The following is a 576,716-nucleotide window of genomic DNA, read 5'->3' as shown; positions in this document are numbered from 1 at the left end:
CTAAGCCACAATCTCCACTGGTTTTCACAGCCAGAAGTTATGGAGACTTCTCTTCCTGGCTCTGGAACCCTGGGCTGTGGGGACTGGTGTGGGGCTCGGATCCCGCCATCTTCAGGGGGACCTCTACAGCTGAGATGTCCCTTCTGATTGTTATCCACCACAGGTGGGTGTGGGACCAGCCCTTCCCCATATCTGCCCCTCCTACTAGTCTTGATGTGGCTTCTTTTTTACAACCTTAATTATAGGACTTCTATTTAGCTAGACTTCAGGCAGTTTGAAAAATGGTTGGTTTGTAGTTTAGTTGCAATTTTTATATGGTTGTAGGAGGAAACAAGTACTGCATTTACCCATTCTGCCATCTTGGCCAGAAGCCTCCCAACTATTAACTTTTTTCTTTAAATAGAATAATATTTCTTGTCTCCCTCAATTCAATTTGTAGCAGATAGAACAGGGAGAATTTAGAGGTCAGAGCATTCGAGAGAAGAAATGTATATCCTGGGTATTACTTTTCCTGTCTCTTGAAAGTTTATAAGAAAAAATGAGAAAAGCAATTAAACACATATTTCAGAGGTGTTTAGACTTTTTTCTTAGAAGAGGTCACACTACTTACGCAAGAGAAAGTCTGACTCCCTTCTCAGGGACCTTTAAACTTTCATTCAATTTGATCCAAAGTTTACATATTCTAAAATGGGTCACCAAATCATGCCATGTAAATCTAAAAATTTCCTCATGTTCTATTTGATGAAGCATATTCTCAATATAGAGAAATAAATGAAAAAAACAATGTTCATTTCATGCTACTTCTAAAAATCTATCAAAAGTGAGAAAAGCAATTTATATGTCAAATCACATTTTAAATGTGTAAGAATTCATGATGTACTGAAAGCTCCTTTCAGTAAAGGAGAGGTTTTCTGTTTTGTGTATATTAGGTACATACAAGAAGTTTGTAAGAGACAAGACTGATTACTTCTCTTGCCCAGAGGCACTGGCCTTTGCATTTGCTGGGGTTTAAATAAACTTTAAACAACATTTAAGGGTCATCTCTGAATTAGCATATTCTGATGAGTAACATTTTCCCAGTGTGGTTATTGGAAGACAAGGCTTATAGGAGACAATAGGCCAGGTCTGCTTGGGACCCTGGATTTGGGATGTGGCTGACAATACAAATCACTAGAAAGCATTAAACAAAAACCTTAAGTTTTGCTTTTAAAAACAAAAAATTTCCCTCCAAGAATCGTGGGATTGAGGAAGGCTTGGAGTCATGTCTTTGATAAGGCAAAGAATGGATGAAGAGAGAATTTGGGCAAAGTCATGGAGTATTATAAATATTTCTCTCTTTTCTGCATCCAGCATGGCTAGAGAGCAGTCCAGTTCCTGAGTAGGGGCGGCTGGGGATTGAGAAAATGAAAGAAAGAGACAGACACAGAGATAGAAGTAAAAAGCTGGGGCCAGGTGGGACAGCTGTCCTCTGATGGAAAGACAGTGACCCAGAGCTGATACAGCTCTGTTTATTTTATAGTCTGATTATAACAAGATTAACATGTATACAAATGTTCTTGTTTTGGCAATACTTGCTACACCTTCCACAGCCAATTAGCTACTTAGGAAGGAATTAGGGAGGGCTACAAGGTCAGGCCTAACAATGCTAGGAGAGCTCTGCTCTCCAGGCTGGGACTTGGTTTGTGGCCCTGCCACAGGTCAGCCCAAGGCTTGACCCTAGAGCCACTCCCTACAGGGTATGAAGCAACAGGATGTGTTTGGGGAAAATGCCAGTAGTTTGGGACACCCCAAAATGTGGGGTGTGGGAGAGCAGGACACAGGGCTGGAGATATAGACAGGACTCAAAATCAGAAAGGGTCTTTCTTGGCCCTAGCCAGTTTGGCTCAGTGGATAGAGCATCATCCTGTAGACTGAAGGGTCCCAGGTTCAATTCAGGTCAAGGGCACATGCCCAAGTTGCAGGCTCACTCCCTAGTAGGGGACATGCAGGAGGCAGCCAATGAATGATTCTCTCTTATCATCGATGTTTCTAACTCTCTATCCTTCTCCCTTCCTCTCTGTAAAAAATCAATGAAAATATATTTAAAAAAATATATATTTATTGATTTCAGAGAGGAAGGAAGTGGGAGAGAGAGATAGAAACATCAAAGATGAGAGAGAATCATTGATTGGCTGCCTCCTGCATGCCCCCTACTGGGGATTGAGCCCGAAACCAGGCATGTGCCCTTGACCAGAATTGAACCCGGGACCCTTCAGTCTGCCAGCTAACACTCTATCCACTGAGCCAAACCAGCTAGGGCTCACCCAGGTATTTCTAGAAACATAGATGAGTAAACTCCACCCCCACAGATTCTGATTCAGTTGATCTGAGGATGGGCCCAGGCATCAACATTCAAGCATCAGACGATTCAATGCAACCAGGGTTGAAAATTACTGCTTTTATGGTGAATCATTTAATCTAATAATCCGATCAATGTCTGGCTGAGAAGTGTCTAGAAAAGCATCCATTCCAACTTTAATGTGTATTTAAATCTCCTAGACATCTAATTCTGCATTAGTAGGCCTGGGCTGGGGCCTGAAATTCTGCATTTCTGACAAACTCCCAGGTGATGCGGATGGTCCTGATAGAAATGATCTAGATGCCAGGAAAAAGGGAAAGAATTAGAAAAGTATGGAGGTGTCATTTTGGAAGTGGGCACCTGTAGATTAGTTCTTACTGAGATGTACTCCCTTTTGAAGAATATAAGACAACACTAAGACATTAGGCACGGAGGGGGCCAGGGAGAAGGGGAGAGAGGTGGGAGACACTAGGAAAGAACATCCTCTAGGGCCCTGGAGGGAAGGATTGCAATCAGACTGCCTCAGGTCAAAGGTCTTGGGCAAGTTATTTAACTTCTTTAAGCCTCATTTTCCTGGCATGTCTCAACCAGGGGCACTTACTGAACATTAAGATTTCCAGGCCCCAACCCAGTCCAAATGAATCAGAAGGGAGGAGGATTGGTGAGAATCTGCACTAGGTAAATGTTATGCACCCTTAAGCTGCAACACTAGAACTCTGGTGGTTAAAATAAGATAGTAAGTGCCTAGAATATCGTAAGTGCTCAATAAGTGGTAATCATGGAGATGAAAACGGTGTAATGGTGACAGGGTGAACATTTCTGGTCCAGCCTAGATTCCACCACACATGGGTTTTACTCAACCTATACTCTCAAGTTGGCACCAGGGCATGGGGGTCATTATTTGATGCAGCTGGTCCTGAGGTCAACCGTGGCATCACTTCTCTGGTTTTCCTGCTTTTCTGGGCCTGGAGCTGAAATACAATTGAGGCCTAGATGTTATCTCTAGGGAGGAAAGATCAGGGAGCCTAAGCCAAATGACCAGTGGTATAAAAGGTCAGGGGATCTAAACCGAATGACCAGCCATAGGCTAGGAGAGAAAAGGTCACCCTGGGGGCAGGGTCCCACCCTACATTGTCCTTTATTAGGCTCTTGGGCTTTCCACCCTGGTGACCTTCAGCACCTGGCCCATCCATCGTCCTTGCTCTGCTCATGTCTTTTTAACTCCCTAGCACAGCGGCATTATAGGCAATTTTAATGTTAGCTTTATACTTTTATCTAACTTATGATATTTAAAAGGTAATTTTAAAAAGTGCTGTTATATAGTATACTTTTATTAGAAAATTTCCACTACTCTAGGTTTCATGTCTCTATTCTTCCCTTATACCACCTTACCCCGTGGTCGGTAAACTGCGGCTCTCGAGCCACATGCGGCTCTTTGGCCGCTTGAGTGTGGCTCTTCCACAAAATACCATGGCCTGGGTGAGTCTATTTTGAAGAAGTGGCATTAGAAGAAGTTTAAATTTAAAAAATTTGGCTCTCAAAAGAAATTTCAATCGTTGTACTGTTGATATTTGGCTCTGTTGACTAATGAGTTTGCCGACCACTGACCTTACCAACTAAAATGTCCTTTTCTCTCACATCACTTCCCCAGCCAAGCTTTGCTCTTACCACATCCTTCTCTGAGCTGTTTTTCTTTTCTTTCTAACCCTAGGACCTACCACAGCACCAACAAATCAGAGAAGTTAAGTACATGCGTTTTTGTTGTTATTGTTATTAATCCTCACCTGAGGGTATTTTTTCCATGGATCTTTTTTAGAGAGGGTGAGTGCCGGGGGTCTTGTCCAGCATCTTGAAGGGTTCAGGAATCTGGAAAAGGGGCTGCTGTAAATTATTAAAGAGTCCAGAGACGAAACATAATTTTGGAAGGCATTTTGAGGAGCCAGAGAAGACTTAGCTAAAGGAACCAAGTTCTCCCCTTCTCCGGACCCCTTGCTCTTTATTAACACAAATTGTCCTAAGGCAAGGTAGATACACACATCAAAGGCCAAGGTTTAGTATACAGAATCCATTGTCAGATTGGGGAACTGACTTCGGCTGTTCAGGTGTTTGGCCAGCAGGAGGCAATAACATGTAGATTGAAATGCCCTCAGCTGTCCAGCAGCAAGCAATCATTTATGCATCCTTTTCAGGTTTGGGGAAATGCCCTCAGCCATTCCAGACGATTCAGCCCTGCTGACATGCTGGAATTAGCTTCCAGCAGGTGAGAAGGGGAGAGGGAGAGAGGGAGAGAGAGAAAAAAACATCAATATGAGAGAGATACATTGATTGGTTGCTTTCTGCACATGCCCCAACCAGAGGCCAGGGAACTAACCTGCAATGGAAGTATGTGCCCTTGATTGGGAATTGATCCTTGGGTGTGCAGGTCGATACTCTAACTACTGGGCACACCAGCCAGGGCAGCACATGCTTTTTGAAATGAACCTAGCTTGAGAATGCCAAGGATTTTCTTTGTTCACATCATCACCATTATAAAGCTTTTCCACTGGGCAGTCATAGCACCAACCAAATAACAGAGCCATCTGCCCCTTCATTGAGCGAGAGCCAATTATCATGTGCTGGTCCCTGGAGTTCCACAGGGATAAACAAGAAATAATCTTTTTAAAGGGGCTATTGGCAAATACCTCTATATATAATTCCCAAATGATAGAAATATGGTCGTCAAATATTATCTAGTACTGTGGTAGGCAGTTATGAGACAGGGTAGTAAGCCAGGACAAGCGGAATAGGGAAACTGAGACAGGTAGTTAAGCAGCAGTTTGCAGCCATCTAGTAAATCCTATCTTCCCTAAACCAAGGGCACTTAAGAGCAAATGGTTTGTACTTCTCCCCAGCCAGGGGGTAAATAGCGTAAATTACCCTACTCAGGGAGATAGCAGAAGTCTAATTAGTGTCCTTTGCCAGCCACACCCAAGGACCGATGAAGTTAAGGGAATAAATCTCATTTTGGCACATCAGCATAAACTGATGAATATTCTATTGAGATCCTCCCCTAAAATCCCCCCTAATCTCCCAAACCTTTAAAAACCCTCAAAATGAAGGTCTCAGCGTGCTCTCCAAGGGCCCCTCTCTTTGCCTTTACAATTTGTTTCCTAAGCCCATTTCTTCCACAGATTACTTCTTCTACCTCAAATAAATGTTCTCTTATAGTTTGAGTCTTGGCTCTGAATTCTTTCCCAGCCAAAACTCAAGTACCCAGGGTGCTGAACCCTGGTCTGGTCTGTCCCCACTGGTCTAATCCCTGGTGCCATTCCCACCTCTGCCAATAGTTCCATCAAAGAACAAGTGAAAGGTAAGGCCCAAGAATACTTTAAAACCCCTGATGTCCACCTAAGCAGTTTCGATTTTAGAGGCTCTTTTTCCATACAACATTAATACACACTTACTACCTTGGGAAATTAATACATTTCACAAATCGTGTGAGTACATTGGCATGGGCCACAAATGCATCTGATATCTTGTTCATTAAGTTGTAGTGAAGATATGGGTTTTTGGAAGATAATTTAAAAACAAACAATATCCTGGGATTTTTTTTTCTTTAAAAAAAAAGGCTTCTCATTCCCACCCCTTCCAATTCCTCCCAGCCCCTGGTTGAGAAATCTAAGGCTGTTCTGATCTCTTACCTCAAGGGTGAGGAACCTTTTTTTCTGCCAAGGGCCATTGGGATATTTATAACATCATTCGTGGGCCATACAAAATGATCAACTTAAAAATAAAAATCAGCCTGCTATATTTGGTCAAACATTTATTTAACTCACCTCTAATGCCTTGGCAGGGCCAGACCACATGATTTCTCCCATCGGGCGTTCCCCACCCCTGTCTTACCTGAAGGGTTCCTCCTCAATCCCTCCTGGTCCTATTTCCTTGCTTTATCTTCATCTCACTTCTAGATATCAGATGATCTGGTCTATGTATGATCATTGAGTGTCTGCTATGGGCTAAATTTAGGTGTGTGTCCCAAATTCATCTGTTGAAGCCCGACACCCCAAGGTGATGGTATTTGAGGTGGGGCTTTGGGGGGGGGGGGGTAATTAGGTCGTAAAGGTGGAGCCCTCATGGATGGGATTAGTGCCCTTATTAGAAGAGGCAGGAGATGGTCTCTTTCTCACATATCTGAGGACACAGCAAGAAGGCAGCTGTCTGTAAATCAGAAAGATGTCCCTCACCAGAACCCAGCTATGGTGGGACACTGGTCTCGGACTTCCAGCTTCAAGAACTGTGAGTTACAAATGTGTGTTGTTTAACCCACCCGGTCTGTGGTATTTGTTATAGCAGCCAGACTCGGCGGGTCTGTCCTCACTGAATGGTGAGGTCCAGAAGAGCAGACCTAAGTCAGCCTTGTTTACTACTGTTTCCTCGGCATCTACAACAATGCCTTGAACATAGTGAATGTTCAAGAGTGATTAATTGAATGCATTGTGAATGGTGAGAAGTTCAAGACTCAAAAGGTCAGCTGCCACATCATTCTCTTTTCATTTAAATCCCTCTTGGTAGCAAGTTAGGCTTTTGTGGCCACTCTCAGACACAACCAGCCTGCATTGCAAAATCATTCACTTCAGAGGCTTGGGGAAGTTAATGACCCTCCCAATGAAAGCTTAGGCTCTTGAAGAAAACTGTTGGGAAATTATAAAAGAAAATGCAATGATCACTTTGGAGAAGAAAGAAACAAGACAAGGATTTGAATTTCAACATATGAAAGGACAGGTGTAGAAAGGAGGAAATTAGGGGGATGAAGACTGACATTTCTTAAGGCCAGGCCTTGTCCCCATGTTTTACCCAAGCTATGACACTGAATCTTCTCAATAAACCTATGAAGTAAGAAATAGTAGCCCCATTTCACAGATAAGGAAACTAAGATTCAAAATGGTAAAATGCTCTGAGGACATGGTGGGGGAAAGCAGAGGGGGTGCTGACATTACACAGATGTTAAAAGACCTTTGGGAACTGGATTGAAGAACACCTCCCACGCTCTCACCATCCATATTGATTTCAAATATTCTTTAGAAGCACCTGAGTCACAGCTGCTCCCTCTGTTTTGAAACAAAGGGTCTAATTCATTTTTCTTTTTTACCCAGTAGAGACCTCTATAAATTATAGCGGTTTGGTCCTCCAATTGCAAAGGAAGCAAGGACTATAACTGGACCATCAATAACCTCCCCAGTGCCTAGGAGGTGACTGTCCCAGCAGCAAAAAGATGATGAAATGTTAGAATTTGATTGCTTCCCCGGTAATCTTTTACTTGGCAGAATTAAATGTAAGGGCTATTGTGCTTGTGGCTTCAGAGACTATTTTGAAAATGAGATAATGCATCTCCGGGGTGGGAGAGAGAATCCTGTGTCCCTCCTGGCATACTGTGTATAATAATAACGACAGAGGCTCTATGGAAAAGGGTTGAGCCTGGAGGGGGAAGCTACTTAGAGTCACTGCGTTCCTTACGAATTATGGTGCAGGTAACAGCAAACTGTCAAAGCCACACACACTTCCATTTCCTCTTCAAAACCACAGAGGATGAGTTGAGGCAGGAGCAGCTCAGGTTCAGTTACATAAAGAGCTCTTTCCATATCCGGACGGGGCTCGGTAATCCTGCACAAACTCTCAGCGCTGCTCACTGGGCTAGAAGTTCTTTGTTTGGCTGGCTCTCGTGTTACCTTCACGTTGAGTCTGAGCCACAGGAGGAGGAACTTCACCTTGCTGATGGATGCTGCAGAGAGGAAATTACGGGGCCTTGAATGTGGAATAAAAACACCTAGCTGAACAATGCTCCCCACACATAGAGAAACACACAGGAACGTTGGTTTATGAGGGTTTTTACAGAGCAGAGAGACGACAGATGCCTATTGTACTTTTTTTGCTGAAAAGAAGTTCACATGAGGCTTTGACTTGTGTGTGTGTGTGTGTGTGTGTGTGTGTGTGTGTCCACTTCACCTAGATACCCTATTACTAGTTCAGGGGAAGATGTGCCAACTCCCTCCCTCTAAAGCAGTGGTCGGCAAACTGCGGCTCGCGAGCCACATGTGGCTCTTTGGCCCCTTGAGTGTGGCTCTTCCACAAAATACCACGTGCGGGCGCGCACGTACAGTGCAATTGAAACTTCGTGGCCCATGCGCAGAAGTCGGTTTTCGGCTCTCAAGAAATTTCAATCGTTGTACTGTTGATATTTGGCTCTGTTGACTAATGAGTTTGCCGAACCACTGCGCTAAAGGAAGGAGGTGCAATTTACAGGAGCTACAGAAACAGATGGAAGGAAAGGAGACCGGTGTAGGCCTTTTTGTGAAGAGGCAAATGGTAATAGAAATGCCTCAGGCATCAACGTGCTGAGACCCCCTGCTGGCCTGCTTTTCCTAGAACACAGCAAGGCATTTGCAGTAAAAACATCTTCTATCCCCACCCAGGACACTTTTTTTTGTGTGTGTCTTTCAATCAAAGAAATCTGAGAGCTGGAAGAGACCCAGCGAGCTCCAAATCCAGTGTTACCGGGGACACTGCGGGCATCTCCGGAGCCGCGGCTGGACTCTCTCCCTGAACAAGCGCCCTGCTTGCTCCCGAGCTTGGGCAGGTCTGAGGACCTGACTAGTGCCAAGTGCGAATTTCAAAGGAGGAAACTGAGGTCCGAGGAAGTGACACACCCAAGGTCCTGGGGCCCAGCTGAGCCAGAGCTGAACTCAGCTCGGAAGCACATTGAAGCTGGCTGTAACTGTGTGTCCAGGGTAAGGAGGCACAGATCTCACTCAGTGTGGGTGTCGGTGTCAGTGCTGAAGACTTGGTTGCTTAGAGAAGGAGGCAATTGCTGTCCCCCACCACCCCCTACCCTGGCCCCCGCGCTGTCCAATCTGCGGCAGGAAGTTCTTTACTGAGCTTCTGACGCCCCAGAAAAGATACTATCACCCAGCTTTGAAGATTCGTGACTAGCATGCCAGCTGGGGCTACTTTAACTTTACCTTCAGGCCACCTCTCAATTTAATACCACAGAGCTCAGTGCTCTTGATGGCTAGGTCTGACTCACCGCTGATATTTTGGAGCAATTGTCTGAAAAACACTGCAGGTAAAGGGGCCTCCAGGGATTAGAAGGTGCTTGTGGTTCCACAATTTCCTGGCATACTACCCATCTGGGAGGTGGTTTAGGAGCCCACTGGTGGGGACAAAATGCAGCCTGGCAGACTTTGTGGACATTGGCACCGGAGTTAACTGGCCAGCAGTCCAGAAGAGGTAGAATGGGTCTGCAAAGTTAAGAGCGTGCTTGCCTGGAGTGGTGGAGGCAGTGGGATGTCAGGAGATCCGCACACTTACAGAAGCTGCAGAAAAGCAAAGAAGCCTGATTTAGGCTTCAAGGGGCCCTTTGCATCCCCTCAGTGATCATTTGCAGTGTTTGATGGAGAAACGGTTGTAGACTCAGTTCTATTCATGTGTTTTCTGCCTAAGGTGGGAATTTAAGGTAGAGACATTCATTCCTTCCTTTATTTTGGTTTTTTTTGTTGTTGTTGTTTTTTTTTTTGTTATTTAGCTATGGTTTATGCATTTATCCTGAGTCATAAAAGAATCCTCAAACTTATAAAACTCAATTATAAGCTAACTTAAAAATAAAGAGTAAGACAATAGAGACAAGCAAACCTCCAGTTTACAGGGTGCTTTGCTTCTTGCAGAGACAGTGGCAGTTCATGAGCTGTGTCAGAGGGGCTGGAAAGCCCTCCAAACACACACTGATATCTTCACCTCAGATGAAACGATCCATTCCCTTTAAGGTTAAACACTTTCAGCTCTTCCTTGACAATTAACCCCTGAGAGAGAGAGAGAACACAATCTTTAGCTGCATTGAGTCTATTTCTCTTAGGGAAAAACACTTAAAAAACATTTCAATATTGTACTAATGTCTTTAACCTGAAGTCAAAACTTCTGGGTAAGGGTAATGCCTTACAGCAGTGGCCGGCAAACTCATTAGCCGCATGTGGCTCGCGAGCCGCAGTTTGCCGACCACTGCTCTCTCTAGGCCCGTAGTCGGCAAACTGCAGCTCGCGAGCCACATGCGGCTCTTTGGCCCCTTGAGTGTGGCTCTCCCACAAAATACCACGGCCTGGGTGAGTCTATTTTGAAGAAGAGGCGTTAGAAGAAGTTTAAGTTTAAAAATTTTGGCTCTCAAAAGAAATTTCAATCGTACTGTTGATATTTGGCTCTGTTGACTAATGAGTTTGCTGACCACTGATCTAGGCAGACAAAGAGTGGAGGCAGGAACTAGCATTTGTTGACTTCTATTTTGTACTTAGTAGATATATAAAAGCTGGCATGTTATCTCAGTTAATCCTCACAACAACTGAAAAATGGAGGTAGGGTTATTATCAAATCACAGGTTATCCCCAGGCACAGGGAGGTAAATAAATTATCCTAAATTACACAGCTAGAAAATGGAGGCATTGTAGTCAACTTGGACTGCTATAACAGAATACATGGTCTGGGTGGCTTAAACAACACGTTTATTTCTCACAGTCCTGGAGGCTGGGAAGTCCAAGATCAAGGTGCTTCCAGGTGCAGGTCTACTTCCTGCTTCAGAGACAGCTGTCTTGTGACTGTCCTCTCATGGCTGGAGAGGGTCACGCTGGTCTCTCTTACTGTTGATCTAAGGACCCTAATCCCATCGTGGGGGCCTCACCCTCATAATCTCACGTAAATCTACCAAACACTATCACATTAGGGATTAGGGTTTCAGCATTCAGTTCATAGCAAGGTGACCTCACCTGCAGCCCATACTGTGGCTGAACTTTGGCAGGAATGGAAAAGTGCTATGGAAAGGACAGATGGGAGGGAATCTGATAGCACTAGTGTTGCAATTAAGAGGTCAGATTGTGGGAGCCTAGTAACCAGAGGCAAGGCACATTCTAGAGAACAAAATAAGATCCACTTACAGGGAAGAAATAAAGGTTCTTTTCATTTTATTGTTTTGTACACCTAAATCATAGTGCGAAATTCAACGTCAGTATCCTATATAATAAAAGCCTAGGTGGCGTCATGCCCTCATGCAATGTCGTCACAAGATGGCCACAAGATGGCCAGCAGGGGAGGGCAGTTGGGGGTGAACAGGCCAGCAGGGGAGGGCAGTTGGGAGCGAGAACAGGCCAGCAGGGGAGGGCAGTTGAGGGTGATTGGGCCAGCAGGGGAGCAGTTACGTGTCAATCAGTCCGGCAGGGGAGCAGTTAGGGGTTGATCAGGCTAGCAGGCAGAAGCAGTTAGGGGCAATCAAGCAGGCAGGCAGGTGAGCAGTTAGGAGCCAGCGGTCCCGGATTGTGAGAGGGATGTCCGACTGCTGGTTTAGGCCCGATCCCAATCGGACATCCCCCAAGGGATCCCAGATTGGAGAGGGTGCAGGCCGGGCTGAGGGACATTCCCCCCCCCCCACCCCACCGTGCATGAATTTCATGCACTGGGCCTCTAGTGTACACATACTCACATACACATACATATGAAGAGAGATACAGAATAATAGAATAGGCTTAGAGTTCATAATGTAGTTATCTCTGGATGGTAAAATTATGTTATTTTATCTTTTTTCATTTTTCTGTAATATTTATTTTTCTAATATGGCCTGTTTATTATTTATGTACATAATTTATATCCCCAAATCTCCCAATTTATCTTTTCACAAGATGTCAGTTGTTTTTCAAAGGTCACTTGTGTTGTGTCTGCATATTTCTAACAATAGGCTGTAAATTCAAGCATTTAATGTTAACTCTTATTGCTTTTTCCCCCACTAAATAGATGTGAGATTTGTTGCTGTTGCTCATTTGGTTTTTTGCTCAGGACTAACTAGTTCATTCAATATTCTATAGGTACAACCTCATTTAGTTGGAACTAAATGTTTTTCTGAGCTTTCCCCCCAGGCTTTCAGCAGGAGATTTTCATGGCCTTACAGTGACAGACAGAAGTGACGACCATTTACGAAACTCCAATTAGGAAAGCAAATCCCCACAGAACTGCCTACCCATCCCCATCCCATAGATGCGTGCTTTCATCATTACCATTTTCAAAGAAAAACCATTTATTTATTCATCAACATTTTAAAGATAAAAATTAAATGAAGCTAGATGTAATTTTTGCTCATGGGGGTTGAGAAGAAAGATTAAGAAAAACAGGAGAAGAAAAGCCTTTAATGAGTCTTTGTAACATTTAAAACCTAAAGCAGCTTAGTACCAGTGGGAGCTAAAACTAATTAGAAATCAGAATTATATTCGCTTCATCAATGTTAAAATAAATTCAAGGGAGAACAAAGGGGTGATTTTGAAATTAAATTTAATTTTGTGTAATAATCTTAGTTTTTTGCTATTTGCAACTGTGGGGGTTTTCTTTAAAAGAATGTTTAAGGCTGTGTTTTGTGAAGAGTACTGTAATTAATTGGCTAAGTTTTGTGTAGAATGGAGATGATTCGAAGGAGAGGGGAGAGGAGAGGGCATGTGGGTGAGTGAGACACAGCAGCTGCTCCAGACCTGCATGCTGGTGGGATGACTCAGATAAGCTGGGCAGGAGCCTGAGGTCAGCTGGGTCCTCAGGAGGAGCGGGGACTACCCCTCTCCTGTCTCTGTGTTGGTGGGTGGTATTCTCACCTCCCCCAAGGGACAGCCTGGAGAGGAGCATGTTGGCCTAGCCCTGTGTTTCCTCTGATGGAGAATGGAGCAGGAGGCTCCTCTGAAGAGTGAGACAGCCTCTTCTAGGACTAGCTGTAGAACGGGGGTGGGGGGCAGGGGGGAGTGGGGTGTCAATCCCTGGACAGTTTGAACACACCTCACCTCCAGGAACTGAGAAGCTGCTGATCTGATCAGGTCTGGGTGCATGTGGCGGGCCTTGGTATACAACAACCCACCCGTTCCGCACAGCCTGCGACATGTTGCCATCCCTGTCACTCAGGAGATACTTCCATCTACTGAACCTTTGCTACATGCCAGGCCCTGCATTAAGTAAGCTCTATTCATATATTATCTCACTAAAAAAATTCACAGCCGCCTTAGGGAGCAGGAATTTTAATCTCCATTTTGAATCAATAACTTAATTTATTATCATTCCTTTATGGCCATCTCTTTTTATTGTGGTAAAGTATACATATCATTAAATTTACCATTTTATACTATTTTTTAAAATCCTCATCCAAGGATATTTTACATTGATTTTTAGAGACAGTAGGAGGGAGAGAGAAGTGTGTGTGTGGAGAGAGAGAGAGAAAAGGAGAGAGAAGAGAGAGAGAGAGAGAGAGAGAGAGAGAGAGAGAGAGAGAGAGAATGTTGATGTGAGAGAGACACATTGACTGGTTGCCTCCCACACAGGCCCAGACCTGGGCCAAAGATTGAGCCTGCAACTGAGGTCCGTGCCCTTGAATCGAACCCACGACGCTTGGGTCCTCAGGCTGATACTCTCACCACTGAGCAAAACTAGCCAGGGCCATCTTAAACTATTTTTAAGTGTATAATTCAGTAGTATTACATACATTCACATTGTTGTGCAACATTCTACTACCATCCATTTCCAGAACTTTTTCATCTTCCCAAACAGAAATGCTTCACTTATTAAACAAAAACTAAAGCCCCCTCCCCTAGCCCTTGGTAACCTCTATTCTACTTTCTATCTCTGTGATTCTATGATTTGCCTATTCTAGGAAACCTATGTAAGTGGAATCTCATAATACTTATCTTTTTGTGTCTGATTTATTTTATGTTGCATAGTGTTTTCAAGGCTTAGCCATGCTGTAGTATCCCCATTTATTTATTTTTTTTACTATTTTTGTTGCAATATTATTGGCATATAACATTGTGTAAGTTTAAGGTGTACAATGTGTTATGTAGTATCCCTATTTTATAGACTAGGAAGCCAAGACTTACATGAAATAACTTGCCCAAGGCCATAGGGGGAATAAGTATCTGAGGAAGAATTAAAATCCAGGGATGTCACATTCTTAAGATCCATGCTCTTAACCATCCTAGACACAATGGTGACGCCCAATGCAGACCATAGCCCACTACATCAGGACCACCTTACATGCTTAGAAATGTAGATCCCTGGCCTCCACCCTCGTCCTACTAAATGATAATCTTTGTATTTTTAACAAGCTCCCAAGTTGATTCTTGTATACAACTAAAGTTGCTAGAATATTACTTCATTCTTCTTTATTAAAAATTCGACTTAGAACCCATGGCGATGGAGAAAATGAAGGCACGGTAAGGGACTCAAGGGGAGTGATCTCACTAAAAAGGAGAAATGAGGAAACAAGCCTCCAGGAGTTCTCAAAGCCTGTCTATTCTGCTGGGCTCTCCTGGAATGATTCCCAGTGTGTCCATCCATCTCTTCTTTGTGGTCTCATGACTTAGCCTTTTATAAAGTGAAAAGATAAAACCTCTACGGTTATGCCATATTTTTATTCCCATTTTTATGGATCATGTCAATGTGTATTATGTGTAAAAAACAAACTAGCTGATCATCAGTGCTACAAAATTATAGCATCCTGATCTGTGGCATAAGGAAAGAAAGAAGCCAATGCTGAGTTTAGATGCTTTGCAAAGCAACGCACAATGCAGCCAAAGACATCATGTTCAGTGGGATTGAAAACTCACCTTCAGGAAGACTTTCACCTTGAAATATGGTGATATGTGGAACAGATGTTTTAATTTTCCTAAGATAATTTGCATAATCAATTTAACATGTGGCTTATTAAACCTGCCAAAGAGCAGGTGACAATATGGAATTAATATGATTACTAATTTGACACATCATTGAGATTAATTTGACCCTTATTGCTCTCAGAATACCCAGAGGTCTTTACAGACAGGAAGAGTGTGCTATGAGATGCCATATGTAGCCATCCAAAATCCACCATAAATGAAGCAACCGCTTTGCTCAGTCTGGTCTCGTGCATCTACTCCTTTCAAACTCTCTTCTAAACTGAAAAGAAGGCGATGACTGAACACCGAGGGAGGCATCTGATTCTGAGTGTTCATGACTTTATGAAAAGTAATTAATCTATCCCTTCTCCAGTACTATAAATGGAGTTGCCTTCTCGGTGGTCTGTTGATTTATCCTTGATCCCAAACCCAAAGAGATATCACTTTTGAGAATCCATGGTGATAATCCATTAAAGTCTTTAGCATTAAATCCAAAATAAGGGGTTTAAAATTATCCGTAAGTTTGATTATAGTAGTTAATTATTGGAAACATAGAGATGGTCAGTAGGGTGTTTATTAAATAAAATATGTCAATAGAATGCTGTGCACCCATTTAAATGATGTTGGGAAAGTTTATTTAATAACATGAAATCATGTTTGTGATATATGACACAAATAAATCATATTATAAAATAGCATATGCACTATAATTTCATTTTTGTAAGGAAAATCTTGATATATGCATCTTTGTCTCCCACATCCTGCTGCCTCCCTAAAACATAGCCAATAATTTAAGTGAAAATTATTATATCCCCCACAAGGTCAGGTCTTGAGGATGGTGATTCAGTTCAAGGGCTTCACAAACAAAGACTGTCACACAGCTGAGGCACCTGGGGACCCTAAGTCAGAGCCCTAGAAAATGTAGATTAGACACGGAAAAGGCCTTCCGTGCTGTGGACTGAATGTGTGTGTTCCCCCCAGTGTGATGGCGGTTGGATGTGGGGCCTGGGGGAAGTGATGGGTCAGGAGAGTGAAGCCCTCATAAATGGAATTAGTGCCCTTATAGAAAAGACCCCAGAGAGCTCCCCGTCCCCGCCACCATGCGAGGACACAGGAAGAAACATCTGTCTGTGAACCAGGAAGTGAGTGGGGCCTCACCACACGTTGACTCTGCCTTGGTCTTAGACTTCCAGGCTCCAGAGCTGTGAGAAACAAATGTCTGTAGTCTATAAGCCACCCTGACGGTGGCATTCTAGTGTGATAGCCAGGACAGACGAAGGCAGGCCTGTATTAGCTGTTTGTTCCTGTAAAGCACATCCTTCCAAAACGTAGTGACTTAAAACCACCATCATTTATTACCCTTTGTGGTTCCGGTGGGTGGTATTTGGGCAGTACTCATTGGGGTGGTTCTGGCTTGGGGTCTCTCATGATGTTGCCATCAGCTGCTAGCTGGGAACCGGGGTCACCTCAAGGGCTTCTTTACTCAGGTGCCTGGTACTTGGGCTCAGATGATCAAAACATCTGGGGACTGACTGACACAGCTGGGCATTTCCCCCTATGTCTATGTGGTCTCCAGCAGGGCAGCTTCCTGGTAGCTGGACTCCTTACATGGTAGCTCAGGCCTTTTTCTAAGTTAGCCTCAGGAATCACAGTGTCCCTGGGCCAATTTGTTAGCAGCACGTCACTAAATCAAGCTATATTCTTGAAAAGGATTTAGGGAAAAGGAACGAGACTTCACTTTTTGTGGGAAGAGTGCCAAAAAATGTGCAGACCAGTTTTAAAACCACCCCAGGACCTTAGAGACCCAATAGCCCCCAGGGCTGGGCAGCTTCCATGCACCCTCCCTTTCATCTCACCCTCCTCGCCCTGTCCTCCCGCCCAGGAGGCTGGACCACACTTCCTCTCTGTTCTTAGTCCCAGAACACGGCACTCTCCCTTGTGGTTTCCCTGCATGCTGCCCACACCTCTATAGAGTCTTTTTTTAAAAAACTCTCCACCATCTGTTTCCTGCTGTGATCTTGAAAGCTACACTCACCTCTCTCATCTTACAAATGACGTGAATGCCTTACCCGAGCTCTCAGTCGGTGATCCAGGGCTTGGGACACCTAATCCAGAGCCCTTTTGTTTTCACTCATGGAAACCAGAATGAAACCCCTGGGACTCTTAGTTACTCCTACAGGGAGTAACTGTTGCCTGTGTGTGTTTCCCTGCACAGTGCTCTGTCGAGCCAGAACAAAGCCGGAGGCAACAGGAAAATCCACTAGGACCAATGATGTCTTTATCTCAAACTTTGATGTTTTGTTCATCATGGATTTTTTGGCATTAATCTTCCTCTTATAACACATTGCATTATGCTGTTATTTATCTCGATGACTGAGTTTTTGTGCCCCAGGCAAGTGCCCTAATTACCCCACCTGCGTCCCAGCTCTGTCCCTCCAGCCCCCTCTTACCTTTCTTATTCCCCACCCAACAGTTGACTGTGGTCTTCCAGAGCTGACTCCAGGATCGGTTTCGGCACCTCCGCTCTTCCCTTTCCTCAGGTTTTACCACCCCAATCCCTTTACCTGGCTGGTGCCACGTCTTGGGATGTTGTCAGCTGGTGGAAATGTTTAGTGGAGACAATTCTTTAATTTATAACTAGGTGGAGGAGCAGAAGCCCCTCTATTCAATGTGCTTTAGGTGCCACCCAGTAGTGCCAGGTGTGTGTGTGTGTGTGTGTGCGCGCTAGATGGGAGGATAGAGATGGGTGAGCTGCAGGGCCAGACTTCCACGTGTTTACATTTAGAGTTGAAGACAGACACATTACAAGTTATAATAAATATAATAAAGGCTTTTCAGGCATCCTCCTATATAATAAAGAGCTAATATGCAAATGGTCATCACGCCTTCACACCATCAGGCAGTAACGGCTCAGACACTCAACACTGGGGAGAGAGGAATGGGGACCAGCCAGGCTGCGCACCGGGAGAGGGATAAGCCTCACACCCCATGGTCCTGGGCGCCAGCAGCTGGGACTGCGGTTCAGGAAAGGGACAAGCTGCCCACCCTGTGGTCCCGGGTGCCTGTGGCTGCGGCCCGGGCAAAGCCATCCATCCACGGTCCCCTATGGCAGCGGCCGGCCCGGGCGAAGCTGGCCCAGGTCCTGGGTGCCTGTGGCTGGCCAGAGGGAGGGAATCCTGGGTTCTGGGTGCAGGGCAAGGCAGAGGTGATTAGGGCACGATCAGGCCAGCAGGGGAGCAGTTAGTGGTGATCAGGCAGGCAGAGGTGGTTAGGGTGCAATCAGGCAGGCAGGCAGGCAGAGGGGTTAGGGGCGATCAGGCAGGCAGGCAGGCGAGCGATTAGGAGCCAGCAGTCCCAGATTGCGAGAGGCAGTCGGACATCCCCCAAGGGGTCCCGGATTGGAGAGGGTGCACTGGGCCTCTAGTTTATATATAAAATACTACGCGTATAGGGCAGTTAAATCTGTTGCTCAGAGTTTGTGGAAGGAATGAACCAAGGAAGGAAGGAAGGAAGGAAGGAAGGAAGGAAGGAAGGAAGGAAGGAAGGAAGGAAGGAAGGAAGGAAGGAAGGAAGGAAGGGTTGGTAGAGCAGGAAGCAGGCTGGCTGGTGGCAGGGGTCCCACAAAAGTGAGCAAAGAAGGCACCACAGATAGCTAACCACGCCTAGCTTGCCGTTTTTCCGGTTGCTTTCCTTATTTAGAGCTTCTCGTGTCACTCCACATAACTGGCAGGCTTTTCTCCTTTAGATCTATTCTAAGACACTAAAATGAGACTCTTCACACTTCATTTCTCTTCCGTCAGAGGAGAGGCTGATGTGACGTGCAGATGCACGCCACCTCTGCCCAATGACAAACACGACCGGCTCTGGCCCGGCTGTACTTTTCCCCTTGATGCAGGCAGTGAGGACTTATTAAATGGCATGTCATTATGATAGCTGGCTCGATGTTAGTCATGGCATATTTTAGAGGCAGCCTGAAGGGAGTTGAGGTAACAATGTCACTCCAAAGTCAAGGGAGCCGTGGCACAAACAGCAACCCCAAGCTCCTTTGCAGTTAGTGATGCGTCCCGCTTTGGACAGCGCCACCTCGCTTTTTGCTCCCAGTTTGGTAATTTTTTAAAACCTAACATGTAATTTTTTGAATTAATTTCCAGGGCTGTTGTCTTTGAAGGATTGATTACTTGGCTGAATATAGAGGGATCTTTTCGTCTAGACTTTGTTTCTGACTCATTGTGATAACCTGGGCAGATCTTTTCAACTCTTGTCTTTCCTCTCATCACCACTGTTTGTTTGGAAACCTTGTCAAATCACTTCTTTCTTCTTCTCAGTGTCCCCATACCTTAACAAATGATGTTATTCAACAGTCCTTGATATAGAATCATAATGCTATTCTCCTTGAGCAGTTCCTAATTATCTTCTGTTTCTGCTTTATAACTTCAGCTCTCCCCTTGCCTCAGTCTTCTCAATTCTACTGCTCTCTACATCCAGCTTTTCTCTCTGATGCAGCTAAGCCACTGTCCATTAAGGGACATAATCTTTAATGGGATCCATTCCTAGCTAGCCTTTTGAAATGCAGTTCTGTAATTATACTTTAACGGAGTTCTCTCCTTTTCTAACTATGGCTTTTAAAGTCTGTTAATGTTCTAATAGGAAGCCATTCATTATATTTTAATAATAATATGAAAAACATATGCTATGCATGCACTCTTATAACATCATCATTAGAAGGAAAGCCCTAGTGATAAAGACATAATATGATTGGCATAATTTATTAATAGCTACTATTTAAGGCTATTCTCTATGTAGAAGATATATCATATTTAATTCGTACAATAATTCCCAGTGAGAAAAGTAATTTTACAGGTGAGAAAACTTATGATCAAAGAGGTCACTAAAACCAGGGCTTTTGCTTTTGAGTTTTTTCACTCTGTTGAAGATACCCATTATTTTGTGAATCCAGCATCCCTTTTTCTGGAAATTGCTTCTCTTTTTTCCATCCATATGGCTGTCAGGGGAAAAGTCATGTTATGACAGGATTCTATCCCCTGGCCTTACAGCCTTTCCCACAAAGTTTTGTGGACAGGGGATCATGAGAATATTGGTTCAGGATATTTTTATTTATCAAATTGTAACATGTGAAGCTTAGAAATTTGTCGGTGGCTTATTTACAGGCATACAGACTGAGAAGTGGGGTGAATGCAGCCTGGGACAGAGACGGGGAGGTGGGATTTGAGCCCCTGCTTCCTGATTTCTGTCCATGAAGATGTCCCTGTGTCCTGATAATAACTCCCCTTTTTGTTTCACTTCTGATTTGCTGTCAGTCACTTGCTACCCTCAAAATCCTCATGTTTAGTACTGCTGGATTTGGGTTGAAAATCACTGACATTTGAGGGTTTAATTCAAAGACTAATGGTTCCCCAAGTGTATTTGTTTAGGTTCTTCCTTCTTGATCCCAAACTGATGTGAAAAAATAAATTAATCCTATTAAAAAGGTTTGCATTAAAAAAAATAACCAAATTCATTTAAAGAGCAAGTCATCTTGAAAACAATTGAAAGTTAGTTGTTGTTGCTGTTGGCTAAATGAGTTTTATTCAATCACCTTCATTTATTTCTTAAAGAACTCAATCAGATGTCCCATTTCCCAACACCTCAACATATCAGGCAGCAAAAGGAAAATGAAAGTTTTCTAAAGCATGGATTGGTTGTATTCTCTGTTGAAATGACTAATGAAAGATAAAGTTTACTATTACAGATAGGGAATACTTGGAGAAGGTCTTTGCACCAACCCTAAAATAGAAAGAGATTTGGGATTGTGTAGTTCTTGCTGCTTCTGACACCTCCGTCCATAAGCTCACACTTGGCTGTCACAATCACATCATAGGTCACCTGGGTGACTACAAAGTACCCCAGTATTCTACTTAGAAGTTCTCTGTCTGTGCCCCTTCAGGCTCAGCAGTTTAAAACCTGCCCCGCTCTCATGTTCATGGATTATATATGGATCTAGATTGTGTGGCCACCTCCACCTTCAGGTTTAACACAGGTGACAATTTGCACTGGGGCTTTACAAAAGGAAAAATGTCTTCATCTTACGCAATAAAAACAATGTCTTAACCCTGCCTAACAATAGTTTAAGACCTAAAACACACACACACACACACACACACACACACACACAAACACAAACAAACAACCAAACAATGATTAGGGACTGCATTAAATCAGCATTGGAGAGGTTGTCTTTGAAAATACAGATAAAAACTAAAATGCGTGCAGAGAATGGAGGTGAATATACAGGTCATTCCAACAGCAGATTGGGGGCTCTAAGTTTGCTAAGAATATATTTCAAAATAACCAGTCAATTTGATGGAACAAATAGCTTTCAAATATTAAGCTAGTTGTTTGAATGACCAAATCAGTGGATGAAAACAATTTATCTTCAGTTCTCAGACATAGACCTATTTATTATCCAGAAACATTTTCCTTCTGTCTAATCTAAATTGCTCTTCCATTGTTCTCACCCATTTTTAATACCTTTGCTGATGGAGAATGGCTATCTGGCTTGTTTTTGTCTTCCAATTCTATCTTCTTAGTTTCCCTTGTAGAGTCGAGTTTTCATCCTTTAGTTACTCTTAAAAACCAAGCCAAACCAAACCGAACAAACCAACAAAAAAACAGATAAAAGTCACAACGCAGTTTTCATTGGCTTAGTAGATATTTGCCACGCTAGTGAAAATTACACATTAATTTCCCCACATAGGATTTGGTGGGAATAAAGTACATCCCTTTGCTAAACTTGTGGGTTATTGGATAAAATAGGATGTTACCCATTTGTGGTTATGTTTGTCCTGCTTCATCCCAGCTCTTCATGTGCGTGGTTCCTGAGGAGGGAGCATCATGAATGCACATTAGGAACATTATTGTTGTCCATGAGTGTGTGTGTGTGTGTGTGTGTGTGTGTGTGTGTGTAGGGGCAGGTTGGAGAAGAATGTCTCAGTGGTGATGTAGCAAAGCAAGACACCCCAAAGTGGGATAAGTGGGGTTCTCCAAGCTGAGTATCCGGGGAGCTGGCCAAGGCCATGGCTAGGTTAATGGGAAAGGAGACTGGGCTAGTGGCATATGGAATGAGTGTGCCCGAGCCTCCCTCTGGGCACAGACTGCTGGGAGACAGACTTGAAGCTGGCCTGGTGTGTTGGGGTTAAACCATTTATTTTTCTCCTCTTTTATTCCTCTTGGGTTTCTTTATCTCCCCCCTCCCCCTAAAATGTAGACATCTGTACAACTCTGAGATGGGGAGAAAGGCATGGTGGCCAGTGTTCATGACCTTTGGGGGAACTTCCCTCTCATGCTCTCTGTGGCCTAAGGACTATGGGAAGAGGGCCTCCTGTTCACTAGTAAATAGCTAAGGGGCAGCCCCTTCAGAGATCAGAATTGTCTTAAATATGAAAATATCAAGTTCTGATACCACTAGGTAAATCATTGCTTAATTTTGAATATTCATAAACTAAAAATAGAACCATTTCATTTCCTTGCATTAAAACCCTGTATTATGGTCTCATTATTTGTAGTAATGTCATAACAATGCAAGCTATGGTAGTGCCATGTTTTCTTCAGGCAGTGGTAAAGCAACATGACAGTTTTTAGGATTTGTAGTTGCCTTGCTTAACACGTGAATTGGAATGGGGTGAGAAAGGTGAATGTAGAATGTCCCCACATTTCCCACAATTTTAGACATAAAAGAGATGCAATTCTCTTCATGTCTAATTAGCAAAGATATGCTTATTCTTATTTCTGGATCGCTAAATCATTTGGTTAGCCCTGTACATTGGCTGATGAATGGTTATAATTAAGCTTCTGGGCAGTCCTTTCTACATGAATATTAAAGTAATTCAGGTATTTGAAGGTGTGACATGGAATGACTTCATCTCTCAGTGGTTCAGTTGGGTGCTGTGTCCTGACCCCGAATTAGCCGGCCTAGGAGTGTCTGCCGTGTATACATTCAAGCTAAGTGATCGCTCCTCAACTAAAATCCGGGAGCACACAGACGCCAGAGTTAGCTTTCCGTTAGGGAAATGCTTACAAGAAACTGGCCCAGGATAAAGCAAAGGCTAAGGGGCAGAAAGAAAGCTTGAATTACATTATTGCAGTGTTCTGCAAAATCAGATTTCGGCTTCTGTTTTGCTTCCCTTTGGAGCTGAAAGCACCTCAAGTTTCTCCCTGAGCGGCATGAGAAATTGCATAAGTACTATATTTTCTGACAGTTTCCAGCATGAGTCCATCCATCCAAGGTTATGAGGCCAGGCTGCATGATCAGGTTATTATGTGTTTGGGTATGTTATGCATGAGTGTAACCTTGTCACTTTGCTTCGCAAAACCAAACATCCCCTACATATGCCCAGGAGAGGATAATTCGGCATTTGCCAGGCCCAGCAAAAATGCCCTCCCTAATTCTCTTTCCCTGCCTCATTGTTTCTCCCACACGTGGGTTCGGTAAGTTGTCAGAGTCTGATGAATGCTAGCCCACTCCGAACATTTGGGAGGGCGCTGGACCCTCGTCATCACCACGCACTGTGTCCCTGAGACCGGGTAACCCGTGGTTACCGAGCTCCGATCAGTGAAGGAGCGGACGGCCTCCCGTCCTCACTGCTCTATAAAAGAGACCCCGCCAGGGGACCCCGCCAGCGGCCAGCTCTCAGCCGGACAAGGTGCGGGGTAGAGCGCACCGGCGGCGGCGAGGCAGGACCAGCATGCCTCCCTCCTTCAAACTCCAGTGTCGCTTCATCCTGGTCTTCCTGGTGGCTCTGCGCGGGGAGAGCCGGTACCTGGAGGTGAGTGGTCCCCTGGCTGACCCATCGCACCTCCCCCGGTGAGTGCCCCGCCGCGGGGGGAGGGCCGGCTGCGGAGGCGCTGGCCTGGGCTGGGGTGAGCGCCTTCTTCCCGCTCTGGGGCGCGGTCTCTCCCCAGACTGGTTTTCCTCCCGCCTCTTCCTCCTCCCCCCGGCCCCCTGTACCCTGGTCTGACGGGAAGTGTCCCGCCACTTGGTTCTCTTTGTGTAAGGCAGGGGGGGTGCCCTGCTCCTGGCCCCCTTTCCCACCCCTTCAACCTCTCCCAGCTGACCCGTGTTCCTTGCCAGCTGCGGGACACCGGGGGCCACGACCCTTTCCTGCTCCTCGGCGCGCATCTGAAGCGGGAGCTGGCGGGGGAGCCGCTGTACCGCCGCGCTCTGCGTGAGTGGGGGCTGCCCGGCTGGTGCCCGGCCCGGGTTCGCGGGCAGCGGAGACGTGGGGAGGTGTGGGCTCTGCGCCCAGGGCAGCAGGCTCCCGGGCACCACAGGGAAGGGGCGGTCCAGGGGCGCGATTCCCATGGCGAAGGGTCCGCACCACCAGGAGCGCAGCAGCGGGTGGGGTGTGGCGCCCTGGGGCACCCGAGCAGCGCGCAGCCGAGGCTGGGAGTCCGGCTGGGAGTCGGGCGCGGGGCGCTGCAAACCGGGAAATAGGGGCGCCGAGAGGGGCTGACGTGGGGGGGGGGGGGACCTGGGGGGGGGCCTGGCGCTGCAGGGGCTGCAGCCGAGACGCCTGGCCCCATGCCCTGCCCCGCCTCAGGGTGCCTGGACATGCTGAGCCTCCAGGGCCAGTTCACCTTCACCGCTGACCGGCCGCAGCTGCACTGCGCCGCCTTCTTCATCAGCGAGCCCGAGGAGTTCATCACCATCTCCCTCGACCTGGTCTCCATTGACTGCCGGGGCGGGGACTTCCTGAAGGTGAGGCGTCCCCACCCAGCAGCCCGGGCACCGCGCGGAGGGGACGTGGGCGGGGGTGCTGCGCCCGTCGTGGGGCAGCTGAGTTTGGGGGAGGCGTGACATTCTTAGTTAGACGCTCCGCGGGGACAGGAACCTCCCCTCAACCTCAGGTCCTCGCCCCACACCAGGAAGGGCTGGTGCCTAAGAGGTTGCAATGGTTTAAAATCCCCTCTGTGAACTCTTGGGGGCCGACGCTTCGCTGGATTACAATCCAGGGCCGATGCACAGACCAGCGCGAGCGCCCAGGTCCACCAAGGGGGCGGGTGCTGAGAGGGGGCCGCCCCCCGCCAGTCTGCGATCCGAGCCTGCTTTGCTGCTGCTGGTCCGGAGGTGTGCCGGGCTCCTATCGGTGTCTTCTAAGCCGTAGGACTCAGGCTGTTGGGAGCGATGCTCAGAGGGAACCTAGTCTGAGGCAGGTGGGAGCGGAGCACAAGCCCCCCAACCTCACCGCGCCTCTCCCCGTCCTTGTCCATAAGCCAAACAGGTCAGCTGGGAATGGCTGGTGGAGTCCCACAGCCCAGTTAAAAGAAGCGTGATTAAAATCTGCACCGTGGGATTGTTTTTTAAATGGAGCCTTGGTTCAAAACGCTTTAGAAGAGGACTGAAGTAATTTGCAGCTGGTGTTGCTAATGGGAACGAGGCTGGACCCAGTAAATTGGAGACCTGTGGTGCTTTAAGAGTCAAGTCAATGCACTCTGACCTTTTGTCCAATTTTGTCCAATTGCAAACTTTAACAAGTGAAGGGGGAAAAGTCCTGAGCTATATATACACCAGCCATTGTCCGAGCGTTGAAGTAGTTCTTGGTATTTTAATATCTGATTAAAGTAAAACAAACAAGCAAAAAACAACAAGGAAGATGGGCATATATAACCATTGGCAGGTAGGTCAAGTTGCAGCTTCAGTGTTGTTTTTTTTTTTTCTGCAGTGTTTTTTTAAAAAAGATATTTTATTCATATTTCAATGAGGAAAAGCAAGAGAATAACTGAAACCCAACTTGTGCTTCTGTAGTTTGATTTACGAAGGTGGCTGAAGTATAATAAAGTTTACTTATTTTGGGAACTTTAAGGTTTATAAAGAAAAAAATGCAATAAATGATTAATAATATTACTTGCAAATAACTCTCACAGTAGAAATATATACAGATGGAAAGCAAGTGGGCAGAGGAGTGTCGGCTGTCAATTCCACACCCGTCACTTAAGGAGTTGATGGGAGTGAGCACCTATGTCTGTGTTTTTGTTGGAAGGTATTTGATGGTTGGATTCTCAAAGGGGAGAAGTTCCCCAGTTCCCAGGACCACCCTCTCCCCACAACTGAGCGGTACGTAGATTTCTGTGAGAGTGGTCTTGGCAGAAGGAGCATCAGATCCTCCCAGAATGTGGCCATGATCTTCTTCCGGGTCCATGAACCAGGAAATGGGTTCACATTAACCATCAGGACAGATCCCAACCTCTTTCGTAAGTGGGCTCTCTGTCTTCTCAAGTGGAAGACAGTAGGGGGGGGGCGGGAGGGGGGGCGTAGGTCAAATCTGCTTTTCAAAGGGAGTATCATTGCACAGACTTAAGACATTTGAAGTGAGGAATGATTTGAATGGAAATTCTTTTGTAATTAGAAATGGCCAAAAAGAATATTTTCTATTTATTACTATGAAATCAAATCACAGTTTTTAATTTATTTCCCAGTCCAGATAGGATACTACTTTAGGGTGAGTAGAATTCTATCTTTTTGTTCAGTATTTTATTCTAATCTCCTAAAGTACAATGCATTCAGTGACAAACTTTAATCCCTCCAAATCATTCCACTCATCTGGGATAAGCTTGAGGGATCAGATATGAAGTTGCAGTTTTAGATATTTATGCAAAGGCGGGAAGACTGCATGTCTGGGATGTGTTAGACAGATTTCATGCCTGGGCAGAAGGTTGGACCAGGACCTCAAAGTTGCCTTCTGATTCAGCGTCTCCCACTGTAATTTAGTTCATTGCTGGTGGATATGCCCATAGATGCTGAAAAGCTGAACAGCCCAGGCCTAAAATACATTATCTTAATCAAAATGAGTTCATTCATCTGCTTATTTTTCTCCCATTAAAACAAACAAACAAAAAAAATGAATTGGATGAAAGAAGGTGAAGGGATTAGCCAAATAGCATAAGCATAACACACAGACTACAGTAAGGTGATGGCCAAAGGGAAGGGGGTGGGGGGCTGGGTGGAGGTGGGTAAAGAGGGGGAAAATGGGGACATTTTCAATAGCATCAACAATAAAAATAAAAAATTAATTCAGGAAAAGAAAACTTATTACTCATTTTTGGTTGCATGCAATAGTATTGGTATTACCACTTCATATGGTCAAAGAATGGACCTAATCTGCCAAAGAATAATGTACTGACTGATCTTTCAATTTTTGTGTTTTGTTTTTTAAAATTGTGAACCCCCAAAAGAGGCTGTTTCTGAGGACTGGAGCAGAATAATCCTAGAGGGGAAAAATGAAATATTTCTCATCTATTTTGTTTGGTTACAAATCAGAAGCTTCCAGAATTGTCAAGGAATTTCAGTTCTTTTTGAAATTAAGTGAAATTAAAAAATATGGAAGGAGGCAAGAGGTAGTTTTGACCTGTTCTGAAAAGTCAGAAACTTTTTTGGAGGGGCGGGGGGGAAGGTATAAACTGATGCTTCTAGTTTCATAGCTAGAAGAATAAATTTGTAAGTCTAGACTTGAGATACAAAACAAAAAATTTCAGAAAATTCTTGGGAGTAAATCAAACATTAAAATTTATCTTTTAGTCAACTTACCTTTTAACACTCAGCAAATATTTATTCAGATGTAAGCCTGCTTTCTTTCTATTTTTTCTCAGCCTATTTCATGACTGTTTTATTATTTATTTATTTTATTATTTAAAAAATAACATTGGCCCCAAATTCAATGAGTAAAGGCTCCAGACAGATAGGGTTTGAGTTCTGGCCTCAGCTTGAAAGTCTTGATTCTTCCAGACTCCCAGCTTGAACTTGGACCCCAGTTAACTGAAGTGTTACAGCCGGTATTGTTTGGTTGGTTATGAATTTAGGTCTTCTGATTATAAACAAGATAACCCCCTGAGATTAATATTAAAAGCCCCTGGCAGCCCAAAGGCTTCATCCGTACATCCCTGGTGGCTTTCATTCCCCAAATCCTTCCCACCTCTAACTTGCCTTTGTGAAATGTACTCTCTTCTGAGCCACAAGGCCCTAGACCAGTGGCCGGCAAACCGCTCTGTTGACTAATGAGTTTGCCGACCACTGTCATATACTACCCTTTACCTCTTTGCACACAATATGCCACAATTGCCTAATCCTCACAGCTTCCAATTACACGGTAACATTTAGTTTAGTCCAGTGGTCGGCAAACTCATTAGTCAACAAAGGGCAAACCGCGGCTCGCGAGCTGCGGTTTGCCGACCACTGCCCTAGACCATGAATGGGAGCCTAAAATAAGGATGGAGCAAATGTCTATAAAAACCAGCATACCAAGTAGTGAAAATGTGATTTTTTTTTTTCTGCAAAGCCTGCAATGTCATTTCCCAGACCCCAAATGGAAGGTTCACCCTGGTAGTTCCACATCAGCATCGAAACTGCAGCTTCTCCATAATTTATCCTGTGATGATCAAAATATCTGATCTCACCCTGGGACACTTAAATGGCCTGCAGTTAAAGGTGAGTTGCTTACTTGCTTTCAAATTATTTACTAAAGCAACAGCTTTATCAGAGCAAAAGTAATCATACAGGGTAAACACGGACATTAGCAATTGGAGTAGTCTGTCCTGTTTGACTGTAAAGTCTCACAGGTGTATGCCCCCCACTGCTTTAACTAAACCCCTTTTCTGTTTCTGTTAAGCTGAAAGTTGCACACTCAGGTGTCCCCTGTGCTACTTGAATACTTTTCTTGTGATGCAAGAAATGTTTTCAATTGGTAAATGTGTAGCATATAATTACAATTGAACTCTCTTGTACTTGCCTCTTTTAAAAAAATTTTTTATCTCCTAGCAGAACCTAGTATGAGTCATCTACACAGCTGTTTTTCTGACTATTGGAATTTTCTTTTGACATGAAGGAAGTATCTGATTGACTGTGTTATGAAGAAATGCTAAGTGTAGCATAAAATGCGAAATTGGATTTTTTATATTGCAAAATACGATGAAGTTTTGAAGAGGGTTTTTTTGGCATTACATTTAATTCAATACATTTTGCAACAAATATTAGTTGAGATTCTCCATCAACTTGTTTTCCCATGAACTTCTGTATGGATCTTAAGATAAATGCTGAGCTTGACCACCTTTACTCGCACTGGTGACGTCTTCCCTCTGAGTCATCCTCCTCATCCCTTTACTTTCTCTTGTGCTGAAGTTAAGATAGCTCGTGTATTTGCTGGCATCAAGGACAGTCATAGTTCCTAATCAGACAGATTTCAGGGAAAGCCAAATAGGACTAGGACTAATAAAAGGAGCATATCTAATTTCCTTTAAGCTCTAAATTTGTGGGCCAATGCTTTTTTGTTTGTTTGTTTGTTTGGAGGGTGACTTTAGTGGAAGACTATTTCTTGGATAAAGACCAAAACAAGTGGGTGTCTATGTCTGACATAGCCTTATTGCCTTGAGGTTGTTCGTATGTTATTCCTGATGTACAGTATAAAAGACGGCAAGAGTGATACCAGACTGGGAGATCTGCACTTCACTAATGCTTGGCTATGAGGAGTGATCTTGGTGTTTCCTCTTTAAAAAAAGAAAAAATTAAAGACTGCATTCTTCTAGGCATCTTTTTCTTTTCCAAATATTTTTTTGAGTTCTCACTATGTTCAAGGCACTATTCTAGATGCTGTAAATTAACAACAAACAAAACAGATCCTGCTCACATGAAACCTGCATTTCAGTGGCATATGACAGGCAAAATTGCATATATTTCAGCTAGTGGTGAGTGCCTTATGGAAAATGAAGTGAAGTGCTGTGATAGATAGCGACTGGGGACAAGGGAGCAGAAGGAGGGGTGGGGAGCTCCTTGAGATAGTAAGGTGGTCAGGAAAGAAACCTTCTGAGAAGGAGACAAAATGATACTTTAGTGATAGTTATGAGGGAGCCAGGAGCCACAGGAACAGGCCAGGAACAGAGAGAACAGTAGTGTGGAGGCCCAGAGGCAGGAATGAGCTATTGGGTTCCAGAAATGGAAAGAAGGAAAGATAGAGGGGGAGTGATGTGAGACATGTCAGGGAGATGGGCAGGGCCAGGGCTCGCAGAACCCCACAGGTCATTTTTGAATTTATTCTAAATATCAGTAGAAATGATAAACATCATCCCAATAGCAGAAAAAGTCCTTTATAAAGAAAAGGGAAAGAGGTGAGTTGAAAGAAAGCCCTATCTATCTATGAAAACTCTCTGACTGCATGCACTAATTCAAATATTCTAGTATGTATGTCTGAATGGTTTCATTTTTTCACACATCGTATGTGGAGTTTACAGAGTCCCATTTCATCATTGCAGTCCTTGAACTTATTTTAAAAATGCACACACATTTTTAAAAAAATGATTACTCAACTGATTTAGAAAAGCAATTCTTATCATTTTAAAAATTTTAAACGCCTTTTAATTTTCAGAGTCCTAGATGTTGAACGCAATGGCACTATCAGGATGTCTAGGGCTGACTGAGTGAATTCACCACTTGCCATTGGTCAAATGGTTTGACTCCCATAGTTGGTTTAAATATCTCTTTCCCTGTTGCTATTCTCTCAGAAACCTGCAGCAGGCTGTGGGGGGAAAGGAGACTTTGTGGAGCTGCTGGGAGGAAGTGGATTGGACCCTTCCAAGATGATGCCTTTAGCTGATCTCTGCTATCCCTTTCACGGCCCTGGTGAGATGTTTCTTTGATCATTATTTATGTGCCCATCAAGATTATTTCCTTAAGTAAAACACCTAACATGTCTTATACATGGGAAGGCAAGTCCCACCAAAAATCTTCAATTTTGCATACTGAGCCAGTGTGAGGATTCTACACTTAAGACTATGTACACTATGAAGAATGCATCACCAAAATATCTGACACTGGGAGAGAAACCTACGAAGTAACAAGGATGCGTTTTTAAGGTTGGCCCTAAGTAAAACTGGGTGGGAATTGGCGATTATCTTTACAGAGACAAAAGTAAAACAGGAGAGAAACGGCAACAGTCTTTAACCTCATGGCAAATTCTTATCATAGCCCCTTTCCTTTCTTGTAACCACAGATCATTAACCAGCTAGATGATGAAGCTGTAAATCAGACATCCTTTGACCAGCTGTTGCCTGTTTTAATTAAAACCAGGTCTGCACACCAGTATTTTTTTCTCTCTGAGCTAATACTGGGAACCTTAATAAACAAAACATCTCTGAAATAGAATTAATATGCATCGGTAACCACTAAGGCCCAACATGTGGTGTCCACCGTCCCCCATCCACTCCTGTATAAAAGAGCTTCGGATGAGATTTAAGGCAGGACTGGGTCCAGGGCAAGCTTGATAATCAAGGTAAAGGCAGGAGGTTTCTAAGAACTCACTTTGCTGAAAACACAGGGGTTATTTTATGCTAATTTACACTTGAGCTCTGGTTTAAACTGTCAGTGCAAGTCACTTCTCTTGCCCTTTGCATGTGTTCTCTGAGGCAATGCATCCTTCCATGCCAATGGGAGGTGCGTTTGAACTGGGTAAGAAGGTTAGATTAAAGACGAACACCCATACCTTATAATTTAGATCACTGAAGCCAGAGTAATTTTGGTGCTTGAATTATATGAATTGAATTAGGTAAAATGGTAAGACTAATGCCAAAAAAACCCACTTTTGCCTAAATTATCCAGATGATTGAAACTAGTCTTAAAATAATTTGAAGGCTTGAATTCTATGACTCATGGTTTCATTTTAACTTCACTTTTTTCTTTCTTTCACCATATTTCCCTGAGCCCCTCCTAAGTTGTTCAGACCCTGCTCTTTCAATTGGACTTTCTTAGTAATTATGTCAAATCAATAAAGTGCACATTAACTAACGGAAATGGGGTATGTTATGTAGATTAAAGTTCAGAGCAAGATCAGAAAAAGAATGACCTTCCAAGTCATTTAAGGAAAATTAAATTTGAACCTCCTTGTAGAAGCATAATGCAGACTCCCTGGTTCTTATATTAAAATAACGTCTCCAAATTGACTTTTACCTCAATATGTAGCTCTGTCTGGCGGTTTTATTTCATTTAAAACCAGGCACCTGTTTGTCAAGTACCAGTTACACAATAATGCTAGTGTTTCTCAGAGACAAAGTGGGTGGAGGGAGATTAAGTAGATTAAAACCACAGAAAGGATTATTATAGGGCAGATAAATCCTGTCTCAGGAGCCAGCCTGAGGCTGGAAGAGTAAAATAGAAGTAATTTTTAATAAAAATGATGAGTTTCAATATATAACCACTCAGGCACATCTGTACCAGAAGATATATAAACATTGCCAGGTGCTTGTACAAATAATGGATAAGATTGGATTTAAGAGAAGTAAGGATATCAATAGTCATTCCTTCTATGAAGCACAGGAAAAAATGAGAAATTGAAAAAATTAGAAAAAAAGTAGGTGGACAATGGAACAAATGAGAGAGAAATGGAAAAAAAATGAGAAAAATGTAGGTGGACAATGGGAAAAAATGAATATATTTAGTGTGGTCTATCTAAATCATGGAAATATTTTTTGTTTATATGTAAAACAAATTATTATCTAGGCTCAGAAAATAATAAACAGGTGATCTTCTTGGTCAACATCAATGTTTAGCAGTGCAATTTAGCCTCCAACCTGCCCATTAAATATCACTTGCACCCCCAGATGTTATGACAACCAAAAACTACCCCTGCTAATTTCCAGCCTGTCCCTGGAAGGTAGTACTGTCTCCACTGAGAACACTGAACTAGAGTGAAGGTTAGTGTGGAGAGGCCCCTGCCTTTACCACCAGAGCCTTGCAGGTGGAATATGAAAAGGGCAAGGAGACCTCTTCTTGCCTCTCTGCAGCCAGATTTATTTGGCTAACAGTGTTCTTGCACACGAAGAGAAAAGCTGAGCTCAATGTCACAATTCTGAAGTTAATTCTATATTCTAACAAACATGAAAACAAAAACGTTTCCCATCATGGCATGGTTGGAGCCCATGAGAAGAAGATACAACCTCTCGCTTTGTTTGAGTTTAAATGATCTTATTGACAGAAGTGGTTTTGCTGTGTGGTTTCTAACTTGCTGGGGAACTTTTTACTTTTTCCATGAATTATAGCCCAAATGAAAATTGGCTGTGACAACTCGGTGGTGCGCATGGTCTCCAGCGGAAAACACGTAAACCGTGTGACTTTTGAGTACCGCCAGCTGGAACCATATGAACTGGAAAACCCCAATGGAAACAGTATCCAGGAATTCTGTTTGTCAGGTCTTTGAATAACCAATTCAGTGAATTTACATGCTGCTAGCAAAGTGAGTGTTTAATAGGTATTATATATGATTTTGATGACCACTAGTTTAAAGCCTTTCATACCAGTCAGTATTCACAGCGTTGAGCACACATCACACACACACACACACACACACACACACACACACACACGTTTTTGTACCTTGCTTCTTTTTCATTTGTAATATATAAATGACCACATGGCCCCCGCCTTGGTAGTAAAACAGTTTTCTGTAATTCTTTGGTATGCTACAAACCTGAACTGGCAAGACAAGAGCAAAGCAATGTGCAATTTTAAAAAATGTGTCTCAAGGAAAAATACTATAAAGAGATAAAAAGGGTGGCATTCATATCAGTTTTATAACAGAAAACAATTGAATGTCTGTGTACACCAAAAGTTGCTAAAGTAGTTGCTTCTGTTTATTTATTTTCTGCTTATTATTCTGTTTACAATAGATAATAGTTGTAGCTACTACTTAATGATTTGCATCAACTTGTTTTTAACAAACCTTTGTAGCAAGGAAAACCTTTCCCATCCATAATACAAAAATGAATAAATACATTTGGGGTGATGGCACCTTGATATTGCACTTTGTTTTCTGAGTCGTCTCCTCCCTTATTATCATCAGAAAATAACGTTCTCATGTGGTACACAGCCAAATGCTGCACAAAATCATTTTAGACTTTTAGAACTAGTGGAGCCCTGGCCATTGCGGTAGAATTATTTAGAGTAGAAGGTGGATTACAGTGTTTGCACAAACAACACTAACTGATGGTCCTGACAGGGAAGCAGGGTTAGAGATCCCTTTTCCACTGTCCTCCAAGAAAACTGAGTATACATGTCTTTGTCCCAGGGGAGTACTTTTCATCAAGGACAACAGGGCCTTACAGCTCTCAGAGACACAATTTGCTGAAATCTGAGTACTTCTTTGGTACTGAAGGCAGTTCACTGTTGACTGAGCCTTATCCACGTTTTTCTTGAGACTAAGTATGTGGCCTATAAAAGACACTTAAGGCCAAAAATAAGGTCCTGAGCAACAAAGGAAATACTCCTAAGTGATATCCTCTTTCCTTTGAATTAATGGATGCAATCTGCAAAGTGTGCCATAAATAATGGCCTTATTATGATTCCTGAACATATTTAATATGAAGTTCATTTTATAATGGAAAGTACTGGAATCCCATATACTGAAATCTGAAAAACAGACACAAAGAAAAACATTGATTGCAATTGCTAAAAAAAAAAACAAACAAAAAAAAACCAGGATTTAGCACAAATTTTGGCTCAGTAGATATTTTGTAATGAGTGAAAACTTTTGCAAATGAATGAATAAATACCTGCATGGGTGGTTGGATGGGTGGGATGGATGGATGGATGGATGAATAAAGCTGGGATAAAGGTTGGGATGAATGTATAAGTGCATAAATGGATGGATAAATGCTGGGGTAAAGCCTGGGGTGATAGGATGAATGCTTGAATGGATGGATATATAACTCCTGATTAGTTATATAAGATGTTGGATTCCTTATTTCATAGAAAACAAATTCATGAAGTTGAACCCTTTTATCTTTTTCACAGTCCTGCTAGCAACCTAAGAATCCATGCAGTCACTTATATCACTGTTAAAAGGTTCTGGCTTTTAACCCTCATGATCCCTTTATGCTGCATAGAGAAAATGTTCTGAGGTAAGGAGGCAAGTATTTTACTGTGCAAGTTAGGACAATCTGCTCTTATTCCTAAGGGACAGTTTGAAAGCTACTAGCTTCTCTGTACTAAAATGGGTGGGACTGTGGTCCCTAAGCTTCCTTCTAACCTTGACATTCTGCAGTCGTTCTTATGTCACATATTGTATTTCAAAGCTTGTTATTGCATAATAGTGTGCATTCTTTGAGAGGGTGGCCACTCCAGGGAACTGTCCATGACTCATTCTTTGGGAGATCCATGACTTGTCTTCATTCCAAAGGATGAGACAACTTTATGGAAAGAAAATGGTAGATGAGATTTCTGGGGGAGACTTAAATTAAAGGATGTGTCTTCAATGACAACTCCATTAATCAGGTGAAATATTATATGAAATTTGGGCCAAATTTGACTTTCTAAGAAAGGCAGTGTCCATAGTGGTTAAGGTTATCAACTCTGGAGGCAGATCTTTTTGAATCCCAGCTCTGCCACTTACTTGAGCAAGTCACTTATAAGTGACTGTTGCTCAGTTTTTAGTCTATAAATTGAGGTAATAAAGACATACCCTTCAAATAAAAGTTTTTGTCAAGATTAATGGATAAATATATCTAAAGCCCAAGAACCATGTCTTGCACATATGAGCAGTTATTTTTATTATTTCTTCTAAGCAAATATGCTATCCCAGGATCTCCGTACTCTTAGTGGGGCATTTGCTTTGTGCTCTGAAGGGTTTGTACTGATTCAGTTGTTCCTTTTCATCCCAGAACAATTTGTGAGGAAGCTAGGGTTAGTCAGGGTTGTTGTGTGTGATGGAGAAGCAAAGTAAGATTCCTGGGAACATTTGAGGATGGGTCTTGTCAGGCCCTATCAGGTCTCCGGAGCCTCTTCTCACAGCTGACCCCTATCTGTAGGCTCTGCACTACTCCAGGGTCAATCCTGACCTTGGACAGGAGACATTGGAACAGCTCTTGTCCAACATGTTGGTCATCAAGGAGTCACCTCACAAATAGACTGTCTTGACTCTCCACGCTGTGCCTAGGCCCCCTCTCCGTAGTCTTCCTATCTCTTGATTATTTCACTCTTGCTCTTGCCTGATCCTACTCTTATTGCCACTCCTAACCTCACATCGTCCTGAATACTATTAGGTGACTTGGGCTCTACTATTGATCACTAAATTCCCAAGTCCCTCCTACCTCCATGCCTAAAATTCTAAGCATTTTTGCTCATATGTTTTAGGTCACTGTGTTCTTTACTCTGGACACTTTCCTACCTCCTGTAAAACTTTCTTCCACTGTTTTCTAGCCTGTTTTCTGTGGAATATGTTGGTCTTCCTATGGCATTGGATTTTCTTCCAGTATCTAAAGCAGCATGGCTTCTTGATCTCCACACTTTTCCTGGTCCTGTTGTTTCATTTGAGGGGATAGGGCAGAAATGCTAGGCGTTCACCGAAAGTCATTTCTTTTACCTCCTGAGAATGCAGTTAGACTACATTTCACCCTCCCTTATAGTTAGGTTAGGCCATGTGACTGAATTTTGATTGAAGGAGTGTGGGTAGAAAAGATGTCCAACCCTCATGTAATCCTCTGTACTCTCTCTTTCTTCCCCTATCTATTGGCAAGATATTGAAGTTCTAACAGAGGACTTCAAGGCTATAAAAGAAGACAGAGCCTGGATCCCTGAATGATCACATGGAATGCTGTTATTGACCAGGAATTGGACTTTGTGTGAATGAGAAGTAAACTTTTATTTTGTTAAGCTACTAAGATGATGATGATGTTATAGCATTGAGTATTACCATATTTTCATACAATGGGCCTGTCTAAATTATATTCTCAGCTATTCTCTAATTTCCCTGACTGGTTTTGCTGCAGCTATATAGACAGGCCTGATCTGATTGTCTTTCAGAGAAAAATAACCCAAATGCATATCTTTGATCTCATAAACATCAGGCTTTATCTGATATCGTATCCAACTTTTCCATATTCCTTAAAGAATCCGCTAAGAATAGTGATTCTTAGATTATATCCCTTTGAAAATCTGTCGGAAACTATAGATCATCTCCCAGGAAAAAAAAAGCCCACATATCCAAGGACACCCCAAATTTCTGAGAATTCACACATCCCTGAGGCCCACCCAAGATATCAGTATCAGAATCTCTGCTCTAGGAGTAAATAATAAATAAAACTAAGTTTAAGACTAGTCTTCTTAAACTTGGCTGTCCTCCCTTCAGTGTTGTTAAAAAACATCCACTGGTTAATTTAGCTGTGAAATAAGTTCACAATAGCAACTTAATGTTTCTGCTTTTATAGTTTACTATTTGATTTTGCCTTTTACTCCCTGGGTTTTTCTGACCTGCTATGTAGTTTTAGCTAAGGGAGGAAATTTGAGACAGGACACATTTTTGTGGTAAAGATCCTTTCAGGTCTCTCCTACCTTCAAATTTTCCTTTCTTGCTATTTAATAGGGAGGCAACATTCCCAGAGTTTGCCTGCAAAACAGAATCTTTGTGAAATGAAAATAAAGATATGATGGTCAGGATTTACTTGGAGGCAGTTTGTTTATGTGCTTAACAACACCTGATAGAGAGTTGTGGTTAGGAGCTCCTAATATAGGGTAATCACATGAAATTATATCTGAATACACTCTTATTTGTGCAGTGGAGTATTTCAGAGGAGAGAAAATTCTTTATATGTTCAAGTAAGCAGATTGAATGGCCCCAGTTCTAATGAGACATTTATAATAATTACCATCCATTTTTCTCTTTGCATTTGCATTTTTCTCTTTGCATTTTTTTTCTTGTGTTAAGACATACTGTACAAAGAGAGAAGAAGTAGAGAGGCGAGAAAGGAAACATGGGTAAAAGAAAGACGGCTTGATTAGATGGTTTGAAAACATTATGAAAATCAAGGTCTCCAAATTGGATTCTGGGCTTTGCTCTTAGTAACAACAATGTACTTCTCCCTGTGCAGCTGAACAATTAAAAATGCGAAGCGTTTTGTACTTTAAGAAGACTGAATGTCAATACTAGGACATACAGCTGTATGAGTTAGACAGAAACATGATCGTTGTGACTAGATGGGTTACCAGATGTTGGGGTTTCCTGGAAAGAAGAATATCTCTTGTCCTAGCCAGTTTGGCTTAGTGGATAGAGCATCAGCCTGTGGACTGAAGGGTCCTGGGTTTGATTTCGGTCAAGGACACATGCCCAACTTGTGGGTTCGATCCCCAGTGTGGGGTGTGCAGGAGGCAGACGATCAATGAATCTCTCTCATCACTGATGTTTCTATCTCTCTCTCCCTCTCTGAAATCAATAAAGATTAAAAAAATATCTCCCCACCTCCAAGTTTCTCAAGTGTAAAAATGTGTTCTGTGCTATTAATAGCTCAAGCCAGCCAAATGTATCAACAAAGTAGATGCCTACATATGGGTGGGATTTGAGGGACAGCAAAGGACTCACTTGACTGAAAACAGGGCCAAAAATTACACTTTTATAATCCTTTTCATTTTATTCTTTAAGATGTATTATTAAATTCATGGGCACTTTATTGTTTTCTAAGAGTTAAACCTGCCCTGGCCAGTGCTGCTCAGCAGTCAGAGCGTCAGCCCATGCACTGAAAGGTCTCGGGTTCGATTCCCAGTCAAGGGCACGTACCTGGATTGTGGTTCTGTCCCTGGCCCTCGTCAGAGCGCATATGGAAGGCAACCAATTGATATGTTACTCTCACATCGATGTTTTCCTCTCTCACCCGCTCCCTCTCTCTCTCTCTCTTCACTCTCTTTAAAAATCAATGGAAAAATATCCTCAGGTGAGGATTAACAACAAGAACAAAAAGTAAAAAAATAAAAGAGTCAAACCATAAAAGGTAACAAGTTAATGAAGTAACTTACAAATCAGTAATTTGACATACAAGGTATTGCTAATTGTTAAAACGTGACAGGATTGGCAAGTAAGCTTTGACTAAAGGAGAGTGTGGTGGGAGAAATTAAATATGAAATGTTGAGAAGAAGACAGTCTCAGATGAACATCCCATTAAAGGTGACTGGAAAAGGTAACAAGGAACTGACAAAACTACTAGCTGGCTGAAAGTTTGTAGAGTTAAGCAAAAAGAGAGCTTGCTTTGGAGTTGGAGTGTAGTCAAAGACAAACTTTGTGCCATCCCTTAGTTTTGCCAAGGACCAGCTTGGAATGCAATTTTGCTTGTGTAGAATAGTTGGGACCAATGATACAGCTTTAGAAACAAGATCTAGTCCTGTGGGTAGAGGCATTTCAATGGAGGGAGAGGAAATCAGACTTCAAAACCAGACATGGGGTGAGTTCTAATTCAACCACTAATCATCTGTGTGAGCCTGTCACCACATCTCTCTGAGCATCAGCTTCCTCACAAGTGAAATATAAACAGGACCACCTGCCTCTTAGTGTGATGGCTCCTTAAAGTGCCAAGACCATTCTAGGCACATGACAGTCACTATGAATACGAGTGTCCATTACCTGGAAAACTTGTTTATTAGTCCGGGCTTTGGTGATGTCATTTCATCTTAAATGCTGTATAGAAGTGTGTGATTTAAAGGAAATAAGAAGCGGCTAGAAGAGACAAAGCTTGCTTTTGAGCTTTTGTTTTGACAAAGTTTCCAGGCGGTATTTCTAGAATAACAGCCTCCTCTGTTTGGTGCTGCTGGAACAAGGTGCCTGATTCACAGACTGGAAGCTCTGAGCTGACTGGGTGAGCTCAGAGACAGGGACAGGGCAGAAGAAAATCCTGGGGACCAAATACTACACAGCCTGGAAACATTTTCTTGTGATAAACTTAGCTTAAGTTACCAAGGTTTCTTCTTACTGCATAAAACAATGCCCTTTTCCCACTTTGGGGGGAAAATCTTAGCCCCTAAAGCTAATGAAAAACAGTGGTGCCTCAGAAGAGAAACCCCATTGTAGGCAGCTGCTGGTAATGTTATTATTGAAACAGAAGTCTATATTTGGCAGTGCTTCTTAACCTTTAATGTGAATGTGAATTTCCCAGGGATCTTGGCAAGTGTCAGATTCAACTTTGGTACAGGAACCTAGAGTATGAATTCCTAACACCTCCGGGGGATGCTGATGCTACTGGTCCATGAACAGGAGGGTATGTAGACCTGTATGGAGGAAGGAGATTACCTGTCAATGTAGCAAGCCAAAGGTTGGTTTATTTGTTTGTTTTTCTTGAAACCTTGTGCTATAGAATAAGAACCTCCCACACTTTCTTTCCATCCTGTCACTTGTGTTTGGAACAACACAATGGAAAGAGCAAGTTGTAACTTGTGAACAGCAGACACATTAATAAAAGAAAGGTCCAGAGGGAGAACCCAAGACCAGCCTGTTGCCATGACGGCAGGTTAATGACACTGCACTGTAGAACATGCTCCCTGGAGTAGGTATCAAGTGACACCATCTTAATTACCCATGGAAAAGACTGACCATTTCCAGCAAACAATTATTTCCTAATCAATACTCCTGTCTTCTTAAATACACTTTCTGGCCATTTATAACCAAACTAGAGGCCCCGTACACAAATTTGTGCACAGGTGGGGTCCAGCCGGCCCACCCCGTTTGGGGCCAATTGGGCCAGGCTGGCTGGGGGAAGGGGATGTGGGAGATTGGCGGGCCGGCCCTGCCCCCGATCCTGGTGGGGGCCCCACCTCCTGGTTGAACTCCCGGTAGAGGGGACAATTTGCATATTAGCCTTTTATTATATAGATATCTGATATACCTTCCCCGATTAGGAGAACCCCTTCTTAGCTATCACTTCTCAGCAGCAGCCCCAGCCCACACCACACACAAAAGCATCTACATTTAGCTATTGTGAATTGTTTGGAACTTATCATTGTTTGTTATGGTTCACTGAGTTTTAACTACAGATGGAGAAATGAGAAGGACGCACAACTTCCCTTCTGGCAACTTCTTTTATGCTTGTGGGTAAAACCTCGACTTAGGGGAAGGGAAGCAGGTTGTCTCATGCCCTCTCTGAGGCATCTTTTTGACCTTGGCTGCCTGCCACTCTCCACACTTCACAGGCCCTGCTCACTTCTCTTCTGGTTGTGGCCTAGAGAACTCCTGGACTGCTGTCCCGTCTGACACCTGACAAGATCTGGGTTAGGAGAGCAGTGCAGCTCTCACTTCTGCTCTTGGTTCTCTTTTACTTCCCACCACACTGAGTTGAAAATTTTTCTTGTGAGTGCAGTAGGGTCAAATACAGTAGTGTTCCCCCTAAAGTCTACTAAGAATGGGATTTTGCCCGAGCCGGTTTGGCTCAGTGGATAGAGCGTCGGCCTGCAGACTAAAGGGTCCCAAGTTTGGTTCTGGCCAAGGGCACATGCCCGGGTTGTGGGCTCGATCCCCAGTAGGGGCCATGCAGGAGGCAGCCGATCAATGATTCTCTGTCATCATTGATGTTTCTATCTCTCTCTCTCCCTCTCCCTTCCTCTCTTAAAAATCAATAAAAAAATATTTTTTAAAAAAAGAATAAGATCTTATTTGGAAATATGATTATTGTAGATGTAATTACTTAAGATGAGGTCACACTCAATCAGGATAAGCCCTAAATCCAATTATTGATGTCCTTATAAGAGAAAAGGACATGCAAGAGAAAAGGACACTCAGATACTCAGAAAAGACACACGGAGGAGAAGGCCATGTGACAATGGAGGCAGAGATTGGAATGATGCAGTTACAAGCCAAGCAATGCCAAAGATTGCCATAATAGAAGCTAGACGAAGACAAGGAACGACTCTCCCCTAGAGTCTCCTCTTCCACCACCAGCTGGCTGAAATTCCCAGTCTTTTTATTAATTATTTATCTTTATTGTTGAAAGTATTACAGATGTCCATGCCCCCCCTCCCCCATGACCCCCATCTTGCTCCTGCCCCTTTTCCAGGCCTTCATTGCACAATTGTCTGCATCCATGTATTATGCATATACGCATATGAATTCTTTGGTTAATCTCTTCTCCCCTCCCCGCCTCCCCACCCTCCTTCCCTCTGAGATTCCTCAGTCTGTTGTGTGCTTCCATGTCTCTGGATCTATTTTGTTTGTCAGTAAAAAAGGAGGATTTATTACCATTTGAGACAATATGGAGGGACCTGGAGATTATTATGCTAAGATAAATAAGCCAGTCAGAGAAAGACAAATATCACAGATCTCACTTATATGTGGAATCTAATGAACAAAATAAACTGAAATTCCCAGTCTTATTGTTAGTCCTTAAGGGTTCTTCTCTTAAAAAGTAGAGTATTTTCATTTAGCTAAGGTGTCATGTTGCTTGGGAGGTTAACACATTAATTACCTACTTCCTTGCTCCTCAAAGTGATGTTCTGGACCAGCAGACCCCAGAACCAACCCCAGACCTAATGAATCTGAATCCACATTTAAATCAAATTTTCCAATGATGTATATGCACACTAAAGCTTGAGAAAGACAAATCTACAGGGATGCAAATTTCAGGAGGGCAGGGACCTTGGCTATTTTGTCCACTGTTGGGCTGTTACAGCATGCAGTAATCCATGCTGAATGATGGATTTGATTATTAAAGAAAGTTAAACATGCCATATAATATGAGTCATATAATAGGATCAACAGGGCTTTCTTTGGGTGCCACTAAGGCAGAATCATATTGTGGACATCATTTTGTTAATGTAGCATGATATTTATATGTGCCATATTAACGTGACTTAGATTGCTTGGCACATGCTATGTTCCAATATGTATAATTTGTACTTCTTTAATACTTTATAAAATATATTTTTATATCTTTATTTAATCTGTACAAGGTGCAAGGACTCAACTCTATGAGTCAGAAGAACATGGGTATCTGCACTTAATACCTAGGCAAACACAAGATTGAAAGATCTGTGGAAAGACTGATAGTGAGTTAAATGCCAAACTAGAATGTTCACTTATAATGCCCAAGTTTCTAGACCACTGGCTAGCCACCTACCATGAAGGCTCCTGTTTAGAACCTAGCATTGTCTAATGCTAATGATGTTCAAACTTCTGCAGGTGAACATGAAGAAAATTATTTTTAGGTAATAAAACATTTTTTATTTAAAGGCATTTCCCATAGTTTAATATACTACTACTTTTGGTGTTGATTAATGAATTAATGTCTACTATAAAACCCTCAAATAAACATTGACAATATAGACCTATAAAGATTTCATGAAATAAAATCTATATATATAAAAGACTTAGCGACCATCTGACCGTTCGACCATCTGACCGATAGCTATGATGTGCAATGACCACCAGGGGGCACTCAACGCAGGAGCTGCTGAGCTGCAGTGACTTGGTAGCTGCAGTTCTCCGGGTGATGCACCTGGAACCAGAGAGGAGGGAGCCCGATTCCGAGGTTTGTCACCCGAGAACTGCCCTCTCATAATCTGGGACCCCTCAGGGGATGTTGGAAGGCTGGTTTCAGCCTGATCCCCACAGGCCAGGCCAAGAGACCCCACCAGTGAACGAATCCGTGCACTGGGCCTCTAGTTTAAAATAAAATCATAATGGATATTCATCAGGCAGCTTACACAAAATTGCTCTACCTTTTACAGCTCTATATCTTGGTGAGCTGGAGAGAGGACACATTCTATTTTATGGAACTGTCACTTTATTTTTGCTTCAGAAAATAAACCTTCATTTCTTTTTGATGACACCCACAATAATCTCCGATCATTTAATTTATTTCTCAGTTCACCAGAAGATATTTGTAGTGAAGTGAACCTCAGAGATGGATGTTTAGGATGTTATGACGCTAGAGGCAAAGTAGATAAGAGGCCTTTGCAAGGAATTCATGACAATGTGATATTGTTTTATAAATGATTCTTTCCTCATATATTTTTTATATAGGCATGTCATTAGATGTATTCAACTATCTTGTTTGATAGATTTTATTGTTTAAATCCAAGGACTGAGAACTGTTTTTTTTTGGTTGTCTTCACAGCCCTCAGAATTGAGTGCATGACAGTGCTTTGCATTTGATATGAGTTCCATAATATGTGTTTAATTGAATTACTCAATTGTATTGTGAGACCCTGTATTTACATTCTCTAGGTAACCCCCTGGAAACCGAAAATAATAATGATAAACGCCGTACTTAATCAAGATTCTTAAAACTACCTTCAAATAGATTGGAATAGGGTGTTATTATACTGCAAATTTAACTTCTACAAAGTCTGCCCTTTGAGTGAACACCTTACATGGCATCCCAGTACATTTCCTCCCTGGAGTTTTCCTCATCCCTTTTGTCAAAGTAGAAAGCATACATTTGAACATGGTGAGTGAATCATGCACCACACACCTGGGTGTGTGTTATTCCAGATCTGAGTGACGAATGTAAGCAAAGTTTTACCTGAAGGGACCTGGAGAGAAAAAACTACGATATCCATATATTAAGTACCAGGTGCTATCCTGAATCCTTTATAAATTGTAAATAACAAACTTTGCTATTGCTGCCTCCCATTTAGGTAAGGACAGATGGGAAAACTGAGACAAACAACTACTGAGTAACTCTCCCAAGCTAGTGAGTGGCAAGGCTGGGACTGGAACTCAGGCTGTCTGGGATGCATTCAATTTGGGAGCTTTGTTGCTCCTAGGACAAAGTGACTTAGAAATATGGATTTTTAAAAAATGGTCTAAGATACCTTAATTTCAGGTTAAAAAGCAAAACACCAATTCACCTCAGCAGGTGGAGGCTGAGATTCCTCTTGGTGTTCGTGTCTCCTGAAGGGAGACATCAGCTGCCTCCCCAGAGCCATTACATTATTGCCCAGCCTATATTCTGCATCATCTTCTTTTCTTTCTGCTGCTAAACAGAGCTGACGGTAATAGAATGTGCAAAGAATAAATAGCCCTCCAGCCCTGTCAGCTGAAGAGTGGTCAGTGGTGCAATGGAAAGGGAACATTCAATGGCCACTGCTATTTAGACACACTGGCTACAATATACTAGTAATTTAATATCTCTATACTCTATAGCACACTCACCAGCAACAGTCTAGTTTCTATCTAGACTGATATTTGACCCCCCTTTACCCATTGGCCCTCCCCTCAGCCTCCTTTCCCTCTGGTAAGCACCATTCTGTTATCCATATCTACAAGTTTTCGGTATTTTGTTATTGTTTTGTTTTATATTCCACATAGGAGTTAAATAATTCAGTTTTTTCTTTTCTTTTTTGTCTGACTTATTTCACTTAGCATAATATCCTCCAGATCTATTCATGTAGTTGCAAAAGGCATTATTTCATCTTTTCTTGTGGTAGAGTGATATTCTATTCTATCATTATATTATTCTATTGTATCACATCTTCTTTATCCATTCATCTGTAGATGGATACTTACGTTGTTCCCATATGTTGGCTATTGTAAATAATGCTGCAATGAATCTATGGGTATATATATCTTTTTGAATCAATGTTTTCATATTCTTTGGATAAATATCCAGAAGAAGAATTGCTGGATTATATGGTACTTCTATTCTTAATTTTTTGAGGAACCTCCATACTGTTTTTTCATAATGGCTATACCAATTTACAATTCTACCAACAGTACACAAAGTTTCCCTTTTCTCTACATGATCCCCAATATTTCTTGTCTTTTTTACAATAGCCATTCTAACAGGTGTGAGGTGATATTTGATTGTGGTTTTATCTTGCATTTCCCTGATGATTAGTGACATGAAAGATCTTATGTCTATTTTTCGAAAGAGCCCATTTTTTAATCAGATTGTTAGTGTTTTTGTTGTTGAGTTGTATGAGTTATTTATATATTTTAGATATTAACTTCTTATCAGAAATATTATTGGCAAATATCTTCTCCCATTCAGTAGGTTGCCTTTTGTTTGGTTGATGGTTTCCTTCACAGTGCAGAAGCTTTTTAGTTTGATGTACTCCCTCATGTTTATTTTTGTTGTTGTTTCCCTTGCTTTTGGAGTCAAATTCACAAAAACCCACTGGGACCAATGCCGAGAAGCTTAGTGCCTATATTTTCTTCTATGTATTTTATTGCTATAGGTCTTACATTCAGGTCTTTAATCCATTTTGAGTTAATTTTTGTGTCTGGTGTAACATAGAGGTTTAGTTTCATTCTTTTGCATGTAGCTGTCTAGTTTTCCAAATTTATGTAAGAGACTGTCATTTGTATATTCTTGATTCCTTTGTTGTAAATTACTTGCCCATATTTGTGTAGGTTTATTTCTGGGCTATCAAGTCTTGTGCATTGGTCTGCGTGTCTATTTTTCTGCCAATATCATTCTGTTTTGATTACTATAGCTTTGTAGTACAGTTTGAAATCGGGGAGTCCTATACTAACTTTTAAGTGTGCTGCAGTTTTACTTTCCAGCACTGCAGTGTAATTTAATTTATTTACAAATTTTCAGACCATACTGGAACCTAGAAACAATCCATGAGTAACAGGAATGAAAATTTTATCTGAAGATTATCTATGTTGAAGGGAGGTTAATAGTGAATGGGCTCCAGTTGGAAACACACTCTCACTTGCTGAATGATCTTAGGCAAGTTATTAATCTTTGTAAGCCTCAGTTTCCCCATGTGCAAAATGGGGATAATTATAGTATTGGCCTCAAAGGGTTTTTCTTTTAACTTTTTATTTTAAAATAATTGATTCACAAGAAGTTGCAAGAATAGTATAGTGAGGTCCCATGAATCCATCACCTACCTTACCCCAATAGTGACATCTTACATAACTGTAGTGTATTATCCAAATCAGGAAATTGATTGGCACAATACAATTATCTAGACTGCAGTTCTTACACAAATTTCACCTGTTTTTGCCTACACTCGTTTTGGGGGTAGGGCTTTGTGTATAATTCTATGGAATTTTATCACATGTGCATATTTGTATAACCACTACAATCAAGATACAATATGGGAATTAAATGAAGCATTTAAAGTGCTTAGCATAAGAGGTAGCATACAGAAGGAACTAATTAAGTTACCTATTATGATTATTAGTAAGATGAAATGAAATGATCTTACTTATTCAATGCTTTCTAATTTCATGAAGTACTTGGTTGATTGACATAAATGGTGTTTTAGAAGCTAGAAGCAAGGTGCTTTGTATCAAGCATATTAAAATGTTTTTTTCCCCCTGTATTTTATTATGCTTTGACATCTTGAGGCCTTGCAGAGCTAGAGAGGGGCTGCCCCTCCCAGGGTTGGCTAATTCCTACAGATAGCAAACAACTTGTCTGTAAAATGCCTTTGATATGCAAACCATACCCCATCTGCCTCCTTTCATCAGGCTCCTGAAGTAATTTTCCACACCCACCTGCTCCTCAGTTATAAATCTCCACTTGTTCTTGTTGTGTTCAGAGTTGAGTCCAATCTCTCTCCTCTATTGCAATAGCTTTGACAGCTACACCTGTCACAATAGTCCTGAATAAACTCTTCCTTACCATGTTGACAAGTGGTAAAATAGTTTTGTCCTTAACAAACCTCAGACCCAGTCTATTCTACACAGCAACTAAAAGAGCCTTGACAGGGTTCTTCTTCCTTGATTGCCTGGGGGTGGAGCTGTGAGGGGACCAAATGAACAGAGTATTTGTTCCAGTATTTCTGCTATTTCTTAGATCAAGAACAAAGAGAAGAAATTCCATGCTTGGATGCAGTAAAATTGGTATATGGGAAAACCTCATCAAAGTGTTAAAGTAATAGACCACAATATGCCAGAAATCATTTCATTGATCCAATAAAGTTAACTTAAATGAGAATTTTAAGATGGATATACTTTTCAGATAAATGACTGCTCCCAGAGCCCTGTGCTTTTCTGGGACACTTACCTCACTATGTCCCCAGCGCCCCTCTCGGAGCCTGGGCTCCTCCAGGGCAGGGACAAGGTGAGGAGGAGGAGTTGCCCCCCACAGGATCTGGAGGTTTTGTCTTCTTGGATATATAACACCTACCAGAAGTTAGTTCTTAAGAACCTTTGGGAAATATCAATGCTTTATTGCCACCTTCTGGTCAAAATGTGTTTTGTGTTGTGTATTTTTTTTTTTTTTTCCTGCTGTCATTTGGTTTCAGTAAAAAGGATTTGAGAGAAGTTAAGTCTATCCTATCAGCAATCCCACTTCCCAAGTGGCAACCAACACAGAGAGACAATAACTCTTGAGACATTTTCCAAGGATGTGCATGCATATAATATGTCTGTATCACACAAATGAATACTATTCTGAATATGTTCAGATATAAAGACAAATAACTACAACTTACACTTCTACAGGTTTTTTATTATTAGTTTACAGAGTGCTTTCACATTTGGTTATTCTATTGACTTGAGAGGCAATAATAGGAATGATTAATGGAATGATTTTTATTTCAATTCTATAAGAAGGTAGGGGATTATCAATGAGCCCTTAAATTTCCTTACAGATATTTCATCCTATTAATCTTTTTTAACCTTCTTAGAATGATTCAATATATTCACTGCAAACTTATCATGTGCCAGGTTCTAAAATTAACACTTTACACACATTATTGCTTTTAATCTTTCCACCATCCTATGTGAAGGGTACTATCATTTAGTCTCCATTTTACAGATGAGGAAACAGAGACACAGAGTGCTCAAGGAACTTGCCCAAAGTCACACAGCTAGTACCGCAGGTCCTTTCCTTTAACTATTGTTTTGTTATAACGTTGACGAGGAAAAAATCAGTTCCTGGCCAGGGCCCCTGTCTGTGCAGAGTTTGCACATTCTCCCCTGGGCTGTGGGTTTTCTCTGGGGGAACTCAGCTTCTTTCCACATGCCAAAGGCATGCACATGAAGTAAACTGGTGTGTCTCCATTGTCCCAGCCTAAGGGAGTGTGGGTGTGAGTGGCCCTGCGATGGAAGGGAGTCCTGTTGGGGGTGGGTTCCCACCTTGTGCCCTGAGCTGCCAGGATAGGATCTGGCAACTTGTGACCCTGAACTGGGATAAGCAGGTTGGAAAATCATTATCTTACTTGTTTTTATTAGTCTTTCTTAAATGTATGTATAGCTCAGATTCATTTCAATGTTTAATGTTAAAAATGATTTGGGTCTTTATTCAGGGGTTTGGTGGTATATTTGTGACTAGAAATATGCCCTAAGACAGTGGTCGGCAAACTGCGGCTCGCGAGCCACATGCAGCTTGTGAGCCGCGGTTTGCCGCTCTGTTGACTAATGAGTTTGCTGACCACTGCCCTAAGAACTTAACTCTTGTTTATATCAATTAGCCTAGGGTAAAATTGGTTTTGCTGTATATCATTTTGATAAAAGTTGCAGTTTCCGAGAACCTATTGACAACACTGAGGACTTATTGTATGCAGCAGAGCTGAGATTTAGTTAACCTGTCTCCATCTAAAAGTTATTTTACTACCCCACACACGTCTCAGTTGCATTTAAACCATTTCACTAATTTATCAAGTTAATTCTATACTATTTGATGTCCTCTGTAACCCTAATGAGCTACATAAGCACTCAACTTTGTCTTTCTCTACTAGGTTTTTGGCATATATTGATGAATCTCAAATTGTTTATCAATACTTTATACATAGATACATTTAATCCCAAACATATGATGATAATAAAGAAGTCATTAGGCTCACAAACGTTTTGATCTTTTTCTTGTGGAGAATGTTCCAACAAATTGATACCATGACTTTGGTGATTATTCATTCATCGCAGTCTCACATTAAATTCTCATAAACAAAGTGAGGTGAGAAGGATCTGTATTTCAATAAATGATAGAGTCATGTCCAGGACCTTATTGAAACAATGAGAAGGTAAATACGTACTCCTGGCATTCTAATGTTTCCTTTGGTAAATTTTAATTTTCTTTCTTACAGTCTTAGATATTTTTAATTATTACAGGAGAATTGTCAATAACTATTGCTCTATTTTGGGGACACAAGAGGAGGGAGGCAAGGAGAAGACTCCTCCAGCATCAAGAAGGATTCATTCAGCAACCGCACCCCAAATACCAATGTGAGATGTTTCCCACACCCACTCCATTGGAGATCGCGGTCCTCTCTTTCCTATGGGTTCATGGGTGTCTTGGGAGTATTGTATGCATTGGGTAACAAAGTTGGGGCAAGGGGGATGATCTGCAAGTTTTCCTAGGCAACCAGCAGAGGAGGATGCTGAAGGAATGAAGTACTCATTGACCACGTCAGGGCAGTTATTAGAGTCCCTTGGTGCAGGTGATGAAGGTATTCCTTTGGATGAAAGCAGGGTAAACTACTTTCTGATGGCTCAGTTTTAAAGCAGTTCTTAGGCCCTGCTAAATAGCCCTCATGGTGGTCCTTTCTATCTGTGCAACTCTTACAATGCAATGCACACTCTTCCAGTGCAATGCACACTCTCCTCTTGAGCAACATTTGCTGGCTCCCACCCCTGGCTTCCTCTTTCCTCCTATTCTCTAGTTTCCTTCTGGTCTTAGATAAAACCTGTCCTTCCTTTTAGCTCCTTGCCTTCTCTAAAAGGATAGTTCTTTCTCTTCCTAAACCCTAGTCTCGCGTTCCTTCATGATAGACTGCCCCCTGGCGGTGGAATTGTGGGAAAATTCAACATTGTAATTTTTTACTTGTTACACAATCATAAAATGAGGGTGCAAAATGCAAGTATTCCGTTGTGGGCAGAGAAGAGGGGTCTGCCTAGTTTCCTTTGGCTTCCTTCCTTTATCATCATGAAGGTGTTTTAGTGTTACACCGACCCATTCCTTCCTTGGGTCTCTAAGGGAAGGGAACAGGTAATGGTCAATTGACTAAAAGTAATATGGAGCAATAAATCAGAACTATTGAAATGCTATGGCTCCCCAGATATTCTTGTGTGACATCAAACAGTAGGATCAGATAAGAGAGAGTTGGCTACCCATTGTATTCAACATAAATTATGACAGGTAAATTTTCATTAATTATAGAATTGATGATACTCTAAAAGAAGTTGGATATAAATCAGGTTTTATTTAATTGACAATAATCCTCTGTTATGGAATATGCTAATATATCAGGTACTTGGACTCCAGCCTGCTGAAACTCACAGGTTCCTGGAATGGCTCTAGATCAGGTTAAGTATCAGTTAGTTATTGCTACATACAAAATACTCTCAACACAGTGGCTTCCAACAAACATCATTTGTTATTGCTCCCAAATCAGGGGCGAAGAGGGGGGCTGGCTGCTCTCCACTATCAGTTAGTTATTGCTAACTGCCTGTGGGTTTCCTGGGGCTCCTGCTCTAGGCTGGCTTACCTGCAATAGATCTGTTCCATGTGTCATTTATCCTCCTTCTGAGACCAGCAGACATGCCTGGGTACGTTTTTCTCATGGAATTGTCAGGAATCCAAGAAAGCAAGCATAAATACTAACAGATCTTGAGAACTAGGCTAGGAACTAGTCTACTGTTTTTGGCAATCACCTCACTCAACTGGCCAAAGCACATCAAATGATCAAACTCAGATTCAAAGGTGGAAGGGAGATTCTGCCTCATAAGTGAAAGAAACCATAAAGTCACATGGCAAAGGATGAAGATACCGGATGGATAAAGTATTAGGGCAATTATGCGATTTCCACAGCTAACTCCGAGGTATTATAAAAAAACAACAACACAAAGACTAAATGAGCTGTAGGATTTAGTTGATTCATTGCCTGGAAGAAAAGAGTTCTATTATTGACTAGTGACATATATACTGAGTGGCCAGATTATTATGATCTCTGAACGCATAATAATCTGGCCACTCAGTGTCTATATATATTAGAGGCCTGGTGCATGAATTCGTGCATGGGTGGGGTCCCGCTAGCCTGGCCAGTGGGGACAATTTGCATATTAGCCTTTTATTATATAGGATATACACTGAGTGGCCAGATTATTATGTGTTCAGAGATCATAATAATCTGGCCACTCAGTGTATATATACAAAATCATAAAATTAAGGGGAAAGAGACAAGTTAGAAAACAAAGAAAGGGGGAGGAGAGGGGCAGGCAGCAATGATGGTAAAAATCAGAGAACACTGGGGCAGTCCCTGAAGCACACATGTACTGTGAAGATATAATAATGATGTCAGAAATTATCTTTAACTTGGACCATTGTTTTTAAACAGATTTCACATAAAAATCCAAATTTCTGACTTTTCTTGAAAAACTGGAAGCTCTGCAACACCGGGTCCACTCCTACATGGTCCTTTAGTTCTCCAGAACTCAGTAGTGGGCTGTTAACTGCTCTATCCATTCATTTACTTTACCTCCTCAGCCCTTGAGGCCATTTGTGTTTGCTTTATACAGTACTAGTTCTATTAGTTTCTGTTTCTTAAGTTTTAGATGGGTTTCTGGAATGCTCATTACCTACTGAACATCTGTAATGAATGCCCTGCAGGCACCTCAAACTCAGTATTATCAATAAAATAAAAACTAAAGCATTCCGCCCTCCCCTATGCAGCATACTCTCCTCCAATAGTTCCTACCTCCTTTGTCCAAGCTAGAAACCTATCCATTACTCTGACTTTTTTTTTTCTCTCTGTCAAATATACTAAAGCCGTGGTCAGCAAACTGCGGCTCGCGAGCCACTTGCGGCACTTTGGCCCCTTGAGTGTGGCTCTTCCACAAAATACCATGGCCTGGGCGAGTCTATTTTGAAGAAGTGGCGTTAGAAGAAGTTTAAGTTTAAAAAATTTGGCTCTCAAAAGAAATTTCAATCGTTGTACTATTGATATTTGGCTCTGTTGACTAATGAGTTTGCTGACCACTGTACTAGAGAATGTGTCTTTATTCACAATAAAACAACAGAGTACCTGCTGGTGGCAAATTCCAGCAGGTCATAATTATGCAAGAAGTTAATCAGAAGGCTGATGGAACTTGGGGCTTTAGCAGGTCTGAAGATCTGCATATTATTGCCTGCTGCCAGACAGCTGAGGGCAGTTCCCCCAACCTGATGGTCCTTTATTGTTTATCAGGTCTTACCTTTGATATGTATATCTGCTTTGCTAAAGGGCAAAATGTGGGAATAAAAAGCTGTGGGTCTGGACATTCAGAGGGCCCACTTCACTAGAAAGTGGAGCCTCCCCTGGCTCCCCCATGCCTTCCAAATTTATATTTCTTGTCTCTCTACCCATTTATGCGCAGCCCTTCTCCAGATTCCTGAACGCTTGCTGCGAAAAGACCCTAGCAATTACCCAGGAAATAAACTAAGAAAGAATGCCTAAGACCTTTATCATAAAAAGTATTAGAACTCTATTAAAGTACAAACAAGAATGAATAAATGGAACAAAAAAAGAATATATGTGGATAGACTATCTTTTCCCCCCTCTTCTTTTTGGATGGGATATCTTAACATAGTAAAGTTTTATGTTAATTCTTCCCAAAGAAAGTTATACATTCAATGAAATCTTAATAAAAATACCATTGGATTGTTTGAGGAACTCAACAAACTCATTCCAATATTTATATGGAAAACAGGGGTTCATGAATAAGTCAATTTTGAAAAGTAAAAGCAGAGTAGCAACTTTCCTACCAGATATCAACATATACTACAAAACCAAAGTGATGAAAATAGAATGGCTCTGCATAGGAACAGACTAATATACAAACAAAACAGAATAGAGAGCTCAGAAATAGACCCATACATATATGGGAACTTGATAGATGATAAAGGTGGTACTACAAAGGAATGTAAAGGAGATGGTCTGAAGAAAACTAGGTCATTATATGGAAAAATACATCTGGATCCCTCCAGTTGGAGTGGAGAACTAAATGTGAAAGTTAAAATTATAACATTATAGAAGAAAATATGACTCAGGATGGGAAAAGACTTCATAAATAAGATTTAAAAGCCCAAATCATAAGGCATATGAAATAAAATGAAGTTAAATAAAATAGTGATTTGACTACATAAAAATTAAAGTTTTCTGTTCAATAAAAAAAACTACAGACAAAATTATCAGATTGAGAGTAGATATCTGTAAAGGATTAGTATCTAGTTTATAGAAAGAACTGCCAAAAAACCCAAAAAACAAACCACACATCCACCAAGAAATAGGCAAACAAAAATATATAAATAGGCCAATTCACAGAAGGGCAGGTCCAAATAGCCATTTCAACAAATAAATGAAATCCTCTGGTAATCAGAGAAGTGCAAATTAAAACAACAATGAAATACCTCTTTACATTCACAAAAAAATAGAAGAGTGACTAACATTATGTATTAGGATGTGGAGGACACAGAACTCCTGTGCACTGTTGGTGAGAGGGTAAAGTTATACAGCCATTCCAGAAAAATAATCTAGTGGAACATAGTGAAATCAAATGTTTGCCCTATAAACCAAAAATCACATTCCTTGCTACCTATCCCAAAGAAATGAGTGCACAGGTCACTAAAATGGCACGAACAAGGATCATTTTTTCATTGTGCTATTGATTGTGTTACTAGAGAATTGGAGATAGATGTTGACAACTAGTGGACTAAATAATATGTGGTATACATATATCTTCAAATACTATGCAGAACTTAGATGTATATAGAGCAACATATATTAATTTTTAAAACATTTTAATCAAGTACTATTTAGGTAAAAGAAATACACATGAAACATTTTATAAGGATAGATTTATATTTAAGGACATCAACCACACAAGTGGGAGTGGGTATTCATATGGACAGGAGGTAATGGGACTGATGAATAGAGATCTAGAGCTACAGTAAAACAAAAACAACCTCCACCCCTCAAACAGAAGAGCCGCCCCATGGGCCAATGTTGATGATGTTCTGTGAACTAAGGAGTGTGATTAAGTACAAAATAATAACTAAAAACAAAATCAAAAAATAGTGAGTAACGTCAAGTAGTATGCTTCGCAAGGGCAAAAGCTTGAGACCAAAGGCTGCGACCCGCTCTGCCACTCCAGGGCTTTATAGCTACTTTCCCACACCATCCCGCACCGCCCGGCCCCCAGCAGTCGGCGGGAAGTGCGCATGCGCACTGCGAGACCCTTCCCGCTCCCCGTCGCTTCTCTTCCGGTTTCGGCCCCGCCCACCGCGGGCGCTGTCGTTTCCGGTTCAGCCCAGGAACAGCCGGAGCGCTTGGGGCCTTCGCTTTTTAGGCCCTCCCACTTCTCGAAACGCTCCCGCGACTGCCTCGGTCGCTGGGGAAGGTATTTACCAATAAAGTTTCACTATTTCAAAGCCGAGCGGATTGGGCTGCGTCCAACCGCCTTCCTCTGGCCCGTAGTCCGCCGTTCCTCTCGGCTCCTGGCTTCGAGCTTCAGGCCGTCATGGCCAGGGGCCGCCGAGGCCGGGCGGGTTTGAGGCCGCCTTTCGCTGCCCACGCACTCGCGTGGCTCCTGGGGCCGCCGGCGTCCACCTCCGTCTGAGCGCAGCCCCTCGGCGCCCACGGGCCGCCTCGCGCCGGGCCCCATGGCGTCCGAGGCGCCGTCTCCTTCGTTGTCTCCATCGCCACCCACCTCCCCTGAGCCGGAGCTGGCCCAGTTGAGGCGGAAGGTGGAGAAGTTAGAACGCGAGCTGCGGAGCTGCAAGCGGCAGGTGCGGGAGGTGGAGAAGCTTTTGCACCACACGGAGCGGCTGTACCAGAGCGCCGAGAGCAACAACCAGGAGCTCCGCACCCAGGTGCGCGGTCCACCGGCCCTGCGCCCCGCCCCGCCCCGCCCCGGCCTTCGCAGCCTCTGATTGCCCCTGGCACTTGAGAGAAATAAAAAGTTCAGTGCAATTAAAATTCCACGTACTTTTGGAGCAAACCTAAGAGTTCCGGTTACTCGATTTAGATAAGCGCGTGGGCAGAAGTTCCGGCTGGTGTGCATCGAACTTCTGTACTTGTAGGTTGTCTTCATTCTCACGGCGTTGCCCGTTGGCCGCAGGCACATTTAATGTCTCCTGGGTCGCTTTTGGGTTTCTTAAAGCGCCGGGTTTTAATCAGAATCCCATCTGTCGCCAGATGTGTGAACTGGTCCTGACCCTCGGTTGCCCGTAAAAAAGAACGCGCGCACCACACAGGTGAAGGTTAAGTGAAGCGTGAGCGAACTGTGGAACATGGTGTAAGGTTGTCATTCTGGGCGTTTATCATTTGGGGTTTGCTGTTGGAAGTAGGGAAGATATAACTTTCTTTGCTAGAGACTAAGCAGCTAACTTCATTTTTATAAAGTACATTAAGGACAAACATTTAAACTGTCACACTTAAAAAAAAAACTTTTAAAGAGGAGCCTAATGCTTTTTTTTCCAACTTGATTTGTTTGGCAGTTGCACTGTGTCCTGATAAGTTATTTCCACATAATTACTAATTTCAATTAAACTGTTGTCCTTCGTAATATATGGGGTACCATTGCTAAAACCACATATGTAGTCTGAACCCTAAAATGTCATCAGACTTTGATATACTTTATTATCAAATAATCTGTGAAAAGAACTGAGTTGCAATGACTTGCTGTGCCCATTGCATAGAGTTATTGACATTATGATATTATAGAAAATTTGAATTTGTTTATTCAACTAGTTTTTGAACACCTGTAATGTATAAGGACTGTGCTAGGAGACTACAGATATTGTTAGAATACCTTGGGGGCAGGGGAGCAAAATATGTCAGCCTTTTAAAAAGCCTTTTTATAATTTCCAGTTGTTGAGGTGATGCCTGCTTTTGAGAGAGACCCAAAAAACACACACCAAATAAACATGTTTGCTAACCGTTGAAGAGCCAGCATTTTGGTTATTAGTGTTAATTTAAGAGTGGTCTAACATGAAACATTGAAATGGGTGCAAAGTCTTGACTCTACTGGTGATAGTAATTATTCCTTACTCTCCTCCTAATCAGCCTCCCCTGGTGGTGGTAGAGTTTGGTTGTTAACTGTCACCCCGAACTACTAAATAGTATTTTATCTAGAGCAGTAAAAAATTGGGTTGAGAATTGAGGGTGAACTGTTAGAAAAACCTAATATGTACAGGCTTTGGAGGCAGTACAAACTTGTGCAAATTACTTTGTCTCCAGATTTCTCACATATAAAATGGGAATTAGGAAAACTAATTTGTGAGATGGTTGTAAGAATTAATAAAGATGTTATCCAAAGTAACAAATATAGCACGTAGCAGATACTAAAGAAATTATCTAGTTTATAGTAATAGTGGTAGTGGCAGAGCAGAGCCAAGACTGGACAAGGCAATGAGTAATCTAGGGCAGTGGTCGGCAAACTGCGGCTCTCGAGCCACATGCGGCTCTTTGGCCCCTTGAGTGTGGCTCTTCCACAAAATACCACATGCAGGCGCGCACGTACAGTGTGATTGAAACTTCGTGGCCCATGCGCAGAAGTCGGTTTTTGGCTCTCAAAAGAAATTTCAATCGTTGTACTGTTGATATTTGGCTCTGTTGACTAATGAGTTTGCCGACCACTGATCGAGGGTGAAAAATTTAAGAAGGCACTGACTCTCAGGTATAGACCCAATACTTGCAGGAAACTGAGGCTGAGTGCTACCTAGGTGCCTTGCTTGATTCGCCCGTCAGTTTTTTTAATATGTTTTTATTGGTTTCAGAGGAAGGGAGAGGGAGAGTAGAAACATCAATGATGAGAGAGAATCGTTGATCACCTGCCTCCTGCACGCTCCCTACTGGGGATTGAGCCCACAACCTGGGCATGTGCCTTAACCTCCTGGTTCATAGGTTGACATTCAACCACTGAGCTACACCAGCTGGGCTATAAGTAATCAGTTTTATCCCCTTTCTCTTTTTAAGCTTTATGTATTATTAAAGAACTAGTTAGAAGCTTGTTTTTAGTTTCTTCCATGCCTGTAATAGACACCTCGCTCTTAGATATTGTCTGAGGAGTATTGAGGAGGCTGCTCCTCATTGCTTATGGATATTTCTGCACTCTGTTGCTCTAGCTTTGGCAGTCAGTGAGGGACAGGGAGAAGAGATGCCGCTCTGAGGCAGTCACTTCCGTTTTCTTCTGCTGCAGTTATTTGTCATAAGACTACAATTTAAAGAAAAATCATACATTAAAGTACTTTTTAAGTTAAAGGCATGAGAAGTAATGTTTTTTTCCTAATTCTTTAGAGAGAACTGCTGACCAATTAATATATTACTATAAAAACACTCTTATTTTTTGGAAATAAAGGATTCTGTTTATAAAGTCCTATTAATTTAGTCTATTTGATTTTCAAAGGGGATATTTTGAGGTTTAGCAAGAGAGGATAAGAATAAAAAGCATTTCCCTCTGCAAATGTAAAAGATGAAAGAAAGTAAATGATAGTATTTTCAGTTTTTCTGAAAAGGAAATCCTACTATTGGTACTTCTCTGAAAGTTATACCAAGAAAAAATAATTATTGTAATTTCAAGAGAATGGTATGCATGTTTTTAGATTGCTATATGATTTCTTTTTCCTAAAGCCTTGTTTTCTTTTAGGTAGAAGAGCTCAGTAAAATACTCTATTGTGGGAGAAAGGAAGATAATAAGAAGTCTGATGTAGAAGTACAAACAGAGAACCACCCTCCTTGGTCAATCTCAGGTATTTAGTTGATATTGGAGATATCCTAACATTTATTACATTCAAATCATGCTATTATGTAATTTTCATTAAATTTAAAATAGACAAATGTCTACATAAATATGAGGACTGTTACAAGGGTGTCTTCTCTCCACATGATTGCATATTTCATTTTCAGAAAATTGATTTGCTCTTCTGATAGGAAAGTAGAAATGCATTGTCATTCCTATAAATACATAGGATTGCTACTGTGTCTTTAGTGGCACATTCACTGAGTAATTTCTGCCATGCTGTGAGCCATTTACCCCCATATCTGATCTTCCATGTGACCCAGGTGCATGTGTTTTCTTGTTGATGCATTCCACTTAGTATTGTGTTCAGTGACAGTCTCTTAAGCCTTTGTGGGAATGGTGAGCCCACAACCATGACCTCATCAGTGGAATTATGTTGTGAGGCAAAATAACTGAGTAGCTGAGTTTTAATAAATAGGCATCAAAAGAAGTTATTTTTTCATTAAGTTTGTCTTATTTTATTCAGCATATAATTTAGTTAAATTGCTAAACACAGCAATAGCATTAACATTACATATCTGCATGATAACATATTTTTTTTAAAGTCAGCATCATGAGAGATATTTGACAGAGAAATCAACCTTTGACATGTCTTTGTTCCATTTGATATGCAATGATATTAACATTTGTGGTTAGAAATTGTTAAGAGTTGCTAATTTTTTTTTGACAGAATACAACTTATTTACCTATTTTCTTTTTTAGTTTTGCTATGGAAAATAAAAATCTGCTCACCTTTTAAAATTTTTATAGCTTGACAGCTAGGGTACTTAAAGTGACATTAGAATCAAAGGTAAAAGCACCTGCAGATTTATCTGCACTATCAATTTTAATCTGTTAAAATGTGTACAATTATAAAAATACTAGAGACCCGGTGCATGAAATTCATGCACAGGGGGTGGTGTCCTCTCAGCCCAGGCTGCACCCTCTCCAATATGGGACCCCTTTGGGGATGTCTGACTGCCGGTTTAGGCTCCTAATCGCTCACCTGCATGGTCGCCCCTAACTGCCCCCCCTGCCGGCCTGGTCGCCCCCAACTATCCCCCCGCCCCCCGCCAGCCTGGTTGCTCCTAACTGCACCGCCCCCCACTGGCCTGGTCACCTCCAACTGCTCCCCTTGCCGGCCTGGTTGCCCCACGCAACCTGCTTGTTCAGTCGTTTGGTCGTCACTCATTAACCCCCCTGCCGGCCTGGTCACCCCACGCAGCCTGCTTGTTCAGTTGTTTGGTTGTCCTTCATTAACCCCCCTGCCATCCTGGTCGACCCACGCAGCCTGCTAGTTCAGATGTTTGGTCGTCGCTCACTAACCCCCCTGCCGACCTGGTCGTAGGCAGCCATCTTGTGAGGGCACGAGGGTTAATTTGCATATTACCTCTTTATTATATAGGATGGTTTGCAGTGTGTACTGTTTTGTGTTCAGTGCCAATGTTATAGAATTCTAAGTCATTTTTATATACACTATTCTAATATGTATCACAATTTGTTTTTGCTATAGATTATTATTATCAGACATACTATAAGGATCTTAGTCTTCCAAATAAAGAGACAGAACTTTCAGTTCAGCAAGATCAGAATATCGAAGCTTCTACTTATAATTTTAAAGACCAGTCACAAATAGAAAATGATGTGTATGCTGGTACTGATGTAACGGAAAAGGTTGAATGTGGACAAGAGGACCATTTTGCCTCAAATTCACAGGTAATAAAATGCTACTACTACTGATGCCCAAGAACTTGTCCTTCATTATTGTTATTATGCAAATTGACTTCTTTGGTCCATGACAGCATATATACACGGGTTGTAAATATTCTGTATATAATTATGCAGAATATTACACTTTTAGAGAAACAAAAATTGCTCATATATTTGTTTCCTACTTTGTTGTGTTCTAGAATCTTGTGATGTACATAAACTAAAACAAAGAAAATTTGTCAGTATATTTTGGTTCAATCAAAAAATTTTGTGCAACTACCACAATAACTTTGTTCACAACAATTTTGTTTTTAAATCCTCATCCAAGAATATGTTTTTATTGATCTTTTGAGAGAGAGAGGAACGGCGGGGGGGGAAGGGCGGTGCCGAGGAGAGAAACATCAATGTGATAGAGAAACATTGATCAGTTGCCTCTCTTCTGTGCCTGACTGGGGACCGAACCTGCAACCTAGGTATGTGCCCTGACTGGGAATCGAACCCACAACCTTTTTCTGTATGGGATGACATTTCAACCAACTGAGCCACCGGCCAGGGCTACACAAAAAATTTTTAATGCTTCCTCTCTGTCATATATCCTGCCATTGTTCAGATTTTTATAATTTGCATGTTTTATAATTTTTTTTGTAGTTGTGTGTTTGAATCAGGATCCCAGTAAGGTTTATACAGTGCAACTGCTGATGCTGTGATAAATCTCACATAATCCATAGCTTTCTCTTCCATCTCTCTTCTAAAATGTTTTTTCCCTTTGGACCTGTGATTATGGAAGAATCTAGATAGTTTGTCTTAAAGTGTACTTCAGAGTCCATATTTTGTGGATTACTTCCCTATGGCATTAGGCATTTATTTTTGAGTAAATGGTCAGTGTCTTCAAAACTGAATTAACTGATAAATATTTTTTAAGTGAATCAAATTATAATTGATAGCCATCCCTTCCATTACAGAAATTGAAGCCTTATTATTTAAAATAGCTCTTCAGTCTATTTATTGTTTTTCATTTTGCTAATTTTTAAGTTGCTATAAGAATATTTTTGTCTTATTTGACATGAATTTATCTTACCTAGGAGCCAGCATCTGCATTAGCAACAGAAGATGCATCCTTAGAAGGTTCATCATTAGCTGAAAGTTTGAGAGCTGCAGCAGAAGCTGCTGTATCACAGACGGGATTTAGTTATGATGAGAATACTGGACTGTATTTTGACCACAGCACTGGTTTCTATTATGATTCTGTAAGTATCTCAGACCTTTCAGTACTGTAACTGTATACTTAGATGCTTGATACCAAATATTAAACACTAAACTGAACTAAGGAAAGCAAGAAGCTGCATTTAAAAATTATGTTTGATTCAAAGGTATTTGACAAGAGTAAAGAATTATAAAATAGTTTATCATACTATACTTTTAGGCTTATAATTAAGTAAGTTAATTGTGATTATTATAAATTGATATAATATAAAGGAATGTACAAAAATGTTGGAGTATTAATAAGGGCAGACAACTACATTATTGGAAAATTTTAAGAACCTACACTAACATTTTTTAATAGAATTTATAAGGAAGTGACATTGTTAATTCTAGGCTTGGGGTAAGATTTTTTTGTTTGTTTCAAATACTTACGAGCCATTTGAGGCCACAGGGGGGGTCTTTTTCTTGAATTCTCATTAGCATGTTTATTATTAGTGTTTTATATTCTGTGGATTTTAAGCATTTCACTTTTACAAAAATCAATCTGTTAACAGTGAGAACTAGGAAAGCAGTGTGGGATCAGAAATATAATGGGCCACTGACTAGGACAGAACTAGAAAATTAAATTCTTGATTTATAATACAGTGAGATGGCTGTTGAAGTCTTGTACTTAATTGGGTTTTTAATCAGGACTTGACGACAATGATGATGAAACTCACATACCCACATATCTTAACCTTGATGGTCTAGGCATGTGATCTGATCCTCAGGAATTATAGAATCTAGTGCCCAAAAGTGGACCAGGTATTCACTATTCCAGTTCTGGAAGTATTATTAACTAACCTAGGGAACATAATGATAATGCTAAATATCTTAGATAGGGATTTCATTAGCTTGTTAGTTTGCACTTAGTATACAGACTTTGTAAATCCTTTGTCTAGAGAGGGTTTTCTTTCACTGGAGTGTGCTTATAGATAATGCTAGTTAATATCTAGAAAACTAATGTTTAAATGCTTATTACTAAAGAATGTAAGCTATTCCTTATTTGGTTTCTAGGAAAATACAGAGTTTCTGAGTATATGACATTCTTCTTTGTCATTCTTTTACCTTACTTTCTGTATCTTTCCTGCAGACATTTTCTGTAAATGATTATTTACATTCTGCAGGTTATATGTCTCAGTAAAATAGGGACCTAGTTGTTTTGCCATTTTTATCAGGCTAATTTTCATCTTATTTTAATTAAATAAAAATTTTAAAATGTCTTTGAAAATGCCTATATTTTGGACTGAAGGACATAACAGATGAAAAGGTTTGAGTTTTAAACATTCTGTTATCATCTATACTAATAAAAAGGTAATATGCTAATTAGACTGGGTCGACTGGACATCTTCCGGACATCCAACTTCCTTCCAGACAAAGCCATGGTGGCAGGGGCCGGGCAGAGGTGGTTAGGGGCGATCAGGCTGGCAGGGAGCAAGCAGTTAGGGGCAAGATCAGGCTGGTGTGGGGGAGCAAGCAGTTAGGGGGCGATCAGGCCAGCAGGGGATTGTTTAGGGGGCGACAGGCCGCAGGCAGAGGCGGTTAGAGGCGATCAGGCAGGCAGGCGAGCGGTTAGGAGCCAGCAGTCCCAGATTGTGGGATTGGGCCTAAACCAGCAGTCGGACATCCCCTGCGGGGTCCTAAATTTGAGAGGGTGCAGGCCAGGCTGAGGGACACCCCCCTACCCTGTGCACGAATTTTGTGCACTGGGCCTCTAGTGAGAAATAGGTTTAGAGCACATACATTCAGTGTTTCAGTTACATGAAATATAGCATTAAAATATTTTTTTAAGAAATCTGCAAAATGGATTAAAGATAATAAATTGCAATAGTATCAACAGAAAAATAAACTATCTTTTTCAAGAAGTTTTAGTTTAATCTCAGTATGTCATAAGAGGTCTGATCTGCATGGATTTCTGATGAAAAGAAAATACAGATTTTTAATTAAGTCTTGATTATAGAGTACTGGCCAATATCTAAAAAATACAGATGATTGCATAATTTTATCTTTCTAGTTTTCATCCATAATTTTCCAAAATTTATTTTTATGTGGCTGCTTTACTTTTAAGTCTTTAGATACTTACAATAGAATTAAGTGAAGATGATTTTTTAATCAATTTCTTTGTGTAGAAAGTTATGGACTTAACTTTATTTCCAAATTTTTCTACAGGACTTTTAGTCATGAACATTAAAAGGCAAATCTTTGTTTTATGACATTGAGAAAAGGGTTCAGGGGTTTATATTACCAAACCATTATTGTGTAATCTTAAGGATAACGAGTCTGTAATTGCTTCCATGTGCTCAGCTTTTCCTGGTGCATGCCTTAGTTTTCATCACTTCTAAAAGGCTTCTTGTTATAATTTTTTGTTGATGTATTAAGTTGAACCATATGAAATTGCTGTTTCTGTAAGTTAAAAAGTGGTGAAATGTTGGTAATTTCATGATTCAATTTAATATTTAAATGTTCACATTTTTTCACCCTAGGAAAATTAGAGCAGATATTGAATGGTAAAGTATTTTGAAAAATTACATATTTTTGAAAACACCTATATTTTGGACTGAAGGACGTAACAGATTTTTCTTTAAAAAAAGTTTTTATGGGTTTTAGAGCGAGAGGGAGGGAGGGGGGGGAGAGAGTGAGAGAGATATCGATGGGAGAGAAACTGATTGGCTGCCTCCTGCATGCCCCTTACTGGGGATTGAGCCCACAGTCCAGGCATGTGCCCTGACCTGGAATAGAATCAGTGACCTCTCGCAGCATGGGATGACGCTCAACCAACTGAGCCACTCCTGCCAGGGCCAAGATTTTTCATTGTGATATTTTTATTTACTATCTTCAGAAAATACTATAGTTCTTAAAAGAAACAAACATTTACTATATTTGAATATGTTTGACATTTCTGTTGTTTATTTTTCTGTTTTATCTTATATAAATAGTACTTTTTTTATTTTAAAAGGAAAATCAACTATATTATGATCCTTCCACTGGAATTTATTACTACTGTGATGTGGAAAGTGGTCGATATCAATTTCATTCTCGAGTAGATTTGCAACCTTATCAGACTTCTAGCACAAAACAAAGTAAAGATAAAAAGTTGAAGAAGAAAAGAAAGGATCCAGATTCTTCTACAACAAATGAGGAAAAGGTATTGTCTTCTTAATTTTTAAAATTTACATAATGGTAACATAGTTAAGTAAAAATTTTTGATGAAACTGAAAATCATTCAGTAACTGCATTTCAAACATATCCATTAAAGTAACAAGGTATCAGAATCTATTAATCACAGAGCATTTATTTACATTGGTCTGTTCCACAAATGCTCAGTCACTAGAAGTCAGGGAATTTCTTAAAAGATTGAAGGAGGTATATTTAGGAAAGATAAGATACTCTTAAGTTACATAATTTGGAAGAAGAACTTTCAGTCCCTTAGTTGATAAGTTGATGTCAGTGCACAATTCACAATAAAACAAAAACATAGTTTATAAGTAGATGTATATAAAAATTTCTTAGTCACTTTGAGCAATTTCTTACCTATATTATGTTAGCAAACATTTAAAAAAATCCATTTCTGGCAAATATAGAATAGATATATTTTCATTAGTAGTGTAAATTGGTATCTTTTTGGAGACTAGATTGGCTGTTTGTATCAATAACTGTAAAAATATGGATATTTTTCAATTGGAAAATCTCATTTCTGGTAATTTATTATCTATATATATGAAAGCCTAAGTGACCGGCCAACCAGCCGGTGGCTGTGATGTGCATTGACCACCAGGGGGCAGATGCTCAACGCAGGAGCAGAAACCACAGACATGGAAACATGGAACAGACGGATGAATCTCAGAGGGAAGGAGGGAGAAGGGAGGGTGGGAAGAGATTAACCAAAGGTCTTATATGCGTACTAGAGGCCCAATGCATGAATGCACCTGTGGGGTCCCTTGGCCTGCCTGTGCCCTCTCGCAATCCACAATCCGGGACCCCTGGGAGGATGCCCTTCAAGCCCCTGTGCCACCCCAGGTGCTGCTAGCCGGGGAGGAACCGCGGGAGGTTGGCTCCAGGACGTGTCCGGCCCATCTCGCCCAGTCCAGCCCCACTGGCCACCTTCTAATTAATTTCCTTTCAATGTGCACGAATCCATGCACCAGGCCTCTAGTTATTTTATAAATCCAAAGAAAGAAAAATGCCTTTGTTTAATTATATAGCAATATTTTGCTATATAATAGTTAAATAGTTCAAATGACCCAAAACATATTGGTTAAGAAAATGATAATACATTTAATTGGAAAAGCATTATTTATGACTTAGAATGGTAGTTGTAAAGAGTGAGGGGAAATTTAAAAATAGTTATAATACGTTAAATTGAAAAAAGGAAAATAACAAAAAATGTTACTAATGCTCTTATTTCTGCTCACTTCACAGATAAGGTTGATGGTTTATAGTCAGGAAAGGAGGCTTATTGTGAATTCTGGCAACTATTTGATACTTTACTCTTAAGATATTATCTCATGTTTTCTTTTCTTAACCACGGGGAAAACATTTTTAAATATATAATACCAAAGTTCAAAGATGAAATTGGTATTTTGTTGAATTTATTTTCTGTTCTTTGATTTGTTTTTATTTCTCTATTGTTTTCACTAAGAGTATATAAGAATAGAAGAATATGTGACTAAAATACTAAAAATGATTTTTCTCTTTGCTTTCAAGAACTATGTTTTAATCACTCCTACTTGTTACTAGTGGTTGAACCATTTGAGAAGATAGGTTGTAAAATTACTTCTGTCTAGCAATAAGAAAAGAACATACACCTATCATCAAATGGCCTTTCCTGACAAACTAGAGAATGACATTTGAAAGCATTCGGTGAGATTTTGGTTTAGTTTAGCTCCCATAACTGCTTATCTATGTTTTTATTTTATTTATCTCTGTTTTTATTCTGTTTTTTAATCCTCACCCAAGGACATGCTGAGAGAGTGGGGGGGGGGGGCAGAGAGAGAGAGAGAGAGAGAGAGAGAGAGAGAGAGAGACCAGGACAGGGACTTAGGAAAAAATCCTGATGAAATTTTGAGAATTCCTTGAGAATTCTAAAAGGTAGTTGTGAAGCATGGGAGACCAGTTAAGACATCCTCACCTTTTCTTTATTTTTTAAGGTACTCTTGAGCCTCATTCTTTGTAGGTGGAGGGTATGTGGAAAGAAGAGAGTAGAGTGAGGTGATTGGAGTAATTAACTTGAAATATGCATTTATACCTCAATGCCCACATGTAGGTTCCCTTATCTCTTAATGTTTATTTAACATTCTGGCAAATAGTTTTTTAAAAGTAGCACCTCTGGCAATTTCACTCATTTCCCCTTGCATATGTTGTCCTATAAGCAGTAATAATACAATACACAAGACTGGAAACTGCTTTTTAAAAAGAATATTTAGATAGGAAAATTTTTTGTTATAATTCACAATGGCCTTTAAAGCTCATAGTTGTTCAGTTCCTTGCCCTTGTTCTTGTCCTTTGTGAGTTTGTAGTGCTGGAAGTGTATATATTTTATTACACTGTGAGTATTGAGCCAGTCTCCAAACTGAATTTATGCTACTGTTAAAATATGTGTTTAAGATGCTCTCATATTTTATAAAATAACAGAAGAACATATGAATTCACTTCATCATGTGGCTGTAAGCTAGAACGAAAATTCATTGTGTTACAAACCAAAGAAACAAGGGGAAAATAACTCTCTGCTTTTCCAATGGTTAAAAGAATAGATTTGTTCATTTATCAAAAGGCATGCCCAATATAATTGTATAATCCTACCTAATAATAGACAAATATGCAAATTGACCATACCTCTGACACACCTACAAGCCATGCCCACAAGCCATGCCCACCATCCAATCAGAGTGAGTATGCAAATTAACCCAACCAAGATGGCTACAGCCACAGAGAGCAAGGCTTCCTACGTAACAGAGGAAGCCAAGCTTTCTGCCTGCCCTTGCCAGGCCTAAGCCTCCACTCAAGCTACATCTCGGAGGAATCGGGCCTAAATGGGCAGTCGGACATCCCTCGAGGGGTCCCAGATTGGAGAGGGTGCAGGCTGGGCTGAGGGACAACCCCCCCTCTGTGCATGAATTTCGTGCACTGGGCCTCTAGTAAATAATAAAAGGCTTATGCCAGGTAATTTGGAATTTTGGAATAAAAGAGATATAACTGATTAATCTGTACATTAAGCTGTTGTGTATTATCAAATCAACTCTATAAAGTGTTAATTTTTTAAAAAATATGCTTTTATTGATTTTTAGAGAGAGAGGAAGGGAGGGGGTTGAGAGATAGAATTATTGATGAGAGAGAACATCATTGATCAGCTGCCTCCTGCACACCCCCTACTGGGATTGGCCTGCAACCGAGGCATGTGTCCTGACCGGGAATCTACTAGTAACTAACTGGTGATCTCTTGGTTCTTGGGTTAATGCTCAACCACTGAGCCACACTGGCTGGGCTATCAAGTGCTAAATTTTAGCATAACTACTTTTCTGCTACATTAGGTACATTTGGATTTTTAAATCCCTGCTGTAATGAAAGCCAATTCTGTATGTAACTTGATAATTGGTTAAAAGTTCAAAACAAAATTTAGAGTAGATGTATTCTCCAGGCCTTCACTGTCCAGTAAGGTAGCCACTAGCTACATGTGGCTACTGAACACTGAAAGTATAGCTTGTAAGTATAAACTACATTCAATTTTGAAAACAGTGCAAAAAAATCCATGTAAAATATTTCATTGGTGGTTTTTATACTGATTAAATATTAATATGTATTAAATGATAATATTTTGTAAATACTAGGTTAGATAAAATATTAAAATGAATTTCACTTGCCTTTTTACCTTTTTAATGTGGCTATTAGAAAATTTTAATTATAAATATGGCTTGCATTATTTTTTTGTTGGGACAACATTGGTCTAGATTGTCACTTGGTCCAAGTAATATGTGACAGTTAGGATGTTGAAAATAGATAAGAAGAGAGAATTGGGATAAATTGTAAGCATAGTCTGTATCACTTGGTAATTGATTTCATGTGGTGGTTAAAGGGATGTCAAAGATACCTAAGATTTTTTTATTTGGATGCTAAGTGGATGGTAATATATTTAATCAAGAAAGGGAACATGAGCAGAAGAGGGGGTACAGATAATAGCTATTGCTATCTCACTGTACATATATCTTCACTAATTCATTGTAACATTTAGCATTATAAGATGGTCATGTTTAAGATTATCCTCCCCCCCCCCCCCACCATTTTCCAGGATTTGAATTCAGAAGATCAAAAAGCATCCAGTGTTGAACATATAAACTGCAGTGAGGGAGAAGATTGTGCAAATGTGAAAAAGAAAGCCAAAGTAGATATTCGTTACAAAAATAGTTCCCATGAATTCACTGTTCCAGTTATCGGAAAGACTATAGAATTTCCTCTTAATGAAAACATCTATAATTCGACCTCATTTAAAGACGAGAAAATCATAGAGACTGATAGTGAGCCAGAAGAAGGTGAAATTACAGACTCTCAGACTGAGGACAGTTATGACGAAGACATTACCAGTGAAGACAATGTAACTGCAGAAGATACTGAGGATGAAGGTGAGTAGCCAGTATTTAATTTTACTCAAATAATTCAGTCTGGTCATTGTAAACATAGCAACACTGGTAAAATGTTAGTATAATATATCTGCCCAAAATTAAACATTGTTTTAAATTGATTATTTTTATGACATTATTGAAAATTTTGTGGGTTACCATTGCTTATTCTTAGGGAGTAGAATGTAAATAAATGACTAACACTTGGACCTTAAGTTTCATTGCATTGAATGGCCTTATCAATAGAATACAAAACCAAGTTACCTATGCCCTAATCCTAAGTCTGTTTTAGTGTCTTAGATATTTATAGCCCACTTTTATAATTGAGAGGGGAAGAGCAAATTGCCTTTAAAAAGTATAGTCCATGAATTCAACTATATAGGTATTATGATAAATCTAATTTTTTTTTACTTGAGGATATGAAGACATACTTTTAAAACCCAGGATTTCATATTAGGGTATATGAGTTTATTTTGTTTTTAATGGAATTACTTATATTTTTAAAAAGGGTAGACTCAATTTTTCTAACTTAATATAAAAATGCTAGTTTGTGACATTTTTAAATTCCAGGACCTTAAAAAAGAGAGTTGATTATTTTACAATTATGATATATGCTGACTTTGCTGAATACCTTTAGTTTGATCACTTTAGATTGGTAAGTGTTAAGCCTTACTAATTATATGTCATATACCAGGATTTAAGAAGGTTGTTTAAAACAGAATTAAGACTTTTGATTAATAAATTTTTATTTTATGGATACCTCCTACTATCTCTAGACATGTCTAATTTTTTTTTCCATAGCATTTGGTTAATATTTACTTGTTTCTTTGGCAGATGAGGAAAAAATCTGGCCCCCTTGTATTAGAGTAATTGTTATTAGATCACCAGTGTTGCAGACAGGATCACTTTTTATCATTACAGCTGTAAACCCTGCTACCATTGGAAGGTAAAATGTTTAATATTATTATATTTGTCTTATTTTAGTGGATTGTACATTTCTTGAACAGTTATCATGAACTGTGCATGGTACTTGTTACTTGAGAACTTGTGCATGGTACCCAAGAAATATTACTGGCACTTACCGTTGTCACTTGGTTTTGGAAATCAGATGAGGGTATGACTTCATAGTCCCGAAAGTGGACTGCCTATATAAAGAGATAAAATCTCATTGATACCTTTCACAGAGATTTTTGTCAATTTTCTTACCTTTTGTACTGCCTTTTATAGGTTTAAATTACTTACCTACACCCAGTATTGGCCTCCTTCTCTGCTTCTTTTCCTTTGCCCTTTTGTACTTCATAATCAGCTTGCTAGAGAGGTAGGTTTTAATCATGAATAAGATAATTTCCTTTCTTTCTAACTGAAAAAACAATCTATCCTTAATTAAGATTATATGCAATACCTTAATTTTAAATTCTTAGAGACTAGTACATGCCTTTTATATACAGTAATAGAAATGGGAACATAGTCAAGTCAACAGATCTGGAATAAGTAATTGACATTAGTATGAAGGATATTTTGTCTCACTGAATGTTTATTAGACTGGGATATATGTACCAAAAATAAAAGTAATTCTGGAACCTTTCAAGTAGGAAATTTACAGTATGATTAAGGAAACTGGTCTTAGTGTGATAAACTTGCATTTTAGCATATTTTTTGTTTGTTTGTTTACAGTATTACATATGTCTCCTTTTTCCCCTATTGACACCCCACCCCGCCACGCCCACCCCCAAGGGCAAACCCCTAGCCCCAGTGCCTGTGTCCATTGGTTATGCTAATATGCATACATTCAAGTCCTTTGGTTGATCTCTAGCCCCCTCCCCCTGCCCCTTGTCTCTGTATCTATTTTTGATCATCAGTTTATGTTGATCATTATATCCCACATATGAGTGAGATCATGTGATATTTATCTTACTCCGACTGGCTTATTTCGCTTAGCATAATGCTCTCCAGTTCCATCCATGCTGTTGCAAATGGTAAAAGTTCCTTCATTTTTATAGCGGCGTAGTATTCTATTGTGTAGATGTACCACAGTTTTTTAATCCACTCATCTGCTGATGGGCACTTAGGTTGTTTCTAGATCTTAGCTATTGTAAATTGTGCTGCTATAAACATAGAGGTGCATATATCCTTTATGATTGGTGTTTCTGGTTTCTTGGGATATAGTCCTAGAAGTGGAATTACTGGGTCAAATGGGAGTTCCATTTTTAACTTTTTGAGGAAACTCCATACTGTTTTCCACAGTGGCTGCACCAGTCTGCATTCCCACCAGCAGTGCATGAGGGTTCCTTTTTCTCCACATCCTTGCCAGCACTTGTCCTTTGTTGATTTGTTGATGATAGCCATTCTGACAGGTGTGAGATGGTACCTCATTGTTGTTTTGATTTGCATCTCTCAGATGATTAGTGACTTTGAGCATGTTTTCATATGTCTCTCGGTCTTCTGTATGTCCTCTTTTGAAAAGTGTCTATTTAGGTCCTTTGTCCATTTTTTGATTGGATTGTTTATCTTCCTTTTGTTAAGTTGTGTGAGTTTTCTGTAAATTTTGGAGATTAAACCCTTATCTGAAATAGCATTGGCAAATATGTTCTCCTATGCAGCGGGCTTTCTTGTTGTTTTGTTGATCGTTTCTTTTGCTGTGCAGAAGTTAATATATCTTTTTTTAAACATTACCTTTTAAAATAATATTTTAAAAAATTATTTTCATGTCTTTAAGTGCTGCATTTATATATGCTTCAATAATTATTAAAGACATGTTTCTTAACTGTGCAGAGAAAAAGATATGGAGCATACTCTTCGGATCCCTGAAGTTGGTGTCAGTAAGGTAAGCTCTTTGGTTTTACAAATATAGCACCTTGGTATAATTTTGTAAGTCATCATTATAGCAGAAAGCTTAGAGTTTTTCCCATTTAATAGAAAGGTTAATAGTGTAGTAATGCTAATGAAAGTAATATAGATTTATTCCACTTCTTGAGAAAATAAAAATTATCACAATTTGAATGAACTAAATTAGGTTTAATTTTTAAAAATCTGGAGCAGGAGTAGAGAAAATGTGGATTAATTTAGGTACATGAAGTAATACCCATTTAATAGGTATTTATTGAGTGAAATAAATATGCTAGATATTATGACAGTTCAAAAATGAACCAGACATAGATTCAGACTACTTTTAGTTGATGGTTACTTAGAGTCCAGAGTATTTTATAACCCTGGAACAATCTATTCTCTCCTAGTTGAGCCTCTAATGGTTTCTTTCAGGAAAAAGAACAGTTGAGTTTTCAAAACAAACAGTAAGGACAGAGTTACAACTTAAATCACAAGTAAAAAGCAAAAAGGTCTAGCTTCTGAGAGTCTGTACTTCATACTTATCTTTTTTGTTCTGTATTTTCTGTTGTTTGTCTTCCTCCCTTCTATGGCTATAATCTTTCCCCCCTTTTTTTTTTTTTTTTTTGACCTTTGATCATTCCCATTTTGTTTATATTTAATGGGATTATAATACGCATCTAAAGTATATATTTTATATGACTTTTGTTTTTTTTTAAATAAAATTTCTCACTATTACTTTGAAAGTCTAGTTATTTTTACTGTTTTTGGACTCATTCAGAGAGGAGTAAATCTTCATAATCTTAACTGTGACCAAATTATCTTTTTAAAAAAAATTTTTATTTTTTATTTTTGCAACTTTTTTTTATTGTTTAAAGTATTACATATAGTAGTACATATATCTCCTTCCCACCCCCACCTCCCATTGACCTTCCCCCAGCCTCCCCTACTCCCTGTCTCATGCCCTCATCCCACCTCCCAGTGTCTTGTGTCCATTGGTTGTGCTTATATGCATGCATGCAAGTCCGTTGGTTGATCTCTTTCACCCCCTCCCCAACACTCCCCAGCCTTCCCGCTGTAATTTGACAGTCTGTTCGGTGCTTTACTGCCTCTGTATCTATCTTTTTGTTCATCAGGTTATAATGTTCTTTATTTTCCATAAATGAGTGAGATCATGTGGTATTTTTCTTTCATTGCCTGGCTTATTTCACTTAACATAATGCTCTCCAGGTCCATCCATGCTGCTGCAAATGGTAATAATTCCTTCTTTTTTATAGCAGCGTAGTATTCCATTGTGTAGATGTACCATGGTTTTCTAATCCACTCATCTGCTGATGGGCATTTAGGCTGTTTCCAAATCTTAGCTATGGTGAATTGTGCTGCTATGAACATAGGGGTGCATATATCCTTTCTGATTGGTGTTTCTAGTTTCTTGGGATGTATTCCTAGAAATGGGATTTCTGGGTCAAATGGGAGTTCCATTTTTAGTTTTTAGAGGAAACTCCATACTGTTCTCCACAGTGGCTGCACCAGTCTGCATTCCTACCAGCAGTGCACGAGGGTTCCTTTTTCTCTGCTTGCTCGCCAGGACTTGTCGTTTGTTGATTTGTTGATGTTTGCCATTCTGACAGGTGTGAGATGGTACTGCATTGTCGTTTTGATTTGCATCTCTTGGATAATTAGTGACTTTGAGCATGTTTTCATATGTCTCTTGGCCTTCCTTCTGTCTTCTTTCAAAAAGATTCTATTTAGGTCGGTTGCCCATTTTTTTATTGGATCATTTATCTTCCTTTTATTAAGTTGTATAAGTTCCCTGTAGATGTTGGAGATGGAACCTTTATCAGTGATAACATTTGCAAATATGTTCTCCCATACAGTGGGCTTTCTTGTTGTTTTGTTGATCGTTTCTTTTGCTGTGCAAAAGCTTTTTATTTTGATGTAGTCCCATTTGTTTATTTTCTCTTTAGTTTCCATTGCCCCAGGAGCGGTATTGGTGAAGAAATTGCTTCAGCATATGTCTGAGATTTCTCTGCCTGTGGATTCCTCTAGTATTTTTATGGTTTCCCATCTTATATTTAAGTCCTTTATCCATTTTGAGTTTATTTCTGTGTATGCTGTAAGTTGGTGATCTAGTTTCATTTTTTTACATGTATCTGTCCAATTTTCCCAACACCATTTATTGAAGAGACTGTCTTGACTCCATTGTATGTTTATGCCTCCTTTGTCAAATATTAATTGAGCATAGTGATTTGGGTCGATAATCTGAATTCTCTATTCTATTCCATTGGTCTATATGTCTGTTCTTGTGCCAGTACCAGGCTGTTTTGAGAACAGTGGCTTTGTAATACAGCTTGAAATCTGGTATTGAGATCCCACCTACTTTGTTCTTTTTTTCTAATGATTGCTGTGGCTATTTGGGGTCTTTTTATTCCAGATTAATTTTTGGAGAGTTCTTTCTAGGTCTGTGAAATATGCCGTTGGTATTTTAATGGGGAGTGCATTGAATCTATAGATTGCTTTGGGTAGTATGGACATTTTAATGATGTTGATTCTACCAATTCATGAACATGGTATGTTCTTCCATCTGTTGATGTCTTCCTCTATCTCTTTTTTCAGTGTCCTGTAGTTTTCTGTGTATAGGTCTTTTACCTCCTTAGTTAAGTTTATTCCTAGGTATCTTAATTTTTTTTGGTGCGATGGTAAATGGGATTGCTTTTTTAGTCTCTCTTTCTGTAAGTTCACTATTCGTGTATAGAAATGCCATAGATTTCTTGGCATTAATTTTGTATCCTGCTACATTGCTGAATTCATTTATTAAGTTTATTAGTTTTTTGATGGAGTCTTTCGGGTTTTTTATGTACAATATCATGTAATCTGCAAATAAGGACAGCTTTACTTCTTCTTTTCCAATTTGGAAGCCTTTTATTTCTTCTTCTTGTCTAATTGCAATGGCTAATATTTCCAGTATTATGTCAAACAGGAGTGGTAAGAGTGGGCATACCTGTCTTGTTCCTGTTCTTAGGGGAAATGGTTTTAGTTTTTGCCCATTGAGTATGATGTTAGCTGTGGGTTTATCATCTATAGCTTTTATTATGTTGAGATATGATCCTTCTATTCCCACCTTGTTGAGAGTTTTTATCAAGAAAGGGTGTTGGATTTTGTCAAATGCTTTTTCTGCATCAATTGATATGACTATGTGATTTTTATCTCTCAATTTGTTTATGTGATGTATCACGTTTATTGATTTGCGGATATTGTACCATCCTTGCATCCCTGGGATAAATCCTCCTTGGTCATGGTGTATGATCTTTCTGATGTACTGCTGGATCCGATTTGCTAGAATTTTGTGAGGATTTTGGCATCTATGTTCATGAGGGAAATTGGCCTGTAATTCTCTTTCATTGTGTTGTCTTTATCTGGTTTTGGTATTAGGGTGATGCTGGCTTCATACAATGAGCTTGGAAGCTTTCCTTCCTCTTGAGTTTTCTGAAATAGTCTGAGGAGGATAGGTTTTAGTTCTTCCTTGAAAGTTTGGTAAAACTCCCCTGTGAAGCCGTCTCACCCCGGGCTTTTGTTTGCTGGGAGCTTTTTGATGACTGCTTCAATTTCTTCCATATTTATTGGCCTGTTGAGATGTTTAGATTCTTCCTGATTGAGTTTGGAAGGTTGTATTTTTCTAGGAATATGTCCATTTCCTCCAGGTTGTCCAGTTTATTGGAATAGAGTTGTTCATAGTATTTTTTAACAATCCTTTGTATTTCAGTGGCGTCTGTTGCTGTTTCTCCTCTTTCATTTCTGATTTTGTTTGTGTCCTCTCTCTTTGCTTCTTGGTGAGCCTGGCTAGAGGTCCATCAATCTTGTTTATCCTTTCAAAGAACCAGCTCTTGGTTTTGTTGATCTTTTGTATTGTTTTTTGGTCTCTATGTCGTTTATCTCTACTCTGAGCTCTATTATTTCTTTTCTTCTGCTTACACTGAGTTTTTCTTGTTGCTCTCTTTCTAACTCTTTGAGTTGTAGGGTTAGGTAATTTATTACCATTGTTTCTTGTTTTTTGCAGTAGGCTTGTAGAGCTATGAACTTCCCTCTCAAGACTGCTTTCACTGTGTCCCATAAATTTTGGATTGTTGTGTTTTCATTGTTGTTTGTTGCCATGGTGTTTTTTATTTCTTCTTTGATCTCTCTGGTAACCCAGTCATTATTTAGTAGCATGCTATTTAGTCTCCATGTGTTTGATTTTTTTGAATTGTTTTTACTGTAGTTGATTTCCAGTTTTATGCCACTGTGATCTGAGAAGATGCTTGATATAATTTCTATCTTCTTGAATTTGAAGAGACTTTGCCTGTGACCCAACATATGGTCTATCTTTGAAAATGACCCATGTGCACTTGAGAAGAATGTATATTCTGTGGCTTTGGGGTGAAATGTTCTGAAGATGTCAGTTAATTTCATCTGGTCTAGTGAGTCATTTAGGATTGATGTTTCTTTGGTGATTTTTTGTTTAGAGGATTTGTCCAATGGTGATAGTGGGGTATTAAAGTCTCCTACTATGATTGTATTGCTGTCAATCTCTCCCTTGATATCTTCCAGGAGTTTTTTTATGTATTTGGGTGCTCCTGTATTGGGTGCATATATGTTTACCAGAGTTATTTCTTCTTTTTTTTTAGTATATTTTATTGATTTTTTTACAGAGAGGAAGAGAGAGGGAGAGAGAGTTAGAAACATCAATGAGAGAGAAACATCGATCAGCTGCCTCCTGCACACCCCCTACTGGGGATGTGCCCGCAACCAAGGTACATGGCAACCAAGGTACATGCCCCTGACCAGAATCGAACCTGGGACCCTTCAGTCCGCAGGCCGACGCTCTAACCACTGAGCCAAACTGGTTAGGGCCAGAGTTATTTCTTCTTGTTGGATTGCTCCGTTTAGTATTATTAAGTGGCCTTCCTTATCTCTTTTTATGTCCTTCACTTTGAGATCTAATTTTTCAGATGTAAGTATTGCTACCCTCGTGTTTTTTTTTTTCATTTCCATTCACCTGAAAAACCTTTTTCCATCCCTTCACCCTCAGTCTGTATGCGTCTTTTTTTCTGAGGTGGGTTTCTTGTAGACAGCAAATATATGGGTCATGTTTTCTTATCCAATCCGTTACCCTATGTCTTTTGATTGGGGCATTTAATCCATTTACATGTAAAGTTATTACTGATAGGTACTTGTTTGTTGCCATTTTTGTTCTTTACCCCTGTGTTCCTTCTCCGCTTCCTATTTCTTATTTTTACAGCAGACCCTTTAGCATTTCTTGCATTGCTGGTTTGGTGGTAATAAACTCCCTTAGTCCCTTTTTGTCTGTGAAGCTCCTGATTCCACCTTCAATTTTGTTCGATAGCCTTGCTGGGTACAGTATTCTTGGATTAAGACCCTTCCTTTGCATGACTTTGTATATTTTAGTCCATTCCCTTCTGGCCTGATGTGTTTCTGTTGAGAAATCAGTCGCTAGTCTGATGGGGGAGCCTTTGTAGGTAACTTTCTGTCTCTCCCTGGTCGCTTTTAAGATTCTTACTTTGTTGTTGGTGTTTGCCAATTTAATTATAATGTGCCTTGGTGTTGGTCTTTTGGGGTTCATTTTGCTTGGGACTCTGTGAGCTTCTTGGATTTGTTTGGGTTTTTTCTTCCCTATATCAGGGAAGTTTTCTGTCATTATTTCTTCAAACAAGTTTTCTATTCCTTGCTCAGTTTCCTCTCCTTCTGGCACCCCTATTATGCGGATGTTGTTTGTTTCGTGTTGTCCCAAAGTTCCCTTAGGCTCTCCTCCTGCTTTTTAATTTTTTTTCCCTAGGAGCTGTTCTACTTGGGTATTTTTACTACCTTGTCTTCTAGCTCACTGATGCGGTCCTCTGCTTCTTCTAGTCTATTCTTGATGCTTTCTATTGAGTTCTTTACAGCAGTGATGTCATTTTTCATTTCTTCTTGATTCTTCTTTATTTCCTCTTGGTTCTTACACATATTGTTGAATTTGTCTTCCATTCTTTTCATCCACCTCATGTCCATTTTCTATGAATTCTTTCTCTGACAGGTTGCTTGCCTCTATTTCATTTACTTCCTTTTCTGGTGATGCCTGCTTTTCTTTCATATGCGAGCTTTTTCTTTGTCTCCCCATGTTCTCTCTTCTCCACGTGTCTGGTTATGTAGTTCTCTCTCTCCTGCGTTGATTTAAAGGCACAAAATACAACACACCAAGGAACAACACACAAGGCACTAAACACAAATGTATTCACGATATGAATAACCCCAAATAAAGGTGACCACCAGAGACAGGCGAATTAGAGGATAAGAAAGAAACAAGAAGAGAAATAAAAAAAAAAAAAGGAGTGCAAAATGAAATTGGGAAAAGGAGAAAAAAAAAGAGGGAAAAGAGAGAGAGAATAAGAAAGAAGAGAGGAAAAAACTATATATGGGGAAAAAACTCCAATAGAACAGCCACTAATCCAAACACATGTCAGCAACAAGTACCTGGAGATGAATGCAAACTACAAACAACAACTAATATCAAGTGAGGCGTGGGAAAACAAGCAAAAAACAAAACAAAAAACAAAAAGAAAAAGCGAAACAATCTAACAAGCAAGCATAAAAAATCAATATAATCAACATTAAAGCAAACAACAACAAAAGGACAGAGAGAAAAAAAATTTTGGATAGTGAAGAAAGATAAGAGAGAGGTGTGTATGGACTTGGAGCAGGGGATTGGAAATTAGATTTATAAGTAGGGTGAAATTTTAACAAGGTGTAAAAAGAAGGAATAGGGAAAATCTAAAGCAGGAATAGGATAAGGGAAACAGGACAACAAAAGGGGAAAAATGAGGAAGAGAGTGATGGCATAAAGTTAAAGTTGAGATAGAGTAAAATGATGCTAAAGGAAAGATGAAAATAGAATGTAGAACACTAATCCCAAAGTAAAATAAAGAGAAAATAAAATGACACTTTAAAAAAAAAGGTAATATAGTAGTAGTAATAATACTGATTGAAAATAAAATGTAATCATTAAAAAGATAAAATCAAGTGAGGAAAAAAGAAAAAATTAGTTTCTTAAGTAAAAGATGAAAAATAAAAAATAAAAATGTGCAGTAGTGAAGGTCATTCACTTCCTCTACTGTTCTGTTTGGCACGCCTGTTTCCTAGTCAGGACAGTATTGAAGCTCTCTGAGTGCCACTGCTCCTCATCCACTAACATGTGCACTGGTGGGATAAATAATCTGTTAACTGTGAAGTCAGTTTGACAATATATATTACATTGAGTGGCCAGATTATGATGATCTCTGAATGCATAATAATCTGGCCACTCAGTGTATATCCTATATAATAAAAGGCTAATATGCAAATTGGCCCCTCGACCAGGAGTTCAACCAGCAGGCAGGCTGGCCAACCGCCCATGTCCCCTCCCCCTGGCCAGGCTGGTCGGACCCCACCCATGCACGAATTCATGCACCGCCGCCCCCCCCCTTTCTCTTTCTCTCTCTCTCTCTCTATATATATATATGTGTGTGTGTGTGTGTGTGTGTGTGTACACACACACACACACACACACACACACACACTGAGTGGCCAGATTATTATGCGTTCAGAGATCATAATAATCTGGCCACTCAGTGTATATCACACATATCCAAGTAGATAAAAAAAAATTAACCCCCCCCCTATACACACACACACACACACACACACACGCACATGCAAACATACACACTTCATATTACTATTAGGGAAAAAAACAGAAACAAGTATTTTACCACTGGATAAAAGATTTCATAAGTTAAAAGAAAAGGGGGAAAAATCATAGATGACAGGACAATTTTAAGTAATTTAAGTTTGAAGTTCTTTATATATTAAGAAACAAATTTAAAAGGCAAACTAGGACAGTCAGAAAAATATGATAAAATATATCTCCTTTACATTTTAAAAGTTCATACAAATTCACTTTAAAACCCCGCTGTGACACCAATAGATAAGTAAAGGACATAAACAATTCACAGTAGAGAAAATAACATAGTTAACATATGAAAACCAATCTTTCTAATAATTTAAGAAATACAAATGAAGCCAAAATGTCAGTTTTCATTCATCATATTTATTAAATATCACTCCTGTTGGGAGCATAATTTAGAACAGCTCTTTGGAATAAGGTTCCAAGTCAGGAGACTTGAAAATATTTAAACCCTTTGATATAGTTATTATTCTAAATAACCCAATTGAATAAAACATACGAAGGGCATGTAGAGGAAATTTACAGAATAGGAAACCCAAATGGCTAATAAATATAAGAAAAGGTTTCAGCTTCAGTAATAATCAGGGATGTGCAAATTAAAATCACAATGATGATATTTAATTTCACACCTCTTATGCTTGAAAAAACAAAATTCTGACAATACCAAGTGTTAAGTCTATTAGAACAACAAGAATTCTTATAGGCTGTTGATGGGAATATAAATTGGTAAAACCACTTTGGAAAACAATATGGCAGTATTTAATAAAGTTTAAGATTTGCATATACTATTACTTAGTAATTTTATTCCTAAATATATACTCCAGAGAAACACTTGCATTGTCCACAAGAAGATTTCATGTATAAGAATGTTCATAGAAACATTTAAAAAAAATTTTAATCTTAGGGGAAACAACGATATCCATTATCAGAAGAATATGTAGATTGTGGTGCATCTATACAATGGATTACCATTCAGCACAGTGGTACAACTGTGCACAACAACTGGATTATAACCTAATATTTAACCAAATAGGCAAAATAAAAGACATATGTATAGTAGCATACATTTGCCAGAACTCATCAGACTACACATTTAAGACGTATGCATTTCCTGTATGTAAATTATATCTCAATTAAAAATTTATACAGTATGACTCATATCAAGTTCCAAGCTAGGCAAAATAAACATGTATTGTTTATGGATACATACATATGTGGTAAAATTATAATGAGATGTGTCATTTATAATAAGTAAAACATAATATGTTAATTAGACTAGACAGCTGAACAATCTTCTGGACAAAGCCGGAGCTGCGAGGGCTGAGGCAAGCCACCACAGCTGCGAGGGCCGAGCCCCTTGCATGAATTTCGTGCATCGGGCCTCTAGTCTATATTTATAAAAGGCTACTAATGCAGTGTCCCCTCAGGAGTTCTTGGGAGTTCAGCCAGCAGCCAGGAAAGGGAGGCCCCGGCCAGCAGCCAGAAGGCCCCTATCAGCTCTGATTGCTAGCCAGGCCTAGGGACCCTACCTGGGCACAGATTTCATGCGCCAGGCCTCTAGTCCTCCTATATAATAAAGAGAATATGCAAATTGACCATCATGCCCTCACAAAGGTGGCTGCCTGCAACCAGGCCGATGGGGGGGTTAGTGAGGGATGACCAAATGACTGAACAGCAGGCTGCGTGGGGCGACCAGGCCAGTAGGGCGGTTAGTGAGGGATGACCAAATGACTGAACAGCAGCCTGCATGGGGCGACCTGGCTGGCGGGTGGGACGTGAGGGGCGACCAGACTGGCAGGAGGGACATTTGGGGGCAACCAGGCCAGCAGGGGGGGCAGTTGGGGGCAACCAGTCTGGTAGAGGGGGGCAGTTGGGGGGGCAGTAAGAGTCGACCAGGCCGGCAGAGGGGCAGTTAGGGGTGACCAGGCCAGCGGGGGGGGGGGCAGTAATTGTCGACCAGGCCGGCAGGGGGGGCAATTAGGGGTGACCAGGCCGGTGGGGATGGTGCAGTTGGGGGCAACCAGGCTGGCATGGGGGGACAGTTGGGGTGATTAGGCTGGTGGGGGGTGGCAGTGAGGGGTGACTAGGCCAGCAAGGGGGGGCAGTTGGGGTCCACCAGGCCAGCAGCAGGGGGCAGTTAGGGGCAACCAGGCAGGCAGGCAGGTGAGTGAGTGATTAGGAGCCAGCGGTCCAGGATTGTGAGAGGGATGTCTGAATGCCAAAGTCGGACATCCTTCGAGGTGTCCCGGATTGGAGAGGGTGCAGGCTGGGCTGAGGGGATCCCCTCCCATGCATGAATTTCATGCACCAGGCCTCTAGTCTAATCTAATAATAGATAATAGACAAATATGCAAATTGACCATACCTCCGACACACCCACAAGCCATGCCCACCATCCAATCAGAGCGAGTATGCAAATTAACCCAAACCAAGATGGCTACAGCCACAGAGAGCAAGGTTTCCTAGGTAACAGAGGAGGCCAAGCTTTCCGCCTGCCATTTCCAGGCCTAAGCCTCCACTCAAGCTACAAAGTTTCAATTATAGAAGGTAAACAAATTCAAACAAATGGCGGCAGAATGGAGCTTGAGAGAGCACGCCAGGGTTGCCGCCGGCAACAGGGGAAGCAAAGCTTTTCACACACCCTGGCCGGGCTCACCCGCTTAAGGCTACAAAGTTTCAATTATCACCCCAACAGAAATGGCTGCCGGCCTCGGAGGGAGCCCCAGGCTTGGCTTGGCTCCGCTCCAGGCTACAAAGTTTCAATTGTAGAAGGAAAATAAATTCCAGATACCAGGGCCTCCGCTTGGGTTACCAGGGGGCGTGGCCGGCCTGCAAACCACCACAGGCCCCTCGCTCAGGCCGCCCCACACCCCAAGGGAAACCCCACCTGATCCGGGACGCCCTTCAGGGCAAACCAGCTGGCCCCCACCCCTGTACCAGGCCTCTATCCTATCTAATAAAAGAATAATATGCAGATTGATCATCACTGCAACACACAATATAGCTGCCCCCATGTGGTCAAAGATCCTGCCCCCATGTGGACACAAGATGGCCACCAAAAGATGGCCAGCAGGAGAGGGTAGTTGGGAGGCACCCGGCCTGCAAGGGAGGGCAGTTGTGAGGGATCAGCCCTGCAAGGGAGGGCAGTTGAGAGGGACCAGGCCTGCAAGAAAGGGCAGTTGGAGGTGATCAACCCTCCAGGAGAGGGCAGTTAGGAGTGACCAGGCCGGCAGAGGAGGAAAGTTGGGGGCAAACAGGCTGGCAGGGGAGCTGTTAGGCATCAATCAGGCTGGCAGCGGAGTGGTTAGGGGGTGATCAGGCTGGCAGGCAGAAGCAGTTAGGGTCAATCAGGAAGGCAGGCAGGCAAGCAGTTGGGAGCCAGCAGTCCTGGATTGTGAGAGGGATGTCCGACTGGGGATGTCCAGTGGGATCGGGCCTAAACGGGCAGTCGGACATCCCTTGAGGGGTCTCATATTGGAGAGGGTACAGCCTGGGCTGAGGGAGAACCCCTCTCCGTGCACGAATTTCGTGCACCGGGCCTCTAGTCTAATAATAGACAAATATGCAAATTGACCATACCTCCGACACACCCACAAGCCACGCCCACAAGCCACACCCACCATCCAATCAGAGCGAGTATGCAAATTAGCCCAAACCAAGATGGCTACAGCCACAGAGAGCAAGGTTTCCTAGGTAACAGAGGAAGCCAAGTTTTCTGCCAGCCGTTGCAGGCCTAAGCCTCCACTCAAGCTACAAAGTTTCAATTATAGAAGGTAAACAAATTCAAACAAATGGCGGCAGAATGGAGCTTGAGAGAGCAGGCCAGGGTTGCCGCCGGCAACAGGGGAAGCAAAGCTTTCCACACACCCTGGCCAGGCCCACCAGCTTAAGGCAACAAAGTTTCAATTATAACCCCAACACAAATGGCTTCGGGCCTCGGAGGGAGCCCCAGGCTTGGCTCTGCTCCAGGCTACAAAGTTTCAATTGTAGAAGGAAAATAAATTCCAGATACCAGGGCCTCCGGTTGCGTTGCCAGGGGGCGTGGCCAGCCTGCAAACCACCACAGGCCCCTTGCTCAGGCCGCCCCACGCCCCAAGGGAACCCCACCCTGATCAGGGACACCCTTCAGGGCAAACCAGCTGGCCCCCACCCCTGTACCAGGCCTCTATCCTATCTAATAAAAGAGTACTATGCAGATTGATCATCACTGCAACACACAATATAGCTGCCCCCATGTGGTCAAAGATCCTGCCCCCATGTGGACACAAGATGGCCACCACAAGATGGCCAGCAGTTGAGGGCAGTTGGGAGGCACCTGGCCTGCAAGGGAGGGCAGTTGAGAGGGACCAAGCCTGCAAGGGAGGGCAGTTGGAGGTGATCAACCCTGCAGGAGAGGGCAGTTAGGGGTGACCAGGCCGGCAGAGGAGGGAAGTTGGGGGCAAACAGGCTGGTAGCAGAGTGGTTAGGGGGTGATCAGGCTGGCAGGCAGAAGCAGTTAGGGGCAATCAGGAAGGCAGTCAGGCAAGCAGTTGGGAGCCAGCAGTCCTGGATTGTGAGAGGGATGTCCGACTGCCTGTTTAGGCCCGATCCGGGATCGGGCCTAAACAGGCAGTCGGACATCCCTTGAGGGCTCCCAGATTGGAGAGGGTACAGGCTGGGCTAAGGGACAACCCCCCTCCGTGCACGAATTTCGTGCACCGGGCCTCTAGTAATTAAATAAACATCAAACCTCTGAAAAGGAAGGGTGGGGAATAGATGGAGTGAGGTATACATCAGTGGATACTTTATTTTAAATATCTGAGGCAAATACGGAAAAATTTATTAAAGCTGGGTCACAGGTAGGTAACTTCAATATATTCTTTTGTGTGTTTGAAACATGTTTATGAAATTTTTAAAGAATAATCTTATTGTGATATAGTTTATACACCATATACAATTTGCCCATTGGAAGTATATAATTCAGAGGTTTTTAGTGTATTCACAGAGTTCTGCAATCATCACATCAATTTCAGAACATTTTCATCACCAGAAAAAGAAACAAACTGAATAGTAGTCACTCATTTCTTTCCAACCCCCCACAGCCCTATGCAACCACCAGTCTTGTCTCTATGGATTTGTCTATTCTGTATATTTTATGTAAATTGAATTATATAACATGTAATCTTTTGTAACTAGCTTTTTTACTTAGCATGTCTTCCAGATCCATCCATGTTGTAGCATATGTCAGTACTTCATTTCTTTTTATTGCCAAATAATATTTCACTGTATGGATATACTACACTGTGTTATTCATCAATTGATGGGCATTTGAATTGTTTCTACCTTTTGGCTATTAACCAGTTAACTGCCCCGATATTTTGAATTTAATTAAAAAAGATCTGCTGCTTGTGTCTATAGAAGCTTATGGCGTAGAAATAGTTAAGAATAATGCTGCTATGAACATTCATGTACATGTTTTTGTTTGGATGTATGTTTTTATTTTTCTTGATATAGACCTAGGAATAGAATTGTTGGGTTGTATGGTAACTCTGTTTAACTTTTTGAGGAATTGCCAGACCCCTCCAAAGCAACTGCACCATTTTACATTTCTACCGTATTGTATATGAAATTTTTAATTAAATATTTTTGCAGCTCTTTATCCAATTAAAGAGACATGTATTAAATACATGTCCAGTATTCACATATATGAGGCACTGTGATATGTACTGAGAGGCAAACAAAAATGTAAACTAATATGAGCAGTAATTGTAAGGAGTACAATAACATTCACATCTATAATAATAAAAGCGTAATATGCTAACTAGACCGACAGCCGAACGACCTTCCAGATGTCATTACGGACATCCTTCCTAATGAAGCTGTGGTGGCGGGGGCTGAGGCAGAGGCGGTTAGGGGCGATCAGGCAGGCAGCCAGAGGCAGGTAGGGGCAATCAGGCAGGCAGGCAGGCAGAGTGGTTAGGGGCGATCAGGCAGGTAGGCAGGCGAGTGGTTAGGATCCAGTGGTCCCGGATTGCGAGAGGGATGTCCGACTGCCAGTTTAGGCCTGATCCAGTCAGACATCCCCCGAGGGGTTCCGGATTCTGAGAGGGTGGTGCAGGCTGGGCTGAGGGACACCCTCCCCCACCCCCCCTGCACAGATTTCGTGCACTGGGCCTCTACTATTCATATAACTTCATAAGTATTAGATAAAGTGCTGTAGAGCAAGGAGAGAGTAATTAGTCCTGAGTATTAAAAAACTGGAAAACTTCTCTGAGAATTTGACTTTCAATGTTTCAAATCACCTTTTGAATTAAGAATTTTTAATGATACAGACAAGTACTTATATTTGGTAAAAAAATAATTTCAAATTGTTTATATGGTATAGTATTAAATATATTATAGAAGTAGGAAAGGTAGGACACACTGAATTATTGATAGTTATAGGTAGAATTATAGGTGACTTTTTCTTCTGGAGCCTCCACATTTCTACCAGAAGCATCATAATACTTTTGTATTCAGAAAAAGTATTAAAAATAATATAAGTTAAATTATCAGAGCCTAAACTCCATTGTGTCTTATCAAAGAGAAATTGTTATCTATGGTTTAAAAAAAAGTATACTACTTTATAATTATCTGGTTTCTTTTTTAAGTTCCATGCAGAAATTTATTTTGACCATGACTTACAAAGTTATGTCCTTGTGGATCAAGGCAGTCAAAATGGTACAGTTGTTAATGGAAAACAGATTCTTCAGGTGAGTATATATAAATTACTTGCACATTACTTTTAAAAATTGAACTGAAGTTTGTTATTCTTGAAGGCCATAGTTATTATGCATATCATTTGGTTAGGTCAGTGTTCAAGTCCAAATGTGTTACATGGAAGGGACTTCCCAGAAAGGGCTGAAGAATGATATAATAAGTTAATACTTGGCTATTGAGTTTTGACTTTTAATTATGTATCTATGCCTTGTTTTAAGAGATAAATGCATTTAAAAATATGTTTTTATTATTTCAGAGAAGGGAGAGGGAGAGATTAATACATCAATGATGAGAGAAAATCATCCCTCACTGCCTCCTGCAAGCCCCCTACTGGGGATTGATTCCGCAACCCCAGCATGTACTCTGATTTAGAATTGAACCTGACCTCATGGTTCATAGGTAGATGCTCAAACACTGAGCCACACCAGCCGGGCGAGATAAATGTATTTTAAAGCTATTCAGACTTAAATGATTTTTCAGCAGCTTTAGGGGTCCTTCCTTTTTGTGTTTTTAAAATTTTATTTTAATGAAAGTGTTGCTAAACTTTAAATTCCTTGAAGGTAGGGGCTATATCTATCCAATTAACTCTTCTATTTTCAACATGTAGCAAAGTGCTTAGCACTGAAAGGGAGCCGTATTCTTAGAAAATGAAATAAAATGAAATTGTCAAGAGGAAAAAGAATAATGATGCACTTATCCCCTGAACACTTCGTCTTTTTTACTAGAATTATTTGTTTTGGTACTAGATTGTTTAAAGTTTGGGTGGGTATTTCTCTGATAGAATTGGGCATGGAGATAGGAGGTTGTGATATTTGATAATATAAAAATCAGATGTTTCTCATTTCTGTTATCTTCTCCACTAGTAGAACATTATGGATCATCCTCAAGTTGTGGAAATGTGTGTGCATATGTGTGCCTATCTCATTGAGAACCATCTCAAAAATATTTTTGTTATAATCAGACATTACTTCCATTTGACATAAAATAATCATATATAACTCTTGTATTTCTGTTTTGTAATTTCTCCCCTCAGCCTAAAACTAAATGTGACCCTTACGTACTTGAGCATGGAGATGAAGTGAAAATTGGAGAGACTGTGTTGTCCTTTCACATTCACCCTGGCAGTGATACCTGTGATGGCTGCGAACCAGGGCAGGTTAGAGCTCACCTTCGTCTTGATAAGAAAGATGAATCTTTTGGTATGTGAAACTGTTTTTAATGTGTATGATAACTTCTAAATTCACTGGAGTGCACTAAAAATGTATCAGTTGGCTACCAGCTTCATATCTTGATATAATAATGTATTGAGAGAATTTATATATATTACTGATTTTAAAGAGAGGAAAGGAGAAAGGGAGGGAGAAAAGGAAGTAGGGAGAGGGGGAAGGAGGAAGGAGAAAGAGAAACATCAATGAGCGAGAAACATCCATTGGTTGCCTCGCGAGCTCTCCCTGACTGGGGATTGAACCTGCCAACTTTTGGTACAGGACAACGCTCTAATCAACTGAGCCACACTAGCTAAGGCGAGATAATTTATATTTCAATAAATATTGTCAAATGAGACTAAGAAATGACATGTATTTCAAATTTGAGAACTAGGCTAGTCTATTATGATTGTAGTTGATTTTCCTGTGTAATAACTTAGCTGCTTTTTTATAGCATTAGGTTACTTTCTGACTAGGAGATAATCATTAGCTCTGTCTTTGCTAATCTAGCTACGTATTCTTCAAAAGAGTAATTGTGACACAACTATAATAAAGTTGGTTTCCTTTTAACATTTATTTACTGATATGAAAAAGTCATCCACAGTTAAACTCTGTCATATAATAGTAACATCTATAATAATAAAAGTATAGTATGTTAATTAGACCGGACGTCTTTCCTTCCAGACAAAGCCACAGCGGGCGGGGACAGAGGCAGAGGCGGCAGAGGCCCCCAGCCGTGGTGGGGATGCGGGGGTCGGGGCCAAGGCCCTTGCACGAATTTCGTGCATTGGGCCTGTAGTAGAAAATAGTAGGCCACGATATTAAGAGTTATTGGTTGATATGCTTTCCTACTGTAGTTTATGTTGATGTATCATCTAAGTATATACCATGATTTTCTGTAGAAAGTAACACTGTAGGAAGTTGCTATTTTGCTTTAAACTCACTCATCTAAGGCTTTCAAAATTTAAATAGATACCTTGAACTAGTAAGAACAAATTCTTTCACATCAGTTTCCCCCCTAAATATCAATTTTACATGGTCATTGTATATTTTTCATTTTCTGATGCTAGATAATGAAAATAAGTATGACACTTTACAAAGTAATGTGAGTCTTGGGTTCTGTGGTTTTTCTTTTGCACATGCCTGCGTTTCTTTGGAAAAGTCATAGTATTTGAGAATCTTAGTGTTTGGTGTTTCTTTTGTTATCTGTACTATTACATTCCTGTAATCTTTGGGTTTTGGTTTACTTTCCAAGTAGATTTAATTACCAAAATGCTGAAAGGACATCATCACAACTCAAGATTCCTTTATATTAATGTTTATTTGCACTTTTGGTTAATTTATAGATGGGATGAGAATATTATTAATTAGTTTTTAATTATTAAATATGAGTATTTTATATAAAATCTATCATCTTTAGTGAGTTTTTATTTTTAAATCAGACTCACTTTTTCCTTTTAGTTGGTCCAACACTAAGCAAGGAAGAGAAAGAGTTGGAAAGGAGAAAAGAGTTAAAGAAAATACGAGTAAAATATGGTTTACGGGTAAGGATGTTAAGCATTATTACATGTATTCAAAATTGTGTACCTGGTTTTGAATAAAAATGCTTTTAGATATGCATAGTCCACTTTAATATATATAAAAATAGTTATTTAGAATGATTTTGAGGTTATATAATTTCTTTTAGTTGTTTACTATTACCTTAACAACTGTTGAGGTTGAAGTAGAAAAATGGTAATAGTACCCTACATTTTTTTAATTTAATTTTTTTATTGTTTAAAGTATTACATATGTCTCCATTTTCTTCCCTACATTTTGATAGCTATTTCTGGTTTTAAAAACCTTGCATTCAATGTTACCATCGAAGAACATAGTTGAAGGACTAATGCTGCCTGATTTTAAGACTTGTTATAAATAACAGTAATACATTATAGTATTGGCATAAGGATTACAGTAATACAGTATAGTATTGGCATATGTATATCTAGAATACATAATGAACTCTCAAAAATCAGTAAAAACAAGTCAATTAAAAAATGAGCAAAAGATTTGAATAGACACTTCCAGCTAATGTACAGATGTCAAATAAACACATGAAAAGATGTTCGGTATTAGTAGTAATTAGGAAATGCAAAGTAAAACCAGTTAAAAAGACTGACCATAACAAGTGTTGGTGGGCATGTAGAGGAACTGGAACTCACCACTCTAATCCAAGGTATTTATCCAAGAGAAATGAAAGCATATGCTCATACAAAAACTAGTAAATAAATGTTCATAGCAGCAATTTTTCTAATAGCCAAAACTGGAAAAAGTTTATGTGTTCATCATGAATGGATAAATAAACTGGTATATAGCTCTGTGGTCAAATACTATTTAGCAATAAAAAAGCATAAGCTATTGATATGGGCTGGAATATGGATGAATCTCAATTGTGCTGAGTGAAAGTAGCTAGACAAGAGTGCATAGTATATACTTCTATTTATATAAAATTCTAGGAAAACATTTGGCTCAGTGGATAGAGCGTCGGCCTGTGAACTGAAGGGTCCCAGGTTCAATTCCGGTCAAGGGCACATGTCGGGTTGTGGGCTCGATCCCCATTGGGGCACTTGCAGGTGGCAGCCGATCCATGATTCTCTCTCATCATGGATGTTTTTCTCTCTCTCTCTCCCTCTCCCTTCCTCTCTGAAATCAATAAAAAATATACTTAAAAAAAAATTCTATGAAAACAAACTTACATGTGACAGAACGATTGCCTGGTTGCCTGAATACAGGAGAAGAAGGATGCACAGGGAGGATCTGAGGGGTAGATTATAAAAAAGGACAAGGACACTTTTATGGGAGATGGATTTGTTTATTGATTGGGGTGATGGTTTCATAGGTATATACACATCTCAAAAGTGTCTAATTGTACACTTTATGTGTAATTTATTGTATGTTAACATATTTCAATAAGGCTGTAAAAAGTATTGCCATTTAATCCTGTAAGTAGACCAGGAAGGTAATTAATGTTTTCAGTTTACATTTGAGAAACTAAAGCTAGGGGTCACTCAGTTACTAAGTGATAGAGATAGATGTAGAATCTAGGTCTAAATTAGTGTATTTGTTCAGTGCTTTTTACACTTCATGAAGATGTGGGAAAGATGCTCCAAAATAATATATGTACTGCAAAGTTGTATTTTTGTTGTTACTTTTGTGCTAAGGGAGAGAAATCATAATAGAAAAATAAATGTCAAGGGACTAATTTGGGAGTAAAATAAGAGATATAGAAGGAGGGAATAAAATGTTTTCTCAAAAATTATAACTCGCCCTAACCATTTGGCTTAGTGGATAGAGCGTCAGCATGTGGACTGAAGGGTCGCGGGTTTGATTCCAGTCAAGGGCATGTACCTTGGTTGCAGCCTTTTCCCCGGCCTGGGACCTGGTTGGGGCTCGTTCAGGAGGCAACCAATCAATGTGTTTCTCTCACATCGAGGCAACTAATCTATGTGTTTCTCTCCTGGACTGCAAGAGGTCACAGGCCAGGCTGGGGGACCCCCCTTCCCTCCAGTGCATGAATTTTCGTGCACTGGGCCTCCAGTAAATAAATAAATTTTAACTCAATTTCTGAATCATCTTTCGGAGAAAAACCCATTGAGATCACTTTCTGTTTTGCTTCTCTGATTACAAGCAAAATTAGGTAAAAACTTCTGTGGTACTTTCCTTGAATTGCTCTAGCAGCCCCTAGCAACTCTGTGGATGAATGTCGTACTTTTTACATAAAGATCAACAAGTAGCCCTAACCGGTTTGGCTCAGTGGATAGAGAGTCAGCCTTCGGACTCAAGGGTCCCAGGTTCGATTCCGGTCAAGGGCGTGTACCTTGGTTGCTGGCACATCCCCAGTGGGAGTGTGCAGGAGGCAGCTGATCGATGTTTCTCTCTCATCGATGTTTCTAACTCTTTATCCCTCTCCCTTCCTTTCTGTAAAAAATCAATAAAATATATTTTAAAAAATCTTTAAAGATCAACAAGTAATAACAAAGGGTGGAGAGAAGCCTTCTCTGAAGCTCCAAGCTGAATTGACTACCTCCTCTTTTGTGCTACTGCCACATACTATGTATACCTCTATTGTTGAACCAATCATACTGTAGCTTGCTAAAGATTATGTGTCTTTTCTTCCTGGATTATAAATTTCTTTGCATTCTGTCACCTAGCATGGAGCTTAACATACTCTTTACTTAATAAGAGTAAAGAGCATGGCCTGGCTGGTGTGGCTCAGTGGTTGAGTGTCCTGGTCAGGGCATATCCCGAGTTGCTGGCTCAATCCCCAGTGTGGGGCGTGCAGGAGGCAGCTGATCAGTGATTCTCTCTCATCATTGATGTTTCTATCTCTCTCTCCCTCTCCTTTCTTATCTCTGAAATCAATAATAAAAAAAATTTTTTAAAGAATACAGAGTATGTTAAGTTCCATGCTTAATTAACATATTCTTTACTCATAATTCATATATGATTTATATTCTATATACAATTTGTGTTTTAGTACAACTTTGAATAATATAAACATTTTAAAGGGGATGGAATAAAAATAGCATATTCAATAACATAATTGTCTTCATTTATATCATGGCTTGTCTTAATTAATTGTTTAATAGAGATCACATTGAACAATATCGCTAATAAGGCAGATATACAGACATTACATTTCTATATATTTGTTTTCTTCATTGAGTATTTTGTATTTATAAAGAATACAGACTACGAAGATGAAAAGGCATTGAAGAATCCAAAATATAAAGATAGAGCAGGAAAACGTAGGAAGCAGATTGGAAGTGAAGGAACTTTCCAAAGAGATGACGCTCCTGCATCTGTTCATTCGTAAGTATTAACTTTTCCAAAGTAGTTTCTAAAGTAGTTGTACCAATTGTTTTTAATTTATTCATTTATTATAAATGTGACCTAAGTGGTCTTTTAGAAATCAATTATTATCTTAATTTTTTTTAAAGTGAAATTACTGATAGCAACAAAGGTCGGAAGATGTTGGAAAAGATGGGTTGGAAAAAAGGAGAGGGCCTGGGGAAGGACGGCGGAGGAATGAAAACTCCGGTAAGACTTGTGTTTTCTTTCAGTCTTTGTTCTTCAGCAGGTATGTTTACTGTGCACCTAATACGTGCCAGGCATTGCCTTAAGAGCTAGTAGTATAGTAGCAAGCAAAAGCAGACGTGATTACTGCCTCAGTGGCATTCATGATTACCAAATATATATATGTGCATTGTTTTATTTTGTTTTTAATATTTTCAGGAAGTCTCTTAAGAGTTTTTCCTTCAGTGGAGCTAGGATAGTAAATGTTATTTCCTGAGCCAAAGGTTTTTTGTATCTTTTAGCTGTTTTTAATAATTTCCTGGCACTAAGCATTTACAAGAGCAGTTACAGTGTTACTTTACAAATAGGCAGATTTTATATTAGCTGGAGAATCTGTTTTGGGTTCAGGAATCAGAGCATGTAACAAGCAGTAGAGAGAATAATGTTTGAAAAACAATACAGTGATTTAATTCCACAGTCCCATGGTTCATCAGAATTCAGATTATATTTCACAAAAACCTTACGAAGTAACATGACCAAAGAACTTTCTTTATAATTACTTGGTGCCTAAAGAAATAACGAATGAATCACTGAGTTTAATGTAAATTTTCTCATTCCATTGAGACACAATGGGAAGAACATGGATTTTATAGCTAGAACTAGGTTAGAATAGTGCTCTGCTGCTTACTATCTGCGGGACTTAGGGCAAGTTTGGACTTCAGTTTTCATATGTAAAAGTGGGGATAATAACTGGTTTTCAGTGATGTCATGGAGATAAAGCCTGACATACATTAGGGACTCAGTAACTGGGAGCTTTTAATGGTTCTCAGCATAATGAGAAGTATTCCCCTCCTTTTATGAAAATAAACAATTGAGTTCTTTTTACGACTCTTAATGTTTAACCTACCTGTTCACTTACTTAGGTGAGGCTAGGTCAGGTTTAAATACATCTGTTGCCTGTACTTTGGTTAGAGTAGGATGACGGATTCTGCAGCATTTCCATGAATTTCAGTGCTATTTAAGGAGCACTCTATTTGTTGTCGAGGGAACTGTCCTTATTGACAGGCAAGACAATGTAGAAAAATTTAAGTTCCATGTATAATCATGTATGTATTTCTGTGTGTATCTGATACATTTAATAGGTTTTTCTTTTGCATCATCTTTTCTAAATCAAAAGAATTATACTTAAAATACAAAGTTGGACACAGCAGATTTTAATGTGCTTTGACTGTACAGTAAATAATTTCTCTGCTCAACTTTTGGTAATAGATTCAGCTTCATCTTCGACGAACACATGCAGGCTTGGGGACAGGTAAACCATCCTCAATTGAAGATGTCCACCTTCTCCAAAACAAGAGCAAGAAGAACTGGGAGAAAGCACGAGAGAGGTTTGCTGAAAACTTCCCAGAAACTAAGCCTCAGAAGGACGCACCAGGGACAGTGCCTTGGGTCAAAGGGACTGTAGAGTGAAGGTCAGTCCTAGAACACAATTCAAGCTTTTTAACAGAGAGTCTGGAACTTTTCCCTCCAAAAGAGCCAGTGGCATGAGGGAACCTGTATCACAATTTACCCCCTCATGATCAGAAATGTATAATAAAGTGTGGTTTGCAGCTTTTAAAAAACATTTTTTTAAACTAATAAGTAGTGAATGAATCAAGTTATTTGATGGGTGGATTAAAGTTCACAGGGCATGGATGAGCTTATCAAACTTTGTTATTTTATCTTGTCATTTATAAGACCCACATAAGTAACTAGCCATATCAGCAAAATTCATATCCCCACTAATGATTTAAATGTACATTTGTCCTTGTCTCCATATGTTCATTATGTTGAGAAAATATGGGTAGAGGTGCATAAATTTTATTTTCCTTGAAATAACGTTAAGTAATATTATTGAAGAACTAACAAACAGGTGACACGTAGAAAATTAGTCTTTCATTGTTTTCTTCTGTGAAGAATCTGTTGATTTGTACTATATATTAAGCATTTACATTGGTTTGTTTCATAGATGAAATATTTAGATATAAACAATTGAGTACAGTATTGAAATATTCATTGTACTGGCATTTGTAGTTTTGATAAATCCCATTGCTGGCAATGGAGTTTTGCCAGGTAAATCTAATTTCTACTGCCAACAGATTATCTAGCCAAGGCCTCAAACTCGAGTATTTATTGAAAATGTTCTCAAATGCAATAAAAACATTATAACATCAAAAAGAGTGATTCATTGAACCAATGATTTAAACATACTGGTCTGCATTTAACTCACTACCAGCCAGAATTTTCCTTTTGAAATTGGCAGAGCAGTAACAAAAGGACACCCTGAAATACTGGAGAACTGCAGTGCAGTTTTCTGAGTGCAGGTGTCACTGCTCTGCCAGTTATCACTATTTTTTTCCGTTTGACTTTTCTCTTAACTCTTGTCTGGGAAATTAATGCTGGAACTGACCCTCTTTTGGCAGTGAATATAAGCTACAGCTCCCTCATCTACTATAAAGAAATGTCTTCAAGATTTAGAATAGGAAAGAAAAATTCTGAAGAAAAAAAAAGTACAGTAGGGAAAATAATTCAGAAGGAAAGGCTACCTGTTGGAATTTCTAGTCTAAATGGTATAGGGTACTTCAAAAGAAAAGGGAGTGGGCAAAGAAAAATAAATGTATTACTAAAGATGAGACATGTGACCAAATTATTAAGTCCCTTAAAACGTAAGTTGGGATAATCAGAGGCCCTAGAACTCCAGATGTGGTTATAATGTTTTTCTGTATCCTTCCTGGCCACCTACATACCCTAACACAAATATATGTGCATTAGACTTGGAGGCAACAGGAGTTTCCTGCATTATTTTCTCTAAATTAGAAAAATAATTACTCATCTAAATGTGGTTTGGTACTTGTGCCCTGTATATAGGTAACGATATAGAATTCCCAAAGTAGATTTTGCTTCTAGTAGATCTTACTCATTGGGTTAGTATACTGTCTATATAGTTCTCATTTTTATTATTGGATTGCAGAAAACTTTTTTCATTGTTTTCTTTTGTTAAGAAAATGGAAACTTGAAAATGGTGATAAAAACTGAAATATATGTGATACTTGCATAATTAAACCCCTTTGCAGATCAAAGTCTCAGGGCTACACTGTATAGTGGTTAAAGCACTGAATCATGTCTGTGTCTATTTCCAATTGTGAAATAATATTCTTCTCACATGTCTGTCTTAAATAGAAAATGTATATAAAAGCACTTTGTAAACCATAAGAGTAGTACAGATATGAGCTTCTGTTTGTTCAGAAGCATACATGTCAATTATGTATAATTTGGATTACACATAAAATTACTTTGTGTCTAGTATTTTAAATTATAGTTTATTCACACTGCATAAATTTATTAATTTAATAGCCTTTAAATGTTATTTTAAGTGGAGCTACAAGTTGCTAATTTGAGAAATCTTAACATTTTATATTTTTGCCAGAACATGAGAAGCTGGTAAAATTGAGAACAGAAGAAACCATCAACATTAAAGAAAAATAACAGAAATTGTTTTCTATAATTAAATAGTTAGGAAGTACTTTTTCTAAAAAAGAAAGGAATTTTTTTCTGCTTTTAAACAGTTTTTACTTCTGATGTTTCATTTTTATTCTACTTGTGAATTTAATAAAAGATATGGTTCACCCGAATCAAATACCTTCCAACTTATCATGTAAAAGATTATTTTCTTAATTTGGTACATTTTCAAATTGCAGGCAAAAGAAGATAGAAATTTCCAACATGGTAGAGCAGGAGGTATCAGAGATTTTGCACAAGTCCACCCTATCAAGCTGCAGGACAGAGGGATGTGCTTGGCAGGGAGCCAGAAAGGCATTTCTGGACCCAACACGTTCTCAGGAACAGTTGAAAGTATTTTCTCTCACATCTTATTTTAAATGGGCTTATTTTTATAGGGCATCACTTTTGTGTCTGAATCTTTGATTCAAAATGTTTTATTTTACCTTTTTAGACTGTAAAGTTGGAAATACATTTGGATTCTTTAAAATGAGTCAGTTTTCATGTGTGTGTCTGTTTGTCTCAAACCAGGCTTCTCACTCTGTCTTTCTGCTTGACTGTGCTTAGTGTTGACTGTGGCTTTGTAGTTGCAGAGTGACTTATGGAATGTCAGTCATTACATTATATCCGAAACAGGAAGAAAGGGTAAAGAGTAGTGTTTGTGTTAGTTTTTATCAGGAGAGGGAAGCTTACTCGGAAGCTCTCATAGCACACTTCTCCTTAGGGTCGCTAGCCAGAACCTGGTAACATGGATACCCACAGCTACAAGGGAAGTTGAAAAGGTGGGCAACAGGATGGTCTCAGTTGACTTAAGCCAATCATGAACCATCACCTGGGGCTGACCATGTTGCTACTGGAACAGAATTGGGGTTCAGTGAGCAAGGCAGAAGGGGGACAGTTGAATCAGCAGGTAACTATCCGCCAGAGTGTTGGTTAAATTGTGATACAGTCCTATCATACAATACTTTGTAGCCCTTCAGGTGAGTAAGGTAGAATTATCTATATTCTAAAATAGAAAAATAGTCTCACTGCATTGCTGCTTAAAAAAACAGATTATGGAAAAGAGTGCATAGCATAATCTCATTTTAAAAGCATGGGTATATATTATTGTTTTTAATATTAATTACCCAAGGAGTGAACAGACTCTTATTTTTTATTTTATTATTTCTATATTTGAACTTTAAAGTAGGTATACTTGTGTAGTTAACTAGGTATAACCATACACATTTGTGGCAAATAGGAATGTAACACCAGAAAGTGGAGAGGCCTTCAGGGCTCAACCCCAGACATTTTCTTCACATACGCCCACTTTCATGTACCATCTATATACCCAGGACTTCCAAGTTCTTTTACTCGGGATCCATAAGTCACCGTAAATGCAGCTTGTCCAAGATTGAACCCATAGTCTTCTCCAAATCTGGTCTCTTCCAGTTGACTCAGCTGGCAGCAGCATCTAGCTAGTTGTGCAAGCCAGAAGCTAGGAGTCGGCCTCTATTCAGTACCACCACCTTCTCTTCCCTTCCCCCTAATTTCCAATGTATTAACTCAATTCACTGTCACCACTCACCTGGACTATTAAAGTAACCTCCTCACTGGTCTTCCAGCAGTCACTCCTCCCCTCTCCAGTCCAGCCACATTGCGGGCATAGTGTCTTCACAACTCCCATTTCATCATCTCCTGTTTAAATCCTCCAGTGACTTTTCATTACTCTGAGGACAGAAGACAAAATCCTAGCCCATAAGACCCTACCTGGTCTAGCCACTGCTAAGTGTTCCAGTCCTGTCTTATATCTTTCTCCCACTTGGTCTCTGGACTCCGGCATGCTGGCCTCTCTTTTAGTTTCTCAGACATGCCATGTTCTCTCTCACCCCAGGGTTGCTTATATTCTGTTATGTCTGGAATGCTCTTCTTGCAGCCTTTGACCTAGTTAGCTGACATATTCTTTAGATCTCTGCTAATTGATTCTTCTTCAGGGATGCCTCATTTGTCCCCCTAGACTAATTGCCTTTGATAAATGTTCTTGAAAATCCATATTCGTTTCACTTAGACTGCTTATTTTGGTTCACAGTTATATATTAACTACAAAACTAGTGCAAGAGTAGGCCTTCGCAGCCTTGGCAGCTGCCTGGACCCCTCACAGCCACTGCGGCTCCCTTGATCCCGTGGCTGCAGCCCCGGCTCTGTCCGGAAGGTCATCCGGAAAGACGTCTGGTCTAATTAGCATATTATGCTTTTATTATTATAGATTATTATAGATTAACGTGACTAGTGGGAAACTTGTCTGTCTAGATTCTTAAATGCCACGTGGGCAAGACCTTGGTTTTTCTCACGATTGCATTCCTAGTGCCTAGTACCAGCTCTGGCTTACACTCTCACAGGCATAGAAGTGAAAGAGCAAGATGGGTTTGGGGGACTGCAAATGGCTTGACACGGATAGAGTTTTGTGTGGCTGAGAAACATGGGAGGGACTGAGGTTACAAAGAGGACACAGTCCCCTAGTGAATTATGAAATCAAGTTACTGGTTAGAATCAGTGAACATTGATCGAAAGCTTCGTTTTCAAACTGTTTGACAGAAGCTATGGCATTTCTTTAAGAGCTGTAGCTGTGCATATGCTTGATGAGGGTGGAAAGGGTTAGGATGCCAGACTGGTGACTCCATTTCTCATGCTTGTTACCAGAATAGGTTTGTAGTGATCTGTTTTCAATTCAGGCCTCTAATTAGATTACATATGTAGGAAGGTTTTCACTGCTTAAAGAAAAGGGGGTGGAGTGGGGTGGGATGGGGAGAAGAACTGAGCCATTTACCTACAGCCATTCTAGCATACTGCGTTAAGAAATTTGGATTTTATCTTTTTTTATTATGAAGGATTTTAAGCAGAAAAGGGCCCTCATTAGATAGCTTTATAGCAGAATAACTGGCTGATTGATGAGAGGTAGAGTGGAGGCTGGCAGACTTCCTTGAGGGTTTGTTTCATTTAGCAAATGTTTATTGAGCACCCATCAGATGCTGTGCAGACCTGTGAAGGCAGGGACATGGTTTCTTTTATCCACTGATGTGTCTTCAGTACCTACCACAGGTGGATGCTTAGGAGGTACTCAATAAGTGCTTGTTGGGAGGATGGATGGAACACACATTTGTGATATGTCAGGCACTGTGCTAGGCATTTAACATATTATCTTCTTCATTCCTGACAGTATTTTATGAATTACAATACAAGCTTAGAGAGGTTTTAATTTTGCTCAAGGTCAAAATACCCATGACAAAGTTGCAGAGCTAGGGTTTAATCTTGATTCTTTTCATCCCAATTTAATCTAACGAGTCTGACTGACCTGGGTTCAAATTATAGATTCACCACTCCCAAGCTGAGTGACAATTAAAAATTTATTAGTCCTGTATTCCTTAATGTCTTCGTGGGGTTGTTGGAAAGTTTAAATGAGATAATGAGGCCTGTGTGGCACTGAGCACAGTGTTCAGTTCATAATAAACCCTCAAATCTGAGAAATTACTGGTGTTATTATGCCATGCTACCATTACCAGGGATGTTGAATCCTGGAGTAGAGATGGTGGTTCTTGAAGCCAGGGAAGTTGAAGTAAGAGGAAGGGCCATCTTCATTCTTCGAGGTGATTATAGGAGAAAGATATGGACAAGAAGACTGAGTCAGGAGCTGGATTTCTTAATGGATATTGAAGAATGAGCAGGAAATTGGTAATGAGAAAGACAGTGAGAATGGGTAGAGGCTATTGTAGGTGAGTCTTATCCTCAAAGAAGGGATGGATTCTGCATGACTTTGGAAAAGGAGCTTTCTGAAGGATGACAGGAAGTTCTAGCAGGCCCATCCTGGCTCTTGCTATTCTGTGGGAACAAGGGAGCTGCAGGGAGGACTCCAAGAAGAACTAGGTTTCAGATACTCTTATATGAAGATCATTCAGCAGATATCCATGAGGTGCTTCATACAGGCCAGGCACAATTCCAGGCACTTGGGATACAGCAATAAACAAACCGGATAAGACTCGCTGCATTCTTGGAGCTTACATTTATTTTTTAGACCGTATTTGGTAGAATGTAAAGGCCAAGTAGTCTCATGAAGGCCTTGGTAGTTCCCCAAAGAATATTAATCCAAAGTAGCTTTTGTTCATCGAAAAGTTTTTCACAAGCCAAACTTCTTAGGGGAAAGTGTCATTTGGTTTATTGTTGTTAAATGTTTTCAGATCTCTCTCCAAACCAGACCTTTTTAGGGTAATCTTATAAACTCTGCCTTTAAAAAAGTTTCAGTCATGTGTTTGAGGGATTTGGATATGTGGACAATAGTAAAACCTTACTAGTACTGATGCTGCAGCCCCTCATTTAATTCTGGGAATAATAACTCTGCCTGCTCAGACATATGGGTTTTGTGGTTCTAAATCTAAACAATAGATCATTAAAATACAAAAACAGTGCAACATGAATCAGGTCACTGGAATTGGAGTTGATGGAGAACATGTAAATCAAAAAGTCTCTAGAGGATGTGGAGCAGACACGCTTGGGGGAGTTAATGTGAATGGAGGCAAACAATGTCTTCTGCCTGCTGAGTAAGAATGACTTTCTAGAAGTTCTTCCAGCAAAAGGCTAGCTTTGTTCTTCTATGTTAAAATGCCATGGTATTTCATTGCCCAGAAAGCAAAAGACAGGGAGAAGTTGGTGGAATATTATTAAATGTATTTTAACACGTGACAGTGTGTTACTTAGCTTCCAATTACTAGTAGACTTCAGAGGCCAGGAAGGTTGCCAGCTCATTCATCTGATCATTACTTATCTTGACCAAAGGCCCAGGAGAATATATACTGAAATAATAAAGCTCTCATTAGCATTTAATGCTTTTCCTTAAAGCCCTCATTTTAGTACTGTGAAATCAGATTTCAGAGATTATCATAATTAAGATTTTCATAAAAAGAAACATTCAATGCTATTTAAATATGTAATGACTCCCAGTGCTATCTGAATTCATTCACATCATAAACCCACTAAAATGGGCTTTAATCTCTACTATGACCATGCTACCTTTACTTAACCTTAATATATAACACTACCAAGGCCAATTTATGAGCCACACAAAAATCATTATTATTGGTTTATTGTAATCACGCTGTACTATCCAGAAAAGTTAATTTAGTTAATCATCTACCACATTCACCAGACTGAGCTCTGAATAACTGTCAGCTCTTTCAAAAAATCAAATTTTTCCTGGGAAGATGAATATTTGCCAATTTAAGGATGTTTTAAAGAGTGTGCCAACAACTGCAAGAACTACTGTAAGAGAAGAGTTCTAGGAGTGTTTTAAGCATGGAAACATTTTTGGAATAACTGTATCTTCCAAGGTGACTACTTTGAAGGGAAGGTACTTGGATGGGCAGGCTTTGATAGATTTACTTGTAAGATTGGTCAGATTACTTTGTAATATTGAGTTTTGACTACATTAGCTCATTTGGCAAATCAGGTATGAAATTTATGTTTTTATAGAAAAATCGTTCTATCCTGAAGAAAATGACTTGGCAAACCTTTGTGACTTGTGTGCATCTGCTCTCAGGAATCATCCCAGGGAACCTGCTCTTTCTGAGGTCTTTTGGATTAGTTTTGAACTCCCATCCATATCCTAGCAGGACATTTGGTTCCATCCAGAATATCCATAGAAACATTTGGTCCCTGCCAAAAGATCCTTGATACTTGGTCCTGTACCAGACATCCATGGAGACATTTGGTTCACACCGACCTATCTTTTACCCCCATGAGCTATATATGACCAGGTAGGCTACTGAAGCAGTAAGGGTTATTGGCATTATAGCCTCTACACAGTGATTGGGCCAATGAAACATGATAGTATTTATTATGTATTAATCCTTTAAATAAACCAAAAGTATAAACAAACAGTATGAGCTGTTTGAACTCAGGGACATTTTCTAAACATGTATGTTTTTGACTGGCCCGAAACAAGGACCATTTGACATGGACCAAATATGCTCATGGACATTTTTTTAAATCCTCACCTGAGGATATTTTTTCCATTGATTTTTAGAGAGTGGAGGAAAGGAGAGAGGGAAACATCTATATGAGAGAGACACATTGATTGGTTGCTTCCCACACGCACCCCTGACCGGGGATGGGGATCAACCCTGGAACCCAGGTATGTGCCCTCGACCGGGAATCGAACTCTTGACCCTCGTGAATTGGACTCTGACTTATAAATCCACATAAAGAAGTTAAATGTTGGTACTTAAGACAAATAACTTATACTATTATTAGAGTAATGAACCATTGCAAAAGAAGAATAAAATACGTTGACATGTTACTAGCAGTTTTATCAAGTTGACAGGACTGTGTGGGATTGTTTTTTCCTGCTGTTCTTCCCAGATTGGGGCATTACATTTATATTACTTGTGTAATGAATAAAATAGTTTTAAGGAAAACATTCCCGATAATGACATGCTAGAGCAGTTGATTGGATTTAAGTCAAATGCCTCAAATATTTATTAAGCAGCTATTTTATGCAAGGCATTGTGGTAGTAGAAGGATGAGTGAACTCCAAGGACTCAGGGTCAGGCAAGATAAAAACCCACATCGCCGCCCTAACTGGTTTGGCTCAGTGGATAGAAAGTCGGCCTGCGGACTGAAAGGCCCCAGGTTTGATTCCGGTCAAGGACATGTACCTTGGTTGTGGGCACATCCCCAGGAGGAGGTGTGCAGGAGGCAGCTGATCAATGTTTCTCTCTTATCAATGTTTCTAATTCTCTATCCCTCTCCCTTCCTCTCTGTAAAAAAACAATAAATATATATTTTTAAAAAAACCTACATTGCCATAAGCTAGATAGTTGGTTCTAAGAGTTGTGAGATAGAAAATGCTATGAGAGTTCAGAGAGGTAAGGCATCATCTCTAAAAGGAAAGCTTCATGCAGGCAGGCAAATTTGAGCTTAGATTTTTCACACTCAGAGGTTAAAGGGACTTTTAAGTGGAGGGAAGGTGAATAGAGGCATAGAGGCACCAAGACCAGGCATGTCAGGAAGAATAAGAGACCAATGTGACTGGAATATATGTAGGTGAGGGGACAACTAAGACTGGCCAGGGCGTGGATTTGGATGTCAGGCCACAGAGTTAAAGCTTGTAGATGATAGGTGATTTGGGGGGCTTTTGAGCAAGAAAAGTGATATCATTGTTGGCTTAGTACAATTTTTCTGGCCGAGTGTCAGGTAGGGGACAGTGGGGGAAGATAAGGGTGGGAAGATGAACCCCAGATGAGTGAAAATACGGCATCTTAAAGAAAACAGGTGTGATGTTTTATAAAAATAGATTCAGTAGATCAGGGCCTAGGATTTAGTGAGACTAGATTTCAAGTCCCACTCTGTCTCCTAGTAGTTGTGTGACTCTGAAGACATTAATTAGCTCCCCTGAGCCTGTCTCTTCTGCAAAGTGGGCATAAGAGCACTTGTGTCATGGGGTTGCTGCAGGGCAGGCAATTATTCTTGTATTTAGCATGGACCTGGTACATGGTCAATGCTTAGTGCATGTTAATGTCATAGATGGTTCTACATGAAATTGGAGTTAGGAAGGAAACAGGTGTCAGCCAGGTGACAATAATAAGGGAGGCAATACAGCAGCTAGGAGCCTGGCATCTGAAGGTAAAGACTAGATTTGTATCTTGGCTCTACTACTAAACAGCTGGGTTCTTGTATAAGCTACTTAACTCCTGTCTATGTCCGTTTCCTTAGCTCCGTGGTCGGCAAACTGCGGCTCTTTGGCCCCTTGAGTGTGGCTCTTCCACAAAATGCCACGGCCTGGGCAAGTCTATTTTGAAGAAGTGGCGTTTGAAGAAGTTTAAGTTTAAAAATTTGGCTCTCAAAAGAAATTTCAATCGTTGTACTGTTGATATTTGGCTCTGCTGACTAATGAGTTTGCCGACCACTGCCTTAGCTGTAAAGCAGACATATTAGTACCACCCCATGGAGCTTCTACGAGAATAAAGTGAGAGAACCCATGTAAAGTGTGTATGTACCTGATACATTTTAAGAGTACAATAAAGGTGAGGGGTGGGGATGCGGAGATGAATAGATTTGCCTTTTCCATCTGCAGTGGCAGTTATGCAAGTACAGATGGAAACAGGCAGAAGGGGATTGGCTATAAAGGACAGGTGGGGGCAGAACACTCAAGGTTGGAAGTATTTGGGAGTCATTGGCACCAAGGTGATCATTGCAGCTTACAGGTAGATAAGCTGAGTGCAGAAATTGGCTTAAGGAAACAAACAAAACCAGATATAGGACATTCTGTAAGACAGATGGTTGGGATTCTTAATAAAAGTTTAAAAAAGAGAAAAAATAAGAGGGATGTTCTAGACTAAAAGATTATGGGTTATAATCAAAATAATATATTAATTTTGATCCCTGTTTTTTTAAAAGATAAGACATTCTTGGGACAATTGGGGGATTTTTGATTAAGGACTTTATATTAGAGGCTATTAGGAAATTGTTTATATTCTTAGGTATAATTGCACTGTAATCATGTAGAACAATGTCTATTCTTAGGAGATACATACTGAAATACTTAGGGATAAAATATCACATATGTATGGGGTGGAGGGAAGAAAAAGTAAATATGACAAAATGTTAACAATTATTCAGTCTAGGTGGAGGGTATTTATGGGTATTCATTGTACTAGTCTTTCAACTTTTTCTGGATGTTTGAAATTTTTCAGTATATAAAAAAATGAGAAAAAATAGAACTAAAAAATTGTTTGGGAACTAGGCTATATCAGGAAAAGCAGTTCTCTGGAGGAAAAGCAAGGTCCACCTACCAAAGGAGAGATTTCAAGAAGGGAGAGATGAAGCAAAATGAAGGTTGAATAAATAAGCACATTCAGCCACTGTGAGATTGTGGTGGCTTCTTAAGAGTCCAGTGTAGCATGGAAAGCTGACCATGGGGAGGAAGTATGGACAGCAAGGACTACTTGACTCTCTTGGATGGTGGTTCAGTGCAAGGGAAACGGCATTTCTGAGGAAGTGTCGGGGGAAAGGGAGGGACTAAGAGGAAAAGAAGAACACTAATGGAGCAAAGAGCCGGTGAAGGTGGAAAAGGAATAGATGTAAACAGAGAGGAGGTTGCCTCAGGTGGGAGGGATGCGTTCTTTGACCCAGAAGCAAGTTCTGTGGAAACAGGTGGGGAAGGAAGTGCCCTTCACAAGCAATGAAGGATGAGGTCATGTTTTGCTAGTAAGGAAGCAGGTGTGAGGCAGAAAGTTGGGGACATTGACTACAGCTGCCACTGGATCTGAACTGGGAAAGAAGGTGGCTGAGGTGAAACAGACGAAGGTGCACACGAGGTGCAAACTGGGGAGGAGAGTAAACAGGGGTTCTTAGGATTGTACTGCTGAGGCATGAGATGATAAGCGTAAAGAGCTGTCGTGGAAACGAAGTGGCCCCCTTTTTCAGAACTTGGTGTTGGGCAAAGGCTGCTCATCAAAGATTTACTCATTAGGAAATGAGTAAAACTTTTTTATTTTTTATTTTGCTTTACCCTGATTTTCATGGATTGTCCTGGCTGGTGTGACAGGCACATGGTGTAGTCCTCTTTGGTGGGTAAGGAAGCTTCTGTCCTTTCAGAGTCGCCAGGTACAAGGCCTCAGATGACTTAGATTCGAGGGGCTGCTGGCGCTCTCATTTCCAAAGGCATTTGGAGGGAAACTGCTCCCAGCACTGACGCCAACTACCAACTAAACGCCAACAGCAAAGCGGGCTGCTGGAGCTTGCTCCCAGGCTCCCTAGGTGGCCGCAGGGTCGAAATGACTTTTGGTTCTGCTCAGGCTTCCGAAGCGCGTTTCAAGCCCCTCCATTGGAGATTCCAATTCCCCCGCTGGCCGCGGGCCTGACTCCGCTCCCAGGTGAGGCTGAAGACGCTGGTCCGCCGACCGCACTTGGGAGTAGCGCAGGCGTGGGGCCGGGGAAGCGGCCCAAACCTACAGGTGGACTTTAGTGATAATGTAGCCGTCCCTCTTCCCCTCGGGCTCCTCTTTGAGCGGAGTCTGCAGCGGGGCCGCGACCAAGGCGCCTTCGCGACGGCTCACTTCCCGCAGCCGCGCCTGCAGCGCCTCCCTCTCGGCCTGCAGCTCCCGCCGCGCCTGGGCCGCGGCGCGCTCCTCCTCCTGCAGGGCCCGGCGCCTCCGCTCCAGGACGCGCTCGCCTTGCTCCACGGCCGCCTCGCGCCGCGCCAGCTCGCGCTCTCGCAGGCTTCCCCGCACGGCCAGCGCGCCCATCTGCTCCAGCAGGCGCGCCCAGTCGCCCTCCGCAGCCGCGGCGGGGCTGGGGCCGGGGCCGGGGCCGGGGCCGGGGCCGGGGGGCGGGGAGTGGCGAGCGGCGCTCTCCTCCAGCTCCCGCCGGTGCGCGCTCTTCAGGTGCCTCCACAGCGCCGGGGTGCCCGCGCGGAAGCCCGGGCTTCGGCTCACCTGCTCCCCGCACAGCCGGCAGGTGGCCCAGTAGCCCGACGGCTGTCCCGGGCGCGCCGGGGCCAGGTGGAAGTACCCCCAGGCCTCGGAATATGGCGCCCCCAGGCGGCCGGGAGGCGCCGGCGCCAGGCCGGGGAGAGCGTCACCGTGCGCCACCGCCGCATCCTCCTGCCCACAGGTCTCTTCCATGGTCACCGCCAGCTCTTCGCTCTTCATCCTCTCTAAAGCGTCTGCATACCGAGAGGAAAAGAGGTAAGAACAACAAAATTTTATATTCACAGATGTGCACACACTCAGACAACATTTATGATTATAGACAGCCTGTGAAGAAACCATGTCTTCCTGTTATTACAGATAAAAATCCTATGGTTAGTTTGGGATAGATACCTGGGATTCTTTTTCAGTATTATTAATTGTTCATTCCTAGGGGGCAGGATGTTAAAAATGCCCAGTCCTCTTATTAACTAAGAATTCTCTTAGAAATCAAATGGGTCCCCAGCTAACAAGTACTTATACTAAAAATGGGAAGCCAAGCTCCTTAAATGAAAAAACTAGCAATGTACGGGCTGTATGTATGTGTATATGTATGTATGTGTATATGTGTATATATTATTTTTTCTATTAAAGATGACATACAATATTATACTAGTTTTAGGTGTTCAACATAGTGATTAGACATTTATATAGCTTTGGAAGTGAGCACCCTGATAAGTCTAGTACCCACCTGACAACATACATAATTATTACAATATTATTGGTACCTGCGATTGACTTTATAATAGGCAATTTGCACATCTTAAACCTTCCCTTTTTTCATCCCCCCCAACCCCACTCCCATCTGCTAGTCATCAAAATGTTCTCTGTATCTATGAGTCTGTTTCTGTTTCATTTGTTCATTTATTTTGTTCTTTAGATTCCACATATAAGTGAAATCATATGGTATTTGCCTTTCTCTGTCATTTCACTTGACATAATACCCCCCAGGTCCATCCATGTTGTCACAAATGGCAAAATTTCACTCTTTTTCCTGGCTGAGTAATATTCTACTATACATATGTACCACCTCTTCATTATCCATTTGTCCATGGACAGACACTTAGGTTACTTCCATATCTTTGCTATTGTCAATAATGCTGCAGTGAACATAGGGATGCATATTATTAATAATATTAAAATTAGTGTTTCAGATTTCTTTGGATAAATACCCATAAGTGGACTTGCTGGGTAATATGGTAGTTTTATTTGAGGAGCTTTCCGTATGTTTTTTCATAGTGGCTGTACCAATTTGCAGTCCCACAAGGGTTCCTTCTGCTCTACATCCTTGACAATACTTGTTTGTTTATGATGTTACCCATTGTGACGAGTGTGAGGCTATATCTCATTGTGGTTTTAATTTGCATTTATCTGATGGTTAGTGATGTTGAGCATCTTTTCATGTGAATTGGTCATCTGTATGTCCTCTTTGGAGAAATGTCTGTTGAGGTCCTCTGCCCTCAACAGTATGTATGATCTCATTATTTTTTTAATTGGATTGTTGATTTTTCTGTGTGTGTTATGTGTTACTTTGTATAGGTTCCTTATACATTTTGGGTATTATCCCCTTACTGGATGTATCATTGGTGACTATCTTATCCCATTCAGTAGGGTATCTTTTTGTTTTGTTGATGATTTTCATCACTGTGCAGCTTTTTAATTTGATGTAGTCCCATTTGTTTATTTTTCTTTTGTTTCCCTTGCACAAAAAAAGACATATAAAAAATATTACTAGGGCAATATCAAAGTTTACTGCCTATGTTTTCTTCTAAGAGTTTTATGGTTTCAGGTCTTACATTTAAGTTTTTAATCCATTTAAAAATTTTTTTAATTGATTTCAGAGAGGAAGGGAGAGGGAGAGATAGAAACATCAATGATGAGAATCATTGATCGGCTGCCTCCTGGGGATCGAGCCTGCAACTCGGGCATGTGCTCTTGACCAGAATCGAACCCGGGACCTTTCAGTCCACAGATCGACGCTCTAGCCGAGGCAAGCCTGCTAGGGCAGTCTTTAACCCATTTTTATTTTATTCCTGTATATGGTGTTGGGAAAACTGGACAGATCCATGCATCACATGAATCGTAATGTAAATATCTGTGTTTTCCGATGGTCTTAGGCGACCCTGCTAGTGGTTCTCAACCTGTGGATCACGACCCACAGGTTGAGAACCGCTGCTGTAGAGCCTAAGACCATCAGAAAACACAGATATTTACATTACAATTCATTAACAGTAGCAAAATTACAGTTATAAAGTAGCAATGAAAATAATTTTATGGTTGGGGGTCACCACAACATGAGGAACTGTATTAACCTTTTGCACTCGGATGTCGAGTGTGACGGTTATTGAATGTATCAATAATTTGAAATATAAAAAAATCCAAATAAATAAGTTTGTATAAAAAGAAACTCCAGTTTTTTATTCTACTGCCACGCTTTGTAAAATCTTGGGTATTTAAAAAATTAAATCCCGAGTAGAATAAAGGAATCGAGAAAAAAGCAAGTGAGTGCAAAGGGTTAAAGGTTCGCGGCATTAGAAAGGTTGAGAACCACCGCTCTTAACAGATGCTTGAGTCATAAAACAAAATTAATTTTTTATGTTGTTCATTCCAACTAAATGGTCTCCTCTGAATAGTTGCAAGATACATAGCTTGGTCAATACTTTTAATTAAGGAAGAAAAATAAAGAAAAATGATAGCTTCTTGCTTTGTCTAACAAAATATCTGTTAAAGGGATCCAAACACAACACAGTAACTATCATTGCAAAGTCTTTTTTCTATTAGGAAAACAGTTTACCACTGCAATAACCCATCACAGAAGGGAGGACAGAAAAGGTGAAGTTTATTCTTTAGGAAATAACCTCACACAGGACCAAATGTGTGATTCTAGACTGACTTGCTTTGAAAGTTTAAAGATAATAAGAGAACACACAACCGACTCTTGGAACTCATCTGAGAACTTATTTCAGGGGGAAAATTAAGGCCACGGTGGGAGAAGGATGCACAGTGAGATCGCTACTGCCAGCTCATACTGTCAGGTTTGAACCAGCAGCAGTGAGGTGATAGTGTCAGAATCTCTCTCATTAAATGCAACCAGGAATGACTGAAGACAAAGATGAGAACAGGAAAAATAAGTTGCTATATTAATATAATTTACTTTCAAATTTTAATTCAATTGCTAATAGTCTATCTACAGATGAATTACCACTTTCTAAAACCTCATTATTCCTTTTCCCATCAAGCAAGTCCACTTAGGATCAGGCATGACGTTTAATATATCTCTCACATTTTGAAAAAAGATAATGAATTTACAAGAATTAGCAAAAAATAAAAAATAGATAAGTATCAGGCCTCTTCTAACAAAAGAAATAGCCAGTTACATATTTCCTGATATATTAGAAATTGATTTGAATATGGTTACTCATGATGACCAATTAGTATAAAAGCTTTTTAGAAATTAAAGGCTAGATTTCTCCCAAGATATTTATTAAATTACTAAAATCCCCAAAGTGGAAGTTGGGGGATGAGGAGGGGAGTCACAGACCACCTTCAGGATAATTTTTTTTATGGTTAGTAAACATTACGGTTAGTGAAAAGAACTAGATTTTAGTCTTAGAAATGTTTTTTGTTATCCATCTTTACCTTAAATTTTTCTACACTTCTTTTTCCTTTTTTTACAATTCTGTTTCCTCCCACATTTGAATCTTATCTTTCCACAGCTCCTTTATAAAAATTACTGGACATACACAAAAGTGGACTTAATGGTATAATGGACCCCTATTTTATTTTACATGTGAAAAGAGATTTCAAGTTTTTCTATAATATCAAGACTATCACTTTGTATTCTGATATGCTTTCTTGAGCTGGGGGTTGAAAATTGCACATAACCTGCAGACTCTCTTACTTGTGCCAAAGTCTGAGAGTCATCATTCCTGATGTACACCTGACAGTGCCAGAGGTGACCAATCACTGTCGTGCTTCACCTCCCTGCCCCATGTCTCTGGGTTTCTTCAAAATCCGGGGTGCCTAGAGGAGTGCCCCCGACATGAATGCCATCTGTTACAGGAGTTAAGGTGGAGCCCTGGCTGGTGACTCAGTTGGTTGGAACGTAGTCTTGTACACCAAAAGGTTCTGGATTCAATTCCCAGTCAGGGCACATACCTAGGTTGTGGGTTTGATCCCTGGTCAGGGCACATATGGGAGGCAACTGATTGATGTTTCTCTCTCACTCTTCCTCTCTCTAAAACCAATAAACATATCCTCTGAGGATTTTTAAAATTTTTATTTTTATTTTTTGTTAAGAGTTAAGGTGGAGCCCTCGCCGGTTTGGCTCAGTGGACAGATCGTTGGCCTGCGGACCGAAGGGTCCCTGGTTCGATTCCTGGTCAGGGCACATGCCCCGGTTGCGGGCTCAATCCCTAGTGGGGGGCGTGCAGGAGGCAGCTGATCAATGATTCTCTCTCATCATTGATGTTTCTATCTCTCTCTCCCTCTCACTTCCTCTCTGAAGTCAATACAAATATATTTTTTAAAAAGAATTAAGGTGAAAACAAGGGTAAAAAGCACTGTTTTTGATGTCTTAATCCTTTAGACTTAGTGGAATGCCTCACCTGAGCCAGGACAAGCAGCACCACAAATATTGGCCAGCTCAGTGCTGCCCCTCTACAGGTGACAGAGGGACATCTTCTACCTTGGTAGGCCTTTGCTCTTGGAGGTCTTAACCAGTGGAAGGCAGCATGGTACAGAGCTGCCCCACCTTCTCAGTCCTCCGCACACAGCTACATTTTGGCTCAATACAATCTCCTGTTCACACTCTGTAGTTAAAGAGTGACCAGCAACCTGTGGCTGAAGGGCATAACAGCCTGCCTAGCTCTGCTAAACAACTCTGAGCTCATTTCAGCCACCCCTGTAAGTGCAGTGGGAGAGCAGCCTCCCAGTCAACCAGCTTCTTCAGCCACACTCTAATACACACAGAACTCATACAAACTTAAAAGCAAGAGACAAACGACCCAATAAAAAATGGGCAAGAAAGATGAGGAGGCAAAGGACCTAGGGCAAAATCAAATGGCCAGGACACTTGTGAAAAGATGCATGACATCACTTACATCCAGGGAAGTGCTATGAAAGTAACAATATCACGGCAACAAGAATGAAGAGGTCTGTCAGCTGAAGCTGGGAGGGAGGCAGAGGAAAGGGGATGCTCCTGCATTCCTAGTGGAGATGTGAAGGCTTTTAGGAAAGCAATCTGGTAATTTCTACTAATTAAAAACAGATGTCATCAGGATTCCACCAGTGGGAATCTGTTCTGTAGAACTACAAGTACTGATATGTAAAGCTGTGTGTATTAGGATGTTTTTTAGTACAGTATTACTTAGTACAGCAAAAAGCTGGAAACCAAAAAGCTGGAATACCTATCCGTAGGAGAATGGCCAGGTATTAAAGATTATATGGTCGCTTCAGCGAGTATTATACATTCATTAAAAAGGATGGATTGGAGCTCTGCCAGATGACCTAGAGGGATTTCCGGAGGAATTGTTCAGTTTCTTTGAAGAAAAGAAAGTTACAGAAAAGTATGTATGATCTCATTATTATTAAAGAAAAGTAAGGAAGGAGACACATTATGGGTTGAGGAGGTGACATTTGATGTGAAAGGAGAGAGAAGGGGAAGAGGTAAACACAAAAGGAAAAGAAAAAAGTACTAAGCATTCATATGATCATATGTATACATTTAGGTAGTGTATGTATATGGCAAGACCTATACATAAATAAAAAAATTATAAAACATTCCTCATGCATGTGAGCTTAGGCAGGGTTAGGCAGCCTTAATTATTGAGGCTGGAGGGAACAGTCCTATGGGGCACAGTGCCATCTGGCCCTGGAGGGTTGCTCCATTTGGGGTGGTTTGTTGGGCCCTGCTCAAGCAGGAGGAGATTCTATATCCACAGGAGATGGAGGATGCCATGGGGGAGCAGCCCACCTCACTCACCTAGCTCCCTGGCACAGGGCAGGCACTCAGGGGAGGCAATGAATCTGACTCTAGATTTCTTAGACCCCGCTCATTCAAGTGTCCCTATCCCCATCTGTAAAGGGATGTGGTAAGATTATCTGCCTCTTAAACCTGTGGCTGAAATCAGATAACACAAATGACTCATTGTTGGACTCTCTAGTGCTATATAAATACAAGGCATGAAGAAAAGAATCCACCAATATTTACTGCTCAAACCTGCCCATATTAAGTTCTCAGTGGCTAAAAGGCAGTATTATGTTTCTTTTTGACATTCTATTATTCAATACTAGAGGCCCAGTGCACGAAATTTGTGCATGGTGGTGGGGGGGGGGTGTGTCCTTCAGCCCAGCCTGCACCCTAACCAATCTGGGACCCCTTGAGGAATGTCTGACCGCCTGATTAGGCCTGATCCCATCGGGCCTAAACAGGCAGTCGGACATCCCTCTCACAATCCAGGACAGCTGGCTCCCAACTGCCCTCCCCTGCAGGCCTGGTTTCCACCAATAGCCCTCCCTTGCTGGCCTGGTCACCCCCAACTGCCCTCCCCGGCAGGCCTGCCATCCCTCAACTGCCCTCCCCTGCAGGCCTGGTCCCCACAACTGCTCTCCCCTGCAGACCTGGTCCCCCCAACTGCCCTCCCCTGCAGGCCTTATCCCCCCACAACTGCCTTCCCTTGCTGGCCTGGTCTCCCCCAACTGCCTTCCCCTGCAGGCTTGGTCCCACCCAACTGCCCTCCCCTGCTGGCCTGGTCTCCCCCAACTGCCCACCTCTGCTGGCCCGGTCAACCCTAACTGCCCTCCCAGCTGGCCTGATTGCCCACAACTGCCCTCCCCTGCAGGCCTGGTTCCCCCCAGCTGCCCTCCCCTGCAGGCCTGGTCCCTCCCAACTGCCCTCCCCTGCTGGACGGTCACCCCTAACTGCCCTCCCTGCTGGCCTGATTGCCCACAACTGCCCTCCCCTGCAGGCCTGGTCCTCCCAACTGCCCTCCCCTGCAGGCCTGGTCCCCCCAACTGCCCTCCCCTGCAGGCCTTATCCCCCCACAACTGCCTTCCCTTGCTGGCCTGGTCTCCCCCAGCTGCCCTCCCCTGCAGGCCTGGTCCCTCCCAACTGCCCTCCCCTGCTGGACGGTCACCCCTAACTGCCCTCCCCTGCTGGCCTGATTGCCCACAACTGCCCTCCCCTGCAAGCCTGGTCCCCCCAACTGCCCTCCACTGCAGACCACTAATAAAAGAGTAATTAGATAGGATAGTAAATAGGTAGTTTAAGTTGGAAAAATTGTCATGAGGATTTTTTAAATACAAAAAGCAAATAAAAAAGAATCACAAATCCACCGCCCCCTCCCCAGCCAAATTTAGTTTCACTTCCTCAATTGACCTTCCGTGAAATCAGTTATTCATCCCTCAGGTAGAAGATGGTGGGGAGGTCTGGTTAGCTGGAGCCCTGTGATAGGCATTTCTTCCTTACCAAGTACCCAACAAAAACGCACATCTATGAACCAGATCGTTAACAAGAAAATGATAAATAAGAAGTCCCTGAAATTGTCCTTAAACAGTTTTTAAACTAAAGGTACCAAGGCATGTGATTGTTTTGCTTACAGCCATTTCCTCTTTCATTCAAATGCCCATTGTGCACCTGCTCAGGGTCAGGTGCTTGCTTGCCGCCCAGGATGCCAAGAGGATAACCACATAGTCCTGCCTTCTGGAAGCTCGCCATTCGGTGGTGGGAGATGCTTCCAGCAACAGTTCTGATATCTGTGGTAAAGGTTCACACAGGAGGATGAGTTCCATCACACGGTGTCCACACAAGGGAAGGAATGGGCCTTGTGGGCCCGAACACAAATGTTCATGCAGACACTGCTGGCTGGGCACCCCTTCCCGTCCCCACGAAATTCACAAAAATACATGACCACTAGTGCTGACTCAGAAAGTTCCAATTCTTTAGTCATGTAACTAGGCTTTCCAACCTCATATTTTAAAATAAAATTACTTGAAATTAAAACAAAAGCACTCCTAGCATGAAATGAACAGTGGACAATTTTTAGTCCGATTTCAGGGGGGGAAAAAGTAAATTTTCGTTATGCCATGGAAGGGGAGAAAGTAGTATTGTTGGTACCACGACTCTGAACTCTCCTGTGAGTGAGTTTCATTAAGTATCCATTATCTGAAAGGAATGATAGGAGGTGTAAGCCTGTGGAAGATAATAAATTTACATTAATTACCTCTGCATTTGAAGTTCTCTGAAGGAAGTTCTATTCTTCTAATAACCTATCAGATAAAAAACCAGATTCCTCAGTATGATCTCCTTGAATACTAATATAGAGAATAAGGGAAAAGATAAAAACCTGGATGAATAATTTGTGTAAATATGATCATACTTATACAGTGTATAACATTGAGAATCATCCTATAAACCACCCATAAAAGTTACTTTTATTATTTTATACTTAACTAGAGGCCCGACGCACGAAATTCGTGCAAGGGCCTTGGCCCCCACACTGCGGTGGCCGCCTCTGCCTCTGCCCCCGCCCTCGGTGGCTTTGTTCAGAAGGAAGGACGACTGGTCTAATTAGAATATTATGCTTTTATTATTATAGATGCTTGTACAAATACAACATATGAGGCAGGCTAAAGGACAAAGAATCAGGCAATGTTCTCAAAAGGCAGTAACAAATGGACTGCAGCTCTGTGTTCTTCCACAAGTCAAACTAGCCTCTTTGGTTGGATTAATCCACCACACTTATAACAATTATGTGTAGCTTGAATCTGGATCTTAGCTAAGAAATTCATGCTAATGTGAAATCTACACAGACTTGTCTAAAAACATTTTCATTTACTTCATCCACCAGTAACTTAAAGCAGAACATAATAATTAAAACAAATAATTAGCCTTGACAAGGGAAGTATCAAGGAAACCACAATTCATCCATCTGTTACCTGTCTATCTCCGTTGAATATTAGTTTGCAGCCTAATCTATTGTATTCATCTATTTATAAAGAGATCCAGACCATTAGAAAAATTAGTGTGGAATCACCAGTTTGAAGACTTAAATGAAGTTAAAAAGCAAGTAAAAATGCCTCCAAACTGTAAAGTGTCAATGTCTGGGTCAGGGAGTAAAGGGTAGTGTGAAAATATTTAGAAAAAGATTAAACATGGACTGTGAAAAATTTACTAAGTTGGCTGGAGGGTCGTCCTGTACAATAAACGTTCGATCCCTGTTTGGGTGTGTGTGGGAGGCAACCCATCGATGTTTCTCTCTCCCCTTCCTCTTGCTCTAAAAATCAATTTAAAAACTTACCCTCAGATAAGGATTAAAAAAATTACTGGACCCACAGCTATTTATCTGGTGAATCAGAGATGTTCTCTCAATTTCATAAACCAAACTCTTAGATAGCTCTACCATTAGCTAAAAGGCTCAGAAATATTCTTTCTCTATTAATGCATTTTAAAAAATGAAAACTATAAAGTGTTCTGTCCTAAAGTGGACCTTTATTTCAGTCCTACATTACTTAATATATATGTTCCTAAAAAGAAGGGTGTTGATCCATTTTATTATGTATAATTTAATATGAATTAGAAGGATTTTAAGCTGCACTTTGAAGGCCTTTGTAACACCAAGATTTTTAAATTGAGAATTAACTGGTTTGGGCTCTTGGCCGTTTTGCATATTGTTGAATACTTTTTATTGTGGGTTGCCTCAAGCTATTTTTGGACAAGACGGGTGTGTACAAATAACACATTAATAAAAAAGTGCAGAAAATAATTACCTTAATTATGTCAATTTATTAAGCTATTTGTACAAAAGTTCTTTAAACACCCAGTCTTTGTAGCCTGGGCTAATTAGAAATTCAGAAGGTAGCAGATACTTAATTTTTTTTCTTTCATGGAAAAATAAGTTTGCTTGGTAAGCTTCAGGCATTTGGTTAGTGTAAGTAGTTACAGCAAGTTTGTCCTGTATACTCCCAAAGGATCAGAAAATTCTTTTGTCTGAGCACCATGAAGCTGGGGGGGAGGGGTCTGAGCATCTGGCTTGCGTAGGGTTTCTCCTCCCCACAGAGGGAAACATTCAGGAAATCTCAATTAGAGAGAGATTTGCACATTGTTAAAAGTCTGACCGCTGTAAGGCAATTTTAATAAAGGGGGAGCAGAGGATTTTCAGTACTCCCTAATAACTTTTTTGAGGGCATACTGTGGTGAGGGAGAAAAAAGAGGTCCTGAAAGAAACTACACGGTGCCTTTATGCAGAATCTGGGGCCGCGTGCATTTTGCACAATGAGGACAGCCGGACCACAGCGAAGCAAGGGCACGGCCGCCCCATGCACGCAGGCCTGAGATGGGGGATACCCCGGGCATCTGCGGTTCCGCTCACCTGTGGGCCAAGGCCGGCTCACCTGGGTCCCAGGCCGCGGGTCCCCTGCCTACGCAGCCCCCCTCCTCCTTCCCTCTCCAGCCCTCCTTCCCACCCCCCACCCCCGGGCCTGCACGAGCCCCAGCCTGGCCCAGTGCTCCCACACCCGCCTCGAGACCCACACTCACGCCGGCGTCCCCAGAGCGTGGCGGGTTGCGGGCTGGGAGTGCGGGATCGAGGTCCCGCCAGGATCCTCGCAGACACGTTGTCCTGCACGGAAACCTCCGCTGGGCCCCTTAAAGGCACAGCGCTTAGTTTCCGTCTGGGGGTGAATGGGGCAGTGGTAACGTGGAACTGTAGTTGAAAGCACGGGGGAGTCACTCCTAAACTATCCAGATCCACGAGTGAAAGACAACTGTTTGCCAATTTCAGAAATGAAACAGCAGTTTAGTGATTTTTAAAAAAATGTAATTTTTGTTCCATACCTTTCCATTAACCTTCCAAGACCTGGATTCCTATCTTAGGTCTCTGAATGCAGCTTTTATCCTTCCAGGTTCTAGGTGTGTGATGGCACCAGTAGTTAGAAGGATCTCCTAATCCAAGGTCTGGACAGATAAAGGTAGGCAGGGTGCATTGGTGTATCAGTCAGCTTTCGATACCTCATATTTAGTGATTTACAACGAAGATTCATTTTTCAAGCAAATTGCCTCTGCTGCTGGCAGCTTTGGCTGGACTCCACCAGTTTCCTTTATTCCAGGCTGAAGGATCAACTCTTTTGGGACGGGCTCACTGTGCTGGCACCAACTGTGAGGTGAGGGAAGGAGTCCTGATTTGTAGTATGCGCTGTTTTCATGATGTAAATACTCCCACTATGGCCGATTTCAAGCAACTGACAGTTAAACAGGTGTCTTGTCAAGTTTCTGGAAATGTAACAATCAGCTCTCACACATCCCTGTCACTCCACTCTTAAAACAGCTCACATTCTGCTCACCTTCTCTTGGCCAAACCAAATCACATGACAAAGCCTGCTGTCAATGGGGCCTACAGGTATACTCCTCTCACAAGAAGGAAAGCCTTGTAAATCATATGACAGTGGGTAGAGATTGTATAATCCTCTTAAAAGGAGGACAGGGAATACTGGTTACAATAATATAATTCACTTTATGTGCTTTGGCTCAGGGAATTTTTTTTTTTTTAACCTCATCCTTTCTAGAAAGTAGAGTTTCAAAGTCCATTAAAGGAGTTTTGCCTTACCAATCCAAGAATGGTTTCAGAAGAAGAAACTGGTTGGGTGTCTTCAAAGGGATAATTTTGTAATGTGAAGGTTAACTATTAAGTTAATATTTTTATCCAAGAGCACATTTATGACTGTGGACATCTGATTGAAAGAAAAGCAACTAGTGTAAATGAAGCAGGTTAAAGTCATCTCATAAGCAAATGTTTAAAGTTTATTGTATCTGGTAATCCCCTTAACTAGAGACTTTTTACTTTGAGTGCCTTAAAGATCCATTGGCTTTAACCTGACAATGTAATGAGATACATGATGTTTTCATTAGTTCATAGAACAGTTTTTAGAGAGTGCTGGTTATGGGCAAAGCACTATCCTAACCTAAATAAGAATCTGGAGATTCAGGAAACCATTCCTGCCCTGAAGCAGATTACACTTCAGTAAGAGAGTCAGACAAACGTAACTCCAAGAAGAAAGTGAAAATGGGGTAAGAGGAACACAAAACTGAGAACAGCTACTCTTCTTGAAAGTGGCAACATTTAACCGAGACCTAAAAAGGGGTAGGATTTGGATTAATGGAATGATGTTTATTTCCCTAACAGGGTGTGTTTGGGATTTATCCAGAGTAAAGGAGCCTGTCTCTTCTGTGTTTGATTCAGTGCTTTCTTATAACCCAAAATATCTTTGTTGTTGTTTTAAATTAAATTTTAAATCAAATTATAAGATACATCTCAAATATCTACTAGTAATAACAATTTTCTTTGCCCCACATTCTTTGTTCTATTTGCAGCAAGAAAAATGCTATTCAGTTCTTGTTTTGATAGTGGCAGTTCCCCTAACTTTCATCATGCATTTAACTATAAATAAATAACATTTAATTTTCGTAAGAAGACCTCATTTCTATCCCCTGCCCTGGAAGTTGGCAAAGCATGAGGACACGCATTTTATTGGTAGTGCAGAATATTTACTCTCCAGATTCTTGCCAGAGATTATAGCCTTGAAATGTGCTAATTCTTACCAAAAGCCCAGTTATAGAAAACTATTTATAGAAATTACCTCAAAACCATGAAATTACAGAGCTGTGTACTTGGACCACACTCAGTAAATCCTATATGTGCTTTTGGTCTGTAGTTTTCTTCTGATGGTTTTGTTTGGTTTTGGTGTCAGAGTACTACTGACTTCATAAAATGAGTTGAGAAGTATTTCTTCCTCTTTTGTTTTTAGGAAGAGTTTGTGAAGAATTGGTATTATTAATTCTTCCTTAAATGTTTGGTAGAATTTAAAAGTGAAGCTACCTAGAACTAGGCTTTTCTTTATGAGTAGTTTTTTTTAAAAAATTACTAATTCAGTATCTTTATTTGTCATAGTTCTGTTCAAATTGCCTATTCCTTCTTGAGTCAGTTTTGCTATCTTTCTAGAAATTTGTCCATTTCATTCAAGTTATTACCCCAAAACTTAACTACAGTCATCCCCCAGTATCCATGGAGAATTTGTTTCAAAGTCCCTTATATAAAACTAGAGGCCCAGTGCACAAAATTTGTGCACGGGAGGTTGTGTCCCTCAGCCCAGCCTGCACCCTCTCCAGTCTGGGACCCCTCTCACAATCCAGGACTGCTGGCTCCCAACTGCTCACCTACCTGCCTTCCTGATTGCCCCTAACCACTTCTGTCTGCCAGCCTGATCACCCCCTAACCACTCCATTGCCAACCTGATTGATGCCTAACTGCTCCCCTGCCAGCCTGATTGCCCCTAAATGCCCTCCCCTGCAGGCCTGGTCACTCCTAACTGCCCTCCCCTGCAGGCCTGGTCCCCCCCAACTGCTCTCTCCTGCAGGCCTGGGTCTCCCCCCTCCCCCCAACTGCCCTTCCCTGCAGGCCCAGTTGCCCCCAACTTCCCTCCTCTGCCGGCCTGGTCACCCCTAACTGCCCTCCCCTACAGGCTTGATCACCCCCAACTGCCCTCCCTTATAGGCCTGGTCCCTCCCAACTGCCTTCCCCTGCTGGCCTGACCTCCCACAACTGCCCTTCCTTGCAGACCTGGTCCCTCCCAACTGCCCTCCCCTGCTGGCCATCTTGTGGTGGCGATCTTGTGTCCACATGGGGGCAGCCATCTTGTGTGTTGGAGTGACAGTCAATTTGCATATTACTCTTTTATTAGATAAGATAGAGGCCTGATGCACGGGTGGGGGCTGGCTGGTTTGCCCTGAAGGGTGTCCTAGATCAGGGTGGGGTTCCCTTGGGGTATGGGGTGGCCTGGGTGAGGGGCCTGTGGTAGTTTGCAGGCCGGCCACACACCCCCGGCGACCCAAGCAGAGGCCCTTGTATCTGGGATTTATTTATCTTCTTTAATTGAAACTTTGTAGCCTTGAGTGGAGTCCAGGGCCGGCCAGGGTGTGCGGAAAGCTTTGCTTCCTCCATTGCCAGGGAAACCCAAGCCTCCTGCTCACTCTGTGGCCGCAGCCATCTTGGTTGGGTTAATTTGCATACTCGCTCCTGATTGGCTGGTGGGTGTGACTTGTGGGTGTAGCAGAGGTATGGTCAATTTGCATATTACTATTTTATAAGATAGGCTAGTGTAGAGCAATACATGCATTTGTTCCTCTGCATCCACAGTTGGTTGAATCTGCAGATGCAAAACCTGAGGATATGGATGGCCGGCTGTATGTTTATTGGAAAAAACCCATGTATAAGCGGACCCACATAGTTCAAACCTGTGTTGTTCAAGGGTCAAGTGTGTATTTTTATAGGATCAGCCGAAGCTGCTGAATAAACCAATATTTCCACTTTCATCTGTTCTTTATCTTAATCCATCAAAGTTGAGAATCTTAATCCTATTGTTGTAAAGACAAGGCTAGCTTCTAAGAAACAATATATATGTTATCCCACTACATCACTCCACTTACCACTAGAAATGGCATCCTTGTTGCCATCTAAGTGACACAGGTCCAGAATGCCATCCTGAGGTTTGGAGGTGCAGAGATTCTAAGATTCTACTTTCTAGGGCCACTCTGGGACCTGTTTTCTTAGCTTGGGTTCCCTGAAATTTAGTGATTAAGACAAGAGCCAGAAGCAGGTAATTTGAGAGGTGATCAGGGGAAGCAGGATTGGGAGAACAGGGAGAATAATGAAAGAAATGCACATCAAAATAAAGAGGTTTTTAAAAAACTACAAATAATTGTATGTCTTTTAAATACTGTCTTTATTTAATACTTGTAATTATGATTATAACAGAAGTTATTCCCACATGGTGATCTGTTTTTAATCCTCACCTTTTTCAGGCTTTTCCAGACCCAACTTCCTCATTTTTCAACTTTATCATTTTCTGTTATATAATGTTTAGAAAAATGTTAACATAGACTTTATGTTCATTTCATTGGTTGACTTTTGGCTTGGAGACTTTATGAAATTTTAAAAACTTATCTTTGAAACTTGACATTTTCACTGTAATTATATATAAATGCAAGTCTCTTTTTGCTGGAAACATAGCTTGGCTTGGAGTTTATCCTGGAGGTAATTTAAACAAGAGAGTTACATAGTGAGATTTATATTTTAAATATACCACTTTAGGGATGTATGGAGGATGAGTTTGAAAAAACAGAAAACCAAAACAAAAAGCAGACTAGCTATAGATAGACTGTTGCATACTGTGGGCCAGAACTGAGATGTTTTAAAGATTCAACCTGCTTAGTTTGTAGCCGAAAGTAATAAACGAGAGAATGGAGGGATGATGGATTGGTTTGTCGTTCTGTGTCTCTCTGGCGTCTTTACTGGCCGTGGCGTGTCTGAGGAGATGAGCTCCTGCTCAAAGGGCACGTCTCCGTGGTGCTCAGCTCTGGAGAGGAGTGCTCTCGGGGTGACCTTTCCCGGGTCCCTGCAATGAGAGGGGAGCACTGGGAGCAGGAAGAAATGGCCCCCTTCCTCGGGGACTTCTCACAGAGGCTCAGACATTTCTCAGAACTATTGGGAAGAAATAGTGTAAGAATTTATCTGAGAATTCCAACGCCTTTTCAGAATCCAGGTGTGCCGTAGGCTGTTCCATGCCGATGGTTGTGGGGCTTGCAGGTTATCCAGGCAGGATAACTTGCTGCCATTTCACATTTTTCTTCTCCTAGGGTTGTCAAGTGCCTCGCAAAGGTCCATGGCGCACTTCCTGGTGGCTTCCCTTAGCCCCACACTTGCAATTTCTGTTAACATACACACAGGGCAAAGGATGTTCAGTTTCAAACCTGCATGCTGTGGGACACCAAGGATGTTTGTGTCTAAAAGCAGAGACTCCTTTTTTTTTTAAACTACCATATCCTGAAAGGAAGAAAGAGAAAAGGTAATGAAAAAGAACAGAAAAGACAAGGCCCTAGGCGTGAGAGCGCTGCAGGCCTTCCTGATCTTACCCACAGATGAGGCTTATGCTTGGAAAGCAGACCAGCAGGAGGAGACGTGGGAAGGGACGCGGGCAGGAGGCAACCCGCACCGACAGCTTTGACTGCACAGACAGCTTTGACGGGTGCTGCTCCACGGGCCACTTGCTCAAAGTGCTGGAGGGGTGCTGCTGGTGGTGGTGGGGGGGGAAGTATTCCATACTGCTTGTTTAAAGGGCCAGTATGACCAGAATAACTGGTTAGAGTGAGCATCTGGAGGCTTATCTCACTCACCACAACTTCAGGAGTCTGTGACCCCAGCTGTGGTCAGGGTTGATGTGACCTGACCCTGGTGGTCAGACATTCCACGCACGCTTCAGAGGTTTTTACTAACTCCCTTTGCCAAAGGGAAAAGACACACTTGTCCAAAAGAGCTGGTTTGGTCATTTTCTGAGATAATCATAAAGAATAACAACAACAGCAACAGGAAAACCTTTGATTTTCTTTTCTATCTTTTGTAATAGGAGAAAAGGAAACCATGGTATGTGTGACTTGGGGATACAAGCAGTAGTCTGACCCACAGGTCTCGGGTTTATCATCCCGTCCTCAGAAACCAGGTCGGAATGCTGTGGCCCCCTGGCTTTGGCTGGGTCTACTTGTGATGATCCAGTCTGACTGGATTTGTGAATTACTGTTAATCCAGAATCTTCCTCTCTGCCCAACCAAACCTCATTCTCAGTGCTCTTATGAAGACTTCTTGGACTATACCAGCTTACAAGGATCTCTCTCATCTAAATTTCTCCTGTCCTCGAAGTCGGTATCATGCACATATGTATTGTTTCTGGGAAGCTAGCCTTGTCTTTACACCTCAACTATGATGATCTGAGTGGCAGGAATCAGATCTCATATTTTATATATTCTCCCCCATAAAGCCCAGCAGAGTGCTGAGCAAATAGTAGGTCACTATTGAAAGCATATATTCTGCTTTGAATGAGGTACCCAGTGTATTCAAATTCATAAAGATAGAAAGTAGAAGGGTGGCTGCTGGGGCAGAATTTGGGGGAAGGGAATGGGGAGTTGGTATTTAATGGGGACAGAGTTTCAGTCTGGGAAGATGGATGGTGAAGACAGTTACACAACAATGTGAATGTACTTAATGCCATTCAAGTGTACACTTTAAAGGGGTTAAAATGGTAAGTTTTGTGTATATTTTACCACAATAGAAAAAAATATTTTTAAAAAGGCACATACTGTAGAAATCTCAGGCTCTTTCTTAATTGTAGGCCCAGCTGGTGCCCATGTGTAGGATCAGTATTTGTGTGTGAATGATACTTCCAGTTTGATGGGCTGGCACCATTTTTTTTAAACACTGGAACATTTGCATCAGGCTTTTAGTCTAGATTATTATTATTATTATTTTTTTAGTTCACACCTAACCAGGAAGGATTAGGTAGGAATCCAGATCTAGGCTAGGCAGTGACCTGACCCTGGTGGTCAGACATTCCATACTCACTTCTCGGAGGAATGGGAACAGCTAGTGATGGCGTGAAAGTGGGCAAGTTACATTAGATCTCAAAAAAAATTGGGCCTCCAATTTTGATTTTGTTTCTCCTCTGTAAAATGGGGATAATTATATATAATACCTTCCTCTATACTATGGAGTCTATAGGATTGTTGTAAGGATTAACTGAGATAAATTACGTGAAATACCTTGTAGAGTACCTGAGACAGAATAGCAGCTGGAACGTATGGCTAATTGTTAATAAATGGTAGCTGAGAGTTCTTTGATTTTGTGACTTTACTTTGGATTTGAGAAGAATGAAAGTAGACCACAGGTCCTGGGAGACAACTAGTGCCTTGTCTGGGACTTGTGATCTCACGTGTTACCAAATCCCCAGAGGGCATGAGGTTGGTGGCTGCTCCCGACTGGGAGAGTTAATGACTTAGGGCTCTTTCTCTCAGACTCACTATCCCACTCAGCCAAAACACACGTTCCAAGCTGTGTTCTCTTTCTTTAGTTTAAATTCAAAAAATCCTGGGAAAGGACTTGAAGAGACCCAGGTGGCTGGCTTTCTCACCTGTGTGGTCAGGATGCCAGGTTTGGCTGCTCTCACTTGATCTTGATGTTGGAGTGGTGGAGGGCAGTTTTCAAAATCAAGAGATTGCTGCTTCTGGAGGGGAAAAAAAAAAAGAGTGTTGGGCAAATGAAAATGAGGTGTTCACCCAGCACTGAAGTTCATGCTCTGAACAAGCCAAAGAAAAATCAATACAGATGAAGTATTATAGAATTGTCTACCTGATACCTACGTAATTTTATTAACCAATGTCACCCCAATAAAGTCAATATAAGTTAAAAAAAAGAAAGAAACATCAGCCATGAGCCCCACCCTCAAGGATCTTGTTCTTTAGTGACTAATGACCTCTGGGAGGGTGAGTTTGTTTTCAAAGAACAGTTGCCTTATGTTTCTTCTTTTCAAAGGGAGTTGAGCACATTGATCTTAAGGTTTTTTTTCAAGCTGGCATCAAACATTATGTGACCTTGGTTTAATGTGGGGCGAACTTATCAGGTTGTAAAAATGAAAATGCTTAATGAAAAGTACTTGAAATAAGCTCAAGGCCACATTAACATTTAATGCGAACTTCCAAACATAAGCTATTTTTACATTCCTGTTTACTAGTATAATATACTGTAGTTATTTTTCCCCATGACTCAATACGGTGGGATATTTTCCCCCTTTGTTCAAATAGTTCTCAATTTGAATGTGACACAGAGTTCCCATCTTCCCCATAAATTACATATTTATAGCTCATGGGAATAACCGGAATGCTGCGTGTCTCTTAAAAGTACTTCTGTGTTTGAATTATAGAGAAAATGACTTAATAGGATCCTGAACTTTGGGTGCTCTTGATGTAGCTGGAACAGAGAGAACAGGACTCTGCGTCCTGGGCCTGGGTCCTCTCTGCTCTGAGCACCCTCCTCTGAGCCTGCCCCCAACTGTGTGCACTTCCGGCCTGGTGAGGAGGGGGAGGACGGCCTGAGCATGGGGAGCAGCTAGTTCACCAGCAGAGGCAGTGTTGCAGTTGAGAATATAGGCTTTGACCTCCGGTGCCCAGGTGCAGCTCTGCCATACACTAGAGTAAGCTTGGGATGGTTTCTGTTTCTCTGCTTCTTTTGCTTTTTTCCTCTCTAAACTGGCATAGTAGGGGTTATGTTTAGGGTTATGATTAGAATTGAATGAGGTAACACTCCAGAAGGCATGGAGTGAGTCACAGTGAGTGATGGTTATTGTCCTGGAGTTATAAAGCAGGAAGGACTAGGGTCTTCTCTTCTGAGCACCCTTCTTCCCTTCTCCTTTCCTTCTTTGGGAGCCTGGTGGCCACCCCGTAAGACCAGCTGAGCTTCCTGCTTAGGAGGAAGTACCCTTCATTCCCCAGAAAGCGTAGTGGGATCCCAGGGTGGGGCGAGCACAGAGCTGACGTCACGCCTGCCTCTGGTCCAAGCCTCATTTGGGGGTTCAGGTGGGGCCAGTCCTCTCCGGCAGTAAGAAACCACATGAGGGCCTGGGAGCCCAGTACGGATCTTCCTTGAAGGTCCTGAGTAAAGTAATGCTGCCTTTACAACCCTGTACCCTAGGTGACAATGGGCAGCTGGTTGAGTGTTTAAAAAATAAAATTTACAGCACAATTTATAGATAACAAAATGCTCCAATTTTAAAGGTACTGTTTGATGGATTTTGAAAAATGTATGCAGCCATGTAAGCCCCACCTCAGGCCAGGTACAGAATATTTCCACAACCCCCCAAAGTTTCCTTATATCCTGTTCAGTTAATATCCCCTTCTTCCCTCCCCTCGGAAGCCACTGATTAGCCTTCTGCTAATGATAGAACAGTTTTCATTTTCTAGAATTTCATATAGTAAAATGGAATGTGTTGGGCTTCTTTTATTTATCATAATGTTTTGAGATTCACCCATGTTGTTGCATGTATCAGTGGATTCTCCCCTTTTATTGCTAAGTTTTTCCCATTATATAATATACCACAGTTTGTTTATTCATCCCCCTGTTGGTGAATATTCAGGTTGAATGAGGCAGTCTCAGTGATTTCTTCTGGTCCTGGAATTCCATGATTCTCTTATCCCACTAGAAAATATAAGGAGTTGTTTATATAGTGAACAAAGAAGAGGCCCTGGAGATTTTGACCAGTGGGTCAGGAAGGACAGCAAGGCAGTTAAATAGTTAAACACATTGTAAAGGCAAATGAAAGAGTCTTATCCTTAGCTTAGTTTCAAGGATGCTCACCCCTGTCACTGATGGTGACCTGGCACCTCATTCCCGGGTCTGTGGGGTCTTTATTCAGTTAAATTGCAGAGAGTAGACTCTGATGTTGGCTAACCCAGGACATGCCTGCCCTTGAGCTCCTCCTGGATGCTCAGCTCAATCCCACCTCTGTCTGGGAGTTTTCTGTGCACTTGGACAGCAGAGGCAGGGACTGTCCTATTACTGGCAGAGGCAGGTGCGACACCAGGGGTCATGGTGTTCATGGATCTCCAAAGGTGTTCATGGATCCCTGACATCAGAATCCCTTGGAGTGCCTCCAGAAAAGCCAGAGAAATGAGAGATGTTTGCCAAGTCAGAATGTAAGGGCAGGGTCCAGGAATCTGCTCATAAACTGTTTGCCGGGGAGATATAATACATTCTGAACTTTGAGCACCATTCATATAGGAGGATGGCCAAGAGAGAAGATTTGAAAATGGTTCAAAGCTGATATGATAGAAGTGAATTATTAAACACATTTAACTGCTTCTTGTTATTTCACAATATATTTTAATGATTACATGACCAGTGTTTTGTCCTTCAAACTTGTCATTCTGCAAAGTCATTTTAAGTAGTATAAGAAAATAAAGTGATATCACTGGTATGACAAATTATAAGGTGACATTCATCACATGGAATCCAGGGCCTGAAGGAAAGGTTAAGGAAACTATAGATTTCTAATGAGAAAGTCAAGTTTAATTAATTGTCCTCTGTTAAATAGATTTGGTTTGGGTTTGGCACCTGAAAGTTAAATAGCTAATTACAAGATCTGTCAGTGAATAGTAAGTAATCTGCACCCCCAATTTCATGTTGGAGATGTCACGATTGCTATTTGTCGTAGGAGAAGGAGTGGATACCAACTGAGGCTTTCCAGGGACATCTCAAGAGGAGGTGCTCTGAGAGTTGGGGAATGGGTCCCAGTTGTAAACCACAGACTGAGACAGAATCAGTAGTTTCAGGATGTGCTATGTACACAATTGCTTTTGAATCAGAGGCAATAGGGACTGCAGGTGGCCTCTGCTTGACCTTCTTCAAGGCCATAATGTATCCAGTTATTTCAGACAATACCATCTTCCCCTGTCCTTCTAACTCTACCTACCGTTCAGCCAATTCCCTCCCACAGTTAGGTAACAGGCAGGGTTCCTGTAATTGATGTATTGAGAACATTTGATAAGATTCAACACTCATTTGTGATAAAAGTTCTCAGCCATCCTGAAACAGAATAAAAGGCATCTACTAGGTGTACCGGTTAATAATGCGGATTTCTTTTTTTTCAATAGATGGAGTTACACCTATGTTGATAAATATGCAATTTGGTATGTATCCTATTTTGTTGTATTGACAGCAAGCTTCAAAACTTCATATGTCAAATTTGCTGAAGGTATTAACATCATAGGTATTTTTACGCTTAAAAATGTCGAATTTCGTGCCAAAAAAAAAAGAGCGGGAAGTTTTAATTCATTACTTTATTTTGAAGAAAAGTGCTGCTGAATACTTCGGGAAGCTTATGGTGAAAATGCTCCATCTCAAGATACTTATGAACGTTGGTTTAAACGCTTTAAAAGTGATGATTTCCATGTGAAAGACAAAGAACGTCCAGGTCAACCGAAAAAGTTTGAAGACCAACAATTACAAGCATTGTTGGAGGAAGATGTGTGTCAAACTCAAAAACAACTTGCAGAAAGATTAAACGTTGCTCAGCAAACAATTTCCAGTTGTTTACAAGCAATGGGAAAGATTTTAAAGGAAGGAAAATTGGTGCCACATCAACTGAATGAAAGACAAATGGAAAACCGAAAAGTCATCAGTAAAATGTTGCTTCAATGGCACGAAAGAAAGTCTTTTTTGCATCGAATTGTGACTGGCAATGAAAAGTGGATTTATCTTGAGAATCCCAAATGCACAAAATCATGGGTTGATCCAGGTCAACCATCAACATCAACTGTCAGGCCAAATCTCTTCGGAAAGAAGACAATGCTCTGCATTTGGTGGGATTAGGAAGGTGTGGTGTATTATGAGCTTCTAAAACCAGGTGAAACCGTTAATACTGATCGCTACCAACAACAAATAATCAATTTGAACTACACTTTGATTGTAAAACCACCAGAATGAGCCAGAAGACACGGCAAAGTAATTTTGCTTCATGATGACACACCATCACACACTTCAAAACTAGTTAAAGACACGTTAAAAGATCTTGCCTGGGAAGTATTAACCCATCCGCCATATTCACCAGACCTTGCTCATTCAGATTATCACTTGTTCTGATCGATGGCACACGCACTTTCTGAGCAGCACTTCAAAATGTATGAAGAAGTGGAAAATTGGGTCTCTGAATGGTTTGCCTCAAAACAAGAAAAGTTCTATTGGGACAGTATCCACAAATTACCTGAAAGATGGAGGAAATGTGTAGCTAGCGATGGACATTAATTTGAATAAAGCACTTTTGATGTTTCTCTTGAAATTATCCTGTTTTCTTTGATTACAAAATCTGCATTATTAACGGTTAAATGGTCAATCCGAATTTTTAACCGGTACTGGTTAATAATGTGGATACCAGTTAAAAATATGGATACCAGTGAATGATGTGGATTTACCATTTTCTTCAAAATAATGAATTAAAACTTCCTGCAAATGCTCTTTTTTTGACATGAAATTCGACATTTTTAAGCATAAAAATATCTATGATAACACCTTCAGAAAATTTGTCATACGAAGTTTTGAAGCTTGTTGTCAATACAACAAAATAGCATACATATCAAATTGCATATATATCAATATATGTGTAACTCCATCTATTGAAAAAAAATCCGCAATATTAACCAGTATACCTAATACAAAAAACTTACAGCCAGCATCAGAATGGTGCAAGCCTGAAAGCTTTTTCCTTAATATTGAGAAAATCACTATGGATTGTAGAGAGATGGGCAAAAGTCAGAGATATGACAACTAGGAGGTCATTTGCAGTAGTTCAGGCAAAGATGAAAGTTTAGACTTTGGTGAAAGCCAGAGAAATGAGAGGTGTTTGAGAGGCAAAAAAGAGCTTATTCACAGGTTGGACATGGGGATTGAAGGAGTGTTGCAAGGATAACTTTTAGGTATGAACTTACTGAACTGGATGGATGGTGCTGCCATTCATTTAGCAGGAAGGTGGGAAATGTCCATTCTCTTCTGCAGAGACCCCACCATCTGTGCCATGGCTCCAAAATTTCGATTAGAACAGTCTGGCATCCATGGAAGAGATATGTATTTGGAAGGGGAATAAGGTATTTTCAAACTTATGAAAATATATTAAAATACACAGGCTTCCCTGACTACACCTGGGTATTGAAGAAATAAATTATTTGGAAGATGTGCCAATACTGAAATTCCAGAGAAGTGAGAATTCTATATTTCAAGGTGTGTACAACAAAGCTCTTTAACAAAGTATCTAATTTAGGTATCATCACAGGTGTGTGTGAGGTAGATGTTTTCTGACACCTGTTTTCAGATGAGAAATTGGAGTCTCAGATTTATTGATTTGTCCAATGCTAATCAATGGTGAAAGGGGTTTCTAAACTGAAGTCTCCTGATTCCCCTACTCCCACTTTTCTCAGTGCTATAGTGAAGGTTAATTTCCGTTTTGAAGAGAATTATCCGAAAGAACTCGGGTCTGTACAGGCTGGTATTCTCTCATAGGCTGTTCCCCTTTCCTCCCACCCAGCTCAGTCCTATTCATCCTTCCGCGCTCAGTTCGAATTGTTCCTCTCCCATAAACCTTTCATGCCCATTCCTGCTTGCTGATTTTTTTCCATTTTAAGTTTTGCCTTAAATGAAAAACATCGTAAACAGGTATTGAATTCTAGTTAATGATATACATGCTGAATGAATTGTACTGTTATCTGCAAATTATATTGTAATGTATTAAAAAATAAGATAGATTAGTAGATGGATAGAGGGATAAATGAATAGACATGTGATAAAGAGTAAAATGTGCCCAGCTGGCATGGCTCAGTGGTTGAGCATCAACCTATGAACCAGGAGGTTACAATTTGATTCCCAGTCAGGGCCCTTGCCCAGGTTGCAGGCTCAATCCCCAGTGTGGGGAGTGCAGGAGGCAGCTGATCAATGGTTCTCTGTCATCATTGATGTTTCTCTCTCTCTCTCCCTCTCTCTTCTTCTCTGAAATCAATAAAAAAAATATTTTTAAAAGGGTAAATGTTTATTGTACAGTCTGGGTAGTAGATATATGAGTTTTGACTGTATAATTTTTTCCACTTCTATGTATGTTTGCAAATTTTCATAATATGAAGTAGGGAAAAAGAAAAATACATTATCATTAGTTATAACTGAGCAACTGAAACTCAAATCTACCAGAACCTTCTCAGAAGTCTTATGAGACCCACCTCAGAACCTAACACCTGAGTGGTGAATGGGAAAGCATTTATCCATTGGTTTCTTTCTCATTGTCTGAATGCTGGAAGGCCTCACACCTTAGAGAATTCCCAGTGTAGCAAGCTAGAGACACAGCATAGACTGAGGTGAGATGTTTCAAATCACACCTGAGTGCAGCTGGTCAAAGCCTGTGCAGAAATGGTCTCCTGAATCAGTGACTACATTTAAGAGTCAAACAGGAGTATCTAAAGTGCTGCAGAAGTATTGTGTTATTACCTATGGCTACATAATGGATTACCTCCAAATTTATTGTCTGAAACACTTATTATCCACAGTTTTTGTGGGTCAGGAATTTAGGAGCAACTTAACTGGGTGGTTCTAGCTTGGAGGTCTCCCATGATATTATAGACAATATTTTAAGCCAGGGCTCAATTTATCTGAAAGTTTGATTAGGGCTGAAAGATCCATATCCAAGGTGGCTTGTGGCATGGCTGTTGGCAGGCGGCTTCAGCTTCCCACAATATGGCCCCATAGTAAGGCTGCTTGAGTTTCCTGATGACATGGCAGCTGGTTTCCCCCAAAGTCAGTGATGAGAGAGAGAGAGAGAAAGAGAGAGAGAGAGAGAGAGAGAGAGAGAGAGAGAGAGAGAGAGAGAGACTCTTCTCTTCTCTTCTCTTCTCTTCTCTTCTCTTCTCTTCTCTTCTCTTCTCTTCTTTTCTCTCTCTCTCTCTCTCTCTCATCCCCAGTGTGGGGAGTGCAGGAGGCAGCTGATCAATGATTGAGAGAGAGAGAGAGAGAGAGAGAGAGAGAGAGAGAGAGAGAGAGAAGAGGAGAGGAGAGGAGAGGAGAGGAGAGGAGAGGAGAGGAGAGGAGAGGAGAGGAGAGGAGAGGAGAGGAGAGGAGAGGAGAAGAGAGGAGAAGAGAAGAAGAGAAGAGAAGAGAAGAGAAGAGAAGAGAAGAGAAGAGGAGAGGAGAGAAGAGAGATCCTAATGCCTTTTATGACCTAGTCTCAGAAGTCACACACTGTCACTCCCACCACATTCTTTTTCTTAGAGGTGAGTCACTAAGTACATCTACACTCAAGGGGAAGGGAATTAGGCTTCATCTTTTGAAGGAATGAACATTAAAGAATTTGAGGACATATTTTGAAAACACAACAGGTTTCCAATAAAGTTCAACTTTCGTACTCCTAAGATACTTTCATGCTCTGCATTAAGTCCAGCCTGTCCAAAGCTGCTCCAAACCCTACAAAGATTTAATACAGGAAGGTTAGTAGAAGTTAATTCCCTACTGCAGCAGCATGTCCCGGGCCCATAATTTATTATCTCCCTTCCCCATTATCTGCTCTAGAGTCCCTTAGCCTCAGCCAATTCTTTGGCTCATCTAGGCTGCTTTCCTGATGGATGACTCAGACCTTCATCTCTTTGAGGTCTGAGCCTTTGGTTGTCTTTGTAAGGCCACGATTGCTGCAATTGCCTATTTCATCATCACAGTCATGGAATCATCAATTGATACCCAGTGAATCTCTTGTGTTCCAGACATACTTCTCCCTGTGCACATTATTTAAGAGCAGACTTTAGCTCTTCATGGAAATCAGAGTCAGTTACTCTTGCCAGTATAGTAACATCTTTCTTTGCTTACTGGTCTACTGTCACGAGGAGGCCCAAGTTAACAGGCAGTAGTCATACTTCAAGTGGAAGCCCTACCTTTTCCCCTATTGGAAACATTCTCCTACCTGAAAGTAGGGTGATTGATTCAGTAGAATCTAAGATTGTGGGATGGGAAACATTTTCAATTGGATCAGGAGGAGTGCTGGTGTGGAGGGGCAATCCTAGTTTCAACTCATGTTTTCTGGACCAATGATGCTAGACACTGGGACATGGCATCATACACCAGCTGTTGTTTTAGCACATATCTACAGTATTGTGGAGGCCTAACAATGGGATGTTGTCCCTGAGCTGATACTTTAGCTGAGTTATTAAAATGACTTTCTAAGAAGTGCTTCCAGCCAGGAGGGAGTAAGTCAGTCTGGGATTACATGTTGAATGTAAGCAACTAGAAAACTAAACAAAATATACAAAATAATTGTTTTTAAACATTGGATAAGAGTCAAACAAGATTATGACCCCTGAGAAAAGGAAAATAAATGGAACAGGACCAACCATTATGTAGACTTTCTGCTTTTAGGTAGCTCTAAGACTATGACTCAAGGGAGGGGAAACCATGCAGAGTGTGGCAATCTCATGAGTTAAGTAAGTAGATATTGTAGTTCAAGAAGACTATTTAAGCCCTGGGCACTGTGGCTCAATTGGTTGGGTGTCATTCCATGCACCAAAAGGTTGCCAGTTTGATTCCTGGTCAAGGGCACATGCCTGGGTTGCAGGTTCAATTCCCAGTGCGGGGCCTGCAGGAGGCAGCTGATTGATGTTGTGCTCTCACATCAATGTTTCTCTCTCTCTCTCTTTCCCTCTCTCTTCCTTTCTCTCTTTAAAAAAAAAAGACCTCTAAAGTACACTTAAAAAATGGTTAAAATGGTAAATTTTATGTATGTATATTTTAGTACAAAATATTTTTTTAAGTTAGTCACTACTGTTCAAGGATAAACCTTGCTTTATTTGCCAGTTCAGGTCATTCCATTGTTGATGACAAAAATCAAAGAGCACAATGGAATTCAGTTACATAAAAGTGGCTTCTTTGTGTGTTTCCTACAAACTTTTGAAAACGTAAATGCTTGTAGAAATTTAACTTACATTTTGTCTTTATTAATTCCTACTGAACACTTTATGTAATCTGTCATAAATGAATAATCAAAAGAAAAAAGTTCTATTCTAATATTTCCACTTGCCCGAGCTTTCTGACTCCTTCCTTCGAGCTCTATGCCAGTGAAGTTCCAGCAACTGAACTTTATTTATTATAGGCCATTATTTTGTTCAAACCTCAAGAAACCATCCTTGCAATGGATTGCTCCAGGTATCCTTGCCAGGACTCTTTAAATCAGGAAGAACACTCCCATGTCAATAAATTCTCTGCTATCCACTCACCAACCCTGGTCCAACATCCTCAAGGTCCACTCCCACTAGCATGTTCAGGTTCTTGCCTGTACGAATTCGACAGAATCTTTGATTCCTTCAGTAAACTATTTCCTACTGGAGCAGGGATGTATTTTCCCTCCTGCTTGAGCCAAAACCTGGCTCTAGTTATCCTGGAGACGGTGAGTGGAGGCCGGAGCAGATCTTGAGGACAAGAATCACATAACAAGGCAAGGTTCAGGTGAAGTCTTTTCAGGTGTCCTGGCTGGTGAGTGGTTCTCTTCTGGCAAGGGGAAGAAGGCTGGTTCCGCTCTCTTAGAGGATTAAAATCAAATTCCGTATTCTCAGACTTGTTTACCCTATCCCATATCTTAATATCTTAAAGTTTTTCTATAAGGGGCCTAACTTTGAAATAGTGACCTGTTGAGTCTTTGCATTCTGTTTCCTTTTGACTTTGTCACCTTGGATTAAATAATTGGCTTAAAGTTCGAGACATTATTCCTAGCACCTGCAGGAGATAAAGTTTTTAAAATATTGCCATAGAGACCTTCTAAAGTTCACAGTTGCTTAAGTTGATTTTTGGCTAACCTGAATCCATCATTTTCTTTTTTCAAGATATCCAAAGCAGTCACAAAAGTTAATGAATTCCCCATTCCTTATTAATATCATTATCATTACTTCCATATTATTTAAGGACACAGCTACCATATCACCCAAAGCTTCTCCCTGTCACCTGTACCTCATCCAGGAGAGAGTCAATTGTGTTGCTGCTGGATCTGTACTTACCACCAGCAATGGGTCCTTATTTCTGTCTACCTACAACATTCCACCCAGAGGAATCCTCACAAGTAGTAACTGCTCAACACTGCTTTCCACAGCATCACAGATCTTGGTGTAAGAGAAGCCCTGGAGCAAAATCTAGAGGTCCATATTGGGGACTGAGGTGCTGTCAGATTATACCTTTGTGGAACTGGTCCAAGCCTACGCGGACTGGTTGCCCGCAGCAGTGGCTGGAGTAAATGGCAGGGCCATGATGAGAAATGATGCTCAGGTGTCCTGGTACACTGAGGGTCTGCCTCCTGCCAAGTGTTAGTATACAAAACATTGACAGCCCATTCCAAGTGTTTACTTGAGCCAAGGTAAATTGCTGGTCAATTCCTAGATGCATTTGACCAGAACTAGGTCAATGTCTATTTGTCTAATCAATTTTCTGACTACCCTCTTATCTGTGTGATTCTGGCACTGGGTCTGAGTCCAAGGACAATGATCCCAAATTTCTCAGTGGATTAAACAAAAAACCAGGCTAACAATTCCCAAATTTACTAACACCCTTGCTTTCAGTCCAACATTAACCTAATGGCCTTCATTCACCAACATAACTTCGAACAGTTTTCAGTGTCAAAACTGAATAGTTTATGTCCCTGTTCAGTTATTATATAACCTATCATATGATCTAATACACCCACATAAAAAATTACCAACATTTTCCCAACCAATTTATTAGTGGTGGCACCTACTAATATCTTCAGTATGGGGAAAAGGAGGACAGATTCAAGACTGTCAGCATTCTTTTACAAAGTTATCATTGCTTAAATATTTTTCAAAACATTTTATTATGGAAAATTTTACACATACATAGAATAGAAAGGCTAAAATAACAAATCCCTAGGTACCCACCACCCACCTCTTAAGGATCTTTACCAAGACTCCAAAGGAATCTAGAATTCTAGGCACACTTTACAGGTAGCCAAGATGGCCAGTGTACTAGAAAAATGTTTTTCCTTACTATCCCCATCACAGCTTGAGTGAGTAATCACATTGCCCACCCTGGAAATGGATTTCTTTTCCTCCAGTGGGTTTATTGGCTCGCATTCTCTTTAACCAGAGGGGGTCAAGGCCAGAGATGAGGAAGGGTCTAGCTGAGCCCGTCAGAGGGCAGTGTCCTCCTGTTTCTCATCGTTCACTATAAATTCATGCTGATACCTTGTCAGAGTTTTGTTCCGCTCTGTTCTTCTCCTTCTGCTGGGGTACCATTCATTTTTCTTGGACTGTGAGATACAGTCTGTGACCCTCACATGGGCTCCGGCGTTACTGTCCGTAGTATTTCCCAGTAAATGAATTGGCATAACATGACCGACCTACTTGTACACTGTTTGACTCTTGCATTTTGTTCGGTCTAGGCTGCTTACTGTTTTCCATCTTAGTTCAGGGCAACTAGAAAAAAAATGGTTTGAAAGAGAATGTTTTTTAGTATGTTTTTCTAATAAAATTATGTGATGGCCTTAATTATGTTTTTCCAAATCTCCTCCCATCTCACTCTGCTTTCACGCCGAAGTGCAGGTGTTTTTCTGAGTCTGGAGCACTGAAAAACGTGTACTGTACTGTGTGCTGATCAGCATCCATATGGACTTCTGGGTGTATTTTGGGCACTGCATTTGAAAGGAGATATTGGCAAACTGGAGTGTGGCAGGGGGAGAGCTAAAGTTATACAGCTTTCACACAGAGAGAAGCCAAGTTTAGCCATGCTCTTCACCAGTACGCATACGGCCTCTCCCTATACCCTGCCTCTTCTTATTGAGGAGTTGGGCGAATCCCCTGCAATGTATTTTCTAACTCCTCCAGTCTTTGATTCCCTGACCTCTGACTTCAGCCAGCCTCATGCTCTCCCCAGAGAGATACCAGGATCTCTTCCCCGAGGCCAGGTTGAAATGACAGACCTCTGGAGACCTCTTCCTGCTTCAAGTGAATTAGTGTCTCTCAGGATGCACTTTAGTATGGGCTCCCGACACCGAGGCAGAGCCGCTGCAGATACGATTTTGTGTTGTCATGATTTGTCCTCAGTGACCTTTCCTTTTGTGTCTTTCCCATCACCTGTTACTCAGAACAACACCACATGAACCCTGGGGCTCAAGTTGGTCACCTTTCCACCCGTTTCACCACTAATTTTCCCAGGGTCGGAGCTAATGCCTTTTAACTTTTCTTCCCCCATCTAGAGATGTATTATGGAGTAGCAGAAAGAAAACGGGTTTGGACATACAAATAGCTGAGTTTAAGTCTAAATGTGCAAACTTGAGCAAAGCCAATTAACCTCATTTATCAATTAGTAAAATGGGAGAGATAATACTTAACCAGGGATGAATTCAGGTTTTATGGAGCCTGAAGTTTATACTTTTTGGGAGAGCTCTTTTTAAACAAAAGAATACAAAATTGTGAATACAAATGGGCTGGGTACAAAATGTATTTGTTTAGAAATAATGCCTGAGGCCATATTAGGTGAAGTATGACGCATTGGACGTTGGAGTGAAAAGAAACAGTCAACTTAACAAAGGCTGTTTTTTTTTTTTTTGTATAATTTATAAAAATGTATGACATGTGAACATATTTCTAGGGCTCCTTCCTAGAGTTAGGAAATGGTCCATTCATTGAGGGGTCCTGAAGCCTGATTCATTAGCATCACGGTAAATTTGCCTCTGTATCGCAACCTCTCAGAATGGTGAGCATTAAATCACAAGACTGAATATATGCGAACTTTCTTTGTAATTACTAAACACTGTGAGATATTACTCATTATTTTGATGCCCAGAACTAAGCACAAACGTTTATTCAGTAAGTGATAAAACAGATGAAATTTGCTCTCACCAAAGTAGTATACAAGGTTATTGTGTTAACTTCCCTTAGGCATTTAAAATGATCAGAATAATATATGCACACATTTTTAAAAAGAGTCAAATATTGATAAAAAACCTTGTGAAATAAAAATCCCATTCCCCATCTTTATATTTTGCAGTCAATACAGTTCTTCCATATTGCTAAGTAATATGTATTATATTGCTTTCTCCTGATTTATCAATGTTTATCTAGTGGCTTTATTATGGTAGATAAGGATTTCATGTTCTTTTTCCCAGTCTCCCAGTATAATTTTTATGACTGTCATAATATGAAGACTTGTTTACAACTGAACCATAGTAGACTATGATTATATTTCTTTTCATATACACCTTTTAAAATTTTCCCCAGAGTTAATCATTGTGAGACTTTTTTTTCATTTGCTTAGTTTTTCATTGTACTGTGTTGAGTTTTCCTAACCTGTACAATAGCATTTTATGTTTTCCCACACAGTTAAATTCCTCACTCTGCAGAGAGCCATGGAGCCCTCCATTCCTCTGCTCCAGATTGGTCTTGCTCTCCCTGCAACAGTGTGGAACTTCCATGTCCTACCATGCTAGAAATTTGCTTCATCCCACTTCTGTGTTGGTTTCCTATTTCCTGAATTTCTCATCTTCCTCTTTCTTGGTTTAGTCCCTTTTTTGGGGGTGGATCTTATTCTCCAGTAGCTTCCTGAGAAAAGGTATGTATGGCAGGTAAACTAACTGAGACTCTGCATGTCTCAAAAGGTCTTTATTGTAGCCTTATAATGGACTGACAATTTAGATGGATATGGAATTCCAGGTTTCCAGGTTTAAAATTATGTCGCTCAGAATTCGTGGGGCATTCTTATTGTCTTCTAGATTCTGGTATTGCTTCGAGAAGTTCTGCCATACTAATGCCCAATTCTTTGTACTTAGTGACTTTTCCACTTTGGAGGTGATTTAAAATGCCACAATAGCAATGTGGTACATTATATTATTGCTCAAAAAATTTACTGTTCTCCCTCGTCCTCCCCCTCCCATTTACGTGGGTAGCATGTACTCCTGTGCCCTTCAATTCTAGGCTTGGCCATGTGACTTATTTTGGCTAAAGGGATATTAGTAGATAGGTTGCAAACACAGGATTAAAAGGCACTTGTGTGTTTGAACTTGCTATCTCATGCTATGTCATTAGAAGCAGCAGAACATGCTGATAACTAGCTCACTAGTTCTAGGAGGAGGATGAGTAATACATGGAACAAAAGCCAATCAGTCCTAGCCAAGTTCAACCTAAATCAGCAGAGCTGCCCAGCTGAGCCCAGCTGGCATCTGCCAACCTCAGCTGACTCACAGATCAATGATAATAAATTACTGTTATTTTAAGCCATTGCTTTTTTGGATGTTTATCATTGTAGCATTTAGTGGCAATGCTACAGTGCTACATTTGGTATCAGAAAATAGTATATGATTGGTATTAGAAATTGGTACAATAATTGGATAAAGGCATAAGAAAAATAAAACACAAGTGGCATTGGTTTAGGGACTGAATGGTGGGCACAAGAAGGCTAAATAGGAGGCTGAAAAAAAATGGACATCTGTGTTATGTAGGGATTAACTTTTTTTTTTTTAATATTTGGTAATTTGGAAATTAGAATCTGCATCTAAAATAGGTGAATTTGTGCCAAAAGATCTCCAGACAAAATGATGAAAGTGTGAGCTAGTTGGATTTTGCTGCATATAATAATACTAGAAGCCCGATGCACGAAGATTCATGCTAGAATGGGTCTTCCTTTCCCTAGCTGCCAGCACTGCCTTTCCACTCCGGCCCAGCCCCTTTCTGCTCAGGCCCCAGAACTGCCTCTTTCCGCTCCAGCCCCGCCTTCCCACGCTGCCCAGAGGCCCTGAGAGACCGGGGGTGGGGCAGAATGCCTGCATTGTTGCCATGGCGACGATGCAAGCTCCCGCCCGCCCCCGTCACTTGGTGCCTGTGTATGCAACTTAGCCACCATCTTTGTTTGGTTAATTTGCATATCACTCCTGATAGGCGTAGCGGAGGTACGGTCAATTTTACATGTTTGTCTATTATTAGGTAAGATTATAAGAAAGAGATGTGTTCATAAACAAACCAGCCAGTCTTCAAGGAAAATATAGATGGAGAGAGCCCAGGAACTCTGGGATTTGCTGAGTTGCAAGATAAAACTTTTCATCTCCAACTTAGGTACTTAGTGGCAAGTCAATTAATGTGTGCCCTCTGTCCTGGAAGGTTCAGCAGTGCATCCTCACAGGGTTAGATAACCTGTGCTGGCTACAGGTTTGCCTTTCTTATGCAGAGCTTCAGTAAGCACCACTGACTGGGGCCTTCAGGAATGCCTGATCTATAGTCATGGAATCATACCCAACATAATATCAACCAGGGAATCCACTTCATACCAAAAAAGGCATGAGAGTAGGTCCATGACCATGGGATGCACTGGTCATGTCACATCCACAGCATCTGGAAGGAGCCAGCCTTGTGAAGCACTGCAATGGTTACTACAGCACAGCTATAGCTCTGGCTTGGAATCAGTACTCTGGAAGGCTGGGCTACCATCCTTTAGGAAGTACTATACACATTAAATTAGGTCCTTTATATCAGCGGTCACCAACTGCTGGTCCGTGAGGTCTGAAAGGTTGGCGACCGCTGCTCTATATGGTGTTGTGTCTTCAATAGGAAGAATAAATGGGTTTGGGAACCAAGGGGTGGAAGCAGGAGTGGACCCCCTTATTATCACTCCCAATGACCCAGTGGGGTTGTGTTTCTTCTCTCAGAAACTCTACTCAAGCAGGAATTTTAGGGGGACACATAGGCAGGCTTAGGGATTTTTTTTTAGAATTGGGGTCCATGGAGAAGCATGGGGCTGCAGACTGGGAGAAGGTACATTTCCATAACAAAAGGAAGCCAGGTGCAGTTACATCTCCAGAAGACAAGGAGGCAGCAGCAGGTATATTTGCATAAGACAAGGGAACTGAAAGTAGCCAAGAAAGGTCTATATTTACAAAATAAAGAGAAGGAAGCCCTTCATTCAGAAGGAAAAGAAGAAAGCCCAGAGGGAAGGAGGAGGGAGAACCTCACAGGTCAAATGGGAATAGTGACCAATCAGAGGGGATATCGGGGCACCGGGATCTGCAGTCTTTATAAGCCATGGGGAAATGAACCCAGTGGGACTCTTCCCCCTCCCCACGTGGGAGTCTGTACTTGTTCTTCAATAAATCTCCATCTTTGCTATACCACTTTCTGTCCGTGGATTCATTCTTCGATTCCGGGTTCCAGTCCAAAAATTCGGTATCAGATGGTGCATAGGGATTATAGGTCCTGCTACCCACGTGAGGTCTTCTTGACAGAAGACAGCAAAAGTGTCCCACTGAACTATATGCTAGGGCTGCCACTAGGGCATTTCGGATACTGTCTAGCCAACTGCCAGCAGGTGAAAAGATGAGTCATCCCCTTGGCGGAGATATTTGACCTTAGTGAACAGGAGGAAGGTGGGCTGCTTTCACATAATGGGGGCAAGGGGAATGTGTGTGGATCCCAGGTGATTTTCATGGGCATCTCTTTCTACACCTTATTCAGTCTTTGGATGGACTTGGGCAAAAAAAATCTTGCCTGAAAAGAGTGTGCTTACCAAGACCCCTCTAAAATGCAAGTTTGGGAAGTAAGCTGCCAAGAGCTGCAGAATTAATAGCTGGTGGTGGTGGTGGGGAGGCGGGGAGGAGCTTAGATTGAATAATGCAGGTGGTAAAGGGTGAGTACCAGTTGTGATCTTAAGACATATGACATCACCAGGGGTTATTTCTTCCCATTAACTTCCCTCTTATTTCTTCTTGGGAACCATGGAGAATTGGATCTGTGCATGGCAGGAAATGGATTTGTGAGTCATGGATGTGCACTGCTTAGATGTCCCATTAAGACAATATGCCATGGAAAGCACAGTTGACTGACAGACCAGCTGCCACACCTCTGGGTCCACTATGTGCACACACAGGCCATACTTCCCGTAGGCGACTTCCAGCCAATAACTGAGCTCATTCTTATTTTCTAATTATGTGTGTTCCATAGTATCCTGTCTTTATTCCAGGAGTGCACTTTCTCTTCTTACCTTTCTAAGGATGCTGTTTCTAGCTCTTTCTGTCTTTTCTTTTCTTTTTGGTCTTTGAAATGTTTATTCCCTACATTGTCTCTACTTTTTCTAAGTGGCCTTTTCTGTTTGTTTTTGTTTGTTTGGTGTGGTTTGGTTTTTGTTTCTGCCTTTCATGCAGGACACTTTCTAAATGTCTATTGATTCTTGGCTATCTGTTCTTATTTAAGAGTTAGTCACTAACTAGCTAAATGGAAAATCTGTGCGCTTGGGAGGGGCTTGTCACCCTCTGGCTCCACTGCAGTGACTATGGCAGTCAGCTGGCTTTTTCATCGGGGAAACTCACACGTCAATATCTATTGGACTTCTCACTGGGACCATTAATGCCTGGAGCGAAGACTGTTTCAATCTGCTTCTTAAGGGGTATAAGGCTAGCTGCTGGCATTTTTGCAGCTAAGTTGAGGAGGACATTTGCATTACTCAGTATGTTTACTGTGGATCTAATCTCCACCATACTAAATTTTTTTTTTTGGGGGGGATGGTGGTCATTGTTTCCCCCAAAATATATATAGGAAAGGATTTTTATCACTGTGTTTGGGTTATGGATGAGGTCCAAGTGCTCCATAAATAGATTTGGAGCAAATCTCCCTATTTTCATCCGTTGCCTCACCCCAACTAGTACCTCAGCCTCAGCTTTTCGGAGGTTGTGAGGTGCAACATCAGTTTGCTTCTTGGTGGTGTCATTCTCTGGAGGTTCTTAAGTCCTACCTTTCTCCACTCTTTAAAGGCCCAAATCTTCTAGTTACTTTCTGTCTTCATACATTGTGCGTTAAAAACAGCAGGGTCTACATGTTTCATCAGCGCTGCTTGTGTGTTTCCATTTCTCATCTAACCTGTTGCTGAGAGGGGGAAGGAGAAAGAAAAGTCTTTTCTCCACCATATTTGAAATGAAAGTCTTTTCCAGGCTTTTTTCGTGTTAAAATAGTAAATGCCTAACTCATACCTGGCTTGTGTAGATTATCCCAGCAGAGCCTGGCCTGGGAGGGTGGGGAGACCCAGCAGTGCAGCTGTACTCGGATGCAGCTGGATTGAATGTCAAGAGCAGGAGCATTGTGGAGCTGGGGAAGAGTACTTTTCCAAACCGCCGGTTCAAAAACAGGGTAAGAACTGCCGTCGGGTTGATGGTGGGTCAGTCAGGTGTGGGAGAAGGAACAGGTATGATATGCTCTGGACTTGTTGGGATTGTCAAGGCGGAGTCGAGGTGGAAGCAGCTTGTTTGAGTTCCTGTCCCAGCTCTTCTAGAAGCCCTGTCAGGCCTGCCTGGGTGCCACTGCCTTAGGAAGACTGCTCCCTGGTTCTCAGTGTCTTAACACAAAGTGAGAAGCACCAGGGGGCAAATTCCAGTGTCACAAGTACCCTTTGTGTGCCCGCAGAAACGACCTCCTGACCTAAATTTCAAAAATGTCATATTCTTGCTCTAGCTGTGAGTTCTGTTTACTTTCCTCACATTTTCTGGATCTTGTCCAACTTGGGTATTTCTCCCCTGCAGGAGTTCAATAGGGTGCGATGGGTGTGGGATGTTACAGCTAGAGATGGGTCATCATTAAAGCAAAGGGGAGACTTCAAAGTCTGAGATGGTGAAGGGGGACACCTAACCTACAGACAAGCCAGAGCAAAGGCACAGACATGCTGCCCACCCACAAGCCATTAAAAATAAGAACAGTTGGCCAAAACCGGTTTGGCTCAGTGGATAGAGCGTCGGCCTGCGGACTGAAAGGTCCCAGGTTCGATTCCGGTCAAGGGCATGTACATTGGTTGTGGGCACATCCCCAGTAGGGGGTGTGCAGGAGGCAGCTGATCCATGTTTCTCTCTCATCGATGTTTCTAGCTTTCTATTCCTCTCTGTAAAAAATCAATAAAATATATTTTAAAAAAATAAAAATAAAAATAAGAACAGTTGAAAAAGAGGAGGAGGAGGAGGAGGGGGAGGAGGAGGAGGAGGAGGAATTGCCCAGGGAGCAGAATGACTCATTCCATTTCCCTAGCACCTTAGGTCCTTAGGTTGCCTCTGTTGATAGTGACCAAATTTTTAAAACCATGTATCCGGTCATCTGGTATGACAAGTCCAAGGGCTCTCATGAGGGTGGGAGTCGGAATATTTGAAATAGGTACTGTCCTTGGAAAGTTGGAGGCTAGGGGTGCCATCTGCTCAGCTCCTCTCATCCTGAAGCACCCCAGATTTCTTGTCCCCACCCTTCTCTAGCCCCTCACCCTCTGGCCCTACTTTTAAGTTAGGAGTTTCCTAAGACAGGTGACATTCCCCCCCTCTTGCCCCTCAGGTTTTTTGTTTTGTTTTGTCTTCCCCCACCCCTCTGCCCCCAATAGCTTGTATACTTTGAATAGAACAACTGTGTGAGGATTGTCTGCCTGAGAGCCCTTTCCAGACCAAGGTGCTTCCAGACCAGGGGTAAATGGACTGCTCTCACTCTGAAGTCTCTTGTGATTAGTAACAAGATTTCCTTACTTCCTCTGAGTTTGTTTATGGAAGACTCTAGAGTGGAGTTTATTCAGAAAAAAAACAAATTACTTTTTAGCTTCCACATGGCTGAGAGGAATAGAGATTCATGGTTTTAGGAAGCCCAAAATAGGAAAATCTCCTTTTAAAAAAAAATTGATGTGTATTTTCAGTTTTTCTAGCTGCTTTTACTTTCCACAATCCAGCTCTATCTTTCCTACTTTGCCCATCCACCAGTCTACAAGACTGTATAAATAGAATTCTTGTTGAATTTTTTAAACATTAACCATAATCTCCCCTCTCCGCCCCTCCAAAAAGTTTTGGTACTGCAGTCCTAGCAGAGCAAATGTTAACACTGACCAAAGTGATTTGGTTTTTATTTAGATACTCTGAGCCGAATTGGAAGGGTGAAGTGGTCATAGGTAAAACTAATGATTAGTTACCCCAAGCTTTCAACAGAGGCAAAGAAATGTCAGGTCATTAAGGAAAATTAGTCCAACTTCTCGTCTTGGAACCAGGTCATTCCCACTAAGTCAACATCTGTCACAATCTGTGTGAAAGGGCAGAACATGCTACACAAGAGCACATTTGAAAACATTCCGTCAGAACACAGAGGCTTCTGGTCCCTGCGAGGCTCACTTGTGTCTGGCATGATAGTGCCAAGTGAGACAGAGAGCGCTCCCTGCAGGGAGCCCCGTGGGCTGAGCCCCCTCCTCCCCTGTGTTCCTCTGTGGGCTAATGTGAGTGGGGTCACTGCCCACTGACCACAGATGCCTGGGGAACCTTTCTGCTGAGCCAAGCCCAAGTTCTGTACCCACAGACCAACGATTTAAATAAACGGTAGTTGTTTTAATCCACTAAGTTTTGGAGTGGCTTATTACACAGCAATAGATACTGATACAGTGTACTCGTCCATGTAGGAATCTCTGTCTTTCCCATTTTCTATTCACCCCTTCAATAACTCCTATTGGATATTCTGTTATTGATGATTCTGTCCTTTGTGATTCTTAAACCCTCATTCCTTTTTTTGTTTTCCATTTTTATCTCTGTGTTACATTCTGAGTCATTTTTTTGGTTCCCGTTAATAAATATATTTAGTTATGATTTTCAATGGCTATAAGTTTTATTTTATAAGAGAACTACTTGGTCCTTTTCCAAATCTGCCTTTTCTTCTTATATGCTTTCCTATTTTTTCATTATATGTCCTATCATTTATTTCATCTTGTAAGTCATTTAAGACATACTATAAAATGCCATCTGTAGAGTGACCTACTTTCTCTACTTCTTGGGGCATTACTTGTGGTAATTTCATGATCTGACCCTCAAGATGGCTTCCTCCTCTGGTTTGTAATTTTTGTTATGAGCTTATTTTCAGCAGGGATTTTCCCCTGGAGAAGTGTGCCTGGGGTTGTTAGACTTCCTTGGGGCTGCGTTTGCTTCTGCTGGGGTCCTAGCGATATCACTGGCTCTCAGCTGTTATGTTTCTTCTCAGCTGGGTATTTCTACTTCACCGTGAAAATTCAGAACTCATCTCTTATTCTTAAGATCAGAATAAACCTGATATCATTCAGGCTTGGTTTCAAGTTTTTTTTTGTGGATGAACTTGTTTTTTCACCTATAGCCTGAGGATGAAGGAACTCGTCTGATCCCGATTTTGCCAATAGCATAGCCCTCAGGAATCCAGATTGTTCAAAGTGCTCAATTTCAGTTGCCTTCCTTGCTCACACCAGAGATGTCATCTTATTGGCCTGAAGGGTGTTAAAATCCCAGGATCCCCCTAGGATCTAGAACTGGTCCAAACCCTGCTTTGGCTACAGTGGCATTAGTCCTGACTTACTACTCAGCCTCTGAGTTCCTTCTTTGTTTCTGGAATCTGAAGAGTTCCCTTTCTTTCCATCAAAAACACATACACACACACACACACACACACACACACACACACACACACATATATATATGTAATATATATAGGGTGTCCCAAAAAATGTGTACAAGCACTTTGAATAATTTAAAGGTGTTAATGTAATATAATTATTAAAATTACATCTCATTTTCAAAATTGAGCTATTAGCGGTTAAAGTGTGTATACATTTTATATATATATATATACACACACACACACACACCGTATTTTCCGGCGTATAAGACGACTTTTTAACCCAGGAAAATCTTCTCAAAAGTCGGGGGTTGTCTTATACGCCGGGTGTCATCTTATAGGGCGGGTATATCCCAAACTCTGTATTTTAATTGGAAAAGTTGGGGGTCGTCTTATACGCCCAGTCGTCTTATACGCCGGAAATATATATATATATATATATATATATATATATCCTATCTAATAAAAGATAATAAAAGAGTAATATGCAAATTGACCATCACTCCAAGACACAAAATGGGCGCCCCCATGTGGTCAAAGATGGCTGCCCCCATGTGGACACAAGATGGCCACCACAAGATGGCTGGCAGGGGGAGGGCAGTTGTGGGCAGTTGTGGGTGACCAGGCTGTCAGAGGAGGGCAGTTGGGGGAGACCAGGCCAGCAGGGAGAGCAGTTGGGGGGACCAGGCCTGAAGGGGAGGGCAGTTGTGGGCGATCAGGCCAGCAGGGAGGGCAGTTAGGGGTGACTGGGCCAGCAGAGGAGGGCAGTTGGGGGAGACCAGGCCAGGAAGGGAGGGCAGTTGGGGGGGAGGGGCTAGGCCTGCAGGGGAGGGCAGTTAGGGGTGACCAGGCCAGCAGGGGAGGGCAGTTAGGGATGACTGGGCCAGCAGGGGAGGGCAGTTGGGGGTGACCAGGCCAACAGGGGAGGGCAGTTGAGGGGGGGGGGACCAGGCCTGCAGGGGAGCGCAGTTTGGGGGGGACCAGGCCTGCAAGGAGGACAGTTAGGGGGGACCCAGGCCTGCAGGGGAGGACAGTTAGGAGTGACTGGGCCAGCAGGGGAGGGCAGTTGGGGGTGACCAGGCCTGCAGGGGAGGACAGTTAGGGACAACCAGACTGGCAGGGGAGGGCAGTTAGGGGTGACCAGGCTGTCAGGGGAGGGCAGTTAGGGGCAATCGGGCTGGCCGGAGAGCAGTTAGAAGTTGATCAGGCTGGCAATGGAGTGGTTAGAGGGTGATCAGGCTGGCAGGCAGAAGCAGTTAGAGGCAATCAGGCAGAGGCAGGCAAGCGGTTGGGAGCCAGCAGTCCTGGATTGTGAGAGGGATGTCTGACCGCCTGTTTAGGCCCTATCCTGGTGGGATCGGGCCTAAACAGGCGGTCGGACATCCCTCAAGGGATTCCAGATTGGAGAGGGTGCAGGTTGGGCTGAGGGACACCCCCCCCATGTACAAATTTCATGCACCGGGCCTCTAGTATATATATATATATATATATATATATATATATATATATATATATATATGTGTGTATATATATATATACACACACACACACACACACACACACACACACACACACACATACACACACACACACATACACACACACACACTGAGTGGCCAGATTATTATGATCTCTGAACCCATAATAATCTGGCCACTCAGTGTATATCCTATATAATGAAAGGCTAATATGAAAATTGTCCCCTTTACCAGGAGTTTGACCAACAGGCAGGCTGGCCAGCCGCCCATATCCCCTCCCCCTGGCCAGGCTGGCCGGACCCCACCCATGCACAAATTCATGCACCGGGCCTCTAATATATATGTATACACACATACACACACACACACTGAGTGGCCAGATTATTATGTGTTCAGAGATCATAATAATCTGGCCACCTAAAATATAACTATTTTGTCTAGTGTTTCTCTGTAGTAGTAGCTGAATGGGAACTCTTCTGCATCATCTCAGTTCACTGAATTGCTTGGCTCCTCCACATATTTGACATATAATTTTATAATAATAGAAGGTAAACTTCACAACAAAGATATAACATTTATAAACTAGAGGCCCCAAAATTCGTGCACGGGGTTGGGGTGGGGGTGTGTCCCTCAACCCGGCCTGCACCCTTTCCAATCTGGGACCCCTCGGGGCATGTCCGACTGCCTGATAATCATTATTGCTCTGTGACTTAAATTGGCTTTTGTTGGATGGGCTGGGAGCCCAAGTACTAGATATAGCATTGTTTCTGTGGGAAAAAAATGTGTACAAATATCAACTAACTGATCTACAAAGAAAGTTTTGAAACATAACCTGTTATATGCCAGCCACAGATTCTTAGGCATATACATCTTTGTAACAATGAGCTATGTTATAAAGGAAATATTTTCTCAGATATAGTTTTTAATCTATAGGCAATATCAGTCATTAAAACATACTCTTTGGTCCTGGGGCCCATAAATGGAGGATGTTATAGAAAAATTAGAAAGGAGCCAGGGGAGACAAAGTAAATGATGAAAGGTTTTTAAAAAATAGCCCTTCAGGGAAAAGTCTGCATTAGTTCAGAGAAGAGAGGTCTGAGAAGACTGAATATCAGTCTTTAAACTATAAAGGGATATTACATTATTGGCACCAAGCCTTTTTTTCCTCCATGTCCTCAGAGGGCAATATGAGAAAAAATGAGTTTAAACTTCAGCAGAAGGAATTTAAGCTAATTACATTGTCCCAACCTGAAGAGTAGAACCCATTCTTAAGTCACCAAGCTTTAATCTCAGTGGATTAGGTCATTCTTGAAGTTTTTCAAGCTCTCAGATTAGGGGCATGCAAAGTTCATCCAGACATGGTCACCTGCCTGTGACTGTTTGAATATAATATTTGGGAAACTGGTGAGTTCTGCTCAAGGGAATTGTTTGGGCTGCAAAGAAGGTGAGTGTGAAGTTGCCTCATATGGACAAAATCCAGTCAAGAGAAATCTCAGCCTTCCTTCCATCGTTTGACAAAGCTGCTCCAAAGAGCCTAGAGCCATTGGAGTTTCCGATCATGCTGAGGGACAGGTGGGCCACATCTCAGGGAGTGGATAAGATTCTTGCCATGAGTGTGTTTTCAGGGGATGTTGACAAACTAGGAATGCCTCCAGAAGAGAGTAACTTGGATGGAAGCTGGAAGCTGGGTGGAATGGGGAGCCGTGGACGGAACTGCGTGTGTTGGCCTGGAGAAGATAAGGCCGGAGGAATGGGAGGTGCCGGAGGGGAATGACAAGCTGTTTTCACATATTTGAAGTGCTGTCAGGTGGAAGGGAGATTACAGTTGTGCTGTGCAGCTCCAGAGGGCAAACTCAGAGCCAGTGAATCCACATTACAGGGAAAGAGGATCAGCTGCAAAGAAGGAAGCATTTATAATGATTAGAGATACTCAAAAGCAGACTGCGTGCCTGGTGACGCAGGAAGTGTTTGTGCAAAGACGAGATGAATATCTCACAAGAACGTTGGTGGTGGAATAATTTCCGGACCTTTTCTTTTCTTTTTTTTTTTTTTTTAGTCTGGCTAATCAAGGGAGACTTCTTGGAGAGAGAGATGACCTAGCAATAAGCATTTTCCCCTGGCGCTCAGGAGGGGCAGGCTTTGCAGCATGAACCACTAGAGGGAGTCGGGACAGCAGCATTGCAGAGCCTTCAAGGAGCAGCTGCAGGGGGCCTGGCTCCCCTCGCCCTCATTTTGCCGCTTTCCATGTCTCCTCCAGGCGTTTGTCTTGAATGCTTACGTCTGAGTGAAGGCTTTAAAGCCCGAAGGGCCTCGGTATGTCCGGCAGCACAACTGCTGCTATTTGTACTTTGTTTAGTGCTCAGTTTATTAACTATATAAACATTCAAACACTCCTTCTACAACTGAAGAATGTAAACTTATGAATGAATATAATGACTATAACATTTTCCAGACACATGCAAGTTAATTTTCAAATTAATTGATTCTCCTAAAAATCACAAGTATCCTACATCTGAATCTTTCAAATGCTACAAAATGCCTAAAAAGCGGAAACACAAATGGATCATCAAAATGATTATAACACTATTACATTTACCCTTAAAATGTGATAGGGTACTTTAAATTTATTTCTCCTTTATTACTATGCTTACTCTTATTAGGTAATCTCATACTCTCCTGAGGATATGGTATCTTTAAAAAATACATATTTGTTTACCTTCCTGGTGATATAGTAATTTTCTCAAACTCAAAAGCAAAAAAGTGTCACCTCTGAGTAGCTCAGATTGGAAGTGCTAGGTTTTGAAATTTCTTGCAAACATACAAAACCTTCCTATGGACTTAAAATTCTAGTAGACCTAATCAGTTAAGCTTATAATAAACATAAGGTTATATTTTGGTACCTGAAAGTGGAGGGCTGCTGTAACTAATATATAAAACAGTGGAGTCACTTTGGAACTGGTTGGAGGCTGGGAAAATTGTGAGGAGTACGAGAGAGAAAGCCTAAGTTGCCTTGATCAAACTGTTTAGAAATTCAGACTTGGAGAATGCTGCCAGTGAGGGCTCAGGAGGAAGTAAGAAACATGTTATTGGAAACTAGAGAAAGAGAAGCACTTAGCAAAATTGTGTCCTGCAATTAATTATCTGAAAAGCAGAACAAGTGATTAACTTGGTTACCTAGCTAGGATTTCCAAGAAAAATGTTGAAGATGCCACCTGGTTTCTTACTGGTGAATATAATTAAATGCAAGAGAAGAGAGATAAATTGAGGGGAGAACTGTTAAAAAGGAACCAGTATTTGCCCTGGCTGGTGTGGCTCAGTTGGCAGGAGCATCATCCTGTACACCGAAAGGTGGTGGGTTCGATTCCCGGTCAGGGACACATACCTAGGTTGCAGGTTTGATTCCCAGCCCTGGTTGGGCAGGTTTGGGAGGCAACTGATCGATGTTTGATGTTTCTCTCACATCAATGATGTTTCTCTCTCTCTCTCTCTCTCTCTCTCTCTCTCTCTCTCTCTCTCTCTTCCTCCCTCCCTCCTTTTCCCTCTCTAAAAATCAATGAAAATGTACTCTGGTGAGGAATGAAAAAAAAAAAAGGAACCAGTATTTGATGATTTTGAAAAGTCTCTGTATCTCCAGATAGCAAAAGATGTTAAAATTAAGAAATAACTTTTAAGTATGTGGCAAAAAGAAAACCATGGCCTAGAGAAAAAGCCGAGTGGTGAGTGTACATGTTTTGTTAAAACCTCAAGAAGATCAAAGGATCAGAATAGTATTCAGTCACACAAAGAGCCCTCTCCAGAGATTAAGGGTTTGCCTCATGAAACTTATCAAATAAGGCCTTTTGGAAGTTTAATTGAGTTGTCCTTTAACCATTTCAGCATCTTTACCCTAGGTAAAGGTACTCCTGTCTCAAAAAGAACTGTGGATGTTGCTTTTGTAGAGCGGGAAATTGATAGGAAACCCACAAATTAAGAAATTTATTTCAGCAAAAGCACTGGCAACTTAAACTGAAAGGGACAGAAAGCATACAAAATGAAAGGCAGCAATTGGATCTCCAAAAATCTGGCAGGAACGGGTGATAAAACTACTTAGCAATGAACACGTGCTACATTTGTGAAAAAGGAGAGATGACTCAGATGGCAGGACCAAGAGCTCTTGTGGATTATTCCCAGGTCTTGGAATCTAGTCAAGGAACTGGCAGGAGTTTGCTAAGCTGAATTTCAAAACTACTTTGGAGTGGTAACCCCTTTTTACCTTCTCTTTCCTCCCTCTCCCCTTTTAAATGGAATGTCTATGACTATTTTACTATACCTGTTCCTCCAATGTGTTTTGGAGCCAAATAGCTTGTCTTCATTTTATAGATTGAGAGTAACTACAGGGTGGGGCAAAAGTAGGTTTATAGTTGTGAGTATGCGAAACACAGAGTTTGTTCTTGTGTTATTATTTATTAACTAGAGGCTCGGTGCACAAAATTCGTGCACTTGCGGCGGGGGGAGGGGGGTCCTCAGCCTGGCCTGCACCCTCTCGCAGTCCAGGAACCCTTGGAGGATGTCTGAAGCCATCAGTTGGACATCCTTAGCGCTGCCTCGGAGGCAGGAGAGGCTCCTACCATGGCCGCTGCGTTCGCCAGCCGTGAGCCCAGCTTCTGGCTTGAGCAGCGCTCACCCTGTGGGAGCGCACTGACCACCAGGTTGTAGCTCCTGCATTGAGCATCTGCCCCCTGGTGGTCAGTGCACATCATAGTGACTGGTCATTCTGCCTTTCGGTTGATTTGCTTATTAGGCTTTTATTATATAGGATTATATCTTGCATTCTACATTGGTCAGACCCTCTCTTGGATCATAGTATTTTTTTCCTGGCCATCACATGTTCCTTGGGGAAACAAAATAAATATTAAAAAGATGAAATAACTATCACTATAATTCCTATACCCAGACACAACCCTGTATGAACATGTGGAGTGGATTCTTCCAGACATTTTTAGAGCCTGATTTAGAGCAGCCACAGACTGCTGGACTTGCATGCGGGTGTGTAAGCCTTGCATAGGGGAAGCCTTTCTCCCAGGCTTGTTAGCAAAGCTTATGATGTACTGAGCCACATCCTTCAGCCACCAGATTTCAGGGTCACTATGGTGAACATTGCCATGCACTCTGCCAGCATCTGTACAAGCTTATGTCACAGTGTCTCTTACCTCTGCGTTCTGGAAGTCTGTAATTTCAAGGCAGTTAACACCCCTGAGTTGGAGGACAGGAGTTCAGGGACAAATGGCTCACCCTTCCCATCCTGCAGGACATGGGATGTGGGACAGTTCTATGGTGCCTTTACATGGTTTCTCAGAGCGCCCTATGGGATGCAACTCTAGTTGTCCACAGCTATAACCTGCTCATTTATTGACTCTTCCCCCTCCCCCCTTTTCCTCACTTCTGTTTTCTAACAATACTTCTCCCCAAAATTATCTGCACCCAAGTTCTGTCTCAGAGTCTGCTTTAAGAAAAACCTAAACTAAGACAGGCATCATATTTACTTTCTTGACAAACTGGGTTATGACCATGAAACAGCCATCAGGAGAGTGAGGGAATTGGCAATGACATCATCCTATCTAATAAAGAGGGAATATGCTAATTGACTACCCCGCCCTCAAAAATGGCGGCGCCCACAGCCAATAAGGAGGGAATATGCTAATTGACTACCCCGCCCTCAAAGATGGCGGCGCCCACAGCCAATAAGGAGGGAATATGCTAATTGACTGCCACACCCTCAAAGATGGCAGCGCCCAGTCTCCTCAGCCCTGCCGGGGCGGTAGGCGCGAGGCTGCCTCCAGAGTCCCCCAGTCCCCTCAGCCCCCAAACCGCCCAGGGCCGGCCCAAGGCTGGCCCAAGGCGCAGGCAAGCCTTGGATGGCGGCTGCCTAGCTAATGCCCAAGGCGCAGGCAAGCCTCAGATGTCAGCTGCCCAGCCGCCCAGGGCTGGCCGGAGGCATAGGCAAGCCTTGGATGGTGGCTGCCCAGCCGTCCAGGGCCACCCGAGGCTCAGGTAACCAGGGCTGGGCAAGGCTTCCGCTGCCAGCAGTGGCAGCAGCAGAGGTGTGATGAGGCCTTGCCACCTCCTGATCGCCAGGTCACCTCCCGCCCCTGAGGGCTCCCAGACTGTGAGAGGGGGCAGGCTGGGCTGAAGGATTCCCAGTCCCCCCTTCCCCCGCCAAGTGCATGAATTTTCATGCACCGGGCCTCTAGTATAAAACAGTGAAAGCAGCCTATGAAATGGGGAGCAGAAAACCTTACAGAAGAAATCATGGTCATCTTTAAATACCTGGAAAGCATTCATGTAGAAGAGGAAACACTGGCATTAATTGAGTACCTACTAGTTTATGAACTAGACATTATGCAGTATGCTAACATACGTTATCTTATTCCATCCTTACAACTCAGGGAGGTAATGACTAACTTTATTTTTTAAAGGAGGAAACTGAGGCACAGAGGGTTTAAGGAACTTGCCCAAGATCCAAAGCTAGCAAGCAAATATTGAACTGAGATTCAAATCCAAACCTACATGCCCTGCAGCTTGTCTCTTTCTGCTGTCCTGTGTGTGCTGCCTGGGACCAACAGGAAGGCATTCTAAGTCTGCAGAATTGTGTGCATGTGAGTGCAGAGCGTGGCAGACTGTCTGGGTGTCACCAACGCTGTTCTCTCTTCGTGGACGCAGAGGAACACTGCATGTCCAAACTTCCTTTACAAGTAGATTGGGGCCTGTGACAGGATTCTGGCAAATGGGAATGTGCCGAAGTGGTGCCCTAGACCAGTGGTCCGCAAACTCATTAGTCAACAGAGCCAAATATCAACAGTACAACGATTGAAATTTCTTTTGAGAGCCAAATTTTTTAAACTTAACCTTCTTCTAACGCCACTTCTTCAAAATAGACCCGCCCAGGCCGTGGTATTTTGTGGAAGAGCCACACTCAAGGGGCCAAAGAGCCGCATGTGGCTCTCGAGCCGCAGTTTGCTGACCGCGGCCCTAGATATTCCCTCAATCTCTCTCTCTTTAAGCTAGCTGAAAGCAGAAAGTCCAGCAGAGGAATCTGGGCATGTCCTGGGGGATGGCAGAGCCACCAGATGGAAGGTGCATGGATCCACAGGGCATAGGGTAGAATAGAGCACCCTATGTGTTGACCACATTGGACTAGACATGAGCAATAAGTAAATATACATTGGAGTAAGCTACTGAGCTTCCTTTCTCAGGGACTGCGCAGAGTAATTAAATGTTCAACTGTCCAGGTGGTTGTAAAAAAGATTTTTGGGAGAGTGGGCCAGGTGACTTGTGAGAATAATAGCTCACATTTATTGAGCTATAAATTAGGCACGTACACACGTTCCCTCCTTTAAGCCTACAATATGCTTTATCATACTCATATTATACACAAAGAAAGTAAGGCACAGAGAGGTTAGATAACTTGCCCAAGGACACACAGCAAGCAGGGGTAGAGACAGATATCTTTCTTACCCCTTCCAGGTACCTTACTCCTCAATGTGTCTAATGCAGAAGTTCTAGTTTGAAGGCTTGGGACTGGGTTGGTTTTGTCCATGCAGGGATATATTTGCTTGCTTCTTGTTTTAAAGTTTCAGCCTATACTTAAAAATGAAAAGATTTTTACATAAAAATCCCGTTTTCTAATTTCTCTTGAAAATTCAGAAGGTCTGTTGGCTTCTAGGCTATTACACCAACAGCAGCTGGAGCCGAGGAGGGCATAAACAGGAGCCCCTGACTTGTGTTATTATCCGGCTCTGGAAGCTTTCTGTCTTGTGAACCCTGAATGACTCCATCGAAAGCTAAGTTCTCCCCAGGTATAGAGCGAACTGTTGGGCACATAATAGAGACTCCACAAATGTTTAGGAAATGAATGAATTGAAAACAAACCTGAATTCTCTCGACCGCTCCCTCTTCCTCCAGCTCTCCTTTCTGTGGCTTGGAGCCAGTGACTGGGAGTCACTAATGGGCAACACACAAGACTCATTTCCCTTTTCTTCCGAGCAGCCAGGACGCAGGAGACAGGTACCTACAAATGCTGTGCCTGGCTTGGGCTCACGTTGGCATTTTATATTCACTGAGGATGTTTGCGTCTATATAACCAGCATTCTCTCTGAAGAACTGGCCAGCGCTGGTGGGGTGAATGGCCACGAGGGTATGTTGGTTCTGTCTTAGATTAGGTTGTGTACAATGGACTCTTTGTAACGTCCTTAGAGCAGGGTGTAGACAGGCAGGTGTGCCCTGCTCCCCGCCTTGGAGACGCACTCAGTACAGTACTCAAGATGGACAGGCACAATTTTAATCCGCCTGGTTTAGAGCAGCCACAGGCTGCTGGACTTGCATGCGGGTGCGTCAGCCTTGCACAGGGGAAGCCTTTCTCCCAGGCTCGTTAGCAAAGCTCATTTGGCGGAGTGCAGGTCTGGGGCGTGGCTGGATCAGCTGCTGTGACGCACACAGTGTAAGCCCCAGAAGCTCGCTGATCCCCTTAGCAGAGCCCAGGCCTGTCCATGCCCACCCCTGCCCTGTCCTCCCAGTCCAGACCTGGAAGCGCTGCCTTTCTCTGGAGGGCTGTGTGTTGGCATCAAGGAGGGGAAGGAGAATGCAAGGGCTCTTCCAGAGGACATCTCCTGCTTATTTTCTTGGGGGGAAAGGGGCTTCTCCATAGGGCTTCACTTCTGAGCCTCCTATTGCATAAGCAAAGTGGATTGCTTAAAGCAGCACTTTCCAACCTGAGGTGACCCTGCCCCCTCCCACTTCCTGTCCCCCACCGCTCCCATTTGCTAAGCCTGGAGGTATTTTTGGTGTTAATGGGCTGGGGATGGGTGGGAATGCTCGTGGCATCTAGTAGGTAGAGGCCAGGGATGCTGCTGAACATCCTCCAATGCATAGCACAGCCCCACAACAAAGAATTACCCATCCCAAAATGTCTATGGTGCTGAGATTGAGAAACCTTGGCTTAAAGGATGACTTTTATTATTTTCTTAAGCTTCAAAATTATAAAAAGCAATTTATTATTTTGTAATTAGAAGAATAAAATAAGGGCTATTTTAAATACCAAAAAAAAAAAAAATGTTGAACTTTCCAAGTATCACCTCCTTTCCTTATCTGTGTATATAAAAAACCAGCAACCAGAACACTGGAACTACCCGTCCCTATGACGCGGCCAACTAATGGGCCAGATCAGGGGTGGAGCCGGCGGCCAACCTCCCTCGGCCCCTCCCCCAGGCTGGCCCTGCCCCTGATTGTCCCTGTACCCCAATAGGGGGCGGGGCCGGCTGGCCATCCTCCTGCAGCCCCTCCCCATGCCTGGCCCCACTTCAGACCAGCCCCCCCCACCCTGATCAGGGGCAGGGCCAGCCGGCCAACCGCCTGCAGCCCCTCCCCCCAGCCAGCCCCGACCCCAAAGGGCCCCTACCACCCCAATCGGGGGTGGGGCCTGCCAGCCAATCACCCCCACAGCCCCTCCCCCCAGTCAGCCTGGCCCTGATAGGGCCCCAATCAGGGCAGCCAGCCAACCTCCTGCCGTCTCCTCCTCCTGACAGGCCCGGACGATCCGTCCTGATTGGGGCTGGGCCAGCCGGACCCCACCCATGCACGATTCATGCACTGGGCCTCTAGTTTATAATAGCTGTGCTGGCACATAAAGTAGTAGGTACTCAGTACCTGTTTATGCAGCGAATGACATACTATAGTTGTTTCTCTTATTTAATTTGTTATAAAGTGGTTACTTCCTTTATTGAAGCAGTATACAGCTCTTTTGGGGGGTAATGGGAACAGGTATTGGATAGTCTGTTCATTCATTCATTCATTCATTCATTCATTTTTATGCTTCTGGCTTTAGCGCCTTACTCCAGTTGCACTTTGTTTAATAAACATGTCAGATTTGCTAATAAGCTTGGCCTCTTTCTTTTTCAACCCTTGTGCTATTATTTGGGTGGATTTGATTTCATAAATTTCCAGTCCATCTGCATAAAAACCAGATTTGATATTGATATTGATTATAGCCATAAAGATGTTTTTCATTGAGACATAAAGATTTTGTAATTGAAAAATTAAATTGTTACATATATCTCTCGAATCAAAAGACCCCCAATTTAAGAATTTCATGTTGTCCAAAATGGGTGGTCAGGTAGAGTTGTGACTCATTTCTGCTCCTTCTTGGCACCCACCAAAATTGCTGATGGCCCCTGTGACCTGTGGACTTCTCTTTTTTTTTCTGTAGCCAATGGTTTCTTTATGGCATTTTATCACCTGAAGTTCTATCAGATATTTACTTGATTTACTGTCTTTTTCCTCTTCCAGATGTGATCTCTCTTAAGGGCAAGAACCTTGTTTTTGCTTATTCACTGCTATATTCTCATTGCCTAGAATGATGGCATTTAATAAACATTTGTGGAATGAATGCAGAGCAGAGAGGCCCAGAGAATAAATGAGTCACCTACCTAACATTATAGAGCCCCATCAGAAGAACCAGCCATATGACCAGGTCCTGGCCCTCTCATTTGGCCTACCCCAGCACTGCACACATTCCCCCCACCCCTCCAAACACGCAGTGGGGGCATGCTAGGTATGCTCTCCTAGCACCAAAGAGTTTCCCAAGGAGATTGAGGAACATGAGGATGCAATATGGAATCCTCCTTTCCCAGATGGGAGGGGCCGCTGTAGGGGTGATTTTGTGATGTGACACATAGGGTGACCAACCTGGTTTGCCAGGGGCCAAGGAATCTCCTGGGTTGCGGGACTTTCAGTCTAAAATGGGGAAAGTCCCAGTTAAACTGGGATGAATTGTCACCCTATGTGACAACAACATTCAGTGAACATCTGTGGTGGATAATTCCTCTGGGAAATGCTTTCAAGTGTTTTTAGTAGTAGACAGAAGAGACCTTAATGATTATTGAATCAAGAGGTAATAGGCTCATATGTCTGCATAAAGCTGTGAGAAATTGGGACTATGGCAACAAATATTTGCCCCTTGTCAAAGGATGTGGCCACATCCTTGAGGGGAATGGTTACCTGTGGGGGGATAAGAGCTCATGTGGCCAGATAGACCCATTTTTCAAGAGAAGCCTAAAATCTATGAATAGGTCATGCATGTGTGTGTATGTGTGTGTGTGTGCACGTGTGCAAGAGAGAGAGAGAGAGAGAGAGAGAGAGAGAAAATCTGATTTCTGATTTAGAAACATTGGTAACTGTTTTTTTTTAAAATGTAAACATTATGCAATGTAACAAAATATAACTGCTGGCTTAGGCCACGGGTTGGAAGTAGCTGATATAATCTGATGTTTCATTATTACACTAGGGGAAACTGAGGCACAGAGTACTGTGAGTACAGAGCTAGGAGTGCAGGGTCCAGACCTCTTGACCAAGGAGTTTCAATTAAAAAAAAAATGTCTATAAAGATTAGTTAATTTAGAAGGGGAGAAGGAATTTTAAAGGAAAAAAATATTAATTGACCACCTATTATGTTTCAGACAATTACTGAATAATTTCGATGTATAAAGTCACACTCAATTTTTACAACCCTTTGAGTGTGTTACTTCATTTCTCTGTGCCTGTTTCCTTGTGTATAAAATAAAAATAATAGCAGGTAAAGAGTAAAGAATTTAATTCATATGAAGTGCTTAGAACCAGATAGTAAGCTTGTGTTGGCTCTCATTGTCACTGAGGTGGGTGTTTTTGTCAGTTATCCTCATCTGACATGTGAAGAAACTGATTTCTCAGAGGTTACCTAACTTACCCATGATTGTAGCAAGAAATCAGAACCAAGATTTGAACACTGATTGTCTGATTATAATTACAGGGGTCTTTTCCTGTATTCCCCCTTCCTTATACCAGTAGGCTGGTGTTATACATTCAAGATAAGAAAAACAAAAATGGCTCATTTTGCTCTTATGGTAATTATTATACAGACAATCAAGGTCAGAAGTTAAGTCCTCTGCAATGATGGAAGAGAAAACATTACACAAATAAAAATGGCGGCGAATAAAAATAATTTCTCCTTGGGCATTCATTATGCAACTTGGGGGGCAGGTAATTTATCTCCCTAATTATGTTTTGCTTAAGCTGATTTTAAAATTAGTTTGTTTACCCTGAGCACGCTGATTAACATAACAGGAGGGAGAGGTAGCTTAGAAACATCGTGGGTGGTAGAGGGAAGGTATCTCGAGATTTGGGAGGATTTCCACGGATAATTTTCATGTAGCTATGGGAAGGTAGAAGGTTAATAAGTTGATGGTGCTTGAGTGTAAATAATTATTGTGATTTGTTGTTGGACGTTTTTAAATATGTATAAGGCTATATATTACAGACCCTGAGAGTTGGGCCTCATTTCTTGTTTATCCTTCAGTGCGGAGAGTTCAGATATTCAAGGTAGGTAAATCAAACGAGGAGATGGCAATGAAGGACTAGCGAGGGTGACCCCAGGAGTTTCCTTTCAATAGGTATCTGACAAAGATTAAATGCCTATTATACACCTTGACTTATGCCAGGATCTGAGGATACCCAGATGAATAAACTCATTGTCTTAGCACAATCTGTTAAGGAAGACAGACTTGTAAACAGAGACATCATAGCCCAGAGGGTCAGGGCTATAAAAGAAATAGGAAGAGGGTGAGGGAGCAGAGAAGACAAAGTGCCAGTCTGCCTCAGGGAGTCAGGAAGGATGGCACCTCCATCCCTCACTGTCCCTCTGCCTTGCTCTGTTATGGGGGTGAGAACGCAGGGGACTCTAGCAGGCTCAATGTCAGCTGATTGCTGCTGGTTCTGCCAAGAAGAGGCAAAGGTGGCCAACTGGAGGAAAGGGAAGAGGAAAAAGTCAGGGTATCTCTTTCATTTCTTCTCTGTCTTGAGTTGCATCTTCAAAATCTTCATAAGCATCCACCATGACTGCATCCCTGACGTGGCAGGCCCACGGGGTCCAGCTTCAGCAGGGTGGTCACAGCCCCGGGGCTCCGGGAACCTCCTCCAATTACCCCTCCCACCCAGGAGTGGCAGCAGCTGCTTGCTGGTAATGATCTCTGGCTTACCTCACTGTGCCCTGGCTGGTGGCTCAGTTTTTCCATCCCCTGTATAACCAACCCCTACCCTACATTCACAATATTTGGATACAGACCGTTTCTGTATTTCTGGGTGAGCTATGATAGAGACCTCCCACAGTCGCTGATACCTGAGTTGGTTCTTAAAGGAGGAGAAGAAATGTGCTAGGTACAGATCCAGGGAAGATGTGTCCCAAGTACACGTGGCGGTGTGAGATACTTGTGGGGGGACTTAAGAGGGATAGACCACCATGGCAGTGGGGAGCCCCTAAAGATGTCCAGAAAGGAAATACAATGCTTAGGTGTTTTAGAAAACACACCTAACTCTGCTCAGTACAGACTGGTTAAAAAAAAAAAAAGTACCAGGGTGAGCATGACACCTATTAATAGACAATCACAAGGATTCACGCCAGAAGCCATTGAAGCTGGAACCATAACAGCTTCCTGGGTAGAGTAGATATGGAGAGGAGAGGACACACTCCAATAGTCTACTCTTAATTAACTCCAAGAAGAGAAATTTCCTATTTCCTGGCACACAACAGGCGCTCAGTAAGTATTTGTTGAACGAATTAATATTCCGACAACTTATTTGTGTTATAAAACCTCAGTTGTGTCCGTGCTTGCCCTCCTCACCCAGACCCCTAGGTGCCATGATAATATTTGTCCTGTCCTGTGGGGCCTGTGGCATGAGGTCTGCAGGATTGTGCCTCCTCTTTCTAGGACAGCCTGGGGTGCAGACCTCTCTAGAGCAGCACTCTCTCTATGTAATGTTCCTCCCCATTAGAGCCATTCAGTCAGCAGGTATTTACCAAGCACTTAGGTACTTACAGCTGACATGTATATAACAGTACTTGCCACATGTCGGGCACTGTGCTAACCCTTTGCCATGCTTTTGTCTCTACCCTCATAACAGCTTCGTGAAAAGGTGCCACTTTTGCCCTCATCTTATCGATAAGGAAGACACACAGAGGCTGAGTAACTTTTTAAGGTCACCCAGCTAGTAAGTGGCAGAGTTGGAATTCATACCCTGACTCTGGAGCCCAGGTTCTGAGACATGAGGCTACTCTGCCTAGCACTGTGTGGGATATAAAGAAATGTAAGACAGCCCGGCTGGCGTGGCTCAGTTGTTGAGCGTTGACCTATGAACCAGGAGGTCGCGGTTTGATTCCCAGTTAGGGCACATGCCCGGGTTTCGGGCTTGATCCCCAGGGTGGGACGTGCAGGAGGCAGCAGATCAATGATTCTCTCTCTCTCTCTTATCATCCATGTTTCTATCTATCTCTCCCTCTCCCTTTCTCACTAAAGTCAATTAATATATATGACAAATCTGTGGGGAGGAAAGACATAAATACATAAAGAGTAAACTTTGATGCTAAAAAAATGTATAGTAATTCAAGGCAACAAAAGACAAGCTGCCAAAACCAGAATGATTATTGCCAATATAAATGGTAGGGATGATGAGAGAGAGACCATTTCAGAGTGGAGTAATCAAAGGAGGCTTAAGGAAGGAGGTAGGCTTTGACTTGTGGTTTTCCTGCTAGTTGAGAGAGACATGCTGAATTCCTTTGAAACAAAGCAAGAACAACTTGGAGGTCACTAGTGCGCGACTGCAAATCACAACAGGAAATTAAAACACTTTATACAACTCTCATGTGTAATTTTCTGGCCTTTTTTAATGTTAAAACTAAAATAAAAACATTAACGTTTTAAATCTATTTGAAATACTTCTCAAAAACGTTATCAAATTACCCCAATAACATTTATTGACATTCTGTCCCTACCCTCCCACAATTTAAAAGGCCATGTTTATTAAGATATTAAGATATTTACAGATATTTGGGTCAGTTCTGGTCCTTTTATTCTGTTTTCCAGCCTTGGGAATGGCTAATTATTATCAGCTAATATCTTTTCTGCTTTGTACCCTATGAACACTGTCCTGTCTCTTCTTTCTCTCTCTCTCTCCCTCTCTTCCCCTCCCCGCTTTCTTTTTTTCTTTCTCTCTCTTTCTCCCAATGATAGGTTAAATCTGATTATGTTCTGCAAGCCAGCCAACTTTTTCCCCACCAAATTATCTTGATGTTATCTTTGGGTTTAGTAAGAATATTCATCTCCCCCCCCCCCCAATTTATTGAGGAATAATTGAAAAATATATTTATATATATTTAAAACTTACCATGTAATGATTTTATATACGTATATATTGTGGAATGCTCACCAAGATCAAGTTCATTAACACTCTTATTGCCTGTGAGAATCTTCTCGATTTTAATATTGAAGTCATGTTTACCTGGTGAGAGTAAGGAAGACACACAGAGGCTGAGTAACTTAATATAGAAACAGAAGTATTTAAGCTAATGGGAGGCGAGTCCATTACCATCCAATAATTCAGTGGCCCTGGTTTCACTAATAAGTAGATAGAAAAATGAGTCACCTTTTCAAATTGCAGGAATCTAATTTGTAATTTGCCTTTCCGAGGATACAAGTCTATAGGTGGCCCCCAAAGAATTATTAACTATTCACAGTAGTTCTTAGTGGTAATTGGCTTATTTGCACAAAAAATTGATTCCCATATTTGCTTTCACCAGACCTAAGGACTAAATATACTTGACTTCAAATAAAGAAGGCAGATTAAAATCTTACTCATGGGAAACTTACATTAAAATTATTTCTGTCTTACCTTTCAAAGTAGCCATTTACCATTGATTTTACCATGATGCAGACATATAAATAAACACCAAGAGAAAGACAAACAGAATACCTGCTGAACTCAGTTTTGTGGTCAGCATAAGAGTCATGAATAAAATTATGAGGACCCTAAATTAACACAGCAGCTTAGAAGGAGAGGGCATTGGAGATCCAGCTTGCATAGCATTCCCTCTCAGTGTAATGTCTGTATATTTCTTTTGTCTTTTGGGTGATTTTGCTTTAGTTTCTTTAATTATAGCAGTGGTTCTCAACTTTTTTAATGCCGCGATCCTTTAATACAATTCCTCATGTTGTGGTGACCCCCAACCATAAAATTATTTTGGTTGCTACTTCATAACTGTAATTTTGCTACTGCTAATGAATCATAATGTAAATATGACCCCACTAGCAGGGTCGCCTAAGACCATCGGAAAACACAGATATTTACATTACGGTTCATTAACAGTAGCAAAATTACAGTTATGAAGTAGCAACGAAAATAATTTTATGGTTGGGGGTCACCACAACATGAGGAACTGTATTAAAGGATCACAGCATTAAAAAGGTTGAGAACCACTGAATTATAGGATTCCTACCTAGGGTGTTCAGGTGGCTCAGTTTAAGTGATGGGCAAGAACATTTTTCAAAGGCTGACATGCTTTATAAATGTAAGGTGTTGTTGTGCTTCTGAAAGTATAGGTATATTTGATTATCAACTGAAATCTGTTTGCTGATAGAGGGACTTTGAAAAATATGTCTTCATTTCCCCTCAACCACTAAGTTTGGTACAAAATTTTCCAGTCACAGTTGGTAAAACAAAAACTCTCACTTACAAGGATATAGTAAGGAGTTTCTTTTCCCCAATTCCTTGGGTCTGGCCCAAGGACTGGGTAAGCAGCTGTTTTGCAAAAGCTGTCCTCTCTCCTTTACCTCCAGTTGGCCAGCACATTAATGAGGCTTAATGTCATCCAGTTTTTGTGGGGGGTTTTTCTTTTTTTATTAATCTTTATTGTTCAGATTATTACAGATGTTCCTCTTTTTTTCCCTCCCCTCCACCATCCAGTTTTTTTTTAGTGAGGATTTAACCCATGGTCTCACAAGAAATCGTTTAGATGTTCATGGTACGTGGGTTCACATTCTAAGATTCCATCCTCTGTTTTACAGGCTGAGCCTCAGCGCTGCTGACTTTCCCCACTGATCACGTGGCCTTGTGGCCCCGTGGCCTTGTGTCTTCTTTGTACTCTGATGTCATTTGTTAAGAACACTGAAGGTCAACCTCTAATCGTACTTTCTAGGAAATAAGTTGTCTACATGGCCAAGATGAATCTCTAAATAGCTCAATGCCATGGAATCAGATGGAGAGCTAACATGAGAGTCCTTGGAGGAGGAAGAGAGAGAGGCTAGCACACGGGTTGGCTTCCAATTAAAATAATTGGCACATTGTGCTTCCTACCTTGGTGAGGATGACATTTTCAAAACCTGTTGGCACGATGGGACCTAATTCCAGCACTTTTACAAACTAGCTGGTGGGCAGTGGTAAGTTAGATAGTATCCGTATCTTGGGCCCCTTTTGTTCATAGTTGGACTGGTGTGTTACCCTAAAAGCTATATGCGATAATAAATGTAATAGGGTTGTAAAGTGCAGAACACTGTGTATTCTTTTAAGGGTGATGCCCTTTGACTCACTCACTTTGAAAAAAAAAGTTAAGTGTCTTGAAAACCAGAGGTCTATGCTATAGGTTGACTTCTACATTCTTAGCCCTTCACCCAACTCTTCTAGTTTGTGTCTGAAAAAAAAAAAAAAAAGTCTAGAGTGTAGGGCAAACCGAGCGTCTCCTAGCTTTGAAGTCAACTTGTGGGACCAAGTGGTAAGAGATGGTATGCACAGTAACCTTACATCCAAAACACTCCACTGGCTGCTGCTGCTTCCCTCATACTCACAACCCCAACCCCCATCCCCAGGCTAGCAGACTCCCAGGATTGTACTGGAGTTAACAGTTCACCCAAGCAGAGTGTGTTGACTATATTATAGTGTGTGTGGGGGTGAGGGGTGGGGGTGGTGGTGGTGGTGGTGATGGAGTCACAGGTATCTCTGGTGGGGGAGGGCCACAGGGAGTGACTTGAGAGTGTCAGAAGTGATCTGGGCAGAGTGGCTTTGGGAAGGCAGAGGCAGAGCTTTTGGGAGGTTCTGCAGACCTCTCCCCACATCCGTGAGGTTGGATATTAGCACTCCGAGGTGACTACAGCCTGGTCCTGAGCCCACGGTGGGGGGAGGGGGTGATAGTGGTATGTCGATAAATGCTTAACAACTAGTTTGGAGTGGGGGGGGGTCAAAGGAGCAATAAACAAAGCCTTGATTTTGTACTGTTTACCAAATTCTCTTGTGTAAATACTCCCACCCACCATGGCTGAGTTAAAGCTACCAGTGTGATGTCACTGAACAAGGAGTTGGGAAGAGAGGTGCAATAACACAGGGTATGTAGTATTCTCCCCATAGAGATCCAATGGACATAAATGGCTTCAAGCGCATAGGAAGAGTAGAAGTAAGAAATGATTAGGAAGGGATGTGGTTTAAGTATCAACGACCTTTGTTTTTAATGTAATTTACTTATTTTATGCCTGTAAATTTAATTTTTAATAATGGCAGTGTTTAACAACCATCTGGCAAAATTCCTGGGATTTTGACACTCAGCTCTCATGAGCCAGTACAAGCTGGCTCCCACACACCCTGGATCCACAGGAGGAGAACCGAATGCTCAGTGAGTTAGGGGAACATTGACCTCTAAGGAGAGTTCAAGGCTCCTGCCTCCTACTTTCCCCTCCCCTGGCAGGAGAGGAGCCTAAAATGGGTCTGAGGTTTCTTTAACCACCACCACAACAAAGAATACAGCGAAACCCCAAACCTTCACCCTGCTGGCATAACATTTTCATTTCACCTCATACTTAACCCATAGCCATCTAGCAGATAGAAGATCTGGTGGGAAGGGTTATAGGAAGAGTGAGTTTTGAGGTGTAAGGAAGATGAGAGCTTGGACAGTGTCCAAACAGACAGGGACTATCCTCGAAGGTTCTGGAAGCCACCTGTGGTATTCGGATGCTGGGTGCTTAGGTTGGGGAGAGGACCCAGGAGAGATGATGGGAGGAAACCAACTCTTTACACTTCACAGCTCTGCCCTGGGCCAGTTCTGGCTGGATCTTTAAAGAACAGTGTGTCCTCATGAGCTTCTTATGGTAAAGGAAAAAACTGTCTCAGAAACACATCTTATAAAATAGGTCTCCCAGAATTTAGGCCACGGAGACGTCCTCAGCGGCCATAATGGGACGCAAAATGAGAAGTGCCTGAGGTGTAGGTGCTACCAAATCCAGCACCACTGAGTTCACATGGAGAAGAAAATGACCAAATGCTATTTCAGTCCATTATCGGTCCAATCTACTTCTTGAGTGGAGCAGAGTTAGAAATCTAGTTCTAAAAATAGCACTGTAATTTGTGACCTAGAATAATCACACCTATCTAAAGCCAGGTTAAAGTGCATGCTTACGTGCGTGTGTGTGTGTGTGTGTGTGTGTGTGTGTGTGTGCTCGCGCGCTACAGTAAGCTCTTTCCCATTTTATATTTTCTTTCCAGGCAGCAGGTGCAGCGCTGGAGAATGGGGGTGGGGCGGGGGGAGGGTCCAGTGCTGTGCAGCCCCTTCCAGGGCTGCTTCACGCCACGACGAGAACCCCTACGCAGGCCCAGCCAGGCAGCCAGGAAGTGGAGGATGTGTCTTAAACTTACCTATTGGACACCAAAGGTCACTCACTTTTCCTTCACTCTGTGCTGCTAATCACACCCTTCACCGATCAGACTAGCGATGGCTGGTGTTGGGTCATGCTCGTGGCGGGGACAGTCCCCAGCACAGAGGAGAGTTCCACAATGCTTGCTGACTGTAGTGTTCTCAGAACAGAGAGGTGACATCTGAGTGCTTGACTCGCAGCATGTGTATTGGGAAAGACTCCACCCTTATCCTAGGTGCAATGATACCCCCTAAGAGTCAAGGCAAAAAAAACAAATATGGGAGATACCACCCTGTACCTGTGCTAATAGTAACTGGTTTATTCATAAGTGTGCACTGCTTGTCAACATTCCTCAGTGTGTGATTGTTGTTAATCCTCTCCCAAGGATATTTTCCATTGATTTTTAGGGAGAGTGGGAGAGAGAGGGAAAGACAGAGAGAAACACATCAATTGGTTGCCTCCTTCACGAGCCCCGACCAGGGCCCAGGCCGGGAAGGAGCCTACAACCAAGGTACATGCCCTTGACCGGAATCGAACCTGGGACAACTTTGGTCCGCAGGCCGATGCTCTATCCACTGAGCCAAACCGGCTAGGGCCCTCTGTGTTTTGAAGTCAGACGTCCTGTGATGACAAAGATGTGTTAGAGTGTACGCCAGACAATGTTAATTTTGGGCTTTGGGGTACAGGGATACGAAACACTTTAAGAAAAATCTACTAGAGGGGGGAATAGCTAGATTTATAAAGAGAGAACTTCGTTGGGGGAGGGAGTTTGTCCCACAGAATTCCTTACCATTGGGTTCCCATAGATCGTCCTATTCCAGAATATGCCTGAAATAGGAATCACTATCCCAAGGCTGATTTGCACACCACTTTTCAGTGGCACATCTAAGTTAAGGGGGGCAGTGGAGACACCATCTGTACCAGCCCTGTCCCTGGCAAGGGGGCACTCGGCTCTCCCCTCCTGCATTCTCCGTTCTCTTCTCCTGAAAGAGAAACGTCCTCTCAACTTATTCCCAGGAAGTCTGGTGAAGGGACAGTCTGCCCCTGCGAACAGACATTTGGGTGGGAGAATATAGGCTGGGGGAGGCTGAGGGCACGAGGGGAAGGAATTGTGACATCTGCTAAAAATGCCTCTTGCATGCCCAGGAATCACCCAGCACAGGGAGTGAGGCCCACCCGGTGGGACTGTTCCCCCAGGGCTCCCGGAGAATCTCGAGGGAAAAAGAAACATGGTCCCCACAGCGCCAGAGCCCCCACCTGTATACACTACCCCATTCCCACCACCCAAGGGGGTAAATTGAGCTGCATATTGGATGATGAGGAAGTGAAGTGGAATGTGAGAATCCTCATTGCTGACGTCAAGCTTGCTTTTCATTTTATTTATACCCCTGTCATTGTGACACAGGATCTAATTTTCCATTGTATTTTTTCCTCTGTTAAGACCTGAGTGATGACAAGTGAATTTGAGCCTAAGCCTGGAAAACAGTATTTTAAATGTGAAGCCAGGGTCCCTACAGGATTGGTGTCTATGTCTGTCTTCCCACCTCCCTGCCCCTCTTTTGAACCTCTGAACTGTCATCAAAAAGGGCAAAAAGGGTCAGGCTCCCACAGGGCATGTCTGCCCCGAGGAGTCAGAAGTCGAGGCAGGCAGTTGTGCACTCCCCACTGGTGACAGGCTGTTCCTTCCTGGCATGGGTACTGGAGGGAGGCCAGGGAGCAGCGAGGCTGCACGGCAACCTTGGCACAGAGCCCCGGCGGCTGCCCGGGCATGAAGCTGGGCTCTGGCACCCAGGAGCGTGGCTCCAGCTTCCTGGCCCAGAACCACCTGTGCAGGGACCACTCCACTGTTCGGGTCCTGGTGGGGCCCCACTCCTTCTGGCCCCCCAAGGAAGGACAGGTTTAGGAGCAGAGACGTATCTGGAAGGAATGGCAGGAACAATTAGGGGACACTGGAGCAAAGGTAGTTATGTCAGCCGTTGGGGGGTGAGGGTGGGTGGGGGGGCGGGGAGGGAGTGCCTAGGATGGAGGAGAGAGTGGTGCATGTGTCCAGCATGTGGACGGAGCGGCCTTCACCCCAGCTCCTTGCTCTGCTGTGGGACTAGGGCTGCATTCAACCATATAACCAGTCTCCCTCCATTACCTCCTATGGCCTCAGACCCAGACGGTGTCTGTAAGGTGCGTCCTCACCCTGAAACGGAAGCTCTGCCTGGGTCCTCACAGACCCACCCTATTTCAGCAGGGCCTCCTGTAGCCAGCTTTTCAATAATGTTTGTCAGCCTCTGACCCCAGAGAAATCTCAACTTCCTTATACTCAGTTGGGAAGATGTTTGTTATTCAGGATTCTGATGGAGAGGCCTGATAAGAGAGGCCCAAGGCCTTCCCAGTTAGTAAACTAACAGTCTGAGGATTTAAAAAACCAAGAAACACAAGCACAGCCACGCCCTGAGAGGTGGCACCGTGCCAACTCCTGGCACCTGAAATCTTCCAGGATATTTAGAAAAGGGTGTCAGTGAGTTTTCTCTGCATTTACTTTGGATGTCTTGTTTGTTCTGTTTTGTTTTTGCAACAAAGGTTTCCCGTAGCATCAATAAAATCTGATCTGTGTTTTATTGAATATACTGTAGTTTATGTGCTTGACTTGGTGTTGCCTTCGACTTCTGTGTCCCTTTTCAAAGTCACTTTAGGTAAACGTAGTACAAACACAGTGTGGGAAGCCAGAGGGAACACCTTCAAATCTGTCCTGGTATCTCACCTCCCACTGCCCACAAGTGTAGGAGTTGCTTGGGGAGGAAGGGCTGTCTTCATGCAACAGCGTAGGGCCAGGCCTTGGGAATTCCATCTGCAGCAGTCCTCCATAGACCCGATAATGAAAGCCTGTGTCTGTTTGGTCAGCCTATCTCAAATGCTTCCTGTGGGCAAGTATATCAAGTGCTTTCTGCTGGGTGCTGGGGCGGAGGTGGGGCCACGGGTGAGGAGGTATGAATGAGACGCGGGCCATTTCCATCAGCCAGAAAGTACAGAATGAACTTAACCTTCTGACCACAGGAAATAAAGGTAGGTGGTGAGGAATCACTAAGTGGATTCCATGGCCTCAGGATATAACTGGATGAGATGGGGATTCCATATTGGGATGCAGGTATCACTTAGAACCCCCTTCCCCATATCTCTTTGGAGGGTTGTTTGGAACAAGTACAAGGAATTCGTTATTAGCTCTGTGATTCGGGGAAGCTTCTTAAGCTTCCTGAGCCTCCGTTTCCACATTTGTAAAAGGGAGATGATCCTGGGCCTGCCACCTAGAAGTATTGTGAGGGTGAGTGAGATTAGGAAGACAAAACACTCTGTGGCATCAAGCACGTAGTGGGGGCTTCCTCCACGTCTCCACTCGGACTGGGGCTTGGAGAGCCCCACAGAGGCTCTGCTTTTAAGTCTTAGCCCAGCCAGTTGGTTCCACCTCTCTGCGTTTTCTTTGTGACAAGCTTCAAAGGTTAGGAATTTGAAACTGACTGAACAGATATGACTGTGCTGATTAAGATATGGTGTGGAGGGCAGGTGGGCCCCGGGACTCTGGGGCACAGTGGGAAGAGAGGAAAAGAATTGCTAAGGAACATGGGAACATGGCTGGCCTGATCCTCGCTGTGCTCCCCAAGGGGGAGCTAGTTTGGGGGTGGGGCTGCCATGCCAGGACTACTTTGGCCTTAAGTCTGCCTTGGAGGTTCAGGTGACCCTGATTTTGTCTCGGGGTTGAGGGAGGAACATCGAGGTATGGTTTATGGCACATAGCACACATTATCCTCGGCCCCTGTCATGGCCTCCAGCTGCCCACAGTCCTCTGGGTGCTGTCCTGGGTGTTCCTGTGTAATGTGCAGACTTGGCTAGGAAAAGCGTTGTGTGATGCTGTTGTTGAGAGGCTCTCACAGGGCTGTTCCATGGACTATCAAGAGCCAAGTATGTGTATTACAAATTATTTTTCTGATAAAATTGAAATCCAAACATCTTACCTGTCTGGCCAAGCCCAGGTGGAAAGTGAAGCTTGATTCCGTATCATACACATGAGGCCTGAAAGAGAAGAACCATAACGGGTTAACAGAGACAGGGAGGCATCTGTGCTGGCTTCAGAGTGCTCACAAGCCACTGAGAATCTGAAAATCTCAGAGAGCTAAGAATTTGGATCGCTCCTTTCACTAAGTTATTTACCTAAGCTACTGATAAATAACTAATTGTTTTAGCAGATTTTCCCACCTCTGATTGTTCCGCCTCTCCCCTCATATACTGGTGTTGTTTCTCAGCAATGGAAAAGAGAGAGAGGCTGTGACACAGGAAGTCGGGGTGATCTTCACTCTGGACAGTGAATGAATGAGGTGTGGCTGTCTTTATGCTATCTCTTTCATGGCTGGAGGTGGAAGTTCACGCACCTCAAGAAGTACTCTTGGGTCTCACAGCCAGGTTGGCTCAGGAGCAAGGTATGGTTAGGAAAAACTGACCAACAGATGAGCATTGATTGAGAACCTTCTGTGTGGCAAGCACAGTATAAGGCTTTAGGTAGGCATGGTCCCTGCCTTTATAGAACTCAGAGTCTGGTGAAGAAGATAGATTTTAAACAAACACACCAACAGTTATATAATTTGTAGATTGTGATAAGTGGATAGCTATAATGAGAAAGGATGACTGTGGGGATATAACACAGATTGGGGAGCTGGGTGTCAAGATAGGTCTCTCTGAGCAGGTGATGGTTAAGATAGAGCCTAGAACAGTGATTCTCAAATTTTAATGTGCATCAGAATCCCCTGTAGACTGTGTTCAAAAAACAGGTTTCTGGGTCCCACCCCCAGAGCTTCTGATTCAGTGGGTCTGAGGTAGGTGCCAAGAATTTTCATTTTTAATCAGCTGTTGGGTGATGCCAAGACTGCTGGTTTGGAGACCATACTTTGAACATCACTAGCCCAGAGGATCGGTAGGAATTAGCCAGGGCAAGAGAGTAGGGGAAGAAGGTCAGCACAGCAGAGGAAGCAGTGTGTATGAAAACCCAACATGGGAAAGATGGGGGTGAGGAGTTTCAGGTAATAGAAAGTTCACTGTGCCTCAAGGCAGTGAACTAGTGGACCAGTAGCTTGAGGCGATGTTAGAGATGAACCTGACCCATGTCCCCATCCTGAAACTCATTCCAACAGAGCCACCTCGTGTGGTGTCTAAGAAGAATGGTTCCATTGACCCTTGGAGATGCTCTGATGCCTAATAGAACTGAGCTGACCCTGAGATTTTGTGAGGATTTAAAGTGATAAAGTATGTAAGGGGCTGAGCACAGAGTAAGTGCTTGATCCATTCCAGGTTTCTTTCCTCTCTCCTTTCCCTGACTTGGCACATTACCTATTCTCAAGTTCACTATTTTAGCTATAAGAGAATATGTTCCTGAATTGGTGTTGAGGTGCTATCCTGTTACTGTGAAAGTGACCCATGATACCTAAACTGGGATCCAGTTAAATAGTTGGCACCATTTCGGAAGAGCAGGGTGTGTGTGTGTGTGTGTGTGTGTGTGTGTGTGTGTGTGTGTGTGTGTTTTCCTCCATCTCATGAATTCATAAATACCACAGTATTTTAAACTGAAGAAAGCATGGGTTGGATTTCTGGAGCCCAAGTGTACAATTGGCATTTAGCCAAATCAGTTCAGCGACCACTCTTTGAACGCCCACTCTGTCCCAAGTACCACGCTAGGTGGCGAGAAGACAGGTAAGTGATGGAGACTGGGTCTCTGCTTTTGAGGAGTTCCCAGCCTCACAGGGAGAGCGACACATAAATAACATGGAGCAGTGGGATAAAAGCCACAAGAAAAGTCTGTACAAAGGGCAATAAAAACTCAGGAGAGCGAACAGTTCTGCCTGGGAAGGCAAGAGAAGGTCACCGGCAGAAAGTAACATCAGAGCCAAGCGTGGAAAGGAAGCCTCTAGAGAATGAGCACCGAAGGGTAAATGAACAAATCTCTTTAAGAACCTTTTTTGTTATTGTTTTAAGCTCTGACCTAAATCATCTTTATGAGCCTCTAGAAGATACATGGCCACATGGTGTTGAATTTGATTTTAAGTTTTGCATAAACCGTTTTCTATGGAAACACATATGGAAACAATCTGAAAATATTTCTCCTCAAATATAGTGCTATTTGCTTTTATGAATTTACTATTTCTGGATGAGAATGTGAAATATGGTTTGGTTTTTGTTGAAACTCAGAAGAAATTATATCACCAGCCCAAGTGAAAATAATTCATGCATTCATTTATTGAGTCAGTCAACAAACATTTAGTTAGAAGTTTCCATTTTTGAAGCACAGCAATAGGTCCTTTGGGGGCATGGCCCTGCCCACAGGGCTCTTCAAGGCTCAGGAGTGAGAAAAACGCCTGCACACAAATAATTCGAACACAAGGAAGTGGTCCGTGATGTAAGTGGGTACAAAAAGCCTCCTAGTATCTGGAGAAAACAGGTACTTTCTGATTGGGATAATCATGGAAAGCAAAGTGTGACTATCTATGGGAGCCACCACATTAGGCTTTGTAAAGTGTGTGTATGGGGGGGATTAGACATATAAAAATGAGTGTGGGGGGAAACTTTCCAAGCAGAGGAAGGTTTGTGAACAAAGGGGGTGGGAGAGGTACTTGGGAACAGCACTTTGTCCTAATGAGGGGTGTGCCTTAGGGAAAGAGCTGGAATAGGTGGCTGTCAGCTGACAGCCAAGTTTGAACTTGATTCTACTGGCTGCCACCTCTTGGAATTTGAAATGCCAAGCATTTGTCACTTGGTTCCTTGTACACTTATTTTAGTTGGCATCTCAGTCCTGACCTTCATCTTGACATAATTTTGCTCAACCCATAGGATATATTTAAAAAAAAAATCCGTCCTTATATGCCAATAGTGGTAAAATCACAGCGTGGCTCCAAATAGCCACGAAGGCCCCAGATTGAAAGACCCTTTTCTTTAGGAATTTATGTCCACGTCTGGAGTTTGAAAGAGATGGCTTTTGTATCAGAGTCCCTTTGGGGAACAGCTGAAGGCTTGTCCTACACAGCAGTGGATGCCTGTGGGCAGGGATAGTACAGTATCCCTGGGCTCTGAGAGCCACGAAGCTGTTACCCCGCCTGGGCCAATGGTAACACCCCCGAGCCGATGGTAATGGGCAAGGGACAGCAGACACTGGAACTTGGGAAGAGCTCTGTGTCACCAAGGCCGGACACAGCCACTGCCTATGTTCCAGCCTCATGTTGGTGCCTCCCATTGGCTGATCCCAACTGACTGGAAGCCAGGGCAAGGAGCCAATTGATGTATTTGTTACCTGCAGGTCTGCCTCCCAGGACACAGGGTCGGGGGAGGAGGGATGGAGAGCTCATTTGGAGGGGCAAACAGACCATCCAGCACAATCCTCTTTAGCTTCAATGTTTATGATTCCGACGTAACAGGAAGCCTTCGTTTAACAAATGTGTTTCAGACACCCACGTGGCTCTCAGAAATTTATAAAAACTAGGGAACTCAGGGAATCGATGGCTGGATGAATTGGTAGATGGTGAAGGAGTCTCTGGCTGAGATGGCTCACTAAATAGGAGCTCGACTAGATTGCAAGGCTGGTGAACACAGGGGCTGGGCCACTCGGGCCTCGGTGCCCAACCCTGTGCCTGGAGTTTAGTGGACCCCAGTTAGAGTTTGCCTGGATAAGGAGACAGATGAAACGACAAACACACCAAGCAACATAAAATGTGCATCTGGGACTCTTAGGTCAGGAGAACCCGAAGTTAGGGCCAGGAGCTAACACTGTTCAGTGCTAGGAGAAGCATATGATGACAGTGTTTGTTTTTCTGCTTCTACTACCTTGTAGGCCCGAGTTTCTAGCACCTCTCAAGGAACAAGGGCCATTTAATGATGTTGGGGAGATAAAAGATAATCTTCCCTTCAAATCTTTCCAGTCATTGAAAAGGGCAACATGACTCCTGCATCCCAACTTCAGTTAATTCATTCACTTATTCTTTCAGTGAACATTTATAGAGTGCTTATGTTGTGTCTGGGAATTAAAAAAATAAGGCAGAAACAGCCTCGAGGAGTGCAGTCCTGCAGAAGGAACTGCAGTCCTAGTGCTGGCTGGCGGGGGGTCGGGGTGGGGTGGGGACCAGGCTGCTGTGGGAGCAGCGGAGGACTCACACAGGCTGGCTCTCAGAGCAGTAAGTTGAGTCCCAAAGGACTTTCCCACCTGTTCGCTCTATTGCTGGCTTTCCTGGCCACCCAATCAATAAGGAAGAAAGTAAGTAGTGATTTGTAATGCAAATTCCTGGCTGAGATAACACTTTGACGCAGATGCATTTACACCCAGGTGCTTTAAGCTAATCAGTGAACCCAGGCAGAGGGTACAGGACTCCACCCTTCCAGAAGAAGAGCAAGAGGTCAGAGTGTCTGGGTTAGACATATGGGTGTCTGGGTTAGAGAGAGGAGAGAACAGGTAAGGAAGAGGCTGGGGGCTGCCAAGACCTCACTGACTAGAATTTTTTTTGAAGGCTCAGGACTATGTACCTTTAACTTTTTGCAAACAAATGGAAGGTATGTGAGGAGATTTGTTTATTCCTGCTTGTTTGTTTTAGCCCCTGGCAACGAAACCATATGGGGTACAAGGTCTCAGGAATGTTGGATGGGCCTGCCTGATGCATATTAACACCAATCCACCTGATTTATGAAGTTGGGTTTGCTCCTTTTAAAATATAGGCTGTTTTGTTACAAAATTGCTTCATTCCCAGTGGTTTTGGTAATCAGGATGTTCTTGTTTTAAATCTGAGTACTATGACTAAAAACAGTGTGGGGGATAAGTTAGGAGGAAGAGCAAGGCAGAAAAAAGAAATAGAATCTTCTCAAAATCTAAGGGGCAAAGGTTTCTTAATTCATCTATATTACCCCCTTTAAAAAAGCCTGCTACAGTTGTGAGAATTTGATTAAAATGTGTTAATTCTCAGATAAATTTGGAAAATAGAAGTGTTGTTTTTTTTTGCTGTTGTTTTTTTAAATTTAGGCCCTCCTCCCACCACTTCATTTTTTAAAGTAGGAAAAAACTTTCATCCCTGGAAAGTGTTGCTAAGTTAAGTGTGTGTGTGTGTGTGTGTGTGTGTGTGTGTGTGTGTGTGTGTAGAGATCTATTTCATTTTCTAGAAGAACAATTACTTGTCTTAGGGAGTAACTCTGTTCATTTGCAGTACTTAAGGTATTTAGAGTTTTGAGGTCCTTGTCCTGGAAGAAGTTATGCTGGGACCAAGCTTTGGCCAGAGGGAAGATTATTTTACCTTCTGACCATCTGCTGACGTCTCCTATGTGAAATCCTCTCTCTGTTCACCTCTTTCTTGGGTCTTTGATGCTAGATCCTTAGCTCTCTGGCTCACAGTTTCCTCTTTTACCTGTATATTGATGACGCCTAAATTTTTAGCTCCAACCCAAACATTTCCCATGACCTGCAGACCTGTGTCCTCTTACCTACTAGACATCTTTCTGGTGTGTTCTATGAGCTACCCAGTATACTAAAAACTGCTCACCAGAGTGATCGCTCTTGCTGGACCAGTACCTGTCTATGTGGGAGGTACTAGCATCCAAGAGTCACCCACTCACAGCCCATCGGTTCCCAGGTCCTGAATTTCTCTGCTATTCTTCTGTTCCTTTCCATTCCTTAGGCCAGTGTTTGACTTCAGGCTCTCCTCAGCTCTTTCTGGGTTATTATTAACTATCTCTCTATCCCCATAAGTCTTCTCTAACTCATGCTTCCCCCCACCATCAGATTTACCTTTATAATGTTCAAATCACCATGTCTCTTCCTCCTGTAAAATCTTTCAGGACTTCTCTGCTTCCCAGCTCTTCATGTCAGCAGATGATTCGTTAAATAGTTTCCTTCTCTTGGATGGCTTTCCTCCTACCACATGGACCTCCGCTCCTGAGGCTCCTCCTTGCTGGCATCTCCTACCTGTAAGAGCTGGCAGGCCCGAGTGTGGTTTTCCTGCCACCTTCCCCTTTCTGATTACACCCCACCCCCTTAGGTGACCTTTCTGCCCCCATTGCTTACAGCAGCATCTATACACTGATAACTTCCAAATTTATGGCTCTAGCCCTGACCTTTCCACTGAGCTCCAGACACATATATCTCGTTGCCTCTTTGCCATCTTCACTTGGATGACTAATACAGACTAGAACTGAACCAGGCCACAGCACGGCTCTTGACTTGCTACCCATGCTTTTCTTGCTTGTACCCTACCCTTCCCCATCTCAGTAAATGGCACCACCATCCATCTAGCCATTCAGGCCAAAAACCTAGGGATTATGGTTGTTTCTTCTCTCTCCTCACTCCACTCCCCACATGCACTCCATCACAACTCCTGTCAGCCTTACGTCAAAATGCATGCATCCTGATCCGGACTAATTTCTATCAGCCTGCGCTGCTTTCTCCCTGGTCACCCCATCTCTCACTGGTATTAATGCAACAGCGTCTTCCCGCCCTTAATCCCCTAGAATGTATTCTCCATACAGTGGCCAGAGTCATCTTTTCAACAAGCAAATCATATAGTGTTTCTTCTCTACTTAAAACCATCGCAAGCCTTCCTATTGCACCTGGCCATGCTAGCATCCTGCATCTTTCTTGAACTTACCAAGCAGGTTCCTGCCTTAAGGATTTGGCATGTGCTGTTCCCTTCCCTGGGATCCTCTTCCCCCACATCTTTGCATTCCCAGCTCCTTGGGATAATCCGTGTGTCAGTTCAAATGTCCCTTCCATTTCCTAGTCTGTGAGACGCTCTAAGACTCTGATGGGCATGAGCAGGGGTGGAATGGAATCTAGCACCTCTGAGTTAAACCATGCCCTGCTGGCTCTGGACAACTCATCCAGGTTGGCCCAGGGGGAGATGACAAGGACCCAGATAGATTCTGGGTGGCAAAGGGAGGGACAGGCCAGTGACACTATAATGAAGTGGTGGCTGGTTGGTATGGAGAACAAGGGAGAAGGAGTTAGGTTAGAAAGCTTTGTTTGAATTTGGAGAGTTGTTTAGTAGCATTAATCACGAGGAGTCAGATTTGGTAGGAAAGTGATGGTTCTGGCTCAGAAACTTGCATCGTGAGACATTGCCAGGACTCATACATAGAGATAGATGTCCAGTAGGCCATGCGAAGTGTGAGAGCAGAACTTCATTGTACTGTTTTAGATCTCCCCAGCCCCTACCCACAGCTACCTAGAGAGCTCTGTGCCTTTGGTTTATTTACTTCTCCTTTCCTTGTTTCCTTCTTTTCTTCTCTCTTTCCTTCCCTGTGCTTCAGTTTCCTTGCCTTCTCCTTCTTCCTTCTCTCCCTCCCCTTTCCTTCTCCTTTCTTTCCTGTCCTCCCTCCTCTTCCTCCGTTTTTAAAATCATGCACCACTCCAGAATCCCCTTCAAGGTACAGAGCAGGAAGTAAATATCAAAGGGGTTAAGTGTTGGGCTCAACATTTAGGCATCCAGAAACACTTAAAATCTAACAAATATGTGCAGGCCTCTGGCTCATAGTGTGAGACACCGTCTGTTTTTATGCAATGTCTTGGGAACAGCAGACAACCTGCTGGCTTCACAGGAATGTACTGTGTGCAGATAGCCTCCTAGCACTTCCTGAGCACTCTTCTGGAAAATCCCCACACTTACTGGGGTGAATAATGTGGCTTTTGTTTCTCATTCATAGATAATTAGAAAAGGGATTCGGAGGGTGTGGTGCCTTTACCCTTCCCCATTGTCTCTTTATTAGTTTTCTTGTTTTACTTTTATATCTAAAAATATTTGTGTTTTTTGCTTGGGTCAGTTTACCCCTGAGTTTTTCAAACTGTCCCTTTACCTGCTAGGCAATTTTTAAAGTTCTTCAGTGCTTTATACTCCTCACCTCCCCCTCTTCCTCTGCCCCCCGCCCCCAACGTGACCTTTCACTTTCTGATGTCTTTGCTTTCTGCTTTTCCTTGTCTATATAGGGCCTAAAAAGGCCATGACTATGAAATAATGATAAAGTATGCTGCTAATTTAAATGACCTTAGCCCTTCTACCTAATCCCTCTTTGCCTCACTTTCCTATCTGTGGAAGGAGGAAATGTATTAATTTTTGCTGTTGTACATAAATTACCACACATTTTGTGGCTTAAACAACACACGTTTATTATCTCACAGTTTCTGTGGATCAGAAGTCTGGGCATGGCTTTGTTGGGTCTGGGTTAGCTGGGGCTGAAGTCTCTCATCTCAAGGCTCAACTAGGGAAGGGTTCATTCTCAAACTCCCCTGGTCCTTGGCAGGATAGAGTTCCTTTCAGTTTGTTGGACCAAGGGCCTCTGCTCTTGGCCAGTGGCACCATTAGTTCCTTGTCACGTGGCCCCCCCAACATGGCTTCTTGCTTTATCAAAGCCAGCAAGAGAGAGCCTCCTAGTAAGACTGTAATATAATCACTGAAGTGGTACCTCATCACTTTTGCCATCCTCTGTGGGTAGCAAGCAAGTCCTAAGTCCCCCTCCCCCTCGGCAAAGGGGAGGGTATTGCACCAAGGCATGAACACCAGGAGGTGGGGATAATTAGGGACCAGTTTAGCGTTCACCTTAGAGAAGAGTGCTTCTGAGAGAAAAGACTTTGAGGTCCTTAAAAAATCTCTATAAAAAGTGTCATACCTTATCGTAAGCCTTTATAGATTATGACTAACACCAGAATAATAATGTCCCTTCTTGTTTCTCTCTGTGTCCTACGAACTAGGTTTTACTTCTAAACATGACTTCCTTTCCTTTTCTGCAATGAGAAATCTCGTCAGCCTCTCTGGATGAGAAAGCCAGCAGGACAAGATTGCTGTTGTTGATCTTGATTTTGGCTGTGCCCATCCAGCCCCTGTGGGCAGCTGAGAAAGGAAAGGCCTTGCAAGTTACTTTCTGAAAGTTCCTGAAAGCTTCCTCTCTGCCCAGTCATTTGATTCCAGCTCCCCAAACAGGTTGGGAGGGGGCCTGGAAGAGGACCCGCACCTTGGGTTTGATTCAGGTTTGACTCAGGTGGGGAAGTCGTCCACACAATGAAGAGGGAGGGATAATCCGTGTACACACCCCCCCAGACACAGGGTTGTTTATTTGTCCATTTGAATACCAAAGTCCTCCTTTGCTGTGAGGAAGAACGATCTTTGCTATATAGTATATATCTTTGTGACTAAGGTCTCTGATTTTAGAATCTCTGAAATAATAGTGTGTTCAGATTGGAATTGGGGAATGAGGAAAATCTGACCTTCGGCGTTTTCTCGGGGATGTAGGCACAAGGGGATGAGAGTCGAGAAGGGTGGGCACGGTGAGGAGGAGGCTGGAGCCTGCTGGTCACGAGTCCCAAGAAAGGCTCCATCAAGACTCGAATTCCCTGCGGGGAAGAGGGGCGGGAGCGGGCAAGAGAGACTCTGCTGGGAGCGGAGCCCCTTGGGGGGAGCTTTAATCGGGGCTCAAAGTCGGGGCTCCACACCCTAGGAGGGGCGCTAGGACCCAGGCACCGTCCGGCCTCGGACGTGCCTGTGCCTTGGGAGTGAAGGCTCCAAGAGGTTCAGGCTAGCGGCCAGAGTCCGTCTGATCGACAGACCTTCACGTGGTCGCCAGACCTGGGGTGCAGGGTGCGGCAGCCCTGTGCCCTCTGTGCCGGGCTGCGGCGCGGGGCAAGGGCACCACCAGGGCGCCCAGCAGCCGCCCGCTGCTGGCATGGACCATCCTCGCTGCGGGCCAAGCGCCCGCCAGGTGAGCGTCCCGCGCGGGGTCTGCGCGTCCAAGGCCCCCCCCCCATTCCACCTGGGCACCCAGGCGCTCGGGGCGAGCTGGGTTAGGCGCGCGCGCGCAGGGGGCACAGGCGGAAACCTCGAGCTGTCCCTGGGCCCCCTTTCAGGCACCCCCGCTGTGGGAAGGGTTCTTTTTTTTTGTTTTTTTTTTTTTTTTTGTTTTCTTTCCCCCACTAGTCACTAGGTGTCCCGGTGCCCAACTCCCGTCGTCCTCTCTAGGAGGGAAGCACCTCGAGTGTCCGGTGTAACCACCAGGCTTAAACTTACGAATAATATCGATCGATCGCCCACCACCAGCTGCTGTCGCGCGCGCGCTTTCCCGGGCTCTTGCGAGGCTGGGCCAGCCCCGCTGGCTTCTGCTGTGCCCGAGCGCCCGCGCGCCCTGAGCGCCAGGTGCCCCCGCTTTCCTCTCCGCACTTCCTGTGGCCGCGTACCTGCCCCCCCTTCCGGGAAGCTAACCCCCCCCCCCCCCCGAGAGCCCCAGACCCCGGCGCGGAGCGGGGTGTTCGGGCGTGTGAAGCTTCAGCGCCCTCCCTGAAGCGCTCTGGACTCAGTGGTCCCGGAACCCGCTTGGACCTGCGCGCAGCTCCGGGGACAGCGCTTCCTGGGCAGACAGACCTAGCGTGAGGTTCAAACTACCCGCCTCAGGTCGGGAAGATGGAACATGGGCACAAAGAAGGGACGCACGCCGTGGGTCGCAGGCAAGGGCCAGCGAGACGGGTCTAAGGCTCAGGGAGGGGCGGCGCCTTGTCCAAGGGGACAGTGTCACCTGAAGTGCATGTGGTTTCCAGGATCCAGTAGACGCGACCCCCTGGACTGTTGTTGGAGGTGAGGCATGCACCAGCCCTTCAAAGGCTTGCCTAGGGGTCCGCAGCCTTCAGTAGGCTTCTCTGTGTACCCTGTAGATTAGCTATGCCCATCCATTCTGCTTCTAGTTCAATCGGACACCAGTTTACTGGCTCCAGGTTGCCAACCACAGAAAAAGGTCGCTGACGAGTTGCTATGGACGGACTGCGAGTCGCTAGGGCTGCAAGACCACCACAGCGCAGCCCCTGCAACTTCTGCCCCTGCAACCTCTGCAGGCCACTACCAGGTCAGGGCGCTGGAGGGCGTGCCTGCTCTGGTAGTTTCTGATGCTGGTGTCAGAACCTCAAGTTAAACACGCAGTGCTCAACTAGAAGAGAGACTTCCTTTAAATCTTGTATTGGGAGAGAGTCAAGAAAAACATTTTTACACAGGGCCCGTGGCGGGTAGGTGAGGGGCAGAGGACTCTCCCTCTAGGATTTTATAATCTGTGGGCTGGCACTGTAAGTTCTGCTTGACTGCCCCTGCGACCTTGACTGAGCTATTTTAACTTGGCTCCGTTTTCCAAGAAGCAAAAAAGGGAGAATGATAATTCGCTAGCAGTGGAATGAGCATGCATTAGGAAGCCAGTTCCAGCCCTAATTATACCACTGACAAGCTGTGCAACTTTAGGCAAGCCACACAACCTTGCTGGGCCTCAGCTGCCACAAAAAGGCTTTAATTCTGGGGTTCACTGTGGCAGTGATTTGCCAAGCTTAGAAAGTCTATGAATGCTCAGTAGTTCTTTGTAGTCTAGATTGTACTGGTTCCACAGAGCATCCATGGACTGAAAAGATACTGGATCAGAACTGTGGGTGATTTGAGTTTTAATACCAATCTGTTTATAGAGCTACCCAAATCTTTCAGGCTTAATGTCTATGGAAATAAGCCTGGCTGGTTTAGTTAATACTAAGAACACACTGCGAAGGACCTCAAATAGAAAGTCCTATTTAAGTTAGAGGGTGATTGCATAAAACTTCTTTCTCTGCATTTGAAAGACCCTTTCCATAACCACCTTGTTAAAGAAATGAGTAGAGGAGAAGCCCCAAATCCATCCCTCTGTCAAAGAGGGCTGAGTGTGCAGCAAATATTGTGGAGGTTATACCTGATAAACAGTTTATTTACATGTGAATGACTCCATTGATATTGTCTTCTCTGAAAAGCAGCTTATCAGTTTGGTAATGAAATAATAAAATCATCTTTAAAATCTACATCAAATATTGGAATGCCTAATATGGCGAGAATTGATTGACTTTTTATTTAATTTCAGGAAGGGAAATGAGCAGGATGATTTATTATGTTTCTTCCTAGATAATTTGTTTGAAGATATTTAAAAAAAAAAAGCAGAAATCAACAACACAAACTATAAGAAAACTTTTTTTCTGGTTCCAGAGATGAATATCATCATCAGTACCCTAATGATGAATATCTATTAAGCACTTCCTATGTGCCAAGCATCTTTCTACCCGGTTTGTGTACATATTCTCATGTTATCCTGTTAGTATCTTCTGAAGGAAGTACTATTATTTTTTTCAGTTTTACAGGCGAGGGAACTGAAGCTTCTTGCCTGAGATTACACAGCTGGTAGGTGATAGGACCAGCTACTTGGGCTTATTTACAATGATCGAAGCAATATGTAAGAGCGGGGAGAAAGGGAGGCCAAAACGTGTCTACTAAGGGTCAGTGCATGGAGGTTAATAAGTCTTTTATGAGTGGTAATTTTCTTTTTCTAATTTATCAATTCTTGCTTTTATCAGTATGACTTGGTTATCTTTTCATGTGAGCAAAGAGATTGACCTCTTTCTTTTTAACACTTGAATTGAGTGCAAATGGATGAACCATAGTTTATTCAACCAATTTCCTGTGGATGAGCATTTGGAATATTTCTAAATTTTCATAATCACATATATAGTGCTAGCTTAGTGAATATTCTTATTTATACACTGAATGGCCAGATTATTATGATCTCCGAATGCATAATAATCTGGCCACTCAGTGTGTGTGTGTGTGTGTGTGTGTGTGTGTGTATGAGGCCCGGTGCATGAATTCGTGCATGGGTGGGGTCCGGCTAGCCTGGCCAGGAGGAGGAGACATGGGCAGTTGGCCGGCCTGCCTGCTGGTCGAACTCCTGGTCAAGGGGACAATTTGCATATTAGCCTTTTATTATATAGGATATACACTGCGTTCAGAGATCATCATAATCTGGCCACTCAGTGTATATTTGTGTATGCCTGTTCTCAGATATTCCTGGTGGGTGGAATTGCTATGTGAAAGAGCATGGTTACTATTTGATATGTACTTTCTAATAGATACTGCCAACTTGCCTTCACAAAAAGAAATGTAATTCTGGTTTGTGCTCCAGTTCTTCTGCTAACATATTTTTGGGCTTTTGGTAAATCAGTGAATCTGAATGAGTCTCAGATGTATCGTCTGTAAACTAGGGATGGTAGATCTTATTGCCAATGTCTTTTGTGGAAATATGTACAACCAGAAGTTGAACAAATGAAATTTTCCATATGTGACTATTTTTTAACCTACAAAAACAGAAAATTAATGTGCTTTCACCTAATGGCACATGAACTTCTGAAATACCTGTTTTTGGTACTCTGGCTTTTCTGAGCTAGATTTGTGTGTGAGATGAGGGTAGGATGCAGTTACAAATTAACCCTGAAGCCTCAGTTGCTTAAAAATGTTTCTTTCTCATTCACATTATATGTCCAAAGCAGGTTAGCAGAATTCCCAGCTCCACACAATTACGTAGGGGGCCAGACTGACAGGAGGCGCTCTACCATTTTGTAATGGCAGCAAGTTTCAACCTTTTTCATCTCATGGCACACATAAGCTAATAACTAAAATTCTCCTGCACACCAAACTATTTGTTCCCTCTCTGATAAAAAATGGGTATAATTTTGACTCATTCACACTGGACCATTATTGTTGTGTTGGCTGTTGTCATCTTTTTATTTGACAATCTAAGGGAAAAGAGGTCAGTGCCCCTGATTAGATAGTCAAGTATTGCTTGTTTTAAAAATTCTCATGGCTTTCCGGTTGAAAATCCCTGGTCTAGAACATGTAGTTTCCATGGTCCCATGCAGGGGAGGAGGGAGACTGTGGAAATTAACACCTCCTCTTCAATGCCTCAGTCCGGAAATGCAACATATTTCTTTTATTTGTAGTCCTTGGGTCACTGTTAGTTACGTGGCCCTCACTCCAATGCATGGAGACTTGGAAATGTTGTTTCCTGTGTATAGCAAGAGGAAATGGCATGGTGAATGCATAGCATTGCGCATGACTTTGCTAGGGCTGCCATGACAAAGTACCACAAAGTGGGGGGCTCATACAACAGAAACGGATTTCCTCACAGTTCTGCTGTAAGTCCACAATCAAGTTGTCGGCAGAGTTGGTTTAGTTTCTCGGAGCCTCTCTCCTTGGCTGGTAGGTGGCCACCGTAGGGGAGGAAAAATAATTTCCCCTCCACTCTTCTAGGTTATTGGCTGAGACCACCCCCCCCCCCCCCGTAATAAAAGACATATTAACAGAAGAAAAACTTTTATCAGAAGATACAAGACTCAAAAGGCAGGCAGACAATTGAGGCTTATATACATCCTTATATACATAGGAGTTAAGATACCTGAGCTAAGGAAAGAAATAGGATCTGGGGCATCAAGCGTGAAAGGTGAGAAGAGCAAATGTTTGGTGAACAAAGGTTGCCCTGCCATGCAGATAAGTCTCTCAGATGAGTAAGTGATTTCTGGTAATAGCTCTCTTCCTGGTACAGGCCCCTTTCTAATGCAACCTTTCCTTGCAAAGGGGCAACTTCTACTCTGTTTTCAGAGCTCCTCCCCTGTGCCGTTTCTGAAAAAAAGGATCAGCTCCAAATAATCCTTATGCCAAAGAGGAATATTTTGGGGTGGCACATCCGGCTACCCTTCCCTATCTTCTCTCTGCGTCTCCACATGGTCTTCCCTCTGTCTGTGTCCTAACCTCTTCCTCTAAAGGCACCAGACATACTGGAATAGGACCCACTCTATTAACCTTATTTTATATTAATCACCAACTTTAAGGCCCTATCTCCAAATACAGCTACATCCTAAAGTGTTAGGGGCTAGGACTTCAACCTGTGAATTTTGGGGGTGGGGCACAATTCAGCACATAACACATTGTCTCTGTCAGAGCGCACTGAGGATTAGTCACCTTGTTTTTATTTGAGGAGACCAGTTTGCTCTGATGCCACATTATGGAGTCCTCTCCCTCTTCACATCACATCCCCTCATTGATTAACAAAAGTGTTATTTTCTGAGTTTCCTGGTTGTTATTTAAAGGGGCACAATGTTGCTACTTACATCAAGTAACCTTTTCTTTTTTCTTTATATATATATATATATATATATATATATATATATATATATATATATTTTATTGATTTTTTTACAGAGAGGAAGAGAGAGGGATAGAGAGTTAGAAACATCAATGATAGAGAGACATCGATCAGCTGCCTCTTGCACAACCCCTACTGGGGATATGCCCGCAACCAAGGTACATGCCCCTGACCAGAATCGAACCTGGGACCCTTCAGTCCGCAGGCCGACGCTCTATCCACTGAACCAAACTGGTTTCGGCTCAAGTAACCTTTTATTAGTGGCATTGGATCTAATGTGAGACAGGGGGACTGTAGGTGAGAGATGGTGAGCATGGTGGTTGAGAGCATGGACTCTGAAGCAGACCTCGTGGGTTCTAGTTCCAGCTCCACCATTTACCGTTGTCAATTTAAGAACACCCAAATATGTAGAGAATTTTAATGAGTTTATTTGAGCCAAACAGATGACATATGCTGGAGAGCAAGATCTCAAAAGCTCCAGAGAATAACAGTTTGCAGTTTCTTTGACGCATTTGTAATTAAGGAAGATTACACGGAGATGGGGAGGAAGCAAGATGGAGACTGGATTACAGGATAGTGAACAAGATGATGGGCTCTCTTGCGGATGGTTACAGTTTATTTCAAAAGTGTGTTAACCTAGGTGCACAGAAACAATGGACAGGGCTTACTTAAGCAAAGATAAGGCTTTTATTAAAAGGTTATATGTCTAGGGCACGACTATTCACCATGACCTGCCCAGTTAGGAGTTTATGATCAGATCACCTTGTGAGGGTTACTTTTCATGGAATCTCTTTTTTCATCCATATCAACAATGTTTCCTCATATGGGAAGAGTAATACCTCACAGGGTTGTTGTCATAATTAAGTGAGATAAAGGAAGTAGAGTGCTTGGTATACACTAGAGTATAAAAAATGGTGGCTGTTATTACTTGCAATTTTAGAAGCTCCTGGCGCCCTTCAGGCCCTATGTGATTGCCCCAGACCATGCCCCAAGCGCACAGACGACCCAGGGACTCTGCTAAGCAAGCTGCCAGAGCTTCCAGTGCATGCCTGAGAGGCATGTGTGCCTTATATGATAGTCATTGCATGACCACTTTAAAACTCCAACAGCTCACATCCATTAAAGTCATAGGTTCACAATTAGATTTGAGAGCGGAAAACAAACACAAGACTGTTCCCTTAAATAGCCCCTTAATATTATCATCCACACTTCAGTTGAAGCAACTAGGGTTGGCAGTTAAAATGATTTGTAAAAGCAGCATTTCTGTTTTTTCTGAGATGTTCCCTTTCCCAGTGTAATGACCCTGGAACTGGGACATGTTTCACAGTCCATGGCACCTGAGAGTTAGGCCTGGAAACTTTTCCTATTAACCTGTCTGGGAAGATGTCTGCAGACTTAACCTTCTTACAGCGTCTTTCCGTGGAAACATAGGAGTTAAGATACGTGTGGATTGCTCAACACCTGCCGTGGATTATCTGTCTTCTTGTGAAACTCTTATTGTGCAGATTCCTGGGACTGCACCTGGACTGGGAGAGGTTGGAATTGTCCTGTGGCCTTGGGCCGGCAGGACTGGAGCAGGCCGGTGGGATACCGAGACAGTAACTTCCCTGAGATAGGTGAACCATGCACCTCATCCCCAGCAGCTGTCCATCCCCCATGTGGTGGAGGGAAGCAAAGACTGCATTGCGGGTAGTTGCAGGGCCTCCCTATGAGACAGCAGATACTGTGCGTACTTTATTCCTGCCCCTTTTCTTACCATAAAGCTGAGTGAAGTGCTAGGTTAAAGCTGAGTGTGTCTTGTGACTCGATAGCCAGTCTGAGTTCGTGACCACTGCTGCTGGTGGGGCAGCATCTTACCGATTTGTCCTGGCCTGGCAGTGGTTGTGATGTACTTGTCATTGCCAATGAATGCGTCCACTCAGTTTCAGGTTTTAATCTTTTCAACACATTTTATATTTCAATCGACATAGGTGCATTGTTGCTAGTGTGTGTTGAGTTTAATTGCTGATTAAGATGACTTCCGAAGGTCCCACCGTGATTTGGCTTTGAAACAAAACGTTGTTTACACGGTTATACAGAGTCAAGGAAATAGACCATGGGGTCTATTTCGATACTGATAAAGCAAATATTTGTCATTGGAGGAATGATGCAATTTCAGTTTTGTTTTGTCTTTTGAAAAGTAGCACCCGAGTGCTTTCAATAAAGAAAAGGTACCCACCAGTACATACAGCTAGATTCATGTTTTGTTATTTAGATCTGTGCAAAAGGATTACCTATCACATGTCAAATAATTAAACCAAAGGCAAGAGGAATGACCTAATTCCTCAGTATATATGAAAAAATTCAAAGCTGTGAAAGGCTAGTGGGACCAATTCTTGTATCTTTAAAAAAATACACTGAGTGGCCAGATTATTATGATCTCTGAACACATAATAATCTGGCCACTCAGTATGTGTGTGTGTGTGTGTGTGTGTGTATACATATATATATACACATACCGGGCCTCTAATATATATATATTATATATTATATATTATATATTATATATAATATATATATATTAGAGGCCCGGTGCATGAATTCGTGCATGGGTGGAGTCCGGCCAGCCTGGCCAGGGGGGAGGGGACATGGGCAGTTGGCTGGCCTGCCTGCTGGTCGAACTCCTGGTAGAGGGGACAATTTTCATATTAGCCTTTTATTATATAGGATATACACTGAGTGGCCAGATTATTATGCGTTCAGAGATCATAATAATCTGGCCACTCAGTGTATATGTTTTATTGATTTTTAGAGAGAGAGGAAGGGAGTGGGATAGAGAGATAGAAACATCGATGGGCTGCCTCCTGCACATCCCCTACTGGGGATCAAGCCCACAACCTGTGCATGTGCCCTGACTGGTGACCTCTTAGTTCATTGGTTGATGCTCAACCACTGAGCAACACTAGCCGGGCAAATTCTTATAGCATAAGTATAGGACTGTCATTAGGTCATTATATCATAGTTTAATGAGCAACACTTTTTTCTTAGCAGTACATAAAGTGATGGTGTCTTAGATTTGATGATATATGGCAAAAGTTTTGAAGAAGGGAATGGAACCCAGGTGTCCTGTCTCTCAAGCAGTCCATTTTCCCCTGCCGACACCAAGGTACACCTCCTCTGACCTATGTATTGTCTGACCCAGCTTCCATATTGGTGACTTAGGTCACTTGCTCGACCCAGAGATTGCATGCCTCCTTAGGAGTGAGGAGGCTAGGAAGTAAAACTTAAGGAGGTCCTCAAGTGCAGGGCCAGCATCTGAGAGTGAGTGCCTCCTTATATTTTGTGGCCTAGCTGCCTTGCTTGCCGTACGCTAGTCCCTTACCCTAGTTGGTCATTGAGTTTTCAAAATTTTTCCTAGATGACTAAGAAAATTAAACTGAGATACAAATGGGTGAAAAAGCAATCATGTAGCACATATGGCCAGGCAATATTCTCCACTGTAAATATTACTCCTGAGTGAGATCTAGGGAGAGCATTACTGAGAAAATGGTTGGGACATTGCTGGGAAAGTGACCTAATAAATGTGTTAATACTGCATGAGTTATTTACCTTGTACCTATGTGCAATTAGCCATGGCTTATTAAATAGTAGGAAAAATCATTTCTCTAAGTTTTTAGGATCTGTTTTCTAGTTTCATTTAGTTTTGTTTTTTTTAAAGAAAATTCTCAAGGGCTTCTTCCTTGCAATGCAATGGAATTTAAAGAGGAAAATTAAATTCTTCAGGTAGCTTTCATCAAATTTCCTCTGTTTTGAAAACTGCACAACAGATTTTCTTAGTAACCTAAGAGTGCTTTAGAAGGTTGAGGAGTTCTAGATCCTGTCCTAGCAAGATTGAGATAAATAATATTGACAAAGGGTTTACTATGAGCCTCTTTGTCAAACAGCCCATCGAACAGCATTTCTGCCTGAAGAACATAATCTTTCTAATACACATTTTCAGGTCTCGAAGAGGAAGAACTCGGGTTTATCCCAGGTGAGCATTTTCTGAGGGACAGTAGCCACTGAAGTGTTTTCGTTGAGCAGGCTTTTCCTTTAAGAGAGGGCATTTCAGATCTCTTGACATGGCATGCACCAGAGTTCTCAACAAGCTGTCACTCACGTTGTGGGAATACATTCCGTCAGAAAGGCCACAGCTCACCCAGATCCTGTGGCTGCAGGGATTGCACAAGAGGAAGGGAAGCAGGAAGGTGGGAGAAGATAGGGAAAGAAGTAGAGGGGAAGGCTGCTTGGAGGAAGAACAGTGCACTGTGTCCCAACCCTTTTGCATCACCGCATGTGGAGGACAATGACAGAGCTGTCTGGAACAGTGGAGTCAGGGAACAGGCTCTGTGTGCACTCCATCCTGCATGGATGGCCCGAGGGCTGAGAGAATCAATATCTTGTTGTGCTATCGCAGTTTGGTCAGCACCTTGGAGTGGATAATGTGGCCCTTAGAGGAGGGAGGGAGGGGACCACTGAGTTGTCCATCCCTGCCTGCCTCAAACACCCAGATGGCCTCTTGCCTTGGCCCAGGTGTAGCTGGCCTTCTTGTTCCTTCCAAAGCACTGCCTTTAGGGGCATATGCTTGGTCTGCAGGACTTGTCTCTGTCCACACAAGATCTGGAGGTCAGTGAGAGCTGCAGCGGTGGAGGAGGGTGCAGGCAGCTGAGGATGGTCACTCCTTCCCTCTGTCTTATCATCTGTAGAAGGAGCAGGCTTCTATTGTTCATGCAACAAGTAATTACTGAGCATCCAGTGTGAGTCAGACAAAGTTTCTCACCTCTTCTGGTGTGGGGAGATGCTGAAGAATGAAAGAGAGAGAAAGTCAGATGGTGGTATGTGCCCCAGAGGAGATAAAGCAGGAAAGAACTCCCAAGATGGGATAGGAAAATGTTGCTTTATTAAGGACTAGAGGCCCAGTGCACGAAATTTGTGCACTGGGGGGGGAGGGGGAGTGTCTCTCAGCCCAGCCTACACCCTCTCCAATCTGGGACCCCTCGGGGGATATCCGACTGCTAGTTTAGGCCCTGAACCCACGGCAGTCGGACATCCCTCTCACAATCCGGGACTGCTGGCTCCCAATCACTCACCTGCCTGCCTGCCTAATTGCCCCTAACCGCTCTGTCTGAGAGCCTGATCACCCCCTAACCACTCCCCTGCCAGCCTGATCGACACCTAACTGCTCCCCTGCTGGCCCGATTGCCCCCATCTGCCCTCCCATGCCGGCCCCGTCGCCCCCAACTGCCCTCCCCTGCCAGCCGTCACCCCTAACTGCCCTCCCCTGCCAACCTGGGCGCCCCCAACTGCCCTCCCCTGCCGGCACAGTCACCCCTAACTGCCCTCCCCTGCAGGCCTGGTCGCCCCCAACTGCCCTCCCCTGCCAGCCTGGTTGCCCCTAACTGCCCTCCCCTGCCACCATGGTAACCCCTAACTTTCCTCCCTTGCAGGCCTGGTCGCCCCCAACTGCCCTCCCCTGCCACCATGGTTACCCCTAACTGCCCTCCCCTGCAGGCCTGGTCGCCCCCGACTATCCTCCTCTGCCGGCACGGTCACCCCTAACTGCCCTCCCCTGCAGGCCTGGTTCCCCCCAACTGCCCTCCCCGGCAGGCCTGGTTGCCCCCAACTGCCCTCCCCTGCCAGCATGGTAACCCCTAACTGCCCTCCCCTGCCAGCCTGGTCACCCCTAACTGCCCTCCCCTGCTGACCTGATCGCCCACAACTGCCCTCCTCTGCCAGCCATCTTGTGGTGGCCATCTTGGACCACATGGGGGCAGCCATCTTGTGTGAGGGTGTGACAGTCCATTTGCATATTACCTCTTTATTATATAGGAATAGTCAGAGAAGGCCTCCCTGGAAAAGTAACATTTGAGCTGAAGCCTGAACGAAGTGGGGAGTGAGCCATTTGGATAGTTGGGAAGCACATTCCAAGCAAGAGGGATAGCAGATGCAAAGGCCTTCAAGGTGTGTGTCTGAATGTTCAAAGTACAGCAAGGAGGCCAGGGTGGCATGAAAGTGAGAGCAAGGGCAGGGCAATAGGAGCTGAGGTCAGAGAGGTCATGGAGGGCCAGGCTGCAGAGGACCTTGCATGCTGTAAAGACTCCAAGCCAGATGGGAGTGATGGAATCTGACTTAGGTCCTAGGAGCATCAGCCTGGCTGCTGTATTGAGAATAGCCTGAGGCAAGCCAAGGTGAAGCAGTGGTCAAAATCAAGGCCCACCTCCCCCTGGAAGCCTTTCCTTATAAACAACCTTGGAGTGACTGTAAAATAGTTTTGTTTTGTTAATCCTCACCTGAAGATATTTTTTTCCCATTAATTTTTAGAAAGAGTGAAAGGGAGAGACACACACAGAGAGAAACTTCAATGTGAGAAGGACACATGGATTGGTTGCCTCCCACACGCATCCCCGGGCTTGCAACCAAAGGTACATGCCCTTGACTGGAATTGAACCCATGACTTTTCAGTCCACAGGCCAACACTCTAACCACTGAGCAAACCGGCTAGGGCTCTGAGATAGTTTTTAAGGAGAGAGGTGGCTTATAGTTTGTTAGTTGAAAAATATTGCTTTGGATAAATGAACCATAATCTGTGGAAAGTTGAGAACCAATGGAATCATTGGTTGCAAAAATTTATCTGATCAATGGGGTGATAGAGAGAAAAGAGAGAGAAGCCCATGATCCATGGTTTTGGTGCCAGTGCCAAGTGAGGCTCAACCAAAAGCTAAGAGAAAGCAATTCTTTCACTAATATCTGATCTGATGTACAATTGGGGTGTAACAGAGCTGCCCCTTTGATCTTCCTTTCACTTGGCCCCTACAATGTCTGTCTGATTTCAATGATTGCTTTTGCAGGTCTAAAAATTGTGTTCCCATCATCACTTTGGGTCTCACATGTGAACAGGCTGTCTGATCCATTGTCAAGGCCTTCTACAGAATTAAAACGACTGCTGGTTTCTAAATACATATTCTAGAACTTCAGTTGGCTAAAGATTAAAGTAGGCCCAAGAATAATATGATTAGTAAGGAATGATGAGTTAATTATTTTCTTGGGCTTGATGCTCAGGTGTATTGGTCTGCTCAGGCTGCCATAATAAAATAGCACAGGCATTACCTCTCTAAAGGCTCTGTCTCCAAATACAATTCCATTGGGGGTTAAGACTTCAACCTTTTAATTTTGAGGTGCACACTTCAGTCCATAACATTAGGCAAATGCTACAAGTTTTCTTAAAAATAAACCTTACAAGGTATAATTTATGTACAATAAAATATGCACCGTTAAAGTGTATAGTTTGTGAATTTTGACAGAGTCTGTCATATAATATGTCCATATAACCACTACCACAATCTAAATATAAAGCAGTTCTGTCATCCTGTCCCTTGTGCTCCTTCCCAGTCAATTCTCAATCCTTACCATAAATTTCAAGTAGCCATTGATCTGTTTATTCCAGTAGACTAGATTTATCTTTTTTTGGAGTTTCATATCAACAAAATCATAAATATAGCCTTTTGTGTCTGTCTTCTTTCACCTTGTGTAATGACTTTGAGATTCATCCATGTTGCCATATGTATGTAGTTTATCACATTTTATAATTGAGTAGTATTCCATATTATGAATGTGCTAAAATTCATTTATTTATTCACCTGGTAATGAATATTTGCATTGTTTCCAGTTTTTGACTATTATTTTAAAAGCTTTTGTGGACAAGCCTTTTGGGCATATGTTTTCATTTCTCTTGGTTGAATGCCTAGAAGTGAAACTTCATGCTTATCTGGTAAGTATCTAAATATATAAAAGCCTAAGCAACCGCTCGACTGTTTGACCAGTAGCTATGACGTGCACTGACCACCAGGAGGCGGACGCTCAATGCACAGGCATGGAAACATGGAACAGACTGATGAATCTCAGAAAGGAAGGGAGAGGAGGGGGTGGGAAGAGATTAATCAAAGATCTTATATGCATACTAGAGGCCGGTGCATGGGTTGGTGCACTGGTGGGGTCCCTCAGCCTGGCCTGAGGGGATCAGGCCAAAACTGGCAGTCCAACATCCTCAGAGGGGTCCCGAATTGCGAGAGGGTGCAAGCCAGGCCGAGGGACCCCACTGGTGCACAAATCCGTGCACTGGGCCTCTAGTTGTTTAATAAAACACTGTCAGACTGATTTCCAAAAGTGATTGTACCAATTTACATTCCCATCAGCAATGTATGAGCATTCCAGTTGCTCTACATCCTTGTTATCACTTGGTATTGTCAGTCTTTTACATTTAAGCCATTTTAATGGATGTATAGTGATATCACATTGTGGTTTTACTTGCATCTCACTGATGACTAATGATGCTGAGCATTTTTTCCCATGTGCTTACTAGCCATTTTAATGTCTTATATTGTGAAGTGTATTTTGAATGTTTTGTCCAACTTTAAATTGAGTTATTTGCCTTCTGATTATTTATTATAAGAATTTTTAATGTATTTTTTATTATTGATTTCAGACAGAGGAAGGGAGAGAAAGAAACATGAATGTGAGAGAGAAACATCGATCAGTTGCCTCCCACACACACCCTAGTTGGGAATTGAACCTGTAACCTGGGTATGTGCCCTGACCCGAATCAAACCCGCAACCTTTTTGATCTACTGGACGACGATGCTCAACCAACTGAGCAACCTGGCTGGGGCTTTATATATTCTTGATATCAGTTTTTAAATATATATTTCTTCTAGTCTGTGACTTGCCTTTTTATTTTCTTAAAGTTATCTTTAAAAGAGCAGACTTTTACAATTTTGATGAATTTCAGTTTATCTTCTTTTTATGGTCTATGCATTTATATTCTTTCTAAGAAACCTTTGTCTCCTGTGTTTACTTCTAGAAATCTTTTAGTTTTAGCTTCTTTAGTTCTGTGATCAAGTTAAGATTTGTGTATGGTGTAAGGTAAGAGTTGAAGGCTATTTGTTTTGTTTTTGAATATGACTATCTGGTCATTCTAGCACACTTGTTTAAAAAATTATACTTTCTCCATTTAATTATCATGGCACTTTCATTGCAAATCAATTTCTTCTAAAAACATGAGTTTATATATAGACACTCTTCTGTTCCATTGATTTATTTGTCTGTCTTATGCCAGTACCACTCTGTCTTGATTACTATAGCTTTATATTAAATTTAAAAATCAAGTTTTGTTTATTTTCCAATTTTGTTCTTTTTTTCAAAATTCATTTGGCTATATTAGATCCTTTGCATTTCTACACAAATTTTAGAATTACTTCGCCAATTTCTACAAAAATGAAGTCCTGCTCTGGTTTGGTTGGAATTGTATTGCGTCTATAGATCAATTGAGGGAGATTGACATATCAGCAATATTGAGTTTTCTAATACAAGGACATTTATATAATATATCTGTTAAATTAGGAATTCCTAATTTCTCTTAGTAGTGTGTTGTAGCTTTCAGTGTGGAGATCTAGGGAGAAATTTTTATGCTTTTTAATATTGTAAATAATATTTTCAATTTCAATTGTTCGTTGTTAGTATAGTATACAATTAATTTTTGTTCACTGACCTGTATGTTGTGATTTTGTTAAATTCACATCTTTTAGCAGCTGTTTTTGTAATCTTTAGGATTTTCTATGTGTACAATTGTGTTTTCTGTGAATAAATGAAGTTCTACTTCCTTTTCAATCTAAGTATGTTTTATTTCTTTTTCCTCCTTTATTGTACTGGTTAGGGCCTCCAATACAGCCTTGGTGATAATGCACATCTGTGCCTTGTTCCTAATCTTGGAGAAAAGCAATCTTTCACTTTTAAGTTTGATGCTTGCTATAAGTTTTTCATAGATGCTTTCTATCACATTGAAAAGTTCCTTTTCAGAACTGATCGAGAGTTCTTGTCATGAATAGGTAGCAAGTTTATCAAGTGTTTTCCATCAGTCTGTTGAGATGATAGTACTTTTCCCCCACCTTATTCTGTTAAAGTGGTGAACTTGATTGATCGATTTTTTTATTGTGGTAAATACACATAGCATTAAGCTCACCATTATAACCATTTTAAAGTACACAATTCAATAGTTTTAACTATGTTTACAATGTTGTGCAACCACCACTACTATGTGGTTCCAAAACATTTTTATCACTTGAAAAGGAAATCCCATGCCCATTAGACAATCACTCCTATTCACCCCTTCCCTCGGCCCCTGGCAACCACTCATCTGCTTTCTGTCTCTGGATTTGCCTGTTCTGGATATTTTTTATAATAGAACCATTGTATGTGTTATTTGTGTTTGGCTTATTTAACTTAGCATAATGCTTTCAAGGTTCATCTGCATTGTATCTTGTATCAATACTTTTTTTATGGCTGAATAATCATGTAGTTATACCACATTTTGCTTATCCATTCATTCATCTGTTAATGACCATTTGGGTTATTTCCACCTTTTGCCTCTTGTGAATACTGCTGCTTTGAACACTCATGTAAAAGTTTTTCAACGTCTTTTATCAATTTTTTGGGGAAGATACCTAGGAATAGAATTGCTGAGTCATATGGTAATTCTCTGGTTAACTTTTTGAGGAACCTTCAAACTGTTTTCCATAGCAGTTTCACGATTTTATATTCCCACCAGCAACAGTGTATAAGGGTTCCAGTTTTTCCAATCATTGCTAACTTATTTTCCTTTTAAAAAAAATTATAGTTATTCTAGTGAGTGTGAAGTGTTATCTCATTATGGCTTTGCACTGCTTGTTGGTCACATGTATATCTTCTTTGAAGAAAAGCCTATTCAAGTCCTTTGCCTCTTTTGAAATTTGGTTGTTTGTCTTTTTGTAATTGAGTTGTAAGAGTTCTTTATATATTCTAGATAGTCAACCTTATCAGACATACGATTTTCAAATATTTTCTTCCACCCTGTGGATTGTCTTTTCACTCTTGTTAGTGTCCTTTTATGTACAAAAGTTTTTTACTTTTGATGAAGTCCAGTTTATCTATTTTTCTTTTGTTGTTTGTGCTTTTGGTATCATATTTAAGAAACCACTGCCAAATCTAAGGTCATGGAAATTTTCTTATGTTTTCTTCTAAGAGTTTTATAACTTTAGCTTTTAAATTTAAGTCTTTGACCCATTTTTAGTTTTTGTATACAATGTGTGAGAAAAGAGCCCAACTTTTTTTTTTTTTTTTTTTTTGGCACATTGATTTACTTTATTTTTTAATTAAAAAAAAATTTAACTCTTTATTTTGGAAAAATTTAAGCATATTCAAAAACAGAGAGAGAGTAGCATGGGGAACCTCATGTATCCATTCCCAGTTTTGATGATTGTCACATGGGGCCAATCTCCTTATTATCTTTTCCCACTTGTTTTATTTTAAAACCATTTTTTATTTTTAAGTTATAGTTGACATACGATATTATATTAGTTTCAGGTATATACCCCAGTGATTAGACATTATATAACTTACCAAGTAATTGTCCCAATAAATATCCTACCCATCTGACATCATGTATAGTTATTAGAATATTATTGACTATATTCCCTATGCTATACTTTACATTCCTATGAGTATTTTGTGACAACTAATTTGTACTTCTTAATCCCTTCACCTTTCTTGCTCCCCACAACCCCCCTCCCATCTGGCAACTGTCAAAATGTTTTCTGTATCTATCAGTCTGTTTCTGTTCTACTTGTTTATTTATTATGTTTTTTAGATTTAATTGTTGATAGATATGTCAACCCTATTATTGCCATTTTATTGTTCATATTTTAAATATTTTTCTTCCTACTTCTTAAAGAAGACTCTTTAACATTTCGTGTAATACTGGTTTGGTGGTGATGAACTCTAGCTTTTTCTTGTCTTCATACGTCCTTTAATTTTAAATGATAGCTTTGCTAGGTAAAGTAACCTTGGTTGTAGGTCCTTGCTTTTCATTACTTTGAATATTTCCTGCCCCACCCTTCTGGCCTGCAAAGTTTCTGTAGCGAAATCAGCTGACAGTCTTATGGGAGCTCCCTTGTAGATAACTAACTGCTTTTCTCTTGCTACTTTTAAGAGTCTCTCTTTTTCTTTAACCTTTTTAATTTTATAATTATCACTAGAGGCCCGGTGCACGAATACATGCATGTAGGGATCGGGCCCCAGCTTGTGCCCCCAGGCTTGCAGCCCCAGCTCGCACCCCCTGCCTTGCAGCCCCACAGTCCCGCCTGGCACCCCACCGTGGCCTGATGCCGTCCCCTTACCTGTTCCACCATCCCACCTGCACCTGGGAGCTGGGAGGCAGTGCCACCCTCCTCCGCCGCCACTGGTTGCCATCTGCAGGGTGATTGGCGGGGTGATTGGGCCCCCACTCACATCTGCCTTTGCCTGGCGCCCACTGCTCACCTGCTCCACCATCCCGCTGCAGTCTGCTCTTGTCCAATGGCGGCCGGCAGCACCTCCACTGCCACCTGCTGCCAGCACCGCGTCGCCAATGCCCGCCTTGTTTTGCTCCACCCCTGGTGGTCAGCGCATATCATAGAGAGTGGTCAAACTCCTGAGGGGACAATTTGCATATTAGGCTTTTATTATATAGGATATGTCTTGTTGTCAGCCTCTTTAGGTTTAGGGCTGTGCTTCCTGGACTTGTATGTGCATTTCCTTCACCATGTTAGGGAAGTTTTCTATCATTATTTTTTTCAATTTCTTGTGCTTTCTCTTCTCCTTCTAGCATCCCTATGATGAGAATGTTGGTATGCTTGAAGTTGTCCCAGAGATTCCTTACACTGTCGACATTTTTTTGGATTTTTTTTTTGTTTGTTTTGCAGTTCTGATTGGGTCTTTTTTGCTTCCTTATATTCTAAATCACTGATTTGATTCTCAGCTTCATCTACTCTACTGTTGATTCCCTGTAAATTATCCTTTATTTCAGTTAGTGTATCTTTTATTCCTGACTTGTTCTTTTTTATGCTTTTGAGATTCTCACTAAGTTCATTGAACATCCTTATAACCTGGATCTTCATATTTAAAATAGATTAAGCCAATATATACTTAATTTAATTAGAGTGCTTAGATCATTTACATTTAATGTAATTAGTAATTATATTAATTTAATAGAAATACCTATATGGTAGAATATAAAGCTTTCACATTAATATTTGTTTTCTATTTTTTCCATCTGCTCTTTATTTTTCCCTCTTCTGCATTTTTGTGTTAATTAATTTTAATGATTCCATCTCATATTAGTTATTTCTTTGTTTCTTTTCTTAGTAGCTGCTCTTACATTTATAACACATAGTTTTTCATTTATCACAGTGTACTTTCAAATAATATTATATGTAGTGTATAATGTAAGAATTTTACAATATAGTTTCATGTACTTCCTGCTATTCTTTGTGCTATTTTCATCATTCATTTTATTTCTACATATTTTATATACACCATAATACATTGTAATTATTTTTGCTATAGTATTAATTATGTTTTAAAAAAGCAATAAAAATAAGAAAAAGTGTTTTGTATTTATTATTATATTTATGCTTTTAATGCTTTTTATTCATTTGTGTTTATTCATGTTTCTAACACATATAATTTTCCTTCTATTTGAAGAACTGTTAAAGCTTTTCTTGTAATGTATGATTGCTAATGATGAATTATCTCAATTTTTGTTTGTCTGAAAAACCTTTTATTTACCTTCACTTTTGGAATGATATTTTTCCTCCATATAGGCTGAAAGTTTCTTCTTTCAGCACTTTAACGGTATCTCTCAATTTTCTTCTAGATTCCAAGGTTTCTAATGAGAAGTTTGTCATTCTTTTCTTTGTCCTCTGTATTTATTATGTCCTTTTTCTCTGGATCCTTTTAAGATTTTCTTTTTTAAGCTTTTAAAGGTACATCTGGAGTCTTCATTCTTTAACATTATTATGAAGGCATGACCCACTGGGTTCTCTACTGAGTGCCCTGAGTGGTCAGAAAGGACCCTCTGCTCTGGCTGGTGAGAACTTGGGTGGCTCCGAGTTTGTCTGAGCTCTGTGAATTGTTCAGCTTACAGCTTTCCAGTCGCTTTCTTCCTGGTCTGTGGAATTTCACCCTAATCATGCATATTTTGGTATTTAGCAAACTTTCAAGTGTCCCTAATGTTCCTTGTTTATATAGCTTCCTCTTTCTGAAACTCTGCCCATAAATTCCAGCCACATAAGCCTGTCTGAACTCTGAGTTCTATTACCTCCAGTCAGCCATACCCCTGGATTCTGCCTGGGACTCCCTCCCTGCTCCAAGGTGTGGACTGTGCCTCTAAGGTGAAAGCTGAGGTAATACAGTATACCTCATGTTTCCCTTCTCTGAGGGATGACAGTCCTGAGTGCCTATTGTGTGATGTCTGAAAATACTTGTTCCATATTTTATCTGTGGGTTTTGTTTTGTTTTTAGCTATTAATGGCAGGAGTGTAAATTGGTCCCTGTTTCATCATCATAGCCAGAAATAAGTCCATGCAACAAATATTTATTTATGGTCCTACACAAAATGTTGCCATCTTATTGTTGACACTGTTGTAATATTGTTGACACTATTACAGATGTCCCCATTTTCCTCCCTTTTGTCCCGTTCCACCCAGCGCCCACCACCTCCACCCCAGGCCTTCACCACATCTATTTGAAGATGTACTCTGAGATGTGTTGTGTTCTTTTTCCTCATTCTTCTTCCATAATTAAAAAAAATGAACTAGTATGGATATTGCAAAGTAACTTGGAAGAACTTCATTACATTGTTTATGTTTATTATTGCAGAATTATCTGTTTCCATGGTGGTTTCTATGCCTAATCTCATTTCCCACACACCCACTCCAAATGGGGCTCCTGTGGCTTTTTGATACAGTGTATAGCTCCAAAATGACTCCCAGACCTTTCCCAGGGGTAATTTCTTTTTTTTTTTTTAAATATATTTTATTGATTTTTTATAGAGAGGAAGAGAGAGGGATAGAGAGTTAGAAACATCGATGAGTGAGAAACATCGATCAGCTGCCTCTTGCACACCCCCCACTGGGGATGCGCCCGCAACCAAGGTACATGCCCTTGACCGGAATCGAACCCGGGACCCTTGAGTCCGCAGGCCGACGCTCTATCCACTGAGCCAAACCGGTTTCGGCCCCAGGGGTAATTTCTAAGCCCCTCATACCTGGAGTTCTAAGAGTAGCCATACAAGTCTTCATTCTTGTAGATATGACATATCTAACCCATTAGTATATATGTTTTATATTCACTTGTGTATGCAGGACAAACAATATATTAAAAGTACAATTAATGTGGAAATTTATGCTATCTGAATTATAGGGAACTATGAGTTTCTTACAGAACTTTCTGAAATTTAGTGCTTAAAATGCCTTATAAATGTACAGGCAGTCCCCGGGTTACGTCGGACTCAACGTACATCATTTTGTGGTTACATTGCCATCTCCCATTTATTTATATAAAAAAAAAAGTTACATCATTTCAACGTATGTACATATGTGCTTTATGTTTTTTATTATTTATTTACCACAAGTAAAGCTCAGGAATTGTTATATTTCTTTTAAATTTTTTTTACTGTTTCACTTCATTACTGCTGTGTATGTGCTTCATGTGAGTGACGTAGGAGCTTATGTAGGTGGGTTCCGACTTATGGCGAAAATTGTGTTACGTTGCGCCGTAGGAACGGATCTCCGATGTAACCCCAGGACCTACTGTACAGACGTTGTGGCTGGGCTCCATCATTCACAAAAGTGTTAAGAGAAGGAAAATCTTAAATCCTGGCTTGATTCCCTAATTTAACAACAGGAGACAATTCTCACACTACTTTTATCCTAACATGCCATTGTCATTTCTAAACTCTAGGATATTTTTTCTTTTCTTTTTTTTTTTTTTTATTGTTGCTATTATTACAGATGTCCTCGTTTTCCTCCCTTTTGCCCCCCTCCACCTAGTCCCCAAACCCCCAACCCAGGCCTTCACCACATTATTGTCTGTATCTGTGGGTTATGCATATCTACACTAATAAAAGAGTAAGATGCAAATTGACCATACCTTCACAACGCCCACCAGCCAATCAGGAACAAGTATGCAAATTAACATAACAAAGCTGGTGAATTAATTTGCATATCCAGGTGCCTAGCAGCCGGGGGCGGGGCAGGATGCTTGCCATGGTGACGAAGCAGGTGTTTCGCACCGCCCCAGCCGCTCCGGGCCTCTGGGTAGTGTGGGAAAGTGGAAAGGCGGCTCCGGGCTGGAGTAAAAAGGCGGCTCTGACCGGAGCGAAGGTGGTGCCAGCAGCCAGGGAAGGAAGGCCTATTCTTGCATGAATCTTTGTGCATCGGGCCTCTAGTATGCATATAAGTTCTTTGGTTAATCTTTTCCAGTCTTCCCCACATCCCTTCCCTCTGAGATCTGTCAGTCTGTTCCATGTAACCATGTGTCTGGTCCTGTTTTGTTCATCAATTTATTTTGTTCATTAGATTCCACATATGAGATCATGTGGTATGTGTCTTTCTCTGGCTTATTTCACTTAGCATAATAATCTCCAGGTCCATCAATGCTGTGGCAAAGGGTAAGAGTTTCATCTTTTTTATAGCTGTGTAGTATTCTATTGTGTAAAATGTACCACATCCTTTTTATCCACTCATCTACTGATGGCACTTGGGCTGTTTCCAGATCTTGGCTATTGTAAATAATGATGCTATGAACATAAGGATGCATATATTCTTTCTGATTGGTGTTCGGGATTTTTAGGATATATTCTCAGAAGTGGGATCACTGGGTCAGATGATAGTCCATCTTTAATTTTTTGAGGGAGTTTTATTTTTTTTCTTTTAAAGCTGATGTTTATGTTGGTGATTTAAAAATACTCCCCCATTAAGAAGAATCTAAATCTTAACTTTTAGATCTCAGTGAGGAATGCCTTAGCCATATGTAGGTTTTTAACCTTTTGCACTCGGATGTCGAGTGTGACTCGACACGGTTAGCATTAGAATAAAGCAATCAAGAAAAAAGCAAGTGAGTGCAAAGGGTTAAGGTTAGCATTAGAATAAAGCAATCAAGAAAAAAGCAAGTGAGTGCAAAGGGTTAAGGGCTATGTAGGATTTTTATAACCTACTAGAGGCCCAGTGCACGAATTCATGCACCAGTGGGGGTCCCTCGGCCTGGCCTCCAGGATTAGGCCGAAACTAGCTCTCTGACATCCCCTGAGGGGTCCTGGATTGTGGGAGGGCGCAGGCCAGGCCGAGGGACTCCACTGGTGCACAGTGGGGCCGGGGAGGGATGCGGGAGGTTGGCCAGCCAGAGAGGGACCAAGGGAGGGCTCCAGGGTATGTCCCGCCCATCTTACTCAGTCCCAATTGGCCGGACCCCAGCAGCAAGCTAACCTACCTGTTGGAGCTTATGGGCCGCCCCCCCCCCCCCAGTGGTCAGTGCACATCACAACAAGTGGTTGAGTGGCCTTAGCATATAATTAGTATGTTATGCTTTGATTGGTTGAACAGCCAACCTGAGGACCGGACACTTAGCATATTAGGCTTTTATTATATAGGATAACTGATGACTTTGTGCTCAGCAGAAAGCAAGTAATTCCTTAGCTGTGCTTGGTGGGAAATTCAGGTTAACAGTAAATAGAGAGAAAGATTTTATATTCAAAGGGTAAAAGAAGAGAAGCATACAGACATACATAATACACACAGAGATTTTACACAGGGATAAGACACATAAAGCCACCTCCTAAATGGTAGCCCTTATTATTGTTTTTCAGCCAGTATCCTGAAAATAATTTTATTTGCTTTATGTACTTACACTGACTTGAATTCACATAGTTTTCCTCCTCCCAATCTTCAGGACACTGCTTCCTGGAACTTTATTTATTGTTCCTAAAAGCTAGTTGATGTTGGCATTTCTAGGCTTGAATACTATAAATTAAGAAAAAGAAAAAAGCCAAGTACTCTACTGTACATCTATATAGTTCTGCTGGTGTGCTTTTGAACATTGTTTACTTCTATAACTCCCTCCCGCACCTTCCCATGTCTCAGAAAGGGCAAGACTGTTTTTTATTTTTATCTCACCTGAAGATATGTTTTTTCATTGATTCCAGAGAGAGGAAGGGAGTGGCGGGGGGGGGGGGGGGGATAGAGAGAGAGAGAGAGAGAGAAAAAGAAAGAGAGAGAGAGAGAAACTTTGATGTTAGAGAGAAACACCGATTGGTTTTTCTCCCCCCATACATATCCCAACTGAGGTTCGAACCCACAACCTGGGTAGGTGCCCTGACTGGGAATAGAACCTGAGACCTTTCATGCATGGGATGACACTAATCAACTGAGTGACACCGGCCAGGGCAGGGCAAGATTTTTGAAAACTTGTCCTTAGAAGTGTCTGGGTTAGAGGGACATCCCCGAAATCCACAACTTTACAATTCTTATACATTGCCAGATGATAGTGATTTGTGACATTTCTTTGTATAATGAAACACTCAGGTTTAAGCACAAATTATATTATGCTTTAGAAAATAAAACATCACAGGTGAAGGTTTTGTTTTTTCAGTCATTGTTTTTGTTTTGCAATATCTTACTTTATGAATAGCAGTGGTTTTCAAAGTATGACCTGAGATCAATAGCATCAGTTTCTTTTGGGAACTAGTCTGAAGTGCAAATTCTCAGACCCTAAAATATTTTCTTTTTAGGAAATCTGATGTATGCTAAAGTTTGACAGCTGCTGGTATGGAGTTCCCTGGAAAGTATCCTATATCTAACTTAATTTATTACAAAGCCACATCATATGAGGGATGAAGAAGCAATTAGTCATGCCCCCAGCTACTGTTGCCTCGGAGATGTTTCATGGTGTAACACGGGGAGTGTCATGCTGCTGAGCGAATGTCAAACTCGGAGAAGGAAGGAACTTTCTGCCAGAAGCCTTCTGGAACACTTCCTTTCACAGCTCCAGTAGCCAGAGGCAGAGGATTAAGACATCAAAACCATAGCAGTTGCTAATGCAGGGCCCTTGGGCTTAACTGCAGCCTGTAGGCACCTTTAACTAGTTAAGAAGTCAAATTTCGAGGCTCGAAAACTGTTCTTGAAATAGAAGTACCAAAAGACAGAATTTAGCAATCTGGACATGAAGCAAGAAACTCATATTCCTGTGTAGACCAACCATACTGTAGAGAAACCCAAGGAAGTCTTAGCAAATAGACTGTTTCCTTAGCCACACTGGAAAAGGGGGCCATGCACTTCTTAGTGTGGGGGATCTGGAAGCTGACATGGGGCCCCTCTGCAGTGTTGGTCATGTGGCCTTTTCTCTTGAGACTGCCTGGAGAGAGAGGGAGAGAGCTCTGGTGTCTCCTCCTCTTCTTAGTAAGAACACCAGTCCTTTTGGATTAAGAGCTCACCCTTATGACCTCATTTAACATAAATTTCCCGTTTTCAAATACATTCACATTGGGAATTGGGGCTTCAACATATGAATTTATGAGCGGGACACAATTCAGTCCATAACAACCCTTATTATCCAATTCCGGGATTATTATAGCTCTTTACTGATCCTCATTCCTGACTCCTTTCACCAGTCCTTCTTGAATATGAAACTAGACTTATCTCAGTAAAATAGCACTTGTAAAACACAGTCTTACTGAAAATCTTCAGTGATTCCCAATGACTAGAATTTCACCAAACTCCTTAGTCTGGCATTTGGTTGGGTCCCTGGTCATAGCCTACCTAGTCAACCAAAATAATGCTATTCTCTTCCCTCATACCACACACCTTTTGAATAATCTATTTCAGTGTCCTTTGACCATTCCGTGTATGTTCCCAACTCTAGGTCTTCGCTCCGATTATTCTCTCTGGATTATCCTCTTTTCCACTTATTCAAACACTGCCCTTTTTCCCAAGTGCCACACCCCCTCTCCTTCGTGACATCTTCTGCATCACTTCCCCTTACACCCACAGTGATCTTCCCTTCTGGGCTTGGATTACGTTTTTGTAGTAAGTGTTAACACACTCCCATTGTGTATATCTGTGTCCCTGTGGAACTGCCGGAGAGCCAGTACTGAGGATCTTACTTTTCTGTGTCCTCACAGTGCCTGGCATAGTGGTAGGTACTCAAACAATGTTCTAATTGTGTGGATGGGTGGATAGAGGGAGAGAAAGAATGATATTCCTTTGATAAAGTTTTCTGAGAATCTTAGCTTTCATCTCCTGAGAAAATGTCCTTAACCCTATCCAAGTATCTTCCTATTACATCAACCTATTTTAGATCCCTAGATAACCTTCACCACTACCTGAGAATTTTATCGTTTGTTCTTCCAACCCTCCATAATATTCTCAATTCCATCGATATAAGAGACTGTTTATGTCTTATTCCTCAATGCCTAGTTAGTATCTGATACACAGTTACCACTCAGTAAATATTTGCTGAACAAATGAATGAATGGATGATTTTGGCATCCTGTAGTGTAATGAAATCTTTTGGAGTGGAAGGTATGCCTAGAAAAATGTGCATGCGGGCTGAAGAGGGCCTGAACCTTTTTCTTCTTTTTATTTATATTTTTTATTGATTTTTTTTTTTTTTACAGAGAGGAAGGGAGAGGGATAGAGAGAAACATCGATGAGAGAGAAACATCGATCAGCTGCCTCCTGCACACCCCCTACTGGGGATGTGCCCGCAACCAAGGTACATGCCCTCGACCGGAATTGAACCTGGGACCCTTCAGTCCGCAGGCCGACGCTCTATCCACTGAGACAAAACGGTCAGGGCTGAACCTTTTTCTTATTACCCATCAGGCATTTAGGAAATGTTATACTAATTCAGAAATGAATATACTTTGCTTTACATAGTGTATATCTTAAGTCAAATTGGTGTGAATTAATAATTTGTATCCTGATTTAGATTACCGTAAACCTCAAAGTGCTTATTCATAAACAAGAATATTTATGCAGCTGTGCAGTCTACTACTTTTTTTAAAGCCAAAGTTTAATCATTGGACAAACATAAATTTATTTTGTAAGATGGTGAATTTGTTTTCTAAATCTAGATTTTTCACATGTGGAGTTTTCTTTATATATATATATAGATATATATATTTCAGAGAGGAAGGGAGAGGGAGAGAGAGATAGACACATCAATGATGAGAGACAATCATTGATCAGTTGCCTCCTGCATGCCCACAACTGGGGATCGAGCCCACAACCCGAGCATGGGCCCAGTCGGGGAATGGAACTGTGACCTCCTGGTTCATAGGTCAGTCGATGCTCAACCACTGAGCCCCGCTGGCCGGGCCTGGGGAGTTTTCTTAAGGTGGTAGAACCTACAGTGACTTTCACTACATAGAGAAGAAGTTTCAGGGTCTTCCACCTCCTGCCTTCTTTCTTCCTCCTTTGATTCTACCAGTGACTTGCCTGAGGTTCTACAGCTCTAAAAGGCAGCACCATGGTTCAGGTTCATCCCTCTCACTCTGAGTTCCATGAACCCTCCACAACATTCCACTGCACCCGGCTACCTAATAAACTATATCATTCCACTTACCAGGTGGTTAGATTTCCAATAAGGTCCACCACTAGAAAAGTAGTTTGAATCCAGAAGCTCTGGAAGGTTGATTGGTTGATTAAATATTTGGTTATCTAAAGATTAACCAGAAAACTGCTATTGTTTTAACCTTTATAGTTATGAATCATTCAGAACATATTAGTCACATTTTCTGCTCCTTTAGGAATTCTGGAAGAGTCATACCATCTTAGAATGGGGAGGAATCTTAGTTTTTCAGAGTCTTGCAGTGCCTCGGGGCCATAATTCTGAAAGAAAGTCTTATTTAATATTAGTATAAAACATACAAGCTATTCAGCTGACCCTGGACATAGCGGAGGTTTAGTTTTTAAAGAAATTTCTGATTTAGTTGGCTTTTTATCTATTTCTTGGACATTGACTGCAAATCTTTTTCACTTAATTCAATTTTTTTATAATGTTTGTTTTTCTGACTTTATTCTGTAACTTGAACCCAGATTTTATCTGCAGTGCCTAATCTCGTAGATGGCTGTTATCCTGGAATACATTGAAACTGTGACATGGGAATTGGTCCAGAAATCACTTACACGAGCAAGCACTCAGGCTTCAGAGCTAAGTGAGAGAATGATTTCAGCGAAACCATTTCTTCTCCATTTGCACATTTCTACATGTTTCGGTGACCAGGTCTGTGTCAGCAACGGGGCCAGGTTACACATTCCCACTGCAAACACTTGGTGCAGAGTAGAGGGCTGCACTATTTTTTTTTTTTCCTTTCAGTAAGCCAGAATTGGCAGTGGAATTGTGTCTGAGGAAGACATTGAAAGTATTGGCTCCTGAGGGACAGGGAGGAAATATGTATGCCTAGTGCATTTCCCTCATTCCGTCTTCTAGTCCCACAGAAGAGTCATATTCAGCAAAAGGCACTGGTCTGGGTATAAAATGTCCAATTAAACATACTTAAGCAGCTCAGTCCTATTCACTAATGACCTTGAGGTTATCTACTCTGTCAAAGTTTAATCTTTTTTTTCTTCTTTTTAAAAATATTTTTAAATTGATTTTTGGAGGGAGAGGAAGGGATAGGGATAGAGAGATAGAAACATTGATGAGAGAGGACCATCGTTGATTGGCTGCCTCCTGCACACCCTCTATTGGAGTTGAGCCTGCAACCTGGGCATGTGCCCTGACTGGGAATCAAACCAGTGACCTCTTGGTTCCTGGGCCAATGCTCAACCTTTGAGTGACACTAGCTGGGCTTTTTTTCTTTTTTAATGTAGAAAGTTTAACCTAAATTTGTTTCTGTATGACTTGTCCCTTCATGATTGAGCCCTTCATTTTCTCCACCAGAAAACTGGTTGTAATTTCTGTTTTATCATTGTCTTCTCGCCTTCTTTTTTTCTGGGTAGTTTCATTACAGTAATCGCATTCCTAGGGCATGAAATTTAGTGTAACTGTAAATTTCAATAAAATGGCTACCATTGGTAGCTCCCTGAGGGATAATGACTAAAATCCTAATAAAGAGGGAATATGCTAATTGACCCTCATGCTGTCACAAAGATGGTGGCACCCACAGCCAATAATGAGGGAATATGCTAATAGACTGCCCTGCCCTCAAAGATGGTGGTGCCACAGCCAATAAGGAGGGATTATGCTAATTGACTGTCACGTCCTCAAAGATGGTGGCGCCCACAGCCACAAGATGGTGGCGCCCAGTCCCCTCAGCTCTGCTGGAGCGGCAGGCCCGGCCTTGCCATGTGCCTGTCTCCGGATTCCCCCAGTCCCCTCAGCCCCCCAGCCACCCAGGGCCGGCCTGAGGCACAGACAAGCCTCAGATGGCAGCTGCCCAGCCACCCAGGGTGGGCCCGAGGTTCAGACAAGCCTCAAATGGCAGCTGGCCAGCCACCCAGGGCCGTCCAAGGCTCAGGTAACCAGGGCCAGCCGAGGCTTGTGCTGCTGGCAGTGGCAGCAGCAGAGGTGTGATGGGGCATCGCTTTTCCCTGATCGCCGGGTTGCCTCTTGCCCCTGAGGGCTCCCAGACTGTGAGAGGGGGCAGGCTGGACTGAGGGACCCCCGCTCCAGTGCATGGATTTTCATGCATCGGGCCTCTAGTGCGTATATATAATCTGAATCCTAGATACAGTTTAAGAATGATTAGTTTGTGACTTAGCATTACATCAGGGATTGGTATGGAGACTAGTGATTTTATAATTTAACTCTGATGATGTTTGTCCAGATTCTGAATGGTCCCTTGGAAGTAGAGCAGATAGCAGCCATCAGGCTTAGTCCTATTTCAAATGAATGATTGTCCTTGTCTATCAGTCTTGACCATTCAATGTGGGGTTTTTATAGGCATGGATAGGACAAGGGAGCATGGATCCAGACAGCCTGAAAGGGAATCTTGGTGGAAGCTGTGATCCCAGGAAAGAAGGACTTTCTCCTCCAGCTGGAGTAGTGCGGCCAGCAGAAAGCCCTCAGCTCAGCTGTCAGTCCCAGAAAGGGATTGCCTCAGCTGAAGAGAGCCACCTTGCCTGAGGTTGCTGAGATGGCCATTTTTTGACACCTACTGCCATGCTACATTCCATGCCACATGTCTACTTTCGGAGTTTTCTCTAGGAATGCGGTTACTATAATGAAACTACCCAGAGAAGAGAAGGCGAGAAGACTATGATAAAACAGAAATTACAACCAGTTTTCTGGTGGAGAAAATCAGATGGCCAGTAACTCCTGATCCAAAAAAGGCCCCTCCTCTTGGCTCCACCTCAGGACCATGCTGAAGGACCGTCCCAGCTTCAGACTCTTCCCTGTAGACAAGCCTGAGGCTTTTATGGAGACTGTTCTATCCTAGCTCAGTCTCTTCCTCTGCTCAATCTCTCCTTCCTCTCAGCCTCCCTCATCCCCTCTCTGCTTCCCTCCTCCTTCCTTTCTTTCCAGATGTTGATTCCAAGATGGAAAGTCAGAGTGTTAAACGGAGAAGAGAAGCAAAGAAGAATTAGATTAGAATTCTAATACCTAATTTGGGATTTGGAGTGACACCTTCCTTCTCTATGAAGGTTGGAAACTGTCATTGGAAGCCTTCATCCAATCACGTCAAAGGGCGGCGTTAGGGGTAGAGAAAGAAAAGGAAGGATCAAATACATTATTTCACTTGGTACTTTGTGCTTTGCGTTGTCACTCTGTTCTTGCCCTTGCTCTTATAAGCAACTATGCCTTGAGTCCTTCCTTAGATCATCGCAGGTCTCCCCGTGCAGCAGGCAGGAATCACTAGAAGATCCAGTGAATAAGTGGGCAGTGGTGCCTCGCAGTTCTACCTCAAAGTTCACATGGGGCGGGGTTGGGGGAATGAAAAGCAGCAGCCTTGCCTCTAAAGATCTTCTCATTCTCCTTGAGAGAAGCTTAGCCTGCATATCCCCCTCAGGGGAGTGATGGAAGGCGCAGCATTTGACTGCCCTGTCCAGAGTGAGGAAGAGCCCTTGACAACTGGAGACTGGATGGGGTAGAAGCCAGGATGGAAATCTAGCGACACCCAAGAAAGAGTTGAAAACTCTGGAGGACAAAACCAAGAACCACCCCAGTTTCTGCTTTTTTCCTTTGACCTTAGGAGAATTCGTGTGTTTAAGTGTTCCTTCCTCTGTAGACGCCCACCCCTCGGCATGAACCTCCAGGCCATGAGTAGACGTGGAATGGACTTAAGAAGTCTGAGTCGCCATCCAACTTGGCCTCCAGAGTGGAAGGGTTGGGGGACTGTGGGAGCATGAGCTTCCTGAGTGTGCAGGGAGGTGACCAAATCAGATGGGTGGGCTTGGGCTATAGGGTCCCTACTGTTTCTGGATGGCGTCCTGATGTTTGGCTCAGGGATGTGTTAAAATGTCCTCGTGAAAGGCTTATTGCGGTGCTCCCGCCTACACCGCCCTTCAGGCCCCGGCCGGTGTGTGTGGCGAGGGGAAGAGAGGCTGGGGCACCGGAGGGCGGCAGCAGGATGGTGCCTTTGGACAGGGGGGGGAGTCGGGGGGAGGGGGGGCGCCGAAGCGTGGTGCCCGCGGCCGCGCACTGGAGCCCGGCGGACCCAGCCGAGTGGCGGGCACGCTCGCCCAACCCGGGAGAGCCGGGGAGCGGCGGGCGGGGCCGCGGGGCGCAGTGGGGCCGGGGCGGCAGCGGCTGCGGAGCGGGGGCACCTGAGGAGGGTGGAGGGCGGGCGCGGTCTGAAAGTGGGGAAAGAAGAGGCAGACAGGCGAGCGGGCGGGCGCCCTGGCCCGGGGGTCACGGGCGCGGGAGCCCGGCGAGGTGGAGCTGGGCGGCGGCGCGGGCCGAGCGGAGGGAGGAGGGGGAAGGCGGAGGCGCGGGGAGCGTGTTTGGGGCGCCGCGGCAGGGAGGGTGGCGGCTGCCGGTGCGCGCTGGGCGCTGTGTGTGCGCGCTCCTCCGCTCAGGGAGGACGATGGCCCAGAAGGGAAAGTTGGGGTGACGCGTGCGGCCCCCGGAGGCTCGGCTGGGGACGCCGCAGGGAGCCCGACGGAGCGGCGGCCAGACAGGCCAGGGGGCGCGCGGTCCGGGCGCTGCCACTGCCGCCGAGGCGCCCGCCCCCTCACTGCAGGTGGCGGCGGGTGCGCCGGGTCCCGGCGCCGGGGGCGCGGACGGGCGCGCGGGGGAGCCCGGCCAAGGGATGGGCTGCGCCCCCAGCATCCACGTTTCGCAGAGCGGCGTGATCTACTGTCGGGACTCGGACGAGTCCAACTCGCCCCACCATACTACCGGCGTGTCGCAGGGCCCCGAACCTCCCTTGCCCGGCCTCTCCGTGCAGACCGACGCCGCCGACGCCATCCCCCGGAGCCGCGGGTCCGGGCCTCCCAGCGCCGCCCGGGTCCGCAGGGCTCGCGCCGAGCTGGGCAGCAGCAGCAGCAGCTCGGGCTCTGCAGCCCCCGCGGCGACCACCTGCAGGGGCCGGAGGCGCCACTGCTGCAGCAGCGCGGAGGCCGAGACCCAGACCATCTACTCCAACCTCCAGGTAAACGCCGGGCGCGGGCACAGCTGGTGGGGCACCCGCCCCGTCTGGCCGGTTTGCGCGGGTAGGGGGCTCCAGCGGAGTTGAGTGGCCGTGACGCGGTGGGGTAGGGGAGGTTGTCACTAAGGAGGAGTTTACTTTTCATTCGTGGGGGTGCTGAGGGCCAGGAAATCTGAGCAGAAGAGACCCCTGGAGGGGTCCCGGGAGCTGGTTCTGGGGGAGTGGGTGGAAAAGGGAGCGCATTGGGGAGCCGGCGGGCTGGCCGGGTTTCCATTGAGGGAGGAAGGCTGTGTCTGGGTTAGTGAGAGAGCAGGGGTGGGTGTCATTGAGAGCCTTCAGTGGCGAGTCTGATTGAATGAAATCGGAGCCCCGGGACGATTGGCGTGTCTTTTAGGTGAATGGTGCAGACCTGGGGCAAGGGTACCGGAGTGCCTCGCATCCCAGTTTTTAGCTGGGGAAACCAGCCCAGCTGCATGGAGTCTGAGGCGCTAGGCTGGGGATTTGTGAATGAAGGAGGGCGTGCGTTTGTGGAAGATGGAGGAAGAGAACCAGAGTGGAACCTGTTGTTTGTCCCTAGTTTGGGTTGGCTGCAGACTCGCCACTGAGAGAACCTGTCTTGAGTTTGGAGGGTCAGCGGAGCCAAGTGCGGGGAGTGGGTTTGCAGTGCAGGGCAACTGTGTGAAGGTGAAGATTCTGCACACACATCTCATCTTTCAGGAGGGTGGGATTGTGAGGAAGTGGAGAAAATGGTTTAAGTGATTAAAGCAGTCACCAGATATTTCTGAATGGCAGAAGAAAAAAATGACTACTTTAATACTGCCCTTCTGTATGTTCTCAAAATACTATTAAATCCAAGAGGGTTTTCATTGTGTAAACCTGGCCACTGGGCCTTTTATCCATGTAGCAAACCGAATGACAATGGCACATCCCATTGTGCAGAGGGAGAAAAAAAATACATCTCCATGACTTGCAATGTTCGGTAGAAGCTGTGTGACATCCACAGCTTGTACATGGCCATTGGGTTACCAGCAGCCGTTCCATTGGTTATACACAATTGTATATTTAATACTTGAAAAAGTTGTTCCACAATTGGTCTAGTGTGAGGAGCCTTCTGGTCTTCATTGGATCAAGTCAGCTCCCAGTGGAGGGACGGCTTGTGCTGGCTTCAGTCTGGACGACCAAAAGCCTCTTTAGTGCACTTATTTTAGCAGCATCTGATTTTGTAACATGAAGCTTAACATGATGGTTATTTATGGTTGTAGGTTTTTACTGGTAATAATTATATATGTAGTATGGTAATATAATCATTATAATAAAACACCATTTAATGAGCCCTGCTATCTGCCAGTTAATAAGCTTTCTCTTCTAGCTTTTGGATGTTAACCTTGTGATGATAGAATTTCCAAATACTAGAGACCTGGATGCATGACAGTACAATCTACCAGTGGAGCATTTGTTATCGAGGCATGTGCAGAACAGTATGTTTTTCTTTTGTCAAGTTTTTTACACACTGGTTCACATAAAGTTTGCATTAGGAGAAATTTCAGGGAAATAAAATTTTATATTTGGTTAAATAATTAAATTGGGATATTATCTATAAAGACTGTCCTTTTGCCTTCTTGTTAAAAATGAAATTTGAAGACATGAAGCAGTAGTTTAGAATGGTGACAACTTATGAACTTTAAAACTATTTTTAGTTGCTTCAGAGAAATTGTGTATTTTGCCTTTCAAAGTAGCAGGATTCCCAATTTAGTACCTGGCAACTCTAGCTACCCCATGTTTGTTCAATGAAAGAAAGAATAATGAATGAATTCATTCCCCATGTTTTAATACTTCTCTCAAGAGGCTACTTAGAGACCAAATGGAGTAAAAACTGGAGGGAAAGTGAGTCCCAATTATTAGCAGCTAGTATAAACTTGTATAAACATCATTGCTACTTGGCTGAAGTGTTAAAAGGCCTGACCTCCATTGGAATTTAACTCACTTTGCTTTATCAACAAGATTTCCAAATAAGAGCTTAATTCATTCCAAGCTATTACTAGGAATGTTGGGAATGAAACTGGTGGTTTAATGATTCAGCACTGATTGCATGTGTAGATCTCAGAAACTATAGATTTGAAATTAAATATGAGACCAGAATTATTATACAAATCCTACAGAATTGTTACTGCAGAATTGCTTTAATATATTTAATAGTATCCTTTTAGGACTTGTGATCCAGTGTTATATATATATTTTTTCAATCTTCACATGTTCCATACTCTTTTGTAGTTACGGTAATTTTGTAAAAACTACTTTTATTTATTTTTAGAATCAGAATTCTTACACCTAAGAAGAGTCTGAGATAGTTGCTAGTCATGGCTTCCATGCTCCCCCCTCTAAGATGCTCAAGTAGAAAAGTAAAGTCTTTGCTTTTTTGTCCTGTTTACAGTGGGCTATAATAATTGTGTTTTTTTTAAATTCCCTTTGTACATCAATTATAAACCATATCCTCATTATTTACTTGGTCTCTGATGTTCCCCAGAGTACAAAAATGTGTGCTTGATCTCTCACTCTCTCTCTTTTCTAGCAATAATCCATCTCATTAAGCTTTTAGAATGATGAAGCATTATGATGTCAAACATGATGTCAACAGGAACCTTCCTGAATACCTAACTTACAAAAAATTATAAACATTAATAATTCATATGCAGTACAATGATATCATATGGGTTTCCATTTCTGGTAAGAAATTAGATTTGTCTCCAATTGCTGTAAAAATGCAACTTCCTAGCAATTTCTCTCCATCTTGTTTGCCTTTTTAAAAATAGTACTCCAACAGGAGAATCCTGCAGAATGCTCACTTACGATACTGTGCCAGTTTTGTGATTCTTGTTCAGAAATCCTCAGAGGAGATAGTTGAAGCTCTCTCTGGGAAGATCCGGGGGTTCTTACAAGTCTTTTCTCATACCAGCTGTTGCAACTGGGGAGGCAGCTGAGACTAGGCAGCTAGTTGTAGAAAGTCTGTATTGACATACAGTCAACTGGCAGCCATCTCTATGTAGGTTAACAGTTTGGTGGATCGGGCACAGGAGGTGGAGTTTCCAAATGATTTTGTGCTGATAGGCAGTGTTGCCAGTTCCTACTTTCTCCTCCATTCATCATGCTGACTTATGCATTTAGCCAGTATTTGCGCCAGACTCTGTGGTAGACACTAGGGATCCAGGGAATAGCCGTGGAGTTTGGTAAGGAAAGCCCGATGAGGATGGGGAATCTCTTGCAAAAGAGTGTGTCTAAGCCACTGATTAATGACTTCTTTATTATTCATTCCATGGCCCCCCAGAGTTTGAAGGGAAAAGCAATAGATATTTTTCTGACCTTGTGGTAAATAATTAATGAGATTTTTATTTGGGGGAAGGATAGAACTGTTTTGAAAAATATTATTTTTGCTCTATAAATATTTAGTGTACATGAGTGTCACTTGGAAGTCTTGATAAAATATATATTCTGGCCCCAAATCCCAGTTTCTGATTTAATAGATCTTGGGTGGGGCCTGGGGATTTGGATTTCTAACAAGCTTCCAAAAGATGCTAGTGTGGTTGTTCTGGGGAAGCACACTTAGAGAACTGCTGCTTTTAAATCCATTAAACTGACTGTCTGTTAACAGGGTGTAGGGCATCACATCACATGTATTTGGGGTACTAGTTACAGCTCTGCCTTCACCTTAGTTTGCTTTTATATGGGCCACCTGCCATCTCCATTCATGAAGTCAAACTCTGAGCCTCCGAGGCTGGCTGGAAAGTTTGTAAGTGGGGAGAGTGCTGGACCATGTACCCACTCTGGTTTCTTGAAGTGTGACTTCCCCTCAGGATCCATTGGGGTTTGTAGATGCTGGTTTCTTGCTTTGCCATCACCGTGTCACATGTGCTCTGCCCTGCTGGAGCCCTGTCCTGCCTGATGGAAAGCTGCAAGGCAGGGAAGGGGCTTAAAATAGGTCTACTTGACATGGTACAGAATCATGTTCAGTCCTCGACTCTTGAAGTTCTTGCTAAACCTTTTCACCATTATTTTTTCATTTTAAAATGGAGCATAAGTCTTACAAGTTGATTTAGTAAAACTCAAACTTACTTTCTGCCATAGCTCAGTTTTCCCTGTTTTCTTTAGAGTTACGTTAATTTTTAAAGACTGTCAGATAATTCTCCCTTACTTTAACTTTTGTTAAAACAGAAAGTAACATAGTGCAAGCTGCTCACTTTTCAGAGGTGTTACTTCTCCCCTGAAATCCCTCCCCGGTGACCACTGGCGAGGACAGATCTTGTGGCACCAGGTTGGTGATGGGTTAAGGCCAGGAATCAGAATAGGAAGGAGGGAGTGAGCCCTACAGAACCAGGTGGGAAGACAGAGTCCAGAATCCAGAAGACCAGCAGAGTTGGGGAGGAGCAGGTGAGTACTTTGGTGCCAGGTGGGCAAGTAAAATCTGGAATTCAGGGACTTGGCAAAGGTGAGAGTTGTTGAACCAGGTTGAGACTTCTGAGTGGGGGACAGAAGCTGTTTACTTCCTTCTATTTGGGTTTCTCCTCTGAGGGTGAAGGGCTCGGTGCCTGCAGGAGACACCGGTGACCAATCAGAAGGCTGTAAGTAACCTCTGCACCTAGGTGAGGCAAGACTGACCCACCCGGCCTTCCTCACACCTCATCAAACAGTGTCTGAACAGAAAACAGATGCATATTCATAAGGGTAATTGAAAATTGAGCTAGTGACTATTCCAGAAGTGTTAGGATGAAAGAAAATCATCCCAGTGATGCTGAAGCACCCTAAGGTAGAAAAGGGGAACCTGGAAAAAGGCAATAGGAGGGAATGGTTATGGGAACCCGAGAAAACAAACCTATAGGGTAGGGAAGCCCCACAAGCTGTGGTCTTCAGGAGGAAAGCAACAGTTGGAAGTCTGTGGCCTGGCAGGGGAGCCAAGGGAGTAAATACTTCCCATTCCATTGTCCTCCCGTTCATCCATCTCCAGCCAGACGGGTACCTCCTTTGGCCAAACACATCTGGAAACCAGAATGGCCAGGGAGCCCATTGACGGAGGCTTCCAAGAGCAGGGCAGAGAGGACCCTGACCGTACCCCAGAAGCCCCTCTGTAACAAGTGTTGAAGATGTTCAGCATCATTAGGGATACCCCGCTAAGCTCAAATCAAAATGAGCGATTTTGATGATTGCTTAAAATAATGGCATTTTTAATGGTCCTTGAACTTATTGTTTCTGTTTCTCGTTTGTTTAATGACTAATGATATAAAAATATGTGCAGTTATCTTGTTTGGAGACCTCTAAGTTACTGCTGAAAACAAACCCTCCTCTTCAGTTCACTCTCCGCCCTGACTCTGCTCAGACTTTCCTTAGTCCGCTCGGGCTGCTAGAACAAACCACCAGGAGCAGGCGACTGAAACCACAGACTCTTATTTCTCCCTGTTTCCAGTCTGGAAAGGGCAAGCTCAAGATGCTGCAGGTTCTGCGCCTTGTGGTGCACTCTTCCTGGCTTGCAGATGGCTGTCTTGTGTGTCTTCGCATGGCAGAGAGCAAGCAAGTCCTCGTGTCTCTTTCTCCTCTTACAGGAACACTCTCACGGGGCCCCACCCTCATGCCCTCATCGAACCTAATTCCCTCCCAGAAGCCTCACCTCCAGATACCAGGCTAGGGCTGCAACATAGGGATTTGGGAGGGCACACGTATTCAGTCCATACAGACTGTTCCTGTCATGCCCTCTGCTCCTCACCCACTTCCCTGGTCCCCGTGATCTCAAAGCCCAGAGGGAGGGGTGGAAAGTTCCCTGAGTGGGATACCAGCTTATTCAGCTTGTTACATTTTTGCTCAATTTGTACCTTCCTGCTCTCTACACCTTCTCTCTAGAGTCTTAAAAAGTTAACAAGTGAGCTTTACCATATGTTTATAAGCTGATATTTTCTATAAAGAATACATTTAAAACATTTTAATGTATTCACATGTGTTCAGGAGTTCATTTTTAAAAAAATAGGTGTTAACATCTTACAGTGGAAGCCTTTGTAGTTTTTATGTTTTAATACAAAACACTGCTTTTTAACAAGTTACAATATAGGTTAATTTAGATTTTGTTTTTGTTAGTTTCTTGCCCATTTTCTCTCTCCTTTCATTGATGGATAAAAGCCAAGTTTTATTCAGGATTTTGATGCTTCACTCTTTTATTTTTTTAAATATATTTTATTGATTTTTTACAGAGAGGAAGGGAGAGGGATAGAGAGTTATAAACATCGATGAGAGAGAAACATCCATCAGCTGCCTCCTGCACACCCCCTACTGGAGATGTGCCCGCAACCAAGGTACATGCCCTTGACCGGAATCGAACCTGGGACCCTTGAGTCCACAGGCCGACGCTCTATCCACTGAGCCAACCTGGTTAGGGCTGATGCTTCTCTCTTTATCATCAACTTCTTGCACCTCCTCCTTTCTGCCTCCTTAGGGACAGTGCTCAGAAAAACAGTTTAGAAGCATGTAATTGCTATAATAAAAATGAGACAATTTTACTTTTGGATAATTCATCAATGAAAGGAAGAAAATATTGTGGTTATCTCTTGTTTCCAAGGCGATACATATTTTCATGTATAGTTTGTACATTTTGCAACAAGATATGTAGAATAGATATAGTAATATTGCCTGTTGTTTAAGTCTGTGCTATTCCCAGAGCACTTTATATACATGGTTTTACCTAATCTACATAAAAACACTATGAGATACAAATTATTATTCCCATTTTACAAATGAGGAAATGAGGCTGCAAGAGGTAGAATAAAGTGCTCAAAGTAAGGGCTGGAATTTTAATACAAGGTCATCTGAATCCAACTTCAGGGTCCTTATCCACTGAGCTTTATTGCCTCTCACACGGGCCTGAAGGCCCAAGGCTGGTCCTGTAGAGCAGAGAGGAGAGAAACAGGTGTATGTGGGGGGCAATCAGGGGGTCTTGTGAGTGAGGTTTTTCCTCTTACATGTTCACTGTCGCCCTTCTATTAGCCTGAACTGGAATGTTATTTTGAATTGAGTGGAGAATGTAAAATGCATACAAAATTGGAGTAGCTTTGTCAAAACAAGTCATTATTTTCAATGAACACAGTACTTGGCACATTAGATATTATACAAAGATTAGCTGCTAATAATCCTGTGGCTGCTATTATTTCTGTTTTGCTAATTAAGATGAGATTGGTTATTTAGAATTCAATATTGTTGAAACATGTAATTGTTTTTTTATTGGGAAATGTATCCAACTTTCAAGTAGATAGATTTGGCCAATGTAGACGACTGACTAGACTTATGCAGACATACACATTATCCTGAAGCTTTGAAAACTGCCGGTGGGTTTGGTCTGCCTCGGCTGTATTTCCAAAGGAGACAACATGGTAAAGTCTTGCCTGTTGAAGGCCCAGGATGGAGTTTGAGTTCCGTGACTGCTGGGCCCACACACTGCCTCTGCCCGTGTAGGTTAGGGCCTTGGTGTTAAAACCCATTCCACCAGCTGATGCTTCATAAACTTCAATAGTGTTTTGATCTGAGCTTTGGCTGGAACTAAAAGTTTCTCTTTTCCCCACCGTCTAATAGAAACCCTGTCTACCATAGCTCCCCTCCAGAGGTCCGTCAGAATTATACCCACCACAGTGAGGGCCAGACAAAGATGAGAGCAAAGGATCAGCTTTGTCAGTGGCTGGGCCAGCGCTGATTAATATCACTTCCCAGAGTCCATCGTGTGCATGGACTCTGTGAGCTTTCCAAAGCTCGGCGCCTTTCTCTGCAGAGATCTGGCCCACTAGGGTGCTGATCGTGGAACCTTCACCCCTTTGGGAGGAGCTGGTGAGGGCAAGGAAGGTGGCCCGTTATTCTCACCTCTCTAATGGCTGTGACAGAGGGGTGTTGCAGACACCTTCTCCCCTCCCCTTTTTTTGTTGAGATTTTCAAGACGGGAGAGAGGGAGAGGAAAAGGCTAGAACCTCTTCTGTGTGTCAAAGATGCAAACTTTGAATAAGAGAAAATCAGAAAATGCTTTAGAATAAATGTAAAAGACAACCCTCACTTGTATATTCATATTCCATGACAGAAATATACTTTGTAAGGCATCTAGTTGGTATTGGGAAATGGTTTTCATATAGAAACAATGTTATACGTGGCATTTGGGTTTCCAGGTTAGCCCCAAAATGTATTTAGCCAGATTATATAAATAGAATACACTGAGTGGCCAGATTATTATGATCTCTGAACGCATAATAATCTGGCCACTCAGTGTGTGTGTGTGTGTGTGTGTGTGTGTGTGTGTGTGTGTGTGTGTGTATTAGAGGCCCGGTGCATGAATTCGTGCATGGATGGGGTCCAGCCAGCCTGGCCAGGGGGTGGGGACATGGGTGGTTGGCCGGCCTGCCTGCTGGTCGAACTCCTGGTCGAGGGGACAATTTGCATATTAGCCTTTTATTATATAGGATATACACTGAGTGGCCAGATTATTATGCGTTCAGAGATCATTATAATCTGGCCACTCAGTGTATATTTACAACGTTGAGACCATATTTGAGAGAAACATAAAATTGAATTAGAACTAGTGTTTCTTCTGTACGTGTTTCCTTTGGGAGAAACGGGCTTTATTGGAGGCTGGTGAAGCAGCGGGAGAACCTGCGACGCTCCCTTGGGGAGTAATTATCCTAAGTGATTGTTGGTGCTGAGGAGGTGAGGGGCTCAGGTGGTGGAGAGAGAGCTGGGGTGCAGGGAGCTCAAGGGGCTTGACAACTGCTTCAGTGTGAATCTTTTAACTCTTAACAGTTCTCTGTTTTTAAATTATAAAACCATTATACATAAAAAAATTTAATAACTGCTATCTTAGTTTGGGCCGCTATAACAAAAATCCCATAGACTGGGTGACTTATAAACAACCGCAATAAGTTGCTGGGAAGTCCAAGATCAAGGAGCCAGCAGATTTGGTGTCTGGTTAGGACCTGATTTCTCATTCACAGTCCGCAGTCTTTTCACTGTGCCCTCACCTGTCCATTCAAGAGGGCTCTGTCCTCAAGACCTCATCACCTCCCTAAGGCCCCACATCCTAATACCACCACATTGGGGCTTAGGATCCAATATATGAATTGGGGTGAGGGTGGGAGTGTCAGGCATTCAATCTGTATCGACAATTGTACTTAATATCAATCACATTTTTCTAACTGTCTTGTTAGTTTTTAGCTTTTGGTATCCAGATAAGGTTCACTCATTGTGATTGGTTGATGTGTCTTTTAAGTCTCATCATTCCTGTGTCTCTTTCCACTGGCAGTTAGTTTGTTGAGGATCCTGGGTTGTTTGTCCTGGAGCTTTCGCCCCGTTCTGTGTTTTACTGTTTGCATTTCCGGGGTGCATCTGACATGTTTCCCTGCCTTCTGTGTTTGCTCGGAACTTGTAGTTAGATTTAGAGGTTTGCTCAGATTATGCTAGATTTTAGGGGGTGAGACTACATTTCAGATGCTACTGTGTTCTCACATCACATCTGTGTTTGGTTGTCTCTTTGCTGACAAGGAACCCATTATTAACTGTCGCTGCTTACATCCATGGATAGGGGTGTAAAATTGTAATATTCTAGTTCTATCATTTCTCCTTCACTTATTCGCTGGAGTGTCTCTAAAAAGAAAAACTCATCAACTAGTTGGTTTCCCTGGGACAGAGTTTATATAGGAAAGGAAGGTTAAATGTGTGGATCTTCCCTCTTATTTCCAGTTTTCAAAATGAGATGATTCCCTAGCATTCTCCTGGGGTGACGCTGATTTTTGTGTACTTGTTTCTCTGCTTGCTTGTTTAGTATCACTGTGGATCACACATACATTTGATGCCTGTCAACTCGTTGCAGTTGTTATTCTTTAGGTGCTCAAATTGCCCATTTTTGGCTGCAGGGGAGCTTAAGTTGATGAGGCACTTTTTGAAGAAATAGAGCAAAGTTGATTAAATTGTGTCCTTATTCTTAACTTTTCTTTCCTTTTCCTTTCCTTTGGTAGGTGAGGACTTGCGGACCACCTGTAGGTGGAGCACATCTTGATGTCTGCCTACTAGTCATTGTTGTTCCATGCAATTGAGTCAGCTGTGACCCCTGGCGACTCTATGAATGAGTCATGTCTTGTCCTCATCTCTAGTCATACCGAACCTCACTGCAGCTCTTTACCTATAATTTTTGTGGCTACCGAGAGGCAACCTGGTGTGATGGAAAAATACTCATTGACCAGGGCTTGAGCTCCAGCTCTGCCTTATGCAAGCTTGGTGACCTTGGAGAAGCTGCATGACTCCTCCTCCTAAGGTGGAGATAACGCACCCTCCAAAGGATGTACAGTCCCTATAACCTCCCAGGTCCTCACGAGTGGGGGTGTGTGTGTGGGTGTATTTGTGTGTGTGTAATTAAGTCTCTGAAGTCTGGAATGTATCTTACACCTACAGGGCAATACAATATGAAGAGCACATGTCAGTGCTGAATGGTCACATAGTAGCTACTCTAAAGGGAGAAGGGAGGAAGAAAGTGAAACTTCACATAAGAGCTATAAATGAAGCAATTATAATCTGCTATTGAACTTGACAAGAAGTATAGCACAGTAATTATGTTGGTTCTTTGCCTCTTGGTTCTCAGCTCCATCCTCAGCTTTTTCATATTCTTTTGTATTATGTGAAGCTAGAAGTCGACAAACTGTATCTTTTAGATTTCTTTTCCAGCTGGTCTCCTGTTAGATGTTTCAAGTAGTAGGTAGGGGATTGGGATGTGGGAGAAAGGAAGAGACAATAGCAGTGGCTTCTGCTAAGTGGCAGGGGTACAGGTTTAACGGTGATGGTGCCGCACCTCAGCTGAGGAGAGTGGGCTTGTGGCCGCCAGCCTTGGGAGGTCACAGCTTCTGGCCTCTGAATGTTGCCCTTCCATCTACTTAGTTTCTCCAGCTCCTACTGTCTTCTTTTTACTCTTTCATACTGGTACCTTTCAACACCTTGTAAACAGTTGTCTACATGGATCTGTCTCTACTTACTATATGTAGAGTGGTTTCCGTTTTTCTCAGTGGACACTTGGGGTCTGAGGTCAGAGAGAACTAGGTTATAATCTCTTAGTTCTGTGACTTAACATCTTTAATATTCAATTTCTTTATCTGTCTAAGGGGGTTGATAAAAGTACTTACCTCATAGAGTTGTTGTGAGGATGATATAATTAGTATACCTGACACTTTGAACTTTGTATTATGTGAGGCTAGAAGTAGTAGATACTGGTAGAGAATTGGGATGTTAACTTTGAACATAACTCTCAAAAAGTGTTGTCTACTATTGATAATATACAAGCCAATTTTTGAAGGCTCTCCTTTACCATTTTTATTATAAAAAAGTTCAGATGTAGAGATAACCTATATATATAAAAGCCCAATATGCTAAGTGTCTGACCGTTCGACCAGTCGCTATGACATGCACTGACCACCAGGGGGCAGATGCTCCAACTAGTAGGTTAGCTTGCTGCTGGGGTCCAGCCAATTGGGACTGGGGGAGATGGGCTGGACACGTCCTGGAGCCCTCCCACAGTCCTTCCCCGGCCAGGGTGGGGTCCTGGATTGCCAGAGGGCGCAGGCCAGGCCGAGGGACCCCACCGATGCACAAAGTAATATAAAGCTTCATGTACACACCACCCAGCCTCACAGTTATAAAATTAAAGCTACTCTTTTATCTACACCACCTTCTCTCCTCCCTACTATGGACTTAATTTTAAAGCAAATCTAAACCATTATATTATTTCAGCTGTAATTTTTTCAGCATATAACTATAAGAGATGAGGACTGTTTAAAAAACAACCCTAATACTAAGACAATGTTTAAATTTCCCTAATTATCTCATACGTGTCTTTATTTAAAAATATTTGACATAGAAACATCTTTGGAATAAGGCCCACCTGTTGTCACTGGTTGATATGTTTCTTAAGTATCTTTTGATGTATAGGTTCCCTTTCTCTTTTTTTCTCTCACAGTTTGTTTGTTGGAGAAACTGGGTTCCTTGTCCTGCAGAGTTTCCCACAGTCTGGACTTTGCTGATTACATTCCTGTGGTATCATTCACCACATTTTCCTGGCTCGGTATTTCCTGTATATTGGTAGTTACATCTAGAGGTATATTGGTTGGATTCAGGCCTGTTTATTTTGGCAAGACTGCCTTTTAGGTAGTGTTGTGTACCTCCGTCAGGAGGCACCTAATGCCTCATTCTCTCTCTTTTTGGGAGGCAATAGCGAGGAGGGAATACATTTTTACTTTTTAAGTAGGGAAATTACTTGATGTTTGGATGAGGCAGATGTGGGAGATGGAACAGTCTAGAATGATGTCCCGGTTTTGGTTTAGTGTTAAAAGAACCTCCTTGTTGGAAATCTGGGGCAAGAGAAGGGGGCAGAGGGCCAGGAACGGTGAGAGGAAGAAAGGAAGAGGGCTATGTGGGTGTAGGTAGGTTTATAAATTTAGTGATTGGCTACAGGAGAGCTTAACTCAGACATTCTTTACCCTGTTTATGTTCCCAATTTAATCAGCGTAACTGTGTAAATTTACTTTCTAGTCAAACCATATACCTCAGTGATAGGAGATAGAATCAAATACAGAATTCGTTTTCCTTGCAAACAGTTTGAGAAAAGAAAAATTAGTGTGAAAATGCTATTGAGCTTAGACCACAGGTGGGGAGTCCCTGTCTACTCCTGTCTTGTGCTGTTATAATCTGAGTGCAAGTAATGCTGTAGAACCCTGGGTATAAAGTGTCATGCCACTGGATTTTTCTTTAATTAGGATATAATTCACATAACATAAAGTTTACAATTGTACATTTTTAAAAATATATGTTTTTATTGATTTTTTTTTTTTAGAGAGAGAGAAAGAAGAGGGATAGAGAGATAGAAACATCAATGTGACAGAAATTTTTATTGGCTTCCCCCTGCTGGGGATCGAGTCTGCAACCCAGGCATGTGCCCTGACCAGGAATCGAACCGGGGACCTCCTGGTTCATGGTTCAGTGCTCAACCACACCAACTGTTGTAGATTTTAAACTGTGCAACTCAGTGATTTTTCATATATCCATTATGCTGTGTAACCACCACCATTGTCTAATTGTAGAATATTTCCATTAACCCAAAAAGAAACTCCATACCTATTGGCAGTCAGTCCTAGTTCCCCATCCCTTGGCAACCCTAATCTGCTTTCTGTCTCTAGTTTTGCTTATTCTGAACATTTCATGTAAATGGACTCAAATAGTATGTGGCCTTTTGTGTCTGGCTTCTTTCACTTAGCATAATGTTTTCATGGTTCATCCATGTTACAGCACGGATCAGTTTTTTATTTCTCTTATTGCCAAATAACATTCCACTGTATGAATATACCACTGTTTGTTTACCCATTGATGGGCATTTGGGTTGTTTCCACTTTTTGGCTAATACGAATAATGCTGCTATGAACATTCTTGTACAAGTCTTTGTGTGGACATATGCTTTCATTTCTTTGGGGTATATACCTAAGAGTAGAATTGCTTGCTCATATGGTAACTGTATGTTTAACTTTTTGAGGAACCCCCAAACTACTTCCCAGGGCAGCTGCACCATTTTTCATTTCCACCAGCATACACGTGGGTCCCTATTTCTTCACATCCTCACCAACACTTGTTATTATCTGTCTTTTTCATTATAGCCATTCAAGTGGGTATGAGGGCAGGGTCTTATTGTGGTTTTGATTGACATTTTCCTGATGGAAAATTCAGAGTTTTTAAGAATTAAATGAGATACCATAGTGAAATGCGGCATGGATTTGGGTCTCGGTTCTCTGCTAGATTGCAGAACCCCCCAGAAGAACCGTATTTGTGTTCTTCGGCATTTTTATTTTCACTGCAGCCTTTTGGCTCTGGACGGCAGAGCGTAGGCCTAACTCCCGCACAGGGCTTTCCGTTCATGTACACACCCATACGCCCCTGTGTGGCAGAATCCCCTGTGCAGACCTTTCCCAGAGCGCTGGAATCACACTGTAAAGGGGCCCAGCCTGTGCATTAAAGAAGTCACTCTGTCTAAGATAAGTAATTGGTATAATGCCAAGGCAAGAGACTTGGCATTTCAAGGATCTTTAAGCGGCACTTTCCTTTGCTACCTGCAGGAGGCGCTCGTGAGTATATGTGATTTAGTTCACAATGACAGCCCAGAGGTGGCCATCTTAGTTGGGAACTAAGGTTTAAATTTAGTTCAGGAGCTTAATGTGAATATGAAATCATCGGAAGAACTGAAATTAAATGTGGGTCAGGTTTCTGGCCTGGGCCCAGTGAGTTGCACCGAATGTGTTGGTTCTTGATACTTGTTTTGCTAATTTAGAGGGGATGGTGGTAAAGGTAATTCCCAGATGGTGGCTCTTGCAAAATCCATGTGTAGTAGTTTTGGAAGCATTTCCTACATGTTCATATGAATGCAGAGGCAGGCTGATGGTGTGGGTATTGGCAATGCAAACAACACAAGCCAAGCTATGAAGGCCCAGCCCACGAGGGCTTGGGGAAGGTCTGTGAAAACCTGCCCTTCCTACTTCTCCAGTTCTTCCTGCGGCTTATCCTGATGAAATGGCCTGGCGTCGTAGGTGGACACGAAGTTCCTAAGGACGCATTCCCTTTCTCCTTAGACTGCTCTTCTCTGGCTGCAGCGGAAGGAGCAGGGTTTAGGCTTTACAAGGGGGATTGCAAATCACCACCTTTTCTAGATTCTTCTGTATGGTCGTCAGCGAAAGTAGAAATGATAGTAATGGCAATAAAGTGAAAACAGAGTTGTGTGACACAAGGTTTTGCTACATGTTACTTCAGGATGTGTTGCCGTTGTCAAGTTGCATCAGTCAGGGCCCCTGGGGAAACACTTCACCCCAGACGTTCAGATGAAGAGACTTAAATGGGGCGTCTGCTTACAGAGGCGTGAGCAGAGGTAGGGGAGACAAGGGACAGTGAGGTGCCCCCACCGGCAACTGTGTGAAGCCCTAGCCGTCCTAGGGTTGAAGAGGCCAGGGGAGGAAAGAGCCCTGTTGGCTGTGGGGCCCCGGCAGGGGCTGTCATTATGAAGGCGCTGTGATTGCCGGGGCAGTGAAGGAGGGAGGAGTGGGAAGGAAAGACCCACCGCTCTCTCCTGGCTCTCCTCTGCCCTGCTGCTGCCTCACACTGGGAAGGGAGGCTGGTGGTGCAGGATGCAGAGGTGAGCCTCCAGGCACTGAGCAGGGCACACAGTGGACAGGGGAGAGGTGGTTTGCAAGTGGAGACTAATTTGCACAATAACCAATTATTTTGCAGTGAGCGCATTCTACTTTTTGTTAATTTTTAGAAGGTGTTATTTTGGAGAAACATCCATTTCTCATTCAAAAAATTTTTCCATTGTCTTTCACATTTGCTTATGTAAAACTTCTTATCTTGTAGGTGGCTAAGTTGATTATGAAATCTCTTAAACGTTGTGCTTTTTTTTTTTTTCATTTTCCCAATACATTGGTGTAGATTATTGTACTGTGAGAAACCTGAAAGTGAGAGAGCCACGTGGCTACACTGTCTTTCAAATTGTCAGAGGGTGATTTTTACATTCCTCCTCTTCAGATTTGTGTGTAGATGTTTGTGAATTATTCCAGGCCGTCAGTTGTCTTCGAATCAGTGTAGTCAGAGTGGAGTTGGCTTAGGGATTTTGTAACCACAGCCGAGGGGAGGCTGCAGCATGTTAGAGGCACCCAGATAGTTGCACGTGTCTCCCTGCACACAGACTGGGGATCATTTTGCTTCATGCCTTGATGGACTGTGCCGACTTGAGGTGTGGTAACCAAGTGACCTGTTCTCTGCCGCCGTGTGTGTAATTCTCCCAGGTCTGAATAAAGGGCAGAGGAAGGTCTGTGTCTCTGGGTGCCTATGGGGTTGCTAGGAAATGATTTTCAAAGTGCTTCTTGGTGATGCAGCAGGTCGAACTTTTTTGTGCAGCGTTGTCATGGAAACAAGTGCATCATTGCCTTGTCTAATTTATCTTTTAGTGATAAAAAAAAATTGCAATCCAGGATTAACAGATAAAACATAATTTTTAAAAGGTAATGAAAAGAACACACCCCAATAACTTGAAGGGGGATACTGCTGTAAGTACCACATCTTTTGAATGGCAAGATTTCACTGGCACTGTAATTCACATTGATCAGGGCTTGGCAGTGTGCCGTGATGGGGGCTAATTGATTTGTTTTCCTTCTTTGGAATAAGAAAACCAGGACTTCACCCGGTGGCTAATTGCTGTGGGGCTTTATTCCTGACCCCAACTCCTGAGCTGATGTGAATGGAAGGCAGCACACAGTCATTGTGAGTCTTCGGTTACCAGGGATTTGTTCTTTGATTGGCCGTTGGGTTTTTTGTTTTTTTTTTATCTCCCCTCCACCCTCCAGCACCCTCACCCCAAGAGCAGGCTGTGGGCTGACAGTGGTAGCCCTACCTTGCACAAAGGGCCATCCTATGGAAAAGGCGCCTTAGGCCAGTGGTCGGCAAACTCATTAGTCAACAGAGCCAAATATCAACAGTACAACGACTGAAATTTCTTTTGAGAGCCGAAAACCGACTTCTGCGCATGGGCCACGAAGTTTCAATCGCACTGTACGTGCGCGCCCGCACGTGGCATTTTGTGGAAGAGCCACACTCAATGGGCCAAAGAGCCGCCTGTGGCTCTCGAGCCACAGTTTGCTGACCACTGCCCTAGGCTCATTCTCTTGGCTAAGCACCTAAACACCCTCACCTCCCCCAGAGCAGATCCAGGAGCAGGAGCGGAGTCTGCCCTGCCTTCCCGTGGTAGTTAAAGGGCCTCTAAGGGAAGGAGTTCCTCCTCTTCTATGGGTTGAGGACAAAACCTTCCAGCTCTGCATGTATGACGGATACCACTAGCACAGTGGTCGGCAAACTCACTAGTCAACAGAGCCAAATATCAACAGTACAACGATTGAAATTTCTTTTGAGAGCCAAATTTTTTAAACTTAAACTTCTTCTAACGCCAGTTCTTCAAAATACACTCACCCAGGCCGTGATATTTTGTGGAAGAGCCACACTCAAGGGGCCAAAGAGCCACATGCGGCTCGCGAGCCGCAGTTTGCCGACCACTGTACTAGCGTATTAGGATCAACTTTCAAATGGCAGTACTTAGTCAGGAGAACTGGAGGAAGATTTTATACTGTGTTTCGTAGTCTGTCCTTCTCCATGGAGATTTAGCTCCTGGGGTTTCATTCCCCACTCCCCAGCTGTGTGTGTGTGTGTGTGTGTGTGTGTGTGTGTGAAGTAGACATTTGTTTCATTGAATTAAAATCTTCTCATTTGTTTTAGACCTTTCCAAAATATCTTTTATTAATATTTCCAAGTTTAATATATGTTTGAGTTTTTTGCATGTAAGGGGGGGCATTTTTAATCTTCCACGCATCCTAAGATTGAAAAGATTGATAATGGAAACAAGCCAATTTAATCAGAATTTCACTGAGCAGCACTGAAGGCCCAAATCGATTTTCTTTCACAGCCAACAGTGCTCTTTCCTCCCCTGGCCTCTTCTGCCCCATGCGTCTATTTACTGAGCACCTGCTTTGTGCCGTGCACTTTTGGGACACCTGCTGTATACAAAAGAATCGTCACGAGCAAGCAGGAGGTGGAGGCGGAGGCTAGCCGGGGCCTGAGGCTGTGCAGCGTGGCTGCCACCAGGAGGATGCCATCTGGCAGCCGTGCCGGGATCCCTTGCTGCCGTCCATAGCTTGCTTCTTGTAACTCTGGCTGTTTCCCCAGTTCCAGAGTCTTGGCCGCAGTTCCTGATTACAACATGGTACGCATGCCCAGTGCTTCCATATGACCTTCCAGTATTGACCTTCAGTAGGGAATGTCACTTGGTTGGTAAAATGGCCCCCTCCTCCCCAACCCCCGAACCTGGGACTAGAAACACTAGGTAGCTCTTGACTCCAACCCACAGCATTTTATCTTGTGCTTTGATCCCACTGCTTCCATCTGCATGTGGGCCTCAGGCGGGCCTCCTCCCCACTGTAGTAGCCTGGCCAACCTGGACACCTGAGGTTCTGTCTGTGCTTCTCAGCGCGAGATGAGACAAGACTGTCATAGTCAGGAGGACTCACTGCAGACTCAGGAATGACACAAGAGAACAAGTAGGATGACCACTCAGAAGCCAGACCCTCTGGTTTGCTCTCGGGTGTTAGCAGCTCTTGTCTACCCACCAGAGACTCCGTCAGGCCTTTCCTACCCCCTGCCTCTCCCTCTCTGTGACAGTTTCACCTTTACCCTCTGTCCTCAGAGTCCTCCCCAAGATTCCTAGACCCCTCAAGTCCAGGTGAGGCTAAGACCCTCCCAGGGTATATGTCATCTTTGAGAATAAGTGATTGAGAGCTTTTGCTCTGGAATTCCAGGCTCTCCCCCCCCCACCCCCCCCATCTTGCTAGCTGAATATTGCTCAGGCTGTTTTCTCACCTGCTTATGGGATAAGAGCAACACCTGCCTCCTCTGGAAGTTAGATTAAATGGGAGCATGCATGCAAAGTGCTCAGTGGGGTGCCTGACACTTGGTAAATGCTTGTGATCATCACTTGATTGGAAGGCCCTCCCCTTCCAGGCGGCTCCCCAACTACGAGGGTCATCCTTAGCTCTCCAGGCCTGAGAATAACCATGACAGCCTTTATCCCATAGATAACCCCACAGAGGCCTGGGGTCTGTCATGTACTGCTTTAACTGGCACTGTTTATTTAAGCAACAGCTAAAAAATGGTGTGTCTTATAATGTATTCCATCTTGGATTTAATAAATATGACAGCCCTGGCTGGTATGGCTCAGTTGGTTGGGCGTCGTCCTGTGCACTGAGAGGTGGCCAGTTTGATTCCCAGTCAGGGCACATGCCCAGGTCACAGGCTTGATCCATAGTGGGGGGTGTGCAGGAGGCAGCCAATCAATGTTTCACTCTCGCCGAAACCGGTTTGGATCAGTGGATAGAGCGTCGGCCTGCGGACTCAAGGGTCCCAAGTTCGATTCCGGTCAAGGGCATGTACCTTGGTTGCGGGCACATCCCCAGTGGGGGGTGTGCTAGAGGCAGCTGATTGATGTTTCTCTCTCATCGATGTTTCTAACTCTCTATCCCTCTCTCTTCCTCTCTGTAAAAAAATCAATAAAATATATTAAAAAAATGTTTCATTCGCTCCCCTCTCTGTCTCCAAAAATCAATAAAAACATATTTTTAAAAAAAACCAACGAACTTAAAAAAGAATGGTCCTCCCCATGTGCCAGGCACCATTCTAAGCAATTTATGTTAATTCGCTGAATCCGTATAACACCTTTATTAGTTTGGCACTATCATTGTCTTCCTTTTATAGATGAGGAAACTGAAGCCCAGAGAGATGAAGGTCACAGCACCAGGACATGGCAAAGTCAGGCTTAGGACCCAGGAGGTGGACTGGATTCTGGGCTCTAATGCTGTGATGCATTGCCAGAGAGTCTTCCTGGGAGGTGACATTGTAGATGAGATTTGAAAGAGGGGAGGGAGCAAGCCACGCGGATATCTGGAGGGAGAGTGTCCCAGACAGAGGGAGACCCCGAGTGTGGAACATGCTTGGCATTTTGAGAACCACAAGCAGGCCTGTGGTTTTGGAGTGGGATCCATAAGAGGGAAGGGAGAGAGCCGGGGTTAGAGAGGTGGGGGGTGGGCATATCACTGGTCTGATGGGGGTTGTTGTAAGGACTCCTCAAGGGTGTTTGTTTTGAACCAGGTGGGAGTCACTAGAGGGTTCTGACCACAGGAGTGACTTATTTTACTAGGATTGCTCTGCCTGCTGAAAGAGGCAAATTAGGAGATTATTGGAATAATTTAGGGAGGAGATAAGAGTGGTAGTGGCGGAGGTGGTCCCAGCAGTACACATAAATTTGAGTCATCAGTCCATAGATGACACTTAACGCTATGAACCTGGGTGGGGTCACCAGGAGAGTGAGTGTGGACAGAAGAAAAGAGATTCAAGAACTAGACTAACTCCTGGGGCATCCGTCATGTAAGCAGCTACAGCAGCTCCGTTTTTCAGATGATAACTTTGGAACCCTTAAATACAAAATCTGAAATGCAATTTGGCCAGATGCTTGTGGTTTCTTTAGCAAATCAATGTAGCTTTGCCATTTCCCCCGAGAAATCATCCAATGGCTAATGTGAACTTTGCTTTAAGAACACATTATCCCACGAGAGAGTAGGGGATGGTGGTTGGGAACTGGTCTTGGCCGTCAGACAGACTTGGACTCCAGTCCTGTCCTTGTCACGTGGTAACTGTGTGACCTTGGTCAAGCTACTGAACCTCTCCAACCTCCATTTCTTCCTGGGTAGAGATAATAACCATTTGCTTATTATCTGTGACACAGTTGCTGTGTGATTCAGTGAGGTCCCTAGGTAATGCTCTTCCCATGCTGCTCAGCAAATATTAGCGGTTATTCTGTGATCGTCTTGTGTCGTTATATTATAATGCCTATTTACCTCCTCAAATTCCTTTTCATCTGTTGAAATATACGGCATTCAGCCACGCTTCTCTCCATATTTCAGTTCATCTTGAGCATGAATTAAAGTTCTTTCATCAGATTCAAGAGCAATGTACTTTAAGCTATACTACTTCTGGTAACAAAAGTATTTGAATAAATATTTGAGTGGAATCATGATTACTCTGCTTATCAAAGAACAACAACAATGTGTGTGTGCTGAAGTCACAGGAAGTGTACCGGTTTTCTGGACTGTTTCATTCAGGAGCTGCGCCTCTGAGGTGTTGGTCTGGCGGGCACCCTGGAAAAAGACCCTTTGTCACGTGGCTACCATCTCCTCTGTTGATTGCAATCTCTGTTTACAACTATCTCACTCAACTCTTCTTCATTTGTCAATTTTATATTGAAGGAAAAACAACAGTACATGTTTACTGTAATGAATAACAATCTGGTCACTCCCTGGGAAGTCTTGTAAATGTACTTATCAAAGTGCTGCTTATAAAAGTAACTACATATTATTCTAAAGGCTTCTTAAATATTTTATTCCTCCAAATTTGGAAATCTGCATTTGAGAGGCCAAATACTTTCATTTTTCAGAAATGCAAATCAGGAAGCTCTGGGAAATAAGTATTCTACATTTTTTCTTTATTCCCTTTTCCACACTTACTGGTCTTTTGGGTCAAGTGATTACTAAATAATTATTTGCTTAGTTAGTTGAAATTCAAATGCTTCTGGATAATGTGTTAGTGTGGGTGTAATGTTTTACATTCAATATTTTACAGGAAATGTATTAATAACTTAGCCCCCGAATGAGGGAGAAGGTGTTGGCATAAGATTAGTTGACCAGTAACCGGGCAGAAGTATACCAGGTTACTCTGTGAGTTGGGCTTGTTTTCTTTCTACATGAGTTTCAATTAAAATTTAAATTGCCCTTTTGAAAACTTCTCAGTTGAATGGCTTCATTTTGACTTCTGTGCTGTCACTGGAGAGCTTGTTGAGACGGAAGGATCACAGAGAAAGTACTGATGAAGGAAGCAAAACACTTCAAGTTGGATGCACTTGGGTAGACTGACGTCCAAGCGCTGCCGTGGTGTTCCTCTGCTCGAGGACCCCTTGCAAAACATTGTGTTCCCAGGGGATAATGGGCCGGTAGCAGCGATAAACAAACAGGCTTCAGAAGCCACCCAAGTAGGAGAGCCTTCTGGAGAGACAAGCCTGGGTTTTCACAAGAGCGAGCGCGCTGGGCAGGAACATGTTTAACCTCCTCTGAGATCTTCCCAGCAGCTCTGAAGCTGGAGGAGCCCGTGTCTGCTACAGAGACGTGGGAAGTTTTCCCAGTGACACGGGGATAAGAGATGGGGCTATTTTCATTGTCTGTGAATTATATTTCGGAAAGATTGGATGTTATGTTCCACACTGAAATTATCCAGTAAAGGAGAGAAAACATGGGCACAGACCCTTTATCACACAAAGAATTAGAGAAAAGAAAGGTGGCCAGACATCATTAGCAGAGGTGCCGGAGGAGAAGAGAGCAGAGGGTCGTTAAACATATTTCACCTCCATCAGCATGTTGTAGAGTGTGTTTCAGAAAACACTAGTTGTTCAGGATATTAGACCAAAACAAACAACACAGTGGGGGGTCCAGAGCTGCCTGGAATGAAGCCATTTGAAAACCATTAAGAGGAGCCAGGTACATTTCTAATGGGTACGATAATGAGCATGGTTTGGAGCTGCAGTTTCCCGGGGTTAGATTTTATCAGTGAGACTTCAGGGTAGACATCAGCCTCTTCTGTTGTAAGTTTCCTATTACACTATTAGTCAAAGTTGTTTTCTCTCTCTCATTAGACTTAACATTCTAAGAAGTGTCAAGGAATGTGTACCTTTTTAATGCTAACTACAGCATGCTTATTCTATTTTTTAAAAGTGGTCCCTTTTAATCAAGATTTGCAGGCGAGTTGGTGGGAGAAGTTCATAGTGAATTTTGTAATTGTAATTCAACCGCTTGAGCCTAACTTTTGGGAGCAGGGGCATGCAGAGAGCTTCTCAGAAGATCCTTCTGTGGTATAGCCATAGAATAACAGCGTGATATATTTGGGTAGAGCCACCATCTATACGACCAAAAATAGATAATCTATATTTTGGGTAAATTTTCAGCCCTTTAGGAGTTAGCATTGCATTTTGTTGTGTTGTTGAAAAACATCTTTGTTTAAGTATAATTTACATACTACAAATTTTATCTATTTTAAGTATATAGTGTCATGAATTTTAGAAAATTTATACAGTTATACAAACATCACCACAATCCAGTTTTAGAATATTTCTTTTACCTCTAAAAGATCCCTAGTACCTGCCCTACCCTCCAGACCCACAAAATAATCTTTTCATATTAATGGAATCATACAGTATGTACTCTTTTTCTCTCCGGCTCCTTTCACTTCACATAATATTTTCAAATCATGGTAGTTTGTTCCTTTATATTGCTGAGTAGTATTCTATTGTTAGCATATGCCATATTTTATTATCCATCCATCAGTTGATGGACATTTGGGTTGTTTTCAGTCTTTTGCTATTATAAATCATGCTGCTATGAACATTGTCATACAACTTTTCATGTGGACATACATTTTCATTATTTCTCTTGGGTAGATATGTAAGAGTGGGGTCAAGATTGTATGGTAAGTGTATATTTAATTTTTAAGACACTGCCAAGTTCTTTTCCAAGGTGCCTGTAACATGCTACATTCCCACCATCGCCACTGCAGCATCCTTTCCTTAATTAAATGGTTAATGTTAGGTCTGTGCTGAAGAGCAGCAGCAGGCTGTGGAAGAGGCTGGGGAATGCTTCCCACCACTAGCACCGCTGTGGCAGGATGGATGCTGGGAATCGGATCGGACTACCCAGCGAAGGATAGGGCCCAGGCTTGAAGGCTGTAGGAAACCCAGAAACGATTCAGACGGGTGGCATTTCAGGCAGTGTTAGAGTGATCTGGACTGGCACTGGGTATGCTGGTGGCAGCAGACTTGTGACAGGACATGGACTCCTGGGCACAGGAGGACTCCAGCTGTAGGTGAGGGCTACAGAATGAGGCTCCAGCTCCGGAGAGGAAGACTGCAAACAGAGCAACAGGGCCTCAGCTGGGCTCATGGCGGGCTTGCTGTGCTGGGGCACTCCAAACTGGGCAGACACATGGCGTCAGATACAGAGATGAGAGCAGATCCAGGAGGAGGCATCCAACAGCTAGGCCTAGGAAGCCACACAGGTGCCGGGGACTGCCTCAGATCAGTGAAGATGCTGTAGAATGAGCTTCTTACCAGAAGTCAAACTATGTGGGTAGTCCAGCAGGTCTCAGTTATGAATAGAGAGCTGAGGATTTGATGATGATGATGATGATGATGATGATGATGATGATACAACCACCACCACCTCTTAACTGCTAAGCTAATGTCCTCTCATTTCATTCTTATCACCTATACCTGGGTCACTTTGGGACCTTGATGACCAGAGTGAGGGGCTGAGAAGTTAGAGGCAGGAAAGGCAAGACCCTAGTTGAAAGTTTAATACAAAATAATCACAGAGACATAGGCCACAGGTTTGAGTCAAAGTATGGTCAACAAAGGGGGAAATATTAAATACAAAGGGGAAGCCTATGTGAAATATTCTCATCTGTCAAGCTCTGCGCTACTACTTGAGTTATGTTTAACATCAGTCCAATAGTAACGAACTAGAACATTCTCCTGTAGACTTTGCATCATTATAGCTACTCTCTCTTGGTTTCAGTAACATGTTCTCCTACTCTCCAAATTAGCAAGATGTAAACACTAAGAAAAGTTTAAAGAATGAATAAATAAAACACTATTTTGCTTTTTCTAGAACATTAAAATAAGATGAGAAAATATCTTGAAACTGAAGCATCTCCATCAATGCTTTGTAACTTTGCAATGATATCATATGAAAAATATTGGATTCTTTCAGGAAGCATGTTGGTAACCATCTCCTCCTCTTCCTTCTCCTCCTCCTCTTCTGCCTCATCATCACCAACTATTTACTGAGCATGTACAGTCGCTGATCATAGAGAAGACAAGGCCCAGTCCTTCTGGACCTTAGAGCTCAGAGGAGAGTGGGTTGATATTCCTTGGGCCTCCTCTGCCTACCTCATTTCCCTTTTCTCTTTTGTCTTCATTTCATTGGGAGGCTGTGTGTGCTTACATTCTGTAGGCATTATTTCATTTGATCTTCACAGCAACTTGGTGAGAGAGGTATATTGTTATCCTCATTTTATGGCAAAGGGAACTGACGTTTGTAACTTATTTGAGGTCATTCTGACCAGAATCTGTGTTTTTACCACTATGCATTTTATACCCTTCCTTCTCTCTCTAATGACCCTTTTCCCCCTCCTCAACTGGTCATAATATAAAACAGAAATATATTTTAGGCCCTGGCCGGGGAGCCCAGTTGGTTAGAGCATCATCCCTGATATGTCAAGGTTGCAGGTTCAATCCCTAGTCAGGGAACATACAGGAAGCAACCAATGAGTGCTTCAATAAGTAGAACAACAGTTCAATGTTTCTCCCAAGTCAATTTTAAAAACTATATTTTAGGTCAGATTGACTTATTGAATTGTGTGCTGTGTTCACCTTGTTGATCTATAGATGCCCGAGTCTGTCACTGGGCCTGTGGGCCTCAGGGCCTCTGTGAGGGGCAGGGCTCAGGACAGTTTTGCTGTTCGTGGGGGCCCTTCAGCCCTCCGAGGTCAGGGAGGGAGTCAAGGGCAGAGCCACACGTGGTGACATCTATCCCAGTGATCTGAGAGCTTCAGCTGAGGACCAACGCCGGCTCACCACCTGTTTTTGAATGACTTATAACTTATAAGTAGTTGAGAAAAAGGTAGAAGAACATTTTTCTGACACATGAAAATTGTATGAAATTCAAATATCAGTGAAGATAAATCATATTTTATTGCAACACAGCCATGGATATTCATTTCCATGTTGTCTGTGGTTGATTTCGCACCACCTGGGCAGAATGGAGTAGAGGTGACAGCAAATGGCCCGCAAACCAAGAATATTTACTATCTGGCCCTTGACAGGAAAAGTTTGCCAGCCCATGGTCTATTGGAGGAGGTTGGACAACCGTGAGCTTCTTGAGGAAAGTTAAGTTTTGTAAGGGAGAAGAGAGCAGTGAGCAGCATGGGGTGCCTCCTGCTAAGAGCTCCTCAGACTCTGGGTTTGATGTCAGCTCCACCAATTACCACCTGTGTGACCTTGGGCAAGTTACTTAACCTGTCTGTGCCTCCATTTCTATATGTGTAAAATGGGGATGATAATAGTTCCTACCTCAGAGGTGGTTAGAAGGATTATATTTCTATGAAAAACACTTTAACAATGCGTTAACAGTGTAAGTATAATGCACACACAAAAAAGAGGATTAATGTTCATTCTCGATCATGGGCATTTTCTCTAGGCCAGGTACACCAGAGCCCTAGTAACTCCCCAAGCCTGCCCTTTCTGGGTAGTGCCACACCCTCAGAATTTTGAGGCCCTTTGGCATCCTGAGACTCTCAGTCCCTGCACAGGTCCGGACGACCCACACGCATACCCTTCTCCTCTTTCTTCTAGGCCAGCAGCTCCCTACCCCAGCCCCTCCATGAGGCTCCTGCCTCTTCCACTGGGAGCCAGGATGCTGGCAGTGCAGTCATGTGTTGGGGCCCTCAGGGTCCCAGCCTTGGGCGTGTTCCTCTCACATGGACCTCCCTCCCTGTCATAACCCAGTGACTGCATCCGAGATCACATCCGTGACCCTTATTCCAGGGGAGGAAGCTGTGCTCTGTGGTGAGCATGTGTGTCCTGTGGGAGGAGTCCCCACAGATTCATCAATATCACTTTTGTGGAGCATGGACCACAGGCAGGTCTTGAGCTAGGTGTCCTGCACTCATCGTCATTCATCCTCCCGAGGGCCCTCCCTGCGAGTTGCACTAGACCAGTGGTCGGCAAACTGCGGCTCGCGAGCCACATGCGGCTCTTTGGCCCCTTGAGTGTGGCTCTTCCACAAAATGCCACGTGCGGGCGCGCACGTACAGTGCGATTGAAACTTCGTGGCCCATGCGCAGAAGTCGGTTTTCGGCTCTCAAAAAGAAATTTCAATCGTTGTACTGTTGATATTGGGCTCTGTTGGCTAATGAGTTTGCCGGCCACTGCACTCGACTCATCTGGGGAAAGGGTGTCACCACTCTGGGGATGAGCCCCTCCTCTGTATCTTGACTAAAATGTATTCCTCGCCCTCTTTGGGGGCCAGTGTTCTGTACAGACTTGGTTTCCCTAAGAAATGGCAAAGTCACAGCTTCAGCCTGGTAACTGTTGGTCCTTTAGGACCCCTATTTTTGGCTGCCTATCCCTCCCCCCTCTCCCCCCATAACATGAAGTGGATGTTGAGTAAATATTTGCTGACCGGGGACCCATGCAGGGAAATATGCAAACAGAAAAAGCCAAGTCGTGTTCCTCACATGGTGTTGTTTTGGTTAACAGCACATCTAGGCCAAGCCTGCTCTTCCCACTGGCCAGCTGAGAAAACAGGTACAGACAGGGGAAGTGAAGTTCCCAAAGTTACAGATGGGCTCTGACTCTGAAACTAGAGTGATCTTGGCGGAGGTGAGAGTGAAGAGGTAATAAGCCTCCATTAGCTCTATGGGGACAGGACAGGTTGCCTGATTTATTCACTCTTCCACCCCAAGGACCTAGAACATACCTGGCTAATGGTAAGCTCCCAACAAATATCCACTGAAGTCATAGCAAGTATTGTTGTGGCCAAGGTGCAGATGAACCGGGAGCTTCCTGTTTGAACAGGAAACAAGGGAGAGAGCGTAGGTGTGTACCTCGTGGGATGCTTTACATCCTCAAGATCCCACGTTACCTAGTTTGTTTAATGAACTTGCGTTTCTTCCCCATAAACAGCTTGAGCATGGGCCTTGGGTGACAAAAATGCCCCCACTCTAGTATACATCATCGTGACAGGATAAGACTCCGTTTTTTCCTGGGATGAGGCAGGGGTGATAGGTCCACACAGGCAGCACGTTAGATGCACTTGCAGAACATTTTTTTGTCTGAGGACAAGGGAATATCTACTTACACCAGAAAATCCCTGGAAAGTTACACATCAGACTTGGTGCTTTGGACTGAATTATGTCCCCCCTGCAATTCGTATGCTGAAGCCCCGCCTCTGGGACTGTATTGGAGATGGGGAGGCTAAGGACGTGGTTAGATTAAATGGGGTCATGCAGGTGGAGCCCCGATACAGTAGATGTAGTGTCCTTGTAAGAGCAGACACCCGAGAGCTCACCCTTTCTCTCTGCCATGTGAGGACCCGGCGAGAAGGGGACCGCTCTGAAGAGGACCCTCACCAGAAACCGAATCTTCTAGTACCTGGATCTTGGCCTTTCTAGCCTCCAGAACTGCAAGAAAGTGAATTTCTGTTGTTTAAACCCCCCAGTCTGTGTTTGTTTGTGTTTTTTTTTGTGGCAGACCGAGTTGACTAACACACATGGTTTGCCAGTATTCATCCATTGACATAACTAGGATGTGGCTAGAAAGGTTTTTACTTCTTTAACCTGAAGCAGAATTCTCCAAATGCTGCCATTAGTAGTTAATAAATTGTATCCAAATAAGTAGTGGGTATAATAGTCTATATTTTTATAATAGGAAGATGGCATTTAATTTTCCTGTTTATAAAAGGTACATCATAAACATTATCCACTTGAAGTCTCATAACCATGCTGTGCTATTGTGAGAAGTAAGGAAATTTGGGCTCAGAGAGATTCAGTGAGTTTTCTAAGACCACACAGCTAGTCGAACCCAAGCCCAGGCCTTTGACTCTGGGGCAAGGCTGTGAGACTCAGGGACCTAGTTCAGATTCTCTGATTTTTAATGGCCATATCTGCCAAGTGGGGGGAAAACACACACACACACACACACACACACACACACACACACACACACAAAACCCCTTGAAATAAAGGGGAAATCGGGAAAATTTAGAACTAAGGTTTTGTCTTTGTCCTTAATTTACCTTGCAGCATTTTCTGAAGTACTGGATGTCTGCCTCAGAAATGTGTGGGATGCAATATGCCACGTTTGCAGCAATTACTAGGCAGAATTAAGAGAACTGGGAAAGGCATTAGTGGCATTCAGACTTCACTATCAAGGCCTCTTGCTCTTGGTCACCTGAAGCATGCCACTTTAGAAGCTCTTCATCTACTAATGAAAACGAGAGGAATTGCATTTTTGGCAAGCATTCCAGCACAAAAATCATTTGGCTGAAGTGTCTGCAGGCTTGGATTTGATTCTTTGGAAGACATCAAGGTTTGTGAAAACAAAAACAGCCGTTACAAGTTGGTACAGGCCTTGGATAAGAAGCTGTGCGCAGAGGTTCCTTCTGTTGGTCAGGCTGTGTGCACACGTCCCTGTTATCCTTTTGCACTCGGATGTCGAGTGTGACTCGACACGGTTAGCATTAGAATAAAGGAATCGAGAAAAAAAGCAAGCGAGTGCAAAGGGTTAAACAACTGTTACATTACTGCTTTTCTCAGGTGCCTCCACTTAAAAAAGAAAAGCAATGTAAACTCAAACAGCACAATACAGCCAATATCCAAGCTCCTGTGGATGGCTTTTTTTCTCATCAAATTGGAAGTGGGGGGATGAGAAATCCGTTATCTATTTGCATGCCTACTCTGTATCAGGCTCCGTGCTACGCTCTTCAGGTGGCTTTGTGGTATTTTCATCTTCACAGCAACCTGTGGGACAGACAGCATCATCTGAGTTTTATAGATCAATAGATGGGTTAGATAATTTGCTCAAGGTTTTTCTCTTTTAAAGTTGGGAATTGAAACAAGGTCAGATGATTCAGAAATCCTTGCTCACTGCTGATGAGGCCCGATGACTCCCCTTCCCTTTCTCCCTCTTTGATGATTCAGGGGAGGGGTGAGGCCCTTCTGCCGCTGAGCTGAATGAGGATGAGGGACCTGGGTCCGGAACATTTTTCCCGGGTCCCACACTTCGGTGTGAAATACCCATCTTTGCTGCTTGAAGAGCAAGTCCTCTCAAGGATTTGGGTTGCCTTCCCCTCTTCCTCATCAACTCTGCTCCCCCCAGTAAAAGCACAGCAAGGTTCTTCCCCAGGTGAGCAGAACGTTTGCGCCCTTGCCTGCCTAATGATGGCTCCCTCTCCAGGGACCACGATAGGATTAGGGTCGGGGGAGGTCCCAGCCTCCTGCTAACTTGGAATAATTTATAATCATCTTGTATTGGCTTCTCAGCCTGGGCCATCGGTGGGCTTGGTCTTCCCTGACATCTTCAGAAAACAAGACCTGTTTCTGGGGCCACTGAGTTCCCTCTGCCTGTGCAGAGAGGAAACGAAAGGCTACAGGAGACATGTGAACATTGCCATACAACATCGTCATAGCCATCTGTAGCCGCACCATTCAGGTACATCATGGGTTCTTACAGAGAGTTTGGATAACTAGGGAAGTTGTTTAGCAATCGTAGCTAAGAGCATGGACTTCGGAGTCAGACTACCCAGGTGCACATCCCAGCTCGGCCACTTAGGTGCCCTCTAACCTCGAACACATTTTCTTAACTTTTCTGTGCCTCTGTTTTCTCATTTGGAAAATGGGAATGCTAATAGTCCCCACCTCGCTAGGGTTGTTAGGAGTATTAAATAATTTACTATGTGCAAAGGTCCCAGGAACAGGGCCTTGTCCATAATGAGAGCTGTAGACAGTTAGCTAGGAGGATGGTCGCCATGGTGATGATCATGTCTGCAGGGTGTTGAGAATATTGGTATTCGCGCCTCAGGCCATTAGCTCTGATTTATATGCTTACAAGTTGATACAGGCCAATGAGAATCATTAGTTGGGCTGTGCCCCTCATTCATATAGTGCATTCATTCAGCACATATTGAGTACATATTATGTGCCAGGCACTGTGTTTGATACAAAGTTATACACACAGGTGATTCGGCTTTTGTGGAATTGCACTGTAGCTAGTCAAATTTAATTATCTGGTACCGGGATATTTCAAATGATTAGTTTAATTTACTAAGATAGTCATAAAACATATAGTATCATTAAAACTTGTTTTCTTCTCTTTTATTTTATTTTTATTTTTTTAAATATGTTTTATTGATTTTTATTTACTTTTTCTTTTTTTAAAATTGATTTTTAGAGCAAGAGGAAGGCAGAGGGATAGAAACATCGATGAAAGAGAAACATCATTAATCGGCTGCCTCCTGCACACCCCACACTGGGGATTGATTGAGCCCACAACCTGGGCATGTGCTCTGATCGGGAATCAAACCCACAACCGCTTGGTTCCTGGGTCGATGCTCAACCACTGAGCCATGCCGGCCGGGCTGTTTTCTTCTCTTTTAGATTTTACTAGACATTTAGCAGCCCCCATGATAGAATCCGTAGCCACCCTGTCCTACTCGGTGGCCACATATGGCAGTGGGAGCAGCACCGTGTGGGTTGAAAATTGAGACCGAAGAGGTGGGCAGCCCTTCACCAGGGGCTGGGCTAAGGAATTAAATGTTGTCCTCGGAGTGGGAGGGGAAAGCAGGAGAGCAAGGTGAAATGTGGAGTTTAGAATAACTTTAAAGCCCCTGTTAAGTCTAAAGCTCTGGGATTCCATGCGAACTTTCTTTAGTTCTATTTATATTTTAATGCAGTCACTGATATATTTGGGTTTAAATCTACCACTTTCTTTAGTTTGTTTTCCGTTTTTCCATCTGTTTTAGGTTTCACCCCCTTTCTTGCCTTCTTTTGGATGGGTTGCATTTTTTAAAGTCACTTCTCCCTCCTCCCACTAGTTTGTTTCTCTTTTTTACTTGGTTACCAGCGAAAATAGAACACGCACCTCTCACTTATCCAAGTCTAAAGTGGCTCAGCCCCACTCCTGCCTCCAAGAACACAGGCGGTTTCTCTCCCTTTGGCTTACACGCTGTCTGTCATTGTGTTGTGTTGTTTCTCTCTATATGTTTAACCCCGTGAAATACTATGATTGCATTCTGCAGTCAGTATTACTTAGGTTGACCCACACGCGTCCCTTTTTGTTCGTTATTCCTTCTTGTATTAATTTCACCTGCGATCGCTTTCCTTCTGCCTGAAGAACACCCCTTATTCCCTTTGGTGTGGCTCTTCTTTGGCAACTCAGTTTTTGTTCCTTCTTGAAGCACGTTTTCATGGCGTATGGAATTCTAGTTTGGTGGTGGTTTCTTTCAACACGCTGGAGATATCAATCCACTGTCTTCCGTGTTGTTGAGAAGTGTCTACTCTGAGGGTGATTCATTTGAAGGTCATGTGTCCTTTCCCCCCCTACCTGCTCTTGGATTTTTCTTTGTCTTTGGTTTTCTGCAATTTCACTGTGATTTGTGTAGGTATGGGTTTATTCTTATTTATTAGCTGAGGGATTGTTAGTCCTTGTGAGTCCATGGGGTTATGTTATTGGTTCTAAAATATTCTCAGCTATGACTTTTCTCAGATGCTTCTTCCTCGTTTTCTTACTCCTCTGCTTGAATACCACTATATCCACCACATTCCTTGCCCCCTCTTTCATCTTTTTGTCTCTCAGTCAGGGGTGGGGAACCTATTTTCTGCCAAGAGCCATTTGGATATTTATAACATCATTCACAGGCCATACAAAATTAGCCTGCTATATTTGGTCAGACATTTAATTAACTTACCCCTAATGCCTTGGCAGGGCCAGACCAAATGAATTCTTGGGCCTTATAGAGCCTGCGGGCCAGATGCTCTCCACCCCTGGGCTCAGTGATAAGTTCTGGAAATACCTTACAATTTACTAATTCTCTGTTTAGTTGTTATCTTACAGCTGGTAAATCTTTCCACTGATTTATTAATTTTCATGATTACTTTTTTTCTTTAGTTACAGAATTTTAAATATCCCTCTTTCAAGTCTGCCAAAATCTTATACCCATCTGGCACCAGGCATAGCTATTACAGTACTAGAAGCCCGGTGCACAAAATTCGTGCATGGGGGTGGGGTGGTGTTTTCCTCAGCTCAGCCTGCACCCTCTCCAATATGGGACCCACAATGCAGGACTGCTGCCTCCCAACTGCTCACCTGCCTGCCTTCCTGATCACGCCCTAATCACTTCCCTGCCAGCCTGATTGATGCCTAACTGCTCCCCTGCCAGCCTGTTCGCTCCTAACTGCCCTCCCCTGCAGGCCTGGTCACCCCTAACTGCCCTCCCCTGCAGGCCTGGTCCCCCCCAACTGCCTTCCCCTGCAGGCCTGGTCCCCCCTCCCCAGCTGCTCTCCCCTGCAGGCATGGTCCCCCCCAACTGCCCTTCCCTGCAGGCCCGGTTGCCCACAACTTCCCTCCTCTGCAGGCCTGGGCGCCCCCCCCTCCTCAAACTGCCCTCCCCTGCAGGCTTGATCACTTCCAACTGCCCTCCCTTGCAGGCCTGGTCCCTCCCAACTGCCCTCACCTGCTGGCTTGATCACCCACAACTGCCCTCCCTTGCAGGCCTGGTCCCTCCCAATTTCCCTCCCCTGCTGGCCATCTTGTGACAGCCATCTTGTGTCCACATGGGGGCAGGATCTTTGACCACATAGGGCAGCCATCTTGTGTGTTGCAGTGATGGTCAATTTGCATATTACTCTTTTATTAGATAGGATAGAGGCCTGGTGCATGGATGGGGGCTGGCTGGTTTGCCCTGAAGGGTGTCTCGGATTAGGGTAGGGTTCCCTTGGGGCATGGGGTGGCCTGAGCAAGGGGCCTGTGGTCGTTTGCAGGCCAGCCATGCCCCCTGGCAACCCAAGCGGAGGCCCTGAGATCTGGGATTTATTTATCTTCTATAATTGAAACTTTGTAGCCTTAAGCGGAGGCCAAGGCAGGCCAGGGCTGCAGAAGCTTGGCTTCCTCCATTGCCGGGGGCAACTCAAGCCTCCTGCTCACTCCAGCTCCGTGGCTGCCACCATTTTTGTTGGGATTTATTTATCTTCTATAATTGAAACTTTGTAGCCTTGAGTGGAGGCCTGGGCCTGCCAGGGTGTGCAGAAAGTTGGGCTTCCTCAATTGCCAGGGAAACCCAAGCCTCCTGCTCACTCTGTGGCGGCAGCCATCTTTGTTGGGTTAATTTGCATATTCTCTCCTGATTGGCTTGTGGGTGTGGCTGAGTGATGGTTAATTTGCATATTACTATTTTATTAGATAGGATTATTGATTACATTCTCCATGCTGTATATTATATCCCCATGACTGTTTTTTTATAACTGGCAGTTTGTCAACTCTTTCTTTTAAATCAGCAAATACTCCTGGGTAATACATTCACCCACCTGTGTTCTGACCTTCTAGAATTTGGCTTGGTAATTTCTCACTATATTGATACTTCTTTGAGGCTTTTGAGAGGTTGTTTTGGAAGGTGTGTGTGGGGGGGAAGAGATTAACCAAAGAACTTGTTTGCGTATGTGCATAATCCATGGACACAGACAATAGTGTGGTGAAGGCCTGGGGGCGGGGAGCAGGAGAGGTTAGAAGGGGTTAAAGGGGGGGGGGACATCTGTAATACTTTCAACAATTATGATAAATTTTAAAAACTAAATACACCAATTAAAAGACAGAGATTGGCAGAGTGGATTACACACACACATACACACAACTATATGCTGCATATAAGAAACTCATTTCAAATTCAAATACTAGTAGGTTGAAAGTAAAAGGGTGGAGAAAGATATAGTATGTACACATTAATAATTTAATAAAAAGAGCAGGAATGGGAAAAATCAGTATTTTCAGTTGTCCTTATTGGGAAAGTTGATCCTAATTTTTTAGCGTTCCATTATTAAAAGTGAAAGTCCTTATTCTGACTTTAATACAATAAGATTGGTGGCCCTATTAATGGTTTGTTGTTTGTTTGAGGAAAATACTCTTTTGACCTCTTTTTCTGCTCATTTCCCTCTTTGGAAATGAGTGGGAAGGGGTGGCACTACATTTACTTGGGAGGGAGGAAGGAAGACCTAACCCCACAGTCTCATCCTTCGTCCTGGCAGAGGTCACCTCTGAGGAGTGAGAGGTTTCTGGAGTGGTTGCTAACTGGTGCTCTGGTAGAAAAGAAGACTATTTCTCATCAATATTTCCATTCATTTTTCTGTTACCATTTTCAAGGCATCAGAGTTTGAGCAAATAACTTTTGTTTCAGCCTTTCCATTGAGGTCACCTTTGACCAAGTCTAGTCCCTCTACTTCTGATGTCATATCCTATTACAGAGTAAAGCATGGTGTTTTCAGAGGGAAAATATCACTTACATGATAGAACTGATTTTTTTTTTATAAACACAACTCAATAAAAAGCAACAAGAACAATAATCAGTGTAAAAAGAGCAGGAGACAATCTCGTTGGTTTTTTTAAAAAATAGCAATACATTTTGGTAGGTTGAAAGTAAGAAGGTGGAAAAATTTTTAAAAAAAATATATTTTATTGATTTTTTACAGAGAGGAAGAGAGAGGGATAGAGAGTTAGAAACATCGATGAGAGAGAAACATCTGATCAGCTGCCTCTTGCACACCCCCTACTGGGGATGTGCCCACAACCAAGGTACATGCCCTTAACCGGAATCGAACCTGGGACCTTTCAGTCCACAGGCTGACGCTCTATCCACTGAGCCAAACCGGTTTTGGCAAGAAGGTGGAAATTTGAGGGGAATAAAAAAATAGAATAATGTATACAACTGCATATTTACTTGAAAATTTTTACAGTTGTGTTTTTACTTGAAAAATTTTATAATGCACCTTCCAGATCCATTTATTATCCATTGTGGATCACAGTTCTTATGAACCGGATATGTGCTGGAGCTCCTCGAAAGAACTCTTAAGTGTTTTAACTCTTTGAAAATTGGACATTGCAATTCTCTTAATTTTAAAAGTAAATGTGAATTTTTCTCAGAAAAGAACTATAGTGAAAACTGTCTCAAAAGTAGACAGAAAAGATCTCAGAACCATTTGAATAAATGCTTTCCAATTTAGAAAATTCGGTCATTAAAAAAATTGAAATAATTACTCTGAAGAGTGACAGGTTGGTATTCTCTTTTAAGATTCCCATCACTAATGGATTTTTACATTGTATTGTTACCCTAACCCCCCAGAGCCAGATGTGTAATGACACACTTATTTTCCTTCTGCCTTTCTCAGGAAAAGGGCTCATCTTCCAGTCTTTGTTATTTTTTTTTGTTCTGTGTGGGGTTTTTTTTCCTATCAACTTTCTACTTTTGAAATGCAATTGAATAATGGCTGGAACATTAATTGTAACTTGCAGTGAAAGGAATCATGATTGCAATTAATTTCTTTTTACCATTATCAGTTGTCATCATCAGTTCTTCAGCCATGAGGAATTTCTTTTGTTTGCTTCTTTTTTTTTTCTTCCTTTGCTGTCAAGCATCCAGAAGATGTGGGCCTCCACGTCACCTCCCTCCCTCCAGGAGTGGTGCCCTCCCAAGACAGCCACCTGTGGCCCTCCCTTTCCTTCTCCTGCACCGAGATCAGACTTGTTCTCAGTGCTTCCTCATTCTGAGGGGGAAGCTCTTTCTGGAGGTGATTTTCATCGGCTCTGCTACCGGCCTCTGCCACCTGACTCGCTTCCCTGGCAAGGTTCCTGCTGCTCTCATGTGTTCGTTTCCCTCCCTGTGACTAACTGAAGTCTCGAGAGTGCTCCACTCCTGGCTGTGCTGCAGGTGGGACTAGCTTCCTGGGCATGCCTCCGGTGCAGGTGCACAGGCCCAGTTCTCAGAAGGGCCTCAGCTTGGGTGTGAATCTCTTTAGTCACTGTCTTGACATTATTAATAATTTAATCTTTGGATTTGTGTTTTGTAAGTCAAGTTTGATGGCACAGTAGACATGTATCAGGTCCTTGAATCCTTGACTCAACCTTTGTTCCTTCCTTAAACCCCACCCCCACCCCTTTCATTCCATCCCTCTCCTCACCTCCCCGGGGTGAATTCCAGCTACCTGCCCTTGCCCCTGGCCTGGGACCACTGCCCCTCTCTGGCTGAGTGGCCCAATTTCATGGGTAGGTGGAGGCCTGTCCTTCCTCTAGTCCTCCGGACCCATCAGAGGCCTGGGAGTAGGTGCCGGAAGGGTTGGGGGGAGGGCCACGTGGAGGTTTTTCTGTCCCAGGTTGTGAGTGTCACAGTGTATTCACGGGGTGACTTGGTGGCGGCCTTTTCCGCGCTGATCCAGGCGCAGAGCAAGGCCCAGCATAGAAGGTGCAGTCCCTTGGCGCTTGCCACTCTGTGGTGGTTTGTGGAGGTTGGCTCCTGGGAGGCGGAGATTAAAGTCTCTGCCCCTGGCCGGGACCCCGCATTTTCATTTCAGCACTGAGCCCTGCCAATTATGTCTTGAGCCTTGGCTATAAATGTGAGTTATATATGGGTGGATTTATTTGCTCTGCTGGTTGAACTCTGTAGTTTTTGGAGAGATTCAAATTTAGTAAACTGTCATTATGTCATGGGAAACTAGAAGCGCCTGATTTCTTTTAATTCACTTTATTGATTTTTTAGAACTATAAAAGTTATTCATACTTTTTGCAGCAAAACAAACATTATAAATGTGAACAAAGTGAGAGTCAACATTCTGCTTTCCTTACCTCCCACCTAAAGTAACCAGTGTTCACACTGGGTGTATATGTGTGATTGTCTCAGACTTTTATTCATGATCATATCACACACACACACACACACACACACACACACACACACACACACACATGCTTGCCATGTGGGTTTTTTTTTTGAGGAATGGCAAAATTGCTTATATCTTTATATCCTGAAAGTCCCTCTGTTTTAGTATGGATCCAACTCATTCTTTTTAATAACATAATCTTATGTATCTGTAGTGTAGATTTGCCCTAATTCATTTGCCTGTGTTGTTTCCAGTTTTCAGTGTTATAAACGAGACAGCAAATAAGCCCCTCTTACTTATATCTTTATATTTAGTGCTCTTAGTTCATGAGTATTAATTCCCCAAAGTGGCAATTCTAGACAAGGGCATGTTACTTTCTAAAGAGACTGGAGGAATTCACACTCCCATCAGCATTATATGAATGCCTATTTCCCCACACTGTTGCCAGCACTGGACATTATCAATCTTGTAAATTCTTGCTAATATGAGCAGTGAAAAGTGGTATCTGGTTTTGATCTGTCTTTTCCTAATTATAAGGTCAAGTATCTTACCATGTATTTATTATTTATTAGCCACTTGAATTTCCTCTTCTGTGAATTTCCTATTCACCCTTTGTATGTATACATATACATATACATATACATATACATATACATATACATATATTTATATATACACTGAGTGGCCAGATTATTATGATCTCTAAATGCATAATAATCTGGCCACTCAGTGTATATCCTATATAATAAAAGACTAATATGCAAATTGTCCCCTCTACCAGGAGTTCGACCAGCAGGCAGGCCGGCCAACCGCCCATGTCCCCTCCTCCCCTCCCCCTGGCCAGGTTGGCCGGACCCCACCCATGCACGAATTCATGCACTGGGCCTCTACTATATATATATATATATATATATATACACACACACACACACACACACACACACACACACACACACATACTGAGTGGCCAGATTATTATGTGTTCAGAGATCATAATAATCTGGCCACTCAGTGTACATATACATTCTATTGGAATACTTATCTTTTTCTTATCAGTTTTGAAAGAGTTTTATTAGAGATATTAACCTTATCTTTCATCTATGTGGCAAGATTTTTCCTAGTTACCATTTGTCATTTGACTTAGTTATGTCTTTGTTATAAAACTATTAAAATTAAATGACTGTTGTTTCCTTTTTGGTTTTGTGTTTCTTGACTTGATTAAGAAATTCTCTCTGATGCTAACATTACAAACTACTCTCCTAAATTTCTTATAATTAAAAATATTTCTAATCCACTTGAACTCTATTTTTGTATCATAATTTTTTATTTCAGATAGATAATTACTGTAATCAGCATCATTTATGAAACAAGTCTCTCATTTCCATTTTTCACATATATTATGATGAAATGTGTTATGTTTCAACATATATTTGGATCTACCTCTGGATTTTTATCATATTCTGCTAATACATTTGTGTATTCCCATGCCAGTGGCATATTCTTTTAAGTACAATAGTCTTATAATATATTCTATCTGATGAAGAAAATCTCCCACACTATTCTTAATTTTGCAAAATTTTCTTGGCTATTCTAATGTATTCTTCCTTATGAACTTAAAATAATTGCTCCCATTTCCTCCTAAAACTGTTGGGATTTGGATTGAAATTTTATATATTAATTAAAGTTTAAATATTATTTTTAAAAAATATGTAATTTTCCTAATAATTATCAGTTCCTTTCTGGGTTTTACATCTGTCATTGCTATACTGTATGAACTGGTTTTCTATATCTTATAGGTTAGTGTTAGTTTAGAGGAAGACTATTAGTTTTGTTTGTTTTGTTACTATTTAATAAATATTTTCTGAGTCCCTTCTACTGTATTTCAGTGGATCTAAGACTTTGTCCATTATAGATGCATCATCATTGCAGGTACCACTAGAGTGGCAGGCAGCTTCTGAATGGCTCCAATGATCCCCACTTCCTAATATTCATGCCCTTGGGTAACTTTTATTTATTTATTTTTAATTTAAAAATTTTTAATTACACTTTACATTCAGTATTGTTTTGTATTAGTTTCAGGTGTACAGCATAGTACATATTTATACATATTTATCTGTATTCTGGTAGTTCAGATACTTCAGTCATATACCGGACACTGTTCCCCCTGATATTTCCAGTACCCAACTGGCATCATCTGTAGCTATTACAACATCATTGACTGTATTTCCTTTGCTGTACTTTACATCCCCAGGACTGTTCTGTAACTACTGAAGTATACCTTCACCTCTCTCACCAGTCCCTCAACTCCCTCCCCTTTGGCAACCATCAGCCTGAAGGCTGTTTTTATATGTTTATCTTCCATCACCACCTTATTAAAAATTGTTTTTTTTTCCATTTTGTAGCTATTCGTGTTGTCAATGGTGAAAAGTTGAATACTAATTTTCTCGGTAGCCTTTTACTTCTTAAGGAAAATTTATACATATTTGTTTATCTGTATTCTGGTAGTTCAGATACTTCAGCAGGGTATGCCTGGTTAAGCCTGAAGGTTTAAGTGTTTCTAAGGAAAGTCTTTTTGTATTACTTTTTTAGTTATGTGTTTTCCATCTGATTATTTTTTTCCTTTAGAGTTATTGACTCTGCATTTAAAATATTCTGGATCTATTTCTTTTCTGCTTTTCCCTATTTTGCAATAGATTTTTTATTTGACTTTCTAGACCAGGGATCTACAAACTTCAGATGACTTGTAAAATCTATGCTGCTGCCTATTTCTATAAATAAAATTTTATTGGAATACAGCCAAGGTTACATATATACATGTGTTGTCTCTGACTGCTTTCCTGCTGCAGTGGCAAAGTTGGGCAATTTCAAGAGACCATATGGTCCACAAAGTCAAAAATATTTACTAATTCAACCTTTACAGAAAGTTTGCCAACTCCTGTTCCAGACCACTTGTTTTGTTCTCAGGACTGAATATTCTTTCAGTTAGATTATTGAATTTTAAAACTTTTCCTAAATCTTTTTAATTTCAGAAAATGTTTTCGTGTTCTAATTAAATCACTTTGAGGATTTGCATTCCTTTATCCTTTAATGTTTTCTTTTATTTCTATTCTATTAGTGAGACTCGTCTGATTTTAGTTTGGCCTTTTCCCCGTAGAGGCTGAATCCTGTTCCAGGTTTCTGTGCCTGTTCCTGAGTTGGATGCCCTTAGCCCAGGGCACTGAGGTTGTGGAGGTTCTCATCACTGCAGCGTCAGACTTGGAGGGGATGGAAGGCTTGGCAGTCCTTGCGAGGGGCAGCCCTGGTCAGAAAAGGAGAAGGAACTGTACTTGTTCCAATGATGATTGAGGAAGGCCTTTTATTGTCTAGCCTTGACAGTGCAATGGGTGGGTAGAGAAGCATTTTCCAGTCTGTAAGGACTAAGAAATAACAAAACTGAAAAGGACAAATTGGAAAAATGAGAATGACAACACTGAAGCTGCCCTTCTTTAGGCACATCACGAGATGTTTAAAGGAAATATTATAGTAAAAGTCCCACATATAGTCCCATATATAATACTAGGGAAAATAGAAGGCAGCAGAAGAAGAGGAAGAGCAGGTATGAGATGGATTGACTCATAAAAGAAGCCACAGGCATGAGTCTACAGGAGCTGAGCAGGGCTGTTGAGGACAGAATGTTGTGGGCATCACTCATTCATAGGGTTGCCAGGAGTCAGAGCCAACTCAACAGCATGTAACACACACACAAGGACTGAGGGTTTCAGTTCTCCAGGCCCAGCAAGATTGTGGGACTTCTGTCCATAGGGTATCACATGGTAAACTGGGAGATATGGCACTCTTCACCATAACACAGGCACAGGTGCACGTCCATACTGTGTAGAAGCACATCGTCTGCTTTCTTGGCCCCAGATGCCATACATCACAGATTACAAAGCCAGGGCATATATAGCCTATTAGAACTCCAGGCCTCAGCTGCCCCATGCTTTCCAGGCCTCAGCAAAAACTTATTCTTGTTTTCCAGATTTTAGAGTTAGTATTTAGTTCATAGATAGGAAGTTAGGAGAACTCCTTGCTGATTTCTGATTTGGGTATTTACTTTTTCTCTTTGCCTATCTATTCCACGAGGGAATAGGTCTTGTGGGTGGTTCTATCATACATCAGCTTGGGGCTTGGCAAGTATTTGATTAGAAGTTTAGTGATACCTGGAAGGGTTCTATACGCCCATCAATAAATGAGGGACTACAATCATGTCTATTTTCCTATGTACATGTATGTATGTGTGTGCACCCCTTATACACATACATACACAGGCTCAATATTCATGGTAAAGTAAATATTATAGTAAAAGGTCCACATCTAGACACATCAATATAGACTAATCGTGAAGGAGAAATAAGCCCCAAAAGAGATCAATGTTCAAGGACCCTGTTTGATAACTCTCCCATCTTCTAGACATTTCATGAAAATACTTACTGGCTAATGGATATTCCTCACTGCTGTCGTTTACGGAGAAAATGCTAGTTCAGCTGATTACTTGGACTTTTTCAGTTCATAGAGGTTTCTCTTTGGACCAGGGATTTGCAGATTTAGGTGATCTGTATTTGTTACTGATCACTGTTTCAAAACTTTGGTTCAAAAAAAGGTACAATGTAAATTTGTGAGGGTCCTTTATTGCTAAAGGAATAATTATTTATACTTATTTGCCACTTATCATCATTTAATTATTAGTTACAGTGATAAATTTATTTTTACATCTTCAGAATAGTTTTTACCCCAGAGAATCGTAAATTGGAAATAATAGATGAAAGCAATGATGGGGTCATATTTTATGTACCACTAAAGAAGGGCAACCCTTGTGGGAGCTATTCTAATGCATTGTTTGGTCTACTTGCCTTGACTACATTTAAGTGGCAGTTTCATTATGTATTCAACATCCACTAGTGCATTGTTATTCTTATCGTAATCTCATTTGATTCTATTTAATTTTTTAAAATCTATGGTGGTTTCTGTAAGTCTGACACAGAAATGGTTTTCCCCTCTTACTCTGTTTCACCATATAGGAAATGTGCTCCCTTGGTCTTCAATAACTTCCAGAAATTCCCCCCTTCTTTGTCTTAAGGGCAAAAGCAGGTTACAGTGAAACCATGCCACAGTAAGATTTTTATGGACTTCTTTAAAAAAGAGACACAAAATAAATACCTTCTAGGGTGTGTCCTGAGTTCTGTATAAATTTATTCCATTCGGTACCTTTTCTTCCATTTCTGTATTGAAACAGCAACATCACTGGTGTTCAGAATGGTGAGGATAAGATCCTGCAGTTATTTCCAGTACACTAAACTTGTAAGGCATGAAGTACCAACTATTACATTTTAGAAAACAATATCAAAGCAAAAACGGTTAAAACATAATTTTCTGAGTAATCCTCATTTGATTACAAGTTCAGTTAGCCAGAATGTTCCCTATTCTGAGCATTTTTAAGTTGGTATTTTATTTAGCTCTGTTATCAGTTTATTCAACAACAATGTATTGCATCTTAACTAGATTTCAGGCATTTTCCTGGTGCCAGGCTAATAGAAATGAATTGCACAATAATGAACATAGGATGTGATAAGATAAATTAACCACCAAAATTAAAAAGATACCTGATAAAAATAACATAGAAGACAAAATGCATTTGATGTTTAAAAAATACTTGCTAAACCCAAAAGAAGGCAGAAAAAGAGGGAAAGGACAACCAAGAACAGAGAAGACAAGTGAAAAACAAAGAGCAAGATGATAGTTTAGCCCTAGCCAGTTTGGCTCAGTAGATAGAGTGTCAGCCCTCGGACTGAAGGGTCCCAGGTTCGATTTGGGTCAAAGGCATGTACCTGGGTTGTGGGCTGATCCTGGTCAGGGCGCACATGCAGGAGGCAAATAATCAATGTGTCTCTCTGTCTCTCCCCCTCCTTCTACTCTCTTTAAAAAGCAATGGGAAAATATTCTTGGGTGAGGATTAACAACAACAAAATATATGATAATCTACACCTAATCATATTCATAATTACATTAGGTGTACGTGGTCAAACACCTCAACTAAAAGGCAGAGATTAAACAGGCTAGATAAAAGAAATGGTAAGAGTCAACAATATGTTGTAATTAAGACACCTACATTAAATATAAAGGCACAAATAGTTTAAATGAAAAGGATAGCAAAAGTATACCATGCTAACACTAATCAAAAGAAAACTGTGAAATGGCGATATTAATGTCAAACAAAATTAATTTCAGAACTAAGAATATTACCAGTGCTAAATATTATCATTTCATAATCAAAAAGGGGTCAATGAATCAAGAGAATATAATAACACTAAAAGATTATGCATATTATAATAGGGCTTCAAAATATATTGAAATAAAAACTGATATAACTAAAAGGTGAAACAGATGAATCTACATTTATAACCAGAGATTTCAATACCTTTTCTCAATAATAATTGGGAAAGAATGTTCCAGACAGAAGAAAAGGTATGTGTAAATGTCCTGAGGTCAGGAAGAGTTTGAGTGTTGGAAGAACCCATAGCTGTGCAGTGTGTTTAGAGCAGAGTGAGTTCAGTGAGCATGTCTGTGGTAGGGCAGAGGGCAGGCATGGACTAGATTGCATAAGACCTTGTGGACCCTGGTAAGGATTTGGGAGCAAAAATGTTTGCTTCATACCATAACTTTGATTTAATAGTCATTAGGTACTTGTAGAATTTCTTCTGCTTTTCTAGATTATATCTCAGGGATCTGTCACAGCTTTTGAGTTTCATTTTCAGTTATTGAAAGTCCAAAATGATCTAAATAAAAAATCCTATCCCCCATCATTCATTCCAAGGCTTCTACATTTGCTTCAGCTCAAGGCTGACCTTGTCTTGGAAACCTGCAACAGGGAAGGGGTGTGTGGCTCTTTACCTCAACTCCCCTTGCTCTACCCAGGCTTCTGGTTTCTCTGGGTCAGGGCAGAGAGAGTGAGAGGTAAAGGGGAAATTGGCCTTTTTTGGAGTCTTTTAACTTTTCTTTGGTTACTGAATACTTTTGCTCATAGAATACTTTGGTGGTTCTTTGTCTTACCCTCTGCCACACACCTCTCCCAGCATAACACACACACACACACACACACACACACACACACACACACACACCCCTGCACTTTTCCATTCTTGTGTGGAATGTGTTTTCCACCTGACCTTTTATCGTGCCCTTCTCTCCTGGCTCCTGCTTCTAGGGCTTCAGCTCCAGTCTCTTCTGCTGGCATCACCTTGCTCCAGTGGCAGGCAGCCTTCTTGGATAGGGTGCCTTCAGATGATCCGAGCCCACTGCTGCCTTCTGCGTAGTTCACGTGGCCCCCAGGACAAGTTACAAATCACTGCCTCACCAAACTTTGAAAGTGTAGTCTTCTTACACTACCCTCTGGCCCTATCCTGTTAGAGGCAGCTCAGCAGCCCTTGTCCCTATGGTACCTTCCCCCACTCTCCTGCGGACACCTCTACACCTTCTCTGGTGGCAGCATTAGAAGTTTATGAGTTTCTTCCTGTAGGCTGTCTTCTGCAACTTCACTCTCGTCGGGGAGTTCATGTGCTGCCCTCACGGGGAGGGAGAAGACCTTCCCTCCTTCCCTGCTCTAAGAAGGAGGGCAACTCCATAGTAATTCTTACTAAGCCAACAACTGTTTAAACATTTGTCCTCATTCAAATAGGCTAGAGATGGGAGATGAGCTCAGAGTGGTGGCAATGTGTGCCCTCATCCTGGCGCAACTCCTATGTAGATGCGTCTCTGTAGTGTGCTGACCCTTATTTCCGCTTTTGGCCATTTCATATCCTGTTACATGTAGGAAAGAGTTCGAGTACAAGAATAAAGCTATCGTGTACACTTAATTATAATATTGAAATATAAAGGATCAGCTAATTTGGTGGTTCAAGATTTTTCTGCTTATCAAAGGAAACTGTCAACAATATGAAAAGGCAGTCTAGGGAATGGGAGAAAACATTTGCAAACCACATATTTGATAAGGGGTTAATATCCAAAATATACAAGGAACTCTTAGAACTTAATAGCAAAAAACAAAACCCACAAATAACCCAATTAAAAAATGGGCAAAGGACCTGGATAGACATTTTTCCAAGGAAGACATGCCTGTGGTCAGTAGGTACATGAAAAGGTGCTCACCATCAGTAATCATGAGGGAAATGCCAATCACAACCACAATGCCATGTCACCTCCAACCTGCTAGGGTGGCTGTTATAAAGCCACAAGTGATGACAAGTGCTAGTGAAGACGTGGAAAAAAGGTAACCCTCAAGCACTGCTGGTGAGAATGTAAATTGGTACAGGCACTATGGGAAACAGTACAGAGGCTTCTCAAAAATAGAAATACTGTAGGATCCAGCAATTCCACTCCTGGGTATATGTCAAAAGGAAACAAAAGCATTACCTTGAAGAGATATATATGCCCTCCATGTTCATTGCATCATGATTCACAATAAACAGGGTATGGAAACAACCCCAGTGTTCATCAGTAGATGAGTGGATCCAGAAAATGTGGAATATTATTCACCCATAAAAGAAGGTAATCCTGCCATTCGTGACAACATGGATGAATCTGGAGGGCATTATGCTAAGCAAAACTGCATGGTATCACTTATACATGGAATCTAAAAAAAAAAAAAAAAAGTTGAACTCATAGGACCTAAAAATAGAAAAGTGGTTGTCAGGGGCTGGGAGATGGGGAGAAGAGGGCAAGGTTGGTAAAAGGATATAAACTTTTTGTTGTAAGATGAATAGGGTCTGAGGATCTAATGATAATGATTTATTGCATAATTGAAGCTGGCCAAGAGAGTAGAACTTAAATGTTCTCACACAAAGAAAAGCAGGATAATGTGTGAGGTGATGGATGTGTTAACATGAAAGAGGAATTCTTTCGCCGTTATACATGTATCAAATCATCATGTTATATACTTTAAATGTCTTACACTTTATTTGTCAATTATGCCTTAATAAAGCTTGAAGAAAGGATGATTTCAAACGGCTGTAATATGGCAGTAGAAATTTAAGACCTTGCTGAATTAAAGTATTTCTCGGAAATCACCATCTGTTTTGGAAAGGAACAGGCCTCTTCCTGTAAAGAGACACTTTAAGAAGTGACATTTAAAAATTAGCCACCATTTGTATAAATGCTTCTGGAAATTTTGTATGTGAAATTTAATGATTTGATATATTAGGTAATATTAAGTACATTCATAGACAGGAGTTTCATATAATTTGAATATTAAATAATTTTATAGTAAAAAAAAAGTAAATATATTCTCAGGCATTTTTTGATACTTTTTCACTGAAGCTCACTTCTTAATCAATTATTGGGCCATTTTCCTAAAGTATCTTCTTTCTTTCTCAGAAAAGCAATGAAAAAAAAAAAGAAAGAAAGAAAAGAAAATCAGCCCCAGCAGGTTTGGTTCAGTGGAGAGAGCGTCAGTCTTCGGACCCAAGGGTTCCGGGTTCGATTTTGGTCAAGGGCATGTACCTCAGTTGCAGGCTCCTTCCTCCCTGGCTCAGGCCTGGTCAGGGCACATGCAGGAGGCAACCAATCGATGTGTTTCTCTCACATCAATATTCCCATCTTTCCTTCTCTCTACCCCTCTCTAAAAATCAATGGAAAAATATCCTCGGGTGAGGATTAAATAAAAAACAAACAAATAAATAATAAATAAATAAAATCATGAGTGTTCTAAAACTGACTGAAAATGGAGAAACAAATTAGGAACAATTGGTCAGGACTACCCTTCATTTCTGTCAGATTATGGAGAGACCACCGATTGAGTCTGTTTGAAAGGTAATTGTATTCTGTTGCTTTTAAATGTCTGGAAATAAAAATCGCCTGTCATCTTGAAAGGTTAAAAAAAGTGTCATGGCTCAAAAAAAGAAAAAAGAAAAAAAAAAGAAAGTCAGAAGCTATAAGCTGTCCTGTTAGAATTATTCTATGGCGGTAACAAAGCCAGCCTGCAGTCCTTCCGAAAGGAGCTTATCTTATGATACACACAGGTGCGATGGGGAGGAATGTGGTCTCCACGGAGACGGAAAAGATAATAAGAAAGAGCAGCTCTTGTCCTGCATCTAAACCCAGGGCCTTTGAGAGATGGGAGTGAAAGGGCTGTTAAAACATTTATTTTTAGTGCAGATTGCGATTTATTGGAAATCAGTTGTGAGTGAAATTCAGCATTGATTACTACAGTTTGGCAAGACTCTGGGAACTACACTTATTTGTGTTTTGCTCTCAATTATGCCATTTGATTTCTAATTAATCTCTAGGTTTAGTGTAATTAATAGCTATCAACAAGACTGTCAGTCCTCTCCACACATCAGAGGGTATCAGTACGTTCATTGCTAAATGCCCCTTCTGCCTCCTGGGACTGACCAGATGGTCGGTCAGTGGGTTTGCCCCACACGCCTGGACCTGCCAGGCGCTGGCTGACGCCTGAGAGGATTCCAGTGATATTCCTTCCAAGGGTATGCAAGAGGGAGAAGGACAGGCCTGCTGTCCCTCTGAACCCAGATGTTCGGCTGGGATCTCTGCTTAACTTTTCCACGTTTCCCCTGACTTGGCCTCAGCAGCAGGTGGGGTTTTCCCCGCTTGGATTCAGAGAAGTGGCTGTGTTTGCAGTGACATATTTTTTATTCCTTTGTAATATTTGTGGGCATTCCTCTGCAGGTTGCCGACAGCCTCCTATTTCCCCCTTTGAATCTTTTTTTTTTTTTAATTTAATCTTCACCCGAGGAAATGTTTTTATTAATTTTAGAAAGAGAAGAAGGGAGAGAGAAAGAAACATCAATGTGAGAGAAACATTGATTGGTTGCCTCCCATTCGATGCTCCAACTAAGTGAACCACCTGGCTAAGGCCTTCTCTGCATCTTTGCTCAGGATAAAATAAGCTGGGCTACATTTTTTTCTACATGAAAAAACATTTTTTAATGAGAACACTGCCTTAAAAATAGTAGCAGGAAGCACATGTCTTTATTCACGTTATAAAGTATAAATAGTAGCAATATACGTCATGTCTATAGTGTGGCCAGTTAAGATGGAAAAATCCTGCATGTGGGAATGGCGGTGGGGCTAGTGAAAGCCACTGATGGGGTGGGGAGGAGGGGGGAAAGGAGAAAAATATGAGGACAGACAGAATAGAGCTCATCGAGATAAAGGGAGATGGGGAGCCTCCACGTGTTTTTGAACATGTTCTTTGGTCATTGATTAGCTTGTCACAATGGCCCCAGGTGGCTATTACACATAATCAGTATTATCCTTCAAAAATAAAATTGAGAGAGGTGTATCTCTCACTTTGCACCCCCAATGAACTATTGAAGAACTCATCTATGCTGGAGGCATCAAGCTGGTGTTCCTTTTTAAAACACATGATTATGAAGAGTAGAGAGTAACAGGGCTGATGACATACCCCTTACACAAGGACTGATTCCCATACTTTATAGTTGTCCCTCAGTATCAGGTGTGTCTGCATCCGGTATTTGTGCACAGAAGACATTGCTTTGACTGTATTTAATTTGGTCCCTTGCATCACCTTTTGTATGCCGTATATGGAATTCGCTGTGCCCTCTGGTTTTCTGCTCGGGTCTTTACTGCACTGGTGATAGGAACCCGTCATGGCAGGTCCTCCAGAGGAGGCCAGACAGACTTGAAGGTGCCACTTGATTTCTTTCCCAAAATCTATTTTGCGAACCACAGGACTGCTCCACGCACTTAGACGCTCTCAGCTGACTTCACAAGGATTAGTCCTCATTGGTTCTTTGCTTCACTTGACTTGGGATATAGTATCTTCAACAGAAGACTTCTCCCCGCTCCCCCCATTATAATAGTAATATTTAAAGGCTCTTCTGCAGAGTAATTGGAAGATGCATGGTTGTTACTTTATAGACATCAACTGAGTTGAGTCTCAGATATGTGCTTGTCAGACAGTGTGGTAAGCTTTCACCACAATAGAAGCAAGATGGAACAAGGCAAAATGATTCGTGGATCATGTGGAGGCCATCAAGGGGAGCTTTGGAATGCTCAGTGGCAAGTAGAATGGGGGACAAAGACTCAGAGTTGAGGGCAGAATACTTTTTGGTCAGGGAATAGAAAATGTTTTTAGTCTTTAGTGATTAAGATCAATATGAAATTTTATTCAAATGCTGATCTTGCAGTAGGTTAAATAATATATTCTAATGTCTCTGTGCTTTCTTGAAACATATTTAAGTAAACAGAAACCTTTATTTTTATCATATTTAAGTGAACAAAAGTTTTTACTCTTTAGTACTAAGGTTTATATTTGAAATGCTGTTGTAGATTCTGGTAATTTTTCACAGAGAACAAACTTGATTCTTCTCTTTTGAAAGACTAAATTACAGGAACCTATCATTCTGTTTCTCTTGCCACCCATCAAAATAGGATGATTTGAAGATATGGTAGTTAGCTTATTCACATGCTTTATTAAAGTGGAGGAGGTTTCACCAGGTCACTGCTAAAGGTTTCCAAACCTCCTCTCTCCCATTGGTGTCTGATTACCTGGCATTTGGTTCTCTGTAGAGTGACCATATAACCAGTTTTCTGATGGGGTTTATTATTATGTGATTATGTGATTATTATTCTTTATATAGCAGCTTTATTGAAATATAATTCACTTACCATACAATGCAGTCATTTAAAGTGTGCAATTCTCTAGTTTTTGGTATATTCCCAGAGTTGTGCTACCATCACCATTGTCAATTTTAGGACTTTTATCACCTGAAAAGGAACCCAGTAGGCATTAGCTATCACTACCTTGTTCTCTCTCACTACCTCCACCCTCCAGCCCAGGGAAACACAAATCTTCTCTCTGTCTGTATAAATGTGCCTATTCTGGACGTTGCAGGTAAATAGACTCATATAGTATGTGACCTTTTGTGTCTGGCTTTTTTCATTTAGCATGTTCTGAAGGTTCACCCATGTGTGGCATGTATTAATACTTCATTCTTTTTATGGTGGAATAATATTCCATTGTGTGGATATATCATATTTATCCATCCATTGATTGATGGACAATTGGAATGTTTCCACTTTTTGGCTACTATTGAAAATGATGACATTCATGTACAAGCTTATGTGGACATATGTCTTAATTTTTGTTGGGTATAAACCTATGAGTGGAACTGCTGGCCTATATGGTGACTCTGCATTTCACCTTTCGAAGAACTGCCAGACTGTTCTGCAAAGCGGCTGAACAAATTTTCATTCCCATCAGCAATATATGAGGGTTCCAATGTCTCCCCATTTCCCCCAACATTTGTTATTATGTGATTTTTTTCTTACAGTGGGGACAACTTTGAGATTGAAAGTGAGCACGTATTAATTACATCAGGTATGAACCAGGTGTGAGTATCCTGAGCTAACCAGGAAGTTGGTTAATCTAGAACTCTGGGAAATGGGGGGCCTGCTCCGGGCAGCAGGAGAGGGGCAGCAGGGGGACATCTGGGGACATGGAGCTCAGTGTCAGGATATTCAACAGGAAAACATGTCTGGGTTTATCACAATGTCCTGCTGGTAGTTATTACTGCTTCTAATGATCACACCTACATTCACTTTGAAAGGCATCAAGGCCTGTAAAATCACTTTGGCAATTAGGTTATCACTCTGAATAGTGAGATACAGCAGTGGCTCAGCTTTGTTCAGTAGGTAAAATAACTGTAACCAGGTAAACCACAGGCTCTTCAGAGCAAATAGGTAACAGGATGTTTCATCGGATCTGTGCTCTGACTGTGGTTTGGTTACCAGTATTTGGCATTGAAGTGCATCTCTTTCCTGGGCCTCTCCTGGTTGCTTCAGGTTTTACAGATTTTTGTTACCTTATTTCTTTTTCAATATTGTTAGTGACCACATGGTAGTGTTCGTGTAAGCTGTCTGGTGAGGGAGTCTCTAGCCCTCTACCCTGTCACAACGGCAGTTGACCCATGAGGCTAGCAGTAGCTCCCATTATCCTTATCGACTGGCTAGGGTGATGCCATAGAGAACATTGGCTGACCCAGAAACCAAGGCATCAGAAATAAAAGTGGGGTTGGCACCATAAATGCCTATTGGACTTTAATACCCATAAAATGTATTCTTTCCAGATTGGATGATCTGGTGTGCTGGCTTTTGTCTATTAATGAAAACCATGTATCATAAGGTTTCCGTTTTTTATTTGCTGCTGGAAAGCTCAGAGCTGAGGGTTTTGTGGGTTTTCTTTTTGTTTTGTTTTTGGTTCAATTATAGTAACTAATTCATCAATGTCTTGAATATAACAATTTCTGTGCTCCTTGCAATGTTTTTGAACTGAACTTTTTTCTTTTTAAAATATATTTTTATTGATTTCAGAGAGGAAGGGAGAGATAGAAACATTAATGATGATAGAGAATCATTGATTGGCTGCCTCCTGCATACCCTTATTGTGGATTGAGCCTGCAACCTGGGCATGTGTCCTGACCAGGAATCAAATTGTGACCTACTGGTTCATAGGTCAATGCTCAACCACTAAGTAACACAGGCTGGGCTTAACTGTATTATTATTATTTTTTTAGTTGACTTAAAGAACATATATTGAGCACCTGGTTTTTCATTCTAATTTACATTGTAAGCCATGACCTCTGTGAACCAGGCCAACCTTTGTTACTAGTATAAAAGACACATTGTACAGGTATATTTGAAACATGGAGATATTTCACTAATATTCCTTATCATCACTTTTATTTTGTTTTTTAAATCCTTACCTGAGGATATTTTTCCATTGATTTTTAGAGAGTAGGAGGGAGGGAGGAGTGGGAGAGAACTTAACTGTATTTTTAATTGTCCTTATTTTATGACTTAAAAAACTAACAAACATTGAAACCACCTTTGAATTTTTTAAAACTCCCATGAGAAAATACCACTGTCTATTCTCTCCAGAATTGTAGGCCTTTTGAAAAATCTCATCATTGATTTAGGTAGGTGGTGCTTCTATGGGGTACCTTCCCTCTCGGGGCTTTCTACCACGTGGGGTCATCTTGTTTGTTCAGACTAAGGAAGTATCAGGAGAGGAACTCTGAGTTTCCTTCCAGAATTTAATTAGAAAAAGCAAAATGCTCGATAAAGAGGCACTTTTCTCAACATTAAATACCCTTCAGGGAAAATGGGCTGAAGTTTAAGCTGTAAGCTCTTCTGAGATCATTCAAATTGTCCTTAATGAAAATTGTTGATGGCAGAGTCTCTTGATTGCCCCTTCTTTACCAGGGAACGGGTAAAAGAACCTCTTCTGGACGAATATGCCCCGCTCCTGAGGCCTTTGGCAGAGCTCAGGTCCAACTCTGCCTTGACCAGGCTGCTCAGGAATAAGGGGACATCACCCCAGCGTGGTGGGGTGGTCCCCCGGAGGGCTTCATGCCTTTGAGTAGCCTGCCGCGTGGCAGCTTTTTCCGTGATGTGGAAGAGAGGTACAGTCAGTCCTCATTAGTGTGCTCTGTATTTGATTTCCCTGCTCCCTAAGATTTATTTGTAACCCCCAAATCAATACTCACAGAGCTTTATGGTCATTTGTGGACATGGGAACAACAGTGAAAAACTTGAATCATCCAGTGAGAATGTCCCTGCTGAGGTCGGACAAGACCCCAACTCCTATGCTATAAATAAGTGTCCTTTTCTCACAATCTACTTAGTGTAAGGTTTTCCACAAATTTGTGCTTTTGAATTCCCTGTTCAAAATGGGCTCCAAGCATAGTGCTGAGGTGCTGTCTAATGTTCCTACCCAGGAAAGCTGTCATGTGTCTTACAAAGAAAATATGAGAGTTAGTTAAGCCTTGTTCAGGCCTGAGTTACAGTGCTCTTGGCCCTGAGTTCACTGGTAATGAGTCAACAATGTATTAAACAAGATGTCTTCAAACAGAAACACACATTAAAAGAAAGGGTATGTGTTGATCAGTTGAAAAACACGTGTCCAAAGGTTTATAGGAACCTATCCCTATATTCCTCCTAGCCGCAGTGGTTCAGTATTTATTAATTCAGTGTGTGCAGTGACTTTGCAGAACATAGCTACTGTGGATAATGAGCATCAACTGTTTCTCTCTTCCTAGCCTCATAAATTTTTCAAGTATGCCTTCAGCCCCCCAGGAGAATGCAAGGGGCTTATTATTTATTGGACCTCTTTCTTCTGGACAATTCCTCATGACAAATTATAAATATTATGTAGTGTTGAGTTGAACTTTTGAAAACCTAGTCAAAGTCATCTTCAAGGATTTTATTTCAAACATTGAACCAGACTTAAAATCAGTGGAGAACTTGGCCTGTCTTCAAGCTTCTCTCTGTAATATTTTCACAGGACATAGTAAATGTGTGACATGTTTCTTTTTATTTACTAGGCATTCACAATGTGGAAAAATACATGTCACAGTACAATTTAGAAAAGAATGATTTACTGGGCATTGAATTACACAACATTGTAAATCTAGAGAAAATTATTAACAATAAGACTTCAAAAGCTGAAAGACTGTGTTTAGTGAACTATTTCCATACAAGCAAATCATGTCACCGTTTCCAATGTAGAAGCCTTTGAATGTGCTGAGAAAGAGTATAACACTCATCTCTGTAGGGGATTTATGGTTTTAGTCCTCTTTTTCTGAGTTTTGTCTCTAAAGAGTCTTCCTGAATAAGGAAGTTTGGTAGGCATTAAGTGATAATTATTGTAAAACATTGATAAAAAAATAACACATCAAAATGTATATTCTCATCATGGAATTTGATTCATGCTCTAGCCTATAGGCCCACTGATGCGTTTGCCTGCATTCAGAGTTACTTGTTGATCAATTGAGTGATTCAGTCCCCTCTTCCCACTTCCTGGAGATTTAGCATCATTATTAAAAATAGCAGAAAAACATTGCGCAGTGGGTTCCCATGAGAGTATAGCCTCATTTTTGCTGTTTATGGCTCCCTCTCCACTGAGGGAGCCACAGCTGGAAGGAAGGCTGCTGTTTTCCCAACCTGGCAGATCTCAGCGGGGGGTAAGGTAGGGGGTGGTGGGACAGGAATCCTTTCTGGAGGCTGAAGCAGGCCAAACAGCCCTCACTGTGCCCGCCCGACTTTGAAGCTGCTGTCCTGTGTCTCATCCCACATTGACTCTGGCATTGCTCCCTCTTATGATCCTAATCGAGATCTTAATCAAGGTTTCTCACAAGCCTTATCAGTCATCAGGGTGACCCAATCCCCAGATGATGGGTTGCGATTAAGTCAACTTTCATAAGGTTTCTTCTACGATGTGAAATGATTACAAAGAGGGTTTACAAGAGCAGTCAGAAGAAAGAGTTCAGATGAGGGCAGTGTCTTTAGTGAGTAATGAATTGTCTACAGGTAGACTGAAAAATTATTTCATTCACAATTACAGTAGGTTGTTTCCGGAAACACGCAAACAATCAGCAGATTCCTTGAAGAGATCACCTTACTGAGCAGTGCACATTGACATGCCAAGTTGGCTTAGTCGTTGTCCTGGTGGAAGGGTGACTGGGCATTAGGAATGGGGGAGGTGATTTGGCTAAAGGACTGTCACTACCACTAACCATTAAACAGTGCCATTTGCCTTTGTATTTTCAGCGTCTCATTTCCTCCTATGTTCCTTCTTACCCCTTCACTCGCACCTCTGTTTTGTGCTCTGTGCACGGGAGCTAGTGCCTGCTAAGAAATGTGGTGACATGGTGATGGTATTTGAATGAGGGATCCTGGAGCTTCTGGTCTTGATCGTAATTAGCCACCCTGCTTGATACAGTCCTCAGAGGACATATGTGCTCCGAGGGTAGTGACTGTTGACGGCTTTTGCTGTGAAGCCTTGACCCCACATCCAAATGTGGGACCAGGAGAGCCCCCTCCACTGGGCAATGTGGGGAACTACTTTGGCAGAAGGAAGAACTAACCATATGCACCACATCTCTCTGGGGTGTGTGGTAGGGTGGCAGGTCCAGGTTTTCTCTAGGAGTGGTTTTAGTCCTTGCCCTAGCTTACCTCACCACCAGATAGGAGCTAGGGCTCAAGGTCCCAGGAATTAAACATCTCCTGGAAACAGTTCCCTTCCCAGTGTAGAGCAGAGGCTCACCTCTCACTGTTTGCTCAGGACTTCAGTCAGCCCTGGGACATAGCACTACTCATGGAGCTTGGGGACATTGGCCAAACTCCCAGTAGAAGGAACTTAAAACCGTAAGAGGATGTGCAATACTGCATTTAAGTGGCCAGGCCCAGCCTTTGGCTTGCCTATTCCTCGGTCACTCCAGTGATGGGCCACCAAAAGCAAGAAGGAAAGGAGAATGATAATTCATAAGAGACCATAGGATTTCCTTATTCCTAGACCAATGGTGGACAGTTGAGAGTGTGGTGGGTGTGTGTGTGTGGGGGGGGTGTAGATGCGCAGCCAAAGACACATAGAGGGATCTTTCAAATTGCAAGTTGAACTGCGAAACGAAGGTAGTGACTGAAAGTCACAGGGAGAGTTTATTTCTTAGGTTATGAAAGATAAATGTTTTTGAAGGCAGAGAAGAGCAATGTTGGAAATACTAGTAAAAGTGGGAATAACGAACAGGGCGTTGTCCCAGAGGAAGTCAGAAGGAGTAGAATCAAGAATAGGTAGAAGGAAGTGGGGAAAAATGGACAGGCAGGTAGCTCTAGCTGGACATCCCCAAAGGTATTTACTACTACCAGTCTGCTGTAAATAATGCTGCACCGAACATAGAGGTGCATATGTATTTGTGAATTAGTATTTTTGTTTTCTCAGATAAACACCTACAAGTGGAGTTGCTGGATCAGGTGGTAGTTCTATTTTGTACTTACTGAGGAACCTCAGTAATGTTTCCCATAGTGGCTGCACAAATTTACATTCCCACCAACAGTGCACGGGAGTTCCCTTTATCCATATCCTTGCCAACACTTGTTTTTTTGTTGTTGTTTTTTGTCTTTTTGCTTCTAGCATTCTGACAGGTGTTCGGTGATATCTCATTGTGGTTTTGATTGGCATTTCCCTGATGATTAGTGATGTTGAGCATCTTTTAATTGCCTGTTGGCCATTGATATGTCTTCTTCGGAAAAAATGTTTATTCAGATCTTCTGCCCATTAAAAATTTTTTAAATTTATTTCGGAGAGGAATGAAGAAGGAGAGAGAGATAGAAACATCAGTGGTGAGAGAAAATAATTTATTGGGTGCCTTCTGCATGCCCCACACTGGGGATCGAGCCCGCAACCCGGGCATGTGCCCTGATAGGGAATCAAACTGTGATCTCCTGGTTCATAGGTTGATGCTCAACCATTGAGCCACACTGGTGGAGCTCTTCTGCCTGTTTTTAATTGGATTTTTGTTTTGTTTTATTATCAAGTTGTATGAGTTCTTCATAACCTATTATTGGATATGTGAATTGCAAATATCTTCTCCCATTTAGCAGGTTGCCTTTCATTTTGTTGTGGTTTCCTTCACTGTAAAGAAGCTTTTTAATTTGATGTAGTCCCACTTGTTTATTTTTGCTTGTGTTGCTCTTGTCTTTGGAGTAAAATCCAAAAAAAATTGCTAAGACCAATGCCAGGGAGTTTACTTCTTTTGTTTTCTTCTAGGAGTTTTATGGTTTTGGGTCTTACATTCAAGTCTTTATTCTATTTGAGTTAATTTTTATGTCTGTTGTAAGATAGTGATCCAGGTTCATTCTTTGGTTTATGGCTCTCCAGTATTCTGAACACCATTTATTGAAGATTCTGTCCTTACCCCAGTGTATATTCTTGCCTCCTTTGTTGTAAGCTAATTGACTACATATGCATTGGTTTTGCTTTTAATTGCTACACAAGTCTCCTTACTCTGTGAACTTGTAAGAATCCACCCATAGTTAAAGTCAGATTTGAAAAATTGTGAGGGATTGTTATGAGGATTTTAATTCTTTGTTTCCCAACTACAACATGCTTCCATTTCTTAAAATATTGAATTTCTTTAACTATTTATACAAGGCAACAGATATAACCACATGAGACTAGAAAGCTTAAAAGTCATCATTATGCTATAAACCCCCGAAAGGGTACTTAAAATAATATAAAATGGAGTACAAATATCTGTGCTATTATCCTCTGAACTGAAGCAAGTAACATGTCGATGTGATGTGATGTTTAGACCAGATTAATTACATAAAATAGTAAAGTTCAACATATGAGTATAGTAATGATGTGATGAATTGCCTGAATTACTCAAGTGATTGTGTTAAGCCTTCACTTCATTTGTTTGAAGAGTTCTTCTGAGGAGCTTAGTAAAATTATCTGAAAGTTGTTTCTAGGTATGACATTTTTGTGTGCATTACTCCACTTATCATTTAAAATGTAGCATTACATTGTTCTCCTTTCTGTTTCTTAAAGAACTTACCTTTTCTGGCTTCAGGGCCTTTGCACCCACTGTTCCTTTTTCAGGATCGCTAACACCCCTCCCCCCTCAAAATAGAGGAATGCCTTCTCATACTTCAGGTCTCAGCTCACAGGTCTGCTCCTCAGAGAACCTCCCAGGATAACCTTATGGAGAGCATCTTCTCCCTCTAGTACTCTCTATGGCATCATCTGATTCACTTCCTCCATGGCACTTGTCAGAATCTGTGATCATCACCTTTGCTCACTCCTCTGCTTTGGCACAGAGTTGACTCCTCAGTAAATACCTGTTGAATGAACAAAGAGCTTCACTGGTCATTCTTCCTGTCATTTATTCACTCCTTCATTTGCCCATTCAGCATAAGATACACATTGTGTGTCTGCTGAGAGCAGGTCACTGTATTGTGCTCAGGGGATGGCAAGAAGGTATTGCTCAGCAGTGAGTTTTTTAGGTAATTGATGCTTAGCCATTCAGATATCAACATTTACTTAAAAGTCAATATTGGGAATAAATAAATAAACAATAGAACTGAAGGATGTTGGATAAAAATCTTCTTTAAGTACATTATGTGTATATCTCTTTCTTTCTTTTTTTCTTTTTATTTATTTTATTGATTTTTTACAGAGAGGAAGAGAGAGGGATAGAGAGCCAGAAACATCGATGAGAGAGAAACATCGATCAGCTGCCTCCTGCACACCCCACACTGGGGACGTGCCCGCAACCAAGGTACATGCCCTTGCCGGAATTGAACCTGGGACCCCTGAGTCCGCAGGCCGACGCTCTATCCACTGAGCCAAACCGGCCTCGGCTATCTCTTTCTTTCTTAAGTAAAAAGACCTAGTCTTCATAGGTCATAGTTCTCATTGTGAAGCACCCTTACAGTGTGGTTTTTACTCACATTTTAGCTTTTCTCTGAGCCCACACAGATCCCACTTCCTCTATGATAACTGAACCAGTTGCTCTGATGACGGCCCCCTCCCATCTCTAGATATAAGAGTGCCATCACTGATCTCCTAGGTCTAAAGCATGATATTTAGTGAGGTTGTTCTCACCATGGCCCCATATCTCAGTTCCCTTGCAGTGTGTGAGGGACTAAAGTTACCCAAACATGACAATATTTTCCAAGGGATGGTAGAAAACAGATTTTTGGAAAATTGCATTTATAAAGTTAAATAGTATGAACGTTTTTAATCTTGTTATAAAATTACATATGTATTTCCCTTTTATAAGGTCATCTGTGAGAGATGAGATTTATATTAGTACTAGTAGCCCTGTGCATGAATCTGTGCGCCAGTAGCTCGCTGCCGCTCTCCAGTAGCTCTCCACCTGCTGCCCCGCCCTCCTGTAGCTCTCTGCTGCCTGCTTGTAGCTCGCTGCCCCACCCTCCTGCTGATCCATGATCGGTCATTATGCGGTCATTGGTCATTTCACAACCATTTGCATATTACATCTTTATTATATAGGATGATATTGGTCAGATGGCCTTTAGCAATGTATTTGTAGGAAGCACCTATTATCTATGCCTGGGGTTGTCAGAGGGCAAAAATTCAAACCATCTTCTCTGCAGGAAGCTCATTTCTCCATTGTAACTTCCTTCCAAATGCATCTCCTAATAGTGGCAACAGCAAAGGTTGCAAAATTTCATATGCTTATTTGGCAGGGATTTTACATCTGGATTTGTTCTTCTGGTAAGAAAACACATCCTCCCCTTCATATCCAGAATTTAAGCTTACATTTAAAAAAATAAATTTATTAGAGTGACATTGGTTAACAAGATTATGTAGGTTTCAAGTACACGTTTTTATGATCCATGATCTGCGTATTGCATTGTGTGCTCACCACCCAAAGTCAAATCATCTTTTGTCACCATATATTTGGCCCCCTTTACCTTTTACTACCCTAAACCCCCTTCGCTCTGGTAACCACCATACTGTTGTTTGTGTCTATAAGTTTTTGTTTGTTTGTTTGTTTTTTATTCATTTGTTACTTTCAGTTTTATATCCCACATATGAGTGAAGTCAGATGATTCTTAACTTTTTCTGACTCACTTATTTTGTTTAGCATGATATTCTCAGGGTCCATCCCTGCTGTCACAAATGTCAGTATTCCATCTTTTCCTCTGACTAAGTAGTATTCTACTGTATATATGTATCATATGTTCTTTATCCAATCATCTATTGAAGGACACTTCAGTTGTTTCCATGTCTTGACCACCATGAATAATGTTGCAATAAACATAGGGGTGCATATATATTTGTGAATAAATGTTTGCAAATTTTGAGGGTAGATAACCAGAAGAGGGCTTGCTGACACTATTGAAAGACCAAAAATAAACCCACATGTGTATGGACAAATAATTTTTTACAAAGGAGGCAAAAACATACAATGGAGAAAAGAAAGCCTCTTCAATAAATGGTACTGGGAAAATTGGAAATCCACATGCAAAAAAAGAAAAAAGAAAGAAAGAAACTAGACTAGTTTGTCCCCATATACAAAAATTAACACAAAATGGATCAATGATCGAAATATAAGATCTGAAACAATAAATTACATAGAAGAAAGCATAGGTACTAAACTTATGGACCTTAGTTTTAGAGAAGATTTTGTGAATTTTACCTCAAAGGCCAGGGAGATAAAAGTAAAAATAAACGAACAGGACTATATCAAACTAAAAAGCTTCTACACAGCAAAAGAAATTGCCAACAAAACAAAGAGGCAACCAACCTAATGGGAGAAGATATTTGCAAACAACAGCTCCTACAGGGGGTTAATATCCAAGATAAATAGAGGCTTGCTGTTAAGTAGTTGTATTTTTGAAATCCACGTTTTTATTACATATGGTATTTTGAAATCCATGATTTTATTACATGTGGTACTTTACCTGCTATTTCTCTTTATTCTCTTTGATCCATTTTACAGGAAATTGAAGATCAGAGATGTGACTCTTATCAGTGTAGTGTCTTTCCCCCACATCACAGCTCTCTCCTGTCTCTTAATACTCATTGTGGTCGGACACTAAAGACTCCCAATGAGCACATTTTCCACAGAGGTGAGACTTACTCCATTGACCGCCAAAATAATTATTATTTTAATTACTTTGGAACTACAGTTTACAGTTCCGTCATTTGTTATAAGACTGTCCAGAGCCGTGGTCGCCAACCTTTCGGACCTCATGGACCACCTATTCTAGGTTTACCTCCACCTATTCTATAGAAAAAAAATCCCCTGGCTGATCCTCGTCTAGTACTTGGGCCATTGTCATGCATGTCCTGGATCCGGTTAGGTTCTGGTAGGTCATCGTCAGTTATCATTACACATTCATGGTCTTTAATGGTGGCCTAGCTCAGGACTATCCATTTTAGTTTTTCTTTCTTTTTTTTAATTGGATAGTATTTTTTATTTATTTTTTTCTTTATTGATTAAGGTATTACATATGTGTCCTTATCGCCCCATTGCCCCACCCCCCCCACCCCCTCACTCATGCCCTCATCCCCCTAGTATCTGTGTTCATTGGGTTAGGCTTATATGCATGCATACACTGAGTGGCCAGATTATTATGATCTCTGAACGCATAATAATCTGGCCACTCAATGTATATCCTATATAATAAAGGGCTAATATGCAAATTGTCCCCTCGACCAGGAGTTCGACCAGCAGGCAGGCTGGCCAACCGCCCATGTCCCCTCCCCCTGGCCAGGCTGGCCGGACCCCACCCATGCACCGGGTCTCTATTATGGCCAGATTATTATGCGTTCAGAGATCATTATAATCTGGCCACTCAGTGTACAAGTCCTTTGGTTGATCTCTCCCCGCCTACCCTCCCCTACCTTCCCACTGAGGTTTGATGGTCTGATCGATGCTTCTACATCTACCCAATAGAATACTATGCTGCGTTAAAAAAGAAGGAATTTGTACCATTTGCAACAGCATGGATGGACCTGGAGAGCATTATGCTAAGAGAAATAAGCCAGTCAGAGAAAGAAAAATATCACATGAACTCACTCATATGTGGGATATAATGATCAACATAAACTGATGAACAAAAACAGGTCCAGAGACAGAGAAGCATTTTAGTTTTTCAATGACTGAGTTTCCATGAGATGGAAATCACAGGGCCACGTCTCTTTGAAGCTCATAGCAAGACTTCATGTTATCTGAACAAGAGATAATATTGCAAATATTTCAGTGAAGAGTTTGCATAGTAATGCTAACACTGAAAATGTACTATCAAATCAGTATTCATCATGTTAATGTCTCTCTTTCCAATAAATACTAAGTGTAACAAGTCAGTATTTCTAAAAGTGCCCCCGGTGTCCGCACTGTTTGGGGAAGCGCTGTGGCTCCTGTTACATCTGATTGCAGCAGAGCTTGGTCCGTACGTTAATTACAGAAAGTTCTGAGATGAAATAAACTTACTCCAGCTGTGGAATCACTTTAATTGCTCTCTTAAGTTGTTTTCGTCCTATCCGTAAATATAATTTTATGTCATATTTCACTAACTACTGGTGATTATGTGGAGTTCTGATAAGTGAGTATATGTAATAAAAATAAGAACCAATTTAGATTCAGTGAGGACACCACAAAAGAAAGAAACTTGCTTAATTCCAAATTTCCAATTCTTTGATGATTTGATTGTAAACAGGATAGGTTTTATTTTTATTACATTTACAAAATATGGGGTGTAACTTGAGCAAGAGTTGCTACTCTCGTGTCAGTTATTTTTATTTTATTCTGTATTTTTCCTTCTTGATGTTCTAAATGTTATGTCACTTTAATCCCACTGGAGTCTGTGATGCTACTGTCATTCCCAACTCCTCTCTGGCGGCCGTGGCACCCTCTGGGGCCTTCTGTTTCCATGTAGAAGGCAGTGCCAGCAGCACATACAGGGTTGCTGCTCGCACAGCAGCAGCTGGGGTTTTGGAAAAGGGTATTAGGCTGTGAGTCATCTCTGACAGCAAATTCTGAGTCCTGGTGGAGCAATGTCCAGCAGACGCAGGAAAGCTGGATTCTCCTGCCTAGGGTTCTGAGGCAGGAGCCAGATGTGGCAGGATGTGCCAGATGGGGCAGAAGAGTGGAGCTTTCTCACAAGGCTTCCTAGATAAGGCTGTTCTGAATCTTCATCTGTGGAACCTTAAAGTGCCAAAAAAAAAAAAAAAAAAAAAAAAAAAAAAAGGCATGTGTGATGAGAATTAGAATTTAAACCCTAAAAACAACTAAAAAAAAATCTTAAATCCCCAAGCATGTCAAACTCGCGGCTGGTGGGCCACGTGGCATGTGGCCTGCTGGCCATGAGTTTGACATGCTTGCTAGACTGACCTCTGAGAGTGCTCCCTGGGCTTCCTTCGCAGAAAGGTGCCTGCCCCAGAGCTTTTCAAACTGCAGGACCCGCAGGACCAGGAAGCCACAGATACACTGTGCACTCTCCCAGAGTAGGAGTTTCATTAAATTCCCCATAATTTTAATGTTTTATTAATAAAAGTGTGGATATATATATATATATATATATATATATATATATATTTAATGAGAATACAAGTTTTTGCATATCTTTACGTGATGTAAGCACTGAAGTGGTTCCTTTTTCTTTAATAGACTTTAATTTTAGAATAATCCTAGATTCAGAGAAAAATTGAGCAGAAAGTACAGAGATTTCCCATACAGACCCGGCCCCCACACAGGCCCAGCCTCCCCATATCAACATCCTGCACCAGAGTGGTGCATTCGTTACAACTGATGAGCCTGCACTGGCACATCATTATCAGCCCAATTCCATGGGTTATAGCAGGGGTCACTCTTGGTGTTGTACATTTTACAGGATTGACAAATGTATAATAACATATATTCACCATTATAATATACTAGAATAGTGTCATTGCTCTAAGAGTCATCTTTGCTCTACCTATTCATCCCATCATCCTCTCTAACCCCTGGCCACCATTTATCTTTTTACTGTCTTCATAGTTTTACCTTTTCCATCTATCCTCTATAATAAAAGCCTAATATGCTAAGTGTCCAGTCATCTGGTTATTCATTCAACCAATCAAAGCATAATATGCTAATGATATGCTAAGGCCGTTCAACCACTACTATGACGTGCATTGACCACCAGGGGGAAGACGCTCTGACCAGTAGGTTAGATTGTTGCTGGGGTCCTGCAGATAGGGACTGAGCAAGACAGGCTGGACAAGTCCTGAAGCCCTCCCATGGTCCCTCCCCAGCTAGCCAACCTCCCACATTCCTCCTTGGCCCCAATCATGCACCAGTGGGGTCCCTCGGCCTGGCCTGTGCCCTCACAATCCGGGACCCCTTGAGGGATGTCAGAGAGCCCGTTTCGGCCCATTCCCACAGGCCAGGCCGAGGGAACCCACTGGTGCACGAATTCGTGCACCGGGCCTCTAGTATATATATAAAAGCCTAAGCGACCGTTACTCCCACAGCCAACCTCCCATGGCTGGTCAACCTCCTGCAATCCCTCCCCCCAGCTGGCCAACCTCCTGTGGTCCCTGCCCCCAGTCGGCTGGCCAATCTCCCATGGTCCCTCCCCCCGGACTGGGTGAGATGGCCCCAATCGGCCCCGATCACTGCCAGGCCAAGGGACCCCACTGGTGCACGAATTCGTGCACTGGGCCTCTAGTAATGTTATATAGTTAGAATCATACAGTATGTAGCCTTTTTAGATTGGTTTCTCTCACTTAGCAATATGCATTTAAGGTTCCCCCATGTCTTTTTATGACTTGAAAGCTCATTTATTTTTTAGAACTGAATGATATTCCATGGTCTAGATCAGTGGTTCTCAACCTTTCTAATGCCGTGACCCTTTAATACAGTTCCTCATGTGGTGGTGACCCCCAACCATAAAATTATTTTCGCTGCTACTTCATAACTGTAATTTTGCTACTGTTATGAATCGTAATGTAAATATCTGTGTTTTCCGATGGTCTTAGGCGACCCTGCTAGCGGTTCGCGACCCACAAGTTGAGAACCGCTGCTGTAGAGTCTAAGACCATCGGAAAACACAGATATTTACATGACGATTCATTAACAGTAGCACAATTACAGTTATGAAGTAGCAGCGAAAATAATGTTATGGTTGGGGGTCACCACCACATGAGGAACTGTATTGAGAAAGGTTGAGAACCACTGGTCTCGATGAACCACAGTGTAGTTATCCATTCACCTACTGAAGCCCATCTTTGTTGCATCCAAGTTTTTGCAGTTAGGAACAAAGCTGCTGTAAACATCCACATGCAGGTTTCTGTACGGACATAAATTTTCAACTCCTTTGGGTAAATACCAAGGAGTGTGATTAATGGATCATATGGTAAGAGTATGTTTAGTTTTGTCTTCCAAAGTGGCTGTACCATTTTGCATTTCCACCAGCAATAAAGGAGAGTTCCTGTTGCTTCACATTCTCGCCAGCATTTGGCATTATTTGTGTTTTGGATTTTTGGCATTCTAACGTGTGTTTAAACCATTTTTTTTTTTTAATTAGCAAGACCTCGAAGACATGTGATGTAGAACATCTTTTCATATGCTTACTTGCCATCTGTATACCATTGGTGAGGTATCTGTTAAGGTCTTTGGCCTATTTTTAATTGGGTTGCTTTCTTCTTGTTGAGTTTTAAGAGTTCTTTATATATTTTAGATTATAGTTCTTTATCAGATATGTCTTTTGCAAGTATGTTCACCCAGTATGTGGCTTATGTTCTCTTTCTCTTGACATTATCTTTTGCAGAGCAGATGTTTTTAATCTTTTACTTTTTTAAAATTTAAATTCTTTATTGTTGAAAGTATTACACATGTCTCCTTCCCCCCCACCCCCAGATGTTTTTAATTTTAATGAAGCCCATCCTATTTATTGTCTCTTTTATACATTGTGCCTTTGGTGTTCTAGATTTAAAAAAAATTTTTGCCAAACACAAGGTCATCTAGATTCCCCCATGTTATCTTCCAGTTTTATAGTTTGCACTGTACATGTAACTCTAGGTTTCTTTTTGTTTTAATAAACTTTTAAATTGAAGAACCATATACAAACAGAAAAGTTTAAAAATCATGTTATTTCATGACTTATCACAAAGTGAACTTATTTGTAACTATCACACAGGTTAAGAGAGAAACCAGTACCTCAGAAAACCCCTCTCAATCATTATTCCCTCTCTTACTGTTTTGACTTGTAAAGCTGCACAGTAGTATTGCCTGTTTCTCCAAGTTTATATTCCCTTCCAAAAATTTACCTGCTTTTGTTTGTTCTTCACAGCACTCAGGTTGTCATTTTTTAAAATTTTTTTTTCTAGAATTTATTATAATTTTTATCTGTGAGAGGGTTACTGGTTTAGGAGTTTACCTTTTTAAAAATGTATTTATTGATTTTTAGAGAGAGAACGGAAGGGAGAGTAAGGAGAGATCCATTCATTGTTCCACTTATTTATGCATTTCTTTAGTTGCTTCCTGTTTGCGCCCTCATCAGGAATCAAACCCGAAACCTTAGTGTATTGGGATGATGCTCTAACCAACTGAGCTACCTAGCCAGGGCCAGGAGTTTAATCTTTCGTACTGGAAGAGGCGGCTGGTTCATTTATGTTAAATGCAACTAGAAATTATGTATCTTCTATGTGTTATCTTACTATTTGCTTCCCTTTTCCCCATCTGTTCTACCTTTTGTATTTTTTAATAATTGGTTTCTATTAGTTTAAATATTCCATCTCTGCACTCTAGTAGCTTGGTAGCTATATACACTGTTTAATATACTTTTTGTAATTCATAGAAATTATAAAGTTACTCTTATTAGTCTAATGTTAATACCTCTTTTCCTCTCCCAGACAATAGAAGGACCTTAGAATATTAAGTTAGTTATTTTTCTACTGATTTTATGCTCTTGTGTATTTTAATTATCTATTTTTGAAAAGTTAAGAAGACATTACTATTATTTTCTACACTCAATATTCTCTTAGATTTAATTATGTATTTACTTTTTCCAGTGGTATTTACTAGTTTCTCCATCTGTGAGCTTCCATTTGGCATCATTTGCTTTCTGAGTAAAGGTCTCCCTTTAGTCTTTTTTTAGTGCCAGTTTCCTGGTGAGAAATTCCCTCAGTATTTTTTTTTGTCTGAAAAGTTATATTTCATTATTACTTTTGAAATATATTTTCACTACATAGAGCGTTCTAGGTTGGCATGTAATTTATTTCAGCATTTTGAAGATACCGTTCCGCTTCTCATTATTTCCTCTGAGAAGTTAAATATCAGTTTTGCTATTATTGCTCCTCTAAAGCAGCGTGTCTTTTTCCTTGGCTATTTTAAAACATTTTTACTTTGTATTTTGCTTCCAACTATTCTTCTCTGATATGAGTAGATGTTGTTTCCTTTGTATTTTTTTCTTCTTAGAGTTTATAGTGCTTCTTGAATTTGTGGCTTGATTTATTTCTTCACTACTGGAACATTCTCATCCATTTTCTCTTCAGATACAGTTTCTGCCCCATTCTCTTGCTTATCCTACTGGGACTATTGTTGCAGGCGTGTGACATATTTTCTCTGTGTTCCAGATGTCTCTTACACTTCCTGTATTTTCCATCCTGTCTCCCACCTTCGCCGGAATCTGTTCTTTTGACATATATCCCAGTTCTCCAGTTCTCTCTTCATACCTCATATCCTTATGCACCCATCCATTTAGTGACTATTTTTAATTATTGTATTTTTTAGTAGAGACAGACCTCCTACCTGCTTTCCCCTTCCCTCCTTCATCTGGATTTTTACGTGGCCATCTATATTTCTCTTTGGCCACCAAGTAAGCCCACACGGAAAGACGTATGTTCTGGTAGAATGGCTTCAGAGACTGCTTCATTAATCTGTCTTCTTTTATATCAGATTCTGCACTAACCTTTGGAAAATAAGATGTAGAGGAAAATGATAAAATGAGACATATGAGGACATTTTAAAACGCATGACTGGCCTCTTCATTTAAAAATAATTTATCATCTCTTCCAGAATCGCTAGTAAAGGCTCTTAACTTCGTGGCTTATCTGCCATTCTCTCAAGCCCATGGTATGTACTTACAGATTCTTACGTTAAATTATAAGCAGAATCATGAGTTAGGAATTGAGAATAAAGCTGGCCACAAATCTGTTCCAACATCTTCTCTGTGCAAGGCCTGAGAATGTGATGTTCTATGCTTCTGTTTTTAAAGGGAGAACATTTTGGTGGTTACCAGGAAGCGACCGGGGGCACGCTGGGAGTATCACTGGCCTCACAGCCCAGAGATCCTGACTTTACCCCAGGGTGACATCACACTGCGTGTGACCTTGAACACACCATAGACCCTCTTGGGCCTTAATTGACAATTTGTAAAATTCTTGGAAAATCCTTCACCATGACTTCAGTGCCTGGAAGAGTATTTTCTAATAATCCGAGTGAGAACATAAAGCAGTTCTTCATATTCTGTGATATTGCCGGGAGAGATGGGGCAAAGTTAACTGGTCCAGAAGTTGACAATTGCGTTTTCATGTAAGCAAGTCGAGCTAAAGAAAAAAAGTATGCTGTCAAGATCCAGCTTATTGAGTTAGATTACAAATGTAAGGCACCTTTTATTGGCTTACTGTGGGGCTCAGTACGGATTTTCCAAAAGAATGAATGAGAGATCATCATCCTAATATCTATCATTTATCAACTGCCTGCTGTGCCAAGCACTGGAGAAAGAGCCATGAATAATACAGACCTGGCATCTGCCCTCGCCAGGGCGCAAATGTTATTACCATTTAGGAACACATGGGGAAAAGGTACTTCAGATATGGTGTTATATTAAAAACCTTTTACGGAATAACAACATTGGCAGCTTTAGTTCTTCAGCAGCCTGCATTTGTGCCAAGGATCAGAGTAATCTTCCACTTACCAAGGGCTTTCTCAGCTTTTCCATGATGTATTAAATTAGACGCCCACTCACCAAATATCTGTGCGTCTCGGTTGTGGCAGATGGATTTGGGCTTTGGGTGCTGGGACACATTCTGTCACAGCTGATCATTTGCTGGTTCTCTGTCTGGGGTTGGATGGAGTTGGCATTTGTCTCCTAGGGTCCTCCCAACCCCGACAGTTTGTGGTTATGGTGACAAAATTATTACATGATAAATATCATGGTAGGTACGTAAACAGAGGATAGGGGACAGCAATGGGAAGAACCTCAAACACAATTTAAGGTCCTAACCATTTACGTTACAAGCCCCAGGACGGCATTTGGCGTGTGTTAAGGGATCCATTGTCTTGGGGACAGTTTTCTTCTTCGTTCAGCCAGGAAAATACTGGTTTCCCCAGACCTTCGACAGCACTGGGGGTTATCACTTAAAATATTTGGAATTTGATAAGCAAATGTAGAATCTATCTTTCATTTACATTTTTGGATTGCCAGAGAAGCTGAGTGTTGTTGCACAATTTGTAGTCTTATTTGTGTGTGTGTTTTGTGAATTGCCTGTCCCTGATTGCCTCATTTTTAATTGGGATGTTTGCCATTTTTATAATTGTCTTATTAGAGGTTTAAAAAACTCTATATGCCATCTCCTTTTCTAGCATATATTACAAATATTTTTCTCAGTTTTTTATTTATTATACTTGTTATATTTTATTAACAAAAATCTAACAGTAATTCCCTTTAGTGTTTATGTGTTTGATGTTATTTTAAGCAAGGCATTCTAGGCCCTTCAATGATATAAGTATTCAACTTTTTTTTTTTTTAATATTCTCATGGGGTATTTTTCCATTTAAAAATTTCATCTGGAAGTTATTTGGATATCTGTTATGATACATGGAGTTAACTTAATTTTTCTTCATATTTTAACCAATTATCCTATCATTATTGAAATTATTGAATTATCCACTTCTTCCCCACTGACATAAAATGACACTTTTACTGTTTGCTAAAAGCATACTTCCAAGACAGCATGTCTCTAGCAGAGAGGTCAATAAAAGATAATAGAAAGCCTAGGAAATGGAAAACTATATAAATATATATTTGTTTATATACATATTTATATGTGTGTGTGTGTGTGTGTGTGTGTGTGTGTGTGTGTGTTTTCTTAAGCTTTCTGTTGTCTTTCATCACTGGCTCTGCTAGAACCACACTGTTTTAGTAGTTGTATCTTTGAAGTCAGTTGTTACATCTGGCAGAGCAAAATACTCTTAGCTCTTCCTTTATACTTTTGTTAGCACATTGTGGCGGCTATTCTTCTATGTGACTTTGAGAATCATTTTACAAGTTTAAAAAGTTGTGCCAGGATACTTACAGTAATTAACATACTGATTGATTAAGGGGAGACAACATTTTTCAATAGTGACTTCCCATCTAGGAAGGCAGCATATCATTCCATTTATTTTCATCTTCTTGATGTTACACACCAGACTACCTGATGATACCGGTAATCTGGCATGTAATGTATGTAAAAGCACAGTTCCTGAAGTCAGAAAGTCTGAGTTCAAATCCAAATCAAGCCATTTATTAGTGAGCATTTTTCCTGCAATGACTAGAATACAGTGAGTGCTCAGTAAATGTGTGTTTGAAGAAATGTTTGAATGAAATAATTTATTCTTAAGTGTTTTGCTTTTGCTCTTTTAAATATGCATCGCTGTGCATCCTCGCCAGGTTTGAATTGTCAGATTTTTTGGATTTTGGCCATTCTAACAGGTGTGCATTAGTATCCCATTGTTTCAATTTGCAATTCTGTAGTGACAAATGATGTTGAGTATCTTTGCCTGTGCTATTTGACAGCTGTATGTATTCTTTGGCAAGGTTTCTGTCCATTATTTTCCCATTTTCCAACTGGGTTGTTTGTTTTCTTATTGTTGAATTTTAGCATTTGTAAATTCCGGATACAAGTCCGTTATCAGATACTAGAGGCCCAGTGCATGAAATTCGTGCATGGGGGAGGGAGGGTGTCCCTCAGCCCAACCTGCACCCTCTCCAATCTGGGACCCCTTGAGGGATGTCCAACCGCCCGTTTAGGCACGATCCCACTGGGATCAGGCCTAAACGGTCAGTTGGACATTCCTCTCACAATCCAGGACTGCTGGCTCTCAACCGCTCACCTGCCTGATTGCCCCTAACCACTTCTGCCTGCCAGCCTGATCACCCTCTAACCACTCCCCTGCCAGCCTGATTGACACCTAATTGCTCCCCAGCTGGCCTGATTGCCCCCAACTGCCCTCCCCTGCTGGCCCGGTCACCCCTAACTGCCCTCCCTTGCAGGCCTGCCCCCCCCAACTGCCCTCCTCTGCCAGCCCAGTCACCCCTAACTGCCCTCCCCTGAAGGCCTGGTTCCCCCGCAACTGCCCTCCTCTGCAGGCCTGGTCCCCCCAACTGCCCTCCCCTGCAGGCCTGGTCTCCCCCAACTGTCCTCCCCTGCAGGCCTGGTCCCCCCCCCCCAACTGTCCTCCCCTGCAGGCCTGGTCCCCCCCCAACTGCCCTCCCCTGCTGGCCTGGTCACCCCTAACTGCCCTCAACTGCCCTCCCCTGGCAGGCCTAACTGCCCACAACTGCCCTCCCTTGCAGGCCATCTGGTGGCAGCCATCTTTGACCACATGGGGGTGGCCATCTTGTGTCTTGGAGTGATGGTCAATTTGCATATTACTCTTTTATTAGATAGGATGTGTTTGAAAATATTTTTGCCCTACCTGTTGTTTGCCTTTTCATAGTTTCTTTTTAAAAGCATAAGTGTTTTATTTTTATAAAGTTCAACTTACCAATTTTTTTATGGATCCTACTTTTAATGACAAAGCCTACTTAGCTATATCCTGTGGAAGTAACAGGTTCTGGAAGAATCAGCTTGCTCCCCCTTTTCTTCTCTTTCCTTCTTCCAGCTCTCTGTAGACTTCTCTGCCTCTCCCCAGCCTCTGAAACTGGTGTCTTCGGAGCTCTGTCTGTGGTCTCCTGCTCTGAGCCATGGCATGGCTTTAACTGCCCCTCCTCCATGCTGGTGTCACTCACATGTCTCACAGACTGAGAAATTGGGTGGCCCTGAGGCATCTCAAACTCTGCTTATGTAGCGCTTAACTCATCATCCCCCATAAGTCCACTTGACCTCTTGACAGCCCCACCCCATTGTTCAAACCCAAATCCTTGAACTCCCCTTTCTGTCCCTCCCTTGCCCGCAGGTCTTAGTTAACTTTAACCTTTTGCACTCGGATGTCGAGTGTGACTCCACACGGTTAGCATTAGAATAAAGGAATCGAGAAAAAAGCGAGTGCAAAGGGTTAAGACCTGTGTGTGCCTCTAATTCAGCCTCTTCTTTCTGTGCCCCACCACTGCTCCTAGTGCAGGCACTCATTATCCCTTGTCTACATCAGTGGCTCTCAAACTTTAGTGAGCATCACAGTCACCTGGAGGGCCAGTCAGTATACACGGTGCAGGGCCCATGCCCAGAGTCTGTGACTCAGCAGGTGACGCTGAATCGAGATTTCCCCATTCTAGTAAGTCCCAGGTGAGGCTGCTGCTGCTGGTTGAGGAACTTCATTTTGAGAACCACCAGGCTAGACCACAGCACAGCTCCTTTCTGATCTCAGGTTTTCTAGTCTTGACCCCTTAGTCTATCCCAGTGGTCGGCAAACTCATTCGTCAACAGAGCCAAATATCAACAGTACAACGATTGAAATTTCTTTTGAGAGCCGAAAACCGACTTCTGTGCATGGGCCACGAAGTTTCAGTCACACTGTACGTGCGTGCCCGCACGTGGTATTTTGTGGAAGAGCCACACTCAAGGGGCCTAAGAGCCGCATGTGGCTCACGAGCCGCTTTGCCGACCACTGGTCTATCCACACTTCCTACTGGAACGACCCAGCTAAATACAGGCAAACCTTGGAGACACTGCGGGTTTTTGGTTCCAGCCCACCACAATAAAGGGAGTCTAATCTTTTTGCTGGTGAAGAGTCTTGCCTTCAATTTGTAAAAAACACACACAACATCTGTGAGGCTCAATAAAGCAAAGTGCCATAAAAGGAGCCAGGCCTGCTCTAATCCAACAGTAAGCCCCAACTTCTCACCACAGCAAAACTGTGACCTGTGTCCTGGCTCTTTCCTCCCTCGCCAGCCTCATTGCCCCCGACCACAGAGCCAGCCACATTGCTTGTGGTTGTCCGCAGGAACTCTGTCCTCTGCCATTCCTGTGGTATCCTGTAGGCCTGCGATGTCTCTTTCACCGTCTACACCTGGCTCCTTCTCACTCCTCCATCACGGAACTCTGGTGGGGTTTCTTAGAAGCGTGCCTGAGTTCCCAGATGGCACAAAATGCATCTCACCTGAGTTCCCAATGCACCCTGCAGGTACCCCTGGCTTATTACTTTCCACCATTGAATTAATTGCAGAACGCTGTGCTCTCTGAAGGTATTTCAATGCCTTGAGCACAGAAAGGGAGAGCCCGAGGCTTATCAGAATGAGCAAGTGGGCGAGCTTTAGAGCAGAATTAAAAGGGAGCTCTCACTTTCCCTCTGTCTGTGGGACAGGAGTGTGCAATCCAGCCTGTTCTCCGGCCAAGAGGAGAGGAAGATGTGAGAGGATCCCAGGTAGGTTGTGAGTTGGAACCACTTTTTAAAGGAAATGCACTTTGGTTGGAGAAAAAAAATGGACTTTGGGGACTCAGTTAATCTTTTGCTGTGCTTGGGAGTTTTCTCCTTTTCCTCCAGCAGTGGACACATTTATTCCGTGTACCTTTCCAACTCCCTGGGTTTCTGAGAGCGCGGCGGAGGGTGTTGCCCTGGTAGCCCTTCCTCAGCTCAGACACATGCCCTTAAAGAGTCCGCTTCCACCCCACGGTGCCCCCGTAGTCTCTTCCCCAAATATTAACAAACAGTGTGTGTGTTTAAAGAAGAAATTAGACTGTGGGTGTGGCCACATTGGCTTTTGGTGTAGGCCGCGGGGGAACCGGAAGGTCATGGCACAGTGGCTAGGTGCTGGCCTTGCCTGTACCTTGCTTAGGTCAAGGGGAGGGGGTCACAGGTCCCTGGGGAGACCTCTCAGGGTGAGCCTGCTGGTCTCAGGGGCAGCTGTCATGTATGCTAAGCTTCTGTAAGTGTTGAGGTTTTCATTGTAAGGTGCTTCACTTAGGTTTTACATCTTTAGGATGTGAACTGTACTTCTTACGAAGAATGGTTTGGAAATAATTGTTTCTGCCCACTAAGTAAAATTCTTTTAAAAAAGGAAGGCATTTACATTTTGCAGGTGCCGTCTCCTGAGGGACTTTTCCGTGGGATTTGTTGAAATAGGATTAGTATTTAAATGGGAATCCGTTTTTGAGGCTGATTCATTCCGCCCGAGGTCCACGTGATCTGTGGACTCGGAGGCTGATGGTTGCGGTTCACCTGTGTGTGTGGCCCTGACATACTAGAGTCGGGAAACCCAGCGCGGTTGAATTTTTGGTGCAGTCCCAGATGTGACTAAAAGGCCGGAGTTGCTTCAGGATCACCAGGGCCCGAGTGTGAGACTTTCCTGGAGCTTTAGCTTTGGGTTCTCTAAGGCAGCTCTGGCTTATCGATGAGAAAATTGAGGGCAGAGGCAGGATGGATAATTGAAATCCACAGGAAATCTCAAACTCATTTTAGCAGATGGTTTCCGTCTCCTTGCCCAACAAATCTATTTACCAGAACTGCTTGCTGACCATGTAGCAGAATTGACGACTTGAATATCATCCCTCCCCCCTTTTTCTCATCTTCATTTAATGTGAGGAAAAGGCATAGAGCAGGATGGCGGAGCACCTGAAATGCGTGGGTTTTTCCATAATCCGAATAATTGCCTCCTGACTAATAAAAAAAAAAAAGCTGCTGTTCTTTGCTTGTCTTCTGTTACACAAGGTAATTTTAAATGCTTGAAGTCATCCCGGAGTTTCTATTATCAGTAATACCCCTAATAAAAGGAAGGAAGTTAGTGGAGGGATGTCACGTTTTGCGGTTGCCTTTAAATTCCCCTGCTTTCTAAGCCAGACTCTGAGTTTGACCTCTGGAGTCTGGGAATGGTGGTGTTTTTACACTCTCTGGCCCCAGGGACCCTGTGGCTGAATCGTTACGTTTAGGAAAGCTTCGTGCCTTTATTTTCTTGCATTGCATGTATGATGTAAATAATCATAATATTGAGATTAGTTCAGGTTTTTTTGTGTGTGTTTTTTTCCCCCATCTAAAGAGAATGCTGTCTTAGGCTTCCTTCGGGTCCTCGCCGTTTCATGGATTGCACACTAGACCATTTTTTTCTTTCCATTTCAATGCATAATAGATACTAGGCTGCCTTCTTTTCTCATGTCCGTAGATGACATGACTGTGTTGTTTGAATAGTTCCCTCTTTCATCTGATGTTTGTGGGGAGGGGATGGCGTCTCCATTAGACTCTGCTGGCCCCGTTTCCTGTGTCTGAATCCAGTGTCTTCTGCGTTGATTTTTAATCGCCACTTCATTGCCAACGGCAGCACGGCCTCTCCGTTCCCACGGCATTGTTTCCAGGCAGAGCAGGGTATATCGTCCTCGCCTCCACTTGCCCGGGGATGCTCACTAGTGTAGTAATAATTTGTCTTAAGAAAGAACAGCCCTGTCACCCACACTGACAGGGAGTCGGGGAGAGGGCACGGGTGGGGGCCGTTGTAAGACGGGGTGGTGGAAGCCCACCGCTGTCTACTCTGGCGCACGGGGTCAGCCGAGGGCAGCCTCCCTTGCTGGTAGCTGACTGTTGGTTGTGACAGCCGCACATACTGACCGCCCCCCACACGTCATCTTCTCCAGGCTCCTTATTGCTTAGCCAGCCTGCTCTTTCCCTTCTTGTTTACAAGTCACGTTAAAACTTCTACTGAACGTCTCTTTGTACACCCACCATCTTAAGACTTTCTGGAACAAATGGAGATACAAGTGAATATAGTAATAAGAGCATGGCCTTCCAAGTAAGGTGGGCCTGGGCTTACATCTCAGCTCCAGCCTCTCGGGTGCGTTACTTAGCCTCTCGGAAGCTTTAACTTCTCTCGCTGTGAAGAAGTGAGGTGCTGACTGTCACGTGAGAGGATTGCATGGGGGATTCCTCAGCCCCTCCCGCCTCACTGAGGTGCAGGACAGTTACTTATCTGGAGCAAAGTCTCCCGGGTCCCAGCCCAGTTTTCTAGGATTTCATCTCATGTTTCAGAGAAACAATCCGTATTCTGAGGAATTTTAAATACAGCATCTTATTTTACCCAATAGAGACTTTGTTAGAAAAAAATAGTGTATGTAGAATATGTATGTAGTGGCTACTGCTCAGTTAATGTTAACCCAAACATAGGAAATAGGCTTCTCCAAAAAAAAATGAAATACATTTTACATTTATTTTGCACTATTTAAGATCGACAACAAACTAGGAAGTGTAATTCAGTAAGCACATGTACTCCTCACTGCGTGAGAGAATAGATCATGAGCAGTGGTTGAAGCCCGGGATTCCTTTCCCTGGATATACCCCTCGGCAGCAGGGCCACTTGACTCAACTGGGAATTCACAAGCATTTCTCTGTATGGTTACAGTATATTCCTAAACTGTATTTATCTTCATATTTTAAAACCTTATCTAAGTAGTATTCTAAGGCATGTATGCATTTTGAACTTTTAATTTGATGTTTGTGAGGTTCATCTATTTTGAATGGGTAGCTCTAGTTGATCTGTTTTCGTTGTATAATATTTACTTGTATGGCTATGCCTCAATATATTCATTTTTCTGGTGATGGATGTTAATGGATTATGGATTAGGCTGTTTCCAAATTTCAGTTGTAAATCTGCTCCAAATATTCTTATAAATGCCTCCTTATATGCATACCCCGGAAAAACACTCACATAGGAGTTAGATTGCAGGATATGTACTCCTTCATCTTTAATAGAAATTTCCAAAATGTTTTTCAAAATGGCTGAACCCATTTACACACCCACCAACAATATGTGAGTCCCTGTGGGTTTCCCTTCTTGCCCATGCTAGGTAGGGTTTGACTTCATAATTCTACCACCCTGTTGCTTTAAAAAATGGCTGGTGTGACGTAGTACCTCGTTGTCATGTAAACTTTTTGTTTTCCTTGTAACTAAAGGTGGGGCATTTCTTTATACTCATACTAGAGGCCCGGTGCACGAAATTCGTGCACGGAGGGGGGTTTGTCCCTCAGCCCAGCCTGTACCCTCTCCAATCTGGGACCCCTCAAGGGATGTCCGACTGCCCGTTAAACAGGCAGTTGGACATCCCTCTCACAATCCAGGACTCCTGGCTCCCAACTGATCGCCTGCCTGCCTTCCTGATTGCCCCTAACCGCTTCTGCCTGCCAGCCTGATCACCCCCTAACCACTCTGCTGCCAGCCTGTTTGCCCCCAACTTCCCTCCTCTGCCGGCCTGGTTACCCCTAACTGCCCTCTCCTGCAGGGTTGATCACCTCCAACTGCCCTCCCTTGCAGGCCTGGTCCTTCTCAACTGCCCTCCCTTGCAGGCTGGGTGCCTCCCAACTGCCCTCTCCTGCTGGCCATCTTGTGGTGGCCATCTTGTGTCCACATGGGGGCAGGATCTTTGACCACATGGGGGCAGCTATATTGTGTGTTGCGGTGATGATCAATCTGCATAGTACTCTTTTATTAGATAGGATAGAGGCCTGGTACAGGGGTGGGGGCCAGCTGGTTTGCCCTGAAGGGTGTCCCTGATCAGGGTGGGGTTCCCTTGGGGCGTGGGGCGGCCTGAGCGAGGGGCCTGTGGTGGTTTGCAGGCTGACCACGCCCCCTCGCAACGCAAGCGGAGGCCCTGGTATCTGGAATTTATTTTCCTTCTACAATTGAAACTTTGTAGCCTGGAGCAGAGCCAAGCCTGGGGCTCCCTCCAAGGCCCGCAGATATTTGTGTTGGGGTTATAATTGAAACTTTGTTACCTTAAGCAGGTGGGCCTGGCCAGGGTGTGTGGAAAGCTTTGCTTCCCCTGTTGCCGGTGGCAACCCTGGCCTGCTCTCTCAAGCTCCATTCTGCTGCCATTTGTTTGAATTTATTTACCTTCTATAATTGAAACTTTGTAGCTTGAGTGGAGGCTTAGGCCTGCAATGGCTGGCAGAAAGCTTGGCTTCCTCTGTTACCTAGGAAACCTTGCTCTCTGTGGCTGTAGCCATCTTCGTTTGGGTTAATTTGCATACTTGCTCTGATTGGATGGTGGGCGTGGCTTGTGGGTGTGTCGGAGGTATGGTCAATTTGCATATTTGTCTATTATTATATAGGATTTCCTCTTCTGTGAATTTATTTTTCAGGCTTTTGCCCAACTTTCATCTTGGTTGTCTTTTTATTGACTTTTTAGAGCTGTTATGTGTTCTGGTTACTAGCACTTGTTGGTTTCCTGTATTTTAGGTATCATTTCTTGGGCTCTAACCTATCTTCTCTCTGTTTTTACAGTGTTTTATGTGTTTGAGATTGTTTTTGGTGAATAGGAGTTTTAAAGTAAAATTGATCTTTTATGTTTGTATTTTGATGAATAGATATTTGTATGTTTATATTTATGTGATAAAAAGTCATACTGCCAAATTAATGTACTATTTTAAACAGCAGAGTATAAAACACAAAGTTTAAGGCTGTGTCACCCACTGTATCTCATGACTAGGACTAATCTTCCATATGTGTGTATGGTTTGTGTGTGTGTGTGTGTGTGCATAAAAAAGACTACAAAAGAAATATTTATTTTTATTCTAATTCACAGATACTATTTTGGGGAAATAATTCATTAAATGTAAAGAACTACATCTTTCTCTTGCCTAAGTAATAATCTTGTGTTGTTGGAGTGGGTATCTGGAGGAAATCCCATGGTGTCTGGGTTCAGGTATCGCTGAGTCTGAGTGGGTTTAGTTGCTCTGTTGAAATTTGTTGAATAAATGAATATGTAATAGAGTCTGATATTAACAGACATATCTACTCAGAAGAATAGATTAGTGGTTCTCAACCCTGGCTGCACCTGAGGAGATTTAAAAATACTGATGCCTAGACCCCATCCTTACAGATTCTGATTTTGTTGGTTTGAAATAAGACATAGGCATTGATATATTTGAAAAGTCCCCCAAATATATAGGACTTGTGCATTAGAGAATTGGAAGCAGGAAGGTGAGGGGAGGTTCAGGCCCACATGCCGGGCACTGGAAGGTCCAGGGCAGCAGAGGTGCCAGGAGGTGCCAGGGAGTGGCCAAAATCAAAGCAAGGTGAGTGCTTGAGGCTGGTGTGAGGGCAGAGCTGACCACAGAGGTCCGGGGCTGAGAGCAGCACTCTGGATGTGCTGAGGGCAGTGGCCTGGGAAGTGGAGATCAGGATGAGTCAGGGATGTCCACCTTGTGGTCAGTGCTGTGGCCCATCGGCCAGGAAGCCAAAAGGTAGGCATGGGCCCATTAACAAAACAAAAGTCAAATACAATCTTTGCTTACATAGAGCTCAGAAGAGTAAAAAAAAAAAAAAAGAAAGAAAGAAAGAAAGAAAGAAAGAAAAAAAAAGAAAGAAATAAGTTTGGCCTGGCAATGGAGGTTGGATGAGACACCTTGAGAGAATTAAATATTATTTTAAAATCAGAGCTAACAGGGCAACAAGCAGAGTTGATTAAGGGCATTTTAAAAGGCCTGTTCCTGAGCCTGAGCTGATCCTTGTTGTGAGTGAAAAGTGATCTTTGCAGTAGAATCTCCCTCTCAAGAAGGCAGCTTGCCCTGAGCTATGTGTGTGCGCACACCTATGTGTGACCCTTCAGTGCTGCAGGCGTGGGGAGGAAGGGGTTCCGAAGGAGAAGTGGTTGAAGTGGAGAAGATTCGGACTTGGAGCTTATTGTTGGAAGATAGAACTTATGGGACACCCTGCACCCAAACACACCTGCACACCCTCCCTTCTCAGGAGAGGCTGACTACCAGGACATGCGCAGGGACTGCCAGGTACTGGATCAGCTGTTTTGCAAAATCAGAACGGAGTCCAGAAATCCATCACAGAAAGGTGGACAGTACAGTCAGAATTCTCTAAATTTTGGAGCATAATGGAAGAGCAGTGCCCTGGGGGTCAGGAAAAATGGAGTCTTGGTCATGACTCTGTTACTTGAAATCTGTGTCATCTGAGGTAGTTTAATTCAATTCCATTAATTTATTGAGCACCAGCATTTTTTTAGCATCTTCGAGATGCTGGGGGTAAGATTGTGAAAAAGAGTCTTTGTCCTTAAGAAAAGTACAGTCTTGCCAAGGAGAGGATGTTTAAAGGAGCAGTAAAGTCGGTGCTGTAAAGTACAGGAGGGAAGAGAATCATCAGTTCTGTGGTGGCACAGCTGGGCTCAAACAGCCTTCAGATGGGGGAGGGGGCATATGAGTGCCCCTCCAGGATGAGGAAGTTATGCTGAGCAGATGGGGTAGGAAGGGCTTACTGGGTTACCACTTTTCTTCCTGAATTCTCACTTCTTCCTCGAACCCAGGTAATTTAGCAACATCCTGAAGCTGAAAGTACTAAGAGCGGTGGCAATTGCCCCCAGAGAATGTGGCGCAGGGACAGGTGAACTAGTCAACCTGAACTACCTGGTTCCTCTCCAGTGGATATTCTTTCAGCTGCCTCCCCTGCACCAGCTAGTGTTCACCTTGGAGTTCCCTCCCCATTGAAATGAGGCCAAGCTGTGTGTGTGTGTGGGGAGGGGAGAGTGGGGGAGGGTAATTTTTTCTTGATCATTGAGATATATTTTCCCCACTTGCTTACACTGCTATAGTTTCCATTCATAGCAGTATCTCTGTTTTGTTTTTGCCAAATCTATTATTATCTATTCAGAAAGTAGTAAACCAAACGTATGCTTTTCCTCCAAGTCATGAAACCTGCTAATCCTCTGCTCAATAGCCTACATTGTGGTTGGTGCTACAGGATAAAAAGGGGGTTCCTTCCAGTCTCCTCTAAGGAACCGGCCCCAACTCTCCCAGTCTTCACTTTCATAGTCTCTAATACAGCCACTCCAGATCGTGTTTCCTCCCCATTGTACCTTTGCATACTTGCCTCCATGCATTTGCTTATCCTATCTAATAAAGAAGGGGTATGCTAATTGACCATCACACCCTCACAAAGATGGTGGCGCCCACAGCCACAAGATAGTGGTGCCCAGTCCCTCAGTCCCCTAGCCGCCCAGGGCTGGCCTGAGGCACAGGCAAGCTTCGGATATCAGCTGCCCACCCACCCAGGGCCGGCCCAAGGGACGACCAAACAACTGAACAAGCAGGCTGTGTGGGGCGACCAGGCCGGCAGGGTGGTTAGTGAGGGATGACCAAACTACTGAATAGCAGGATGTGTGGGGCAACCAGGCCGGCGGGGGCGCTGTGAGGGGTGACCAGGCTGGCAGGGGGGTAGTTGGGGGTGACCAGGCCAGGGGGGGGGGGGGGTGCATTGGGGAAACCAGGCCAGCACGGGGGGAAAGTTGGCAATTAGACTGGCAGGGGGGGCAGCGAAGGGTGACTAGGCCAGTGGGGGGGCAGTTAGGGGTGACCAGGCTGGCAGGGGGGGCAGTTAGGAGTGACCAGGCTGGCAGGGAGGGGGCAGTTGGGGGCGACCTGGCCAGCAGCAGGGGGCAGTTAGGGGCGACCAGGCCATCGGGGGGGGGGCAGTTAGGGGCAATCAGGCCGGCATGGGGGGCAGTGAGGGGCGATCAGGCCGGCATGGGGGGCAGTGAGGGGCGATCAGGCCAGCATGGGGGGGCAGTTAGGGGCAACCAGGCAGGCAGGCAGGTGAGCAATTAGGAGCCAGCGGTTCAGGATTGTGAGAGGAATGTCCAACTGCAGTTGGACATGACCAGCAGTCGGACATCTCCCGAGGGGTCCCGGATTGGAGAGGGTGCAGTCTGGCCTGAGGGGACCCCCCCCCCCCATGCATGAATCTCGTGCACCGGGCCTCTAGTCTATATAATAAAAGCCCAGGGACCATTACGGCAGAACGACTGGAACGACCGGTCACTATGATGCGCCGGCCGCAGGGGCCACCACCAGTGCCGCTGCTGAGCCCGAGGGCCCCAGGACCAGTTGCTCGGCCACCGCTAAGGCACCAGTAAAGAAGAACGCAAAGGTGGTCAGCATGAGCGTGCAGCTTGAGGTGAAGGCTCAATCAGCTGGGCACCGAGATGATCATCACCAAGGCTGGCAGGTCAGGGCCCCCCTCTCCCCACTGTGACCCTCCCCACATGGCACCAGTCTTGGGCAGCAGGCTTTGGCCTGCCTGATCCTCGTGAGCGACACTGAGAAGCAGGGTGAGGAAACGGCCTGGCCACCTGCGGTTCCCTCTTGGCGCGGGCCAGCTCCTTCCCTCTCTGAGTTCCGGCTCTAGTGACAGTCACCTGGCACACTGGGCCGGAGGGTACTGCTTGGGAGGCCAGGAAGGCGGCAGAGAGAAACCCTTTAGACCTGCCACACGACCAGCAGCCCAGAACCCAGCACCGCCAGAAATGGACCAGCTCAGAGAACACCGAGCTTGGCGAGAAGGCAGCCGCCTATGAGGAAACTCAGTCTTTGGTTCCTTAGTTCAGTCTATCCCGGCTAAAGAGGAGCAGCTGGGCACATTGTAGGGGAGAATTAAGACTCTAAAACTGTGTTCTGTTCCGTGGAGATTGCTACCCAGTTGTCTTAGGCCTAAATTCTGGGTGATTGTGGGGCCTGGATCTGCCACTGGGGCCCGTGTCTTCCAATTGGCCTGTATTTGTTGTAAGGGCCCAAGGAGAAGAAGGGGAGCAAGTTTTTCAATGCAATGGATTTGACCAACAGACAAAGGCGAGTGCTGGGCTGTGTCTAACGTACGCATAGAGACACCAGCTCTGAGTCCACCTGGCCAAAGGGAGCTCAGGGCCTGTTTGCAGAGCCTTCTGGTGGTTTCTGTTTCCTTGCTGAGGCCGTCCTCCCTGGAAAGCCTGGAGCCCATGCTCAGCTCCAGCTCAGTGGGTCTTCCACAGGCCCCTCCTCCCGGCCAGCCAATCTTCCACGGCCTCTCCCCCTGGCCTGCCCGGCCCAATCGGCCCCGATCAGGAAGGGCTGGCCAGACCCCACCTGTGCACAAATTCATGCACCAGGCCTCTAGTATATATATGCCTAATATGCAAAGTGTCCCCTCCGTAGTTTGACTGACTGGAAGTTCGATCACTCGCTATGACGTGCACTGACCACCAGGGGGTGGCGTGGAATGAAGGAAGGCCCCAGCCAGCAGCTGGTAGCCTGGGAAGGGAGGCCCTGGCCAGCAGCCGGCAGCGGGCAGCCACTAGGGACCCTACCGTACGTGAATTTCGTGCACTGAGCCTCTAGTGTTTTCCATAAGCCTGAAATTTTCTCTCCCAGCCCTGTCTCTGTATCTCCCTATTCTTCGTGACCTACATGTGTGCACAAAGCCTTCCTTGATCTCCCCACCTTCAAAGCCAGAAGTATTATCTCCTTTCTCTCAACTTCTGAGGGAAAATGCGTGTCAACCAGAATTCTGAATCTTGCTAAACTATCCAATAAAAGCCAGTGATAGACATTTCCAGATCAACAAAGACTGAATGAGTTTTCCACTCATAGATCTTCTGAATGAAAAGATATGTTCCTAATTGCATATCCAGGGACCTATGCTGTCAGCTTGTGACTGGCTAAGGTGAAAGTATTTACACCATAGATGTAAATACTACAAAACAGGACTATTTATTTCCCTTAAAGAGCCAGTTCATCTGAACGTGAATTGCTGGCCCTGCTACATGTCTATATGTTTGTGTGTATGTCACCATGTGCAGACAAATACTTGATAACACTATGATTATTGGTCAGCAGTCCTTCCTCCTTAGGCTGCTGGGAAAAGCCATGTGGTTGGAGTGGCTAGGAAGCTTGCCTTTCCATACTATCGTCCCATCCTCCTTTCCTCTCAGGGTCTGGAATTGTGTTACCTATGACCCCACCGCCTTGCTTCTGTGTCCTTGGCAGACTTGGTCACTTCCTGGAATCGGAGCTAATATACTAATTGAGGATGTGTGCATCTGCAGTTGCTCAAAGTTCACTCTTTGAAGCAGCGAATCTTGGCCTGGCTACACAGACATCAGTAAATGCCTCCTGTTTCTGTTCATAATTGGCCCTTACAAATTGGTGAGATGCGGGCAGTAAGACGCCTGTGTCAGGAACAGACCTCTGCCAGCTGCTGTCTGTGAACATACCTGCTGCAGACTTCCCCCAGCCCTCAGAGCCAGTGAGGAGAGGTTCTGGGTTCTGTGCGGGAGTTGCCCTCCCTTGGGCACGGAAGCCAAGGTCAGATGACTGGGAGGAGGGGAAAAGGAAGCCAAGTGTGGGTCAGGACTAGCTGGCAGTGGAGGTGTGAGAGGGCTGGGAGGACGGAGAGGAGTAGAGATGGGAGGGGCGGGGGTCTGAGAGAGGTCCATGAGCCTTGCAGTTCCTCTGCTGGGCTCTGCCTCAGGTGGCAGCTTCCTGCTGAGCTGGGTCAGGCAGAGGTTAAAATCCTGGCTGTGGAGAGAGTGGGCCTTTCCTGTCTTTTGGTAGGAACACAGTATCTTCTGGACCGAGTGCTGCCTTTCAAACTCCATGCTGTCACGCAGTGGCCATTGCCCGTCTCCCACTGAGATGACTCGGGTCACAGTGCCTAGCACACTGCTGGGACAGAAGGGGGCTGGGGGAGGGGTCCCACAGTCATGAGGGGTTTAAAATGGAGGGTGTACTCATGCACATATTGGTTTCTGGCGAAGTATACAGGACTGCACTGGTTAGGTGTGAATTATAATTATTTTTTCGACAGTCGTTGCCTTTCTCCCAGTCTCGGCCTTCCAAAGAGACTCACTTTTTACTTTATTCCTTTAAAGCTTTCATTGATTTCTTATATCATGTGTTTATTTTCTGCCCCTGGATGACCCCTTTGTGAGCATTTTTCTGGAGAAACCATTAACAGGTGGTCTTGTTGGGTCAGGGCTTCTGTGCGGGGATGGAAGTGAACCCGAGAGAGATCACAGAGAGAAAAGGTGTCCCAGATTATCAATCAGATCTACCTTGCTGCACCAGATTGGCTTCACTTCTTAATCATTAACTTTTCAGTCTAATAAAACTCTGGCCGTTGTGCTGCTTTCAGGAGAGCGTGTCTGTTTTTACAATAAAATCTGCTTCCAGAGTGGAGCTGGGTGGGGCCAGCGTCGAGTGACGCAGGAGGCCTGGTGATGGTCTCTGTCGTGGAATTACTCTTGGGCTGTCCGTGTACACTGGGTGCTGGTATTGGCACAGACACCTGGCGGGACATTGCTTTGCTTAGAGAAACGGAGCGTTCAGAGTGACGTGCTCAACTTGAGTGGGACACGTGTACCCGGAGACAGCAGGAACTTCTCACTGGGCAAGGGGTGTAGGGCCTCGAGGCCCCGAGCTGGCTTTAGTTGCAGCAGGCCTGCTGGAAGGACCCACTGTCTGGAGGCGCCTCGCCAAGCAGAGCAGGGGAGCTAAGCTTTGCCCTCCTGAGAACCCGTCACAGAGGCCAGGAGCCTTGGATGACTGTCATCAGGGAGCTCAGAGCTTTCTGCTGGCAGTTCGTTGACAGGCCAAAGTCCCCAGTGTCTTTTCTGCACAGATGATGCTGGTGGTGGGAGGGGATCACCCTTACAGAATGAAAAGAATGTCAGCAGCTGGTGGTGATGTTTTGGAGAAAATCCGTGCCATCAGGAGTTAAGCATGGGGAAAGGGGAAGAAAGGAGGAAGGTACAGTTTTTAGTTTTCAGAAGTACCAAGTGTAGGTTTTCCTGTTTGTGTTTTAACTGATAAAGCCTCCTCTCATCCTTGGGTCATTGCCGTGTCTGTGGTCCTGTGCATTGCTGAAGGTGTCCCATAGGACTGACGGGGGCCACCATAGTGTGTTGGGTGCGGATAAGCTTCCAAATAGTGACTACCGCCTCTTAGAGAAAAACAAAACTGGATCCGTGGAGGGGAGGCCAAGACCTTCAATGCAATTGTTTAACAACCAGTCATTTTTAGAAGTCCAGGTGCAGTGATTAGAAATGCACACACGGGCTTTGCGCTTGCAGCCAAAGGCAGTCAGACAGCATTGGCCAGTGAGCCACTTAGCTCATGCCTGAAGCGTGGGGACTTGTGGTCATGCCGGGGCGTTTCTTTTCTTTTTCTTTTCTTTTCTTTTAATATATTTTTATTGATTTCAGAGAGGAAGGGAGAGGGAGACAGAGACAGAAACATCAATGATGAGAGTATCACTGATTGGCACGCCCCCGCACGAGCCGGCAACCTGAGCATGTGCCCTTGACTGGAATTGAACCCGGGACCTTCCAGGCCCCAGTCCAGTGCTCTATCCACTGAGCCAAACCAGCTAGGGCCCGGGGCATTTCTTTGAGGAGATACAGTTGACATGAGTAATCTATTCCTAGTAAACACCGGCAAGAGTAAGCTGTTTATTCCTCATACTAAAGCATGAAGATAAGAAAAGTAAGATCTAAATATTGGAACACCTTTTAAGCTATAGAAATGCTTGAGCTTCCACACTTGAGAGAAATTTTTAGTCTTCTGAATTTTCAGAATAACAGCCTCGCATGGTGCCCAGCACATGGTAGGTGCCCTGAAAGTAGTTATTGAATTCAGGTGTTTCCTCCCATAAACCAGTACATGCTTGTTGTAAAAATCCATGCATTTAAAGTAAAAAGAACCCAAAATCCCACCATTTAGCATTTGGGGATATAGCCTCCCAGATAGTATTAGTGCATATAAAGGTATGTATCCTTTTACAAAACCAGGATTGTGTGGACATGGTGTCTTGAAAACTGTCTCCAGATCAATAAGATGAATCTGTTTAGCATCTGCAAAGTGGCATATGTACCATCCTGTGTAAGGAAGAATTTGTCATTTCTTGTCGTTTCAGACGTGAGACATCTCATGTGCTGTCCTTTATTTAGCAGGTGTCTTCTGCGGAGGTACGCATTGGGCCCATGAGACTGACGCAGGATCCTGTCCAGGTACGCCTCCATTACGCAGTAGGGGCTTTGTTCCCAGAGCACATGGTTACATGAGCAGCGTCTGAGCGGCCCTTCTGGTACTATGGTAGATAGCCATCCTTGCCCCTACATACATGCCTGTACATAATACACAGTGTGTGAATATGGGTCTTGCTTGCTTTTATTAAAGTCACTAGAGGCCCGGTGCATGAAATTCGTGCACGGAGGGGGGTTGTCCCTCAGCCCAGCCTGTACCCTCTCCAATCTGGGACCCCTCGAGGGATGTCCGACTGCCCGTTTAGGCCTGATCCCACTGGGCAGTCGGACATCCCTCTCACAATCCAGGACTGCTGGCTCCCAACTGCTCGCCTGCCTGCCTTCCTGATTGCCCCTAACCGCTTCTGCCTGCCAGCCTGATCACCCCCTAACCACTCAGCTGCCAGCCTGTTTGCCCCCAACTTCCCTCCTCTGCTGGCCTGGTCACTCCTAACTGCCCTCTCCTGCAGGGTTGATCACCTCCAACTGCCCTCCCTTGCAGGCCTGGTCCCTCTCAACTGCCCTCCCTTGCAGGCCTGGTCCTTCTCAACTGCCCTCCCTTGCAGGCCGGGTGCCTCCAACTGCCCTCCCCTGCTGGCCATCTTGTGGTGGCCATCTTGTGTCCACATGGGGACAGGATCTTTGACCACATGGGGGCAGCTATATTGTATGTTGCAGTGATGATCAATCTGCATAGTACTCTTTTATTAGATAGGATAGAGGCCTGGTACAGGGGTGGGGGCCAGCTGGTTTGCCCTGAAGGGTGTCCCTGGTCAGGGTGGGGGTTCCCTTGGGGCGTGGGGCGGCCTGAGCGAGTGGCCTGTGGTGGTTTGCAGGCCGGCCACGCCCCCTGGCAACCCAAGCGGAGGCCCTGGTATCTGGAATTTATTTTCCTTCTACAATTGAAACTTTGTAGCCTGGAGCAGAGCCAAGCCTGGGGCTCCCTCCTCGGCTGGCAGCCATTTCTGTTGGGGTTATAATTGAAACTTTGTAGCCTTAAGCGGGTGGGCCCGGCCAGGGTGTGTGGAAAGCTTTGCTTCCCCCTGTTGCCGGGAGCAACCCTGGCCTGCTCTCTCAAGCTCCATTCTGCCGCCATTTCTGTTTGAATTTGTTTACCTTCTATAATTGAAACTTTGTAGCTTGAGTGGAGGCTTAGGCCTGGCAAGGGCAGGCGGAAAGCTTGGCTTCCTCTGTTACCTAGGAAACCTTGCTCTCTGTGGCTGTAGCCATCTTGGTTTGGGTTAATTTGCATACTCGGTCTGATTGGATGGTGGGCGTGGCTTGTTGGCGTGGCTTGTGGGTGTGTCAGAGGTATGGTCAATTTGCATATTCATCTATTATTAGGTAGGATACTGGAGAAATCAAATTTTTTGTTTTTGCAGACTTAAACATTGTCCTATTTTGAGTCTAAATATAGTTGCATGATGGACTATGAAGGAGAACAACTCTTCCACCACAAAATTAGTCTGCCTCAATCCTGCTGCAGCCGGAAAGGGAAGGGGTGTGCATGCTGAAGGGCGGGGTTCTGCCCTGAGCCACAGCTGGGTGTGAATCCTGGCTCTGCCTTCAGCCAGCTGGGGGACCTTGCATATAGTGCTCCATTTCTCTACTCAGGGCCCTGTGTGGAAAGTGGAGATAATGCCTCTCCCATAGGGAATTATGAGTTAAATGGAATAGCAACCGAGAAGACTGCCTGGCCATGGAAGGTGCTCTGTAAAAGATAACTGTTGTTGTTGGCTGGGAAGAGAAAATGACAGAAGGCTCCCCTTTCTTGTCCCATGTGACTAGAGCCAGGCAGCCTTTGGGCTCTAACACCGAGGGAACAGTAAGTGTGCCCTCCCTCCAGCTCCCCACATCCCCTTCAGGGATCCTTTTAGATAATTGCTAACCCCCCCCTCTGCGTTCACATCGTCCTGGTAGGTCTAAATAAGTGAACCTCTTCCTCACTAACACTGTGGTTTGTTCACAACCGGAAGCTTGTCCTGCACTTGGGACAAGTGAAGATGCAGCAGAGATATAAACACATCAAGCAGCATGTAAATGAAAGTGAAAAACCAACCAAGGAAATGTACTGTTTGATTTATGAGCAAATGGAAAAGAAAACAATGTTTTACCATTGCTTGGAAAAGGAAATGCAAATCTTGGGAAAGGGAAAAAAAACACAAAAGGAAGAGATTTAAGCTTGGGAAATTTTGATGAAAACAAAATTAGGAGCAGAGAGAGAGACAAAGAGAGAGGGAGAGGGAGAGAGAGAAAAAGAGAGAGGAGAGAGAGAGAGAGAGAGAGAGAGAGAGAGAGAGAGAGAGAGAGAGGAGAGAGAGAGAGAGAGACAAAGAGAGAGAGAGGGAGAGGGAGAGAGATTTACTAAAATAAACATAAGCCACAATTGTCTGTATAGAATACAAACAAGTGGAAAATTCCAGTAATCATTCTGTGTGCACGCACTTTATAGTCCATTTTGAATAAAGGCAATGACAAGGGATCTAATAACAGTATTTATTCCCAAAACAACTTCCAGAATATTTCTTGGGATTAGTATAGTTTTCTAGATCTGTTCGTTTAATTTACTTACATTCTTGCCCTGTGCTTATTGGCAGTGAATGCTAATGATAAAGAAGTCTCTCTCTTTTTTTTTTTTTAAAGATGTAATTTGTCAAATTGTATTCCAAATATTCATAAAGTTTACATGTATATACCCATATGCACTTCTTTCAAATACTAACAGTATACCCTACTTGTCTGAAAATTTTCAGAAACAGGGGACTACAGACACTGTCTAAGCCCTTATTTATCTCTTTGCCTCCCTGAGAGTAACCTCTGTTTGGAGGTTGATTATGATAGGTATTTGTATATGTATTCTACACATGAATGCATTCATTCATAATATTTTGTTTTGAAAATTTTTTGCTTTATTTGAAAGCTAACAGGCTGTAGGCATCATTCTGGAATTTTTATTTAACATTGTTTTGCTCTCATATATCAGAATAGATGGTCTAATCTAAGGTCGCTGATTCACTCCTTTATTTTTTTCTAAGAGTTTTATAGTTTTAGCTCTATGGTCCATTTGGAGTTAGTTTTTGTATTTGGTGTGAGGTAGGGCTTTATTCTTTTGCATGTGGATATCTAGTTGTCCCAGCAGCTTCTATGGGATAATATTCCTTTCCTGTTGAATTGTCTTGGCACCTTTGTCAAAATTCAACTGACCATAATTATGAGGGTTCATTTCTGGACACTGTCTTTATTACTAGAGCTTTGAAATGTGAGTCCCACAACTTTCTCCTTACTTTTCAAGATTGTTTTGGCTTTGTCCTTTGCATCTTCATATGAATTTAAGGACCAGTTTGTTAATTTTGGGGTGGAGGGGACCAGTTGGAATTTTTATAGTGATTGCTGTAAATCTGTTCATCAATTTTGGGTTATTGCAATGTTAACATTTTGTCTTTCAATCCATTAATATAGATGTATTTCTTAATTTCATTTTGGTGGAGTGGTTTGTTCATTGCTACGATATAGAAATACGTTTTCTTTTTGTATATTGATGTTGTATTCTGCAACCTTGCTTAACTCTTATTAGCTCTTACAGTTTTTTGTAGATTTCTTAGGATTTCTATATACAAAATCTGTCATTATCTATTCTTTTCTAGTCTGAATGCCTCTTTTATCTTATTTTAGTTGCCTAATTATCTTGCTAAAACCTCCAAAATAAAATAATGGTGTGCTTACTTTTATAAGATAAGGTACTCCCAGATCTTTTCTCAAAGTGGCTGTACCGTTTTATACTCCTACAAGCAATACGAGAGTTCTGGTTACTCCAAATCCTTAGTTGTATTAGATGTTTCAGTCTCTTGATTTTAGCTGATCTAGTGGGTAATACTCTCTTATGATTAAATTTTCATTTCTTCATCACTAATAAGGTTGAACACTTTTTTGTTTGGATATTAGCCATTTCTTTATCTTCTTTTGTGAATGTTTGGTTAGATCTTCTGCCTATTTTTAATTGGGTTGACTTTTTTAAAGTAATTGAGTTGTGGGAGTTCTTTATATATTCTTATTACAAGTCCTTGATCAGATTTTGAGAACATTTTCTTCCAATCTGGGCTTTTCTATTCATGTTCCTAAGTCTGGCTTTAGGGCAAAATTCTTAATTTTGACATAGTCTAATTCAGCACTTCTTTTATGGTCATTGCTTTCTGTGTTCTAAGAATCTTTACCTATTCCCAGGTTGAGAAGATAATTTTTCTTCTAGAAACTTTTTAACTTTTAATTTTAGATCTATATTCTATCTCAAGTTCATTTTTGTGTATGGTGTGATATGGAGGTCAAGGCTCATTTCTTTTCCCATATTGATGTCCAGTTGTTCCAGCTCTACTTGTTGAAAAGACTATACATTCCTTACTCCATTAAATTGCTCTGGTGCCTTTGTTACTGATTCTTTTTAAATTCTCACCTGAGGATATGTTTTTATTGATTGTTGTAACATTCTCATTCTAGGGGTAATGATATCTAGTGGTGTTTTTTGTGTGTGTGCTCCTACCGCTGACATTGCAACCGTCTTAAAAAAGAATCATACTATGTTCTAGTGCCTTCGTTTTTGTTTTTGTTTTTGCTTTCTTGGAGAAAAATATTCTGTTACTTCACTGGCATGTCAAAAATGTTAATTAGCTACATCAACCAGAGCCCTTAGGGCTTGGGAGGAACTGGTTTGATAAGAACATTTTAGGATGTGCATCTGAGTTCACCGGGGGAAACTTGCTCCCACATGAGGACACGTAACCCGGGCCCTGCACACCCCAAGGGAGCTGGCGGAGGGGAACGGGGGACGTGTTAGGGAGAAGCTCAGTAGGGGCTGTAGAGTATGTCTCTCCTGGTGAGTGGCTGTGACTCACAGTACAAGTCATATTTTCCAGTCTTGGCAAGAAGATAAAAAAAAAAAAATAGGGGAAATATTATGAGGCACTAGATTCACATCAACATGATAACATCTGAAAATCAAGTGGCCTTTTCTTCATCGACGCCGGAGGCACAGTTACTCCCCCAGGATGTACAATCGATGTGTTTCTGCTTAGAGTGCTGTCCTCCTCCCCTCACACTGGCATTTCCAACTGCACACGGAGACGGGAGCCTCGCAGCTGTGACCTAAGCTTTTTCCTAGCAAGGCAGCACTTCCCTTTAAATCTCATTTTTCCATCTGCATGGACATGGGTTTTTCTGGACTGTTACATAGTGGAGATTTTATATGTCAGAGATCATGTGGCCTCATGAGGGTCTGTTCTTCACATATTAAGTGAAACGACCGAGTGATGGAGACGCTCGGGCTCAATGACTTGCTGGGGTCATCTTTTCCCCTCCTGTCTGTCCTCAGTGCTGCCGCCATGTGTCCTCCACCTAAACCAGCCGGTCTGGTGGAGCCACAGAGTTGGTAGGAATTGGGTCCTATATTTTAGGGGGTAAAAATAAAACTGTCAGAGAGGAGGTTACTTAACATAATGGTTACCCAGCTCTGGGGTCAGGCCGACCTCTGTTCAAATCTTGCTAGCTGTGTGGCTGTGGGCGAATCTCTTAACCATTTCAAGCCTCTGTTTCCATATCTGTAACGTGGAGATAATGCCTGCTTCCAAAGAATGTGTGAAAGCGTTAGTGCATGAGACATTTAAAGCACTTTAAGTATAATGGCTGGCCCCTCGAAAATTCTCAGCCTTTACCTGTTATTGGCATCACTTTCCCAGGGACACTGAAGGAAAGTTTCCAAGACATTTTAGCCCTCCACTGAACTGAACCCCTTATCTGATCAAATGGATCAATTCTTTAGTATTATGTGGATACAACATACGTGATCTATGCATGTGGTCTATTCGAGAAACTCCTTGTTACCCAGTTTTGCTTAAAGCCCAACCAAATATTCTGAAAATTGGGTGTTTAATAGTTGATATTTGTGATCCATTTGGAGATGTGTAGACACACCTTTATTTAAAGGCCACTGATAATAGTGAGCATTTATATCGTCATCTTTAGGTTAAGGGAAAGTTAGTTTTGTCTCCACCCTTTTCCTAATTAGCCTTCACCAGAGGGAAGTTTTATTCTAACTTAGCTATCAAAGATAGATTACTGCTATCCTCGAAACAGCATTTTTCAGCACCTGGCTTAAACTTGTCAAAGGGATGGTACAAGGATTTCTAGCAAAACCAGAGAACATCAGGGGGCGCCGTGAAAAGCTTGCTGTGGAGGAGTTGGGGCACATGGGTCCAGCCTCCTTTGCCTCTGCTTTGCTTTGGGAAGTCACTGTCCTCATCTGTTGAATCGAGGTTCATGGAGCACCCCAGGAGTCCCTTCCTGTCGGAGAACTCCTGAGAGTCATGTCCCCTGTTCCTGTTATTGCCCCTGGCAGCCCCCCAGGCTCCTGCAGTCTGCAGCCTCTCACACCAGAGCCCTGCCCTGCATGCTCTTGGCCTTGCCCTTACTTTATCATTCCAGCTTGGGCTGGAAGATGGTTTCAAGAAGGGTTAGGTGGTAGCGCTTGCTTTGTACAGTTCCAATGTGCACATATTTCAGAGTTTAATTTAATAACACCAGACCCCCAATAGCGTGCTTCAAATTGTGGGACATGGGTGTTGTAACAGGAAATAACTGCATAAGTAGGGACTTTGCTGCTAGCTCTTCCGTCCCCACAGACCTGTAAATAACAGATGTGCAGCGTGATCAGTGACCAATCACACCACTTTCTTCAGCATCACTGGGATTGGCCGCTGCCCAGCTGCTCACTCAGTTCAAGCACAGACAGCAGATGTGCAGTGTTGCCGCCATGTCTCCATGACCATACCCACGGCATTGCACGGAAAGAGATGGGTGAAAGAGGGAATTAGCCAACAAACATGGAAGTGCAGCCAAGAAATGAAAAGTGACCATGGCAGAAGTGAATTTTTGAATTGAAGGTAAATGGGGGTAGAGGAGAAATAGCCCAGTGTGGGCATGTTGATACTGCTGCCTTTGAGAGATCCTAGACAGCGCGCTAGAGGAAGTTAGTCAAAGGAAGTTTACTGAAATAAAGAAAATGGTGGTGACCGAAAGGATGAAAGTCACAGGAAGTGATGCCAGCAAAAAAACTGCACATTCATTAAAGGAGCTCGGGATATTTTATGACACTAGAAATACAGAGGATAAAATGTTGGGAGCTGATCTGACCTTAGGAGTTTGTAATTCAGTGAGGCATAGAAAAGACTTCCGTGTTGCTTAGGAGTTGAATTATTGAAAAGTCACAGTTGCCAGGAGGAGGGGGCACACCACAGCAAGCAGGACCACAGCGGGAAGAGGCAAGGTTGGTCCGGAGAGGGAGAGAGCGAGGGGGAAATGTAGGCCAGAGCCTTTATTGTGGTTTCTGTGGGAAGGAATGGTGAAGCAGGGGAAGCAGGTTTGGCTAGTCTGAGTCATTTCAGGGCTGTCTGGGGCCCATGGGTGGCCCCTGGCTGTCTGGTACCTGGCCCTGGAGTCATCGTGGTGCAGAGTGGTAGACGTGGTAAAAGAGGTGGTGGGTATGGGCTCTGATGGGTTTGTGCATGGAAAGTGCATTCCTAGCCGGCCAGGGTCAGCCAGGCTCTAGACATCAAAAGCATCAGAAACACAGAAAACAACAAGGCTTGAAAAATACAGCTCCCCACTTTCAATCAGTCTTGTAAGTTTCCATGTGAAATCCAGATTAAGTTCCTAAAATGACCCATAAGGCCTTACCAGAATCTAGCCCTGGGCTGTGAACTTGACTCTTTCCCACCCTCCCAGCCTCGTATCCGCCCCTCTGTCGTGCTGGCTTCCCTGCAGTTGCCTGAGCACAGCAGGCGTGCTTCCCACTGTTGGGCCCATGGAACTGTTCCCTCAGCTCGGAATGCTTTCCTTCGGACCTCAGCTTGGTTTACTTTTCTATTTCCTTCAGGCATTTTGCTTGTCTGTCGCTTTCTTAGCGAAACCTGCCCTAACCACCTACTAATCCTGCCAGCAACAAGCCACTCTTTTTTCTTTTAAAATTTTTTTCTTTATTGATTAAGGTATTACATGTGTGTCCTTATTGCCCCATTGCCCGCCCCACTCATGCCCTCGCCCCCCTGTTGTCTGTGTCCACTGGTTAGGCTTATATGCATGCATACAAGTCCTTTGGTTGATCTCTCCCTCTTACCCCCACCCTCCCCTACCTTCCCTCTGAGGTTTGATGGTCTGATGGATGCTTCTCTGTCTCTGGATCTGTTTTCATCAGTTTATGTTGTTCATTATATTCCATAAATGAGTGAGATCATGTGATACTTATCTTTCTCTGACTGGCTTATTTCGCTTAGCATAATGCTCTCCAATTCCATCCATGCTGTTGCAAATGTTAAGAATTCCTTCTTTTTTATAGCAGGGTAGTATTCCATTGTGTAGATGTACCACCGTTTTCTAATCTACTCATCTGCTGATGGGCACTTAGGCTATTTCCAAATCTTAGCTATGGTAAACTGCTGCTATGAACACATAGGGGTGCATATATCCTTCCTAATTGGTGTTTCTGGTTTCTTGAGATATAGTCATAGAAGTGGGATTACTGGGTCAAATGGGAGCACCATTTTTATTTTTTTGAGGAGACTCCATACTGTTCTCCACAGTGACTGCACCCGTCTGCATTCCCACCAGCATGCCACACCCTGCTCCACAGATTTTACACAGCGCTCATCGCTTTCAATAATCCATGCCATTTGCTTACTTACTGTGCCTGTTGTTTATTGCTTGTCCCTCCACCACTACACTGAAAGGGGTCTGTAATTCATTCGTGGGCATACTCTAAGCAATTAAAAACAGTGTCTGACACAGAGTAGGCACTCAGGAAATATTAGCTGAATGATGACATTATTGTTCTGAAAGTGGAACTCTCCAGTTTTTTAAGAACACGTAAGACATGTGAAGTTAATACCTGTAATGACGCCCAACATGGGAAGGCAGTTGTGTTCTTATCGGATTAGTCAAATACTGAGGCACAGTGGTATAAAGGAAGCATAAAGTACTGGGTCTCTTGCTTAGCAATCCATAAATCAGCCAGACCACGGAGAGACAAGAAGTTCTGTCTCCGTTTCTGACTTTCAGGCTCTGCATATCGAGCTTCTCATGTTAATAGCACAGCTCCACAAGTAAGGGCTGTTGCCTTTTTGCACGAAGCAGTTTATTCTGCCCGGTTTTGTTCACTGCAGCTCCCTCAGTAATGACTGCATGTGAAGGGTTTCCTTTCGCTATCACAATCCACAAGGCTGTGCCCCTCACTCCCCTTGGAAGAGTCACCTCCCACTTCTTCCTAGGAGTAGCTCCCTGGCCGGAGGCTTTAGGAGCACCCTGGACTGAGGAGGGCCTGACTGACCCTTGCCCAGAGAGGGCCCTTAATAAGTGTGGCTGCCTTGTGATTTCAAGCCTCATGCTAAGAAGGAAATGTCAGAATCATGCTGAAAAGTATTATTTTTCTGGAACATGGCTTTCAGAAAACAGGAAGTGATTCAGTGTAAAACCAATGGCATTGATGATACAGCCAGGTATTTCATGATGGTAAGGAATTATTGGAGAGGTTTAGGTATGAACTGTATTGTGGGTTTTTAAAATTTTAATTATATTTTTTTTCCATCACCGTTTATCCCCTCTTCCACCTCCACCCACCCCCTGCAATCACCACACTGTTGTCCATGTTCATGAGTTCTCTCTTTTTTCTTTTTTGTTTTTGAAAAGAGTCTTTATCTTCAACAGGTGCATATGGATGAAATGATAGGATGTGCGAGATTTGCAAAGTAAAACAAGACTTGGGAAAGTGGGTAGGGGGAGAGATGCAACCAGACTGGCCAGGAGCTGGTTGTTGCTGAAGCTGGGTGGTTGGTACAGGAGATTTATTACACTATTGTTTCTGTTTTTTATATATTGCCAGTTTTCAGTTAACAAAACATTCTTAAGATATAGTTGTAATGGTAGGACAGTATTTCTTCTTCTGATATTAAGTGAAACGTATTCAGTATTTCATCATGAAGAATGATAGTGGCTATTGCCTTAAAGGAAGGGTCTTCCAGTTAAGAAACTACCCTCTGTTTCTCATTGTTTAAGCCAGAAGTGGATACTGAGGAATAATAAGTGCCGTGTCATGAAGTTATTATGTTTTTCTTTTCTTTTTTGTGTTTTAGAGGATGTTTATTAAAGCTGGGGACAGTGAAACAAGAAAGAGCCTAGGACCGTGGTCGGCAAACTGCGGCTCGCGAGCCCCATGCGGCTCTTTGGCCCCTTGAGTGTGGCTCTTCCACAAAATACCACGGCCTGGGCGAGTCTGTTTTGAAGAAGTGGCGTTAGAAGAAGTTTAAGTTTAAAAAATTTGGCTCTCAAAAGAAACTTCAGTCGTTGTACTGTTGATATTTGGCTCTGTTGACCAATGAGTTTGCCGACCACTGGCCTAGGGTAACAGGAGAGGGACTCGGTGGGGAAATGAGCGTAGGCTGGGCAGCTTTGGCTCACTAAGAAATCAGAGAGAAGGGAATCTTGGGGAAAGGTCTGGAAGTTACCCTGGACGAACGGCTGCTGCCCATTGCTGCCCTGGTTGCAAGTCTGGTGGGGTCCCTTAGAGTTTAGGAGATGCATGGCTGTGGGGAAGAAGAGAGGGAGGAGAAGGGTGGGCGTGTTCCAAGGGAGCAAGAGCACACACTAGGATCTCTTTTATTTATTTATTATTGATTTTTAGAGAGGGGGGAGGGGTGGGGGGAAAGAAAGAGAAACACAGATATGAGAGCAAAACCTTAATCAGCTGCCTCCTGCATGCCCCCTACCAGGGGTCGAACCTGCAACCTGGGCATGTGCCCTGACCAGGAATCAAGCCAGCAACCTTTTGGTGCATGGGACTATGCCCAACCAACTGAGCTACACCAGCCAGGGCACGACCTTCGTTTTGAGGGCTTTTAAAGGCTGGGCATTTAGGTCTTAGGGGAGTCTCTCCATAGAACATTCATCAGTTTTATGCTGTTGTACCAAAATGAGATTTAGTCTCTTAACTTCATCTGTGCTTGGGTGTGGTTGGCAAATGGCACTCTATGTGGTTTTTTTAATTGGACCTGTTGCTGTGATGTAGTCTTGTTCCCACTAATAGTAAATACCTCTTGCATTTTGCAGGAACCCCAACAAGTAGTTATCCTTTCACGCATCAAATATTTACTGAGCACCTAGTACTAAGTGCCAGCCCATTGCAGGCACAGGGGTCCAGCAGGGAAGGAGATTAGGAAGGTCTTTGCTGACCCGAAGTTCAGTTCTAGTGGAGAAGATAGACTGTGAGCAGGTAAACAAATGAACAAGTTCAGGTGAGGGTAAGGCTGCCTCTGGCGGCCAGAGAATCTGGGTCCCAGCGCCCAGGGAGGAAGAGGGGAACACGGTGTGCAGTACTGCCACCTCCTTTTCATTGCAGGGACTGCGCCCAATTTGGCTCCATCACTTTCAGGGTTCATGATTATTCATTCCATATTACAGCAAGAGTTGGTGTTAGAATTAGTTTTGCAGGTTGTTTTGAGTCCCTTTCCTTTCTTGAATCTTTATATGGATTTAAGTCCCAAGTTCAGAGAGGTGTCATCCAGGTACCATGAGGCAAACACCACCTGCACCAGAGCCAAAGAGGTGTATATGTGAGCCAGGGTCTAACCTGTGCTAAGTATCCTGCTCATCATTTCACCGCCTTATCTGTTTAAAAACAAAGGCTCTTGGGAAATTAAAAGTAAATCACCACCAGCAGCTATTCCGTGCTCATTCAAGTCTCACAACGGGCTGCGTGGCACTGCTGCTCTCACACCTGACAGAGGAGAAACGGGGGGCCCCAGCGAGGAAATGCTCGTTCAGAGACACACTGGAAGCTGTTGGAGGAGCTGGGATTCGAACCCAGACAGCTTCCCTCCAGAGGCCTGTTTTTAATGCCATCTCTAAGGAGGATGACTGCTGTTAAGGTGCTCCTGTCTGTGTGTTCCAGGTTTTGCTGATCTTTGCGAAGGAGGACAGTCAGAGTGATGGATTCTGGTGGGCCTGTGACAGAGCCGGTTTCAGATGCAATATCGCCCGGACTCCAGAGTCAGCCCTTGAATGCTTTCTGGATAAACATCATGAAATTATTGTGATTGATCACAGACAGGCTCGGAACTTCGATGCAGAGGCTGTGTGCAGGTACCTTCCTTAAATCTCATATGCTTAGGAGATGTCCACTTAGCCTGAAGTGAGTTCATTTTTAGGTGTCTTTAGTTCCAACCCATAGATTTCTAAAATACGTGTTGATGTTCCTAAGCAGTTTATTCAGCTTTCTGTGATGAAAGCTGTAGCTCCGCCTATAGATGTATCACACCTTTTCTATTTTTTTGCATTTGAGTTCCGATGTATTTAGAGGTGTGAGCTGGGTGCTACTGAAAACTGCAGGATTTTCTCCCCTGAGTTTTTGCTCATGTTTCTCTCTCTCTCTCTCTCTCTCTCTCTCTCTCTCTCTCTCTCTCTCTCTCTCTCACACACACACACACACACACACACAAATACATTAAAATTCACACAGTTCTTACTATACAGATATGGTTTGGATGTAAACCAGATTATACAGATATGGTTTGGATGTAAACCAGATACTTTAATCTTAATTATTCTGCACCAAAATGAGCATCAGAAATGTGTGAAATATACATTTCCCCCTGCCTGACACAGATGGGTGGATCCGACAGCAGTCACGGGGCGAAGGCAGCCACTTTGCAGCTGGAGAAAATCTTCCAGGGGCCCACACCCCCACTTGTTTACAGAAACGCTTGTTCCAGGGAGGAAACGCATGCCTGATCATAAATAAACGCAGCCCTCAGAGTTCGCGCTGGATGAACCGATCCCTTTAGCAGCAGTGGAATGCTTTGAAGCGAGACAGGAAGAGGTCACTAATTAAATGCTAGGCCAAGGCGGACTCCAGTTACGTATGGAGCTGGAATTTTCTTGAAAATAGTAAATGGCGTGAAAGGTAGGGGCATGGCCTCTTAGAGCCTTGGGTACCCTGAGGAGAAACGAGGAAAAGCTTCTCATCACGGGCATCACTTTGCTAGTCTTTGACAGCTTTCCGTTTCCCAAAGCATTTTTCTTAAGGGACCTATTTTAAAATGTCTTATTGGTCTCAAGTAATTTTATCTTCCTGCGTAAGAATATTTGCCTATTTATTATGTATATTCATAAATAAAATGTATCATTAAATATTTGGCGGATAGTTTTGGTGATTAGGAACATTCCTCCTTTTTAAATGACTTTCAGGATAGAATTGGGTCCTTGATAATTAAGTTTGTCTTCTTTCCCTTGTCTTGACTGATTTTGTGATAGGTACTACAGTCCTTTGTGCATGCATAGATCGATTTAAGATGAGCTTCAGGTGTAAAAAGAAGGAATTAATAGGAAGAATTCTTTTAATTCAGGCAAAGACCCCTTTTAGCAGAATGGCATTACAACCTTCCTGGAACATAAAGAAATGGAGTTTTGTTTCCTAATAAGTGTACGTCTGTCTTGGCGGCACAGAAAAGCAGTGGGGTCTGTGCAGTGCAGAGGCCGGGTGCGTGCCTGCTGGCGTGCTTACCGCTGTCACCGGTCACCATGAGGGTGCCCCGATTCCTGACTGCCTGCCTGCCAGGACGTGTTCCCTAGGATGAGCTGGGACATGCTCCCGGCAAATGTGCACTCTATTGTCATCTGCGGTCCAGGATCCCTGGCTTTTGAGCTAGACTGGATCTTAGCTTAACACACTCCCTTGGACCCCTGCCCTGTCCGTCCCCAGGCTCCCCCTTAGTCCTCTCAACCAGGAAGAGGTCCAGGTGCTCTGACCACACCGGTTCCTCGGGAGGACTGAGCGGGAAGCGGGAAGCAGCAGGCAGCCACCCCAACACCGGAAGCCAGTCTCAAAGACTAAGCGAGTGTGTGCTCCAGCCCAGTTATGTTCGCAGCAGAGTTTGAGCCTCTGTCCAATGGCCCACCCCTTTGGATGTAGCCCAGAAGGTACACTTAGCGCCTCATTGGGGAGGAAGAGGCTGAAGGAAGGTGTGAAGTGCTCGGTGTTTCCTGAGAGTAGAGGAAACACTGTGCGTTTTTTTCATTAGGTGCTAACTGGTACTTCTGCTGAGAATTCAGTAGGCTACCAGGTAGGACATACGGGTAGCTTCACTTCACCAGGACGGCCCTGTGTGCTGCGTGGGAAGTCGCCTGTGCTCACATTGGAGGCTATTAGTGACTCACAGGGAGGTCAGGCGCTGTCTGCAAAGGTATTTGCCATTCAACTATTTATGCACCAGGGGAGCTGCGCTTCCCAGGAAGACAGCAGCTGGTCGTTTTCTCAAGCCTTCTACCCACACAGAGGGAGGCCTCCAGGAACAGGAAACGGGGAAGGTACATTTTTGAAAAAGGTTAGGAAATTCTGGAGTCGAAGAGGATCAAGCAGGCTGAGCTGGCTCCCCCTGGGAGAGCAGTCGTGCAAACAGGCTAACGTGGAGAGGACCTGAAATCCCAGTAGCTAGAAAGAAAATGAACACATGTTGTTTCACAAATTACCCGGGAGCAGCCCCGACGCTTCTGTTGTGGGAGATGGCGGCTCTCTTTTGAGCCATATTAAAATAACCAGAGGCCAGAGCAAGGGGATGGGTCAGAACACGCATTCATATTTGTGCCAAGATCGGAGTAGGTGGCACTTCATTAAAAGCTCACCCAGCCCTGGTCGGTTTGGCTCAGTGGTTAAAGTGGTGGCCCTCAGACTGAAGGGTCTCGGGTTCAATTTCTGGTCAAGGGCATGTACATAGATTGTATGTTCCATCCCGGGACCCAATTGATGTGTCTCTCTCTGGTTGATCTCTCTCTCTCTCTCTCTCTCTCTCTCTCTCTCTCTCTCTCTCTCTCTCTTAAAAAAATCAATGGGAAATATATCTTTGGGTGAGGATTTAAAAAAACAAAAGTTCACCCATTTCATGACCCCTGACCAGAATAATACAGAATCTGAGCTGTACCATTCAAAACACATTTTCTAAGAAGACTCACCGACCTCTAAAGTCTACACCCTTACATGTCTTAATCCCGTTAAGTTCCTAGGGAATAAACTAACAATGCAGAGGTGGTGACAGTTGCCATATTGCAACATTTCTCAGCCCCAGTCGTTTAAAGTATCAGAGGACAAACAACAGTGCAACTGGGAAATTGGGATGGGTCTGTGTACCATTTAATACATTTTAGTCTGCATTTGTATATCCAGCTGTCAGCAAGTACTTTCATTTTTCTGAACTAACTACTATTTTAAAAGAAAAAAGATCCAACCCAATTACCTCCCCAAGTACAAACTGATAACCAGAGAATTGTAGGACTGCCAGTTTTTTGTGTGTTTTTTTTTGCAGAGTAGAATTTCAGTCAGAAAACATGGAATTTAAGTGGGATTTGACGGTTTTTGAAGTGGAAAATTGGCAGATCTGACCTATTGGATAATTGCCTGGGAGTTAAAAAATTCTTTTTTCTTTTTTTTTTTTAATAACACAAAGAGATTGTCCTGATCCACAAGGACATCTTTCTTTGTTGTCTTTCACATGGACTTTTTCTGTTTTTTGTCCTTTTAGTTTAATAGCTCTGTTTATTAAAGAAGTTTCAGGTTTACAGGAAAATTGTGCAGGGTCCAGACTGTTCCTGCAGTTCCTACCTACCCCTACCCTCCAGTTTCCCTCATGAACATCTTGCATCCACGTGGTGCTTAGTTAGAGTGTTTCAGTTGCAGTTAACATTCAATCCTGTGCTAGTGCCCGGTGTACAGCAGAGCTGTTCTTCAGAGGAAGACCTGATGTACCGTTTCCGGTGTGAAGCGGTTTCACATGGGTTTGATGTAGCACAGCGAGGTCACCTGGTTTGACTTGGCACCTTCTTGTTGCAGGTCGATCCGGGCCACAAATCTCGCGGAGCACACGGTGATCCTCGCGGTGGTTTCACAAGCGTAAGCTCGCCTCCCATCCCTGCTGGAAACCGTCCCGTTCTTGCTGAGACATTTGTCTGATGTCATCCAGTCTCGGAGCTGGAAAAACAATGGGCATGTCCTTGGCCCTACAGCAGCAACCTGCTTTGGGTGTTTTTTTTTTGTGTGTGTGTGTGGGTTTTGTTTGTTTGTTTGTTTTTTTTTGCATGTTTCTGGAAATATTTATGTTTTCTCCCTATCATATCGAATTGCTGCTGCAACATACTCACCTCAGGAAAAAATGGTTACTTCATTAGATGCTGGAAATGAATGCAAAATGTGTGAAGGAGGAGATCTGGAAAGAACACGAATCCAGCTTACCTTTTTTTTCTTCTTCTTCTTTAAGGAAAAGAGATGGGAGAGAAAAAAAGAATGCTTGATTTTCACTTAAGAGGAAACAAATGGTAGCATGAGAACAAAGAGGCACTAAATCCACTGTAAGAAAAGGGATGTGCCGTTTATGTTTTGGGACAGTTATGTGGCTAGAAGCAGGACTAGGATGCATGCCAATGTTGGAAGGCAGGAAAGAGGAATTAAGCTGTAGGTACAAGATTGTGGGTTGAGAAACTGCTCTGCTGGGTTCATTGTCTGAAATGGCCAGCACTTAGAATGAAAGATCTGGAAGGAAAAAGTTGTTTGTACAAGCTGCAGTGGTTGGAATCTTTGCAAGTATCAAATGTTATAGTCAAGTAATGGCCATCATTAGCTTCGGAGAGAATAAGACCTTAATTAGGGCCTAGGATCTTCTGGACTTGGACCCATGTGGCAAAGGGCACGGATTCTGCAAGGAAGGAGCTGACAAGCCAGCAACTCGGGAGGGTTTAGGCTCCCCCCCGCCCCCCCCAGGCCAGCCCGGGACAGGGGAGAGTGGAAATACTCCATTCCAGAGCCATGTCCTGGCTTCAAAGTTTTGGCTTAACCAAAAACTTCTACTGAACTGGTGCTCCCTGAGTCTCTTGTTCAGAGCTGTGTCTTTTCACTGATACCTGCCACTGGCTGTGGGGCAAGGAAAGTGCAGAAACTGTCCCAGTGGTTCCTCTCCACTCCTCCATCCTGGTGGGGGATGGGGCCTCGAGGGGAGCGATGAGGAGAGCGAAGATGTGCAGTGGTCCTTGTTCAGCCCTTTGGCTCGTGTTTTATCTGGGGGGGCTCTGAGGTCCTGGGCATGGACACCTCATGTGCACCAGGCCCCACAGCGTCCCCCAAGCCCGGCTTGTTCCCAAGAACAAAGCACTCTTTTCTCCCCCCCACCCCCCGCCAATGTTTTAACAAAATATTTCATATAGAGAGAGCGATAATAAACATGAATTCTGAGTTTGTCCCACTCAGTACATGACACAGGACATTATTAATTCCTCTAGAACCCATTTAGTGCCCGTCCTGATTTATCAGTCAGCCAAGGAGAACCCTGAGTTCCAAGAGAAGGAGCTAGGGAAGGCGGCCTCTCCCTGCAGGGTGGGCTCAGCTACAAGGAATGCCCCAGGTGAGCACTGGGCGTTCCTTCCTGTTCTCTGTCTGCTCCTCCACCCAATCCCCTCTCTTCCATTTTCCTCCCCTGTTTTCAAGGTGTGGTCACCACGTTGCTTTCTGGCTGTCTCGGAAGCCTTTCCTCTCTCACAATGGTGACAGCCCTGCACGCCTCGTGGTGACCCACACCCACACCTTGCACTCAGGCTGATGTTCTGAGACCCAGCTGTAGACTCACTATAGGAAACCTTCCCCCGAAATGAGTGACAGTAATCAATTTTTGTTTTCTCTTCTTTCTTTCTGACTCGGCATTCCTCATGACACGTCTTGCCCATTTGGCTATTGGCTGCGGCCGCTTATGGTGCCTGTTGCCTTCCTCGAGTTGAGAGTTGGACCCAGCGAGGTCTTGGGGGTGGGAGTTGTGCTCTCAGAGGGGTTGGGGACGGCAAAGAGGACAGTGGTCTCTGGGACGAGCATTGCCCCTACTTGTCCCTTTGTGGGACTGCCCCACACACTTGCTCCAACTCCAACGGCAGCTAGAGCGGGGGACAGCCACTCACGTGCACCTGCAGCCATGCTCTCAGGCACACGGCGGGAGTTTCCTTTGCCATTCTGTGCTTTATGCATCTGGAGGTCAGTGTGGGAGTCAGGGTCCTTGAAGGCATGTGTACCCGTGGGCACGTGCTGGTCAGGAAGTCACTCCGAGAGCCAGCGCCATGCTCGCCTCATTGCTCTCTCTCCACGGTTCAGTGTGAGGACCCCTGGTTTGTATCTGCTGAGTGACCACCTTTTCTGCTTTGCTGCAGATCGGGCGACCATGAAGAGGCCTCAGTCCTCCCTCTTCTGCACGCAGGCTTCAGCAGGGTACGTAGACGCGGGCCAGCACCTCCCTCTGGTGCGGGCACCTTCTCCTAACTCTCCCAGCACAGCACAGCCAACATCCATGCGTGACCCTAAGCCCCAGGGCGGGGAAGGGAGGGAGGGAGGGACTGTTCTCATGGGATGGTAACGGGCAACTGCTAGCCGGACTTCTTTTCCTTTTTCTCTCAAAACTTCATATACCTTAGCTACTGATACGTAATGACATAGAAACACATCTTAGGTCAACATTCTGTAGTCCCAAGGTTCTCTCGTTTAGTCCAGTTGGCTAGATTCATTGTGTGCACGTGATTATGTGTAGGCGAGTCCACTAAGTGGGCACCCAGGCCTCGTGTTGGTCAGGGCCTGGTCAGAGCGTGTGCCCAGGGACAGGCCCAGGACGGCCACCGCATCCTGTGAGCTCCTGGTTTAAATCATGTTGTTTGAGTGACTACGTGAATTAAACTGCTGTTCAACTGAACAGTGAAGATTGATTACTGCAAGGAGACTTACCAACAAACTAAAACCAGGCTTCCCTGGCATCTCCTGGTCTCTTGATGGGAGTAATCTGAATCTCAAGTAGATGGAGCCATGCCTCCTTCCCTTCAGAAATAGGACATTGCCCGTGCCTGTGAGCTGTGGAGGTTCCTTTGGGTGGTGTAAGGAATGGTACCTTGCAGCCCCTAGTTAACAAACAATCCCGTCTTCGTGGTAGACCATGGAGAGGCAGAAAGGGGGAAATCGCCATGGGCAGCAGTTTTGTGCTTCGGTTGTTTTCTGCTTCGGTGTGGAGCAAAGTGCTCTGTGAAACAGGCAGGTAGCACAGTGACTCACACGTGTCCTAGGAACGAGTGTTTCTCGTTAGCGGCATCGCTCGCCTCACTTTCCTCTAGTCCGTCATCCCGTCTCAGCGGCCGGCATTCGGTTCTGAGAGCTGTTCTCCACGCTGTGTCTCGGTGAGCGTGCAGAGCAGTGCTTCTGAGTTCTGCAAGAGGAATGCTGGTAGAGAAGCCTGAGGCTTCTTTCTCCACTTACAATGATCGTTTCCTGAGAAATAACCTAAAATCATCCACAGGTTTCATGGGGGGGCAGTGGGTTTCATGTTGAACGCCCACTGCACCCCGGCCCAACCTGGCCCTGGAGCTCTGAGGCAGGACCTCTTGGAGTGTGAGCACGCGGGTTCTCCTCCCCCCGGGACCGCGTTACTAAGGATAGGAGCAACACCGTGTGGGTGACATCCTCCAGACCCCCTGTAGCTGCTGCCGGGTGTCCTTCTGGAATTTCGCCTTCAGCTCAGTGTTCCTACCTGTGACGGGTGTGGATTGTCATTTGGAGTGATGCTGGGAATTGCACATCTACTCACAGGAAAACTTAGGGAGAGCAACTGGCCCTTGTTGGAGGCAACATGATGCGGTCAATTTAGGAGGGAAAAGTTCCGTTGTTCCTTTTTACGTGCTTCGTAACCTGTCTGTGCTGCTCTAGAAGGTTTCGTTGCCCTCTGTCCAGATATGGAGATGCTTTCTGCCGTCCGCCTTGCTGAATCAGACCCACAGAGGGAGCAGGAAACACGAGACCTGTCATGGACACCTGTGTTCTTTCGTGCTGGTCTGATCGAGGCCTTTGCCAGCTGGGTCAGGGCGCCCCCACATAGTTGGGGCACTTTCCAAAGGGAAGCACATCGCACCTGCCAATGCTTTCCCTCCTGAGTTACTATGAAATGAGATCAGCTGAGATTGCTCTCCGGGTGGCTGCCCTCCTTTTTTGGGCAAAACCTTGTCTTTGGCAACACTCTACCCAACCACCCATCCAAACATGCCAGCGATTCTGCCTTCCGTGAGGTAGTTTCCCATCTGAGTCGTTTTGATTGTATGAAATCATCTGGTGAGACTCAGCCTGTGTTGCTAGCCGATTGGCCGGTGCTTCAGACTCTGGGTCCCCGCGTAGGGATCCAGGAACAAACTGTGCCGTGAACATCCCCCAGCAGCTCCCGGAGCCTCTCGCTGCGCGTGAGGGGCGAGCATCCTGCCCCGTGCCCTCCCAGCCTGTCAGAAACCGGTGCCTTCGCGAAGGGCGAGTGCAGCTGTTTTTATATCAGCCGCTGCGTCCCTCTTTTTGTATTTGAAACGGTGCGCAGTCCGCTGAACAAGTGTTCCTGGAGCACTGACACGTGCAATGCTGTGCTAGGCGTGCCGGTCAGACACAGCTCCTCCCCGGGAGGCTTCCCGGGGAGAAAGGGACAGCTCAGATTTATTATCAGTTCGGCTCCATTCCGGGCAACTGATTTCATCCTCGTCTACAGATGAGAGGCTGGGGATTTTCTTCCTTTTTGAGCAGAAGAGAAAACAGGTGAAATAGCGTGCCAGAGCTCACACTCACTGCAGAGTGAGAATGCCAGCTCCCTGCGGGGCCCACTGAAGTAGTGTTTCTCAGACTGTCTGTGGGCACTAGTGGGCCTACCGCTGTTAGCAGGTGTTCCTTGGCCAAGGCCGCTGTGGTCACATCAGTTTGGGAAACCAGTGAGGCCTCTCTCGCCTCCCCCCAGCCCTGAGCATGCACAGCCCGCATCAGCAGCGCGGCGCCCGGGCCTCCTGAGGGCCGGGAGGGCCTGTGCTGACGAAGCGGGCCCACATTTCTGCCAGTGGGCCCAGGAACCTGGCTTCTTAACCACAGGCCCAGGTGAAGGATGCTGACGTGGGAAGACGACTGCTTTTCATTCACTCGAATCATTCCAGAGGGAGGGGTTCACTACACTCTTGAAAATGCCCAAAATATGAGGCACTGGCGTCTTCCGTTGCCCTTAGTCCACAAAACACTCACTCAGTACCAAGTATGAACAAAGTGCTCCAGGGCTGGGAAACCGTCACCTGCAGAAAGCCGCTTGTCACTGCAGTGGAAGTTCTTAGACGTAAAGAAAAGTAAAATATAAAATATCGTTTCTTAGATAGGAAAGTGAAAATATCACACGGAACACGCAAACGCACAACGCGCTGAAAGCCCAGGGGGGATGAGCCAAAATTAACAACAGCTGGAGCTTGTGATCCTGCCAGTGATTTGGGGATTTTCCTTTGTATTTTCTGTATGTTACATCCTGTAAAATTAATGTGTATTACATTTAGAATTAGACATAGGCAACCGTGGCCCGCCCAGAAGTTCATCCTGAACCCAACGTGTTTAACTTCACCAAAGAAAGGGAAAGCGATTCCTTCCTGTGTGTGTTCATGGCGGAATCCCCCTTTCCTCCGCCCTTCCCAGCTTCCACCTGCAACGGTGGGGACCCGTGGCTTCAAAGGTGCTCCCCAAGGAGAAGCCATCCACACTAGATAGTGGAAGTGTGTGTGTGTTTGGGGGAGGGGGGGGGAGGTTGGGAGAAGGAGGAGGAGGGGAGAGGGGGAGGGGGAGACGAGAGAAGAGGGTGCAATGGGCACTCAGAAGATGAGGAAGGAAGCGAAGAAGGGCCTCTCCCCTCGAGACCATTCGCAGTGTGGCTCACACCAAACACGTCCAGTGTTGGGTTTTAGAAGACTTTTATTTATTTTTTATCCTTTACTAGTAGCCTTGCGCACAAATCCGTGCACCAGTAGCTCTCTGCGGGGCCTGGCCGCTCCACACCCGCTGCCCAGAGGCTCTCCGTGGCCTGGAGGCCCATCTGCAGCTGGACGAGAAACGCTTGCCTCGTCACCACGGTGACGAAGCGAGCATCCCACCAGGCCGCTCTCACTGCCTCCTCTCAGCGGCTGCCACCTCCCCTCCGGGACTGGGGGGCTGAGAGGACTGGGCGCCACCATCTTGTGGCTATGGGCGGCGCCATCTTTGTGACGGAGTGCTGGTTAATTTGCATACTACTCTGTTACTAGATAGGATTGTTTAAATATTACATACAGTATTACACATGTCTCCTTTTTCCCCCATGGACCTCTCCCTGGCCACCCCCACCCCCTAGAAGACTTTTACTGGTGCAATAGGAAGCACAGGTGTTTCTGCAATTAGCAAGGCTGCGTTTATTTTCCTGTCGGTATGCGTCGTGAAGATTTTCCCACCTTTGTTACAAAAGGAGTTAAGTGTACAATAGCCCATGCTGTGTTTAAACAGGCATTTCAAACACCTTGACAACTGTTTGATTTCATCTTCTCCACTAGTTGTCTTATGTAACAGAGGAACTTGGGTAGGGAAAGCTGTTAAGCTTCTTTATTTGACTCCGAAGGAAGTAATTGTATCTGTCTTACGTGTTGTATTTGCTTTCTTTTTTCAGAGATTTATGGAGAATAGCAGCATCATTGCCTGCTATAATGAACTGATTCAAATAGAGCACGGGGAAGTTCGCTCGCAGTTCAAACTCCGGTATGTGGGCAAACCAGACGGGACCCGGGGTAGCAGCTCTGGAGAGGCTCCCGGCTCAGTCACGGGGACTGTGAAGCCGTTCAACAAGTAACGGTAGCCGGTACAGCAGGATCTAAACTGGGAGCCCTTTGTTATTATGAAATAAATTAGGAGCATTTCTTATTTTGGCAGTATTTCCCACTATTTACAGCAGTTTTAAAATTGTACCCTGGGAAAAGTACTGTTTAATTTTTGTACAATTAGATCGAGATTAAGAGTAGCCTTTCAGGATTACTTTCTGCTTACTACTTGCAACATGTGTAAATTCCTCCATGGATTGTTAGGGATAGGGGCAAACCAATTGGCGTGTTTATTATGCTAACCATAATAATTGCTATGTAACCACGATAGTGATTTCATAAAACCCATTTGTGGCCTCCAAGCATGAAGTATCTCTAAGAGGCTGATTTCAGGTCTCTGAGCAGGTATAGAGTGCTTTAAAAGCAGGCTGCTCTCTGGGGCTCGCTTCTGGATGGAATTGTCTGAGGGCCTGGCCAGAGCTCTGGGCCGTGGGATGTTCTGCTTCTGGGGCATCTTGGAATGCCAAGGTCCTAGCTCAGGCCTGGTTGGCTCAGGCTCCACTCGAGTATACTCTCCGGACCCTGATGTTTTCCACTTGCCCCCCTCAAGCAGAGAAAGAGGAGCGGACTGTGGAGGCTCTCCCCAAACTATGGTCCTCAGTGGCTCATGGCCCTAGGACACCAGAAAGTCTCAGCCTGGCTTCCCCCTCTGGCCAACTGCTAGGTCAGGGGGGTTTCAGGCTCAGCAAAAAATGAGAAGGCATCTCACTGGAATGCTTATACTTCTTTTTATCTTGATTTCTGAATTTGCATTCAAAGGGGATCAAACCCTTTTAAACTTAAGTTTTCTCTGCCATTCTCAGTCCCCTGGGAGTAAAGGGTATTGGCATAAACCCACAGAGGCAGGTCCTGGGGCTCGCCGGGTCAGGGAAGCTGCTTTTTGGGGGGTAGAGAGCTTTAAGAAACAGTCACTTTCTTAGATGGGAAAGTAACTAAGAAGAACCTCAGACAGTGGGAATTTAGGTATTTTGACAGTTTTTCGTGAGGAATATTGCCAAAGATTTTTGAATATGTAAATAATTAAATCCCTTGGTTTCTTCGTGTCCACATATTTGTTAGCTCCAGAGAACTTCATAGAATTTTTCAAGAAAAGCACATTGCCTTTACTTCAGAAATGAATGATTTTTATTATTGTGCATTGATGGTTTCGATTGCTGGAGGTCTCTACTGTTTTTAATTGAGGGTAAAAAGGCTTTGTGCTTTTTCTTTAAAAAAAAATGTTTTCACGATGAATAGAATTAGAAAAAGAGAGATTTCATTTGGTTTAAATCTTTTACTGTGTCGTATCTCAAAAACATGAACAGATAGATACCTTATTGCTCTGATAGGTAATTTTCTCCTTTTACTTTAGGTAATTATGTGCGTTTCCTTGGGCAACATTAAATGTGATGGCACACGCCAGATGTCAGAGTGAGCGGGCGGAGGTCGCGCTGGCAGCTTGAACTAAACATGCCTAGCCAGTCAGCACGAGGCTTAAAGAAAGGGCTTCTGGTTATTTGCTAATGAATAGAGCCAGGCCTTAAAACCCTTCAGGGTTCATCAGACTCAGAACTTGGCAAATTTCCGAGCTCCTAACCCTGTGCAAGTCCCAGAATGTCTCTCTCTTCACTGACGGAAGCTGCCTGGGGGAAAGGCTCAAGTTCCCAATACAAGTCAGTGTGCAGTTGGCGAATGGACTTGACTCCCCAGGCAGTGGCCCCGGAAGGAGGGTTTGCCCAGCATATCCATCTCCTTACCCCTCACCCAGCTGACGCTAGGCTGGCAAAGAGCCTCTCTTCCCAGCCATGAGCAACCAGCATGATGGCAGCCCCTCCCCCGGCCCCCGTGTGGGAAGGGGGCATGAGGGGTGATGTGTGTGTGATGGGGGAAGACGGGAGTTCTCCACCGGAGAAAGCCAGAGGAGGGCTAAGGGGTCTGCTTCTTCTGTTGCTTTTTGGCTGTTCTGCCTCAACTCTCCAGTTTCCTCCCCTTTTTTGGAGGAGTGGGGTGTGCCCAGGGTTTGACTCTTCCTGGGTCAACGCACTCTCCCCACCCCAGACCATGACCTCCCCCCTCCCTAGGGCATTCAAGGACCTCTGAAGCCTCTACCAGCACCCCAGAGGCAGGCAAGCGACTGTCACTTGCTGCCGACTGGGAAAAATGAGGCTCTTTATTATACAATGCCAGAATAATCATCGTCTAATTATATAATGCTTCCCCTGCAATTCCGCCCCCAGCTGCAGCTAAATCCGTGGCATGACTGGCATTCTGCAAGGACAGCCTGTGCTGCAAGGGTGGGGTGGGACGTTGAAGGCGCATCCTCCCGTCAGGTCTGCATGTGTGGTAACCACACTTAACCACGGGAAAAGCGAGGGTCACGTGAGCAAACAAAAACTGTCTAGTTTTAAAATTCCGATTTATAGAACAACTCTTAAAAATAGGAGAGCTGCATCTCATTTCTGAGAGCCTTTGATGAATTGCTTTATAGAACAGAAGGATTCATGAATGGGGAATGTCGAAGGAAATGGGGGTGAATGATGACCATTTATCTCTAATCCTTACGCATCTTCATTATGAAGACAACTATGTTATCCAAAATACAGACAGGGTTTATCTACTCATTGGGAGTTGAAGCTGATTATACTAATGCAAGACCGGCTGTGTGCCATCGTTAGTCTGATCTCCGTTATCCAGGAGTTACACCCAAACCATGTTCATTTTACTCCAAGTCTTACGAAGGTAGCAGTCCTCGGTTTTGGAAACATCAGTTTCTAAAAGATGGGCAGAACTTTGTGTTCTGTGGAACCCTGCATCTCTGTTAGGAATGGACGTTTACAGGGAGCTACCGACACGTGGGCTCTGCGTGACCGCCTGGCGTCACAGGAGAAGCCCAGCTGTGAAGGCTTCGCGCACAGCCCAGCTGCTCTACCGCCCAGGAAGGTGCCGACCTTGACCCCACGCTGCCTCCCTCCCCGCTCGCTTGCTCCCTATCCCTCCCATCCCCCTGCTGGGATGTGGCTTTGTGTTCAGACTCTACAAGCCACCACCTTGTGCAGTCCTACCCTGTTCCAGGTGGCCTCGTGTGTGTGTGTGTGTGTGTGTGTGTGTGTGTGTGTGTGTGTGTTGTTTGAGTAGATTCCAGAGTATCTTTGGTAGGACACAAGAGATTATGGAACCCAACCACCTCAGCCACAGTTGACGGAGGAAAACACTGAGAACCAGAGACTGGACACGATTGGTCACAGCTCCCCAGTGTGTCGGCTGTAGCGCTGGAGTAGAATCTAGGTGTCCTGCTTTCAGACTAAGGCAGTGGTTGGCAAACTCGTTAGTCAACAGAGCCAAATATCAACAGTACAACGATTGAAATTTCTTTTGAGAGCCAAATTTTTTAAACTTAAACTTCTTCTAACGCCACTTCTTCAAAATAGACTCGCCCAGGCCGTGGTATTTTGTGGAAGAGCCACACACAAGGGGCCAAAGAGCTGCATGTGGCTTGCGAGCCGCCGTTTGCCGACCACTGGTCTAACGCACTCTGCCCCCCCCCACCCACACACACACACACATCTTACACCACTGTGTTGCCTGTAGACTTCATGCCCAGCCTCTCTGACGCTTGCCTTTCCCTCTGGACCTCCGAGGGCCTGAAGGAGGTGAGGGGGAAATGGTTACCTCGTCTGTACGTCGGGTTTCCACACCAAGCTTACTTTTCCTTGTGCTGCTTTTTCCAGTTTGCCAACTTCTTAACCTGAAGAAGACAAAAATCCATTTGAGGCACAGAGTTACAAGGTTCCCAAGAAGAGAAAGTAAACGAAGCGAGGGCTCTTCTGCATGAAGAGTATTAATAATTAATATAAGGAATTAAATTCTGAAACTCTGAGAACACGATTCAAGTCGATGACCTCATTTTGCTGCAGGTCTATTCAAATAGAACCATCAGCCAAATTGGTTTAAAGCCTGCATCTAAACATTGCACTCCAGGAGTGTGTCTCACCAATATCCTCGCACCTCACCTGTTGATGACAATTTGCTTTGTCCATTGTGCATTACCTATAAAATAAGGAGATAATATGCAAATTGACCATCATGCCTTTGCACAAAATGGTCGCCCCCATGTGGTCACAAGATGGCCACCCCATGTCATCACAAGATGGCCACCACAAGATGGCTGGCGGCGGGGGGCAGTTGTGGGCAATCAGGCCTGCAGGGGAGGGCAGTTAGGGGTGACCAGGCTGGCAGGGGAGGGCAGTTGGGGGCAACTGGGCCAGCAGGGGAGCAGTTAGGCATCGATCAGGCTGGCAGTGGAGTGGGTAGGGGGTAATCAGGCTGGTAGGCAGAAGTGGTTATGGGCAATCAGGCAGGCAGGCAGGCAGGCAAGCGAGTGGTTGGGAGCCAGCAGTCCCGGATTGTGAGAGGGATGTCTGACTGCTGGTTTAGGCCCGATCCCTAAACCAGCAGTCGGACATCCCCTGAGGGGTTCCATATTGGAGAGGGTGCAGGCTGGGCTAAGGGACACCCCCCCCCCAGTGCACAAATTTTGTGCACCAGGCCTCTAGTACTTATTGAAGATCTTAGACTTTGTGGATGATCATACAGTGAATGTTTAATAGATAAATTTTGCAGATTGGAGCTAAGATCTTGTATAAAGTAGCCCCTTGAATTGACAGAAGCAATAGTACTCGGAAGTACCTGTTTGCATACCTAGTTGAGACACACAGGTACTTTAAGAAAACCCTGGGCAAAAGAGGAATTTATCACATAAAATGGGCTAGAGCTTAATTCTGCAGCTCTCACAGCTGAGGAATTAGCCCTCGGAGCGTGTGCTTTGATGTCTAACTTCTGGGGACCAGGGACCGCTTTCCTGTGGTGCCGAGTGGGTTCTGCTCCAGGCCCCTGGGAAATACTTCTGAGACTTGCTTCTTCACGGGAGGCGGTGCAGTATCAGCGTGGGTAACAACTTTAAAGTCCTCTTTTATTCTTTTTCTCTTATTTTTTTTTTAAATGTATATATTTTTTTATTGATTTTTTACTGAGAGGAAGGGAGAGGGATAATTAGAAACATTGATGAGAGAGAAACATTGATCAGCTGCCTCCTGCACACCTCCAACTGGGGATGTTCCCACAACCAAGGTACATGCCCTTGGCCGGAATCGAACCTGGGACCCTTGAGTCTGCAGGCCGACGCTCTATCCACTGAGCCAAACCGGTTAGGGCATCTTTTTCTCTTATTTTAAGTGACATTTTATTAGCGTGCAGAGGTGCTAATAGGACAGTATACAGTTCAAATTAGGTAGCCTGGAGCAGTTTCAGTAAGAAAACTTACTGCACTTATCAGGAGTATCAGTTCGGTTTATATTCCTCTGTTCACCCACATCGTAATTATCTTACTCACCCTCACACCCGGCAGCGACCTCAGTCTCTGCAACTATAGAAGCATGTCTTTCATTGGGCTGACATCCTTCTCTCCCCATATAAGTTACCTTGCTGGTTAGTGGTTTGTTATTTCCATTCTTGGTTTGATATTTCAGGGATAATCATGAGAAAAGATAGGTTATGATTCCCCTTTCACCAACAGCCTTTGAAAGCCTTAGAGAACCAAGAAATCTGACTCTGGGATCTTACAAATAACAAGTGCCATATGTTGAATTTTTATATTGTCCCAAGTACTTTGAGAGATGTCTCATGAGACTGTTTTGATTCTTATAACAGCCTATAAAATGTGCATTGTTTCCCTCGTTTTATAGATGAGGAAACTGAGAGTCGGCAAAGATAAAAAGTTGTCCGAGGTCCTCAAACGGGCCAAACACGGAACAGATTTCACCCACTTTGTTCTGCCCTATGCCTGGCAAATAGTTCAAAACAGGATGGCAGCGTTAGATGCCACTATGCGTGGAAAAAATGAATAACATTTTAAAAGTTTTTTTTACAGAACATCCATCCAGTAAATCAACATCTTTTATGGAACGGATAAGAAAGCCTTCACTGGTATTCTTTCAACAGCCAGTGCAAATAACAGAACTTTAGGAACTAGTCACATACTTGCTGTTAGATAGTAACTTATTGTATTTGGAGTTGCTCTAGATTTGGAAGAGTTAAAATTCTTTCCAAGAATTGAGAAATTGAAATGATTTCAGATATTCCAGATAACCAGCCAAGGTCACCAAGAAACCTACCCCCCCTCCCCCCCGAGAGCTGTGCCGTTACCCAGCGAGGGGCATCCGCCTTGCAGCAGGCCGGTGGGCGTGGGTGAAAGCAAAGCACTAGGAAGGCTTGTGTATTTGAGGTCACACAAAAAGGGGATGAAGCGTTTGTGCCTATTGCAAGAGGCCAGAATGCCTCAGATCTGATTTGGGCTTAAGTGTGTTTTCTTAACTGATGGGAACTTCCGTTTCACGCACAGAGGTCAGGGGGAGCATCGTGGGTATAGAACAGGGAGACCTAGGAGATGGTCCCTTACACCTTTGTGCTCCTGCATCAGCACTAAGGTTCCATTCAGCATATATGTAGCTCATCTTATTTTTTAAATATATATATTTTTTTATTTTAGAGAGAGAGGAAGGGAGAGGGGGAGAGAGACAGAAACATCGATGCATTAACATCAGTAGGTTGCCTCCTGCACTCCGCCCCCTTCTCCCCGACTTGGGATGCAGACTGAAACCCAGGCATGTGCCCTGACCAGGAATCAAACCAGTGACCTCTTGGTGCATGGGTCGATGCTCAACCACTGAGCCACGTCAGCTGGGCTGTAGTTCATTTTATTACCCATGAATATTTTGCTGGTTATAATTCTTCTCTTTGTATCACATACATGAAAATATATGCTGTTGCTTACTCATTTAGTTCGAAAGCCTAGGTTTTTGGTGTTTTTTTTTTTTTTTTTCTCAAAGCAGTATCGGAAGGTACATTGCTGTAATGAACCTGAGGAACTGTTTACTTGGGTAAATTAAATGATTTTATGGTAGAACTAACATCGATCTTTTGCAACTTTCAGGGCTTGTAATTCAGTGTTTACAGCATTAGACCACTGCCATGAAGCCATAGAAATAACAAGCGATGAGCATGTGATTCAGGTATGGGGACTTTTTTTATCTTTAGATGTCAAAGTAGAATCTTTTAAGTTTGAGCCACCCTTTTTCAAGCACTTTCCTTTAATTCTCACACTGTAGCACGTTTTCTTTGGAGAAAGGAACACCAAAATATTCAAAGAAAACTGATAGGGTGGTCTATTAGTTTTCCCAGGGGTCAATAGGAGAATAAGGGGGACATATGTAATACTTTAAACAATAAAGATTTTAAAAAAATTTTTTTAAAAACCTTATAGACTTAAGCTAAGAATTAGATATTTAATAAGAATAAAGTTGTATTCAAGTAAGAGCCTGTAATTTCTTTGACGGAGGTGGGCTAAATTCTTTGGACCATTTGTGAAGATAGCATTTACACAGAAGTGTATCAGGACTGTAGAGTAGAGGCTTATAAGTGCTTATGGGAACAAAATATTTTCTTTTTTAATATGTCAGTTACAGATGACACTTAATATTTTATATTAGTGTCAGGCATACAGCATAGTAGTTAGATATTTATATAATGTACAAAATGATCCCCCATAAGTGTACATTATACACAGATATTACAACATTACCAAATTCCCTATGCTGTACGTTAATCCCTGTGATTGTTTTAACTACCAATTTGTACTTACATTTAAAAAAATTTTTTTTATTGATTTCAGAGAGGAAGAGAGAGGGAGAGGTATAAACATCAATGATGAGATAGAATCATTGATTGGCTGCCTCCTGCATGCCCCCTACTGGAGATCGAACCTGCAACCTGGGCATGTGCCCTTGACCGGAATCGAGCAGGGGACCTTTCAGTCCGTAGGCCGACCTTCTATCCACTGAGCCAAACCAGTTAGGGCCCAATCTGTACTTCTTAATCCGTCACCTTTTCCACCCAGTCCCAGCCTCCCTCCCATCTGGCAGCCACCAGTTTGTCCTGTGTATCTAGGAATCTGTTTCTTTGGGGAACAAAACATTTTCAAGGGTTTTCATTTATTTCTAGTTGGTATTCTAATAATAAGGCACTCTAATGTACTGAAGTCAGCTTCCTAAGGAAATGTGTATAGTTAATAGACAAGCCTTCGTTGAAATTACGTTGTTGTATTTGTTGGAAAGTAAGGCATTTATACTTAAAACGTGCTCTGAAATGCAGGCTTTCCTCTGACGGGCACAGTAGGTTTGCGTAGAGGCACTGGGTGTGAGGAACACTTCTCTCCTCAGTAGAGACCAAAGTCAGTGTTCAGCACAGTGGACCCACGGCAGACAGAGCCCACATTTGCTCTCCTGCAAACGTCCCACTGCACACACAGACACACCTGCTCTCATACTGAACCAGTGACATCAGCACCCACCACGCGTAGGCCCGGTCATCATCATGTTCATAAGGTATCTCATTCCCATTCAGTAACCCTATGAAAGAGACATAATGCCCCATTATACAGACGGGGAAACTGAGGACCAGCAAGGTGAAGGAACTTACCCAGGGAAAGCTGCGGTAATAAATAGCGGAACCACAATATGTAGCCCCATCTTTCTGACTCCAAAGCCCTTCCATGTGGTGTCCCGTTCGGCTGTATTTGTGGGAGTGTATCTTCGAAATGGATCTGAACGCGTCCTCGTCTCATTGCCTGTTGCTGGCCCACCTGCCCATGGTCGGCGTCCTGGGCCACAGAGGGACCAGGCCCGCTTCTGCTCTAGACCAAGCACACGCCCACCTGTTTCCAGGCCTCTTCATGAAACATGTTCCCTTTGCACCTCCCTGTTCACAGTGGGCAGTAGGCAGTGACCGCTGTGATGAGGAGAAGGGACTCCCTGCTCTCTATTCACTTTCCCCACTTGTAGCCAGATGGCGCTTTCATGGCGTCCTGCATCCACGGGGGCACCTGGTGGTGCGAAACCCTGTGCCTCCGGGAGAGGTACACGGTGCTGCTGTCACACGATATCAACCACCTCCCAGCCTTCACCGTGAGCAGGACCAGGTGGGCCCCTGGACAGGGGAGACTAGACTGACTTCAGTTTTGGGGCAGGGCCGGGGGTGAACCCTGTCAGGCCCCTTTAAAAACCTGCCAGCCCTCTGAGGATAACACGAGAGCGAGGAGGAAGAAGTTGCCCAGAGCGTGTTCTATGTGAGGGAACTAACGTGATCTTTGTGCTGTGGGCTTAGAGATGGTCCAGCAGCTTCCCCTGCATCCCAGCAGGCTTTCCTTCAGGCGTCCCCGAACTGACCTGTGACCACTTCCGTTCTCAGTACGTCAACCCAGCCTTCGAAAGGATGATGGGCTACCACAAGAGCGAGCTCCTCGGGAAGGAACTCGCGGAGCTGCCCAAAAGCGATAAGAACCGGGCAGACCTCCTCGACACCATCAACACGTGCATCAGGAAGGGCAAGGTGGGTGACACTAACAGCCCGCACACGCCTCCCCAACGCACTCTCTTCTACCGTGGGTTTTTATGTCACATCTTCACGATTGGCTTCTTTCATCTGTAATAATAAAAGCGTAATATGCTCATTAGACTGGAGTCCTTCCGGAAGACCTTCCAGATGAAGCCGGGGCTGCAAGGGAAGCCTGGGTCCGGGGTGCCAGAGGGAAGCCGGTGCCGGCAGCAGGGGGAAGGAAGGCCTACTCTTGCACGAATTTCATGCATCGGGCCTCTAGTAATGTTACAATTAAAGGAAAAATGTTTATGTTTGCAACATGAGTTAATTTTGGATAGCGAGCAAATCTGGGGCTTATGATGATGATACAGAGCCTGGCAGTTTTGTCTAAGGAAATGTCATCCTGTGCATGAATATGCCCCACCTGTCATTCCTGGAATATCACTCCCACCTCTGCGCCGAGTCCCGCCCATCGGCTGAGGTGTGTCAGCTTATCCAGTGTTTGGGGGACTAGATGTATTTAGAGTCAGTATTCACACGTAGGCCCAGTTTTCCTTTTTCTGTTCTCTATCTTCCCAGTTCATAGAGAGACGTCTCCCTGCTGCACCCATTGATCCGCATAGACGAGGGCAGTGGTGCAAACGCAGTAGCATCTTCCCTCAAGCCCTCCCCGCAGGGCGCTGCTGCCCCAGCCGGAACTGCCTCTGCGTTTTCTCCTGAGCACTGGGGGTGCTTTCTCACATGCTATGGCTTTCCTCTTGCTTTCTTGAATCTGAAGTAGTTAGATAAGCATTGTTTCCATTTAATGGGGGGGGCCATTGTACAAACCTAAAGTAAGTTTGGATTGTATATGATGCCCAGAATTAATGTTTTAAAAATTGGGGCCGTGAGGCGGAGAAAGAAACAGAACATTGTCAAGTAATCCAAAACACCCACCGGAATTCTGCCCCACTGGTGGCCCGACGTGCGGTGCGAGGGGGCAGGGAAAGGCTGCCCCTGCGGTGGAGGGGGCAGGGAAAGGCTGCATAGAAAAGGCCCAGCTCCGATCTAACCACTCCTCCCAGAAACTGGGGAGGTGCCACAGGTCCCCCCTTGAGGTCACCGGGTTCGTCATCCCAGCCAGTTCCCCCAGGCCCAAAGGCAGCAGGGATCTCCACACTCCCCTCTGCCTCTTCCATGGAAGCTGCCAGGAGCCAGCTAACCCAGAGAATAAAGTCGGGGCTGGAGGCCCCCCAGGATCGTAGACAGGCGGTGGCCTTCATTACCACATCCTCCACTTTCTCACGTGGGCACGTTAGTTAGAATCCCCGACCCTCCGTTTGCCCAGCTGTCCATTAAGGATGATAATTTCAGACTCGGGTTGTTGGGACGATTTTGAGGAAAACCTCGGAAAAAGCCCTTGACCTGGTGTCCCTACACCCAGAGGGCTGAGCAGGAGCTCCGCCCACGGGGCCAGTGTCCTGGGGCCCCGGAGGGCAGCCTGGTGGTGGCCGAGTTGGTCCTATTGGGTTCACGCCTCGTGACCGTGGGCCTTACCTGGGCAGCATCCCTGCGGGACCGAGAGCGGAGTGGTGCTCTGTGGAAGGTACTGGAAGCGGGTGGGAATTAATTGCTCAGTTGGATAAGACCCCCTGTAGGAGCAGCTGCTGCCTCGACGGGCGGATTTTCAGAGCTCTCTTTCTCCATGTAGGAGTGGCAAGGGGTTTACTACGCCAAACGGAAGTCGGGGGACAGCATCCAGCAGCACGTGAAGATCACCCCAGTGATTGGCCAAGGCGGGTGAGAGCAACCTCTGGAACTCTTTCAGTTGGGGGGCCGCGTGGGCATGTTGAAATGCAGGGTGCGCGGTGGACCCACAAGTCCAGGAGGGCTGGGCTGTACCTAGTTAGGCCAAGGCCACCTCCATGCAGCCGGCAGCAACCCCCAGACACGGCTCCTCTGTCTGCTCCGGCTCATGGTCTTTACGGAGCCTCGCCCAGGAGCCCCTCCAGCTGAGCTGTGGTTCCCTCTGCCCCCTGCCCTCTGAGGGAGCCCGGGGTTCTGGGCCGTCCACCTTCACGTCAGCAGCCAAACTCCGGGGAGCGGGCTTCTCTCCCTGAGGCACCCGTCTTGGCTGGCTTTCTCCGGGGCTCAGGGCTGGCTCCAACGCGGGAGAAAGGCCTGGGGGTGATGGTTTCTGAAAGATGTGCCTGATCCAAAGCTCAGGTTGATCTGGTTCCATTTAATCTCAGATTACCAGAGAAGCCTTATCTCTGTGGAGAGAGAAGGCGAAGACGCGATTCCTTTTCCTCCCCCGTTTAATTCTGTGAGATTACGAAGCCCAACAGGCTCCCCTCCCGGCATGTCCCTGAGGAGCCTTTGGCAGCCGCCTGGAGGTCGCACCAGCTTCGGAGTATAAGGGGCGCGCACCGTTGGGTGAAGTTTTGGGGAAAGGAAAGGTGGGGGCTCTGGTGCCAATCAGAGAGTCCAGTCCTGCCGGTGCCCCTCTGGCTGCCCCCGTCCCTTGCAGGTTGTTGCGCGACTAGACGCCACAGTCCGTAAAATCAGCAAAGTGTCGCTAGGTTGTCTCCCCTCCAGTTTTCTTGGTTCGTTTCAAAAGCGTCCCCGTCAGTTCAGAGACCACCCTCTCGTGCTTCCTGCCATCGGGCCTCAGTGTGGGTGGTGGGGTGGCTGGCAGTCCTTGGCCCCCCCCTGAGAGCAGAGAGAGGCCCCGGGACGTTCTCCTGAGCCCACGGTCCCCTGTGGCCCTCCCAGCAGTCCCTGCTCAGCGGCCGCATGGCTGTCCTGTGGTTATCATCATCCTTACGCCATCTTTCAGAAAATTGAAGCCAACATCCACTTTGTGTGTGTGTGACCAGAATTATTAGGTAACCAAGGCCGAGGAGACATGCCGCTGCTTGGGAATGTCTGTCAGAATGAGGTTTTCTGATTTTACAGATTAGAAGGAGATGTTCTTTTGTCCAGACAATGTTATTCCCACCCCCACCCCCGCCCCAGTGTAGACAGTGAACTGTCAGGGGAAATTCTTATTAAAAGTAGGGAGATTTTTTTTTTTTTTTACCTCTTCCTGTTTTATGACATTCATTACAGGATAACCAGCACTTTCTATGCTCTCCTCAGAGTTCTCCAGAGAAAACTAAACCAGAGAAAGAGAGAGAGAGAGAGAGAGAGAGAGAGAGAGAGAGAGACAGAGACAGGGAGAGAGGAGAGGGGACTCATTACTGTGAAATCTAACGCAGCCCTCTGGGATTCCTGGCTTCACTCTCAGGAGAAAATCTACCCTGAGCTGAATTCTGTGCAGGGTTGAGGCACCTGTGGTCTTTTCCTGGTCTGTGCTGTGGTAATGAGCAAGACCGCAGGCTGCTGTGGGATTCTGTCCATGACCTTGAAGTAAGAGGATTTTTTCTCTGCCCGAAAAATGCCATTGTTATGATGACCATGCTGTGCAGTAATATGGAATTAAATATAAAAATAGCTGCCCTGAAATTTGATCATTATCCAAATGAGTCTTTTGCTTTCTATATAAGCTATAAAAGTATTAGCGTCAGCAGAATAAAGCCAATTTTTTTCTGGAGTGGCATTTCATCCTATCACGGCAGGTACTGAGGAGCCAAGCCTCAGGAGTCGGTCACAAAATGAAATGCTCATTAGGAAAACGCCTCGGAGCCAGCGGCGATTGAAAGGGAAGCCCAGTTTCGGAAGGCGTGTGTGGGCTGTGTGTGAAAATGCCCTTTCTGTAGACTGGGTTTGGTTTGAATGGTACATCTGCCCTAGAATCTACTCTGGAATTTTGCTTTTAAAAAGTTTCTGTTGATGTTTTCATTTGCTGACTTGTTGAATCATCTGATATCTGACTCACTAATAACTAATTGTTTATGTTATTAGGAAAATTAGGCATTTTGTCTCCCTCAAGAAACTGTGTTGTACCACTGACAATAATAAGCAGGTACGGTACCCCGCTTGCTTCATTCGCTCTGTCAGCCTGACCGCGCGTTACATTCTCACCCTGCTCTCCGCTTGTCTTTCTCCATTTCTAATTGTCGTTGCCAGTTAAGGAGGTTTATGGGAAAATTAGGCTCCTTTGGCAGATGGTAAAACAAAATTCCCCTGCAAGCCTGTGCTACCGTCTTAGTGATGCACATCATTTAGGATTTAACTTGTGGCTGGTGCAACTTGAGACTAATAACCTTTTGTGAAGGCAAAAAATTCTTCAAGTAAAAACTGTTCTGTTTTTCTATCTTAATTTCTTAAGCAAATACAAAGTATCTATGTGTTTGAACATTTCACCCCTACAAGTTTATATCAAAAGCAAGAATCATTCCAAGTTAGTACTGTGATTTTTTTAAAACCATTACATCATGCGGAACAATCCATTTGAGTGTTCTTCTGCAGTAAAAGAATTTTAATCAGTTGCTTTTTTAAGAACCTTCCTTTGTAGAGACCTTTATCATAGAGGACAACATGGGTATTTTTTCTTTTTGATTTATACTTCTAATACTGGGTTATGTGTACTTTCACTTCATGCTTTAAAGTTTGTTGATTGAAAAATACTCAACAATCACTCATTATCTATTTTTTAAAACATACAATGTGGCCTTTGACATAGATGAGGATTTTAAAAGGAGGGACAATATAGCTAAAGGAAATGAAGGACTTCGGGGCATAATCCATTTTAGTGGGACGTGTTGGAGACTTGTCAAATGTGGGATCAGAAGGTGAAGCCTGGCCAGGCAAAGAAGTAAAGTGGGGACCCCAGGACCCAAAGATGCCTGGGCTTCTCCCAGTGAGGAGGGGGTTCCCCAAAGGGAAGTGGGGCTGAGTGAGGAGCCTGCGCAGGGCTGTGAGTTGGGACCGGCCCACTGCAGGTACCCATGGACATTTGAGTATATTGCGGAATGATCCCCTAGTTAGCGTTGGTCACCACATGTAGTGACAAATTTTATTCTTGTGATGAGAACTTTAAATACCTACTCTCTTAGCAACTCTCAGATATACACGATAGTATTGTTAACTATGGTCACCATGCTGTACAGCACCCCCCACAAAGTATTGCTTTTATAATAGGAAGTTTGTACCTTACAATCTTCTTCACCCATTTCATCCGCCACCCACTCTGGAAACCACCAGTCTATTCTCTGTATCTATGAGTTCGGTTTTTTATTATTTTTTTAGATTTCACATGCAAGTTATATGGTATTTGTCTTTCTGTGACTCATTTCACTTAGGATAATGTCTTCAATGTCCATCCATGTTGTAGCAAGTGGCAAGATTTCCTTCTATGTTATGGCAAAGTAGTATTTATTATGTCTACAGGCCCTTGAATAATGTTGTTTTGTTCAATGCTGTTTCATGATAATGTTGCTGAGATACCACAGGAACTTAACTGCTGTTTCTGTCAATTAGCCAATGGTAAAATTCGTTTTGTTAGATGTTGTTCCCCTTAAAGTTGCAGAACCTATCAGCACTGTTAAGTGAGGACTTGCTGTGTGTGTGGGGGTGTGTATGCCCATATATATACTGCCTGTTCTTTAGTCATCTGTTGAAGGACACTTGGGTTATTTCTGTGTCTTCGGTATTGTAAGTAATGCTGCGATGAACATTTATCGTTTCCTTTGGGTAAATACCCAGAAGAGGAATTGCTGGATCAGATCGTAGTTCTATTTTTAGCTTTTTGAGGAACCTCCCTGCTGTTTCCCGGAGAGGCTGCACCAACTTACATTCTTACCAACAGTACACAAGGGTTACCTTTCCCCACGTCCTCACCAGCACTTGTTATTTCTTGTCCCTTTGACAAGAAATGTCTTAGTAGCCATTCTCACGGGTCTGAGTTGATATCTCGTAGTTTTCATTTGCATTTTCCTGGTGATCAGTGGTGTTGAACACCTTTCCATATACCAGTTGGCCATTTGTATGTCTTAGAGGGGAAATGTCTAATGTTTTTTCACCCCTGGTTGGGAATGCACGGATGTGGGGGCTGGTTTAGTTTATACCTACGTTTTTCACTGTGCAGGTGGTGGCACTTCTAAGCCCTTTGTTGCTCAAGGGTCAACTGTATTCAGATCCTCTGGCCATTGTTTAATCAGATTGCTCGGGGCTTTATTTTTGCTATTGAGTTTTATGAGTTTTTTCACATATTTTGTCTACTAGCCATTTACCAGGTAAATGGTTTGAAATTTCCTTTTCCCATGTGGCAGTAGACTTTCTTTTCATTTCGTTGATGGTTTCCTTTGCTGTGCAGAGGCTTTTTAGTTTGGTACAGTCCCATTTATTTATTTCCGCTTTTGTCTGTGCTTTGGGTGTCACATTAAAAAAAAATCATCACTGAGACCAACGTAGAGGAATTTCTTTCCTATATTTTCTTCTATGAGTTTTTAGTTTCAGGTCTTATGTTCAAGTCTTTAATCCATTTGAGTTGACTTTGTGTTTGGTTAGGATAGTGGTCCAGTTTCATTCTTTTGCATGTGGCTGACCAGTTTTCCCAACATGACTTACTGAAGAGACTACTTTTCTCCATTTGTAGTCTTGGCCCCTTTGTCATGAATTAATTGATCATGTATATGTGGGTTTACTTATGGACACTCTGTTCTGTTCCATTGGTTTCTGTGTTTTTATGCCAATACCATGCTGCTTTGATTCTATAGTTTTGTAATATAGCTTGAAATCGGGAAGTATGATGCCTCCAGCTTTGTTCTTCTTTCTCAAGATTCATTTGGCTACTCGAGTAAAATATTCTAGAATAGCCAAAGTGATGATGTGCTTTTGCATGAAATTTAGTGCAACACAAAAATGCCTTCTTTGCACTAATAATTTTATCTGGAACCAGGAAATTTTCACTAAATACCACACAGTCACGCAAAGAGGCAAGGCCTTGGAGACCTCTGGGAAAAGGAAGGGAAATGACTTTCATAGGGAAAAAAAAAATCCTCTCAACAGCAAAGTTTAGACATCCCAGGAGGAAGAATGAGATAATGTGGGAGGTGACCCAGGAAGAGGGAGAAGCACAGGAAATCGTGGTGGCTCTTTGCAGACAAAGGACTGAACCCAAGCCCCGCACACCAGCCTGCGTGGGCTGTCAAGCTGCGCTACGGAATGTCCCTGCCAGAAAGAGCCAAGCACAGCTTCCCCCCAGCCTAGCCCTGCTCCTCCTCCCTCCGCTCTTTCTCCTTGATGAATGGGACCCCCAGTCCCTGTAACCCGGCTCCCTGCAGTTTCACGAGCCCAGATTCTCCAGGCCTTCACGGTCCTGCCCAAGAAACATCTCCATCCTCAAGCCTCAAAGTACCTGCTTTGCTGTGTATCATCCCCACCATCATCATGGCTATTTGGGTGCCTAACTGCCCTCTCTTTTCCTGTGGGGTCACTGGGACGTGCTTGCCTTTGTTTGCACATGCTGCCTGGCACATAGTAGGCCCTCGGACTGTTGGTTAGCTTGAGTGGCATTGCATGTCCTCCTGCCACCTGTGAGCTCCCTGCGTCACAGGGAAAGCAGGCAAGCCCGTAGCACAGGACTCAGGGTGCAGAATGGAGGGACCACCTCTTATTTTCCGAGGCTCTAAATAGAAACGTCATTACTGCCATGAATTAGCTGCCGTTCTGAGAAGAGTGGAAACACAGAGCCCAGATGCCCTGAGCCGTTGACGTCACCTAATGGTGCTGCACAGGCCTAGAGGGACACTCAGGTTTTCCAGTAGCAAGGGAGTTTTCTCTCCGGCCGGCCGGCCGCAGTGTCTCTCCTCCTCACGGAAGGAGGCTGAAGGGAATGGAATGGTGGTGGGGCTGTGACGGGCAGGGCTCCCAGAGGGCGGAGCAGCCTGTCTGCAGACGGTTCTGGGGGCGCTGCCTTCTGGGGTGCAGCCCTGACGTCATAACGCATCCACGGGTTTGCATTGTAACAAGGACGGACATTGTAAGCCAGGCGCTGTCCTCCGTGCTGCTTGTCGGCAGCAGGCTTCTTTGCCCCTGCGGACCCTGTAGCCCTTTGCCCAGAGGCTGGAAATGCTCAGTGAGGTTCGCCTGCTGTAAACATCCTCTCCCCCTTCGCCACACACACAGTTTCTCCCCAGATAGACATTGAAAACCTGTCCTGTGCTGCCACCAGGGACACAGAGTCTCTGTCCCAGAAGCCACGGGGGCCACAGACAGGCAAACGGTACATTTCCAGAGCACAGTGTGGGAGGTGCGAACCGAGCGCTGGGCGCACGGAGAGGAGGCAGGGTGTTTAGGGGTGGTCTAGGACAGGGGGCCACAAACCGCAGCCTTCAGGCCCAAGGCAGCCTGTTTTTTAAATAAAGTTTTATTGGAACACAGCCACGCTCCCTTGTTATGAAGCACTGTGTCTGCATAACTAGTTACAGCAGAGACGGGATGGCCTGCAAAGCCTAAAATAGTTACTGCCTGGACCCTTACAGATCACGTTAGCTGACCCATTTCCAGAGGAAATCTTTCTTTTCTCACTTTGTAGGCCAGGGACAGTCTGCCTTCCCACCTTCCCCTCCACTCCTTGGCCTTGGGCATGCAGGGAGCACAGCCCTCCGGAAGCCAGTGTGCGTGGTGGGCGAGGAGCCCCGGCCGAGCATGGGAGCCAGGGGCAAGAAGGCAGGGCTGCAGTTGGGGATGTGGATTGGATCACCCGGTTTTCTTGTGAAGTCAGGGGGCAGGGCCCACCCAGAGAGCAGCCCCAGTTCCCGGGGAGAGAGCAGGGGAAGCTCGGCGCCCGGCTCAGAGGAAGCTTCAGCCGCCTGGCTGCTCAGGGTCCAGGACGGAGGCTGATTGAGACCAGCATGAGACCGATCTGACCCGGGTTTTGCACAAGGCTTTCCAGAGCTTGAAAACGGAGCACCCCTGCCTTTGGCATTCCATGGGCCACCGTGTCACCCTCGTTTCATGACGGGAAGGTTGTCCCAACCATGGGAAACAGGCAGGGCATAGTCTCTGAGTGAAGAGTAGCTATTGAACTTGAATCGCCCTGGCTTTCAGGAAAAACTGTGCCTTCCATTGCAGGCTGACACCAGCCTGGGCACCGACATTTGGGAGGCGCTGACTCAAAAGCGCTTTCACATATGCAACTTGTTTGGAAATGGTAGAGGCTGAAATGGGGGCTGAATTGGCCAAGTCTGCAGTTTTGCTCGGGGATGAACTTTTGGGGGTTCATTCATATTTTGTTTTAGAGTAAGCTGTTTAATCTTGAAATTGCTGTAAAGATTGGGAAAAATAGCTTTGCTACCATAATAATGCACAAGGCCAAGCTTGTCAGAAGTGTGTGCAAGATACCAAGGGTATAGAGTCCCCGGGAGTAAGAAGGGAAAGAGGGCAGGTCTTCAGTTTTGTGAAGACTTCTTGTGGGGAAGAAGGGACGGGGCCTTGAAGGCAAAAGCACTAGAATGTTTTAAGGGGTCAGATTAGACTCAGTATAAGGAAGAATCATTAGAATTGACCAAAGTTGGTAGCCTTCGGAGGTAGCGAGTTAATCACCAAGGGAGGTAACCAAACAGAAGTAGATTGAGCCCTGGGTAGGAAAAGCTGTTTAGGAAAGTTACTCATTGGCCAGATGTTAGACTACATAAGTGGTTCTCCAAGTGTGGTTCCCTGGAGCCGCTCCCCACCAACGAGTGACGGTAACACTTCTTGTCTGCATCACCCATTGGACCACTAATCTTATATGTTTTGGGTCAGTTCTCACCTTGGGGCAGGGATCCCCACTGTGTGTGCCCAGTAGACATCAAGAAATGATTTTGAAAACTGATTTTGACTCCCTAACACAATAGCCTTTGGAAGCTGTAGGAGATCAGAGATGCAGCTCTGTCTAGCCCCGGATTATTATTACAGGCAGAGTTTGATATGTGTATAGCCAATATGTGTCTCGGGTGCTGCTACGAAGAATATCTGCTGTATTCTCCCAAGGCACACGTCCAAGTGCGACTCCTTGAAAGGAAGTGGGAGAACTAGGAGGCTGCATTAGGAAGCATGACCTCTGTGTTCCTGAGAGTGGCTGTTCACATTCAGATTTGTATTCTGTGTGATCAGTATACTACCATGACACTGGGCTTGTATGTGTGTACCCTACTCACAGTGGGTGCCCCAAATATTTGTTGACATGTTTGGTAAAGCCACTAAATAAACAAAATTTTTCCATTTAGCTTTAGTACATATTTGCACAAAGCTATTTAAAGAGAGGCCTCTGATATTGCATAACCGCATTTTTCCCTGAGAAACCACATTTAAACAGCCAAACCCTGAGCTGATGTGCATGGAGCACCTGCTGCATGTCTGAAGGCACAGACAAGTAGGAGCTCAGAGCAGGGACGGGGATGGGCAGGGACGCTGAGAATTCATGATAGGATTCTGTGGGAATATTGGCCCACTTTATATTTGCCTCATAATTCCCTTAAGCTAGCTATTCTTTTACATTCTTTTCTGTTTCTGCTCCAAATGGATGAATTCCACTGCCCTGTCTTCACATTTGCTGATCCTTTATTCTGCTTCATCTAGCCTGCTGTTGAACCCCTCTACTGACTTACTCGGTTTAGTCATTGTATTTTTCCGCTCTGTTATTTCTCTTTGGTACTTTTTTTTAACATTCTCTCTCTGTGGGAATTCTCACTTTGCGCATTATTTCCTGACCTCAGTGAGCATGTTCATGACCATTATTTTGAACTCTTTGTCAGATAAGTCACTTATCTTCATTTAATTACAGTCATTTTTTTTTTTGAGGTTTTACCTTGGTTCATTTGGAACATATTCCTTGTTTCTTATTTTTTCTGGACTCTCTGTGTTGGTTTAGATAAAAGAGCCACCTGTCCCATTCTCAAGGGCGTGGTCTCCTTTAGGGGATGAACCCTAGCTCTTGGACGGCTCTCGTGGCTTGGGGGTTGTCCAAGCAGCCTACTTTGTTCTTAGTGGTCCCCAATAGTTGAAGGTGTGCCAAGACCTGTCAGTGGCCCAATGGGGAGGTCTTAGTCAGAACTGATTGGAAGCCATACCCTTAGGCAACAGCTTTTAAAGGATGCAAATATACCTCTTATAGGCTAAGAGTAGGAAATGCATGTTGCTGTCTGCTGCCCTGGTGGGATAGTCTTTTAATAACTGTTTGTTACTATCCTGTGTGACCTGTGAACATGAGCCCCACTGGACACCAGGGCAGGTGATCAAGGGGTCTTCCCTGCATGGCAGCCACAGTAACCAAGGTGCCATGTATGTGCACGTGCTCCTGTCTGGGAGATGCCAGCAACATGGGGTGTAGCAGAGGGGGATAGAAAAGACAGTCTCTGCCAGCCTCCCAGCAGTCGGCTCCTAGATGCAGGTATAATTACAAGCCTAACCCTCTGGCCAGCATTTTAAGACCTCTTTCACAGAAAGACTGAGGTTGGCTGTCTTTCACTGGGCCTTTGGGGTTAGCCAATGGAGAGTCTGTGTGAACCCGTTAAGAACTGTCTATTAGTTCCAGATAGTCTGATGGATGCAAGCCTCATTGGCTTTCAAAGCCAGATGTTTTGGGGGCCATCTCTCATGTGCAAGTCTACAACTTGGGGCCAGCTGTGGAGCCTGAGTCCTTCACTCCTCAGGGAGAAACTGGGAACTGCGAGCTTCTTCCCAATTGTGTGTTGCCCCCGAGGAGTGGGGTTTTGGGCAAGATTTGTGCTCAGTGTCTGCGATCCCTGTTACTGGACTAAGGGGATTCAATTGTCTGCGTGCATCAAAGCCCAATAAGACATGAACAGGAGTTTGCAGCAAAGAAAGTAAAGGTTTATTTAAGGAAATGGTGCAATCCCAGAGGCACAGGTGAGCTAGTGCCTAAAACCTACCTCTCCCATGGCCCACACAGGGACAGGTTATATATGGGGAAAATTACTAGTTATTGGGACCCAGGGAGTTTGGGTCGTGGGCCCTGCTGATGGGTTAGGGCCAGAGTAGGGAGTGGTTGATTATTGTGTCAGGTTCTGATAGTGTGGTCAGTAGTGTTTCTGCTTTCATGGGCCTGGGGCTGAAACCCAGCTGAGGTCAGGATGTTACCTTTAGTTTGACCAAAACTCTGCTCCCTTGATCAGCAGACCTGAGGCTTTTTCTTAAGACAGTTTGAAGCTGACCAGAACCTGATGTCCTAAGGGCTTCAACGGTGGAAGGAAACAGAAAGGGAGGGCAAGTGAGCCAGGGTGCCTTGAGATTGGACAAGGCCAGTCTGAGTCAAGGAGACAGAGAGGAGGAAAGGAGGGTGGGTTGCAGAAATGGAGTTTCTGCATGGTTACACCCCCTTGGATGTGGGGTTTCCCCCACTCGCCTGGTATGTAGGGGTTGCTCAGCCTGTTTCTGGATTTCGTTCAGAGGGAGTTGTTTTGTCAGTTGTAGATTTAGTGTGTCTGGGGGAAGAAGTTCAAGTGCCTCCTATGTTGCCACCTTGAACTTAAAAATTCCCAGGACTCATTTTTTTGGTTGATTTTCTAGACTTAAGAATGTGAGGGAGAAAATGGTAATCATACTAAATTTAGATGTGCACCATTCTGTTTCATTTGTAAACAGCACACAAATTTGAAGGAATACCCATCCAGTATCCAAAAACTATGTGCTTCAACAAAGAAGTTGCTCTCATCTTGACAAATGAGTGCAATTCCTATGCGTCTGTTATTTTACTTGCATCTTCCTGCGTAACGTAAGTGAATGTATCAGCTCACGTTCATGCGGAAACTCCTCTCATCCATCAGCTGCAACCACAGATAGGCTACTTACTCAAGAGTTCAGCAAACAGTCAACAAAAGCATTTTGTGAAAATCAATTGGTTATAAAGAATTTATGACAAAGAGTATTTGATATTTTAATATGTAGAAATTGTATGCTGTGCATCCTTTAGATCAAGTTGGCCTCTTTTTTTTTTTTTTTTCTTAAAGGGCTAGATAGTAAGTATTTTTGGCCCAGCCCTTGTAGCAGGAGAGCAACCAGAGGTGATGTGTAAATGAATGGGCAAGGCTATGTTATAATAAAATTGTATTTACAGAACTAGGCAAAATTATATTTACAAAACACCAGTGCCCTAGTTTTTATCAGTAAAATTTATAATAAGCTTTAGTATAGATACCTATTTTTTTCAGCAAGCCAGTTTTCGAATCTTGATCAGCGAACCATTCAGTCCTCATTTTAAAGGACTCCCCAGTGGCCCATCATCTAAAACACCGTCGGCGGGCGTTTTGTAGGAGCGCACAGTGCTCTGTGCTCCAGCCTCTGCCTGCTCTCCACCTCATTCACTCACACTTGCCTTGGCCACACCACGCTCATCACAGTTCCCTACACACATCAGGCCTCTGGGCGTTTGAGTCTCTGCTCCCTCCGTGCAGCCTGCTCTTCCTCCTGGAGAATCTTGCTCACCTGACACGGGTCATATTCTCCTCTGTGACTTTCCCCAGACCACTCTCTCCTCTCACCTACCGAGTGCATTTAGCACTTTGCGCACTGGACCCAGCTCACGTGGGCGCCTCACGCCCCAGTGCCCTGCATCCCATCAGCCACGGGCACCACTGAACTCCCACAGTGAATATCCGATCAAGGGAGCTTGTCGAGGATCTTAGGTTTTAATAATCATAATAATTTGTACTGTGTGTTGATCACTTTGTATCCCTTCCTTTGCAAGTGCTTTTCGTACATTAACTCCTGTAATCCTCACCACAACTGCATGCGGTAGATGCTGTAATCCCCACTTTACAAATGAGGAAAGTGAGGCTTGGAGTGGTTAAGAAACCTGTCTAGCTTTCACATAGGTCCTGTGTGGTAGAACCAGGACTCAAACCCTAAAGTAGTTAGCAATATGGTTACAAAGGAATAGACGTTCATTTTCTGATCAGTCACGTGAGAGAAAGGCGACCCTTGGGAAGCTGGGGGACAACTTCACGGAGATGTGGCCTGGGGAATGATGGGACTTTCCTGCAGGGAGAAGAATGCCCTGGGGAGTGAGAACAACCAGAGGTGGCAGGAGAGGCAGGAATGGTCAGGCTTGGCAGGGTCCCTTGATGTGGTGTCGCGTGGGATAGATTGAGCTGGAGGTGACGCTGGAGCTCAGACTCGCAGCTGCCACCTGCCCCTGCCTCACTTCCTCTGACAGTCCCTACCCCGCTCTCCGTGCTTCCGGGTCCAGAACCATCCTGGTGGGTGTTGGGACTGAAGTAAATCATACCATGCACTCCCTGCCCCGATCCAACCTCCGTCTACTGATGAGACCAAGTTCACGTGTGCGTTTGATGCGCCAGGAGAGGAAGGTGCAGCAGGGCATTTGGGGTCCACGGAGGATGCCGAGAGGATGAGGTGGCGATCTGTTTGCAGAAGTGCGTTGGGCCTCGGGGAAAGCTAGTGCCTCGGACCCCGCACCCCGCTGCTCGTGCAGGTCGTGGGACGGGTGCTCGATAGGCCTGCGGTGATGTGTGCTGACGGTTCCAGCTGCAGCATCCCATAGTCACCTTTCCGTCATATTGTGGATGCAGCGAATCACAATGTAAAACCCACCTGTAGGGACAGCAGCTACTGTGCCTGAAGGAGCTTTTGTTTCAACTGTCGTCAGAGCAGTGTTCATCTCTGAGGATCGTATTTAAGCTTCTGGTGCCTCATTTCAATAATTTCTAAGAGCAAGATTCCAATGAGTGTGGATCCTGCAGCGCCGTTGCTGGAAGCGGGAGGAGGAGGAAGAGTTTGGGGTGTTCGCCATGAAAGCAGCTCTGCTCCATTTGGGGAAATCGGACTGGCAGTCGGCATCTCGCCCTGGTTTGCTGAAGGCCGGGTTTCTGGTTAGATGTCAGAGCCTCACTCCAGCAGTCTGAAGAAAAACATGCATTGACTCAGCTTCTTCATGACCGTCAGTCCCTAAACCCAGGGTCACAGTGTGAAGGTGGGTTGAATGATGCTCAGTTCTTATTGTCTCTTAGTCAAACAAGATGGCTGTGCGGTGGGAGGGGGGGCTGGTGGGACTGTGCCCGGGGAGGAGGGAGCAGCAGAGCGCCGGGTCCCGGCTGGAGCCACTGGCTCCGCAGGTGCTGGTAGCGGGAACCAGTGAGGCGCGCGCTGAGGCGGGCTTTGGGTCTAGGAGAGGTTTGTGAGAAGGCATGGGCTCATCAGAACTGTTAAATCTATGCACGTGCCCAATGGCAGAGCATAGGCCTTGGAGTTAATAAAGGAGAAGGCGGTTTCATAACAAGCACGTTGTAATCCCTGAGGACACGCTGTTGAGCCGTGGAAACCCTGCAGGGGGAGTGTCTGCCTCGGTGCACCTGCGCTGGGGAGCAACAGCACCCGGGACACGGTGCTAAAGGTGAGGGCCTCGTGGGAAGGCTGGGCGGCGGCTCCCAGCGGGGCTGCACACTGGCATTACCCGCAGTTAAATACGGTGGTGCCTGGGCCCCAGAGCTCATGGGGTTTTCTAAAAGCTCCCCAGGGGATTCCAGTGTACGGTCAAGGTCAAGGTCAAGGTCGAGAACCACCAGGCTGCAGCGAGAGGCCTCTGAGTGGTTTGGGCCTGGGACGATCGGTTAGGTTAGTCTGGGGAAGTTTCCTGCTGGACATTTTATCAGGAGACGGGAGTGTGGTTCAACCAGAGAAGCACGGGAGGGCAGGGGCACGGAGATGGCCGTGGATCACGCATCAGGGAGCACCCGGCCGGGGCAGAACCCCCAGGGGGACCAGGGCTTTGTCTTTGTATCTCCCTCGTGGGCCCTGGCCCACAGAGGGCACACAGCCAGTGTGTGGAATGAGTGTTTGCATTTCGGGTGCAGCGGCTGTGCATTTAGGGCAGCAGGAGGGGCCCTGTGTGTGCTTGCCCCCAGGCCGCGTAGGACTCGGGGGCTCCGAGCCCGGTGTGGACACTGAGTTCCAGCAAGTGGGCAGGAGGGGCTCCGAGGACAGGCCCTGGCAGAAGGCGGCTTCCCTGCTGGCCGAGGACGGCCCTGCCTCCTTCACAGGCCCCGGGCCTGGAGCGGCTCCCGCGAAGGGGTGCCCTGCTCCGCGTCCCTCCCTCCCTGGGACTGTGGGGCACGGGCGCCCTGTCTGCAGGTCCTGGCTTGAGGCACGTTGCTTCCTGATTACCGTGAGATTTGGGACACAGCAACAGAAATTAATTCCACGTCTGCGACCCAAGCCCTGTTTTCTGACTCAGCAAACAGTATTTTTTTCCATCTTTTTCACATTAATGTTTCGTGGCTATGAGATATGGTAGGGGAAGTAATGGTGTGGATGGGATTTATTATGTTTTCTGTTTCCATTTAATTTTGAAAAATTCACCCGGCACCCCTTGGGCCATGAAAGCATCTATTTTTAAAAATTCATTTTTGATAAATTGTTCTCGTGGCTCCACAGGGCTGAAACACCAAACCTGTTCTCTGTCCCTGTGGCTCCTGGGGGCCCACACACGGGCTGCCCCCTTTGGCCACAGAAGCACAGTGTTCTGCGGAGGAGGTGACATCTGGCCCCATCCCGGGGTAGCACAGCGGTGAGAGGAACAGGGCTCCCCGGAGCAGCCCGGCGACAGCACTGGGGGCCGCCTGAGCCCCAGGAGCTGCCTCCCTGGGAGGGTGAGCTGTGGGGAGCGGCCAGGCTCAGGCCGGGTGAGCTGTTTGCTCAGAGAAGGTAGAAGGCAGGTCACACTCCTCACCGTGGCCAGTGGCTCTCCTCTGGGCCGGAGAACCTCAGGCCTGATCTTGGGGGATCCCGGCATCCAGGGCGGTGGAGGGTCTGCAGCAGCTTAATGATGACTGACAGGCCCTGGAGGTGCAGGCTCCTGTGCGTGTGGCCTTACCTTCTGATAAGTCAGCTCTCCCTCAGAGGGAGTGTGTGAGCAGTGGTTTTCTGGATTAGGAAGTGGCATTAAAACTGTAGCATCGTGGCACATTTACACCATGGAATACTATGCAGCAGTAGAAAAGAAGAATCGCTTACCCTTGGAGACAGCATGGAGGGACCTGCAGAGTATCATGCTAAGTGAAATAAGCCAGTCAGAGAAAGACAAGTATCACATGATCGCACTCATGTGGAATCTAAGTAACAAAAACTGATGAAGGGAGTGGATCCAGAGACATGGAAGCATGGAGCAGAGTGCGGAATCTCAGTGGGAAGACGGGGGAGGGTGAGAAGTAATCAACCAAGGACCTTGGATGCATCTATGCATGACCCATGGACACAGACAATAGGGTGCTGAAGGCCTGGCGGGGGGTGGGGATGGGGTGGGCTGGAGGGGGTCAATGGGGGAGAACTGGGGGGGGGGGGCGGGGACACATGTAATACTTTCAACCACAAAGAATTATTTTAACCCTTTGCACTCACTTGCTTTTTTCTCGATTCCTTTATTCTAATGCTAAACGTGTGAGTCACACTCGACATCCGAGTGCAAAAGGTTAAAAAAGAACATAAATACTGGGGGTGGGGGAGATGCTACTCTAAAACAGCAACTGTAGCATCTTTAAAACACCTAATCACAACGATTGGGGGATTCAGGGTGTGAGCCTTTGGCAGTGACTGGCAGCCCCCGGGGGCTGGCCGGGGCCTCGGTGCAGGGTCCGCTCAGGAAGCCGGGGCCGTGGCGATGCCAGGCCGGCCCTCCAGCCGCAGGTGCTGATGGTGAGTGACCGGAGGGGCCGCGCCTCTCCGGGCCTCCTGACCCCTCAGCTTCCGTTGGAGCGGGAGGGTAAGCCAGGAGGAAGTCGTTGTAAAACATTTCAGACAGTGTTGACTGCTGTTTGTAAACTTACAGAGAAAGGAGGACGTTAAAATTAGGTTTCCCAAGAAAACACAAAACAAGTGTCTTTCCAGAAAAGGGAGAGGGAGAAAGGAAAGGGAAAAAACTTGTCTCATTTTGCTCAGCTGGATTTCCTCCTGGTGCAGCCGGGAAGGGGAGCCAGTGATTGGATCCACCTTTAGATGCAGCCCGCGTGCCACAGTTCGGTTCACCAGTGCGGTGTGGGGAGCGGGGAGCGGGGAGTGGGCGGTGCAGACCTTGGCCCGAAGCGCACTTTCCAGAGAGCCTTGCAGACAGTGCCCTGGCCTTTGTTCTGAAATGCCCGTGGAGCGGGGGCGCTGGGCATCCTGCTGAGGCTCTAACTGCACCGAGTCCCAGCCCTGGGTGCCCACCCTGTTCTCCTTTGTGAATTGGCTCCCCTGGCTGTCCCACTGCCCGGTGATTGTTGCCCCCAACTCCTCTCCTCTCAGATTGTCGCCCCCAACTCCTGGGCTGGGCCCATGAGGCTGGGGCGGCCTTTGTGACTAAGATCCACCCCCCTCTCCCCGGGAGGATAGGGTTTCTCAGGCGGAGACATTATCTTGACCTCAAGCATCCCATTTTGACAGCCTTTAGAAAAGACGGTGCAATTCCTTGATGGTCTTTCAGATCCATCTCTCTTCTTCCTCCAGAGAACATTCCCTTCCTCCAAAATCACCGAGTCAAAGCCGCTGCTCCTTGCCCAGCCCTCCCTGCACCCGCTCCCCCTGCACCCACCGCCTGATTCGTTGTCCTGAGATGCCACTCGGATTGTTTGTTTCTGTCTTAAAGGCTCCACTGGCTCCCTGTTGCTTAGGAGTTCTGTCCCAGTGACTCCAAGTCCCGGCACCTGTCCCCTGTCTCCCCTGTGACATGCCACCTGCTCCCCCGAGCCTCCCCTCAGGAAGGCTCAGATGCTTGGCATCCTTTTGAGTCCTGGCTCCCAAGTCCCAGAAATAGATTCAGAGGTGGATTTAGGAACCAGTTCCGCCTGCTGCATGTCCCCTTCTCCGTGGCCTTTGGGGGCCCAGCTGGTCAGGACTGGCCACTCCCCTGTCACCCGGGCAGCCTCGGCACCTTCTCCATCCTAACTCCTCCCTCCCGTGCCTTACGCAGTGCCAGGGGGAGACTGACATTCAGACTAAAGGAGGGTTTCTGAACTCACTCATACTCCCGTTACCAGCTTCATCTTACACGTTAATCGCTGGACAGGTAACAGTCCTGGACGAGCTGCCCGGAAGGAATAGAACACCCTCTGTGCCAGTCTATTCTTATTCCGCCAAGTGTGGGACACGCAGATATATGAAAACAAAGAAAAGCAAAGAGGGCTGGGGTAGACCCCATCTTAAAGGCTGGCGAAAAGAAGAGATGGTAAGGTATTTTAACCAAAGAAGTATCCAGATTTTTTGCCAAATGAGATATTTCGGGGTGAGACCAGAAAGAGAGCAAAGAAGGACTCCAGGTGAGCGGCAGGGCACTGGCCACACCTTCCTGACTCTGGGGACTCGGCAGCGGGCGGGGAGGGGTATCTGAACAGAAGGAGCAAGGAGGCGGGGGCAGGCCCGGCTGAGGGATCTGTCTGCTCTCTGCTTAGATATGGGAGATGGTTCCAAAGGGACACAGTGTGTCTGAAAACGATGAAGCCTGGACAGCAGTGTTTATGGTTTATGGAGTGAGTGTTTTGTGACAGGCTCTGGGCTGTTTTGGAGGCATCAGATCAATCAGTCATCACATCAAGCCCATAAGATAGTATTTTCCTTATTCAACAGATGAAGAAACCGATACTCAGCCCTCACACAGCTAGTAAACGTCCGCTTAGCATCAAACATCGCGACCGCTGCACAGCCCCTCCCTGCAGTGCCTTTGAACACATACTGTCTTACTGGGACGTGCCGCTCGAGCACAGAGACACTCAGCCACCTTTGCAGACCGTGGAGGGAGCACACGTCATGAAAAACACCGAGGGATCGTCCCCGCTTCACATTCCAAGCAATTATTTCGCCAACATTTTACTGTGAAAATTGTCGCGCATCCAGGCAAAGTTGAAAAGACTTGATAGTGAACACCCAGGGCCCACCAGCTAGACCAGGGGTCCTCAAACTTTTTAAACAGGGGGCCAGTTCACTGTCCCTCAGACCGTTGGAGGGCCCGGACTATAGTTTAAAAAAAAAAAACTATGAACAAATTCCTCTGCACACTGCACATATCTTATTTTGAAGTAAAAAAGCAAAAACACCCGCATGTGGCCCGCGGGCCGTAGTTTGAGGACGCCTGCCCTAGAGGCTGCCTTCAACAGTTTAGTACATTTGCACCACCACATGTCTCCCATAATACACATTCCTTTATACACAGCCATTAGTACAGCTTATTTTTTTCAAAATAAATTGCATATATCAGTTCTCTTCCCTAAATAGTTTAGCATGCATATCCCAGAGTGGAGTTTCATATTTGCTTATATTTTATACAGAATTAACCTATAAAGAACTGCACAAATTGTACGTGTACCTTTGCCTGAGCTTTGACAAATGCGCACACCTGTGGGGCCCAACCCTCCAAGAAGACATGGAGCCTCACCACGGCTCCGGGAAAGGCCCTTCACTTGGCTTCCCAGTCGGCCTCCCCCCAGAGGTAACCACTGAGATGGTTTCTCCACCATCGATGCGTTTTGCCAGTTCTAGAGCTTCCTCTACATACAGTTACTCGGTATGCCCTGGTTTTGAAGGGCTTCGCACTGTCAGTGGAGTGTTTGGGGTCTCCGTGTGTGGGGCTCTATCCATTTGTCACTCTCTGGTGCTGCGTAGAATTTTATCACACGGATATGCCACCGTTTGTGTACCCATTCTCTTGTTGGTCAACACCTGGATTGGTTACGGTCTTGGGCTGTTGTGGATACAGCTGCTGGACATTCTTGTACAAGCCTTTCGGTGCATACACACTGGGGAAAATACTTAGGGGCATTGCTAAGTCATAGTTAAGTTTGTTTATAAGAAACTGCCAGTCGCCGAGACCGGTTTGGCTCAGTGGATAGAGCGTCGGCCTGCAGACTCAAGGGTCCCGGGTTCGATTCCGGTCAAGGGCATGTACCTTGGTTGCGGGCACATCCCCAGTGGGGGGTGTGCAGGAGGCAGCTGATCGATGTTTCTCTCTCATCGATGTTTCTCATCGATGTTTCTAGCTCTCTATCCCTCTCTCTTCCTCTCTGTAAAAAATCAATAAAATATATTAAAAAAAAAAAAAAAGAAAGAAACTGCCAGTCCTTTCCCCCAACTAGTTGTACCATTTGGCATTCCCAGGAACAATGACAAGAGGGCTTCATACCGCACTCCCTGGCCAACAGGGGTGGTGCCAGTCTTGACAGTTTCAGCCGTTCTGTTAGGAGTGCAGTTTTAATTCGCACTTCCCTAATGATGTGCTGTGCGCTTTTCCATGTATTACTCTCCTTTTGTACCTCATTTTTTATAAATTTCTATTCAAATATTTTGCCATTTTTAATTGGGCTGTGTTTTTTATTGAGTTGTAAAAGTTTTTATATATCCTACACATCAACCTGTTGTCAGATACATGTTTGCTAATGTTTCCTTTCTTCATCTGTTGACTTTTAATTTTCTTAATAGTGTTTCTAATGAACAGAAGTTTTTAACTTGATGAAATTTAATTTCTTAATATTTTATGGTTATTGCTGTCCGTGACCTGCTTAGGGCAACTCTGCCTATTCCTGGGTCATAAGGATATTTTATTTTCCTCTAAAGACTTTGTGGTCTTATCTTGTACATTTTGTTCTGTAATCCGTCTCAAATTCATTTGTCTGTATGGTGTGAGATGGGATCAAACTTCTCCATATGGATGTCACTTATTCCAGCATCATTTGTCGCAAAGACGTTCCTTTCCTCATTAGTTTACTTTGGCCCTTTTGCCGGCAGTCAAAAGACTGTATAATATAGGTCTGTGCTGGACTGTATTCTGTAGCATTGAGAAATCTGTCAACCCATATGCTGGTTGCATACTTTCTTAATTGCTTTATAATAAGTCTCAAAATCAGTAAGACATTACCAGAGGGAAAGGGGTTGTGTGATAAGGAGAAAAAGATAAAAGGGTGATAAATGGTGATGGAAGAGACTTGACTTGGGGTGATGAATACACAATATAATATACAGATGATGTACTGTAGAATTGTACACCTGAAACCTGTAAAATTTTATTGACCAATGTCACCCCAATAAATTCAATAGAAAAATATTCCTTGGGCCCTCGCTGGTTTGGCTCAGTAGATAGAGCATCGACCTGTGGACTGAAGGGTCCCAGGTTCCATTCTGGTCAAGGGCACATGCCAGGGTTACAGGCTTGATCCCCGGGGGCGGGGGAGGTGCAGCTGATCAATGATTCTCTCTCATCATTGATGTTTCTATCTCTCTCTCCCCCCCTCTCCCTTTATCTCTGAAATCAATAATAATATATTTAAAAAAAAGATCCCTTGGGCCCCTTTGTATTTCTCCCCTCTTGTCTTCCTTTGACTCCCTCTTCTATCGTCAAACAACACTGGTCACTGTAGAATAGTTTTTATGTAAATAGAATTTTATGTAAATAGAATTATAGAGTATAGACTCTTTTTAAAAAATAGTTTATTATTATTATTTTTTTAGAGAGAGAGAGAAAGATAGAGAGAGAGAAACATAGATCAGCTGCCTCCTGCACACCCCCCACCGGGGATTGAGATCGAAACCTGGGCATGTGCCCTGATAAAGCAGCAACTCCTCGGTACACAGGACGATGCCCAACCCACTGAGCCACACCGGCCAGAGCTAGTGCTACACTCTTTGGCTTCTTTCACTCAGCATGATGATTCTGAGATTCGACCATGCTCTTGCATTTGTTAATAGTATTTCTTTTTCACTATAGCAGCTTTATTGAGATGTAAATGTGCCATACAATTCACCCATTTAAAGTGTGCAATTAAGTGGATTTTAGTAGTTCATTTCTTTTTATTGCTCAGTTAGTATTCTGTTATATAACTATACCACAATTTATTTATTTATGACATCCAAAAGTTAATGGGCATTTAGTTTGTTCCAAGATTTGGCTTTTACAACTAAAGTTCTTTTGAATATTCATGTAAAAATATTTGACATATACTTTCATTTCTCTTGGGTAAATACTTGCATAATTTGGTAGGTATATGTTAACCTTTAAAGAAATTCCCAACTGTTTTCCAAAGTTGTTGTTTTTTTTAAAAAATATATTTTTATTGATTTTAAAGAGAAGGAGAGAGGGATAGAAACATCAATGATGAGAGAGAATCATTGAACGGCTGCCTCCTGCACAGGCATGTGCCCTTGACCGGAATTGAACCCGGGACCCTTCAGTCCTCAGGATGACACTCTATTCACTGAGCCAAACCAGCTAGGGCCCAGAGTTTTTTGTTTTGTTTTTTAATAATCATTTTACCTTCCCACTGGTAATGTAAGAAGAATTCAAGTTGTACATATCTTTGCCATCACCTAGAGTGGTCAGTTTGTAAATTTTAAACACTCTCATAATTACACAACGGTATTTCTTTGTGGTCTTGATTTTTATTTCCCCAAAGACTAACAATGTTGAGCATCTTTTCATGCATTTAATTGCTGTATGCATGTCTTCTTTGGTCAACTGTGTGTTCAAATAGTTCACTCAATTCTGAATTGGTTTGTGTGTTTCCTTAATTTTGAAATTTGACGGTTCTTTATATATTCTGGAGAAAAGCCTTCTATCAGATATGTGCAAATATTTTCTCCCAGTCTGTGGCTTGTCACTGCATTCTCTTAACAGTGTCTCCCAAAGGGCAAAAGTCTATGAAGTCCAGTTTATCAGTGTTATACCGGTTATTCCTTGGATGTTGCATCTAAGAAATCTTTGATAATCCAAGGTCACAAAAATGTGCTCGCTGTGTTCTTCCATAAGATGTATAGTTTTACCTCTTATATTTAGGTCCATAATTCATTTTGAGTTGATTTTTGTATATGGAGCGCGGTGTGGATTGAAAGGGTTTTTGGGGGTGGGGATAATTTGGAAGCCAGTTGTTCCAGCTTCTAAGGAAAAGACTGTCCTTCTCCACTGAACTGGCTTCTTGTCCAAAAAACAGTTGACGGTGTTAAGTGCGGTCCTATTGCTGGACTCGGTGTCCTGTTTTATTGACCCACTTGTGTATCGCAGTGCTGTTGTAATTTCTGTAGCTTTATAAGTCCTGAAATCAGGTGCTTAAATCCTCAAACTTGGTTCTTTTTAAATATGTTTTGGCTATTCTAGTTCTTCTGTTTTTATATGAATTTTAGAATCAACTTGCCCATTTTTCTCTTACTGGTTTCTAATTTAACTCCATGTGGTCAGACAACATACTTTGTGTGATTTGAACCCATTTAAATTTATTGAGACTTATTTTATGGCCAGATTAAGGTCTGTCGTAGCAACATTTCAAGTTCATTGGAAATGAGTGTATATTTAGTTGTTGTTGAGTAGTGTTCCAAAGAGGTCGTAGAGGTTGATTGCATTCTTCATACCTTCTGTTTTTACTAATTTTTTTCTAGTTGTATTAAGTGCTGAGACGGCAGTGGTAGGATCCTCAGAGTGATTGTGGGCTTGTCTATTTCTCCCTTTAATTCTATCAGTTTTGTTTCATGTGTTGTGAAGCTCTGCTGCTAAGTAATATACATTTATGATTATTACGATGAGTTGACCCTTTCTTATTATGAAAAGCTCTCTTTATATCAGGTGATATTCTGTCTTATAATTTGTTTTACTTAATATTAATATAGCCACTCCAACCTTCTTAGGTTTATTCGTTTGTGTGATGTATCTTTTTCTGTCCATTTACTTTCAATCTGTATGTCTAATTAAGGTACGTTTCTTATGGGCAGCATATAGTTGGGTTTTGATTTTCTTTCTGAGTTCTGACAGTCACTGTGTCTTAACTGGAATGTTTGATGTCCACTTTCAAAAGCCCATCTTGCTTCCCAGTCTCCCATGAAGCCTCACCCTCCGTCAGCCTGCCTCCCTTCCCCGCGGCCAGCATCTGGGGGCTGAGGGTGGCACATCACGTAGGGCTGTCCCCCAACTTCAGTCACTCCACGTTCAGGCACTCCCTGACCTGCTCATACTTAATACTTTTCTTTAGAAGCAGTCGGTTTTAAAACTTTATATCACCACAGTAATCACTACCATAAAATGGAATACCACAACCACTAGCCATAATGGAAGGTAACAATAAATATAATAGGAAAAAATACACAATTTTATAAAATTCTAGGCAGCCGCTGCTGTTGGCTAAAGGCTCTGAGACTGAGAGGGGTCTCTTTGGAAAGAAATAGGTGTTAAAGACACACCAGCACCCATCTGAGGCTGTCTCTTTGATGTGCTCAGAGGCTTGGTAAGATGTTGAAAGACAAATGATGTGAATATATTCAAGGTCGCTTAGTGTCAAGGTTTGGAATGCCCCAAGCTTACCTTTAACCCTTGGAGAAGTGCCCTCTCTGGCACTTCTGAGCCAGCTTCCCGCGAGTATCTCTCTCATTCTCTGTCACGTCCCTGTGCCTAGAGCATTGCCCCACACAGTTACTCTCAACACATTCATTGCGATGGGCCTTGTCTTTCGTCCCCTATTAGACAGTAAATCCCCTGAGAGCAGGGACTAGCTTCCAACCATCGTTGTCTCCCAGGCCCAGGAAATAGTTTTCAGTTGAATTAGAAGATGAGGTACCGTTTAGAGATGCCCTCCTTCTCTTGGGGATGATAGTTCATGACATGTAAACATAAATTCTAATGAACAGCATTTTCAGAACCCGTGTACACCCCTGACCTCTCATTATTGCTAACTTTTCCTTTGTGCTGTCCCTGCCTCTGCAGCTTTCAAGGGCCCTGATTTGTTAAGGGAAGCCCTGCTGATTGCTTCTGTCTTATGCAGCCCTGGTGCCATGCGGTGGTTTAATGAGTCTCTGTTGCCTGCTAGTGTAACAGCAAAGTGTTAGATCCTTGCAGTCCCCTCGTTCTCTTGACAAAATCTAGCAAGCATATGAGTTTACACGGACAAGTGTTGAGCAAAAGTGCTCTCAGTCGTTGTCAAGTCTTTAAGAACAAACTTTAAGGAAAATGAAATTTCGTCTGAAGCTACTTTTATGCTTCTCTGTCACAGAGCAGCGAGGGGACACACGCTAGAGGAATAACAGCCTAAAAGTGAGAAACGCAAATGCACTGCTTACGTGGGAAGCGCTCACAGAGCTCCCCCCTTATGTGGGATGTCTGCTCCAAAGGAAGATTCCGGAAACTAAAATCAGTCCTGGTGTAACAAGTAGTATAAACACCACTGAATCCAGTTCTGCACAAACAGAACTCCTATGAAAGAGAAAGAAAACCAAGGGGACCAGCATGATCTGGGCACCCACAGGAGCCAGGCATTGGTTCTCAAAGCCAGGCCGCTGGACGGCAGCCCCAGGCGCACGGGGAGCTTGTCAGAAACACAGGCTCAGCCCTGACCAGACCCGCTCTCACAGAACTGACGGGCGGCGCCCTGACCAGACCCACTCTAACAACTGACGGGCGCCCTGACCAGACCCGCTCTCACAGAACTGACGGGCGGCGCCCTGACCCAGACCCGCTCTAACAACTGACGGGCGCCCTGACCAGACCCGCTCTCACAGAACTGATGGGCGGCGCCCTGACCCAGACCCGCTCTAACAACTGACGGGAGCCCTGACCAGACCCGCTCTCACAGAACTGACGGGCGGCACCCAGCAGTGTGGTCTCACCAGCCCTCCAGGGTCTTTCCCTGGAAAGACCAGCGTGGGGGCCCCTGGGCTGGCATTTTGCAGACATTATTCCAGTTGATCCTCTTGAATACAAACGCGTAGGTATTGGTCTCCATTTACCCACAGGGAACCTGAGACTCGGTGAAACGCATGTGTCCCAGGCTTACCCAACCAGAAGTGGAGACAGCAAAAGATCTGTTGGCAATTTGTGATTTTGCGCTTGAATCAGGGCTTCTCAAACTGTAAGATGCAGTCAAATTACTTGGAGATTAAATGTTGGATTCTGATTCAGTGCGTCTGGAGTGAGCCTGAGAGCCGGTGTTAACTGGCAGGTGTTGCTGGTGCCCAGGGCAGTGTGGGTAGTGAGGCCTCACCTGTTGCAGCCTGGGCCTCACCTGGGGACTGGTGAGGCTCCAAATCCTGGCAAATCAGAAACTCTGGGGGTGGGGCCCAGTGGCCTGGTTAACAAACCCTTCAGGTGATTCTAATTCTTGCTGAAGTCTGAGAACCACTCTCACGTTTCCATATTACAAAACTCGATATTTGCAGGTCTGAAGCCAAGTGGTGCTTATATTTAGGCATGTGAAAGCCATTAAAAGAGAAACTGGACGAGGGAAAAAAGAAAACCTTTACGCCTGAATGGTAGCTTGCCTTAAGTTTTTTCCCCTGAGATGAGGACACAAGAACGTTATCTCGGGCTGCACACTGAGAGTGCGCCTCTGTAAGCTCCCACAAACACCGAGGGAGGCCAGCAGGCCCCGCACTGAGTGGGAGGCGTCTTGTCCAAGGGACACCATGGTGTCTGGACACGCTGGGTCTGGCCTTGCACTCACAGGAGAGGAGGCTGAGGTGTTTCCAAGAAAATACCTTACACTTGAAACCTGTATGATTAACCAATGTTACTCATGTTATTTTAATTTAAAAAATTTATTAAAGGAAAAAACATATCTAATAGTGAAAGAAATATAGCTACACTTGTCTGGCATACAGCAAAGTACTAAAAACAGCTTGGGATTTTTCTTTTTAATTTTGTGTAATCTTAAAAATTCAGATGCATCTTTATTTATATATCAAACCAATGTCTGTTGCTTTGATATAAGTAACATTTTAAATTATCATCAAGATCAAAGGGGAGAAGGGATGTTGCATTGAGTCTTTTAGGCTCGTGGAATTAGCTGAAGTGAAGAGATCTGACACCAAATGTCCAATCAGCTTCCATGGGCCCCAGCCCAGCCGTGGCCTGAGGAGCTAAGAAAGCAGTGGCTGAGGACTGGGGTCCTGAGTGTTGTGTGGGGTGTTTTGTTCCCGTTTGGGAAACAGGAGGGTGTGTTTGCTGCTTGGCTGGGGTTTTGAGTAGTGTATTTTCAAGTGGTTTTTGATAATAGAGTAGACAGGAAAGGTCTTTGATTCATGCATCAGATACTTTTGCCATCTGAGGAAATACTCATCAAAGTCTTTTCAGTAAGGGAAGATGATGAGAGAAATTCTGTATTTGCCCCTCACACTGTCATTTTCATTACATGTAAATGAAGGGAGGGTCTCCAGGGATGCGTTTCTATGGCTCTCTCTCTCTCATCCAGCCTTCAAACGCCACCTCATCCCTGAAGTCAGGTCACATACATGAAAGCATTCATTTTTGTCATGAAGTTGTTGATCAAGAATGTTCAATCTTAAGAAAAAAGATTGCTTAATAAATCCATTTTGTAAACTATGCTTATTAAGATAATAGTATTTTTCTTCATCTAAACCAAGTTTTTATTCCTTTTCATAATATTGGGGGGTGGGGGAGACACAAAACTACCAAACAACATAAAGCCTGAGTTAGAAAATTTTCATCAGAATTTTCTTCCATCAAAGCCAGAACTCTTTTGATAATCAAGAATTGCAGCCCTAGCTGGTTTGGCTCAGTGGATAGAGCATTAATTAGTCCATGGATTAAAGGGTCCCAGATTTGATTCTGGTCAAGGGCATGTACCTTGGTTACAGGTTCCCCGGCCCTGATAGGGGTGCATGCAGGAGGCAACCCATCGATATATCTATCTCACATCGATGTTTCTCTCTAGCTCTCCCTCTCCCTTCCCTTCTAATCTCTTTAAAAAGCAATGAAAAAATATCCTAGGGTGAGGATTAAAAAAAGAGAGAGAGAGAGAGAGAGAGAGAGAGAGAGAGAGAGAGAATGGATTGGATTGGGGGCACTGCTGAGTTCGGATGAGCTGATGGCAGCCAGCGTTCTGACAGTGGAGAGATGTGAAGTGGGGATCCCAGATGTATTTGGAAAGGACTTTTACAGGAATTGATGATGGACTTAGATGAGGGGATGAGAGAAAAGGAAGCATCAAGGATGCCCCCAGGCTCACATACCAGGATATCTGGTGATTTTAACTGTGACTGATAAAGATACCTCTTATCACTTTGTCATTCAGTTATGATAAAAGCAGAGTTGGACATTTCTACCAAATGCTACTCACATTCCCAAGGTGAATCTGAGATGCATGTTAAACAAATACCTAGTATTTGCTTGCTTGCTTATTATTGTATTGATCCTGACTTTGACTCGTTTTAATTGCTAAAAGTCCCATGATATTTTTCATTTTAAAAAGATTGATTTTAACATACGTTAAGAGGGATGTTTTCATATTGTTATTTTTGGAGTTTTTCTCCCAGCGGAGAGATCAGGGTTTAGGGCCATAAGCTCAATCAATAAAATTATTAAAGTCAGTGTATGAAGTGGTTACCTAGGCAGGTCTTCTACTTCTCCGATTGCCAGCTGCTGCCTAATTCCCTGGTCCTGGTGTGAAGTGGAACATCATCTTTTTTTTTTTTTTCAATGAAACTTTATTGTTCAGATTACAATTGTTTCTCCTTTTTCCCCCCGTATCTCCCCACCACCCAGTTCCCACCCCCCCTTCTGCCCTTGCCTCCCCCCGCTGTCCTTATCCATAAGTGTATGATTTTTGTCCAGTCTCTTCCCATACTCCCCACACAGACACCCCTTTCCCCCTGAGAATTATCAATCCACTCCCATTCTATGCCTCTGATTCTATTAAGTTCACCAGTTTATTCTGTTCCTCAGATTTTTAATTCACTTGACTTTTAGATTCACTTGTTGATAGATATGTATTTGTTGTTCATAATTTTTATCTTTCTTCTTCTTTTTCCTCTTTTTAAAGAATACCTTTCAGCATTTCATATAATACTGGTTTGGTGGTGATGAACTCCTTTAGCTTTTTCTTATCTGTGAAGCTCTTTATCTGCCCTTCAATTCTGAATGATAACTTTGCTGGGTAGAGTAGTCTTGGTTGTAGGTTCCTGCTATTCATCACTTTGAATATTTCTTGCCACTCCCGTCTGGCCTGCATGGTTTCTGTTGAGAAATTAGCTGATAATCGTATGGGAACTCCCTTGTAGGTAACTAACTGTTTTTCTCTTGCTGCTTGTAAGATTCTCTCTTTGTCTTTTGCCCTTGGCATTTTAATTATGATGTGTCTTGGTGTGGTCCTCTTTGGATTCCTTTTGTTTGGGGTTCTGTGCGCTTCCTGGACTTGTCTTATTTCTTTCATCAGGTGGGGGAAGTTTTCGTTCATTATTTCTTCAAATAGGTTTTCAGCATCTTGTTCTCTCTCTTCTTCTGGTACCCCCATAATTCTGATGTTGGTTCGCTTGAAGTTGTCCCAGAGGCTCCTTACACTATCTTCAACTTTCTGAATTCTCTTCTCTTCATGCTTCTCTGGAGGAGTGTCCTTGGCCTCTTTGTATTCCAAATCTTTGAGTTGATTCTTGCGATCCTCTAGTCTGCTGTTAGGTCTCTGTATAATATTTTTTATCTCAGTCAGTGTATGTTTAATTTCTAGTTGGTCCTCTTTCATATCCTCGAGGGTCTCATTGAATTTATCGGCCTTTTCCATGAAATTCTTGAAAAACCTTATAACCGTAGTTTTGAACTCTATGTCCAGTCGCTTGTTCTCCTCCATTTCTTTGGTTTGTGATCTGTTTCCTTGCTTCCTCATTTTTGCTGCTTCCCTGAATTGGTAGGGTAGTTTTGTGTACTAGGTGTCCTATTGGTTCAACGGGTCAGCCTCCCAGTTACTTGAGGTGGACACTCTTGGTGTACCCTTGTGTACTGTGTGTCCCCCAGCAGGAGCTACAGCAAGAACTAGTTTTCTCCTCCTTTGCTTGGGCGGTTTTGGAGCAGTCTGACTGGAGCTGCAGTTGGTTAAGCTGCCACAGAACATGCCATTTATATGCAAAAGCCGCTGTGTGGAGCCTTGGGCGGGTTTGTAGAATGTGCGGGGCGGGGCCTCAGGGCTGGGTGGGGTCTCAGGGCGTCACAAGGCTGGGGCATGGCCAATGGCGATGGCTGCCGTCAGCTGTCTCTGCCTTTCCGTTTCCAAATCCCTGCACCCGCGCTCCAGCGTAGTAAACAATGATTGCTGGGCGCACCTCGGCAAAAAAGTCACTCTCACTTTCCGACCCGATGGCCGAGAGTCCAGCTTCTCCCCGTAGGTGCCCTGGGTCCCCCGAGTGTCCCCAGAAACTGGATTTCAGAGTGATCGGGAGCTTGTCTCCCTGTGGGTTGAAGAAAAGCTGCGCACCCAGTTGCCCGCCGCCAGCCCGATTCACGCGCCTCCGTACCTCAGCTTTTCAGCATCTGTGCTCCTTTCTCTCCTTAGTTGTAAATCTACCACTCAGCCAGCTTTCCCGTGGTTCTGGGTGGTAGACGTTTTGTCTTTTAGTTGTATTTTTGAAATTGTTGTGCGAGGCAGCAGATTAGTTGTTTAACTATGCCGCCATCTTGGTTCCTCTGCCTGGAACATCATCTTCATGCACAGGCTCGGGAGTCCCCGGGGACCTTAACGTGCCATTTACCTTGCACAGTTCAGGCTGTTCTCAATGCCTTTCATCTTTTTTACTTTCAAAGATTTTGAAATTATATTTCAGACTTCCAGTTGTTAGCCATCAATTCATATTCTGTTGAACATGTAATGTAATTTTCCCAATGTTTTTTAAATTTTTCACACGTAGAGAAGAGGTAGAAGTGAAAGTCAATATGTATGTACCTTCTACCTAGGTTCTATGACTTATATTTTGCTCTATCGTATCTGCCATCTGTCCCTCAATTCATCCATTAGTCCATCTTATTCTTTGATAGATTTCAAACTAAGTTGCAAACATCAAGACATTTTATTCTTTGGTATTTTAGCATGCATATTATCAACTAGAGTTTAATAGTTGTTGTTTTTTGGGTTCTTTCCTTTATTAGGTACAAGTTACGTACAGTGAAATGCACAAATTTTAAGTATAGCATTCCTTGAGTTTTGACAAATGTGTATACCTCTGTAATCAGACCCCGTAAGATATTAAACTTTAGCGCCCCAAAAGGTCCCAGTTCTCCCTGCCTCCACTCGCCCTCACAGGTGACACCGTCCTGAGTTATTTAACCATATGTTAGTTCCGCCTGTACTAGAGCTTCATGCAGTATCTCCTCTCTCGTGTTTGGCTTCGTTCACTCATCATAGTGTTTTGGAGTTTTTTCCTTTCAATTTTATTTTGTATTGGTTTCAGGTGTACCCTTAGTGGTTCGACAGTCATATACCTTACATAGTGTTCACTCAGTATTTCCAGTATCCCAACTGGCACCATACGTAATTATCACAACATCATTGACTATATTCCCTATGCTTTACATACGTCCCCATGACTGTTGTGTAACTACCAACCTGTACTTCTTACTCCCTTCACCATGTCTTGCACCCCCACCTCCAAACACCCTCCCCTCTGGCAACCATCTGCTCTCTCTCTGTGTCTGAGTCTGTTTTAATTTTGTTTCTTCTGTTCATCATCATCATGTTTTAAGTCATCCCCGTTGCATGTATCAGTAATTTTTCCCTTTTGTTGCTGAATGGCATTCCATTGCATCAATCTACCAGTTTATCTCTCTTGTTGATGGACTTCTGGGCTCTTCCAGTTTGGGCTCCTTTGAACATTAGTAGAAAAGTGTTTTGTGAGCACATGCTTTTGTTTATCTTGGGTAAATTCTCAGAGTGGACCTGAATACTGAGGAGTTGGGTCATAGGGTAAGTCTATGTTTAACTTTATAAGAAACTGCCAGACCTTTTTTCATAATGGTTGTAGCACTTCATTGTTCCTCCAGTTGTTTCACGTCCTTGACAAACTTTCCTTTCAGTTTTAGACATTCTGGTAGATGTGTAGAGAAAATATAAAGTTTAAGTGATTATTCTCTAAGAAGAAAGCAGTCAGATGGCCCTGAAGCGCGCGTGGGCACACACACACACACACACACACACACACACACACACACACACACACACACAATTGAATGCTCTTGCCCTTGGCCTGTGCCGCCCTCAAAGCAAGTCCAGAATTTGAAGTGCTTGCACAGAATTTGAAGTGCTTTTTAGAGCCAAGCATAATCAGGTGTTTATAAACAAAGAATGCAGCACAAGGATAGCAACTTTTGTAGGAACCTGTGGTATTTTAAGCTATGTATTTCCTTTCCAAAAACAAACTGGACGCTTCTAAGGACTTGCTTTGAGGGCGGCACAGGCCAAGGGCAAGGGCATTCAAATTGCAGAACTTCCCTCTATTATAAGGTGACCAGATCGTCCCGCTTTTGGCGGGACAGTCCCGATTTTTAACAATTTGTCCCACGTCCCACGGCGTTTTAAAAGCGGGACGATCTGGTCACCTTACTCTATTACCAAAATTTCCAGTATTAAAAATTCCCAGCTATTACCATACATGGAATATTCTACGCTTCAGGAAAAAAAACACTGCACTCCAGAGACTGGCTGACATGGGGACATTGAATTCTGATTTGCTTTGCTTTAGAATTCAGGTAACAAAACCTACTGATAGCAGAGATTCAGACCTTCCCCAAAATTTGGAAACAAAAAATATTTCAAACAGATGCCCTGCACAGACCCACGGGATTTTGTCCTCAGACCCCAGTTTCACAAGCGTGGCCTGGGACTTACCTTCCGGGTCTCACTGCAGAGAGAGGAACCGGTTTTGGAGCTGGAGGAAGCTGGGTTTGAAATTGGGCTCTGCACATACTAGCTGTGCGGCTCGGCAAGTCCCTTCCTCTCTCAAAACCTGAGTTTCTCTCTCTGTCAGAGGAGGGATGATCCTCTCCTCCTGTGAGTGCTGTAATGGGAGGCTGGGAATGTAAAGCCACTAGCATGTGGCCGTCCTCTCAGAGATAGCCTCTGTCTTCCTGCCCACAGCCCTCACACCCACGGGGTGCCCCAGGCTGCCTGCCAGGAACACCAACTACAAAATCGCTCCTTCCCTGTTTCCTCAGTGAGCTTGACTGAGAATTACAGGGAAATAATTTTAGTGGAATTGTTAATGGCAAACAGCACCAGATGTTAGACCTTGGTCCTTGAGTTTTGGCTAAGGAAGGATTCGGAGCCAAGACTCAAATACAAGCAAAAGTTTATTTAGAAAGTCAGAGGTAGAAGTGAGCCCTAGAAAAAGTGGGCCGCTGGGCTGCATGGCTTCAGGGAGCAAGTTACAGAGGCAAAACAAGGGCCTTGGAACTTAAGAGGGAGAAAGCAAAGGCGCACACCTTGAGGGAAAACGGGGGAAGGGAAGGTGCAGGTGTGCTTTGAGCATGCCAGATCGAATGCTGGGTCCTTCATGGTAAGGGGTTCATCTGTTTCCTAAACGTGGGATTTTAGGGGAGGATGTCCAAAGAATATTCCTCAGCTTTCCGGGTGTCCTTTCAGGCCGTGGTCTCCACCAGTTGGTGGGCACCGGGGCAGGGGGTCATTAGTCAATGCAGCTGGTCCTGATGACAGCCAGATGGACCAGCTTCATCTCGTTTTGTTGCTTTTCTGAAACTGAGGCCTGGATGTTATTCCTAGTTTAACCTAACCTCTCTCTGTGGTCCACAGACCCCAGGCTGTGTTTCTAAGATTATTTGATGTGGGTCAGCACCTCATTGTCCTGAGGGCTTAATGCTTAAGGGAGTGGTCCTGCCTGCAAGTCCTGGGAGGCTCTTCTCTGGCCCTTGTTCCTCCTCTAAGGGCCTCCCACCAGACTAGCCACAGGCCAGGGGAGGGAAGTTCAGGGGAGGGTCCGAACTACATGACCAGTGACATGGAAGGTCAGGGGGTCTAACCCACATGACCAGAGATATGCTAGGAAAGGAAAGGTCACCCTCGGGGTGAGGTCCCACCCTACAGTACTTGCATTCCCAGTTTTGCCCATTGCTAGGCTTTCCACCTGGGTGACCTTCTGACCTGGCCTATCATTCCTTCTCTGCTCCTAACTGCCTACTATATCAGAATCATTCATGCCAAGTTGTAAATGATTTGTGGGTTTAGACCTCCAAGAAAAAAAAAATTAATTCTAAAGGAATTTTTTTTGTCTAAATGAATCTTTAGCTGTTAAAGGGGGAGTATATAGAAGAGATGTGTAAATAACCTTCCTCAGGAAGCTTCAGTAAAAACCCGCACTGCTGGGGTGTGACCGGGAAGGTCCTCAGGGGCTGCTCTTGCCAAGGGATCAGAGTGAGTCATGCAGTGGGGTCCTGGGCTGCCGATGTTGGGACGGCCGCCCGACCGCTGCTAGGGAAGCAAGTGAAGGTTGGGTGGCTAGGCGGTTGAGGAGTGTTTCTAGTCTCTGCTGTCTGCAGGAGAGAGCCCCTCAGTGGCAGATGAGCCAATTCGGGGGGTGATGGGGTTGGCGTGAGTGCTGTGGGTTCAGCTCCGAAAGTGCCAAATACAGACTCCTAAGCATAGGAAAACCAGAGCCTCCTCCACAGATGGACCTGGTATCTCTCCTCTTCCCTCCACCCTGTTTCCTCTACTGTCATCCCCACCCCTGAGGTTTGGGGGACAGGGTTCATTTTCATCCCAAAGGCAGGGTTGGGGTGTGCATCCTGGACCTTGGACTTCCTCTGTTTCCAGCTGGACGGAACATAAAGCCCATGGTGACTTCCCGGAGCCCCAGTGCAGTCAGTTGGCCTGTGGGGGCCAGTGAACTACATGAGAAGGTTTCTGTGTGTAATATGGGGAGCCATGGGACTTTGTTTCTAAAGGAGAGATGTGCTGTGATTCAGAGAGAAAAGCTAAGTGTTTAAAGATCACTTGCTTTTGAACTACAGCTGATAAACAATTTGCAAGGCAAAAGTTGTATTCATTTGGTATAGATCAAAAAGTCACACTGCACTCAGTAGCTTTGTAGCAAATGGTTTCTATCTGTAAAGGAAAAACAGAGCGGCTATTCACAGAAGATATAAAAAAGGCCCCATAATTAGGGGATAAATGAGTCACAGCCCTTAGTCACATTAAGGCCGAGATCTCACACAGGCGGTGACTGTGTGGAATGGGCTGTGCAGGATAATTCATAGAAACCCCCTATCTTAACACTTCAATTTCCCATGATTATTTTTCCGTGGTTCAATCCAGCTGGGGCATTTTACCTGCATGTGGCACACAGGGGACTTCTGGCTCTGACAGTTGGCATTGTTAAACCACCCTAATCGTCCTTCCTAGACAGCCCTACACACGCACCTGTCTTGTTTTCCTCGTTAACTTACCCTGTTCATTAGTGGCTACAGATGTTAGCTGGTCTGAGCTACGAGCAGTAGATGGATTCAGCAGGATAGCAGCTTGATTATAAGCGATAGAGCTAAATGTGCCCAAGTAACAGAGTCTCAGTTATAAACACAAGAAATGCAGAACCCCAAAGAAAGCAAATGTATTCTTTCCTGTGTTGATTACTTCATCCGTCTTATGACACTGATTGAGCATTAGCACAAAACCACCAGTACAGGAAAACTTGATAATGAGAAAGAACCAGGTGCTAAACTGCATCTAAAGTTCAGCTCTCATTGTGACTAAACATTTGCAAATTGATCCTGCCGGTAACTTGAAGAGCTTTCTAGGAAGGCTTTTAGAAGTCCTAGGCTTACGTTGGTATTATTTTTATATTACAGAAAGTTTTATAAGAAGTATGAATTACAAACAGGTTATATATTAGCCTTATAAAAATCTTACATTTTTGCTCTAGCTTTTTTTCTTTCTGCATTTCTGCAGACTGTCAGAATGAGAAGAGCTTTCTGGCGGGTCAGAGGTCCTGCTTAGGAAGTGTGTCCTCTGAGCCTCTCCTGCTCTGGGCTCAGCATCCCATGAGTGTCTGGGCATAACAGCATTTATAATAGTATTACTTGGTGCACAACTTGCATCTGTTCATGTTATCTGTGCAACTCCTCGCTCTCTTGAAGTCTTCAGAGTTTTGTAATGAAATTGTTTGGCTGGAAATATAGCTCATGCTGTATTTTAAATCTCTTTCTCTTGTTTTATTTACCAAACTTTCCAACAACTTTAGATTCACAAGATTCATCGAGATTCAGGAGACAATTCTCAGACAGGTGAGAATACTTTAATTTCACTCTTTTACACCCAGGCAGCATGTGTGGGGTCAAGTCTGAAATGTACTCTGAATTGCTCAAGCTATCAGAAGGTTGCAAAGCCAGAACTGAAGCAGAATGCCTGGAAGTTTTTTGAATATTCATTCATGGCAACCCTTTCTACCCAATGCCACCCCTTCTGGTTTTCTTTTGCTGGCTAGAGACCGTCATGCAGATAAACCTAGAATGGGGGAGTGGCCCGAACATCCAGGGAGGCGCACTGTTGTCACACTATCACCAGTCCTCCCTTGCTTAGCAGCATCAGAGGCTGTACAGTTAGAACATGGATGGGCCCTGGCCTGGGGGTCAGGAGCCCTGCCCACCAGCTCAGCTTCCCATTTCCTCACCTCATAACTTGGGCAAGACTCTGACTACCTGACCTTGGTTTCCTCCGCTATAAAATGATGACTTTTACGTTGGAAAGGTCTGGAATTCTCCCATTAGAGGGGAAAATGTGTCTGCTACCAAAGATTTAAAATTCTTGTTCTTGCACACATTCTCTCCCGTTAGCGGCTTCCCAGCCACTAACGCATCAAGTCAGGCCTGGGCTGTTGTCGAGTCCCTCTCTTTGATCCCAGGGTGGACCATATTTTAGCCTACTCAGGAAGACTTCATGTGATCTTCCTGATCTTTGGTTCTTTATTTGTAAAGTGATTTAACAGTGTTCATCTTGTTGTTATGAGGATTAGAGGGGGAAAATGTACATTACATCTATCAGTGCCTGGTATTTAACTACTTAGCATCCTTCTCCCCTCCCCTACCTTTCCCTTCTCTTTCTCAGCTCTTCTCTCTCAGATATTTTAGTTTATTCCTTCTAACACTTACAGCAAGAGTATTATTTTAACTCACTTAAACGCTTTTGGGTGCCAAAATCTGTTATAAGCATTCTCATATCCTTTGCAGTGCCCAGGATCGCCTTGCACATAGTAGACACTCAATACTCACAAACATTAATTTAAACCATCCCATCTTGAAAAGCATGGGCTCTCCCATTTATTAGCTCTTTGACCTTGAGCTACCTAAACAATCTTTCCAAGTTTAAATTTCCTCGTTAGTAAAATGGGGATTGTACTGTGTAGCTTTTAGAATTGTTGCAAGACCATATAAGATGTGTCTATAAATATTAAATATTTAATAATAAACATTAAAGTAAATATTAAAATATTAAAGCACCATCTCTGGCGCACAGTAGGTACTCAGTACATGGTAGCTATTTTTAAAATAGGTGATACTGTATCTCTTTTGCCATTGGGTACAGCTATCTAAAAGTCCTTTATCCTTCTTTTTTCTGTTTTTGAAATTCATTCCACAAGTATCTGTTGAGAGAATGAATACCAAATTCTTGTATTTAAATGGCCTATACTAAAGAATAATTTCTCAAAACTTGAAATTTCTGTTGCTATAATTTCTCTTAATTTTAGCTGAGATAAAATCAGGAAGAATAAGCATTATCCATCTTTGAATAATTTCTGATAAATGACTTAGGATTCAACAAGGCAACCTGGGCCAACAGCTGTGAAACTAACCTCCTACTTTAGTTTTATTTAGAAACTACATTTTGAGGAATTCCTGTGCTCTTTAATCTTGAATTTAATCTTAAATCTTCACTAAGTTCAATTTAATTATTATCTGCTACACAAATGTTAGGAATGTATATGATTAGTAAGTCCCTGAAAAGGCTAAAAACGAATGTCTTGCGAGTGATCAGTTAGTTTCTGAGGGTTCGAAAGATGCCATATGATTTTAATAGTATTATTTAGAATGCCACCACCCACAGTTATCTTTATAAAGAAATACCAAAACTCATATTCAAGGCTAGAAAAATTAAGGCAGAGTCTGGAAGACAAAAATAGGCAAAGGGACAGTAAATGTTTTATGTTAGATCATTTAAGGCTATGGTGTGCAGATTAATTTTATAATATTCTGCCTTTCACTTCATGCTGTAAAAAATATAATTTGGGTTTAGTTACTGATTTAACCATTTTTAGTTAGATTTTTTTAGGACACTAAAGAAAATGGTTAAAAAGGTGATCTAGAAAAGCGTCTAAGGCATATTATGACGTGAAAACAGCAAGTATGAGAACAGCGTTATAACATGACCCATGTGTGCCTAAGAAGGTGTATGTGCAAGTGCACAGATGAATAATAACCAGCAGGAACTAATACTTGGCACACACTGCCCCAAGTGCTGTCATGAATTAGCTTGTTTACAACAGCCTATGAACGAGATGCTGTAACTGTCCTCACTATACAGATCGGGACACCAGAGGAACACCCCCAGGGTTACACAGCTACTGGCTGGATAGTGGGGACTTGAATTTTGCCAATTTGGCTTTGGAGCTGGTCCTTTGAACTACTACACTCTCTTACACCTCTCTCTCTCTCTCTCTCTCTCTCTCTCTCTCTTTTGTGCCACTAGACAGTTCTTTAAAAAAGCGTTTTTTCTTCTTTTTTCTCTCTTGAAATATAATTTATTGGGTCTGAGAAATGCTGGAAGCTGCATGTCTGACTCCTGTCTCAGCGCAGTGGAGCAGGTCTGTTAGAGTTGAGTTTCTCTCCTTGCTCATGCGTGGTCCCCACCAGAAGCATACACCCTGACAGTGCATGTTTCTGCAGCCCTGACATTTTTATCCCCAGTCCTCACTGCTGGCATGGCACTGTTGCCTTAGATCTTGCAGTAATGGAACAGCACATTTTGAGTGTTAAATTCAAAGTCTGTAAAGACTTATATAAAATTTTAAGTGCTTTGTCCCCCCCTTTCAGAAAATGGGGACAAAAGTGAGAATTTAGTTTTTGCAAATTGTTGGACTATAAAACTACTTTTTCTTCTCTTCCTTCTTGGGATTGGCAGTTTGCATCACTTGATGAAATCACATCCTTAGAAGAACATAGAAGACCATCTAGAGGCTCAACTTTTCAGAAAAAAAGGCTTAACTAGTTTCCCAAGTAAAATCAACTCTCTGTGGATTTCACTAGTATTTATTTCCTCAAATATAATAAGAACCTTCCCTATCCAGTTAGTTAAGTGTATTGGTACTTCATATCAGAATGAACCCCCCAAAATTTCCCTTAAGTTTTAATGTTTATTTAAAAAAAGAGTAGTTAGTGAGACAAAAGAACCCTTGATCATGAGCCCGTTTCCATGGTATAATGTGGTGCCACAAGGACAGACATCGTTCTACAACTAATATGGCGGAAAATTCTGTGTGTGGTGAAAATTTGGAGAGAAAATGGTTTCCTATTTCTTAAAAGTATTTTCTAGTGCTTAAGAAGTGACCTTGATTTTCTTTGGAGAATGACGGGGAAATGTGTCCAAACTTCACCTGTGAATAAGCTGGTAACTAACCACTCCCCTTACTCATCTGAAATCCTTAGAGTCTCATTCATTCAGATACAAGAGCAGGAGGAGGGAGTCCATTGATGTGAAATCGATATCATCTCGAGGCAGTGATGGTAAGAAGTTTTTCAGATTTTCTTGACCTTTTTAAAGCATAGAAAATGACAGATGGATATATAAAAGAATTCTTCAGCATATAAACAAACCCCAAGGAATAGAAAGTCAGCAAAACTGGCTTCTTCCCCGATAGGCAGTAGACTTTTTAGGCCTTTTAATTATTTTTTACTTTTTACAGTCTTTGTCTTCTCTTTGAAATGACTCGTGCTTGATCCTTGATGGCCTAAGTTGTGCTGGACTGTAACCACCAGAGCAGCTCATTTTCAGTGGCTGGGTCACACATCGGTGCTAGTGGCAGAGCGGGGACCAGAATCTTGGCTTCCCAACTCCACTGCAAACCCAGTTATCAGTGTACCTGTTATACACCCTTACTGTCCCTTAATAAACTGTCCCAGATAAACTGAGACAGAATTTAGCAAAGTACTTTTTTAGTTCAGTCAGGCCTAATTAATTCATTGGATTTGTAGGTGGATGGGAAAGTCAAAGATGGTTCTGAAATTTAATTCCTATGTGCCTGAGAAGATACAAGTAATATCTATAGAAACAAAAAAGTCTCCATGTATGGCTAGGTGGGGATTGAGGAGAAGGTAAGTTTTATTTTAGTGGAAATGCCAAAGAAGCTAAAATGCAAGACTTCTACTCAGGGCTAGAGGTATGGATTTGGGAGTCCTAGAGAGGACAGATGAAGAGCCATGAGCAGAGGAACATCTCTAAGGTGTGTGTGTGTGTGTGTGTGTGTGTGCACAACAACAAAACAGAAGAACCGAGTCCAAGGCTTGAAAGTACACCCTCAGTGAGACGGAGGCAAGAGAAATAGGGTCAATGCAGAGAACAGGAGAGCTGGGAGTGAACCATATGAATACAGTGTCACGTGAACCAAGAATGAGGGTAGCAGAAGAAAGGAGATGGCTAGCAGTATAAGTGCTACAGAGATCAGAGAGCTTAAGAGCTGAGAACATGCATTCAGTTAGTGTTTATTTGGCAAATGAGGACAAATTCTAAAGGTATGAGGAGGGGATGTGAGTGACAGAAGGGAGAGAAGTGGGGTGGTAATTTAAGGGGGTAAATGGAAAGGCAGGTGAGGGACTTTTCAGTTCTTCAGGTCACAATGGGAAAGCTGAGCCTGAGGGAAGTGGCTGAACTAGAATTAAAGATGAGATGGATAACTCATAGAGAAAGATAGATACATCACAGGGCATGCAAGGGATTGGGGCCAAGAATGTAAGGAATGTGGACCAAAATATTTTCAGACGGATTGAGGATGTAGATACACAACATTGTAGATGGAAAGGATAATGAAGGAATTTCAACTAGATGAGCTCAGTTTTCTTAGTAGGGTTTGAGTTGCAATTGTCTTCTCTACAGAGCGTGGGAGTGGAGGTTGCAGGGTGTGCAGTGTGGCTGCTCTGGCAGAGGAGGGGACCACAGAGGGGCTGAGCATCAGGCTGCTCTGTTAGTATTGGCTAGATTGGTGATCCCAGGTATAACACACCAATTCTGTCTCTCAGAGGAGTGGTAGGAAAGTGAGAACAGTGCTTTTAAAGCTTCTGCCTTTTGAATTTTGAACCACATGTAAGCATTACCTATTCAAAAAAAATAAAATATTTTAAAATGAAAGTTTCTACTGATTAGAGCTAGAACCACCAGGGGTTCTGGGTATTAAGAACCTAAAGGCTCAGAGGTGTGCAGTGCCTAATTCATACTGAAGGGGCTCATTCTCTCCCCCATCACTTGCCTTTCCATTTACGCCCCAAACCTGGACCATGCCTCCCTTCCCACACTGCACAGTTACCAGTTACATGCTAGTGGCTAAGGGCTGAAAGTGATGGAACTGCCCAAGCTGGGCTTTGGTGACTTACGGGGAAGTGAGTCCTGTGGGGTCATTTCGCTCTTGGGATGGGGTCCAGATCCCATCAGCCTTCTCTAAAATTCCCTTGTGGGCTGGGACTCATAAGGCCTTCCTGCCGCCAAAGTTCCAGGCCAGACCATCCTTTCCAAGTAGTGGCCAAGCTCTTACCCTTTCAGGATTAAGAGATGGATGAATTCATTGCTTTGTGGGGGACAGTAGTCCTTTGAGAGCCAAGCCCCCAGTTCAGGATGGGCTTCTTCGCTGCACTCAGCCAAGCTGAGCGCCAACACCAGACACAACTTTCTTGACTTCTCCCTAGCGCCAAGCCTGCAGAACCGTCGCTATCCATCCATGGCAAGGATCCATTCCATGACCATCGAGGCCCCCATCACAAAGGTGAGTGGCAGCTGCTGCCTCTACTCCACAGTCAGGGTTACCCAGCACTGGGCTGTTTTGGAGATAAAATGAATGACATACCACGATATCATAGTTTACAGTCTAGTAGAGAAAATAGATATTAAACACAATAAATAAATATAGTTATAAATTACAAAAATTGCTGTAAAGGAAAACAGTTTATGAGAGGAAATTAGATTAGGGCCCTATTTTGGGTGGTGAGAGGGGTGATCAGGAAGGGTCTGTCTGTAGAGGAAGTAATGTTTGACGACATAGAAGATGAGAGGGGAGAAGAGGATTTGAGGCAGCAGACACAGCAAGGGATGAAGCCTGGGGTGAGCAGAACAGTTGAGAATCTGAAGGAAAGTCAAGTGGCTGGAGCTGGAGAGCAGAGGGAGGAGATGGTGACGTGGAGCTTGGCAGGGCTGTTCATTCTGGCCAGTTGGGCCATAAGGAGTTTATATTTTCATTTTGGTGCAGTGGGAACCAGTGAAGAGTTTAAAGCAGGGAGTGACATGATCAGATACGCAGAGAATGGACTGGAAATGACAAGAGTGGAAAAGAGGCCAGTTAGGCAGCTTTTCCAGAATTTCAGGCAAGAAATGGTCTGAGCTGTACCAGGATTATAACAGATCAGGGAATATTTAGGGGTAGAATCAGTTTGACTTGGTGATTAATTATATTGTCAGGGTGGGGAAATTAAGAAGGGTGATGTGGAAACCAGGGCCTCTCAGACTTTTACTTTGAGCACAGGGTGGACAGGAGTGGTTTTCTACTGCAGTGTGGAAGCCAGAGAACGGAGCAAAGCCCCAAACCTTTCTTCTTCTTTTTGTTTGTTTACTTGCTTGCTTTGGGGAGAGGAGAATGAGTTTGGATTTGGACATGTAAGATACTCCCATGGATATGTCAGGTAGGCAATTGAATACACAGGTCTAAAGGTCAAAAAGAGTTCAGAGCTGAGATATAAATTTGAGAGCCCTTGGCATACGAATGATGTGTCCAAAATCATGGAAATGAGAGCTCATCTCTGGAGGCCTGTAGAGTGAAAGGCCCAGCATCAACCCCTGAGGAACTCCACCCTGTAAGGGAGCTGGAGGAGAATGACCAGCAGAGGAGCCTGGAGAAATGTAGTCAGTGAGGTGGGAGAGACACAAAAGGGGTGGGTGAGCAGCATTCCTCAATTAGAAGGGAGTGGTGGCGTGGAGGCACCAGTCACTCAAAACAATGTGTCATCATCTGATTTTTTTTTGATTCCAAGTATATGGGAAGTAGAATCCTAATGACCTCAAATATTTTCTTTCTTTACTTCCTTAGGTTATAAATATAATTAATGCAGCCCAAGAAAACAGCCCTGTTACAGTAGCAGAAGCCTTGGACAGAGTTTTAGAAATTCTACGGACCACAGAACTGTACTCCCCTCAGCTGGGCACCAAAGACGAAGATCCTCACACCAGTGATCTCGTTGGCGGCCTGATGACTGTGAGTGATGAGGACAAACCAGAGATTAATGTGCTCCAGGCTACATGCAGCATGTACTGTTACCTATACTTGCAGAGTACTTATACCTGTTGTATGGACAAACCAGAAAGCATCTGCATCAAAATTTCTGTGGGTGGCATTAGTCAAGGAATCTTGCATTTATCTTTCTATAGGAGCTTTGCAAAGCTGACTGACCATAGCATGGGAGACAGTCCTTCAGAATTCCTGTTACACAAAGGTGATCCTAGGCAGTTGGTTGATATGCAGGGCCCTTGTCTTTCTTCCCTTGACCTGGCACAGTATTCGGTTGAGGTTATGGCCAGTCTCCTTGGATCTCAGGCTCTTTATCTATGTAAATGAAAGGGTTTGTACTTAGACTACAGCACTATTTTCTAAAATCTTAGCTGTAGAACCCTTTCTTTCAATAAAAGCTTCTGTAGAAGTTCCCTCTCTGATCGGATAAAGCAGAGGGAGCTGCTCTGGCGTGGTGGGGAGGGGCCTCCCGGCCAGCACACCACCACAGCAGCTGATTTCAAAAGACATCCTGTTTTGCTGCCATCTATTTGGCCATAATCATCATCTATCAGCAAGTGAAGAAAATTCAAATTACTCATCTGTGCTCCTTATCAGAGGTGGGAGAATCCTTTGGGAGAAAAACAAAGTCCAAGAGTCATCTCTGAGTTTTATTTTAAAGGCTGGCATTTAGCCCTACCACCAATACTGAGCGTTGACTAGCTTTCCGACCCCTTCTCCTTGTTCCAGCTAAAAATCTCTGATGAGCCTGCAATCTGAGCAATCTCCTAATTACTGCTCCCCGGCCCTAGGGCTGGCCTTGGTTGCCCCTCCCAGTGCAGTGCAGACTTCAGTTAGAGACGGCAGCCAGGGCCTTTCAGGAGGGCGGCCCCTGCAGCACTGCAGCCAGAGGATTCTTAGTTAGGGTTCCTCTCCAGGTAATGAGGAACCAGTGCAGGATTCCACCTCTTTTTATGAAGCATTAGGGAAGATGAGAAAGAAAGGCAGAGAAGAAACAGAGGAGTCCCCTGTGATATCTGTCTTAGAGGAGGGGCCATTGTAACTTATCTTTTATTCATTTGTAAAAAAATAAGCTCTTGGCCTAAAGATCCAAGGTGTGACTTCAGAGGAGCCCTTCATTGACACTTTAAACCTTAGCACACACTTTCTAGGGATGACAAACAATTATAAATTATGCAAACAAATATAAAAGCTAAAAAAGTAGGTACTCGGGTAGATGAAGGGTAGGAAACTGAGATGCAAGAACATCTGGGACTAGTTCAAGTACAGGAGCTTAGTAAAGGCCGAACATTGGAATCCTGCCCACTCCCTATGCTGTCCCTCCAAAGATCTCAATCCAGACACTTTTCTTTTAAAAGTTAGCAACAATGCTCATGTTGCTAAATAGAAAATGCAGTTGGAAAAAATCAATTCAGATATTAGTCAAAAATTAGCTCAAGCTTTTTAAGGCTTTACATTAAGGAATTCCCAAATGTGGCCTATGGCTTTGGCTCCCTGATAAGTAAATCAAATAACATAGTCCCTATGAGAGTAAGGAGGGTCCCTTCAAAATCACATGCATCCAAACCAAAGCAAGTTCACTTCCGTGATTTCACAAATGTGGCTTCAACATTCCGGAAGAGAAAGATGGCATGAGAATAGAGCCAACTCACAGCCCAGATGTGAGACAGAATGCAGTCATTTCCATTTTATTCTCAATTCTCCACCTCCTGAGGCTAAGAGCCATGGAAGGGAGACTATCCTGTGTCTTGTAGCTATTTTTCTGATTTAGTTTTGAGCTTCATCTTGGGAGTTCCAGATTGACTGGATTACTCATTATTCAAATCTCTCTGGCTAAAGAAACGAGAAAATAATGCCGGCATATACAACATGCTTCTAATAGCATCTTTCTTTATTCCAGGATGGCCTGAGAAGGTTGTCAGGAAACGAGTATGTGTTCACTAAGAGTAAGTTGCCATCGAACCACTTTTGTCTCTAGCCTGTGCAGTCCCCAGTATTGTGATTATTTGGTGGGGGGAGGACCTTGGTGTTACTTCCTGTTGGTCTCATTGCAGTTTAAGCATGTCTATGGTCTACATTTGAAACCAGGTCTCATAATTGAAATTACTTATCTGAACACTGTCAGAATAAGGATTGCAATTTTCTATACGTTTAAACAGACTGTTAAACTGAATTATTTTTCTCTTTGGGGGCCTTGGGATTTAGTAATGTAAGAGAAGAGCCCTGAAGTGAACATCTTCCTACCCTTAGAGTTCAAGACTTACTCTTTATAGAAGCAGATGAAGATAACAGATGCTCAAGGGCACCCAGGACTCCACAATTAACCCTCTTCCTCCCCTCCTCGCCGCCCCATCTGTTTGCTCAGATGTGCACCAGAGTCACAGTCACCTTGCAATGCCAATAACCATCAATGATGTCCCCCCGTGTATCGCTCAATTACTTGATAATGAGGAAAGTTGGGAGTTCAACATCTTTGAGTTGGAAGCTGTTACACATAAAAGGTATGTAGCTTCTCTGGCTGCTGGCAGAGAGGACTGATGGCCAAGCTCAAGACTCCACATTGGAAACTTTGAGTGAGACACGAACCCTGGCAGAGTCTGTTCCTTTCGTGCTGTGCTGGAGGAGTATCGCAGAGCAGAGACTATGGCCCCTGAGTGAGCTCCTTTATGGAGAGAGAGTATTAGTGGGTAAGGTGTGGGATTAGCCTGGTGATGACCCAGGATGAGGAAATGCTGAGTCCTTTTCACATCTATGCAGGTCATTCCTTTGTGCTAATGAGGCAAGAGCTCCAAGTATTCTCAGCCCCAGATCTGAAGCCCCATCTTACAAAATGAATTTGAGTGTACTGGAGACTTCTTTTTATTCGTCCTATAGGCAGGACAGGGGTTAGATGACTCAGAAAGTCCTCTTCTATAGTAGGAGGCTATTTCTCCCAGGGGTGTTAGTCTAGTAGGATGTGAATGCCTCACACCTGTAAATAAATAACATATGATAGAACTTCGCTGGGACCACACAAGCCATTCCTCTTGTCCTTAGGCTCAGTAACTGCCTCAGGGGTCATAAAGGAAGTACAGAGCTGATGTGGAAGCGGAGATGGGGAGGAACTACCAGGGACCTTTCTTGGCTGTCAGAGCCACTGAAGAGCATATGACTTAGAGATCATCTGGAAGTCATTCAGATTGACCACCGTTGAGGCACTTAGTTGCAAGAAGTGGCCAGTGCGGAGGAGATGTTCTAACGGGGGGTGGAGATGTTTTTATGCCCTGATGCATGTGGAATAAGCATCAGAAGAAAAATGCCTCCATTCCTCAGTATCATCAACGCAAGCAGGTTCTGGACCAGTGAATACAATGAATCAGGGTTTGTCTTCCTGTTTTCCAGGCCATTGGTTTACCTGGGCTTAAAGGTCTTTTCCCGGTTTGGAGTATGTGAATTTTTACGCTGTTCTGAAACGACTCTTCGGGCCTGGCTCCAAGTGATTGAAGCCAACTACCACTCCTCCAATGCTTACCACAACTCCACCCATGCCGCAGATGTCCTGCACGCCACCGCCTTCTTCCTGGGAAAGGAGAGAGTGAAGGTAGAACTTTAATATCATGATCTAGTTTCCTGCCTAGACAATTTTTTTTTCTTTTACTACAAAATTGGTCCTTTGGTGTTGTAAAGACATAGCCTTTTCTCATAGCCCTCCCCTCCCCCAAATGCCTAAAATAACCATTATGCCACTATTGAGTCCTCTACAGGCCTAGCTGATCTATGAACCCATTCTCCAAGTGTTTACTTTGTGATACTTACTTAGAGGACAAAATTTAATTATTATAGCAAATGGTTACTAGGTCTAGTGGTTAAGTTTTAGGATCAGAATTTGGCCATTGGTAAATTATAATCCAGATAGTAATGAGCTCTTTCAGCACTGCACATTTGCATACATATGTGTGTACTGTGTAGGAATGAATATGTATATCTTATATTAATAACTGTGTGTAATTCTGACAGAGTTCCTTGTCCCCTTGTCTTACTTAGAAGCCAATACTGTCACGTACAGGTGCTGATGTGTAGGGTAGCCCTATGTACACCCCATGTACAGCTGGCAAGAGATCCCCATCTTCCCTTCTTCCTATCACCATTGGCACAATGAAGCTTATAATTCCTTTGCTACAATCAAAACTGAAGCTTAGACTGTAGATACCCCTGGTAGAAGTGCTGTATAGAGACTGAAATTCGTATCAATCTGCAAATGCCTGACATTATATATAGATATATATAAGCTCAAAGGCCTGGTACTTAAGGAGAAGCATGGTAGTGAGATAGGTAGGGGGAACAGGAATGGCACCAAAATGGGGAGATGGGTATTTTCTTCTGTTTTGCCAAATCCTGGTATTCGCTTTCATCAGCAAGAACGTAAGGAATGTATTCCAAGAATGAAGCTTTTGTCTCCTACTTTAGAAAAACGTGTGATCAGAGGTGAAATGGGCCTATGTTTTCATAGCACCTTTGAGGAGCTAAGATAACTCCAGATCCCCACTCCAGGTTCTCATTCTCAGTTTTACACTGCATGGATATTGTACAGCTGAGGTCCCCACTGCCAACTGAGGACAGGGCCTAAGGCATAACTCCAAAACCAAGTGATCTATAGCTACTGCAATCTTGAGTTAAAGATGAACCTCACTTAAGCAGAACCACTCTAGAAAAGTTACAGATTAAATGCTTGACAAATTAGGGAATGCTTAGTCACTTTATTATCTCCCTCCCCTAAAATAAGAATTTTTGTTTACATTGAGAGTTCTACTAATGCATTCAGACTCTAGTTGAATTTCTCAAATACAATAGAAACAAGTCTAAGACTAGTAATACTCTTACAATTCAAAAGATATTTTCTAATTCTGTCACCCCTGCCAGAGAATCAGAATTGAGGAACCTTGGAGAATTGGGCTGGAAGGGGCTCCTGAGTGCAGAGGCTGAGTCAGCAGCCCACTGGTTAGTCCATGTGAGGGCTTCGAGTGAGATTTATCCCTGAGGCCTCTTCCACCAGACCTGCTGCCACTGATGAAGAGTCAGAAAAAAATGTTTTTACCAAATTCCCACGTCATCTGTTACCCCTAATTTCTTTATACATTAAAGCTAAAATTCTTAATGTCATCGTGACATAGCTCCACATCCTCAGCCCCGCCATAGATATGCCCTTCAGTTTGTGATGGACCCTGTCTGCTCCCCACTTACCAGTTCCCTGGAACACTGCAGTGGGAGTCAGGATAACCATGACCCTTTTGGTCTTCTCCTATGTGAGTGAATAACTCCAGATAAGGAGCTGTTCAGAGGCCGATCTGGAAGGGAGTCCAGTCTGGCCAATCTGCCTGAGTATGATTCAGATCAGCTCCTGCTAGTCAAAGGGGTAAAATATGCAGAAATGTCTGTGCCTCCCGAGTTTGGTGGGGAAGTCTTCTCCTGCAGACAATCCTCCTCCCCTAGGAAGGACCTTGCTTCTCCCACATGCTCGTGAACAGGCCCAGATTTCCTTCCCCGTCTCCCCCATTTATCAGACATTGCATGATTAGACAGTGCCCACCAATACTGCAGGGCATGGCCTCCTGTTGGTACCTTTGTAAAAGTACCAGGTCTAGGTCAGGGTAAGCTGGAAGGAAAGGCATGTCTCATCTGATGCTTTTTGTGTTGTCTACTCCAGTTCCATGAATCTATTTCATTGAAGAATTTTAAAATTGGCCCTAGATTCTAACCAAGATTGAACCTACTCCCGGAGCACTAGCTGAAGACCCATGGGTCCCACTGCACAGGTAGAATCAATAAGTGTGGAGCCCATGCGGGGGCAGCTCTGGGCCATGCCTGCACCTGCAGGTGACCACGGCCTTTCCTGACCAGCAGCAAAATGGGGCCATGTTTGCTTGCTCTGAGCGTTCCAGAATCAATCTCTGAGAAGAGCTGAACAGAGGAGCGTGGACTGCTGTCCCTGCTTAGGAAACCTGCTTGTGTAGACTGGGGCCAAGCCAGGATTGCCCACTAGCTCCAGATCAGGATTGGAAATGGAAATGGCTCCCTTCCAGTAGGGAGAGCTTCAAGAAAGCTTTCAGGTCTGAGCTTCAGGCCCATTATTCCTTACCTGTGAGTATTAGAGTAGTTTTTCCTCCCAGAGCCTATGAGAGCAACTTGGGAATAGGCAAATATGCCCACCCCTCCAGCCTCATCTTGGGGATCGCTTCCCCCTCATTCACTACCCTTCAATGATGCTCTTTGTTTCACCTCAGGAGCGTCATGTAGGCTGTTGTTTCTGCCTGGCAGGCTCTCTCCCTTGACACTTCTGCCCAGGTAATTCCTGCTTATCCTTCAGGTTTCAGCATAAAAGTCACTTCCTTCGAGAAGCCATCCCTGCCCACCTGCTGGACATGTGTTATCCAATACAGCAGCCATTAGCTACATGTGGCTATTTACATTTAACTAAAAATTAACTAAAATGAAAAATTCAGTTCTTCAGTTACACTGTCACCTTCAAGTGTCCAGTAGCTACATGTGACTAGAGGTTACTGTACTGGGCAGTGCAGACATAAACATTCCCATCACCACAGAAAGCCACATGGACAGCCCTGCCCTAAACTAGACCAGGCCTCATGGTTACACTCTCAAAGCATCTAACTCCCTTCTTAGCACATCTCATAATCAGTTACTTTTATTGGTGTGGGGGTTTTTTGTGGTTTTATTTTTGTTTTACTAATTTGTGTCTTCCCCAATAAATTATCAACTCCATTAGTGCAGAGACGATCACTGTAGCTCCAGCCCTCTGCATGGCAGCTGGGCACCCAGTCAGCATCCAATAAGTGATTATCAAATGAATGAATTCATAAAGGACAGTGTCTTATATAACAGTAGCCCATTTGATAACTCCCTCCTAAAGCTGTGAACTGAGAAAGCATTTGTATCCCCTGATCTCTGCTTCGTGTTCTTTTATAATGAGAGCTTTAGAAAGAGGGCTACCCTTTTTGCGTTTACCACCTGCCAGCCCAGAGCTGTATTTTGTCCTTAATAGCAAGAGCCCCCTTCACCTCAGTTTTCCTGGGAAAATTCTGCTCACTCTTGATCCTCTTGTACTGTTTGGTTCTAATCTTTTTACCTTTGTGTGTAGAGCTGTGTTAAATCTGTGCCATTTACTGCCACACTCTCACTCTTTTCAGAAGTATGCAAATAAAATGAGTAATATCTGTGGTTATAGGTCACTTTCTGCTCTGCCACTCCTGGGAGAGAATCATGGCAATACCACATGGCAGGCATTGAAAAGGCCTGTTTGCCTTCTTCCTACACAAGAACGGGAGTAAATGGATTTGGGGGGGGGGGGACAGCGGGGGGGAAATTAGGTATCCATTTTATCCCTCCAGATAATTCACAGCACAGCAAGGTGATGCAATGTGTGGTAGACAGCCTCTCAGCTTCGAGGAAGTCAGAGAAGGCTCAGTGGACTGGGGAGAACATTCTTCTAATCCCAACTCCCCAAGTCTGCCCCACCCGAGAGACAAGGATGGGTAAAAGTCTCCTACGTCAAGTGGGTAATGCTCAACCTTGCCTCCCCTCACCCCAGGGAAGCCTGGACCAGCTGGATGAGGTGGCAGCGCTGATTGCTGCCACAGTCCATGATGTGGACCACCCAGGAAGAACCAACTCTTTCCTCTGCAACGCAGGCAGTGAACTTGCAGTGCTCTACAATGACACGGCCGTCTTGGAGAGTCACCACACGGCCCTGGCCTTCCAGCTGACAGTCAAGGACAGCAAATGCAACATTTTCAAGAACATTGACAGGTAGGTTGTACTTGGGCTCCTGTGCTCAGGTTTGTGAAGTGTAAGTAGGATACTCAGTTTTCCCTAACTTCTCCAAGTACTTAGCTTCCTCTTAGGGGAAGGAGAAGGGGACGTAAGAACACTTTGTACCGTTGTGTCAGTTAGTAAAATAATAACCTTGCCCTTATGAACTTAATTGTACTTTTCAGGCTGCTTTCATCTTTTTGAATCTCATTTCGTCTTCAATGAGTTCATGAAAATGTTTTATACACAGCAACTCTGTGAATATTGACTACAGTACTAATAACTATAATAGATCTTTTTACCCTTGCAGGAGGACATCTGTCTTTTGTGTAACTCAAGGAAAATGTATCCTTCCCTGTCTTTCCCCAGCTCAATTTTTGGCCACTTAAAATCCTAACTCACGAGGAGACGGTATCTACAGGTCCCAGCAGGGCTGCTGGAGCCCAAGCACTGGACAGGTTTCCCTTAATTGTTGTCCTCTCTTCTGGGGAGAGTTGGCCAAGTGTGAACAGATAGGAGCAATTCCTCCTGCCGCAACCCTGCAGTCAGGCTCTGTTTATTTCCCACAGAACACCAGCCAGACTGGGGAAGAAGGCTCCTGGGAGAGGGCAGTGTACAGAGAGCACAGAGCTCACCTAGGCCTCAAGCCCACTCGTCAGTCTCAAGGGTTGTTTTTAAAACTTTTACAGAAAGAATTCTTTCCAATAGCCAATTTTATTCAGCTGCAAGAAGATGAAAGGAACTGGACAGTAATTTGGGGCAGGATTGCTATTCCATCCATTACAACTTCTAATTATAATTCAGAGGATTACTAATTAATGAGAAAACCTTCTTATAATGCCATCACAGGAAGAAATAATTCAGTCTTGCAGGGCATTTGGTCCTGTCCAAAACATTCATGGTGATATGTGATCCACACCAAAAGGTCCTGGAAACTTGGTCCTGTCCAAAATGTGAATAGTTAATATAGATACTGCTGTCCAGTAATATTCAAATTCCAAACCATCTACCTAACCCTATGTGTTATGACTGGTGCAAGAAATGTAATTATTGGCAATACAGCCAGTATACAATTATTAGACCAATAAAACCTGTATTAATATGTGTTTTTTACATATTAATCCTATAAACCAAAAGCCTAATACATGCTATGGGCTGTCTGAACCCAGGGACATTTCTGAGGTGTGGCCGTTTTGGACAGGACCAAAGCCCACTAATCATTCTCTATACTGAGAATCATGATGTCTGCACTGCATGCCATAGGGTAGCTCATGAGGTGCTATACCAGCCTTGTAGGGAAGGAACTTGTCATTTCCTTCCACCTCGACCTCACTGTTTTGATGTTGCCAAGAGAAGGTACAAAGGAATCACCTTGTAAAGTAAGTGTCTACCATGTGACATAAGTCACATGAGGAAGGGTGAACTATCATTGGGGAAAATGGAACAGTGTCAGCAAGTTCTGGTTTCATGGGAAGATGAACAGGTAAACTATTGTGATTTGCACTCATTTCTTAACTCTGTGCTCAGCTCCCTCCTAAATTGTGGGAAGTGAGATGAAACTGTAGCAGAACAGTTCTAATTCGGGACATGATGTGAACAGGGCTCTCTGTCTTCTGGTTATTTTAGGAACCATTATCGAACACTGCGCCAGGCTATTATTGACATGGTTTTAGCAACAGAGATGACAAAACACTTTGAACATGTGAACAAATTTGTGAACAGCATCAACAAGCCAATGGCAGCTGAGGTAAGCATTTCTCATGTAATAGATACATCAGAGTATATTTCTATTAGAGCCTACTCTGGCCTCAAAGCATTTTCTCTCTCTTGAATGCAGCATGGTTATTTGCTTGAAATTGGTAAGAAAGAGCTGAAAGTACTGACCACTTGTTTTCCTCGGGGCCAAGAATAGATTGACAATGTCTACGGCAACTCTGAGCTCCTTAAAGGAAAGGCCCTGGATAAAACCAGTGGTGACAAAAGGAGGTAGACCCAAAGAATAGGATGGAAGGAGCCTGCCAGCAGCACACCAGCATAAATGGTTCTATTTAAGAGATCCATGCCCTTTCTAATTCTGTTCTTTGACCTGTTAGACCTCAATGTAGGGTGTTTTAAAGATCTCTATTCCTGCTGGTTTGCATTAAAAGCATATCAGTACCTAAAGACTATATACAGCCCAATTGGAAGTGACTAGTTGCAAACAAAAGCCCAAGTTGTTTTTCCTCTAAAATTTACCGATGTACCTTGGACCCCTATAAACTTGAGATTGGGGAACATGGATAGAAAGTTCACATCTCTTGTTTAAAATGAGATAAACTGCCCTCTGAAACCATGAAGCTGTTCATAGCCCATGAAGTTAGAAAAGCTTTTTCCTCACTCCTGTTGAGCGGGAGAGGTTGCATATGTGGATAGTGGATGTCTTAAACGTAACTGGACGATCAGTAAGGAGACTACGTGTGCAGGACCCTATCACAGAACAGCCTGGATGGAAGGACAGTGTCCACCTCACCTGTGTCCCATGTCCCAGGGGTTCCACAGCACACTGCCAGGGTCTCTCCTTCCACAGAGGACTTATGGGGGTGGGGGAAGGATCTGGGGATTTAGGAGGGAAAATTATAGAGAATCATAGAATTTAGTGTTGGGAAGGTCATCTATCCAAATAAGATTTATTACTTACTGAAGTAACTATTATAAGCGGTATCTTCCCAATGCTAAGTAATCAAAACCAGAACCTTCAGAACATAATTCTGCCCGTTGATGGTCTAATAAATAGGCTCAGTCTCAAAACAATACAAACAACCCTTAAATGTCATGCCGTCCTTCAGCTTGGCAGAGCTCTGGAGAGCTAATTAACTGTTTTCACACAATCAATTTAATGGTGTCTTTGAAGGTAGAGAATAGCAATCAATCTTCCAGACTTTGCATATAACAGGTGTGTTATTGCATTCATGAAAGCCTACTCACGGACCTGGCCGCTTAGTTCATAACCACTGACATGTATGACCAGTCTTTTTAAACATGCTGAACATACCTGTTCCTACCCTGGCCCACCTTTTGCTTCTAGAACCCCCAAAGCTTATATGGTTCACACTCTGTACTACCCAGTCAGAAGAACAGACAGGAAAGCATATGTGGACACATCCACTAAGAGAAAGAAACAAAGTAGGAAGAAGTGGGTGAGTAGGAGAGAGAAGGCACAGGAGAGAGGGAGCTGGCAGGTATAACTAGAAGTAAATGAAGAAATGATTGAAGGGTCACACGTATGTGTTATTCCCCCATCTTGAATGTATTAAAAAACAAAATTTTGCTTTTACACATTTCCTGGTAAAACTGGAAGAAAAGCTCTTCTCCTTTAAGATTACAAACCAAATTACTAAAAACAAAACAACAAAACTGAGTATAGCAGTCCCCTCTGGGAAGAGGATGGAAGTGAGGAAGTAGGTGGGTGGTGACAGGAACGTTGACCTTGTACACTCTTAGGTTTTTATGTTGCTTGAGAGTTAAGAATATATCAAGTTATTATATATGAAATTACTGACGGGACAACTGCCTTCTCTGAGTCACAGTCATGCCTCAGTGTGCCCTAGTGAGGCCATCTAATGTCTTGTCAGTTAGCCCTTGTGGACCCACCATCATCTTGAACTAACCCTCATCTGGCAATGTTTTCCAGAATGAGGGCAGCGACTGTGAATGTAACCCTATTGGGAAGAACTTCCCTGAGAACCAAATCCTGATCAAGCGCATGATGATTAAATGTGCTGATGTGGCCAACCCGTGCCGCCCCCTGGACCTTTGCATCGAATGGGCCGGGAGGATCTCTGAGGAGTACTTCGCACAGGTATATGGCCACTGTGGGGAAGCTTTTCCTCTCTCCTGGAATGGTCTGGTGGCATAGCACTCCAGGGATTCTCACTGTCAGTACATGACTCCTCCCTGGAAGGAACCTCTGGCTCCCTCAAGAGACTGACGTGGCTGGTCACCAACCAAAGTCTCTCTGGGGGAAGAGAAATAAACTTAGCCTTTGGAAGTGTCTTTTCATCCTCAAATTGTTAGATCCTGAGCTTTCAAAAAAACTGGGAAAATCATTCATTCACTAGGTTATTATCACCATGGTTCATTATGGGGAAAACAGACATAAGCCATGGATAGCTCATAATGTAGTAGAGGAAAGATGTAGAAATAGATAGGTCCACACAATAGCTAAAAAAAAAAATCTCTAAGGGAGGTCTATGTTAAGTGCTAAGAGAGTTCAGAAAGATTTTTTTTTTTTTCCTAGATAAAAGAGGGGCTTTGTGGAAATTATGTTGGAGCTGTTTTGTTAAGGATTTAGAAATGTGGAAATAAGAAAGGACTTTCTGGGAGAACAAAGCATTATGAGCAAAATTAGTAAGGAGAGGGAAAATCACAATTTTTATGTAAGGAGAGCAACAATATCTAGTTCACTTTGGCAGTACAAAGAAGAGTTAAGAGAGAAAAATCCAGAAAGTAGTAGACTGCAAGATGCCATCTGAAATATAGGCGTCCTTCCAGGGAAGAGGCTCTGAGGACTGATATGTGTGTGTATGTGCGGCAGGAAGACAAACGCACTAGTAGCTACAAGTAATGCAGGGGGAGGGTCTCCATGGGTGCAATGTACTAGTACCTCTGAGGTACATCAGCTATTAATAACGAGCTGATGACATCTGAAAGGGCCAGCGAGAGGACTGGCCAGCTGAGGACCCAGTAAGTTAGCTGCAACCTTCAAGGCTGGGAGGAGAGCCCCTGAATTGAAGAAAAGTAGGACAGGCAGTTCTGGGCTTGCCAGAAAGAAGAGGGAAAAAACACCCAACTAATCTTTGAACAACAGTGGACATTTCACGGCAGCTGGATCGACTAACCTGAAATGAGCAAGCTGAGTCCACAGCTGGTCGGAGGTGGTTAATGGGCTTCCAGGACCCACAGAGAGGACTTGAACTCCTACTCCTAGTTATTCTCCAAGTGTGTGAACAGGAAATGGCAAAGAACCACTTAAGAGTTCTTTAATGTAGCTCCTTGTTTAGGTGTCCTTTTCCCAAAAAGGAATGTACTACTGTTCACAAGACAATGTGACCTAAAAATCAAAAGTTACAAATGAGACCTCTGATCTGCTGGCCTCGGGCTCAACATATCACCAGGAAATATGGATCTTAATATTCAGCTCAGTGAATTATACATGTAAACATATACGCCAATGTGCAAAATACTCAGATTTACACATACCTTGAGCGAACTGCATGACCAGTACCCAAATCCGGTACACAAACATAGCTTGTCAGTCACTCTTTCGAGTAAAAACAGTTTTCCCGGAGGAAAAAGGCTGGTTCAGCTGGACTGCATGCGTGCTTTCCCACAAGACAGCCAGCATCACGTGGAATGCAGCACAAGGGCTTTATGAGTATTTTGTCACAGAGTATTAAAAAGATGTAATTCAAAGGCCCAAATTTAGAAAGATTAATTTTTTTTTTAAATATATATTTTATTGATTTTTTACAGAGAGGAAGAGAGAGGGATAGAGAGTTAGAAACATCGGTCAGCTGCCTCTTGCACACCCCCTACTGGGGATGTGCCCGCAACCAAGGTACATGCCCTTGACCGGAATCGAACCTGGGACCTTTCAGTCCGCAGGCCGACGCTCTATCCACTGAGCCAAACAGGTTTCGGCGAAAGATTAATTCTTACTGCTTCAGTGAGGATGTTTCTAAGTGAAACTGGCTTTCTTTTTAAACTGCAAGCAGGTGACAGTGAATAATACAATGACTGGTGGTACAATTATGCTAAGGTATCAGCAGTTTTACCCATCATTACTTCTGTACTCTCAGTGTAAATGTCAATTCGTATTATTCATGTTATTAGTATTACTTTGAAAATAGTCTTGACCTTGCAATAGTGAAAATAGATCTCAGAAATGGGGGTATGAACCCCAAGATGATCAATGCTTCAGGAGGGGTGGTGGTATAGCATAAGAGACTGGACAGTAAGACCTGAATTTAGTTACTGCATCTCATCAGGTAATTGACTTATATATGCCCCATTGCTGAGCCTATTTCTTCATATACACGACTGGATGATGACCTATTTTCTCAGGGTTGTTCTGAGACACTAGATCGCACTGTCATAGTTCCGTATGTGCCCTAGAGCCCTGTGAGTGTTATGTCTTACAGACTGATGAAGAGAAGAGACAGGGACTACCTGTGGTGATGCCAGTGTTTGACCGGAATACCTGTAGCATCCCCAAGTCACAAATTTCCTTCATTGACTACTTCATAACAGACATGTTCGATGCTTGGGATGGTAAGATAGTTCCTGTTTTGTCAACTACACTAATATTATCCTTTATGATGATTACCGTTAACAACATAGACTGGGCCTAAAGGTATAAATGAAATGTTTTTGTATTTTTTTAAAAGTCAGCTGCCTGTGGCCAGGTATGGTGGGGTGCTTGTATACCAAAGACTCAATGAATGTTTGATAAATGGATAAATAAGTCTTTACCTCTTCCAAGGACCTCTTCTAAAGTTTAAAGCAGTTTTATTCTAGCATTGGAAAAAACTTCAGTAAGAACACAAAATGTATTAAAAGTCTACTCTCACAGATTCTTTTGGTAATGGCTTTTCAGTTTTTAATGAAAAGGACCTATTTGTATTTCAGAAACTAATGCTGTGTGTTCACGTGCAGCCTAAGGTCTAAACTAGGGTACTTCTGCAATTCTGATCCCAAATTTGTCCCACAGAGCCCTGGGATCTAACTTAACAGGCTTCTTTTGATTCTTTTATGTCCTTGCAGCCTTTGCACATCTGCCAGCACTGATGCAACATTTGGCCAATAACTACAAACACTGGAAGACATTAGATGACCTGAAGTGCAAAAGTCTGAGGCTTCCATCTGACAGCTAAAGCCAAGACAGAGAAGGGGACCTCTTTCTGTCAAGGGCATGTGAATCACAGTAGTGTAAACAAGAGGCTTTCCTTTATAATGAAAATGACAAGTGTAGGTCAAGGAGCTAATGTCTAATATTTGACTTTGAATCAAGTCCCCAGATTTTATTTTTACAAAGTTAGGCTCCATTAAAAAAAATATGTTCTTTATAAAGTCAGTGACAGAACAAACCCATGGCAAAACCCTTTGCCATGCTGTCACCCTGAGTGCCCTCATCAACCATGGAGATGAATGACTGTAACTAGCAGGACATACACAGCAGAGACTTGCTGCCTCTGAGCCCATCTCCCTGGATGGTGACCAAGTAGCTTAGACAGTGTTCAGCTCATATCTTACCATAAAAATCACCATCACTGTTTAGCTTGACTATTTTCCTCAAGAGCTTCGGTCTGGAGGATTCATACTATCTAAGAAAAACTATATATAAAACGAACTAGGACCAAATTATTGATAAACCAGTTAGCTTCACTGGCTAAGTGTTTCTTCTGATTGATGTTATGACACCCAAGTTAGAACCCAGCCTTGGCCTGTCGAGTGCCTTCGAGTCTGGTAGCAGCTGCCTATATCCCTCTCTCCTAGAAAAGGAATTCATCTTAACAGAAAGCCATCCGTGATGGGGAAGGGAGTGACGTTTTGTTTGGGGGGACTCTATGAGATCCCCTTACTTCTGGTTAACAGAGGCAGTCACAAGGCACTATAGTATTATATAAAAGCCATTAAATCTGAATGCCCTGGGACAAGCTTTTTTAAAAAAAGAAAAAATTTATATACATTTGCTGTTGAAAATTTTTATGAAATCAATCTAAATTTTCTGGATATAAATCAAGTATGTTGTATCATGTACCATCTCTATGTATATATTTGGGGAGGGGATTTGGGACGTTTCAAGGTTCATATGTTTTTAACCTATCTGTATTTGCAATCATGCCATTTTCCTTTAATGATGTAAAAATATTGCAAGATGTGTAAATATATTAGAAAATAGACATATCGGGAAACAGTAAATACTATTAATTGTATGCTAAAGCTTCTAAAGCACAAGTGCATATTTTTATACAGCTCTTTTCACAACTTTCTGTGATCTACATGAAGTCGGACTTGAATATTTTTCCTTTTATCAGTCAACCCTTCTCTATGTATTATAAACTCAGTAAACAAAATATCTTCATTTTTCTTCCAAATTCTTTGTACTCCATGCTGCATTTTTAAGAGGTATAAACAGAGACTGAATTAACTGAATCAGTAGCTAGTTACTTTTTTCAAACGAAAATTGGAATGCAGAACACTTGGAATTAATACATGGGAAAAAATGTCTTATCATTACATAATGTGCCAATATTTTTTTAATGTTTTATACAAAAAATGGAAACATATATGGCAATTCCATGCAAAGAAGTATATCTAAATTATTTTAGGTAAGAAAACTTGCTTAGTCAGGACAGCAGCTAGCGTTGTATTATAATGCTGCATTATGTAAATGATGAAAATGTTTTTGTGAGATACTTGTAACTAAATTCTTACAGCCATTTTCCATTTCCAACAGCTATATTTTATTTTACCTCCTTTTTAACCTAAATTTTTCATAATTTCAAAATTTCAGTTTAGTGTCCTTTATTTCATGAGTCATACACTTTGTTTTCAGAATTCAGGGTATCAGAATCCCATTTAAGGAGCTAGATAATTTGGCTAGGCTTCAGAAGCTTGCTTGCGACGAGGACAATCTTTTCCTGACATCTATCAGCTGCACCACATTTTCTATTGCAGCTTATTCAGTGGAATGTCAAATTAATTTCATATTAAACTCAAATTCTTTAAGACTGCCAGGTACTAAAGCTTTAGTATAGTTCTGCTCTTTATCAGTGTATGTAATCTACTATTGTGTAATCTTCTGAGTTGCTACCTAAATAATGCATTCCTCCAAATAGTCATTTTATTAGAAATGTGATGTGGTCTTTCAGATGGATATAAACTACTATAATTGCCTCCTATCCTGAGTTGTTTACTAAAACACTGTGTTGAGGGGAGCTATATTAATTTAGGAAAATGCAATCCTATCTAATATAGAGAGAAGTCATATTATTACTACTAAACCACAAAAAAAGTTAGGTTATCTGCACCAGAACAAATAACGCTATAATTTAAATCATTCTTTACTTCCAATTTAAAATTTGCTTGCCTTCAAGAGTCTTGTGGGCAAAGAACAAGCCTTACCTATTCAATCAGAACCTCACTTGAAGAGAAATGAAAGGGATACTCCAAAGTTTAGGCTCTTGATTGTGCTATGAATACAGCCAGAGAATGAGGTTAATAAGGCACTCTACATAGTGTTACTTGCAACTAAAATAGCATTAAAAACTAAGATGGAAAAAAATGTACATAATTGTATTCTTATAAATTAGGGCATTCATGAAAGCAAAAACCAAGTCCAGTGAGTGGGTTGGAGGCTTCCCTCTAGACACAGTTTTTTATGGCAGAAAACTAGAGTATATAATAGATCAATTTGCCCTGGCAGTATTTGCTCCCAAAACTCACCTGGGGTTTGTATTACTCCATGTGAATAGAATACTATCACAAATTACTAACCCAGAACAGATTAGGAAATAAAGCAGTTAAAAATGATGAGTTTCTCACACCGAATATGTCATAAACCATTCAAGAAGACAATTTTACAAACTCCTGACCTAATGTAAAATTTCCAAAGAAAAACCACTAGCTAGTAATGGAGTAAATTAAAGCCTAAAAATGATTCTGAGATATTTAATCAAACTGAACAACCATCTGATGCACTCAGACCAAAATGTATGTCTGCCTGTTGCTGGGATGCTCCCAACTTCAGGATAAAAGATTAGAAAGCTATTTCTGCGATTCCTCAAATATGCCACAAATAAGTTGTTGGATAACATCCTTCTTCTATTTTGTAATGGGGGTAATAGATTTTAATATATTTATCTATAAAGCCATTTTCATTATAAATTAAAACAAATAACTGAACATTATTTGCTTTTTCTCACATGGTAGTCATATAAGCCTTTATCTTTGATTTGTCTTTAATGCTGCTCAATGATGATAAGGGAACAGAGCTAACACATTGCAAGGCCTTACCTCTCTGGGCCTCAGGTTTCTCATTCATAGCATTATGGCACTGGTCTGGCATAGATAACCTTAGCTCTTCTGGTCTTTGGAGGCAGTTGTGGAAGCAACTGTCAAAGGTAAAAACTAGTAAAAACAATTTATAAAGATTCCATCAAGAGTGTGTGTGTGATGAACAAATAAATCTGCAGAAAGTTTTCTTTGAGAAGGATCAGTCCTCTGACATATCCGTCACCTTGCACTTACTTTACTAGAATTCTTTCATCAACAGTTTAAATTTAAGAATAACTCCACTACTAAACTCGCCCATTTTTAATGTGTGGAACACTTCTTAATTTTTATCCTTTAGTACCAAAAGGGAGAAACAGTGCTCTGATATAAAGCCGGTGGGTGATGAAGATGATTAAATCTCAGTGGCCACTGCAAGAAACTACCTAAGTGAAGCCTGTCTCAAGCATTTCATTTCTGAGTCAATGGTAAGATGAACCAGGCACTTTGGACTGTCGTCTCTGACTGGAACACTTTACTCACCTACTCTCACCCTGGCATGTATGAGGGCAGCGGCTAGTGTAGTACTAATCTAGCCAACAGCTCTTCAGGCCAATTCACACTGGGGAGAAAAATACATCCTCATAAGATTCCTACTGATTGGAGTTTATAGGAACTTTAGTAGCTAGAACTAAAAATAAAAAATTATTTAACAAATTAGTTTGCACCAGAGATTCAAATTTGCTCTCTAGAACCTTGATAGTTATTAAAGATGAGAGGAACTTATAGAAGGGATATATTTAAATTTATCACAAGGATTCTTAATCAAATGGGCTCTAATGATAACCAAAGAATAAAACACTTGTAATTAATACCACAACTTTACTGTTCTGTTTGAACCTCATAGAACAGCACTTACCGCTTCAGCAGCACATGTGCAATTATGCACTCTCCATTTCTTACAGGAAGAAAGTTCTCGGGAGAGCTCAAGGTTTACATTCAAGTTATGCTACATCCTACCTCTTCTTCAGTGGGTTTTTCCTCCCAAAACACCTTCTATAATTATCATGTATACTTATTTCCTTAAATAAAATTTTAAAGATGAAAAAGGATATGTAAGCTATTCATTTTGGAGAACAAAGGTATTTCAAAATCCAAAGACTAAATGAAAGAAACTATATGCTTCTTTAAAAAAAATCTAATAATGAATAAGAATTTAATTAAAGGTAATAAGATTATACTAAACAAAGAAAGAGGTTCTGAATGCTATACTCATTTACCACAAACTCATAATTTCTGGTGTAAAATTTTCTAAAGCATAAAAATTTTTAAATTGTCTATAAGGACACTATGGTATACTTTAATTCTGTATCAACAGATACTTGTATTGTGATCTGAAAACTTCACCTTTTGAAAATTCACTGCTAAAATACTTGTGGTATATTCTTTGGAGGATATACTCACATGTAAGAAGCAACTTGTTGCTGGTTTGCATGTCCCCCTTCTGCCCGCCCCCCCCCAAAAAAAGAATTCAAACAATCAGAATTTATAAAGTAACAAGAAAAAAGTACATTACACATTTGAGTACATGTTAATGATTTTCAGAGTATTACACTATATTTGATGTTAAAGTTCACGCACATGTATTCTAAATTCCTTAAACTAGGCAGCAAGATACAAGTCACCATTTTCCTCTAATTTTTGAAATAATTTTAAACTGCGCAATCCAGATTCTCGTTCTCCGTTTTTCCATAAAATAATGAGATGATCAGCAGAGCATGTCACTAGTCCATGATCTTCAAAGTATAGAAACATCTGTAAAGAAATTTAAAACTACTGAGTACAGGAACTTCAAGGAGAAGAGACATGGCCAAATTAAAGCAACACCTGTGTTTGTAAAATGTGTACCTTAGATTCTTTGGATCTGAATGTAAGACTCCATATCATTTTCCATGAGAAATTTTATTTTACGTGTTGATTATAGTCACATAGAAATATGTAAGTGCTAAAAATATAAGTACTAGACCAATATCTAGTATTTTAATAATTAGAACTTCAATACTGCCCAACTACAGAACTATTACAGCTATTTTTGTAATATACATGAATTCCCAGAGTATCTTCTATATTTTACCATATTATTCTTCAAGTACTAGTTTTAAGATTTTGTCAGAAGTCCTGTCAGATCTATTTTACTTAATCACTTATACTTGTCCCATTATTTATACACAAATGGCTACCAAAAAAAGTCTGAATTCTCCAAGATAAACACTGGCTTCAGATCTGTAAATGAAACAAGATATAATCGATCCATACATAAGCATTTATTGAGTGTCGTCTATATGCGTATGGTCCCTACCCTCAAGAAGGTTCTAATTCAGTTGCTGAAACAATTAGGGCATCAATTAAAGGCTGTGTGATAAGGTACTATATAATAAGTAGTTCAGATTATAATTTGTCACAGAAATTCAGAGAAAGAGGACATAGATCAATAGTAACTGAAAATGAAGAAAGTTTCAAAAACATAAACCTATCCAAATAAAGGGAAGGTCATACCAAATGAATGAATAGGCTGAAAATTCAGGATAGGAAAAGGGAGTGTTGTTGAGAAGGCAGCATGATTACTATGGAGTGGAGAGAGGACATGAATGAAGTCATGAAAAGGATGAGCTCCTCCAAGGAAAGAATGAAATAAAGGAGAGAAATAACATTAAAGAACACAGGAGGACAAAAATTTTCTTTGAATTAACTTCTACATTTTGAAGATAGCAGGATGAGACCTCAGCTGTTTATGTAGGAGTGAAGGGGTTTAATATTGGAACAAAATTCCTCAGGACATGGAAAAGACAGAACACACAGGGGTTGGATTACAGAGTACAGATGAAAATATAATAAAAGGAATGAGAAAATTCAGGAGATAGAAAATCTAGTCTCTCTGATACTTAGTGAAGTCAGAGATACGTTTTTTTAAAAAAGCTTTAAGTATTAATATTTTCACTCAGGAAAATTCATAAGAAACTGACATTTGTATATTATGACAACTGTGCCACTTTGAAGGTTTCCTCCACCACTGAGCAATACATGTGAAACCTTTAATGGGTTCCTACTATTTTAAAAAGAAAGTCCAAACTCCTCAGCCTTACATTCAAAGGCAGTGGTCAGCAAACTCATTAGTCAACAGGGCCAAATATCAACAGAACAACAATTGAAATTTCTTTGAGAGCCAAATTTTTTAAACTTAAACTTCTTCTAACGCCACTTCTTCAAAATAGACTCGCCCAGGCCATGGTATTTTGTGGAAGAGCCACACTCAAGGGGCCAAAGAGCTGCATGTGGCTCGCAAGCTGCAGTTTGCTGACCACGGTTCAAGGGCATTCATAATCTAACCCAAAACTACTTTCCCAGGCTTCATCTCCTATGTCAGCACGTGTCCACAGAAACCCAATGCTCTAGCCTAGCAAATCAGCTCCTTGCCACCAAATAGTTCCTATTTTTGTCCTTTTGTCTAGCACATTCCATCTTAACACTCCCATATAGCCAAGAAAATGAAGACAAAGTTAACAAAATAACTGGACTACTTGATTGAGGAAAGCAAAGATGAGCACCCAATATCTGGGAGCATCAATCCTACCTAACTTTTAAGGTTCAGCTCAAGTCTCAAGTCCCCTATCTTCCACTCCTATCTTCCACTAATCATTTTCCTCTCATTCCTGACTCTCCACTGTCTGCTATGCATCTGGGTCCACATAAGAAGCCTAGATTAACAGCTTACTAGGTCTGTATCCTTTCTCAATAAAGTGTAAGATCCATAAGGGCAAGTATTGTAGTTTTATATCTCTTTGCAAACTCCACTGTCTAGTATAGTGCCTGAAATACAGGAAATGCTCCATAACAAGTGTGGTAATTCTGCTCCTAAGCATAAATGCACTTTCAAATGAGAAGTAATTTGTTCCTCCTTGGCTATGAAACAGGAAGAACAATTTAATAAAGTCATTATTTAGGGCCTTGTTTATACTGCTATCACACTATTACCAGTTCCAATCATCTATTTATCTTGATTATTCTTATTCCTTCATTACAGGCAATGGTGCCTATAAGAAATATTAATGTATTTGGATTACCACAAGTTAGAATTGTATGCATTTTGTAATTCTCAACTAATATTTTTATATATGCATAATGATAATCAAGACACTGGGTTTTACTAAAGCTGACAAATTACGATCCTTCAAAGGGAGGTAAAACAGCACTGTATTCATGAATATGATAAAGGCCCCTGGAATTAGGTTCTGTAAGGCTAAATATCTCTCTCTCTCCACAATCCTCTATTTACTACTGTTATATATTCAACATTATTCACATTGTCCTTACTGTCAGCTATCTTCATCTCATAAATAATGGTAATTAAGCCCATCATTTAGAGCAGTGATATTCAACTGGTGTGCTGCAACTATTTTTAAAACATGCAATACCTGACTACTTAGTCAGGGGCACTGATATCTTTTCCCTTATATTGACAATAGCAAACAAAACAATAACTATCTGGTGTAAATGAATCAAAATGATATCTATTTTTTTGTCAGACTGGAAAAAAAATAATAGGTTGATAATAGCTAATTTAGAAGCAACTCATTCCTTGGCTCCTCAAATCTTATCTCTGTAAAGAAAGATCCTAATTGCTCATACTACAACCTATCCTATTCCATGTTTCAATTCAATAAAAACCTACAGATAAGGGAAGTACAGGTTTTATGATACCAACAGAATAAAGAGCAGCAAGATGCAAAAGCAGGAATTCCCTGGACATTTATATGCCTACTAGAGGCCCGGTGCACAAATTCGTGCATGGGTAGGGTTCCTCAGCCTGGCTGGCGATCGGGGCTGATCGAGGCCAGCTGGCTGGGGGAGGGACCATGGGAGGTCAGCCAGCTGCAGGAGGTTGGCTGTGGGAGTGCACTGACCACCAGGGGGCAGCTCCTGCACAGAGCATCTGCCCCCTGGTGGTCAGTGCACATCATAGCGATCCGTCAACTGGTTGTTCAGTTGACGGGTAGTAACGATCATTTAGGCTTTTATATATATAGATTAAAAACAATACCTCTACAGATGATGAGTGTCCAATCAAATCTCCAATAAGCTCCAGTAAACATGAAGTGGAATTTTCTTGTTGCTTTTTAACAGGTTGACTGGCTTGTTTGTTCACTCTTCCAAATCCCCACATGTTAAAAAAACCTAGGAAAACACAATCATTTCAGGAATTTTCAAAATTACTGTGCTCTTATGATCTATCTATATAAAACCCTAATATGCAAACCAACCAAACGGTGGAACAACTGGCAGAACGACCTGTTGCTATGACGCACACTGACCACCAGGGGGCAGACGCTCAACGCAGGAGCTGCCCCCAGCCCGCAGGCCCCAACCGGCAGTGGTGGCAGGAGGCAGGGCCGGCGAGTGGGCAGCGCCAAGGCAGCCAAGGCAGGTGCGAGCAGGGGCCACCTGATCGCCTCGCCAGTCACCCCGCAAAGGGAGGTGACAGGTGACAGGCGGCCCCTGCTCGCACCTGGATCTGAATGTAAGACTGATCAGCCAAGGTGGGTGTGAGCAGGGGCCCCGATCACCCCACCCGTCACCCCACAGATCAGCCCTGATTGCCAGTCAGGCCTAGGGACCCTACCTGTGTAAGAATTTCGTACACCGGGCCTTTAATGTTAACATAAGATCAGAAAAACAAAATTTAGATGGAAGACCTTCTGTGATTTTTTTTTTTTTAATTCCTCATCCAAGGATATTTTCCATTGATGTTTTTTTTTTTTTATATTTTATTGATTTTTTTACAGAGAGGAAGGGAGAGGGATAGAGAGCTAGAAACATCGATGAGAGAGAAACATCGACCACCTGCCTCTTGCACACCCCCTACCGGGGATGTGCCCGCAACCAATGTACATGCCCTTGATCGGAATCGAACCTGGGACCCCTCAGTCCGCAGACCGACGCTCTATCCACTGAGCCAAACAAGTTTCGGCTCCATTGATGTTTTTAAAGAGAAAATGGAAGAGATGGGGAGAGAGAGACAGAGAAACATCGATGGGAGAGACACATCAACTGGTTGCCTCCCACACCAGGTTTGCTGCTAATATCTCTTTTTTGCCCCTACTCACCCACTGGTGAAGGTGTATTAATGTGAGAAAAAGACAGACACTGGGAATAAAAGAGAAGTAAAAAGGCCTGGATGGCAGAGCCTCCCCCTCCACCCCAAAAAAAGTCACAATTCAGATCTATCAACAAGGGCTGACCAAAAGGAACATGACTGTCCAATAATACCCTCTGACTTCAGACAACCGGAAGAAACTCCAGAGGTACCAGCATCTGATTTCTCATGCAGAAGTTGCTAATAAACCAGGATTTTGTTTTATAAACCAAACACCTGAAAGTTGAGTTCATGAGATTATGATTTAAACACAAATGTGTGTTTTTCAATAAACAGAGTTCAATGTTAATGATATAATGCCTCAAGTCTCAAAGAACACTTTAACATCTGACCATACAAACTGTGTATCAGACACAATTATAAACAATATAAATGAATAATTACTTCAAAAGGCCATCTGATCAATTACTAGAAAATAAGTTTCTCCTCAAGACAAGAAAATCCTAACTGACTTGGATAGAAATAAAGAGGCAATTCTATATTAAAACAATTTTAAGATGTGACTCCTAAATCCCAATTACCATATGCCTCATATAGACATGCCTATTTCAGGCATGCTGAATATTATTCTTGTGGTTATACATAACTGCCTTTCTTCTTTCACATGAGAAAAAAAGAAAGACTGCCTTTTTGAGAAAAGATACACACCTGTTGGTACAGGTTCAGCTGCAATTTGCTGTTTTTCTCGTAACTCCCAAATGCGTACACTGCCATCTTCTGAGCATGAGATTAACTGCCTGTCAGAACAGAAAATCAGTGATAAAAAGATAGAGCACCATGGAGGGCCAATGCTAAATTTGCAGTGAAAGGAATCAGTGGAGCCCTCAATTGCTTTTATTCAGCGCTTGGCAGGAGCTGATAAAAAACACAATTTAACATGGCTTGCTCAATGCAAAGTAAAAGCACTCTTCAGGAAAGACACACGTTATATTGTTACATTGGCTCAAATGTTATAAATATTCCGTCTTCATTTTTTAAAATGCATTCAGGAAAACAGGGTATGAATTACACTTTCATAATATCCTGAGCGACAGTCCCCTGTCCTCCCCTCACTATATCTCTGCTCAGGGTGCCTCTCACTCTGAAAATAACCTGCAGAGAAAATAATACTATTCCCTTCATATAATTTCCTCCCTAAAAATTCAGCAGCCAAATTTTCTGAGAGGAAAGTCCTTAGTAACCTTCGACAACAGGAGGTTTCCATTTGATTCTGGCTATAAACAAACAACAAAAAGATGTGTTTATGGAAAAATATAAAAAGAAAAATTAGCACTTAGTAAATGCCCAAAAGTCTTTTACCTTTTAAAAGAAATGCCATATTTTAAAGTAGCGCTTCTTATAATGAGATTCAATGTAATTCATCTGAACCTTGCTTCTTGTAAATTTTGCAATACATTGTCACAAACTCTTTTATTAGAGACAGCCACATGGTATTATCCATTTCCAAAAGAATATAGCAGGTCAAGTCACAAAGCCAGGCAACTTTGCCACTTGAGAAATTACATTGGTAGCCCTAGGAACTGTGAATTTCTCTCATCTGTTGCAAAGCAGATGGGAACTTGTACCTGTTTGGAAGCTTGGCAATGTGCAGGACTCTGGAGTCATGGGCAGTTTTCTGGCAGGCAATCACACGCTTCATTTGAAGGTTATACACGTATAAACCCCTTCCAACTGCAACAAATACATTCTGGAGGGGAAATTCAGAAATGGGCATAAAACTAGTGCTTACCACTACCTAGTGTAATAGATTTCCAGCCCCAGTGTGACATCAGAAAATCAGTTACCTTCCTCTATTCCTAGCCTTCAGCCCATATTACTGTGCTTCCCTCTGAAGTCCAAATATTTCAAATCATGAAGGAAAGCTCAGCATTTAGAAGGCAGAAGGACACAATTGCAAATACAGAGAAAGCTCTATATATTACACCCCTAAGCATCACTTTCTTCCTTATTGAAATATGAGAGGCCCAGTGCACAAAATTTGTGCACTGGTGTGTGTGTGAGGGGTCCCCCAGCCTGCACCCTCTCGCAGTCTAGGAGCCCACAGGGGATGTCCAACTGACAGCTTAGCCCATGGGGAAAGGGCCTAAGCTGTCAGTCGGACATCCTTAGTGCTGCCGTGAAGGTAGAAGAGGCTCTTGCCACCGATGCTGCACTCACCAGATGTGAGCCTGGTTCTGGCTGAGCAGCACTCCCCCTGTGGGAGGGCACTGACCACTAGGCATGCTCCCGCATTGAGCATCTGCCCCCTGGTGGTCAGTGCGCATCATAGAGATCGGATGTTCTGCTGTTCAGACAATTTGCATATTAGCCTTTTATTATATAGGATAACAGCTAGAAAAAGGGCTAGTAGATTAGCCCTGCAGCATTAGAGGCTGATATACAAGCTAAGTATTCACGCAGATAACAAAATACCCTTGGGAGAATTCCTTAGTTTCTTTTTCCTGCAAAATGTGAGCAAAATTACTAGGTGTACCACTTAATAATGTGGATTTTTTTTTCAATAGATGGAGTTACACGTATGTTGATATATATGCGATTTAATATGTATGATATTTTGTTGTATTGACAGCAAGCTTCAAAACTTCATATGTCAAATTTTCTGAAGGTGTTACCATCATAGCTATTTTTATGCTTAAAAATACCAAATTTCGTGTCCAAAAAAGCATTTGCGGGAAGTTTTAATTCATTACTTTATTTTGAAGAAAAAGTTATCATATACTTTGGGAAGCTTATGGTGAACATGCTCCAACTCAAGATACTTGTGAACACTGGTTTAAACGCTTTAAAAGTGATGATTTCAATGTGAAAGACAAAGAATGTCCAGGTCAACCGAAAATGTTTGAAGACCAACAATTACAAGTATTATTGGATGAAGATGAGTGTCAAACTCAAAAACAACTTGTAGAAAGATTAAACGTTGCTCAGCAAACAATTTCTAGTCGTTTACAAGCAATGGGAAAGATTTTAAAGAAAGGAAAATGGGTGCCACATCAACTGAACGAAAGACAAATGGAAAACCGAAAAGTCATCAGTAAAATGTTGCTTCAACGACACGAAAGAAAGTCTTTTTTGCTTCGAATTGTGACTGGTGATGAAAAGTGCATTTATTTTGAGAATCCCAAATGCACAAAATCAAGAGTTGATCCAAGTCAACCATCAACATCGACTGCAAGGCCAAATAGCTTCAGAAAGAAGACAATGCTCTGCATTTGGTGGGATCAGGAAGGTGTGGTGTATTATGAGCTTCTAAAACTAGGTGAAACTGTTAATACTGATTGCTACCTACAACAAATAATCAATTTGAACCATGCTTTGATCGTGAAATGACCAGAATGTGCCAGAAGACACGGCAAAGTAATTTTGCTTCATGATGACGCACCATCACACACTTCAAAACCAGTTAAAGACACGTTAAAAGATCTTGCCTGGGAAGTATTAACCCACCCACCACATTCACCAGACCTTGCTGCTTCAGGTTACCACTTGTTCTGATCGATGGCACACGCACTTTCTGAGCAGCACTTCAAAATGTATGAAGAAGTGGAAAATTGGGTCTCTGAATGATTTGCCTCAAAACATGAAAAGTTCTATTGGGACAATATCCACAAATTACCTGAAAGATGGGGGAAATATGTAGCTAGCGATGGACATTACTTTGAATAAAGCACTTTTGATGTTTCTCTTGAAATTATGGTGTTTTCTTTGATTACAAAATCTGCCATTATTAATTGGTACACCTAGTACTTGCACTCCATATCTTATCAAGAGACCTATAAAGGATATGAAGAAGCCTATGCTAGAGTGCCACTATCATTTTAAGATCCTCTGAAGGCTTCACAAAAATGTTTTTCCAAATGTAGTATTAGAAATATCTATTAAAACAACTTTAATCTTTTGAAAGTATTTTTACAACATTAACCTTACTTCAGCCTCATAACATCTCATTAAGATAGGAAAAGCAAGTATAATTGGCATCTTTTAGGTGAGCAAGTTAAAATTGAAAGATTAAAGTCACACATAAAATTAAGAGAGAGTCAATATTTAGACTCAGGTCATATTATTCCAGTCCTTTGCTCTTTCTTTCCTTACATCATACTGCATAGGTTCTCAAATCATTTTGCAAGTCACTAGACTTTTGGTAGCACATATCTTAGAATCATTCATTCTTGCTCATTAGGTACCCCAGTGAGGCAGACCTTTCAAAAATCCCTACAGATTACCTCTCTGTTGTCTGAACCTTACTTATGTGTCCTCAAACCCAACTCAGAACTCCAGTATCTGGACCAAAGCATGGCCCCATGTCTTACCAGAGTCTATGATCCCCCTGACCCTCAGAATTGGTACTCCACATTTAGCAATGCAAGCTGAGGATCAGTGCCAGGGGCATTAAGGAAGAGTTAGCCAACTTGCTAAAATCAAGCATTCAATGCAAAGAAACTAGTTTTACAGACCAGGAAATCTGTGCAGAGTTTAAGTAATTTATCCAAGGTCACACAAAAAATTATATACACACCTAGAGAATTAATGAGCTTTAAGGCTGCAATGAGTCAGTCAATAGACTCTATCATACCTGTTATCAATAATTAATAGGCCCTAGTAGAAAGAAAGAATCCCTATAAGAGAAGGAAAGTCAGAGAAAACTGAGTAATGTTTTATCAAGCATTTATAGTTAATAAACATCTATCAAAATTGTTAGATTAAAAAGAATGCAAAATGAAAAACTTTTTAAATACCAATTTTTTTTCAAAAAGTGAAAAAGATTTAAAAAGAAAATTAAGAATAAGTTTTAGGACTCCAACTCTTAGAAATCTATTTTCCGTCTTTTCTGAAACCCTATTGTTTTTAGCATATATATTTAATTTTTTCAACATAAAATTAGGATATAAAGAAATTTAATCTTTGGTTATACTAGTGTTCTGTATCCTAGTCTTATCCTATTGTTTTGTTTTTTAAAGTGAGAGAGGTGCAAAGAAAACAAAAAATATACAATACTCTCCTCATCCAGGACATTATTTATGAAATATGTAAATAAAAATTACATGGATATAATTAGAAAATTTAAACAGTGTAGAAAGGCACAAAATACAGTGAAATAAAAGCTTCCTCTCTTCAAAGGTTACAACCCTTAAACATTGTTGTTGTTAATCCTCACTCGAAGATATTTTTCCATTGATTTTTAGAGTGGAAGAAGCTGGGGGACACAGGGGGCGGCGGGGGGGGGGGGTTCCCCGTGTGTGGTAGTGGTAGAGAAACATCAATGTGAGAGATTGGTTGCCTCCCACAAGTGCCCTGATGCAGGGTGGGGGGTCGGGGGGTCAAGATCAAAACAGTGAGCCTCCAGTGCACAGGCCCACACTTTGACCATTGAGCCATGCCGGCCAGGGCTTAAACATTTCTTATGATTACATTTATTCCTAAATGTAATCATAAGGAATGCAAATGCCCTTTAAATACATTTTCTGAGCCAGGATTCATTAATCCAGTGCTATTCACCTCTTACTGCAAAAATGATGTAAAGTACTTCAAGAGTATCATCTCCAAGGCCTAAAGGATTGAACTCAGTAATTCTCAATCATCTTGCCCCAGGATGCTAGGAGACCAAAAGAAAAAAACTCTTCGATATTTTTATTTCCTTTACTTCTCTAAGAAATGCACCAGAATCTTAAAAAGGATTCTTTTCCCAAAGTATTTCTTAAAACAATTTAAATCATTATTCTCAATCCTATGGAATTATTTAATCCAACCCAAAATTTCAATAGAGCTTTTAAATCTATGGCCACTTAATCACTTCCTTGCCTTAAGGATAGAAGCTAAGATTAAAATGTTTTTTGGTTTTTTTTTTAATGCAATTGGTACAATCTTCAACAATATCAGAACATTTTAAAGCAGAACTTGAACATGGGTAATAGATTCAATTTTAAAAATTAGAAACAGCGCCCTAACCAGTTTGGCTCAGTGGATAGAGCGTCAGCCTGCAGACTCAAGGGTCCCAGGTTCGATTCTGGTCAAGGGCATGTACCTTGGTTGCAGGCACATCCCCAGTAAGGGGTGTGCAAGAGGCAGCTGATTGATGTTTCTCTCTCATTGATGTTTCTAACTCTCTCTCCCTCTCCCTTCCTCTCTGTAAAAAATCAATAAAATGTATATTTTTAAAAATTAGAAACAGGGTTTATTTAAAAAGGCAACTTTATAGATATTTTCTTGATTTTTCTTACCTCTTCATCCCATGTCAAATGATGAATAGAAATGTCATTTGGTTTTTGACAGAGTTTTATTTCTTGCTGAGTGTCCAGCTGTGGAAATGGGTCCCAGAAGTTGTGTTCACAGGCCTGCATGGTCCAGTCCAGAATATCCCAGATGATCAGCTCTCCAACATGGGAGCCAGTCACAAAACTCATATCTAGGCAGAGTTTATATAGAGCTCATTATTGATCATTTTACCAACAGATAAAAATAAATGGACTGCCTAGTAATAATGCTCTACAACGCCCTAGCTGGTTTGGCTTAATGGATAGAGTGTCAGCCTGTGGACTGAAGGGTCCCAGGTTCGATTCTGGTCAAGGGAACATGCCCAGGTTGCAGGCTTGATCCCCAGTAGGGAGTGTGCAGGAGGCAGCCGATCAATGGTTTTCTCTCATCACTGATGTTTCTATCTCCCTCTCCCTTCCTCTCTGAAATTAATAAAATATATATTTTTAAAAATAATGCTCTACAAAACCACAATAATAAGAACAATAAGGCCCTAACCAGTTTGGTTCAGTGGATAGAGCGTCAGCCTGCGAACTGAAGGGTCCCAGGTTCGATTACGGTCAAGGGCATGTACCTTGGTTGCGGGCACATCCCCAGTATGTGCAGGAGGCAGCTGATCAATGTTTCTATCTCTCTATCCCTCTCCCTTCCTCTCTGTAAAAAATCAAATAATATATATATATATATATATATATATATATATATATATATATATATATTTAAAAAAAAAAAAGAACAATAAGGTACCTAGATGAGCCAAACAGGACAATTAATACTATAGAACAGAAAGACCAGAAACAGACTCAAGTTTACCTATTTAGTATATGGTAATGACTGCGTTTCAATTAGTGAAAAAGAAATGCCTCATGCTAGAACATTTGGTTAAGTATTTGGGGAATAAAAATAAAAGGACCTTACTTTGGATCATATTGATTTAGAAATCCTATACTTCTCCTATGTGTTTCCTTTAACTTCACACTAGTACCACACTCACAACACTTCTGACATCAGATATGTGGGTTTTTCCCACACCAACTAATTCTGTGACAACAGCGAGGTGGCCTACAATTTAACTTAATTCTGACACTATCTATCTGGAGACAGTATCAGATGTCACAGGTTAAGGGCTCAGTCCCCACACATACACTTCAGATGCCAATAATAACAAGTCCAAGTTGTCACCTGTGCTTCTGACCGATCAGCTATAAATCAAAGGTTCTCACAACCCCTACTAAAGTTCAACTAATTTGCTGAAGCAGCTCACAGAACTCAGGAAAACAGCTTACTTATTACCAATCCTATATAATAAAAGGCTAATATGCAAATCATCCTCTCGGGAGTTCGACCGACCAGGAGTTTGGCCACTCGCTATGACATGCGCTGACCACCAGGGGACAGCACAGAATGAAGGAAGGTCCCAGCCAGCCCTGATCACTGGCCAGGCCTAGGGACCCTACCCATGCACGAATTTCATGCACCGGGCCTCTAGCATATTATAAAAGAATATGGTAAAAGATACAGATGAACTTCTAGATGGAGAGGAACAGGCAAGGTATGTGGGAAGGGCTATGAAGCATCCATGCCCTCTCCAAGCATACCACTCTCCCAGCACCTCCACAGGTTCAGCAACCTGGACACTCTCTGAATCCCATACTGTTGGGATTTCTATGGATCAATTATTAACTCCATTTCCAGTCCCTCTCCCCTCTTTGGAGAATGGGGGAATAGAGCTGAAAATTCCAAGCTTCTAATCATGTGTTGGTCTTTCTGGTAACCAGACCCATCCAGCAGCCCACCAAGAAAAAGTGGCCTCATCAGAACAAAAGATACTGCCATCACCCAGGAAATTCCAAGAGATTTAGTACTCTATGTCAGGAAATATTAGAACAAAAGATGCTCATTGTACTCTTATCACTGAGGACAGTGGTCGGCAAACTAATTAGTCAACAGAGCCAAATATCAACAGTACAATGATTGAAATTTCTTTTGAGAGCCGAAAACAGACTTCTGCGCATGGGCCACGAAGTTTCAATCACACTGTACGTGCGCGCCCACATGTGGTATTTTGTGGAAGAGCCACACTCAAGGGGCCAAAGAGCCACATGTGGCTCGCGAGCCGCAGTTTGCCAACCACTGACTTAGGAAATTGTAAATTTTTAGAAGCTCTGTGCCAAGAACTTGGGACAGAGCCATATATGAGATATATTTCTTCTATTGTTTCACACCAAAATAAGTTTCAAAGAGATTAAAATATTGAAGATACTTAAAGGATTGAAGAAAACTAAGATGAATACTTTTTTATGAATATGGAGTAAAAGGCTCTAAAGGAGGCAGGGTGGGGGTTGGGAAAAGGCATCTGAGTTAATGTCTGCCTAGAAAAAAACACACACATTTAAATGACAAAAAGATGGGGAAAATTTGCAACTTAGATGTCAAAATAGGTGGGGTTTTTATTTTTGTTTTTAAATCCTTACCCGAGGATACAGTTTTTTTATTGATTTTTTTTTCTTGAGAAAGAGGAAGAAGGGGGAGGGAGGGAAGGAGGGAGGGAGGGAAGGAGGGAGGGAGGGAGGGAGGGAGAGAGAGAGAGAGAGAGAGAGAGAGAGAGAGAAATATCATGTGAGAAACATTGATCGATTGCCTCCCACATGTGCCCCAACCAGGGATCGAACCTGAAACCTTTTGGTGTACAGGATGACACTCCAACGGAGGCAAAATAGGTTTATTATATTTGATACATAAGGAGTTCTTGGAAATCACTAAGATCAAGATAAATACTTCAGCAGAAAAAAATGGGCAAAGGCTCTGAACAGGCAAAACAGGAAATATAAATGGTCAGTAAACATATGAAAAGATGTTCCCTTAATAATAAAAAACATTCAAGAGCAATGAGATATTACTGACTGACTTGTAAATGGGAAAGATTATAAAACAGGAAAATACCCAAATGCTAATAAAAGCAAAGGGAATCAGCACAATCCCACACTACACACTACTAATATAAAGTGATATAATCCCTTCAAATTTGGAAATACACATCAAAACCTTTAAAAACTTGTAAACCCATTGATAAAACAAGTCCACTTCTAGGAATTTATCCAGAGGAAAGTATAAATAAAAGACATATATAAAAGGTTGTTATACATAGTATTAAAAGTCTGAAGATAACCTAAACATACAATTGGTGACTGAATAAATAAGGTGTCCATAAAATGAAATGGTAATGCTGTTATTGCAAATTAATTTATAAAGTATGTTTATGTTGATATGCAAATATACTCATGGCAAACTATTACAGAACAGAAAACCATATGCATACATATATACACTCATACATATGCCCAGAAAAACACCTGGAAGTATATGGACTAGTGCTTAATACTGTATGGTGGGGGAATTTTTATTTTAATTTTTACATTTTTTATGTTTATCACTATTTTTTAAATTTTTCTACTATGACTATGTATTACTTGTACAATACCAAGGTTTTAAATCCTTTAAAGAAAATTAAATTAGTGGACCAACTAAGACATTTTACAAATTATATATTTAATAGACAATGTTCAATTGCTGAGTCTAAAAATGATCATGTAATTTATTTTAATTTTTATATATTTAGGGTAAAGTAGAATAGAACAATGCAATGTGAGTTTAGAAAGCCAAGTTCTAATTTTTCTTCTGCCTATTACTAGCCATGTGGTCTTTAAAAATCATTTAGCCTTTCTCTGGCTTGGATTTCTCATGCATTAAATGAGGATGATTGTAAAAATCAAATTAAATAATAAACGTCTAGCCATTTAAAAAAGACATCAAATGTTATTTTTGAATGCCAGTATTATTTTGAGCCCCTGGTTTTATTCCCTATTAACGGTAATAAAACATCCAGTTACTTGTAATTTAGGAATACACAGATGAGTTAATTATGATTTAATTATTCCATTTATCAAATAAACCAGGAAAGAAATCTCTAACTAGATGAATAATCTCTTAGAAATAAAGAATTACCAGCAATCATACAGGTAAACATTATTCTATCTTCGTTCCAAGTCCACTTTCTATAGTCTATTAACAGACTCTATAGAATTTGCTCTCAGTTCATTTCTCATCCGTGGAGAGAAATAGGCTTCTAATTTTAATAGTGAGAAAGTTAAGGGAGTACTAAACTTTCCATGACCTTCTTTTACATCCCTTTCCCTCCTCTTTCCAACTTCAGTTAAACTACAAAAGAACTAGAGAAAATAAGGAGTGAAGATCCTTGACTCTAACTCTGCATGTGTCCTAACACAGTTAATGTAACCTACTGAGACCACAAAGTTGCCTGCTCTGACTTAATCCTCCAAGTGTTTGTGATACCTATGCAATAGATAAAAGTATTTGTGTCCACTTGAAAATTATCACTAAAAACAAAATTACTGGCACTCACTTAAGTCAATGCAGTTTATCGCTGTGTAAATTATTTATATTCCCAAACAGGTCATTCAAAATGTTTCACACCAAACAACCTGAATCATGTATTATATGTAGATGGACTTTCAAGAGTCACTTAGTATGAAAATCTCACCTGGCATCTGTCTACCTATCCCTCCCAAGTACTAATACTTTGTGATTACTTTCCCATGCTGTCAGCACACACACACACACACAAAGGAATAAAATAAACGAAGTACCCAGAGCCTTTTGTCAAAAAGACAGAAGCAAGGTTGATCTTGTAGGTCTGCCTTAGAAAACTTTCTGCCTGGCATTCAGATATCTTTGGCAACATGGTATTCATTATTCACATCTGTCTGCCATTCTAAGGCTGCCCTGGGGCCCTCACTGAAAATGCACTTCCCCGGTGAGTTACAAACCCAGTAACTGGCCACACCTTCCATTGGAATTGGTGGGACAAAGAAGCAGGCCTGAGAGTGGAGCTGAGAACTGTACAACATAAATCATTTCAAAGCTGCCAAAATCTGCAGCAAGGCAGACATGCCTACGTACAAGATGAGACTGTCATAATGTCATGTTCACATCTTACCAGACTACTCATCCATATATGATTCCTATATATCCTTATTATCTGTAGCGTAAATTTACAGTCATGGAGTTTATAAAGTAAAAAGTACTAGAGCTTTTCTGTAGTTTTCATTAATTTTTTTGCTTCAGTTTTCCATTTTCCTCACCTTAAGAAGTTGGCAAAGAAATACTTCTTGGTTAAACTGTTATAAACTTCTCTACATATTACACAGCAAAAGAAGTGCCATGAAGTGAAGGCTACCTCAGTAACATTCCATCAACGTTATCAAGGAACCACGCTGGGTCAATGGTACCGATGCTTCGCCTAAAACAAGACAACTAGGCATGACCAGTTCAATGGGTCAGAACACAGCTGTCTTTTTCCAGCGCTCTGAGGCCTTGGAGCTTATGGCTCAGTGCCAGAGGGTCTTTCAAGTAAGAATTTGCCTTTTGTGCTGCCATCCATGGTGAAAGGAAAGAGCCCCCAGAGAGAATAAAAGAGTGCTCCCAACATGTTACTTCTAACACCACAGACAAACCCAGTCCTTAGAAAGACTGGCAGCTGGGTTGTACAAGAAGATGGCTATTGGAGAGGAGGACTGTGGAAGTGGAAGGGACATTCTCACTGATGGACTGAAAAATGTGACTAAATGGCATACAAATGGAGACTATACTTAGTGCTGTCTATACCCCTTTCCCTTCTTGGCATGTTTATGCAAAGTATTGCTCAAAAGAGCCAACCCATGTCTTAGGTCAGGGGGTACAGTCCAGTCCTCCCACTATCATATTATGGCATCTATTATAGAAAACCCTCTTGCATTCTCCTCCAGACTATAGAAGTAAAGCCACCCAAAAGGCCTCTCATCTGACCTCAACAGAGATCACCGAGAATAACTCTGATGATATGTCACTTTATTTGAAAGTGAACTAGGTAAATGGCAGGATTTGTTGATTGGGATTCTATCCTGCCATCTGATGTCAGACTGGGCTTACAGAAGACACTCATTAAAATCATTATGAAGCTTCCCTGGTTGGTTGAGTCGTCCCATGCACCAAAAGGTCATGCCCAGGTTGCGGGTTCAGTCCCCTGTCCGGCTATGCACAGGAGGCAACTGGTCAATGTTTCTCTCTCACATCAATGTTCTCTCTCTCTCTATCTCTATCTCTATCTCTCCTCCCCCTCCCTCCCTCCTCTCTTTCTCCCTCTCCCATCCTCTCTAAAAAAATCAATACAAAATATTTTTTTTAAATTATTATGACGCTAAATAGGAAGTCTAGCAAGTCAAAATTCACAATCATGAGGAAGGACAGATATGACCCATTTTCTGCAGACCTTTACCTTAGTTTGGTGTTATTTTCTGAGAGTCTTCAATCATGAAAACAATTGCTTAAATCCTACTCATTCAACTGTAAGTATGTAACTTGCTATATAAATTATATTGTGTGGTCTACAATTGGGACAAGCCAGAACCATTTGCCAAAAATGCCAAAATGCTACTAAGCATTAGTATTTACAGCCTATGACAATCATCCCACAGAGCTCGCGATAATGATGCTCTCTTCCATCTCTTCTCTCTCCTCACTTTATTCTCCTTGTGCCTAAATCTTACCCTACCAATCTAGGAAACTTCATTAGTTCCACTGCCTTGAATTTCACAATATAAAAGACTGCCAATCCCTACTAATTAAAATTATTTCAATGAAGATAATTATAGAAATCCTGGAACAAGACAAGACTGAAGCTCATAACAGATTATGTTAACAAGTATAAAATTTTACATAAGCATTTACACATTGAGCTTACCATTGATATTAGCCAATGAAAGAATATTATCTTGATGATCAACGAGGCGCTTAACTTCAAGAATATCCCATTCCAGTGATCCTTCTATGGGTGCTACCAACCTGAAAATTACTAAGTGAAAAGACAGATATAATTTTATTACAGTAGTCAAAGATGAAATTATACTTCTGCTCAAAGTACCAGTATTTCATTAAGTTAGAAATGTCTAATATTGAAAATATTGAAAACCTATCTCCAAAGGGAGCCTTATTCATACTACTTTAAAATATTTCTTTCAAATGCTTGAGATGTTTGAAATGATCTACTAAAATCCCAAGTGAGTGTGTGCTTATAATTCTGTTCCTTTATTAAAACTCTTCTAATTCCACTACCAACCATGAAGCCCCCATCCTTTCCAGGCCTCCAGTGCAGTCGGGCTATTCAGCCTCACTCTCTACCTAGCTATTGACTGGCCCACATCCGTGATTCATCTCTACCATCAGCTTTCTGTACTAATGTTCCCAGGCCAGTAAGCATTGCTACAAAACAAGCTACAAATTTATGTTTAACTTAAACTCAGAGAAGACTTCAGCAGTTGCTTTCATATTTTTAAAGTTTTCTTGATACCTAGACATACACTATCCTATATAATAAAAGCATAATATGCAAATCAACCAAACAGCAGAACAACCAGTCACTATGACGCACACTGACCACCAGGGGGCAGACGCTCAACACAGGAGCTGCCCCTAGTGGTCAGCACTCCCACAGGGGGAGCGCTACTCAGCCAGAAGCCGGGCTCACAGCTGGCAAGTGCAGTGGCAGTGGCGGTGGCGGAAGCCTCTCCCGCCTCTACTGCAGGTGGGTGGGAAGAAGCGATGGGTCCTGGACTGCGAGAGGGATGTCTAACTGCTGGCCATCCCCCAAGGGGTCCCAGACTGTGAGAAGGTGCAGGCGGGGCTGAGGTGCACAATCTTGTGCACCAGGCCTCTAGTTAAATTATAAATTCTGAGGATAATATACCTTATAATTTTTGTGTGCCATACAGTTCTTTTGACTAAGATTTTCAATGGGTTACTTTGTTATCTGACTTTAACAAATAGTTTTATTTAAAGTAATGAGAATCCTAACTTTAATCAATACAGCAAACCCCAAATCAAATAAACTAGAGTGATTCAAGCATTTATTAAACATCTACTATGTTCCAGGAAATTAGATCTCTAATGTGAATAAGGCCCTGAACCATTCATAGTCTACAGTGGTAGGGAGACTATGGCTTAGGTGTAGCGAAGGTGTGGTCAATTTGCATATTTGTCTATTATTAGATTAGATACTAAATGCTATAATACATCACTCTACCCAATGTTGTGGATGCTCACAGATTAAGATGACTCATATCTTAGAAGTGGGAATGTCTCAGAGATCATATCCTTTCCAAGTGGTGGCTAACTATTAATCTCTCTTCTTTCTCACATTCCTCCATGGAAAATAGTCAGTGCCACATTCCATTCTGTCTCTGGACAATTTTTACCAGTTACAAATCTCTAGCAAGGTTATTTAATCCTGGTAGCCATTTACATTCAAACTGTGGCTGTTGAAATAAAAAGGTATTTCAGTCAACATGAAAGGAATTCTTCCTCATACATATCAGAGTTGTATGAACATTCTCTTTCACTTGAAATCCTACCAAATGATCTTGATATTGGGATTGTGGAATAAAAAGCAATATATTGTCTACTCAAACTACCATATAATAACCTGAAATACTGACAAAAAGAAAACTATAAAATAGGTTTCTACAAAGTACTAAGATAACATGAAACTGTTTAGTGAGCATAAATATGGCCTTTATGGACAAGTAATAAATTCAAGAAAATAACACAAATCAGAGAACAAAGAGAAGCAATAATAAATTCTAAAAAATGAGTTAGGAAAAATATCCTAGACTTCTGAGCCAGGATGAGGTCTCAGCGCTGATGGCCTGGCTTTGCCAGTAAAGCTTCAAAGTCACTGCAGCTGGTGCACACAGAACTTATATTTCCTGTTGAAAGGAACCTTCACACAGAAAGAGAGAAACTGGAATAGAACACTGAAAACCAAGTACATAGGTACAAGCTTGGTCTTGGAAATGGAAAAGATATTCCATTTTACAGGAATGAAATTTATTTTTCCATAAGAAAAAATAGCACTATATATTTATTTTGTGACAAAATTAAGTAAAATGCAGAACCTCATTTTAAAGAATATTATGTATTTTTATAAATTACTTTCTGAATAAAATCAACTTTCATTTCCTTTTTTTAGATGATACTCTAACTTCAGTTGAAGCATTAATGTTGCTTTTAGTGGTGTTTTGATGAATTTACTAATTCATTCATCCATTCAATAAAAATTTCTTATCTGTTAACAGAAAGATGAATAAGAAAGTTCCAGTCTCCAAGTAGCTCACATTCTGAAAAGGAGGGCAAGGAGAGAACAAAAAGCAGACAAAAGTCTCTTTTTAAAGTAGTAAATGATAGATGTGAGCTTATGACAACACAGTGGAAAAACTTCTGGGAGGGGAAGTGGTATTAGGTAAGCAAGCCTTCTTCCTCAAAAGATACTGGAGCTGTGCTCTTAAAGAGTAAGTAGGAATTAGCCAGATCAAAGAGGACAATGAGTAGGAGGATAAATCTGATACAGAGTGACAGCAGAAATAAAGGCATAAAGGTGAGAAATACTTTAGGTGGGGGAACCCCAGGCAATTCAGTACTGACAAGCCAGCGATATAGGAGGAGAAAGGCATTGGTGGGCCTGACAGGATATGTTGAAAAGTTTGCACTTTATCCTGCAGGGTAGTGATGAACTTATATTAGTCCTCTAGGGCAGCGGTCGCTAACTGGTGGTCCTCGGACCACTGGTGGTCCGTGAGGTCTGAAAGGTTGTCGACTGCTGGTTTAAGGAAAGGAGCAGCGGTCGCCAACCGGTGGTCCGCGGACCTCTGGTGGTCTGTGAGGTCTGAAAGGTTGGCGACCGCTGCTCTAGGGCAAAGATTTTATTCATCTGGGAGAAAAATAAGAAAAAATAAGGGCCACATGAAAGTAAATATATTCAATTTAAAGTCCTATTACTTCTTTCTGAGATCATGTTCTTCATACTTGGTTGTTAAAAAGTAATTTTTACAAAATGAAGGTGGTAAATGATAGCTTGTTTTTTGTTCTTATTAGTTTTACTAAGCAAAATAAAAAACTGGCAACTCTATGTTGAGCTCCAAAAATCTAAACTTTTGTACTAGTCAGAAATTTGAGTCTAGAAATGACTGCTTTAGGAAGCCACCGAAGCCTTTAAGCAGGAGAATCGTCTGCATTTTAGCTAGATCCCTCTAGCATCTACTGAAGAATATATATATATATATATATATATGAGAACAGAAGGCATTTGACAAGCACTAAAGTAGAGGAAGAAAGGTAAGTAGGAGACTTAATGCAACATTCTTAGGTAAGAAAGGTGATGAGAGCCTGAGTAGAGCAACACAAGTGAAAAGGGAACCTGTTAGAAATGCAAAGCTCAGGCCCCAGTCTAGACTTATCCTATATAATAAAAGGCTAATATGCAAATCGACTGAACAGTGGAATGACCAGTCGCTATGATGCGCACTGACCACCAGGGGGCAGATGCTCAACGCAGGAGCTGCCCCTGGTGGTCAGTGAGCTCCCACAGAGAGAGCGCCACTCAGCCAGAAGCCAGGCTCACGGGTGGCAGAGCGCAGTCAGACATCACCTGAGGGCTCCCAGACTGCAAGAAGACGCAGGCTCAACTGAGGGACACCCCCCTCCAGTGCATGATTTTCATGCACCTGCCCTCTAGTTGAATTAGAAACTCTGGGAGGTAAAGCCCAGTAATTTGTGTTTGTAACAAGCCCGTCAGGTCATTTTAATGCACACTCAAGTTTGAGAACCAGTGAGTTCACGTCTCATTGGGTTTTGCAAACATGCCAACTGATAGTCACAGCAAATTTCAAGGCTAGTCTCTGGAAGAAGTAGCACAAACAATACCCAATGCCCTCTGGGCAAGAAAGCAGCAGCTTTTAAGAAGCATGTTTACTCTATGAATTCTGGCACCCAAATTCCATTCACAAAGCAGTGAGTACAAAAGGCTTTCTTCACTGTAGGCTCCCTGACAGTAAATGGGTTAGCTAATAGTCAAAAGCTAAGAAAGTGACCTTCAGATGTTCATACTTAATTAATACATTTACAAAAGGCCTCTGCTACCTACCCCTTCCTCTGCTGTTTCACTACTCTCAGAGAAGTGGCATAAACTCCCCCCAAAGATAATGGGCCCCATTCTGGCTTTCTGAGGCAAAAACTCCACAGTTCCCACCTTAGTGAATTCCCCAAATAATCCTCCTTTGACCCTCCCAACTCAAGTTTTTAGTTGCCAAAGTGTTGACAGTTGTTTTATGTGGTTAATTTTTGTCAAATAAGTGTACTAGTACGTGTACAGATCAGCAACAGAGAGGAATATGGGATCTAAGGCCTTCTCTGGCATAAGAGGGGTGAGGTTAGCTGCTGCACTTGGCTATGTTAGAACAAGGGTAGGACAAAAACTGACTTATTATCATGAAAATGTCTCGGTCTCCATATCACTTCAACAATCCCAGGAGGCCAAGACTCGGGCAGGGGCAGATGTTCCTTAAATGAAATATTAACTAGTCTTTCCAAAATGTGTATACAAGTTCTAGTTTAAAATTAAAATAAAAATAGAAGAAAAAAAGAGTCATACTCACTCAGTTCTTTGCCAACTGCTGCCACAACACAGTTCTTAGGTATTTCAATCAAAGCACTGATCCCTTCAAAAATATAAAACAAAGGTAAAATTATTTTCTTCATGGTTACATAAAAAAACAAAAGCATTCTCAGTTTTATGTCAGTCATTTACAATAAAGGGAGTGGTCACAATAAAGCACACACAATTTTCTATATCACACTTGCTTGGTTATACACAGAAAATGATTTTGTGAAAAATTGGTGAGGCCTTTGGAAGACTATTGATCTATTAAGGGTAAGATATACTCTTTGGACATTATAGTAAACTTATTTACCAGGGATCCCTTAAAATAATCACCCTCACCATTTACAATATATTTAGCTCAAAGGAGATATAAAATTGGCATTTTCCTTAATTTAAATTTAAGGATCCTGAGTGGGTTCCCTGGCAGTAAATGAGTTAGCCAACAGTCAACAGCTAAGAAAGGGGCTTTTAAATAACATGTTTTTAATTAATTAATATTTACAAAATTGGATTAATCAGATTCAACATTCCACCATTTTTCACTTGTTTATTTTTTTAAAAATATATTTTTAATGATTTCAGAGAGGAATGGAGAGGAAGAGAGATAGAAACATCAATGATGATAGAGAATCATTGATCAGCTGCACCCTGCAAGCCCCACTCTGGGGATCGAGCCTGCAACCCGGGCATGTGCCCTGACCGGGAATCAAACCGTGACCTCCTCCTGGTTCATAGGTCGACACTCAACCACTGAGCCACGCTGGCCAGGCTCACTTATTTATTTAAATATAGAGTTCTCAGTAACTTTTTATAGCTAAATCATTAAATGATTTTAGTGTAACTATAACTTCTATAACATATGCTAATTTCTGTAACACATGTAATAATTATTACTTTTGTCAGTAAGACTTAAAGAACTGAAGTATTAAATTCAGAATCACCACATGTGCAGGCAAAAAAAAAACTATTAAAATTAATTTTCCAGAATTTGGAAAATATTATACTCATTTACTTTACCTTCTCACCCATCAAAAGACTCTTGTAGTTTGGGGAGTAAGTCTCTCTAAAATCTTTTCTCCACATAGGTTAACAGTATTTTATGCATTTCCCAAGTTCAAGGAAGAAGAAGTGATTGTAGAGGAGGGCAAAAGGAAGGAATTAGCAGTTCAATATAAAAAAGTAAAAGAAACAGGAGAGCACATGGAGGGTTAGGAAGAAAAGAATTCTAGATGTGGAAAACTTTGTTAAAAATTTTTTATCAAATTATTTATTAAGTGAAAATAATAGAAACTCAGTAATTCAGAAGTATGCCCAGCTGGCATGGCTCAGTGGTTGAGCATCGACCTATGAACCAGGAGGTAATGGTTCAATTCCCTGTCAGGGCACATGCCCGGGTTGCAGGCTCAATCCCCAGAGGCAGCAGATCAATGATTCTCATCATTGATGTTTCTCTCTCTCTCTCCCTCTCCCTTCCTCTATGAAATCAATAAAAAAAATATATTTTTTTAAATGCAAGGTGAAGCAACAAGTGCTGATGTAGAAGCTGCAGCAAGTTATCCAGAAGATCTAGCTAAGATAATGAAGGTGGTTACTAAACAACAGATTTGCAATGCAGATGAAACAGCCTCTTTTGGAAGATGCCATCTAGTACTTTCATGGCTAGAGAGGGACTGGCTGAGTCTCTTGTTAGGGACTAATGCAGCTGATGAGTTAGTTGAAGTTGTAGCCACAGCTCATTTACCATTCTGAAAATTGTAGGGCCCTCAAGAATTATACTAAATCTACTCTGCTAATGCTCCATAAATATAACAACAAAGACTGGATGACAGCACATCTATTTATCACATGGTTTACTGAATATTCTAAGCCCACTGTTGAGACCTAGAAAAAATTTAACTGCTCATTGACAATGCACCTGGTAACCAAGAACTCTGATGGAAGATGTACAATATTAATATTGTTTTCATGGTTGCTAACACAACATCCATTCTGCAGACCATGAATCAAGGAGTAATTTGGACCTTCAAATCTTATTAGTTAGGAAATACATTTTGTAAGACTAGAGCTGCCATAGCTAGTAATTCCTCTTATGGATCTGAGCAAAATAAATTGAAAATCTTCAGGAAAGGATGCACCATTCTAGATGCCACTAACAACATTCATGATACATGGGAAGAGGTCAAAATATCAACATTAACAGGAGTTTGGAAGAAGCTGATTCCAACCCTCATAAACGACTGAGTGGTTCAAGACTTCAGTGGAGGAAGTAACTACAGATGTGGCAGAAATAACAAGAGATCTAGAATTACTAGGAGTACCGGTTAATAATGGCGGATTTTGTAATCAAAGAAAACACGATAACTTCAAGAGAAACATCAAAAGTGCTTTATTCAAAGTAATGTCCATCGCTAGCTACACATTTCCCCCATCTTTCAGGTAATTTGTGGATACCGTCCCAATAGAACTTTTCTTGTTTTGAGGCAAACCATTCAGAGACCCAATTTTCCACTTCTTCGTATGTTTTGAAGTGCTGTTCAGAAAGTGCGTGTGCCATCGATCAGAACAAGTGGTAACCTGAAGCAGCAAGGTCTGGTGAATGTGGGTTAATACTTCCCAGGCAAGATCTTTTAACGTGTCTTTAACTGGTTTTGAAGTGTGTGATGGTGCATCATCATGAAGCAAAATTACTTTGCCATGTCTTCTGACACATTCTGGTCGTTTCACGATCAAAGCATGGTTCAAATTGATAATTTGTTGTCAGTAGCGATCAGTATTAACAGTTTCACCTGGTTTTAGAAGCTCATAATACACCACACCTTCCTGATCCCACCAAACACAGAGCATTGTCTTCTTTCTGAAGCGATTTGGCCTTGCAGTCAATGTTGATGGTTGACCTGAATCTACCCATGATTCTGAGCATTTGGGATTCTCAAAATAAATGCACTTTTCATCACCAGTCGCAATTCGATGCAAAAAAGACTTTCTTTCGTGTCGTTGAAGCAACATTTTACTGATGACTTTTCGGTTTTCCATTTGTCTTTCGTTCAGTTGATGTGGCACCCATTTTCCTTCCTTTAAAATCTTTCCCATTGCTTGTAAATGATCAGAAATTCTTTGCTGGCAACGTTTAATCTTTTTACAAGTTGTTTTTGAGTTTGACACTCATCTTCATCCAATAATGCTTGTAATTGTTGGTCTTCAATCTTTTTCGTTTGACCTGGACGTTCTTTGTCTTTCACACTGAAATAATCACTTTTAAAACATTTAAACCAGTGTTCACAAGTATCTTGAGATGGAGCATGTTCACCATAAGCTCTCGAAGTATACGATAACTTTCAGCAGCACTTTCCTTCAAAATAATGAATTAAAACTTTCTGCAAATGCTTTTTTTGGCATGAAATTCGACATTTTTAAGCATAAAAATATCTATGATGGTAACACCTTCACAAAATTTGACTTATGACATTTTGAAGCTTGTTGTCAAACAACAAAATAGCATACATATCAAATCACATATTTGTCAACATATGTGTAACTCCATGTATTGAAAAAAATCCGCATTATTAACCGGTACACCTAGTAGTTGATAAAGTGTTGGCAGAACTTAAGAGGATTAACTCCAATTTTGTAAGAAGTTCTACTGTAAATAAAATGCTATCAAACAGCATTGTGTGCTACAGAGAAATCGTTCACAAAACGAGTCAATTGGTGAGGCAAATTTCATTGTTGTCTTATTTTTAAAGATTGCCATAGCCATTTCAACCTTCAGCTACCACCAACCTGATCAATCAGCAGCCTTCAATGTTGAAGTAAGACCCTCTACAATCAAAAAAGATTATGATTCACTGAAGACCTAGATGATGGTTAGCATTTTTTACCAATAAAATATTTTTAATTAAGTTATATACATTTTTTAGACAGACTGCTATTATACACTTAATAGACTACAGTATAGTGTAACTTTAATATGTACTAGGAAACCAAAAAAATCATGACTCACTTTATTGAAATATTCGCTTTACTGTGGTAGTTTGGAACCAAACCTGCACTATCTCCAAGGTATGTCTGTACTAATTATTCATGGAGTAAAATTCACATATGACCACAGGCTAATGTAAGAAATATGAACATGTAAATAAAGAGATATAATTCATGAAAATAGTAAACATAAAAATACATTCTAGATTCAAACAAGATTACTAGTGGTATAATGTTGACTTCAAAGGTTAAACTGTAAATCCCAATAAGGTATGGATTTAATTTTGCTACGATATCACATTATTTTCATGGTATCTACCTAATAAAAGAGTAACATGCTAATTGACTGTACCTTCATGACGCCCACCAGCCAGTCAGTAGTGAGTATGCAAATTAACCCAACAAAGATGGCAGGTTAATTTGCATACACAGGCGCCGAGCAGCTGGGGGGGCGGGACACTTGCATCGTCGCCATGGTGACAACGCAGGCATTCCGCACCACCCCAGCCGCTCCAGGCCTCTGGGCAGCATGGGAAGGCAGAAAGGCGGATCTGGGCCGGAGCAAAGACGGTGCCGGCAGCCAGGGGAAGGAAGGCCCATTCTTGCACGAATCTTCGTGCATTGGGCCTCTAGTTTTATATTATCTATGTAGAAATAAGCTATTTTCAATTATGAACTATATATTCAATTCACGGAGCTCCTACTACCTTTAAGATGTCAATAATTAATAATATTCTTTATAACATGTCCATGGGTTCATTTGATTACTTTTAGAACAGAAATAGTTAATAGTGTATCACATAACTTCAAGGTTACTGTCATTTAAATTTACTCATTTAGCCAAAACCAGTTTGGCTCAGTGGATAGAGCATTGGCCTGCGGACTCAAGGGTCCCAGGTTCGATTCCAGTCAAGGGCATGTACCTTGGTTGTGGGCACAGGCTCAGTAGGGGGTGTGCAAGAGGCAGCTGATAGATGTTTCTCTCTCATCGATGTTTCTAACTCTCTATCCCTCTCTCTTCCTCTCTGTAAAAAATCGATAAAATATATATATTTTTTAAAATTTACTCATTTATACTTAAATGTTTTTACTCTGAATAAATTTTAATTCTTTACAATCCTTGGTATCTATAGAAGTCAAAATTGATTTTTTTTTCTGTTAAAACAAAAAAATGTCTGTCAACAGAATTCTGAGAAAATAGAATTTTGTTAGTAAGTTTACTCATGAATAAACTTTTTAGTAAAACCAAATGTAAAATGAGGTCATCCTTAGAAATCTATTGAAAGACAAGTGATCCCCCAAAAAATTTTTAAAGTGCTATTGTAAAGCCACAAAAGTGCTTTCAGGTATCAACATGCTCATCAAACTCCGTTTAGAGTTTGATGATCATATATTAAAAAGTTTTTCTTAACCACTTTGAGAAATTCTGTTAGAAGGGATGAGGAAGCCAAAAGGAGGGGAATCTTCTCCTTCCAATATGGGATGAAAATATATTTTACACAACCCTTCACCAACCTGGAGAATATGGCTACATGTTATATACAGAACTGCTAAGAAAAGTACCGCCCCCGCCCCCCTTTGTTCATGGAAAGTCTCTTTGAAGATTCACTGTGTCTTTTAGAGTCTGTCACTCATGGTTCACAATTACCTTAATTTGTTTTTTACCTGTATCAGAAAGGTGACTAGTCTTACATAGGAGATCTAATTTTCGGTTCCACACACATAGGTCATTCCCACCAGACAGCCAAACATCTAGTCTCTGAAGAACAGTTAAACACTGCAAAATTTGAGAAATATATGTAAGTTTAGAAGTTCATGCTTTCATTGGAGGTTTTAAAATATGTCCCAAATTCTTTGATACCCTTTCCTTCAAAATGTGAAGCTTAATTACCCTCCCCTTGAATGTAGGCTCTACTAAGTGACTAGCTTCTAATGAATAGAATGTGGCAGAAAGGATAGTGTGTGACTTATAAAGACATGAGACACATGGTGGTTTCCTCCTTGCTCTCTCTTAGATTTCTCTCTCTAGGGCAAACACACACAAGCAGCCACATGGAGAAAGACCCCCCTGGCAAGAAAGTGAAGCCTCTGTACAACCACCAACACTTCCTAAGTATGTGAGTCCCGTAGCAACCTCCAAATGCAGTCAAGCCTTCAGATGACAACATCATGAGATACTGAGTCAGAACTATCCAGCTAAGCTGCTCTCTATTCCTGACCACAAACACTGTGAGATATTTGTTTTAAGCAACTAAGTTTTGAGGTAATTTGTTATTTAATAATAGACAACTAATACACAAGGCTTGAAATAAGCTGCTTTTTAAAATAAAACTGAAAATATGGCCTTAGATTTTATGTATCTTCAAATTAATATCATTAATACTGAAAGTATTTTAAGGTCTGTAGAAGTCCTTGATCTTTAACTAGAGGCCCGGTGCATGAAAATTCATGCACTGGGGGGGGGGGGGGGGGTCCCTCAGCCTGTCCTTCCCCCCTCACAGTCCGGGAGCCCTCAGGAGCGGGAGGCGACCTGGCAATCAGCCCCATCACACCTCTACTGCTGCCACTGCTGGCAGTGCAAGCCTCAGCCAGCCCTGGTTACCTGAGCCTCAGGCAGCCCTGGGTGGCTGGGCAGCCGCCATCTGAGACTTGCCTGTACCTTGGGCCAGCCCTGGGTGGCTGGGGGGTTGAGGGGACTGGGGGACTTCGGAGGCAGGCACGCAGGGCGGGCCGGGCCTTGCCGCACACCTGCTGCCCCACCGGGGCTGAGGGGACTGGGTTGGGTGCCGCCATCTTTGAGGGTGGGGCAATCAATTAGCATATTCCCTCATTGGCTGTGGGCGCCACCATCTTTGAGGGTGTGGTGGTCAATTAGCATATTCCCTCCTTATTGGCTGTGGGCGTCACCATCTTTGTGATGGTGTGAGGGTCAATTAGCATATTCCCTCTTTATTAGATAGGATGGTACTTTAAACTCCACACCTTTTTTTTTTTTAAATATATTTTATTGATTTTTTACAGAGAGGAAGGGAGAGGGATAGAGAGCTAGAAACATCGATGAGAGAGAAACATCGATCAGCTGCCTCCTGCACACCCCCCACTGGGGATGTGCCCACAACCAAGGCACATGCCCTTGACTGGAATCGAACCTGGGACCCTTCAGTCCACAGGCCGACGCTCTATCCACTGAGCCAAACCGGTTTCGGCAACTCCACACCTTTAATAGCACTTTCCTCACCCACTGACTCAAGTGAGCACAAGGGCAAGAACAAGTGAAAATAATAAAAACAAAAAGGACAAGGTTCTGCCTGGAATAGGGTGGGATTGCTTTTAAAACTGCTGGAATAATAAAGGTTGAAAATGATCAATGCAGTTTATCTTTTAAGAGGTCCTTCCCTACTTCTATATGAATTTTAGGATCAGCTTGTCAAATTTTTGTATCAGTACTTTTATTCCTTTGTATTACCAAATACTATTCTACTGTATGAATATACCATATTTGATCCTTTCACCAGTTAATGGACCTTCAGGTTGTTTCCACTTTTGGGCTATTATGACTATTGCTATGAGAACTCACGTACATGGTTTTGTATGGACACACATTTTCGTTTCTCCTGGGAATATCTAAGAATGAAACTTCTGGGTCAAATGACAACTCTGTTTAAACCTTTGCACTCGCTTGCTTTTTTCTCGATTCCTTTATTCTACTTGGGATTTTAATTTTTTAAATACCCCAGATTTTACAAAGCGCGGCAGTAGAATAAAAAACTGGAGTTTCTTTTCATACAAACTTATTTATTTGGATTTTTTTATATTTCAAATTATTGATACATTCAAACAGTATAAAAAGAGCTGCTACCGATGCTAACCGTGTTGAGTCACACTCGACATCTGAGTGCAAAAGGTTAACACTTATGAGCTGTCAAACTATTTTCCAAGGAGGGTATACTCTTTTACAATCCCACCAGCAATGTATAAGGGTTCCATTTCTCTACATCCTTATCAACACTTATTACCTGTCTTTTAGGTATTACCCCTCTAGTGTATGCGAAATAGTATCACATTATGGTTTTAGCTTACATTTCTCTAATATACAATGATGCTGAGCTTCTTTTCATGTGCTTATTGACCATTTGCATATCTTCTTTGGAAAAATATCTTTCAAATTCTTGGTCTATTTTTAATTGGGTTGTCTTTTATTGCTATGTTGTAAGAGTTCTTTATGTATTCAGCATACATGTTCCTTATCAGATATATGATCTGCAAATATCTTATTCTGTGGGTTGACTTTCACTTTCTTGATGTTTTTTTAAGCATAAAAGCTATTCATTTTTATTAAGTCCAATTTATCATTTTTTCTTCTGTTGCTATGGTTTTGCTGGCATATCTAAGATACCTAATCCAAGGTCACAAAGATTTACTCCTATATTTCTTCTAAGAGTATCATAATTTCTGCTCTTACATTTTTGTCTTTGATCCATTTTAAATTAATTTTTGGATAGGGCATGAGGTAGGGATTCAATTTCATTATTTCATATGAGGATATCAAGTTGACCCAGCATTATTGCTGAGAGGACTATTCTTTCTCTTATTAAAGGGTCTTAACACCCTTGTTAAAAATCAATTGACCACATATATAAGATTTTATTTCTAGACTCTCAAGTCTATTCCATTGAACTGTATATCTATCCTTATGCCAGTACCACACTGTCTTGATTACTACAGTTTTGTAGTAAATTTTCAAATTGGGAAGCTTGCATCTTGCAACTTTGTTATTTCTTTTCAAGATTATTCTAGCTATTCTAGGGTCCCCTGCACTTCTATATCAATTTCTGCAAAACAAAAACAAGAACATAGGAAAAGACACCTTGTTGGGATTTTGGTAGAGATTGTGTCCAATACGTAGATAGGGTAGTACTGCAATCTTAACCATATTAAATCTGATCCATGAATATGGAATATCTTTTCATTTACTTAGATTTTCTTTAGTTTCTTTCAACAATGTTTTGTAGCTTTTGGTGTACAAGTCACCTATTACTTCTTTAAATTTATTTCTAAGCATATTATTCTTTTGGATGCTACTGTAAATGAATTGTTTTCTTAATTTCATTTTTGAATGTTCACTGCTAGTATATAGAAATACAATTAATTTTGTATACTGAACTGTATCCTGAAACTTTGCTAAATCCATTTTTAGTTCTAATAGATTTGTTATTGATATAGAATTTTCTATATAGTTATTTTTTTCTATATAGTTTTATGTATTCCTTTCCAATGTGGATGCCTTTTCTCTTTTATTGTCTAATTGCCCTGGGTCAGAACCTCCAGTACAACATTAAATAGAAATGCCAAGAGTAGACATCCTTCTTTGTTCCTGATCTCAGGGGGAAAGTATTCAGTCAGTCATTTACCATTAATACAATGTTAGCTGTGGGGCTTTCATAGATGCCCTTCATTAGGTTGAGGAAGTTCTCACCTATTCCTAGTTTACTGAGTACTGTACTTTTATCTTGAGGTGTTGGGATTCTGTCAAATGCTTTCTCTACATCTATTGAGATGACTTTTTTTTGGTCCTTTATTCTTACTACTAGAGGCCCGGTGCACAAAATTCGTGCACTCGTGTGTGTGTGTGGGGGGGGGGGGGTCCTCAGCCCTGGCCTGTGTCCTCTAGCAGTCTGGGAGCCATTGGGGGTTGTCTGACTACCGCGGAGGCAAAAGAGGCTCCCGCCACTGCTGCTGCCCTTGCCAGCTGTGAGCCCGGCTTCTAGCTGAGCAGTGCTCCCCCTGTCAGAGTGCACTGACCACCTGCCCCCTGATGGTCAGTGAGTGTCATAGTGACCAGTGGTTCCACCATTTGGTTGATTTGCATATTAGCCTTTTATTATATAGGACTAGTGGCCCGGTGAATGAAATTCATGCACAGGGGGGAGTGGGTGTCCCTCAGCCCAGCCTGCACCCTCTCCAATCTGGGACCCCTCAAGGGATGTCCAACTGCCGGTTTAGGCCCGATCCTAAAATGGCAGTCAGACATTCCCTCGCAATCCAGGACTGCTGGCTCCTAACTGCTCACCTGCCTGCCTGCCTGATCACCCTTAACCACTCTGCCTGCCAGACTTCTTGCCCCCAACTGCCCACCCTTGCTGACCTGATCATCCCCAACTGTCCCCGTCGGTCTGCTCACCCCCAACTGACCCCCCTGCTGGCCTGATCGCCCCCAACTGCCCTCCACCAGCCTGCTCGCCCCCAACTGCCCTCCCCTCCTGGCCTGATCGCCCCTAACTGCCTCTGCCTCAGGCCCCACCACCATGGCTTTGTCCAGAAGGACATCCGGAAGGTCTCCCGAAAGGTCTCCCAGTCTAATTAGCATATTACCCTTTTATTAGTATAGATGGTATATTACATTGATTGAATATTCAAATGTTAAACTAAACTCATATTTTATGATAAATCTCACGTGGTCATGATATATAAGCCTTTTTATTCATTACTAGATTTAGTTTTCATTTACTGCTTTTGTTACTCAACATCTTATTAGAATTTTCCAAACTCTTTGTGTATTCTTCTGAAATACAATTTTTAGCATATATATCATAATTTAACTATTTTCCTATAAGACATTTAGGATACTGCCAATCATCCATTTATAAAATATATTTGCAATATATACTTCTGTTCATAAATCTCTGCCCACATTTATTATTTTCTTTAAAGAGTTTTCTAGAAGTTGAATCACTGGTCAATTCATGTAATCTTTTTTTTTTTTTTTTTTTTAGATTCATTCATAATGCCAAACTACCTTCCAGAAGAGCATATCAAGTTATACCCTCAACAGCAATTAAAATGCCAATTTCACCATCTCCTTGCAAATACCAACCTTTATAAAAACTTTACTAGTTCAAAAAATAAAAAACAGTATTTCTTATATATATTAGGGATCCTAATTTCTTTAATAAATTATGCTCAAAAACAATTTTAACCATTGAACTAAAGTGAGTAAAATGCTATTTTTAATGATTTTTAATGTGAAACTGGATCATAGGAGTAAATAAAACTGTCTAGCTGATTCACATTACAGTAAAAGCCCTTATATAAAGTACTTTCACCATGCTGGAATTAGGCACTTTTTATTAAACAGTTCATGAAACAGCTCACCAAAGGAATTTCCCCAATACACTAAATTTTTTCTCTTTCCCTGTTCCTTCAATTCATGTGTTTCATCTGAAACCTAATGAGCTCAGACAGAAAACAAGAGTATTTTTTAAGGAATTTAAAAAAGGTATCTTTCAGATCACATAAAGCATAGAGATTTGATTAAGTCAATACTTAAATGGCCTCTTCAAAGACAGTACATTGTTAAATTGGATACAGCATACAGTAAATGGTACTTTCTTCCCCATAAACTTTACTAAATTGATAATTAGAAGAGCATAGTAGCATGAGATGGCTACCAGAGATACTGCCTTTCAGGAAAAAAATGATATACAATGACAATTGGCACACAGCAATTCTTTATCCTTTTTTTATTTATTTATTATTTTTTTGTTTGTTTTCTTAAGTGTTGGCTCCAATTTAGAGATCAGTTATCTTTAAAGCAAGAGAAAACATTATCTCATTTTACTAGCTTCTTTCTCCAAACTTGCTCACATTATTGAAAGACACATTTCTGAGAACATTTAAGGTAATTTCTTCTATAGGAATCAAAGTAACCAAGTGTTATCCAAGTTTATTTCTCCAGCATGTAGCAGAGTTCCTTTCATGTAATAAGCCCCAATTAATAACTGTAAAATGAATGAACCTAATAGTAGCAACCAATTAGCCCCATAAAATTTTGTTTTGGAACTAAGTAACTGACATCTTTTTTCTTAGGACTAATTTATCCTACTAATTATTTCTCTTTGTTGTTGACACTATTACAGATGTCCCTCTTTCCCTGCCCTTTGCTTCCCTCCACCCAGGCCCGCCCTGCCATTAGTCATCACCACATTACTGTCTGTGTCCATGGGCTATACATATATGCATACATGTTCTTTGGTTAATCTCTTTCAGTCTCCCCACCCACCCACTTCCCTTCTGATATCTGTCAGTCTGTTGTCTGTTCTATGTATCCATGCCTCTGGTCCTATCTTATTTGTATGTTTATTTTTTTTCATTAGATTCCACATATAAGTGAGATTATGTGATACTTGTCTTTCTCTGACTGGCTTATTTCAATTAGTGTAATAAGCTCCCAGATCCATCCATGCTGTCACAAAGGGTAAGAGTTCCTTCTTTTTTTTACAGTTGCATAGTATTCCATTGTGTAAATGACATCCTTTTTATCCACTCATCTACTGATGGGCACCTGAGCTGTTTCCAGATCTTGGCTATTGTAAACATATCTTATCTTTATGACTTTATAGAAGCCAGAGTGTGAGGGACAAATGATTCTATGTTTTTATTTCAAACTATGAAGAAACATACTAACTACTGCTAGAGTCATTCTGCAAGGACTGCCTCTTTTTACAATTACTTACTAAAAACATACTAGGTATTACCTTTTTCCTTATCCTGCTATAGAGATTCATCGCTTGCTCTAACTTCAAATTCAAACATTCTAGGATTTAAAATATATACTTCCAAAAATCTAATCTTAGAAGAATAAAATAACTGTAACTATGTGTGGAAGAAATAATTTTTTAAAATATATTTTTTTATAGATTTCAGAGAGGAAGAAAGAGAGAGAGATAGAAATATCAATGATGAGAGAGAATCATTAATTGGCTGCCTCCTACACATCCTCTACTGGGGAGGGAGGGGGAAGGGAAATTGAGCCGCAACCAGGGCATGTGCCCTTGGCCAGAATCGAACCTGGGAACCCTTAGTCTGCAAGTCCAACTAAAAGTGCTTTATAAGAACTTTTTCTGTAATGTGAATCATTACAGGCTCTATCCACTGAGCCAAACCAGTTAGGGCAAGAAGAAATAATTTTTTAACCTACAAAAGTAATTTCATCAAACTTAACAGTTTTTTCTCGACAAAAAAAAATTATTACCATAAAATATCAGCTTATGATCTTACCTTTACAGTAGACTGGAAGCATGACACTTTTTGAACTTGCCTGCCAGTATCACAATTCCATACCTAAATTTATGTTAAGAAATAATTTCTAAACATTTCAAATCTTATAACTTTTCCAATAATTAAGTCACAAATGTCACACATTTAGGTAGAAAATAAGGCATAAAATATTTAGTGTTTGCACTACTACAAAAATTAATTCATATAGTGAGTCATCAACTTAGCACAGTAGGCTTACAACCTACAATAATTTTCAGGTAAATTTTACTGTCAAACTATTTGAAAATGCCAACAGAAAGAATGGTCTGAAAACTGAATCTTTATAGACATTAAATATTGCAACTGTTTAAATTTTAAGGTTTATTCTCCAAAATAGTCCACCATATTGACTGAAAAGCTCTCTCAATGTGCATGACATAATTAACTACTGTTATCCTGATTTAAAAAAGATAGTAACAGGGTGTTCCTATTACCTGTATACATATTTAAAATAATTAGAGGACCTCTCATAAAATGTTAGTTTGACCTAAGGAGTATGACAATTTTCAAATTTTTCACACCATTTCCTATGGTAAGATACACATTTTACATCATATCTGAAAACACATTCACATAATAAATATATATAACATGTATAAATATATATGTACAAACTTTTAAGACTATCACTTGACAAATTTTTTTCAAATCTACACTTAGCATTTAATTAATGAAGTTTTAGTTAATAGTGAAGGCCCAAGCTGAGTTAATTTAAAATTCGCCTGAGTAAAAGAACTGCCAGCAAAGCACCCTGGAATTATTTTCAACAAAGTCATTCAGCAAAGGAAATTAGCCTATACCATCATTTGTAAGTACAGTTTATACTGATATTGTCCCAACTACTCATCTCTGAACTATACTGTAATAGTAATTTTAATAATTGCCTCTAAGTAGTACTTTAGGAATCATCTAATAAAAAAGCATTTTAAATTCTGCTTTTGCAGAGGTTATACTGATACTGAAAACAAATAAAAAAAGAGCTTTAGTCCATAAAATATTTGCCTCAATAGAGCAGTAGCAATAAAGCTACCCTGACCTAAAAATGAGTGAATTTTATGCCCTTGTTTACATAATACTGTAATCCCCTCACAATTTATCACCATTTAAATATCTTCTTAAAATGTTTTCACCTATTGGCAACTTGTCTAGAAATCACTTTTGTTGAGAAGCTTGTTTAAGTGTCCTAAAGTATGTATGTGGTTTATAGAAGCCTGAGGAACACTGACTCCTTTGAAACTTGTTTCACTAATGCTTGAAGCTAGTTAAACAGAATTTTCAATGAGCATAGGCTTTTTAAAAGTAATCTATGGTAACTTAAAAAAAAAAAAAAAGGTCATGAGAGATTACAGTTATCCATAGCATTTGGCTATGGCCTTCACAAATCCAAATTCCTTATAAAAAGATTAAGGGGCTAAATCTGTTTAAGGAAAATATTTTTTAAATATATTTTTATTGATTTCATAGAGGAAGGGAGAGAGAGAGAGAAACATCATCAATGATGAGAATCATTGATCGGCTGACTCCTGCATGCCCCCTACTGGGGACTGAGCCTGCAACCTGGGCATGTGCCTTGACAGGGAATCGAACCTTGACCTCCTGGTTCATTGGTCACTGCTCAACCACTGAAAAACACTGGCCAGGCTAAGAAAAATATTTTAAAAGGCAGTATTATTATATAGTGGTTCAGAACTCGGCTCTGCAGTCAGACTGCTTACCTTCTACCCTATACTGGCCGCATGATCTTGGACAAGTTACTTAACCTCTCTTTGCCTCTAATATCTGTGAATGAGAACAAAAATACTTATTATAAAAATCAAATAGATTTATATAAAACAAAACAATGTGTGGCACATGTAAGCACTTTATAAAATGCCATTACATTTTAAAATTTTACCTAAAAGTAAGGGGGAAAGAAAGGTAACATACTTTTTAAATTTTATTTTTAAATACTAAATAGTAATATTAAACACTGAGCCAATGGCAATTCACTTTTCTGTCAGACTGGGTTCTCAAAAGATTCTTATGGGTTGGGGCCATTAACTTTTTTTTGCTGTACAATGAGCAGAAAAAAAAACCCAAAGTAAATTATTTTCCTGTCCAACTGATCTTTATTTCCCTAAATTTAAAAGCAAACTGAGATACTAAGTATTTTTAAGCTAATTTTCTCCATTTCATCTATTTTATATAATAGTAACTCTAGAAAGAACAGTTTAATCATGGGGTTTCCATCAATAATACACCTTAACCTGCTATTTCAGTCTAATACTTTTCAGATGCCTAATGCTTTAAAGAAGTGTTTTATGAAAGCCAGAACAAAATCATTTTTGGTAAAACAGGAATGTGCAAACAGGCCCCAAGAGCCTAAAGACTAATAATATATATACTGGTCCCTTGGATCACTATAGGGACTTCACTCTCTTCCAAACTAAAGGATACAATAACTGTTCTATCAGCAGAAGCTGTCAAGATGAGCTGATTTTTTTCTTCACATGCTTCCAAGGAAGGAAATGTAATAATAGCTGTTATCTTTTGAGTGTGTCCATTGAGTTCCAAAAGTTTTTCTCCTGTCTGAAATACCAATGAAAATGTTAACAGGTTCATTATTTCACAAGTTAAATAACGTTAACAACACTAAGAAGAATCACTATGTAGAAAATGCATACATTCTATTTGAAATTACTTAGCCATAAACAATTTCTGATAGATAATATAAATTTTAGCATATTTCATATAAAATTTAAATATTCTTTCCATATTATTTTAAGAATATAATTGGATAAATTAAGCATAAAAATATCAGTAACTTAATCTGTAGGAAAAAAATAGAAAGTCCTTCTTATCCAAATATTTGTTATTTAAGTCTCCACAGTTATACAGTTGTGGAAGGGAAAAAAAGTCAGCAACAAATATATCTATATCCAATAATGTATCAACTACTCATAAAGTTAGCCTCCACTCCACCTCTATTTAATAGCAACAGCTATTCCCACCCATCAGACTCTCATGGACTTCCCAAGTAGTAAACATACTATAAAACACAAAGTAAATATGACAAATTGCAAATCTTTCCAAGGTTACAAGATTTCATGAATGTAGGAACATGTTAAAGAACTCCTATAATCACAGGCAAAGCCATTGAAAAATGAGGATCTGACAGATCAGACCATGAGAGAAGATAGATACTTCAAAAGAGAATAACCTGAGTATCAAAGGATCAGGAAGAGAGGTCTCAGAGGAATCTGGTTAAGCCTTAAGTATTTTTTTAAATAAGCCTTTTATTATATTGCTATTAAGTTCAAACATGAGAAGCATGTTACATCATGTAATCATCACTTTTGAAAGAAAAATTGCCACAAAAATCAACACTTGATTCATTTTCAGAGTCGTTACATAATTGCTGGTAAGTTTTGTTCGGTAAGATTAAACTTTTATTTTCATATCTTGGTATTTGTTTCTCAGGAAAAAATCTTTATTAAAAAAGTTTCTATTATGAAATATTGGCTCCCAATTTAAATGAAATCTTCCCAAGTATGCCTTTTCAAGTATTAATTAGTCTGTCTACTAATATGCAGGTATATCCCCAGATAGTGTTTATGAATGTATACTCAACTATACAGTCATATCTTTATTACACAATCCAACAAAATCAATACACACCTGGGCATTCCACACAACTACAAGTCCATCATCACCAGCAGATGCAAATCTGGTTAAAGAAAAAAAGTTAAAAAATAAATCATTGGTGACATTTAAGTGCTAAGATTACTAAGAACCATCAAACCTTATTACTGATATTCTGGTTTACTAATATTAATGCAGATTAAGTTATTTAAGCTAATTTAGCAAATATCGACGAATACTGGCTAGGATTTGTGCCAGGTACTGAGGAATCATTTACAGTGTTACAATTAATAAACTGCAATAAAATTATATATAAACCCTGACTTGTGACATAAAGCCAAGCTGAGGAACAGCTTCACCGAGAAGTGATATTCCAGAAGTGGAAAAAAGAAACCATGTCCTTAGATAAATTAATTATTTCTATTCCTTTCTCTGTAAAAATACTCTAACTACTTTTTAAAGCCAATATCATATTTTATTTTTGCCCATAACACTAGGACACAAAAATTACTTTGTTCCTGAATTTTATCCCTATATAAGATTCCTAAAATTTAATTACTTCAGTCAAGTAACATTTTCTTTAACACCCCAAACTGGGCTTCAAGTTCAAATTTCTCAGATTCAGTTTCAAAGTCTCACATGCACCTGTTGTCTTCACTGGCTCAGACAAATCCTATAATTAGTACCCACTTCAAAACCATTTGGTTACATCTCCTACTATAGGAGCTAAAAGATTATCCAGTAGATAGGAAATTGGCCAAATACAGTCTGACAGTCTGTTAATAGCATCTGAATATAGAACTACGTATTTTTTAATTGGAAAGGGACTTTAAAACTACCTAGGTTACAAGCTAGAAACCACACAAAGTTATTGTAAAATCCATGCTTAACACTTAATTTTTCAAAATGAAATAATGAAGTACATAAAAGATCTGAATACTAAAAAGAAAACTTATTTTTAAATTAAATATATAATTTATTATGGTTAATTACATACATTTTCTGGATTACAATACTTAACAATCCCTTTAGTATCAAAAATAGTTGCTAGATGTCTTTACTAGCTTATGTTTCTAGACCTATCGATTTATTTTTATTTGTATAGTGATGATGGGAGAACAGTACTTGCGGTCTTAAGTTTTCTTTGTTATAAAACAGCAATTTATATTGATTCTTGAAATTCTTATAATTGCTTTTCTCCATTTTAGAAGATTTCAGGTTTAAAATATACTTTTTTCTAACCTTGATTTTTAATTTGCACTCAGATGTCGAGTGTGACTCAACACGGTTAGCATCGGTAGCAGCTCTTTTTATACTCTTTGAATGTATCAATAATTTGAAATATAAAAAAATCCAAATAAATAAGTTTGTATGAAAAGAAACTCCAGTTTTTTATTCTACTGCCACGCTTTGTAAAATCTGGGGTATTTAAAAAATTAAATCCCGAGTAGAATAAAGGAATCGAGAAAAAAGCAAGCGAGTGCAAAGGGTTAACTTCTCATTGTTGTTTTATCATATCTGAATCTCATGAGTTCATGAGTTTAGAAATGATATATAAAGCATTTCACCTCAAACTTTAATTCAATCAGTAGTAAAAAGTTAAAACTAAACAATGCCCAATAGTAATGCATGAAATCACAGCCAATTTTTAGTTGCTCAGAGGTTGATTACCCAGTGGATGGATTACTCAGGCCTTTCAATTCTTATATATTCTATTGCTGCCTTTTTTTCCTACCATTTCAGTATCTATTATTACCTACTTATGAAGTTTAAAAATGCAAATCAGTTTAACTTTGCTATATATTACCTCTCATAAAATAACTATATATTATTACCGCTCATAAAATAACTATACCAAAGAACTTCCATGCATATGTGCATAACCGAAGGACACAGACAATAGTATCGTGAAGGCCTGGGGAGGGGATAGGAACAGTGGGGAAAGGGGTAGGTGTGGGGAGGGGAAAAGGGGATATCTGTAATACTTTCAACAATAAAGATAAATTTTTAAAAAATAACTGTAATAAAGGGTTGGGAGATCATTCACCAATTACAATTATCCATTCTACTAGGATGCGTAACTGAAAACTAGCTGCACTAACTATATCTGTTTACCTTAAACTAAGTCAGTTTATCCTAATTAGTCAAGCACATACTACAGCCACCTCCAATCATAAATGAAAATTCAACCCAAGAATTCCTAACACAGTAAGATATACTGTAATGGCTGAAAACAAGTAATGCACCATTTTAAAAAGAGTAATTAAAATGTCAATAAGGCTTAAGTTATGCAATGGAAGAAAGAATAGTGGCTATATTGTCATAAAATTATATATAACTATATAAAATAATTTTTTAAAAAACTCTAAATTAATAGGATGTAAGATTCCATTCTAAAGATAAGTTTTTAAGATAAATGCTTCTTTAATGATTAGCACAAAATATATTAAATGACATTTCATACTATATGTTCGGGAAATGCCAAGATCAATTATATGTGGTTCTTGTCCCAAGATATTAAAACTTAATGATTTAAAAAGGTATTGTATCAGATCTAAGACATCATCAACTATAAGATATTCTATTACTTTATGTACTATTAAGGGAAAAAATGCAGCATAATTGAAATACACCATCAATTATATGATTTATTCAAATTTTACAGATATTAAAATAAAAAAAAGGCTTTATAGAATCAATTAAATATAGTAATTGCCATATTTATTTATCTTTATAACACGGCACTTTCTAATCCAACAAATCTCTGATTATTTCTGGCAGTTTTATAGCACTAAATAATGCTTTTTCAATGAATAAGCAAACATTAAAGAGTTGCAAAGGCTCTGTAAAATAGATTGTCTTAATCTCACTTTTCTCTTATCATTATTAGTGTATCAATATATTGTCACAACAAAAATAGAAATTTGAAAAATTTTAACCAGAATTTCACCACAAAGATAAATTCCTTTTATATTTTTCATGCTCCTGTTCTTATATATTCTAACCTTCGAGTTTTCTTAACTTGAAACCAAGTCTTTAGAAATATTCATTGCCCTAGCCCAGTGGTCGGCAAACTCATTAGTCAACAGAGCCAAATATCAACAGTACAACGATTGAAATTTCTTTTGAGAGCCAAATTTTTTAAACTTAAACTTCTTCTAACGCCACTTCTTCAAAATAGACTCGCCCAGGTCGTGGTATTTTGTGGAAGAGCCACACTCAAGGGGCCAAAGAGCCGCATGTGGCTCGTGAGCCGCAGTTTGCCGACCACGGCCCTAGCTGGTTTGGCTCAGTGGATAGAGCGTCGGCCTGAGGACTAAAGGGTCCTGGGTTCAATTCCAGTCAAGGGCACATGCCCGGGTTGCAGGCTCGATCCCCAGTAGGGGGCATGCAGGAATCAGCCAATCAATGATTCTCTCTCATCATTGATGTTTCTATCTCTCCCTCTCCCTTCCTCTCTGAAATTAATAAAAATTTTTAAAAACTTTGTAAAAATATTCATTGAAACTATATAATTAAATGACTAAGCAAAAGCTATATGCACGAAAACAAGTTTAACAAGGTAGAAACATGGTTTAATGAAGACCTATATTAGAGTTCATAGAATGTTCCATCTTCTCCTCCCCTAATTATGAGACCTAATTTATTGTGAGAGTTGATGATTTACTCATTTCTTCAAGAAATATTTATTAAGCACTAACTATATAATATATATGTATGTATGTGCTGGATCCTAAGAGTAAAGATCAATGAGATAGTTCTTGCCCTTGAAGAGCTCAGTCTACATTACTCAGTAATGTTACAGGGTCCAGATCATGTACCCATTGAGAATTCTCATTTATACTTCTTTCAATTTATAGAAATCATTCCCTTTAAACACCTTCCCTTTGAACAACATCTCAGAGAAAGTACTCTGATATTGCCAACTGTGGGCTAAAAGAACAGCAAAGCTTCAGGAAGATCTATATAAAATAAAATATGTATTTTCACAATTCCTATGTCCATTACCCAAGTGCATATTTAATAGCTCTTATTCATGTGAATTTATTTCAATTAAGTCAAAGGTGCTACAGATTCAAATATAACCTTAGAGGGCATAATAAAAAGTATAGGCATAAATCTGAACATAAACCCTCCTGTATTCAATATCTACATAACCATAAAGCACTGGAAATATAAAAATATAACATTATTATGACAAAAAAAATCTCTGTGGTTAACTAATTACGCACAGTACTTTCTAATACATGATGCGGCTAAAATAATGTATCTTTTTTACAATAAAAAAACAGTTGAAAAATGCTTCTATAATACCAAAAACCAGACAAAACTGAAAAATAATGAAGTTTTCATTTAAAATGGATTTTTACTTATCTTGTATGCTAGAACTATTTGAAGAAAAATTAGAGATGCAGACTTTTAATAGAAGTTTAAGGAAATTTCAAAGCATTTTCAGGAGCCATAGACATTACCACTGATTCTTTCATTAGATCTATGAAAACATTAAAAATTTTTTCCTTAAGAAAAAAGTATAGAGGAGAAACCAAGATGGCGGCATAGGTAAACACCTGAACTTGCTGCCTCACACAACCACTTCAAAACTACAACTAAAAGACAAAATGGACATCACCCAGAACCACAGGAAGGCTGGCTAAGTGAAAATTCTACAACTAGAAGGGAAGAGAAAAGTACACTGAGACTCAGACGAGCTGCGGAAGTAAAGGCAGAGGTACAGAGGCGCATGCAGAGAGGGCTGGCAACGGAGTACGCGGCTGGCTTTTTCAATCCACAGGGTGACACAAGCTCCCGACTGCTCTGAACTCCAGTTCCAGGGGAGACTCTGGGGACCCAGATTCATACGGGGAGAAACTGGACTGTCTGGCAGCGGGCGGAACTCAAAGGCAGCTTTCTCTCAGAGGTGCTTGCAGCAATTACCATGGGACACTGAGACCCAGGGGCCTCTTAGGGCAGGGCTGACGGGAAGCCATTGCTGTTTTCTCCGCCCTGAGACTCCACCCCACCCAAGCTGTGCACAGAGGCTTTTGCATATGAATGGCCTGATCCTTTGAAATCTAAACTTACCTAACAAACTGCAGCTGAGTCAGAGAGACCCAGAACATCCAAAAGAAGGCCCAAGGCCCCATAGCTGCTTGCATTGCTTCACAGCTGGGCCTCATCTGGGCATCTCCAAAACCCAAACAAAGAAGAGGAATCTGCAGATCTCTCCATAGCTCCTGCTGGGTGGCCTCAGGCAGAGGCTAAATTAGCACCTCATTGGAGATCCAAGAGCCAGTGTACCCAGGGGTCAGAGTAGGACCATCCAGATTACAACTCCTCAGATCCATAAGGGACACACTCAGGGGGCAGACTCAGTGAGCACCAAAGCCCCACTGAAGCAAGTCTTGCCTCATAAGGGTGTCTCCAGCACAGAAGTTCTCCCATCGTAGACACAGCTGATCCTCACAGCCAATTGGCCTGGAGATCAATTCCTCCCAGTGATACCAACAACAATCAAGGCTTAACTACAACAAGACTGTGCACACAGCCTACAAAGGGGTGCACCAAGAGTGTCCACCTCAGGTAACTTGGGAGGCTGAGCCACTGGGCCCTATAGGACACCTGGCACACAAAGCCACTCTATCAACACAGGGAAGCAGCCAAAATGTGGAGACAAAGAAACAGGTCACAAATAACAGAAATGGAGGAAAGCAAACAACTGGTTCAAAACTATGGTTATAAGGTTTTCCAAGAATTTTCTAGAAACTGCTGGTAAATTTAGTGAGACCCTCAAGGATATGAAAAAGGACCAACTAGAAATTAAGCATACACTGACTGAAATAAAAAATAATATACAGAGATCCAACAGCAGAATAGAGGATCACAAGAATCAAGTCAAAGATCTGAAATACGAAGAAGCAAAAAACACCCAACCGAAAAAGCAAAAAGAAAAAAGAATCCAAAAATATGAAGATAGTGTAAGGAGCCTCTGAGACAACTTCAAGCATACCAACATCCAAATTATGGAGGTGCCAGAAGAAGAGAGAGAGCAAGATACTGAAAACCTATTTGAAGAAATAATGACAGAAAACTTCCCTTACCTGGTGAAAGAAATAGACTTACAAGTCCAGGAAGCGCAGAGAACCCCAGACAAAAGGAATCCAAAGAGGACCACACCAAGACACATCATAATTAAAATGCCAAGGGCAAAAGACAAAGAGAGAATATTAAAAGCAGCAAGAGAAAAACAGTTAGTTACCTACAAGGGAGTACCCATACGATTGTCAGCTGATTTCTCAACAGAAACTATGCAGGCTAGAAGGAAGTGGCAAGAAATATTCAAAGTGATGAATAGCAAGAACCTACAACCAAGATTACTCTAACCAGCCAAGCTGACATTCAGAATTGAAGGTCAGCTAAAGAGCTTCACAGATAAGAAAAAGCTAAAGGAGTTCATCACCACCAAACCAGTATTATATGAAACTAGAGGCCCAGTGCATGATTGAATCATGCACGTGTAGGGTGCCCTACATGCTTTCGCTTTCGATCACGGGGAGCTGGGTGCCTGTCCGCTGGTGCACCAGGCGCCGGAGGCTTCTGAAAGGCCTGGTACCTGAGTGGACAGGCACCCAGCTCCCCCGCTTTTGATGGTCTGCACGGCGGGACGTCAGCTCGCTGCCCCAGAGGCCCCTTCTGTGCTGCAGCACAGACATGGCGCAGACGCTGAGCTCATGCCGCTGCTGGCAACGCAGCTCAGCGTCCCGCCGGCCCAATCAGCTACCCCGGCCACCCTGAGTCCAGTCCCCCCCCCACGCCTCCTGGCCAATCGTGGGCATAGCGAAGGTACAGGTCAATTTGCATATTTGTCTATTATTAGGTAGGATGCTGAAGGGTATTCTTTAAGAAGAGGAAGAAGAAAAAGGTAAAGATAAAAATTATGAATAACAACATATCTATCAACAAGTGAATCTAAAAATCAAGTGAATAAAAAATCTGATGAACAGAATGAACTGGTGAATATAATGGAATCAGGGGCATAGAAAGGGAGTGGACTGACAATTCTCAGGGGGGAAGTGGGTGTGGGGGGTGCTGGAAGAGATTGTACAAAAATCTTACACCTATGGATGAGGACAGTGGTGGGGGGGTAAGGGCATGGGGTGGGATAGGAATCGGGTGGAGGGGAGCTATGGGAGGAAAAAAGAGGAACAACTGTAATAATCTGAACAATAAAGATTTTTTTAAAAAAGTATACACACACACACACAAAAAAACCCTCTAATATCTGAATGTCTAAAGTCCTCACAAATAGAATAAAAGAGGGAAGATTTCATAGTTCCCATAGTCATTTGCAAAAGTAAAACCTTGGTAAATTCTCCCATCCTCCAAATCACAAATATAAAACTAAACTACACATCAAGTTTACAAGTATTAGAATACTAAAAAATTCTTGTGACTTCCATTGGAGGAGTGGCAGAGGGTTGGGGGGCGGGGGGTGGCCACTCTCCATTCCCAGAGCTCAAGTATCCCTGAAAGAACTACTTAAAGAAGCATCCCTGGCCTCTCCCTCTCCCAACTGACCTAATAAATGAGTTTGAGAGAATGAACTGAGCACGCTCTGTTCAGGCTCTTCTGGGTTTTCTCTGAGGATTTGTTCACAGAGAGGAAACATTCTGCTTTGCTCTTGTGTTTAAGGTAAGCCTACATTGAAGTAGGAGGCTTGCAGATGTCCAGTTGCACCAGTGATTCAGTGAATAAGTCTACCTAACTCAGGGTGTCGTATTAGGAAACCCACTATTTACTGAGCCACATTCTTTATTCTAATTTTTTGCCAGTTATTATTTTAGTAAGCTGATATGTTCATGTCCATCTATGTGATTTCTGCATTGAACAAAGTTTTATTTTATACTGAAGCAAAAATACCTTTTAAATTGGCGTTTTTATTTCCTCTCTGACAAACATACATCATTTCTTTACATTTATTATGGAGAATTTAAATATTTATAAAAGTGGAAACTTTTTGTGTAACAAAAATTCTCAGGTACTCATACCTATCCTTAATAATTATCAACTCATGGCCAGCACTGTTTCATCTGTACCAAACCCAATCCCTGCCCCCCCCCCACATGTTATTTTGAAGCAAATCCCAGTCACTATATTTCATTTCATTAGTAATTATTTTAATATATATCTCTTAGGACTATTTTACACCACATTCAAAGTTAACAACATTTAATTCCTTAATGACATAACATGCCTAGTCAATGATCAAATTTCCCTGTCTCAAGTCTTTAGTTCTGTGGATCTAAGTAAGATTCCTACATTGCAATTGGTTGACATACCTCTAATGTTTTGTTTTTTTATTCAATTGATTCCTTCTTCATATTTTTTCCTTGCAATTAAGAATTTATTTTATACAATTCTCACAGTCTGGATCTTGCTAGCTACCTTCCAGTGTTGTCAAACAAAATGTACCTCTGTCCCCTGTATTTCTGATAAATTAACAGATCTAGAGATTTAATCAGATTCCATTTTTACTTTTTGGTAAGGCCACTTCATAGACAATTTGTATACTCTACCAGGAAACAATTTCTGGCAGTCGTGTGTGTGTGTGTGTGTGTGTGTGTGTGTGTGTGTGTGTGTGATGTTAACAACCACTGCCTAATTTGTTATTGTATGAGAGGTTGCAAATTTACAATATTCCAATTCTATGATTCTTCCTAGTGTGAATTCTTCTATAAAGAGAAATTTCCTCTCGTCAATTATTACTGATCCCAAGATATAGTTTGTATAGGAAAAGCAGTATAGCTCTCAACTTGTAAATACCTCTTCAAGAGACGACTAGCTACCCAGATGAACATGGTTATCTACCTCTAGCTGTTGACTTCAGGGTACATTTCAGCTTTCAAGCCAAAATCATACTCTCAGGTGGGCCCTCAGCCACTTGAATTAAGTAAGGTGGTGGAAGCCACAGGCACATTCTTGGATGACCTTCAGCCAATGACTGCAAGGCAGGACAAAAAGTACTAGTTATTTTCATCCAATGCAGGACTCCTCAAAAGGTCATTCTTTTCTCCAGAGCTTCCCATTGGGTTTACAGAGACTTGGTCAGCTCTGTATCATAGTCTGAGGCAGCTCTTCTTGTCCAATCCTGCTCCCTTCTCTCCCCTTTCATTGATGTTTTTAATAAACTTTTTGCATGCTTAACTCCATTTTATTGCCTGCTTCCTAGGGAAATCCATCTTGACTATTGATTTCTTTTATCTGAATGTTTGTGGAAAGTTATCCTTAGCTTAATATTTTCTTAAAGACGTAGCATGTTATTTGTTCAGTGAACTATCAAACCATACTGAGTTTGTTTAGTTTCTTGTGAATATAGAGCTTCACCAGCCATTCTAGGAGCACATTTTTTGTTCTCCAGTCTGGCATTTCATGGGTCACCTAATTCTTTTCCAGTCATGATCACCATCCTATATAACCTTGTCTGTTTTCCTGGAGTAGCAAGGAATGGTCAAATGAGCAACAGAAAAAATTACTCTTAAAATGTGTTACAAACTCAGTTTAGTTTAATGTGTCAAATGCTAGAGTATTATATATAATTTTAGCACTAGAGTATTATATATAATTTTAGCACAGTCCACTTTTTAGAAGACTCTTGCTGAGTCTTAGCCTTCTTTAGTGATCTCCCAATCAATATGACCCTCACTTCATGTTCAAAAAATACTAAAGAAGAAAAGAAAAGGCAGCTGTCTGTTATGTTATACAGGATTTATTTGGTATCTTCAAAAACCAATCTGAGAAAATTTTCCACTCACTGATTTTAGCTGAGGCACCAAGAAAACAAGAAAATCCTTCTGCAAAATTCTCAATAAACTGCCATTATCTAAAGACCTGAAGCGTGAAACCTGGATTACAACAGCTGACCAAAAAACTAGAATGCAATGTCTACAAAAACTAAGTAAAAACATAAAAAGTGTAACAATATAATATTTATTTAAGGTATTTTGGTAATTTGACAATGCATAAATAATGTACATATGCAATGATGAAGATAATTCTAAATTAAACTGTTAAAGAATGAAAATGTTAAGCTCTTAATTCTATTTGTAATAAATATTAATAGTTTGTAGATTTTTTAAGTCTTTCTTACCAATAATGACTCTTTCAGTTACTTTTTGCATACACTATGAAATTAAAATTTTTAAAATAATGCACAGATTGAAAGTTCCAAAGGTCTGTGACTGACTGAAAAACTTCAGATTTAATTCCATGGAAATTTTGACATAGTAATGACTTGAGTACCAAGAATTAAATATGATTCATGTAGTAATCTCTTCTTTATTGCAAAAAACAAAAAGTAGAGTGTGTTCCCCCCCCCATTTATTTTAGACATTTAGATTCACTCTGTTAGATAGCAAACATGACCACAAAGTATTCTCCCTCCTAATGTCACCATTTGCATAAAGCATTAGTTGCTTCAAGAGGTAGAGTTTATTTACCCACTTACTGAATTTGTGCCAGCTCCTGACTTGCTTTAGCCAATGAAACAACAGCAAACAGTATACAAACAGAGACTTGAAAAGTTTTACATTGGGGCTTGCCATTTTGCTGGTATTATAACTCCCTAATCACTATGTGAACAAGCATTTGAGCAATCACATGGAGACCCCAGTCATTACAACTGAGACCATTGTGAACTGCCAGCCCCAGCCAATCTACCTGTTAACCACAGATGCATAACTAAACCTAACCAAGATAAGCCAACCATGATGCAGATGGAAAAAAAACAAACACACACACACACACACAACACACAACACACACACACACACACAAAACAACCTACCCAGTGAGCCTAACCCAAATTGCCATCCTGCAAAAGAGTGAACTAAATATATAATGGTTGTTTTAAACCACTAAAGTTTAGGGTGATTTTTGACAGAGCAATAAACAGATAACTGATGTAGTTGTCTATAGATTTTTACTGTTTATAGAACATTTACTGTATCATACATGAGCACCACTGTGAAGAAAATGTAATCAGATATCAGCATTTGGACAAGGATCATTATTCTACAAGAGGGCCTTTTCTGGAGTCTTCTTCTAACTAGGTAATAAGAATAGCTAAGAGGACATTTCTGAGGGCAGATAGCAATGAACATGGAATTTTAACAGTTAATCTACATAAAAAGTTAAAGACCACATCCTGAAAGTAAACTACATATTTTTTACTTAACTTTTTTAGGAAAAATGATGTGAGGATTCCTTAAGGTTCAAATACTATATTAGCGATTATGGTCTGAGAAATTATTTGAGAGTTTTTTTTTAACGTACCTACAAATTTACTATGGTAAAATATGGTACAAGAAAACTTGAACTGCTCAATATCCTATCTTCCCAGAAATGTTTAGTTTCAAAGATATGACTAAATAAAATACAGTATCTCTTAGTACTCACCAATAACAAACATTACCAAAAAGGCTAAAGATTATTATACTATGGTTAACATGTTATAATTTGTTTGGCTTATATCACAACAGAAAAATAAAGTTGATAGACTAATAATATATATGAGGTGAATCTTCAAGCAAAAGTTGAGGAGTATCTTGTCTATATATATAAAAGCCTAAGCGACTGTTCGATCTTTCAACCGTTAGCTATGATGCGCACTGACCACCAGGGGGCATATGCTCTGAACAGGTTAGTTTGCTGCTGGGGTCCAGCCAATCGGGACTGGGCGAGACGGGCCGGACATGCCCTGGAGCACTCCCAAGGTCCTTCCCTGGCCCTGACCATGCATGGTGGGGTCCTGGATTGCGAGAGAGCGCAGGCCAGGCTGAGGGACCCCACCGGTGCATGAATCCATGCACCAGGCCTCTAGGCCTATATAATAAAAGGCTAATATGCAAATTGTCCCTACGGGCGGGATTTTGACCGATGGGGAGTTAGACATGCACTGACCACCAGGGGGTGGTGTGGAACATGGCGGGCATCGGTGACATGGCGCTGGCAGCAGGCGGCAGTGGAGGTGCTGCCAGCCCCAAAGGGTCCCAACAACAGCAGGACCGTGGCAGGATGGTGGAGCAGGTGAGTGGACAGCACCAGGCCAAGGCGGGTGCGAAGGGAGGCCCCGGCCGGCAGCTGGGGGAGAGGAGGCCCTGGCCGGCGGCGGCAACAGGCAGCCAGGGGAAGGGAGGCCCCAGCCAGCAGCTAGCAACACTGGGCCTCGAGTTGTATAGTAATTTAGCTGGACTCTGTCCCTGGTTTCTGAAGGAAGCTGGACTCCTCAGACCTGACCTGGGTTTGTACTAATGAGGTGACTCAGGGTGGGTCACTAGACAGTTTAAGGATAGGAGCTAGCCATGTGGAAAATATGAACCATGAAATTAGAGGATTGGCACTTTGAGCCATAGATATCAGCCTGCCCTCAAAACTGGGGAAGGAAGAGAGGCTAGAAATTGAGTTTAATCAAGTGGTGAATGATTTAATTATTCCTATGTATGAAACCACTACAAAAACTCTGAATGCTCAAAGTTTGAGTGAGCTTTCTCGTTGGTGATACACACTGAGTTGATGAAGGGTGATGGATCCTGAGTAACAGAGTTTACATTTAGGATCTCCCAGACCTTGCCCTATTTAATTTGGCTGCTCCTGATTGTACCTTTATAATAAAACTGTATAGTGCTTTCCTGAGTTCTGTCAGTCATTCTAGCAAATTATAAGGGGGAAGTGGCAATATATAGCCAGTTGGTCAGAAGTGTGAGCGGCCTGGAAACCCTGGAGATTGCAGCTAGTGACTAAGGTGAGGGAAGTGTTGTGCAGGACTGTGCCTTAACCTGTAAAATCTGACCTAACTCCAAGTAGTGTCAGAATTGCACTGCACATGGGAAAAGCAACTAAATACCAAGGACATAAGAAAAGCAGGTAATATGCATATATGGACACAGACAATAGAGTGGTGAAGGCCTAGGAGGGGTTGGCGCCGGGTGGAGAGAGAGAAAAAGAAAAGATATAATAAATATAAATACATAAATAAAAGCTGGAGGATAAAATAAAATAAAAAGAAAAGCAGAGAGAAGACAGGTTAATAGACAACAGAAGTGATAGTCATAATTAGGAACACTCACAGAAGCAGTCACCCATGGAATCAAAAATGAAAAAAGAGCCCAGCTTGGCTCAGTGGTTGAGCATCAACCTATGAACCAGGAGGTCAAGGTTCGATTCCCAGTCGGGGCACATGCCTGGGTTGCGGGCTCAATTTCCAGTGTGGGGAGTGCGGGAGGCAGCCGAACGGTGATTCTCTCTCATCATTGATGTTTCCATCTCTCTCTTCCTCTCCCTTCCTCTCTCTGAAATCAATAAAAATATATATATTTTTAAAAATGAGTAAAGAAAAACCACACATACACACTCACACACACACACACACACACAGTATTAAAGGCAAAAGAGACAATTAGAGGTGATAGTGGAAGAATTGATAAGGACAACAGAAATGGGGTAAGGAAGTTAAGATGGCAAGCAACTTAATAGTCTGGGGACTCATTAATTCATTTAACAACTACCTATTAATTGCCTGCTACATGTTAGGCACTGTGCCAGGCACTAAGGATATGTGGTGAACAAGAAAAACACAGCTCCCACTCTCATGAGGTTTACATTGTAGAGGGAAAGATAAATGTTAAATTGTGTAATTGTTATTGAGATATTTGCTACAAAGGATAAGGATACAATTAAATAAGAGTTTAATAAACAGATCAGTAATAAGTTAAATCTATAGTCCTAACACCTACACACCTTTATATCTATTTGCAAATATTATATATGTTACCAAAGTAGTACAGAATAATGTGCATTTTATTATTTATTTTTAATTATAGTTGATGTACAGTTTTATTAGTTTCAGGTATATAACACAGTGACATTTATATATCTTATAATGTGTTCATAATAATTCTAGTAACCATATATCACCATAGTTATTATATTATTGAATCTATTCCCTTTGCTGAATAATACTAATTTTAAAGGGGTTTCATCAATAACAACAAATCCAGATTAAATACTTACCTCACCTTCCACTAAAAATATTACATTCCCTTAGGTATCTGATACTTAAACATTTCCCATATTTGTTTGTCAAATTTAAGTTCACCTTAACATACAGTTATAACTCCACCCAAATTTTAAAGTCATACACTTCCTAAAAGACAAGCAACAAATAAAAACACCAAAAAAATATGAGTTGTCAAAAAAAAAAAAAAAGAAACCCCCACACACACACACACACAAAAATAAGGATCAAATCATCAGATATGACACCCTGACTTCTGAGCAAAAAAGACCTCGGATATGCATTTCACCAAGATTCAGAGGTCAATTTCTACTAAATGTTGCTAATGATCAGTTTTGAGATTTTTAGACGAGATGGATTAATTCTGAAGTTGTTTTTGATATAAAATTCCCTAAGAACTCTTTCCAAACAATAGTTAATTGAATAACTAGAGTTTCTTACCTGTAGTCATCTAACCGTACCAGAAACCGTACAATATCATGATGAGCTTTCAGTACAAGCAGTTCAGTGTAGGGGTTCTGGGTTTGTTCTTCACCAATTGTCTGTAAAGGAGATTTCTTGTATGGGGAAAAAAGCCAAAACAAAAGAGAAAGAGATAAAATGATTTATGATAAAAGGCATACTGCAGTAAAACTGCATGCTATACATCTAAAAATATAAGATTTAAAAACCTGTTCTAATACTACATAAAGGGTGGGGCAAAAGTAGGTTTACAGTTGTTGGTATGAAAAATAATAAATAATAATACAAGAATAAATTCTGTGTTTCCTATACTCACAACTGTAACCTACTTTTGCCCCACCCTGTATTATTTCCCCTAATATCAACTGACTGCCAATTTAACACAAAACATTTTTCTTACCATAAATCCACACCATAAATTTTTGTGTTTTCAAGTCACAATAAATTTAGAAAAAAAGGTGAATTTTATTTTATGAAATTATATTTCAATAAACCTGACCTAAAAAATTAATGAACCAATCCAACTCAATATTTTAAAATGGGTGTTTCTCAATTGAAACTTGGCAGAAACAAAACTGCAGGTCAAAGGGGCAAAATATAAAACACACAATATATGTTTGCTGAATGAATAAAGGAAGGAAATCATTTAGAGTCAATGAATTCAATGAAATCAACTTTGAAAAATAACATTGATAAAGATAATTACTAACATTTACAGAGTATTAGGTGGCATCCCATATGCCAAACACTGCAAAGCACATATAACTCGATAACTCTGTAAGGCAGGACTTATTAACCCCATTTCTGTAGTCAAATCCACTACTATTTTATAAAACCTCTGTTCTTACCCTCTAAACTGCAGGGGTTTTTTAAACTTTACACTATTGACATTTTGAACCAGATAATTCCTTGTTAAGGGCTATCCTGTACATTGTAGGATGCTCAACAGCATTTCTAGTTTCTATAGATGTCAACAGAAATTCACCCCACACCCCAAACTGTGACAAGCAAGAATGTCTCAAGACATTGCCAAACGTCCCCTAATGGGCAAAATTATTCCAGCAGAGAAACACTGCTTAAATTAGAAGCTTAGATTCAAAGTTATTGCATAATTTAGGGCAAATCATTGCTTCGGATAATGTACAAATTCACAGCAGTTATAAAACTGAAATACTTTTACATTAAGAAATATACAACTTAACATGCATAAATGTTTTCCAAAAAATTCACACTAAAGCAGTATTTTTTTATTTATCGCATCGACCTTCTAGCAGTGAAAATCAAAAGTGAGAATTCTGAAAACTATATACTACTTTCCCCAAATGAAAGCTTGTCAGGTATGGCAGAATTAGTTAATCAAATTCTATGATTCATCAAATAATGAGTCCTATACAGAATTGTCATATATATCCTATGTGGACTACTCAACTTTACACAATTCTCCTATAATCTTTAGGATTTCAGCCTATCTTAAATACACCTAATTTCAAATAAGAAATGCTTTTTAAAAAAATAGAGAATAAGCTTCAAGTGCAAAGATATGAGGAAGACTGAGAAGTAAGGTTTCTGGATTTACAACAATTCAAGTTTCCTATTTTTAGTAGTTAAAACATATTTTCTATGAGAAATAAAAGGAAATTCAGCACAAATTATATTCTTGGGTGGCATATGAAATAAATTTCACACCTCTGTACTTTTAAGTTACAAAACTTTTATATTCGCAACATTTCAAATATAAACCTCATTACAGTCTATTCAATTATTCAGTCCCATGAAGAAAGCGTTGACTATCAAAAATAGCAATTAATTAGGAAATCATTTTCTTGACTTTGAAGCAAAATATTAATTTTAAAAGTTAATTATATATTTTTTGGTTCTTGTATAAAAACTCAAATCAACTTTATATTTCCTGAGCAATTAGGGGAAGTGACACCAAGTAAACGAAAAAATGTAAAGTTGCAGTCACCACTTGTTTCTAGTACGTAGGTCAGATACTTTTTTAAATGGATATGAGACTTAAGTAGGGAGAAGACTAGCTGAGTATCCTTGAGTCCGTTTTGAACCACATCAGATTCAGTTTTCTCACCGTTTGGAACAAAGATACTGTATTTAACTCTCAGAGAATCAAAAGTACAAAATAGCAATAAAAAGAGGCTCCCCTCCCCCCCACCCAACCTCCTCCACCCGAAACCTGGCTTCACAACACGCAAGCCCCTCCTCCAACATGGTCTCCACTGTCTCTAGACACGGGATCCCAGCTCCCACAGAAGCTTCCGCCGGCAGGCAGGCTCCACCCAGGGGTTTACCTCTGCCAGTCCCTGAGGTTCTCGGCTTCCCCCGATCAGCCATCGCAACATCAGGGTAAAGCCTCTTGCCAGGCCCAGGCCACAGTCAGCCCGAACTCTGCACTGGCCTCTGCCTCCTCCCACTTCTCAGGAGCAGAGCGCAATGGAGCTAATACTTGCCGTCCCAGAAATGCCCACAGAACGAGGTAATGCAAAGGAGAATCCACAGAAGCAGGAAGATATTTGTCCCCCAGGCGCTGCCGTACCCGCCACAGAGGCTTGGTTTACAGTAGCCACTAGAGGAGCTGTAGCCCAAAGCTGGTGGGGGTAGGGGCGAGACTTCAAAGGCTCTAAGTGAGCAGGCGCAGGGGCGGTGCCCACTTTGTATGCAGAGCTTGGGTAGCTTGAGCGGCCCCTGGTGGATGCGTATGGCACAGCACCTGAGTCCAGCGAGCGGGCGCTTACCAATTAATAGTCCCTTGGCATCCTTACTTGGCTAGGGGACCAGGAGCTCTTCAAGAGTTAGCTGGAGAAAGGGCCGTCCACATCTGGACTAATCCAATGGCACGTGTGTACACCATAATAAATCTGGCCAACATTTTGTGTTCTGAGGCTTTACATAAATCCTCACAGTAGCCCGACTAGTATAGTCCCTATTTTATAAAGAAACTGAAACTCAGAAAGATTAGGTAGTTTGTCAAAGGCTAACAGCTAGGAAGTGGATACACTGAGATTGGTACCCAATCTCCAAACTCCAAAACTAGTGCTCTTGACTATCCTGTACTATCTAACCCAGAATATCCCTAAAGAATAGAGGACATTTCATCACTCCATTTTGACTACTAGACTTTCTTAGGTAATCAAAGGGCTATGGTTCTCTACTCTGGCTGCATATCATAATTACCCAATATGTATTTTGAAAAATATATATTCCTGGCTTCTACCTGGATTCATTCAAACAATCTCTATTGTTAGAACATAGGAATCAGCGTTTGGGGAAAATTCCTCAGGTGAGTCATGAGTAGCAAGTTTTCCAAATCACTGGCTTAGGAGCTACTTATAAATATGTCTGTAAATGTTCATACATATATTTGTAATTGTGATTGTTAGGTTTAAATCAGGATACTAGCAGTAAATTCTTAGAGAGAACCTAATACAAGTATCCCAACCAATACATTAATTCAACAAACATGTATTGGGCACAGATGCATAGAGATTAAAAAAGTAATCACATAAAATTGCTACTTTTTGGATCAAGGCAGAATGTGCTAGACACCAATAAGAGAAGGCCATACATTCTGCTTTAATGTATATTGGTTATGGGCAGTTTCCCAATCTAACTGACAGTCCCTAGAGAACTTGGATCTCCGATGATTCATCTTTGTATTCATTTTGAATGCACTTGATAAAGGCACACTCCCAAGGGGAAGTTTGCCCCAAATTGCAGTCTGCATGCAGTTGAAGACAGACTAAAAGAGTAGAGACTAGCCCTGGAAAGGGGGGGAATCATCTTTAGTGAAACAAAACCCAAGAACACCAGGATTTTAGTCCTGGAAGGACAATCTTCAAGTGAGGCAACATGGTTGCCCAGGTAGCCTAAATTTTATCCTGATTTTCCACATTATTTAGGGGTTTGCCCACTGCCTCATTACTCCGATCTAAGGAATACTCTTCTGGTCTCTAAAGCACTGGTCCAGTGGTGGCTGGAGCACTCTCCCTTGGTTCCTTTTAGGACAGCTGAAAAAGAACCTTATAGAAGATTATACTAGACCTCCAGAAAACTCAAGGATTAGGAAGCATCAGGAATCCATCCCTCTACCTAGATGACAACAATTATATTGTCAGAGACTGTGTGGACTATTTTGGAACTCTGAAGTCTATTTAAAAAGCTTTCAGCTTGCAGGGGAAATCTTGGCTAGCATAGGTTCTGGCCAGCATTGTTTCAACCCTGACTGACTGAAGCTGCTTCCAGGAGATTTAAAGAAATAGCATGTTTGGGGGGTTTTTCCCCTACTGCCTTTTTCCCCCTCTGGGGAGCCAGAGATTTTAAGGATTAGGACATTCAAAAGCAACCACATGTACAGAGAAATTTAGAAAGTAACCACACATGCCCAGAAAAAGACAGAGGCTCAACTATGACCTAAGGAGACCTTTCACCTAAGACTAATCCCCACCACAGAGACACCTTTCAACAATCAAAAAATAAATAAATAAAATAAAACCCAGCAAATTCTGGGGAAGAGGGACTGAGAAAGAAAAAACAACTCAGCAATAAAAGTAATGAAAGGGTACATCACTACAGACACTGTAGACGTTGAAATAATATAATAATATTATAAGTCATACATGAGTTTAAAAACTTCAATGAAATGGACCAATTTCTCAAATATCACAAACAAAACTCATGCAAGCGCAAATGGATAACATAAATAGTTGTATAACCATTAACAAAATTGGATCCAGTTTAAAATGGTCTATAAAAGAAACTTCCAGACCTTGATGGCAATACTAATGAAAATCCCAGGAGGATTTCTTGTAGATATACAATATGCTTCTGAAACTTATAAAAAGGACAAAGGAACTAGGATATACCAGGTGTACCGGTCAATAATGCAGATTTTGTAAACAAAGAAAACATGATAATTTCAAGAGACACATCAAAAGAGCTTTATTCTAAGTAATGTCCATCGCTAGCTACACATTTCCCCCATCTTTCAGATAATTTGTGGATACTGTCCCAATAGAACTTTTCTTGTTTTGAGGCAAACCATTCAGAGACCCAATTTTCCACTTCTTCATACATTTTGAAGTGCTGCTCAGAAAGTGCGTGTGCCATCGATACGAACAAGTGGTAATCTGAAGGAGCAAGGTCTGGTGAATATGGCAGGTGGATTAATACTTCCCCTAGGCAAGATCTTTTAACGTGTCTTTAACTGGTTTTGAAGTGTGTGATGGTGCATCATCATGAAGCAAAATTACTTTGCCATGTCTTCTGGTACATTCTGGTCATTTTACGATCAAAGCGTGGTTCAAATTGATTATTTGTTGTTGGTAGCAATCAGTATTAACAGTTTCACCTAGTTTTAGAAGCTCATAATACACCACACCTTCCTGATCCCACCAAATGCAGAGCATTGTCTTCTTTCTGAAGCGATTTGGCCTTGCAGTCGATGTTGATGGTTGACCTGGATCAACCCATGATTTTGTGCATTTGGGATTCTCAAAATAAATCCACTTTTCATCGCTAGTCACAATTCGATGCAAAAAAGACTTTCGTTCGTGCTGTTGAAGCAACATTTTACTGATGACTTTTCGGTTTTCCATTTGTCTTTCGTTCAGCTGATGTGGCACCCATTTTCCTTTCTTTAAAATCTTTCCCATTGCTTGTAAAAGATCAGAAATTGTTTGCTGAGCAACGTTTAATCTTTCTGCAAGTTGTTTTTGAGTTTGACAAGCATCTTAATCCAGTAGTGCTTGTAATTGTTGGTCTTCAAACTTTTTCGGTTGACCTGGATGTTCTTTGTCTTTCACATTAAAATCATCACTTTTAAAGCGTTTAAACCAGCGTTCACAAGTATCCTGAGATGGAGCATGTTCACCATAAGTTTACCGAAGTATATGATAACTTTCAGCAGCACTTTTCTTCAAAATAATGAATTAAAACTTTCCGCAAATGCTCTTTTTTTGGCACAAAATTTGAAATTTTTAAGCGTAAAAATAGCTGTCAATACAACAAAATAGCATACGTATAAAATCGCTTATATATCAACATATGTGTAACTTCATCTATTGAAAAAAATCCGCATTATTAACTGGTACAGCTGGTACTGTGAGACATTGTGTTAGAAACCTAGAATACTACTCAAAACTTCAAAATTTTAAAAATAAATAAAATTATTTTAAGTCCTTACAGTACCTGATCTCAAGGAACTTAGATTTTAGATTAGCATTGAGAACATTTTTCATTTATAGAAGAAATAACTGAAGTATAATGGATGATCCCATACAAATTAGTATTGAGAAAATTTAAGAAGTTCTAAGGAAATCTGATTTTAAAATAATCATCAGTGTTCTAGAGATTGGTTACACAATAATGTAAATGTACTTAACATTACTTAACTGTACATTTCATAAGGGCTTACTTGATAAATTTTATATTATGTCTTAAAACATTAAAATAGGGAGTGATGTAATTAGCATGGCAGACCAACAGTTTTTTATGGACTTCCTCCAAAAACCATTGATTTAGACAACCACCCATGGAGGAGAGTGCCTTTGTGGAACTCTGGGCGTCCAGCAGAGAAGCCCCTGCATACTATTGGAGCAAAAACATCCAAGATTATATGTATTCAACAGGGGAGGAAGAGCAGTTTCACTTTATCCACATCACCCCTCTCCCAAGGTAGAATAGCTCAGTGCCAAAAGAGATCTTCTTGGCCCATGATTACTTTCATGGGGAAAACTGAGATCATCTGAAGAAATCCCAGCTTCCTCAGCAGTGCAAGAAATCACCAGAGAACCACTTCTTTCTCACCATCCAGAACACTGGGATGTGTGACACAACTGGGAAGTGGCTGGGAGAACAGCAGCCATGGCTCTCAGAGGGCATCAAAGAAATATGGAGCCTATTAACTGCTTCATGCACTGAATCAGAAAGCCCACCAATGAATTACAGGAAATGTGTAACCTATGGATCCCCCAAACTGGCCCATGTGCACTCCCAATGCTCTGCACACCTCACCCACACCTACAGCTGGCTTTCTCTACATGCATGCCTCTGATAGTGGTGAGAGTGAGGCTTTGCAGACAGTTGGTGAGCATGTGCAAAAAGCCTGCTTGACTACAAAATTGGGAGAAAGCACTTGAACTTGAGCATTCAGCACTGTTCAAGAGAAAATAAACAGGAGGCTGACAACATATAGTCTGGCTTTGCAGGATCAAGAGAAGGCATACAATCTTAAGGTATCCCCCAACCGAAGAGGAAACAAAAAGTGTAGAGCACAAGTATACATAGAAAAGATTAAAGAAAGCCTCAGAATCCCTAACAAGACTGTCAGAAGGTATTTTTCTTTAAAGCCAGTCAGTAAAGCCTACAGGAGGTGACTCCTTCAAATAAATGCAAGGACAGCAACACAAGACTTCAAGGAACATGAAAAATGACACCACCAAAAGAACACAATAATCTTCCAGTAACTGACTACAGGAAATGAAGATTTTCTATTTGTCCAATAAATAATTCAAAGTAGTTGTTTTATGGATGGAAGTTCAATGAGCTACAAGAAAACACAGAAAGACAACTCAACAAGATCAGGAAAACAATACATGAACAAAATGAGAAGTTTAACCAGGAAATAAAAATTATTTTTAAATCCAAACAAATTCTGGAACTTAAAATAAAATGAATAAAAAATTAAATAATTAATATAGAACATCAATGACAGGATCAAGCAAAAGAAAAAAAAATTGTGAGGTAGAAGACAGATCATTTTAAATTATTTAGTCAGGGGAGAACAAAGCAAAAAGAATAAGAGTATAGAAAGTCCTTGAAAACTGTGGGATGCCCTTAAGAGAAACAGTGTACATACTATTGTAGTCCCAGAGGAGAAGAGAAGAAAAAAGGAGCAGAAATCTTGACAATATAATAGCTAATGCCCTGGCCTGTGTGATTCAGTTGGTTGAGCATCGTCCCATACACTGAAAGGTTGCTGGTTTGATTCACGGTCAGGACACATGCCTGGGTTGCAGGCTCGATCCCCAGTTGGGGTGCATACAGGAGGCATCCAATCGATGTTTCTCTCTCACATCAAATGTTTCCCTCTTTCTCTTTCTCTTTCTTTCTCTTTCCCTCCCTCTCTGTCTCTCCCCCTCACTTTTTCTCTCTCTCTCCTTCTCTCTAAAATTAATAAGCATACAGTAGGTCCTCGGGTTATGTCAGAGATCCGTTCCTACGGCATGACATAACACAATTTTCGCCGTAAGTCGGAACCCACCTACATAAGCACCTATGTCACTCACATGGAGCACATACACAGCAGTAATGAAGTGAAACAGTAAAAAAAAAAAATTAAAAAAAAATTAAAAGATAACAATTCCTGACCTTTACTTGTGGTAAATAAATAATAAAAATCATAAAGCACATATGTACATACAAGGGTAAATACTGTATTATCAGTATTTATCAGAGATGGCGACGTAACCATGAAATGACTTACATGGAGTCCGACATAACATGAGGACTGCCTGTATCGTCAGGTGAGGATTTAAAAAAAAAAAAAAGACTGTCAGCTGGTTCTCAACAGAAACTTTGCAGACCAGAAGGGACTGGCAAGAAATAGTCAAAGTAATGAAAAGCAAGGACCTACAACCAAGATTACTTTATCCAGCAAAGCTATCATTTAGAATTAAAGGATAAAGACCTTCCCAGATAAGAAAAAGGAGTTCATCACCACCAAATCAGTATTACATAAAATGTTAAAGGGTCTTCTTTGAAAAGAAAAAAATATTTTTAAAAAATATGAAAAATAAAATGGCAATAAATATATATCAGTCAACAATTGAATCTAAAAACCAATATAAACAAACAAGCAGAACAGAAACAGACTCATAGATACAGAGAACATTTTGACAATAGCCAGATAGGTGGGAGGATGGGTGAAAAGGGTGAGGAGATTAAGAAGTACACATTGGTAATTACAGTATAGTCACAGGGCTGTAAAGTACAGCATAGGGAATATACTCAGCAATCCTATCTAATAATAGACAAATATGCAAAGTGACCATACCTCCGACACACCCACAAGCCACGCCCACCATCCAATAGAGCAAGTATGCAAATTAACCCAAACCAAGATGGCTACAGCCACAGAGAGCAAGGTTTCCTAGGTAACAGAGGAAGCCAAGCTTTCCGCCTGCCCTTGCCAGGCCTAAGCCTCCACTCAAGCTACAAAGTTTCAATTATAGAAGGTAAACAAATTCAAACAAATGGCGGCAGAATGGAGCTTGAGAGAGCAGGCCAGGGTTGCCGCTGGCAACAGGGGAATCAAAGCTTTCCACACACCCTGGCTGGGCCCACCCCCTTAAGGCAACAAAGTTTCAATTATAACCCCAACACAAATGGCTGCTGGCCTCGGAGGGAGCCCCAGGCTTGGCTCCACTCCAGGCTACAAAGTTTCAATTGTAGAAGATACATAAATCCCAGATACCAGGGCCTCTGCTTGGGTTGCCAGGGGGCGTGGCCGGCCTGCAAACCACCACAGGCCCCTCGCTCAGGCCGCCCCACACCCCAAGGGAACCCCCACCTGATCCAGGACACCCTTCAGGGCAAACCAGCTGGCCCCCACCCCTGTACCAGGCCTCTATCCTATCTAATAAAAGAGTAATATGCAGATTGATCATCACTGCAACACACAATATAGCTGCCCTCATGTGGTCAAAGATCCTGCCCCCATGTGGACACAAGATGGCCACCACAAGATGGCCAGCAGGAGAGGGCAGTTGGGAGGCACCCGGCCTGCAAGGGAGGGCAGTTGAGAGGGACCAAGCCTGCAAGGTAGGGCAGTTGGAGGTGATCAACCCTGCAGGAGAGGGCAGTTAGGGGTGACCAGGCCGGCAGAGGAGGGAAGTTGGGGGCAAACAGGCTGGCAGCAGAGTGGTTAGGGGGTGATCAGGCTGGCAGGCAGAAGTGGTTAGGGGCAATCAGGAAGGCAGGCAGGCAAGCAGTTGGGAGCCAGCAGTCCAGGATTGTGAGAGAGATGTCCGACTGCCCGGTGGGATCGGGCCTAAATAGGCAGTCGGACATCCCTCAAGGGGTCCCATATTGGAGAGGGTACAGGCTGGGCTGAGGGACAACCCCCCTCCGTGCATGAATTTCATGCACCGGGCCTCTAGTATTCTAATAACTACATATGATGTCATATGGGTGGGAGATTTATCAGGATGATCACTTATAAGTTATGGAATGTCTAAGCACTGGGGTTTACACCCAAAACTAATATAATAATGTATGTCAACTTTAATTGAAAAATAAAAATAATTTTAAATGGAAAAATTAAAAAATAAAGTTGCATACTTATCCAAATATATATCAACATCCCTCATATATATCTATATCAACCACATTTGTTTAGGGGATATCTATGAGAAGGAGAAAAATGGAAATGGAGGGAATGGAGAGATAAAAAGGATAAAATAAAATAAGAGCTTTGAATGGATAATGATGGTAATGTGCTATGAATAGAAAAAAGTCATCAACTCAACCATCTCTTTCTAAGGTCCAAAGAAGCAAAAGAGTAAGGCAATATATAAATATTATTATCATTACTAATCTACAGAACCCTCAGGTCAGTGTGGGGCTCCTGCCACATCTTTAAATCCTACCACATTTATCTTTTGCAGTGGCTACATCCTTATATTATGCTTGTGCTTTCCAAAATATTAAAGAGCTGTTCTCACCAGTACTGCATCTTCCTTTGCAAAACCTATGGAATCATTTTCTGAAGCTGTTAAGCTACATTAAAGAAATAAGCTCTAAAAAAAAAGAAATAAGCTCTACAAATATTATATATATGTGATTTTTGTAAAGCATATTACAGTTACAGCTGTCATATGAATATCACCCTACAAAATACAATGTAACATTTCTGGGGGAAATTTCAACCACTCCATCTGAATCTAAAGATTCTATTCCAAGAATACAATCTTACCTAATAAAAGAGAAACATGCAATTTAACCATCACTCTGCTATGCCCACAGCCAATCAGAGTGAGTATGCAAATTAACCCAACAAAGATGGAGGTTAATTTGCATATGCAGGTGCTGAACAGAGTGAAGCCTGCTATGAGGGGAAAGGGGGCGGCAGAGGGAACTACTGGAGTGGTGCTCCAGACAGAAGTGAGGACTTGCCGAGAGCAGTCGAGCCAGGAACGGGGATTTGCCGGCTCCCGGCTGGCTGGGAGTGAAGCCAGGGGAAGGAAGGCCTATTCTTGCACGAATATTGTGCAACGGGCCTCTAGTTTTAAATAAAGGCCTTTAAAAACTCATTATATCTTTTAAAATTAAATACAGCATTCTTTGCTTTTTTAAAATCATCTCATAAATTAGTAGAATATCATCCTTTGTGAGTCAGAATCTTTAAATTTACATAGGTGTAATATAGAAATTATGTTTAAAAGATACAATTCTAGATAACATTCTAGAACAGATTTAATCTATACAATTATATGTGGGGGGAAATTTTACACAGCCCAAAAAAAATTGAAAGCCAAAGGTAACTGAGCAGAGACTATGAAAAACAGTTTTTACTAAAGCACCTACAAAAGTTAAAGTCAAGTAAACATTTATTAAGCATGTAATGTAGGAAAGGCATAGTATAGGAGCAAGGAATACCAACATGAAATAAGGGATAGGCCCTGCCCCCAGGGACCAAAGTCGACAATGAATGATGTTTGCTGGTGGTGATGGGTTTTACTATCATTACTCTCCAGATCAAAAGGAATATTTTGACTGTGTTTATAAAATGTGCACACACTTCAAATAATTTCGAAGTTATATTAGCTGAGTTTGTAAAACCAGTAGTTATGATTTAACTTTAGTATTTTAACTGTTATGAGCAAAAATCAGAGATATTCATGGATTCACTGATTTCTGAGCTTGTTTTAAAGCCATGTTTACTTTTAGCTGGACAAACTCTGAGTCAGGTGATTGCTAAATTACCCTTACAGTCTCAGCTGGACCCAACATCCTTCATTTCTATCCTAAATTGTCCCCTTTATGTTCCATTCTCCTTGAGAAAATTGTTTTAAATTTTTAGCTCTTAATTGTCTAGAGCCAGATTTTCCCACTCCATCTTCCCCTTCTACACATAACACTTCATGCTTGCAAAACACTCAGAGCCTGGGGAGAAAGGTGCTATATCTATGCAAAAGGTGGTTATTATTATTGATGTTTCTCATAAACTCTGAGATTCAGATTGTCAAAAGTAATGTCAGACCCTAAGGTAACAACAATGCTTTCTCTCTTGGAAAGCTATTGCATTATGTTTACTTTGATGTCAGTTATGTCTGTATTATGCACAAACACCTCCATGTAGGCACAGCTCAGAGGCAAGGATGACTAGCCCAGAGGGCTAATAACAAAGACTTTATTTTCTGCCACATCACTCCAATTAAGTAGTTCCCACAGTGGTTACCCGAGTCACAAAAATACTAGGGTGTTCAACTCAATGACAGGAAAAGGAACAGTTGGCCAAGCTTCAACCATCATCCTGAACGCACAAAACTGTCTTTATTAATTCGTCTGATCTTTGCCAGCCACCAATATTAATGAATAGCTGCCAGATGACAAGACCAAACTGTCTCTGTTCATGGATTAAAGTATTATGTTATAGGCTCATTAGCAGAAGTTTAAATTATGAAAATGGAAACAAATGAAGCCCACTTTCTAGGCCTGCCTGCCCAGCTCATATAAGACCAGTTTAGTTCTACTGAGAAATGGGTCAGTGCGTGTTTTATTTTCTTTCATCTGCCTTTAAAAGGATAAATAATTCCACAATCAACATTTGTCCAAGGATTTCACTATCAGTAAACTTAAGTCATCAAGGTCTAAGCCAGACAAAGTTGCAAGTGATTGGTCTAATCAGTTTCCCATTCCTTGGAATATACAAAAGAATTCCAAAACACATAAAGAACTTGTACAACTCAACACCAGGAAGACAAACAACCAAATTAAAAAGTGGGCAAAGAACCACACTTCTCCAAAAAGGACATATAGATGACAAATAGACATATGAAAAAAAAATGCTCAATGTCACTAATCATCAGAGAGATGCTAATTAAAACCACAATGAGGTATCACCTCACACTTGCCAGAATGGCTACCATTCATAAATCAAAAAATGACAAGTGCTGGTGAGGATGTGAAGAAAAGGGAACCTTAGTGCACTGTTGGTAGGACTGCAAGCTGGTGCAGCCACTGTGGAAAGCAGTATGGAGTTTCTTCAAAAAGTTAAAAATGAACCGCCTTTTGACCCAGCGATCCCACTTCTAGGAATACATCCTAGGAATCCTGAAACACCAACCAAAAAGAGTATGTTCATAGCATTTTTACAATAGCCAAGATTTGGAAACAGCCCAAGTGCCCATCAGTAGATGAATGGATAAAAAGGATGTGGTACATTTACACAATGGAATAATATGAAGCTGTAAAAAAGAAGGAAATCTTACCTTTTGCGACAGCATGGGTGATTATTATGCTAGATGAAATAAGTCAGTCAGAGAAAGACAAATACCACATGGTCTCACTTATATGTAGAATTTAATGAACAAAATAAACTGACAAGATAGAAACAGAGGCATGGATACATGGAATAGACTGCCAGCTGTCAGAGGAGATGGGGGAGAAGGGAACTAGATGAAAGGAGGTGAATGGATTTGTCAAAGAACATATATGCATAGCCCATAAACACAGGCAACAGCGTGGTGGTGGCCAGAGGGAAGGGAAGGTGAGGGCTGGGTAGAGATAGGCAAAGGTGGGGGGAATAGGGATATCTGTAATACTGCAAACAATACAAATAAAGTTAAAAATTATTTGTTTTGTTACTCCAAAAATTCTCATTTACTATGTACACATACAAGTTGGTGCTAGCCTATGAGAAAAATTATAGACAAAAGTTGAAATTATCTTTCTACAAATTAGTTCCAGAATGTCTTTCCTGGTCAAGTTAATCTGCCTCTTCAATGTTCCGTTTAACAGCAGTACTTCTCAAACTTCAATGTGCATAAGAATCAACTGAGCATCTTGTTAAAATGCAGATCTACTGAGTCAAACAGATTTGAGGTGGAGTGAGGCTTATTCTGCCTTTCTAATAAGCAACCAGGTTATGCCCTTGCTGCTAGTCTGTGAGTAGCACTTTAAAAAGCAAGGTTTTAGATGGATTATTTTCTAGTATTAATAGAGAGGCAATACAGTACACAGAACTGCATTTGAACTCTGGCTATGGTGCATCAGACAAGTTACTTAATCTCTCTAAGCCTTGCTTTCTTATGAGGATACTAATACTTCAAAGAGTTGTTCTAAAATTAGCACAGTACTTAATATGTAGTAACAGGCAAAAATACACCAATATAACAATAATAATCTATAATAATAAAAGCATAATATGCTAATTAGAATGACAGCCAGACGACCTTCCAGACATCCTTCCAGATGTCCTTCCAGACTACCTTGTGGACGAAGGCATGGCTGCAAGGGCTGAGCCCCTTGCACGAATTTCGTGCACTGGGCCTCTTGTCTATATATATAGCAAGCCATGGTTTGTAACATCCAAAACAACTGAATGGACGACCGAACACCAAAAGTTAGTCCTGCAGTCAGTGCTGCGGCGACCCAGCACTGACTGTGGAGGGGGCTGCGGATCAGGCCCAGAGAGAGGCCTAGAGAGAGAAGCAGGGTCTGATCTGCAGCCTCCGTGGCAGCTGTTGATAAGTCCTTACCTCTCTTTCTCTCCGGGCCTGGCCAGCAGCCTCTCCCCTGCCTCTCTGATCAGGCCCAGAGATAAGCCCGGAGATGCTGACTGGCATAGAAACCCACCAATCATAACCAAATCTGGGTGAACTGCAAGGAGCCAATGGCTGCCTAGGAGGTGGAGCTTTTGACGCTGACTGGCATAGAAACTGACCAATCAGAACCTAATCTGGGTGAACTGCAAAGGCAGAACCTAAGGTGGGGACTGAGGAGGGGTTTTAAGGGCAACAGCTGTTTGGTGTAAGGTGTAAGAAGGTGGTTCAACGTTTTAATGACCGTTTTGGCAGTATAGTGCATATGGCTGGCTATCAGTCCAGATATAGGAATTATGTATTTTTGTCTACCAAGAGCATCTCCTCCTGATGAAAAAGGCTCCCCTCCCCATTTAAGCAATCCTATCCTAAATAATCTATCTATACTAATAAAAGGGTAATACGCTAATTAGACCAGGTCAACCAGCCATCTTCTGGATGTCCAACTTCCTTCTGGACAAAGCCATGGTGGTGGGGGCTGAGGCAGAGGCAGTTAGGGGCGATCAGGCTGGCAGAGGAGGGCAGTTGAGGGTGATATCCGGCCAGCAGGGGAGGGCGGTTAGGGGTGATAGGCAGGCAGAGGCAGTTAGGGGCGATCAGGCAGGCAGGGGAGAGTAGTTAGGGTGAGATCAGGCAGCAGGGGAGGGCAGTTAGGGGCAATCAGGCAGGCAGGCAGAGGAGTTAGGGCAATCAGGCAGGCAGGCAGAGGAGTTAGGGGCAATCAGGCAGGCAGGCAGGTAAGCAGTTAGGAGCCAACAGTCCCAGATGGAGAGAGGGATGTCTGACTGCTGGTTTAAGCCCGATCCCATGGGCAGGTGGATATCCCCCAAGGGGTCCCCAACTGGAGAGGGTGCAGGCTGGGCTGAGGAAACACCCCCCACCCCCCGTGCATGAATTTCATGCACCGGGCCTCTAGTCCTATATAATAAAGGGCTAATATGCTAATTAGAACAGATGGTGGAACAACCTTCCGGAACAACCTTCCAGAATGACCAGTGGGTGGAGCCATGGCACTGCAAGGCAGCCAGGGCCACGAGGTGAGCCCCTTGCAAGAATTTCATGCATTGGGCCTCTAGTAATAATAATCTACCTAATAAAAAAGTAGCATGCTGCCAAAACCGGTTTGGCTCAGTGGATAGAGCGTCAGCCTGCGGACTGGGAGGTCCCAGATTCTATTCTGGTCAAGGGCATGTACCTTGGTTGCGGGCACATCCCCAGTGGGGAGTGTGCAGAAGGCAGCTGATCGATGTTTCTCTCTCATCGATGTTTCTAACTCTCTATCCCTCTCTCTTCCTCTCTGTAAAAACTCAATAAAATATTTTTTTTAAAAAAAAGTAGCATGCTAATTGACCGTATCGTCGTGACGCCCACCAGCCAATCAGGAGTGAGTATGCAAATTAACCCAACAAAGATGGTAAGTTAATTTGCATATGTGGGCACACAGAGGCCAGGGATAAGGCGGGACACTTGCATTGTCACCATGGCGACGACACAGGTGTTCTGCACCACCCCAGCCGCTCCAGGCCTCTGGGCAGCATGGGAAGGCGGAAAGGTGGCTCCGGCCAGAGCAAAGGCGGTGCCAAGCAGCCAGGGGAAGGAAGGCCCATTCTTGCATGAATCTTCATGCATCGGGCCTCTAGTAACAATAATAATGATGATGGCAGCAATAATATCAATGATAATATTCAGGTTAGAAGGATGTCCTCATAAACCCAATTTGGATCCAATGAGATCTCCTGACAGCTTGGGAGACAGGACTTTAAAATGGTACCTAACCAGCCCCTCAAAAGAAAACTTTTATAGTCTAAGATTAATCTCCTTCTAGTGGAAGGGAAACAAGTGTAGGTTCTTTTCCCTACATAACTGGGTCTTTAAAACATGACCATAGTATGTATAACAAAAAAGATAAAACACAAGTAAAACATAAGCAATCTTTAAGACTACCTGCTAGCCTGCCTCAACCCAGTGAGGAAGAAAAAGGGAAGGTAACAAGCAAAGAGGGAACTGATTATGGCATCTCATCCCTCCTGACAGAATTCTCCATATTCTGTAAAATTGGTGGGGATGGGGTCAGGTGTCACTCTAGCAGCTGGCAGGACCCCATGGAAGGAGAGTTACCTGAATGATTCTGTGGACATATCTCAGTAGGTACAATAGCAGCACCACCAAGATCCCCAACTGGTCTTGTTGCCTCTAACTGCCCCAGGGAAATGTCAAAGAATCTCATTTTTTAAATCTCAACTCTTGCAACTTTTCTTGAATGGCTAGACATTTAGAGGCCATACTACCCAGGCTCAAGTAAGCCAAAAATCCTTTTTAAATATACTGCTAAGAGCTACCAATATTCTTACATTTCAAATTCAGTTTTATGTCTAAATTCAATCTGCTATATTACAATCAAGTTGTATAAAAAACCTGTTTCACATTTAATGCCTATGTGCTTCAACTAATGAAGGAGATTGTTTGACAACTGAAAGGAAAATCGTGTTACAAACTAGCATATGTAAAAGAAGCCAAAGCTCTGGGGTGAAAAATATTTCCAGGACTTCTACTAGTAAAGATCCTGAGATTACCACAACAATCACAATCTTTATAAAGTTTTTGGTGGTTCTCTAAAGGTTATACACTAGAAGAATACAATATCTCAAGTCAACATATCTAAATGATATTTTTTAATAATTAAAGTTTTTCATACTTCATTACCCAGCAATCCTTATTTCTAAGAATGTTCTTATAAGAAAAAAAGGGGAGAACTCATATCAACAAACTTCATGACCATAGTATGAATAACAAAAAGAAACCAAAATACTGGGGAAAACCTTAAAGCTAACAAGTGAAAGGTGAAGAAAAATAATATATCAATTCAATGGAATATAATGCAGCTATTACTAGTTTCATCTCTTACAGTACCCTATTTATACAATGAGAATAGCAAATTCATAGGATTGTTGCAAGAAATAGCTCATACTTCATGACTCAAAACGGAAAAGAAGATATAAACAATATAAATGTTTTTCATTTGGTTTAACATTTACATTTGTGAATATATCTATAGAGGAGACCCCACACTCAATATCTACATTAGATAGATAATTTACTAAATTATATGCCCTGTGATAATTTTGAACCAAAGTATCTATCACAGGTACAGAAATGATTTTACATCACTATGAATACTATTAAGAATGACTATAACCTTCACTTTTTTAAATAAATCTTTATTGTTCAGATTATTACAGTTGTTCCTCTTCTCTCCCCCACCCCCCCATAGCTCTCCTCCACCCAGTTTCCACCCCACTCCATGCCCTTACCCGCCCTGCCACTGTCCTCATCCATAGGTGTAAGATTTTTGTCCAATCTCTTCCAGCACCCCCCACACTCCCTTCCCCCACCCTGAGAATTGTCAGTCCACTCCCTTTCTATGCCCCTGATTCCATTATATTCACCAGTTTATTCTGTTCATCAGATTTTTTATTCACTTGATTTTTAGATTCACTTATTGATAGATATGTATTTGTTGTCACTTAGTTGTTGATAATTTTTATCTTTACCGTTTTCTTCCTCTTCTTAGAGAATACCCTTCAGCATTTCATATAATACTGGTTTGGTAGTGATGAACTCCTTTAACTTTTTCTTGTCTGTGAAGCTCTTTATCTGACCTTCAATTCTAAATGATAGCTTTGCTGGGTAGAGTAATCTTGGTTGTAGGTTCTTGCTATTCATCACTTTGTATATTTCATGCCACTCCCTTCTGGCCTGCATAGTTTCTGTTGAGAAATCAGCTGACAGTCGTATGGGCACTCCCTTGTAGGTAACTGTTTTTCTCTTGCTGCTTGTAAGATTCTCTCTTTGTCTTTTGCCCTTGGCCTTTTAATTATGATGTGCCTTGGTGTGGTCCTCTTTGGATTCCTTTTGTCTGGGGTTCTCTGCACTTCCTGGACTTGTAAGTCTATTTCTTTCACCAGGTAAGGGAAGTTTTCTGTCATTATTTCTTCAAATAGGTTTTCAATATCTTGCTCTTTCTTCTTCTGGCACCCCCATAATTCGGATGTTGGTACACTTAAAGTTGTCCCAGAGGCTCCTTACACTATCTTCATATTTTTGGATTCTTTTTTCTTTTTGCTTTTCCAGTTGGGTGTTTTTTGCTTCTTCGTATTTCAAATCTTTGACTTGATTCTTGGGATCCTCTAGTCTGCTGTTGGATCTCTGTATATTATTTTTTATTTCAGTCAGTATATGCTTAATTTCTGATTGGTTCTTTTTCATATCCTTGAGGGTCTCACAAAATTTCTCAGGGATTTCTAGAAGATTTTTGAGTAACCTTATAACTGGGTTTTGAACTCTATATCCAGTAGTTTGCTTTCCTCTATTTCTTTCATTTTGGACTTGTTTCTTTGTCTCCGCATTTTGGCTGCTTCCCTGTGTTTGTTTCTATGTACTGAGTAGCTGCTAAGTCTCCTTGAGTTGATAGAGTGGCCTTGTGTGGTTGGTGTCCCATAGGGCCCAGTGTCTCAGTCTCCCCAGTCACCTGAGGTGGACGTTCTTGGTGCACGCCTTTGTGGGCTGTTTGCACAGTCTTGTTGTAGTTAACCCTTGATTGCTGTTGGTATCACTGGGACGAATTTACCTCTAGGCCAGTGGTCAGCAAACGGCAGCTCGCAAGCCACATGCGGCTCTTTGGCCCCTAGAGTGTGGCTCTTCCACAAAATACCATGGCCTAGGCTAGTCTATTTTGAAGAAGTGGCGTTAGAAGAAGTTTAAAAAATTTGGCTCTCAAAAGAAATTTCAATGGTTGTACTGTTGATATTTGGCTCTGTTGACTAATGAGCTTGCCGACCACTGCTCTAGGCCAATTGGCTGTGATGACCAGCTCTATCTACACTGAAAGAGCTACTGTGCAGGAGACACCCTTATGGGCAGGTCTTGCTTCAGTGGGGCTTCGGTGCTCACTGAGTCTGCCCCTTGAGTGTGTCTCTTATGGATGTGAAGAGTTGTAATCCAGTATGGTCTCACTCTGACCACTGGGTACACTGGCTCTTGGATCTCCAAGGAGGTGCAAGGTCAGTCACCGTCTGGGGCCACCCAGCAGGAGCTACAGAGACATCTGCAGATTCCTCCTCTTTGTATGGGGTTTGGAAGTGCCCAGATGAGACCCAGCTGTGATGCAAGGCCACTGCTGCTGCAGGGCCTTGGGCCTTCTTTTGGAATCTCTGACCCAGCTGCAGTTTGACAGGTTTTAGGCAAAACCATTCATATGCAAAAGCCAATGAGCACAGCTTGGGTGGGGTTCTAAAATGGATGGGACGAGGGTCTTTGGGAATCACCAGAGGGGAGCAAACAGCAATGGCTGCAGGTCAGCCCTGAACCAGAGAAGTCCCTGGTTCTCCGCGTCCTGCGCCCCCGTGCAGGAACAATGATCGCTGCGAGCACCTCTAAGAGTAAGCCACCCTCATGTTCCTGTCCCGATGCCAGACAGCCCAGTTTCTCCCCGTATGTGCCTGGGTCCCCCAGAGTCTCTCCCGGAACTGGAGTTCAGAGCAAGTGGGAGCTTGTATCTCCCTCCCGGTTAAAAGAGCAGCACATCCAGGTGCCAGCACTTTCTGTGCCTCCGCACCTCTTACCAGTCTCAATGCACTTTCTTCACTTCTCTAGTTGTGGAACTTCCACTCAGCCAACTTTCCCACGGTTCTGGGTGGTAGTTGTTCTGCCGTTTAGTTGTGGTTTTGATATGGTTGTGAGAGGAAGCAAGTATAGGTGATTACCTATGCCGCCATCTTGGTTCTCCTATACCCTTCACTTTAATTGCCTTGAAAAGAAAAATGAGCCCTAGCTGGTTTTGCTCAGTGGTTAGAGCTTTGGATTGTGGACTGAAGGGTCCTTGTTTCGGATTGTGGACTGAAGGGTTTCTGCTTCGATTCCAGTCAAGAACACATGCCCGGTTGTGGGCTCAATCTCCAGTAGGGGGCATGCAAAAGGCAGCCAATCAATGATTCTCTGTTATCACCGATGTTTCTCTCTCTCTCTTTCTCTCCGAAATCAATAAAAATGTATTTAAAGAAAAATGAACTTCCATTTCTAGAAGTATGGTGAGCTAGATATATGCCTGGCCTGCTAATAAAAGTATTAAAATGCTAGTTAAAGAATCAAAACTTCCTTTTTAAAGGCATTAATGACCTAGAAAGATATTAAAGAATATTAAAAAGTAAAAAATTAAGTGAATATGAGAACCCAGAGGGTAAATGTAGCACTGAAATCCTCTCTTGAGAGTATATAACTAATTAAATCACCTTGAGCTTAGATTCCACAGCCTCCTAGGAGTTGAGACGGAGGAGAAAAAGACCATGGCCTGCTCAAGATATAAAACATAATAAGTGATTCCCCCCATAAAGATAAGACCACAAAGTGATACACCTTTCATGTAATAATATACTAAAAATGATATTAAAAATAATCCCTATTCTGCCTTGGCCAGGTGGCTCAGTTAGAGCATCACCCCGTACACCAAAAGGTTACGGGTTTGATTCCCTGTCAGGGCATATACCTAGGTTTTGAGTTTGATCCCTGGTTGGGGTGCATACAGGAGGCAACTGATTGATGTTTCTTTCACATAGATATTTCTCTCTCTCTCTCTCTAAAAATCAATTTTTAAAAAACACATATCCTTAGGTGAGGATAAAAGAAAAAATAACACCAAATGTTGGCAAGGATGCAAAGAAACTGGCTCACCCATGTATTACTGATGGGAATGTGAAATAGTACAATCACTTTAGAAAACAGTTTGACAGGTTTTTTTTAAAAGCTAAACATGTAACTATCATACAACCCACTGTCTTCTTGGGCATTTATGCCAGGGAAATGAACATTATATTCACACAAAAACCTAAACATGAATGTTTACAGCAACTTTATTTGTAATTGCTAAAAAACTGGGATCAGCAGGTGACTAGTTAAATAGTAGTATGCACATACCATGGAAATAGAATACTATTAGGCAATCAAAATGAAAAGACTATTGATAAACAGCTTGGATGAGTCTCTAGGGAACTATATTGAGAAAAAAAAAAATCCCAAAAAACTCATCTTGTATGATTCCATTTATATTAAATTTTAGAAATTACAAAATTTCAGAAATGGAGGACAGATTAGTGAGGACCAGATGGCAAAAAGTGGTAAAGAAAGGGAGGAAGGGTGTATCTATAAAAGGCAACAGGAAAGATCTTTGTGGTGTTAAAATGTTCAGTATCTTAAAAAATGGTAATAGATACATGACCCTACATAGGTGATAAAAGTATATATACTGAACACACATACACACATACAATTAAAACTAGGTAAACCTGAATAAAAACAATGGCTTACATTAATTTCTTGGTTGTAATATTATACTATAGTCTTGCAAAAGGTTACAATTAAGGGAAAGTGTTCAAGGAATCTCTCTGTATTATTTCTTACAATTGCATGTGAATCTACAATTATCTAAAAAAAAAAAAAAGACATTACAAAAGTGCCTAGAAAAAAAAAACTATAACAATATGTAAGATCCTTATGGAGAACATATAAAATTTTGTTGAAACTAAAGAACCAAATAAATAGAGAGATATCTTATACTCATGGATTGGAATACTTAAGTTCATAAAGATGTAAAGATTCAATGCTAATTGAAAATCCTTTAAACAAGATTTCTTTATAGAAATAGGCTGATTCTAAAATTTATATTTAAAGGGCCAAGAATAGCCTAGACACTTTTAAGGAAGTAAAATAAAGTGAAGAGCTTTGTCTTACCAGAGATTAGATGGTATATCATAAAGTTAGAACAATTAAGACAGTGATGTTGGCACACAAATAGATAAAATACCAGCATAATAAAATAGCCCAGAAACAGGCCTTATTTTTTTTTCTTTTTAAATATATTTTTATTGCTTTCAGAGAGGAAGGGAGAGGGGAGAGAGATAGAAACATCAATGATGAGAGAGAATCATTGATCAGCTGCCTCTGGCACATCCCCCACTGGGGATCGAGCTTGCAACCATGGCATGTGCCCTTGACTGGAATCAAACCCAGGACCCTTCAGTCCACAGACCGATGCTCTATCCACTGAGCCAAACCAGCTAGGGCGAAGCAGACTTTATTTTTGACAGAAGTGACATTGCACATTGTATGGAAAAGTTAAGATAAAAAGTTGTTTATCAAAAGATACTATAAAAAGAGTTAAGTAGATAAACTATACCCTGGGAGAAGTCATTTGTAATACCCTCTAAGGGGCCAAAAACAGTTGTACCCAGAATATATAAAGAACTACAATAAATCAGTAAGAAAAAGACATATGACCTATTAGAAAGAAAACCTGAACAAGCATTTCACAAAGAAACAGTACAAGTAGCCAAAAGCATAAAAAGATGAAAGATGCTCACAATAACATTTCACATCTGCCAAGTTTGCAAAATTTTTAAATTCTGACAATACTTACGTGTTAATGGGAGGCACTAGAATACATGCACTGCTTGTGGTATACATTAGTATAATCACTTTGGAAAACAATTTGACATTACCTAGTATAGTTGAAGACATGTGTAATTCCACTCCTAGGCATGTACCTAAGAAAACTCTTCCACATATGCACCAAAATACATGTATAACAATATTCATAGTATAGTGGTACTATTCATAATAAAGAAAATAGCAAGTAGACCAAATGTTTACTAAAACTAGAATGAATACATTGTGGCATATTCATACAATGGAGTACTATATGTCAGTGAAAAAGAATGACATGTGGTAGAAGCAATAAAGTCACAAAGAATATATACAGTATAATTCTCTTTATATACAAACATGCATAAGTAAAATATTTAGAAAAAAATATATGTTAAAACAGTGAGTAAAAGGAAGCAAATGAAAACTCCAAGTCATTATAATGGTTACCTCTAAGTAAAGAAGGAAGAGATGGGTACACAGGATAATTCAAATTTTCTTTTAAAACAATTTTTTTAATGAGGGCCCTGGCTGGGTATCTCAGTTGGTTATAGTGTTATCCTGATATGCCAAGGTTATGGGTTTGATCCCCAGTTAGGGCACATACAAGAATCAACCAATGAATGATAAATAAGTGAAACAAAAACATTGATGTCTGTCTCTCTCTCCCCCTCTTACTCTCTCTTTCTAAAAAAAAAAATAAAAATAGGAGTAGGCTTATAAGTAATCATCAAAATTTTATTCTTTAGACTTCAATGTATTCTTAATATTTAACATAAAAAAACTTGTTATAGAGACAAATCTCGAATCCTTTTTGTTGAGGAGAGGAAATTTTACCATAGTTACATTTTTAGTGAATTATGAGATATATCATATCAGTGAGTGTAAAACAAAACAAACAAACAAATACAACACGGAAAAGAATTAAAGGAAATTGAAAGTAGAAAATAATCTTACAGAAATGTTAGGCAACAGCTACACAAAGGACCTATGGAAGCAGAGCAGATTGGTGCATTCACCAGAAGAGCCTCACTTACCTCTACTATGTTCCCCAGAAGACCAGGCCCTACTTATTTTTTTACATCATTAGCATTCTTAGGATGGGCTGAAGTTACTTCCAATTTTAAAATGACCCTGGATCATTTACACTGATTATTAAGAACCCTGTATATGATTAATAAATCTGCTGCATAAAGAAATAAGCTTATTTCTAACAAAGATGGTCCTTGGCATGAATCTACTATTTATACTGTTGCTGTGAGTTTATTCCACAAACTACTTCTCTAAATAACACAGTCTAGTCTCAGGATTGCTTGGCCAACCCTTAAACGCAGCAATAAATTGCCTGGTAAACTAAAATGCAAGACATGAATTCCTTAGTAAATTATGAATGTGACGACTTTCCTCCTTTCAAATAATGAAGTCACTAAAAATATATTTTTCTGTATTTTCCAAGGAAAAACTTAATTTTTAAAGTTTAACAGAAAACTGGGGCTAAGGTCCCCCTAGGGAATCAAATATATACATTGCTTTTGGTAAAAGGGTCTGTGAGAATTATTCTTCTTTTTTAAAAGACCAGGAATAAATAACAGAGAACATGTATTGAGTTGTTGTGTTTGTATTATAATTGAAGACAATGGTGTGCTTTGATTTGTAGCATATACCAATTTCTACAGTATGAATACTTCCACTATGGCCAATTTCAATTTACCAATGTGATGTTACTAAAGGTGGAAAAAGAAATACACTATAGTACATCATTATCTAGTATTTTCACCATACAGATACAATAAATAATAAATGATCTTAAGAGCATAGACAACAATAAAAAATGTAGCACAATAATTAAATGTAATATTTGAGGATTTACCCTTGTTTTTAGTATTTATTTTAATGTAAGTTTATGTAATTTTATTTTTAATAATTACTTGTTTAACAATAAGCTGGCAAAATTCTTGGAAGTTTGCTATAGCCTAGCATTGATCAGACTACACTCTAGGCCAATGATGGCGAACCTATAGCACGCGTGTCAGCACTGACACGCGTAGCCATTTCTGATGACACGCTCTTGGAAAAAAGTGAGGATGAAAGGAAGGAATACATTTCCAGGCAGCTACACCTTTATAAGAGCCAATCTAATTCCATCCTTAAATTTATGAAAGGCTCTACAAATTTAACATCTGCAAGTTTGAGCATTGCTCACTCTATAGCTCAGCATGGAAAAGCGCTCAGTGAGGGAGAATTTATTAAAGAAACTCTCCTAAGATGTGCACCAGTTCTATTTCACGATATGCAGAATAAAGATGCAATTATTAAGAGAATATCTGAGTTACCACTTAGTAGAAATATCATAAAAGACCGAATAATGAGACTGAATACAAACGTACAACATCAATTAAAGAGAGACATAAGGAAGTGTAAATATTTTTCGATCTCTCTTGATGAAACTACTGATGTCACATCACATGCTCAGTTGGCCATTATTGGTCGATATTCTGATGGTCTCACAATGAGAGAAGAGTTGATAAAGTTAGTATCAGTGTCAACAAGTAAATCAGGAAGTGAAATATGTAAGGTTGTTATACAATCATTCCGTGACCTAAGCATTGATATCTCTAAAGTTGTGTCAGTGACGACAGATGGGGCACCAAATATGGTGGGGGGAAAAGTCGGATTTGTCAAATTGTTTACAGAAGCTATTGGACATCCGATTGTGCCTTTTCATTGTATTATCCATCAGGAGGCTTTATGTGCCAAGCAAGACAGGATTCACTGACTTAAACGACTTAATGTCAGTTGTTACAAAAATAGTTAATTTAATAGCTGCTCGCCCCCTTCACAAGCGAGAATTTTCGGCACTTTTACTGGAGGTTGATTCCACCTACAGTGGACTGCTGATGTACAATAATGTAAGATGGCTGAGCCGAGGCAAAGTTCTTGAGCGCTTTGTGGAGTGCTTTGAAGAAATTAAGGTATTTCTTGACGATAAGGATCTGGGAAACTTTCCCCAGCTTAATGATGATAAGAGGGTCAACACCCTGATGTTTTTTACAGATCTCTCTGTTCATATTAATGAACTGAACTTAAAGTTACAAGGTTTTGGCAAAAGTATTGACATTATGTTTGGATACATAAAAGCTTTTGAAAGTAAAGTTAAAATTTTCAAGCGAGATGTAGAAACTAAAACTTATAAGTATTTTCCTTGAGTAACAAAGTATTTTGAGAAGGCCAGTGCAGCTGTACAAAATGAAATGGAACTCTTGCATATGAAGTACCAGCATGTTTTAGACTCGTTACTTGACCAGTTTAGTGATAGATTTAGTCAATTTAGAAGTCTAGAACAGACCATGAAAATAATTAAGTATCCTGATGTAGTAGTCTACAGTAGTTTGGAATTAAATGGTTTCCAATGGATGCAAACTGATGATTTGGAGATGCAACTTGCAGAATTTCAAGACAGTATCTGGCTCAGGTGTTGGTCAACTTGAGATCAAAGCTTGAGAATCTGGAAAGGTGCTGCTTGGAGAATCAAGAGGAGTGCCACTACGAACAGGAAATTTGGAGTGCCTGGAACTGACTACCAGACACTTTTAGCACCCTGAAAAATATAGCAATGGCTTTACTCACAATTTTTCCCTCTACATACTTTTGTGAGGCCTTATTCTCAGCATTAAATAATATCAAAACCAACAAAAGAAACAGATTGACAGATGAAGTTAGTAGCGCTTGCTTGGGCCTGAAGTGTACAAAATACCAACCTTCAATTGAAGATTTAGCCAATGAAACTCAGCAACAAAAAAGTCACTAATAGGCAGGTTAAAGAATTCCCCCTCCCCCTCACTTATCTTAGTTCACGGCACCCCACACAAGCTAAATAATATCAAGACCAACAAAAGAAACCGACTGACGGATGAACAAAGAAGTCACTAAGCAGGTAAGTTAAATATTTAGTTTTTGGTTTATTAAATACAATTATATATAACAATTATGCATTTATGTTATTTAAACTGTAAATATCGCGAAATACTGTTTTTTTCCTCAAAGTGACACACTACCCGAGTTATGCTCAGTTTTTTGGCGAAGTTTGACATACCAAGCTCAAAAGGTTGCCCATCACTGCTCTAGGCAATGTCCCCAAACCAGTACAATTAATAAATGACAGAATTCAGTATATGAACATCATTATATACTGATATATATATAGTTCATGAGTGTATGGGAATATAAGAAAGAATTCCAAAACTCTCTTTTAAGGTAATTGCTTGGTAAATTACATCCACAATTCAGTGACAGCCATGTTAATGGACTGTCTTGCAGGTATAATGGGATTAATTTTTAGAATTTACTCTCAGTCCAGCCAGATCAGAAAGAGCAGTGTAACACATAATTTCTGAATTCCTAACAAAGTCATCTATCAAGCCTGAAAGAACTCCAATATCGGTCCCATTCTGTCTAGTCAATGAATGAGACACAAGGTAGGAAAGGAAAAGAGGGAAAGAGAGAGACTCCCAAAGGATCCCTTCCACAATTAATTATGCAAATCACAAGTAAATTAGACACTAAAAAATTTAAGATTGATTGAAAGGCTTGCTCAAATTGCTTTAACTGTGATTCATAAACCAATCACACAAATTCATATGTTAGGTTGTGTAAAAAAAATTAGTAAGATGTAGAATGGAATAAGATTACCTTAATTTAAATGTAAAAGACATGGTTGCTGAAGTATGAGTCTCTTACACTGTTAGCACTAGTCCATCAGATGTTAACAAAATCTGATATGCAACAGTTTTACATATCCCCTTGTGGGAGAAAGATCAACTTGTGATCTGCTTTATAAATCAGCTACAGTGTTAGAGTTAGGCTACTGTAGCTAAATGGCTTTTAGATATGCTTCCTGTTTTAAGCTACCATATTTACAAATGAAAGCTTTTTCAAACCATGGCTTTTAATATAATTTGCATATTTAGTAATACATTGATTAAAATTAAACACGGATTATTGCAATTTATTTCAGAAACAGATGGGATGCATTAAGTGAAAAGCCAGAGCTTTTAAATAGAGTAAATTCACTGGCTGACTACAGATGAATGATAAATACAAAAACTTTGTAAATTGGCAAAAAGGGGGTGGGGGGAAAGGCCCTTTGCGCCCATTTCCTTTCAAGGTTTTCCTGACTAGTGATTCCATGAAATTAGTAATCAAGTTAATTTAAAATGAATAATGCATCAGCTTAATGAGAGCAGATTTCTCAGAAGAAAAATAATGTTTCTACAAACTTTGAATCTTCCTGGTTTGCAGAGCATGTGTCCTCTTATCTTCCTAATTAAATATGGATTTGATAAGGTTCACCAGCAGATGGCATTCTTCCATTACATACACTCCTGTTGGACTGCTTTGATTTTACAGTTTCTTAAAACTTCACCTCTTTGTGTAAATTAACCAAGAATTCACTCAATGGTAGAAATATTTGGGTCCACACATTTGTTTCTGAAATGGTACATCCTCAAAATAGTTTTGGTCACTGTGAACCTGATTAGTTTGCAAAGAGCATTTCATTTTCTTCCCTGCTCTTTGTATCCATTGCTTTGTTGAATATCATTTACAAAAGCTAACCTGGTAAGAATAATGTATATATTTCTATGTTAGCCCCTTGTCGGTTATTTCATCAGAGTTAGATAACTAAGCTTTTGCCTCACTTGACCTCTATAGCAGTGTGATATAATCCAGTCAGATCACATTAATATGCTAGTTCCATCAAAAAATAATTTTTGCATATATGCTATTATATTCATTTTATGAAACACAGGCATTTTCTAACTTAATTTAGCAAAATCCTGCTAGCTTGCTCAACTATCCAATTCTTATTAACCTAGGCAATTAAATCTCAGAATGCCATAAAAGAAAACCAATCAAATAGGTAGAGGATTTAAATTTAATTTTGATACATTTTTCTTCCTTTTGTTTTTCTGAGTTAAAGGTTTTGAAAAGGGGATTTGATCCATAATATCTAAGTAATGTTTATATTATTCAAAACCTTCACTGGACAGATCGTATAGAAATCCTATTAATATCTAAACTCAAATTCACCCTTTTCAATTGAACTGGGTTGTTGAAGGTAAAGTTGTACTAGTCAACTATTAAATATGAAATCAACTATTTAATATAAATGCTAATTATAAACTCTTAGAATAAGCAAAACTGGGCAGTTTAAAGCATAGATGGTTCACTTCATAATGGATAAATGGCATATATTTCAAGAAACCAAAAGATACTCATTTTTCTATAACTTCTGATAATTTTGTTTCTTAAAAGCACATATGAATACCAAAAACAGAAAAAAAATTAAGCAAAATCCTGATAATAGTAACACCATGATGTGGAGGTTTTATTGTGTTTTGCTTTGTTTTGTTTTTAAATGTAAAATATTACCAAAAATTACATCCAGCTTTTTCCAAGTTTGATTAATTATTCAAAATTACTTAAAAGGTCAGTTCTCAGCTTCACTACTATGGATTACTCTAACATGAAGTGCTTGTCACCTATCGAGAGTTGTGAAAATCCCCCTGTATCCAATGTGTTTTGTTTGGATTGAGATGGCATGCAGTTGATGGCTGTGACCTTCATGGTGGCTTAGATCCCTGGCTGGCACTGATTTTTGATTTAGGGCCGATCTGCTGCGCTTGTCACAGGCTACAAGGTGCTTTCCATGCACTAATGGAACAGCTCAAGGGCAGAGGGGCCCTGTAAATGTCTGTCTCTCACTGACCATGAGCTAAATAAAGAGGTGAGTTTTCTACATGTGAATGACAGACTCTGAGATTACATGTAGGAGGCAATTCGAAGTTTTTAAACCTGTTCAGACTTCATGAAAATAACAAGCATTTGCAAAGTGCAAACTCTAAGGTTATTCTGCCTGCTAATGAATATGTATCTGCACTGTTAAAATGGAATATTTAACACAAATACTAATAATATATCTTTATTTGGTGGAAGGGAACTAACGAACAGTTGATGTGTCCTTTGGTTCAACTATAGTTGTTAATAAATTCTGCTACTTAATGATGTCTTCAACAGAAAATTGTGTATGTCCCAATTTTTTTCCTTCTAAGAAAACACAAAATGGCATAATTGTTATAGAAAAAGATACATTTTGAGACAAAATATAAAATCTTGCCCTATGTATCATTTTGCCTAGGCATCTTGACCACTAAAGAATGGTCTAGATAGGCAGTTTAAAAAAAAAAAGTGAAATTTCCCTTCTGCCTTAGATCAGAGTAATTCATATCAAGAGGCAAATAAACATAGTAGTACATTTAAAAGTGAACAAATAATATTCATCCTTCAAGACTCAGTTCAATGCTATCACCTTTAAGAGTAATTGCTGATTCTCTAAAAGAAGTCATCTCTCCTTTGAGCTTCTTACTGATACATGATTGTGTATTTCTTAGTTATTATTGCCCTTTATCTTGTAGATATTCTCTGATTTTCTGCAATAGACTATAATCTTCTTAAAAGCAATTACCACATGTGTTTTTAACTTTGTAACCACCACCTTATCTAGCCCAACACTGGATAAGTGCTCAATACATGTTTGCTGAATGAATGAATGATAAATAATTGACTACAACATTGTAGCAGTCTCTTGTTTGATGAAATTTTAAAGCTCTTAGATTTTATCATTAACATTAATGCCTGTCTTGACTTCCTAAACTTCTACCTTAATCACCACATACAGGTGAATTGCCCCTCTAACATCAGAAATCTCACTTTGGGGTTTCAGAAATCTCACTTTGGGGTTTCAGAAATCTCACTTTGGGGTTTCAGAAATCTCACTTTGGGGTTTCAGAAATCTCACTTTGGGGTTTCTGATTCCTCTCTGACTTTACTTCCTATCAGCAAGACCACATGCTGAACCTTATTCTCATTTAAGTCACCAAACCAACACTCCCCTACTCATACTATTCAGATCCCTTCTATGTATAACATAATATCCTTAGATTCTTTCACTTGGCCACACAATAATTCACAATATTAAACTTCATCCATTTCTGAGAAGTCTTTGAAACCTTCCCATGAGAAACTGCCTTCTCAGTTCATTCGGCGAATGACCCTTTTGATACATTAACTTACCAACTCTTTATTGAGTACCTACTATGCTCCAGACACTAAAAGTTAATTAGAATATAGTGCTGTACACCTCAGGAGGTACCAGGAAGTATCATGGAATAACACTAGAAAAACATGGTACATCTTATTGGGTGGGGAAATTTAGTAATTTAAACATTATTTTTGCATTAAAATAAGCACAGATAAAGTAAGGAATAGAATGCAAAATTTATAAGAATTTTTAAAACCAAAATTCCCCACTTTCAGTAGACTGCTTCTGATCTCTGAATGTGAATTCATTCTCTTCTACCATTCAAGATGTTGCAATTTAAAATTTTTCAATAAACTGTATGAAAGAACACATATTTTGGAATAAGAAAGTCTTGATTATAAACCCAACTACTTCTCTTTCTAATTATGTTTCATTGGGTGAGTTACTTATTGTGCTTAGTTACTTAATTACTAACTGGTCTCATCTATAAAATATGCATTATAATACCTACCTTTTAGGGCAATTATAAAGATTGCATAAGTTAAATAAGTGCTTGTAAAGTACAAATACAGCACCCACTCCATAGTAAATGATCTTTTCTCCTTCCCACAGTCTCCCTTTGGGAACTTTATTCATCCCCCAGAAATCTACCAGATCCTAAAGTTATTTCACAAGTCTGCCACTTTAAATCCTTGCACCTGTAGTGAACACACAATACAATATACAGATAATGTATTATAGAATTGTATGCCTAAAACCTATATAATTTTATTTAAATTTTCAATAAAAAATAAGTTGCCAGATGACTATAAACAAAGAACAAAGAATGATCAAATTGTCTAAGTATGAATACATATCAGTGTTGCAGAGTTCTTCATTTGATTCCACAATGATCAGTTATTTCTCAGCAGAAAGAGGGAGAACAATTTAATAAGAATGGTATAAAGGGAAAATATATTTTAAGAACTTAAGATTAATTTGTATTGTATAATGTAGAGTAAAATAAAAATTGCTGTTGACTGTGTAAAAAAAAAAATATTTGCACCTGAACCACTGGACAACTAATATACTAGTTTAAACATCAAATTGTATTTTTTCACAATAAATTCATATTCTGCATATAGAAAAGCCCATAAAGACTTCAGTTTTGTCACTACTTTTAAAACTTTCCAAAGCCTCAAGTTCAATCATCTCACATTCTAAATGGCCTAATGTCTTTGTCTCCTTTGCTGGTGAAATCCTTTTACTGCCTCTTTTTCTGGTGGATAGGTATCACACCAAGATTCTACTTTCAGTACTCTCTCTTCTTTCTCTACACTTATTCCCACTAGTGAGCACATTCACTCTAATGGCTCCAACCACCAACTCTATGCCAGTGACCCCAAAGTCTTTGTCTCCACTTCTGACCTTGATTTGTGCTCGTCTTCAGGTTCTACCTGCCTTCAGGATATGCCCTGTTAAATTAACTGCCATCTACTCTAACTCAACTCATTCACCACTCATCTGAGCATGCCCTCCTTCAAACTACCTTTCTTCTATCAGAGTAGAAACTTAGAAGTAATCTTTGCCTTTTTTCTCTTTTTTAATTCCCTAGAGACACTCTATTACCAATTTCTTTCTTTAAGACATTATTCAAATCTAAATAGTCCTTTCCACTCCCAGTGACATGACTACAGTCCAAGGCCTCATGCCTAGAATCCTATATAATAAAGAGGGAATATGCTAATTTGTCCTTACTGTGTCTGAGCACGACCAGTCAAAGGTGTGCGTGCACAGGAGCTGGGGGGCGGGGGCGGGGACTTGCACCTCCAGGACGTGAGGCTGCCGCTGGAGGGGGGCGGCACCCCAGTGGAAGTGCACGCAGGCCCACGGTGCCACCCGGCCCAGAGGCAGGCATCAGGACAGGAGCGGGGCCTTGGCAGAGAACTCTCAGCACTCCTGCACTGGGGTCTGAAGGCGCGGAGAGGAAGGGAGAGCACATAGGCAGTTAGGCGGTTTAGGCCAGAAGGGGAGTGCAGATAGGAAGTTAGGGGGATCAGGCCAGGAGGGGAGAGCAGATAGGCAGTGAGGGGGATCAGACAAGGAGGGGAGAGCAGTTAGAGCCATCAGGCTGGCAAGGGAGCAGTTAGGGGCATCAGGCAGGCAGACAGGTGAGCGCTTAGGAGCCAGTGGTTCTGGATTGTGAGAGGGACCCCAGATTGGAGAGGGTGCAGGCCAGGCTGAGGGATCTCCGCCCCGCCCCGCCCCCCCCCATGCATGAATTTCAGCACTGGGCCACTAGTGATTAAATAACTTCCTAGCTACCTGCTTCTCAAATCCTGGATACAAGTTAAAATACTTTCAAAGAACTTTGTGAATACAGATTCTCAGGCCACCCCAGGCTTACTGAGTCAAAGTCTTTGGGAGTTAAAGCTCTCCAGTTGATTCTCATGCACAATTAGATTTGGAACCCCTGTTACAATTGGTTCCATGTCTCTAATCTCTCCAATTTCAACAGACAATGTGTATTTAAACATCAATGGCATCATGGCACATTAGTGTTTAAGAACTTTCTAATGATTTTCTACTGCCAGGCACATTAAGTTGAAATGCCTCTGCCAGTTTCTAAGGCTCCATTATCTAGCCCCACCCTACTTTTTGACTGAATTCTTCTTAGTGTGAAGCTGCAGTCTCCTCAATTTTAAGCCCATCTCAGTTCCTTGGTCCAGTGGCCGGCAAACTGCAGCTCGCGAGCCACATGCGGCTCTTTGGCCCCTTGAGTGTGGCTCTTCCACAAAATACCACGTGCGGGCGCTCATGTACAGTGCGATTGAAACTTCTTGACCCATGAGCAGAAGTCAGTTTTCGGCTCTCAAAAGAAATTTCAATCGTTGTACTGTTGATATTTGGCTCTGCTGACTAATGAGTTTGCCGACCACTGCCTTGGTCCATTGCTTAAAATCATTCCTTCTCCATCCTCCCATGAATCTAAAAACTAACATCTTTAAAGATGAGCTCCATCTGACCTTCTCATCAAGTGTCCTCTGGTCTTACTAGTCTTTTATACTTTCTCCCTTCTCGGTCTTCTATTGTTATTTATGTCAGTACCATACTTGATTTATAATTTTTCTTGACTTACACTTTTATAAATCTTCTTTCCATAGATAGATTATAAATGATATAAATAGAAAAACTATGTCAAACTTTTTTTTCATGTTTCTCTTCATAATATCTCAAGGCACATTATAGATGCTCTACAGATTGCTATCTATATATATAAAAGCCTATATGCAAAGTGTCCCCTTGGGAGTTCGACTGACCAGGAGTTCATTCGCTCGCTATGACGTGTGCTGACCACCAGGGGGCAGCTCAGAACAAAGGGAGGCCCCGGTGGCCGGCAGCCAGCAGCTGCTAGGGACCCTACCCGTGCATGAATTTCATCCACTGGGCCTCTAGTAATTAATAAAATTCATTGAATGTTTACTACATAATATACATATGTATTAACTCATTTAATCCCCACAACAACCCTATAAAGCTTTTTAAATAATCAGTTTTAGATGAGGAAATGAACACAGAGAGGTTAAATAACTTACTAGACTTATGTAGTTCACAAGTATAAGAGATGAAATTCAAACCTTGGCAGTCTTTCCAAAGCTTATGCTCTTAACCAACACACCACAGAATCATACAATGTTAGCCCCAGAAAGGACTTTAGTGGCCATCTAGCTCTTCTGCTTAGTATTAAGAAGACATATTTCTATTTATTAGTCATTATGTGTTTGTTTATTTAAGACAGCTGTTCTCTATTCACTTTCCTATATGTTTTTTAGGTCTCTTTGAATCTCTATTTATAATGATACTACATAACTCTTTAGATGACTCTAAATGTATGCATATTAGTTACAATGATGAGAACTTAACAAAATATTATGATAAAAAGGATATAAGTAAAAATTACCCCTTGGACCAAACTGTCCATTTTGAAGGGTATCAAATCACGTACATTTCATTAGAGGGTTTCCTTTTCAGTATTTCTGGGTGTTTGCTTCCATTTTTCTAAGAAAGGGTATGTTAATTCAGTGAGTTGGCATATGTGTGTGTTTAGCTGGCAGTGGGGTGAGGGGACATAGGGCTAAAGGAATATGTTTCTGAAAGTAAGCAGACATCAAAATTTGTTTGCGTCAGGTTAAAAAGTAACTTGTTTTCTATCCTGTTTATGTGTTGTATACTTCTTCTGCCACACAGATCTGCTATACCTCAGGGTGAGTGAATTGACTGCAATCAAAGTCTATGCACCTGTTTAGGCCTTGGGGTCTGGTTTTCCTGACAGTCAGGATGATCTGAGGGGCACCAGAAGTCACTAGAGTTAAATGGCACTCCATGTGATGGAATAAGACACTTCTATCAGCTCACATCAATGGGGAAAAATGAATTCCAACATTCAGAAGACAGTCCAATATGGTAGTACATGAACCAGATTTCATATCTTGGAACAGGCACTTTGAAAATTTGAGCCCTATTAAAATGTTAAAAACAAATGAGGTAGAAAGACAGAGTCCATTGCTCTATTTACACCCATATTGGATTCCACATACTTATCAGTAGCTCTACTAGAACAGGTAATAAGCAGCTCTAGATTTTTCATGCTTTGGAGTTTTGGAATAGCATGAATAATTGAAATCCACAGGTAATACCAAAATTTAATTTTAGTCAAGATATTAAGCCATCTCCTCCTCAATGAAGCTTTTATATTAGCTAAAAAGCAGCATAACTGACTAGCTTGCATTTCAGCTTTCAGTTTTTTTCTCTACATCTCCTAGGATTCTTGGATAGGTATTATTGAGCAATGAGAAAAAAAGAGATTTGTAGGCCCACTTTCTGCACCATGACTAACTGCTTGTATACATTTGCAAGATGGCTGGCTGATGCTGGAGTTGAAACAAGATCACCACTTTTCCTCACAGAGCTACTTTAGTCATAACACATGACAACATTACACAGTTGGTGCAAACCCTTCACTTCAGGTAGTACAAATATTTCACAAATGGAACTATCTTTAATCACTTGTAAATAGCATCTTTACTGACTAATTATGTACTAAAGTAAATGTGATACAGGTACCCTAAATCACTATTGAAAAAAATTTAAAACTAGAAACTACTGCTATTCTGAATCACCGAAGAGTCTTTTTCAAAAAGTGATTCCCCAAATTTTCCTCTGGAGAGTCTGACTAAATAGGTTTGGAACCCAAAATATGCATTTTAATAATTACCCTCCTCTCCCTTTATCTACTCCCTACTCCACCCCATAATTCAGTTATGAAGGACCCATGGACCACATTTTGAAAATCACTTTCTAGGGCATGAAAAAAAGAGTTCAATCTTCCTGTAGCTGGAGATTGTTTTTTTGTTTTTCTGGTCCCACAACCCTCAAGTAAGTTGATTCTGTATCAGCTATGCTGACTTAGAGACCATGTTAAAGATCCAATACAAACTTCCTCCAAAGCAAGAGGTGATAAAAGTGTTAGCTTACTGAGTACATGGAGGTTTAAGGTGCAGCCTTGAGGGCTGCTTAAGGGCACGATCAGGATTATATATAATGAAATGTACAAGATAGTGATATTGTCCAGCCAGAATATGATTCTGCCATGCTCTGATCCAGGGAGAATAAGCAGCTGCTGAGACCAAACCATGACAAAGGCAATTTTGCCTGTGACATTGGAGAATTTATTCCAGAATAGTTCCCCTTTGAGCCAGGATTTCCACTGTACAACTGCAAAGGTTACTTAGTCCTTGGTTCACCTGCTGTTTAAACTTTCTCAAATGCCTAAAGTAAAGCTAGTCATTCTACATGGAATTATGGACTCATATGAGAACTCTGCTAGCTAGGGATGAAACCTCCTGTCCCTATTTCCTCTGGTTCATATTCTTTGAAAGTGGTCACTTTGTGGTTACTATAAGTTATCCAAATAACAACTCCTTGCACAAGTACTATGATTTGGGAAAGAAAATAATTTCCTCTATAGTTCCCATCGTTCACAAGTGTCTTTGTGAGGATTAAACAATATAATGCCCATGAAAGCATACTCTCAGAAGCCCTGAAAACACTAGAAATTATTAAATAGTATGTAGCAGAAAGGACCCAAACTGTAGACATCCAATGAGAAAGGTCACTCTAATACACAGAAGTCATCAACAGACTGTCCCTCTCCTAGAAAGGGTCCTCTGTGTGTTTGGCTTCCCTATGCTTAATCCTGGGATACAAACAGTATGTATTGTGTGTGCTGGATTTCTGTGGATTGTGGCAGAAAAACCCTCAGCAAGAAAATAAAATTGTTTTGTCTTCATTTCAGCAATAACAGACAGTAATGTCATGGAGTGCAGGGGCATCTCATCGGACCTCCCCACATCACTGCGCCCTGCCTTTCTCTGGTTCTTTCCCCTGCTCAAGCACTTTGACACATTGTAGATGATGCTCTCAGGTTCTTTCATCAATTTAACATTAAAATTCCTGTGAAATATTAATGAAATAATGTTTAAAAAAGAAAAATGTTCCTACAATACTGCAACATTTTAATGCCTCATTAAAATCATTAGCAATGCTAATACTAAAGAACTGACTTCATCTTTCAAGGACCCAAAAAATAAATCATAATAAAATGTTTGTTAATGTTACATCTGGAGAAATAAATTATACAATGCCTTTCTATATGGGTTTTATATAGTCTAAAAATGATACGCTAAGGCTGCACTATTAAGTACATGAAACTAGTTTTTTCTATGGAAATTTATATTATTTTATAATATTCATTAAACACTGTGAATATTGTTTGTGTTTTTCATTTATGAGAAAAGTATATGGTATGCCTATCAACCAGCCAGGGCTCTCGTGACACTCAGGTTGCAAACAATGACATGCTTCACTGACCTAAATGACTTATAAAAGCCATTTATATTCAGTACTCTCATTTATGCTATGCTTAAAAATGAGTAAGAGACATATATTAATAGCAAGAAACTGGTAGGGTGATTGCATCACTACCCATCTCCAGACTTATTGCAACACTTCATTCTCCATCAGTTGAACTGACATGAGAATGTAAATGCCGTATATAATAGTCATATAAAATTTTACTACATGAGTAACTAAGGCAAGTGTGACAGGTTCCTTCTCGTTGTTGACCAACTTTTATTTGGAAAGCAAAGGGGTGTAATGACACGGCAAAGTTCTAGCTAGTTTGTTATCAAAGGAAATCTTTCACCATCAACTGGGGTTAAGTGGCTTAGGAGTATTCTCTTAAATAAAACTATATATCATGAGGGATATTGCACAATACAATATAGCCTCAGCATATAGGCAGATCCAGAAGATCTTGGAAACTTGTTTTCTCTCTCAGAATAATCCAGTGTGTAGTCATGTAAATAGAGACAAAGATATAACAAAACAAATAAAACTACACCGATAAAAGTGTTCCTATATCTCCCTAGATTAAAATAAATAAGAAACTAGCCAAATACAATCTCTCAGCCAAAGCTATTTGATACTTTATTCTATTGAAAATTAATACTTGCTAACAACATGATTTTCACTTGGGCCTGATTTCTCTTAGGCTCTCCATCATGGCTGTACTATTTGAATGTTTCTTTAGGAATGAACAAACGATATACAAATGCCTATTACTACTTACTATTAATGATTATCATTGTCACTCTAATCATTATATGACTAAAAGACAGTTCTCATTCAATGGTAAGAATTGTAGGCATTGGGGACAGCTGCTTATGAATGAAACCAGAATAAATTATTTAGAAAAAGCAACACTTATCAAGAAGAGGGAAAGTGGGGGATTATACTTTACTGTTTTATGTTATATAATATACCACAGATGTTTCTAATTTTACATTAGCATGTTTAATCCATAGTTCTGAAATTTTATATAAGTACTAGAGGCCTGGTGCACAAAATTCATGCATGGGTAGGGTCCCTAAGCCTGGCTGGCAATCAGGGCTGATCAGGTTACCCGCCTCCCAGCCTCCCCGCCTCCTCCTTCCCTTGCTCCCTCAGCGCCCTGCCACCACCACTGGTCGCCCAGCCCCCTGGTAGTCAGCACACACCATAGAGAGATTCAACTCCCGGTCTCCCAGTCCATCTCCTGAGGGGGCAATTTGCACATTAGCCTTCATTATCCTAATATATAAAAACCCAGGGTCTGTAACAACTGAAGGCTCGACTGACCAGAAGTCAGTCCTGCAGTCAGTGTTGGGGTGACGTAGCAAACCAGCACTGACTGCCACCACTGCAGGCGCAGTGACCCAGCACTGACTGCTGAGGGGCCTGCAGATCAGGCCCAGAAAGAGGCGTGGAGAGAGAAGCAGGGTCTGATCCTAGCCTCCGTGGCAGCTGTTGATCAGCCCTTGCCTCTCTCTTTCTCTCCGGGCCTCGCCAGCAGCCGCGCCTCTCTTTCTCTCTGGGCCTCCATGGGGGCTGCTGATCAGCCCCACCTCTCTGATCAGGCCCAGAGATAGGCCTAGAGATGCTGACTGGCATAGAAACCAATTAGAATGAAATCTGGGTGAACTGTGAGGAGACAATGGCTGCCTAGGAGGCAGAGCTTTTGACGCTGACTGGCATAGAAACCGACCAATCATAACCAAATCTGGGTGAACTGCGAAGGCAGAACCTAAGGTGGGGACTGAGGAGTGGTTTTAAGGGCAACAGTTATTTGGTATAAGGTATAAGAAAGCGGTTCAATTTTTTAATGACCAGTTTGGCAGTATAGTGCATATGGCTGGCTATCAGTTCAGATATAGGGATTATGTATTTTTGTCTGCCAAGAGCATCTTCTCCTGCTGAAAAAGGCTCTCCCCGCTCCCCTCCATTTAAGCAATCCTATCCTATATAATCTATCTATACTAATAAAAGGGTAATATGCTGCCAAAACTGGTTTGGCTCAGTGGATAGAGCGTCGGCCTGCGGACTGGAGGGTCCCAGGTTCGATTCCAGTCAAGGGCATGTACATTGGTTGCGGGCACATCCCCCGGTGGGGGGTGTGCAGGAGGCGGCTGGTCGATGTCTCTCTCTCATCGATGTTTCTGGCTCTCTATCCCTCGCCCTTCCTCTCTGTGAAAAATCAATAAAATATATTTAAAAATAAATTAAATAAATAAATAAATAAATAAATAAATAAATAAAAATAAAAGGGTAATATGCTAATTAGACTGGGTCAACCGGCCATCTTCCAGACGTCTGACTTCCTTCCGGACAAAGCCATTGTGGTAGGGGCCAAGGCAGAGAGGGCAATTCGGGGAGAGATCAGGCTGGCAGGGGAGGGCCATTGGGGGCGAGATCAGGCCAGCAGGGGAGGACGGTTGGGGGCAAAATCAGGCCAGCAGGGGAGGGCAGTTGGGGGCAACCAGGGCAGCAGGGGAGGGCATTTGGGGGCGAGATCAGGCCAGCAGGGGAGGGCAGTTGGGGCGATCAGTCAGGCAGGCAGAGGCAGTTAGGGGTGATCAGGCAGGCAGGCAGGTGAGCAGTTAGAAGCCAGCAGTCCCAGATTGCGAGAGGGATGGCTGACTGCTGGTTTAGGCCCGATCCCAACCAGCAGTTGGACATCCCCCAAGGGCCCCGCTTGGAGAGGGTGCAGGCTGGGCTGAGGGACTCCCTCACCCCCCACCCCCATGCACAAAAATAAGATAACAAAGCCTTTAAGAAGAAAGAAAATGTAATCTTAAATTCTTAAAATTCAGGGATTAAAAGATATGAGTCCCAAATTAGATAACTTAGTTTGGCACTTTCAATTCAAATTATCATTTAGTTTTGATAGTTAATAATTTTTTAAACCACAGATTTAAAATATAAGCAAGCTCTAAAAATGATAAAATCATTTGTTAAAAACTTCAACTATGTCCTCCTTAGCCATCATCTCTTCAAAGAGCAAATTAATTGTTCCAATCTAGTAAGCAACAAAAGAAATAGTCGACAAAGGGTGAAATATGAGCATCAATGGTAAGTTTTGAATTTACCCTATTTATCTTTAATGTAAGATCTCATGACCCACTAAAACTCAGTTCACAGTGTTTTATGAAAAATAATGGCTGAAATTGAATGTCTTAATTTACATTTAATGCAATTAAGAATGGTTTAAATTATGACTGATGAACAGCACACACAGATGTCAGTCAGTTTCATCAGAATAAATTGAAGTCAGTGTCAATGAATGCTCCACTGATAAATCCCACTTCACATAAAATTAATAAAAATAAGGAAATATAATCCTTAACTAATTGCAAAATGGTCTGGAATTCCCCTGAATTTTCGGGGGGAAACTTATGTAACTGAGAAAACCACAGCATTGTTTGGAAAAGGGGTTTGTTTTTAATAGTCAGTGGATCTAATAGCAAACAGCCCTGTAAGAGTTATAGAAAATAAATCCAGAGGCATGGAAGCATGGAACAGACTGACGAATCAGAGAGAAGGGGGTGGGTGGGAGGTGGGAAGAGATTAAATGAAGAACTTATAGGCATATATGCATTGCCCACAATCACAGACAATAGTGCAGTAAAATCCTGGGGTGGGACGGGAATCAGATAGAGGGGGGCAATGGGGGAAAAAGGGGAGAAATCTGTAATACTCTCAATAATAACGATTTTTAAAAAGAATTATAGGATACAAACTTCTACACTGAATTATGCAAACATCCTTAGTGGTACCCCATTTCCTCCCCCCACCCCCCCAAAAAAAGAGGAGGAAGAAGAGGTGAAATTGGAACAATACTGGTGAAATAAATGCATTTGGCAGCACTTGTTTCAGGTGACTACACTTCCAGTTTCCTGAGTCTAAAGCATAATACTGGGTTCACCTCTTGCTTTACAAGGCTTCTCCAAATTTTTTGCTGGAAATGATGGTCTCCTCCTTAGTATTTTAATGCCAAGCTAGAAAGACTGTGGACTTGACTGCTGACTGGATTCTTAGCATGCCAAGAGCACTCTTTTCCTCCATGGTAGACCCTGAAGCTTTGTGGATTGGAGCAGATGTTGCTGCTTTTGAAGTTAATAGAAACTTTATGGACCATTTTTCACTATCTCTTCCAGGAGCAAATGTCAACCATAGTTTTTATCAAAACCTGAATTCTTGGCTCAAGTACTAATTACTGTTAATGTGTTTAAATCCCAATTCTCAGTGAAAGGAGGAAAAGTGTTTTTCAATGGGAAAAAAACTGGGTTAATATTTGCATTCTTAGTGCCTGAATAAGCAAGAAAAATGCTAGGCTTCTGGGCCACACAATTTTGCAAGCAACCCTGAAAGGACAAAAAAAAAAAAAAATCAACTTTCCGTAGGTTTTCTGGATTAGTGTATTTGGGATGTAATGGTCTTGAAACTTCAGAGAATATGGAAAACTGTCAAAAAAAAATGCTAAAAAGGGGATTAGGAGAATCACTTTAACAAGCTTTCTTAATAATAATTAACAATAATAGCAACCATTTTTAATATTTCTATTTGTTCTTCCATTGAGAAACATATAATTTCTAGGTCTTTTGACTCCAAATCCTGTGTTAACATTTTTTTACATGTATCTGCTCTAGCTCCGTGAATTAACAGCAACTTTTAAGGCTCTCAGGAGTATTTGGTAGTTAAATGATCAGCAGGCAAATGAAAAGATGCTCAACCTGACTAATCATCGGGGAAATGCAAATCAAAACCACAAGAGATATTACCCTACATGTGTTAGAATGGCAGTTATAAAAAAGATAACAGATAAATGCTGTCAGGATGTGACAAAAGAGAAGGAATACTTGTACACCATTATTAGAAATGTAAACTGGTGCAGCCACTATGAAAAACAGTATGGAGAGTCCTCAAAAAATTAACCCTTTGCACTCGCTTGCTTTTTTCTCGATTCCTTTATTCTACTCGGGATTTAATTTTTTAAATTAAATCCCGAGTAGAATAAAGGAATTTTACAAAGCGCGGCAGTAGAATAAAAAACTGGAGTTTCTTTTCATACAAACTTATTTATTTGGATTTTTTTTATATTTCAAATTATTGATACATTCAAAGAGTAATTTTAATCTCTATAATTTTTTATGGTGTGATATTTTTTGAAACATTCACCCACATGAAGACCTGGTTTACATTCACATGTTTCGCAAATATAAATCGTCTCTCTTCTTCCTCCTTTGATTTTTCTGTTAGAACAAACAACACAATCTTTGTATTTTTTGTTAGGGTGAGGTGCGATTATATGGAGCTTTCCATCTAAACGTTGCTCTAAGTTAGTGGATAATAATCTACCCCTGGAAGTTAGTGTACCATCTCTGAATTCTCCAACAAGATCATGTACTAGTTTCCTAATAAATTTCACATGCGTTATAGGTTTTTCATTTTTTCTTTTTTGGCATCAGTTGAGACGGCATTTACATTTTACTTGTCCTTTCTTGCTAATGAAAACAAGAAAAGATACTGGAAAAATAGACAAAAATTCCCCTTCCCCCTGCGGTGAAACTACGTGTCGAGTGTGGCTCGACATACGAGCTGCTACCGATGCTAACCGTGTCGAGTCACACTCGACATCCGAGTGCAAAGGTTAAAAATAGAATTACCATATGATCTAACAATTCCACTTCTGGGTATATATCCAAAGGAAAATATCTTGAAGAGATATCTACACCACTATGTTCATTGCAACATTATTCACAATAGCCAGGAGATGGAAACAACCTAAGTGCCTGTCAACAAATGAATGGATAAAGAAAATGTGGTGTACTAGTATACATGCAATAAAAAAGAAAATCTTGCCATTTGCTACAACATTGATGTAACTTGAGGGCATTATGCAAAATAAAATAAGCCGGACAGAGAAAGAAATATATGATCTTACTTGTATGTGGAATTTTAAAGAACCTAATTCATACAGAGAGTAGACTGGTAGTTGCAAGGGGCAGGTGAATGAGGAAAATGGGTGAAGGTGGTCAAAAGGTACAAACTTCCAGTTTTAAGATGATCCAGTTCTGAAGATCTTGTGCAGCACGGTGACCACAGTTAACAATACTGTTTTATATACTTCAAAGTTGCTAAGAGAGTAAATCTTAAAATTTCTTACCATAAAACAAAAATGGTAATTATGTGAGGTGATAGATATGTTAACTTCACTGCAGTAATTGTTTCTCAACACATACCTCTATCAAATCAACATGTTGTACACCTTAAACTTACACAATGTTCTATGTTAATTATATCTCAATAAAGCTGAAGAAATTTTATATATAAAAGAGTATTTGGTAATTGTTGCTTTTTTACAAGAGCTATAACCATTTAAAAATCTTAGTTCAAGGGGGTTTTATTTTCATGTTGTGGAGTTTTAATCCAATTTGAAACTCTTAATGCTATATAATAAAAGCCTAATATGCAAATCATCTCCTCAACTGGTAGTTTGACCGCTTGCTATGACATGCACTGACCACTAGGGGGTGGCGCAGAACATGGTGGGTGTTGACAACACACTGCTGGCAGCAGGCGGCAGTGGAGGCGCTGCCGGCCCTGATGGGCCCTGACGAGAATGAGAACGCAGTGGGATGGTGGAGCAGGTGAATGGGCAGTGCCAGGCCAAGGCAGGTGCGAGCGAGGGCACAATCGCCCCACTGATTGCCCCACAGATGGTGACCAGCAGTGGCGGCAGGGGGCGGGGCCACCGCCTGGCTCCCAGGCGCTGAGAGAGCTAGGCAGGGGGCCTGGCCCCAACCTATCGCCCTGTAGGTGGTGACCAGTGGCCGGCAGGCCCTGATCACCTGATCAGGGCCAGGCCCCAGGCTGGGTTGGGGACCTGGGGGTGGGTGGTGGCAACCAACCTCCCATGGCACCTGTGCAGGGGACTGTGACCTCTCACTGGCTACCTGGGGGTGGGGTGATGGGGACGGAGTTGTGGTGAGATTACAGGGTGTCTGCCGAGCTCGCTCTCACTCCCCTTGCTACCCTCCCCCTGGACGCCAAGGCTCATGCGCCGGAGCAACCCGTGCTCAGGTGCTGGGCACCCACGAGGTGCCCACCCCACACCTGCGTGGCCTCTTCCAGGTGAGCTGGACCACAGCTGCCAGGACCACAGAGGCCAGTCGGGCTCCCCATGGGTTCGCGCAGGAGCCAGTCTGCGAGGCCAGCTGGGAGAGAGCGCACTACCTGCCCGGCTTCCGTGTGGTGTCGCTGGGTGGTCCAGAGGCCCACACTGTGCCCTGGCCCACGGCGTCTGGCCACGCTCACCACATCTCCACGTGGGGACTCAGGCGCCATGACTCAGGCGGAGGGGGGCGCGAGGGGGCCCAGGGACCAAGGTGCTTCCCAGGGCCCAGAGGTCAGCTGGGACCTGCCCTTCCACGCCAGACACTTACACTTCAAATGCCGGCCAGGCCAAGGGACCATACCCATGCACGAATTTTGTGCACCAGGCCTCTGGTATGGAATAAAAGACACTGAGTAATTACCAGGTGTAATGGTAACTAACGCATTTCTTTTTTCAATAGATGGAGTTACACATGTTGAGATATATGCGATTTCATATGTATGCTATTTTGTTGTATTGACAGCAAGCTTGAAAACTTCATATGTCAAATATGCTGAAGGTGTTAACATCATAGTTATTTTTACACTTAAAAATGTCAAATTTCATGCCCCCAAAAAAGAGCATTTGCAGGAAGTTTTGATTCATTATTTTGAAGAAAGGTGCTGCTGAAAGTTATTGTATACTTTGGGAAGCTCATGGTGAATATGCTCCATCTCAAGATACTTGTGAACGCTGGTTTAAGTGCTTTAAAAGTGATGATTTCAATGTGAAAGACAAAGAACATCCAGGTCAACCGAAAAAGTTTGAAGACCAACAATTACAAGCATTATTGGATGAAGATGCTTGTCAAACTCAAAAACAACTTGCAGAAAGATTAAATGTTGCTCAGCAAACAATTTCTGATCACTTACAAGCAATGGGAAAGATTTTAAAGGAAGGAAAATGGGTGCCACAGCAACTGAACGAAAGACAAATGGAAAACCGAAAAAGTCATCAGTAAAATGTTGCTTCAATAGCATGAAAGAAAGTCTTTTTTGCATCAAATTGTGACTGGCAATGAAAGTGAATTTATTTTGAGAATCCCAAATGCACAAAATCATGGGTTGATCCAGGTCAACCATCAACATCGACTGCAAGGCCAAATCGCTTCAGAAAGAAGACAATGCTCTGCATTTGGTGGGATCAGGAAGGTGTGGTGTATTATGAGCTTCTAAAACCAGGTGAAACCGTTAATACTGATCGCTACTGACACCAAATAATCAATTTGAACCACGCTTTGATCATAAACAACCAGAATGGGCCAGAAGACATGGCAAAGTAATTTTGCTTCATGATAATGCACCATCACACACTTCAAAACTAATTAAAAACACATTAAAAGATCTTGCCTGGGAAGTATTAACCCACCCGCCACATTCACCAGACCTTGCTCCTTCAGATTACCACTTGTTCCCATCGATGGCACACTCACTTTCTGAGTAGCACTTCAAAATGTACAAAGAAGTGGAAAATTGGGTCTCTGAATGGTTTGCCTCAAAACAAGAAAAGTTCTATTGGGACAATATCCACAAATTACCTGAAAGATGGGGGAAATGTGTAGCTAGGGATGGACATTACTTTGAATAAAGCACTTTTGATGTTTCTCTTGACATTATCGTGTTTTCTTTGATTACAAAATCCGCATTATTAACCGGTACACCTGGTATAGACATTTCCCAATGACAATTTTTACCTAACCATTTATGTCCTAATTTCCTGACATAGTTTGAGAGTAAATGAAGACAAGTCCAGTCTTGTGTAAAGTAATAGGTAGTCATAAATACACACACTCACACACACACATACACACACTGTAATTTTTGCCTGTGAAGAAACATATCCCCCTCCTGCCAGTCAAGATGGCAGTGTAGGTAAATGCCATACTTGCATCCTCCCACAACCACACATCAAAATTACAACTAAACTACAGAACAACTAACATGTATTCATTTTTTCAAAGTAATCCTATTAATAAAGAGGTAATATGCAAATTGACCGTTATGCCCTCACACAAGATGGCCGCCCCCATGTGGTCACAAGTTGGCTGTGCCCATGTCATCACAAGATGGCCGCCCCCATGTTGTCACAAGATGGCTGCCACAAGATGGCCAGCAGGGGAGGGCATTTGTGGGTGACCAGGCCAGCAGGGAAGTTAGGGGCAACCAGGACAGCAGGGGAGGGCTGTTGGGGGCAACCAGGCTGACAGGGGAGGACAGTTGGGGCAACCAGGCCTGCAGGGGAGGGAGGGCAGTTGGGGGCGACCAGGCCTGCAGGGGAGGGCAGTTGGGGGCAATCAGGCCAGCAGGGGAGCAGTTAGGCATCCATCAGGCTGGCAGAGGAGTGGTTAGGGGGTGATTAGGCTGACAGGCAGAAGCATTTAGGGGCAATTAGGCAGGCAAGCAGGTGAGCAGTTGGGAGCCAGCAGTCCCAGATTATGAGAGGGATCCCAGATTGGAGAGGGTGCAGGCTGGGCTGAGGGACAACCCCCCCCCCAGTGCACAAATTTCGTGCACCGGGCCTCTAGTTTTATATAATATATCCATGTGTTTATCTATCACATTAATATTGTCCATCCCCTCAGCTTAGAGATATTGCAATAATATTAGAAAGGGTGCTTTAAACACAATTGATTAAGAAGAAATGAAGGCTTCTTGTCAAGATGGCAAAGTAGATAAATGCTGTCCTAACCTTCTATCATGACCACTTCAAAATTACAACTAAACTACTGAACTGCCTGAAATCTAACCAAACAGAAGTCCTATAACTAAGAATATACAGAAGGAGCTTTGTTGAGATTAGAAGGGATAGAGACACAGAATGGGTTTGTCCCACACCCACGTGTGGCAGTTAAAAGTCGGGAAGGATATCTCAGCTGTGGAAGTCTCCCCCCCCCCCCGCCCCCGCCTCCTGAGGAGGAAGGAGTTCCATCACCACACCAGTCACCCCATCCCTGGGTTCCAGTGCCAGGAAGAAAAGTCCCCATAACTTCTGGCTATGAAAATCAGTGGGAATTATGGCTTAGTGAGATGAAGGGCTGCTGAAAACTTTCCTAACATAGTGAAGGAAATAGACATACAAGTCCAGGAAGCACAGAGAGTCTGAAACAAAATAAACCCACAGATTCCCACAGCAACATAGTATTGGAAATCTTAGCCACAGCAAGCAGCCAAGAAGAAAAAATAAAAGGCATCCAATTTGGAAAGGAGGAAGTAAAACAGTCATTTACAGATGACATAGAAAACCCTAAGCAGTCCACTGAAAAACTACTAGATCTAATAAATAAATTTGGCAAAGTAGGAGGATACAAATTTAATATTCAGAACTTGGTGGCATTTTTATACACCAATAATGAAATATCAGAAACGGAAATTAAGGAAACAATCCCATTTACCAATGCAACAACAACAAAATAAAGGTAATAAATTTAATCAAAGAGCAAATAAAATTTAAAAAAAGAAGCCTTAGCCAGTTTGGCTCAGTGGATAGGTTTGATTCTGGTCAAGGGCAGGTACCTCAGTTGCTGGCTCAAACCCTGACCCTGGTCAGGGCCCATGCAGGAGGCAACCGATCAATGTCTCTCTCTCTCTCCTCTCTCCTCTCTCTCTCTCTCTCTCTCTCTCTCTCTCTCTCTCTCTCTCTCTCTCTCTCTCTCTCCCCCTCTCCCTCCCTCCCTCCCCCCTTCTCTCTCTCTCTCCCCTTTCCCCCTCTCCCACTCTTTCTAAAAAAAAAAATCAATGGGTCCTAGCCAGTTTGGCTCAGTAGATAGACTATCAGCCTGCAGACTGAAGAGTCCCAGGTTTGATTCTGGTCAGGGGTACGTACCTTGGTTGCAGGCTCCATCCCTAGCCCTGGTTGGGGCTCCTGTGAGGAGGCAACCAATCGATGTGTCTCTCTCACATCGATGTTTCTCTCTCTGTCTCTACCCCTCCCTTCCACTCTCTCTAAAAATCAATGGAAAAATATCCTCTGGTGAGGATTAACAAAATAATATTTAAAAATCAATGGAAAAAATATCCTCTAGTGAGGATTAACACACAAAAATAAATAAATGAAAAGAAAAAAAATTCAATCAAGGAGGTAAAAGACCTGTACTCAGAAAACTACAGGATACTAAAGAAAGAAACTGAGGAAGATACAAATAAGTGGAAGCATATACTGTGTTCATGATTGGAAGAATCAACATCATTAAAATGTTCAAACTAGCCAAAGCAATCTATAGATTCAATTCAATTCTGATTAAAATAACAATGGCATATTTCACAGATCTAGAACAAATATTCCAAAAATTTATATGGAACAAACAAACAAACAAAAAAAAAGACCCAAATAGCCTCAGCAATCTTGAGAAAGAAAAACAAAGTTGGTGGTATCACACTACCTGATACCAAACTATATTACAAGGCCACTGTAATCAAAACAGCCTGGTACTTGCATGAGAAAAGGCATATAGATCAATGGAACAGAACAAAGAGCCCAGAAATAAAACCCACACCTTTATGGTCAATTAGTATTTGAAAAAGGAGGCAAGAGCATACTATAGAGTAAAGACAGTCTCTTCAATAAATGGTGTTGGGGAAATTGGAAATACATGCAAAAAATAAAACTAAATAAAAATAAAACACCTACTTACACCATACACAAGAATATACTCAAAAATGGATAAAAGACTTAAATGTAAGCCATGAAACCATAAAAATCTTAGAAAACATGAGCAGTAAAATCTCAGTCATCTCTCATAGCAGTATTTTTGCAGATATATTTCCTAGGGTAATGGAAACAATGGAAAGAATAAAGGATACTACATCAAACTAAAAAGCTTTGCACAGCAAAAGAAACTATCAACAAAATGAAAAGGAAAGCCACTAAATGAGAGAACATATTTGCCAATGATACATCTGATAAGGGGTTAATTTGAAAAATATATAAAGAACTTTTACAACTTAACACAAACAACCCAATTAAAAAATGAGCAGACACTTCTCCAAAGAAGACATACAGATGGTCAATAGACATGAAAAAATACTCAAAACTTCACTAATAATCAGAGAGATGCAAATTAAAACCACAATGAGATATCTCTTCACACCAGCCAGAATACCTGTCATTAATAAATCAACAAACAAGTGCTGGTGAGGGTGTGGAGAAAAGGAAACGTTCATGCACTGCTGATGGGAATGCAGACTGGTGCAGCCACTGTGGAGAACAGTATGGAGTTTCCTCAAAGAGTTCAAAATGAAACTGCCTTTTGAACTAGTGATCCCACTTCTGGGAATATAATCTAAGAATCCCGAAGCACCAATTCAAAAGAATATATGCACCCCTATGTACATAGCAGTGTTATTTATAATAGCTAAGATATGGAAACAGTCCAAGTGCCATTAGTAGATGAGTGGATAAAAAAGCTGTGGTACATTTACACTATGGAATACTACTCAGCCATAAAAAAAAGGAAATCTTACCTTTTGTTGACAGAATGGATGGATGTGGAGATTATTATACTAAGTGAAATAAACCAGTCAGAGAAAGACAAACACCACATAATCTCACATATATGTGGAATCTAGTGAACAAAATAAACTGATGAACAAAACAGAAACAGAGGCATGGACACACGGAACAGACTGACAGCTGTCAGAAAGGAGGAGGGTTTAGGGACTAAAGAGTGTAAATGGATTAACAAAAAAATATGCATAACACAAACACTGTCAACAGTGGGGTGATAACTAGAAGGGAAAAGGGGGTGAGGTGGAGGGGGCAAAGGGGAAGAAAATAGGAAGGAAAAGAAACTATGCTTGGGGCAATGGGTGCACAATGCTGTGTGCAGATGTTTTATTGAGTTGTACTGAAACCTGTATAGTTTTGCAAACCAATGTCACCCTAATAAATTCAATTTTTAAAAAGGCTATAACAAGAGATAACAAAGAACCCAGCAATTGCACTTCTGGTTATTTATCCTAAGAAACCCAAAACACTAAATTGAAAAGACATATGCATCCATATGTTTTCTGCAGCATTATTTACAATAGCCAAGACATGGAAACAACCTAAGTGCCCATCTATATATATAGAAGCCTAAGCGACCATTATGACCAAACGACTGGAACGACCAGTCACTATGATGCGCACTGACCACCAGGGGACAGACGCTCAACACAGGAGCTGCCCCCTGGTGGTCAGTGTGCTCCCACAGCCAACCTCCCGCATCCCCTCCCCTAGCTGGCCAGCCCCCATCGGCCCCTGGTGCTAAACCATTCATAGAGACCTGCTTCTGGGTCACATTTTCCTACGTAGCAGAGCAGCTCCCTCACTGCAATCTATGGAAAGTCAGCCCTCAACACAAGGGTTTGTCTCGCTCCCATCCTCTCCCTTCCCTGAGGGCTGCCCACCCACCACGGTGGCCGCATCATGAGGAAAGGAGGAGGGGGGAGGTGGGGAACTGTGCAGTGGCGGGGCGCCAACAGCGGCGGTGGCATCCGTTCCTTCCAGGCCCATCCCGGCAACCTTCACCTCCTCTCCAGACCCCCCAGGCCCGGGCTGGGACAGGGAACTGGGTGTGGGTGGTAGCGGATGCAGCCCTTTCCCAGGGGGTCTGAGGGCTGGCTCCCTCCGTCCCTACACCCTCTTCCCCCCCCCACCCCCATGCACAAATTCGGGCATCAGGCCTCTAGTCAATAGATAAATGGATAAAGAAGAACTAATGCATATATACAATGGAAAAGGACTCAGCCATAAAAAAAGAATGAAACCTTGCCATCTGCAACAACATGGATGGACCTAGAGGGTATTGTGCTGAGTGAAATAAGTCAGACAGAGAAAGACAAATGCCATATGATTTCACTGATGTGTGGAATCTGAAAAACAAAATAGGAGAACAAGAAGAACAGAAACAGAGTCATAGATACAGAGAACATTTTAATGGCTGCCAGATTTGGCGGGGAGGTGGGGGATGTGCATTGGGGAACTGGGTGTAAAAGGTGAGGAGGTTAAGAAGTACAAATTGGTAGTTATAGACTAATAATGGGAATGTAAACTACTACATAGGGAATATAATCAATAGTATTATAACTATATATGGCATCAGGTGGGTACTAGATTTATTAGAGTGATCACTTCATAAGTTATATAAATATCTAATCACTGGGTTGTGTACCTGAAACTAATATAATATTATACATAAACTGTGATTGAAAAATAAAATTTTTAAACCATCTTTCCCACTATTCTGAAATTTTACCATTTCAGAAACATGTATTTGAAGCAAGGCAAAGTTTCACAAAGTAACCAATTTCATTTAAAAATTCCTCAAACTAGTTTCTTGGCACTTATTCGACCAAAATATCTGCTGGCAATTGACCATTTCAGTAACCAAAAGTATTTGATTTTCATTTTGTATCTTCTTCATTAGATCAATCAAGCCTCAAAAGTGATGTATGAAATAGGGTCTCTTTTTGTTCACAAAGGAATGAGCAGTTCCTATATATTTTCTGTGTTTTTTCTTCCTCTCTACTAATCTTCCTCTCTTATTATACCAATCAAACAAGTAAAACATTTACTCAGAATTGCACATGGTGCCACAGAGCCACTATTCCCATGTCACTGCCCTCAAAGAGCTACATAGGAAGGTAGGATAGAGCTGTTTCCACTACTTGTGCCAAGCTACCTGAAAGGCTTAGGAAGGAATCAGACAAACATCTGAACAAGTTGACCCAATTAATTGACCAAATTTTCATATCTATCACCAGGCCTCATTATTGCTTGCTTCTTCCATCTACTCCCCATTCCATCGCAAGTAAGAAGACATTTTGCAACAAAATTCCTTTCCAATTAAAATACAACTCAACAAAAGGAAGACAATCCAATTAAAATATGGGCAGAGGACCTGAATAGACCCTTCTCCAAAGAGGACATACAAATAGCCAAGAGACATGAAAAATGCTCAATGTCACTAATTATCAGAGAGATGCAAATTAAAACGACAATGAGGTACCACCTCACACCTGCCAGAATGGCTACCATCAATAAGTCAACAAACAACAAGTGCTGGGGAAGATGTGGAGAAAAAGGAACCCTAGTTCACTGCTGATGAAAATGCAGACTGGTACAACCACTATGGAAACCAGTGTGGAGTTTCCTAAAAAAAAAAAAAAAAAAAAAACAACTAAAAATGGAACTGCCATTTGACCCAATGATCCCATTTTTAGAAAATATATCCTAAGAAGCCTGAAACACCAATCAGAAAGAATATATGCACCCCTATGTTCATAGCGGCATTATTGACAATAGCTAAGATCTGGAAACAGCCCAAGTGCCCATCAGTAGATGAATGGATAAAAAAATTGTGGTACATTTACACAATGAAACACAATGCAACTGTAAACAAAGAAGGATCTCTTACCCTTGGAGACAGCATGGAGGGACCTATAGAGTATTATGCTCAATGAAATAAGCCAGTCAGAGAAAGACAAGTATCACATGATCTCACTTATATGTGCAATCTAATAAACAAAATAAACTGATGAACAAAATAGATCCAGAGACACTGAAGCATGCAACAGACTGGCGTATTTCAGAGGGAAGTGGTGGTGGGGGAATATTAACCAAAAAACTTATATGCATACTAGAGGCCTGGTGCACAAATTTGTGCATGGGTGGAGTCCAGCTGGCCTGTCCTGATCAGGCCGACTGGGTTGGCCAGAGGTGGGTGGGGGGATGAGGGAGGTTGGTGGGCCAACGGGGTGTGGGAGGGAGTGCCGTGGGTGGTTGGCAGGCCAGCCCTGCCCCCTGGTCGGACTCCAGTGGAACTCCCAGTCGAGGGGACAATTTGTATATTACCCTTTTATTATATAGGATATGCATAACCCATGGACACAGACAATAGCAGTGAAGGCCTGGGGAGGGGGGGTCAATGAGTGGGGAGGGGACATCTGTAATACTTTCAAAAATAAAGATAAATTTTTTAAAATTCATGTAGACAGTGATTGTGTTTAGCAAAATGGTTTCTGTCTTCACCTCTTCCTCTACTCCAAACTCCTGTATACACACCAAGTGTGAAGCCCACAGTCAAGAATGGAGGAAATCTGGCATTGCAATATTCAGTGTGGGTGACATATAAGCCAATAAACACTGTGTAGGTTTTTTATATACATTTTTTCATTGGACTTCAAGGGATCATTACTCAATGTTATTTCTTATATTGAAGAATCTAAGACTAATGCTTTGGCTTGATTTTAAATACTGAATTTTTTCTGCTGGTATAAATAGTATGGACACAGTAAAAGTACTTGAGAGAGCCTAATGAACCATTTCTTACACCCCATTACCTTTAGTCTGATATGACTGAGAGTGCAGGCACTAATTATCCTCTCTTTCACAGACACCAACATAGATCTACAGTAGGCCTTAAAACACAATTTCCTATACAACTCAACACTTCTTGCATAATACAATCCTATATTTTTCTTCTTGTTACAATTTAAATGAGAAAGGCCAAGTTCTTAACTTCCTATAACTTCTCTAAATATAAAGGGAATTAACAGTTATTGATACTTCTTAACCTCCAGAGACTAAACATAACATTATACACAACTAAAAATGAGAATTTCTGTTTAAAAATTATAAAAATCACATTTCATAAAAGCCTCTGTCCATGGGAAAATGGCCTAGAATGCATTTAGAATATCAAAAAAACAAATATAACTTATTTCCTACCAAGATATATGAAGGATTTTTTATACTGAACCTTACTTATCAAAATATTAAGTATACACTTCAATATAATTTCTAGTGTAATGAACATATTTTTGCCCAGCATTGCACCACTCTAACTTATAAAAGAAATACCTACAGTTTCTGAGTCAAGAATATGCTATGACACCTATCTCAGATTTGACATAGTAAAAAACAAGAAAGAACTTTACAGTGATATAATTTAGAGACCTATAAAATATATTTGAATACAGATGGTTCTTTAAGGTAACACACACATTTATGAAGGAGAGATGTAAGGAAACAGCAAACCATCTACTTTTTGTATTTAAGCATCCTTCCATTTTACATGTTAAATCGTCTTGGTAAAGATTTTAATGATAAGAAAGAAACTAAAAAAAAAAAATAAAATAAAAATGTGGAAGAGGGCATCTTGGAGCAGAAATCTCAATTGGTATGTCATGGCACACCAAATAAGTTACAGGTGTGTTCTGGTTCGCTCAAGATATTGAAGCCCTTAGGGCAGTCTGGCAGGAACCCCTGTTGTGAGATGTCTGTTCACCCCAGTATGCAGAATAAATACTATCATTTTTTTCTGTATGCCATAATATAGAAAAAAGTTGGGGGGTGTTGCAAGAGAAGCTTGACTCATAGGGTAATTCTTCTAAAGAACTGAGATTTTCCTTGTGGAATTTGTGTACAGAGATATGGAAAAAGTGTAAGGTTAGCAAGATTTATTTTCTGTACCATCATCATATTTCAATATAGTTGAGGGAAATGGCCTAAAAACTGCATCAAGTCTACAAAATCCTTGATCCCAAGGACCATGAAGTGGCAAACCTTCAGTGTGTGGTTCCCTGAGTATTCAAGCTACACAGATATACAGTCAGTTATAGATCAAAATGAACTTCATCAAATGCATGAAGTCTTCCTGATACCACAGGCACAAATTTAATAGCTCTCTCTTTTATAATCTCTTATTACTTTGTACATACTTCATAGCATGTCTTAAACAGTGTATAATTATTTGCCACGTGGCAACACATCTTCATTCTCATTCCTTCTTAGAAGAATGACTTTATCTGTGTTCTACCCTATCCCGTCTACAGAAAATCATGTTCTCTTTTGCCTATGCTTCTTCTTCGGTTCTCTTTCTTTCACATGTAAACATTTAGTCTCCAACACATTTAATCAGCTCCTCCCAAACTTCACATCCCCTTCTAGATGTCATGTTTTCTCTCTGCTTCTTTTCATATGAAGTCCCTCAGAATGATGCTCTACCTTCACTCTCCACATTCTAATATGCCATTTACTCCATTACTTTCTCCAGTCAATTTTTCATCCCCTGACCAGGCCATGGTCACTTATGATCCCTCACTGCCAAACATTACTTGACCTGTTAAGTACTCCCTCCTTGAAATCAGGCTTCTTATCATTCTGTTAACTAGTCCCTCCTTCTTGAATCTCTTCTCACCCACAGATCCTATGAGTTCACTTCTATGAATAGCACACATCAACATGTCCAAAACTGCACCAATTACCTCTCCTAAAATGTTACTCCCTCCTCCTCTCCTACAATCCCTATTTTGGTTAATGGCACCATGATCAGACCAATTTCCCAAGCCAGAAATCTGAAGGTTGTATATTTAAGTCATTTGAAAACTTGTTTTGTGATTATAAGCAATAAGAAATCAATACCAAACTGCATCATAGTAATTTTTAAGTAGGTGGGTATTTAAAGATACTGGGATATTTTACATACTCAAAAGAAGAGTTGACATCAGAAGTGAAGGAACCAGGACATCGCTGGAGACTTCTGGAGATGATCATTTTTCTAGAGCCTAGTCATAAACATAATTCCCAAGCTCAATCTATCTGTGTTATAAGTTTCTTTCATATTCCCAATGAAAGAATTTGTATTGGTCCAGCTTGAGCATATGTCACTTGTAAGTCAATCATTTATGTAGACCCCAATATTGGAAGAATTACTTTGTAACCCATATGCCAATAAGGAAATAACACCACAATATAAAAATACTGCCTACAAATCAGTATCCCCATTCCACCCCACACCCCCAAATACATATATTTGATGAGGGTGTGGGCAAAGGATATAAACAGACAATTTTCAAAGCAGGAAACAAGTATCCTATATAATAAAAGGGTAATATGCAAATTGACCGAACAGTGGAACGACCGGTCACTGTGATGCGCACTGACCACCAGGGGGCAGATGCTCAATGCAGGAGCTGGCCCCTGGTGGTCAGTACATTCCCACAGTGGGAGCGCTGCTCAGCCACAAGCTGGGCTGACGGGCTGACAGCTGGCAAGTGCAGCAGCGGTGGCAGGAGCCTTTCCCGCCTCCGCAGCAGCACTAAGCCATCAGTGGAACATCCCCCAACTCCCCACCCCCAAGTGCACAAATATCATGCACCAGCCTCTAGTTGCCAATAAAAAATAAAAAGTTGCTCAATCTCAGTAGTAATCAAAATATGAAAATTAATGAAACAAAGAGAATCATTTCACATTAAGCAAAATTAGGTCTGATAACACTAAATGTTGCAAAGGATAGAGGGAATATAAATTCATCTTAATATTTTTAGAGGGTACTTTGATAATACTAAGTAAAGTTGGCCATAACATTACCCAATAACCTAGAAATTTTTCTTCTAGGTGTTTACCCTTTAGAAATTCTGCACATGTGCACATGAACACAAGGAGATATATACAAGGATATACATTGTAGTATTGTTTCTAGTGAGTGAAAGCAACCAAACTATACCTCAGTAGGGAAATAGATAAGCTACTTTTTCATGAAACAGAGTAGTATATAGTAGTGGTAGTACAGTAAACAGCAGTGAAAATGAGTTAATGAGAACTGTATGTATCAGCAAGGATAAATCTTTTAAAAATAATGTTGAGAGAGAAAGTCCTAAGTGATTACCTTCTACAACAACAGCATGAGGGGCTTACTGACCCTCTTTTCAGTAAAACTGGTGAAAATTATTTAAAAGCAACCATTTAGGGCCTCTGTAAATGGTCTTACTAGTAAGGGATAACAGCAAGTAAAGGAACTTGAACATATATTCAAGAAAATCTATAAAATACAGTCTATGGTATTTAAACCAAGATGTTCCCCCCCTCCCACTCTCAGCTCAATGAGGCACAGTCTCCACTCATGATGCTACAGCTAAGAACACAGGGCTCCCTCAGTCCCCAGCTCCCAGTTGGAGGGCTGGCTTCCCTGGGGGAGAAACCTGCCCATAGAAACCTATTGCTGAGGCTAAGTACAGGGGGAGTGTGGTCAAGAAGTAGGGGTTCTTTTCTTCTACCCAGCCCCCATTCATGGAATAGATGCTCTATCTTGGTGTACTAGTATGTAGTGTGCTGAGAATACTGGGAACCCAATCACCCTTGCTGCAGATCATGAGGTGGTGGTTCCATGACAGGAGAGGCAAGCCAAGAAAAAATCTCAGGTTGCTGGCCCTACTCCACTGAGCACTCAGATCCTAGAGCAGGGGTGTCACTCAGAGAGTTTTCCATTGGCCCTCTGAGCACTAGCTCAGAGATCTTGCCTGAAGGAAGAAGCGGGTCTAATTTCTTCCCAAATTAACTGACTGCATTTGTAACAGTGTGGAGAGGTTCAAACCTTAGGCTATTCTCAAGAATAATAGAAATTTTGGTGAAATGCAATTAGGAAGAGACTAGTGGATTTAAGGAAGACTATAGGTGACAGCGACTTAAAAAAAAGAAATACATAACATTATGTCAGATAGTAATAAGTGCTATGAAGAAAATCAACAGTAAGAGGATAGAGAATGGTAGAGGAATGCTATTTTAGATAGAATTAAGGAGGAATAATTAAGCAGAGATCTGAAGGAAATGAAAAAAAACAAATCATGGAGTTATCAGAAAGAAGTGTGTCCCAGATAGAGGAAACATCAACAGCAAAGGCCCTGAGACTGGGACATGCTTATAGAATTGGAGAATAGCCTAGACCAGTGGTCGGCAAACTCATTAGTCAACAGAGCCAAATATCAACAGTACAACGATTGAAATTTCTTTTGAGAGCCAAATTTTTTAAACTTAAACTTCTTCTAATGCCACTTCTTCAAAATAGACTCGCCCAGGCCGTGGTATTTTGTGGAAGAGCCACACTCAAGGGGCCAAAGAGCCGCATGTGGCTCGTGAGCCGCAGTTTGCCTAGACAACAGTGGGTGGAGTGCAGTAAGTGAGGTAGAATGCAGAAATAAGGTTCCAGAGGTAGATAGGTAATTACACAGTGCTCTACAGGCAAGGTAATATTTTTGGACTGTATTCTAAAAAATAGTTGAAGAGTTCTGAGCAGGTCAATGTTGTATCTGATTGCCAATTACAAAGAAAAAGATTTGTCTGGTTATAGACTATATACTATAAGAGGTAATAGCAGGAAAAGAGAGATAAATTAATAAACTATAGTAACATTATAAAAAATATGTATCTTTGATTATAATCAGTAACAGGGAGGTGGTTAAATGAATTACAGTAAAACCATAATGAATTATGATACAGCCATTAGAAATAGTGTAAAGGGATATATAAGAACATAGAAAATGTTTATATTAAATGTAAAGCAGATTATAATAGTAGACTATTATCTGAGTCATAAAGTTTATTCCCATATATAACATGATACTATTTTATAAAAATATTACATGCATGCATTATTAAAGCTGAAAAAACTTAGAGCTCACGTAGTCTACTAAAACCAAAAAAGTTACAGGGCTTAACTGACAGCAAGAGCTAGATAATAAATCTTATTCTCAACCTAATGGTCATTCTATCTCACCCCTGGTCTCTCTATTATTATCTTGGCTCTCACAGGTACTTCTACTTCTACTAGTTGGGCATTAAAATGGGAAATTAGAAGTACCTAGCAGGATCTTTTATTTTATTCATAGCATATTCTAACTCTGCTTAAAGCTAGATTTTTAAAATTCATCTACGGTAGCCTGAAGCCCTGTCCAAATAAGAAAGGTAGGTGGGAGGGGGTAATCTCAAAATTAGATTTTTTTTCCCCAGGACTCTTCACATGAATCAATCCATTGACTTTAAATAAACACATCAGCACATATTATTAAAATAGTTGTCTTCACTGATTCTTTTTTCTAATAATGGTTACGAATTTGTCAAGGAAGTAACATTCTTGGGCAGCAAAACATGTTCTGCAACACCAGTAACCATTTTTCCTTTGAATATGCAGATTTCCCTGGCTATGACTTTATCTTAGACCAAGAGGGCCAGAAAACTCCTTCTAGAAACCAAACACTCTGTAACAAAGCCCTTCATTGTCTGACCTACATTAAAATACACACACACCACCACCACCACCTTTTAATCAATCATTAATTACTTGAATGCAGCCAGCATTATGTGGGAAAATGTATTACTTTCATCTTAATTTAAAAAACAAATCTGATGTTCAAACTGGCAAGAAGATACACTTTATAAATGCATTTATATCATTAGACTCCTTCAGAGAATTAGAAAAGAGATTCATTTTTCCTATGGTTTGGAATGGTGAGAAGGGTAAAAAATGAAAAAATGGGGGTTTCTCCTGGAAGCTTTTTGCAGGAGAGAAAAAATATTTCTTAATTCAGAGATTTTTTTTATTACTGTAAGCAGTTACCTGAATATTGAAAAGTAAAATTTAGGTGAGGTCTTATTAAGTGCTAATAAAGTCTATTTGAAATTTAAAATCTTTGTATTGTATTTGCTATAAAGACATTAAAGTTACCTGAATTTGTATACTAAATTAGATGAAATAGAAAGTATTTATCAAAGGTATGGAGTGCGTGAACAATAAAATATATAAGAGACAATGTTTATAAAATATGGGGGAAAGTTGCCTCAATATTTTTATAATCTTATGTGCATTATTTTTCATATATTAAAGCTGCCCAAGTATAGAAAAATACAGGACTTCAATAACAGTTACCAGCATGATTTGCTTTTATTACCTTTCTGTTCAAGACCCTTGTTTCCCCTTGTAGCATGTCAAATTGCCCCCAAAACCATATTATACAGCAGAGAAATGTTGTTCACACTTCACTGGCTATTGATTTACTTTATTTATTGGCACAAAATCAGCTTGAGATAAACATTTTGTCCCCCATTTCCACTATTGTAAGTGGTACACTTCATTGCAAGATAGGTAAGCCCAAATGTGCAGGGTCACAATTCGACATGGCTTTCTAATCAATGTGTGAAAAATTATCTAATGAATAATAGGTTGCACATTTCCACAAACAAATTAACCAGGGTGAGACTGAAACTAATGATTATATTTATCTAATGTAATTTCACATCTGTTACTAGGGGTAGTAATTTTTTTTTCTCTTTCATCCATGCTGTCCTCAAAATTACAACTTAGCTTTTCAGATACAGTTATAGGACATCAGTTTAACTAGAAAATAGACAATTTTGTGAAATGTTTGTTTTTTCTTTGAATGCCAGCAGCCCTGAGAAATATAATTCTATTTTATAAAACCTCGGTATTCAAGCCCTTCTTGATCATTACCTTTGTTGTGTTTTTAATTACTGCCTGTGGGCTTAATTTTAGAGCCTATGGGTCAAATTCCATCATTCAGACTCAAAGAGTAAAATGACCCTATTTTACTACTGTTAAGATGATTCTTAATTTTACCTGTCCTTATAATATTTATCCCAATTTAAAATGTAGAATTTTTTTAATGTAAAATCAGTTCCCAACTTAGGAAAAATGTTAAATACTAACATTTTATTTGGAACTTAGGGCACCTAAGACTCCCAGGCAAGCCCACAGATGCCTAGTCCATCGACATGCAACTTTGTCATAGAAGCTATCCACAACTGGCATCATATTTCTATGGAAAAGAGCATTCACAGTTTAAACCAAGAATATGTGTTTCTCAGACATGGCTTGCCACCTGCCAGGGAGTCTGGAAAGTCTCTTACTATTGATTCAGGCACCAATAGCTAGGGGAAAGGGCCTAAAGGGTGAGTTTCAGGTAAAAAAAAAAAAAAGGAATTTCACATGGAAAAGAGGTGAGAGTCTAGAGGCAGGAGTGATTTGTTGAAGTACATACCAGGGATATTTCTTGGCCCTACACTTGTTCCCTATTCAGTTAGACCTCAGCCTAATTCTGGAACCAAATCCTCTAATTTTAATAAAAAGTTCCAGTGATTTGTACTCCAAGGTTTCAATTATTAAAAATTAGACTGATAGTCAGGGAGGGATCTAATTGAAGAGTTCCCTGATAAGTTTTTACTTTGGTTCACTATGGACAAAAAAATAGAAAACTGAGACAGACACATCTTTTGATCCTTGGAAGAAAAAAACAGCCCTTTAAGGCAATGGTTTTCAACATTTGAGTTCTCAAACTTTCTTGGTCCCTTAAAAATTACTGAGGACCTCAAAGAGCTTTTGTTTATAGGTTATATCAATATTTGTGCTATTAGAAATTAAAACTTTAAGTATTTATTAGTTCACTTTAAAATAAAAAATAAATCCATTATATGTTAACATAACATAGTTCATTAAAAATAAATGTATTTTCCCCAAAAAATTAGTGAGAAGACTCTTTTTTTTTTAAATGTTTTTGTTGATTTTAAAGATAGAGGAAGGGAGAGGGAGAGAGAGAGAGAAACATCAATCAGCTGTCTCCTGCACGCCCCCCCCCCCCCCACTGGAGATTGAGCCCGAAACCCAGGCATGTGCCCTGATGAGGAATTGAACTGGTGACCTATTGGTTCTTGGGACAACACTCAATCCACTGAGCAACACTGGCTGGACGAGAAGACTGTTTTAATAGAAGTCAACTGAATTCTCTCATAAATGAACCTGCCTTCAATTTGTCATGATATGTTGTTTTGCCTCAAGTATATGAAGAAAAACTGTCCCCAGACAGATATGTAGTTGAAAAGTGGTTAACAGGCATTTGGATAATTATGGATATTATTTAAAAATTATAATAAGAAAAATTTAAGAAATTATCTCTTTGATTAAAAAGAGATAGTTTCTTAAAAGTGAGTTAGAATATGAAATCTGATATCAATGAAATTTTCATACATTCTTACATTAAAAAGTGGTTTATGAGTGTACTTTGAATGGATCTTCTAACTTGCATGATTTTGTACCACCATGTATTAATCATTTGGAAAATATTAGTTCACTGACTTATGTAGATCTTTCAAATGTTGACACACTTTATTATACAATATTTAAAAATCACATTCATCAATTCACCACCAATTTCATCAAAAAAAGTCTTTAAATTACTGGGAAATTGTTGAGCTCACAGTGACTGATACAAGTCTTCCAAAGTTCTAGTTTTCACTTGAGAGGTCGAATTTTTATCATTGGCAACAAATACTATCAGTTGTTTTCCTTAAACTTTCCTTGATCCATATTTTAGAAAATGTCTGCCAAATACATACCCCATTCTACAAAGCCATAGTTTTTCAATTGTTCTCTCAGGTAAAAATAGTATTCGTTGAAAAACACAGCTAAGTCAGTTCATAACACAATCACACAAGTGCTTTTCCTAAAAAACCATCATACTTCAATATATAGGCAAAAGTGTTCTATGCATGATTCCAAGTTCATCAACCCAAAATATTAAAAACACATTTACTCAAGAGTTGAGATCTAATGAAATTTTCTTTAATTGATCAAAATGTTAAGTGTTCATCAAAAATGTCCTTAATTTTTTTTTTTTTTCTGTAAGAATACAGTGACTACCAGGTATAGTTTGGTGTCAATGTACTGATTACTCTAAAACAAAAATGGTTTTATCCACCATTGCTTTTGCACCATCAGACCAAATTTCAACACAGTGAAAAAGGTAAATTACATCTTAGTCTTATGATGAAAAAGATTGTAACTTCCCAGACATACAAAAAGGGGACCCCAGATATCTGCAGACTACCTTTTAAGAATTACTGCTGGGAGAAACCAAGATGGCGGCATAGGTAAACACCTGAAATTGCTGCCTCACACAACCACTTCAAAACTACAAATAAAAGACAAAATGGACATCATCCAGAACCACAGGAAGGCTGGCTGAGTGGAAATTCTACAACTAGAAGGAAAGAGAAAAGCACACTGAGACTCAGAGGAGGTGCGGAAGTAAAGTGCAGAGGTATGGAGGCGCAGAAAGGGCTGGCAACTGAGTACATGGTTGTCTTTTTCAATTGGGAGGGAGACAAAAGCTCCCGACTGCTCTGAACAACAGTTCTGGGCGAGACTCTGGGGACCCAGACTCATACGGGGAGAAACTGGACTGTCTGGCATCGGGTGGAACTCGAGGGCAGCTTTCTCTCAGAGGTGCTTCCAGCGATTACCGTGGGACACTGGGACCCGGGCCTCTTAGGGCAGGGCTGAGGATCAGCCATAGCTGTTTGCTCCACCCTGTTGATTCCCTAAGACCCTGCCCCACCCAAGCTGTGCACAGAGGCTTTTGCATATGAATGGCCTGGTCCTTTGCAATCTAAAATTACCTAACAAATTTCAGCTGGGTCAGAGAGACCCAGAACATCCAAAAGAAGGCCCACGGCCCCACAGCTGCTTGCATTGCTTCACAACTGGGCCTCATCTGGGCACCACCAAACCCCAAACAAAGAAGAGGAATCTGCAAATCTCCCCGTAGCTTCTGCTGGGTGGCCTCAGGCAGAGGCTAAATTAGCAGCTCCTTGGAGATCCAAGAGCCAGTGTACCCAGGGGTCAGAGTGGTACCATCCAGATTACAACTCCTCAGATCCATAAGGGACACACTCAGGGGGCAGACTCAGTGAGCACCAAAGCCCCACTGAAGCAAGTCTTGCCTCATAAGGGTGTCTCCAGCACAGAAGTTCTCCCATCGTAGACACAGCTGATCCTCACAGCCAATTGGCCTGGAGATCAATTCCTCCCAGTGATACCAACAACAATCAAGGCTTAACTACAACAAGACTGTGCACACAGCCCACAAAGGGGTGCACCAAGAGTGTCCACCTCAGGTAACTGGGGAGGCTGAGCCACTGGGCCCTATAGGACACCTAGCCCACAAAGCCACTCTATCAACACAGAGAAGCAGCCAAAATGTGGAGACAAAGAAACAGGTCACAAATGACAGAAATGGAGGAATGCAAATGACTGGATATAGAGTTCAAAACCATGGTTATATGGTTTTTCAAGAATTTTCTATAAACCGCCGATAAATTTAGTGAGACCCTCAAGGATATGAAAAAGGACCAAGTAGAAATTAAGCATACACTGACTGAAATAAAAAATAATATACAGAGATCCAACAGCAGACTAGAGGAATGCAAGAATCAAGTCAAAGATTTGAAATACGAAGAAGCAAAAAACACCCAACCGAAAAAGCAAAAAGAAAAAAGAATCCAAAAATATGAAGATAGTGTAAGGAGCCTCTGGGACAACTTCAAGCATACCAACATCCAAATAATGGGGGTGCGAGAAGAAGAGAGAGAGAGCAAGATATTGAAAACCTATTTGAAGAAATAATGACAGAAAATTTCCCCTACCTGGTGAAAGAAATAGACTTACAAGTCCAGGAAGTGCACAGAACCCCAAACAAAAGGAATCCAAAGAGGACCACACCAAGACACATCATAATTAAAATGCCAAGAGCAAAAGACAAAGAGAGAATATTAAAAGCAGCAAGAGAAAAACAGTTAGTTACCTACAAGGGAGTATCCATACGATTGTCAGCTGATTTCTCAACAGAAACTATGCAGGCCAGAAGGGAGTGGCAAGAAATATTCAAAGTGATGAATAGCAAGAACCTACAACCAAGATTACTTTACCCAGCAAAGCTATCATTCAGAATTACAGGTCAGATAAAGAGCTTCACAGATAAGAAAAAGCTAAAGGAGTTCATCACCACCAAACAAGTATTATATGAAATGCTGAAAGGTATTCTTTAAGAAAAGGAAGAAGAAGAAAAGGTAAAGGTAAAAATTATGAACAACAAATGCATATCTATCAACAAGTGAATCTAAAAATCAAGTGAATAAAAAACCTGATGAACAGAATAAACTGGTGAATATAATAGAATCAGGGGCATAGAAATGGAGTGGACTGACAATTCTTCGGGGGGGGAGGGATGTGGGGGGTGCGGGAAGAGACTGGACAAAAATCATACACCTATGGATGAGGACAGTTTGGGGGGATGTGGTAAGGGCAGAGTGTGGGGTGGGAACCGGGTAGAGGGGAGCTATGGGGGGAAAAAAGAGGAACAACTGTAATAATCTGAACAATAAAGATTAAAAAAAAAGAATTACTGCTATAAAGAGACTATAATTCTCTATGTATGAAGGGAAGTAGTGACTGAGGGAAAAAGACAAACTCTTTCTAAAAAACAAACCAAAATATTGAAGAAAATTCATATTGAATATAAATAAATGTTTAATTCATTTGGCTTTACTTATAGTTTAACTAATTTTAGATAGTTACCTCATTCAGTTCTTTATTTTGCTTCCGGCCCTGATCTGAGTTTGGCAAGAATCCTGGTTCCAGCAATTCCACTAATATGAAACTGGACAATGACTTAACCTCTTCAAGATTATCTCCCTAACTATAAAACAAAAATATAACTATCTCACAGAGACATTGTGAGAATAAAATTACGTGAAACTACATTTGTGAAAGTACCTAGTTCAGCATCTAGCAAGCAGGAAATGGCAAGCACATGTATAGACATTTGGTATGGGGCTACTATATATCTATTCTTCCTTCCTTTGATCACTATATCTCACATTGCCTCTGCAGAATGCCCTGCCCAATTCTCAGTCCATAGGTTTGGATGAAGCTTCACACCTAGATTTACTGGCTGAGCCTAAAGAATCAGTACCTTATTTCCCTGAGCATAGTCACTTAAAACAAGATGAACACATATTTCAGTCACAGCCAAAGAGACTCAAACTACTGCTGGGAATCCTGGGAAAAGTCTCTCTTTTCCATGACAATTGAAACTGGTAAGATGCAGACAGGAGCTCCTACAGCCAATCTAGAACCACAGGGAAGAACCTGCCTGAGAACATAACCCAAATAGCAGTGTCCAAGCTGAGTGACACAGAAGGAAAAACTAGGTTTTGCAAACTATGGTTGAATTCTAATTAAGTAATGCCTGAAGCCAACCTGACCTTTGGAATTATGTTAGTCAATAAATATCCTTTTTTCCCTTAGTTTGGGTTGAATTTCATGACATTACATTAGGAAGAATCAAGTCTGATGTAGTATTATCTTCTTTTCCATAAGGCCCAACCTAGATTTGCACAGACAATTATGGTTCAACTAGAGGCCCGGTGCATGAAATTCATGCATGGGGGGGGGGGTCCCTCAGCCTAGCCTGCACCCTCCCCAATCTGGGATCCCTCTCACAATCCAGGACTGCTGGCTCCCAACTGCTCACCTGCCTGCCTTCCTGATTGGCCCTAACCGCTTCTGCGTGCCAGCCTCATCACCCCCTAACCACTCCCCTGCCAGCCTGATTGATGCCTAACTGCTCCCCTGCCAGCCCAATTGCCCCTAACTGCCCTCCCCTGCAGGTCTGGTCACCCCTAACTGCCCTCCCCTGCAGGCCTGTTCCCCCCGCAACTGCTCTCCCCTGCAAGCCCGGGTCCCCCCCAACTGCCTTTCCCTGCAGGCCTGGTCGCCCCCAACTTCCCTCCTCTGCCGGCCTGGTCACCCCTAACTGCCCTCGCTTGCAGGCCTGGTCCCTCCCAACTGTCCTCCCCTGCTGGCCATCTTGTGGCAGCCATCTTGTGTCCACATGGGGGCAGCCATCTTTGAACACATGGGGGCAGCCATCCTGTGTGTTGGAGTGATGGTCAATTTGCATATTACTCTTTTATTAGATAGGATAGAGGCCTGGTGCATGGGTGGAGGCCAGCTAGTTTGCCCTGAAGAGTGTCCCGGATCAGTGTGGGGGTTCCCTTGGGGTGTAGGGCGGCCTGGGCGAGGGGCCTGTGGTGGTTTGCAGGCCGGTCATGCCCCCCGGCGACCCAAACGGAGGCCCTGGTATCTGGGATTTATATATCTTCTATAATTGAAACTTTGTAGCCTTGAGTGGAGCCAAGCCTCCTGCTTGCTCCGTGGCCACAGCCATTTTTGTTGGTATTTATTTATCTTCTATAATTGAAACTTTGTAGCCTTGAGTGGAGTCCACAGACGGCCAGGGTGTGAGGGAAGCTTAGCTTCCTCCATTGCCGGGGAAACCCAAGCCTCCTGCTCGCTCTGTGGCCGCAGCCATCTTGGTTGGTTTAATTTGCATACTTGTTCCTGATTGGCTGGTGGGCGTGACTTGTGGTATAGCAGAGGTGCAGTCAATTTGCATATTACTCTTTTATTAGATAGGATGCTAATGTTACTGATGAGCGCTGAAGCATAATGCCAAAGTCGGTCCTTACATTTTTGGAATTCCTATGGCCTTAAATGAACCACAAATTCAGGTTTTCAAAGCACTTGGTTAATATTTAGATCAGGCATTCATGAAAATGAAATCATATAATAATTCCAAACCTAGAGACTCTTCATATCTAGGTATGTGTAAATATAGTAATGAGGGACCCTCAAGCTATTACTAATATTTCTAAAAACACTAAAATGAGTTGCCTATGTTCTCTTAATGAAGTCAAGTAAACCATAAATTTATTTACTCTTGGCAGAAATTATGTCTACACTATACAGTTAACAGTGGTTATCTCTTGCTAATCAGAAGCTCCTTCACTGTCAGATACGTAACTAGCTAGTTTTCTATGCCCTTGGTACAGCTATATAATGGAATACTACCTAGCAAGAAAACACATAACTGACTTGTTTTCCAAATGAGAAAATTATTTATTTAATAAATGCTACGTGATACATAAATCTTCCAAAACACAGGGCCCCACAGTTGGAAGAGGGTGAAAAAGGAAAAAAAAGGACCCTGGCACTTGATGATGAAAAGAACAGTAAACACTAATGTAAAAGGCTGACCCTCTTTATTTGGGGGTGGGAGGAGATGGGGAAGGCATAACCCAATTAAGTGTATGGTGGTTTTAAAGTACTATGCTTCAGGGACAAAATATATTAATCACAATTTGATTAACATTTTGGTATAAATTTGGCTTACTCAACAAATAACTATCAAGAATTTACAATGGCACTGAAGGGTGAAAGGCAATACAAAAGTCCAAGACAAGTTCCTTAAGGAACTAAGAGTATAGTGGTTATGGTCCCTTATTGCTCTATAACAGTCTATAATGAGTTCTCTTAGGGCATTGTTCTTCCTCATGCTTCCAGGTATAACTCAAGTGATATCTTCTACACAGCCTAATCCTAAAGAAAAATTAAGATTCCTATGCCACAATGTACCAATGAATTTTCATAGGGTATCCTGATCTTGACCATGGATGAATTAAAATCACTGATCTATGTGCTAAACTTTACCAATCTGCTCAAATCACTCTTCAAATGAACATATTAAAAATAATGCCCTTGGTACAGCTATACAATGGAATACTACCTAACAAGAAAATAGGGACATATATGCCACAATATGAGTTAATCTCAAAACCTTTATGCTAAGTGAAAAAAGCCAAATGCAAAGGCTACATACTAGATATTTGGTATTCTGGAAAAGGCAAAACTATAACGCCCAGATATCTCTTCAAGCCCAGATGGGCTGGGAGAAATTTGAGTGCAGGGGTGAAAATGCTATAAAACTGATTGTGATGCTGCTTGCCCAAATCTGTAAATTTACTGAATATTAATGAATTGGTTTTTTATGTCTTAAGAGACAACTATAATATACAGACTTTGTTCAGACCAGATTCTAACATACTAACTCTAAAAAGACATTTCAAGATAGTCAAAGAAATTTGATTATGAACTAGATTATACCAAAAATATTATTTAAATTCTTGGGGGTATAAATTGCATTTGTTCATAATTTTAGAAATCCATATTGAAACATGTGCAATGTCTTAGATATGTTTTACTATTCTAAAACAGAGAAAAAAAGATGGAAAAAATAAATGAAGCAAGTGGAATAAAAATCTTAATTATTAAATCTGAGTGATGGGTATTTAGGAGTTCATTGTAAAACTAAAAAAAAAATTCTTTTAATCCTCACCTGATGATATTTTTCCATTGATTTTGTTTTTTTAGAGAGTATGGAAGGGAGGAAAGCATAGGGGAAAGAGAGAGAAACATCAATGTGAGAGAGACACATTGATTGGTTGCCTCCCCCAAGCGCCCGACACAGGGCCAGGTAGTGAGCCTGCAACCGAGGTACGAGTCCTTGACTGGGAATCGAATCAAAGACCCTTTGGTCTGTGGGCCAGCACTCTAATCACTGAGCAAACACACCAGGGCTTTTTAAAATATATACATAACTTAGGGCTCTTAAGTGATATAATCCTCCAGAGAGTGCCTTAAATGTTAGCTTTTTTAAAAAATTGATTTCAGAGAGGAAGGGAGAAGGAAGCAGAGAGAGAAACATTAATGATGAGAGAGAATCATTGATTGACTGCCTCCTGCACACCCCCTACTGGGCATGGAGCCTGCAACCAGGCATGTGTCCCTGACCAGGAATCAAACTGTGATCTCCAGGTTTATAGGTGGGAGCTAGCCACACTGGCCAGGCTCATTGTACTATTTTCTCTGTATTTGTATGTTGGAAATTATTTTTAAATTTTTAAAAATTAATGGCTACAATCATACCCTCTCACAGTGAATGATATAAACCAAATCAGTAAGTTTGTGAGTCCCCAATATTGCCAGCAACTAAGATACTTGGGTATCATTTTAATTTCATTTCAGTTTTTTAAATTATTTTAAGTAACCATAGTAAAAACTAATTCATTACTTTTAAGTCACCATTTGAAATTTCAAAAAACCCACTCTGTTGAGGGGGAGCAGGGGACAGGAGTATATATGTACTTTTTTTCCCCCTAATAGCTCAATTGAGTATTATATACTTGACAATGCCCAGGTCATCAGCAAGTATTATCAGTAACTAACCAGTGATAATGCCTGGCACCAATGCAATGTATTCAAGCCTTTTCAACAGCTTTTCCTTTGTGCACATCTGCAAGCTCTCTATGCACATCTGCATACAGAATCCACAGGCATGATCTGCATTATAATTAATGTAACAGCACATCTGACCAGGTCTGCAAGGTTTTGATATATAACCGCTTTTGAGGTCTACAGGGATCTGAGGATGCCCTGGGGAGAAAATACAGCTAATTTCAGATCACCACTGGACAAGTTATAAGTGTTAAGACACTTGTTTTTCTGAAACAGCTATGACATAGCTGAAGGAAAATCTTAGTGTGCATGTAACACACACACACACACACATCTGCTTAAAATCATGGGTGTTCCCCTCCTGCACTCATCACCACATCCGTCATACTAGTATATCCACTCTAAATGATCAAGGTATAACCATAAATTTACATATGGATCCAATTTAAAATCTTATATAAAAAGCATTCTTTAGCTACCATTGACAGAGAAAATCACTGAAGCATGGATTCAGGTAGTGGTATACAGCAAGTACAAAATTATTAAATCTGAACTGTATATCCCTCTCATTTTATAGCCTTGGTAGTTAAAACCTTCCTCCTCATAGCCCCCTTACTCCCATTTAAAGCTTTTTTTACTTTGAAATCTAGACAGAATTCCATGGTTAGGTAAGTTCTTACTTACTAGGTGTATCAGTTAATAATGCGGATTTTTTCCAATAGATGGAGTTACACATATGTTGATATATATGTGATTTTATATGTATGCTATTTTGTTGTATTGACAGCAAGCTTCAAAACTTCATATGTCAAATTTGCTGAAGGTGTTAACATCATAGATATTTTTATGCTTAAAAATGTAAAATTTCGCGCCAAAAAAAGAGCATTTGCAGGAAGTTTTAATTTATTACTTTATTTTGAAGAAAAGTGCTGCTGAAAGTTATCATATACTTCGGTAAGCTTATGGTGAACATGCTCCATCTCAAGATACTTGTGAACGCTGGTTTAAATGCTTTAAAAGTGATGGTTTTGATGTGAAAGACAAAGAACATCCAGGTCAACCGAAAAAGTTTGAAGACCAACAATTACAAGCATTACTGGATGAAGATGCTTGTCAAACTCAAAAACAACTTGCAGAAAGATTAAATGTTGCTCAGCAAACAATTTCTGATCATTTACAAGCAATGGGAAAGATTTTAAAGGAAGGAAAATGGGTGCCACATGAGCTGAACAAAAGACATGGAAAACCGAAAAGTCATCAGTAAAATGTTGCTTCAACAGCACGAAAGAAAGTCTTTTTTGCATCAAATTGTGACTGGCGATGAAAAGTGGATTTATTTTGAGAATCCCACATGCACAAAATCATGGGTTGATCCAGGTCAACCATCAACATCGACTGCAAGGCCAAATTGCTTCAGAAAGAAGACAATGCTCTGCATTTGGTGGGATCAGGAAGGTGTGGTGTATTATGAGCTTCTAAAACCCAGTGAAATCGTTAGTACTGATCACTACCGACAACAAATAATCAATTTGAACCACACTTTAATCGTGAAATGACCAGAATGTGCCAGAAGACATGGCAAAGTAACTTTGCTTCATGATAATGCATCATCACACACTTCAAAACCAGTTAAAAATACATTAAAAGATCTTGCCTGGGAAGTATTAACCCACCCGCCACATTCACCAGACCTTGCTCCTTCAGATTACCACTTGTTCCCATCGATGGCACACGCACTTTCTGAGCAGCACTTCAAAATGTACGAAGAAGTGGAAAATTGGGTCTCTGAATGGTTTGCCTCAAAATAAGAAAAGTTCTATTGGGACAGTATCCACAAATTACCTGAAAGATGGGGGAAATGTGTAGCTAGCGATGGACATTACTTTGAATAAAGCACTTCTGATGTTTCTCTTGAAATTATCGTGTTTTCTTTGATAACAAAATCCACATTATGAACCAGTACACCCAGTACATGCATTTCTTCAAAGGCCCTCAGGAGTATCCACTGTCCACTTATATTGTTCAATTCCACAGCTACAGTACAGAGTGAAATGCCATGAAAGCAGATTAACTCGGTTCTATATCTCCTTAGCCTAGAATGGTATGAATCACAACTATCCAGTAAAACTTTCTGTAATGATACCCAATATAGAAGCCACTAGCCACAGTGTGGTTTTTAAGTGCTTAAAATGTGGCTATTGTAACTGAGGAACTGAACTTTAAATTTTATTTAACTTAAATAGCCACATGTAGCTAGTAGTTACCATATTGGACTATGGAGTTGTAAGTAAAAGACTTTATTTTATTATGTTTTTACTCAAGACAATTGTTACATACAAAAGTTTCTTTAAAATAATTCTCTCTCGCCCAGCAGGTGATTGAGCATCAACTTATAAACCAAGAGGTTCCATTCCCGGTCAGGGCACAAGCCTGGGTTGTGGCTCAGTCCCCAGTGGGGGGCATGCAAGAGGCAGCTGATCAATGATTCTCTCTCATCATTGATGTTTCTATCTCTCTCTCCCTCTCCCTCTCCCTTTCTCTCTCAAATCAATAAAAATATATTTTAAAAAATATACACACACACACATTAATCAAATCTTAATAGTGCTTAACTGAGTAATTAGGTTATGAAGTCAGACATTCAAATATATTTTGAATAAATATATGGGTTTGTATTTAAATTTTTTTACAATAAACAGGTAACACCTATAATCAGAAAAAGCTATAAACTAATACTTTAATCATTAAAACTCTACACATGAAGATATATACACAGAAGCAAAATACAAAGTATGATCTATTTTTGGTCACAAATATTTAAAAATTAAATAAGCACATGTATAAAGATTGAAAGGGACCATAAACCAATGAAAATAATCAGATAAAAGAAGGGATTATAAGTAGAATTCATTCATGTTGAGTTGCATTAATGTTTATATATAAGTAAAGCTTTAGAAAAATGAGGTTGAAGAACAGCAAGATCTAAATGACTGAACATAGAAATAATCTCATAAAACCTGAATGTTGACAGATGACTACCCTATATCAGCACCTAAAAAGAACTCAAGTTGTATGCTGTGGGAGGAATATGTAACTAGATTTGAGTAATCCATGACTGAGAGAAAGGGGGGAAATAAAGAACTTATAAATGAGAATAAGAGAGCTAATGGGTGTCAATGTTAATATTCATCCAGTAAGACTTCATATTGTTTCAAGGCTGTTCCCTGAGAGGCTAAAAAGGCTAAACATTGCTTTTTATGTGCAAAGCATTCCTGCGATTAGCATCAATTCACTAAATTCACCTGGACAGCTTCAGTGACTAAAACAGTGGTTCTCAAACTTCAAAATGAGATTCCTAAAACCCATCCTTACAGACTGAGAAATACTGATTTTTCAAAATAACATGCTTTAAATATCTGGGATAGAAAAAGGAGTAAACACCCCCTGATATTCTTTACAAATAAAATCTGTCTTCTATTTAATAAAGATAACTAAACAAGTTTTTAATAACTTGGGAAACCCTAGAACCTCTAACCATAGTCCCTTATCTTTTCATAAATTTTAGGAAAGAAAGGAGAAAAGAAAAGTTGTTTTAAATATGTGAAGAGCTGTCAAGTAATAAAGGATGCAGACTTGTTTTGTGGGACATCAAGGATAAGCCAGAGGGGGGATGGTTTCAGTTTAAAACAATAATGTTTTAAAAGAAATGGAATACCTTATAAGGTGGTAAGCTTCCTATCTCTTGAAGATATCTAAGCTGATGTTAAATGATCATTTGGTCCATAATTTGTGTGAATAATTTAACCAGCAATAACAAGAGTAGCTGACCAGTGACCTTCCTTCCTATCTTGATACATCCTACCTAACACCTAATAGAATGTACTACTGTTACAAGAGAATTCAAAGTTCATATGAAAGTATTTTATTTTACATACAATTGCTTCAGTGCTTCATAATAATTAGATAAGTAGCTCATATCAATAGGATTTTTTTTTTTAACTTTTACACTGCAAATATTGTACTCTCACTTTTCTGGTACCTAAAATCAAAGTTAATGTTGTACTTTCTCCTCATTACCACCTCAGTATAATTTATTCAACAAATATTTTCTGCCATCTAATAAATGTCAGATACATGCATCCAGGCTAGGAAATAGCTAAACTAATCCTTAATACACACAAGTTAATAGACAAAAGTCCTGGATCTGATTCTCCCCAAACTCGGGTTTCATAGTCTCAACCCATTCCTACGCTCCAGGGTCATACCTTCATGTATAATACCAAAGAAGCCTCCATTATTCCTCTCCCACCCCTCCCCTCCAATTACCTGAGGGATGCATGGGCAACTTGTCCAGCTGTTGCTCCTCCCCAGCCCTGACCCCAACTCCAAGTGTTCCTGAGGCAGCAGAAATTTGGGGCCAGGAGGATGAGGATTGCCTGTCTAGTGGAAACAATAGAATTACCAAAGGGAAGGACTCTGGAACTTCAAAGCAGAGGAATAAAGATAGGGAAGAAAAAGAGGTGAGGTTGCAATGGGAAGAGAGGACTACTTTAAAGCCAGGAGGCAGTTAAAGGCCGAAGTAACTCTATAACCCAGGATTTTGCCTCGGAGAAGCCAACAATACAGAAGGTGCCTCTGTGTACTCAGAAGCATTTAGGCAATTAAACTCCAAGGGAAAATGTAAAATCTTGGTTACTCTAAAAAAAAAAAAAAAAGCTGATGTTTGAAGATGAACACTGAAGAATGGAAAAAATTACAACTGGTACTTTGTTATTGTGAAATATGTTCAACAAACAAAAGAAGATATATACCATTTGAAAAAAATAAAAAGCACCTGGTTCCCACCACCAAATGAATATTCTTCTTTACTCCTCTTCCTCCAACTCTTAGAGCATCCTAAACAACTGAAGCATATTTATTTGGAAGGCCAGTATTAAGTGTGATATAATTTCCTTAAACTTCAGAGTGCCCCTTAGAAAAGACTCTATCTCCAACATCATTCTTATTTGCCTCCTAATGCTTATGTTTTTTTTAAACAGATTAAGATACAATATTTCTACACTAAAATTAAAGGATTTTAAAAAGATGAGTTAGCATATTGCTTTAAATCTATTCAGTCAAACTGTAAATGATACCAGTTAATTTCCTCTTTTGGTTGGGTAAAAGGATTTGAAAGAGAAGGTCTTGACTCTAAAAATGTCAGGGGAGGGAAGAAAGCTGAAAACTTCACATACTTCAACAGTTTCCCCTGGGCTTGAACTAGCTGCCTTCATCCATACATAAAAAAGAGGTTATGAGCAGAGATTCTCCCTGGTCTGTGCACACGAGCTCACCTGAACACACACTAGGCTGCCTGTTCTCTTCATTCTCTCATGCAGTCATAAACACCTGGCATTGCCTTGGCAACTGAATAAATTTGCTACTGCCCACACTAGTTTTCCAGTTACCTTGCTAACTTTATACACATAATTAGTACTATTTGAATCCAATCAGTTCAACCAAAATTTACTGAGTTTTTCCTACAGGGGAATATGTGTAGGTTATCTGTTTTCTCTCTGATTTCTCCTTTCCAGTCAAATCCATGGGATAACCATACTTTATTGGATGATAGATAAACTCCATGTCACTAAAGGTTTAAGGCGAGGGATAAGAATTCCTTTACGCAACCATATTTGTCTACGGAAAGTTAAATTATTGCATTTTCCAGTATTTCTTTCCTATTCTGGAAAATAAATCCAAATACAGCCCCAAACCCTTCCCTGTGTCCTATTACAAGGAAGTTACAGTTGTTGTCAGTGGCAGCCAACTCTTGAGCAGAGCACTGGTTTTTTGTGCTTACCTCTTGAGCACCTTAATACAATGCTGGCTTGACTCAAAATCAGATCCCCTTCTCCCAGATAAAAGAACAATATCTTTAAAAGAAACAGATTAGACAAAGACCAGTTCACGCATCTGATTAACAGGCATTTTAAAATTGACTTGTCCCATGCTAGTCAGCCATATACAATTGTAACATTATCAGAAACTAGAGGCCTGGTGCACGAAATTCATGTAAGGGGGGTGTCCCTCAGCCCAGCCTGCACCCTCTCCAATCTGGGACCCCTTGAGGGATGTCCGACTGCCAGTTGGGATCGGGCCTAAACCGGCAGTCAAACAACCCTCTCACAATCCAGGACTGCTGGCTCCCAACCTCTCGCCTACCTGCCTGCCTGATTGCCCCTAACCGCTTCTGCCTGTCAGCCTGATCACCCCCTAACCACTCCCCTGCGGACCCGAATGCCCCTAACTGCCCTCCTCTGCTCGCCTGGTCACCCCTAACTGCCCTCCCCTGCTGGCCTGGTCGCCCCTTACTGTCCTATCCTGCAGGCCTGGTTGCCCCAACTGCCCTCCCCTGCTGGCCCGGTCAACCCTAACTGTCCTCCCTTGCCAGCCTGGTTGCCCCCAACTGCCCTCCCCTGCTGGCCCGGTCACCCCTAACTGCCCTCCCTTGCCAGCCTGGTCCCCCTAACTGCCCTCCCCTGCAGGCCTGGTTGCCCCTAACTGCCCTCCCCTGCCGATCTGGTCACCCCTAACTGCTCTCCCCTGCTGGCCTGGTTGCCTCCAACTGCCCTCCCCTGAAGGCCTGGTCACTCCCAACTGCCCTCCCCTGCCGGCCTGGTTGCCCCCAACTGCCCTCCTCTGCCAGCCCGGTCACCCCCAACTGCCCTCCCCTGCAGGCCTGGGTCCCCCCCAACTGTCCTCCCCTGCAGGCCTGGTTGCCCCCAACTGCCCTCCTATACCAGCCCAGTCACCCCTAACTGCCCTCCCCTGCTGACCTGATCGCCCACAACTGCCCTCTCCTGCCAGCCATCTTGTGGTGGCCATCTTGTGTCCACATGGGGGCTGCCATCTTGTGTGTTGGAGTGATGATCAATTTGCATATTACCTCTTTATTATATAGGATATTATATAGGGTTATTATATAGGATTGTTAGCACTGGGAAAAAACTTCAACTATTATATGAGGAAATAGAAGCTCACAGCTGCTAAATGACCGGATCAAGATAATACAGTCAGATGATGATTGGCCAAGGGTTATTATTATGTTTTCCAAACCATGCTGCATTTCTTCATGGTCCCCAGCTATAGCAGAATAGGGACAAGGCAAGGAATGTTCTTCTATAACAAAAAGAAAAAATACCTATCTCCCTGAAAAGCAGCAATCTCCTAATTTATGCCCAAGGCCACCCCAACCAGAACCTTAAGGTCCTGCTTTGGAGCTCTGCCTAAGGAGAAAATTATCATCATAACTCTTCAAATCTTAAATGCCTCATGACATACAACCATTTCTCAGAGAAGCCACTAGGTTTAAATGAAAATGAAGCTCTTATGCCTACCAATAGGGAAATCTAAGATGGCTGGTTTCCCGGCAATCATGTGCTCCTCCCTCTATTGTGGGAAGCAATCCAGTCACTGGAGTTTCTAAGAGTGGCATATTAACTTTCCCAAGATACCAGGGCATAATTTACTAAATTACCTTTTTGAAGACACTACATAGTACCCCAGTTCTTTGGGAAAGGTAATTAGCCTCCCATGGGTGACTAGTTTACTCCCCAAGTGAGCACTGTGCTCACCATAGGATGAGGATGGTCTCTTTTTATGAGAATAAAAATATTAGTTCGCTTGTTGTCAGGAGTGATTTGTGTATTTTTCACCTTATCATTCATATAAGCCCTATAATATATTTTAAAATTGATAACTACTCCCCACATATGATAACAGACAAGTAGCAAATACAATAAGCTAGGAGCTTTAACACCCACACATCTGACCTAAATTCAACTTCATAAACATCTATTGAGCACCTACTATAAGACAGAGTCCATGCTAGATGTTGGGGAATTATGTTACTACAATTTATCCATTTGGGGAATATCCATGATCCTATCCACCCAGATTATGAATGACTATTAATGTATGGCAGATGGTCCAGAATGGCTTGTCCTGCTCACTGGGGACCAGAATTTAATCAATGGCTCCAAATTTAAGAGGATAGTGGATAATTTAGTAATGCCATAGATAAACACACTAAATATACTTTATCGATTTGAAAATAAGACCCACAAGCAAAGACCAAAAGAATTATAAAATGGAGAAGAAAATCCTAAAGGGTGACATTGCTATCTTGTAAGGTCCAGTTCCTTCAGGAAGCCTTGCTCAGGAATTTTATCCCCAATGATGTTTCTTTGAATTCCCACTGCATTTATGATATGGATCAGAATACTCAGCATTTGATCAAACCATTAAAAGCTGCCTATGTAGTTTTCTTTTTTAAATATACTTGTTTTGTCTCCCCAATTACATGGTAGGCTCCCCAAGAGCTTGGATGCAATCTACTTCTCTGGAACTCCAACTCTGTGCCTTGCCAATAACCACACACACAAAAAAAGTTGTTGACTTATAAGTATTAATAACATGGTAAGGGAATGAATAGTATTTATTGAAGAGACAATAAGATTTATTGAAGAGACAGTAAGACAATAAGTGGCAGAGATATTTTCTACTGACTGACAATCCATGTACGCCCCTACATTTGCCAGCCCTCTTGCAATTGGGGAAAGCCTAGTTTTTGCTTATTGAACCATAGAAATTTCTGGGTCAAAGCATTAGAGCCAATTCATAACCACCCAGCTCTTTCTTTTCCTTCCTCAAAGACAATGAAACCCCTATATTGAGGTGGTCAAGGCACAAAACGAAAACAGTTTATATCACTAAGTCACTGCGTGAAGGGAAGCTGTCCTGGAGAATCACTTCACTCACAGTGATTTCTATGAGCAAGAAATAAACCTTGAGCCCTGGCTGTTTTGCTCAGTGGATAGAGCGTTGGCCTGGAGACTGAAGGGTCCCGTGTTCGATTCTGGTCAAGGGCACATGCCCGGGTTGTGGGCTCAGTCCCCAGTGGGGGGCGTGTAGGAGGCAGCCGATTGGTAATTCTCTCTCATCATTGATGTTTCTATTTCTCCCTTCCTCTCTGAAATCAATGAAAAATATAAAAAGAAACCTTGATTGTGTTACTAGTAAGCCAGAGATATGAGGTTTATCTGGTATCATAGCATAGGCTAGTATTATAATAACTGATACAAACATGAATAAAGACAAAAAAAATTATTTCAGTACTAAGAGATGTGATGAAAACTCCCTAATGATGCAAGACGATAGAAGGAAGAGCAGGAAGCAGACTAGGCTCCATAAAAGAAAGGACTTCCTGGTAGTTGGGCCAATAATACTAGAGATCTGTCTTGTGTTCAACCAGAATCTTCAAGTCCACTTAGCAAGAAAAAAAAGGGAAAACTGTGGTCAGGGAATTTGAACTAGGTTATTTCAAAGATAGTTTCAAATGCTAAGATTTTATGATTCTACTAGAGGCCCAGTGCACAACATTTGTGCACCTGGGGGGGGGGCGGGGAGGTCCCTCAGCCTGGCCTGCACCCTCTCTCAGTCCAGGACCCCTCAGGAGATGTCCACCTTCCAGCTTAGGTGCCGCTCATAGCGACCGGTCATTCTGTTGTTTGGTTGATTTGCATATTAGGGTTTTATTATATAGGATGATTGAAAGAGTAGGTTTCTAACATGTGGAGGACATAAAAATGAGAAATAGCTTATCCTGAGTTGTGATTATTTAATATTATACAGAAGCAATATTAAGAGATCCCCCTATAAATTCTTCCAGAGACAGATGAGAAACACATCTGAAATACCAAGGAATTCAAGGATCCTCTCCCTGTGGATAGAGTCAAACTATCCCTTTTCCATATACAATGCCACTCCCCTCAAAATACTCTCGGGACTAGCTCCCAAGTTTCTTGCCACCTCAACTCAGAGTTTGTGTCACAAGGAGACAACTGCATTGCTAAAGATTCTGCACACAATAAACAGCCTTCTCAGTGACAAACTATAACTATCTTGAATTAACCTCTAGAGAGAGGGTAAAGTTCAGGAGGTGAGGAATGTTTCTAGAATAGAAACTATATTTAATTTTATCAAGTTCCATCAAAAAGAACCTGTCTTGTTTATATTACAAGGGTGGACAGTTAAACTTCTAATTAAGGGAAATATTTTCGTTTTTATCTCTGAAAATATTTTAAGACTAAGAGCAATGTCTCCATGTCACATACACAATGGTATGCTGAAAGACCTGAAGACTTTAAAATAATCTCTGCCACTTACTAGGTATGTGACCCTGGACAAGTTACTTAGCCTCTATGGGTCTTGATTTCTTCATCTGTAATGTAGGGAATATAATATCTACTTCATAAAAGTGCTATGATTTAAATGAGATAATGTGCTCTAAAACTGAAAAATGTAGTTCAAATGTAAGCTACTGGAGGAAAAGTAATAAATACCCTTTGGAAATGTTATTTCTGAAATCAGTGTTGGAATACCTAATAGACTAGGCATGTGATAATTAATAAAGCAAGGGCAGCAAAAAGAGACTATTTCAGCTTCACTGAACTCATTCAGAATTTTGCAATTAGAAAATCTAGAGAGAACTTATTTTAATTTCAATATACTTATATTTTGTATTTAATGCTTTAGTATTTTTAATTTCCTAGGAATCACATATAATATTTTCAGTATTAAGGGCTTCTAGAGTTCTTAATCTGACCTTGTTTGTATTTATCTTAAATATATTCAATAAGGACTGTGAGCAAAAGCATATAAAACCCTGTAACATTTCAACGAATGATATAAAAAATATATACCACATATGTCAAGTGGGTTAATTATGTATTTCCTGGCATTTGTGAATTATTTTAACTCAGAACTAAGAGGGAATGTGGAAGCCTGAGCAACTGCAACAAGTATATCTCAAATCCAGTGTGGCTTTTAGCTTGGATATATGGGATATTTGATCATGTGGATGGAAGATGCAGTTTAACTCCACAAGTAATTATGCCTGCTTACATTCTTATGACATTGTCAAAATCAAAAGAGGGCCCTCTCTTGTGTAGCTCATGCCTGAAATTCCTTAAAAGCATTTTCTAGTAAGTGTGATAAAATCCATGCTGCATTTTGGTAGAGCATGCATGAGGAAAAGCAAAAGGCATTGTCCTGTTTCTCTCTGTAATGACCACATACAAACTAGGCCAAGGCTCCTGTACCAAAAGCTTTGCACTGATAAGAGTTAGCAGAGAGCCAGGCAGGGGGTGACCTCCCCCCACTTTGTTGCTGCTTTCATTTTTAAAATGAATCATAATTTCTGCATTGGATATGAAGATGAGTTTATAGCTATTAGCTATCATATTAATAATTTAGAAAATACATGCCCAATCACTTGTGTTCTTTCAATTCCCTATGAACACAGCTGCAACCCACATTAGAAGCGAGGGTGAATGGATATTTTTCTGATGAGATATTTGGGCTGAATTATTAGGATAGCCTGTACAACAAAATTACTAATAAACATTGCTTCTGGCTCAATTTAGCCTGAACTCAGTGAACCTATCCAATGGTGACAAATCAAAAACTCCGAAATGCCCAATGAATGAATCTAACTAATCAAGGAACCCTGTAGGAAGTAGATGCCAGGATTAATGAGCCAGTCGTTTCACCATGCCATGCTGTTATTTCTTCACATAAATGCCCTCAGATGAGATTACCTTTATGTCATGAAAAGGAGAAAAGGAAGGTTACATTCTTTCAACTGACAGGTTAACAACTGCCATTACTAGAAGACATCTTTGTGGGCTAAGTTTTTTTCTTTATTCTAAAAATTTAAATGTAAACTGCACAACACAAATTAAAGACATTTTCATTTTCAGGGAAAGCAGTCATTGAGGGTTTTAAACATCAATTGCCCCAAAGTTAGAATTTCTTCTGTGTTCTCCATTCACATCTACCTTGATTTACTGAAATTGCTCTGTATCCCATTTTGTATTCAATACCTATCATCATCTTTAGCAGGTTGAATTCCTATATCCTATTTCTTCTACCATCAACAAAAGGTAAACTAAGTGCAACATTATTAAATGTCATCACTTAATGCCATGTATGATATTTAGTACCAATATTAAGGAGAACATAAAGATACAAGGATGAATATATGTATTCAAATAAATCAATCATACAGCTACATCATAATAGACTTTGACTTCTTCTAGTTAGCACTGGTGACAGTTTTCAATGCCAAACAGGCTACTTAGCAAAAAGTACAATTCACTAGAGGCAGGACATCTACCATGTTGACTTATCTACCTTGGGTTCTGATATTATTCATCATTACTGTCTTTATTCCCTTGTTGAATGTAACTGCTTCTTATTATAACTTTAACAGAATTGCTGCTGATAAGGAGTAAAAAATAATATGAAGTATTATTCTGTTGTTGGGTTTTTGTTTTTTTTTCTTCCTCAAACTGCTGAAATTGTTCAGGCTTGTGAATGAGATAATATTCTCTGTTTTTTACCATTGCTAACTGTCAACTTTAACAATTTAGGCCAGGTTGCCTTCCCTTATGCTAATAGTATGTATGACATTAAAATGTTCAACATTCTTAATACAAAAATCTATTGCCATAGAAACCAAATATTATTCCAGTCAGGTCAAGTGAAAAACTCTGTACTTTTTCATTCTAATACTGATAACTAACCACTATATTATGAAATATAAGTATCTTTGAAAGCATCTATCACTTCAGTTGATTTGTAACTTCTCATCAGTGTTCTAAGTTGGCTCATTTTTTTTGAAATGAAAGATCCCATTTCCCTTGCTTTTGAGAAATACAATTTTTAAAGATTCCATTTAGCATCTTTTATTGCATTCCTACATCATAAAGTTATGCTTTATCGCAGCATAAAAAAAGCTGTAAAAATTAGCATCCTTGTAAACAACCTTCCATGTTCCCTGGTGAAGCAATCTGTGATTTGTACTGATCTCTTAAATGTGACTTGAGATTACAGTATGTATGACTTCAAATTTAAAAAAAAAAATAGTACTAGCCTAAGAAAAGAGAATATGATAAAATTTTTAAAATAAGGAAAAGTATTTTTCTTTTACCTACAGATGTTTTAGAAATGTGGTTATTATGCTCCTAAATTCTAGGCTGAGTTCTAAAATTGTAGAGATGTTCCATTTTTATATGAAATTCCAGATGAACATTCTTTAACAATTTAACATATCAAAAATACCCTTTAGACAATGTAGAGGTGAAATATTCTGTGAACCCACCAACCAAATTTTACCTACAATTAAAATTCCTAAGGTAACATATATTAATTTTTTCTTTATCACAGAAGAGCATGCCTTTTGTCCTTACCTTCGAGAAGATTCCACTGTGTTACCTTAGTGGAGTGACCATTACAAACAGTTCCTAAAATTCACATGTAGCCCCGTGGTACAAAACGGTGTTCGAGGACAAGGGTTTCTTCAGGGTTTACACTTTGTGGCAACCACATCAGAAATCCTCCCCACGGGCAAGGGTGCGCGCTCCAAGCCCGTACTGACCATTGCACTTCCAAACCCCACGACTGGCTTGGGTTCGTCTTCCAAAGGAAGCCCGTGAGAGGTGGCCTCCAAGTTCAAAACACACCCACACTCCAGACTCATGGGTGGTCGCTGTGTAGGATGCGCAAGTGTCTAATCACTGGGTGTATGCTTTTAAATTTAAATGTAAAGTGTCTAATCACTGGGTGTATGCTTTTAAATTTAAATGTAAAGTGTCTAATCACTAGGTGTATGATTTTAAAATCATACATACTGTAATCTCAAGTCACCCGAAACGAATGTGATAGTGTATGCCCACCCACACGTGCCTAAATTCAAGGTCAGCTGGAGCCAAGTTCGGACCCGAGGAAACCAGGCCTCCCGCCCGCGGAGGGAGGGACGCCGCAGAGGCGTGGACGGGCCCCCAGGCCAGGAGGACACGCGGCCTCCCCGACGCGCCCTTTGCCCCGGTTGGGAAGCCCCGGGTACCGGTCGCGGCGCCTACATCTGCCGGGCGGGCGTCTCCTCCTGCCGCCCTGAGGCCTAGGCCCTGGGGAGGAGAGAGCCGGCCCGTCGGGCCCCCGCCTACCTGGGACCCCTCGCAGGGCTGGGCGACGCCCCCGGCACAGCTCGAGGTCCCCCGCGCCCCTCGCGGCGGGCCCTCCTGCGGCCCACAGCCCGCCCGTCGCGCGCGCGCGCAGCGGGGCAGCGGTCGCCCTCCTCTACTTTCTAGGAGGGAACCCAGCCTTCCCGTGAGCAGCTCATCAGCGCTCGGCCCGTGCGATTAGCGCCCGCAGCTGCGCCCCTGGGCCCGCTGGGCTCGGAGGCCGCGCGGGCCGCCCGAAGCCTCGCGAGGCCTCGAGCTCGCCGGGCCCTGGCGGCGCCGCCGCCCCTCACTTCCGGCCGCGGGCCGCGCGGGGCCCTGCGCCGAGCGGAGCGCGCTGCGCCGAGCGGAGCGCGCTGCCCCGGCGGCTGAGCACCCCGGGAGGCGAAGCCAAGCCCACTGAAGGGTGGCCGCGACCCACGGGCGCGCGCGGGGCCCCGCACGGAACGCGAACCGAGACTCCCCAGGACACGTTCTCTTCCCGTTGCCCATGCAAAGTCACACCAGAACCCGCCATTCTCCGTATCACATACCGAAAGGGATTTTTATTGTATCCGTTTACATTGAACTTGGTATAAACGTGTCCGGAAAAGTCAATATGCTTTATATTAGCTCAAACATTTATTAAGAAAACCAAATTCCATAAAGAAGCACAGACAGTAAGTTAAAACATATCACAAGTTAACCAGGATGTAACAAGAATGCTTTATCTACACAAAACATCCTATTTCACGTGTTTGCTCATTCTTGGAAAGCGCGTCTGTTCTCTGGGTTTGGATTCGACCAGCACATGCAGAAAGAGCTGACTGTGTGTCTCTGTACAAAGGTGCAGGGCTGTGGGTGTCCGGGCGCACCCGTCGGCGGCCGGCGGGGGCCAGGGCAGTGGCCAAGGGGCACGAGGGACGACAGGACGACCACAAAACCACCAAGGGCACAGAGCAGCGAGGGGAAACGGAAAAGCGAATGAACCCCTGTCCCAAGGATCCAGAAAAAGAGATGTGGCTTTTGCTTTTACAAAAGGAAATGCTCCTTCCGTGTTTATTTTATGACTTCCTATAGACTTATCAAAACGGAGACGATCGCCTCTTCATCGCATGACTGCTTTAGTCTGCTCCAGCCACCCAACCCCCTGGCATGGCCCTCCTGAGACGCTTTCCCGTCAATACCCTCACACAGGTGTGCTTAAGAAAATAAAAGTAGGAGAAAATAAATAGCTTTTTTTTTTTCTTTTTTTTTTGCAAGCCAATTGAGGGTTGCATGGATGTGACTGGGTGGATGAGGCCAGGGTAAGGTGGTGGAAAAGTAAACCAAGAGGCGTTTGAAGAAAGAATACAAGGGTAAACAAAATGGTATCAGTTGGGCCCTCGGATGAGGCGGTGGGTAGCAGAAGCTTGTCCTCCCTTAAGACAAAAATCCGTGACGTTGTGCTGTCCCTTGAACACGTCCGTGTGTGACCGAGGTGCACTGTGTCTGTGTGTGTGTGTGCATGTGTGTGCGGTGTGTAGCGTGAGCGAGAGGTGCAGGTGTGAATGTTTCTGCCCACAAACCAGTCCATTGGTGTCTGATTTCAGATCCTGAGTCGACTCCCTGGTAAGTAAAATGGCGGGAAAGATGCTTTTTCGGGGCGCGGGAGGAGGAAAGGGCCGGGAAGGCGGCGGGCGAGGGGGCGTGGGCGTCGTGTAGCCGGTGAGGATGGGAACCCGCGAGTCCGAAGGCCGGGAGGAGGGCGCGGGCGCAGCTAGCGCGAGCGAGCGGGGCGGCCTGTGCAGCAGGAAAGGGTGGGGTGGGCGCTAGAGATGGGGCGGAGGGAGGGTCACCGGGCGGTACAGTTAGACGGGTGGCGGGGGAGGGGGGACTTGGGCGATCGAAATCAGGCGGAGGGGGGGCCTAGTGTGCTGGGGCTCGGGGCGGGCCCGAGCTGGTGGAGAGAGGAGAGGACTTAACGAGACGTGGCGGGGGCCCGGGCCGGGGCCGGGGCCGGGCCGGGGCCGGGGCCGGGGCCGGGGCCGGGGCCGGGGCGGGGCCGGGGCCGGGCCGGGGCCGGGCCGGGGCGGGGCGGGGCGCGCGGGCAGGGGCCGGGGCAGTGGGCGGGGCCCCGGGCGCGCGCCCGGGGGGAGCGGGCCTCGGGGCGGCCCTCGGGGCGGAGCGGGCCGGGCGCGGCGGCATTAAGTGAAGCTCATGGAGACTGTGTGCTCTAACGCCTTGCGGCGGAGGGAGGCGATGCTCGTGCCCCGCCACACGTCGCTGCTGTCCGGGGAGCTGCAGAGCTGCGGGGAGCCGGAGACGTTGCTGGGGCCGGGGAGGGAGGCGGGCACCATGCCGGGGAAGGCGGGCTGGTAGAGGTGCGACTGCAGCCCCGCGCCGTTGGAGCCCGCCAGGCTGTTGGACAGGCCCATGGAGTTGGGCGGCGGCCCCGCCGCCAGGCTGCACTGGGACAGCGACTGCGCCATGGCCTGCTGCCGGCCCAGCGCCGGCGGCAGCGGCAGCTGCGACACCCCGGGCATGGCGGCCGCCGCCCAGCGGGTGTCGTTGGCGTGGAAAGAGCACAGGCTGTCGCCCATGGCGGCGGCGGCGGCGGCGGCGGCGGATGGAAACTGAGGCAGGCCTGGCGTGGGCAGCAGCGTGCCGGGCGCGCGGAACACGTTGGTGGTCTTCTTGCGCTTCTTCCACTTCGCGCGCCGGTTCTGGAACCAGACCTGGAGCGGGCAGGGAGGGAGACAGGCAGGGCACTGTTAGGGAGCCGGCGCGGCCGCGAGGGCGGGGGCTTGAGTCCGAGAAACACGGTCAGATACACCCACTCAACTCAGGCCGAACAAGTGCCATGGGTCCGACCCGCCCCCACATCCAGCCGGAGACCCCGGTTCTCCAACAGCGCGAGTCCTCTGGCGCCCCTTGCACCCACCAGGGGCCCAGCCCTTCCTAAGGGATCGCGCCCTGAGGCGCTCACACGTCGTGTAAACATACCCCACGTTCAGTGTTCACCACGCCCCTGCTTGCTGGCGCATTCGGCGCACGGCTGAGATGCACAGGTCTGCAGGCAGGCATGTGTCAAGGCTGGATCCACAGGTGTACAAATGAAGATAAACATGTGTACCCATGTGGCTTAATAGCGTGCCTTATAACACTGATTGGGCTATAGAATTTTCAGAAACGCTGGAAATTTGGAAATTGATGAAGGGCCGTGCATGACATAACTAGTTTCAAAATCGAAAGACAAAGGAACACTAACGCCACGGATGACAGAGCAGTGATTCTGTGGGAAAGCAAGCGCCCCTGAGCTACAGCGTTGTTTGGGTCGCCACCGTGACTTTCTGATTCCTAGCAAAAGGCACTACTGACACCAGCCTCTGCCTCATTCACAAAGCCCTCAAAAGGCACCTTTATCTGGACGGTGCAGGTGTGCAGCAACCTGCTGCCGGGAGCCCTGAGCCCCAGGGCCTTCAAGTCTGTCCTTTTGGGGAACTTACTGAGGATCCCAAATAACAAGGCTTCCAGTTCCCTCAACCCCCTTCCCCTTTCACCTTTAAACCAAAAGAAATCTTCTGACTACTCTAAATTAAAGGTCAGTTTAAAGCTCACACTAGTTATGAGTCACGTTTAATTTTGCTAGACAAACCCATGTCTTTTTAAATGAGATGTGTTTGATAAAAAATAAACTGCAAATGAAAATAAGCTTCCTGTGCGTTCTTTCTTAACAACGACCCTGGAATTTCAGACCTTGCCAGACAAATTAACCTATGGAAGTCATATTCCTGAAAGTAAACTGCCTGATCAAGATAAACTCTCATCTTCCATATTTTAATTTGATCTTTTGTAAAAATTAGCCAGCATGCTTACTTGGCAGGCTTTCGGTTTAATATCTAGTTGAGTGGAGGTTTACTGTGCATACATGTAAATGGTAGGGGACACAGCTCAAATACTGGTTGAGTTTTGTCCTAGAATTTGGCCAATGCAATTTGACCACCCTATTTGTGGCCAAAGGGTTATTCTTCCGTTAATCCGTGCTCTTTAGTGTTTATTCTGAAAGCTATAGTATCATGAGTCTGGACATATCTGACCCCCTTCTCAGTAAGCCAGCTATGCACTCTCCACTTAACAGCGTGAACCCAATTTTGCAATCTAGAATTCTGCCCGCCTTTGGGCTGGCCATGGCCTGTTCTACCATATCGGGCCATCGCCCACCATTTTATATTTCTCTGCTTTCTCCCCCATTTCCCATGTTTCTGTTTACACCAGTGTCCGGATTGGGTAAAGACCTCCATCCCTTCCCTGCTAAAGCCCCTTGAGCTGGAGGCGCAGCGGATTAATGAGGCAGCAGGGCCTGGGTGGTGGCTGGGATCAATGCAGCGGGTGGTGGATTGAGCTGTTAGAGGCCCTCTGTGGAGGGTAACCCGTGAGAGCCAAGGTTAGCACTGCGAGGAGACCTGCGGTCACAGGTCGCTTTGTATTACCCATTCAAGGTGGGATTGGGGGAAGGTAAACCGATGGAGCCCTAGACAGAGACCGTGTCTGTGTCGAAAGGGTTCCACACCTCACCCGGATACATTTTGAAAGATATCTACAAATCAATCGCCTGTTTCTAACATCTTGCAAGTTTCAGTGAACCCCGAAATGTTTGGGACGGACAGCAGAGGAGGAAGGTGGTGGACTTGTGTGGGGGAAGTGGGGAGAGAAGCAGAAGAAAGAAGGGGGAGAGATTGCCCGGTAGAATTTCAGTAGAAAACACACCCAGCAGCAAGGTTTCTGAATCTCTGGCACGGGAGGAAAAGAACAGCTGTAAAAAAAAACAAACCTAAATATTGTAGGAATACTTGAAAAATAGTGCTCAATTATGTTTGAGGGTTAGTAGTCAAATGATGGCTACAAAATTTTTTATGTTTCATGGCTTACTGGGGTTGGGGAAAAAAGTCTTCATGGGGTCTGAGCACCTCCGTTCCAAGCTATGATGCATATGTTTTTAAAATGTGAATGTTTCCACTTGAAAACTAAAGCATGACGGATTAAAATGCAGGCAAAACCTAAGGGAGATTTTGAGAATGCACAGATGACAACTCCAGGAAATATATTAACCGCAGCCACGGGCCAACTTTGTACTCAGTTTGAAATGCAGCTCTTCTCAGAAAATGCTTAATACAACAGTGAGAATCTAATGGAGGTTGGAATTTAAAAATCCACTTTTGTGATATCTGCTGTTACAGTAATATAGACATACTGTAAATGTATTTTAAAATATATAGCCCATTTAATTTCCCACTTATAAATGGCTCAGAAATAGAGAAAGAGAGGGAGAAGGAGAGAATATTACTTTTTCCCCCTTCCAAGCAAACGCTTTATGAAGATCTCATTGGAATCCAGCAAATGATTAATGTGAAGATTTGGGAGGAAATCTGGGGAGCTGTATTAAAGCCTAGATCTCAGGTTCATTTCGATCAGCCAGCCGTGAACTCTGGGCCGAATTCATTACACTTTAATAGTGCTGGGAGAGGAAGAAAATGCAATTTCTCATTCCATTAGAAAACTAGAAAATACTCTTAGCTTGTCCCCCTATTAAGATGTGGCAGGTGACAGGGCCATTCTGGGAGACACGGTCAATGGAATTACAGCACATTATTTTTGTTCCTATAAAATATTGAAAGGCAAGCCTGACTGTGCAGAAGTTATTTCACTGATTTGGTTTTTATGTAAATAAAATATTGAAAGTTAATTAATCCGTGCTAGAGACTAATGATTATGCTTATTATATTGCATTTGATCGCATAATTTGCATGATTCTCGCATTGCTGCTTAATAAGCCATTCCAGGTTATAAATAATTCTGAAATTGGTTTCTAATAATGGCATGCTATAAAAGGAATGGTTTTATTATACTAGCCAGAAAAGGGGAGCAATATTAGACATGGAATTGGCCTCCATGTGAGTAGAGGTGCTTTAATACTTAAAAGTATGATATATACCAGATATAGATTAAAAAAAATAAGTATGTTGGAACATTTAGTCTACAACCAGAAAGCATCCTTAAAAACATACAATTGCAATAAATGAAATGTTTCCATCATTTTTAATCAGTGCAGTGGCCCACGTACTGAAAAGAATGTGTGGCAATCTGTTAACTATAAAGAAAACTATGAAGTACTCATCATATAAGAACATAAACCAATTACTATTTAATTTAAATTTGGTCAAGGAGCAATGGTAGAGTGAATTGTGAAGTAAATACATTTTCCATAAATTATTTTTGCATTACATTACATAATGTTAATCATTTTGAAATGTTAATTAAAAAGGTTATGTTGATCTGATTACTTTTTAAACTATGGAACATTATTTTTAAAAAATATTGAAATTGCCATTCTATTAAATTGTTCCTATCAGCAGCCTCGAGCTATTATCTTTGCTGAGCATTATGCTAGAACAATTAAAGTACTTTGTCTCTTTCTTCTTGATTATTCTTTTGTGTACATTTTTTGAAAATAACTGTTCCTATTATATAGTTTGTATTTTATTTCATTTACAACTTTTTCTATTAAAAGATTCACTGCCATTAACCTTTGGAAGATCTAATAAAGTTTAATAGACCTCATTTTCTTTTTTCATAAAGTCAGTTGTCCAATTATATTTTATTTGTGATTCTAAGTTCTATTTTAATTTAAACTAATTATCAGTGTGTCTAGGTTAAGCAATAGCATTTTACTCTTTAAAACAAAAATTATTAGATAGTTTTTCTCTTGAGAGACAAAAAGTAAATTTATGAATTTTGAATCTATAAGTTTCTAACAAGCTGGTGTTATCATTAGCAGTAATGGAAGTGTCGAAATGGTGTGTAATTTTTAAAGTTTGGGCTCAACTTTAGATTTAAATAGAAGTGCAAGGGAAAAAAATTAAAAAGCATCAGTAATATTTATCGGCATGATGCAATTAACATTCTTTTGGTGTTTAATATCAAAGGCCCATGGTTCAGGGCTTCCATCGTTCACTAAGGAAACCAACCAGTTTTATATTGAGTAAAAATATTAATCTATGTTATACCTGAATATTACTTTGTTAATTTGACCACTTTAAGTACCCAATGACATTCATTTGCTGACTATTTAGAACAGAAACACACACTATTTTTCTAGGTTAGACTATCTTTAAAATGCCCAATGGAGGCAGAAATATTCATCACTGTAATTATGGACACCCTTGTCTCTTCTTAGATCAAATATAAAGTAACTGAGATATTTAAACTTAATTTGTAAAAGAATTCAGAGCTGAGGTTGACGCCCAGGATTAGCGGACAGAAACGACCAAATCCAACACAGGAAGGGAAGGTTTTCAGCACCCTGGATAGCTCATGATTCTACTAGTATAGTGTGTGTCTTTGAAATTTCGCCTCCAGCACTTGTCCATAAAATATTTGATACATTGCTTTTCATTCTTTTAAAAAGCGGGGAAAATTAGATTCATTAGACTTACGCTTTTATTTACCAATTTACAGAAAAGTTGAAGGTGTGATTTTTCTGTTATATATAATTTACAACTTGGAGGATAGTTGGACAAGAACAAGGGGTCAGTAATGATTTTGTCTACTATCTGTTCAATATTTCCCGCCCTAAACACACTGTCTTCAGCTCGGATATCCAAAACAGAAAGCCTTCGTTTCCCCCGCTTCCCTTAGGAGTAAGCCAAGTATTAGAGGCTGTGGGGGATCGCTGCAGCCGCCCGCCCTTAGCGCATTGGTTGCACCACTGAAGTTCAAGTTCTTTGAAAACATCAAAGCTGGGGTTATTTTTTGCCCGAGAGCGCGGGAAGGTGATATTCAGCAGAATAAAACACCGTGAAACGCAGGTGTGGATCTTTTTTAAAAGGTGCCGCCACACCTTCCTTGTTCCCTTTTCATGTTTCTGTATAATTGTTGCATTCCCCCATTTATCTAGATGGTTAGTACTAGGTGGTTAGTACGAACTCATTAGAGGGTAATGAAATACTTGTCAATAACGCAAGCTGGAGTGGAAGTGCGCGCTCGGCTTAGCCGCCTGGAGACGCGGAGGGTGGGAGACTCGGAGGTTCCCTTATGGGGAGGAAGAAGGCGGCTTGGCAGCTTCGCTTTTGCGGAGTTTCTGCTGGGATGCGGTTACATTGGTGGGAGGTCGAGGCCCTGCCTGTCCCTTGGAAGCCGGCGACCCGGGCCAGTTTCGCGGCAGAGGAGCGAACTCGGCCCAGGAACGCATCGCGGCAGGGGAAGGAAGGACCCCACTTCCTTTGCCCAAATCCTCCCGCCCGCTCCTTGTCTCGCGTCCCAGTGCCCACCCCGGGGTACCTGCACTCGGGACTCGGTCAGCCCGATACGCAGCGCCAGCTCCTCGCGCATGAAGATGTCGGGGTAGTGCGTCTTCGCGAAGCTTCTCTCCAGCTCGTTGAGCTGCGCCGGGGTGAAGCGCGTCCGGTGCCGCTTCTGCTTCTGTTGGCCCTGCTGCTGGCCGGCTTGGCTGGGGTTCGGGCCGCCTTGGGGCCCCGGCTGCTTGTCCGGGTCCTTGGCGCTCACCGCCAGCGAGGCCGGCGTGGAGCCCACGGTGGTGATGTCCTCCCCAGGCAGCAGAGTGGCTCCCTCGACCGGGTCGGCGTTGGGCGCTAAGTCCCCCGGATGGCCCCCGGGGTCGGAGCCCCCCACGCCCAGCCTACACTTCACCGCCTCCCGGTGGCCCAGAAGCTCGGCGGCATCTTTCATACCTGAGGAGGCAAGGAGAGCGCGGTCACTACCTTCCTAGGAGGACGGCGCCGGGAAGGACTTGCCTCCCCGCGTGATCCTCCTGCAGCCCCGTCCTCGCTTCCCTCCGCTCCCACCTTCGTCCCACGAAGGAAACTCCTAAGACGCTCGGCGGGGCTCCCCAGGATGCGGGCTGCCAGCTGCAGTCCCATCTCCCGGCCCTCTCCCCTCTTTCCGCACCCGCTCCTGGAGGCAGCACGTGCTCTCCTCTCTCCCGCCACGAAACACGCCCAGGCCCGGCCAGGAAACACGCCTCGGCGTCCCTTTTCGGAACCATGCCCCTGGCGCCCAGGAACCCGAGAGCATGTCCGTGAGGAAAAAAGAAAGGAAAAGAAAATGAAGCCATTCTTAGGTTTGCTGCCCCACCTGCCTGTGCTTCGGCAGCTGGACGAAATCTACCTCCGGCCCCAAGCCGAGTCCCTCTCACTTGCGGAAGATGAATAAGTCTCAAAGCCTTCCACCCCCTGAAATCAACCCAAATCAGCTCCGCCTCCCCCTCAAATCAGAGAAAGTGTTTGGAAAATGGAGTCACATCCATCACCAAAGACTCCCAAACCGGAAACCCAGGCAGTATTAAAGAAACTCAAGTAAATTCAGTAGACCTAGCCGTGAATCAAACTTTAGGGAATTCGACTCCTCTTTCCGGAGAAATAAAAGGCGCGTTCCTCTCAGCCACTGGCAATGCCTGCGTCTTTTGCAGGCAACGGTGCCTGTGAGGATGAATTTGGCGTTTCTCTTTTCTCAATGAACACACTTAGCAATTCCGCTTCAATTGCAGCGGCTTCTCCCTCATCCCAGATTTTTACAAATTCAATCACACTTAGGAGAGGAGAAGAGAAAATGGTAGTGGGGGGAGAGAAAAAAGAGAAGAAAGACATACCAAATCAAAGCAGACAGGACGGAGAAAGAGAGAAAGAAAAACACCTCCAAAGAAATTACGATGGGGTGGATCGCCTTTCCAAAAATAATAATAGTAATAAGGGAGAGAGGGGAGGAGAAAAAAAATAACAAAAACAAAAAGTAACATTTCCCAACTCCTTTTCCCGGATCTACATATTACATAGATTTTTTTAAAAAAGACGATGTTAAATCAAATTAAACTTTAATGCAGCACAATTACTTTTAAAGAAATTAGTCCATTTAGGGCGCATTAAGGTAAAATAAGGAACAAATTGACAATTTCCTGCCCCGTCTTCTCCTGGCTGCCCCGGCGAGAGGCGCGCACTCACCTAGTCTGGCGTCCAGGAGGTCGGCGTGAGACAGCATCGCGCACCGCTCCAGGGCGAAGGCTGTTCCCCCCAAAATTTTAGCGGCTTTAAGTTATTTAAAATAGATATAAGCTATAAGCTATACTATATAGATATATATAGATCACCTAAATGAAAGAAAATTCGGTTTGTGGTTAAAAAGGGGGCTTCTTGCATTATAATGTCCTTTAGAGAGACGGGGAGGTGCTTAACAGTTGAATGAACCCGTGAGCAGCTCGGCGAGGGGACCAATCAGGAGGGCAGCCTGCAAATGTCAGCGCCCGGAGAGTCCCCCACTCCGCCCGCCCGCCCGCCCGCCCGCCCGCGCCCGCCCGGAGGCGGCGGCGGCGGCGGCGGTGGCAGCCCCGAAGGCTCCGGCCCCGGGCAGCAGCTAAAGCAGACGCGGCCGTCCCGGCCTCGCCCCGGGCTTCCGGGCCCAACCTCCGTTAGTGTTTCCCAGCGATTTTCTCCGGGCGCTCCATTCCTTCTCCTAGTACCGCCCTGCCCTCTCCAAAGGCGCAGCTCCGTCTCCTAGAGCTAGACTCTTCCTGGGGCTGAGGCAAGGCTCTGGGCAGCACAGGGCATGACCCCCGCGTGACCCGAGAGTTTTCTCCGCCCGCGTGCTCCAAGGGACACCTCCGAGCCTTGGGCCACGCCAGCCTGCCAATCCAGAGCACAAGAGCGAGCACACCGCGGCCTCCAGACCGCGCGTACACCTCGCTGCCGCCCAGCAGGCCCGGGCCTAGGGTCCAGACGGCCTGACTGGGACCCGAGCCTAGCGGCTCCCAGGCCCTCCGCAGGCCTAGAGCGCAAAGACTGAGTCAGCTTCCCCGAGCTTCCTGCGCCCGCAGGCCGCGTTATTGGAGAACTCTACCCCCTTCCCTCCCCGCTTCCTCTCCTCCGCCTGGCGCACGCTCGCGTCCTTCCCCACATCCCTCTCTTTTGGGTCAAAGTTTCCAAGTTCTGCTCTGCTCTCAACTCCACGTAAGACTGTAAATAAAGTTAAATGCTCTTTATTTTCCTCTTGAATATGTTAAACTACTTGAACAATTTAAAGTGCTTTGCACAAGTGAAGCGAACCATTTCTAATGTTCTGATTTTTCAGAGCCAGCCAACAACAAAGTTTAGATTAGTAATATATTTCTAACCAGAGTAATTTTCAAGATCATTAGGCATTTATGTAATTAGTGCCAAATCTATAAGCTTTTATTACGATTATTAGAGTAAAATCAGTATAAATTTGTACTAATTTACTACTGTTTAGACTTGGCTGTCAAGCCAAGAGGCTCTTATTGTAAATGATAACTGAGGAAATTAAGTGCAAAATTCTGTACCATTTCTGATCTGCGCCTAAACAATCCGTTTCAATTGTATTTGTAGCAGAACATAATGCCCTTTTAAAGTTATTTGACTTGTATTTTTATTTGCAACACAAGAAAAATGCCCTCTACCCAGGCACAATGAAAACTGATATTTACTACTCTCAACTTGATTAACATTGATTTTTAATTCGAGAGTGATGCAATTAAGATTATTCATTTAGTGCAAATAAAGCTTCCACAAAAGGGTGGCCCTATGAAGTCTGCTTTAAATAATGCCGAGCAAATGGCTTTTTTTGTTCGCTGTCCAATTGACTTACACAAAACATTGGAAATACTGCCTGAGAGCAGATGCGAGACGAAGTGTGTGTGTGTGTGTGTGTGTGTGTGTGTGTGTGGTCGCGCGCGCGCACGTTCCCTCCCCCCCCCCCCCTTTAGCTGTGTGTGTGTGACAGGGACCGAGCAAGGAGACAAAGGAGGCAGCTATGCGAACTCTGGGGCGGCAATGGAACTCCTTCTCTCCTGAAGCCCGTTCCCTTCCTCTCTCGCGCACAACACACGTGGGCGCGCGCACACATGCACACACACACACACACACGCACGCACACGCACACGCACACGTGTGAGTGCCGGGCATCAGTCACACACCGGTTCCTTCTGAGCTGAGAAGACATTTCCCCCCGAAGCTCCGGGCCTGGCCAAGCTTCAGCAGCCGCTGCAGCTGCTGCCAACGCGGCCTCTGTGGGACTGGAGTCCTGGAACCGCGGGCTCCGGCTTGGCGGAGGCCGGGCCGCGGCTGTGTGTTTGGGAGCCGCGAGGATGTTCTTGCTTGAAAGGAAAATATCTAGACCTAAAGCAAATAGAGTCCTGCAATATAATCTTCCCCTTCCCCAAACAAACCCCGAATCTAGATGCTACAGTGCTGGGCACGCGCGGCAGGAGGCAAGACAGAGAGGTCCTAGGCGGGGCTGTGTGAGCCCTGGACTTGGCTTTCGAGTGCGCACCTGGCTGCTTGTTCCCGAGGACTCTTGGGGGTTTGTGCGGGGCGGGGGGGGGGGGGGGGGTATCTCAGACCGGAACGCAGGGGGCGGAGGTGCTGAGACCTGTCAGAGGAAGAGACGGGGGCCCTGAGAGAGGCACCCGGCTTGGCTTCTCCAAACAGGCACGTCTGGGCAGGCCCGCACTGCGGAGACTCCGAACCCTGTCTGGAGGGAGGGAGGAGAGGCCGAGACCAGGGAAGAGAAGGAAAGGGGCCCCCCCTTGGCCACACCAGAGTGCAACCAGCGCTTGTGTCCTCCTTCCACAGCCGCCCCCAGAACAACCACTGGCAGCATTCTCCCACTCGCACAGCTCGTAGATTCTGTTTTGTTGTATTTTTCAGGTCGATAAATAAATGTGTAATAGTTAATGTGAAGACACATCAGAGTAATAACAATGGGACGAAATCAAAGGATTATCCATCTCTGTTAGTAACCGCTGAATAACAATGTTGCGGCGTGATTGATAGCCCGCTTCATTTTATGACTTTTCTATTGGTCTTGATTTTTATAGCAGTATAAACAAACTAAATCATTTCTTCCAAGACTTCAGAACATAAGCATGGGTGGGGGAGGGAGGAGAGGTAGAGGAAAGTGGGGGGGGGGAGAAGGAAATCTGAGAGTGGGAGGGGGTAAGGAAGGAAGTGTGGGGGCGTCGAGGTGGGGAGCCTGAAAGCTGGAGCTGGAGCCAGAGCCGGGACTCAGGAGCCTGCTGGCAGCAGGCGTGGCAAGGAAAACGACAATAGTCTGGATGTAAAATGCTCGCACCCGCGCCTGGTTCCCTCTCTGCAGCTCGTTTTGGCCAATGTCTGAATCCGCCTGGGCAGGGCCTGAGATGTATTTACCGGAGTTTTATTCCCTGTCATCTTCCCACGTTCCTAGGGCAGCCGGGAAAGTGCCGGTCAGGCCCATTGCTATTGATAATTTAAGGCATTTCCCACATGATCATGGGAACTGAAGTCCCTAACAAGGCGAGGTTTTAGCGCAATGACCCCCAAATCTTCGGAATGACAATAATGTCTTCAGAAATCACTTCAAAGCAAAGTAAAAGGATTTTCTATGACGGATCCAGTGATTTTTCCTCAATAAATAGGTTTTAGATTGTTACACACACGTAGAAGTGGAACAAAGGGAACTACCAGAAAATATATTGGTTGCCCCTAATAAAATTTATTTAGACAGTTTATTCTCATAAAAAATAGAGATTGAATTTTGTACAAGAGCCTGCCAAGGGGCGATGCACAGGGAAATCATTTTTTTCTTCCTTCTTCCTCCCCTTCTCCTTTTTAACGAAGCACAAAGGCCAGGGAACCCGCGACCAGACCGAGCCAGAGAAGTTTGTAGTATTTTGAGAAGTCGGCTTTCTGAGAGGTATAGATTTAAATGTATAAACCCCTGGTGGCTAATTATGTAAACTACGGAAACAGAACGACAAAATCGGTGTTTTTTCCTCCTGCTTTGCCATCCTAGTACAGAGCAAGATTTAGAAATATGGGGTGACTGGGTGGGTAGGTGGGACAGGCAGCAAGTGTTTCAATGATGGATAGATGCCGATTTAGATTTGTACTTCTTGATTTTTCCCCCCTCTAATTGTATATCTGCATTTATTGTGAATCCTTTGTAGAGTCAGAGAGACGGACAGAATAAAAATATATACCAGGTGCTCTGTGAAGAATCGGGTGTTGTGCCCAGCACCCTAATTGCTTTTTCCACTTACGGAAACCTCGGGTGTTTATTAAATGTAACTTTGGGCTGCTTGGCTTGTTTGTAAACTGCTCTCTTTTCTTTGCAGACAGTGGGCTGAAATATGGCGTGTAGTTATTCACATTCCTGCTATTAAATGCTGAATTGTAACATTGTTCCCTTTAATGAGCAGCGCCTCCCTCAATAATTAACGATCTCACATTTTCCTATTTTCTTGCCTGATGAAAAGAATCAATTTTAATTCGTGGTAAATTACAGCCATGCTTTGGGGTATTATTTGCTTACAGAAAACAAATCAAGTGGCTCGAACACTCCTGTTTACTTTTCCAGATATGCAATAACCCAAACGCAGTGGCAAATCAGATCTTGTTTCTCAGGCCTAACTTAGAACCTCAAAAATAATAAAGGCTGAGGACAAACCTCGAGGGGAAAGCGGGAAGCTCTCAAGTTCACTTCGTTTGAAACAATGGTGACCACTTTTGCCCTTCTCTTGCTCCAGCTGCTGGAACCGATGCTCGCCCCCACCCCCACCCCCGCCCCTTCCCCGTCCCAGACGAGAGCCAGTGGTCTACACTAGAGTTTTGGGACTGCTGCATGTTTGGCTCATTTTGGGGGAGTCGATTAGAGGGTGGGGTGAGTGAAGGGAGAAATCTGGGAGGGCAGCCAAGTCTCTCGGAAGGGGTGACAGGCGCTTCCACACTTCCCTGCATAAAAGAACTCTCTGGAGGTTCCCATTCAAAGAGACCATAGCCCACGAAGCTTTGGATGAGTGCTCCTGCCACTGAGAAAGCCCCCTCCGGCTCGCTTTCTGGCGGCGGTTCTCCGGGGCTGAGTGAGGGCTTTTAACCTCCAGCCAAGCAGGACTGCCCTCGGCCCAAACCAGCCTTCTCCCGAGGCTTCCGGGCCGGGGGCGCGGGGGCTGCAGGCCGCTCTAAGCGAGAGCTGTCCCGTGGATGTCGCCGCGGGAGCCCAGGGCCTCAACATCCCTTTGCCTACAGGACCCGGGCTCCCCAGCCTGGGAGTTAAAAGCCAAGGGTTCACACTCCAGGCTTTTTTTTTTTTTTAAGCGCAGGGAGCCGGGGCTGTGTGTGCGTGACGCGAGTACTTGTGTGTCCGTCCATGTCCATGCCTGCTCACCCGAACCGCGGGAGGTGCCGCGGGCCGCAGCGGAATAAAAAACAAAATCGCCCCAAACAGTCTGATTTCCTATCCTTCCCGGGTGTCTGTGGCCATGCACGAGCTCAATATATCTTTCTTTTCTGCAATACAATGTCCCGTATATTCGAGTTTGCAAACTACAACCGTGTATCCACTTGCATGGCTCTCCGTGGGCGCTGGGCTTGCTGCTTGTTAAATCTTTGCCTTTGGACAACTAGCATCCGCGGCCCTCGACACACAACGAAGACGGATCCGTCCCCACCTCCCTGACTGCGTGTCTGCATTTTTTTTTTTTTTTAGCCTCTAGCCCTGTAATTTTAATGGCCCCAATTAGCCACTCGGAATATAATAAGTGACATGGAGATTTTGTTTGTATGTGTTAAGTTCGCTGCTTTTCTGATTTCTATTTACTCAGGATAAATAATCATATATCAGTTATTCAGTTAGGTGACAGGGCTAGTAATTGGAATAAAAAGAAAAACATCTCATCCTTATCTCTTTCTATAACTAGATATAGCGCTAATAAGACTGCATCAATCTTATCTAGCAAATAAATAAAATAGACAAACAAACAAATTCGTCTCCAACAAGTTAATGCGGTGTATCTGAGTGGAAAGTAGATATTTTCACGCAATCTGGAGATGAGGAGTGACTTTTAATAAAATCACAAGAAAAACAAATGTAATTCTGTAAAGCCATTTCTTGGAGCTGCTGGCGCCCACCTCCGCCCCCTGGCTCCACCGCCCCAACCTGTCTCCTCCCTTAGCCCGGTTCCGACTGACCCGGCCGGGCTTCTCGGCCGCCTCACTCCTGGGGCGGGGGCGGGGGCAGGTGTCACCGTGCCGGCTGTGAGCCTTTCTCACCCAGGAGTCTCCCTCTCCCCATCCCTTCCGCCTTTCTTTACCGTCCTGCCCCTGCTCTTCCTTTTGCTTCCTTTTCCCTCTTTCCTTTCTGTTTCTCTTCCCCTTATTCCCTCTTCTCCCTTTCTCCTCCTTCCTCCTCTTTTCTGCCTTTTCATTTTCCCACTCTTTCCGCTCCTTCTCTTTCCCTTCTTCCTCTCCTTGCCTCTGTCCTTTCGTCTCCTCTTTTGCTCTTTCTTCTCCGTTCTCGTCCCCTCTCCCCTCATCCCTATTTCCCTTCCTCTCTTCTTTCTTCTCCCTCCCTCCCCCCCCGCCCCCCGTTTCTCTCCGCACCCCTTCCCTCGGCCCTCCCCGCAGCCCGAGGGCGGCTAATTCCGGGCGTCTATATTCACTCAATTAGAGAAATCTACAGAGAAGATCGATCTTCCATCTGCAGACATGCCAGCTTAACAAATTAGATTCTTGTTTCGTGCAGGTGATTTGGTGACAGTTGGGGAATTAGAAGTAATAAGTTGTTGTGTTTGAGCCCGGGCCCCCACCTCACGCGCGCGCCCCTCCCGGCCCGCAGACCCCCCCCAGCCCTCCCCCCACCCCCGGCCGCGCCCGCGGCCCTGGCCCCCTCCCCTCCCCCCCCTCCCCGCCGGCCCGCGCCCGCCGCCGCCGCCGCCGCATCCCCCGCCGTAATTAGTGCTGCTGCCCTCCATGTGGGCTCGATTAAACCGTGATTTAGCCGAAAGAAATATAATTATGGCTGCAAATAAAATAATCAGCATTGAAGAGCGATTTCCTTAATGAGATGGAGCGGTTGCACGTCACGGAGTAAAGGGGTCTCATTAAGAGGTGGTAATGAGGCTTGGGTGGATGGTGCCGTCACAAAATAGCCCAACTCTTCCGCGGGCCCGGCCCGCCCGCCCCGAGTGGCCGCCGCCGTCCCTTCCCCCGGTCGGCGGTCCCGCGGTCCCGGAGGGGCACCGGGCCCGTCGCGCCCGGCCCCCAGGGGGCGCCGCGCCGGCTGCCTGCCTCCTCCCCGGAGCCGGCGGCGCCGTCGGGCGGGGCTGGACGGACGGAGGTGCGAGCCGCGCTGGGGAGCGGGCGGCGGGCTGCTCTGGGCCCCGCCGGCCCGGCCGGGCCAGCTCGGCGCCGGGAGCCGGGCTCGCACAGACAATTGGAGGACGTCGTTCCGCTGGAGGAGCGGGTCCGAGGCCGGAGCCCCCGGGACTGTTACCCAGAGCGGGTGTTGAGGGGCAGGGACACCACCGCGGGAGGCGTGCGCGCGTGCAAAATCCTGGTCCCCACACTGACTTCGAGTCCTGGTGTGGAGGGTGAGGGTTCTCATTCTCTCCACGTCGTTTCCCAAACTTTATTAAAGTCCCGAAAAGGCAAAAACTCTGTGTGACCACCCCATACAAAAAGAGTCTTGACTAAATATCCCAAAGACTTCCAAGTTACTAGGTTCAGGACAACCTATGAGTTCCTTCTTGACATCAAGGTGTGGACACGTGCATGTTCCTAATGCCCGGGTATGGCGATGCCTCAGAATTTATCTCTAATCAGATTGTTAACCTGCTCCTTGACTCAGTTTTATCCTTCGGAACCATTCTTAGTTGGACAAGGAAACGCATTATCCGCACAAAGTGACTGATGAGGCGGACACACTTTCCCCTTTTCATCCAATCCGTATGTATTGAGCACCTACTGTGTACTAGGCACTGTGCTGGGCACCGAGGAGGGGGAGGTTAACAGAGGGGCAGATCCTTGGCCCAGTGGAACTTAGAGTCAACCACGGCCTACCTTGAATTTTCTACCATGGTGGACCCTGGCCATCAGGCATTTTGCAGCCTGTGGGAGGCAGGGGTAAATCTGAGAAATGGCTCCCCTTTGTTTTAGTGTGATCTGACCCTCCCACCTTCTAAATCTTGTTCCACCCAAGAACATGGGATACCGAGGAAGAAAGTAATTTGATAAATAAGTGTTGGGAGTCAATATAATACTCTTCATAGGATGTTCCCATTTTAAAAGAGGACAGCAAGCAGAAGCACGTTGCCTAGATAAATGATTTTTCCATAGCTTTCTGGTGGTGGGAGGCTTGAGAGAAGAGGATTTGAGGTTAAATAACTACTACCCACACTTACTGCTTCCCTAATCGGCCTCACTAGCTCAGATGGAAACGCTTGTATTCAAAAGACAATTTTGTCTTGGGGAGTCATAGATGCCTTTGAGAATCTGGTGAAGGCTAAGGACCTCCTCCCATTAAAATGGATATATTTGCAAACAACTTCAGGGGGCTCAGGCCCCCTACAAGCCCAGTTTATGAAAGAGTGGTGTCTAGGTGAGACTTTAATATTTGTGATTAAGCGTTTCAGAGCAGAAATAATGCAAATCTCCAGAGGAGTTCTACCAGTAAATTTGAATCTAGGGAAGAGCTGGGTCACGAATAAAAAAATAAACTATCAAACCATTAAATTCCAAGAAAACAACTGATTAAAAGATGCATGCAGTCTAACAAATTTATAACAAATTAATTAATTTCATCTGACCCAATATATAGGTTGATATTAACCCAAATCTATATAAAAAATTTCCATGTTGCAGAGAGTTGTCAAGAAACTTACTTTGGCCCTAGCCCAGTGGTCGGCAAACTCATTAGTCAACAGAGCCAACTATCAACAGTACAATGATTGAAATTTCTTTTGAGAGCCAAATTTTTTAAACTTAAACTTCTTCTAACGCCACTTCTTCAAAATAGACTCGCCCAGGCCGTGGTATTTTGTGGAAGAGCCACACTCAAGGGGCCAAAGAGCCGCATGTGGCTCGGTTTGCCGACCACTGCCCTAGCCGGTTTGGCTCAGTGGATAGAGCGTCAGCTTGCGGATCAAAGGGTCCCAGGTTCGATTCCCAGTTAAGGGCATATACCTTGGTTGTAGGCTCCTCCCCGGCTCAGGCCCTGGACAGGGCGTGTGCAGGAGGCAACCTATCGATGTGTTTCTCTCACATCAATGTTTCTTTCTGTCTTCCCCTCTCTCTTCCACTCTCTCTCAAAATCAATGGAAAAATATCCTTGGGTGAGGATGAAAAAGAAGAAAGAAAGAAAGAAAGAAAGAAAGAAAGAAAGAAAGAAAGAAAGAAAGAAGAAAGAAAGAAAGAAAGAAAGAAGAAAGAAAGAAAGAAAGAAAGAAAGAAAGAAAGAAAGAAAGAAAGAAAGAAAGAAAGAAAGAAGAGAAAAGAAACCTATTTTGTTGGTGGGTAGCTCTTGCCCCATACAGAGGACCTGGGCAGGGTGGCACTCTGGCTAGGGTGGTGGGGTCGGGTGGGGAGCAGCTTTACACAATGCTGTGTCATAAATATGACAGACCTTGTCCTGGATGGAGGTGCAAGTGACTATGATTAAAATTCACAACTGGGACCACAGGGAGTGAAGAGTAATTAAAAGTCTGTGTTAAGCTCTCTAAAGCTCCCAAATCCAGAGCTTAAACTAATTCTCTATTCACTCCCCAAAGGCATTTTACACATTAGGGCCTGAAACCAAGCAACAGACCTGCCTTCTCCACCCTCTGACACTTTCTCAAGATGCTAACATAAGGAACCAGAGAGTTTTTTCTGGGCAGAAGATAGTTCTTTACCGGCTGCTTTAGAACAAGATTTATTCTACCCATCTTTCTTCATTTTCAAGAGTCCCCCAACTCACCCATTAGGAGGGATATTTACTTTTCCATATATATTTTTTCCTGGCATAATTTTTTTCACTCCCATGAAGCCTCTGCATTTGGGAGGAGAATATTTATTAGATAGAAAACATACAGGGTGAGCAAAAATAGGTTTACAGTTGTGTGTACATGAAACACAGTTTATTCTTATACTAGAGGCCTGGTGCATGAAATTTGTGCACTGGGGGGGGGGAAGGGGGGGAAGGGGCGTGTCACTCAGCCCAGCCTGCACCTTCTCCAATCTGGGACCCCTCGGGGGATGTCCGACTGCCGGCTGGGATCGGGCCTAAACCGGCAGTAGGACATCCCTCTCACAATCCGGGACTGCTGGCTCCCAGCCCCTCGCCTGCCTGCCAGCCTGATCACCCCCTAAGCACTCCCCTGCTAGCCTGATTGACGCCTAACTGCTCCCCTGCTGGCCGGGTAACCCCCAACTGCCCTCCCCTGCAGGCCTGGTCCCCCCACAACTGCCCTCCCCTGCAGGCCCGGTCGCCCCATCTGCACCCCCCCTGCAGGCCTGGTCACCCCCAACTGCCTTCCCCTGCAGGCCTGGTCCCCCATCTGCCCTCCCTCCCCTTCTGGTCTGGTCGCCCCTAACTACCCTCCCCTGCCAGCCATCTTTGACCACATGGGGGCAGCCATCTTGTGAGAGGGTGTGAGGGTCAATTTGCATATTACCTCTTTATTATATAGGATTATTATTTATCAACTAGAGGCCTGGTGCACGAAATTTGTGCACTGGGGGGGATCAGGTCCCTCAGCCTGGCCTGGGCCCTCTTGCAGTACAGGAGCCTCAGGGGATGTTCACCCGTGGGGAGTGGTCCTAAGCCGTTAGTCAGACATCCTTAGTGCTGCTGTGGAGGTGGGAGAGGCTCCCACCACTGCCACTGCACTCGCCAGCCGTGAGCCTGGCTTCTGGCTGAGCGGCACTCCCCTGTGGGAGCACACTGACCACCAGGGGGCAGCTCCTGCAGTGAGCCGTTCAGTCTATTTTGCATATTAGCCTTTTATTATATAGGATTATTGTATTATTTTCCATATGAACAACTGTAAACCTACTTTTGCCCAACCCTGTATTAAGCTGCTGTAACAGAGTTCCCAAATAGAGTGGCTTAGAAAAGGTGGAATTTAATTTCTTTCTCACATTCCAAGGCTGATATAGCAGCTCCAAAAGATTGAGAAGCCAGCCTTCTTTATTGTTGATCTGCCTTCCTCAACATTTGGCTTCCATCTTGTAATCTGAGATGCTGCCCCAACTCCTGCCATTGCCTCTGTAATTTAGGTATCTGGAAAGGGAGGTAAAGAGGGAAGCTCACCCTTTACTTTTAAGGACATGACTCAAAAATGTATCTATCACTTCTTCTCACAACTAAATTGACCACAATTTAGTCACATGGCCATACCTACATCAATGGAGATTAAAGTCTCAATGGAGACTGAGAATTATAGTCTTTACCTGAACTAGTTAAAATGTAAGAAAGAAGGCTCCCTGGCTTTCCTGATCTGGGAGGGACATAACTGCTATCTTAAGCAGGGCCCTCACTTATGATTTGGCCCTTATCCTTATGTTTCCCCTGTATTTGTACTGAAAGATTGGTGTGTTGTGGGGGGAGAAGAGAAAAGAAATGGAAGCAGAGAGGCCATTTAGTAGTATAATAAAATAATCCAAGGGAGAGATGATGGTTGCTTGGACCAGAATGAGAGTAGTGGAGGAAGTGATAGTGATTGGAATGTAGAAATTCATAGGAAGAGCCTAGAATTTGGTTCTTGATGTATGAGAGAGGAGAGTTGAGTATAACAGTACTCATTGTTCATCATTCATTGACTATTCATTCATTCATTCATTCACCAAATGTTATTGAGCACTGGCTATGAGCCAAGTACTGGGCTGGGACCAATGTATATAGTGGGTATAGTCATTCCTTTACAGTTGACGAAGAAACATAGATAGCAGAGAAGTAAATTCAAACATGATTGCATAATGAAAAGTAAGTGCCAGAGGCTACAAAATAGCAATACAGAGGAAACTAACCTAGTCTAGGGGTCTGGAAAGTGCTGCCTAAGATGAGACATGAAGAGTACATAGGACTTGGCTAGGAAATTGAGGTGAGATGGGGGCAGAAGAGGAAAAATGTTCCTGTAGAGGAATTCTCTCCAAGTCCTAATTCTTTTTAAAAAAAATATTTTTTTTTATTGATTTCAGAGAGGGAGAGATAGAAGCATAAATGATGAGAATCATTGATCGGCTGCCTCCAACACGCCCCCCACTGGGGATCAAGCCTGCAACCCACCCTTGACCAGAATCGAAACTGAGACCCTTCAGTCTGCAGGCTAAAGCTCTATCCACTGAGCCAAACCAGGTAGGGCCCTACTTCTTTTCATGGTTTCATGTTGCCTACTTGGGATAGCACATGAAAGCTTGGGCTATGAAGACTGGAAACTTGAACTTAATTTATGCTGTCTCTTTAAAGAGAAAATGCTTTTTGAAATTCAATTCAAGTTAATTCAATGCAATAAACATTTGTAGGTTATGGGCCAGGTTCCCAGCCCAAAGACAATAGCCCCGGAACCATTTAACCGAGAACAGATAATAAAATTGAAGTTGTTGAATTTTAGGAAATGCAGAGGTGTTCTCTATAAGTTCAGACTAAATCTCAAAGGATTCCAACCTAGAAAGACATGCACTGACGGGTGATGTGATCAAAATCTATATAATTCAGTAAGGTTATAAGAAAGGAAAATGAATTAGGAGACAACCCACAATCTTCAACACAAACAAAAGTCTTTTATCCAGGGGAAATGAAACCACCTCCAAGAGGTGGTAAAAGTTCTGTATTTGTTAGGATGAGGATTCAGTGGCTATAAAAAAGACAACAACAGCAGCAAAAACCTACATTGGCTTGAACAAAATAGAAGTTTGTTTCTCTCTCATGTAATGCTGGGACTGACCAGCAGACCCTGAGCGATGGGATGAATGGATTACTCTGACACACGTTTCTGTGAAAGGGAGGGGTAAGGGGCTGCTTGGCTATAGCAACCAAACAGCCCCGTTCACCAGCCTCCTTAGGCTTTTATTGTAACAACAGCTTGAACTAAAATTAACCTCTAGATACAATCAGCGGGGTAAGTACCCTTGAGAAAGCACATGCTTCTACAAGGTCAGGTCTAAAGACTAAACATAGAGATTCCAGCAAAACACTCGGGTGCTCGGACTTGTTTGGAAAAGTCAAGGCAGTGGCTACCGCCTTCAGCAAGGTCCCCTGAGAGGCCCCTGACCTTTTGGAGAATCCTCCTCACAGACTTTCCAACCAAGTCCCATGCTTCCCCACAATGTAAGATGTTATGGTAGGTCCATGGGGTCAGGAACCCAGCCCCTTCTATCTTACTATTCTGTCCCCCTTGTCCATTTTGTTTAGGATGGCTCACCATGTCACATTCTAACCAGCAGGGAGAAGGGGGAAAAGGAGAGTATCCTTCCTCCTCTAAAGAACAAGCCACAAGTTGTACACATCACTTCTACTCAATTCCATTGGCTATAACATGGCCAAATGATCACACATAGCTACAAGGAAGTGCGGGAAACAGTGTCTTTATACTGGACAGTCATGTTCCAGGTAATAACATAGGATTCTGACACTGAGAGAGAGAAGGGAGAACAGACACTGGGGGCCTCTAGGAATCTTGTGCACTAATGGGTTCCTTTTCTTACTCAGAACTTCCAAGGTTAGCACTGGAAAGAGAATTTTCAGGACTGTGTGTGGAGGAGGAGTTGGGAGACACCTCTGAATCACAAGTCTCACCTTCTTCTTTGGGTCCTTTCACTTGAGTTGCTGCTACCCCCTTAATTATTCTGGATCAAGCAAAGATCAAAACCTTTCCCAGGGTTCCCCTTAGTTAAGAGCTAATGGCACATACTGGAGTTGTGGGTTCGATTCCTGGTTGGAGTGCAACTGATCAACACTTCTCTCTCACATTGATGTTTCTCTCTTTCTCTCTAAAATCAATAAAAGAGCTTTTAAAGAGTTTACTACAGATGTCAAGAGAACAAATATATATGAGAAATGTATAAACTTCTTAGGTTACAAAGTCCGAGATATCTACTAACTTCCTTGCTCTTGTCCCAATGGTGTAGCCAAAATTCCTCTGGTACCTTGAACACAGCCCTCATTCCCTGGTTCCTAGCTTGTCTCTACATGAAGGAAGCTTGTTTTAATATTCATTTTTCAGGAACTACCTACTGTACCCCTCTCCCACTTTATACTTGGGCAAGCAAGTGCCCTCTGCCTTGGACCCCTGTCTGTTTCCACTTCCTAAATAAACAAGCTTAATTTAGTAGAAACCTCCAGGATTGTGATGAAAGTCCCATCAAGCATTAAGTGTTGTTAACTCTTACTAAAAGACACACTACTTGCAGAGATCCCCCACTATAATCTGTAAAATGGAGGTAATCAGAGTACCCCCCTCATGAGGTTGAGGTGAGACTTACGGAGCTTCATACAGAGTTGGAATATAGGAAGTGCTATTTCAGTGGGAACTATGGAGATGTTTGTAATTTTCACTTTTAATTCCCATCCCATGTTCTTACTGAGAAGTTGTATTACTGACCACAGTGATTCTGCAAACAACAGGATTGGCCCCTGGAGCTTGGTTCTAATCCATAGCAGAGGTTTGGGGTGTCCATGCAGGGGCAAAGTTTTAACCAGGCCTGATGCAGGTAGCCCCTAAAGCAGCTCCTGTAGATCTGTAGGTGCCTAAGCAGCAAAAGTTCCCCACTGTGCCAGGCGGGTGCCCCAAAACTTCAGAGCTATTTACTCCTCAAGGGAAAGGATGTCCCATGAAGGCAGCCCTTTGAGATTCTCACGGTCTGTTTTCAGTTTGGGCTCTGTAGCTAAAGAGGTAAATTGAGAATATTGATCAGCCCATCAGTCCACCAGTAAGTTGCTCTTTTTCTCTTCTGAAATTCGGTGTAGGGCTTGTGATAGGTTGAGGATTGTCTGCTTCACATAGGAACTGCACATGGGTACTCAACCCACTTTCAGATTACCATGTGGTCAGCTTGAGATGGGGAACTCTTGATTTTAATATTTTGTTGACATTGTTCTTTATCACCACTAGAGGATCTGGGCTGTCAAAGAACTCTAAGTTTTCTATCTCCCTGGAGAGCCAAAGGATCTGGAAGAAGGGAAATTTATTCATCTCAAGAAAAGACTGGAGACCCAATTTTAGAAGAGAAAGGAGGGTGGTGGTGGAATAATGGAGTAACCAGCACCAAGCCTGCTAGGCCATGCCTTGGCAGAGTACCATGTCTGCCTTTGTTTCCAGAATTCTGACCCCCTCGCCCCTCCACACACACACACACCCCTCCTCCTCACCCTACCTATACGCACCATTGCCTATCTCCCTAACCCCCTTTGGTGTACTACACACCAGCCACCTTTGCCTCATGAAAATTCATAAAAGAAATACCCACCCTAATTCAAGGCCTTTACACATGCTGTTTTCTTTCCCCTAAATGCTCTTCATTCTTCACATGGCTGGCTTCTTCTCAGTTTTCCAGATCTCAGTGTAAAGCTCCCCTCGCCCCCCACCCCCACAAGGTTGTCCTTGCCCCTCTAAATAGGCCCAGTGATTACCTTCCATCCCAGCACCTTGTTACTGCCCCACAGTGTTAATAACTGAGTTAATTAAGCAAGTGCTTGTTTGTTGTGTGTCTCTCCCATTATAAGGTAAGCTCCCTAAGGGCAGGGAAACATCTGTTTTGTGCCCAGAATACAGTAAGTGCTTAATATGTATGGACTAGTTGCTCAAGTCAAATCATCCCTTTATATTACCCCCACATCCAATGCAGTAGGCCTTCTCGGCTCTAATTTCAAATGTATCCCCAAATCTGCCCCCATTTCTTTGCCACCCTCACTGCCACAGACCCAACTACCACGGGCTGGCAGCTTGAATAACATCCTCCTCCTCCTTTACTTCTGCCCTGGCTGCCTTCAAGCTACTCTCCCCATCGCAGGCTGGTTATGTCACACTTTTGCCGTAAACTTCTTATGACACATAATCAACTCTCAAGCCCTTGTCATGACTTATAAGGCCCATATAACCAGGCATCTGTTCCCTTTTGGACCACATCTCCAAACACTCTCCCCTGTCCCACTTTTTTCCGGACACACTGACCTCTTTCCCACTGCTCCAAATCCCAGGCACCCCAGGGCCTTCCTATTGGCTTTTCTTTCTGTCTGAAATGCTTTCTTGCTACCCCTGTGAAAGCCCTTCCCTAAAAAGCCTATTACATATGGATTCCTGCCTGCTCTGCCACAGACTATTCCCTACAAACTATTTTTTAAATTTTAAATTTGTTTAATTATAAACACATTTCATACTGTATTTTTAAAAAATCTTATTTTGTGGGGCGACGCTCTGGACACTGCTCACCTCGCACGACCTCCCTCCCCGCAGGGGTCTGCGGAGACTGGAAGAACCACTTCAAGGTGGCGCAGAGCGAAGCCTTCGACCCCGTCTACCACGAGCAGATGCGGGGGGGGGGGGGGGGGGATGCCGACCTTCCCCTGGGACGAGGACCCCGAGGCTGCCAGTCCGGACCCCGCCCCCAGCCCTGAACCCAGCCCCAGCCCAGACCAGGCCTCCGAGCACCCGCAGAATAAACGCATCGCTCCTGAAAAAAAAAAAAAAAATCTTATTTTGTGAATAAATAATGATGTGGTTCACAATTCTAAAATTAGACAGAAAGGGAGAAAAGTCTCTCACTCCTGTCCCAAAGCTATCCAGCTCCTCTCCACACAGATGACAAAAATTGCTGTTTTTTGTGTATGCTCCCTGATAAAGTGTAAGCATGCAAACAAAAATTTACATGTATATGTATCTATAGGTTTATCCTTTTTAAACCTTTTTATATGCATTTACTATGTATGTATGTGTCACCTATCTATCTTTTTATGTGCTTTTTTATCAAATGGTAGCATACTTGAAAATGGACACAAAACTTGAGCCAAATTAAGCAGAGAAAAGGTTGAATCATATATAAGTGTTTATTCCAATAATGCAGGCAGTATGGAGAGAGCAGCAGGTCATCCTGTAAATTCTGCTCTAACCTCCCCTACTAGCTGGCTGATTATCTATATATATAAAAGGCTAATATGCAAAGTGTCCCCTCGGGAGTTTGACCTACTGGGATTTCAATTGCTCGCTATGACGTGTGCTGACCACCAGGGGGCAACGTGGAACGAAGGAAGGCCCCGGCTGGCAGCCGGAAGACCCCCCCCCCCCACCCCCATCAGCCCTGATTGCTGGCCAGGCCTAGGGACCGTACCCGTGCACGAATATCCTCTAGTATATGGAAAGGAAGAAAGGCTATATGCCAAGGGAGAGTGGGGCAGGATAAGGGCTGCAGGGTCCATGGTCTGTGTGTCTCCTTCCAGGAACTTGAAGTCTGATAACAAGGTGGTTAATTTTCTTTAAAAAAAATTTTTTTTTCATTGATTTCAGAGAGTAAGGGAGAGTGAGAGTGTGATAGAAACATCAATGAGGAGAGAGAATCATCGTTCAGCTGTCTCCTGTATGCCCCTAACTGGGGATCAAGCCACAACCTGGGCATGTGCTCTGACCAGGAATTGAACTGTGACCTCCTGGTTCACAGGTCAATGCTCAACCACCGAGCCACAGTGTCCATCAGGGCAATTTTCTATGATGTTAAAAACAGCTCTGCCATCCCTGTGACCAGAAAATGATCAGCATTACTGAGGCAAACTCCTAGATGGGGACAGGGTCCAGGTATAGCAACCAAATCAAAGCATTTCCTGTCCTTTGTCTGTTCTCAAAATGTATTTTCTTTTCTGAGTAATGTACCCATCTGGGCTCTGAGGCATCTTTTATCTTTTTATAGCCCTGTTTTTCTCCTTGCAACACATCCTCCAGTTTCCCAGGGCCTGTAAGAAAACCTCTTATCTATAGTTAGTAAGGTGAGTAATCATTAAATAATTGTGGTCCTATTCTTGTTGCATGCCCTTCCCTCTATCATACTTACATATACTATCTCATACTTAGTTTTTTCTTTTCTTCTTTTGAACTTAACAGCTTAATTTATATAGCTTTTCATATCAGTATATAAAGAGTTTTATTCTTTTCTGCCGCTGCATATTATTCCCTAGCATGGATGTCTCATAATTTATTTAACTCATCCCCTATTGATGAACATTTAGGTTATTTCCAATCTTTTGCCATTAGAAATGATATTGCATCATTTTTCACACATGCAAATATATCCATAAACCAAATTCCTAGAGTGGGAGGCAGCACTGGGATAAAGTGTTTGTGGCAAATTGTTATCCACAGAAGTTGTGCCAATTTACATAATTGTATAAAAATGCCTGCCCTGGCTGGATGGCTCAGTTGGTTGGAGCATCAGCCCATACAGCAAAAAGTTGCAGGTTCAATTCCCTGTCAGGGCACATGCCCAAGTTGTGGGCTCAATCTCCAGTAGGGGATGTGCAGGAGGCAGCCGATCAATGATTCTCTCTCATCATGTTTCTACCTCTCTCTCCCTCTTCCCTTACTCTCTGAAATCAATAAAAATATATTTTAAAAAAATGAAAAGAGGATGATGACTATTTATTGTTCTTTGGCAAGGTGTTGCCAAGATCCCTGGACTTCTCTCTCAAAGACAGGCTATATTAACAAATTCCTTGCCTCAAGCTTCTCTGCTTAGAAGCTCGACTTGATTGATCTTCTGACATATTGCCTCCATGATAAATTGGGGAGAAACTTCTTTGTAATTCATGTAAAGGGAAAGAAATTTATGAATGGATGTCACCATAGGGCCACAATACCAGGGAAAGTAAGAAATCAGAATTCTCCTCCCTTACCAGTGGAAACAGCCCTTTGGTTGTCATGCAGGGGCTTGGCCAATCTCTGGAGTCCAATACTGTTTATGTTGAAGAGTAGGTAATATAGACTATTACTTAATATTGTGAATTATGAATAAAGGGGAGAAACCCTGAGGCTACTATCTTTCCTTTGGGTCCTAGGTCCATCTCATTGTGATCAGAAGAATCAAAGTTCTGTCTAGCCTGAGGAGTCATTGCTAATCACGGCAAGTTCTAAAATAACTGTGTGTTTTGAGTGGCATCTACCACTCAACAGGCACTTAATAAATATTCACTAATAACATTAGGCCACTCAGCACCAAGCAGGAAAAGAAGGCTACTTTTTTTGTTGTTTTATACTTGGGTAATTGATAAAAATAATTGCAAAGCTTTAAATGTTTAGCAGTGATTAGCTAAAACCATCACCTCAAAGCCCTTCCCACTTTGATAAACTCATTCCCATGAAAATACTCAGAACCTGAGGAACAGCAGGGAAAGAAGCCAATAAAAGCAGCTCAAAGAGTTTTACATTATCTCCATAAGCTATCTAATCTAGCCATTTTGAATGATCTATGTAAATTAATTACACTTTTTAATTAGGTGGTCTTTTAGCTTGCATATTGAAGTTTACCACTAATTACTGCGAGGCAGGAGGTCACTTGATTGGTATGGGAAACAAGAGGCCTTTATTTCATTGAACTGAAACACAGAACAGTTAATGCTTAGGGTGGAAAACTGTAAAATTTATGCCAGTTCTTAAAATTCACACTGTGCAGCTCTTGTTCATTTTTTTTTTTTCTGACTCAAATCCCCTTCTATGGCTCACTGGGGGTTTTTCTTTATAAATATCAGAATGACTTCTAAACACCCACTGACTCAAAACTATTATAATACAGCAGCCTGGAAGCCTAAATTTTGCATCCCGAATACTAGGGGGAGAAAAACCCACCCTTTTGATATTAGTCACATTAAATGCCATTTAATTGCCAGTGCAGCTGTTTCCAGATGTGACTTTATTTTGTTTCTGCCAGCCAGTCTGTGATTTTTATTAAATTCATCATCTTAAAAAACACAGTAATAACAATAATAAATCCCACAAAAGCTAAAGTTATACTTTATGTCAAGCAGAACAAAGTAATCTTTAATAAAAATATGTAATAGTCATTGTAATGAACAGACTACATTTAATATCCTTAAAATATTTCTAAATGACATTTTATGGCTCTTTCCCTCATCTAATCTTGTGCCATGCACCAGGATCCCAAATTTCCATTCTTTTTCCACATTTTAGTGACCCATGCTGTCCAATAGTGGATCAGTGGGTGGGGAGTTATGCAAGAAGCATTTGCTGATTTAATGCAATCCTTAGAAAAATCAGGATTGCTAATTAAAAACCACAGGGTGAATAAAAGTCTTGACCCAGAGGAATTCTCCTATCTGCCACTCAGAAGGGCCCTCATTTTCATGCTGGTACACACACATCATCACAGTCCTGGGAGATCAGTTAATCTGCTGCTGGTCGCGTTTCCTCCTGGGCCAACGGCTATGCTTCTGTGAGATGACCTGCCCACCTCCCCAGAAGACATGGGCTTATTATTCTGGTCTCTCCATGCAGCTTTGCATTTTCAAATCACTTCAGACAGGGCAGTGTAATCAGAAGGTCACCAGCTTGGACATCAGGAGGCTTGTGCTGCACCTGGTTCTCTGCTCAGAGAACTAGTTGACTGTGGTCAGCCCCTTCACTTCCCTGGTGGCTCCCACTTCCCTTATCTGTGAAATAAGAAACCATTTGTATCCATGCTCTCAAGTTCCTTCCACTTCCAATAGCTTCCAAGACTGCCACTGCTGAAGCTTTCATCACATTTAATGCATTGTGTATTTATCTACACAGATATAGAAAGCTCTTAAAAGGCAGGAATCAGATTTTACTCCCTTTCTTGACCCCCAGCACCTAAAGACTGAACATTGTAAAAGTGTAACAAATATTTATTGAACTAATGGGACTGTAAAAATCAAGACCGTGAAGTACTACATTTCATTAACAATAATAGTAGTAGCAGCAGCAAACTTTTTCTTTTGAGCACATACTATATGCTAGGCATTGTGCTGAATAATTCATATGGTTTATCCCATTTAATTGAAGGAGATGAGCTCCTATTTCCTTTTCCTCCCTGTGGCAGCCACTGCTAAATATAATCCATTCACATATGGGTTTGTCTCTACCAGTAGAACCTAAATTTTGCTTGGGGCAGCAACGTAAATGTTAGAAACAATGATCTCCCATAGATACCCTTGCTTTTTGGGATAAACCATATGGCACAGCTCTGGCCTATGAGATGTAAGTAGAAATCTACTGGGTAGAACTTCCAGGAAAGCTTTTATCTCCCAGATAAAAAGTGGAAATGTCTGTTAAAATTTGTTGTCATTTCACCTTCTCTTGCTTCCTGCCTGGCACTTGGACTCAATGGGTGCAGGCAGGTACATCAGTTGTCTTGTTACCCTGTGGACAAAACCACAGGTAAAGGCTGGAAGAACAGGAAGTAATATGGAGCCTGGACCCTTGGTGGCTTTCTTCAGTGGCTGCATCAGCCCTATGCCGTGCCTCCAGACTTCTGGTTATATGAAAAAGCTAAATCTCCTAATATATACCTTGCCTACATTCCATACTTAACAACACTATAATGGGTGTTTTCCACACATGGAGTACTCCTGACCTTTGTTTTTATAAGTTCTGGCCTACTCACCCTCCTCCCACCAAGAGCCATGTCACTCCTGCCTCATCACAGGCTTCTTTATGACTCTCTACCTCAACTTTTGTTTGACCACTTCTTTATTAACTATATTTCTCATTTTCTATACTTTTGATGTTCTGGCATATGGGGTCTAGCTGACTAGGGAGAGACTGCCCCAATTCTTAGAAACAGCAAACAACTCAACAAGAGGTGTGACTTTCAAATGCAAACTAACCAATCCAGAGCCCTTACTCTGAACCACCTCCTTATGTAGCTTTTACACCAGAGGAAGCAACCTTCCTCCACTTTAATCACCCCAGGCCCAGACTGGACAGCTATGGATCACCCCTACAGCCCAGAACCTCCAGAAATTACTTATGTTAGTTAATCCTAAGCCTACTCAGCTGCTTACCCCACCTCACCCATTCCTTCCCACAAAAAATATAATAAAGTCTGGTGCCCATGCTTTCTCCTCATTCCTTCTGCCCTCGGCATTCCCTATGTGGCCCTACAAGGTGTGACATGTCCTTTCTTGGGAACTGTAAGCAACACACTATCTTATCAATGGCAATTGCCTTCTGATCTGTTGGCCTCATCATACCCAAATAAAACAAAAATCCCAGGTACATTTTAAACAATTTCCAGGAACATTACCCTACCTTCTTTGTCCATCTTCTCATGCCATAGGCCAAGATATATGCAGCTAAAACAGGAAGAAGGTACTGTTTTGTTTTGTTTTTTAATATATTTTATTGATTTTTTACAGAGAGGAAGGGAGAGGGATAGAGAGCCAGAAACATCGATGAGAGAGAAACATCGACCAGCTGCCTCCTGCACACCCCCTACTGGGGATATGCCTGCAACCAGAGTACATGCCCTTGACTGGAATCGAACCTGGGACCCTTCAGTCCACAGGCCGACGATCTATCCACTGAGCCAAACTGGTTAGGGCAAGAAGGTACTGTTTTTACTGCACTTGCTATTCTTATTCTATCTTCAATACTGCACTTGGTCACCATTGTCGACCATCCTATATAATAAAGAGGTAATATGCAAATTGACCATCACTCTAACACACAAGATGGCCGCTCCCATGTGGTCAAAGATGTCTGCCCCATGTGGACACAAGATGGCCACCACAAGATGGCTGGCAGGGGAGGGCAGTTAGGGGTGACCAGGCCTGCAGGGGAGGGCAGTTGGGGGTGACCAGGCCTGCAGGGGAGGGCAGTTAGGGGTGATCAGGCCAGCAGGGGAGGGCAGTTGGGAGAAACCCAGGCCTGCAGGGGAGGGCAGTTGGGGGGACCAGGCCTGCAGGGGAGGTAGTTGGGGATGACCAGGCCTGCAGGGGAGGGTAGTTGGGGGTGACCAAGCCAGCAGGGGAGGGCAGTTAGGGGGGCCAGCAGGGGAGGGCAGTTGAGGGTGACCAGGCCTGCAGGGGAGGACAGTTAGGGGTGACCAGGCCAGCAGGGGAGGGCAGTTAGGGGTGACTAGGCCAGCAGGGAAGGGCAGTTAGGGGCAATCGGGCCTGCAGGGGAGGGCAGTTAGGGGTGAGCAGGGGAGGGCAGTTGGGGGCGACCAGGCCTGCAGGGGAGGACAGTTAGGGGCAACCAGGCCTACAGCAGAGGGCAGTTGGGGGCGACCAGGCTGGCAGGGGAGGGCAGTTAGGGGCAACCAGGCTGGCAGGGGAGGGCAGTTAGGGGCAATCGGGCCAGCAGGGGAGCAGTTAGGCATTGATCAGGCTGGCAGGGTGTGGTTAGGGGGTGATCAGGCTGGCAGGCAGAAGCGGTTAGGGGCAATCAGGCAGCAGGCAGGCGAGCGGTTGGGAGCCAGCAGTCCTGGATTGTGAGAGGGATGTCCGACTGCAGACCCCCCTCGAGGGGTCCCAGATTGGAGAGGGTGCAGGCTGGTCTGAGGGACACCCCTCCCCGCCCCACATGCATGAATTTCATGCACTGGGCCTCTAGTGGATTATAAACCCTTTGATTAGGAGTAATTATGGCCTCTTTTGACAGACTTAGTTTTTCCTTTGCAAAAGTCTACAATGTTAGATGCTTAGTTGAGGAGACAGGAAAAGCTAGGTAGACAGGGATGGGGACTACAGGAGGAGGGTGGGGAGGGGAAGAGGAATTAACCTGGGAACCCAATTAGGCAGAGTTACTAAAATGCTCCAACTGGGCAGGGAAGAAAGGGCATATGTGGAGACATGAACTTTTAAATGTATGGATATTGCTAAGACAGACAGCATACAGATAACTAATCACAAGGCAGTGAGGCCAGCATATATACAAAAATGTGCACCCTTTCTCCCCTTCTTCCCCTTGGTGCAGGGCACAATGGATACCTGACGTTCCTGTTGCAGGGGAACATATCCCCTGTGCCCATGTGGCTTATGGCCATGTGGGACTCTACACATGGACTAATAGACTTTTTTTCTTTTTCTTTTTTGACTAATAAACTTTAATTCACATGGATGTTCTCAATAAACTTTGCTCCAACTGTTTTTGTCCGTGACTTCATTCTTTGTTTTCTCGAGACAAGAACTTGAACTCAATATCCTATATTTTTAGTTTCATAGTGATGATATAATATACCCTGGAAAATTAATAAACTGAGCACATGGATTCTTAGATTGTTAAAGCTGAAGGGGGGCTTTAGGAATCATCTAGAGATCAGACTCTATTCTAGTCTAAGATCTCCTGTGGTCTAGAGAGGTTAAGTGCCTTTTCCCTAGGCACACAGGGAGCCAGTAAGATTCAAAAACATAGATAATTTAAGTGAGTGATTTACTTCTCTGTTGAGTACTTAGTACAAAGTCACAAAGCTGACCTTGGTCCTGCTCTCTCTAGGAGGAGAAAATAAAAATCAGTAAATGACTAGAGCTCAGGTACAAACAGGGCTTCCAGGTAGAGATGCAGAAATTGACTACGTGTGTTAATCTTCTCTTTTTACTAAAATCCCACTAAGAAAATGCTACATAATAAAAAAGGAATCAACCCACAAGAACAACAAGAACAGGATAGGAGATAACAGTAGATGAAAGATGTAAAAACTATTTCTAAAACTGAAAAGTAGAAAGAACAGTAGTAACTGACTTAGCAGAACAGAGGATATTATAATCTAAGTATTTATAGAGGCATCTAAGAGGAGAAGTGAGGCCCTTTGCCCTACAGCATGCTGTAGGACCTAAGGGTTGGATGAATTACATCCTCATTCCTAACCCAACCCTCAGTGGGTTCACTACCTCTACTTTGCCAAGAGAAGGTTTATTCTCTAGAGAAACTGTACTCTATTTTTCTTCTTCTCAATAGGTATCTGACTTTCCTAATTCCATTTATTTCCATTTATTTCTTATCCATCCTTTACCACTAACTTCTATCAGATACTTAATTGATAAATACTTAGGGCTGGTTTGGGTTTTCTATTATACTGACTGATACTGATGCTTATGCTGGTTTAAATTCAGTAGTTTTAAGTTTCAATATCCAACTGTCTTACCTCCCACATTTATCCCCTCTTATCCTTATTAATTCTCCATTTTCAAGATTTCTTGGTCTCATCATTTATTTGTCTCTATGTCTATAATGTTGATAATTGTGGCATTACACTTATATATTAATTTGTGGAGAATTCCCAGCTTTAAAACGTTCTCACCAACAGTGTCTTAGATTTCCTATTTCCCTATATTCTCACTTCATAATATCAATTTAAAATTCTTTAATTAGTTTCATCAATTTTTTTCTTCTAGCTTATTCTTTTTATATTGAATTTTTTTTACTCAGCTGAAATTTATTTTGGTATGAGAGGTGAAAGAGATCCAGCTTTATTTTTTCCCCCAAATGGTTAGCCAGTTATCCCAAAATGATTGATTAATCTACAGGGGTCTGAAATAATCTTATCATATATTAAATTTCCAGATACATATTTGTGTTTGCTTTTGGACTCTATTCTCTATGAGCTCCTATTCTTTTACCATAGTTTAATTATTGCAACTTGACAGTTTTAAGTGAGCAAAGCTAGTTACCCCTCATCACTATAGTTTCTCATATGTCCTTTCCAGCCATTCTTACCTGTTTAAAAACATTTTTTTCTAATTAGATTTGAGAATAATTTTCTAAAATTCCCCCTCCTCTCTCCAAATCTTGTACTATTTTATCAAATTTATAGATTGACATAGGGAGAAACCACATTTGGATAATATTAACTTTTCATAAATAGTACAAGTCATTTTTTAAAATGTCTTCTATGACTCACAGTAGCGGTTTATTTTCCCATTATATTTGGTTATTGCTGACATATAGAAAAAGCTTTTGGATTCTATGTATTTCTATGACTTCAACTCAAACTAAGTGGCTTAAAAAAACCCAGAAATTTACTGTCTCACAGTCCTGGAGGCTGAAAGTCCAAAATTTAGGTTTTGGCAGCCATACTCTCTTTCTCAAGAGATCTAAGTGAGAATCTGTTCCATGGCTTTCTTACCGCCTAGTGTCACCTTGCTGTCCCTTGGCTTGCAGCTATATAATACCAATCTTGCCTGTTGTCACATGGCCTTCTCCCTGTCGTCATACTGTCTTATTAGGATGTCAGTCATATCAGATTAGGGGCCTACCTTACTCTAGCAGGACCTCATCTTAACCAATATCTGCAAGGACCCTATTTCCAAATAAGGTCATATTCTGCAGTAGTGGGGGTGGGGATTTCAACATATCTTTTGGGGGAACATAATTCAACCCATAACAATTCTATATATTCATTTTGCAAGTACCAACTTTAATTTCTTCATTGCTTCTAATTATTGTAAGGATGACTGACTCATGTTTTCCTGATATATATCTTATCAGCTGCATATGAAAATAATACCTTTTCCAATATTTTTGTTTTTATCCTTTAATTTTATTAGTACCTTATCACATAGCCAATAGGTACTCATCTTTAAAAATTTTGCTTCATGCCCTGGCCGGATAGTTCAGTTGCTTGGAGCATCATCCTGATATGCCAAGGTTGTGGGTATAATCCCCATTGAGGGCACATACAAGAATCAACCAATGAATGCATAAATAGGTAGAACAAATCGATGTTTCGCTCTCTCAAATCAATAAATTAAAAAATAAAAATTTTGTGTTTTTGAAATTTAAATTTGATTACTACTGAGGTGAAACATTAAAAAACTACCCGTTTGCATTTCTTCATTTATGAACTGTGTATTTCTATGCTTTGTCTATATTTTTATATAGTGGGGACTTTTCCTGATTAATTTTAAAGGACTCTTTGTGCATTAAAAATATTAACCTCTAGTGACATGATAGTACCTTGTCAACTATCCAGCAGTCAACAGAAAGCACAAAACAAAGGTGCAGATCTACTGTAACACAAATTAATTTTACCTTTCTGTGCAACAGTCCAATACATGAACAAATACCTCTCATACTATAAGAGCATTAAGACTAACAGTGGAGTGCAATGTAGATTTATATAAAGCACTCTTGAAAATTTCAAGTACACTAATACTTTTAACTTATTTCATAATGCACCATTTCTAAAGCATTCAATTTCTTTCCAACTAAAGCACTCAAAAGATTATCAAGGACTAAATTATCTGGTTAACCCTTTCATGCCAAATGCTTAACAGCTCTTGCTCACATGCATGTCAAGTTTACACTGACATTTAAAGCCTTGACTTGCCATCATAGGATTAATCTGTCCTTGGTTTATCTAAATGACCAAATAATAAGATTTAAGATAACCAGCTGTAGAATATGTCCTTATTAAATTTGATAGAATTTTAAAAAAGCCAAGTAATGTAATGAAGTTTGCAAAGTAATTTAGATTAACCAGGTTTGACTGCTCAATTTGGAAGTGATTCAATACACAGGTATAAGCATAGAGACAGTTTTTAAATATTAGGCTTTGAATGTTCCTGACCAGAAAGTTGAGAAATGTTAAATGAACAACCTATATAAGGGTAATATGCAAATTGATCAAATGGTGGAACAACTGGTCACTCTGAGGTGCACTGACCAACAGGGGGCAGACACTCAATGCAGGAGCTGCCCCTGATGGTCAGTGCGCTGCCACAAGGGGAGCACCACTCAGCTGGAAGCTGGGCTGACGGCTGGTGAGTGCAGCGGCAGTGGTGGGAGCATTTCCTGCCTCTGTGGCAGTGCTAAGGATGTCTGACTGACGGCTTAGGCTCGCTCCCTCCGGACATCCCCTGAGGGCTCCTGGACTGCGAGAGGGCACAGGCTGGGCTGAGGAACCCCCCCCCCCAAGTGCATGAATTTTCGTGCACTGGGCCTCTAGTCTACCCTATATAATAAAGAGATAATATGCAAATTGATGGTCATGCCCTCACAAAGACGGCTGCCTACAGCCAGGCCTTCAGGGGGGTTAGTGAGGGATGACCAAACGACTGAACAAGCAGGCTGCGTGGGGCAACCAGGCTGGCAGGGGGGTTAGGGACGACCAAATGACTGAACAAGCAGGCTGTGTGGGGTGACCAGGCCAGTGGGGGGGGGGGGGCGTCATGAGGGGCGACCAGGCTGGCAGGGGGGCAGTTGGAGGTGACCAGGCTGGCCGGGGGTGGGGGGAGCAGTAAGAGGCAATCAGGCTGGTGGGGGGGGGAGTTAGGGGTGCCCAGGCCAGTAGGGGGGGGCAGTTGGGGGCAACCAGGCCAGCGGGGGGGCCATGAGGGGCGACTAGGCTGGTGGGAGGGCAGTTGAGGGCGACCAGGCAGGCAGGCAGGTGAGTGATTAGGAGCCAGCAGTCCAGGATTGTGAGAGGATGTCTGATTGCCAGTTTAGGTCCAATCCCTGGGACCGGGCCTAAACCGGCAGTCAAACATCCCCTGAGGGGTCCCAGATTGGAGAGGGTGCAGGGTGGGCTGAGGGGACCGCCCCCGGGCACGAATTTTGTGCACCAGGCCTCGTGTGTGTGTGTGTGTGTGTGTGTGTGTGTGTGTGTGTGTGTGTATAAAAGCCTAATATGCAGTGTCCCCTCGGGAGTTCGACCGACTGGGAGTTCGAGCGCTCGCTGTGACGTACGCTGACCATCAGGGGGTGGCATGGAATGAAGGAAGGCCTCGGCCGGGAGCTGGCAGCTGGGGGAGGCCCCGGCTGACAGCCACTAGGAACTTTACTCGTGCACGAAATTCACGCACTGGGCCTCTAGTTATGATATAATGTTTTAACCATCTTTCATTACTCATCCCATTCCTTCCCAAGGAACTTTTTCATACTTATCACCTGGAACAAAATAGGAATAAGGATGGATAACCTAGTTCTTAGGATGTTAATACCTCTCCAGAATGCAAATGTCCTAAAAGCCCAGCTGGAAACCTGCTGTCCAGGCCTTTGGGGAAGTACTTTGATTTTACTAGAACTGAATCCCCTTTAGCCAAGAATGTTCAAGTGAAATTCTAGAACTTAATAGCATTAAAACTAGTCTAGATTTGGTGACTTTACACATTTCACACATTATGTTTCTATTTATTTGTCTATAAACTTTCTTAGAAATAATGTGCCCTTTGCTGTACAGAAAACTATAGAAAAAAGTTGGGCTTACTATGTGGTTCTATCACTTGTATGTCTTTGTTTTGCCTATCTGTTCTACAGAAGCCACTGTATTATCTGTGCAAGGACTAAGGACACCTAACAAATGTTAAGTGATTATACTTTACCATGACACTTTTTACCAACAATGTGTATAACTTTGCGCACATTCACTTACACAACTGCTCTGACACCTTAGAAGTTTTATAGATGGAGAGAATTTTTATAAAAATAATCTTTTTATATTATTATATCAGAGTAGTGTTTTTCACAACCCAACAGCAGGTGGTCATGATCACTATTTTAAAAAAAGGAACAGGATAAAAAACATCTGAGAAATTGTACATATTAAGATACTGTGTTTTATGTATATATAGACCCCATATGTATGTATTGGGTCACAACGGAAAATGTTTCTTAGTGAGGTTTGTGATCTAAACTGTTTGAAAAGCTCTGTATGATGTTTGAGATGTGATGGAATCCTTAATAGCATTCTTTCTCTCACTCCAGAAGTTAGAGATATTCTTGCTTTTCATTTATTCTACAAATATTTATTTAGTAACTCCTATATGTTGGTTGGGGGTCAGGTGTTGGCAGCAGGGAGAAAAGGCAACATTACTTTTGGAAATTTCTACCTATTGTTACTCAGGTGTAGGGTTTTAATAAAAGCTTAAAAACAAGTTGATGCTGAATTACTTACAACTGTTCTTAATTTAATGTGCCTCTTGGCCATAAAAATGTAAGCAGAATGTGTCAGAAATTCCCAGGAATAATCCTTCACAGAATGGTAAACTTTTTGCTGCTTCTCATCAATACCTGAAGAGAGATCCAGTATAAAATCTATAGTTGAGATAGGAATTGTCTAAAGATACACACACACACACACACACACACACACACACACACACACATATTTTTTAATCTACCTTTCTTTTTGGCAAGAAAATAATTTTTCCCATTAAACAAGATTCAGGTCCTTGCTATAAAACTTCTTTCAATATTATTTTTCTCTTGTTTTTAGGGATATCTATATCTATATCTATATCTATATCTATATCTATATCTATATCTATATCTATAGCTATATCTAATGATATGTTCTCTTAAAGCTTTAATTGGTCAGTCAGGAAACCATTTGCTATGAATACATACAATCTATATATATAAAAGCCTAAGTGACCAGAACACCAGAACGACCAGAATGACTGGTCACTATGATGCACACTGACCACCAGGGGGCAGATGCTCAATGCAGGAGCTGCCTCCCTGGTGGTCAGTGCGCTCCCACAGCCAACCTCCCGTGGCCAGCCAACCTGCCCTGGTCCCTCCCCATGGCCAGCCAAACTCCCGTCGTCCCCGCCCCCCCATCTGGCAGGCCCCAGCCGGCAGCCGGCAGGAATGCCCAGGCTGGCAGCCAGAAGGCCCCAATTGGCCCTGATCACCAGCCAGGCCTAAGGAGCCCACCTGTGCACGAATTTCATGCACCAGGCCTCTAGTACTTATATATTTAGCAAAAGATTGAAATGAAATGTTTTACATTTCATTAAAAAACACCTCAAATGCTTTCTTTAAATGATATCATATTTGGAGAACTAAGTATACCAAAAAAAAAAAAAAAAAAAAAAAAGCCAACCTGTCCTGGTGATTAGTAATTCCATTTACAAAATATTTTTAAGTCTCCTGGTAATAAAATCTCTAATATTGCACCTCAGTATAAAATTTTATATTGTAATTATAATTTTTATTTCCTCACTCTTAGCCCCTACTCAAGTACTTTTAAAATAGCATATAATATGTTTTAAGACGATGACATCAATTTAGAAATGCTTCTCATGTATGTTACTCTCTGATAAAGTAATTTTCTGCACATATAAAGATTTTTAAAATGTTACATTCTGTGTTTTAAAACAAAAGTAGCCTTTATAAATAGCACTAGGAAAGAACAGTATTATTTTCCCCTTCTCTAATCTTTTTGACATATCCAGTACATGTTTTGATTTCTAGTGATCATTTGCAACTTCCAAAATCAGGCCAACCATACTCTAATTATGTATTTTATAGTTGCAAAAATTCAAGTTTGTTATTTTTTCAATTATTAAAGTTTAAATGCTATTATTACTATTTTGGTTCATTAGATAGCTGCTCATGTTAGGCTTGTGATATAAGCTCATACACATTTTCTAAAAATAGAAGAAAACTAAATGAGTTGTCATATATTTTTAGAAAATAAACTCCAATGGTTAGGTAATGGGCTTATAATAGTACTGGAAAAAAAAAACACCACGAAAAAAAAACACCTTGTGATAGAGCAATGCCCTTTTCCAATTAATAAAAAATAATCCAGGTTTAGCTATGGCCAGTGTATTTTGGACCTGGCTCCTATCTTCCCAACTCTGTGTTCAGTGATGTCACGTTAGTAGCTTAAAATCAGTCACATGGTGGAATTTATACTACAAAAATCAGCAAAAGCTACAACTGAGAGTTTCCTCTCCCACCTCGAAGAGCCATTAAACATTTCCCAGAAAACCAATGGGCAATAATTATTATTCCTTTAAAATACAATTCAATTCTTTATTGTTCATAGGAATCTTATTTGAATGGTTGGTGTTTTCTGTGTAAATTTGTCTTTCTGGAAGAAATTTAAATGTTTCCTGTTAGTTTATAATAATGAAACTGTTAGGCTTTGAAGGCATAAATATGTGAGGCCTCATCCATAGAGAGGTTCTTTCTTTTCTTATTAGGGAGATATACCCTATTCAGAATAAACTGTTAAAATTTAGATTTTTATGTGGAAGAAAATCAAGACTCAATACTGATGTTAGTTCATGCATTTATTCACCAAATATGTATTATTTATTTTTCAAATATGTATTATTTTTACTTCTTTTCCCTATGCCAGGCATTGTTATTATAGGTACAACAGTGAATAAAAATAATAAAATTCCAAAAAAATCTTTTTTTGGATTTTTGTCTAAAAAAATAAAATGGTACCGATACCTGTTTTTAACTCAAGCCACGCTTATGAACCAACCGAACAGATTTTAATTGTGTCAAAAAAGTCTGTGATTTAATAATGAAAGGTTAATTAAAATATTTTGTAAAAAAGTATAAAATAAACAATTTTATTAGACGAATTCATTTATTTGACACATTAAATTAGGCAAAGAAAAATATAAGCAACTGCATAAAAAGAATCACATTCTCATCCTACTTGAACACACAGCAGTGGTCAAAACTAATTAATTGTGGAATGAATCCCAGGATTAATTGCAAAAAAGCACCCTGTACAAAAAAGCTTCAGACCTCTAACTTCACTGAATCCAGAACTAAACGTGCTTCTTTATATTCCTCAGCTTCTTCCAATTCTTTTTCATTCTCCTGAAATGAAATATAATGAAAGGAAGTTTATCTTTTTAAAACTTTAGTACTTTGTTTTTACTCAAATATTACAAACCATCAATGTAAACAGCTCAAAAATTAAAAGAAAAAGGATCCCAAGCTTTTCTTACAGGTAACAATGGAAATAGGTTTGGTTTGGTCTCACTGTGTATTCTCATATTATAAGTGAAAAACATGTAAAGCTATTGACATTAAGTGAATAAAAATTTAAGAAAAATTTTAAAAATTTTATTTTTACTTTGTTAACACATCACAATACAAAAGGGATTATTATTAGTCATGGACTAAAAGTTAAAAATGATGATTTATTAACGTGTTACATATACAATAAAATTTAAAACAAAATAACCCTT

General features: G+C 42.3%; 7 protein-coding genes and 1 non-coding gene across 21 annotated transcripts in view; 3 read left to right on the top strand and 5 right to left on the bottom strand.

Moving 5' to 3' along the window:
* Positions 1 to 23,750: 23,750 nt before the first annotated feature.
* CRHBP (corticotropin releasing hormone binding protein) lies at positions 23,751 to 33,356 on the top strand. The gene is made up of 7 exons (XM_008161952.3): positions 23,751 to 23,846; positions 24,152 to 24,245; positions 24,621 to 24,778; positions 26,061 to 26,271; positions 28,353 to 28,501; positions 30,568 to 30,685; positions 33,097 to 33,356. Exons 1-7 carry the CDS (start codon positions 23,766 to 23,768, stop codon positions 33,252 to 33,254), a joined length of 969 nt encoding a protein of 322 aa, XP_008160174.2. The 5' UTR covers positions 23,751 to 23,765; the 3' UTR covers positions 33,255 to 33,356.
* Positions 33,357 to 54,978: 21,622 nt separating this feature from the next.
* Positions 54,979 to 161,872, top strand: AGGF1 (angiogenic factor with G-patch and FHA domains 1). Of its 4 annotated transcripts, none has more exons than XM_054715151.1 (15): positions 54,979 to 55,551; positions 58,329 to 58,431; positions 59,974 to 60,176; positions 61,253 to 61,417; positions 64,369 to 64,557; positions 68,695 to 69,025; positions 69,857 to 69,968; positions 71,795 to 71,846; positions 86,231 to 86,332; positions 87,373 to 87,538; positions 89,006 to 89,088; positions 92,268 to 92,395; positions 92,524 to 92,623; positions 93,869 to 94,071; positions 161,854 to 161,872. In XM_054715151.1, exons 1-14 carry the CDS (start codon positions 55,342 to 55,344, stop codon positions 94,067 to 94,069), a joined length of 2,145 nt encoding a protein of 714 aa, XP_054571126.1. In that variant the 5' UTR covers positions 54,979 to 55,341; the 3' UTR covers positions 94,070 to 94,071; positions 161,854 to 161,872. The 4 variants fall into 4 exon arrangements, with proteins under 4 accessions (XP_054571126.1, XP_054571124.1, XP_054571125.1 ...); XM_054715149.1 differs by lacking the exon at positions 161,854 to 161,872 and adding an exon at positions 96,337 to 96,629; XM_054715150.1 differs by lacking the exon at positions 161,854 to 161,872 and adding an exon at positions 96,066 to 96,287.
* On the bottom strand, positions 105,996 to 114,881 carry ZBED3 (zinc finger BED-type containing 3). Its single transcript, XM_054715153.1, has 2 exons — positions 114,855 to 114,881; positions 105,996 to 106,829 (listed from the first exon to the last, which is right to left on the bottom strand). The coding sequence occupies exon 2, from the start codon at positions 106,813 to 106,815 to the stop codon at positions 106,114 to 106,116; it is 702 nt and encodes a 233-aa protein (XP_054571128.1). The 5' UTR covers positions 106,816 to 106,829; positions 114,855 to 114,881; the 3' UTR covers positions 105,996 to 106,113.
* On the bottom strand, positions 111,263 to 111,400 carry LOC114230223 (small nucleolar RNA SNORA47). The gene has a single exon (XR_003616078.1). It is a non-coding gene; the product is annotated as a small nucleolar RNA SNORA47 (small nucleolar RNA).
* Positions 161,873 to 212,517: 50,645 nt separating the features above from the next.
* Positions 212,518 to 390,558, top strand: PDE8B (phosphodiesterase 8B). 10 transcript variants are annotated; one of them, XM_054715140.1, is made up of 22 exons: positions 212,518 to 212,859; positions 299,300 to 299,356; positions 311,355 to 311,545; positions 315,285 to 315,344; positions 317,636 to 317,693; positions 321,937 to 322,025; positions 329,112 to 329,190; positions 331,424 to 331,564; positions 333,243 to 333,331; positions 335,438 to 335,498; positions 368,393 to 368,435; positions 371,850 to 371,927; positions 374,097 to 374,173; positions 375,488 to 375,652; positions 377,586 to 377,631; positions 378,051 to 378,186; positions 379,067 to 379,265; positions 383,268 to 383,485; positions 385,115 to 385,235; positions 387,159 to 387,326; positions 389,668 to 389,797; positions 390,290 to 390,558. In XM_054715140.1, the coding sequence occupies exons 1-22, from the start codon at positions 212,518 to 212,520 to the stop codon at positions 390,397 to 390,399; spliced, it is 2,658 nt and encodes an 885-aa protein (XP_054571115.1). In that variant the 3' UTR covers positions 390,400 to 390,558. The 10 variants fall into 10 exon arrangements, with proteins under 10 accessions (XP_054571115.1, XP_054571116.1, XP_054571114.1 ...); XM_054715141.1 differs by having other exon boundaries at positions 299,297 to 299,356; positions 335,447 to 335,498; XM_054715139.1 differs by having other exon boundaries at positions 299,297 to 299,356.
* Positions 390,559 to 395,086: 4,528 nt separating this feature from the next.
* Positions 395,087 to 525,309, bottom strand: WDR41 (WD repeat domain 41). 2 transcript variants are annotated; one of them, XM_054715138.1, is made up of 14 exons: positions 525,207 to 525,309; positions 524,299 to 524,412; positions 448,733 to 448,848; positions 434,260 to 434,308; positions 433,039 to 433,170; positions 430,564 to 430,626; positions 423,172 to 423,283; positions 417,524 to 417,586; positions 412,780 to 412,890; positions 405,947 to 406,131; positions 401,297 to 401,418; positions 400,380 to 400,468; positions 398,619 to 398,752; positions 395,087 to 395,335 (listed from the first exon to the last, which is right to left on the bottom strand). In XM_054715138.1, exons 1-14 carry the CDS (start codon positions 525,243 to 525,245, stop codon positions 395,183 to 395,185), a joined length of 1,482 nt encoding a protein of 493 aa, XP_054571113.1. In that variant the 5' UTR covers positions 525,246 to 525,309; the 3' UTR covers positions 395,087 to 395,182. The 2 variants fall into 2 exon arrangements, with proteins under 2 accessions (XP_054571113.1, XP_008160181.2); XM_008161959.3 differs by lacking the exons at positions 524,299 to 524,412; positions 525,207 to 525,309 and adding an exon at positions 451,060 to 451,203.
* A 10,891-nt stretch (positions 525,310 to 536,200) lies between these two features.
* Positions 536,201 to 544,046, bottom strand: OTP (orthopedia homeobox). Its single transcript, XM_008161963.3, has 3 exons — positions 544,010 to 544,046; positions 542,334 to 542,743; positions 536,201 to 536,731 (listed from the first exon to the last, which is right to left on the bottom strand). The coding sequence occupies exons 1-3, from the start codon at positions 544,044 to 544,046 to the stop codon at positions 536,201 to 536,203; spliced, it is 978 nt and encodes a 325-aa protein (XP_008160185.1).
* Positions 544,047 to 575,777: 31,731 nt separating this feature from the next.
* TBCA (tubulin folding cofactor A) overlaps positions 575,778 to 576,716 on the bottom strand; it is a 69,207-nt gene continuing 68,268 nt past the window's right edge. The window contains exon 4 of the mRNA XM_008161964.3: positions 575,778 to 576,342. Within this exon, the coding sequence (XP_008160186.3) occupies positions 576,262 to 576,342 (81 nt within the window). The 3' untranslated portion in view covers positions 575,778 to 576,261. The remainder of the gene's footprint in view (positions 576,343 to 576,716) is intronic.

Source organism: Eptesicus fuscus, chromosome 4 (assembly GCF_027574615.1).
Source record: "Eptesicus fuscus isolate TK198812 chromosome 4, DD_ASM_mEF_20220401, whole genome shotgun sequence".
In the NCBI taxonomy this organism is placed as follows: Eukaryota; Metazoa; Chordata; class Mammalia; order Chiroptera; family Vespertilionidae; genus Eptesicus; species Eptesicus fuscus.
The sequence above is the reverse complement of the archived record's forward strand: the minus strand, read 5'-3'. Positions and strand labels throughout refer to the sequence as shown.

Coding starts and splice junctions, on each gene's coding strand:
- OTP (XM_008161963.3), bottom strand. CDS start 544,046: ATGCTGTCTCACGCCGACCTCCTGGACGCCAGACTAG. Junction 542,744..544,009: donor CCTCCTGGACGCCAGACTAG/GTGAGTGCGCGC, acceptor TTGCCTCCTCAG/GTATGAAAGATGCCGCCGAG. Junction 536,732..542,333: donor TGACCGAGTCCCGAGTGCAG/GTACCCCGGGGT, acceptor TGCCCGCTCCAG/GTCTGGTTCCAGAACCGGCG.
- CRHBP (XM_008161952.3), top strand. CDS start 23,766: ATGCCTCCCTCCTTCAAACTCCAGTGTCGCTTCATCCTGGTCTTCCTG. Junction 26,272..28,352: donor GACAGATCCCAACCTCTTTC/GTAAGTGGGCTC, acceptor TTTTCTGCAAAG/CCTGCAATGTCATTTCCCAG. Junction 28,502..30,567: donor TAAATGGCCTGCAGTTAAAG/GTGAGTTGCTTA, acceptor CTATTCTCTCAG/AAACCTGCAGCAGGCTGTGG.
- WDR41 (XM_054715138.1), bottom strand. CDS start 525,245: ATGAAGGCAGCTAGTTCAAGCCCAGGGGAAACTGTTGAA. Junction 434,309..448,732: donor GTACGGTTAGATGACTACAG/GTAAGAAACTCT, acceptor TTCTTTAACCAG/ATTTGCATCTGCTGGTGATG. Junction 401,419..405,946: donor ATTTGACATGGGATGAAGAG/GTAAGAAAAATC, acceptor TTTCCCCTCCAG/AATGTATTTGTTGCAGTTGG.
- PDE8B (XM_054715139.1), top strand. CDS start 212,518: ATGGGCTGCGCCCCCAGCATCCACGTTTCGCAGAGCGGCGTGATCTAC. Junction 212,860..299,296: donor CCATCTACTCCAACCTCCAG/GTAAACGCCGGG, acceptor TCCTTTATTTAG/CAGGTGTCTTCTGCGGAGGT. Junction 368,436..371,849: donor AGGAGACAATTCTCAGACAG/GTGAGAATACTT, acceptor TGAAATCCTTAG/AGTCTCATTCATTCAGATAC.
- AGGF1 (XM_054715151.1), top strand. CDS start 55,342: ATGGCGTCCGAGGCGCCGTCTCCTTCGTTGTCTCCATCGCCACCCACC. Junction 61,418..64,368: donor CTGGTTTCTATTATGATTCT/GTAAGTATCTCA, acceptor TTATTTTAAAAG/GAAAATCAACTATATTATGA. Junction 87,539..89,005: donor TAAGAAAGATGAATCTTTTG/GTATGTGAAACT, acceptor TTTTCCTTTTAG/TTGGTCCAACACTAAGCAAG.
- ZBED3 (XM_054715153.1), bottom strand. CDS start 106,815: ATGAAGAGCGAAGAGCTGGCGGTGACCATGGAAGAGACCTGTGGGCAG.